Source organism: Podarcis filfolensis (assembly GCF_964270895.1).
Source record: "Podarcis filfolensis genome assembly, chromosome: 6".
NCBI lineage: Eukaryota > Metazoa > Chordata > Lepidosauria > Squamata > Lacertidae > Podarcis > Podarcis filfolensis.
Genome location: NC_139609.1, coordinates 85945582 through 86506811, shown reverse-complemented (window position 1 = coordinate 86506811; position 561230 = coordinate 85945582). Strand labels below are relative to the sequence as shown.

Here is a 561230-nt window from a genome sequence, read left to right as displayed (position 1 = left end):
TATCTCAGTACTCAAGCATACACAATTTTACCAGGCTTGTATATGACCATATTGTAAAAATTCTGTCACTTTTTTAGCTTTCATGTAGTTATCAGTTGTCACAGTAACACTAAGATTCTCCCTTTTGCACTCTAATGTCGAGAACTATGTTTCCATAGTTACAGAGAAACCTTAGTAATTCGGCTGAGATTTATAACAGCATTTATTTTAACTTATCACTACCAGCAATAGCTACGGTATGTTTTACAAAAGATGTCATCAACAGCTTGGGGGCCAGCTGATAGCACTAGCTAAAGAATGAGGAAAGGGCAATCTCGCCTCCTCTGTTAAAGCATTGCACAGCTGAAAATTTAAAATATTAGCCATTAGAAGAACCCTGCAGGATTTGATGCATGACTCAGCTAATTATCCCATAAAGAGAGCCCTGCAAGATCAGATCAAAGGTCTACCTAGCCCAGTGGGAATTATTTTTGAAAGTTATGTATAGGGTTACACTGTTCAACATCATTTAAAAGACGGTACTGTACACAAGGTACATAAACTCTTAAAGAATCTGGCAATCCATGATAACTTCACAAGTGGCAGGGAGCGGTCCCCCAACAGCAGCACTACAAGCTGCTGCAAAATGGAGGAACTACGACTCAGTGCACTTCTCAGTACAACAAGGTGCATTATGTCTCCTTGTTCACTCAGCTGTAGACTGAAACAAGAACTGATACCTGCATGGTATTTCTCTATGTGTCACCCAGCTGTACTTTGTGAAAGCATGTCCATACTAAAGAAGATTTACAGTTGTTCATGTATTTTATTCTGCTTGTTGCTTTCAGGTCTTAAAATGTACATGGCTCAGGTATTTTATATATTGAGCAGTATAGAAATTCATACAAATAAATAAACCAACCCCAATGCAACGCTCTCACACTTACCATGGCATATATACTTAGAGAAAGTGAGATCAAGAAACAAGTGTCTTATGTCTGAAGTATTGGCATAAGAAGATGAGGCCTTTTAGCAGGGACTTTGAAGAACTTAACAGAGATTTATAATGTGCCAAAAATGAGTTATCTTTGTCAGCCAAATGATCAGAAATAGTTTCAGGACAAAGAAAGTATTCATTTGTACAATACAGTGGTACCTCAGGTTACGAACTTAATTCGTTCCGGAAGTCCGTTCTTAACCCAAAACTGTTCTTAACCTGAGGTGCGCTTTTGCTAATGGGGCCTCCTGCTGCCGCCACACTGCCAGCGTGCAATTTCCGTTCTCATCCTGGGGCAAAGTTCTCAACCCGAGGTACTACTTCTGGGTTAGCGGAGTTTGTAACCCGAAGCGTTTGTAACCTGAGGTACCACTGTATATAATTAACTTACAAAATCCATTACTATGAATCATTTAGATACCTTAAAAAAGGATCAGACTGATTTGTACAGGACAAGTTTATGTTATTAATAGGTAGCTGTTCAAAAGCAGTACACATCCAATTATTAAGAAGTTTAAGAAGTTATTTGGCTGGGGTAGTCACACAAAACATGGGTTCACAGCACAAAACTATGGCATCAGTTTTGGGGGAATCCTGAATTTTGGGGTCACAAGTTAATGAAGCCCTAAGGAGGCTGCAGAAAGACTCTGTTGTGAATATGACAAGGGCAGAACTTACAAGTCTATTAGCAAATCAACAGGAGACACTTAAGGATTTAATTAAGACCCTGCTGTGCCCTATGGAGGAGCTATTTCAGGGATTTAACACCAAGCTTGAAGCTCTGACAGAATCTACAACAATGACAAAATTACAGGCACATGATGAAAAATTTACCCGTCTTCACAGCTGAAGATATGGAAATGAGAAATAGACTAATGGATTTGAAGAATAGTTCTAGAAGATATAATCTTTGTTTTTATTTTTTAAAGAGTAAGCTAAAAAGGGGGGCTCCACACAATTTATTGTTTCATAGCTAACAACAATACTCCCCGATTTGAAACTATGTATGGGTGATTTGGAGTGTTTCTATAGAGCGCATTGCTCCAAACCACGAGACAAAAACTGCAAACTAAATGAGAGCAATTCAAACAGCCAGACTACTCTGCCACCAATTGCAAGCTCCTCTATCCAACCCAACTGTAAAAAACACACAGCAACTAGCCCCTTTTAAGAAACACCTCCCAACCACAGGAGGTCAATACAGAGGGATAGTTTATGCAATCCATAAAATACTACTCCAAGACACTGTAGATTTCCCCAACACAATTAATTAAAGAACAATGGGAACCAGATTTAGGTCAAGAAATAGATTCAACCCAATGTTCCATCACACTGTCAAAATCACCCCTTAACTCAATTTTGCCAGCAAAAAGGAGCTCACACTACAACTCAACTATAGATGATATTTAACTATAGATGATATTTAAATCACTCAGTAAAACATAGGAGTAATGTACAGGTCCACCTTCTCCTGTATCATTCTGCACCCATCCTCAAACTGGTTCTTTAGCATGCATTTGTCACCTATACAACGTGTATACATTTGACAAGCAATGCTCACCTTTTGTGGTTTCCAGTCATTTATTTCTTCCCCGAATCCCATTTGCAGCCTCAATGTAGCATACAGGTGACTTGCTGGCCATAACATTTATATCATGGCATGCATGTGGGTTCACTATGCTGGGAGCATCCAGCATATGCAAAGAACTGCTTGGGGCTATGATGCTTCCTTAGCAGGCTTACACAGCAAAGGTAACCAATATGGTTGACTAAAACTTTCATTATCTCTGCTCACTGGCTATGCTGGCTGGGGCTAATGTGAGTTGGGAATGCAACAACATAAATAAACTTAAATGTAAGAAATTTGGGTAACATAGTACTAACAAGTCTAGTAAGACTCAGTGGCAGCTACATTGGTGTATTTGTTATATTGACAGCAGCAGAAATGTTGTTGTTGTTTAGTCGTGTCCGACTCATGAGAGCATGATTGGAATTAAATCTTAACTGCTCTCTGCAGTTCTGTGTATACTCACAGAATCCTAGTGGGATAGTTTTCGCGAGATCTTGATTGTATTACTGCTTCTTACTAAACAATTTGCAATGTCCACATGAGGCACAATGACCTAGTTATGAGAAGCAATCGTCAAAGGATGCCTATTGAGGTGGAATAATTTTAAAGTCACCTCAAGGGAATTCCTCCCACATTCACAGTAGACTGGCCTATGGATCACGCTCTGAGATTTTTACATGTTTTTGTTTTGTTAGTTTAAAAAGTCAAGTTGCATATTCATACTCCGTTTTTGTTTCTCCATGCAATAATTATTTGCATATTTTTAATTGTTTAGTCGCGTCCGACTCTTCGTGATCCCATGGACCAAAGCACGCCAGGCACTTCTGTCTTCCACTGCCTCCCGCAGTTTGGTCAAACTCATGCTGGTAACTTCGAGAACACTATCCAACCATCTCATCCTCTGTCGTCCCCTTCTCCTTGTGCCCTCCATCTTTCCCAACATCAGGGTCTTTTCCAGTGAGTCTACTCTTCTCACGTGGTGACCAAAGTATTGGAGCCTCAGCTTCAGGATCTGCCCTTCCAGAGAGCACTCAGGGCTGATTTCCTTAAGAATGGATAGGTTTGATCTTCTTGCAGTCCATGGGACTCTCAAGAGGCTCCTCCAGCTCCATAATTCAAAAGCATCAATTCTTCGGCGATCAGCCTTCTTTATGGTCCAGCTCTCACTTCCATACATCACTACTGGGAAAACCATGGCTTTAACTATACGGACCTTTGTTGGCAAGGTGATGTCTCTACTTTTTAAGGTGCTGTCTAGGTTGTCCTTCATGGATCACTGCCTTGCCGTGATGAAGGGGCTTGAATAACTCAGAGAAGCTATGAACTATGCCGAGCAGGGCACCCAAGATGAACAGGTCATAGTGGAGAGTTTTGGCCAAACGTGATCCACCTGGAGGAGGACCCGGCAAGCCACTCCAGTATCCCTGCCAAGAAAACTCCATGGAGAAAGACAACAGGCAGCAGAAATACACTTGTGTAAATTGGTAATTGACTCACTCCATTAGTAAAATCTTAAAATAATTTTAAATAGGAGAATTACATTATGTGTAATGCTCAAGGCAGGTATTATTCCATCAGCTTTGCAATAGTTGGGTATAGTTAAAGTATGAGAAATCTCAGAAAGATAAACATTTCTGGAAGTTCAGTCAGAGCGCACCATAAATATGTACAAAAATGCAATGGATTACTCATCAGCACATAGTCAGTTATACAAGAACACTAGTTAAGATTGACTTTCACAAAAGTTTATGTCTGTCACCACAGAAACCAATTCTGCATTGCTATTTAGCACCCTCTAGTGTGCGGTTGTTATGTGGCATTTTTCTTTTATCAGTAAGAAATCAATTAGGTAATCTGCATACCGTAACAATATTTTGAAAAAGGAACGGGCCATGAGAAGAAAAAAGAAGCCATATCAAGAGATTATTAATGCTTGATGGTTTCATACAAAATACATGTATCTGGAAGTCACAGTACACTGACTTGCATCACAGCATGTTAGCAGCTCCATGTATATTTTTAAAGATGAAAACCTAACACCAAGAATGTTCAGATAGAGCAAAAATTAGTAGTTAAATAACAAGACTCAAGATTTAATATAAAGTAAAAATCTAGTTATCCCCAGAAGTTCGAATTAAAGCTCATGATACCCTGTAGGATAATGCAAATATCATTTGAATTAGACAAATAAAACAAATCCACCTTTCGTTACTTCTTTACAAGTTATATATTGTTTCTTATAAAAAGCTATACAATAAACAAGAGAGACAAGCAGCATGGTAGCCACAGGGACTGTATGGTTCACATCACCGTCCCATACTTTCAGTTCTTCCATATTTTCAAAATTATGAATGATGGTCCTTTAGTGAAGAATGCTGACAAGTCTTGTATATCTATTGTTCTGAAGTCAGCATTATTGTACACATCACTTTTTTCTGACAAACACAACAGATAATTACATAAAGTACAAATATACCCAGACATTTGTGATCATAGTTAAATAAATGTATGTGAAGAACAGCATCAAAGTAACAGAAACTGTTAACAGCTATTTTGCAAAGTTAGTCCATTTTCAGCAAGCATCACTTATGCAAAGGTTTAGATTAGACAGATACTTGAACATTTACACCACTGAATTAAAAACTAATTGTTTTAGTTTTAAATCAAAATGATTGCGTGTGAAGAGTGTTTTAGCTATTTTGGTTCTTATAACCCCTAACATGTAAGCCATTATTTAGCAGAAATTATACTGCTATGAACATTATTTTTACAGATTGTTGACAAGTTGTTAGACATTATTTTGAAAGGTGGGATCTAATACTAAACTGTGGGACAGGATAGCTAGGGCTGCTTTACAAGACAACTGCGGAAATCAGTGTCTGTCTCTTTCTTACAAACTGGAAAAGGCTCCCAACCATCATGAGATTTCAGCCAAGGCTTGGAACAAGCTTGTCCAGCATAACACACTCATTTTAATCAGCAGGCAGTGCAACCCACCTATCAACCTTCAATAGCACAGGATTATCACGGGCAGCAACTGCTCATCCTTTAAGTCATTGGATTAATAACTGGAGGTTTGGAATAATGCTAATTGATAATGCCTGTCATCCTTCATGAATTTGTCCAATTCGCTTTTCAAGTCACCTAAATCAGTGGGTCTAATCAATGCTTGGATGAAGGATCGTCCTAGTGTATCATCCTACACTGCCAACACTCTTATACTTAAGAGTGATAGGATACAAGTGTTATAAATTAGTCTTGTGGAAGTGAATACATATAGTTTATATGCTAAATACAAAATGGAATATTTAAGAAAACAAATGAAGCCCATCCCACTTCTGAGGAAAAATGCAGATTACAAAAGCACTTCTGAAAAATCTACCGTTGATAAGTGGTATTTAAAGCCACGTGCATCTCAAACTTGATTAGGAACTGCTGCCAAATTTGGTGCTGAGGGCAGGACAGGTGAAAGCATGTTCAGCAATGAGATAGCCCCTGGGTCTTCTGCAGATATGCTGCACCAAATAAGATAAAACTCAAGTCTATTTTATTGTGGTTTTAACCTTTTGTATGTTTTAAAATTACAGTTGTAAAAATTTTAGTGGTCATGTTATTGTTTTGCTATCTTTTTCTGGAAACAGCTTTGAGATTTTTTTTCCTACAATCAAACTGGTATAGAAACTTTATTAAAACTTATGACAAAAGGTTCTAGAACGCTTTAGGAAGTGACGTGGTCCAAGTGGAAAAAAGCAGGACACTTAATAGCTGTGTTTAAAATAAAAAATTTAAAAAGCCGATTTCAGCAGGGGTACCTTGCACTGATGTGAGCAACCCATCCTTCCCTGCAGCTGTCAAACAGGGTCCAAATGACGACGCGCCCACCCTCGTCACAGCTCAAGCCCCGCCCACAGCATCCAGGCGAGGTCAGGACCATTTCCAATTTGGGGGCGGGGGTGAGGATCCGAGAAGCGCTGTCAGAGCGGGAAACCCAGGTCAACCCCTGCCACGGATCAAGTGTTTTGACTGCCTACCTGCCATGAAGGTTTCTCCAAGAAAACACGGGGCGAAGGAGGAGGGGGGCGGCCCTGACCACCTCACTGTGTTACCACTACCCCCACCCTAACATAAACAGGCGAAAAGACAGAGCAGTCGCTGACATGGTAGGGTCCACCCTCTGTGAGGTGAGCAGGCGGCGCGAGGAGCCAGTCAGGCTCCCCTCCGTCGAGGCAGAAAGGCGCCAAAAGATGGCGGCGGGCGGCTGAGCGCCGACGACCTCCTGCAGCGCCTGCGCAGTGGGCACCATCGGCGCGAGCGGCCGCCGTTGGTGGCGCCTCGGCCTCGAGGGGTTGCGGCCCGGACCCGCCATTCCAGCCAGCGCGGGCGGATGGGCAGCCGCTGCCGCTTCTCCACTACATCCATACGAGTCCCCTCGCCCGGCGTAGCGCTGGCTGAGCCACAATGGCTGTGCCGCTGCGGGGCCAGCGGGCCGCGGCGCTCCTACATTTCCTCTGCTTCCTCTGGGCGGTTTTCGCCGTCAGCCAGAACGCGGGGTTTCCCAGGTCGGTCCGCAAGGAGCCGGACGTCACCTACGGGGGCTCCTGGAAACACCTGACCTTCCTCAACCAGGTGGTGGTCAGGCGGCGGCTGCGAAAAGGGAACGAGGGAGAGCGGGAGGGCGCCGCGCGTGCGCAGACGGAGCCCTCCTTGGCCGCACGTGCAGGGCGGCGCGCGCGGGAAGGTGGGGGAGGGGGAGAAAGAGGGAGAGAGTTGAAATAGGTTAGGGCAGGTGAACCCGCTGAGGTAAATTTAGTTTCTTTTGTGTGTGTGTCCCACACCCCGTGAGTTTTATAGCAAAAAGTGATAATTAGTCACCCTAACTCGCATCAGTTACTCCGAAGTCCGCTATGACTCGCATGCCCCCGTTTATTATTGGTGTTGTGGTTATTTGTTGAGCCCCTATCGGGAAAAGGCGGGTACTGTATAAATAAATAGATGATGATTTCCCCCCAAAAAAGGCCTCAGAGCAACTTTAACACATAAAATCTTGTTTATGTTAAGATACAATGTTGCTGAGGGAAATATAAAGGCCTTTAGATAATAGATAAACTGAACCAAGCAGTAATACGCTTCAAATTATTTTCCTTGGCTGAGTACGCCTAATAAACATTTAAAGTGCAGCCAATGAATTCTGGGAACTGTAGTTTGCTAAGAGTGTCGGGAATCGTAGCTCTGTGAGGAGTAAGCTACAGTTCCCAGGATTCTTTTTTGAGGGGGTGGGTGGAAGCAATGTGCTTTAAAAGTATGGTGTGTGCATCCCTTGTTAAGAAACTAAACCAGAAAAGGAAAAAATATACATACTGAGCCCCATGTGTATTTCTAATAGCTTCTTTGTGATTTCATAGGTTCTACAGACAATCTTGTATCTGTTATGTGTTATATCTGATACTGTAGCTCTGTGCATGCCTTCATTAGAGAAAAGAGTATCATCACTGGTGGTGCCTCTCAGAGATTTCATCTTCTCTTCGTATGTGTTTCCTATTGGCTTAGTAAGTAACTACTGTTTCTATTATTGAAATACGTGCGTACTATAGAACAGCGCTCCTCATACCTGATGCAGCCTGATGTTTGGAACTACTTCCATCATCCCTGCTGGCTAGGTCTGATGTGCGATGTTCTCCAGATTTCTAAAAGACTGTCACAAAGAGCCTGGCATGTCTAAATGAAACCAACAGCATTGATCATTCTTAAAATACAAGAAGTAACTGCTGCTGTTGTTGTGTTGTTTTCATTTAATTATCTTGCTGCATTCCAAGGGTGCTGAGTAGATTGTCACCTGGTATATTTAAAAAGGGATGATTTCCCTCCAAATGGTTTGAATCTAAGATGAGTGTGGGGCTTTACAAATCCCATTCTTAAAACCTACCACATTATCATTTAAATCAGGAGAAACTTTGTTTTGAGAAGAAGAGCCCAGATAGTTCATTTTTAATAATGAAGGGAACAGACCTATAGAATAGTTAATGATAGTCTAGCACGAGCATTCATAGATGCCACTGGAGAAAGGCTAGTAGGTTCAAGACTCCCTCCAGGCATCTAGTTCCCAGTTTGGTACCCCCTCACCATTGAGGCTGGAAGCCTCAATAGCACCCCTCTGGAGGCTTTACCTGGGGCAGAAAAACCGGGTAAAAAGAAGCAGTAGGGAAACCTGGTTTCAATAAGAATAGCCTGTCCAAAACTACTATTTGCATTTCAATGAAAGTCTGCATTGGCATCTCTGGCAACTTCAGAGAACATTTTTGGCAGGACTGCGTGGGAGAGAGAGTGTGTATAAGGGCTTGTCCACATGAGTTTACTGTTCTGTTTGCAACTGTTTGTCCATTTAATTTGCAAAGCATACATATTACACTCAGACTACACCAATCTTGATACTTTCCCCCTGTAAATTTAGGTCTATCTGATAAGGAGATAATCCAGTAAATTGGGAAATTGGGCTTCAAGATGCTTTGCTTGGGGTCACAAAAAAAATTGTTTGTGTTTTAAGGTGGGTGCATCATTCATCACTTTCTGCTACTCCCCTTTTCACATCCACTGCTTCCTCAATGTTATTTATTTATTAAGAATTTGAACAACGGGCAGTAAAAGCAATCAATTCCATCACCATAATGCATTAATGAAAACTTTGACAGCCATTCATATTACTGAATATTATTAAATTGTTATTGTTCATATATTATTGAAACATATATTTTCACAATTCTCTGAGTCTTTGATGGGTTCATCCTCTCATCCTATTCATTAATAAAATAAATAAAATCAGACCAAGTTTCTTAAAAAAAATAATGTTGTTGTCCTTGTGCCTGAACTTGACTAGTTAGTTTTTCTGACTAGTCAATATAATTATCCATGCTTCTAATGATAGGTAACAATAGATAACGAGTTCTTCCAGCATGATTGCACAACTAGCATATGCACTGCTACAAACAAAAAAGCAAGCATTTGCTTATATGGAATTTCAATGTTTTGTCTTCTGAAGATTGTTGACTGTATTTTAATTTCTTTTCTAGCTGTGCTCACAACTATTTCCAGTATGCTACTGAATGTAGGGTTGTAGCCTTATCTGTGTGTGTGTATTTTCTTTTGCTCCCTCAAGATTTGCACAAAACCAGAAAACTGTACATTAAACATTCTGCACCAGATATTGTACAGCTATCTGATAAGTGTGCTTTGAGAATTTACAGTTATGACTGTGCTGCTTGCTCCCCTCCCCCCCCCACACACACTTCCTGGTTGGGAAAAACTTAAAAGTTCACACCAAGCTAACTGCCTACAGGCCATTTCAGTACTTAATTGGCATAATAAAATAAACAAATTAGAAGGTGACAAACACAGGAGGGAGCACCTGCTGGTATGAAGGGGAAAGTCTGAAGCTGTACCTCATATACAAATGCAAATACATTTCGATGTGGACTACTGCAGTCTAATTCAAATGGGGTGAGAGGGAAAGGGATTCATGGCAAAATGATGCTCAAATGTGGACAAACACTTAAACTCACTACTTAGGTTTCCTTGCAGCTATTTATTTGCAAAACAAGAAAGCTTGAACCTTAATACAGAGTGTTTGATGCTAAGGTTTTTTATTATTTTTATCTGGAGAAATAGAAGAAAACTATATTCACAATAGTCAGGTTTTATTCACTGTAATAAGCGAGCTGCGGTAAGAAAGAAGGGAAAAGGTTAACAAATACTTTGATTTGGAAAAACATTAACTGTCTATTGTTACTATTTGTCTGAGGATACACGTGTTAATTGTCAAATGTTTTAATGACAGTTTGTACCTGTTGCTTTCTGGAGCCTTTACTTATATGACAGAGAACTAGTGTATCCTTTACAGCTGGATGACGTTAATCCAATTTGGCTTAATCATACTATGGTAAGTGTACACCATTTGTTTTTCAGGTATCTCTTTTGCTGTGTTCAGTTCATTTATTGTTTATCTGATCATAATATTTTGCAGAACTTAGGTATAAGGGTCAGTTCAAATGTAATAGGTGAAATGATTATTTAACATTGTGTGCATAAGCTGCGGTGAACCTTTGGGTCATGTGTTCCCATTTCCTCTTCTGGAGCATGCCAAAGATGAGATCAGAAGCACATGCTTCTAGGATTAAATTAAATGGACCACCCTGTTATGTCCAAACTACTGTGGGGCACACAGCAAGAACGCAGCCACTGAATCCTGTGGAATCTCTGCACACACCACTCTGCATATACCACTATGCAAACATATCTCTCATATATTATTTGGACTCTACAGCAAAGGATAGGAAGGAGAGGGCACGTAGCACATCATTCAGGTAGCCCCATTTAAGATGTATAGCTCCTTATTCCCACCATAAACAGACGACATCATCCACTCACCCTTCCTCCGCTGCTAGCTGCTTCATATAACCACTGAGCCTCTTGGACTTGCCGATTGGAAGGTCGGTGGTTCGAATCCTCGCAACAGAGTGAGCTTCCATTGGTCTGTCCCAACTCCTGCCAACCTAGCAGTTCGAAAGCACGCCAGTGCAAGTAGATAAATAGGTACTGCTGTGGCAGAAAGGTAAACGGTGTTTCCATGTGCTCTGGTTTCCATCACTGCGTTGCAGCAGAAGCGGTTTATTCATGCTGGTCACATGACCCGGAAAACTGTCTACTGACAAACACCGGCTCCCTCGGCCTGAAAGCGAGATGAGCACCGCAACCTCATCGTCGCCTTTGACTGGACTTATCTGTCGAGGGGTCCTTTACCTTTTACCTTTCATACCATGACAGCCCTTGTCTCACTTGTGCAGGCTGAGACTACTCCCTGACATTCCCCAGACCCTGCATGAAAAGAGAGTGGTGGAGGGGTCACTACCCCCACCTACTCCACCAGTCAAAGCGAAATTGAACTACGGTGTGGGAAAGGGTTATTTTATATACTAACTCTAAACAACAAAGTCAAAGCCTCTTTTGGACATTCTCAGGGCTAGAATAGGCTCTGAAAGCAAAAACACACATGTATGTGGTTGACAACCAGTCACCCCAACAGAACTCCTGGGCCTTTGAAAGAGACAGCAGAATAATAGCTGTAGCAGGTCATGACAGTGGCGGATTTAGGGCAGTGCAGATGGTTCCCCTACTGAGCTGAGGGGACTAATAATAAGGTCTAACCCATATTTATACAGGTACCTATTCAAAGTTTTTTTGGGGGGGACCAAATTTTGTCCTCACTCAGGGTGTGATATTACGAGTGATTGCCAAAGAAGAAGACTTAGCTTGAGGAAACTGAGCTAAGGAACTGCTTGTGTCAGGGAGGAAACCACTGTGGCAAAGAATAAATTTCCCAAGATGGATCAGACAGCCATAGAAAATGATGCCAGTAATTGCCAGCTGATTGAAAATGCTCTCATCTGCTACTATTTTGTAACTGCTGCTACCCCTGCATATGACAGTGACCTCAGTCATTTTCAACCATCCTAAGTGGGCCCTACGGGTAGTAAATTTGAGAACCGCTAAGCTAGACTATAAAAATATGTACTTGGAATAAAACATGGAACAGAAGTTCAAAAAACTGTAATTTAATACAACTACTGAAAACAATACAACAAACAATAAAACTTTGTTTTGATTTGCCATATGTTTCCAGCACTTATATTTGTGTGTGTTTGTGTTTTATTTTTTAGCATACCACCATCCTCCCACTGCTTTTCATAGAATTGTTCATTTGTGATCATAAGTATCCCCGTAGATGTAGAGGAATTTTGGGACTTTGCGCCTTTGCAGTTGTATACCTCTCATGGTAGGTATCAAGTATCTTTTTCAAACACACTTCAAATATAAAGCATTTTTAATCATTTTAGTTGGATTGTTCCTTTTATATTAGCAAATCCTTTTTTAAAATAAATTTTAAAAAGCATATGAAGCATATTGTGCATGCTGCCTATTGGAATCCGTATGTTTAATGGCTTCTTTAAAATAACTATTTTAATATATTTATCATGTTGATCTCAAGATACTTTAAATCATCATTTTATCATAAATTGTCTGATAAACTCATCTAGTATAAAACTATATGAAAATGCTTATATTCAGTATTCTATTTGTTTCATATAATTAATAAGATTAGACCAAATTGTTATTGGTTTCGTCTCCTTTCTCTTAAACATACCATTTTAACAAGTTTAAAGGTCATGGCAGTGTTGGTATCTTATTAAGCAACTTTTGTTTCATTGATATTTTATGAATGTGCCATTTAGCAGCTATTAACATTTTTGCTGTTATCAAATTTCTCAATAAATTATGATGATCTGATCACACATCATTTTCAAAATAGCCTAAAAGAATTTGTAATTGATGCAATGTAATTATACATTGAAACCTCTCTTTTCGAGCGTCTTGGAAGTCAAACATTTTGGCTTTCGAACGCCAAAAACCCAGAAGTAACTGCTTTGGTTTTCAAACAATTTTCAGAAGTTGAACGTGCCATTTTGAGTTTCCCTATTGTTTTGAGGCTTCTGCTTTCAGTTTTAGAACATTTTGGAAGTCGAACGGTCTTCTGGAACAGATTACATTTGAAAACCGAGGTTCCACTGTATTACATTTCTAACAATTTTTGGCTTCTTTGAACTAATTTTCTGTAATTCGTTGGAATGTTTATGCAGCCATAAAATATTGCAAGTAAATATTACACTGCTAATGCCTATTGCTCCATTACCATTTCTTTAATTACCATAAGCATAGTCCTATTATCATTACTTTGATCCATTTATGCAAGACCTTAAAATACCATTTCTGTGGTAGCAGGCACAGATTAATTCTAGTGTAGCCATTTGCCGTATTTTTCGCTCTATAAGACACACCAGACCACAACACGCACCTAGTTTTTGGAGGAGGAAAACAAGAAAAAAAAATATTCTGAATCTCAGAAGCCAGAACAGCAAGAGGGATCGCTGCGCAGTGAAAGCAGCAATCCCTCTTGCTGTTCTGGCTTCTGGGATAGCTGCGCAGCCTGCATTCGCTCCATAAGACGCACACACATTTCCCCTTACTTTTTAGGAGGGGAAAAGTGAGTCATAGAGCAAAAAATACGGTAGTTAGTATTTTTGATAGGTAAATTAATTTATCATGAGCAGCGCACAGGCAAATATCTTTTTTAGTCTTAAATTTTGACAACAGATGCCACATGTAGCACATGTAGCTGGTGTAAATACACAGTTCAGAAACTACATATCATTCCTTTAGGTTCCTAATAATAGAAGCTTGAGGGCTCAATAAAGCTGCCCTTCAGTGCCCATTACATTAGCTTCCTTAGCATGCAGTTGCTGGAGCTCTGAAGAGGAAGCTATATACTGTATTTTTCGCTCTATAGGACGTACCGGACCACAATACACACCTAGTTTTTAGAGGGGGAAATCAAGAAAAAAAATATTGGATGGATCCCGCTTGCTGCCTTGGCTTCCTCTTTAGCCTTGCACAGCCTCTCCAGCTGGGAGAGGCTGCGCAAGGCTAAAGAAGCCAAGGCAGCGAACGCTATCCATTTTCTACGAGGAGGGAGAAGGGACTGACTGGCCGCATCAGTCCCTTCTCCCTCCTGGGGAAAAGCCCGCAAGAGCTGCGTGGAGCTCATGTGCGGTTCTTGGGGGCTTTTCCTGCCTGCCTCCCCCTGCATTTGCTCCATAAGACGCACACACATTTTCCCTTACTTTTTAGGAGAGAAAAGGTGTGTCTTATGGAGCGAAAAATACGGTACTTGTTGCTGTCTGGTGTTTTTATGGTTTTGTGGTTGGTATGCTGATAGAGATTATAGCCATAGCTACCTCCAACCTGCAAACCCATTTTTAACCACGTCAAGCATTAATTATAAACCAACTATACATGGTGGGAAGCATTACATTAGATTTCACATGCTTTATACCTCTTCTAGATGCTAAAAAGTCTTCACAAATACTTACCAAGCCCCATTTCACTCAGAAATTTCTGTTGAATAATCTTTATTTTTAAATGAAGAAAAATTAGTTGTTTTGGGAAATGAGATGATCTAGCAAAAGTAAAAGGAGATGATCTAGCAAAAGTAAAATACTCATAGGTCATATGGTCCTCCATTTAAATCAATATTGCTTTCAAGTATGAATTGTACTTCTATATTTTTAAGGAAATCCAAATTTATGCACTTAACTTACAGTTTTATATTTGAAATTATCAGCAAATATAGAATAGTTTTTCCATGCAACTTCAGAAATCAACTATCTACCTATAAAATTTATGGCTATTTGTGACTCTGTCTCCCCTTGTTTCTAGGATAATGTGGGTAAACCATGCAAGTGGGATTTGGGCGTATCCAGTTTTAGGAGTGCTCAGTCCATTAGGACGGGCAATATTTATCTCCATATCTTTTCTTATAATGGTAATCTTCTACTTCGTTGGGGAGCAACTAACAAAACGCTTGTGGGGTAAGTAGGATTTTTTTGTTTGTATTTTCAGTGCTGTAGCTGGCACAAAGAATGGACTTTCCCAATATTCAATGCATAAGTGAGGAGAAGAGTCATTTATGTTGGTTCCCCAAGAAAGGCTGAAGTCATAAAGTCACTTAACCTGGGAGTAGTTTCAATGTATTCAATGAACTTTTGAGATGACTTGTCTAAGACTGAGCTGTGAATGTGTTCAGTCAGAAGCAAGTTCTGTTTCACTTGTAAGAAGACTATAGTGATAAATACAATACCTCCTGGGTGCACTTCTGTGCACTGAAGGGATTTCCCACAGGCATTTTGCTGAGCCTTCCCTTTCACCCCAAAGATTCTTGGCCAACCACTCTGCCACTGTACTAAATGCTTTGCAACAGCTTGACCATTTCAGACCTCATGAGGTGCTCCCACAGTACACATAGTTATCTAGAAGCCCGGCACACAAGCCACTTCCACAGTCATCTGAAATACTCTGTGCACTGAGGACCTGGAGAGAAGTACAGTGGTGCCCCGCAAGATGAATGCCTCGCAAGACGGAAAACTCGCTAGACGAAAGAGTTTTCCGTTTTGGAGGTGCGTCGCAAAACGAATTTCCTATGGGCTTGCTTTGCAAGACGAAAATGTCTTGCGAGTTCCTGCGGGTTCCCCCCCCCCTTTTTCTAAGCCGCTTATCCGCTAAACCGATAAGCCGCTAAAAGCCGCTAATAGCGCTAATCCGCTAATCCGTCAATGGGCTTGCTTCGCAAGACGAAAAAACCGCTAGACGAAGAGACTCGCAGAACGGATTCTTTTCGTCTTGCGAGGCACCACTGTATGTCACAACATAGCTGCATGTGAGGTCCAGCTGGAACTCACATTAACATGAATAGCACAGCATCAGCAGTTACAAGTGGGGGAAGCAGAGAACCCAGAAGAGCATAGGTTGTCAGTTAGTGGGTCAGGACGCACTGCCTGGTCTTAGCGTGAGTTGGGTCACAACATCAACACTACCACCATACAAATATATGGTACAAAAATTAATAAATGGTTCCCTAAATTCATGTTAAAAGAAGTGGGTTCCAGGTCTGGAAACACGGAACACTGCTCCAGGGGAGCATTTGTGGGAGGGCTCTACATTCCCATATGTAGGAAAATATTCTAAAGTTTAGTGTTCTTTTCTTTCCCTTCCAGCAAAACGTAAAAGGAAATGCACATAGAGAAGAACCTGGGAAAAGTATAAGGTCATTAAAAGTGCAAGCTCACTTATGGAACAGAGTGAAACTTTCATCAAGATAAAAGCATTCGTAAAAACCTCTTCTTAAAGATTAAGTATACTGAAAATGGCCTTTTCTCAGACACGTAATGTATAGTGCCATCAAAATAGAAAGTGGGGAAATGTACCAAATCAGAGTAACAGTGCTTTAAACAAAATTACTAACTTTATATAAGAAAATTGGGTATATATAAGTGAATTACATACATATTTAATACGTGCATTATACCTGGTACCTTAAGGCAGTAGGTTTCCCTTTTCTGTTTGTCGCTATCTTGTAATTGATTGATTTTGATAGGCCAGTTAAGTACAGACAGAGCATATGCACAGATAGTTGCACGTGTTTTGTTTTATTTATTTATTTATTTATTTATTTAATTTAAATACCCACCCAAGAAGTGTACACAGTCAGGCAATTGTAAATGTTCTTGTGCAATTTGCTGGTTATTTGCAACTCTAGGAGATCAGAAGAAATATATAGAAGCTCTTGGTGCACCCTTAATAGCATACTGGAAGAGAAATGAAAGCAAGAGTATACCAGAAATAGTTACGAGAGTAAGGGTGGGGGGAGAGGAAGTAGTGGGCATAGAAAGGGAAGTAGTAGAAAGTGGCAACTGATCCAGTCACCTCAAAACACTGAAACAAATAATCTGCAACATCTAGTGCACCAGTGTGGAGTCTGATTTCCCACTATTGCATTATCCCCATGTTGGGTAAACCCACTTTTACAGGGGGAAAGCATTGAGATTTGTGTTGTTTGACTGTGAACTGTGCAAATTAAATTGGAACGCAAACAGTTGCAAACACACAGTAGATCACGGTTACCAGATGTCCCCAGATTCACCAGTCTGTCCCCGGACAAAGTCTGTCCCCAGAATGTCCCTGGATTTTAATGTTCCCTGATTTATGCCTGGGGACTTCCGGCGAGGCAATGATGGTGGGTGCCATGGCAGTGAGCAGCACCGGAGGTCCCAGCCATGTCAAAGTTCCAGCCAGCCAATCCGCTGGTTGGGGGGGAGGCTATTTAAACCAAGGCACAAGCCAGAGAGCTTCCTTCTAGCTCGCTTCCTTGATCAATGCTCGCCCTGAAATCGCGTGGAGCCACCCACAGAAGAGCCCGCGGTGCTCTGCTGCTGCGGGCTCTGCGCACCTGAGTTGGGGGTGGGGGGCAAGTGAGGCGGTGAAGAACAGGAGAAGCCTAGATAAGAGCTGTGCTGCATAGAGAGAGAGAGAGAGAGAGAGAGAGAGAGACGGAGCCTTGTGTGTGTGTTTTAATGCGTGTTTTCGAGTGCCTTTACTCAATCTCTCTCTCCCCCCCACCTCTTTTTTGAGGGCGTTTGTGTGTTTGTAGATGGGCTTCTCCACCTGCCTTGTGTCAAGGTGCACGCCTGACGACTTTGGGGTTCCCCCCCTAAAAAAGGTGAAGAACTCTGGGCAACCCTTTCCTAAAATAATAAAGCATGAAATTTTAAAGTATCCCCAGATTCCTTGAAAAAAATCTGGTAACCATACAGTAGAGTCCAATGTGGACAAGCCCTTAGTTAGAAGGTTAAAATAAATACGGCTCTATACTGTCCTTAGTAGGGCTAATGAAGGTGAGTGGGTCTTTATGTGTGTTGCATTTTAATACGTTTTGACATGTTCTGTTCCTTTCCCTGAGCCTGTGAGCAAGACCCAAATACAAATTCACATAAATAATCTTGGTGAATGTGAACTACAATCCTAAATGTTCCAAAAATACAATCCTAAACGTTCCCATAAATGTGTCAGTCTTAATCAATCATGAATCTGTATAGGACTAAGGATGCAATTTACCTCTCTTTAAATAATTATGGCTGTCAGGGTTGTGGCATGTAACAAAATCCAGTTGAATAAATCAAGTCTTTTCTTTTTGATGAAAGCTAGGCAACCTTTCCCTTAGAATTAATCCAGAATGAGACTTTTGAATATTTAATTTCAGCAAATATCCCTTTCATCTTGGGTCTTGTGAACTAAAACCTTGGATGTGAATATGCTGAATCGTGTAGGAGGATAGGTCTGTCAATGGCTGCTAGGCAATGTGGCTGTGCTCTTCACGGTTGGAAGTAGTGTTCTTAAGAGCCATTGCTGAAAACCACAGGAGGGAGAGTGCTCTTGTATTTGGGTCCTGCTTGTGGGTTTCCCACAGGCATCTGGCTTGCCACTGTGAGAACAGGATACTAGACTAGATGCACCATTGGCCTGATCCAGCAGGCTTTTCTTACTTTCTTTGCATGAGTTAAATCTTTTGGACATTGTTTTTAAATGTTTTCAAGCATGGTGTCCAGAATGTACAAAGCAGGTGGAACAAACTAATTAAAGACCTACTTGCAGTGGTGGATTTAACTTGTTAATTCAGGGCAGCGTACAGGCATAGCCAGCATTCTCCTCTATGTTTGACGGTGCACCATTTCCAGGCCTTTCAGATTATATTTCTCATTGTAAAATCTTGCTGTGTTTTTCCCCAGCGGTAATAAAAATCTTCTAGCCAAATGTAGCCTATAAATCACTAAGAGCATGCAGTAGGCTGAATACTCCTAGTACTTCTATTTTGTGGCAACATATCTGAAATGTTTCAGAACTCCTGCTGAACCTGCTGCCTCCTGTGATCTGGACTAAAGGGCCCAAAGAACTTTTCATTCCATCTAATTAAATAAGACATCACATCAAACAAAGCTTTGGTTAATATATGTTATCTGTCAGAAACTCTGACCTTATATTAAGAACTCATATTTTAAAAGTCAATTGTTAGTGTTCATTTTATAATCATTTTTTTTTAATTAAAGATTTTCTTGATTTACAAAAGTGTGTGCAATATCTCTCGTATATTTTTTTTTATATAACATTTTTACAAATCAGTTTCATTTGTAGAGACATTGAGAAGAAAAGGGGAAAGAGGTGGAGGGGAGGGAAAGATGGGTGGGGGTGGGGTCTGGTGGCGATGTTTCTATTTTACTTACTATATGTAGGGTTTGGTGTCAGCGTTGCATGTGTAGGTTCTTTGCTGTTCACTTGTGTTCCTTTGGTGATGAGAGAGGTTGGGGTTGTTCATTTGTGGTTGGCTGTGGTGGTCTTTGTTTTCGTGTGAGTGGATCAGGTTTTTATAATGATTTTATAATCATTAGAATATTGAAAATAAAGTATTGATGACAGCCTTGCATGCCATTGGCCTTTTTTCTCCTTGGGTGCATTTCCAGCTGGGTTCTGCCCACATGGAAGACCTACTTGGTCTGAACTGCCAACTCATATGGATGTATGTAATCATGCACTTGGGCGTAGCCAGGATTTTTGTTGGGGGGGCAGAACTGATTTGATTGGTCAGTTAGTTATTTCTATGGTGTCACTAGATCCAGGGGGGGAATTGCCCCCCTCGGCTATGCCCATGATCAGACACATACATTCTCTCTCTCCCCTCTTTCTGACTCTTTCTTCATCCTCACTGTACTCAAACTTCTCCCTTTTCCATTCCTCAGCTGCCTTAAGTGACAGAGATGTGTAGCCCTAAAATATTCTCTTGTATGAAGGTACTGTATCCAAACGTCTGCCATTGTTTAAAACTGCCATTTTCTTCTCCATCCCTTCTTTACCCAAACTTCCATTGTTTTAAGCCACCGTGTTTCCTCTCTGTGTCCCTCCTTTCTCATTCCCATGCCATAGTCAACACTGTTGTTCAACCTGCCTTCTCTTTTGCTTTCCTACCCCACCTTGACTTCATGCAAACCTAGGATAATGGCACTGCACATCTTCCAAAGGGTTGCACAATAATAGCCTTACATTTTATTTATAGGAAGAAGGGGAGGGTGTATGTGTGTGTGACAGCAACAGCAGCAACTTGAAGAAACCGTTGCCACTCTAAAAGCAACCTTGGCATAACCTTTGGTGGAAGAAGCGATTCACACAAATGCACTCCCTCAGCAAGGAGTCTGACTTCATAGCCCTGTATGAGATGACTGTGTGGGAATTACCTGCCTGGCCCCAAAGTAAAAACTTTTAAATTCCATTGATTTCAAAGGGGGGAAAGTGCTCACATCTCTCCTGCTTCAACCAGCTGGACTTAAAAGAGCTTAATTTGGGTCTGGATCACACCCACTATTTCATTAAATTAACTAGAAGAAAGAAAACCATACATTATTTTCAGGTAACATTTCACAGAAAATTTTACAGTGTAGGATTCTCAAATGAGCAAACAAATCTCATTTTAACACATTATTCAGATCAAAGCCACAGATTTAACACCCAGACCATTGGGACATTCTACATTCAACCCTGTTATAATGCATGGCAGTTTCAGCTCAGCATCAGGTTTTTGACATCTTGCTAATTGTTTCACGTTGTTGTCAATGATAGGCTTACCATGAAGCATTCATTGTGAAGTACTTGGTGCAGGCAGCTGGTTCTCATTTTCTTGCCTCCATTGTCCTCCATCTCTGAATCGTGGTGTTTTGCTTTAAATGAATTCCAGTCCTGAGCAGTCATTTTGCATCAGGTATAAAAAAGTTAAGTCCAGCAGTGATTCTTGGTACAGTATTCTTCATATTAAGTATACATTACTGTTGCATGAATATTTAAGATTAGTCTATCAGAAAAATGATTATAAGTACAAGGATATCCATTGTTAGAATCCAAAATGTTTTCATAAACTACATGAGTTTTGGAAGGGATATTATGACTCATTCCTGAGAGAATGAATCATTAAGAGAATGTTCCACAGCAAATATGTTGCCCTGTAACTATCAGTTAGAAATCTTTCTTCATTACAACATTCTACCATTTATCCATATATTCTCCAGCCAGGAAGGGGAAATCATTTTCCTTTAAGTGAAATCTTGTGTGATATAAACAGGGTATGAGAGAGCTAGCATGTTGAGGACATAACTACAGGTGTCAATTTTGAATTCCAGATGGGCAGGGTATAAATAATAAATTATTATTCTTAATTATTTATTTTAGCTACATTTCACTCTAATTTATTCTTTGAGAACAGTAAACCTAGCCATTTTTGTTTTGCTTGTGACTTCTGTCTCTGAGCTTCAGGATGTTTTAGCCATATGTATACTTCAAGAATTGTGCAGGAACATCAAACTAACATTTAAGACTAACAACTCTGGATTGCTATTCACATGGTGTTCTTAGCCTAAAGTTATCTATTGTACATTGTATACATGATCTGAGAAATATACCCCACTTTCAATCATTATTTTCAACCATGTTTGATTTACCTTTAAGCTGAAAATTCGGTCGTGGCTTACAGGATTCAGCCTGTCAAGACTATTCACTTCACTGTTCATAGATCAGATAAAGTATATTATAGGGTTGTCAGTTGAGCACCTTCACATCCTGTTCAGATAAATATTTAGTTAAGTCGGTTGTCTCAGTGCTCTGCGATGATTATTGGCTGGCTAACACTGCTTTTTAAATAGCTTTGAAATTGCTCTTTTTTTCCTTCTATGAAGGGATGCAAACTCATCTGGCTTTAGAATAAGACACAAACGAGGCATAAGGCCATATTTATTTGATCTGCTTTAGGGAAGAAATCTGGCTGCACAGTTTTGAAAACTTGTATGGCTGCATCCAAGTACATACTGATATCTTCCTCTGCCATGGATAGAACTAGATTGGTTTTTTGATATACAAACACCAACCTGATTTTTTGTTGTGGCAGAACACAGATGTATTCTTATTCATATCCAGTCATATTGTTGGAAATGTAGGCCTTTCCTCTATTAACAGAGAACCACTTCATAATACTATTATTTATTTATGTGGTTTCTTCTACATTCATATATTTAAATCAGTGGAAGTTCCTCAACTCAGGGCTTATCCACAGTCCCTTTTGTCCTGATGCTTTCCCCTGGGAAAAACTGCTCTTTAGCACTCATTCGGAGCAAAAAGCCATTTGGATTTTCTCCAGGTTGACGTTTGCTACAATATAGCGCCAAAGAGCAGATTTTCCCTGGGAAGGAGCGGGGCAAGTGGAAAATGGCTTGGACCCATGCCTAGAAATTGTGGGTCAAGCAATAAACCACTCGAACACGGGACAAGCATGTGGACGAGCCCTCAGTTGAAAGTATAATTTCATAGTAAAATTCGGAGATCAAGCAATCATCCTGATACAAAATTATCTAATTACGTGAGTCATCTGCAGTAGCTGATATATTATTTCTTGGGGCTCACACTATCACATTCTTGAGTGACAAAAATAGTCCACCCACAGATAAGAGCACATGTACTGACAAAATTACAGTATGAAATGCATACAGCCAAATAGCTTCACACACACACTCACAACATACACACACACACTCCAGGAATTTTCCATATTTATTAGTGGTCATTGTTTGTGCCACTGCAGTTTCATGAACTGGTGTTGGAATAGGAAGCTTTTTCAGGTCAAAGCTATCCGTGTGCTTATGTCCGCTGTGCAGTATTGGTAATTACCAAATAATATCCAGCAAGAACGTGTTTAATTCATGACCAAGAACTTTAGCGATTAAATTGTTATTGTGCAGTGCCTTCAAGGTGTATGATGCGTTACAGAATAGCGTAAGCAAAGATTCAGTTACCTGCCCCAAGGAGAAGGCAGTGTACACTGGAGGGGGTCACATAGAAAGAGATGTATTATTCTAATACTAGAATTTGGGTTCACCCAATGATAATGATTGGTGGCAAATTCAGAACAGGCAAAAGGAGGTGCTTCTTCACAAAGCACATAATTAAGTTATGGAAGTCACTGCACAAGGTGTGATAGCAGCCACTACACTGGACGGCTTTCAAGTGGGGTTAAATAAATGCATGGAGGATAAGTAGCCGTGTTACTATAGGGCCATAATGATAACTCTCACATCCTGGAAACAACAGGGGAAAGCTATTGCATTCATAGCTTGCTTTACAGCTGCCATGGGAAATACAGTGCTGAATTAGATTGATCTGATCAAGCAATGCTCTTCTTTAATTCTTCTTCAGCTTCATCCCCTCCAGTGGCCTTCCTGTGGGCTCTGTTGCCACCATTTTTTCCGTAGCTCATTAGCGATCAAGTGATGGGCCACCCTTAGGAGGATGGGTGCAAAGCAGAGGCCTTTCGATGCTCACCACTGCAGTGCAGCTTGCAGTAGAAGGGTGAATATTTGGAGTTTCGGCTTGCAAATGCACCTGATTAATCTCTGCAATCATTTGTAGCACAAATTGACCAGATACCACACTCCTAATTGTTTTTGTTAAAAGGGTTGTTTACTCCTCTCTCCGCTGCCCCAGGAATGAAAAGTGAAGGTTGGAATACATCCCTTAACAGTGAATTTCCGTTATTCTGGAAAATTTCTTTGAAAAGGCTGCAGCCGGTAGCATGAGTCATGCAATATGTGTGCTTCATTTCAAACATGGTGAATCACTTTTTAAATTGAAATGATGCATCTATCATGAGCAGATTTTTTTTTTAAAAAAAAACACCTCCACTTAAGAAAGTTGTGTGCCATCTGCATAGGACATTTTGGTGTTCTGAAAAATGTACGGAATATAAATGCATGTGAGCACAATCTGCTGTCTCTTCATTTAATGTCTTAAAGAAGTCAGAGGCCAAATGTGAAATAATTGGTTCACTTGAAAACATTACATCCTGGCTAGACTTAACAGATGTCGTTAATTGATGGAAACAGTTGAGTTAGTGCAATTCTGCATTCAGATGAGCTGCTGCCTCTGGAGGCAGAGCATAGCCATCCCTGCTAGCAGCCAATGATATCCCATCCTCTTTTAAAGCCATCTGATTTGTTGGCCATCAAAGTTGATAGTTCCATCCATTCTTTTGGTCACCCTGCCTTCCACCCTACCAATGAATCATCAACAGTCACTGGCAGTAACCAAGGGGTGGGGAGCCTATGTAACCCTCCAGATCATGGGTCAGCAAACTAAGGCCCGCTGGCTGGATCAGGCCAAATTGCCTTCTAGATCCGGCCCGCGGACGGTCCAGGAATCCAGGCAGCCGACATTGTGCACTCGCGATGGCAGGCTTGGGGATCAAAAGTGAGGCGGGTGGCTGCTCAAGACAAGCCCCTTCTTCCGTTGCGTGCACGCAGCAATCTTCTTCTGGGGTGGGGAGTGGGGAAGAGGGAAAGGAGCTACCGTTCGGATTTCCACCATGGAGCTGCTGGCGACTGACCTCAGGAAGGGCAGTGGCAGGGGCTCGGAGGTGCCTCAGGAGCAACACCCGCCAGTGTCTGTGGCGGTGGTCCCCATAGGGGAACGCAGGGAGTGCCTGGGTGGCTGCACTCCAAAGCAGTTCTGCGCTCTGCTGGGGAGGCCACTCATTGGCTACACGGTGCAAGCCATGGAAAGGTAAAACAGCCGCCGCTGCCGCCTCGTCTTCCCTCACGGGGGAAAAGAACATTTTTGCTTGAGTGGTGCTGGCCTGACGGCATGGCCAGCGGCTTTTCCCTTCACCCACACATGCACGCATGGTCTCCAGGGCTGACAGGAATGGTGCGCTTACTTCAGCCCCCCACCCCGCCTTACGAGAGAAATAATAGCTGTCAACGCGTAAAACGCAAAGGAAGCAGCGTGGGTGTATAAGGGAACACCCTCCATCACTTTTTTTCCTCAAAATTTTTTGTTGATTTTCAACATTTATCACAAAAAATAACATAACAAAACACACAACAAAGAAAAACACATTACACTACAATAAACTAAACACAAAGAAAAATTGTTTCTTCAAATACCTAATTCTCATTACATTGATAACTGACTTCCTCGAATCCCCTCTAACTGAATTTCATTATATCACCTATATATGTTGTTGTTGTTGTTGTTGTTGTTTAGTCGTTTAGTCGTGTCCGACTCTTCGTGACCCCATGGACCAGGGCACGCCAGGCACTTCTGTCCTCCACTGCCTCCCGCAGTTTGATCAAACTCATGCTGGTAGCTTCAAGAACACCATCCAACCATCTCATCCTCTGTCATCCCCTTCTGCTTGTGCCCTCCATCTTTCCCAACATCAGGGTCTTTTCCAGGGAGTCTTCTCTTCTCATGAGGTGGCCAAAGTATTGGAGCCTCAGCTTCACGATCTGTCCTTCCAGTGAGCACTCAGGGCTGATTTCCTTAAGAATGGATACGTTTGATCTTCTTGCAGTGCATGGGACTCTCAAGAGTCTCCTCCAGCACCATAATTCAAAAGCATCAATTCTTCGGCGATCTGCCTTCTTTATGGTCCAGCTCTCACTTCCATACATCACTACTGGGAAAACCATAGCTTTAACTATACGGACCTTTGTTGGCAAGGTGATGTCTCTACTTTTTAAGATGCTGTCTAGGTTTGGCATTGCTTTTCTCCCAAGAAGCAGGCGTCTTTTAATTTCATGACTGCTGTCACCATCTGCAGTGATCATGGAGCCCAAGAAAGTAAAATCTCTTACTGCCTCCATTTCTTCCCCTTCTATTTGCCAGGAGGTGATGGGACCAGTGGCCATGATCTTCGTTTTTTTGATGTTGAGCTTCAGACCATATTTTGCGCTCTCCTCTTTCACCCTCAATAAAAGGTTCTTTAATTCCTCCTCACTTTCTGCCATCAAGGTTGTGTCATCTGCATATCTGAGGTTGTTGATATTTCTTCCGGCAATCTTAATTCCGGCTTCGGATTCATCCAGCCCAGCCTTTCGCATGATGAATTCTGCATATAAGTTAAATAAGCAGGGAGACAATTATACAGCCTTGTCGTACTCCTTTCCCAATTTTGAACCAATCAGTTGTTCCATATCCAGTTCTAACTGTAGCTTCTTGTCCCACATAGAGATTTCTCAGGAGACAGATGAGGTGATCAGGCACTCCCATTTCTTTAAGAACTTGCCATAGTTTGCTGTGGTCGACACAGTCAAAGGCTTTTGCATAGTCAATGAAGCAGAAGTAGATGTCTTTCTGGAACTCACTAGCTTTCTCCATAATCCAGCACATGTTTGCAATTTGGTCTCTGGTTCCTCTGCCTCTTCTAAATCCAGCTTGCACTTCTGGGAGTTCTCGGTCCACATACTGCTTGAGCCTTCCTTGTAGAATTTTAAGCATAACCTTGCTAGCGTGTGAAATGAGTGCAATTGTGCGGTAGTTGGAGCATTCTTTGGCACTGCCCTTCTTTGGGATTGGGATGTAGACTGATCTTCTCCAATCCTCTGGCCACTGCTGAGTTTTCCAAACTTGCTGGCATATTGAGTGTAGCACCTTAACAACATCATCTTTTAAAATTTTAAATAGTTCAGCTGAAATACCATCACTTCCACTGGCCTTGTTATTTGCTGTGCTTTCTAAGGCCCCTTTGACTTCACTCTCCAGGATGTCTGGCTCAAGGTCAGCAATCACACTACCTGGGGTGTACGAGACATCCATATCTTTCTGGTATAATTCCTCTGTGTATTCTTGCCACCTCTTCTTGATGTCTTCTGCTTCTGTTAGGTCCTTACCACTTTTGTCCTTTATTATGGTAATCTTTGTACGAAATGTTCCTTTCATATTTCCGATTTTCTTGAACAGATCTCTGGTTCTTCCCATGCTGTTGTTTTCCTCTATTTCTTTGCATTGCTCGTTTAAGAAGGCCTTCTTGTCTCTCCTTGCTATTCTTTGGAAATCTGCATTCAATTTCCTGTATCTTTCACTATCTCCCTCGCATTTTGCTTGCCTTCTCTCCCCCGCTATTTGTAAGGCCTCGTTGGACAGCCACTTTGCTTTCTTGCATTTCTTTTTCATTGGGATGGTTTTAGTTGCTAACTCCTGTATAATGTTGCGAGCCTCCACCCATAGTTCTTCAGGCACTCTGTCCAGCAAATCTAAATCCTTAAACCTGTTCCTCACTTCCACTGCGTATTCATAAGGGATTTGGTTTAGATTGTATCTTACCGGCCCAGTGGTTTTTCCTACTTTCTTCAGTTTAAGCTTGAATTTTGCTATAAGAAGCTGATGATCTGAGCAACAGTCAGCTCCAGGTCTTGTTTTTGCTGACTGTATAGAGCTTCTCCATCTTTGGCTGCAGAGAATATAATCAATCTGATTTCGATGTTGCCCATCTGGTGATGTCCATGTGTAGAGTCGTCTCTTGTGTTGTTGGAAAAGCGTGTTTGTGATGACCAGCTCGTTCTCTTGACAGAACTCTATTAGCCTTTGCCCTGCTTCGTTTTGATCTCCAAGGCCAAACTTGCCAGTTGTTCCTTTTATCTCTTTATTCCCTACTTTAGCATTCCAATCCCCTATAATGAGAAGAACATCCTTCTTTGGTGTCACTTCTATAAGGTCTTGTAAGTCTTCATAGAATTGGTCAATTTCAGTTTCTTCAGCACCAGTAGTTGGTGCATAAACTTGGATTACTGTGATGTTAAAAGGTCTGCCTTGGATTCGTATCGAGATCATTCTATCATTTTTGAGATTGCATCCCAGTACAGCTTTCGCCACTCTTTTGTTGACTATGAGGGCCACTCCATTTCTTTTATGGGTTTCTTGCCCACAGTAGTAGATATGATAGTCATCCGAACTGAATTCGCCCATTCCCATCCATTTCAGTTCACTGATTCCCAGGATGTCAATATTTATTCTTGCCATCTCATTTTTGACCACATCCAACTTGCCCAGATTCATGGTTCTTACATTCCAGGTTCTTATGCAATATTTTTCTTTACAGCATTGGACTTTCCTTTCGCTTCCATGCATATCCGCAACTGAGCGTCCTTTCGGCTTTGGCCCAGCCGCTTCGTCAGCTCTGGATCTACTTGTACTTGTCCTCCTCTCTTCCCCAGTAGCATGTTGGACGCCTTCCGACCTGAGGGGCTCATCTTCCAGCGTCATAACTTTTATATGCCTGTTGTCTTTGTCCATGGAGTTTTCTTGGCAGTTGGTCAAAACTCTCCACTATGACCTGTTCATCTTGGGTGCCCTGCTCGGCATAGTTCATAGCTTCTCTGAGTTATTCAAGCCCCTTCGCCACGGCAAGGCAGTGATCCATGAAGGGGATCACCTATATAACAGTTCTCCAAATTCATATTTCTGATAATACCCCCAAATCACATTTGGGCAATGTTGGGGTTGGTCCCAATAAGGGTTTTTGCCAAAAATGCGGTTCATAATCATGGCAACATATAGTCCGGCCCCCCACAAGGTCTGAGGGACAGTGGACCGGCCCCCTGCTTAAAAAGTTTGCTGGCCCCTGCTCCAGATCTAGTCAATATTTTGTCTCTCATCAACCCCAACCAGCGTGGTCAATGGACAGAGATGATGGGAACTGCAGTCCAACCGCACATGGGGAGTCACAAGCTCCCCAACCTTTCAATAAACTGAAAGTATTGCTCTTTCGGCCTACACGAAGAAGAGCGAACTGGGCATTTTTAAACAGGCTTTTCTTCCATAAAGGGCTAGACTCTGCCTTCAAAAGGACACACATCACTCCATCTGGGGATCATCTGCGTGCAGAATTTGAACATTAAAAATGTTTCACCACAGATGTTTCTTCCACCATATGTTCCTTACATCTACTGAAGAAAATGCAACATCTTGAAAGGATTGCAACAGCCAAACAAGTGTAATTTATTACTTTTATTTGAATTGCCTGCAACAGAAGAAAAACACGCCTACAAGAATGCAGGCTACAAAACCAACAGCTCATGACTGGCATTTTTAAAAACAATTTTAAAAATGTTGAAGCAAACGGGAAGGAAACAGATTAGACACACAGCTATGTTTTTCCAAAGCAAACTTTTCCAAAGCAAACCCATCCCAGTATTTTTATAATGACTTCTGAATCATGTTCTTTTTCACATTGTTTGATGATTGGTAATCATCATCATCATCATCTGTCCCATCTTGCCTTCCATCAGCCTTCAGAACCAACTGATGATATCCTGGATAAAGACACAGATTTATATGCCGGTTTTGCATTTACACAAAATTTAAGATAAAATTGTGTGGAACTGCCAAGAAGAGGAAATATTCTGATAAACTATACAGAAGTTGTTGTTGTTTAGTCGTTTAGTCATGTCCGACTCTTCGTGACCCCATGGACCAGAGCACGCCAGGCACTCCTGTCTTCCACTGCCTCCCGCAGTTTGGTCAAACTCATGTTCGTAGCTTCGAGAACACTGTCCCACCATCTCCTCCTCTGTCGTCCCCTTCTCCTTGTGCCCTCAATCTTTCCCAACAGAAAGTTGTTAGTAAAACAGAAGTTAGTAAAACACAAACCTGCCTTTGAAAGAGCAGGTTTGCTGCTGCTGCTGCTGCTACTGCTGCTGCTATTAAACAAAACATTAATGTGTTTTAAAATGCCAGTGCTTCTTCTCAATCACAACTGCCCCAATGATTGTGAGCATACCTTACTCCTTCCCACCCTCCAGATCACATGTGATTTTGTGTGTGAGAGAGAGAGAGATGATGATGCCTTACTGAGTACTTTGCCCTCACAAGGTGATTTACAAAGCATGAAAACACAATTACCCAAAAAAAAAACCACAAAACAGCAATCCTGCAGCAGCTAAATATATATTTTTTTCCAAGTACAGCCCAATTCAGCCCAATGTGTAAATAAATGTGTCTTCGGAGTGGCATTAAAAAAATGACCAACAGGAGTTATACAGTGGTACCTCGGGTTAAGAACTTAATTCGTTCTTAACCTGAAACTGTTCTTAACCTGAGGTACCACTTTAGCTAATGGGGCCTCCCACTGCCGCGCGATTGCTGTTCTCATCCTGAAGCAAAGTTCTTAACCCGAGGTAGTATTTCTGGGTTAGCGGAGCCTGTAACCTGAAGTGTCTGTAACCTGAGGTACCACTGTATATTATTTATCTTCCCACCAGATTTATCTACTTGCACTTTGAAGTGCTTTCGAATTACTAGGTTGGCAGGAGCTGGGACCGAGCAACGGGAGATCACCCTGTCGCGGGGATTCGAACTGCCGGCCTTCTGATCAGCAAGCCCTAGGCTCTGCGGTTTAACGCACAGCGCCACCCGCATCCCTGTTCTTAGTCTGCCTTAGTCTATTCTTAGCTTTAGTCTGTCTCAAACTGCCGTCTTCCTTTTCACCCACAGACAGCCTGATGACATCAGCCTCAGTGGAGGGATGGCAAATCTTGATTCCCAAAAGGCTCTCTCCTTCCAAAAGAGTTTCCTAAAATGGTTAGTTCCCATAGCAACATATTGCCTGTACTGTAGTGTACTTGGATAACTACTTAAGTCCAAAACAGCTATCTATGCCTAATGAAAGATGTGCTGGACCAGGCCTGTCCATTTCGAGCCCATTACCCATCTCATAGCAACATAATTCACGTTCTCCTTTGCTGCTGCTCTAGTGGGGGTCTAGCTGCTTCCCTAGTCCTCACTATTATTTTCTTGTTGTGCACCAGAATAAAGTTCATCTCAGCTTGCAGGAACAGGATGGGAGAAGACACGGCACCTCTTGATCTACCTCTTGTCTTCCTTTTTCTATCATTGGCTGTGACAGTGCGAACTCAGCAGTTGCCAGCAGATCAAACGCTGCCCTTGGCGTAGCGAACACGTTCTGACAGCCACTTAGAACAGCAGGCTGGCACCTCTGTCCGTGAGTGGCTCTATTCCCCAGCCCAAGCCAGAGCCAGCTGTTTCTATTAGGTTCCACTCAAATAAAAGAGCAACTTCTGTACAGATCGTTGGCAGCATGGAATGTGCATGCAGCTCATAACAGCAGCACAGGAACTTTACTGGAGCAAAGAAAAGACTAAATGAAAAACTCTGCCTGCCCAATGACCTCCGTACGCCACTCAAGTATGATCCAAAAACTGCACCAAAAATGCTTGTGAGTTTTCTCACATCTTCCTTCACATTCCTTCCGTTGCAAGAGTATCTCACTTTTCAAACCGTTGTACTTGTCTGGCATGAGGTCGCATAGAGCAGGTTATCTTGAACCTCTTTAAGAACCAGGACCTACTTTTAACCTAAACCTGCATTTTGGGGGACCCATTTCTTAATATTTTGCCATATTTTTGCATGGTGGTCGTGCTCCTGTTGCAACCCAGCTTGTATCAGGCTGCAGGCCAGTAGTGGGTCTCGACCCACCAGATGAAGACCAGTGACATACAGCCACCCAAGAGCCCTTCCAGATATCCTTTTTATTGTGCATTCAATGTGATCTGTGCTCATGATGGTATCAAAGCAGTTATACACAGTCCTGTTTTCAATATAGCTGGCAGCTACAGAAGTTTCGGAGCAGACATACTATTTTGTTTATAATCAGTGTCCACCAGTTACTTCCTGTTGAAATCTTGCTATTTTTCACACCGCAAAAGTTCTAGCTTTTTTTAAAACCACTTTTGTTGCTTATAGAAGCATAAAATTACAGACTTGAAGAGGACCATGTTGGTCATCTCGTCCTGCAATGCAGGAATCTTGCCCACAACCATATTATTATTATTATTATTTGCCATATTTCAAACAGTGAAAATCCAGACAGAAAAGTTGTTGAGCTTTTCTTTGGGGGCCTTTTGATTTTGGGGGCCAAATACGTTTTTTTAGTACTTACTTACTTATTCAAACCTTTATTAGGCATTATACAAATAAAACGATAAAAGAAAAAGTAACATATAAAAGCGTTGAGATATATACAGAAAGGCAGCAGTTGGCTACATACATATATATTTATATACATATAAAATCAGTGGTTTTCCTTGTTAACCTGCTCCTTGGAGGACTGCTACCAAAAACTCGGCTACCCCCGCCGTTACCCTTTGGTCAACGTCGGATAGGCAGAATCCCACACATTCACCTTGTTGGGGCTCCAGACCACCCAAAAGAGGGGACAGCACGCGTTGACGGAGCGTACTGTACAATGGGCACTGGAAGAGAATGTGCTCTACCGTGTCCGGGACATTCATAAAACATCTGCAGAATCTCTTGTTTCTAGGGATGTTTTGATATCTTCCCCTGACAAATGCTGAGGGAAAAACATTCAAACGGGCCAGCATAAAAGCCCTACGTTGGGCTGGAATTATTAATTTGGTGACGTAATTGGCTCTGCTATCTAAGATATTTAAATCATAGAATATGGGCGAACAAATTTTGTTTACAGCTGCCATAATATTTTGCCTCTCGACATCCTTTAGTCTAGTTAGGATATTATGGAAAATGTATTGCTCATTAGAATTATACAGGGGCTCCAGCTCGATGCCTAAAGATTCAATCTTTTTTTCGAGGTACTGATACCATCTTGATTTGTAGGAGTCTTTGAGCAAATCAGCGAGCAGACTTGATGGAGGGCAGCGAAAATGGCAGCGTAACCAGTACTTTATTGAGGTGGACCAGGCCCAATATTCCATTGTGTGTATGCCTATTTCTGCACACATTGTTTCATATTTGATCACAGCTGGGAGTCCAAGAATACGTCTCAGAAAGCTGGAGTGAATCTTTTTTAAATCACTATTATATGCTTGGACCCATAGCGGTATTCCATAGAATATCTGGGATTGCACTTTTGTTTGGAATATCTGATTGGCCGCAGGAATAAATTGATTGCCTTTCTGATAATAAAAACGGGTAACTGCTGATGAGGTGCACTTTGCCTGTTTTATGGCATTTGTGCGATGATTTGCCCACCCTAAATTGCTCTGGAATAAGATTCCCAGATACCTATAGATTTTCACTTGTTGGATTTCCTGCCCTCTTATTTTCCATTTCTCTAATTTCCAACCATTCGAGAAGACCAAAATTTTTGTCTTCTCGTAATTTATAGAGAGCTTGTTACATTCGCAGTAAAGGATCAGAGAAGATATAAGACGTTTCAGACCCAAGCTCGTTAATGATAGTAGAACAGCATCGTCTGCGTATAATAACAGAGAAACTGGTTTCTGATTAAGTTTAGGGGCATGTGATTCTATTTTTTGAAGGTGATCTGGCAAGTCTGATAAAAATAAATTAAATAGGAAGGGGGCAAGAATACACCCTTGTTTTACCCCTTTCGAGTTTGGGATGTCTGATGAAAGGTGACCTTTGGTGTTAAGTTTGACTTGACAGATATTGGAAGAGTATAAATTTTTTATTAGGATCAATAAGCGCTGATCAATTTTTAATTCTGCGAGTTTCCTCCACAGCTTTGGGCGGTCAATTGAGTCAAATGCACCGCGAAAATCTACAAAAGCAGCAAATATCTTAGATTGCCTTTGAGATCTATATTTTTCAACCAAATGCATAAGTATAAGGCAGTGGTCTAATGTAGAGCAACCTTTGGAGAAACCTATTTGTTCTTTCCCTGGTAAATTTAGATTTTTCATCCAGGTAAGGAGTTTAGATAAAAGGTGCTTAGCGTAGATTTTCCCTATCACTGATAATAGGCTTATCGGTCTATAATTCCTTGGTTCTTTTGGGTCGCCATTTTTAAAGATTGGGATAATTATTGATCTTAACCATATCTCAGGTATGATCCCATATTTATCTATGAGAGTAAACAATTGAGCTAAGGGTTCTGCCCACCAATCTATATAGGTCTTAAATAATTCTATTGGTAGACCGTCTGGCCCAGGAGATTTCCCCGATTTGAAATTTTTAACTATCTCTCTAATTTCCTCTTCTTCTACCCTTGGCCACTCCTGGAGTTTATTGATTTTATTTTTAGTGGTTTCATTTCCTTTAAGTTCACTGTGTAGATTGTTAAATACAGATGTAAAATATTGGGACCATTTGGATTCTGCAATTGGTGGTAGAGTTAGTTGATTTTCGGCTTTCAATCCTCCGTACACTAGGTTCCAGAACGCTTTGTTATTTTTGCTCTGAATTGAGTCAAGTAATTGTAGCCATTTTTGGGTTGCATATTTCTGTTTCTTTTCGGCCAGAATGTAATGATATTTTCTTTTTTCATCAAGATAAGAGGGCTCTAGTTTAGTGCGATTATTTTTAAATGTTTGGCGCAGTTTTCTTTTTAGCTGGAAACATTCATCATCAAACCAAGGGCTAGCGCTATGTTTAAGTACCCAAACTTTAGGTGGAGTACTAAGTTCTACGAACATTTGGAAGATTTCATTATAAATTTTCGGAATATCGCTGTAGGAATTAGTGGTCTTTAAGTTGGATAATACTTGTTTTCTCAGGTTGGCTGTAAGTTTTTGCCCCACTACTGCACTCATTTCCTGGGACCATTTTAATTGGGTCATTTGTTTGTATTGAGAGGGTTCTATAATATTGTGCTTGGTTATTTTGGTTTCATCCTTTAAGTTAATAGACAACAATAATGGCTGATGGTCGCTTTCAGTACGCGTTCCGATTTTGAGGTCCATGATCGAATTTATAATATTATAAGGGACAAGAATATAGTCGATGACACTGCATCCTCGGGGGGAGAAGTATGTAAACTCCCCGCTTCTATCGCCTTTTGTTGAACCGTTCACAATCTGCAAATTAAAGTTGTTTTTAGTATTGCCCCCCCAATGCTGTTTTCCAGCTATTTTTATGGGGAAATGGCACTGCAAATGAGAAATATTAATTAAGAAGGCAAAGGGATAAGGGGGAAAGAGGAATAGTTTTAAAATGCCACGATCCCTTCCTTACCCAGATTCCATTTTAGGATTTATTCCTATCCCTACACACTTAGTAAGTTCCATTGAACTCAGTAGCATTTGCTTCTGAGCAGATATGCCTAGGATTGCATTGTAAATATCTGAATAATTCAGGGCTTATATTAAATGAAACAGTGGGAGAGTCCAGATAGGATCTCTTGGTTTGTTTAAATTTAAAAGCAGCCATTCTAGGAGTGTGGCCTGAGATTAGATCAGGGCTATGACACTAAATGGGGAGGCAGCTTTCCTTGCGCAGTTTCCCAAATCTAACCTTCACACACACACACCATAAAAGCTTGCTATTTGTCCTACAGGACCAAAGCATGAAAGTACTCTGAATTAGTCCTAAAAATGAAAGCTCTTTATTTAAGAACAAAAATAAAAAAGCAAATGAAATAGCAGAGGTGGAAATTAGGTGGTTCCCATAAGGATTTCCCATGAAAGAAAAATCCCACCCCAACCCCCCCGCATTCAACAATGTTTTTGTGTCGTTTTACTATTAAGGGTATGTAGGATTTATTGGGACGCCAAAGTCTGTTTTGATCTAGAGCACCATAAGATACTGGCATTAGCCAATATCTGTTTTATAACTGTTATAAAACCGTTCCCAGCCAACAACGTTACAAAACGAGTTGGCTAAGACTGAAGAGTCATTCTGGGCAGAATGTGGTATGATAGTTGATGAACAGCTATAAATAATGGCAAGCCACTAGTTATCAGTCCAACAGTGGCTTTCCACAATTAATTATGTCCGTCCTGCGCCATTCACAGCACTGTTCTGCCCCCTGGTGGAGAACACTCCATGAGGCCACGTTCAAATTAAGCCATAAATTAACACAGGATGGATACAGTTTTAGCTGAAGCCCTTTTGAAAGGTGATTGCATATACAATGCATACCCGTTCCACTTTTGCCCTTGAAAAACAGGAGTTGCACTTTTTTCTTGTAGAGTTTCAAAAACCTGCAAAAGCTGTTTGACCAGAACCAACAGAGGGCATAAAGAATTTGAGCTGTCTCAAACCAAAACGATTTTCTAACTGCAAGCCTGAGAAATTACATACTGGAATGCCGTTCCAGACCACATGTGCTGCCATGGCCCTGCAATTGATTATTACTCTTACAAGTGAGTCCCATAGAGTTCAATGTGACTTACTGTCTAGTAAGCTTGTTCACAACTGCTTCCTTGCCTCCAGGGCCTGCCCAATGCGTCTTGGTGCCTGAGGCGAACCACAAAACCCACACCCACCATGCAACCTGACTAGCACATTTTCCATGTTTGTACAGCACCAAGCACTCACCAGCTCCCAGCAGGGCCAGTGGTCAGGGATGACTTGACTCTGCAGAGTCAGTGTGTTGTGTAGTGTTTAGACTGGGGCCTGGGAGACCAGAGTTCAAATCCCCACTCAGCCATGATGGTCATTGGGTGAATGTGGGCCAGTTTCTTTCTTTCTTTCTTTTTCTTTCTTTCTCTCTCCCCCCCCCCCACAGACACTTTGCCTAAACCTACCTCACAGGATTGTTGTGGGAATTAAATTATGAGGGGCAGAACCCATGCACACCACCTAGAGCTCCAGGGATTAGAAAGTGGGGGCACATGAATGCAATAGATCCATTGTAGTCCTGTAATAGGGACGCGGGTGGCACTGTGGGTTAAACCACAGAGCCTAGGACTTGCCGATCAGAAGGTCGGCGGTTCGAATCCCCGTGACGGGGTGAGCTCCTGTTGCTCAGTCCCTGCTCCTGCCAACCTAGCAGTTCAAAAGCATGTCAAAGTGCAAGTAGATAAATAGGTACCATTCCGGCGGGAAGGTAAACGGCATTTCCATGCGCTGCTCTGGTTCGCCAGAAGTGGCTTAGTCATGCTGGCCACATGACCCAGAAGCTGTACGCCGGCTCCCTCGGCCAGTAAAGCGAGATGAGTGCCGCAACCCCAGAGTCGGCCAAGATTGGACCTAATGGTCAGGGGTTCCTTTACCTTTAGTCCTGTAATATTTGAAATATGAAGTCAAGTGGAGGAGGTGACCAAGGCAAAAATCAAGGAAACAGGTGGTGGTGGGAAGCAGAAGGAAGGCGAGAAAGTGAGAGGATGGGCAGGCAGAGAAGGAGGTGGCAAGGTGGAAGAAGAAGCTGTTGCCCCACTTGGACTTTATAAGGCAGGGTTGTCGTAGGCACTGTGTGAAGCTGTGGCAGAAGTGGGGCAGTAGCTGGCTGCTCTCCTATAGCCCTGCTGCTCTTTGGGAGCTTGGCGAATAGGCTTAGTTATGTATTGAAGTTCTCGCCCTGGCCACCAGGAGTATCAGGTATATAGTTTTCACTCAGGTCCACGTAGAATCGATCGGATCGAATCGGTCGAATGGATCGAATCGTCTGTGGGGTCTGGGACATCCCTCTGCAACGGCGTCTCCTCGCCAAGCCAGACCTCACGCTGCAGAAAGCCATTGAGGAGGCCGTGGCCTCAGAAGCTGCTGAACTCTCCGCCCAGGAAATCCGCAAGGCCAGTAGCCCATATTTAAAAGACTATGTTCACGTAAAGCTGTTTGCTGAATAGGGTCAATTAATATGCTTATGTGCCTTACTGAAACCAATAAGGGTATCGCTGTATGTAATGGAACCACTATGATTGTAACTAATGCCTTATCTCGGTGGGGAGGGGTGTTATGTATTGAAGTTCTTGCCCTAGCCACCAGGAGTATCAAGTATATAGTTTTCACTCAGGTCCACGTCAAGTTACTTTAGGCGGGAAACCCTGGGTTGTTGTTGCTACAGTGTTGACAGCCAGCTGTCTATAAAAGCAGGCCAGCTGAGCTGTTTGCTGTTCAGTTCTGTTCTGGCCTGTGAATAAACAAGAGCTGTTTGAAGAATCGCTGTGTTGTCTGATATGTTCACCCGCAACTTAACAGACTTGCTGCTCTCGTGGCACCTTGAGGACAAGGAAGGGAAGTAGCTATGGCAACCCCGCCATGCAAAGCAGCATTGGGGCAGCCGCTTCCTTTTCTTCCTGAGTGCCACTTCTCTTGGGTACCGTCTGAGGCAGCTGCCGGCTCTGCTTGTCTCTTCTCTCTTGAACTGGAGGTCACACTGACACCTCACCTGGTTGTAAACTGCTTAGCAATCTTTGTTGGGTTCCTCTTTTATGTCCCTTTAGATTGAACAAATAAAGAATTCACGAGTGAATGCTAGGGTTGCCAGCTTCACTGTCCCTGCTCTGCTGCCTTTAAGAACAACTTGACACACACAAATTTAACAGATGAAGCTTTGGAGAAAGCTCCAGCTACTTACTTTCTGTTTGTCAGGCTTTTGTTAAAGGTACAGTAGCAGGACCTGTTAAAACAATTGACAGCCCTAAGCATGGTGGAAACTCAAGCCGTTTAGCTTAGAAGCCTTGGCCCAGAAGCAGGGCCAGGGGGGAAAACAAGTGGCAAATGTATTAATATCAGATCAAAGATTAGAGCCACATCTGTACACCATCAACATTTTATGGAAGAACAGTACGCCTTTTAGCTCTGCTATGTTCATCATTCATGAATTTGCCTTTTCCAAACCCTCCAACATTTCTCCAATGAAAATAGGGATGTCCCATTCCATAATGATAATTTTACTATTTATACCCCACACATCTTACTGGGTTGCCCCAGCCACTCTAGGCAGCTTCCAACATATGTAAAAACGTAATAAAACATTAAACTTTTTTTTATAAAAAAAAACCTTCCTTATACAGGATTGCTTTCAGATGGCTCAGGGGTCGGATAACTCCATACCCTCCAACATTTCTCCAATTAATATAGGGACATCCTAAGGAAAAGTGGGACATTATGGGATCAAATCAGAAACTGAGATGGCTTCTCTAAACCAGTGACATCCCTGGAAAATAGGGACACTTGGAGGGTCTGCTTTTCACATCTGTTCCACCCCATGCTAACTGATCTAATGAACCCTCTCAATTGTCCTTTGCAGAGCTGTAGAACAAGCAGCAAATTTGCATGTTCACCACTCACCCAGATGGACCTTTTTAAAAAATTGCTTTCAAGAATGAGGTTTGTGATGAGTCAACAAAGATGATTAAATGCAAAGGAAAGTTTTTCCCTGTACCTTTAATAGTTGTAGAAGGTTGGGAGGGGGGCAGAATTACAGCTGCAGTTGCCCTCCACACCCTTTTATGGCACATAAAAATTCTGTCATTTACGTAACAAGTGAAATAGGGGTGGGAACCTGTGACCTCTTACTTAACAAAGTCATCACAGTCATGTTTGATTTACAGCTCTGTAAAGAACATTCCATGCTTTGAGGCATTGCCACTGGTAGCTATATTATGAGTTTTATTTAAGGCAGGGCTGGGCAGCCCCTCCAGATGTTGTTGGACTCCCAACTTCCCTCTGCCCCGGCCAGGTATGTCCAACAGTCCGTTCTTAACTTGAAACTGTTCTTAACCTGAAGCACCACTTTAGCTAATGGGGCCTCCCACTGCCACCACACCACCGGAGCAAGATTTCTGTTCTCATCCTGAAGCAAAGTTCTTAACCCAAGGTACTATTTCTGGGTTAGTGGAGTCTGTAACCTGAAGCATATGTAACCTGAGGTACCACTGTATTAAAGGTATTGGAGCCTTGAAACCCTTTGCACCTAGTTGTTCAACTCCCAGAAACTGTGTGACTTTAAGAATTGATCTTGGCTCCAGTCTTTGCACCTGAATCCATTTGCAATGCAGAGGAGGAGAAAGGCCTGAGCTGATAGGACAGTGACTGTAGAAAAAGCCTACACTAAGACTGCTACTGAAATCCTGCTTTTTTCTGGAGTTCCAAAGAACTCTGCAAATTGGTGTGGTCTATTAGGTAATGAACTATGAATACAGGAGTTGCAGGGCGGGTGGGATGCTATGCCAAGTAACCTAGTTCTGTAGATTTTAAGAGAACAAGTACTTTCTGAAGGACATTTATTTAAAGATAATTGAATGCTTTCTAAATGATGCATTTTGAAAAGGTTTTGGTGCTGATATTTTGGCATAATTGCTTGTTTTATGTGATGGGCTTTCAATTACCTGGGATTAGACATCGTTGCTCTAATTCATGGGTAGGCAAACTAAGGCCCGGGGGCCAGATGTGGCCCAATCACCTTCTAAATCCGGCCCGCGGACGGTCCGGGAATCAGCGTATTTTTACATAAGTAGAATGTGTGCTTTTATTTAAAATGCATCTCTGGGTTACTTGTGGGGCATAGGAATTCGTTCATGTTTTTTTTCTTTTTCAAAATATAGTCCGGTCCCCCACAAGGTCTGAGGGATAGTGGACTGGCCCCCCGCTAAAAAATTTGCTGACCCCCGCTCTATTTGAACCAGTTCCCGTTCAACAAAGAGGTTGAACAACAAATAAGCTGTTGGGGGTATTAACCAGATTCTCACTCCCCCTCCTGCCTCAGCTGATTTAAATGAGAAGGTAAATCAGTGGATTCCAACAATGCATTTCTACTCCATACAGGTACACCTGGTGCCTTCCTTTGTTGCAATTCCCAGAGTGATAGCAGTGTTGATGTAATGCAGCAAAAAAATAAAAGTGTTATGGAGATTGGCTGTAGCTCAGTGTTAGAATAACTGCTTTGAATGTAAAAGGTCTGAGAGTCTCTCCTAGGCAAAGGTGCCAGCTTCTCCAGAGGATTGAGAGGGCCCAGTGCAATATTGTATAGAGCTAGGGGCAGAGCTGAACATCCTATGAAAACTGAGAGGGGCTGGCCTACTCAAAAAATACTTGGGGGGGGGACTGCTTCAGTCCCTAGGAGTCATCAGCTTTTCTCCCAGGCAGCTCCAAGGTAGCACTGGGAAAGACTTCCACCTGAAACCACGCAGAGACACTGCTGGTCAGTGTAGACTGGGTCTGGGCAATCTCAGGTATTTGTATGTATGGCCATCTTCTCCCCCCACCCACCCACCCCATCTGACGCATATCTCTGATCTCAAGTGTAGGGCAGGTAAAGGTGTGGCTCAAATGAACAAGTGGCAGCCTTAGAGTGAACTTCTGATTGTGTCTCTGCAAGCAGGAATAGGAACTGGAATTGGCAGCACTTGCACTGAGCAGAACTAATCCCTGCCCAAAGTGGGGCTTCCATTTAGTAGGAATTGTGGTAGCGGGGCATAAATCAAAGCCAGGGCTACAAAGCAAGGTTTTGGAATGCATTTAGAGGCTGCTCCCAGTTTTTCCTTTGAAGCTGAATCACCTAATGTCAAGTGACATAACATCAGGAGATTCAAAAACTGTCCGCAAAAAATGTGTGTAAATAAATAAATTAGCAAGGCTCTATTGTAAGATGCCGCAAGACTTTTTTACTTTTTCCTTGTGTAGCTCCTTCTTCCTGCATTGGAAGCCCAGCATAGCCTGTTGTGACAGTCAAAGCTCAGCTCAGGAAGAGATTGTAAGTTTTTGCTCTTTGTGTCTCAGGTTCTGAGGTGTATCGGGCCTTGCCCAAGTACCAAACTTCCAACATATAGCAACCCAAATTCCAGACAAGTTGGTGCAGGGGCATCCCTACCATTTGGCAAACTTAGACAGTCCCCCACAGTGGCAAATGCTCGGAGCAGGCAGAGGAAGCCTCCTGGGTATTCCTGTCTGGAGAACAGAGCTGTCTGTATGCTACACAGCCTGCCTAGCCACACCCAAACCATCCAGTTGCCTCAAGTGCAGTGGATTATATTATCCTGTAATTAGTGCTAAAGTAAGAGTTAATGGCCCCTGGGGAAGGTGTCTAAGAGGGAGCCCTTCTGGATCAAGCCAATCCAGTCCAGCATCCTGTTTTCATAGGCAACCAGATAATCTCTTGGTTCATCCCTTTATGCTTTTATTCCTAAAACAAAGATGGCCAGATCAGCAGTACAGCAGACACCTGTAAGAAAACAACTCAACAAAGACAAAGGAAGATTGGAGCCAAAAGGTACGTTGCTTGCTGTTTCATACTGTATGTTGTTCTGCATCCCATTCAGTTTTGACACACAGCCATAGTCAGGTATCCTGGTAAGCTCTCTGGGCTGGCCTGAGGTATTTTGCTGTCAGAAGTGGAATACAAATGGAACCTTCCACCAATCAGTTGTACGCCAGAAGAGGGAGATGGCCTTATCGTGAGAGGCTTTCTTTTTTTTCCATCTTAGCAGAAGTTTATGCTTCTGTCTGAGGGAAACATATTCATTAATTAAGAGGGGTAAATTAGAGTTCCTATATTTACTGTAAACTCTCTTCAGCTGGCTTTTAGCTTGCTTGCACTCTTTCTTGAACCACCTGGAAGATCCCACTGATCTTCTTGAGCCACTGTTCTTGATCTCAGTTCTCAAGTGGTCTTGCAACCTGTCATTCAAGATCTTAAATAAATCCATAGCCTCAGCAGCAGAGGTAGCTGAGATAATAGCAGTATGAATAGCCTTTAAGTCATCTGTATGAAGAAGGAGGGTCAGTGCTAGATTGAGTACTGGGGTTCACTTAATACTATTGCCTACAGTCACACCTAAGTTTGCATTACAGATTGAGTTTTGGGGTAAGAATGATTAAATACTGGGCCTACTAGTACCATTGTTAAAGGTAAATGATCGCTTTCAATATTATGGCCCACCTCAAACTCCATGACAAACTAATACGCAAATTGTGAGGTCACAATATAATCTATCACACTGCTTCCATGCTTTGTAAAGTCGGTATATTCCCCAGGCCAATCTCCCTCTATCATACCATTTAATATTAGCAAGTCCCTCCGCCTTACAACTTGGACTAAACAAAGCCCTGAATAATTACATCTATGATCTTTAGACAGACGGGAGGTACCTCTGGCAAAGTAAATATCTGGTTCCAGAATCTGATTGTAATGGGTGTACAAATTTACATTGTTGACTCCCATGTGTGCATTAAAATACCCTGCAATGATAAACACTGCAGTAGGATATAGGGATTCGATGGATTCTATATAATTTTCTAGTTCTGTCCAGATAGTATTTACAGTAGTTTTTTTGTTGTTGACAAGGTGGTATGTAGATGTTAATCAGCATTAAACATACTTTCAGAACTATAACCAAGACAGCAGTTGCAAACGGGTTGCATGAAATCATGGCTGCTGTAGTTGCATTCAACTTTGTGGAGATGAAACATGTTAGACCCCCCACTAGCCCTACAACCTTTCGTTGAGGGAGTGGCTGTCTATGAGTGACATTTGTATCCATTAAGCAATATGGAGACATCTTGCCATGTTTCTTGTAGCAGAACCATCAATGTCATGTCTGAAAAAGTTATTTCAGCACTTTGCAGCAGAGAATCCCATAAATGTATCTCATTGGGGGCATAATAATAAATGAAATAATGAGCAATTTGCCTTTTCATGATACTCAAAATAAGCTTCCTGAGGCAACTGCTTCATTCTGCCTGAGCTTCCTGTACCTTATGATGCAACTTCCACCTCTCATCCCAATAAGCCCCAAACTTAGTAGGAAAAGATGGCTTCCCTTGTGCTTCAAGGGCAAGAGGCAAGATGAATTAGTTATTCCTTTCTTGAAGACCATGTAGGAAATTTGAGGTCCACTCTTGCGTTTCTTGGCTCTGTTCCGTGTCTTCTGCTTCTTCATGTCTTCTTTAGGATATCTTTCTTAGAATCATAGAGTTGGAAGAGACCACAAGGGCCATCGAGTCCAACCCCCTGTCCTGCTTTCTTCTGTCCTGCTTCCCAAGCACATGGTTAAACTATGGAATCTGCTCCCACAAGAGGCTGTGATGGCCAGCAACTTGGATAGCATTTACAAAGGAAATGACAAATTTAGGGAGGATAAGGCAATCAGTGGCTCCTAACTCTGATGACTACGTTCAATCTCCACAGATGGAGGCAGTAAGCTTCTGAATTCCAGTTGCTGGAAACTGCAGGAAGGGAGAGTGCTGTTGCCCTCGGGTCCTGCTTGCAGGCTACCAATAGAAAACAAGATGCTGAAACCAATGGCCTCATCCAGCACTCCTTGTGTTCTTAGTGCTGCACTTACTAGTTCTTTCCAGAGCCGGAGATCTTTTTTCTGTCTTGATTGCTTTTATAATTCTCTAATTCTCTCCTCCTTTAGTACAAAATTATGTGCCAGTACACTGATTTCCTTATTGCTCCCTTCTCTCTTAAGCTGTGTTTTACGATAGCAACCCTGTAAGCAGAGAAACAACAGTATACCTTCCAGCATATTAACAGTAATGTTTGGTTTGTAATTCTTTTGTAAAACTACTGCAGTGCAATTTAGTGTTTCCTCGGGAGGCTTAAATCACCTTGGAGCCTCTTGCACTGTTTGTGGAGGAGAAACATTTGTAATTTAGATTTTTGCATTCACTTGATAAAGCTAATTGAAACAAGAACTCCTTAGCTGCTTATGTAGAAAAACACCCTGAAAAAGGATGCTGAGTGTGAAGCAGCAAACATAGGCAACTTTAGTCTTGGATTGCTTTTATAAAGCTATGTCACTATGTGTGTATGTGTTTTTATTGTAGGCAGAGCAACTACAAGTGGTAGTCATGGAATGGGTGGAGATCACCACACCTTTCTCCTGATAATTTCAAACATGCTTGTTTTCTTCTTAGTGAATGATTTTGTGTCTTTCTGTTTGTAGTTATATAGAGCTTTAAGTATGATAGCGAGTTACATAAGCAAGTTTGCCCCCCGCCCAAATGGAGGAATAAAATTCTTAAATTATGCTAGTTAAGGACAAACAAAAGTGGTTCAATTATATAGTTTGAACAGCTTTTGAAAAAGTACTTGTTAAGTATACAGTGGACCCTCTAGTTACTCTGGATATGGAACTTTCAGGTTACGAACACGGCAAACCAGAAAGTGTATACTTCCAGGTTTTGCCGCACACACATGCGCATTCAATCACGCCATGTGTGTGCGCAGAAGCAGCACCTCTGCCTACGGACTTTTCAGGTTGTGGACGGACCCCTGGAATGAATTTAATTCGTATCCAGAGGGTCCACTGTACAGCAGTTCAGTTACATGAAAAGTACTTTAACTATATCCGTAACTACTGCCCATCACATCATGCCTCTAAGTTGGTGCAATTGTTGTTGCAGAAGAAAATGCATCTCAAGAAAAAGTATCTCAAGCAAATGCCAAACGTGACTCTGGTTCTCTGCTTCCCAGGTAACTATTTAAAAGTGTCTCGTGATGACTATTACACTGGAGGAATCTTCTGCCGTGTTGCAGTTAAGAATGGCTTTGATACCGAATTAGAAACTAAGTGTGTGTATCTTGTACACACATCATGCTTTTTTCTGTGGTTATGTACCTTTTGTCAACCTCTGCCTTTCTTCTAGTTTCTTTACAGGTGCAATATCTTGATGGATGTTTGTTTAATCTTCTCAGTGGCATATTTGAATCATAATGCCCCTGATCAGTCATAAGAAAACTGCCTTGCATTTACGTGTCAGTCTACTCCAGCATGTCCTGCTTGGACTACCTGTGACACCTCTGCCCAAGTCTTCAGAGTTCTTCCCCTTTACATGCTACACACCTGTGCAGATGATGTGAGCATGGTCACTGAGCACATTGGCCAACTTGCCCCTGAGCACATTCACGTGGGTCCATCATCTTGGACAGCAGCAGTGCTACATCAGAGATGGGGATTATCCAGATATTATCATGCTGGTAAAGGAAATGTATGGTTCTCTTGGTTTAGTAATTGATTTTAACTGCTCCCTTTGATTTACAGGAAAATGTGGGGCACCTCAGACTTTGAATTTGGCAAGCCACTTGGCAAGGGGAGATTTGGAGCGGTGTACTTGGCCCGGGAGAAAAAAACTCACTTCATCTTGGCCTTGAAAGTCATTTTCAAATCATTGCTGGAAAAATCTCAGCTAGAGCACCAGCTCAGAAGAGAAATAGAAATCTTAAGTCACCTCAGGTAAAGCAACTGAATGCAGAGGCAGCTGCCTCATACAGAGTCAGACCATTGGATAGCCATCTGTCATGGATGCTTTAGCTGAGATTCTTACATTGTAGGGGGTTGGAGTTGGTGACCCAATGATTGGTTCATCCAGTACTATGTCTGTGTTAACTGGCAGCAGCTCAGAAGTTTCAGACAGTAGTCTTTCCTAACCCCACCTGAAGATGCTAGGCACTGATTTTTTAATGTGTCTCCTCCCCCCCCTTTTGTTTTAATGTATCTGTGTGGTTTGGTGAGTTGGTTGGTTGTAAGTCACTTTGTGTTTCCTTGGGCAAGATAAAGAGGCTAACAAATTTAATTAATTAAATTATCAGCATCATAACAGCTACAAGGTAGGGCCTTTTGCATGCAGTGCAGATGCTTACCACTGAGCTAAGGAACCTTGCTATGGTCGAGCATGTTGAGGAATTATAGTCCATCAGGATCTAGAGGGCCACGCGGTCTGCATACCTGCTCTGTGCTAAATCTGTCAAAACATGGAAAGCCTCATTATCACCTCTGAAACATTGTGTAGATGTTATGTAGTCCAAAACATCTGGAGGACACCAGGTTGGTGCACCTTAGTTACAGCTGCAATCTCATGCCCGCCACCTGCCTAAGAGTAAGCCCCACTGAATATAATGGAGATTTGCTTCCAAGGGAGCATGCACTGATTGATCCAAACACAACTTGTATCTCAATAGTATCTTCTTCCTGGATGGGGCAATTGCTTAGTACATTCATTTGTAGACCGTGTGTACTTTGTCTACCTATCACAGCCGCTTACTTCTTATGTGACCTAAACCACAGGTCCTCTCCTTTTTTCCTTTAAACAAAAAATCTGCCTAGACACCCAAATATCTTAAGGATGTATAACTACTTCCATGACCAGACCCGGGTTTTTCTGATGTTGGAATATGCTCCAGGAGGAGAACTGTACAAGGAGCTACAGAAGAAAACACACTTTGATGACATCAGAACAGCCACTGTGAGTACAAATGCAAAGGCTACTGTTCTACACAAGGAGCTGGCTGGAGATGAAGTAATGCAAAACATAGAACATATGGCTGGTGAGCTTGGAGTAGTCAATATTTATTGGCGGGGCAGCCTTTCCCGTTTTGCCACCTGAGGATTCAGTCACCCGAGGCGGCTGCTTCAGTCCACCTCATGGGTGAGCCAACCCTGTTTGTTGGCCTAATGTGCCTCAGAGGGTGTAGATATTCCTTAAAGAAAACCTGGTAGGTAAATGTATTGTGAGGAGAGCAAAGCCAAGCCCGTTTCTGTGTGTCTGTCTGTGTCGTCTTCTGATTTGGTTCTACAGCTGCAAACCAACATACCGTCTATGTTGAAGCAGCTTTGACTGGCCCCAAACATTATGAAATAACCAAGCCATGGCTTTCAGAGATGGAGAAGGACATTTGGGCATAAAGGATGGCATAGCCCATTGCACCAGTGCTTAAGGTCCAGCCTGTTAGCATATGGCGTTTTTATGCAACAGCAGAAGTTGCCTTTAGTCAGAGTCTTTGATTGGAGCATGCCTTTCATTGGAAGGTAATCAGATTGAGACGGAGTATAAAATAAGAAAGCTTAGGCTTATTAACAGAAGGACATTCTGGAAAGGAAAGAATTCTATAGTCCTAGCTAACTAACTAGTTGGAGAAACAAAAAAGCCATACTTGCCCCTTTGCTCTCAGAAGATACATCAAGGATGGCCTCATACTCAATCCAAGTGTGAGAAATAAATTGCAAACAGGATGCAACCTAAAATGTATCAATCTAAACTGTAAAGGATATGGCGGTTAGCAAAGAGGTTAAAAGTACAGGGATAGTCTGGGAATCTGTAGGTCCTTTTATCTGTTCAAACTCCATACAAACCTCTTTCTGCAAGCTGAGTTGCACCCAAACTTCAGACACAGCAGACTTTAAGGTCATCCCCCTGTGACCACAGATTTAAGTTTCTTATGACTTTGTTTCTTTTGAAGAAGTGGACTAAAGAGATTCCTTTTGAGAAAAGGAGGTGCACTGAATTTAATATTTACTTCCAGACCCCATTAGTAGTTCTCCAAATGAAGTTCTAGCCTAAGGATGAGAATCGCCAAAAGCCACATTATCTTGGCTGGGGGGGGAAGAGGTTGGAGTCTGCCTACCAGTGGTAGGTGGAGCCAAATCACAAGTGGGTGGGGTCAGAACATCATGTGCAATGGTCAAGTACCTTACGCCATGGGATGAAATACAGCCCTCCAAGCCTCTCTGTTTTGCCCTTGTAACTCTCCTGTGCAACACCCTATTCCAGGGATTTTTTTCTGATACTGACACAATGGTTGGCCAATCAGCGCTATGTAAACCCAACTCTTTCTACAGTGGGAAAATCATAAGTTTTCTACCCAGACTCATAGAGGAAACCTTATTGTGCATTACAGTAGCAGTGAGTGCACTTTTAATCCAGTCTCACTGCTAAATTTATGTACAGTTGCATGCAGTCTTGGTTAACAGCCAGAATTAACTGACCTATTTTTTTTTATTTTCTGCGCATCATACATCTACAGTATATGGAAGAAATATCTGATGCTCTGATGTACTGCCATGCTCTAAAAGTGATCCATAGAGATATTAAGCCAGAAAACCTCCTGTTAGGATTAAGAGGGGAGCTGAAGTTGGCAGACTTCGGATGGTCAGTGCATGCTCCATCACTTAGGTATGTATACATATATATTTTTAAGAATTCAATACTGTTGGGAAGAGTCATGTGAGCAAAAAAATTCACCTGCTAAATTTCTATTTGGCAACTGTGAAATGCAGAATGTGTCCTGTTAAAAGTGAACCCATTTTAAACTGGATTTCAACTGGCAATTTTAACTGAACCCATTTATTTTTTTAAAAAATAGGAGGACAACATTCTGTGGCACTGCAGACTACCTTGCTCCAGAAATGATAGAGGGGAGTCCACACAGTGAGAATGTCGATGTGTGGTGCGTTGGTGTCCTTTGTTACGAGTGTCTTGCAGGATATGCACCATTTGAAGCACCAACACAGATGGAGACTTTCAGAAGAATAAAAGATGTATGTTCTTCTGAACAAAAAGCTTTGAGAGTAAATGGAATTTGCAATCCACAGCTTGAAACTTGGGCCCAAATCTTGATGGTTTATCCTTGAATGGGCACATTAGGTCATAGCATCAAGCTTAAGAGCCATGAGCCAGGATGGCTAACCCACAATCAAGATCTGCCCCCACCCGCCAGATCATGTGGCCTGCCAACCCTTGATGCTTTTTCCTCAAAATCTAGTCAAGAGATAACATCCTCTATTATTTAGAGCACACTTTTTAAAGGGCAGAGTGCTTAATCTTCCGATTAGGAAATAAAAGAGCCCCCAGCTGCCTTTTTACATAAGTTCTTTGATCTCAGATCTTAGCACTAAGTGCCACAGAAGATGAGCCCTCTGCCTGCTCTTGAAAGAGTAAAAGGCAGGGTTTCCTCCCACCCACAACACTGGAGTGGAAAGAAATGTGTGTGTATACCAGAGTTCTGAGAGACTTCGTGTCTGGTGAGTGTGTGTGTACTGCTTGTTTAATGAATGCCCATGCCTAGTGTGTGGCTGCTGGTACATATACATGACCCGGAAAGCTGTCTGTGGACAAAGGCAAGCTCCCTCAGCCTGAAAGCAAGATGGGTGCCACAACCTCATCATTGCCTTTGACTGGACTTAACTGTCATGGGGTCCTTTACCTTTTTTTACCTTTTATACCCTGACCATAGCCCCACAGACATGTCGCCCTTTGAGGGATGGCAGTTAAAATAACCCTGTTTCTAGAGGTGCTGTACAAGATACATAATTGACAAGGTCCTTGTCCAACAGTATGAGCATCTTAGGGCAAAGCTGATGTGCAGATAGGAAAGCTGCATGGGGGTGGAGAAGCAGATAAACTGGCACTAGGGTAATGCATTCAACTTTTTTTAAAAAAGCAGAAGACACAACTAGCTTCATAAGAAAATGTAACTTAAAACATTCTTTTCTTCCAAGGTTAACTTTTCATTCCCTTCTTGGGTGTCAGATGGAGCCAAGGACCTAATATCCAAAGTACTCAACCGTACACCTTCCCTGCGGCTTCCCTTGAAAGAAATAATAGCGCACCCATGGGTTAAGACCAACTCTAGGAGAATCTTGCCACCTGTCTACAATGAAACAGAAGAGTAAATGCCTGTGTATATCCAGAAGGCTGTTGATTACTCCACATGTGCATCTGTCTTTTTAGATAGTTGGCTGCAATGTCAGACAGCAGATGAACCAGAATATCAAGCTTCTGCTTTCTGCTAAACCAGGTGTGAGAAGCCAGTGCCCCAGCAGCTGATGTTGGAATCCATCTCCTATCTTCCCTGACCGTCGGCCATACTGACTAGAGATGGGAGTTGGAGTCTAACAACATCTGGAAGGCCACAAGTTCCCATCCCTCCTAAATCACTCTTTTACAAAGAATTATTGTCACTACTTAGCTTGTAAATTTACTGTTAACTGTGGAACTTTTATGAACTGATATAATGAGGAAGAAAAAAAGCTAAACTTTGTATAATTTTAAACTTTGTATAATTTTAAAGAAATAAACACTTGCTAATGAATCTCAATCTAGCTGCAAGTTGGAAAGATGGTCCAGAGCTAATGATTAAGTATGCAGAGCTTTCTCAGGATCACTATGTTGAAGAATTGATGTCGAAGCACATACAGTGGTACCTCGGGTTACATACGCTTCAGGTTACATACGCTTCAGGTTACAGACACCATTAACCCAGAAATAGTACTTCAGGTTAAGAACTTTGCTTCAGGATGAGAACAGAAATCGTGCTCCGGCAGCGTGGCAGCAGCAGGAGGCCCCATGAGCTAAAGTGGTGCTTCAGGTTAAGAACAGTTTCAGGTTAAGAACGGACCTCCGGAACGAATTAAGTACTTAACCCGAGGTACCACTGTACCTTACTGTACTGCGGCCAACTTAAGTGTTTTAGTATTGAGAAAGCTTTCAAGTGCTCCAGAACACTTATGTCAGAATTAGATGTTCAGTTTTCAAGGAAAGGTGGAGGGTTCAAGATATAATGAAAAGGCCAAACATTTGCTTTGCGACAGTCTTAAGATGGAAGACACAAGGTGTTATGTGTATCTAGTTAGGACAGGTTGTACTAGGTGCAAAATGATTTCAGGTTCTATCAAGGGCTACTGTGATGGGACAATTGGCCACTCTTCCTTTGAAAATACAAAGCCAGAAGTAAATTGAATATTTACAAAAGTGAGAAGCAAAGAATCAGAAGGAAGAACTATTGCCTCCCTAAACCTAGATGTGTGTTTCAGTCATTTTCATTTTGTATGATCACCTTCTCTGGTCGATTAAGACCTAATGCTGACAGCTTTCTGCTGGGATGGTTTCTGGTCAAAAAGATGGCTAGTGAAGACACCCATCTATGTTGCTCAGAGTCTTAAGATGCTGTATAGCAAGCAGAGGCATACCTAGGGGTTAGAAAAACTGGACCCCGCTGGTGGCGCAGGCCAGAGTGGATGCAAAAATTCCGTTAGGCATTTGAGTCCTTCCACAACACCTGGAGTGCGTGCACACACTTTGCTCAGCATTCCAGTGCAAGGGATCCTAGGTACACCTCTGATACAAATTCAGGCTCTTCAGCCTCACCACCCCTTTTACCAGTCCTGCTTTGCATCTTCCTTGAGTGGTTTTGCCTGCCTGGAATGTTTCATTGAACTCTGATAATGCTACTTGCTTGCCTGGGTGCAGGCTAGAGTGGAATGTGTGTAGAAACTAGTGTACTACTCAAAGGTAAAATTTGCATTCACTGATCTGTCCACTTTTGACTCCTGCCCTATGCACCTCTGGCACGTGGTCCTCAGATGATAAGTCTGGAAGGACTGCAGCACTTAGTGAAAATGGTTCTGTCAGTGCTCTCTACTAGATGCTAGAAGTGGCCAAGGTCTGCCATCTCTTGCTGAATATCATCTTTAAAACAAATGGTAGTTGTACTGGCCTAGTTTTTTAAAAAATTAATTGAAAAACCATATTAGGTCTAATTTATTTCTATTTGTTTTATTTCATAAAATTTATATACTGCTGGATAAAACAATAAGAATATTACTAAAATATTTACTACCGTAGTTTAAAACATACAGAAGGTTAAAACCACAATAGACTAAAAGGAATTAAAATGCCTACAAACTTTCTACAAAATAAAGGTATTACCCTAATATAGGTGTTGAAATGCATCTGAAAACTAGGAACAATTCAGACTTTGTGCCTTCAATTTCAGCCTGCTTTCCCATTCTCCTTTCTTCTACCTTTCCTTGATATCCAGCCTACTAAGGAGCTCTGTAGAACTCAAAAGGCTTCCTCACTATTTGATAACATTTTTAGCCTAATAAAGGCACTGCCCTACAGTGGTTTTTAGAAGTAGGCAAGCTCTGTTCTGACTGCACTCCACTCTCAGGTATGTGAAGCATCTGTGGAAGAAGGCTGATGACATGCCAAATAACTCACATGAACAATACCACCTGTGAATGCAGCCTTAGACACCAGACTTAAAAGCCAAGCAGAACGACACAATATCCCAGATCCAAAGTGCCTAGAAGAGATGATAAATAAGAAATGGAAGGCTTCTTGACCCACTACCCTTAAACCTTTCCCACAGGTAATTCCATAGGGGTTACAATAGTAAAAACATATTGTGGACGTTTTAAAATTCTTTTCTGAAAATGTCACATTTTCCTGTACAGTACTTGTAGCAGCAGGTTACATGTAAGCATTAAAAAGTAAGGTTAAAACCACCTGCCCACAAACCGCCTGGTAGTATGCTTCCAGGGGACTATTTACCTGTGGTTGTTTAGGGCGCTGCAAAGTTGTGTACTTCCAATAATCTCCTTTATAGCTAATTGATATATTGCAATGAGCCTACAGTATTCCAGGGCTGTCCTGTTCAAGGAAGAGTGTGGAGGATTAACTTAGCAATAAATAATTTTTTTTATTGTTGCCCAATATAACTCTGCAATCTGGTTTCTGTAAATATTCCAAATAAAAACTGGTTCTTCCTCCCCACAGCCACCTATTTTTATTGTCCAAGCCACCCAGAAGTATTTGCATTCCTCAAAGCAGACTCCTTTCAAGTAACATTCCAGATGCCATAGTAATGTCATACCTGTTATTGGTAGCTGTGTTAGTCTGTTGTAGTTCAAACAAGAGTGCTATAGTACCTTAAATGCTAATGTTTTTACAGTAGCATAACCTTCTGTGCACCAGTTCAGATGACAAGAGGGTTATTCCATGCCAAATCACCTGATTTTAATACTCGACCGTGATCTCACGACTCAAATTTTCTTTTAAAAAAAAATTATGTGGATAACCTCAAATTATTTTTAAAGATGTTTTTGGTCCAAAATTGGGCACAGGAGAATTTTTTTAAAATGTCGATTTTCACGAGATTTAGGCTAATGCAATTTCTGCATCAGTTTAGAAAAACCTCCTGTTTCACTTATTTTTCAACCAATTTGGCTCATTTTGGTATCAAAATAAAGCTAATTGTGGCCTCTTTCAAAATAAGGTACAAAAAATGGTATTAAGTGCCACAGAAAAGGGTCACCGACCATTCAAAGTGATTTTTTGCCATTTTATTCCTGGTAGGTCTGATAAGCCATAGCTCGCAAACCACAACTAACACATATATAATACTTTTTTTTTTTGTAGAATGGGCTAACTATGTACAGTCACACCTTGGGATGAATACGCTTCAGGTTGAGCATTTTTGGGTTGTGCTCCGTAGCGACCCAGAAGTAACTGAACTGGAATAATATTGACTAGTTCTTTGGTTTATCACCAACAGTGGCTTTAAAAGATTTGTCAGAAACTGAAATCCGCTTCACCAAAAGGGTTCTTTTGTCCAATGGTTTGAAGAAGTGGTTCTTTCTGGTGCCACCTACTGATAATGAATTATAATACCGTCCCTTCAGGAATTCATTTGCACCCACCTCAGCTGATGGTGTGAAAAACACCTGAATTCCCTTTATGTTTTTGGAAGCAAATTCAAATAAATCTTGTGCATTCAAAATTTGTCCCTTGCTCTCCTAGCTCTTGTTCCTCCTACTCCACTGCACATTTTTATCCAGCATACTTGGTTCTCCCCTGCGCCTGACCATTTTATCCTCTGAACAATCCTGCGAGGTAGGACAGGCTGAGAGCAATTTGCTGGCTCAAGGTCACTGACGTTTCAAACCAGGGTCATTTGCCAGACACTCGTACCCAACATCAAACTGACATTGCACCACCCTTGCTTCTGGGCCTATTTATTTTTCCCCGATTGGGAAACACCACTGCCTGCAATTTTATTAAAAACCTCACTCCAGTCACAGTAGCACAACCTAGCCTACCCCACAGGGTGGTTGTTGTGGCGGGGGGGGGATTGAAAAGCGGTGAAAGAACGCCACCTTGAGCTCCTTGAATGAAATAAATATTATTATAAATATAATAATAAATAAAATAAAAATAAAATACTACAGCTGGAGACATAATCGTGGTGGTGCCATGCCTCCCCCTGCCCCGATGCAGCACTGAGGCCCTCAGCAAAACGGGGCAGGGGGGCATCATCGAGGGTCTTGCCCACCGCGCAGGCGCGCGGGCGTAGAAACCGTTGGGATGGTGCGCACGCGCGCTAGTGCGGCTCGCGCCCCGCCGGCGCCCGAGGCCAGCTTCGCTCTCGAGGTAGCCGAAGGAAGGATGGCTTCAGTTCTGACGTCGCCCAGCCGGTGAATAGGACGCCGCCCTATCAGACGTTTCCCTAGGTGCTTCGCCCCTCCCACTTCCCCCCCCCATCACGGGCGGAGCAGGCGCACTTGAGGGCAGGAGGGGAACGGTCACCCGGCTCTTATCGTCCCCTCCCCCTCCGCCTCAGTCCTTTCTCAGATCCGTCAGTCAGGCTGGGCGGGCGGCTCGGAAGGGCGTCGCGAGGCGCGGGGGGCGTCTGAAGGAAACCGAGGCTGCCGAGAGGCACCCCCCCACGCCTCCATATTCCTCCTCCTCCTCCGGCCGCCGCAATGAAGATCTGGACCTCTGAGCACACCTTCGAGTGAGTAGCGGGCGGCAAGATGCCGCGTTAAAGCGGGGAGGGGTCGGCCGCTGGGCCCTGAGGTGGTGGGCGCATCGGGAACTCGGCCTCTGAGGGGACACCCGAGGAGCATCTCCTTTGGGGCAAGGCGCGGGCGGCTTTGACTTCACTTAGGGGGTGAAGAGGGCAGGGGCGCGCTGACCTTTAAGGGGCTCCCCCTCCATCCCCTAATTATCCCACACGCACCTCCGAAATAGCTGCCTTGGGCGAGGGGGCGTCTGATCATCTTTTTTGGGGGGGGTTAAGGTTCCTACTACCCCACAGAAGTGCATGCGCTTCTTCTCCCTCTCTTGCCCCCATTTCCCCAGCGTCGCGAATTGTCCCCAGCTCTGTTTTGGTCACCTATGGAAACCTTTCAAATGGGGCATAAAGAAGAAGGGGGGAAATCTATTGTAGTTATTCAGGCGCTGCTGACAACCTTTTCCATCGCCAAGGTTGGTTTGAGGGTATTGTAGCAGCAGCACCCATCTCGTCCCTCTTGTCCTTCTCTTCTCTCCACCCCCCCCCAAAAAAAATCTGTTAGGGAATTTTTTTATTTTAAAAAAGCTGCAAGGATATGGGTTTTAAGAGGAAGAATTGAAAGCAGAAGAAAAGTGGGCTCCTCCTTGTTTCTTTCGCAGGTACTCCACTGGATGCTTAATTCAGTGAAGAAGCATTACATCATATTTTGCAGTGCATAGTTGGTATCTTTCTTCCCATGTGGCTGCGGCTAAGCAACTGTCCTGAGGATTAGTGCAATTTTCTTGTCCACATTTTCTATGCTGATGGTAGCCCGCTGCCTTCTTGGCTCTGCCATGGCCAAGTTCTCTTCTGCAGTGTTCTTACGGTGTCTCCCGCTCCTCGGTGTAAGGAAATGCAGGCTGGAAAATGGGTGCTGAAGAACTGCATCAGGCGCCTCCCCCGCTCTGCAAGCGGAGAAAGGCCTTCCTTTCATTCTGTGCAGGCAGCACGTGTTTAGCCATGCTCTGTTCCAGCAGTTGCTGTTTGAAAAACATGTTTTTCACCGACTGCTGCAGTTGCTAGGTTTGGCCATGTGCTGGTTTTATTGAGTTTTCTTTTGCTCATTATAAAAGTCCAAGGATCCAAGCAGCATTTGGGGTTGAAATGGATTCAGGGCTCTGTCTTGATTCTCCCAGAATTTGAATGTATATGATTTTGGAGTTGTGTCTTAGGCTTTGTAGTGCTCTTCTTTCTTTTTGTGACCAACCTGATCTTTAAGCTGCTTTTGAGACTCTTCATTTTTGCTTATTTTTTATTATGCTTTTTGCACAGTTTACATTATATAGTACTTGAAAGAGAATTCCTTGAGAATTCAGTGACAATAGTATGTGGTGAATTGGTTGGCTCAGGTTCTTAGCTAAATCTGAGACTATCTGCAGAGCTTATTCCTATGTAACTAACTGAAAAGTGCTTATCTTCGTTTTTGTTTTAATTTGACAGCCACCCTTGGGAGACAGTTACTACAGCTGCTATGCAGAAATATCCAAATCCCATGAATCCCAGCGTGGTTGGAGTAGATGTTCTGGACCGGCATGTAGATCCCAATGGAAAGTTACATAGCCACAGGTTGCTCAGTACCGAATGGGGGATGCCATCAATTGTAAAATCAGTACGTGTTCATTCAGGATGCAGGACAAATATCTGACTTACTTTGAAATTACACCCATTTGAGCTTGGTTTTTATGAAATACAGTGTAATGACCTTCTCTGAAAGTGGTATTTGGGGATCAAGTTAGCTTTGCATTTCACTCTTTCACAATACATTATTTGGATTTTCCTGAACTGTTCAGGGTACAAATTAATAATTTCTGTTGGGTTTATTTACACCATAATTACATTGTATTTAGACCTGGAAGGAACTGGTGGCTTTGTTGAAAGGTGCTGTCCATTCATTTAGCATTTTATAATAGCAGCTGATCCATTTGATAAATCTTTGTGTATATTTAATGAATAAATAAAGTGAGAGTCCATCAATCCAATAGCACTCCAAACAGTACCTCCTACAGAAGTTAGAACCTCTTTGTGTTGTCCACTCCATCATGTCCTAGTCAGCATATTTCAGGAAGCACATATCCACTTCATTTGCATTGATTGATAGCCTGAGTGTTCCTACTCACTTAAAATAAATAAATTCAGCTGGTTAAATCACTTTAATTTCAGCTAGAAAAATATTAAATATAGAAATTGCTTAACAAGTCAAGCTTCATAATACAGTGGTTTGTTGTGCTGTACATTCTAGGTACATGCAAACCAAACCGTTGACTAAGTTCTCGGTTATCGAGAAACAGGCATGATGTGACTGACCCTAGCAGCTGGTTGGTAACAAGTAAAAATATTACCAAGACATAGCTGATGGCTAACCATCAGAACTTCACAGTAAGAGTGTTGCATAATTTTGCCATTTTCAGCATGGTTTTTCCAACTGTAGGGTGAATCCTGCATAGATAATGAGTAGAATGAATGCTAGCAATAATACCTGATTTTGGGGGGGGTTAAGTGAATGGCTCTGTTCAGATGTAACAGAAAGCCCATAGTTTCCTGTTATGAGAAAAGGACTGCATAAGCCTTAGGCTTTTTTCAGCTAGTCACAAATAAGGAAAGAGAAGAAGTGGAGAAGTGCTTTACAATTACAATAATGTTCAGGTAAAGGGGAAAAACAATACAAGGAGCAGAAATCAGATCGTAATTCAGGTACATGAAATGGAACAAGAAGCCATTGTCACTAAACTGGCAACTATTGAATATACATCTCAAGATCTGACTAGATATCTTTTTGTCCTGTCTTGTACTCAAGTTGATAATGAAAATAGGCCTGAAATATATAATGCCTGATGTTTCTCTCCTAGCTTATTGGTGCTTGTAGAACAAGGACATATGTACAAGAACACTCCATAGTTGACCCAGTAGAGAAAGTACTGGAGCTCAATTCTACTAATGTAAGTATTAATAAAACTGTTTAATCTTTATACTTTAGTTCATGCATGCAAAAATATATTGGAAGTTTTTTGTAGACTTATTTGGTAGCCTTTTAGTTGAGCATATAAAACGTGCTTAGATTTTTTTGTGGAGCTGTTCTGACATTTCTTGTTCAGAAGCTGAATGAACGGGGAGACACTTCTTAGTGGTATACACAACATGCAACTTTTCTCTCAGATGTTTTTGTGCCATGTTATACTGACTTGTACTTATTTTGTGAACTGTCAGTATGACAGTCTTTTGTGACTCTGGCAACATTTAGCATCAGGGATTTGTTTCCAGTTCCTGCTGCATTATATGTGATGTAATCTGAGTTGGGGGGGAATGTAGTAATGTCTACCTTAGAGAAGACTGTTGTAATATCATGAAAATACTGTGCCCCAGCTGTAGTGGCTTCAGATGCCATAAGTGCATAGCCCTTTACATATCTTACGGAATTTTATAACAGGAAGATTTGATATATAAATTAATTTTTTTTCTAGATTTCATTTACAAATCTGGTGTCAGTAGATGAGAGATTAATCTATAAACCACATCCTGAAAAGCCAGAAAAGTAAGTAATTGATTTCTTTAGAGTTTTACTTTAAACCATGGGTGGGGAATATATGGTCTACAAGCCTAATTAGGCCCAGCACAGGCCCCAGTTGGGCCCATGAGGCAATTTTCCCCAAGCCACACCTACTTGCTTCACAAGTGGCGATGTGCCTGCCAGTGCACAGTTCAGAATGTTAAAAGTGAGCTCCCATTTTATCCCACTGGCTGGATCTGGTTCCCCAGTCCTGCTCTAGACCAGTGGTTCTCAAACCTTTTTCCCTGGGCCACACTTTCAGAATAAAAATTTGCTTGCACCACACTGCTTTTTTAATTGATAAGAAATACATTGGAAAACAAAAAGAAACAACTAACAATGCATGATTTATAACATAGAACACAACGACTTTATAATACGGTCATGGGACATCCAGAAAGTATAAAACAATGCAACTGCATAGGAAAACGAATCTTTCCCAAAATATAGTAGTGATTGCCCTTTAATCTTCCTGCCGAACTTGCCATCCTCTCCTGCCACACCAGTGAGGTACACTACAGCCTTTGAGAACCACAACTCTAGATATTCATTTAAATTTATAGTCTGAGGATTGTGAGTAAGTCACCTTCAAAATGACCAAAACAAGCTTTTTTTCCTACCATGATTTCTTGTAATGAATCTAATCCCATTTGCTAGGATTGCTGGCGCTGGGTGTTTTCAGTAATGGCATATTAATGTCTCTTTAGGTAGGATAAGAACCTGTTACATTATCGTGCCACCCCTTGACTGTTCTCCTGTTTTTATTGTCTACAAATTTTAAAGGATATAGGTGCCTCTGCCTAAGTGAACCTCATTCTCATTTCCTTGTTTCCATTTTTCTCTTAATTGCTATAACTGACTTCAAACAATTACTCACCTTGAAAACTTGCAGAGCTGTGCATGGCAATCTGGTTCCATGGTTGTGTGTAACTGCTCAGTTCCATGGAAAGGAGGAAATGACAAACGGTGCTGTAAGAGTGGTGGTTAAATTTCTTCCACAAATTCCCATTCTTACCATTAATGTGTACAATTGTGGAATATTGGCATTTCAGTATTCTGGAGCAAACTATTGCTTAATCTCCTCATGACGACTTTGTTTTTGTTTGCTCCAGCTCTTGTAAAACTATTTGCTCCTTTTTAAAATAGTTGACTGGTTAATAGCAGAGCACCTAACTATACTTTGATGCACCTGTGCTATTTTGGAAGATTTTACTGCAGTAACAGAAATTTGAGAAGTGAGTTGGTAAACCATTATTCTTTTATCCTTAGAACCATTTTGACCCAAGAAGCAACGATTTGTGTGAAAGGAGTTAGTGTCAGCAGTTACCTGGAAGGACTAATGGAAAACACAATCTCTTCTAATGCTAAAAAAGTATGTAGTCAGCTTTTATGAGGTATAAAAAAGGGAGATGGAGATCTTTTAGAATTTGCATGCAATGTAGTGCTGTTGCAGCTGAGTGAGAACTTGCAGAATTCGTAGGTCAAATTGACAGTAAGTGTACTACATAGTTGTAGACAAAGAACCAATCACTTAGGCCCTGATAATGCAGTATGGAGATAATACTAATCTACCTTAGTTGGCTGTAACTACCATGTGGAGATAGAACCAGTAGACAGTGGGGAGCATGAAGGCTCCAGCTCCATCTAGATTGAGAAATGTGGGTTGATTGGCTAGTTTAAAGTGTTGGGTTGTCAGTGGGTCTAATACATCCATGAATGTTCTAAGCCATATCAGGGACTCTGGTAAAAAAATAATAATCAGGCTTTACAGGTCAAAACCAGTACTTTAAACTGGGCTCAGAAACTAATTGGCAGCAATTAGCAAGCGCAGGTGGTGCTGTGGGTTAAACCACAGAGCCTAGGGCTTGCTGATCAGAAAGTCGGTGGTTCGAATCCCCGCAACAGGGTGAACTCCCGTTGCTCGGTCCCTGCTCCTGCCAACCTAGCAGTTCGAAAGCACATCAAACTTCAAGCAGATAAATAGGTACCGCTCCGGTGAGAAGGTAAACGGCGTTTCCGTGCGCTGCTCTGGTTCGCCAGAAGCGGCTTTGTCATGCTGGCCACATGACCTGGAAGCTGTACGCTGGCTCCCTCGGCCAATAAAGCAAGATGAGCATCGCAACCCCAGAGTCGGTCACGACTGGACCTAATGGTCAGGGGTACCTTTACCTTTGGGCCAGGGTTGGTATTATGTGCTGAAACCATCTTGCCCAACCTGACTGTTGAATTCTGCCCCTGTTATAGTTTCCAAATCTTCAGAGGCAGCCCCATGTATAATGTGTTGTAGTTAACAGTTAATAGTTAACTGAAGTGTATATAGGTGAATTGCAGACTAACGAGCTCTTTAGCTGGAGGTGGAAAACTCAAATTCAAAGAGCTTTTTGAGCTCTAGTGTATTTAGTGCATTGCCTCACATAGGAGTTAATCCCCCATCTTTCAAAAACCATTTAGTATGTAGCCTAAGTGAGTTCTGCTCAGGGAATGAATCCAAAAGCCATTGGAAACTGCAAGAAGACAATATTAACTCTGCCTTGACCTGATCTGCCTGACTTCTGATAAATACAACCAAAAAATCCTCTACAAACAGGAAAGTCTTTTGAAATTGCATCTAAAACTTAAATTGCACCTGATTATTGCATCCAGGAAGAGTGTTCCAAAGTCTGGTAGCTTCCACAGAAAAGGCCCTATTCTCTAGGTGGAAAGGCACGGAATAGAGCTGCTGTCTAATATTAGAGCAGGCAATCCTTAAGCCATGTGTGGTGTGTTTAGTACAAGGCCTAGCTGGCACTAAATCATTAAGTATTAGGCCATGACAGTTAACTTTAGGTTAGAATAAAATTGCTCTGCTTGTATTTTATTACTTCATTTATGTTACATACATTTTTGCAATTCAAGCTAAATATATTGCATGTCTCCTCCATTTCTTAACTAGATAGGAAATTAGAACATTTTTAATCAAGATGTGTGTGTTCTCAGGGACGTGAAGCACTAGAATGGGTGATCAACAAACTGAATGCCGAAATAGAGGAATTCACTTCTTCAGCAAGAGGAAACATGAGGTCTTCTATGGCAGCCGCAGCCTTTATGGAGAAATAAAATATAGCTATATTTGTCTATATCAGGCCTGAACATATGAAGCAAGCTGTTGTAAACTTTCTTCAAGATGGAAATATTTATTCTTCTATCAGTTGAAAAGAAAGAGGACCTGTAGATTAGATTTTTAAATTAAAAACCTGGAGAGAAGTTGCATACGTTCATACATGAAGGTAATATGCAGGACTCAGTTCCATTCAACTGTATTACTTTCAGCTGAAATAATCTGAACTTTCAATTCCTGCAAACACAGGAAGTATCTTAAAGTTACAACCTATAATAGGCCTCCAATAGAACAAACTGGAAGGTTAATCTATTGTTAACCCCATCTTTGATAGAATTCAGGTTTTCCTAGACTCTGTTACTTTTGGGACCCAAATTAAGATGAATTATCCTGGGCACAGTAGCTTGGGTAGTTTGTGTTGGCAGAACATTGGTTATTACTTGAAATATGATTGTTTATATTAAAATGCTGCTTTGTATGCTGCTGTCATGAGTGTTACAATTTGCTAACATGAAAAGTGTGGTACATAGCATTTGTTCCCTTACCTTAAAGCTTTGCTCTGTTTAAGAAATGCTTCATAATTTTGAAGGATTAACCAGCTAAAGATTTGTACTAGGCAAATTACGAGTTTGGCAGAAGCTGCATGATATATAACTAAGGGGGTAAATTTGTTCAGAAATCCACTATTTTAGTTTTGTAGATCGACTTCATAAAGGTACTGTAACAGTTGCAAAATGTAATTTTGTTATATGCTCATTCTTCTGTTTTGCAGTTTCAAGAAACTGGAAGTAATATAAATATGTAAACACTGAGACAGAATTATTTGTTCCATTTCAAGTGTACTGTAACATTGTTAAATGAATTGCATAATGATTTATATGCTTGCTCAGCAGGACATCATGGACTATTAACATTTCTTAAATAGTAATTTGTGCTTCTGTCTCCAATAAGGAACAAAATGTGACAGGTTGCTTAATCTTGTCATTTAGTATTCTTTAATTCCATATCTAAAATAATGGTGAGATTGCAATATTCTTCCTGTTCTTCATAGGGGAATATTTCTAGAGGTGAAAGTTGAGAATGGAATACAAAACCCAAATGGAAGACTTTTTAACATGGATATTGTGTGAAATAAAAATAGCAGTGGAAACAGAGTAATGCTATTGTAGAAGAGGGCCCATTAAAATTTCTGTATAAGGTTAAGGTACCTTTCATATGAAGGACTGAAGAGGTAGAAGCCTATTATCTCCCTGAAGATACTACACCAAGTAGTAATTGGCAGAACTAATGGGTTGCAAGTTCATTTTGCAATCTCTAATTCTGTAGATCTTCTCATTTATATATTGAGAACAGTTACAGAAGTCTGCTTGTGCATGCAATTTTCTATGCCATATGAGCATATGTCAGTAATACAGAACTAGCACTAGTTTTGAGTGCTTATTTAGATAGAAATGTATCCTTGAATCTTCGAATGGGGGAAAGCGGAAGGAAGAAAACCTGTGAATATGCCTAAGGTTACAAATGTTTACTTGCATATTTAAATTTTAAATATTTTTGTACTTTTTCTTTATTGCATTTGTAAAAGCATATCAGTTTTTTTATATATTTGAGAATGTTCTTAACTTAATTAAAATGTTGTCAATGTTTGATATTCAAAACTGTGTTTTAATTTTGGTGCATAGTAACCGTTCTGATAAAAGTCACAGCATTTAAATATTGAGTAATTATTTCAAAGCCTGTATATTTTATCTTTAATTTGCTATGATCATTTTCATAATTTGAGAGGAATTGTAGGAATGGAGATTAGAATTCTTAGGTGTTAGGCCTGCAAAAGCCTGTGCAAACTTTACTGTCTAGAGCAGAGTTTCCTAAACTTTGGTATAGCACGCTCTTTCTACTGAAGTTTATGCTGAGCGTATGCAAGATTCTTATCCTTAAAAAGTCATTCCCCAAACTTGGAAAGTGCTTATGTGCAGATCACCCCCTCTTTCTTGCATTGTAGGTGCTACTTTTTTCATTTTAGGGAAGAAAAAAGCACAGCAGCAAAGAGGATGGTGTCAGAGTTGCAGCTGTGCTCAAATTAGTTTCTCTTACATGCCTTGTGATTTCCAAAATCAACAGAAGCTACCTTCTTAAAATTTACCAAAGTGTACATTTCATTAGAGCAATCAGCAATCAGTCATCACTGCAATTCCTGTCCTAGTCTTCTTGTCTCATGAGGAAAATGTTATGTTTTGGCAGTGGGGTAGCCACATAGATATGCCCTGTAAGGCAGGGGTTAATTTGGAAAGAAACAGAAGGGGGAAATGGGCAGGGGGCAAGACTGTATGGAGAACTGACAGCCACACAAGCATCTTCTGTGTTTCCTGTTATAACCTGGATACAGTAGAAAATTCATGAATGGTTGCTCAGAGATAACAGGTAATTCACTCTTTATGCTAATAGCTTTAGCATAAATTTCATTGCAGGTGGGGGGTGGGGAGAAGAGAACCTTCACCCGTGTCATGGTCCTGATCTGGATCAAAGCCCTTGTGGCTTCTATTTTAAAAAGAAAATTTGCACACCTGCAAAAATGAGGGCACCATTCTAAGCTCGGCCAATCTAATGGCAGATGGAAAGTGATAGGAGAGAGTTGTGATTCATTGCTGACGAAGTTTTTGCTCTAGCACACAGATGGGGGGGTGATGGCCCTTGAGATGTTCTTATGCTATGATTTCTGTCGTCTGTAACCATCTGTAACCATTGGCCATATTGGTGGAGGCTGATGAGATTTCGAGTCCAGCAACGTCCGGGGGGGGGCACAGGTTCTCCACCTCTGCTCCAGTAGGAGCACTGCTGCCCGCAGCCTCATGGATATTACCTCTGGTGTTGACTGACTGGTGACCTCAGGACTCTGCATCCAGGCCAACAATTTGCAGTCCTACTTGAGAGTAAGGGGTACCACCAAGTAATTCGATGTCCTCATTACAATGACTTCCAAATAAAAGCTGATGTCGAAAGACGATGAGAGCAACACCCAATGTATTAGGGACTCTACATGCCCTACAACATTCCTAGATACGCAGTTAATTTTAAAAGGTAAAGTGGGAGCAGGGAGAAAAGATTAAGATGTCACAGGTTGGGATGGAAAACGTAGGAGCAGGTGATGAAGAGAGGAATCCACTTAGCTATAGAGCGGGGAGCAATAATGCATTATTGGATGGGGAAAGAGGCAGTTATCCGAGACTTCTCTCAAGCAGGTGGTTCCTAGCAATACTTGGCAATTTATTTTCTGCTGTAAGCTCCAAACAAGTGCAATCAGCTTCCGATGCTTCAAGGCTCTAGTGATTTTCTGAAATGTATACAATACATCCTGTTCAGTCTTTGCCAGCAGAAATGACAGAGCCACCTGCCTTTACCGATTAAGTAAGCACTGCAAGGGGAACCCTGAACTGTTTCCAGCTCAAATTGGTTGCTGGGTTTGCATTTTCCCCTCTTCCCTCCACTTCTTTTGAGCCATGCCTTCTAGATTGTAAACCTGCAGGCAAGGACTGTCTTGTTTTAATTATGTAAGCCACTCTGCAAAGAGTGGTGTACAAATGTTCTTAATAGTAATACTAAATGATGATAATTAATAAATAATACAAGCTTCCATTGCTGTCGGTGTCCTAATTTGCAGTACTGCCTGCCCCAATTTAATGCTTCTGTGGAGAACTAACATCCTGATCTGGCAGAATGACAGCCTGGCATTGGGAAGCTGAGTTCATAAGGTTTGCAGAACGTTTATGAACTGCATTTTACATGTATTTAAGCCTCAAAAGTATTGCTCTGTGTAACAGAAGATGCCAGAGTGCTTATTCCAGCTGATTTCAATGAGTATTCTACCACTGCTCCATGCTGAGTGCTGTCCTGAAGCCTTTAGAGATTTGCTAGGCGATGACCTGTATTTAAATCAGCATGCAACAATTTCCACTCCAGGAGCTGCGGAAAGATTAGGGTCATTAAGTGGGAAGAAGTACAGAAGAGCTTTAGCAGCCCAGCTGAATATGGCTTGCCTTAGAGGGGAAAGCAAGCAAATCCACAGCTATCCAAGGTATGTACTATTCTTAAACCTCGATATATGCGTTGTGTTAATGGCTGCAGTTGCACCCCATGCTTCTTCACAGCATGCAATTTATCAGCAGATAGCTGTGCAGATGTGCTGCTTTGAGACAATTGGATGAAAAGAGCCAGTGGAATATTCACCTTGTTAGAGCTGAGATTTGGTGATGTGTCTGATTCCTGTAATTATTTACCAGCTAGTGTAGTATGTATATAATAAGTGATGCGTTTGGTGGGCGCTGCTCGCTCTTCTATCTTACTAAGCACGTGAGCAAGGTGGCTACTTTCCAACAGCCGTTCCTAGGTTATTTCTCACCAGGAAGGAAAAGCCCTTGCAAAGATGGTTTGCCATTTGTACTCTTTCAGGTTGCTGTCAGTATTAAAGCCATGATCCATTCATAAATCTCTTCCACTTACGTTAATGGGGTCTTAAATGCCTTTTGACTTTTACTGGATTGTGTGTTCTAGAAACGGATAAAAAAATTCACTGGCATGCATCACTTACGATAAATGCAACATCACAGTGCACAGTTTAAGTGCTTTTTTGTATTATGTTCCTTTCTTTTATCTGCTGTCCTACGTTTGACAAGAGGTCAGAGAAATAGTTCCACAGTCTTATCCCATGCTTTGCAATGCTGAATGTCTCAGGTTCAATGCTAAATATCTCTAAAGAATATTGGGTAGAAGGTGTGTAAATTACAGGCAATTGGATGGAACAATAGCAGGCACCTAATATACTAAATTGCTTCCAAAATATAAGTTATAATTATTATTATTTAATAAATTTATATACTGCCCTTCATCTGAGAATCATTGGGTAGTTTACAATATAAAAACAAATATATATATAACATAGTAAAGAAGAAGAAAAAATAACCTATACCCCCAACACACACAATTTAAAAGGATTGTTAATTAACCAAAGTACTGAGAGCAGAGAAATGTCTTTTCCTGGTGCCTATTATCATTATTATTTATTGAATTTATATAACACCCTATACCTGGAGGCCTAAAGGCATATGACATGGTACTAGGTGAGTTTCTCTGGGGAGAGCATTCCACAAGTGGGGAGTCACTGCAGAAAAGACTTGTTCTCCTGTTGCCACCCTCCAGACTTTTCACGGTGGAGGCACACGAAGAAGGGCCTCAGATGATGATTGCAAGGTCCAGGTCGGTTTGTATGGAGAGAGGTGAACCTTGAGGTATTGCAGTCTTGAGCCATTGAAGGCTTTACAGGTCAAAACCAGCACTTTAAATTGGACCTGGAAACTGATTGGCAACCAGGATTGGTGTTATATGCTCAAACAGAAATAATTGCAAAGCTATTGCCATCATATGATATGGCTTGACTTTTGCTGTCGTGACTGCAAAACTATTTTAACACACAAAAGCTAAATCCTTACAGTTGTCAAGGCATCAAGGGATGGAAGGCAACTCTTAACCAGCAACAGAAGGATAGCAGGCACCTGTCTGAGTATAAAGAGTGACCTCAGTGGGAGTTCAGTCCATGGTGATTATGTTAAATCGATTATAAATACATCTGGGCACGAGCTGTGCCAGGACAATGCAACGGTGACATCCTAGGACAAGAAATGTCACCTTAGAGTACGCAGTGTTGCCCTCTGAGACCTACCTTTCTGCTGAACCACACAGATAAAGAAATCCACCTTTAAAGTGGTTTTTAAAGTGGGATAGTTTATCCTGTGCCTTATTGCAGTAAAATATATTAACTCTCTTCTCTTCGTTCCTGGGAAGCTTATAGTTTCTCAACAGTTTTTATCAGGAGTTATTCGTTCAATGAGAAGCTTAGTAATAGCAGCTTTTTACTTATCATAACATTTATTTACCGCTTGATTGCAAGGGGGTGGGGGGAATCTTTAAAGACCTTTACAGAAAGATATGCTTCCCTGAAAGACACAGCCTGACCACCACTCCCAATCTTTCCCTGCGATGAATAACTGCAGGGGAATACTGTATGTGTTTAAAACAGATGACACCATCTCAGTTCACATGGGGTAATATGAGGCCCAGTAGGATTTACTTCACTTTGCATGTGCTGAGTCTGTGCAATAGAATATCTCCCAGAATCTTCTGCTGTACAATGGGTACCCAAGAGAGATGTTTGGGGAGAGCAAGGCTCCTCCTCAAAAAGCAAACATATGTGGAAAGTGCTTTTTGTAGGCAGTTTTAAAGGGTGGATGATGGTTGTTGTTATTAATTCGTTAAATTTATATACCACCCTTCATCCAAAGACCACAGGGCAGTGCACAACACACTTTATTTATTTATTTTTATTTCATAAAATGTTTCTACAACTTGATGGGGGGGCCTCAAAAGTGGTTTACCAAAAGAATAAAGAATGAAATAATCAAGAAAAACATTTATTTATCAGAGCACTCCCCTTCTAGACCAGGCATATGCAAACTCGGTCCTCCAGATGTTTTGAGACTACAATCCCCATCATCCCTGACCACTGGTCCTGTTAGCTAGGGATGATGGGCGTTGTAGTCCCAAAACATCAGGAGGGCCGAGTTTGCCCATGCCTGTTCTAGACTCTGGATATAATACTGAGTGAGAAATATTACTCAATTTCCCAATCTGCAACTGTTCGACCATTTTAATAAATTACAGTATTCCTTGAAATATATTTATTTATTTATTTATTTATTTGTTATTATGTTTCTATCATTCCCCAATGTAATAATTCAATTTTCCCCCTGTTTAAACAGTAGGAGAAATAGGATGTGTCCACTTCAATAATAGTAAGAATTTTTTTAAAAAAATAATTGTTCTTGTTTAATGTTTTCCTAGCTAAAGAAAAGTTATCAAACAAGGACAAGGCTGAAACTACGAATGTCTTTGGACTGCCAAATAATCTTGTGGATTTATCTTGTTCTGTAAATTGGACCTCCTGCCCCCCTGGATCAGTCTGCTTTTGTCTGTTCTGCCTCCCTGGACCAATCCGGCCTTGGGTCCTTGGCCTCCTTGGAATTTGCATCCAAAATTGTCTTTTCAGATTCCCTCGACCTCTCCAGCCCTAGCTCGAGAGAGTCTTGGGATTGCTCAAGTGATACTGCTTCATCCTCCCTGGGCCTCTCTGTTTGTGCCTCCTTGTCTTCTCCAGAGCTCTCGAGTCCCTGTTCTTCACCCCCTCTGGACTCCTCCAGTATCTCATCTATTTCTCTGGACCTCTCCAGCGTTGCATCCTCAGGTTCATGGGAGCGCTCTAGTCGAAGCTCTTCAATATCGTTGGACATTTCCAGCCTCACCTCTTCTGACTCACCACACTTTTCTAGTCTGAGCTCTACAGTCTCCGTAGACCTATCCAGTTTTTCTTCTTCTGCATCGCTGGACCTTCCCACATCACCAGCCTCCCTGGATCTCTCTAGCCACGCATTCTCAGACTCAGATCTCCATTATGTATTTTCTTCACCCTCTCTGGATATTTCTGATCTTTCCTCTTCATCCTCTTCTGGTTCATTAGACCTAACTAACATCAACACGTTAACATCTCAGTACTCCTCTGATTCATCATCTTCTAGTTCCTTAGATGCTTCTGATTTTGTCTTTCCAACATCTCTGGACACTTCTAATATTTTTGTTGAAGACACTCCTTACTGTACCTCCTCTGTATCATTGGAGATTTCAAACTTCACATCTTCAGCTGAGCAGCAGCGATCCAATCTCCCTTTGGATTTGTCCAGCCGCCCTTCGTCTACAACTTTCAGTTGCTGCAATAATCTCAGTTTACCATCAACTCCAGTTTACCCTCTCTAATCTTTATGATGCAGAGCTCCACAGATTGTTTGCTTGATGTTTGGGGATTTGTAGTATAATTATTTATTTCCACGTCCATATTTTCTGAACAAGGACAACGTTATTTCAAGCGTTTCATCTCCGGGAAAACTTCAGAACTACAAAATGTACACTGAAATGGGGAAGAATTAATAATAGGGCCACGAACCTTTTATGGCAAGGCTCCTGTGTCTTCCCTGACCTTAGGGGAGGATAAAATTCAACATCTGAATTTTAATACCTTGAGGCACAGGATCCCTTTAAAAAGGTTGACAACTCTAAACAACAGTTTGTACAAATGTATGAAGGTGCCTTGATATAGGCACCTTATGCGATTACAATACCTACCTACAGTTTGGTTTCCTTGTGGCTATTGTTAATGTTAAGGTTCTCAACCTCATGCTTCCTTTTCATCTTGTACAATTTGAGGCTGTAATCCTATACACAATTACCCGGGAGTAAGACCTATTGCATCCAGTGAGCCTTACTTCTGACTAGACATGTAAAGGATTGCAACTTGAAAAACACAATGGAACCCCTATTTATTTCCTGAAGTATCACAATCACTTGGAATTAACCAGTGGAATGAGTTAAACTATAATAGACCATGTTTTCAGGAATCATTGTCCTGTTTTTTTAAACAATGCCGGATGAAATTCCCTCTGATTCCAAGTCAAGCCTTTGAGTGCTCGTGCAAGTGTAGCCAAAACTACACCAACCATGTACAAGACAGGGTATCAACAGACTCCTGAGGTTGGCAGGCATACAAAAGATACTGGGATGTAAAAAATGAATTGGGGGAAAGAAGCGTCCCAATCAGCTGAATGAGGACTCAGTGTTGAAGAAATACTGAATGACTGGGCCAGCAGGGAGGGAAAAAACCATCTGGGTGGAAGTGGAAATGGAACAGAGTGTCTGGAAAGAAAGGTACTCTGTGAGGGTAATAGATGTCTCCTAACAACTCTCAACACCTTAACAAACTACAGTTCTCAGGATTTTTAAAGGGAAGCCTTGTCTGTTATAGCAGTATAACAGTGCTTTAAATTTTAAATGTATTGTACATATGTGGCCTATTTTTCAATGTTCCAAAGCTATTTTTTAATGTTCCAAGGATTTAAGTGGGAGTTGCCCATTGAGGAAATTCAAGGTTTTAATGTAGCTAGATTTAGGCACATGCAGTCCCCCTCCACCCCATAAATTGCCAAATGGGGAGCAGGGGAAATCCCCAAATGGAAGGGCAAACCTAAAACTACCCAATGATGATGATATAGGCTGTGTACACGCCATACATTCAAAGCACCTTTAAAGCACACTGCTTTCCCCAAAGAATCCTGGAAATTATCATTTACCCCTCACATAGACAATTCCCAGTAGCCTTAACAAACTACAATTCCCAGGATTCTTTGTGGAGAGTAATGTGATTTAAATGCTTGGTGTGTACACCATCTTAGCATGCTCTTTGGGCACAGAATACTGGCAGACTGTTAGAAAAAAGGAAACTGGGCAGAGAGGGAATGAAATGGAGAATGGCGAGAACCCTCAACAAAAGCACTCCACTCTGCAATATTATCTGCAGGACCCCACTTCCTTCGTCTTTTCTCTCACAAGTCCTGTTTTAAAAGATTATCTCTGATTTATGAAATATAACTGAATGTTGACTGAATGTGTCGTGATGATACAACTAACTGACTGCTTCTGAGGCTCTGAATCTGAAGTCTTGTGTGACCCTGAAAAACAATGTGTACAATACTTTTATGAGTTGGAAAAAATGTTTCAATATTCTGTACCACATATGCCTCATAAAAAAACACAGCTTGGCTTTTAAATTATGCTTGTTTGTACAGATTTTAATGACACATTTGAACATTTACCCACAGGTAGGGCTAAAAGAGAAGGTAAGGATTTGATAGCAAACAGGGCACTGATATAGACAAAGGCATGCCTTAGGAAAACTCCTTGCTCCCATCTACAGATCACTCAGATCCACCACAATTTATGTGACAGTCATGTTTGCTGCTGTTGTTATGCCAGTGTTTGCTGAAGTAAACACATACAATGTGTAGTATGGTGCTGATAATGATAATGTCACATGGGCCAGCTGCATATTCTTGCATTGCATGGGGTTGCACTAGATTCGCTTGGGGTCACTTCCAATTCTATGAAATGGATCAGAGATATGGCTCTTTAACAGAAGCATGATATAGTAAAAGAAAACCTTCAGCTGTTTCAGATTTCAACACACCACATGCATGCAAACCCCTAGAGATGTGAAGGCCTTTAATCAGGCATAGACAAACTCTGACCACTGGTCCTCTTAGCTAGGGATGTTGGGAACTGTAGTCCCAAACATCTGGAGGGCCGGAGTTTGCCTATGCCTGCGGGATGTGTGTGGCAGGAGGAGAAAGAGGGCTTTCCCCGGGTCCTTTACATCACTGCATCCATCACAAGGTTAATACTGTACAGGGTTCTAGATTCAGGTAGGTAGCCGTGTTGGTCTGATGCAGTCGAAATAAGTTTAAAAATTGTCCAGTAGCACCTTAGAGACTAACTAAGTTTGTTCACGAAAGCTTATACCCAGTACAAACTTAGTTGGTCTCTAAGGTGCTACTGGACAATTTTTTTATTTATTAATACAGGGTTGAAATGGATGCTGCCTCTAGAGGAAGTCATCAGTTGCACCTCTGACTCCAGATGCAAGACCATCTATTTTTAAAATAGAGGTGCCCTCAATCTCCAAATCAACGCACTCTCCACTGGCAACAACCACCGCCCTCCGAGGGAGCAGGCTTCCTGGCAACCATCTGAGAATCTCTGCTGCGTAGTAAATCTGCAACCCAGTGGACATTCAGCGTATATGGCAATCTCTGCCGGATCAGGCCAAAGGCCTTTTCTCAGAACTGGGCAGCCAGACGCCTATGCGATGCCTACAAGGGTATGCTTACCAGATTTTTTTCAATGAATCCAGGGCATTGCTGTCAACTTTTCCCTTTCCTTGCGAGGAATCCTATTCGGAATAAGGGAATTTCCCTTTTAAAAAGGGAAACAATGACAGCTGTGATCCGGGGACACTTTTCAACTCCCATGGATTTTGTATGGGGACTGATTTGTAAATCCAGGGACTGTCTCCGGGAAACGAGGACATCTGGTAACCTTATACAAGGGGAAAGAAAGATTTCCTCCTCATGCCATACATCCCAGCAAGCGGAGGGAGGGGGATCAACAGGTGCAGCTTCCACAGCGTTGGGTTATCTGCCTCCCGCGCCAGCAGCCCAAGAGCCCTGATCTTATTGTGTGCCAGGAAGCCTGTTGGATCTCGCGACGGACCCGCCGTGTACTATAATAATAGACCAACAAACAGCTGCAGCCGATCCACCTGCCCAGCTGCAAAAGTGCGGAACCCTCTTAAGTCAGCACGGCGCCGCCACGCAGCCAATGGGAGCGCCCGACGTCCCGGCGCCCCGTGCTCTGATTGGGCGCTTCCGCCTCACTGGAAATAGACGGGGATCTAACGGGAGGAGGTGGAGGGGGCGGGGCGTGATTCGAGCACTTGCCTTCGGTTGGGGGACGGGCTCGGGGCGGCGGCGTGCGATTGGTCGGACTGGCTTTTCCGCTTCCGGGTCTTCAGCTTCTTCCGGGTCACACCAAGGCCGGCCTGGCTGAGGGCTTGTTCGGTTGCCGACCTTGCGGCCTGAAGCGGAGCAAGCGAGCGAGTCACGGTCCATCCGCTGGGCAGACATGGTGTCCTACTGGAGGCAAGCGGGGCTCAGGTAGGGTTGGCTGAGGCGAGCCGGGCCTCCTCTTTCTTTCCTCCTCTGGTGGCACCGGGCGGCTGCGCGGTGTTTTCCATGTTTGCGTTGACTTTTGCGCGTCTCTTTCTCTCCCCTTCCAGCTACATCCGCTATTCCCAGATCTGCGCCCAGGCCGTGAGAGCAGCGCTGAAACCGCAGTTTAAAGCGGAGGCAGAGAAAACGGCGGGAGCGAACGTGAAAATAGTGAGAATAAAAAAGGAATGATGTGCAAGTAAGTAGAGATATTTGTGGGTTTGGGGTTTTTTTTGCAACGAAGCTGCGGTATCAGGTGGAGGCCTTTCTCAATCCTGGTACCCTTTTAATTAGAAGTGTCTGGAGATGCATGCAAAGCATATTAAAGGTAAAGGGACCCCTGACCATTAGGTCCAGTCATGACCAACTCTGGGGTTGCGGCGCTCATCTCGCTTTACTGGCCGAGGGAGCCGGCGTACAGCTTTGGGTCATGTGGCCAGCATGACTAAGCCGCTTCTAGCGAACCAGAGCAGCGCACGGAAATCTCCAGGCCATTTTTTTTGTAGTCCATGTACTACCAATGTGCTGATCAGAAGGTCGGCGGTTCGAATCCCCGTGATGGGGTGAGCTCCTCGTTGCTCTGTCCCAGCTCCTGCCAACATAGCAGTTTGAAAGCACACCAGTGCAAGTAGATAAATAGGTACCACTGCAGGGGGAAGGTAAACAGTGTTTTTGTACACTCTCACTTCCATTGTGCCAGAAGCGGTTTAGTCATACTGGCCACATGACTTGGAAAGCTGTCTGTGGACAAACACTGGCTGCCTTGGCCTGAAAAGTGAGATGAGCACCACACCCCATAGTCAAGTTTGACTGGACTTAACTGTTCAGGTGTCCTTTACCTTTTACACGTGGTTGAAACAATGCCAGATAAGTCCTTTGATAACTGTGAAACAGGACTGAGAACTGTTTTGCCACTTTTAGGCTATTTGGTTTTACATAGCAGTTCACATATCACTGTAAGTACAAACCAGAATACGTGTTAGACCTCAGAAGTTTGAGGAATAATATTAGTTTGGGGGCTTTCAGTTTTAATTGAAATTATATATTATAATATGACACTTAACTGCTTGTCTTAATTGTCTTACAGGACTTGATTTATAACAGGCAAAATGAAGACTCGTGAGTGTGCTTGTACACAACATAACTGCTTCCTGCTCTATGAAGGCTCGCGGTATATGTGTAAAATCACTATGCCAATAAACAGAATGTGTTGAACATGTTCTTTAATTATTTTGTTGAGCACGAACAACCAAACACTTTGCAAACTTGTACAGCATTTTCACCTACAGTTGGGTTTTACTAGGTTATAGTGAATACTCAATGAATTTGGTCTTTAACAACCTAAAGTAACAAAATAAAAATCAGTGTTAAAAGCAAAATAAACTAATAATAAAGTGGTTTTTTTCTGGAAAGCATGATTGCCTATACTTTGAAAATAAATCTGTGAGCCTCCAGGTATGCAGTGTCTTGTGACATTGCCCAGAATTTTATCTTGTGCTGACATAATTAAGGTTTCAGTTCTAACACAGCTGGAAATAAATTCCATTGAACTCATTGGGAGTTCTGAGTATGCATGTGTAGAATTTCACTGTAAATGCTCTTTTAAACTGGCTGATTGCTAAATGAACTGCTGATCAAATGTGAATAAAAATGCATTTGGAACAAGGCAGTGCACAAGCTACAGAAGTTATCTCTTTACTAGAGCATCAAGTAGCTTTTCTTTGCTGAAAAACAAGCAGAAGCCTTGAGCACCATCAGCTTCATCCTCAAGTTCCTTCACTGTTCATTGTCACTAAGGAACCCCAGATTCAAACCCTGCTCAACACTGAAGTTCACTGCATGGTCTGCTCATAATCTCTGACTAACCTACCTCATAGGCTAGTTGTGAGGACACAATAGTAGAAGGGAAATAGCATGTTTGCCACCCTGAACTCCTTGGAGGTAAAGTGGGATAAAATTTCTCTTCCAATTGACACAAACTTTCCTAGCTAGCCAAGTGAACAACTGTTTAAGGCCTGCTCAGTAAACTTGAACACAAGGAATTGATAATTGCATTTTAAGGTTATTAACAATAAGTGAAAGGAGTTATTTCCCCTTGCATAGAAAGTTGAAATTGGATAAAAATGCAAGTTTTAGCTCACTTTTTATTTGGTACTGCATAGTACTTGCAATGAACAAATAGATATATAGTGAAAATGTTATGGTGAGTAAATGATAGCTGAGTTAAATATTTGTTCTCTTTCACACTGGAGAAAATGTTCGCAGCTCTGCATCTCCCCACCCCCCATTAGTAAAACCAGTTAAATAAAGAAATTAGACATTTTGCATAAGCATTCAAGAGAAATTTGCACAAAAAGCTCAAAACAATCCTCTGTAAATACTCGACTTTATAGCCCCAAAGCAATGAGACTGTGAAATAAAGATCCTTCATAATGTGGAGTGACTGAAAGTCTAGCTGGTACCCTCTGAATGTCTCCTGGGAAAGAATAGTATGGGTGGTAGCAAAGCGTCATTCAGTGCTGCTGTTTATGCCATAGGAACTTTCTGAATAAATGTAGGTTCGTTACTAGGACTGATTTCAGAAGAGTTACCGGTAACTGTTTAGTCTTTGCAAAAAGCAAAGCAAGTTCAGTGGCATCTTTAAGGCTAACAGAAAAATTGCAGGAGAATCTTTTACTGCAGGGAACTATTGTCTTTCCATGTGTGTTAATACTGCAATTCATTCTAAGGTGCAGTTGGCTTGTTCACATGCTACAGTGAACTCTGGTATAGGCTGACTCTATACATGTATACATGTTTGTGGGAGAGTGCACTTTGTGGTTTGTAACAGCTCAGCCATTGTGAACACAGACTACACTCACTGAGTGTGAATATTTGTATGAGTATGCAGCGCCAACTATTTTTGTCTGTGGATTGTTGACTTGTTGAATGTGATACACGAACACTCCTGTTGACTTCCGTATATGCATGTGTGTTATGGGTGGAAATGGAATAGCCTATTGGTCCTTGCATTTTCTGGCTTTTCTTCCATACACAAGTTTATATACACTTGCTGCCTGCAGCCATGTCACTGTTACTCGGAGGTAAGTCCCCTAGTGTGTTCAGTAGAGCTTACTCCTAATGTAACAATGCCTAGGACTGCAGCCTTCATCAGATTCATAAAATGGTATCTGGAGTGTGCTATAAACGTGTTTCAAATCTTACAGGTTATGATAGGATTCTCTGCTGGCTTGATTAAAAGCAAGGGTACATTTAAGAATAAGCGAAGATACAGCTATTAAAAACCTATTACAATAATAGATGTTCTGTTAATATTTAAGTATAATTAAAATACATGCAGGCTAACTACTACTTAAACCACATGCACCTAGTTCAAATAGATATCTGTTTGCCATTTACAGGGTAAGCCAATCTTGATCCCATGGAAGTAATTCATTCTTTGATTTCAGTGGCGAAATGAAGCCATATTAATCCTACATTAATATTAGTGGTTGGAGTTAGGGTAGACAGACGTGTTTCTTTACACAGTACAGAGCACATTAAATTAACTGATCACAACATGGCAATAGCCAATAACTTGGGTGGAGAAATTAATAGGAGCTGAGTCTATTGATCAGGCATAGGCAAACTCTGCCCTCTAGATGTTTTGGGACTACAACTCCCATCATCCCTGACCACTGGTCCTGTTAGCTGGGGATGATGGGAGTTGTCCCAAAAAATCTAGAGGCCCGGGTTTGCCTATGCCTGCTATTGATGATTGTAAACAGCCTTTGATGCTCTTCTTTTTTAGAGTCAAAAGGCAGTAAAGAAATGGGTTATACATAAATATAAATAAGTTTAGTTGGTTAACAAACAGAATGCTGGACTACTTGATGTACCTTTCTGGTTTCATCAGAAATTTCATCCCTTTACATACTTCCTCATATTATAGATTGGAGGCCTGACTCTCAGTGAAATTTAAAAACAGCTGTCCAATTAACATAGCTGTAATACCACCTAAAGTGCAAGCTAAGGAGCTGCCATTTTTGTTCCTTGGAATCAAATACCATTCTGCATTGTGCTGCTGTTGGGCTCAGGACACATCCCTTTGGCTGCCCATTACAAGGTGTGTAAGAATGCTGTTGTACTGAAGTTCACTGGTGCAGAAATATGCCCAGTAAGAACATACACTGGTCAGAATAATGAAGTATGATAGAAACAGCCATGTAAATTTGAATACCTCCCTTGGTAATTAACAAACTCATCTGACAAATGTGCATAAGAGGATGCTCACACGAGAAAGGCAAAAAATACAGTCACCCTGATCCTGCAAGATGTATGTGCCGAACATCTTCATCAGGATACTCAACCAGGCTCCATTAAACTAGGTTGATGTGTCTATGATGCAGACAGGTGTGTGCAACTTCCTCCAGGACCATGGATGGTTGCATCTGACCAGAGGGGAATTGAAGCCTTTTGTCTGTCCTTAACTACTTTGCTGCTGTTGGTCACCGTGTCATCCTTTGTAATCTGTTCCATCAACTGAAGCCCTGGGATTTGTCCTTTGAAGCAGCATGCTGGTATAATTTTCCCCACTAGTCTAAAATGTCTTATTTGCATTAGATGCACTAATTCAGAAGAAATACTTAATCTAAACAGATTTCAGCAGGGCTTTTTTTTTCAGCTGGAACTCACCGGAACTCAGTTCCGGCACCTCTCAGGTGGGCGCCATAAGAGGACAAGGGAAGCATTCATGATGAGTTCCAGCACCATATTTTCTAGAAAAATAGCACTGGCTTTCAGTAGGGGGATTTTCTCAGAGAGAGAGAGATTGCAGCCAACATTGTGGCTGTGTTTGCTTTGGTTCAATGCACAAAAATTGCCGCTCCTGCATTCAGTAGACTAAAAAGTTATTTTAGAAACATAGGTAAGTCCAGTCACCTCACTGACGGTAATAATCAGCATTCCTTTCAATCATCACTTATTTTTAAGAAGCTTCCTTTTCTTCTTCTTCTTCTTCCTGGCTTGCCTCTGCCTCTGCTTCCACCTCCACATATTCTTCTACATCGGCTGTGGCATCTTGATACTGCTGATACTCCGACACCAAGTCATTAGTGTTGCTTTCAGCTTCAGAAAATTCCATCTCATCCATTCCTTCCCCGGTATACCAGTGCAGAAATGCTTTCCTCCTGAACATGGCTGAGAACTGCTCGGACAGCCTCTTGAAGATCTCTTGTATGGCTGTGTTGTTCCCTATGAAGGTGGCCGCCATCTTGAGACCACGGGGCGGAATATCGCACACGGCCACCTTGACATTGTTGGGGATCCACTCCACAAACTGGCTGCTGTGCTTCGTCTGCACGGCCAGCAGCTGCTCATCCACCTCCCTGGTAGACATCTGGCCTCGGAAGATGCAGGCCACCGTCAAGTAGCGGCCATGACGCGGGTCACAGGCTGCCATCATGTTCCTTGCATCAAACATCTGTTGGGTGAGCTCTGGGACGGAGAGGGCTCTGTACTGCTGGCTGCCCCGGGCCGTAAGTGGCGCAAAGCCTGGCATGAAGAAATGTAGTCGAGGGAAAGGCACCATGTTGACGGCCAACTTCCTCAAGTCTGCATTGAGCTGGCCAGGGAAGCGGAGTGAGGTGGTGACGCCACTCATGGTGAGGGACACCAGGTGGTTGAGGTCCCCATAGGCCGGCGAGGGAAGCTTCAGCGTCCTAAAGCATATGTCGTAGAGGGCTTCATTATCGATGCAGAAGGTTTCATCCGTGTTCTCTATCAGCTGGTGGATGGATAATATGGCGTTGTATGGCTCAACGACGGTGTCCGAAACTTTGGGGGATGGTACTACGCTGAAGGTGTTCATGATCCTGTCAGGGTATTCTTCTTTGATCTTGTTGATCAGAAGGGTGCCCATTCCAGACCCAGTCCCGCCACCAAGGGAATGGGTCAGCTGAAAGCCCTGCAGGCAGTCGCAGCCCTCACACTCGTTCCTCACGACGTCCATCACACTTTCAATCAATTCGGCCCCTTCAGTGTAATGGCCTTTTGCCCAGTTGTTCCCGGCGCCAGAATTTCCTAGAAGAAGAGAAGAAGAGTTTGGATTTGATATCCCGCTTTATCACTACCCTAAGCAGTCTCAAAGCGGCTAACATTCTCCTTTCCCTTCCTCCCCCACAACAAACACTCTGTGAGGTGAGTGGGGCTGAGAGACTTCAGAGAAGTGTGACTGGCCCAAGACTGACCCAGCAGCTGCATGTGGAGGAGCGGGAAAGCGAACCCAGTTCACCAGATTACAAGTCTACCACTCTTAACCACTACACCACACTGGCTCTCTAGAAACAATGGAAAGGGCTAACTGTAACAGAAAATGCTGCTGAAACACCAAGCACATGTTTAGTTTAAAAGTGGACATGACTAGATCTAAATATAAAGCGAAGGGATAGTAGTCTTCAATGGAGCTAAGAGTGGAGGCTGTGGTATTACGTTATTGTTCTGCATAACTTCGCAGATACTCCACTACAAACTTAATCGTGCCAGAATATTGCTTTGTTTTGTTTTGTTTGGAAAAGGAGGATCCTCGAACATGTTTGGCTTGTTATACTCTTGTTTCAAACCTTCCGTTTTTGCATTATTTTGTGGTCCTGTCTCTTTTTCTGTGGCAACCATTTTATAATATGCCGTTTTCACATGGCAGCCATTTTGTTGAGATTGGTGCCCACCCTGTTATTTTAAAATTCTGAATGTGGCCAACAGCCCCCAACTGGCTGGCGTCCCCCTGCCTTAAATGTGGTGAGAATAGCTTGTGTTTGCAACATGCAGAAAGGCTGACATGTACTGTACTGCGTAATCTCTCTCTTTTTATATATAGAGAAAACATGCATAGGATTGGGCTGCTAGATTATATATTTTAAAAATATATATATTCTAGTTTAGAAGTCTTCAGGAAATTCAGATCTAGGCTTGCCTTCATGTTATCAAGGGTTTCAAAACTTATGCTAAACATTGACAAAATGTGCAACCGCAAACCCCAAATTGTCTTTCTAGAACAAGCTTTAGAATGAGTGTACAGAGTGGTTATTGCTAACTATTTGGAAGCTGAAGCAATCCTTTATTCTTTGAGTGAACAAGATGTGGTCAATAAAGACATCCCACTTCTCCAGAACTCTTCTGCAATTTAAACATTTTTTTTTAATCATCCCAAATCTTTTAGGTTTCCCCCCGTAATCATGAGACCTATAAATATTTATTTATTTTTTATAAATACAAGTGGCTTCTTAAGTGTTCTGAAGCAATGAATAGTGAGGCTAGCTCCTCAGAGGCCCCATTTGATAGACAACAACTTTATTTCTTATGAGACCATCGTCTATTAAATTATATCCATAATATTAATGCGGCACACATACCATGAATAAAGTTATCGGGTCGAAAGAGTGGGCCTATTTTGCTGGACCTCACGCTGTCCATCGTTCCAGGCTCCAAGTCCACCAAGATAGCACGAGGAACATACTTGTGGGCTACAGCAAAAAAAGGGGAAAGTTGAGGGTCATGATTGAGGCAAGTAGTATCTTCTGCATGTATTTCCTTCACAAATCATTTCTTTGGTGTACATATTTCATTTAGAACACTATAGCACAGAAGTGAAAAACCTGTGTCCTTTAATATATTGCCAGAGTACAACCTTCATCATCCCTACCAGTCAGGCAGCTCAGGTGGCAGATGCTGAGGTGCAGACAAGGAACAGAACTGTGAGTGCCTCATGGCGTGCCCTGTACCCCCTACTCTGGGCTGCTGCCCTCAAGTGCACTAGAAGACACTGTCCTTTCACCAGTATTGGACTTCAGAAGGAAATCTTGCTGTGTTCAGTGGTGTTTACTCCTTAGTAAATGTGTCCAGGGTACAACTCCAGATGAATAGAAATGGCATGTAGAGTGCAATCCTATAAGTATCTACTCAGAAGTATCTACCTAGGAAAATGATGATAGGATTGCAGCACTAACCTCTTTTACATCTTATAACCAGCCTCATATAACCAACATGCTTAAGGCTATTTAATGCATGAAGGAGTTAATGCCATAGAGTAAACTGTCCTGCTAGGCTTAGCTAGGTCATTCCCCCTCACCTTGGGAGGAAGGTAAATAAGGCAGTTGTTGTATCTCACTCTACCAGAGAAGGTAAATTGTGAGGAGTCTGAGCTGGGTGCTGCACGTCAGACCACAGGGCTCTTCCAAGCCACTCTTGAGATCCTATTCCAATAATTTAGGAGCTTTCAACAGCATAACTAAGTCAAGTTTCACCGCCTGAACAACTTTTTCTGAATGCTGTATGGAAAAGCACATTTGGAGAGCTGGTAAGTAAACTATTTTTAACTTCCTAAACGTGTGGTCTTTTTCTATGCTGGGGGAAAGGGGAATTTTGGAAGGAACCTAGAAGGGCATATTTTAAAGGTCTAACAGCCTATATTTCCACATTTTACTTTGCTGCATCTTTTGCGGTTTTCAGTCTTTGCTGGCGTTCTCTCACCAAAGTGTACTTGCCCCAAGCTTGGATCTTGGCATACGGGAATGCTCCTTTTATACCTATTTTATTTTTCCTTGAACAAACCATTTCTCATATGCTTGTTTCTTACACAGTATCTGATAGTGAATACTGCAGCCCAGCCAACAGTCTTTATAAATGGTTAAGAGACAGTGGCAGTGAGAGATGACAAGGCTTTTTCTATTTTCATCCGCTGCTTTTGCTCTTGTAATCTAATTTCCCCACCCAGTTATCAACAACATATGTACTTACAATATGCTTCATTGAAATAAACATTAATTCTTTCCTGTTGCAGTGGTGAGTCTCCGCGGTAGTTTCCCGTGGTATCAATTCCATGCTCATCGCTTATGACTTCCCAGAACTGAAAGAGGAAGGTTAAAAACAGAGAATAGTAATCACATGCCAATAACAATACTGATGGGACTCTATCATAGCTGTCAACGTTTCCCCTTTTTTATGGAAAATTCCCTTATTCCGAATAGGATTCCTTGCAAGAAAAGGGAAAGGTTGACAGCTATGGACTCTATCGTATTTCCGCAATACTGGTGCCACTTTCGAAAAAGCCTGCCTCTGTGTTACCACAAACGGATAATAAGCTTCCATGCGCTCTGGTATCCCATTGTGCCACATGTGGTTTAATCATGCTGGCCACATGACCCGGAACAGGGGTGCCAACTTTAATAAAATATTGTGGGGGCCTAGGTAAGCCCCGCCCCGCATAATCGATCACATGATGTAATGCACACACACCATTTGAATGGGAATGAACATCAACTTTGTGGAGGCCCAGCCCACTCAAATATTTTATTGTGTGGGCTGATGCCCCCATGGCCTCTAGAAGTTGGCTCCTATGACCCGGAAAGCTGTTTGCAAACAAACGCTGGCTCCCTCGGCCTGAAAGCAGAGATGAGTGCCACACCCCATAGTAGAATTTGACTGGACTTAACTGTCCAGGGGTCCTTTACCTTACCTATTAAGTCCCTAAGTTCTGCATGTGATATATAACTATTCACTATGTATTCTTTTGGACACCTATAGCATGTCTCCTTTTACTTGCTTTTTGTGATGTCTAAAATCTCCCTGATGCTCTAGCCCCTTGATTGTCTTGGTAGCCCTTTCCTGAAAATTTTCCTGGCCCAGCACACACGCGACATTCTTTCTAGACAGGTGTAAACTCTGGTGTAGCCTGGTGTAGCCACAATTGGCAAAAAAATCCCACCTAATCAAATAAGATGGTCCCATCACCTCCTGGCAAATAGAAGGAGAAGAAATGGAGGCAGTGAGAGATTTTACTTTCTTGGGCTCCATGATCACTGAAGATGGTGACAGCAGCCACGAAATTAAAAGACGCCTGCTTCTTGGAAGAAAAGCAATGACAAACCTAGACAGCATCTTAAAAAGCAGAGATATCACCTTGCCGACAAAGGTCCGTATAGTTAAAGCTATGGTTTTCCCAGTAATGATCTATGGAAGTGAGAGCTAGACCATAAAGAAGGCTGATCGCCAAAGAATTGATGCTTTTGAATTATGGTGCTGGAGGAGACTCTTGAGAGTCCCATGGACTGCAAGAAGATCAAACCTATCCATTCTTAAGGAAATCAGCCCTGAGTGCTCACTGGAAGGACAGATCCTGAAGCTGAGACTCCAATACATTGGCCACCTCATGAGAAGAGAAGACTCCCTGGAAAAGACCCTGATGTTGGGAAAGATGGAGGGGACAAGGAGAAGGGGACGACAGAGGACGAGATGGTTGGACAGTGTTCTCGAAGCTACCAGCATGAGTTTGACCAAACTGCGGGAGGCAGTGGAAGACAGAAGTGCCTGGCGTGCTCTGGTCCATGGGGTCACAAAGAGTCGGACACGACTAAACGACTAAACAACAACAACAACATGGGAAAGGTCTCCCCAGGTGATGGCAGTGTCCCACATTTTCTTCCTACACCAGGAGATATCCTTGTAGACAGAGCATGGCACGTGAGCCAGTCCTGCAACCCAGAAACGGTATGTGGCAGCAACCAGGCAGACTTTTAACTGGAAGCAACACACAAAACCAGAATAACAGGAGACATCTATCTAGCCTCCCCACTCCCCACATCCAGCCTGGCTGTCTCTTTATCTGGAACAGCAGGCATCATGCATGTGGGCACACCCTCCTCCTGTAGCCACTGGCCTTTTAAATGCCTCTTGTATTTTGTTCACAATCCATTTGTGTTTAGAATGCTTCCATTTACATGCATGTAAATAGCCTCGCTGGGACAGAGCAAAACCTCCCAGCATGTCATGGAAGACTAGCTCCGTTGTTTGTCCCCTGCACAAACATGGTATACACTCCCTCTGACTATGTGGAGGTTGCATTTAGCTGTCATGGCTACTAACCACTGAATGAAAGACCCTTCATGTTAAATCCTCTGTTTGCTACTCCATTGAGAATTCCTAAGACCTCTGTGTGCAATCTTACGCTGCCATTTCCCACCAGCTGTAGTAACAACAAGGTTCCTCAGGGTATATAATATGTGAAACAAAAGTGCCTTGAGACCTTTGGCTGCTCATCTTACTGACATCTTACATATTTATTTATGTAATTTACATAACAAGGTTTTCTGGACCGCTTCCTGGAAACATTAACAACACAAAGTATTTCTCCAACTCACCTTCCCCACAATGCCCTTCTGCCAAGTAAAATTGTTTGTGGACAACAGAAATATAAACTTTAAAACATCAGGTTCTTTCACAAAGGCTGTTATCCTAAATATATGTACAAGGAAAGGAATGAACACCACGGAATCTTTGTGGATCTTTAGCGTATTAAATTGTGCTGTAAAACCTATGTTTCCTGTTTGAACTCATTGATATGCATCTAGATGAAATGGCTGGCTATCTGGTGGCAATTTGGAGTATGAGGAGATGACAGATATCTCTTACATACTTCAGGCTTGCTTTTATTTTAACCAAGTTTGCCCAAGGAGGGCATTTCAGTAGCATCCCGATTCAGCTTTGTCCAAATTCGCTTTAAATCCAGTTATTAAAGGCAGCATTGCCTTGTCTCTTAGAAACCTTATTAAAAACCAGTTTCCTACCTTCGATCCAATTTGGTTTCCACACTGGCCAATCTGAACATGCACAATTTCACGCATTTTGAACAGGATTTGGTGGGGAGAGTAGATTCCAGCTTTCCCAGATGTGCTCTGTGGAATAAGTGATCGCTCTCGTACTGTCAGCTGTAGCCGCTGTTATCATTGGCAAGATGCGGCTTGTATAGTGAATGCTACACAAAAAAACCCAACCACCCCACAGCTCCGCAAGGGAGTTCCTGGAACTCCCACCCTGCAGACTCACAAGAGTTCTGATAGGACATTGACAAGCAACTCCCTTAAAACCTTCTCTTTATGTGACGGGTCTGGAACATTTTTCACCCCAAGGGTTGCATTTCATAGAATCACAGAATCATAAGCTTGGAAGGGACCCTGAGGAACATCTAGTCCAACCCCCTGCAATGCAGGAATGTGCAGCTGTCCTAAACAGGGATAAAATCTGGCTCTGGAATATAGATAACGAACCACAGTTTACCTGTTATGTACTGAGTTGAATAGGATCCAAAAGGCAGCAGTCTGATTAGTCCTAGAACAATAGGATTCAGAATGCAGCCGTCTGATTGGTCCTAGAACAATAGGATCCAGAATGCAGCAGTCTGATTGGTCCTAGAACAATAGGATCCAGAATGCAGCAGTCTGATTGGTCCTAGAACAATAGGGTCCAGAATGCAGCAGTCTGATTGGTCCTAGAACAATAGGATCCAGAATGCAGCAGTCTGATTGGTCCTAGAACAATAGGGTCCAGAATGCAGCAGTCTGATTGGTCCTAGAACAATAGGATCCAGAATGCAGCAGTCTGATTGGTCCTAGAACAATAGGATCCAGAATGCAGCAGTCTGATTGGTCCACAGGAGCCACCCAATCCAGCTCCAGATGGAAGTGAATCCGCAACCTGATTGGCCTACAGGAGAATCCCAGAATTAGCCAATCGCGTGGGACCCATTGTATAAATAATGTCTATAAGGCAGACATTCTGGGGGAACTTCCATTCCTCTTCACTACTACGAGCTGAATAAAGAGCATGAAATCCACTCTCTACTCAAGAGTATATTTCATTATCAATACTTTTGAGTTTGTTTTGTTGGCTTTTGTTGCTATTGTTATGTTTTTAATGCTTGAGTTGCATTATGGTGCGACACATACACACCCACCCTCCAAAACACAAACCAGGGTAGGAGCAGCCCAGATGGATAGACTATATCAGAAGATGGGAAGCAAAGGACGGTTGGCTGAGACATGAATGAAGATTATCTGGTTCACCTTCCTGCAGTGAAACACAGGCTCCTTACAGAATAACCTACGTTTTGGCATTTCACAAACAGACATGCTGGGGTGAGGGTGGAGGGAAGCCACAGGTATCAGAATAAGTGATTGACGGTCTTGTTGAATCAAGTACTTGTTGAAAGGCAGGCTGGTTGCCCCCGTGCTGCAGTTACGTAAGTCAGCAGCAAGTGGTATTGGTGCCCATTTTGGACTGGTAGAATGGAAGGCCAACAGTAGGTGGTGCCAGAGTCAATGATAGGTGGAGGCAAATCTAGTTTTATCTCCATCTTTCTCCAGGCTCTGTGCTGCAGCGGACACCACAACAATGCTGTAGAATGGAGTGCAAGAGGCAGGGGGTGTTTAATTTTAGCGTTGCTCAGGGCACTGCTGAAATTTTAGGGCCCAAAGTCCGCCACTGGTGCCACCCCCTGCCCTTTGAGTGGTTATAAGTAAGAAGACAAGCAGATGGGGGTGGGGAGAGGAACACTCTCCAGCTGTGAACACTAAGGTTGTGCGCATGCTATACCTTTAATGCACATTTGAAGCATGTTCTGTACCTCAAAGAATTATGGGCACTGTAGTTAACCCGTCACAGAGTTATGATTCCCAGCAACCCTTAGCAAACTGCAGTCCCCAGAATTGTTTGAGGGATAGAATGTGCTTGGAAGGTAAGGTGTGTCCTCAGAGAGAGGGTCTTTGTTGGACCGTGGGAGGGAGCGGGAAATGTGCTTCTGAACCTAAGTCATATGAGCAGTTCTGCTATCAGGTGCTTCCTTTTTTAAAACCTTTCTACAAGTTTCACCTTACAGCCTTTGTCTTCCCACACCATTTAAATGTGGTCCTGAAAACAAAGTTTCATCAATACCTTGGATGTTGCATCACAGACACTGTGGAAGCCACAGCAAAATATGTCTCCTTCTGATAGAGGCAAGCTTCTCTGTATCTTTGAGCGCACCAAAGCTTCCAGCAGCCTTTCTCCGTCGGAAGGGTGGAAGGAGACGCCTCTGCACACCAGCTCCACAGCACTGTGTGACAACACAATGGCGAAATTTTTGTTCCTGCCGCAGCTTGGTTAGGTGAAGAAGTTTAGCACATTTTTGATGGATACCCCAAATTGGGGCCAAATTCTGATACAAATAGGGAAATGTGTCAATGGCTCAAGCTATATCTGGGCTGGGGCAGGACAGGGCAGATAGATAAAAGCAAGGCACTCAGATTAAGCATGGGCTATGCAAAATAAGTGCAGGATTAGCTCCAAGATGCTGAGTGTGGTAAAGGTAAAGGGACCCCTGACCATTAGGTCCAGTTGTGACTGACTCTGGGGTTGCGGCACTCATCTCACTTTATTGGCCGAGGGAGCCGGCGTACAGCTTCTGGGTCATGTGGCCAGCATGACTAAGCCGCTTCTGGCGAACCAGAGCAGCACACGGAAACACTGTTTACCTTCCCACCATTTATCTACTTGCACTTTGACGTGCTTTCGAACTGCTAGGCTGGCATGAGCAGGGACTGAGCAACAGGAGCTCACCCCATCACGGGGATTTGAACTGCTGACCTCCTGATCAGCAAGTCCTAGGCTCTGTGGCTTAACCCAAAGCGCCACTCATGTCCCATTGCTGAGTGTTGTACACCACCCCAATATCCAAGCAGTATGAGACCAGGGGTTCCAGGCTTTAATTAAAACCCACGGTTTGGTTTCATTGGAATGAAGGTCAGCGAAAGCTGTGATCCCTTTAGAATAGATGGCTTTATTGATACATATATACAACATGAGCATGAGGTCAAGAGGCTCGCAGCATTAACACACCTGAAGAACTTTCTTCCCCATTAGTTGCAGCTTTGGATCAAGCATGTCTCTGTGTTCCCAGTTTCCAGCCTGATTCCAGCTCAGCTTACACACAGAACATTGGCTATTGTTCTCCTCCTACCTAGCAGCTAGGTGAGCAGGGTGGAGGAAAGACTCACTCATTAGCCTGGAGGGCACCATCACTTAGCTGTAGAACAGGGGTCAGCAAGGTTTACCTCCCCTGGGCCGGTTCACTCCAGCGGAGATCCCTCCGTGGGCCGGACCGCGAGCGCACATGATCACGCAAGACCGCAATTTCCAGCATCTGCGTCTGTGCAGATACGATTTTTGGTGTCTCAGCATGCACAGATGCGATTTCCGGCACCGCGGAAGTGAGTCCCCGCGCTGCACTGCAGCGGTTTAGTGCAGCGGCTGCAGCGGTTTAGTGCAGCGGCTGTTTGGAGTTTTCTGTACTCTGCTTTGTGAGCGTTTCCAAAGCCTCATTTATTTTAAGTAATGCCTGTGTCACTGACTCCATAGATGAAGTTGTAATTACACCTGCTGCAGCTGGACTTGAAATTGAGCCCCTTTTTTCTGTGCAGCTTTACTTTTAGCTCTTGTTGTTATCTCTTCTGCTGAGCCACTCATGAGTGGCTCAGAAAGACATGGGCGACTCAGTTTGAGGGTGGCTCATGGGCTGGTTAAACGAGCCCGTGGGCCACTTGTGGCCCATCGGCCTTAGGTTGCCTACCCCTGCTGTAGCACTTCTTTTGGGATGCTGATGAGGGCACTTAAGGGGCCAGCTAAAACCCCTGTTGTCTTACAAAGAAACTTACTGGACTAGTATAGCAACCTCTTCTGAGTACAGGACCCCAGGAATGGGAAGGGCATCTTCCAGACTGACCCCCACCAAAACCCACAATGTAAGAAGAATTACACACCCTTGCAGTCACTTCTCTGATAACAGTAAGAACTGTCCATGAGCTATTGTTGGTGCAAGCACTGGCTGTGTTCCAGCATTTGAAAGTGCCCCTGCTCCATCTGGAATTCAGAATCATGGCTTGTGTTTATAATGACTGGTACATCTGGACTGGTTCAACTGGAACATACAGGCTTGTCAGCAGTACAACATAATTCAGTTTGGGTGCTGTGTGGGATCGCAGGAATTAAAGGTTTTTTATGTTTTTATTTAGTACTCACACACAAAACACATTCTTTACTCTCCCTTTTTTTTAATCCCTGTCATTTCTTAGTGGCAACCCCCTTTTGAGTAACACAAATTTTCCATATGTGGACTTTGCCCATGTGTTGCCAGCTGATAAGGAACAGGGACTTCACATCATCAAAAAACCACAGTGCGTTTAAGGATATGGCCGAAGAGGTGGTTTCGCTATATTCGCTTACACATATGTACGACTTGAGCATAAGATGGAGCGGCTCACAGCATTCACACCCCAACAGATATTGCCCCCGCTTTAGGTTTCCAGGGAAGCTCCAAGTCTCAGCTTAGGTTCGGCACAGAGCAATACATGCCTCTGTGTCTCCAGATTCCAGAATATGCCAAAACTCTCTCTCTCACTATATATTGCCCTCCCCGGCCTAATGTTCTCCATCCCAGGATGACAGAGTGGCTGGGGAAACCCAGCAAGATGAGTGGGGTATAAATAAGAAAACTGTTGTTGTTGTTGTTCTGCCAGCAAAGGTGGATTTAAGGCAGGATGCCTGGTTCTGCCACACTGGGTGCCAAGCCTAGAGGGAGTTGCAACTATGTCATGAATTGAGCAGATCAGAAGGCGAAGGGGGCGGGTTGCTGAATTTCGACCTTGCACAGGGGGCTGCTGAAATTTGCAAGACCAAAGTCCACCCCTGCAGCCAGGTGAGGTGGGAAAGGGCCCACCCATTTGTCTCTATGGCAACAGAATGACCTCTTTGCATAAGGTAACTAGCAAAGATATTAGCAGAGGGACCGGTTTGAATGGTTCCCCAGCCTCTTCTAGATACTAAGCAGGCCTGGCAGGGACCCAGACTATCATCCACCACAAAACTCCTAAAGATATGTATGGATGTGCCTGAAGGATCCACTCCTTCAAGGATCTACACACAGCTGAATTCTTTGTCCACAACAGGAGTGGGGAACCTTGGATCTCCAGGTGTCGCTGAACTACAACTCCCATCAGCCCTAGAAAGCATGGCCAAGGGCCAGGGATGAGGGGAGTTCTGGTTCAGCAACAGCTGGTGTGTCAAGGTTGCCCATACTTGGTTCACATAAATAAAGGTAAAGGGACCCCTGACCATTAGGTCCAGACGTGACTGACTCTGGGGTTGCGGCGCTCATCTCGCTTTATTGGCAGAGGGAGCCTGCGTCCAGCTTCCGGGTCATGTGGCCAGCATGACTAAGCCACTTCTGGCGAACCAGAGCAGCACACGGAAATGCCGTTTACCTTCCCGCCAGAGTGGTACCTATTTATCTACTTGTACTTTGACGTGCTTTCGAACTGCTAGGTTGGCAGGAGCAGGGACTGAGCAACGTGAGCTCACCCCGTCGCGGGGATTTGAACTGCCGACTTTCTGATCGGCAAGTCCTAGGCTCTGTGGTTTAACCCACAGCGCCACCCGCGTCCCGTTTGCATAAATATTCTGGTTCTAAATACAGAAGTGAATCAGATTGACAGTTGAGTCTTACATCAATACCATCAACAAGCCAGTGTCCTTTATCCGCCGGCAAGAGTCTAGGGGAGCCCAGTCCACAACTTCTTATCCCATAATAAATGTGTTAAGTCTTTTAAGGTGCCACAAGCAGCAGACTAAGGGTTCCCCCATCTGGAAATGGCAACATCCGTGCTGTTACAGCAGGAGCAACCACGAACTCTCAGTGGGACAGTTATTATTTTTCCTTTATAAATAACTTCTTATTCAGCAGCAACATCACAAAAAAGAGCACACCAAAAGAGAAGAGCAAAACAGGAAAAGGGAGAAAGAAGGAAGGAAGGAAGGGGGAAAGGAAGAAAACAATATGAAATAAAAAGAAGTAATAGCCCCTGTTCCCGACACGTTGATTACAAAATTCAAGGTAAAGGAGTAAACATCCGGATCAAGTGCTGTGGTTGTCGTGGGGTTGTTTTAGACCTTGAAGCCCTCCGGCCCTTTAAACAGTCACGTGCATTTCTTCACATGACTGCCGGCACAACTGCTTTGCATGCAGACTGTCCCAGTTCAGTCTACAGACAGGGGTGACTAGGACTTCCCGTCTGAAATCCACTGCCAGTCAGTGTTGACAAGCCTGACTAGATATATGGCAGCTGCGTAACTGCTGATCCCTACTCCGATTTCCAAAAAAAAAAAACCCAAACGTGTGTCATGGGCGTAGCAGCATCCCGGACATTTGACCGGTCTTCCACCCAGACACTGCTGCCGCCGCAATATTCCGTATACAGTATGTCTGGAGAATTCTGGACGTATGACAGCCTTGCCACTATCCTGTGTCTGGCTCTGTCTGGCAGACTCGGAATGAAATATCTCGACAACAGTTGTTTTAACTTACAGAATATGTCAAAACCTTCCTACAATTTCTGCAATTTTAGTTAAGTGTGTTTATTTGTTCACTTGATTTAGGAGGGGGGTCAGCTGGCTACGCCCATGGTGTGGGGCCCTTTTCCCTTGACCCACAGTCCTCTGGGCTTCCCCTCCAGCTAAAACCGGACCCAGAAAAGCTCCCAGCTCTGCCGTTTCCAGACGTTACGTGCACGGGGAGATCAAGGCGGGAGGGGGCGCAGACCCTCCCTCGACGTACGCGAAGTCAGGCGTCTAGCGCACAGAAAGGAACCAACCGCGGGCGCGCGCAGCCTGCGTACGTGAGAACGACGGGGCCCTTTGCGCGTCCACGTCGGGCGTGCGCAGGCTCCGTCCAGTGCTCCGTCCCTCCCAGGGCTTTCTCGTCGAAAGTCCCGTTTCTCTGCCTTTGGCTCTAAGCTGGAGGGTGTGGCTTCCCGCGGGCGGAGGGCAGGGCGACTCCTGCACCCACCATGCCCCCTGCGGGGACCCTCCGGGGAGAAGCGGGGCAGCTGCTTCTCCCGGGCGGCTAGTCCCGCTCCCCCCCTCCCCGCTCCCCTTCTCCCTCCCACCCCGTCGGGGGAGTCGCCTGAAGGCTGCCTTCCCGCAGGGGCCGGCCTGCTGCCTCCGCCTCCGCCTCTGATTTGCGCAGCCTCGCCTCAAAAACTTCCCCTTTCGAAATTGCCGGCGCAGATTGAGACCCGGCAACCGCAGGGACAGCAGCGAGCAGCAGCAGCTGTCACCTCTCGGCTCCTCTCTCCCCAGAAGGACCCAGGAGTCCGGCGACGATGACCCCGCCTGGGCGCCTCCTCCTCCTGGCGCTCGCCGCGGGCGCCCTCCTGTGCGCGGCGTCCGCAGCCGGCGTCTACTTCAAGGAAGGGCAGAGCTGCCACAAGCCGATGGCGAAGAGACCTCCGGGGATCAGGTAAGGCGCCAAGCGCCCAGTCGTCTTCCGAACCCGGATCTCCATCCTGCCGAGTTGGAGAGGCGCGGGCCAGATTTGGAGACGCTTGAGGGCGCAACAGGACGCCAAACGCTCCTTGGAGCGCCCTTATTTCGTCTGGCCTTACAGAAAGAATTGCGGGGTGGTGGTTTCCCAGCTGTCTCTGATCCTGCAGGCAGCATATCGCTGTCACGTGTAGAGCCAAGCAAATAGCCTCCATGAATTTGTCATATTTCCTTTCCACGGAGGTCCTGCGGTCCCCTGGTTCTGCAGCCTGTCTGTGGCTTTAACAGACAGGAGATGTGGTTTAGGGCAGTACTTCCCAATTTGTGGTCCGCAGACCCCAGGCAGTCCAAGTAACCCACTCAGGGGCCATAGCTGTCAACTTTTCCCTTTTCTTGTGAGGAATCCTATTCGGAATAAGGGAATTTCCCTTTAAAAAAGGAAAACGTTGACAGCTATGCTCAGGGGGTCTGCGGCATCATTCACATAAGAAAAACTACAATAGCGATATCCAAATTTTCAAAAGTAGGGGGTCCATGTCCTGGGGAGCCAGTGTGATGTAGTGGTTAAGAGCGGTGGACTCGTAATCTGGTGAGCCGGGTTCGCGTCTCCGCTCCTCCACATGCAGCTGCTGGGTGACCTTGGGCTAGTCACACTTCTCTGAAGTCTCTCAGCCCCACTCACCTCACAGAGTGTTTGTTGTGGGGGAGGAAGGGAAAGGAGAATGTTAGCCACTTTGAGACTCCTTAAAGGGAGTGAAAGGCGGGATATCAAATCCAATCTCTTCTTCTTCTTCTTGGCTTTTGAAAATCAAAGGATCTGCCAGCTAATTGGGAACCACTAGTGTAGGGGTTAAGTGTGTCCAACTAGTACTTGGGAGACCAGGGTTCAAGTCTCCACACAGCTATGAATCTTGCTGGGTGACCTTGGTCCAGGCACAGTCTCCAGCAGAGCTGCCTCACAGGGTTGTCGTGAGGATAAAAGGGAGAGAGGGAGAGCCATGGGGGCCACCTTGAGCTCTTTGGAAGAAAAGTGGGAAATAAATTTAAATTTAAATGCCTGGGCAGGTGACACAATAATGCACGTTTGGGGTGGGGGCTTGCTTTCAATTTGGTGGGTCTCTTCTTAGAGCCCTAACTTTGGGGAAGGACCATAGATTATCTGCTTTGCAGACAGAGGGTCCCGGGTTCCAGTCCCTGGCATCTCAAGGTAGGGCTGGGAAACTGAGTCCTGCCTGAACCTCTGGAGAGCTGCTGCCAGTCTGTGCAGACAGGGCTAGATGGCCTGACAGCTTCCCATGTTCCAACTGCAAAACCTGGGAGTTGTATCTTAAATTCCACCCTGCAGCTCACACGTCACTGCTCCAGGGTTTACTTCTTAATGCTGTTGCTCCCATAAGGAGATGGCAAGAGGCTGCATTAAGTGTTTGAGACTGGTTAGCATGTCTCTTTTGAGGAAGTTTGCTGCCAGCAGCAGCCGTGTGACTGCCCAGCAAAAAGTTGGAGGGAATCATGACAAAGCAGTGAAGGATTTTCTTGTCATCTCTTATCAGATAAAGGGGGGAAAACAGTCACTTGCTTTCTTCTGTCCTCTCCCCATTCTCCAACAGAACCTACCCTCGTCCCCATGAATACTTGGACCTCTCAAAACTACCCAAGAGCTGGGACTGGAGAAACATAAATGGAGTCAACTATGTGAGCACCACACGCAACCAGCACATTCCACAGTACTGTGGGTCGTGTTGGGCTCATGGCAGCACCAGCGCCTTTGCAGGTATGGAGATGTGTGGGATGGTTGGCAATGCATCTGGTGGGCATCCTTTATCCATTCCCACATCCAGTACAGAGAGGGTGCTTTTACGTGACCATCTATCATGGTGTTTGGAGCAATCAAGTATTGTGCAACATCCACGTGATGTTGCTGTCATTGGAAAGCCAGCCCATATTAAACCCCCATCCCATTTATTTAATCCAGGTTAATGGTTAATTGGTAACCTAGTTAATGGTTTACCATGCATTCCCCCTTCTGATATGTTTGTCTCCTCCTCGATAGTGTGCGGAAAAAACAAACCATGATCACTGGCGCAATGCTGTGTCTCAACCAGGAACTGTGGTTTGTTCCGCTTCTGCAAACCACAATGAGGCAGTCAAAAATGTGCCGCCCCCCCATAGATCAGCCTTCCCCAGCTTGGGACCTTCCAAATATTTTCCACTGTTTTTGACTATGCCTTCAATCAGCATATCAGACGATGATGAGGGATGATGGGTGTTGTAGTCCAAAACTCATGGAGGACACCCAAGTTGGGGAAGGGAAATTAAGCAGAAAAACCTGGGAAGGGGAATTGAATGGAATATTCTGGAGGGCAGCCATAGCTGACTGGCTGGAACTTTGAGGATAAACATTCCAGGCTGCAACGTTTTGTCGCAGGCCTCAGTTGTTCTATTGGAGCTGTCAAGTTAAAATGTTCTCTGAACTATAGAATGCTGCAGGTCCCTATAAATACAGGGTATATCTGGGTTCCCCAGTGTGCACCTTCAGAGTAGGTTCCCCCCCCCGCCAGTCCGCCCCCCCCCCCCGCCGAAAGAGTATTCTGTGTTGCCCACAGCAAGCTGCAAAAATTTCCTTATGTGCCCCCAAGCCCAAAAACCTTGTCTTACTCATGATGGCGTTATGTCTGGTAGTGGTTAAATACTGGAGATCTCTGGACACAAACCTCTTTGATCTTCAGTTTGTATATGTTTGGGGCTTAATATTAATGGAGAAATTGACTAGCGAGGTGCATTAAAGAAGAAGATGACACGAGACATTTAAGGGTTTTTCCAACACCAGGTTTAATTTTGTTACATGCGCTTTAAAAAAAAGGGGGGGGGAAAGGGGAACATTCTTCCAAAAACACTAGAAACTTATGGGGAAGTGTGGAATGATGTTTATTTTTTTAATATAAAAAAATGTAACCAAGTGACCTGTTTCTTTTGTAATTTGTATCAACGGGTTATGTTTGAGTTCTGCTACAGTGGGAGTGGGAGGAACCAAACATTGCTAATGTGTTTATTCTTTAAATTCGATAAAAGGTACGGTAGTTGATTTTTTTTAAAAAAAGCTGTCTTCCACCATTTGCTGGTTTGTCATCCCCCAGATCGCATCAACATAAAGAGGAAAGCTGCTTGGCCCTCTGCCTACCTGTCAGTCCAGCATGTTCTCGACTGCGCCGATGCTGGCAGCTGTCATGGGGGAGACCACAATGCAGTATGGAAGTATGCTAATGAGCATGGCATCCCAGATGAGACCTGCAACAACTACCAAGCTAAAGATCAAAGTGAGTTTATCTTACCTGCTTCTCTAGCTCAGTGGTTCTCAAACTTTTATCTCTGGGCCACACTTTCAGAATAAAAAATTGTTTGCGCCACGTCAATTTTTTTTAATTGATACAGTGGAACCTTGGTTCCCGAACTTAATCCGTTCCGGGAGTCTGTTTGACTAACGAAACGGTTTGGGAACCGAGGCATGGCTTCCGATTGGCTGCAGGAGCTTTCTGCAGCCAATCAGAAGCCGCATAAGCAGCACTGGACATTTGGCTTCCAAAGAACTTCCAGGAGGTGGAATGTTTGGCTCCCAAGGCGCTCGGGAGCCAAGTTTCCACTGTACACTGGAAAACAAAACAAAAAACTCCTAGCAGCGCTTGATTTATAATTTTAGAACACAGTTCTGGGATCATGGAACATCCAGAAAGTATAAAACAATACAGCTACATAAGAATATGAATCATTCCCAAAATATAATTAGAAACGAGCCTCTTACATGCGTACCTTAAGTATGTTTACAGACTCAATGAAAGGTGTGCATTTGTTTTGACAGGTCATCTCATTTATCTTAGGTCTGGCTTGAAACAAGCAAACTTTCATCTCCTTATCAGCACAAATAAGTCATTCTCTTTCCTGATCTTTCATATTTGTCAGAATTGAAAGTCCCTGTTCACAACAATATGTCGTGTGAAACTGTAGAAGAATAGTCAATTTTGAAAAGATATCTATCCATATTCTGCAAATTAAATATATGTTCTGATACTTTACTATACTATACTGCACTGAAATGTTCAAAAAAATTTTTTTAATGAAATATTTATTAAGATTTTTCACATTCAATACAAAAAAAATCAAAAAAGACGAAAGAAATAAAAAAGAAAAAAATTAAAAACACATCAAATTTACAATTCCATATTTTCATTACCATATTTCCCTGACTTCCCCACACCCCCCCTTCTTGTATTCCAATTCAAATTGTTTGTTCAACAAGTTCCTATCCCCAATTTTTAACCTTTTTATATTTAATTCATTTTTTTTAAGAAAACCAATTTTAACTTATAGACATCAATATTTGTACCTCAATACACGAACCTTTTTCTAAAGTCGACCCAAATTCCATTCCACGAATTTCCCAATTTTCATATTAATAACCAAACAAAAAAAATAAAATAAAAAATAAAACAGATCATAATTATACACCCTTTGGATTCTCAAACCCCACCACCCCCCTTCCCGGTTTCGATCCCCAACAAATGTCCATCAGCCTTAATCTTCTATCAGCCTGGAGATCTCACGTCTGAGGCTCTTAATTCTCTCTCAGTTCCTCTCTGCCGGTTTTTTTGATAGTCCTTAATATTAAACTCCAAATCTCGGAGGAGCTCTGTCCCAATAATGTCCATATTTCTTCCAGCCAGACCTCCATACTTAAAAGCAGGGTCCAAAAGTCCAATTGTCACAAAAACTCCAGCTTCCACTTTAATCAGATTTGTAATCCATAGATCTTCAGGTCTCCACATAAGGAGATCTCTCCATTCTTCAGTCTCCAATTCAAACCAGAATTTCATCATCCAATACTTATTTTCCTTTGTAGTCATTCTGTCAGGCCTCTGGTTTGATTTCTTGTTTTCCTTTGTGAGCATTGTATCAGGCCTCTGGCTCTCCTTTGTCATTTGCAAAATTACAGCTCCTCCTTCCTTCTCCTCAGAAAGAACATATGTCTCTTTCTCCACACTTTCAAGATTCTCAAAGTTCTCTTTTTGTCCAGCTGGCTTCCTGAGTCAAGTCCTTATCAAATTCCGTAATGTTATTTACTGTTAAGTTCAAAGTTGTTACATTTGTAGCCAAAACATCAATTTGGCCTTGTAACTTTCCCAGGAGAACAAATACTCTGTCCAGCCCAGCCTGAATTTTCCCTCTTCCAGCCATTCTTGTAGTGTCCCAAATCCCCCTCTAGGGGGATTTTGGTAACTTAGTATTCTTTCCAGTTAAAATCCAAAAGTCAGATTAATTTGTATCAGTTCTTACTTATTTTCAACAAAATATAACCAAGTTGCAGCAAATATATCCAGCAGAGACAGCAGAAACAAAGTTCTCTTTTTCCTTTTTGACAGCTAATTTTGACAGCTGTCAAACTCCTCTATATCTCCTCAACAGGCTCTCTCGCGAATCGCTCCCGGGTCCGGGGGGGGGTGGCACTTCAACTCTCAAAATTAACTCTTATCCTCCAGCACAATTACTTATACTTGTATCGCCAAATTGTGAAATTAATATCTTTTGTCCACTAGAGAAAAAGAAATTCTCTCGACCTTAGTTAACTAGTCCTTGCTTTAGATTTTTTACAAGGCGGGGAGGCGGACTTCCTGTTTGCGCCTTCCCCGATCATTCCAAATTCCAAAGAAAATTTCCTTAAAAAGTCCAATTTCCGTACTACTCACGGGTTGTTACTTTTAGAGTCCAATTGTTCACAAGAAGAAGTCAGCACCCTCCGACCATGGCTCGCGGCTTCACTCCACAGGAGAAGCAGTCGACTCTCAGCACCGCGCCGCTCACCCCGTCCCCCGTTCCGAAGCCTTTAAAAAGGCTCCTTCGCAGGTCGGGGGGGCGCAAATGGTGCCCGCCGAGTCACCAGGTTCACAGGCTTCCGCGCCTGTGATTTCTAAGGGTCCCCGCGTCGCCGCAGCGGCAAGACCCAACTCCTGTAGAGCCGATTCCCTCCGGAGCTCGGAGGGAATCCGCCATTAGCCGTTCGCGCTAACCCGGAAGTCCGTGAAATGTTCAAAAATTTGAGTGTCCTTGAATCTTCCTGCCACACCCTTTGAGAATCACTGGTCTGTCTAATTTATAATATTTATAACCTGCCTGTCAGCTGAGATTGCAAGATGAGGGTTATGATTAAAACCCACACTAAGGTACAAAATAACTGGGGATGTGTCCGTATGGAGGAAGGAAGCCTCTTCTGTCTCCTTGTGAATACTCAAGAAATTAATAGATCTTAGTGGGTCTCTTCTAAATAGAACTCACCTTTGGGTACAGCCCTCTGTTTACAAGAAGACACATGCAAGACCACAAGGATAAAAATAAATTCCAGCATTTGTGCTTCCATCACCAAAGCTAATCACATGAGAAAGAGGAGGAAGGATGGCAGGGAGAAGAAAATGCATTTAATAAAAGTAGTAAGAGGAGAGGCAGAAAGAGAGAGGGACAGTCTGTGGTGTAATCACACTTCATCAGAGGGAAACAAAGTCTGGAGATGGATTGGTTAGTACCATATTCTCATTTTTTAAAAGCAGATTTCTCCCAGCTGTTACAATGTGCTTGTATTCAAGCAGATAGCCTGTGCAGCAAGGCAGTTTATGGCCTTCCCTTCCTATCCTTGTTCTCTTATTGAGAAAATGCAATTGCCCCATTCCCCCCTCATCTCTCTAGTAGTATTCATTCATTTATTATATTTCTTGGTGACTTGCACATGAAAACCATTAGCACTTAAAAAGAACCAAGGGTCTGGGTGGAGATAAGGTTTAGCAAAGAAACTGGGAAGGTCTCACAGATAGGAAAGGTTCAGGTAGGTAGCCGTGTTGGTCTGGCGCAGTAGAAATATATATATAAAAGAAAGGAAGGAAGGAAGGAAGGAAGGAAGGAAGGTGCTCCTGGACAATTTCTTTATTTTTTTTAGATAGGAAAGGGATCAGGAGAACAAAGAGTCTGCCCGTTTTCTGCTATCAATTCCGTCCCCTCCCAAAGTGCAAGTTGTAATTATTTCAGTCTATTCCCTTCCCTGCTTCTCTGTCCTTTCCAACCTTGGACTCCTTCCTCTTTAGTCAGTAGACCCAAAGAAGCTCCACACTCAAGAAATATTGGGTAAGACTAATTCTAGCTATATGGTGGAATGTCCCTATCTTCAAAAGCGTTTCTCTCTTTCAACACCCCCCTCCCCCCAAAAAACCCCACCAGCTATCTCCTCCAATCTCTTCTAGTCTGCAACTTGATCAAAAAGCACAGCATCAAAAGATGTGCCTGTTTGGGTTTTGTTTTTGTTTTTTTACACATTTCCCCTTTTCTCGCAAGCAGTGTGTCAAGGGGATATGGTGAAACCTAGGGCTGTGTTCAGCTAATGCAAACTGTTGGTGCACAGATTTCTGCTTGTGAAATAAGACTTCCTTCCCTGTCCTCCATTGCACTTACCCTGTGCCCTCCCCAAATCTGCTCCAGGACATTGGGGGGACGACTCCTAGTACAGATTTTGGGGGGGTGTGGAGGCGGGGAGGAGAGGGGGAGCATGCTCCATTGTGCAAGGAAAACTCATTACGGTGATGGAACGTTCACTGAGCACTACATTCGAGTCCACCCTTCATTTCATTGTTTATAGCCACTGGATAAAAGGAAAGTTTCTTTCAATTAAATGTGCCTGTTCATTTTTCAGAATGCAAGAAGTTTAACCAGTGTGGCACATGCATCACTTTTGGTCAATGCCATGCACTAAAGAATTACACGTTGTGGAAAGTTGGAGATTATGGAAGTGTCAGTGGGCGAGAGAAAATCATGGCAGAAGTCTATGCGAATGGACCCGTCAGGTACAGAAGCTAAACCTTTGTAGCCAGTGTCTAGGTAGTAACACATGAAAGCATGTAAATAATTGCAGTTATTTCAAATAGCCTATTGCAGTGGTTCAAGAAAGACCGGTGGCTCTGTTTATCTGGTTTTGGAATTTGCCACGTTTATGTTATACTTTATTAAGCCAGTGCCATTTGAGAATAGAGAACTTTCGTTACGCTTCAGAAGAGACCGGCACATCCACCCCATACAGTTAAAGCACAGGACTTGCCCCCAAAGAATTCTGGGAACTGTAGTTCATTAAGGGTGCTGTGAAGTGTAGCCCTGCAAAGAGTAAATTACCACTCCCAAGATTCTTTGGAGGAAGCTATGTGCTTTAAATTTAGGGGGTGACCAGTTGATTTGTTGATTTGATACAGTGATTTGTCAAGTGATTGGACCAACTAGTTTGTCCATTGATTCAGTACATTGTCCAATTGATTTAGTGGCCTTAGGAATGCCTCAGTTTGTTGATTATGTGGCAGCAGGTGACTAGCTAACAGGACAATAAGTTTTGTCCTCCTAGAAGGGATGGTAAAGGTGGAGGCTGACTTTGGGGTGCACCAGGTAGCAGCTTTGATATTACTTACAAAGCTTGTTTGTTTCACTGGCAGAAGGATTATGGCGATTATGGCTCCAACCTACCAAGGGGCAAGTTAAAGTAACCTCTGCTCCTTGCCACAGCAGCTTTCTATTTAATAATATTATTAATAATAATTTTATTACTTATGCTCTGCCCATCTGGCTGGGTTTTGCTCACGAGATAAAGCTCAGGTTTTGACTTTTGCGGTGCTATCTAGAGTAGACGTTGAAAGTTTCAACTTATCAATAGCATCTTAAGGCTGCTTTGATGTCATTGTTCTGTATTCTTTAAAACAGCTGTGGGATCATGGCGACTTCGAAGCTGGAAGCATACACTGGAGGAATTTATAAAGAATACAATGCCCTTCCCATGATAAACCACATAATCTCCATTGCTGGCTGGGGCGTAGAAAATGGAACTGAATTCTGGATCGTCCGCAACTCTTGGGGAGAGCCATGGGTAGGAAGGACAGAGCAGCCATAAATGAGACACTGTGTGTGTGTGTGTGTGTGCGCGCGCGCAACATCCAGAGGGCCAAATATTCACCACTCCTGCTCTAATAGGAAGGAATTCAGCCCTTCATGTTTTATTACAGCTTTCTGGCAGGCCCCAAGAGCTGCACGACTCTGTGTAGGTGCAAACCCTACATGTACAAAGATCGGGGATGTGTTTTGCAACTACTGTATAAGCACTTGGAGTTTGGTCCAGAAATCTGCACCCGTTCCTACGTGTGAGAATCTTCTTCTGAACGCTACAGGATCAGTTGCTGGAGTGTTTGGGTGCAAGACCACCAGAGCTGATAAAAACCCCAATGGATTGTGTCCATTTAGGGATCAGGAAATGGTGTGATGCCTGGCAAGCTAGAGGCATTAGAAGGGTGTTGGTGTTTTAGCAATAGACCAGGCCATTTTGGGGGTGGATTTTGGGACTTTAGCCCACCTTCTCCTTCCCTCTGGCAGGTAAATAAATAGTTGTGTGTCTGTCGTGCCATACCTTGCATGCAAGATCCAAATATCCCACTGCACTAGGGTGCGGCTTTCCAAAGGTTGTTGGATCACAAATTCCCATCATCCTTGATCACTGGGGCTGATGGGCATCCCAGCAACACCCAGAGAGCCACAGGTTGCCTAATCCTGCATCACCCCTTCCTGCATGCTCTGGGGCAGATCCAGGACAATTGCCCTTATTCCTTCCAACTTGTACACAGTCAGTGTTTGTTGGGTGAGGGTTTCCAGGGTGGCGGCAGCAGCAGGAGAAGAGTCACTTGAGCCCATGACTAATGCAGTTTCCTCTCATCTTGCAGGGTGAGAAGGGTTGGCTCAGAATTGTTACGAGTGCCTATAAAGGAGGCAGCGGAGGGCACTATAACCTGGCTGTGGAAGAGGACTGTGCTTATGGAGACGCCATACTTTCTTGAATTCTGCAATGGATCACCGACCCCTTATTTGCACTCCTGATTTTGAAACGAAAGGTATCTCCCAGCAAGATTTCCCTCCTTCTCATGAAAGGGAAAGATCTATCTATATATTTGGCAACGCATGCTAATGGTGAAGTATTCGCAAAGATCAGGCTGCTTGTTTGCATATAACTTCTGCAGCAAAGGAAACTCTGTTGATTGCACACACGGAGAGAGAAACGGCATTTATTTCTTTTTGCTTGGAAGCTTTCCTCGGTTACGATGACGTAGGTGAAAAGGACTTTGCGGTGTATGTGACGTATGGATTCCCATTTGGCTAAAGTGGGCTGAGTCTGTGTGTTAAGCAAATTGCTGGACCTGCAAAATACCTGAATGGTGTTTCCATGCAGCCAGTGCCTAGTTTAAATCACATTGCCTCGATTTCTGGATGCAGAGTTGGGGAAGAGCTGAAGGGGGGAGAGCATAGCAGGGAAGGGGGCACAGCCTGTCATTACTCGTTGCCTTCAATGCAGGCTTACTGGTGCCCTTCCTTGCTGTGCATTGCAAGAGTTGCCTCTGTTGCTCCAGCCACTTTTGACTCTGGCCCCAACCATCATTTGCGTGTGGCCTCTGGAAGGCTGTGTATGACCATGTAGCCCTTGATTTCCAGCTCCTCCCACTGATACTTACGCTAATTCTATTCCCTGGAGAACCTCAGAATGAGGCCAATATCCCTGATCCTTGCATTCAGGTTCTGCAAGCATGGCACATCAGACTGTGTGTAGCATTGGCATACTGGAGATGCACAGCCCAGGGAAATCTATGCATTCAGTTTAAACACAGCCCACTATACGGGTTGGTTGCTACTGTGCATCCAGTATCACAGTTCATTTCAAAGCCCCATTGAAACCAATGGGACACAACTTAAGCCTCAATGCCCGTCGAGTCACAGCTAAGTATTGGTGAATGCAAGTCAGTGCTTTCCTTTTTTTTCCAGGGGTGGGGAAAAATTGTGCAGCAGTTGGGAGCAGACCAGTTGCAGAATTATATGCGAGATAATATAGGATTTTTGGCTACTGAACTGTTTACTGTGTGTGAGATACATGTTTTTAAATAGGAAATCTGCTTTTTCCACATTTGGGGATAATTCCTTCAGGAATGCTCACTACGGGGGGGGGGGAATTGCTGTGAGGGAGACGAGGCTGAGAAAAATGTGACCAGCCTCAAGTCGCCCAGTGAGCTTCATGCACGAGTGGGGATTTGAACCTGGCTTGTCCCAACACCCTCTAATTTGGAAGGTGGAAACATGATGCCTCTTGCAGCGCCCACAAAAGATATCGGAAAATATTCCTTTAAAACTCCCTCGATGAGAGCCTGTTCGCTCTTGCTGCTCATCTCCTGTTTGCAGTAGCTCAGTCTTTGCGACATTGAGCATGCCCCCGTTAAACATGCCCACATTTCATGGGGTCCTAGGATTGGACACCCGCTCTCCCTCCCTTCTGTCCTGAAAGGTGCAAAGGACACCCTGAGTGAGTGTGGCAATGGCTAATGTAAAGGTAAAGGTAAAGGTAACCCTGACCATTAGGTCCAGTCGTGGACGACTCTGGGGTTGCCTGCTCATCTCGCTCTATAGGCTGAGGGAGCCAGCGTTTGTCCGCAGACAGCTTCTGGGTCATGTGGCCAGCATGACTAAGCCGCTTCTGGCGAACCAGAGCAGTGCACGGAAACGCCATTTACCTACCTGACGGAGCGGTACCTATTTATCTACTTGCACTTAGACATGCTTTCCAACTGCTATGTTGGCAGGAGCAGGGACAGAGCAACGGGAGCTCACCCCATCGTGGGAATTCAAACTGCCGACCTTCTGATCAGCAAGCCCAAGAGGCTCTGTGGTTTAGACCACAGTGCCACCCACGTCCCATGATGGCTAATGTAGGTGCCTTTAAAAAAAATAAATTGATTGGGGATGGTGAAAGGCCTGCACCATGGCTCCCCTTCCTGCACTTTTCAAAGGGGTGGCCATTTTTGTGTCGTGCCATGCCCCATGGGCACCGACGGCACTTTATCAAGATTCCAAATGTGCCCCCAGGTCCAAAGAATTTGCTGCCCCCTGTCTTAACCTTTCCCTCTTCTGTGTACAAGGTGCTCTACAGCCTTTCCCTATTCTGTGAGTTGCTGCAGCCGTGCCATTGTAGCCATATGCACCTCCAAAAGTAGATGCCAGTGAATAAGAGGCCGGTGCTCTTGTTTTAAGTGACAAACTTAGGAACAGTGTTTTTCTGTTGAAACATCCCAGAGATGGGAATGGAGGGAAAATAGCTAGAGGCCTGTGCTACTGATATAAAAATATAGTCCATGGTCTTTTTTTCAGTGTGCTATTTTTAAATTTTTTTACAAACTGTAACTAGTAACAAAATTTGTACACTCATGATGATGTTGAAAATTAAAAAGGGCACGTTTTGCACCCTCACGTGTGTACCATACATGTCAGTATCTGACATCCTCAGGCACTAGGAGGAATCTTGCTGCAAGTCTGTAATTATATTATATTAACTTGTGTAACATACATAACCCATAAAAAACAAAAAAACAAAAAGGGCATCACAAGATATAGACCAAGACCAACATAGTCAGAAACAAAAATGCAAGACGCAGACACCACATAATTTTTTTCTGATACATGCAGCAACTGAAAAACCAACCTTTTACAAAGCTATATACTGGCAAACACAGCAGGGACTTTCCCTTTGTTCTCTGAAATATTTGCATAAGCAATAAAGTTCCGCCAGACTCTCACAAACACCTCTCTGTGTATTTCCTCTAGCTAGACCTAATCTGCATTTAAGTTCCTCTCCCACATCCTTCAATCAGCCTCTTCAAGATCCATCTCCAATGTGGCAATAAGTCATATGTGCAGCTACCAATAAATATCATATGAGGATGGGTTTATCTTCCAAGTCTGTATTATCATCTGAAAATAAATTTAGTAGAGTTAAGTTCTAGGGTCTTCCGAATACATAGCAGGTCTGTACAAACACACACGTAAACACATCCTTTGGAAGGGCTCTATATTTGCAGGTCTGTACTATGTGTTTGCAATAAAAACTCTGTTTAATAGACATGTTGCATGGCCAACGCTGGACAGAACCTGACTGGCTTAGTCATAAAGGTTCAACAGACATCTCAAGATTAAATAATGAAAATAGTAAATGCTGCTGGATACTGAGGCCAGAATAGCTCAGTTGGTTAGAGCGTGGTGCTGATAATGTGAAGGTTGCAGGTTCGATCCCTGTACAGGACAGCTGCAGATTCCTGCACTGCAGGGGGTTGGACTAGATGATCCTTGGGATCCCTTCCAACTCTACAATTCTATGACTCTACGCTGACTTTATTATAGGGAAAATTAGGTGCATGTTACCTACAATTGTATAGAGGCTGCAGAATACGGTTTTCTTTTTTTCTTTTTTTTATATATTTATTAAAGTTTAGGAATTTATATAAAACAGAATAAACAGAACAATAAAAACAAAAACAATAACAATGCATACAATCCAAAAAAGAAAAAAACACACATACAAAACAGGTATAGTTTCCATCCCTTATATTCATAAAACTTACTTTCCCGACCTCCTCATACCTCCCCTTTCTGTATTCCATTCTCTAATTAAGTCAATTCAGCAAATCCTTTCCCTAATTTCTATGTACTTTTTAACCTTTCTTTTCTTAATCACATAATCATTACAGCTTTTAACTCCTTAATTTCTAAATCAACATCGTTCTAGCCTTCAATAATTTTGCAGAATACGGTTTTCTTGTGGCAGAATTTGGATTAGCTTTTGGTTATTTCACGCAGTCCTTCCAAGGAGCTCAACACACACCTAACCCAAATGACTGCTTTTAAATGTCAGCTTTCCTACAGCAGCCCCACTCCAGGGCTGCTATCCAAGGAGTGCCTCTCCCCATATGGACCAACCTGGACCCTGCGACCATCATTTGTGTGCTGCCTCCACGTGAACTCTGGAAGGTGGCAACACGTGAACTGGCCTTTTCCGTGGTGGCTCCCCATTGCTTATCTTTAGGCATCAGGCAAAGATGTTCCCAGATCACCAGGCCTTGGGCCAATTAAACCATTTACACCTGGCTCTCCAAATGAAACGTAACATGAAAACGCATTCCTTTCGGCATAATATATACCCTTTAGTGTAGTAAACCAGAAATGAACACACAGCAAACAACGGTAGTTCGCAGCATGGGCAAAAATATTCCTGCATTGTAGGGGGTTGGACTAGATGACCCTTGGAACCCCTTCCAACTCTACAATTCTATGTACTAAGGGAACATGAGGGCATTTGTCAATTATCGCCCACACAAACTCTGGGTGCCTGACACAGATGGGTTCTGTGCTGCAAGGGCATTTGCAGAAGAATGCTTTGATTCACTGCTTGGCCCAGGGTGGATTGATAAATTTAGCACTGTTGTTAATGCTCCGGAAATACATAAATGATTACGAAACTAAATCACCAAACGCCTCCAGCTGCAATTTTTTTTTTTTTTTTGCTGCATAGGCGGCATATATTTAAAAGAAACACACACACACACACACACACACACACACATGATGGGAGCCACATCTTATCCGTCACTGGGAAGCAATTCGTGGCCCCTTTAACTACAGTTTTCAGGATTACTGTACCGGGGCGTGTGCGCGCGCTTTAAATGCATGGTGCGTAGGCAGCTGTGTCTGTTTTCTATTGCTCCGCCTCGCCTCCCAGTCACTTGCCAGGATCAAAGATGCCCATTGTCGGGTGTTTAGATCCAGAGGGACGTGCGGGTAAATTAACATGCAGCAAGCCGTGCTGCAAAAACCAAAGCCAACCCCGACCTCAAGGCCCGGCCTTCCTGGAGTCACAGTTTTTCAAAGGCAGCAGTGCGCACCGCACTATGCAATGTGCCCATGGCTCGAAACCATGGTCTGTGTGTTCTGCACTGGAGAGGCGCTTGGGCATTCCGGGTTTGTGTGTGTTTGTTTCTTAAACTTGCCAAGTTGTAGAGTTGGGAGGGACCCCGCGGGTCATCTAGCCCAACCCCCTGCAACCCGCGGGCATGACTGAGCTGATGCCAGCCGTGATTTGATGGTGCGTCTGGCGGTGATGAAAGTCCCGAGATGCGCAGGTGAAGCTCCCGAGGGCGGCGGCGTTTAACTCTTCCTCCCTCGACGGCCGCTCTTATCAGATGGCCAACCCCTCGTTTCGTAACCCTGGGCGAACCAGTCGCCCTTCCCGCGCCGGGGCGGCGCCGAAGCGGGTTATAAGGCGCGAACTTCGCCGCAGCTCCTCCACCCAACCGGCCCCGCGCGTTTCCGGCTCCCACTGCCATCCGCAGCAGCCGTCTGGCCGGCCGGGGCGCAGCTTTCGTTCGACGGAGCGGGACGAGGCGCAAAGATCCGCCGTCGAGCCGGGACCATGGCCGGGCGCTGCCTCCGCCTGGCGCTTCTCCTCCTGCTGCCGCTCCTCGACGCCAAGGCCGGGCAGAGTTGCTACAAGCCGAGGATTCCCAGGCCCTACGCCGTCCGGTAAGAGCGCCCTCGTCCCTGGGAGTGGCGGGGTGGGAGCATAGATGCGCATCAGTAGAGGAGGTGGCCTGAGCATGCGAAAAGTGCATGGCCTTCGCTAAGTGTAGAGAATTGGGGGAGCTACTGCTCTCCCCCGGCGATTCCCTACAGACAGAGAGCCGTCCGCTGCAGCCCGGGATCTCCGACGGCTCTCCTTTCTGCTGCGCCAAACGAACCCGGCCGGCGGCCGGATCGTTGTGAGGAGACCCCGAGAGCCCTGCGGGGATTTGTCGCGTTCTCCCCGGGGATTTTCCTCCTCCTCCTCCTTCTCCTCCTCCTGCTGCAGGCGTGGTTTCCCGGACGCCGCTTGAAAAACAACCGGCCGGCAGCAGGCGAGCTGCAACCGCGGCAGGAGCACATCCCGGCGCCGCCCAGCAGCGCGGAGGGTCGTCGGAAGACCGCCCAAGGTCCGTGCAAGTTGGTGGCACGGGCAGAAGCGGCGTGTTTGGACTCGGAGAGGGAAAAGCTGGGCCGAGATTTTCCTGCTTGCCCCACAAACACGGCCTTGGGGTGCGAGCTTACCTCGCAGGGCTGTTTGGAGCATGAAATTAAATTCTTGCAAGCCACCCTGAGCTGCTGAAGGAGGGTGCAAAGCTGAAATAGCGCCCTATTTCCAGGGGGGAAAGGCATGGCTTTGGTGGGTAACATGTTTGGTTTTTTTAGCCTGGTGTTGCTCAGTGGAGGAGCACATGCAGAAAGTCTGTGTTTTCTCTAGGGCTGAGAAAGATCCCTGGGTGAAACTTGAAACCCAGATGAAGCAATGATCTCACTGTATAGGGTAACTTTATAGAAAGCTGATGTGCTGAATCAGACCATTGGGCCATCAGGGTTGCCTGCACTGGCTGGCAGCAGCAGCTCTCCAGGGGTTCAGACTGAGGTCTCTCCCAACCCTGGCTGGAAATGCCAGAGTGAATATGACCTGGGACCTGCATGTTCTGCCTCTGAGCCAGGGCCCCTGTGTTTGGATATGGGAGACACAGGTTCATATGCCCTGTCAGCTGGCCGGAGACATTATGCTGCCTGAGGCCAAGAAGATACTCACCTAAGCACTGGCCACTCCATGGACAGAGGCCTACTGGAGTGGGGGCAGTGTGTCCTCCACGCCACTTGAGGGCAGCTGACCAGAGGCTCACGCCTCCTGCAGAGAGCCAGGGCAGGGGATTCAGGAGGAAATGCCAGGGGGCTGCCTTGCCCTCCCCGCTCCAGCATCTCCTTCCCAAGATGGCCACCTCACTTTGCCCAAGGCCTTTTTGTCGTGGCAACCCACACATCCGAATTTACTTGGTGTGGTGATCCCATTGATTGTTTTTGTCCCATGAGTGGGGGGCTCAGCTTTGGGCTTGGTGGATTTTAACTGCCAAGGTAACTAAGTACCTTGATTTGAGACACCCGAGCATATTACGGCTGAGCATATTACTGCGATCTTGGCTCGACTGCGCTGGCTGTCCATTACTGTAGTTTCTGGGCCCAATTTAAAGTGCTGGTTTTGACCTATAAAGCCTGAAAGGGCTCAGGACTGCAGTGCTTGGAGGACTGCCTCTCTCCATATAAACCCCATATGACTCTGCTTTCGTCCTCTGAGTCCCTTCTATGTGTGCCTCCTCCATATGAAGTCTGGAGGGTGGCAACACGAAAAAGGGCCTTCTTTGTAGTGGCTCCCTGTTTGTGGAATGCTCTCCCCAGGGAAATTTGCCTGGTGCCTTCATTATATATATTTTTTGGCGCCAGACAGAAACGTTCCTGTTCAACTAGGCCTTGGGCTGATCAATATTCTACAGCCTTTTAAATGCATTTTTGGGGGAGGAAGGTGGGTATTGTTTTGCTGTTTTGTCTTATTTACTTTTTTTATCCCGTATTTTATTCTGTAAACTGTCCTAAGATCTTATGATGAAGGGCAGTACAGTGGTACCTCAGGTTAAGTACTTAATTTGTTCCAGAGGTCTGTACTTAACCTGAAACTGTTCTTAACCTGAAGCACCACTTTAGCTAATGGGGCCTCCTGCTGCTGCCACGCCGCCGGAGCCCGATTTCTGTTCTCATCCTGAAGCAAAGTTCTTAACCTGAAGCACTATTTCTTGGTTAGCAGAGTCTGTAACCTGAAGCGTATGTAACCTGAAGTGTATGTAACCTGAGGTTCCACTGTATATAAATCTAATAAAGAAACCAACAAAAATAAATAAATTCACCTAGCATCTATGAGCACCTTGTGGCAATACCATTACCAGATCTCCATCAGAGGCCAGTTCCCAAAAGTTAAAATGTAAGGCTTCGGCCTTTGCAATGCTCAGTTGCAAGTCTCATTAGAATACGCCAACAAAACAAAAGTTGTAAGAGGTATTAATCATACCAGTGAAGGATCAAAAACAGTAATTATGTTGGGTTTACTTATCAAGCCTCTTGCATAGACTTCACAATCCACTTGTAGCTTGCAGCCTACAGCTGTGGTTCTCAGAGGGTGTGGCAGGAGAGGATTCACGGACGGTCAAAGACACATCTAAACATTTCAGTGTAGCACAGTAGATTATAGTATCTAAATTATTATTTGTGGATATGCAACCAGAAACAATATGCATGCGTCTCTTTGATAGTATTGGCTGCTCTCCTACAGATTGGATATTGTTGTGAACAGCGAAGATCAGGAAGGATGTGTTGATGAGGAGAGGTTTGTTTTTGGTCTCAAATTAGACCTAATATAAATGGGATTACCTTGCAAAAGCAAGCTCACGCCTCTCCATGAGTTTGTATGCATACTTAAGGAACATATGCAAGAGGCTCCTTTATAATTATATTTTGGGAGTGATTCATATTCCTATGGAGCTGTGTCATTTTATGTTTTCTGGATGTCCCATGATCATCTCATAAAGTAGTTGTGCTCTGTTATAAATCAAGCACTGCTAGGTGTTGTTTCGTTTTCGTTTTCCAGTCCTGTCAATTAAAAAATTTCGGTTTGGTGTGAGCAAATTTTTATTCCGAAAGTGTGACCCAGAGAAAAACGTTTTGAGAACCACTGACTTGCAGGTTGGAAAATGCTGGCCTATGGGAAGGGGCAGCCTCCCCTATGAAGCGCAGTATTGAGCAGCAGAAACATTTATGAGTGCAGAAATAGAGGCGTACTTTTCAGAGAGATGGCATTGGAGCCTCTGCTCCAGACTCCAGTGTGCTTGTGGGGCGATGGGGGACAGGATTATTTCCCCCCTTTCAACACACCCTTATGGCAAGGGTGGGGCTTTCTAAACCAGCTTGCGTGTTTTGTGAGTATATCTAAAGGGCTGTCACGTGAAAGGTGGAGCAAGCTTGTTTTCTCCTGCCGCAAATAATGGCATCCAAACCAAATTGCTTCAAGTTACAAGAAAGGAGATTCCGACTAAACATCAGGAAGAACTCTTGGACTCTCCTTCCTTGGAGGTTTTGAAGCAGAGGTTGGACGGCCATCTGTCATGGATGCCTTTAGCTGAGATTCCTGCATTGCAGGGGGTTGGACTAGATGACCCTTGGGTCCCTTCCAACTCTTTGATTCTGTGGGAAAAGGAGTCCCTCCAGATTTAGTCCTGTGAGTTATAAGGAGTGGCAGGGGGACCTGCAACAAAGTGGTGTAGTGTGAAAAAATGTCACCTTGAGGATGCCAGCCAGCCAGCAATGCCCTTTTTCAGAAAACACTCTGGTGTGGATGGGCTGCATAAAGATCCATATTCAGAGAATGAGCTTCCTGTGGGTTTATACTAATACTGAATTCTAGTGTCTGCAGATCCCTTCCTATTTATTCGCGTTTGCAAGTACAGTGGTACCTAGGGTTAAGTACTTAATTCATTCCAGAGGTCCGTTATTAACCTGAAACTGTTCTTAACCTGAAGCACCACTTTAGCTAATGGGGCCTACTGCTGCTGCCGCGCCGCCGGAGCACGATTTCTGTTCTCATCCTGAAGCAAAGTTCTTAACCTGAGGTACTATTTCTGGGTTAGCAGAGTCTGTAACCTGAAGCATCTGTAACCTGAGGTACCACTGTACAGTGGTGCTTCGGGTTATAAACACTTTGGGTTTCAAACTCTGCTAACCCGGAAGTAGTACCTCAGGTTGAGAACTTTACCTCAGGATGAGAACAGAAATCGCACGCCAGTGGCAGCAGGATGCCCCATTAGTGAAAGCACACCTCAGGTTAAGAACGGTTTCGGGTTAAGAACGGACCTCCAGAACGAATTAAGTTCGTAACCCGAGGTACCACTGTACTGTGGTGCCTTTTAAGTGGTTTTTTCTGTGGTAATTTTGCAACAAGGACCAGAAAGCATGTCAAGGCCTACTTTAAGCTGCACTTCAAGAGCTGCTGTGGTCACCTGAGCGCTCTGAAGAAATGTCAGCCTTGTGGCAATCACATGATCGACGGGGAGGAATTTTAAGGTCATTTGGCCTGGATGAGTCATGCGATTGCCAAGCGAGAGAGGAGGCTGAACAAAGCCTGGTTGATTTGCTGATTAGATTGTTGCTCCAGGTTCAGATCCCCCAACTCACAAACTAAGCTCACGCAAAGAATATTGGGAGCTGTAGTTTTTTTAAAGGGTGCTGTGAATTGTCGCTCTGTGAGAGGCAATCTACAGTTCTCAGGATTTAGGGGAAGCCGTGTGCACGCAGCCTCTCAGCCCATCTTACCTTGCGAGGTGGTTGTTGATGATTAAGAGCAAGGGGCAATATATGTTGCCTTGATTTTCTCTGTAGGATATTTTCAGAAGAGGGAGAGTTTTTCAGCTTTTCCTCTCCAGGCGTAGGTTAATTCACTTGCTTTCCCCCCTTCCAAACAGAACCTACCCTCGTCCTTATGAATATCTGGACATCTCAAAACTGCCCAAGAGCTGGGACTGGAGGAATATAAAAGGAGTCAACTATGTGAGTGCCACACGCAACCAGCACATCCCACAGTATTGCGGATCCTGCTGGGCTCATGGCAGCACCAGCGCTTTAGCAGGTACGGAGGTGTAAGCTATTATTGCTTCGTAGGACTTGCTTCTCTCTCACTCTTGGCTCATTTCCCCATGACTGGTCAACAGATAATTTGTTTTGCATTAGACCATTGCTTCTTGAGATCTGTCCTTTTGGTGGAAGTACATAAATAACAAAGGAATCATAGAATCAGAGAATCATAGAGTTGGAAGAGACCACAAGGGCCATCGAGTCCAACCCCCTGCCAAGCAGGAAACACCATCAGAGCACTCCTGACATATGGTTGTCAAGCCTCTGCTTAAAGACCTCCAAAGAAGGAGACTCCACCACACTCCTTGGCAGCAAATTCCACTGTCGAACAGCTCTTACTGTCAGGAAGTTCTTCCTAATGTTTAGGTGGAATCTTCTTTCTTGTAGTTTGGAACCATTGCTCCGTGTCCGCTTCTCTGGAGCAGCAGAAAACAACCTTTCTCCCTCCTCTATGTGACATCCTTTTATATATTTGAACATGGCTATCATATCACCCTTTAACCTCCTCTTCTCCAGGCTAAACATGCCCAGCTCCCTTAGCCGTTCCTCATAAGGCATCGTTTCCAGGCCTTTGACCATTCTGGTTGCCCTCCTCTGGACACGTTCCAGTTTGTCAGTGTCCTTCTTGAACTGTGGTGCCCAGAACTGGACACAGTACTCCAGGTGAGGTCTGACCAGAGCAGAATACAGTGGCACTATGACTTCCCTTGATCTAGATGCTATACTCCTATTGATGCAGCCCAGAATTGCATTGGCTTTTTTAGCTGCCGCGTCACACTGTTGGCTCATGTCAAGTTTGTGGTCAACCAAGACTCCTAGATCCTTTTCACATGTACTGCTCTCAAGCCAGGTGTCACCCATCTTGTATTTGTGCCTCTCATTTTTTTTGCCCAAGTGCAGTACTTTACATTTCTCCCTGTTAAAATTCATCTTGTTTGTTTTGGCCCAGTTCTCTAATCTGTCAAGGTCATTTTGAAGTGTGATCCTGTCCTCTGGGGTGTTAGCCACCCCTCCCAGTTTGGTGTCATCTGCAAATTTGATCAGGATGCCCTTGAGTCCATCATCCAAGTCGTTGATAAAGATGTTGAATAAGACCGGGCCCAAGACAGAACCCTGTGGCCCCCCACTAGTCACTCTTCTCCAGGATGAAGAGGAACCATTGATGAGCACCGTTTGGGTTCAGTCAGTCAGCCAGTTACAAATCCACTGAGTGGTAGCATAGTCAAGACCGCATTTTACCAGCTTCTTTACAAGAATATCATGGGGCACCTTGTCAAATGCCTTGCTGAAATCAAGGTAGGCTACATCCACTGCGTTCCCTTCATCTACCAGGCTTGTAATTCTGTCAAAAAACGAGATCAGGTTAGTCTGACATGACTTATTTTTCAGAAATCCATGCTGACTATTGGTGATCACAGCATTCCTTTCTAGGTGCTCACAGACTGTTTGCTTAATGATCTGCTCCAGAATCTTCCCTGGTACTGATGTCAGACTGATTGGGCGGTAATTATTTGGGTCCTCTCTTTTCCCCTTTTTGAAAATAGGGACAACATTTGCCCTCCTCCAGTCTGCCGGGACTTCGCCTGTTCTCCAGGAGATTCCCATATTGGCTCACACCATTTGCCCATCGAGTCCATTATTGCTGGCTCTGACAGAGCAGGAAGCCCTAGCTCTTTTTTGCAATGTTACTTACATTGGTTGAAAAGTCAACTTTGGGGTTAAAATGTAACTTAAACAGTCACATAGAATTGTAGAGTGGGAAGGGACCGTGAGGGTCATCTAGCCCAACCCCTTGCAATGCAGGAGATTCCGAATAAACATCAGGATGAACTTTGTGACAGTAAGATCTGTTCAACAGTGGAGCAGACTCCCACGAGAGGTGGTGGACTGGAGGGTTTTACGCAGAGGTTGGATGGCCGACCCTCATGGATGCTTTAGCTGAGATTCCTGCATTGCAGGGGGGTTAGACTAGAGGACCCCTTGGGTCCCTTCCAACTGTACATTCTGTGAATCTTTTGCCCAACCTGGGGCTCAAACCCACAACCCTGAGATTAAGAGTCTCATGCTTTGCCAACTGAGCTATCCAAGAGTTTGTTGCTTCCTTGTTTAATCCCAGCCTCCCCTTCCCTTTCCCTCCTGTGTTCAGGTTTAGATTGTAATCTCTCTGGGGCAGCGGCCTGCTTTCTTGTAATCTGTCTTGTGATGTGCACATTGATGGCACTATACCAAAAGATAAACTGTGTTAGGATTGGGTCTCCCAATTTTCTTTTTTAAAAATTACTTTAACAGCAAGCCTATGGAGGAATGGGTTCTGAACTGAGTCTGAGCAGCAATGGTGGAGGAGAGGTCTATTCTCCCCTAGCCCCACTGTTTTCCCAAGCTTTCGCCCACCTGAAGCTGCTTTTTAACCTGCTAGGCATTTAACCTCTTCCTTTCTGTGATTCAATCCTAAAGCTCACCCCTTGAATACTTCAAAGTTAAACTATTAAGAGAGCCAGTGAGGGATTCCTCCCACGTATTATGTGGTCTGTGACATGGAATGGCGAATTATGTGTTTCTCTTGGTTTTCCAGATCGCATCAATATCAAGAGGAAAGGCATTTGGCCTTCTGCCTATCTCTCAGTCCAGAATGTGATTGACTGTGCCGACGCTGGCGGCTGCAGCGGAGGGGATGACTTGCAGGTCTGGAGTTATGCTCATGAGCACGGCATCCCCGACGAGACCTGCAACAACTACCAAGCTAAAGACCAAGGTGTGTGAGATCCTTCCTGCATGAATCTGGCTGTAAAAGAGGGAAAACAACAGCATTCCTTTTACACCAGCCTCGCTAAATAAGTCCAGACTTTACTAGCCTGCCACCCACTGCAATCCAAAGTGGAAAACTAGAGCTTGCCCTTGAAAACAGGATTTTAAAAAATATTCCTTCCCTCCACTTTGCGGGTTGCAAGTGGCGCTGGGGTTAAACCACAAAGCCTAGGACTTGCCGATCAGAAGGTCGGCGGTTTGAATCCCTGCGACGGGGTGAGCTCCCGTTGCTCGGTTCCTGCTCCTGCCAACCTAGCAGCTTGAAAGCACGTCAAAGTGCAAGTAGATAAATAGGTACCGCTCCGGCGGGAAGGTAAACGGCGTTTCCGTGCGCTGCTCTGGTTCGCCAGAAGCAGCTTAGTCATGACCCGGAAGCTGTACGCCTGCTCCCTCGGCCAATAAAGCGAGATGAGCGCCGCAACCCCCGAGTCGGCCACGACTGGACCTAATGGTCAGGGGTCCCTTTACCTTTTACCACTTTGCTGGTTTTTAATGGTAATGTGTGCCTTAAATGTGATTTTTACATTTATTTATTTTGGTTGTTAAATATTCCAGAGTGACTTGTGTTACTTGGAAACTAGGATAGAAAAAGATGCAAATAACTAAACATCTAGGCTGCACCAGCTCTCCTGCAGCAAAATTTCATCTCGTACTTTTAGCTGCAAGATCTCTGATGTCAAATAAAGGTGCTTGTGTTTGCAGACTGTGATACGTTTAACCAGTGTGGAACGTGTGATACTTTCGGAAAATGTCATATGATAAAGAACTACACCCGCTGGAAAGTTGCTGATCATGGTACTGTTAGTGGACGGGAAAAAATGATGGCGGAAATCTATGCAAGTGGTCCTATCAGGTAAAGCACTACAAGGTTGCATAATAAGCATGGCCCGTGGTCAAGGATGATGGGAGTTGTAGTTCATCAACAAATGGAGGGCTACAGATTTCCCCGCCTCTGTTCCTTGGGTGTTACAGATGGTATTATTCTTTAAAAAAACAAAAACCAATGAAGCAGCCTTGCAATACTGTAAAGCAAATTGGTTACCAACTTCTTCTTTGTTTTAGCTCACACAAGGTGCCAGCCCACACAAGTCTGCTTGCAAAGCGTAAAAACACAACTCAAAGCAAAACAGGAAGTTATATGGCAACAGAACAAAGTAATTTAAAAACACAGACCAGTTTTACTTTTATTTCTTTAATGAAGTAAAACTGGCAGTATAGATTCTAGCAGGTGCTGCGGAAAACCCCCCTACGCTTTCTAAAATAGCTCTCCTAATTGAAGTTAGGCCTAAATTAGGGAAACAAAACTGCCTGAAATAAATCTGTTTTAAAAATCTACTTAAGAATTTGCTTAGGAGCCATCTAAGCCTCCCACCCGTGGTGGGAAGGAACTTCTGTAGTATGAAAATAATGTAATTCAGCCCCCCAACTTGGTGCCCTCTTGATGTTTTGGATTATAATTCCTTTCACCCCACTGGCTGGAGCTGATGAAAGTTGCCATCCAAAACACCTGATGGGTATTGAGGTTGGAGAAGGCTGATGTAATAAGCAAAAGTGATGTTTCTTTAGTGACCCGGTTTGGTCGAACCTCCTATTCCAGTAAACTATGGACGTATTCCTATGTTCAGAATAGCTTCCAAAATTACAATTTAATGCTTGGAAGAATCTTACCAAATGAATAAGACTTCAGTCCTGTTTGCATTTACCTGGGAGTAGGCCCCATTGAACTTTGCGGGACTTGCATCTGAACAGACATTACACACTGCGTTGTAAACTTCACTCTGTTTAACGTGGCCCATTAAATGTGTTTAATGTGTGCCTTTTGGCAGATTTCTGTTTACGAGCTAACTCGGCTTCTACAGTTGCAGTTAGACTAGCAACAACTTCCCCATGTCTTCTTTGTGACTGGTCTTTTAAAAACCAAATGTTTTCTCTTAAACTGCAATGACCTCTAGTCTGTCTGAAAGTCTCTAGCAGACCTTGACACCTTTTGAGAGTCCCTCCCCATGATGTTAGCAAGGCCCACTGAACTCAATAGGATTGACACTGGAGTATATATGTATAGGATTGTACTGTTTATCCTATGAAAGCGCCAATTTGTCTCACGCTCAGTCTTTGCTCAGACCGTGCACCATTTTGCTCAACATTTTCCTGGAAGCCACATTGTTTATTTTAAAAAACCAGACTGAAAACTATTGACCCTTGCCAGGTTTTTACCCAAAGTGGCTATTCAAAAGCTGTTGGTTTGCATTAGCATTTTTAATTGGATGTAATTTAATTTATACAGCTGTGGGATCATGGCCAGCCCGAAGCTGCACAATTACACTGGAGGACTTTATGCTGAATATCGTCTGCTGCCGTCTATAAACCATGTCGTTTCTGTTGCTGGCTGGGGTGTCGAGAACGGAACCGAGTATTGGGTTGTCCGGAACTCTTGGGGCGAGCCATGGGTAAGCAGGAGATGAAGACCGCAAGCAACATCTCTCCACAAAGAGAGGTTGGAGAGTCCTATGGACAGGGCCTTCTCAGTGGTGGCTACCCTGATGCAGCGCAGTTGTAAATGGTGAAGGATGGCTTTGATCCCCTAAGTCAAGGATGTGGCTAGGGGCCAAATGAAACCCTTCTGTCTGGCCCTCAGGCCTCCCAAGCCACACCCCCTCTTCCTCAGGCCACACCCTTCACCAGCCCTGCTTTGTGCTCTCCCTGGGTGCTCTTGCCTGGCTCAAATCCCTGGGATAGCTCAGGTAATAAAGCATGAGACTTTAAACCCCAGGGTTGTGTGTTCAAATTTGACGTTGAGCAAAAAGATTCCTACATTGCAGGGGGTTGGGACTAGATGACCCTTGTGGGTCCCTTCCTACTCCACATTTCTGTGAAATGTGCGCTCGAACTCTGACAATGCTTCTTGCTTGCTTGGAGGATAGAGGTAAGCAGGCGTGGAAACTAGCCTCCTGCTACACAAAAGCAAAATGTACATTCATTGCTCCGCCCACTTTTGTATCTAGCCACGCCCACCAGTGGCTCATGGCCCTTGAAAGGTTTGCTAGAGAGGAATGTGGCCCTTGGTCGGAAAAAAATAACATTCCCTGTCCTAAGTAATAAAGAGTAAGAATGTGGAGGGACGTTGGGACAGAGCAAGTCTCTCACCTTCCATTATATATTGTAGTTGTGGCGCCCCCGGGGCTCTGCCCAGTGCGACTGAACCGCTCGTGTTCCCCTAAATCGGAGCTTTTCAACCTTTATGGGTCTGCGGCTCCCTTGACCAACTACAGTCTTTCTGTGGCAGCCCTGTGGAGCTCAGGAGCCCAGTTCTGTCACGCCTTGCCTACAGAGCTGGCAGCCTCTCCACCCTTTTTCAAAACACCCTTGAGACTTCCCTCAGCCTCCTCTTCTCCCCTCTCCTTGGGAGCCCTCTGGGCAGCCACTGCTGCCGCCCCTGGTCTCTTAAGATGCTCCAAAGAAAGGTGTCTCCCCACAGGGGCCTGAGAAGCACCCCCTGGCCAGCCCCAGAGGCACCATTTGCCTGGGGAGCTTGTAGCTGGGGCAAACAGCTATGCAAGCCTTTGGGAGGCAGAGATGCAAGAGGGCATCAGAGGAGGGAGGGAAGGAAAGGAGGACACAGGCCAGGGTTGCCCACACACCCCTGACAATCATTCAAGGCACCCCAGGTGCCTTGGCACACCTGTTGAAAACCACTGCCCTAAATCCCATCTTTGTCTAGCACTTCATACAATGATTCCTTCTCTACTTGGAGATGGTGGGGATTGAATCTGGCACCTTTTGGATGCAAAGCAGATACTCTGCCAATGAGTAGTCAGTCAAAATAGATTCTTCTGATTTTTAAAAGTTGATGAGGACAATAGCTTGGATTCCTTCTGTTCTGCTCATGGATCAGAGATTTCCTGCCTTGCCACTTCCAAGCTGCAATTCTTTCTATGCCCTGTATCTACAGCTGAGCATGGGGAGATCCTCTGGACTGATATACAGGAAAACTGGGAACTCCCCCTGCCGTTTTGCATGAGAAGAACTGCTTTTGTTTTCACACAGGGCACTACTGGATTCAAGCTGATAATTGCAATAATCTCTCCAGCAAGGATACAGGCCAGTGTTCTCCTGAGCTCTGGAGCAGGAAATAGGGTGTGATTTGCAGGAGTGTATGCCCAAGTTAGCATTAACCAATACCCAACCAACCAGATCAATGTGTTTTGTGGCTGGAGATGGCAGGGGCCCGTGATCCAGAGACCTGTGATTTCTGCTGCTTATTAAGATCCCTTCTTGTCCTCTTGTACATGCACATGACAGATCTGGAAAGACAATCTGTTTCCGCCCATGCACTGTAGGTGTTTCTGACGTGTTGTGCAATGAGCATTTTCAGGGTAGCACCGTAAGGTGAAAAGTTGGCTGAACATGAAGTTGTCCTGATACACCTGTGTACTGATGCAAATTTATCTCTTTCCAGGGCGAGAAGGGCTGGCTTAGAATCGTAACAAGTGCATATAAAGGGGGAAAAGGAGCATCCTACAACCTTGGCGTTGAAGAACAATGTGCTTACGGAGACCCAGTTCTTCCTTAACTCTGCTGGAGGAGGATCTGGAAACACATGTTCAGAAGGCACGGACTGTCCCAGCCCACTGCTTCGCAAAGGGATGAGTTAATACTCTGCAGCGTCCATTAATCATGGAACGGTGAACCTTTATTCTTTCTTGAACTAAACCTTTCTCTTAAAAGAATTCCATGTTGTTTATGAAATGACCCAAAGAATGACATGCACTGATTGCACTGAGAGAAGCAAAGCAAACAGCTTTTATTACTTTTGCATATGGAAATTAGTTAATTTTTATCGTAATTATTTTATAGCTTTCTGCAGAGGGAGAGACTTTATTTGTTTTTGAAAAAATGTTAATACTGGGGAGCAGAGCTCTTAAATAACTTGAAATTAAATTCCGTATGAAATTATGCAGGTCGTAAATTTCTCACTGTACAGGCATAGTGGAGAGGATAAGATGATTTGAATCAGAAAAGCTTGGGAACCTGAGTGCTTCCTTGCTTTCTATAGGGCTAAGCTTTCTTGCTGAAAGTCTTCAGGAGCTGTTCAGTAACAATGATGGTATTACAGAACCAGCTGTTACGTGACAAGCTATTGATGGTCCTCCTTTCAGTCTCGCCCCAAAGTGGGCAACCCGTTATCTTCCAATAGGTTGTTGGGTCTGCACCCCCCCCGCAATAATCCCAGATCATTCAGGCTGATGAAAATTATGGTCCCCCATCCCTGGTCAAGCTCAGGATTTGAACTCATCCATCTACAAGCTGCTGAACTGGCTGGTAAGCATTAAGGAGCAGCTTCCTAGCAGTATCAGCTCATATTTTGAACACATGGCATTCTTGTTATTACCCCATACTGACCTATCTTCTCTCCCCTGGAGCTGGGTGCGGCTTTTAAGGCTGCTTAGTGTAGGGTCACAGCTGCTTATCTTGCCTTCTTGCCTCATAAGTTGCAGATCAGATCAGAATCCACTAGTTGACTATGGAGGGTTGTGCTAAAACTAGCAGCAGCAGCAGGCCAGCACTCCTTGTGAGATTACAGCTGAGCATTGCCTCCACCCCATTGTCCTGTTTCACTAGGCTTCTGGCACCCACTGTTTCAAGTAAGGGTAAAACAGCTGCTGCAAGCTATTTGTGCACAAGCTCCCCAGGGTGTCAGGGGAAGGCAGGCTGTGTGATTTTGTTAACCTATGACCAAGCTCAGCAACGGCACCAGCCAATCACAGCCTGTTTTTGCTCCATATTGGGATCGGCACAAACAAGGGTTGCCAAGTACCTTGTAAGCTAGAATTCACAACTAATGCAGGCTGAGTTTGGTGGCTCATAAGCTCAACAGCCTTGAGCTTTGGGTATTCAGATCCTTTCTGGATTGTAGCACACAACCTGTGAAGGAGATTTGTCTAGTTCAGTAGCTAAGTTTCCACCACCAAAGTGTCCATGATTACACTTTGCACAGTATTAATTTATATTTAAAATATTCCTTAGCCACTCTTCATCAAAAGATTCTAGGGCAGTGCACAGAAGTGTGAATGAAACTGATTTATATGCAACATATCAAAAACCAACAAGCAAAACCCACAAAACTTTAGAAAGATAATACATTTCGCCAAGGCATCTAGCATGTCTGTGACAGTAATACCTTTAAAGAAACTCACACGACATAATTTAATAAAATGAATTTAATAAAAAATATAACTTAACCTACTTTGTGTCGTTTCCCCTCTTACAGGTACAATAGTGCTGTTTTGATTTTGATGCACTCAGATAACTTTAACAAGACCTATTTTTACACAGTAATGAAACTTAGCGGTTAAGGTTGAGATTTCCCCTCCAATAAGGCCAGTGATTCTTCTCCAGGGTCTGGCGATAGTATGTAAACACTGTGACACACAAGTAAGTTCTGCCAAGATTGTGTATCATTTATATATGAAGAAAGGGCTTCATAAGTGGTTTCTGGAATGCAGTAGGAACCAACAATACTGCAGCTACCTGGCAACTAACAGCTAATGGTTCATTCATAAGTGACTGCCATTAAGTGGCCGAACACTACCATGGCTTTCAGTGCAAGACACACACAAAGATATTTATAACTTGGGGGAGAGACAAGTAATTTTGTCAATCATCCCATGCAGATGTTTGCAGCAGGGGTGGGGAACCTGTGGCCCTTCAGATCTGGACTCCAACTCCCATCAGCCCCAGCCAGCAAGGCCAATGGTAACAGATGATGGGATTTTTAGTCCAGCATCCTCTGGCAGTCAGCAGGTTCCCCATCCCTCGTTTATCTGATTGTCAAGGATCAAACTGTATGTGAGGTATTCACACACTACCCTTCTAGGCACAACTATCGCTTGTGCATAAGGGTGTGGGAAGGAATCATTCCCTGTTGGAAATTATTAACACAAGATTTAGCCCTATATGCTGCAAGATGTCAACCACACACTGGAAGAATGCATTCCCCCCAGGGAACTAAGGCTAGGAACACTAGTGCTAGCTTTCCCCTGACATACATTCAATTCTGCTACACAAACAGCACAGGTCCTATACTTGGAGTCGCAAGCAACTGTACTCTGTCCTTCCTGATGCTCCAAGGTTTGGGGGCTGGGAAACCAATTAATTTCAGCTAAACTCTGTCCTAGTTTCAACATTTTGGAAGCCCAGCAGTGTGAAACTCCTGGTCCACCTAAAACAGCAACCAACAAACTGCTCTTTCTCCCAGTTCTTTGATGCAATTTGCATTAGGTCGCTCTGCAGTTCATCCACAGCAACTGTAACTGGGTGTCTCTGCTGGTTCAGTTGACCATGATGAAGTTTGATTTACAGTGAGCTTTAAAGAAAAGAGATGAAACAAGACATGATGACCTGCATGGCTCATTTTTTTTTTTATCAATTCACACAGAAAACAGATACTGATTCATTCATTTATACGCCAATCTCTCCTTGCAAAACAGCCCTCCGGTCCCCATGCAAGAATACCCAGCATCTCTGCTATCCACTCAATAGACTGATAAAGCAGGAGGTTCTCGTGTGTTACCAAAACTTAAGCCACAAAACATTACCTGGGCTTTAGGATGCCATGAGGCACTTTGGCGCTCAAGTTCCTCAATGCTGATTGCTAGCCCATCTATGGGTTTGCATTATAGCAGGCTACAGAAGCTTAAATTTCTGCTGGCCAGTGACATTTGTTCTACACTGCTGAGCAGGCCAAGGCCCTGGAAAGGTAGATCACTGCAACACTCATTAGGAGCTTTGTTCAGAAATCCTCAGTTAAGTCAACTTGTTAGCTCTGGTGAGGGCTGAATAAACTGAATGGAAACTCAAAAGCATGGGAAACAATTTACCTATGAACTCCGTGACAGGGTCATGCTCGCCTTCAGTCTTAATCGTTCCTGCAATGCTGTCGTTCTCCAGGATCGGAAGAAAAAGCTGCACAAAGTCAGAGGTATACGGAGGAGCAATGACATCCAGCACCTGGGGAGATAATCGAGATTGCAGAAGGCTGTGGCTTACACTGTTTTAACATGTGGAAATAGACATAGTGGTTGATGCATTGTCTCCCGATCTCAGAGAGTAGTTTGTCATTTAACAGAAACTTATAAACATGCCTCTGCAGATGACATCCACCTACAGACACAGAGTTGCATGCAGCGTAGTGCTGACTATGTCTTCTTGTTGCAACAGGACTTCTCCCTCTCTCCGCCAATCTGTTCTGGGGTTCCCCCAACCTCCCGTGGAAGATTTTGGGTAGGGTGCAGGGCGTCTGCTGGGGCAGGGGGTGGGATGCACATAGTGCAATGATTTCTGCTTGCTAGTTGGATCCCATGTGTGCTAGTTGGATCCCATCCACACCATACAATATAGCAGTTGATGTTTCAGGAAAGGTAGGGCAAGCAAAACGAGGACAGCATTATTCCTTCAGTTTCTGGCAACCGTGCCTTCTACCCAACACAGCAAGAAGTAACTGTCCCATCAGCACAAGGATTTACCCTTGTGCAACAGGACCTCCAATCTCCCCCCACATCAAAAAACAAAAACAGCCCCCCCACCCTCCCCCATACGGTTGGTGGAAAACCCAGAACAGATTTAGTGGGCAGGTGGGGGAGGAGAATGTTCCATTGTACAAGTGTCAATTTTTGAACTGATAGGGCAGTTGCTTTGTGTTATACTGGACGTAATCCCATAAGTCTAGCAGCAATCAATAGATTCCAAATCATTTCTGTATGTTTAAGTTCTATTTGTTCCATCTACAATATCAGAACAAAACTGTCCTGAGAGCCATGTGATATTCAAAGCCTTGCTCCAAGTGCCTTGCCTTCAGAGGTTACTTGGGTGGTGACCACCAACAGCCTTTTCTGTGATGGCACTCTGGCTATATTCCCTTCTCATAAATGTAAGTTTGGCTACATTATCATTTAGGTGCTTTCCTGGCCTTTTAGTGGATGACTTGACTATAGGCTTGGATCTTTTGTTTTTACTGACTCGGTTGGAAGGCTTGTTAAGGACAAAGGTGGGATACCTGTGTTGCAAATAAAATAGCCAAAAGGCCACAACGTAGTCTTAAGGCTCCCAGTTTAATGAGGAAGTGCAAACTAATGTGCATAAACACAGCTTTGCAGGTTCCACGTAGTCACTGACCTCCGTCACAAAGTATCTGATCAGGGAAATGTCCGTGTCCAGCTTCTCGAGACACTTCCGTATGTAGCCAACCACCGGAAGGACGTATCCTCGACTGAGCAAGTGAACCATCCTGTCCAGAAGGGTTTTTTTAAGTTCCAGCTGAAAGGACAAACAAGGCAGGACGTTTATCTTTGAAACAGCCTAAGTAAAATCTTAAGACAACGTAACTGAGGGATGTGTTCATTCTCTAGCAAAGATTCCAAGCTGCATTAACCATAGGCATTAACCATTTAAAGAAGACAAGACCTGCCTTGCTGAATGAGAAGAAGGGCTGCTTCTGATTCACACAGAGTGGCCTCTGAATGAGGAGGTAAGGAAGCTTCCTTTGGCAGCCATGAGTTCCAACAGCAGGCCTGTGCCTGGAATGGACCCCCCACATCCAACCCTCTCGACCTTGCTCTGGAGAAGGAAAGGGTTGCTGACCGCCCTAAGCAATGCCCCATTTTGTTCTACCAGGTTGTCATTTCTGAGAGTTCTGCCTTCGCTGCTCCTCCTGCCATGAGCTGCTTTTTCAGATGTCTCTGGAGAGTTTGCAAGCGGCAACAAATCGCTTCCTATGTTCCAAACATCTGGTTCTCTGAGGCAGCGTCCCGCTGAACACTGAGGTTACATTCAGCTCTCGTAACTAATGGCAGTTTGCTCAATCTATCTTCCCTGTATCTGTTCCCCTTCTGAAACCCAGGATCACCACTAAACTGCAAGGATGAATTCCACGAATAAGCGTTTTGTGAATGCCAGTCAATGCCAGCTCAAGGCCTAAATCTATTATGCCAACAAAGTTATGTAAACTTTTATAGCCTTGGGTGAAGAAGTTACGCAACTCTTGATTTTTGGCACAACGGACAATTGGCAAGGATATCAGCCGAGATGGGAGGTAATACTGAAAAGCCCTTACTCATGATGCATCTGCCTAGTTCTTGCCAGCTGAGGCCACGTACAGGAGAATGTAGAAGAACAAACTCTCTCTTTTCTTGGCCCCACAAGAAGATTATATCCTCCATCAATGAGAATATGGAGATGTAACTTTCATTTCTTAGTACAAGGATGGGGAAAGCAGTCTCCAGCTATTGCTGAACACAAAACTTCCCTCAGCCCTAGGCAGTATTGTCTGATCAGAGATGACCGGAATAGGATTTGGCAACAGATCATTTGGAAGGGGAATGCTGCAGGGTTCTCCCATACTCTGATTTGTTCAGTGTCTCTTAAATAAAAGCAGAATTCTGCCCAGCAGCTACAAGGCACAGTTATTTCCCACAAAAATCCTTCACTCTCTTTCCTGCAGACGCCTGCTAAATTCTGCAGAAGAGAAGAATCCCCAAGATCAGGGGCCAACAGGACAGAGTTGCCTATGCTACAAAAGTGGCATAAAGATACACGCCCCCACCAGCAACTTCACAAAACAACAGCTCCCAGGATTGCTCGGGCAACCTGCTTCAGTTCTGTAGCACAGAAGTGAGGAGAAAAAAGGCCTGAGCAAAATCTAAACCCCTGAATTTTCATCACCTGTTCCATGACATCGAGCTGAGAGTGCTCTGTCTCAAAGAGTTTGACCAGAAGCTGCAGGACCAGAGGATGAAGGAGTTGATGGCATGTACTGATCTGCAAACCAGAAGGCAAACACGTAAGGTCCTCTAGACTCCTATTAAGACACACATTCTTAAAACACATTCTGGATAGCTCAGTTGGTTAGAGCGTGGTGCTGATAACGCCAAGGTTGCAGGTCTGACCCCCGTATAGGACAGCTGCATATTCCTGCATGGTTGTGGGGTTGGACTCGATGACCCTCAGGGTTCCTTCCATCTCTACAATTCTATTATTATAAGAAAACATATTAACATACATCACAGCCCCTCATTCCAGAGTTCCAAGCTTCACCAACCCAGATGGATCACCTGCAAAAAATTTCACCTTCTAGCAAATACCCAACTTGGAATTCTTAAACACAGAGTCTGGGTCTACATACGCACAGCAGAAAGAGGTGGCCTAATAGGCTCTGCCATTTCAGCCTGAACACAGGGCAGCTCACTTTCAAAGCTCCCCCCACACACAAAAGACTAAACTAGGATGAGAGAGGAAGAGTCTAGGCCAGATTTTTTTTAAACACACTGGTTTTTTTATTTTTGTTTAAAAGGCAATGTTAAAAAATGTGATCCTACCTGTCGTGGTCCGATATGTTATCCACCCTAACACCTCAAATTGCTGCAGGTGCAGACAAGACAGTAGTCAGTTCAGTACCGTTACCAGCTAGTGGCTGACTGAAGGGGTAAATGCAAGCCACATTTATAAGCTGTTCCTAAAATACATGCTTCCACGATGCTCATGGACAAGGGGTAGAAAAAATCTGGGCGCAGGGGATGGAAAAGGATGTGAACTGTTTGCTGAAAAGGATGCCTCTTCTCTGCTGACAGGGCTTTGCAACTGATCTTTCTACTACAGTACTACAGTTGTACCTTGGAAGTTGAACAGCTTAGTTCCCAAACATTTTGGCTCCTGAACATCGCAAACCCGGAAGTAACTGTTCCGGTTTCCGAACTATTTTTGGAAGCCAAATGTCTGACGGGGCTTCAGCAGCTTCCGATTGGCTGCAGGACCTTCCTGCAGCCAATCAGAAGCCCCGCTTTGGTTTTCGAACGTTTTGGAAGTCAAACGGACTTCTGGAACGGATTCTGTTCGACTTCCAAGGTACAACTGTATTATTATTAGCCAATCACTTTAATGATTATGTCTATTGTTTTCTATCTGTTATTATTTTATCACCAGCCTGGTATTTTATGATATGGTGGTCTAGAAATACCATGATAAATAAATTAAAATAAATGCATGGGCCTTAACTTCCACACAGAGCTTTCAACCTTGCCACTTCTGACAATCTTAGCCAGGGCTATGCAGTTATCCCACAATTCTGGGCAAGTGAAGAATTTGATACTGGATCAAATGCTCAGCATCCCCCAAATACCAGCTTCCAATTAAGAACAAACTAAAGCTTCTATCTTCATGGTTGGCAAAATGGGGCACCTTAACGCATACGCATGCAAAGCCAGGTGAACTTTCAACAACCAGAGGGGATGTGAGTGCAATTTCCAGTGGTTAAGAGGTAGCACTTCAACACCCTGCAAAACTCTTTGCCCCTTCCCCCCAGGACCAGCAGAAGTAAATCACCCAAAACACATTATTTGTCACGTCGAATTAAATGTAGCGTGCATGCGCACAGACACACATACAGCCCTGACCTTACCTCATCCAACAGCGCCAAGTGCACTGGAGTATGATCAGTCTGAAGCTGGAAATATCGGGGCTCTGACACTGTCCAGTCGACCCATTTCAGAACCCCCATTGCTACTACTGGAAACCTAAAAGATATAGGGAAGCCGTGCTAAATATCATTTAATGATTTATGTATTTACAGTATGCACTCCTATTTTTAAAAATTCATGATGGTATGCAACACAAGAGAGTAAACTCAGCAGAAGTAACCATAAAACAAGAAAACATCAATTAATACTGATTGGTTTCAAAAAGAAAATTCATCTTACAGAGGCCCATCTGTCCTGAACAAGCTACAGCTGAATGCTTTAACCTGTTGTCCATTGGAAGCTTCCAGATCTGAATGTCTGCCAGGACCTCACCATTTCTCTTTTGCTGTTGCAGTCTTTCCAGTCTGACATTGCCTCATGTGACCCTGAGCTGTCGGCCCAATCTGGACAATGCTAAGCTGCAGAGCAATACTGACCCCCACACAGGAAGGGGTGCTTGTTGTTTCTTCTGTGGATCAATGTTGGAAAACAGATCCTAACCTTTTAAGAAAACTGTTCTGCTTTAAGCAAGGGTACTGAAAGTCTCTCCCCATGACACAGAAGCCTAGCTCAGCATTGAGCGGTATATTATTAACTAATACAATAATAAAATGATAATGATATTATTAATACTAATAGGTGGTATTCAACTCCTGCATTTGAACAAGGCAATGATCTCCACTTGCACAACGGGACTTTGCCCCACACCTTCTCCACTTGCACAACGGGACTTTGCCCCACACCTTCTCTAGGAGCTGGGGGAACTCCTAGAACAAACTTTGGGGTTATGTTACGGGGGGGGGGGCAGAGCAGGGAAGAATGTTCTGTTGTACAAAGAGAAATCGCTCACAGAACAAGAGACTCACTGCTCTGTTGGATTCCACTTAATAATAGACAAAGAAACAAACAACAGGCAAGTGTCAAGGTCCAAACAGTTAGCAGCCCATGGAAATAACCTTCATCCTAAGGTTATCAACAGCTGCAGTGAACATATGTTTTTCATTTGTATTTCAATATTTATTATTGTAAGCTGTCAAAAAATGTTATTAGCTGATCTGTACCAAGGAAAAGCACAAAACAAGTGTTTCCACGTTAATGCCAGCTTTACTCTCAAGCAAATTAGTCAAAATCTTCTTCCAAGATTTACCTGATGCACTGGTAGAGGGTACTCAGTTCTGCTACGAGTTCAGAGGCGCCTTTATTTTCATTGCAACAAAGATTGTGAACAGTTTCAATCGCTTTTGTGGTGGACTTGAGTTCATCTTTATTTATGCTCACTCTTTTGTTCTAAAAGTGTGATAAAATGTGGTATGGGAGACAAGAAGAATCATGCGTGTAGAACTGGCCCATGGTGCAGATTGCAATTTCATCAACCTTCCTGAAGAGTCAATGTTTTTGTGCTCTCTGCATGCCTTTCCTTTCACTTTACACAAACAAGATAATATCATTAAGTAACGTGCAGAAGAATTTCCAATCTGATGCCATGAAGATATGCAAGGACAATTTATTGATCAAAGTGGAAGATGACCCATTTATATCCTAAGGGAAGGATCCATGAAGGCATGCAATAGTTGATGGGTCAACAGGTTCATTTGATAGCTTAAAACTGGCTCAAGCTATCAGCTGGCTACTGTCTTTCATCCTCAATCCCCCTACCCCAAACCTGTAATATAAGGATGCCAATAGAAACTCACCTTGCAGGCTTGTTGTATACTGAGATACTGTACAAAAAGCACTTTGAGCATTTTTTAAGATGCTCTGTAAAATAAACTCGAATTGTTGTTTTTAAGATGGTTATAAGTTATCACTTCTGGCAAGACAGGAGTCAAGCTTACAGCTTTATTCTAAATTACGATGAAACACAACACAAGCATATCCTTTATCCTGCTTTAATGCACCAGTTTACTCCTAAAGCAATAGAACAGCACTCAACTGAGCTTACCTTTTTCCATGTTTCCACAACGCTAGCTGCATATGCCAAAATATGAATATATTTGTGTTTATGGTCCTGATTGATCTTGGCACCTGGCTTAAACAGCGATAGCATGAAGAGATCCAGGAAAGCGGGAACTCTGATCTGAGAAACAGTAATACAGGACATCTGTATGAGCCAGAGTGGTGTAAAGGCTAGAGTGTCGGACTAGGGCCTGGGACACTAGGATTCAAATCCCTAACTCAGCCATGAATCTCACAGGGTGACCTTGGCCCAGCCACTGCCCCTCAGCCTAACCTACCTCACAGGTTTGTTGTGGAGATTAAATAAGGAAAGGGGATAAGCATGCAGGCTACCTGTGAGCTCCCTGGAGAAAAATAGCATATAAATGCAATATGGTTGTGATAAACAATAAAAAACATGACAAGAGGCAGCTCATGCAAAACCATGGTTTTAAGAGTAACCAAACGCAGAATCTGTATCATGATGTTTCTAGTAAAGTGGATTTCGTAGACAAGGTTTAGTAAGAGTCCTAAAGCCATAATCAAAATACCATTTCAATTAAAAATACCAAGAGAGTTGATTTTACCCAAATTACATAGTACCCCCAAACCATTGAAAAGCCTGGTCAACAGGATGGCTTAGAGTGGGGGCGGGCGGGGGGGGTGAACTTGTGGTCCCTCCAAGATGTTGTTGGACTCGCGCTCCCATCAGCTGCAGCCCAGGCGGCCAACGATCTGGGAACATGGGAGTTGTACTTCAGCACCACCTGGAAGGCCACAAATTTCCCTATCCTTGGCCTAGATAATAAATAGACCGCAAACACACTTGTTTTTATTTTTGTCCTCGTTACCCAAGGCATGCTGTGTTATAGTACCAAGGATGAGGAAGGTAAACATGCCAACATCTTTTTGGAGTCAGGGAAAGCTCATAGAGCAGTTTACAACTGCAAGTCATGAATCCCTGGCTGAAACCTTGTCTCAGTCACAACTTTGAAGGTAATCTTATGCAAGCCACTGCCTCTCAGCCTCTCGACTAGTATATAGCCTACCTTAATATGGCTGTAGAAGGGGATACAATGAGACAGTGTATGTGAAGCATTGTGGACTTTGAATAACTTTCTAAATATGCTAGCAATTATTATTAGGCATTGTGCTATTAGAGGTACTAAGGGATAGTTCTCTTTTCCTTACATTCATAGTGTCTGTGCAATTGTTAGCAACTCAGGTGAAAAACAGCAAAGGTTAGAGAGAAAGGAGGCAAGCCAAGATGCAAAGGTGCCTTATGAGATACTTAAAAGCATGTCAATTCACAAGAAGAGGCTATAACTGAGCAGTGAAGGAGTGGGAGCAATGAGGTGTTTTACACACTTTGCACAGTCCTTGATGCCATTGAAAGCATAGCAGGAAAAAAAAGCTTCTTCAAAAGAAGCTATGGATACTTACCAGCTCTACCGGAGGAGGATCCATGCTCGAAAACATTTTGTGCAAGACTGTGATGTCTGCTGGGTTCAACGCTCCTTTCGATAACATGGCACCAAGTGCTTGGCAGGCTCGAGGGTACGAGGCAGCCGTTCCCAGAGCTAAAGTGATCTGACTAGCATCGTGGCCTCTTGAGAAGGTCAAAACAAGAACAAGAGAGAATTTTAGGTGATCTGTAGACTAAGAGGTGCTAGATTGCCAACAGGAGCAGACAATATTAAACAACTTCCAAGGGTGCTGAGCAGGTTAAAAGTGACCCAAAAGAACCCCATGATCAAGATACGCAGAGCAGCATCCTTCAGATTGGGTTTGGGCCCAGAAGTGCTTATCATCAAATACATCAGAGTTACTTATCATCTAGCCCATTGCTGCATTGCATTATTAAGTTTACTTGTACAGTGGTACCTCGGTTTAAGAACAGTCCTGTTTACGAACTATTTGGTATAAGAACTCTGCAAAACCGGAGGTAGTGTTCCGGTTAGTGAACTTACCTTGGAAGCCGAATGGTGGAAGGGCACCGGCGGCGGGAAGCCTCATTAGGGAAAGCGTGCCTCGGTTTAAAAACGACTTTGGTTTAAGAACGGACTTCCAGAATGGACTAAGTTTGTAAACCGAGGTACCACTGTACTTTCACAATTGTTTCAATTATTAATACATAGTTCACACACTTGTATCCCTATCCTGCCTTTTCCTAAGCCCCAGATCTGCTTAACCCCAGCTACTAATTGAAAACACAAGCTAAACAATCTTACAAAATGTTTGAAAGAAGTTCGGGCAGCAATGACCCCTCTAGGAGTAGGCAGTTGCACAGCTGTGCATCAGTTATTAAGAATGCCTTCCTTTATGCCCTCATTATTCAAGCACAAAAGGAAAGGTCCTCCCTTGCCTATCTTAAGACACTGCTGCAGGACACTGTGGAGTCTTTCAGTTCGGAAATGCCTGCTGGTTTGTGCATGAAACACAGCTATAAGTCCTCCTATTCCCAGGAGTCAGAAGGCTTTGTGTACTCCCAATGAGGCACCTAAGGCAGAAGGACTGCTCTGGGAAAACCCACAAAAACCTGTGTGCCAGGTATTCTGCCAGCTCTATGTTCTCACGCCATACTTTAGTTTCAACTAACTTCCTAAAATGAACTTCACAAGTGGGTTGGACCAGGTTTCCTTTTGCACCAAGCTTACATCTAAACTGGGAGAGCACAGGGCAAGCAGAACCACAGATAAATTAAGAAAAAGAGCTTTAAACGCAGCAAGATCTTACTTCTCGTGAGCAAACCGCTGAACCTCTTGAGCAATCCTGCGTACAGCAGAGCCACCTTGCTCTTCTTGAGATAATATGGACATTATCGCTTGGGCAAAGAGATACGTGTGTTCACCATGGCACACCATTTTCTGCAAATACACAGAGACACAGATGAGCAGCAGCTCTAGAAACGACCGGCCCTTTCAAAAGGTAGTAATAACAGTATCTTCCAATTTATGGAAGCAGAGGCAACAAAAAAAGTGGTCTGGCATGCTTAGCTGAGATGGGAATAGGAGAGAATCTTCTCTGTATCATTCCAATTTTAGTGCAGCCAGAGCAAGCACAATAGCAGAGAATCTAGGAGGACATCAAAATATTCTGGAGTACAGAACTCATTTTCTGTAGTCAGCAGGGAAATGGGAGTCTGGCCGTGCAGCTTTGGCATACTGGGAAAGGGTCCAAAAGGTGTCACTTGTCTCAGTACAATTTATGGACGGCTCCTCACATCCTCCCCAAATCAGGGAGCTTCGGGACATCAGATGCATCATAAAAAACAAGAATTAGAGTAGGAAAGAGAGACTTACAGCAAACTCAGGTAAATTCTTCTCCAGGTTTTCTTCTCCACCATCTAGGATAGTAGCCAGAGAAGTACGCAGTACTCGAGAAAAAACTTCCAACTGCTGGCATGCTGTTGATACGCTGGTTATCTCCCCTTGGTACCCAGCGTCAGAGATAAGCTGTAACAAAAGCATCAACAGCTGAGTCAACTGCAGCACTGGCAGGCCAAAGGGAAGTTCACACTCTGAAGAACCTCTCATGCATGCATATCGGCAGATAACACTACATTTTCACTGGGCTGAAGCTGAAACAAAACTGTGATCTAGTTGAGATTCCTGTATTGCAGGGGGTTGGACTAGATGACACTCAGGATCGCTTCTAACTATACAGTTCTATGATTTGGGGGCCTGTGGACATATTTGCAAACTGGAGAGACTTTTCATGCCCACCACATAGTTATCTCCAGCACCCAAGCATGGACTGCAACCTAAGTCACACCCCATATAAATTTTAAGCACTATCCTACATATGTAACAGTCATAGAGAATCCTGGGAACTATAGTTGCTAACTGTGGTGATCTCACAGAGGTACAATTCCCAGCATCCTTAACAAACTACAGCTCCCAGGATTCTCGCATGATTTTCAAAGTGGTAAATAGTGCATTAAATGTATGGTGATGATGGGACCTTAGTTTGCTGACTGCAACAGAATGCTTCTTTCAAGTCTAATGGCTGGGGAAACCCAGCCAGATGGGTGGGGTATAAATAAATTATTATTATTATTATTATTATTATTATTATTATTATTAATGCTCGCAGCACGGCTTCAGGAAAGCTCGCCGTGACAACCTTGGGTCCATCTTTGTTGACCACAAAATGTGCCAATAAAAATGAAAAAGAGTGCTAATGTGCTTGCACCTCTGATTTACAAAGGAAACAAGCCCTAATTGGTATCTTAATATCCAGCACACAACACATGCCACTTTCATCTAAAGGAGAGGAGCCTGGTCCGTTAGGACAAGCCAACCTCATTTGCCCTCACCTGCCTGCCTCCTTCCTTACAACCAGCCCTAGTGGATGGCATGCCTGTCAGCCTTTTCCTCCTCCTTAGCAATGCCCTTGTAGAACTCAAAAGAGAGAAAGATGGAGGCAAAAGCAGAATTAGTTGGCTCCACCTACTGTTGGCCTCCCTACTTCCCACCCTACTGTTCCTCATGAGCACCACCCTGCACTGATATGAAGGAGCATTCTTGCTGACAGTTTAGCCAGCAAATGGTTCTGCTTCACTCTCTTCCTGCCCCTCTTGCTCATAACATGGTTTTCCAATTGACTGAAACAGATTATTAATTACCTTGACAGTAAAGTTCAGCATGAGACAGTCTGGATGAGCTTCGGCCAGTTTGTAGAACAGATCCCGCCATGTAGTGTGCGCTATCATTTGCTCAAGCCATGCTGGCGTCTGCCAGAAAAAAACAACAACAGAGCATCAGAATGACACAGTCCTAGAGGCTGAGAAAAATCAACCTGAGGCTGCAAAACAGCTTTAGAATTTCCTAAAGAAAAAGCAGTGCTGTCCAGGGGGAAAGGTTGCATTTGCACCTTGGAGCTCAAATGCCTAGTCAACCACAACTTTGCTATCAGTTACCTACAAAGCAGCCAGAAAATGTGTGTGGTGTGTGAAAGGCAACTTGCATGTGTTTTTTTTACTGAGATTAACTGGCATTGCACAGAACAGCTCCCAAGGTCTGTGAACCCATGGCAGAAAACAAGACTTGTGTGTGTAGTCAAATGTAAGCTAGTACAAAAATCCCAGGTTGGAAAAAGTAATGGATGAAGCAGCTCTAGGTAGAGTTAAGTATGTAATTATCCTGTTCTGCAGCACAGTGAGACAAGGCAAGGCTCAGTGGAAGGCAAGAAAACAAAAAGGAGAATAGGCTCTGGTGCTCATTTTTGAACTTGCCTGCAGAGGTTCAACATAAATGTGGGTGTGGGGGTGTGTGTTATTGTTTTGCTTTGTTATTACATGGGGTATCTCGGGTTACAAACTTAATTTGTTCCGGAGGTCCGCTCTTAACCCGAAACCATTCTTAACCTGAGGCGTGCTTTCACTAATGGGGCCTCCCGCTGCCACCACCGGTGCACGATTTCCGTTCTCATCCTGGGGCAAAGTTTGCAACCTGGAGCAACTACTTCCGGGTTAGCGGAGTTTGTAACCCGAAGCGTTTGTAACCCGAAGTGTTTGTAACCCAAGGTACCACTGTATTATGTATTTTGTGTTTTTATCTTGTATTTTTTATGCTGTGAACCACCCTGAGATCTATGGATGAAGAGAGGTATACAACTTTAATAAGTAATAATAATATCGATAATAATAAATTTTGTTTTAGTATTTTTTCAAGGTGGTTCTTTAAGTTGTTCAGAATTTAAGAATGTGGTGTCTCTAAATTTAAAGGACTTGCATGCTTCTCAAGCTCCCAAAAGAATGTTTTACTCCGAAACATGCATATGCCGCTGGGAAGCATGAGCACCAAAACACTATCCCACTCGTGATCTATATTTACTGATTTACAGAGGATATACTGTACTTTTCTGTGTATAAGATGCCCCCATGTATAAGACACCCCCTATTTTTTGGGACTAAAATATAAGAAAACAGGGGGAGATAGAACAAAGTTGTTGAGCTTCTTTGGGGGAGAATTCCCCAGAGTTGTCGAGCCTTTTTTAGGGGGGAATGCCAAAAATTGCTCACCCACACGTGTCGCAAAATCCACCTCTCATCTGTCCCATCCTCAGCAGAAGCTGCCAATCACCCGCCCAATTGCTGCAGCATCGGCCAATCAACACCACCCATTGGCGCAGCAACGAATAACATGCACAATAGCCACTGACAGCCACAGCAACAACCAATCAAATGTCCACCCAATGCACTACCCATGTATAAGACGACCCCCGCTTCTTAGCATTATTTTTACAAAAAAAATCCTAGTCTTATACACAGAAAAGTACAGTACTCATCTGAGCTGACTATAGCCAGAAATGCCTTTGAGAAGGATATCATACTTGGCAGCATTAAGTTATGTGAATTACCTCTCCTTCCTCTGTGAAAATTGAATCTGCTTTCCGAGGATCAAAGTGCTTAATCAGCAAGCTTTTCAGGTGGTTTTCCACTGTCTCCTGGACTTGAATGGGCTCAACACCTGCAATGAGAGAGATCCCTGTGTATGAATCTATGTCTGTCAAACAGAAATTCCTTCATGCTTCCTGTGACTAAACCTCGTGACAAGGGAGCGCATACAGTACACCCTCTCTCTGCCAAACTTAACCAGGAGGCAATTACAATCAGAAGATGTTAATTTTACAGTACTTTGATTCTGCAGGCAAGCTTTCATATGACATATCTATTTGCATCCCAAGTGTTAGCTACTCAGTTAACTCATCCATTAAAGTGCAGCCGATTCTGAATCATAGGTCTATTCCCTCCTCAAGGATAACTCAAAGCAGTAGTCAAAATATTTTAAAGTGACTAATAGGTAGGAACGATTGGAACCTGAAGGCCCTTTATTCATGCTTCAAAAAATGAGACAAATTTGCTATAGCAGGCATGTCTTTTTTGCTTGCACCATCAGCAATTTTATAAAGGTGCTGTGCAAAAAAATTAGCAGTCACATACACACACACAAACCCCAACAATTTTTGGAAACATACCTGTTTGAATGAGCCACTCAGCCAAAAGGTTTACTGTCTGAGCTACAGCAGTATAGTTATCTGATAAGAGCTGGATCACATTCTCTGGAGAGCCACCTGCTTGGAAATACCTGTTAAAAGATGCAGGCACCACTTTGAGCCAAACTCTAAAAAATCAAGGAGTATCAAATTTTGGAGTAAATTGCCCCTTAACAGAGCCAGGTACCATTCCTACCATTCCCTCTTCCACCCTCACCACCCCAATCACCCTGCCGTTACCTTTTCAAAGTATTAAATATGGAGGGCTCCATGATGTAATCTCGGGTGGAAAATTTCTGCAAACATTCCTGCTGGACACCAGCATCATCTTCTTCACCATATTCATCATCTTGCTGTTTGAAAGTGCAGAACAACAGTTATTTTCCCCACCACACTGGATTTCTGTTATAATACACTTGTTGGCAAAGTTAGCCCACCCACGCCCCGAACTTTAAGGAATGTGTTTAGAAAAAAACCAAAAAAACCCAGCAACACATATTAAACTGCTTTATCCTGTGGCTACAACGTCAACAGCCATATAGGCACAGGAACACAGCTGTCTTTAATTGGGGAAGACTATTGGTCCATCTGGGTCAGTTTTACCAATGCCTAGCCAGCGTAGGGTGCACCCCAGACAACAAAGCTAATGGTCTGGGATGATGGGAGTTGGAGGCAAATAAACATCCAGATATTATCATGTGTAGGCTACTCCTAGTTTATGGCAGCTGGCAGTTCTCCAGAGCCTCTAGCAGGAATCTTTCGCAGTCCTATCTGGAAATGCTGGCGATGCATGCCCCTCTAGAAATGTAAAGCAATGGTGTCACGTGTTAGAAACTCAGATATGAAAGCTAGGAGCTAAATGGCACCTTAAATCTAGTCAAAACAAAAAATTTTTTTCCTTCCAGTAGCACCTTAAAGACCAACTAAGTTAGTTCTTGGTGTGAGCTTTCGTGTGCATGCACACTTCTTCAGATACACTCACACCAAGAACTAACTTAGTTGGTCTTTAAGGTGCTACTGGAAGGAAAAAATTTTTTTGTTTTGACTATGGCAGACCAACACGGCTACCTATCTGTAACCTTAAATCTAGGTTATGGGAGCAACAATAGAACGTCCAGGCGCCCCTTTTTAATGACAAGAATACAAAGCTGAAAATGAATGAACTGCAGCTAAAATATTATGTTCATTTCCCACATGGTCTAGTAGTCCTTCTCCTAATATTCTTAAGAGTCTTCGGAAGTGGGGAGGCAGAAAAAGGTCCTCTTTTCCTTCCAACTCTGCAGCTTAAATCTGAAATCTAAGGCGCACTACTGTGCCCAGAGCTCAGAAACTTCTCACCCTAATGAAATCCCCTATCACAAAATGCGCCTAGAACGATGGGAGTTCCGAATGGTGTTCATGCAATAACAACAATAATAATAAAATGAGGAGAAACACCTCCCCCGTTGCCCTCTTGGTGCTGCTTTTGAACACTTTCACTGTGTAAATAATGTCTTGTCTTTTCTTCTCCTCTTTTGATTTTTTTATTTCGTATCTTTGTTATTTCTTTCTTTATCCCTTTTTCTCTTTTTTACTCCTTTATAAATTTTCTACATAATTTTCTTTTTCTTCGTATGTAAAGATGTTTGTATAGATATGCAAATTTTTAATCAATAAAAATTAATATTTTTTTAAAAAAAGAATTTACTGCCTACAGCTTCCCTGAAAATAAATCAATCCCCCGGGGAGGAGGGGGAAATAAGGTTTCCCGCTTGTGCACAGCCTCAGAAAAACAAGAGGGGGCGGAAAGACGCTCCCCGAAAGACCTCCCTCCGCGGCCCCGCTCTCACCGCCCCTCCGTCGCCGCCGTCGTCCCCCCACTCGGCGGCCGCGCTGCCTCCCAGGTAGTCGGGCTCCTCCATGGGCTCCGCTCGACCGCAGGCCGCGACGTCCGCCTCCCCGCCTCCTCCTCCCTCGAAGGGCCCTCAGGCGCCGAGGCCGCAGAGGCACGAAAAGCGAAGAGAGGCCACGCGCACGGACGACTTCCGGGCTTCCTCTCACGGTTTTATTGATTCGCCTCGCCCCTCCCCCGGGCGGCTTACAGGTTTACTGTATAGGCTTCCTTTCCATTGTCGGTTTCTATTCTTAGACTCATTTATTTTTGTTGTTGTTGTTTAGTCGTTTAGTCGTGTCCGACTCTTCGTGACCCCATGGACCAGAGCACGCCAGGCACTCCTGTCTTCCACTGCCTCCCGCAGTTTGGTCAAACTCATGCTGGTAGCTTCGAGAACACTGTCCAAACATCTCGTCCTCTGTCTTCACCTTCTCCTTGTGCCCTCAATCTTTCTCAACATCAGGGTCTTTTCTCTTCTCATGAGGTGGCCAAAGTATTGGAGCCTCAGCTTCAGGATCTGTCCTTCCAGGGAGCACTCATGGCTGATTTCCTTCAGAATGGATAGGTTTGATCTTCTTGCAGTCCATGGGACTCTCAAGAGTCTCCTCCAGCACCATAATTCAAAAGCATCAATTCTTCAGCAATCAGCCTTCTTTATGGTCCAGCTCTCACTTCCATACATCACTACTGGGAAAACCCTAGCTTTAACTATTGTTGGCAAGGTGATGTCTCTGCTTTTTAAGATGCTGCTTAGGTTTGTCATTGCTTTTCTCCCAAGAAGCAGGTGTCTTAATTTCGTGGCTGCTGTCACCATCTGCAGTGATCATGGAGCCCAAGAAAGTAAAATCCCAGGACTAAAAAAAAAGTGGCTTACGGTTTGGTTTGCTCGCTTGCTGCCTATTCACTCCTTCGTTTCAGAAGATTTTGCACACTGTTTGATGGTGTGTGTGCCCCCCCCCCAAATCAGCCTCTAAGTGGGTTTAACCAAGAAGAAAATGCAGAGGGGGGACTACAGCCCTACTTAAAAACATATAAAAGTCATAGCTGTCAACGTTTTCCTTTTTTTAAAGGGAAATTCCCTTATTCCGACTAGGATTCCACGCAAGAAAAGGGAAAAGTTGACAGCTATGATAAAAGTTAAAATGCTAACACCGGATTAAAATAAGTGGGGGGTCATTTAAAAACAAGGACATAAAAAAATTAAAACTATATCTGTCCATATCTACAAAAATGAAACAAATCCCCTAGGAGTATGCTCAGCCACGTTGTTTGCATCTCACCCCCGCCTTCTGTAAACTGGGAGGCACTTGAAAATGGCTTCTTGATCTGAACCAGGAATAGGCCCATCCCAGACTAAGGTGGCTCCCTCTTCAATTTGTGCCTCTGTGCCACGGCAAGGTGGTTTGTGGGTAATGGTGGGCGGAGAGGGGAAGCCTGTAAGGACCACGTGGGGCTCCAGCCCTATCTACGGTCTTCCAGCGAGACTTCCGGGAGTAGAGCGATGCTCTTCCCTCCCCGGAGTCGCCTATGATGCCATAGAGATAAGAAGCGGGTGTTGCAATGGGGGACGTCAGGGACGGATGCAGCCTGGCTTTGCCTCCTGTGCAGGCGGCGTGATATGCAATGCAGCGCTCCCAATTTAAAACTGGGATTTGCAATTCAACGCTCCCAATTGAAAAACGTCTTCTCCCACCCTGTCTGTAAGGCTCTGGGCTTGGATGCTTGAGGGCAGCAGGGAAGGAAATAGCGGGCGCTTCCAAGCCTACAAAGCAGGACACGAGCTCAGCAGCACACAACGGAGGAAGGGCAGTATTGTCTGCACTGATTTGCAGCAGCTCTCCAGGATTTTAGGTTAGAATCTTCCTTACCTGCAGATGGATGCCAGGGGCTGGACGAAGGAACCTCTCACTGCAACAGATGCACTCATCCATGGACCCACAGCTCCCGCTTGGTGGGGGGAGAGGACCATAGCTCAGTAGTAATAATAATAATAATAATAATAATAATAATAATAATAATAATAATAATAATAATTTATTTATACCCCGCCCATCTGGCTGGGTTTCCCCAGCCACTCTGGGCGGCTTCCAACAAAATATTAAAGTACAATAGTCTGTCAAACATTAAAAGCTTCCCTAAACAGGGCTGCCTTCAGATGTCTTCTAAAAGTTTGGTAGTTATTTTTCTCTTTGACATCTGGTGGGAGGGCGTTCCACAGGGCAGGCGCCACTACCAAGAAGGCCCTCTGCCTGGTTCCCTGTAACTTGGCTTCTCACAGCGAGGGAACCGCCAGAAGGCCCTCGGCGCTGGACCTCAGCGTCCGGGCTGAACGATGGGGGTGGAGACGCTCCTTCAGGTATACTGGGCCGGGGTCGTTTAGGGCTTTTAAGTTCAGCACCAACACTTTGAATTGTGCTCGGAAACGTACTGGGAGCCAGTGTAAGTCTTTCAAGACTGGTGTTATGTGGTCTCGGCGGCCGCTCCCAGTCACCAGTCTAGCTGCCGCATTCTGGATTAGTTGTAGTTTCCGGGTCACCTTCAAAGGTAGCCCCACATAGAGCGCATTGCAGTAGTCCAAGCGGGAGAGAACCAGAGCATGCACCACTCTCAGTGGCAGAGCATCAGCTTTGGATGCAGGAGGTCTCTAATTCAATCCCTAGCATCTCCAGGTGGGGCTGGGAAAGAATGAGGCCTGAGACCCTGCAGACCCACTGCCAATCAGTGCAGACAATGCTGAACTAGATGGACCAATGGTTTGACTTGGTGTTTGGCAGCTTCCTACATTCCCCTCTTGTGCTGCCCAGAAACGTATTTAGAGGCACACCAGCTCTGATACAGAGGGAGTACACAGCCTTCAGGCCAAACCCTACGCCAAAGGATAAATGGACATAAGTCTAATATCAGGAATCACAAGACAGAGAAACCAGTAGGAGAACACTTCAGTCTCCCAGGACATTCTATACAAGATCTCAAAGTTGCTGTCTTATTACAAAAGAATTTCAGAAATAGACTGGAAAGAGAAGTTGCTGAATTGCAACTTATTACCAAACTTAAAAGCATGAAGAGACCTGATCTGAATAGGGACATTGGATTCTTACCTCATTATACATGATATAGCTATTTTTAGTCATCTCATCCCTTCCTTTCCCCCCTAAGACCAACAGGTTTACCACACCTATCAGCCAATCACCCATTCCCACCACCCTTCTGAGTAATACCCCTCTCCACCCTCTCACTATATATAAGGGTCTGGTGACTTCTGTTTCAGTGTAACTGAAGAAGTGTGCGTGCACACGAAAGCTCATACCAGTAACTAACTTAGTTGGTCTCTAAGGTGCTACTGGAAGGAATTTTTTTGTTTGTTTGTTTTGTTAAGAGTCAGAGTTTGTTTTGCTAAGAGTCAGAGAAAGCTTCCCTCATTCTAGGACTTGGTCTACCCCTCTGAAATTTAAGTTACAACAAATATAAACATTTCAGATCAAAACTGAAATAGCAGAGTACATAATAACGCAGTGAAAGCACATCCATAACATTTACCTTATACAGTACACTTCTATGATTCTGTAGTTATGCTTAGGTTAAATTAACAAAATATATTAAATGGTTACCTTCTGAGAATGTACATCACCTACTGATCATCTAGTCCAACCCTCTGCAATGCAGGAATCTCAGCTAAAGCATCTGAAATATACTCGGAGTTGAGAGTCGATTTCATGCTCTTTATTCAGCTCATAATGGTGAGGAGGAATGGAATTTCCCCCAGAATGTCTGCTTTATATACATTATTTACACAATGGGCCCCACGTGATTGGCTAATTCCGGGATTCTCCTGTGGGTCAATCAGGTTGTGGATTCACTTCCAACTGGATTGGGTAGCTCCAGTGGACCAATCAGACTGCTGCATTCTGGATCCTATTTTTCTAGGACCAATCAGACTGCTGCATTCTGGATCCTATTTTTCTAGGTTCAATCAGACTGATGCATTCTGAATCCTATTGTTCTAGGACCAATCAGACTGCTTCATTTTGGATCCTATTCAACTCAGTACATAACAACATCCATGACAGATGGCCAATTTTCCAAACTAATTATGGCTCCTCTCCTTAAAAACCACCAGCTCCACGACAACCTGACTCCAAGGTCTCCTCCTGCCCCCGCCCCCGAGCACAAACTTATTTTGGGACATATGAGTGCACAATTCAAACAACAAACTTTTGGTACTTCAGTTGTACAAGTAAAGCATGAATTGGTGCAACATATTTCTTGTATGATTAATAAAGAGATAACACCGGTGCAGGACCGAAGACTTTCCACACAATTTTTATTCCCCCTTTAAAATGTTAAGTTAAAATTTAAGTTAAACGTTATGGCTTCACAATGTCTCTGAGACAGGGTCTGACAGCCTAAATAATGCTAACAGGTTAGTTTGTAACATCCAGATTGTTAATATTTCATTACCAAACAACAAGAATGAATGGACCATGCCATAATCAAGGTGCCCAAACAGCAAGGAATATTGAAATAGCTTGTTACTTGCTCTTTGATGAAAGCTCCAAGCTTGCCTTGCACTAAACGGCAAGCCATTTCACTTCTCTGAAATTAGAGTGCAGCATATCCTGCATTCTGTTAATGCTGAAGTTTTCAAGTTTGGCCCTCCCTGAAACACTTTCCATATTAGCCTGTCTGCAAAATAAGCATATTGGCAAAGCCTTAGTATGTAAACTCAGTTCTGTTACTGGTTTAAGTGCTGTGTTATTTTCAAAATCCATATATAAAGAGATTACAGTGGTACTTCGGGTTACATATGCTTCAGGTTACAGACTCCGCTAACCCAGAAATAGTGCTTCAGGTTAAGAACTTTGCTTCAGGATGAGAACAGAAATTGTGCTCCGGCGGCGCAGCGGCAGCAGGAGGCCCCATTAGCTAAAGTGGTGCAAGTTCAGGTTCAGGTTCAGAACAGTTTCAGGATAAGTACGGACCTCCGGAACAAATTAAATACTTAACCCGAGGTATGTGGAAGTCCTCAGTTGATGATTTCCATTTCCTACAATTCTCTCCTATCAGGACAATTGTTACTTAAGGTTCTGCGAACGCAGTTTGCGGTTACGCTGAAGACCGATGGCGTATTAGTTGTGATCACTGGGGTCAACATTTACATTTCCTGCTCCTGAAAAGTACCATTTGGATTTTGTTTGGTTTTTCCTCCCAGCTGTGCCTTCTGTCTTGGATGGATTGGATCAGCTTAATAAAAACATCATTGGAACAATAAGGAGGTTGCATAATGTTGTGAAATTGAACCTGTTGTTGATTTACATATCACAGCTGGGATTTTGTCACCGTGACACTTTTATGAACTCAAATGAGACCCATACCTTTAACCCCTAATCGTTGCAGGCGAGGTAAAGACTGCATCTACTACATGGGCTCATTTCCAAACTTTTCCAAGGCATCCTGGGCTTTCTTCAAAAGTTATTACAGATTGAAGAACCCTTTGTACATCCAATAATTCACACCCACATGGGTGACATACGGATCTGTAGGGATATTTTTTCATCTAGAAAAGGGCATAATTTATTTATTTTTAATGCAGATACGTAGTAGCCATAGGATAAATTTAAAAGCAGATTTTGAACACTTCAAAAATATTATAGTCTAAGGAAGGTGTGCAAAAATAACTGCATTTATAGAATATTGGCTTCTGCAGCCCAGTGGTAGAGGACATGCTTTATCTGCAAAAGGCTCCCCTATTCAATCCCTGATATCTCCAAGCAGTGCTGGGTAGATCCTGTCTGAAACCCTGGAGACCAACTTCTACTAAGAGTAGACAATACTAAGAAAGATGGACCAATGGTGTGATTCGGAATAGGGCAGATTCCTATGAGGACTAAACTACATTAGTCAAAAAATGTTTTGAATTCGTTATAAACATGCAACACTGGATGGCTCCAGAGAACAAAACACACACACACACACACAAAAACCCAACTCAAACAAAAAACAACTAAGCGTTTTTGACATGCCCCCCCCTTTTAACAATTTAATTTCTGACTTACTTATAGTGGGTTTTTTTGCTGTGTGTAGATCCACCATGAATGTCAAGATACAAACATTCAAGGCCCAAGCCCCAACCTGCTTAGGTTTCTGTGAGGAGCTTGCACTAGGTCAGTGGAGCTACTGACTAGCTTTGTTTCCCTTCCAGTAGCACCTTAAAGACCAACTAAGTTAGTTCTTGGTATGAGCTTTCGTGTGCATGCACACTTCTTCAGATACACTGAAACAGAAGTTGCCAGATCCTTCTATATAGTGAGAAGGTGGGGAGGGGTATTACTCAGAAGGGTGGTGGGAATGGGTGATTAGCAGATAGCTGTGATGAGCCTGTTGACGACTCTTAACGACTGCAATAGGTCTTACAGGAAAAAGCAAGGGGTGAGAAGGTGAAAATGAGTTGCAATTCAGCAGCTTCTCTTTCCAGTCTATTTCTGAAATTCCTTTGTAATAAACGGACATAAATCGGACATCAAGAATCACAAGACAGAGAAACCAGTAGGAGAACACTTCAATCTCCCAGGACATTCTATACAAGATCTCAAAGTAGCTGTATTACTACAAAGGAATTTCAGAAATAGACTGGAAAGAGAAGCTGCTGAATTGCAACTCATTACCAAACTTAAAACCATGGAGAGACCTGGTCTGAACAAAGACATTGGATTCTTATCTCATTATACATGACAAAGCCATTTTTCACCTTCTCACCCCTTGCTTTTTCCTGTAAGACCTATTGCAGTCGTTAAGAGTCGTCAACAGGCTCATCACAGCTATCTGCTAATCACCCATTCCCACCACCCTTCTGAGTAATACCCCTCCCCACCTTCTCACTATATAGAAGGATCTGGCAACTTCTGTTTCAGTGTATCTGAAGAAGTGTGCATGCACACGAAGGCTCATACCAAGAACTAACTTAGTTGGTCTTTAAGGTGCTACTGGAAGGAAAAAAATTTTTTTGTTTTGACTATGGCAGACCAACACGGCTACCTATCTGTAATTTGTTTCCCTTGAGCATCTGATCCCTATGCCCTATTGCAAAAAGCTTTTGCACACCACTTGCCACGCAGCAGGTGTGTGTACACAGTTTGTTTCACGCTCCCTTGGGCTCATGCAACTAGCTTCATAGTACTTTGGATCTTCACCAGAATCTGTTAAATTGTTATGTATGTTTCTGAAATTATGAAATGCAATAAAAAAGTAAAAACGTTAGAGATGTTCAGAGAAAGGCTAGCAAATACAGAAGCCATGGTAATTATGGCTACCCTGCTCACATATAAATAATATAGTAAGTACAGAGAATTACAATGATCAGAAGTATAGCATGCCAACTTTGGCATTCTCACCAACAAGTGTCTCCCCCCCCCCCTTCACATACATTCACATGAATTATTGCAGGTAAGCCATGAACTGGCAAAGATTAATAAGAAACTGGGTCAGCTATTTTGGTTAGCTAAACCTTCTCAAAAGCCTGTTTTGGGACAATGGATAGGGTGGACCATTGTTCTGCCCCCTCAGGGTTCAGTTAGTGATAGCAAACCTGTGTGTTAGTATTAGGTAAAAGGAATAACAGTGCTGCCTTTCCCCCTTTTTAGACCCCGAGGGAGGTTGAGAAATGTAGGCACTGCAATATTCTACTTTCTATTGGCTCTGCCAGAGAGCATGAAAACACCTCCTTTCCTCCTTTGTAGTCTTGTGGCAGTCTAGTGATGGCAAACCCAAAAAGAAGGAAGAACTCACTTTGTCCTTAAAGAGCTCCACAGAGAACTTCATAAAAAGCTTTGAACCATCTTCATTCAGAGCCATAGAACAGCCTATTGGGCTGTAATATTTCTACATGCCCCTTGATTATCTTCAATAAATCCATGTATAAGGGCTCTGTGGATGAAATATACTTGGAGTCCTGCAGTGATTTCATGCTCTTTATTGCAGCTTGTAAAACAGTGTTGAATTCCCACCAAACCTCAGGCCTTTATATACATTATTTACACAATGAGTCCTGTCTGATTGGCTGATTCTGCTTTCCCTCCTGGAGCCTGATTGGTTCTCCTACAGGCCAATCTCCTACAGGCCAATCAGTTGTTGCATTCAACAATCCTACCAGCCTAACTGGCTGATTAATTTCCTACTGGAGCCTGATTGGTCTTCTCCTGCAAGCCAATCAGTTGTTGCATTCTAGGATCCTACCTGCCTACTGTTCTAGTATCCAAGCTTATTACATAACAGTGGAGTTTTGTTAATACTATCCAGAAAGAGAGAGAAATCTTAGACGGAACCACCATATCTATAGTTTTTTCCCCAGGATTCTGGGAAATTTGAACAGACCATCAGTACTTCAAATTTTACAGGTAGGTGCCGTTTGGAAGCTCCTATCCCTTCATCCTCCAGTATACCTGAAGGAGCATCTCCACCTCCATCGTTCTGCCCGGACATTGAGGTCCAGTGCTGAGGGCCTTCTGACGGTTCCCTCAATGTGAGAAGCCAAGTTACAGGGAACCAGGCAGAGGGCCTTCTCGGTAGTGGCACCCGCCCTGTGGAACGCCTCCCACCAAATGTCAAAGAGAAAAATTACTACCAAACATTTAGAAGACATCTGAAGGCAGCCCTGTTTAGGGAAGCTTTTAATGTTTAATAGGTTATTGTATTTTATTGTTTTGTTGGAAGCCGCCCAGAGTGGCTGGGGAAACCCAGCCAGATGGGCAGGGTATAAATAATAATTGGGATTATTATTATTATTATTATTATTATTATTATTATTATTATTATTTTGCAGATAGACCCTTGATGTTACAATGTAGAGATGGGAACTTGAACAAAATCCAGTCATGGGGCTGAGTGCAATAGCATTCTCCCCACTCTGAATTGCTTTTGACCCACCAAACTATAGGCAATGTATCAGCCACATCTGGGACTTGGTTTTGCTTCCTGCCATTGGGACTACTTTTCCCATGTCAATCTATCACAAGGTGTGTGCATGTGCTTTTCTGGAACATCTCATGTTTTGCAAGCCTCTCCCATCTGCTCTCATGCATTCAGCAACCTAGGTAGAACTTAACTGAAGCATTTGTTTGCCCAGAATTCGTGTGTGCGTGTGCGCAATAATAATAATTTTTATTTATACCCCGCCCAAAACCGGGCTCACAGCAGCCAACATCAAATGTATAACACATTAACATAAAACCAGGCAATCAATTGAAATACATCCTAAAATCAGATCAGGATCAGAATAAAATCCAATCAGATGGCAACCCACAGATTAGGCTTGGGGACCTTAAATGCTCACCAGGCCCAACTGTTTGTGCTGAATTTATATGAGCCTGTGAGAAAAATTGGGGGGCCACTTTCATACAAGTTCTTATGAAAGGGGAGCGGGAGTCAGACTGAACTCTGACCAAAGGCCTGGCGGAACAGCTCCATCTTGCAGGCCCTGCGGAAAGATGTCAAATCCCACAGGGCCCTAGTTTCTTGTGGCAGAGCGTTCCACCAGGCTGGGGCCACAGCCTAAAAGGCCCTGGCTCTGGTTGAGGCCAGCCTAACCTCCCTGTGGCCCGGGACCTCCAAGGTGTTTTTGTTTGAAGACCGTAAGGTCCTCCATGGGACATGCCAGGAGAGGTGGTCCTGTAGGTAAGTTGGGCCGTTTAGGATGTCTGAAAATTAGGCCTCCTGGAACCCAAACTGGCTGATTTGGGTAGAACTGAGATTCAGTTGGAAAGGGCTGTACTGACAGCAAATGGGGCAGTCTGTGCATCCAGGCAGTCTGTGTGCTCTCCACCCTCCAAACCATATTTAATTTGGGCTTTAAATCCTGATTAAGCACTGTGCTAGGTCCCCGAAACAGTTTCTGGCCCAGACCCAAGTTGGTCCTAGATCATCCCAGGTCAGATTGGAGCTGCTCCAAAGTGCCGGATCAGGAGCTCTGTGCACAGCCTTACCTAGCTACCTAATCTGATGTTTTCAAGGAGAAATCTACTGCCAAGGACTCACCAACTGTTGGCCACTTTCAAGGTAACCGAGCTTGGATTAATTTAGAAGGACAAAATAATCTTAAACAAGCATCAAGTATGGGAAAATACCAGTACTTTATTTCTTAAATAATAAAAAAGGTCCTATTAAAACATTTCAGTACATTTGTTGATGTGTTTATGGTTCTGAATTATTTTATTGTGCTTCTGATTTGATGTGTTGAGTTGGCCTTCAGTTTTTTTTATATATAAAAAAATTCCTGGATGTTTCAATAAATGTTTGCATAAAACACACATGCCCTTTTAAAGAAAAATCAACATGGCAGTAAGCACCAGAAATACACCGGCTTAATTTCAAGATTTTTATACCCCGTTTCTGATGTAACACCCAAGTGAACCAAGGAAGGTGCACATTAAAAACATGTTTATACGTGTGCCTGTTACTGGGCAAACAGTTCTAAAATATCAAACCAATTGTTACCACCTCTTGCGAGGTCTGATCTTCCAGTGGCCTTTGTGACACCGAACTTAGAGGTCAGTAAAACACTCTACAGAGGTACCTCGGTTTAAGAACAGCCCTGTTTACAAACTATTCGGTTTATGAACTCTACAAAACCGGAAGTAGTGTCCCGGTTTGCGAACTTTACCTCGGTGTAAGAATGGAAGCCGAATGGTGGAAGGGCACAGGCGGCGGGAGGCCTCATTAGGGAAAGCGTGCCTTGGTTTAAGAATGGACTTCCGGAACGGATTAAGTTTGTAAACCGAGGAACCACTGTACGTGGCAGTGCCCTGAAGAGCGTTCAGAAGCATCAACTGATGCAAAGTGCAGCCGCTTGACTATTACACAGGGACTTGCTATGTGGGACATAGAATTCCACCATTCTTAACTCATTTCCAATTTGTTTCTGAGCTCCCTTGTACCAGGCTATCTCAAGAACCTCCTCCACCTACCCATTCATTCAGGTAAGTGACTGAGACCTTACTTGGTGTTCCCCTGCAATTGGAAAAGATGTACGGTATGTGGGCACATAGAACAGGACCTTCACTTGTACCCAGGCCCCCCAACGCTCTCCCGCCCGCCTCACTCTTTTGCCTTTCATCAACTCATGAAAACATTTTTTATTTCTAGAGGGCCTTTGGGGGTGGAGTAAATATGAAAGGGATATATCCCAAATTATTATTATTATTATTATTATTATTATATAAAGTAACTTCTGCCATATTTAATTCTGGGTGTTTCTACCATTCTTACTGTTTGGGGATTTTATACATTTTATTAGCTACCTTGGATGCTTGTTAAACAGAAAGGAGGAATGCAAATATTGAAATGTTACTAGTTCTCTTTCAGTGTGTGGCTCTGCTTGATAAATGCATTCAATAGCATTTTTTTGCTGGACTAATGCCTCATTCAAAAGGTTTACTCAAATGGGACTTCAATTCCCTAATAATTGTGCATAGGATGCTTACCATTCTGATTTCACATCCAAGTAGGGTCAGAATGAAGCCATGTTTGTTGGTGTGCAGAACAGTGACGTTATCTCTGCTAAGCAGACGGTGGAAATGGCAGCAGAAACTACTACTGTAGTTTCAATCACACATAACTTGTTACAGAGGTTCAGAGTATTAACTCTGAAGAGGGAAGCATCAGAATACAATCCACTCTAGCTCCTCAAGTTAGAAATTACCTTGCGTGGAGATCCACATGGAATCACTCCTGTCAATACCTGCAGCATTAATTTGGCAGGAGCACCATGCAGCCTGTTAAAAAGACTAGCTTCTCCATGGAACATCACCAACATGTTTGCAAACGTTACTGTACCTTGTGGTGACAAATACTAACCCCCCCCCCAAAAAAAACTTATTTCAGTTGTGACACCCCATCTGGGTTAGGGAAGCATCAATACTGATATAATTCCACGATCATTATTATTTCCCAAAGCATTTAACTGAGTGAACTGTATTCGTTGTATCTTTTATCTTCTCTATTATTTTCTTACTGCCTGCTGCCACTGTTGTTTTTATCTGTGGTTTCAATTTAAGGGCTTTTGTAAGCCATATATTTTTTTAATCTTTTATGGATGATTAAGATGAAAACTGTTATGATACTGGTCTGTATTATGTGGCAAGGTGAGTGCTTGAGAAGATTCTGCACTTATGTTGCAATCATAGCATTCAGTGCATGCTTTGGGGTGGCAAAGAAAATGCAACACAACCAGCTAGCATGGAAGTCTGTTTCTGTCATTATTCCCACTAGCACAGAACCAATCACCAACAGTCAAGGCCCCGATTAGAATTCCTCCTTCAACTGATGTGCTTATATGGGAGGTAGAACAGGATCCCACCTTATGGAACAATGTGGAACCAGTTGCTCTCAAAAATCTGACGCGCTTATCCCATCTCCGTTGACTCCTAAAAAACCTATTACTGAATGTGTTAACAGACTGCTTTTTAGATAGTATCACTCTAACTGCATTTCAGGCTTTTAAAAATGTACTTTAACCTTTAATGTAAATTTGATCAAATGGAGTATTTTACTTAATGTAAATGCTTGATAGCATTATTTTCCCTTAAAAAAATATCAATGGTGATTTTCCCGATTTGAAAGGCCTGATGAAATACAGTCATACCTCAGAAGTCGAACAGAATCCGTTCCGTAAATCTGTCCATCTTCCGAGACGTTTGGAAACCGAGGCACGGCTTCTGATTGGCTGCAGGAAGCTCCTGCAGCCAATCGGAAGCAGCAGAACCCATGTTGGACGTTTGGGTTCCAAAGAATGTTCACAAACTGGGACATTCACTTATGGGTTTGCAGCATTCGACTTCTGAGGTACGCCTTTATTTTACCTTTGCAACAAAAGCTGCTGCTTTTGTATGACATTTTTGGGGGCATCGTATGAAAATAGGAACTGTGTGGGATACAGATAATGATTAAGTGGGCACTTTCTTTTACCACCCTCAAGGAGAAGCCATGAATCATGATCAATAACTTACCTTTATGGTGCAGAAGCCATGACCCCACGGATCTGGTTCTGAGTTGCTCCAACAACAAATAAAAACCATTAACTATCGGTACACCTATGCCATTTTGTCTTTCGTTTTTATAGCTTTACTGGAGTCGTATAGGATCAGACTATGCAAAAGTGTCTCCACCCTGCCATGGACTGGGTCCAATGGCTTTGCCATGAGGAATAAACCAAGGAAAACACAAAATATCACACTATCAATGCTATGTTCCTGGGGGGGAAAAACATGATCCAGAGTGTGGTGCAAATATGGTAAAATATTTTGGGAATTAACTCAATCAGGTCTCAGTGCTCTTTCATTCTCAGCATATTCCCATTAGTATAATAAAGTGGCAAAACAGCACCATTGATTCCTGGAAACATTTAGCGCCCTAATACTTGTTTTGCTAAATAAAAATGTTTGGTTAGAATGTTATTTCTACAGCACAGAGTCTTGTTTTGAAAACCACACTCTCTCTACAATTTATTATTCTCATTTGTACAAAATACCTAAAGTATTCAGACTAAATGCAGGAGACCAGCATGCTGAGGGTTATGTTTTTAAATCCAAATGTTTTGGAATTAACACACTTGCAAAAGAAAACCCTCCTCAAACATTATCTTCAGTTAGTAATTTAAAAAACCCTGAGCTTACCCAACGAAAGAGTTGCACAACTTCAACAAACCAAAATATTTCTCCACAGTAGAGATCCTTTAAAAGGGCCAACCAAGCACGGTTAATAGCAAAAATCTAGTGTGGGGGAATTTATAGACTTTCATTTTGGCTTCACAGTGGAATTCGTGACACATCTTGGTCAATAGACAGGATGCACATGTGTCCCTAAGACACTGAGTTGGCTTTATTGACAGAAGTGGTAGTAATTTTCTGAGAGTTGCAATGAATACTTGGGGAAGAAAATACACATTGGTTGTAAAAAGCCAGAAATTCCTGAAGCAGGTGACAGATGCAAATCCAGAATCCTCAATCCTGATTATTATTTGAACAGGAGGCTAAAAAAAAAAAAAAAAAAGTCCAAGGGAAAGATGAGCATTAGATTGGAATGGTTCAAACGACTGCAAAATTAAGTCAGCTAAATTAGAGACAGAAGAAAACACAGAATTAAATAGCAAGCATCAAAGCTTTATGGGTTTTTTTGTATTAAAAATAAAAACAAAACAAAGAGAAAAAGCTGTTAAAATAAGACTTGCATTTACCAGACCACCAAACTGCAAGAACTTAAAAGAGACAAACAGAGGCAATACTGAGATGAGACACATACACACACACACACACACCGCTCTCCATTCATTTGCAGCCAAAACTGGTTCCAAAACACTCCCTTCACCCACCCAACTTAAAAAAAGGATCTCAAACATTTCCATTCATATAAAGCTTTATAGGTGGTGTATTTTAAACGGCGTGTGTGCCCGTGTATGGCATGCACACACACCCTTTGTTACATATGCTTGCTTAATCTCTTCACCAATGGAAAGGGGTCTTTGCTACTGTTTAATAAAAGGCGATGCTTTTGTTTTTCTCAGTTCGTTCTATCCTTACTGATTTGTTTCTTGTATTATCTCCCCCCCTCTACCCCCCCCCCAGGTTTAAGAGGTAATAAAAATAGGTTTGGCACTAAACTTAGGTTTTTTGTTTTTTTACTTTTATAGCAAAAATTAAGGCTCACATTTTAAAGTGTGTGTGTGTGTGTGTTCTGCTCTATGGAATCCCATCAGGCACTAGCTAAGTCTTATACTGGCAAAGGTGTGTTTCTGGAACAGGCTTTGCAACGGATCGCAAACGCTCACAAGGCAGCTCATCCTAGTACGTTAAAATGGACCGTCTGCTAAATTTGAATTGGCTACACCGCAGGCCCAGGCTGCTATCCAAAGGAGCTATTATGGGAGCCTGAGGGAATTGCGGACACAGCTAGGGCTTCCTCAATTGTTTCGCACAACTGCAGTCCCCACATCTGATGAGGCAAGCTAGTATTTTTTAAAAAAAATCAGACTGGGCTTGGCTCTCATCAGGACACTGCAGCAATGGGAAACAGAAAGACTCAATGGCATGTTCTTGTCTTCTCCCCCTCACTTTTCACAGCATTGAAGTGTGTGTGTGTGTTTTGCAGTGAACAATGCAATTGTTTTTGTTCTACCTGGGTGAATGGTTCATACCTATTCTGCGTATATTAAAGGAGACAGGGAATTCCCCCCCCCCAATAGAGAATTAATTACACCTGTCCTCAACTCCTGCGGTTCTTAACGTTAAGGTTTCTGGCACTTGTAGAAATTATTGGCCACAGCACAGCTTCTAAAGTGGGACTTCTTCCCAAGAGAGAAACTAATGTCATGTCTGGTGGGTGTAAGATAAGCTAACGTGTAAAAAAGGCAATTAAAAAAATAATCGATGTATTGGAATCTAGATTTCCCCCTCGCCCCATTTTTCAGGATGGGGCAAAGGGGTGGCTTGAGTTAATGTAGTTGATCTAGATGTACAGCGGTAATTTTAGACTTTGTACAAATTTGTACATGTAGGTTCAGACACATGAAAAAGTAATACGCTCACAAAGACATAAAACACCTAAGTATAAAATATAAAGCGGTGTAGTTACTAAAATTACATGCTCTCTTATTGCTACAGTGATTTTTGCTCTTTGTTAAAAAAAACTGTACCACATGTTGTTCTAAGCATATGATTTGCATAAATTATTCAAGTTTAAGAAAAAAAAATCCACACTCCTCAACTTTAAGCTACTTATATAGTTAATATAAAACAAAAATTTAAAGTCTCTCTTTATTAAAAGAGAAATAAAATGTCGTTTGAAACTGAAATCAAGTGGCCAAATCCAGGGGTAAGGTAATTATGTTGCAATTATGGGAGTCTTATGCCCACGCAGAAATAGTGGCGGTGGAAAAGCATGTGACTGGCACAGAGACGGCCACCAGGCCTGTGCAATGCCTATGTGTTTGCTTTTTTTTGTTCTGTTTTTTGTCCTTTTGCACAAAAAAAAAAGACTATGAATGACAAAGACTAACATTTATAATTTGTAGCAAAATTTGGTTTATGTAGAAACAAGCCATGTTTTGCATTTGGATAGAGATTTAAATGAGTTAAAGCTAAAAATTAAAAAGCATGATGCTGCAACATCTGGTCACTTGTTGTAGACCTCACTTTTAAAGTGGTTACGTTTGCACGATTTGTACTTTTTTTTTTTAATACTAAACAGTATTTTTTTTCCTCCTCCTTTTATAAACCAGAAAAAAACCCTAAACTACAGATAAATTTTCCCTACCTTGAGCAACTGCTGCAGATAGGGTTGACAAAGCTGTACAGCGCAATCAAACATACTTACATCTTAGCTCATTGCACGGGTACAGCCATAATCAAGGCACAAAGATCTTCTACAAGTTATTTTTTTTTCAATAAAGTTGTACAAAATAATACATTTTACAGTCTGTACAAGAATAATAATCCAGCAGTAAAATAAAAATTGGGAAGAGAGGTTACGGGAAGGCAATAGAAGGAGAAGGGGAGAGAGAAAGAAGGGGAGACTGTGAGGACGACAGTCCAGATAATGATTTATATATATATGTATATATATATATATATCTATATAGCAGACAGGATCATCAGTGGACAAACTGAAAAAACAGTGTGTGGTTAACTCTTTCTGCAATCACAGGCCATAATGCAGTTCATTTAGCAATGTCCCCAGTCACCAGAGGACCGCCATGGTTCAACAACACCTTTCTGAAGGTAGCAGTTGGTTTTCTACTGTCTAGATCTGCTGTAGAATTGTCAGTATTTCCGCTCAAAAGTCACATTCAGAGGCAGAGAACCAAACTCAAGCACCTGTCCTTTCAACTTGGTCTGTGACTTGGCACCTTCTTGAGTCTGATGCAGTGAATGGATAACAAAGTTGAAATCATGGGATATAGGATTATGCCCACAACAGTGCTAATTACCTAAAGTTCTCTCTCCCATTTTCTCTTTTGTTTGTTTGCTTTTTAAATATTTAACTTTAATCCCAAATCCTCTCAGGTGTTCCACTTTCAGGGTGTTATTTATTATTATTATTATTATTTTGTTAATGACAGTGTTAAGAGAAAAAAAAACGCCCCCCTCCCTCCCGCCCCCGCTCGCAGAAATGGCCTTTTACATTTCATGGGCCGTCTCAAACTGTTCCAAGGGGGTGAAACAAGCAAGCTTAGAAGTGCTGCTATTTGTCCAGCAAGGAGAAAAGGTTGAGGGATGCAAATCAGAGGGAGATTGCAACAGTTTTTCTTCCACCCTATGTGGGCAAGGTTTTTTTTTTTCTTTTTAATAAGGAATAAGGAGTCCAAAACAGAGGAAAAGTGCTCTCCATCACAATAGCTCATATTGACGAAGGTGCATCCGTTGGATAATGTCCCGACAGTCATTGAAAACCCTCCGGATGTTTTCTGTATCCACTGCACAGGTGAAGTGAGGGTAGCAGTAGTGTCTTCCGTCTCCACTTGCTGTGCTGATTCTCTGCAAGAGGGACAAACACAGTATGTATGTGTATATATATATATATATATATATATATCTCTATCTCAAAAGCACGAGATGTCATGGAACAGGGTTAATGAGAATTGTACCTCATAGTGCCTTATCTCTTTCCCCCAACACCCCCGGCTCCAAGAATTCGATTTCCAGGGCAAAATGTCGAACAGAACAGAACTATGTCGGAACAAGTGGCAGGAAAACTTACAAAGATGCTAATTACGGTATTTGCCATTACCAAAAAGTCAGACTGATAATTCACTACAGTGGTACCTCTAGCTACAAACTTAATTCGTTCCGGAGGTCCGTTCTTAACCTGAAGCTGTTCTTAACTAGAGGTGTGCTTTTGCTAATGTGCCGCCGAAACACGATTTATGTTCTCATCCTAGGGTAAAGTTCTCAACTCGAGGTAACTCTTCCAGGTTAGCAGAATTTGTAACCTGAAGCGTTTGTAACTCGAGGTACCACTGTACAAAATGTGCAATTTTCCTTCAAAACCTGCTAGTATCCAGGTAGAGAAAGGACACTTTTTCTAAACCAACATTCTTCTGTGATCACTACCAATGATCACTGACACAAAATCGTTATTCAGCAAAACCAATACGCCGATCCCATCGCCCTCAGGAGTGTGTCCTGGTGGTCAAAAGCAGCATTGGACCTCCCTCCTTCCAGGCTAAAAGAGAGAGCTCTGACCTCAGAGACGTAGAGGTGATGTTGGATCGCCCGGTCCCTGCCATAATGTACGCAGCCCCTGATGCTCCCGGAGGACCCCTGGTCCTTCCAGAGGCATGCTGGAGGCGGACCAAGGAAAGACACTAATCCAAAGGATTCATTACCTTCCCAGTCCCCTGCCAATGCACCAGACCCAAGGAGAAAATCACGTTAACCTGAGAATTGGACGTCTTTAATTCTATTTAGATCTCTCCCGCTCAGAAAAAGCAAGAGCACTACTTTTACCATCTCTTCTGCCCTGCCAGCAAGAACCCAGAGAGGAACAGGGTAAGGTGGAAGAAATTCCTGTAGTGTCACCCCTCCACCACCTCTCTTCAAACCTTAAGAATGCACTATAGATGTACAGTTCCAGAATGAGATTATGCTACAGATGAGCTGCACAGCTAAATCCATCCATTTCAGTCTTGCTGCAACTCGGTTGTCGGCCACTGCATCGCATTTTGTTCCCCTGCATGCATTTTGTGCACCTCGCTCCCCCTCCCAAGTAAAATGCACATTTCGATATGTTCACCAGTGAAATACATATTTGCATGCATCTTTCTGTATTAAACAAACAAGCAAGCAAGCACAAACTACATTTTACATACGGAAAATGCAGGGCAGAATCTGCAAGCGTGCCTGGGGTAGTTCTGCTGCGAAAAGCAAATGAAACAAATCCTGCCCCATACGTAAGATTACATGAGGGAAAGGTGACAGCAGGGCAAGCCCAAGACTTTTGCCACTGAAAGCACACAATGAGAGGGGGAATGCACCCATATCTCTTGCAACATCACAGAAGGTGCTGGGATACAGCCTCTAGAATTCTCCTCTGCTGCTGCTTGTAAAAAATAATAACAATGCCGCTAATCCAAGCAGCTGATCATGCCAATGAAAAAAAGACATGCAGCTCTAAATGCAGTTGCACGCGTTTGATTCGCGCAGTGAAAATGGCAAAAACAGCCTGAAAAGAGAATTAAAGCTGCAAAAATGGAGTGAAAAGTGAAGGGAAAATGGATAGCAATCCCAGGAGGTTTTGCTGGTTTTTAAAAGGGGTTTCCAGAGGTTTAGAGAGTTGTTTACAGGCTTTTCAGATGGTGTTCCCCACGATACACAATTTCATGTACATGTACGGAATGGATTGCATTTAAAAGCAATGGAGGGTGCAGTCGGGGGAAGATACTCTTAGGAATACTGAGGAAAGCATACTTACAAGAAATTCATCTCTAATAAAATACTTGGCCCTTGTAACTCTAGGATCCTCACCAGGTTCCGGTATTGCTGCTCAATTAAAAAAAAAAAACCAAGAAGATTATCTTAAAATAGGAATTCATATAAATATCTTGGCTTGGATCCAAAGAAGTGAAAGGAAGCAATAGCTTAGCGCTAGTGGAATGCTTCTCGAGAGTGCACAACCACAATCTCGCAGGGGTTGCGTTATAGCATGAGAAACACCGTGAATAAGGAAGTTATAGGATGTAGCATATAGACTCTAGTGGGCCGTAAAAGGGAATTGAAAAGTACATTGCGCAAATCTTGGTCAGGTGTTTGCAAAAATGGAAGGACTTTTGTAAATAGCCTTTTCGCAAGCAGAAGAGGCTTTCGGATAATGAAAGGACATCTTTGGATCCAAGCTCTTATAATTTATGCACTGTCATCTAAAACTGTCTCTCTCCCCCCCCCACCCCCGGCTTCCAAATGCTTTTGGACTACGACGCCCAACCATGTTTGCTGAGGCTGATGGGAGTTGAAGTCCAAGACATTTGCAGGGCACCAGGTTGAGAAAGGCTGATCTAAAATCTATCGGGCTGAATGCAACTAAGTTACTGCGCAGAACAGAATGGGGTAGGAGGTGGGGGGAGGGAGAGGAACTTCTGTTGCGCGAGTAGAAGTCATTTCACTTGCAAAATGACATGGCTAGATGCAACCCACTATCTGGAAACTCTTCAATATAAGGTATCATTGGCATTGTTTTAACCAGATAAAGCATTCACCTTGTTTGAACTGCAACCGGCCTGATTGGAGGCGAAAGGCAGTTGTATCAAAGAAACAAAACAACATTTAATAATCGTGTACAGTTGTGCATCAAACAGGAGACAAATCTTGCATAACCTGACACTTCACAAAAAATTAATAGATTGAAAATAGCAAGCACGTGTCGTCTATCACTTAAGACTTACAGAGCAGAATTCATCACTAATGCAGAACTTCCTTCCTTCTCCTGACCCTCATTCCCCGGTCTAAGATAACTGAATGCTAGAGAGTCTATTTTGCTACTTGGGCTGTGCAAAATGTCGAGTTTCTTACCATCATCTGGTGTAGTGTAGCGGTCGAATTCTGGAAAGTAGTCTTCAATCTTAGATTTCCCTGCCAAAACCTTCTCTGCTAGCAAATCCTGCTTGTTCAGGAAAAGAATTACTGAAATGGTCCGTAGCCACCTACAGAAAATGGAAGCCAATGTACTGTTAAAAGCTGTGGCCAAAATAAACGAAATAAAGCAGTATAAACCATGGCAACAGCATCCGTGCATTATCTGGAAACTATAGGCGGTGAACATTTTAGGTGCGTCCAACTGACACGTGATCACTGTCGCGGGGGTCCTTTTGTACCCGGAAGAAAGAGAAATGGGGGAATTAATGGGGGGCACTCTTATATGCATGCCACTGAAACATGCGGGGGCCAGGAACAGAACCCCTGTGCAAAATGCTCCCCACCTGTATTCCCAAAAGTTTTCCTGCTTGCCTCAAATAGTTCTCTCTCACTCTTTTTAGTCAATTTTTATTGAGTTAAAATGGATACATCCATACAGTACTTGCCATTACAAGCTTACAACATAAGAAAGAAAGAAAGAAAGAAAGAAAGAAAGAAAGAACGCAAGATAAGGACAAGTGTATAAAAATCAAGAAAAAAAGAAGAGAAAAAACATACATAATTATGGAATTCCTCAACATTAAGTATTTTGTTAATGCAATGATTATTCACACAATTAGAAATAAAAAGTGCTGCAAACATTTTAAAAGACTTGCAAGTATTCTCATTGTGTTTTGTCTGTGTTTATATATATATATATATATATATATATATATATATATATATATATATATATATAAATAAATTACACCACACAGTTACCTGTTTCTTGTGATTTTTCATTATACCTCAGTTACCTTTTATGAATTTCAAGGATCAGTCTAATTCTGCCAGGAGATTTCTGTTTACACCATAATTTTTCAAGTATTCTTATAAACTCTCTGTTTTGTCTGACCTTGTAACTCTTCCTGTCATCTTTGCTAGCTGCAAGTATTCTACCATTAGATTCTGCCAGTCCACTATACTGGGTATTGAATGACTCTTCCAGTTTCTTGCCACTAATATTCTGACAGCTGTTATCCCATACATGGTCAATGGTCTTTTTGATGTTCCAAGTTTCTTTGGCAGCATGCTTAGGAGGAAAATTTCCAGCCTTTTTTAAAAAGTAAGTTTAAGTTGTTTTTTTGAGTTCCTTGTATATATTATTCCAAAATTCACGGATTTCTATAAAATTGCACCACATACTCTGGTTTCTCTTCAGATTGTATAAATCTTTCGCCTTTTACTCAAATACTCACTAGTATGACCATTTAACTAAATAAATGCATAAACTCCTCTATTTTATATTTACACCATTTTAGCACTCTACACAGTATTTTTGCTGTCACAACTCAATTATAATATAGCGTTGCTAATTAAGGGTACGACTGATCAGATCTGAAGAGACGGACCTGTTGTTCCAGATACTCTTGAAAAGGTTTAATGCTTCTTGAAGCCGGTTGGTCTGATTGTCCTCTCGTATAACCATATTGTAGCTACTGCTGGCCACCACAAATATGATAGCAGTCACATCTAAAAGAAACAAAAACAAAATAATCCGTAACACCTCAAAACCTTTGCAAGCCTTCTCTGTGCTCTAATCTCTTTCTGGTGGAAAGGAATGGTAGAGCATGGGGGAGAATGGAGGAGAGGACAAAATTTAAGATCTTCTAGGCACATGTGGGAGGTCAGAATGTAAATGGAAAAGGGTTGCACGAGGGCAAAAAAGATCGGAAGGACAAAATGTAAACGGAGCTGGAGATAATATCATGTACATTGCCAAGACAAAATATTCACTATGTAGCTTGTATGATGCATTTTCAACCTTACCATTAAAACACTGGATCCATTTTCGGCGTTCATCTCTTTGCCCGCCAACATCGAACATGCTAGAAAGGAAAATAAAAAAAGTGAGTGACCCATCAGAGCTTCTCTTATTTAAACTGAGTGTCTGAGCCAGCGAAGCAGTGTATTTGACACAATTGGTGAAGTGACTTTAGATCCTTCCCTCTCAAGTAGGGTCCACCAAAATAATAAATTAAAATTATGTGGAGCTCTGCAGGCTCTGACAACTTATACAAAGGCCTTAGTAGCATGTTAATCAAAAGGTACTCTTCCAATTATCACTTTTACAAGTTGAAACTTGATTAAATATTTGGTGCATGTTGTTGTTGTAGTAGTAGAAGTAGTAAAAATACATGAATCTTTTTGCAATCCAATCTAGAGGATTCTATCCAAAATAGTTATCCCACTGTACTTACACAAGATTTTATCTAATTATCACATGATAAATATGTTTGAATAGCTTAGCTTAATCAAGTGCCATGTTTAGTTATACTTACTGGAAGTTTACTTTGTCCACCTGAAACTTGGTTTCAAATATTCCTGATGTCAGAACTCTGCATCTAAGAAGGTCCTTAAAGAAAATGTGGGGGGGGGGGGAAAGGCTGGTTACTAATAAGGAGTCCCCTGCCCTCTCCCCACAATGTGGTGGGCTTGAAAAGAAAACGAGCCTGAATGACAGACAGAACAGTCTTCTATGGGGGGAGATCAGAATAAGCAGCACTATCAACGGTCGGCATTTAGGCTGAGACACTACCTGTCTGCGGACTGTCTCGCCAGAGTGGTGCATGCTCTAGTTATCTCCTGCTTGGACTACTGCAATGCGCTCTACATGGGGCTACCTTTGAAGGTGACCTGGAAACTGCAATTAATCCAGAATGCGGCAGCTAGACTGGTGACTGGGAGTGGCCGTCGGGAACATATAACACTGGTCCTGAGAGATCTGCATTGGCTCCCAGTATGTTTCCGAGCACAGTTCAAAGTGTTGGTGCTGACCTTTAAAGCCCTAAACGGCCTTGGTCCTGTATACCTGAAGGAGCGTCTCCACCCCCATTGTTCACTGAGATCCACCGCCGAGGGCCTTCTTGGTAGTAGCGCCCCCCCCATCAGATGTCAAGGAAATAAGCAGCTATCCTATTTTTAAAAGACATCTGAAGGCTGCCCCGTTTAGGGAAGTTTTTAATATTTAATGCTTTATTGTTTTTAACACTAGATTGGGAGCCGCCGAGTATGGCTGGGGAAACTCAGCCAGATGGGCGGGGTATAAATAATAAATAAATAAATAAATAAATAAATAATAATTATTATTATTAATAGTGGCATGTAAGTGAGTAAAAGGGGATTGGACACAGAAAAATAGTGAGGAAACATAGGCCTATGTGGTCCCAGACCAGTGTATGTGAAAAGCTGCTTCTCCCAGAACATCCCATGCCAGACACTTAGACCTGTGGGTGGAGATCTGTTGATGGTGGCACATGCCCCTGCGGGATGGAATCCTGCCACTCAAGCAGGTGCTTTTAGTGCTGGGGCACCAGTGCTCTGGAATTCACTTACTTCACAGCCCCAACACTGTCATATTGTTGAACCCCCCCCCTTCCCAAATTAGCCTATTTTACTTCTGCAGTTTTCAATTCTTGCTAGTTTATATTGTCCTTATGATCTGCATTATGTTTTCTATTCTATTTCTATATGCCTTAAAAAAAAGTGGCTCTGTTATTTAGCTGTACTGGTATTTTGCACTTTTATAGTCTACTGTCAGGCAGAGCTGGGTTTTATTTGACGTTGTAAGGTGCTTTGTAGAGGACGTTCCCGAAACGCAGAGCATAAATGTTTAAACAAATGTGCCAACTTGTTTTCTCACAAGCCGTTTTACTCACCTGGTCAGACGGTGTGTATTCATTTTGCTTGACTATGTCAATCTTGTCTAGAAAACTAGAGAAGAAAAAATATCTGCATTGGTAAAATTGCATAATAGCCGTTGCTAACATTCTTTTATAATCTACTGTTGTTTCCAGGTGTTTCTTGAGGTTTCATTAAATATTTTTATTCTTGATTTTCTTTCATATTTTGGTTTTCTTTATATGTTGGGGAAAGGACACGTTATTTTAAAAGTAAGCTGTTAAAGTAACAGGAAAATGTATTTATCAGTGTCATCCAGCAGAGGGCCAGAAACACAGCTTCCACATCACAGAGTTGTATTAAAATAGCCATGAGATCGAAGTATAAGCTATAAATAAAGCCAAACTGCAGTATTATCTCACCCCATTGTGGGTCTCCCTCACTTAGCGTAGCACACATTTTAGGATATTTCCACATGACATAGAATGATTAATTTGGTGTCTACTAAAGTAACCGTACTGATTACTTTTTAAAAAAAGTAAAGTAAAGAAAAAAAAGATGGCTGAAAGGTACACATGCAGCCTGAGATACTCCGATTCTTTAAAAAGTCTGAACGGTTTCGGTACGTGTGTTTTACATGTAACAGTCAAAACTGAAGACATGCTATTTCCCTAATGATAGAGGACGGTGCTCCAGCACAGAATAAGCCGCGTATGGGGTGATTGAGTTTCTATTGCTACTTTGCATACTGGACTTGAATCATCCCTTATGGGGAGGTCTCCCACCGCGGCAGCAGCCAGGAATGTGCAAAACGCAAGCTTCAGTTACTAGTGCAAATAGATAAGATGTTTGGGTTTCAAAATGGTCAGGTAGTTCCCCTGCAGACAGAAGGCAGAAATCTTGAATACCTTGTAAGTATGATCCGAAATGAAAAGAAGTCAGCAACTTCTTCTTCGTATACACCAACAACCCTTCGATTGGGGCTTAAGCAGGAGGGTGGGATTTATGTGCAGTAACGTCAGGTGTGGGGAACCTCTGCCCCCCCTCCCAGATGTGGTTGGACTCCTATTCCCATGTTATGCATGCTAATAATGGTGCATAATGATAATCGTAATGTTATAACTCAAGCATAGAATATTCACATACATGTGACTTAAAAAACAGCAACAAAGTAAATGGAACTCGGAAGGCAAACGAAATGAAAAATAAAAATGTATGCGTGGGGAGAAAGATGAAACCATTAAGGTTAAATAGGGCTTTATAGCTTAGGAAAGAAACTGCCTTGGTGGTTGCAATATGGGACTTCTAAAATGAGTAATTCTAGGTGCATAACCAAAGCAACAAAGTCATACGAAACACACACACACACACACACACACACACACACACACACAAGAATTAATAGAATTCTTTGTCTTAAGAGGAAATAGTCCTTCACAAGATTTGAAATTAGCCCATGAAACTGATAACATCATATTATAGTGAGCAGTACCATTACTCACTTTTTAAAGGATTTCCAGAGAGAACTAAAGTCTATTGCGTGCTATTAGCTAGGATAGTTAAAATCTCACTCCTTGTAATCAGAGGCAGGATTTGTTCAGATGTAATTCTAAACCACGGTTTAGTATTATGTAAGCAAGTCTACTCAAATCTTGGGCTTGTGTCTCCCCCTCCACTTGCCAGGAGGAGGTGACTGAAAACACTCTGCGTCCTGTTTTAAACAAGTTTTTAAACGATGGTTTGATCCTGACTTTTTTTTAACCAAGCAGCTGAAACTAACAAGGGCTTGGGTGTAATGTTCTAATCATCAGAGGCTAAAATCAAAAGCAGCAACTTTCAATCTCCTCCTTTGGAACTGATCTGAGTGGGAGGATGGGAGGGGAGCCTGGGGCTTGAGAATAATTGTATCCCAAAAGACTCACATGTGTCAATATCAGTAGAAAGAATGCTGGACAGAATCAGCAGATAGGACCACTTGCCTAACCCAATTTAGTAATTCTTGGGCTCCTTATGTAGCCTGTCCCAGTGGCTCTAATGGGTCTCCGTAACAAAAGATTCCTACTTACATGTGGAGATGACATTAAAATAAAGACTTGAAATCAAATTACAATTTACAATGAATTGCCTTAAAATCATGTACCATTTCAAAAGAGGGGGAAAAGGTAGGAGTCAGAACTAGACATACTCAAATTCACAGAACAAAACTGCTTTCATCGGACTGTGTTTTGAGACAATACCACTACGTAAAAGATGGCGATGTCACAGAAAACCTGGGCCATTTATCCACATACTGCCTTTCTCAGATTCACCTTAAATCTGTTTCTGACCTCTTCTTCCACTACAGCAATGTTGAACAATGAGCTTTAAAAAATCTGACTACAAACACAATTGGGGAAATTCTTTTCTTTCTTCACATTCGCCTCATATTAGATGTCAAAAGCAACTTCTAAAACTTGCAATGTCTTCGTGTCTCACGTGATTAAGCAGAGTATTATATATTACCCTGTATTTGCATACTTGGTTGATAGCATTAGTTTTTTAGGGTGTTATACTGATATTCCTGACAACTGAATCCTTCTCTGTGCGATGTAGGAACGGAACATGCTGCGGAAATACAAATTATTTCTTCTCATTTAATTGGCCAATGTGACTAACTATATGTTCCAACTAGCGATGGGTAGGTTCTCTACGACTCACATCAGACTGCCTCAAAATAAAGCAAGCTAATTCTCCCCAAATTAAGCAGCAGCTTGGCTGATTTCTGAACCAATCTGAAACAGTTTCCAGCTAGAGTTAATAGAGGCTTGCACTCCTCAGAACGTAAACCTCATGTAAATTGGGAGTTGCCCGTGTAACACCTTATGTGTGGGATCTACACTGACTACCAACCTGCTACTGGGCCAAGTTCAAGGTTTTCATACTAACATAAAGGGGCCTATACAGCTTGAGACCAGGCTATTCGAGAGACCACCTTTATCCCTTACATAATCTGTAGTTCACTACATTCTGCAAGGAAGTCTTTCCTTGGAATTCCTAAAATATCAAAAGCTGACTCCGTAGCAACTTGGAGCAGAACTTTCAGTGTGTTCAAACCTCTTCTGTGGACCAGTGTCCCTGCTGAGGTACAACAGTCCCCCACTATTTGTAGTTACTGGAAACAACTGAAGACGTTCTGGTTTTCAGAAGCTTTTGCAGAAGATTAGGGGGCGGGGGAGAAAAGCTTCTGTGTTTATAAGGATTGTTTTTAAACCTATCTTTGGTCATTTTTAAATTTATGGTTATAAAGCAACTGGAAATGTATATGAAAGCAGACTTATAAATTAACAAAATGTTATACATATTACACATTTTATAGACAAACACACACACACACACACACACACACACACAGGACACTCTGAATTCAAGCAAGATCCCCAGTGAGTGAGATTCACCGCAAAAGTGCACTAGCAGCAAAAATTAAAACAAATTCTCAAGTGACAGGGGCTTTTGAGATGGCTGGGTTAGGTTATTATTTTTATAAAGTGTGGAGGTACACCAACAAATGACAACATGCTGTGCTAAATGCATGGTAATTATTATGGACTCCAAACTGTAGTGTTTAAATCATGATGTCAATGTATATTTCAGGAGGAGGCTATGGGCACCGGAAATCATGCAAACTTAGGAGTGCAATCCGTGTTGGCCTCAGGTTTTCCACATGATATTAAAAGTTTCATTTTTACAGTAAATGCCCAGAAACGTTGTTCTTATTTCCCTACTCAATGCCATTGGTTTTGGACATGCTGACACGGTTAGAAAACGAAAAAGAGATTTCCAAATATTGAAGCAGAAAAGCACACACACCACGCAACTGTCTTGCTGTTGTTTATGCAGACTATTTTTAGGCCTGTGATTTCCTTGAAAAACACCAGTGACACAGGAGAGGCAGCACTAGAACACTTCACAGGAGATGGACTCCAATGGCTACATGCACGGTGGGTAAAAGAAGTCTGAATGCTATAAAAAATTCATTCTGCCCAAAATATAACAACCACCATTCAAAAACAGAACTCATTCAGGCAGAGGAAAGCCCGACATTGTATGATAGTTGCTAGACAAGCTCACATCCTCTCCAAATGTATGCTTAAAAGGGGGCGGGGGGAGAGAGAAGAGGAGGAGCACGTATTAAGCTAAGCTCCAAGAGCCCCAACCTCTGTACAATGGCTGGGTAGGTGTCTTAAATGCCAAAGGAAGGGGCAACTATACTTTTTAGGGTTTTCAAAAAAGCAGCAATCTCCCTGAGAAACTTTCTGGATATGCCACATAGAATGCTCAAATGAAATTATCAGATGAAATAAATTTCTGTTATTAGTACTAGGGATCCCAGGGCACTTGGATTGACACAGAATAGTAAACCACAATAAAAAAACCCCACCAAAGTGTTGTTTGTCTCAATCCAGCCCAGCTGGATTGTTTTCTAGGAATCAACCACCATGGTTTGCTTTTAACTTATGAACCACAGGCTTGTTTAAGCTATGGTTTTACATTGTGTATGAATTTGACAGTCTTGCTTAACCATGGTTTATCTGGGCACCCTATCTGAGATGCTCGCCAAACTATAGAGGCGTGAGACATCAGCAGTAGGAAAACGAAGTGCCCCCTCCCTTCATTCTCTTCTAGGAGAAATCTGCATGTTGCTTTAAGACTCCCTGAAGGTGAGGAATAGTGACAAGATAGCCTATTATATTGTGTGATTTAGCCTCATTTAATTTAGGATTCTGTCTTTCCACAGAAAGTAGAGGGAAAGGACAACTTATCACTAGGCACATACTTCTCTGCAGCCAAGGCAGCTGATGTGAAACCAGGAGAGGTTTATATCTTGCAAAGCTTTCACACACAACGGCTGAGAACTAAATCTGCCTTTTACACATTTCTTTTGATACTGTAAGCATTTATTTGGTGCCTGCCTCGATTTAATTCAATGGCATAAGATGCATTGCAGGAACGTGACACCCCTTTGTATTTTTTCCCTATATATACAGTGGAAAAAATTGGAAGGGGTTGCTTCTAAGACAACTATAAATATATTTTTAAATGTCTCAAGAGTGCAAGAGCTAAAATTAAAAGCTAACCCTCTCCCCCAACATTCACCAACTTTTAGATTACAAGAGCTTCTTCTTCAGTAACTTTGGCACATGCAGGTGCTCCTGCATACCTGGCAATTACAGTTTGTGTTCATGTTTTGAGCATCTGAATCAGTGACTGAGCACTGCTGCACCAGAAAAAGACGACTATGGAAATATTAACATGCAGCTCCCAAAGCAAAAGATTCGTCCATTTACCCACCCGGAATAGAATCAAAAGGAGTCATTAAAAACATAAATAAATCCAGTACTCCTGCCATTTATTAGCTCTACTTGTTCTGAACGTGTTTGGGAGAAAAAAAAATCCAAGGCCCTCTCCTTTAAGTATTAATTCACTTTACATGGACTAAAAAAAAGGAGGGGCGGGGAGGGAGGGAGGAAGGACGGAAGGAAGGAAGGAAGGAAGGAAGGAAGAAGAGTACCAGTAATCTTGCCTTCTGAGAAATAGTCGTTTCAATATTTAGTTGGTGTGAACTAATGTGAGGTTGACATACACATATGAATTCTCAATCTCAAAAGTAAAATACTTTTTGTTTTGGGCTAATATGCCAAAATAAAAAGAATAAGAATAATCTTAAAACAAGACAATGTTTAAGATTAGGAAGAGAAAGCCAGTTGTACTTGTAACGACGCCATCTATGGGAATATGAATGATCTTTCCTTCTAGACTTCTGACATTTCTGTATCTTTTCTCTATACCATAATGTTATGCCGGAAGTACTTCTGTACAAATTCCAAGTTTATTTTCAAACTGCACATTAAAAAAAAAGTACTTTTGGGTTTCCCATTTTCTTTAAGCATAACAAGCATTTGAATTTCTTTTCCAAAGGGCCAATTATGTTCCTAAGTTCTTCCCTACCAAGGATCGGGGCAAATCTGCCATTTCAAGTTAAAAATGTGCTTGCGTGGTGAGTCCACAAGAGCAGAGAATGGAATTAAGAAGTCTCTTCTTAAACTTCTGGTTTTACCTCCTCACTTTAACAAGATATGCTCACATTTAATTGTCATAAAACATGCATAAGTAAAAATGTTCTTTTTCTTTATGCGAACATCAAAGAATTAACAAATTTAAAACTCACCCACTGAAAAGTAAAGTTAGACAAAACTTGCCAACAAAGGACTGTCTGCCTCAATGAAAGGGGGAGGTTATGCCAAAAACAAGATACTTAAAAATGTAAACTGAAACAACATGATGCCCTCCTCTCTGGAGTAAATAATCCCATTTAGATTCTAAGAACCAGACAAAATTAATGTGAAAAGCAAGGAACCAAAGGCAACTTTTTCTCTGACACTATTTTAAGCACTGCAATCTATTTTTTCAACCATCTATGTATACAACAGCCCTATGAGGGAGAGGCATGTATTATATATTCATATTGCAGTGTGTGCATGAAGAAAGAGACTACGCATGCTATGACGGAAAGAATGGTTTGCTTACAGGCTTATCAGTTTATGCCTGAAGTGAGATTTGAACAGAAAACTTCCCAGTTCACTGTCTTAGCCACCATACATCTATGCAAACTCTGTTTAAAATATTAGAAAGAATTATAAATTCTCAAAAAAACCCCAAAGCTGCATTTGTCTGCAGAAATAAAACCGCACCTTTCAGCTCAAATGATAAAAATGATGGATGTTTCACGTTTAAAAGTGCTAACAACTGAAGTGCATATGTTAACTTCGAAAGCAATTTCAAATACAAGCACTGTGCTGAAATGTCCATCTCTGAATAAAGTTACATACATGAAATACATTTTGGAGTTTGTGGGAGAAACAGCAAACATGGGTGCAACATAAAAACAGTTTTCACAACGGGATCAGCTTTGATTACAGAATAACTCCAGCCACTTGGGAGGTGGAAGAAGACCACTGGTCAAAATTTCAAACAAATAATGAAAAAGCAGTAAACTATGATTCAATATATTTGGTATCGTCTTGTGTTAATCTTTTTTTTGCAGTTCCTTATATGGTGTGTGAATTCAAAAGAGCATTTAATAATAATAATAATAATAATAATAATAATAATAATAATAATACAAAATTAAAACTACAGAATATGAAGACCACAGCTATCTCAGAAAATTATTGTGCAGCATTGCACTACTTTCAGAAAGAAAATAAGAACCCTTCCTTGACAAACAAAACAAAACAAAACAAAAACCCAGCATGGCTATGCTTTACTAGCCCTTTCTCAAATACATAATTAAAAACGCAAGCGTGCAAAATGTAGTGGAGGCTGCAAGAATTGTGTTTAGTTACTGTGGGAGAGTAAGCTCTACGCCGTTCGCAAATTGCTGGGGCCCTACAGGACAGACAGACAGACAGACTGGCAGGCAGGCAGGCAAGAAGAGAAAAGGAAAGTCTATTTAAAGAAACTGTAGATGTCTTTTTTCTTTTTCTGCCCGTCTAAAGTTAGTCTGGCTTAGAGGATGCACTAACCCTCCCAATCAGTTTTACATTACAGCACAAGTCCAGAAATAGCTCCCAGCCGCCTTGGCCTCTAGCACGGTTGTCATGACAATGGAACCACAGTTCTATAAATAGATCATCAGCACCAAATCTTGTGAGACACATCTGGAATGGGGCCAGCCTAGCCCCAGCTTGACAAATAAAAATAGGCACAGGCAGTTGGAGAGGCTGGAAAGGTACAATACATCTCTCAACTTGTACACAAAGACAATCAGAGCTGGGCAGGGAAATAACTCTGATTGCTTTTTAATGCAGGATTGGTTTTATGGTAGGGTTATAAAAACACGAAGGCTACATTATTCATACAAAAGCTGCAGTTATGTGTTTACGCTGATTTTTTTCCATTCCTTCCTGCAGTCTGTGGCAAACCATGTCATTTCAAAGCTCTTAACAGTATAATTTCTTGCCTGCCTATGAAGGAGAGAAAGCAAACTCTCTCTCTCTCACACACACACACAGAAAACCAGGTTGTTCTTCAAGTTTTCTTAATATTTTGGACTGGGTCCAGTACATTTCGCTGCTTGCAGGACACCAACCTCATTGTTTTAAAAGACGGCAGGGATGTGGGCGAATGGTAACAACCTTCCACGCAGCAAGGGCTCCCAGGGAACCATGTTACTGTTTTGTGTTAGCACTTTTAAAAATCCAAATCCGTTAAAAGCGATTTCTGTTCAGTTTAGAAAAGAAAAGGCTCCATGTCTTCTTGCCAAATGGCAAGCGATCCATATCTGCGCTTGCTCAGGAATTATAAAATGGGAAACTAGATTTAAATTGACTTTTTGTGCCTACTTGAGATGGTTTAAAACCCAATCCGTTTGGGTGGTGAAACACACAACCTCACAACGAAGCAGATTCTTAAGCCATTTTAAAGACTCTGAAGATACCTTTAAGGACAAAAGACCTCTCAAGGAGGCTTGCAGTGTAAAGGCACATTAAAAACATTAATAAAAAGAAGTTAAACTGAAACTAAGGGCTGTATTCAACTATGTATGTGCATAGAACACTTCTGTGAGCGCAACAAAACTTCCCCTCCCCTCTCCCCCCCCCAATATACTCCAGAGGTTTTGGGGAATGCCTAGAACAGCTCTGGAGTTTGCACACGTTGAGAGGAGCAGTTCCACTACACTCATGGAAGTCATTCCACATGCTCAGCAATTTAGCTGGCTACAAATCCTCAACATATGCATTAGAAACACAGTACTCAATGTGGATGACACAGATCTAGGCCTCTTTAAGCATTAAAATCCAGGTAATGAATGCACAACGGGACGCAGGTGGCGCGGTGGGTTAAACCACCGAGCCTAGGACTTGCCGATCAGAAGGTCGGCGGTTTGAATCCTGTGACGGGGTGAGCTCCCGTTGCTCGGTCCCAGCTCCTGCCAACCTAGCAGTTCAAAAGCACGTCAAAGTGCAAGTAGATAAATAGGAACTGCTCCGGCGGGAAGGTAAACGGCGTTTCCGTGCGCTGCTCTGGTTCGCCAGAAGCGGCTTAGTCATGCTGGCCACATGACCCGGAAGCTGTCTGCGGACAAACGCCGGCTCCCTTGGCCCATAGAGCGAGATGAGCGCCGCAACCCCAGAGTCGGTCACGACTGGACCTAATGGTCAGGGGTCCCTTTACCTTTTAATGAATGCACAATTCCACCCCTTTTGCCACAATTTGCACTGACTTGCGCAAGTTGGAAGACAATGAAAATGGTGATGGAGAGTGGCAGAGCTAGTGCTCTTCTCCCCATTGTCCTCTTACATGTTTACTTTCTCATATTTATGTCCGAAGAGGGGTACTACAGATGGCAAACATTTAGCACGGTGCAACATGCATAAGCTCACCCTGTTATGCCCTGTACTCTTCCAGGTTCAAAACGGCCTGTGTGTCAGCAGACTGGCAGAAAATGGTCACCACCTGTATGACTCCTTTAACAATGAAACATCATCCAGAAAGAAGCTGGGCCTCCTGTGTGTTTATATGCACAACAGCCCAGGTAACCATTAATGAAAATTAATATAATTGATATATAACCTTTAATATAAGTATTACCTTATTTTGCTTCTGCTTATCATACAAGCAGGTGGCGCTGTGGTCTAAACCACAGAGCCTAGGGCTTGCCGATCAGAAGGTCGGCGGTTCGAATCCCCACGATGGAGTGAGCTCCTGTTGTTTGGTCCCAGCTCCTGCCCACCTAGCAGTTCGAAAGCACGTCAAAGTGCAAGTAGATAAATGGGTACTGCTCCAGCGGGAAGATAAATTGCATTTCCGTGCGCTGCTCTGGTTCGCCAGAAGCGGCTTAGTCATGCTGGCCACATGCCCCGGAAGCTGTCTGCGGACAAATGCCGGCTCCCTCGGCCTATAGAGCGAGATGAGCGTGGAACCCCAGAGTCATCCGCGACTGGACCTAATGGTCAGTTTACCTTATCATACAAGCAGACTTAAAAGTTAAAAGCTTGATTCATATAATTAGCCAATGAATTGTCTGTTTTGAAGAAAGTGATCAGTCAATTTATATGACATCAGTTGAAAGGGTAGAAAATGCAGTGAGATTATGCTGGCATGTAAGCTTGCCTATGTTCATGGTTGTCCAAGCTGGTTTTAGTACGGATGTGAAAATTTTATGCCTATTGAAATTGCAATGATAAATCTTTCTGAGTTCTTCTATATAAGCTCCTTGCCATTTCTGTTATGACTTTGATTGAAAAATGGCATAACTTGCAAATGGCACTGATTCAGGTTGTGATCAACGGGAACAGTTACAATTAGGCTGCTCTTTTAGCTATTGCTGTGAAGTACTGAGCAACCCAGAATATAAAGCTTAAGAATACTTGCTGAAAACACAGTTGGGAATGTAGATGGAATGAAACTAATGCAACTGTAATAAGCATCTGAACAAGAATAAAAACTGCCCAAAAGGAACTAATACAGGCATTCAATGCAAACTGCACCATCAGCCCACAGGATTCCTTTAGGTCCCTACATGGATAGTTTCATTTTGAAAAATTGTAGAGTAAGCTTCCTACAGAGTCAAATCTATATGCAGGCCTCCATCCCTACCCCACCCCCCACCGTGCAAAACAACCACATACAATTTTGTCTGCTTGCAATCTGAACAATGTATATTTCAGAAAGTAGCTGCTTGCATATAAATACCCTGGAAAATTTTACACTGCAACATACTGGTTACATTCAGAATTTCCATTCGTTTGTGTTGAAGCGAGGCTTACATGCCCCTGTGCCAAGGGTTTAAGGACGAAAAACCAATGCCAAGCTCTATTTAGAAAAAGAACTATACAGTTATAGCAAGCATTTTAGAGAATTTCTTCAGAGAATTTCCTCCTGCAAACAAAAGCTGTTCACTGGCTTTGCATGTGGAAAAATGCAAAAGCAGGAGAAAATGCTGTACGTCCACAATTTTTATGTATGTTCTGGCAGCTGGTAGTAACCATTTAGAATAGACCAAAATGGTCCTCTGAAGGTCTTATACACTAGCTGTAAGAGGACTTCAGAAGCATTTATGCATCAACTAAAACTGGCTTTTCTGAACTTCCAGGCTACTCTCCCTCCCTCTCCTTCTCCCCCTTTGCATCAAATAGCAATGAGCAGGACTCTGTCATACATTTCAGAATTGCAACTTTGAAACATCACATTTCTTGCAGCTTGTGTGTGCGCTGATACAACCAGCAGCCTTCCTCCATCCAAAAGGTCTGCTCACTTAACCAGAAAGTTGTTTAACAGATGCAAGCTCACAGCATACAGGCATGAGGCAAACTATATGAATCTGATTACCAGGAATATTTGGATTCTGGGAAGACTCCTATCAGGGGCATCAGCTCCTGGGGGCCAAGTGCTTTTGCCCCCCTCCTATGTTTTTGGGGTATCCCACCCCCCAAGTCCAAAAAGTGCAGAGGCCAAATTTGACAGGTGGGCAGGGCTGTCCTCCTTGGGGATACATGCTGATGGGTATTGCATGCTGCTGAGAGATAAAGGTAAATCAACAGGTCTGCACTCTCCCCGCCAATCTCTCTCCAGATAAAGGTAATCAATCAGGGTGACCAAGGCTGATTCAGTCCAGGCCTGAAGCCAGACTAAGCAATCCTTCTCATGCAGGAATGTCTGCAGTTAGACTGCCACTACTGCCTCCCCCCCCCCAAAAAAAGAGGTGCTGCTTGTTCAATGTTTAAGCAAAGGTTGGATGGCCAATCCCTTCCAACTCTACAATTCTGTTACGAGCAGAGACTGCAGTGTTTTAAAGAGATATTTGGTAACACAGATAGGACAATCCATCTCGCCTTGCATTTTACACAAAAACCTTTCTTATCTTCTTTTTCAGACTTCTGTGCTTTTCAAAAAATTCCACGGAATTTTTTACTTGAGATGCAGAGAAATGCAAATGAACGTCTTTTCAACTCTTTTCAGGCTCCGGCCTGGTGGAACGCTCTGCCTCATGAGACCAGGGCCCTGCAGGATCTGATTTCTTTCCGCAGGGCCTGTAAGACAGAGTTGTTCCACCTGGCCTTTGGCTTGGAGCCAATTTGATTCCCTCCCTCCCTTTCTTTTTTACTTCCCTTCTCCTCCTGCGATGAGGCTACATTTTAATATTTTAATGTTTCAATATTTTAATGTTGTATTTTAATTTTGTTTTTAAGTTGTAATCATTCAACTTGTTTTTCTTATTGCTTGTAAGCCGCTCTGAGCCTGGCCTTGGCTGGGGAGGGCGGGGTATAAATAAAAATTATTATTATTATGCAACAGGGCTTTACTGCTTCCCACTTCCTGCTGCAACCCCACTGTGTTCACAAAAAGCTACCCCTGAAAGTGGGTACATTTGAGAAATAAGGACTTCTGTACCAATATGCAGCATGCTTCGTAAAACAGGGATAAGGAGATCGTATCTCTGCTATGCTTGGCAAATGTTCTCACCATCAAATGATGAAAACAAAGCATTAATCTTGAAACTGTAGAGTTCTGCAGTTTCAGATGATGTCTTAAGGAAAACCTAGCATGGTGTTCTCCACACACTTAACTGGGCATCAGAGTATTTAACTTCAGCATAATTAGCAATCTCTTAAATGAGGCCAAATAGCAGAGCGTGTGCAAACCACCAAAGTAATTGAAAAGGTGAAATGGACTCTAGTTGCTACAGTAACATACAAAGAACAGTTAGAGATGCTAGCCTATTTTTAGCCCTTTCTCTTTTGCCAAGAAAACGGAAGCCTGATGAAAAATAGTTTTAGTGACAGATGCAATATTTTGCACATTAAATTACTAAATATAGTATCTCTCAAGTCACATTCAAAAATGGGAAATATAGTTAATGCAATTCAGAGGACTGCATATGAGGGTATGCAGTAGACACTGTACTGGGAAAGCAACCAATGGCTATTATCATAAAGTTGGCTGCAAGCCATTTCTATCTTCTATCCGTAAGAAATTTATTTTGCTTGCACCATCCTATGGCCATTCTGACCAGCTCTGTTGTCAGTTCTCTGTTGTGAATGAGGCTCTTTAGTTAAATGATGAACGTGCTGACAAATAAATAAGAAATATCTAGGCAGTGTCGGAAAATTGTGTATTTTATTTTCCATGAAAAGAATACCACTGGCCCACAGGCAATCCACTCTAGAAACTAAAATAGTCATATTACTACTGTACAGAATCTTTACTGACACCAAGACTGACATAATTCTTAAAATTCTAATATTTAAGGCCAATTCACATTGTTTTTGTATTAACTGATAATATAAGGTTGTATGGACTGGTTAACTTAATTACAATCTGAAAATGTTGTACATGCACAGTGAGCACTGAAGCATATAGTTGTAATTAAGATGTGCAATGATATGACTTGCCCCACACTTTCCAATGTGTAAAGAACTACAGAAACAGACTGCACCAGTATTATGTGCGTGTGCATGCTGCTTATATGTTACATTCTGCGTATGGTACAGATCTGCTGCCCTGAAACACACGCAGAATTTCCAAATGGTACTTTTGTGTATTGGTCAGTTGTCAGCAAATCAATTATTTGCTGAAGTCATAGACAACTGTATGCTAATATATAAAATAAAAAGAAACATTATTTGAAGGCGTTTGGCAAACCCATGAAAGGAATGCAATTAGGTCCACACCACACTAAGCAAAGTAGGGCATATAAAAAGTTAACCGCGCTGCTAAAGTTAATACTCAGATCCCATGGCCATGTGCTTTTTTCTTTTTAGTAACATGCAAAGATGTACATTAATAAAATTATGAACTAGAGCATCCCATTAAATAACTAGGTACAATAAAGGCCCCATTCACTGCAGAACTGGCAAGAGGAACACAAACTATATTTCCACAGGGCTGGGCAGCACTCAGCTTCTGAGACTCCTTTGTGCAACCAGCAGACAGTTAGAATGCTGAGAATTTAATAAACTCCTTTTAAAAAAAAGTCTTGGAAATGCAGATATATATAGTAGACTTCCAATTTTCATGGCTGATGAATTGTTTGAACATGAAATGGCAAATATTTCTAATGCCACTCTCGGTGCACAATAGAAGCTAATTAGTATAGCTAACCGACATTCATAGATTTATTTTTATCATGACATTGCTACCCAGTAGCAAGCAAGAATCCTAGCAGATCTTACTGGCTGGTCACCTTAAGCCTGTTTTATTCAATTTTTCTGGATGTCATCTCCAAAAGAAGCTGACTTGCTTGGTGTCTGGTTCTAGCAAGCTAAACAGAAACTGCATTCCATACCGACTTCAACAGTTCTGCAAACATGTAATGTCAGCATTTGTAATACATGGAGCAGTATAGTCAATTAACTCCAGTTGTCAGGAATTCGAGCACATATGGTTTATATAGCAATTGTTTTCATTTCAGAAAACAACCCGTTTCATATAGGAGTTTTAATGCATGCCTGAGTAACATGCTACAATGCTCGCAGTCCAAGATGATGGAGGATGCCTTTGATATGCCCTCCTACATGACCCAGAGATGCATCTACTTCAGTTCCCCCTGCCCACCTCACCCCCACCAACTATAGCAGCCTTGCTTTAAAAAAAGCACTTTGCTGGCTTGTTGCTTTGCGCCTTCTTATTTACACAAGCACTTTCAAGGCAGGGGTCCTTTTGCAGAGGATAAAATAACTTCAATGAGCAAGAGAAACAGAATCTATTCAGCGACAAGCACCTTCTAGATGCACATTCCAGGAAATAAAGCACTCAATGCTCACAGCTGCTTCTTGTACCCTATTTCAGGGACTTGAGTATAACCCATAAATGTGCAACTTGCTCTTCCCCACCCTCACCCCGCCACATGCAGCTTATTCGTTGTAATGTATCAACATAGAATTTTACACACCTGTTTTATACTCCAGTGACTGTCCCCCTTAACAAAAACTTTCCACATCACATCACCTTTTGATAATTTAGTTATCCATTTTAAAAGATGGCTTAAAATGTCGTATTTCTAGCTGACTGGTAAGCACTTTGCACAAGTCTGAAACAACACTGCTTAGCAAACTGGCTTCATGGCAGCTGTTCTAAGGCAGTGCTGCTGGAGAAGCCTTTCCCAGCCTTGGGTTCCCAGATGTTGCTGGACTACCACTCCCATCATCCTGGACTGCTGACTATGGATGATGGGAGTTGTAGTCCAACAACACCTGGGAACCCAAGGTTGGGAAAGGCTGTGTTGGAGGAATGTACCCATGAGCCAAAACCAGCATGGCCAATTGTCAGGGATGATGTGAGTTGTAGTACAAAACTTCTGGAGGGCACTAGGTTGGAGAAGGCAGATGATGTACCTTGTACACAGAACTTAACTACCTGAACTAAGCAATACTTCTGGCCCTTCAATGGCAAACTCTCACTGCATAGCAGGGACATGAGGTAATTCACAACCCATGCACATCTAACTTGTGCACATTCAGCTTTATGTGCTTGGCATTTAAAAAATAAATAGAAAGCGTGTGGGCATCCGGGAAAAAGGACTTTGGCAACCCATTGAACCCAGTGTGTTTTTTATTATACACGATTTTGGCTTTAGGTGCTGTCCCCAGAATGTAACCCGGGGAAGTTGAGAGTCGCTTGTACAAAATATTATGTAACTGCTCAAAAACTAAACAAAGACATAATATGTTTAGTAGGTTCTAGAAGAGATACAGTGATATGAACAAGCAATGACATCTCATCGTTGTGGTTACCATGATGGTTTGGTTGCTGCTTACTTGTATAGTCATATCTACTGATACTCAACTTAGTGGCACAGCATCTATCAGATGGGGGAGTGTAAAATGGGTCATCCACAGACAAGGTAGGGGCTCCTGTATAAACGGGGGGTTCCCTAAATATCCAGACATATTATTTCATAAACTGAAAAAGGGGGGGATGCTCTTGCAAGGACTCATTCTTACTGGTTTTCAGGGCAATTCAGCAAAATTTGCAGGGGGAGGAGGAAAGTATAGGGAGAAGACTGGTTGTTCCAAGTCCCTAGCAACTTATAGTGTACTGGAGGTTGGGGATTACTGGTGGGGACGCATGCCACAAAGTTAAAAATGTAAGCTACAAGAGAAGGTAAGATGAAAGAAAAATGAGTGCATGCCCATTTCTTTTCCCTCCTGACAGGGCTTTGAGAAACAACACATTTTTTGCTAGTCACCATTTGTTCATTGCTACTGTTGTATTGAAAACCCAATTAAAAATGCAAATTCTTAAATGTCAGCTGTTATGATTTCAAGTAGCAAATTTATGTGCGTACAAATTGCTTAACACTGGCTATTCCTTTAAATTCACATAAGTCAGTCGAAATACATAGATTTGATTAACTTTGTATGTTACAGAACTTGCTAGAGTCTCACGAACAAGGATAATTTGTATTTGGTATTTCATGGAAGGTGACTGAGGTTTTAGTACTTTACCTCTGTACTGCTGACACACTTTTAGATTCCCCACAAGGGGGATCAAGTTCAGCAAAGTCACGTATTCCTGGAATTTTCCTCTTCTAAGTTTACCCATAATTATTTTCAATTTCTCGCTGACTGGAATTTCTTAAATCTATGCCAGTGACTGTATTCTAACCATATACTTGAAACAATTGCCACAGAAAATTGCTTCCTAGAGAGCAATGGACCCAAATCAGATATCTTGTGAATTCAGACCAAACATGTAAATCCCCCTCCTCCTTTTCAGGTTATAACTATGGTTTAGCATGATGTCTGGTCTGGTGTAATCTTAGTGACCACTGACCACCACTCTGAAGAGAGAGAGAGACTAAAAATCAAGCTCAGACTCCAGGTCTACTCTCTGGTAATTGGTTAAGCCGTTTTAGACTTCAAGGGAAACCACAGCAATTGCTGACTGGAAATGGGAGGGCTAAGGAGTTTCCAAATTATCAAACTATGGCTAGGCAATTTTTTAAAGTGATGACGAAAGAGCATCATTTAAAAAATAAATAAATAAAGACATAAATAAATAAATTTACCTTTCTACTAACTGTTTGCTTTTTAAACAGAAAACATCATTTTTAGAGTATGTTAAGGAGTATTAGGGTTTTCTTGGTTTTGGTCAGTATTACAATTTACTTGTCCTCCCCCTGCTTCCTACAGACTCTTCCAAAGGTCTGAACGTCCCACATTCCTATACAAATAATACTTGCACCAAAATCAGATCAAATCTTTATTGTTACAGTTCATGAACGGCACTGGAAGTGAACTGTATTAGCCCTACAATCTAAATGTACATTAAAAAAGAACTTTTGCCAGGTGGTTTCATTACAGAACAAAACTTTGCCCAAGATCTGGGGAAGTTTTATCTCACAAGCACCAGAAGCACATCTGTGTCTATTGCATGAGACTGCTAACCACTGGGCCAAGGGCTTTTGCGAGAAGAAAGCATTCTCCACTACATGCCACCTTTACAAATACGGAACCCTTCCATTTCTGTGTTTTAACCAGGTATTTTACGAATGTATTTTGGGAAGTTGCCTGTGTTATTCTAATATCTTTCCTTTTTCTGTGCAAGGCCTCTTTCCTGCACAACGCAATGACAAGAAGCTAACAACAGCCTGCAAAGCCTGCTAACATCATGCATCAGAAATAGCAAACCCCAGCACCAGGCTAGGCTTTATTACAAAGTATTCAGAATCCGTGCCGAGTAAGCGGCAGATTTCTAAAAATAGTGTTGTCATATTTACTATGTTATTTGCTGCCTTTGAAAACAAATTTTAAAAAAACACATTCTATTTTAGAAAACCATTTTTCTAATACTGATGGCACTATGTGAAGTCAAGGTGGGTGGGAGAGCAGGTTCAAATGTCCCCCAAAACTCCAAATATTTTTCTATTATGTTGTTTGCATGAACTGCTCCAGGCTCCCTTTGTTTCCACGTTGCAATTCCAGCCAATCACAATACATTTGTGCATACAGCGAAACAGGTTTGGCTACACAACAACATCACTGAGGGTGGAGAAAGCCCTCATATTGCCCTCCCTCTGAATGGACAAGGATGAGGAAATGCCTTTGTCTGTTCCCTAGGCAACTGGTCCCTCCTGCCTTTCACTGCTGTGCTTAGAAATTTAGCAGCCTCTAATGAGGGATGTTTTTCAAGTCCAAATATAACAGGTATTCAGGTTAAATATCAAACCATAATCCAGTGCTAAATGCTACTTCGACTAGTATACTCCCACTTGGAGGTGGCAATTCCTCACAGTTTGAGGCAAACCATAGTTTATATAAATATATAGTTTATAATATATATAGTTCATATAAATAAGTATAATCTGGTATCAAGAAGAAACTGAAACTTAAGTGTCACAGGCCTAGTCCTGTGGAATGCTCTTCCAACAGAGATTCAGCAAATGCATTGAGTATCAACTTTAAAGTGTTTGCTGAAAACTTTATCATGCCTCCAGGCTTATGTAGACAATCAAGAAAAAATATATTCTGCAACAGACAGTGATCTGTGTTTATAGTTTTTATTGTGTATATATTTGTTATAAACTAATTTAATATTTTTCTGAAATTGGAATATGTAAGTATTTTTGAATGAATGAAGTTTGCACTGTATTGTTTGTATTTGCTCTGTAATCTAAGGCTAAAAATCCGGTTTTGAACCCGATTTATGGGGTAAATGCAAAACAGTCTGCTGGTTTGTGTGAATTGACAATCTATAGTTTGCTTCAAACTAGGAAAGAAAACAGTAAATTGTTGTCCATGAGCAGACAGAGGATGTGAGCTCGAGGGTCATATCCTGGTTTGTTAACCAGCGTTAGAATAAACTATACCACCTATAATTTCCCAGCTTCCCCTTAACACACACACACCACTTAAAAAGAAATACATTAATTTGCTTTTCAGTCCTCTGGTAAGGAGGCCAATGTCAAATCACATATTTTTAATTGTAAGATTTTTAAGAAATGTGCCTTTTTTCTAGATGTGTCATTTAGACATTTTAACACTATTTGTTTCAATACACACGTGAAGAAAGGCTTTTCTTATTGAAAGCTAGGTTTCAGATGTGACTTAATTTCTAAATTATTTCTGGAAGGAGTGGGTCTGGACGAGTAATCCTTTGCTCAATGGAAGAGATAGTTTGAAAATCTTTTGCCCAAAAGTCTTACACAACTGGGCATTGCCACCACAGATATTCTCCCTATGCCTTACATCTTCTCTAACAAGTAGCTGGTAAATTCTCACTAAAGCAATGCAGATGTATAATTACACAGGTGTATAATACCATCTGTATATGATGGAACTTCTGAAGGAACTACCAACAGGACCCCATCTGCTCAGGTATGTAGGGAAGAAGGTGGTCTTTTAGATATCTGAGGCCTCAGTCACTTATGTGAGGTCCACAAGCCTCTTTATAAAACTACAGTTCTTAAGAGTTTCCCGGGGAGAGGGCATGACTTTGTTCATATATTTATGATAGCATGGGGGAAAGTGAAGGTGAAAAAAGCCCAACTGCATAGGACTTTTAAAACCTACAACTTGGGCTAATTTCATGTTTATCAATGATCTGAATAAAGGAATTCACAGAGGGAGGAGATGAATTAGTCCAATCACATTTTGTTTAACTTGAACGTCTGGAGTGTACTTGTGGCCATTTTATGCACAATATTCCAACTATTTACTTTACACATGCCAAGTGACTGCCATTTTAAGGAAACTCTAGTACCTTGGAGATAAAGGATTTAAATTCAGCCCAGTACACCAATGTGCATATATGATCAACAAATTTCAACATAAATGCTCATAGTTGAACATAGTAACTAGGAATGCAAGGTAAAAGGCAGAATCTAAATATTTACACCCTAACAAACATTTAAACAGCAAAGTAATCTTACCATCAGGTGCTGTTTCATGCACAAGTTTGAACATAAAATCAAAGACTTAGCATGTTAAATCTCTGCTGAAGTATAAAAAGGATGAATGTGGTTAAGCTTTACAAGAGGGAATCAAAATGTTTTGTTTGTAGAATTATAACTTAAGACGTCCCGTGGTTGTATAGCTCTTCACTCAAGATATGGTGACAGTTAAAAGTGGTTAATACCCATGTACAGTGGTATCTCCGGTTGTGGACGGGATCCGTTCCGGAGCTCCGGTCAGATCCCGAGGTTTCAGTAACCGGAGGGACCACTTCTGCACCCGTGCGTGCGGCGAAACACTTCCAGGTTTGCCGTTTTTGCAACCCGAAGTTTACGTTACCTGAGGGCAACGTAAGCTGAGGTGCTATTGTACTTGGTTATAGTGCCAAGGCCCTAAATTAAAGTTTAGGATAGTTTCCTAAAGTTTAGTTAAAACGATCTATTGTGCAAAGAACTTGACTGCAAGTTTTCTAAATGCACTGCTGAGTTTCACACAAAGGACTGTGCAAGCAGATGATTAGATGTTTGTGGTCCACAAACTCATACACACCTAGAGCCACACACATACTCACAGATGCATAAACACAAAATATTTGAACAGAAAACTGAAAGAATCCCAATTTGCTTTTGCCATCTAGCTCTTCATTGGCTGCTGCTGCTGCTACATATGCACTCCCCTCTGTCTCCAGCCCTCCTACCAATGCTTCTGTTACCGTGTAAAACAAAGTATTCTGCAAATTCTTGATTGATAGAGTTGTTCTGTGTCTGCTTAGCCACTTCTTGGGTTACCACTGTAACTGCTGGCAATAAAAGGCAAGCAGTACAGTTTGCTATACCAGCACCACCAGCCTACTGAGCCACCAGCTCCTCCCTTGAAATGGCAGAAAGCAAAAAAACCCAACAACACGTTGAGGCATTCTTGCAGGAAACAGCATGAGAATAAGCTCTCACACACTACTTCCAGCCCTTCCTGAAGTCGGAGGGGTGTGAAACAGCTTGCGAATGGCTTCCCTTGCCTTATTTCCTTTTCCACCCAGGTTGAAATGCAGGAAATGTTAACTGGGAGACATGCACAGAAAACCTTTGCACTAAAAACAACGAGGGGAACAAGTAGAATCACCAGGAAAATGCTGAGAAATCTTGCGTGGCGAAGCCCTGGGCCCTGCAGTTCCCACAGAAATAAACACACAGACATGAATATGTTGGGTTAATGGGATAAATTAGGCCACAACCTTATTAGTTACAGATGTGAGCCGTTTGGCTTAGGCAATTGGGTGAAGCAAGACTATATCCTGACTCCTGCCTGTCTCCAGGAAGTCTAGAAAGGGTCAACCACCGATTGGGGGAGCCCTATGATACACATCAATTAAGAGCTCCCCCAGGGTCACCGATGGGGTCGTGGCATGGCCCCACCCCACGCCCAGGCTTCGGACAGGAACCACACCCCCAGATCCCTTTAACGGGATACCCTTAGCATGAAAGGGCAGGTGGAGGCAACAACCTCCCCTTCCATAACAAGGCTTACCCAATGCCTAACTTTACAAAGTTGTGACGATTGCTGCTAGGTAGGTGAAAACCAAATGGCTGGTGCCAATTTGCCAAGTGGAAAAATTCCTACCCAGCCCCAACAACCAGGTGACCGACATTAGTCAAGTAATGCAAGAAAGAGGGTGAGTGGGCTGGGAGATCCGCTGAAGGAAATGAATGGAGGCTGCCCGCACTGTGGTTTAAAGGGCAAGTGGCCACGCCCCCTGTCTAACCCGATTGGTCAGCCAGGGGGCGTGACGTGACTTGGTGTCCTAATGACGTGGGCAGCATTCCTCCACCCACTACCTGGTCACTGTGAGGTCCCGGAACTCCTCCCGCAATGCAGCCCCCCGAAAAAGGAGAGCTGTCTTATTGGACAGGGAAGAAACTAGTTTTTGAATGTGTTAATGTAGGGACATTTGAGAGACACAGGGACATGAACTAAATCAGCCATGGAACACCATCGGAATAAAACACTAGCTTTCAGTGATTAAGTGTTTTGTTGTGTTCTTGAGGTTTGAGAATGGGGATCCTTTGCCAGGTCTCAGAATCTCGAAAGGCCAGGATATGCACATTTCAGCATTATGCTTGGACACCACAGGACTCTGTTATTGAACTGTCCTGTGTTTGGTCCTCTACATACCCCTAAACCCAAGCCTGCACCACTACAATCACAAAAGTTTGATGCTACTCAAATGACACATTTTAATAAGTATATTACATTAGAACATGTTGTCAGCAGAAGTAGTCTTTCCCTTTATCTCCCCTCCTTTTATATGAGGCCCTCAATCTCAGTCCCCTTTTATATGGACGGCTCCCCAGAGAATACAAAACCAGTTTTATGCCACTTTAGACCGGATATGGATAACGTTACAACTTCTATAAAGAAGTGCATTATTCTGATTCTGGGTAGTGTCGATAACATTAAAAGCTCCAAATGTGACTTCTTCTAAAAAGATTCTTCTTCTTTATGCTTCCCTAAAAGGATATTTAAAAGACAAGTAGTGCTGTGGCTTCCCGCCCTACTCCCAGAGCCCTCCTAGACAGCTGTGCCGAGGAATCTCCCTCCCCAGTCAAGATCACACATCTTCTAAAAGCCAAAGTGAAAGTAACCAGTTTGGTAAGCCAGTTAAGGGGAAGGAAAATCACCCATTTCCCCCTCCCTCCAAGCTGCACACTTCTGCATGAGTAAGCAGGAAACACAGGAAAGCTGAATGCAAGCCGTCAGCTCAGCTTCCAAAAATGAACAAGGGTTATTCTGCACAGTAGCAGATTTGAAAGTGTACATTATGGCAAAGTGAGGGCTTTAATTAAAATTAGACTGAGACTGTAAGTCTTGGAATTCCTACCTCTGCTTGAAAAAAGGGGATTTCAAAAAGTCAAAGGTTAAAAAAAAAGTTATTTTTGCCTCTCTTTGTGTGTGCATTGCTGAGAGAAGAGTGCCAGCAAATTGCCATGCGGAATACCTCCTAAAGTGTTAAACATGTTTAGGACAGAGCAGTCACGTGACTAAGGTATGGTCAAAGTTATGGTTCTTGGCTACATGTGAAATCAGGTACCCGTTCCCAATACTCTAGCTCACTACAATAGGTTATGGAGGAGTTACAACTCTTCACACTTACATACAGTGAGAGGTGCGGGAAAGAGAAGTCATAATGGAAATTCAGATACTTATGTTAGAAAGAACACATTTTTTTCAATTCTTTACTTTAGACTCAATGATTTATTGACTAATCAAATTGTTCTTCTTTTCACTTACATAGACTTGTTTGAGTGTGCTCATTAGCCAGCTTCTTAGATACAACACTTTGTTATTTTATCTCCGTGTAAAATGCTATCAAAATCATCTGAGGACATGATTATTACTGACTTTGCTGTGGGATCAATGCAGTGACTTACTCAGGAATTCAAGCAAAGCACTTTGGAATAATCACACCTACAACCCTGTGTTATGCGAGTGATCGCCAAAGAAGAAAGAGAGTAGGCATGTGTATTCCAACATACTTTGCTAGAATTTATGATTGAAGCATTACATTGATCTCATGACATCAACACTATAACTACAGATTTGGTTGTAATAATAATAATAATAAATAATAAAGTTTATTTATATCCCGCCCTCCCCAGCCGAAGCCGGGCTCAGGGCGGCTAACAACAATCAAATAATCAAACAATCAAATAAACTAACATTCTAAAAATATTTCATTATAAAAATTAATTAAAATCAAGTTGATGGCAACCATTAAGCAAAACTCTGTGCAGGTTGCCAGAGGAGGGAGTCAGGCTGCGCCCTGACCAAAGGCCTGGTGGAACAACTCTGTCTTGCAGGCCCTGCGGAAAGATGTCAGGTCCCGCAGGGCCCTAGTCTCTTGTGACAGAGTGTTCCACCAGATTGGAGCCGCAGCCGAAAAGGCCCTGGCTCTAGTTGAGGCCAGCCTAACCTCTCTGAGGCCTGGGACCTTCAGGATGTTTTTATTTGCAGACCGTAGATTTCTTTGTGGGGCATACCAGGAGAGGCGGTCCCGTAGGTATGAGGGTCCTAGGCCGTATAGGGCTTTAAAGGTTAAAACCAGCACCTTAAACCTGATCCTGTACTCCACCGGGAGCCAGTGCAGCTGGTATAGTACCGGATGAATGTGGTCTCGCAGCGAAGACCCCATAAGGAGTCTCGTCGCTGCATTCTGCACCCGCTGGAGTTTCTGGGTCAGTCTCAAGGGCAGCCCCACGTAGAGCGAGTTACAATAATCCAGTCTGGAGGTGACCTTTGCATGGATCACAGTGGCTAGGTCAGGGCGAGAGAGATAAGGGGCCAACTGCTTAGCTTGGCGGAGATGAAAAAATGCCGCCTTTGTTATAGCTGTAATCTGCGCCTCCATAGAGAGGGAGGTATCGAAGATTACACCCAAACTCTTAATGGACGGTGCTGGCACTAATTGCACCCCCGCAAGAGATGGGAGTTGCCCCCTCAATCCCATATCGTCCCGTCCCAGCCAGAGGACCTCTGTCTTCGAAGGATTTAAGTTAAACATGCAAAGGATTTCAAGTTCTCCTGTGGAACTCGGGTCTATTATTTTAGAATCCGAACACACAATTATCATCTGGCCACATTCCCAAGTTAATCTAGGTGCATGCTACCAGGCACATTGAAAGATGAGGTGGAAGTGAATGCCAGCTCCCCATCTTATTTATGCAGAGGCTCAAGGTCTAATGCACTTTTTAAAGTCTCTGAAAGAACAAGGGTTATGACAGGTCATGGTGGGTCAGGGACTAGGTCTGTCATCTTGGCAGGCCAAAGGAGTGCAAATGAGAGCAACAAAAACTCCACTGCCAAGAGCAGTGAATGCAAAGATCAGGTTATCCCTGCACAGCAACTGCTGCTTGGTATTCATTCATCAGTGTATGCTGGAGCTCTACTTTTATAATGGATTGGCTCGGAAAGGCAACCTACCGTTACTTCTCGACACCTCTGTCTGCTCCTGAATAAACCCCATCTTCTGCCAGGATGGGAAGAACAAGAGGATCTAATTGACCTCCCCAAACATGCAGCATGTCAGCCATATTTGTGACCTAGGTCCATAAGAAGCTGCTTGAGTCAGACTATTTGGCAATGTAGCCCAACATTATCGAATGACTGGTAGAGACGCTCCAAAGTCTTTTGAAAAAACAAAACACCTGGAGGCGGCAGGTGGCCCTCACAACACTCAAGAACCATCACCTGAACAAACTCTCTAGCTGGTAGCCATGCCCCTGCAAACATATACACACAAGCACACTTTCCAGTGCAGCAAGATCTAGAATACCCAAGACCAGAGGGTGCACCTCAAAACAAAAGCTCACTGAGTCAAGCAGCAGTAACTGCACTCTCTTCTGCCAAGTAGCATTCCATATTATCCCCCAGTGCCACAATTTGCAAAAGTACAGTGGTACCTCTGGTTACGAACGCTTCTGGTTACGAATTCAGCTAACCCGGAAGTAGCTGCTCCTGGTTGCAAACTTTGCCCCAGGGTGTGAACGGAAATCGTGCGCCAGAGGCACGCGAGCAGCAGGAGGCCTCATTAGTGAAAGCACACCTCAGGATAATAATGGTTTCAGCTTAAGAACGGACCTCCAGAACGAATTAAGTTCATAACCAGAGGTACCACTGTAGAGGGAAACTCTGAATTTTTTATGCACTGCTAACCATTTTTTTCTCTACCATTGTGACAACAAAATACTTTAAAAAACGGCAGTGGCTCACAAACACTGGCCTTTAGCAGCAGCCATCAACCCCTCCTGCTGCTTGGGCCCTATGAAACATGCAGAAGCCTTGTGAGAAAAGTGAAGTCCTCTCTCACTTTGTGCTGGAGTATAGAGTTAAGAAACAGCACATATATTTTCCACTGCTTGGAAGGACTTCTGCCGTTTCTAGCATTCTCAAAACCCTAGAGCAAATAAGAGCTCTGGGAAAGGGATATGTGTATCAAAGGATGTCCTGCAGGAATACAGATCTGTAATAGAAAACTACCAAAGTAGTGTATGTGGAACATGGGAAACAGTCTAATACCAGGTCAAGCTACTTATTTATCTAAGCCAATGCTCCCCTCGCAGGCTGGTGATGGCTCTCAAACAGAGGCCTTTCATATCACCCACTCTCACATCTTTTTATTTGGAAGGACTGAACTAGAGACCTTCTGCATGCAAGCAAGGGTTCTATCACTGAACTACGGTCTCTCCCAGTCTAGCGTAGCCAAATATACAATACTTTGCAAGTTAAAACTAACCCTTTTCAATTAAACTGAAACGAAATGAAATTACACTGGACTTAGATTACATTTCTTACCACTTTTAAGTCTCTGGGCAACTTACAAATAAAATAAAAATGTATAATGTATTTAAAACATAGATATGCCAAATTACAGCAACCCATAGAACTGCTAAGAACACCACCAAGGCAATTATAAATTAACTAATACCTATAAAATAAAACAACCAAACAAACCAAACCAATCAAAATGCCAATAACCATCTAGTGCCATTGGATTCTAAGAACTGTGTGAAGAAGAAAACTCATGGATGAGGACTTTCCAGTTCCCTCCCTCCCACAATCCTTCACATGACCCGAAAAGCTACTCCAGAGAGTCCAAAAAGGATCCTTGACAGCACAGAATGGGGCACACTCTACCAAAGGAGTGGGAACCTGCTCTGCTTGCACAAAGTGCCTCTGCCCAATTTTGAGCTACCTTCCGGATTTTTCAGGGGAGTTGCAGAGAAGAGGGAGGAGGGGTCAAGGAAACGCCTTTTCTGCAAGCTTCCTTAGGCTTCTGGTTCTCATGATGCCAGAGGGAAAAAGTAACTAAACACTGAAACTGTACAGGACAATGGTGAGCAGAAAGTATAGCTCCATGTAACATGAAAATAAAATAACATTTTTGCCCTAGCAGGGAATTTTTTTATATAAACTTTGAACGGAAGGCATGTTCAACTTTAAACACTTTCAATCCAGCAAGCAGTCCTATTCTGATCCACAACCAACTCACAAGAAGATCACCCTTAGTCCCATGCCTCTTGTTTCCAAGAAAAATAAAAGAAAAAGGTAAAAAACAAAACAAAAAACCTTCCTGCAAAGACTACAAGTTACTTTAGAAACTAGTTTCTGCACCACTTTCTTGCACTTGGTACTGTGGGCAAGTATTAGCCAATATTGAAGGAGCTCCATGCCAGCAAACCTCTGAATGGCCTAAGAAGTATCTCAAAAAAGTATTTTGCAGCAGCAGCTGTCTATAAACTGGCCGATAACGTAAAATGAACACTTTTTAAACTTCTTTCTTACAGACTAAGACAAAATAAATCCATTTGCAAATACAGCTTTTCCACATGCAATATTGCTGGTGTTCTCTCCAAGGTCACACTACACACCAGTATCCAAATAAGTAAACAGAATGTTACAGGACAGAAGGGGAAAGAAGGCTATTTATCAAGCCCACTATGTGACATTTGCCTGACGTTTACTGTTCCTGGCAACCCTGAGATCACTGAATAAAATAATGTTCTTAACAGTTAATTGTTTTAGATGTTTTTTCCCTGTCTTAGAATGCTTTTAAATAAAATAATAATAATAATAATAAGAAGAAGAAGAATGTGGATGTGTTTGCTCCTTGAGCTGCTTTATTCTTCATCATCACCACCACCATCATCATCATCACAGAGGTCCCGGCTCAGATTTTGATTTTTTTTTCAAATCATCTCCATCAATTCACAATGAAGTTATGATTATACTTTAAACAGATGATTAAAAACAAGAAACGTTTCCTTTTCTTCTACAAGAGATTGCAATAAAATTGTAAGAGAAGTTGTACTTACTACTGTGCACAATCGATCAACTGATATTCATTAGATCTCTCGTAGCAGGCTTTCACACCTTCATCTTGCCAAAGTGTTTTTGTATGTTCATAGAACTCCTGGAAGCAAACATAAAGGGAGCAACAAGTCAGCAGGGACAAGGCCCCCCAGAGGCAAACAAAAAAAGGCAACACGCTTTTACTTAATGAACAAGCAACCAAATAAAGCAGCAGAAGTCCTAAGAAGCTTTCTGACTACAAACATGCTGCAGCATTAACGGATATCCTCAATCTTCACTTAATTAGGTTCAGCACACAGAGCCTGCTACACATTACAAAAAGAATTAAAATACATTCAAATGTCTTGGAAAGCAAAGAATGAACATTCGTATTTCCGCCAATGTAGAAGTGTGCTTCACCCAGTACACTGAATGCTTATGTAAAGTATAGACTACTATGTGTAGTTGCTAACATTTTTATAAATGCAGAAATAATTTTTCTCTAAGAATGGTTATAACTTGCTTTAAGGAAAGCCTTTCTGTCCTTATTCAAGTAATTTGCTGTATTGAAACCCAATAGAAGAATTTCATTTAAAAAAATAATACAGAAGAATGGTGCACTTGACTTGTGTATAAACTGATATATGAAGTCATGCCTTGGTTTTCAAACAGCTTAGTTCATGAACAACTCAGAACAAAACGTTGCAAATCTGGAAGTAGGTGTTCCGGTTTGCGAACTTTGCCTCAGAAGCAGAACGTCCGGCGCAGTTTCCAATTGGCTGCAGGACCATGCCTTGGTTTCTGAACATTTTGGAAGTTGGACGGACTTCCAGAACGCATTCTGTTTGAAAACCAAGGTACGACTGTAGTTGGGATAGTGCAATGTTGCTGGAGGTCACAGGAATGAAGATGTCACAGAAGTGCCACTCGTTCAGAGTTGCGGACAGAGCTCAGCCCCAAATGATCACAGTATGCCTCATTCTCTTTAGTGTCACAGAATGTTGTAAGACCTAGAACTGTGCATTAATGGCCTTTTGACATTCTCCATCCTATTTGGGGGCAGGAAAATTGCGGAGATCATTCCACCAAATTTCTCCAGGGAGAGAGAAATTTTCCAATTGTCTCTTGGGAGTGTGCTCATCATTGGCATTAACAGTGCTTCTTTCTCCCCCTTCCTCCCCGCAAGGATTCGTGGTTTTTTGCTGTTGCTGCAAGTGGCAACAGGAGCCTGATCACCATTTTGCACCCTACCTCGCCCCCCAAGGTGGAGAACCATTTATTAAAAATCTTGCAAAGTGGCCGTGTGTGTGTGTGTGTGTGTGTGTGTGTGTGAGAAAGAGAGAAGTGAGAGAAATTTTAATCAGAAAAATGTCTTCTGAGCATTTTCAGATCATCTTCAGAATGTACAGAACATTCTCTGACGCTGAGATTTGGGTAGCTACATCAGACTCATGTGCAAGGCTGATGCCACAAATCCAATTTCTTAGAATGCATTGAATATACCTTTTCAACCTTTTAAAATGTCAATGTTAACATTCTAAATAATTTTCATTTAGGTTCAGGTTTTGCATTATGCTGTAACTCTGCATGATTGAGCAAGCTAAGCTTGACTAGCTCTTTCTTCTCCTTATTCAGATAAACTTTTGTTATGTGTTCAAATGAAGTAAAGAACCAACTTTTGTCTCCGGACCAAATATAATTTTGAGCTCACCAAAAGTTAATGAGTAGCTAATCTTTTCAGTATTTATGAGTTATACATTGTCTAAATATAGAACAGAACATTAAATAACTGGGCTTGACCAATCACTTGGGAGAACTACACAAAGGAGAGACCTTGGGAGATCTTACACAAAAAGTATTTTGGAAACTGTCAAACTACTTAAGAGATTTCTAAAGAGCTTAGTACGAATCACTTGTGTTGACTTGTTTTGGAATCCATTTGAGTTGGTGAATACAGATGTACTGGATTTTCAGGTTCCAAATACAAGAGAGATCTCTGGAAATGAACTGAAGAAAAACACAGCACAGTTGCATGATGTATCGAACATCTCACAGCCCATAACCAACTTAGCAAAGGATTTGAGGAACTGAATTTTTTATCTCTGCAACAACAGCAGTCCTCTATTTAGAATTTGTTATATTCTCCGGGTGGCCCAGGGAAAGCATACTTTTGCTGTTCTTTAACCTCGCTTTAGTGTTATATCTGTTTTAACACTACCAAGTGCCTACTTGAACGTGCAGTTGAACTGTCAAAAAGCTTTAGTCAAAGTATCTCACGAAAAGCTCCTAAGTAAGCTTAGCCGTCAAGGAGAAAGAGGAGAGGTCTTGTGGATCACAAATTGTTTAAGTTGCAGAAACAAATGAGAATAAATGGACATTTTCCCAAATGGTGGGAGTCCCCCAACGATCGGTATTGGGACCTATGCTTTTTAACTTGCTCATAACAACCAGGCAGCAGGCCTTCTCGGTAGTGGCCCCTGCCCTGTGGAATGCCATCCCGTCAGATGTCAAGGCAATAAGCAACTATCTTACTTTTAAAAGATATCTGAAGGCCGCCCTGTTTGGGGAAGTTTTTAATGTTTAATGCTGTTGTGTTTTCAATATTCAGTTGGCAGCCACCCAGAGTGGCTGGAGAAACCCAGTCAGATGGGCGGGGTATAAATTATAAATTATTATTATTACTACAAGTGAGCAGTGAGGTGGACATATTTGCTGATGATATTAAATAGTTCAGGGTTATTAAAACCAAAGGACTGAGAAGAGATCCAAGAGGACCTCTCCAAACTGAGTGAATGGGCAATAAAATGAAAAACGCAATTCAATGAAAGAAAACGATGCACATTGGGGCAAAAAATTCTCCATTTTACATATATATATATATATACACACACTTATGGGGCCTGGATTTATGGTGATGGACCAAGAATGAGACCTGGGGGGTCAAAGAAGATATTTTGATGAAGCTGCTGACCCAGCTGTGAAAAAGACAAATTCCATAATAGGGATCATTAGGAAAGGAATTGAAAATTATACTGCAGGTAACATAATGCCATTATATAAATCTACAGAGCAATCACATTTGGAATACTGTGTACAGTTCTGGTTGCCTCATTAGAGATGGAAAAGGCTCAGAAAAGGGCAACCAAAATGACTGAGTGGATGACACAAGACCCCTATGGAGAAAGTTTGCAGTGTTTGGGACTTTCTACTTTAGAGAAAAGGCAAGTAAGAGGTGACATGGTAGAAGTTCATAAAATTATGCATGGCATGGGGAAAGTGCTGCAATGTTCTACCTTGAGCCGTTTCTACCCACAAGTGACAAAGAAAAGAAAGGGAAGGAATAAGGAGGAGGACTAGGAAAGCCCAAACACTGTAGCAACAGTTTTACTTTGACCAGTACACTCTACTGGGGAATAATTCATTTAATTGACTGAGAAGGAGAGCTGTAAGTTTGAGGTTCACAGCAAAATGTTTGATCCATGAGAACTTGACTTTGCTTGATGTTACCTTATAACTAACCTGAACTACACCCTACTTACACTATCTTTTTAATAGGGTTATTAACTTTCCACGTGGGATGGAAAAAGAATCCAAGTCCACACTGCTTGAACTTCTTAACTGAGAAAGCAAAATCAGGATCCACAATCAATACTAACTTTTAGATTAGTGGGCTATCAGCAAATAACTGAGAAATGAGCAACGCTAATTGTAGTTTGAGTAGGGAATGTTTCACTGAGATCACACTCCACTTCCACACTAATTTAAACGCGCAGTTTGGATTGGCCCCTGCCCTCTATAAAGTTGTGGCTTTATATTATTATCATTCGTTAATTGCCTTCTATATAACCGTCTTAAAGCGATGTGTGATAAAAACAATTAAAGACACAAAACCGCCCGAAAAAATCTTTTAAAATAAAACTGAAACGATACAAAACGATGCTTTAGCTGATATTTCTGCATTGTGGGGGGTTGGACTAGATGACCCTTGGATCCCTTCTAACCCTACGATTGTATGATTCTGTGAAAATCATGGCAAAGAGTGGGAAAGGCTGTTGCAATAAAAATGCCTTCAATTGTTTTTGGAAAGTAAAAATCGTGGGTGCCTGCTATATCTCGACAGGAATGCTATTCTACAGAACATGGGCAGCCACACTAAAAGCACTGCTCTGAGTTACTGCAGAGTGAGCTTCTAAGATCTCTGGAACTTGCAGAAGATCCTGGAGCATTATATGTTATTACTAACACCTTGAACTTGACTTGCAGCACCTCTACTCTTCCTGCAGCCACAACACATACCAGCAGAAGAGCGGATTAAGCAGGAGCATGGCACTAACTGATCAACGTCAGCTTTTGCACTTTTTACATTTGATTTATTGCTAAAAAGAACCGGTGCAAAGTTGCAAAGGAAAAGAAAATGCAGCGTTTCAGATTTACGAGAGTCACTACTGGTAACAATAAAGGCTTCAAAAGGAAATCGGAGGAAAAGACTTGCATTTGAGACACTGACAATACTTCTCAAGTGAACTGCCAAGAAAAATGAAATAACTTTGACTAACACAATATAGAGATTTTACAAAACTAAGCAGCTAGCTCACTACCCAAAGCCAGCAATTTCTGGATTTTAGTTTGACCAAGGGTTAGTTAACACAGGGAGCTTATGAACAAGCCCCTGCATATACAAAGGCCTTTGAGAGGCTGCAGAAGCAGCAATTGATAGAACTAGCTCTAGAGTCCGTTCCAGCTGTTCACTGTCCTCATCAGTGCCTGGGTTCTTCAGCAGATAAGAAAGGAGGAGTACGTCACAGAAACTTCCATGTTTGCCCAGTCTGCTGAAGTCAGACAGGCCTGGGAGAGTGAGGTTCCAGCAATCTTGGAGGAGGTGTTCAAGAGGGCTGTAATGGGGGTCTCCAGCTGGCGGCAGAAATGGTGAAGAGTCAGTAGCTGCTACTGCTACCCAGAAGTGTATTCCTGCCCACAGATCTCTGTGTGAGCTGGCTGGCCCCAAGTATTACATTTATCTTTGTAGAGGTTTACTACACTTGGTATGGAAACACCAAGCACATTATTTCTATATACTGCACACTGCCTCATACTCTGCTGGTGTTCAATAAGCACTGAGATGTAGGAGGAGAGCATGCTTCTTAAACCCAGCTTCTGTAAGAGCTTCCCCAAGCTCAAGAAATGGCTCTGCTAGCAATACTGGCTCCTGTTCCATTCTACAAGCTTTGCAGATCAAAGAAAACAAAACAAATAAATATGACCAGCAGAGGGTGCAAAGAAAGCAAAGAAGCCCACATGAAGAGGCAGGCATATTGGCCCTAGCACAGTAAGTCAACATACTGTGGGACAGCGATATCAAGCCCAAAGCCACTTCAAATGGGACAACTCTGTCCCCCACACCCACTTCCTGCAAACCTTTAGTGGCATTTCAATGTTCCTCCCTTCTTGCTGTACTTAAACTCTTCCTCTTCCATTTCTCAGCTGTGTAACATGAAGGAGATAAAAGATGTAGAACCCTCAAATAATCCATAGCACTTTTATCATACAACAACTTTACTCAGACCTATGACTTCACTTTTGCTCCCCTACCCTGATCCAGGATTGTGTTGTAGCACTACAAATTCTCCACGGAAAGGGGGCCATAAAGGAACACAAACACACACACTTGATATTCCTGGCCTAAATCACTACATGCAACAGATGGGCAATGAAAAAATAAATAAGGCTCTGATCCACTTCAAGCAATTCTACATGGCTCTGTTCCTGTCCCATTTCATTAATTTTGCTCTATAAGTGGATGGGTTAAAAAGCCATCCATGCCATTCTTTGTACTAGACTTGTTACCTAGAAAGAAGCCAGACTAGCTCTTGTATGTTGGTTTCTTGTTGTCATAACATCAGTTCATCCACTGGCACATTCTAATAGAGCACATGATGTAACAGCAGCAATGCAGGTTATTCCTGCAACTATATATTAGAACCTTTTAATAGAAGGACTCTAAAAATATCCTTCTGCTACCCATGAAAAACTGTGCAGCTCTGTCCACAATGCAAGACCAGGATCTTATCAATGTGAAAAAATACTGATCCAAAAGGTCGCTGTGTCAGAGCACCGTGTTTACTACCACTTTTAAACGGAGGTACAATAATTTCTCTCCGTTATGCACTGTTCTCCACCAAAAACCAACCTTAATGTCCTTTTATTGAACAGATCGTCACATGAGTTGAAAGGGACCTTGTAAGGCAACTAGTCTAGCTATGAACTAACTATGAACATGATATATTGCATTTACTCGAGTCTAATGCGCCATCGAATCTAATGTGCACCCTAATTTTTGCAAAGTAATTTTATAAAAAAAGGTGCACATAACATTCGAATAAGTAGAGTACACTGAAAAGTAAAGCATGCTTCAAATTTTACCACTCCCATCAGAGAGAACCTCCCCTGGCACTGGCCTTGCAGCCGCTTTCATTCCATGCCCGTCAACTGCTCCAGCCTCCCTTCACAGCTCATGGTCTGTGAGGTGGATGCTGCCACTGCCGCCAAGACAGCGGGGCCCAGTTGGAAAGAGCAGAGGGACTCAAAAGGCCTTCACCAGTTTCTCCATGGTGGCCATGCCGCCCCCCGACACGCAGGTGGGGAGGGTGACTCCGCCTGTGGTTGCTTGCCAGTCAGCCTCCCTCGCTCACTCTCGGGGGACTCAGTCACACAACAGCTGCCCAAGCTGTTGCAGCCAGCTGCTCAGAGCAAAGGAGACCTCAAGGGGGCTAGGGGAAGACAGTGTGCTCAGTCTGCCACTGACGCGCCGGCGCCATCTTGAGAGCCGTTTTAACTCGCCAGACAGTGGACTTTCATTGACTCAGTGAATTCAAGTATTTACTCGAATGTAATGCACCTTCGAATGTTAATGTGCACCCTAGTTTTTGTGATGTAATTTGGCAAAAAAAAGGGGGGTGTGCATTACATCCGAGTAAATACAGCAGGACCTTGCAGGAATCTCTTCCTCACTGCTCATTATGCTGTAGCAATACAATACCCCGAGCCACTTAGACAACAATATTTATGCTTCCAACTTCCATCCTACCTCTGCACCTGAAAAGCACCTGAAAAGCCACACCCCGGAGACAGGAGATGGAAGCAAAAATTGGGCTAAAGGTAGATTTTCAGCTGGTGGTAAAAGGCAATAAAAAAGCTAGATGGATTCTCCCAGGTCAGGAAGTTCCACTTCATGAGTGCCACAACATAGAAGACTCTTCCCATGCCCCCACCATCTGGCACAATGGGCTAAAGGTCAGTTCTACTGACCACAGTGGGTGGGGGCCTTGAAACATGAGTCATGAAACTTTCTTTTACAGAGGAAGATCATGCATAACGACTCCAAACATACAGCCTATTGGGTTCTGTCTGGATAGATAGCTGGAGATGCGCTTTGATACGATAGCTGGAGGGCACACCAAAAGTTAGAAATGAACTTGTGCTATGCTCTTCTTCCCTTTTCACGAGCTTGGGAATTTTTGAGGGGATGGGGAGATGAAATCCCCAACTCCTGAGACTTAAATTAGGCCACTTTAGGATTAGACAACACTGAAACCCTCCTAGTCAAATAAATAAGGATGAGAAAGATACTTGCAAATTTCCCTACAAATGCATCCACTGCCATTGCCTGAAATATGGCTGCACATGTGTCACAGGCACACACTAGCCCAGTTGCCCCCACATACCACTGCTGTCCATTGCACACTTACTCTACTTTACAAACCCTTATCCATCTGGCCACCTGGATGCTATTTTTTTTTTTACCACAAGCAGCCAAGTGAGCAGCTATTTACAAGCTTGACCTTACTGAATAATGGCTATAACAGTACTAATGACAGATTGGAAACCCCCCATCACTCTGCTCTGTGTGTTTCAAAGAAGCCTCTTTGTGCCCCTCTGTGTGTGACTGCATTTTCGATGTAAGGTCCTGCATTATTTAAGGCATGAACCACCTCCAATGGCGGCACCACAAACAAGGCCTCCCCAGCTGATCTCAGTGGGTGAAGATCTGTCAAGTACGCAGGCCCCATGCTGTTTATAGCTTTGTATGTTAGTACTACTGAAAGCTTGAATTGGGTCCAGTGGCTTAGAGACAACCAGTTCAGTTCTTTAAGGACCTTCCCTCTCTCTTTCTAGGGAAGAGGGAACATTCATTTAACCATACCTTGTACTTCACCTGCAAAGTGTGGCAAATATACCTGCTTTCACCAGAACTACACAAATCAATAACTATCTTCCTGTATAGAACACCGTGTCATATTTGCATATTGTGATTTGCAGGGGTGGGCAGGTTTTCTAGGTGCCTGCCATTAGCATTCATAAGTAATCACAAATATTCTCCAATTCTTGCTTGCCCATTGGCTTACTGGGAAATTCTCATAAGTAGAAAGATAACAAATGTTTCCTAATAAACGAAACAAAGCTAGCCTGCCTTAGAATAGTTTTAAAAAATAATTGAGGGGGACCTGGATACCCATCTGTAAGGAAGTGGGCGGGGGGAATCCTGTTGTCTAAAATACTGGTTTTTTAAATTACTTAAATTACTTTTTATTGTTTTAAAAAACTGCAGACTTTAAAACAGGGGTTGCCAACCCAGTCAACTCTGAGTCACTATCCTTCTTAGAAAGAAAGTTATGAAGCAATGTATCTGCATTTCCGAAGTAATAAAATTGCAATTTCAGGGCTGGAAAAATGCAGTGGTCTTACAACAGAAGCTAGCTTCAGGGAAGGTATGCCTGCTGCAAATATGCCCATATTGTACCACCTAGAAAGTTCCTTATGAGTGGATGAATGGCACTCTAAAATAAAAGCACAAGCCAGAGTTGTCATTTGAGTTTGCTGCTTACCAATTACAACTTAAGGAAGCCAAGGCTGCTTAAAACACACAGACACACAAACACTACTGAAAGGTGTGTGCATGAGTTACACAATACTGCAGTTAAAATGAGATTCAATTTCGTTAGGACAAAGTTCAGTGCCCCATGAAACTACATGTTTCATAACAGATGTTTTAAATAGGTCATTGCCTAGTAAACCTTATGATTAAAGGTCAAAGAAAGTCAGGCTCTTCACTGAAAAAAAAAGTAATACATATATATGGATATGCATTACTCTCTCCACCCCCCGCTACTTTCTTGTTTAGTTTTTAGAAATAAAAATAACCCCTAAAACCTAGGCTGCGAAGTCCCTTACAACCATGCTTTATAAGCTGTGGCCTCACCGTGTTTACTTTCCTGTAAGCTCAGTAGCACTATTTCATTCCACTTATAGCTGGGGAGAACATACCTGCTGAGGCCACAGTGGCACCACAGCAAGATCTTAAGGAAGAAGATTTTGTTCATACCAAGGCAAACTGATGCTGCAAGATCATCTTGAAACAATGCTCTTGGCTCACCCTATTATTTTTCCTGCCAGCTCAATGATGCTTATGGTACTGTATTGCAACTCTTTAGAATGTCACTGTGGGAGCTATACTGGAACACTGCACACTTGCTAACAAGCTATGCTGAATATTACATACTCTCTGTCCCACTGCAGTGAAAAGGAGGAGGAAAGAGATTTTCTGCTATCGGAGGAGACAATGATTTGAAAGGCTGCAGTTTTCCTGGGATGATTTCTCACAGGAACGAACTAGCTAAATGTGTCAACCCAGGAAGATAAACTGCTGTTGCCCAATAAATTAAAAGTATCCATTTACTAGAGTAAGCTTACTCAAGAACCGACACAACTGGAGAATTCATAGGAAGTAACAACACAGTGCCTAGTAGTCACACATGATCAGACACTCCATTGTCAAATACCTTTAAGCTTTCAGTTGTCCCAGAGGTTCATTAACACAGCAGAAATAACTTCAAAAGCTGCCTGGATGCAAAATAACCTCGCTCTGTTATTTCTTTTTGAAAAAGCCAAACAGATGCTAATAGTTATGTGCACATACTTGCGCTATAACAAGTTTTGGCCTCATTGCTCATTTGTATAAGGACAAATCTGCAGTCCTCTGTGGTGTTGCATTTTAATTGAAGCTCACACTATACAAGCCTGACAGTATCATAAAGGAAATGAACATACCTAGAAACAGATAATGCTATCTGTAGTAACTGGCAAATAGCACTGCACGTGGGGGATTCTGGGACAGGCCAAAGGGTTTCCCACCATTATAACATTATAAAATGTTTTTATAATAGTTCGCAGGTGGCAAAATTAAGAGTAGCTTCAATAATGAAATTGAAAGTATTTCAGTATTTCACTTCCTGCAGCATTTGCCGACTCGTTGGTAGCACAATTGGCTGCAGGGCCTACTAGGAGAGAGACTTTTCCAGACGTTCCTATGTGGTTTCAACTGGAATTATGTGATGCTGCTTCAGACAACATAAAGAACAAGTAGTCTTAAGGATGCAGGCAAGATGCTTTCACTCCTCACATGTTAACACGGCAATCCATGTTTTCTAGCACTGTGTTCAATGAATTTCTGTCCCCTTCTTAAAATCTGCTATGTACTTTCAGAAGTCCTTGGGTTCCCAGCAAAGAAGGAATACATTTCAGGCTTACATGTGGTGCATCAGATAATCAGAACCCATTCATTCAATTGTTGTAACTCTCAGTTATGAACAGGGCCTCCAGCCACTTCACAGGTCACAAACGTCCTCTTTCTGTAACTTGAAAGACATCACAAAAGGCACAGAAGGAATGAAATTCTCTTCATTTATTAGCTTATGAATGTGATAATAAAAAGTAAGATTTAAAGGCAGATCTGTAATGAGAGCCAGTGTATCGTCTCCGCATCAGAAGCGCTAACATTCAGAAATAAGGAGCACAAGTCTGCCAGTGAAAATGACAGCCACGTGTCAGGGATATGTGTGCCTAACTGCTCCCTTTCCCCTTGTTCTTCCCAGGTGCTTTAAAGCTCCATGCCCAAGCATCCTCCCTTTTTTGCTCTGGAGCGTTCTCCACAAAAACCTACCCTGTGAGATAATTCTGGTTTCCTGTTGTTTTGCCATTTGCTCCGATTCAGCTTTAAATAGGGGGTTTTGGTGGGGGAAACTCAACAACAAAAAGGGTGGTGGGTCGTACCTGGTAAGTGCAGAGGAAAGGCAAGTGCAGCTAAGATCTGGCATCAATAGTCTAGGTATTAAATGTCATTATAACTAACTATAAACTCACTCCCCCCCTCAGTAATGTGTAATACAACTTTAAACTTGTTCCCTAGATTCATGATGCCATGGGTAGGCAAACTCAGGCCCGGGGGCCGGATTTGGCCGAATCGCCTTCTAAATCCGGCCTGCGGACGGTCCAGGAATCAGCGTGTTTTTACCTTAGTTCTCGAACAGAATGTGTTTCGGGTGTCCGTTCGACTCCCAGAACCGTTTGAAAACAAAGGCGCCGCTTCTGATTTGCTGCAGGAGCGTTCTGCAGGCAATCAGAAGCCGTGGTGGATGTTCAGCTTCCAAAAAATCATTCAAAAATCGGAACACTCACTTCCGGGTTTTGATCATTCAGGAGCCAATTTGTTCGGGAGCCAAGGCGTTTGAGATCCAAGGTACAACTGTACTCTCAATATTCTAATAAATTATATATTAAAACTATTTTAATATGCATCAATATTAGGTATCTATTTTCAGACCTACCATATCCATTACAGGGAGCATACAGGGAAAACAAATCAGTTTATGAAATGTACTGTGGATCAATTAATCAGATATAAATTCCATATATCACGTGAATCATTAATTTTGTATATATTAAAAGGGCTAAGTGTGCCAGAAATGTTCATTTCAGGAAAGCTTTTCTTTAAAATGTCCATACAAATTTCTGAACTGTTTGGATAAAAATCCTTAACATAGCTCAATACTTTTTCAAATGCTTTTTTAAAGGCATAACACTAAAGCATAATAAAACTTAACTTTCTCCTCAGAGGTAAAAAGGGATTGCATCTTAGGTGGCTACTAATGCTATCTGGCGTAAGTCTGGCCTGTCGCAGCAAGTGAAACAAGTAATCCAATATTCTACTGAGTAATGTGGTCATTCATATTATTACACACCCCAAACTACCAAATATATATTGAACATTATAATACTGAACACGTACTCGTATGAGACCAGATCAAAGCCATTATGACTGAATTTACTTGCAAATAGGAAAAAGGTACGTGGGAAATCTTGGATGGGGAGAGCGGTGAAAAGGAGGAGTTCTGCAGGGAAACCAACCCACAGATAGAACGTTGTAAGCAAAAGTAATATTTAGCTGAAAAATAGATGTAAAATACTATTAATAGGACAGCTGAAGCTGAGATGGATGAGAATCAAAGGGTTCAACTTGTGTTATGTTCATTTTTTAAAAAAATCCTCAAGATTTTATCCAAACTCGCCTACTCACATTTGTTTCTCAAGAGCTATTCTAAGCATGCATTGCTCAAAGAACGGTTTGTATAAAGAGGACAAAGTGCATGTGCAATTTGGAAGGTAGGAATTGAAGGGGGGGAGAGAAAACGATACACAGAAGCAAGGAGCTAGGAAAAGGCATGCTCTCTTGTGCTTCCTGCAACTTCATGAATGTTCTACCCTTGCTGGTTCAACGAGCACAGAGAAAACGAAGGAACAATTATAACCATGACTTTCTATTTCCTAATGATAACGAAGACCCAAAGAGAATTAATATATTTCTTTTGAAGTTTACGGCAGTTGCTTAGCTCCCAATATATTGCTTCCCTGCCCTTGTTTACAGAGTTCAGTACTACTGCAGACTGGTCACAGCGCATGGGAAGTCTGCAGCTGAGTTTTCTGAGGCATGAAACTACCCCAGGCTACATACATTGTATGCATTTCCCCACATCTATAGGTGGCTAGCATTGATTTCGCGGTCACATACATATGGCAAGCTAATCCTTGAAATTTAACTGCACAACTCCAAATGTTTGCCTTCACACAAGTGCTTTATTACCTTTTCCCCAAAGTATTTAAGCTACACCTAAGATGCTTTGAGGGATGCGGGTGGCGCTGTGGGTTAAACCACAGAGCCTAGCGCTTGCCGATCAGAAGGTTGGTGGTTCAAATCCCCGCGACTGGGTGAGCTCCCGTTGCTTGGTCCCTGCTCCTGCCAACCTAGCAGTTCGAAAGCACGTCAAAGTACAAGTACATAAATAGGTACCGCTCCGGCGGGAAGGTAAACGGCGTTTCCGTGCGCTGCTCTGGTTCACCAGAAGCAGCTTAGTCATGCTGGCCACATGACCCGGAAGCTGTACGCCGGCTCCCTTGTCCAATAAAGCGAGATGAGCGCTGCAACCCCAGAGTCGGCCACAACTGGACCTAATGGTCAGGGGTCCCTTTACCTTTAAGATGCTTTGTGTTCTCTACAGTCACATCCTAAGAAACTGGTTTCCCTGTGGTGGCGACTACAGAGGCTTCAGTTACTGCAGCTGAAATGGTGATGTTAAAAGTGTGGCAGCTGAGACAGACAGAGCCTTACAACTCTACCCTGCCTGCTAATGAAGTTACGTTACACTCCAGTCAGGGTGTCGTATCAGAAAAACAGAACTGCAACTTGCTAAGGGATGCTTCTACAATTTGATGCCCGCCCCCAGTAGTCTGACCCATTCCCACATCTATTTCACCTGGCCCTTAAGAGCTAAGTGTAGCCGGCCAATAGCCAGCTCTGTCCCAACTTCCCTTGACTCCCTAGTGACAGTCAAGGAAGCACCTTGAACATGAGGAAATCTGGGTTTTTATGCTGCTAAGTCCTATCCTCCTTTTTGTTTGCAAGTAGTTTTTCCTTAAAGTTCTCTGTGCTCCCAAACACAGGGTACAACCCTGCTACGAGTCTGAAACAGCTCTGCAGCATACAGACCCAAAGGTGAGACCACCACAGAGGTTTGCTAGTCAAAATGGCAGATACTGTGTTCTAAAATGATTTACATACTATGCCATCCAAGCAGATGACTCACTAATGAACAACGCACATACTCAGTTGGCTAGAGAATGATGCTGATAATGCCAAGGTTGCAGGTTCAATCCCTGTATGGGACAGCTGCATATTCCTGCATTGCAGGGGGTTGGAGTAGATGATTCCAAATCTAAAGTTCTATGATTCTAAGACAGACTATGGGGGAGAAAAGGGGAGAGGCAAGGAATGAAAAGGGTGCAAGTGCAGTTATGTGAACTTAGGCTTTCTTCTAGCTGTGAAACAGCACTAAAGCAGGGTTCGAAATTAGCAGGCAGCCAGGCGCATTTTTTGCACCCAAAGATTCTCCATTTGCGAGCACCTCCAATGGTCTGGGTGCCATTTTTTTGCGCCTGGCTGACGCTCAAGGTGTACTTAAATGGATGTGCTTTGAAGCCTCCAAGTATATGTTAAGAATAGACAATATGTTAAGGAGTTTAACAATAAAGAGTAGTTTTGAAAACTGAAGTGTGGTATCTATATTTTTATTGTAAACACCAAATTAAACATGTATTATCAATTTCTGCTCAAAATCTGATATTAAAAATGTGTTGCTTACATGAATTGTGTATGAATTCATGCTCATCAAAATAATAAATAAAAAGTGTTGCTGACCCCCCCCAACCCATAAAGACTAGACGTTCTGTTTTGGCGCCAATAACACAGGTCCCAGAAACCATTTGGCTCCTAGCTTTTCTATCCCAGTTTCTAACACTGCACTAAAGGGTCATAGAATCACAGAATTGTAGAGTTGGAAGGGACCCCCGAGGCCGAGGATCAACTAGTCCAGTGGTGGCCAAACTTGGCCCTCCAGCTGTTTTTGGACTACAACTCCCATCATCCCTAGCTAACAGGACCAGTGGCCAGGGATGATGGGAATTGTAGTCCCCAAATAGCTGGAGGGCCAAGTTTGACCACCACTGATCCAGTCCAACCCCCTGCAATACAGAAATCTTTTGTGCAATGTGGGACTCAAACCCACAACCCAGAGATTAAGAGTCTCATGCTGTACTGACTGAGCTATCACATCTAAACAAAGCAGAGAAAACCCAATGATGTGAAAATTCCCCTTTCCTCCTAACCACGGTAATTAAAAAATGGGCGTATATTTTACAAAACAGCTAAATGGTATATTCCGATAATGAAGATCCCGCCAAGCGCCTATTTCTTCTTCACTGCTTTTAAGGTCGTGAAGTAGATACTGGCCTGCCAACAGTCTGAAATTTTTATGTGCTCATTGCCAACAGCTTTGAAGCCAGCAGCCTTCGTTATGTCCTGTACCAGCATGGCTACTTATAGGAAGCAAATGAGGAACTGTGCTGTGCTGCTTGTGCCCCAGCCTTCATTTCAACTGGAAACTGCCATTACTAGCCAGACCGTTTGAATGATTCAACACAAAAGGTGAGGCTATACATCCAGTTCTGCAGGTGCTGTCATATTTATTTAGCAGCTAAATGAGAGGCTTTTTTTAGAAACAGGAAGTGTGTTCAGTGAGTGAGCCAGCCAACCTAGCACTGCATAAAAAAGCAACACTGTTATGCAGACTTTCTAGATCTCTAACAGGCCCTTCCTTATTTCATCCCTGCGCACAAAAACAAGACAGCCTTCCCTGCTTTAAGTCTCTCAGCTGTGTATGTGTGTCTTATAAACAATGTGGGGTGCATATATCTATATCTCTATCTATATATAGACACACACACACACACACACACACACACACACACACACAGTATATATCTTTATGTAACTAAGCCAATATGTTCTTTACTACCAGCTTCAGGTTATAAGTTAATTTAAAAGACTATCAATCAAAGCAAGCCAATAGTTTGACAAAATATTATGATAATGTAATCAGTCAAAGCTAAGCAATTTTAAAGCCTACTTTTTTCAGCAGGAGAATCAAATACCTCCTTAGTGCTCTCCCATTGAGTTCAGAGGGACGAAGTAAATTAGTTGAGACTTTGGAGAAGGCAGATCTAGGAGAGAATAATCCTCTCCCAGGCATAAAGTTGGTACACACTAGTCCAACCCTCTACATGAGCATTAAACAAAAATAAAATAAAATTGGAGCCTTATGAAATGGGCTCACCTCACAAAAACGATGAAATTGTTGGGTATAATGAAGTCTGACCTGGAACTTATCACAAGCAATGGCTCAAGTTCAGGATGTCACTAAAATTTCTGTCACCTTTCTGAAATACCATAAAATTATATTTTAAAAGGCTGATAAAACGTTAAGGAAGGTTGGTTAGAACTGGCACAGGAATTGGAGAATAGCGAAACCACAAAATTTGAATGTCACATTATGAAGACTAGGTCGGAAGATTTAAATAAAAAGTGTGTAAGAGAAAAATCTAGCCAATGATAGACTACAACACCGGATAAAATAACAGTACCAATTAAAAACGTAATTAATTTTAGGGAATTTATACCCGTCCTTCATCAAAAGGCAGCCCCCAAAGTGGATTACATACACATTTGAATTAAAATATAACCTTAAAGGCAAACAGAACAGAATACTTGTTAAAAAGACAAATTTAAAAGGCCTAGGCCCTAAGGGAATAAAAGTTTTTCCCAACTTCAAAAGAACAACAGAACAGCAGTCAGACAGGTCTTCCTGGAGGGGTTTCACAAGCAGGCCCCCAAAATCACTCTTTTTGGGCCTACCTCTGAAGGTGCAAGGACTGGGGGGGGGGTTAATGAAGAAGTCAGGGGAAATCATTCCCTCAAACAGCAAAATGGGTAGCTATCTGCCAATCAGTAAGACAACATAAAGTGAACATTCTGTATACTTAGAGCAGTACTAGTTTGGTCTTCCCCTCAACCCACAAAGGAGGTACATCCCTCCACATTCCCCTCAACCCACAAAGGAGGTATTAGAGATCGCATGTACTGCTATGAAGGTGCAAGACTTCACTCTGCTTGGTGGCATCTCTCTGCCACCCTAATGGCTATAGAACACACATCATCATGGGAGATCTAGCCTTGAGAACTCCTGAATTTGAACACAGCCCTGAATAAAAACCAGCAAAAACAAAAATCCACAACATACACACATCCCTGAATTTTTTTCAGGGTGCAATTCTCCTTCAAAATTAAAACTGCTAGAGACAAAGTTAATCAGACTAAAACCAAGAGCGAAACAAAGGATAGGAGGAGAGAAACAAACAGAAACATGTTATTCATGCATTGCAGGGGGTTGGGCTAGGTGACCCTCGGAGTCCCTTCCAACTCTACCATTCTATGGTTCTACTTTTTGAAGGAATGTGAAGGTTAGTTAGGCCTTGCCTACGTATGCAGTCAAGCTGATGAGACTGAACCACTTATGACTGTAGGTAAGTAGATTAAAAAGGTAAAGGTAAAGGGACCCCTGACCATTAGGTCCAGTTGTGGCCGACTCTGGGGTTGCGGTGCTCATCTCGCTTTACTAGCTGAGGGAGCCGGTGTGCATCTTCCGGGTCATGTGGCCAGCATGACTGAGCCACTTCTGGCGAACCAGAGCAGCACACGGAAACACCGTTTACCTTCCTGCCAGAGCGGTACCTATTTATCTACTTGCACTTTGACATGCTTTCAAACTACTAGGTTGGCAGGAGCAGGGACCGAGCAACGGGAGCTCACCTCGTCACGGGGATTCGAACCGCCGACCTTCTGATCGGCAAGTCCTAGGCTCTGTGGTTTACATTTCTACAAATGCTCCAAATTCTCCAAAACAGAAAACAAGCAGACTAGAAACTTCCTCTTTTATGTGCTTGTTTCCTACTTTTTTGGAGGGGGGGTATTATTGGGTTAATTTTTTTTATTTTATATACTGTACTGTGATCTTTTATGTGACCTGCCCAGAGACCTCTGGGTATAGAGTGGTATATAAATTCAATAAACAACAACAACAACAACAATTGCAAGCAGAAATTATTCACCAGATAAGCAAATCTTGTATTTCCCACAATGCTAGAAGTATATAATAAACAAAAAATAAAGTACATCTCTCTGTGAAGAACTCTATGTGCAAGTCTTGAACAGACAACATTGCACTTACCACTTAGGTCCCCGAGTCCATTTCCTTGTTCTGGAAAAGACTCACCTCATCATAGTCTGGTATGTCTAACGTTTACCTTGCACATGAAGTTATAGGTGCAAGGGGCTATCTGTGTGAGTGTGATTCAAAAGCTTCCGCATGCTGGGCCTATGAAGAAACGCCTTAAGGCAAGCTCCCTCATATGTGGCCTCATCCTTCCCATCACCTACTATTTGCTGTTTATTTCCCAACCCCCCTTTTGTGCCAGGGCCAGCTCTCTTCCTTTCGCCATCCTAACGTTTTGAGTTTTTGGTGTGTTTTTTTAAAGGGGGTTCCTGTCCGATCTGGGATGCACACTTCCAGCTCAGCTGTGCAAATATCCAGTTGGGTTGGATGAGCCAAGGGGCTGCAAGAAGTGTGGCTCCCAACACATCATCCCTTGCAAAAGAGATTTACTCTTAAAACCCTGATCGTAAGATTAAGACCAAAATCTAGCAGGTGTGCGCACACCCAAAATACAGAGCTCCTGTTTAGTTTTTATTGTTTCTAAAAGTTCAGTCACAACAAAGCATTAAGAATATAGCTATACATCTTAACTTAAATACTTTAGTAAAAGGATTAACATCCGTTTTGTTATCATGCTGGGTGTTTTTTTTAAAGAATACGTAGAATCCTTTTTTTTCAGCATTCTGATAATTATTTCTTCAGTTCCAATACCGAATAAACTATACAAGCAATGGAACTGCTTTTCTTTTCTTTTTGCAAATCGTTCTGACAATTTCTTACAATATGTTATTTTATACATTAGCACTCTATACCACATACTTCTTTTCTCAGTCTTCTACCAATGAAGTTGTTATTTCTTCCAGTTTTTGAGCACAGGGGAGCACCTTCTAATCTTAGCAGTAGGAATTCTGTGCATGCAATAGGATGGCACTGAAGTGAATGGGAGAGGTTTACACATACAGGAACTCCAGGCATAAAAGGGACTGTGCGTGTGTTCAAGGTTCTCTAGATTCCAAATTGAAAGAAGCTGCCATTTATACTGTGATTTTGTAAATCCAGCCAGTTGGGCTATTGAAATGAACAGGGCTCCACACTTCTCACTTGAGTCCACAAATTGTGGCTGAAGTAATACTGAACAGTTTGAATTATATAAGCCTCAACTAGTCTAACAGGTTCTGTTTACGCAGCAATAAAAGGCAAATGAATTCAAGACAGAGACCAGACCCCACTTGGGCAACTGATCATATTTGGGGGATTTTATTTCAGAGAATGATAAGCTTAAAAATATACATCTGATATGTATTTAGCATTTACACATACTATACCTAAGGACCTGTGAAATACAACAGGCTTGTAGAGAAATGATTGTACTACAAAGTTATTTTACCAAGGAGCTCATTAATGTTTCATATTTCTTGCTTCAGAATTAAATATTGAACACTGTCAACACCACAGCATTTCAAAGATACACATGTTTAAAAGAGCAAACTCCAAGACAGATACTTAGTCTTCAGGTTGGAACTACATTTTCACAACCATTTCTCTGCTGCTAATTGTGAGAGCATTTTTCTGAATTGAGTGGCAGGGACCAACATGGTGTTTTTTTAATGCTAAATAGAAGCATGCTGCTAGACAAACAGAACCCTCCCCAACAACTTTTATGCTGATGTGATATTGTCAAAAAAGCACAATAAAGCTACCAAAATGAAAGTTAACACCCCCTGTAATAGCCAGGGTTATTCAAGAACAGTATTTTGTTCCATCTGCTTTCTGTATTATTTTTACCTCTTTTAGACTGTTTTAAACCTTTTAATTGTAACCCAAGAATATGTTGAGCTGAGTCTCCACTGTTAGGAAAGCTAACTTTGCCAGCACCCACACAGGAAACTTTTCAGCAATAAAAGGAGGGGAATCTGGTGTAGCAAGGCTCCTCCCTCCCTCAGTTCTTGCAGTTAGAACAACTGCTACAGCTGCTGCAAAGAAGAACATAGCACTATGGGCTATTCAGTATTATTATTTAAAGGAGAAAGTGCTGCTTGCCTTTACAAGCCCTTCATGGCCTTCAATCTGACCACCTTGGTTCTACAGCATCCAATCCTCATTTGCAAAATACAAAGATTTCAAACTTTTTGCTGACAGCTCTCTCTCTTTCTCTCTCTCACACACACACACAAAGAGAGAGAGAGAGAGAGAGACTCACCAGTTCTCACTGGTTACAAGGGATATTCAATTATTACAAAAAAGATGTTGCTGTCATTTATTAAACATTTGCATTCCTTATTGTTATTTAGCAAGTCACAGCTAATACAAAACCCAAAGCACTTGACTTCAGGAAGTTTAGTAATCCATTACCATATGTACTCAATCTTTAACTACTTTGCATCACTAAACACCAGAATCATCTAAATAGAAGGTCATGCTGAACACCACAGTGTGTCAGGTACAAATTTATGTTCAGCTTACAATTTTGTGCATTGCTATGTGGTATAAACCACATCCTTACTTAAACCCCAGTATCACAGTGTGTGCATGCATTTCAAACTTGGGTTCTCCCTCTTCTGTCTCACTTTGAGATGGCCTCAGAACTAGTGTACAAAATCCAGGAGGACAGGTTGAGAAACTGAGACCACGTTATCCAATTTCCACTGTTATGTTTTCTAAAGAAAGTCAGGTTCAGCATTGTGCAAGCTGTCATCAACATGCTTTCAGAGAGGAGGGTATAAGCATGCATTTCACTCAGCTACGGACACAAACATTTCCATGGGTATCTGATAAAACAGTGGTTTGTAATGGCATGTGACTTGCACACTCAACAGAAACCGTATTTGTTGCACACTATATACTGATTACTTGATTGCTTGAATTTCAGTATACAGTGAAGACATAATCTGCTGTACTGTAAAACTTTACAATACACTACGATAAAGGTTATCTCCAACTACTCACTGTATTCGGGAAGAGAAATCTATATAAAGTTATAAAGTCATCAATTTTCTCTGAGGAGAGCTCATTTCAATTAATGTGTCCAGGGATTTAAAAGTACAGAGATATTCTTAGGTTCCTTACACATAATTAATACACAAGTTCGGTTTTTTCAGTACCAGAGGAATACAACTGATACTTAAATGAGCCCAGGTGAGACTACTGTTTGTATGCTCCAGAGACACACATCAGAGGGCAGCCTGATAGCATGTACAAGCTGTAGTGGGAATGGCATTATACCACAGCAGCACTGCTGCAAAAATAATGTCTCCTGCCTTGACTCTGCCACCATTTTGTCATCCCCCGACCGGGATTTGGGTAACTGGGGCAGCAGCAAAATATTCCCGTACTGTGAATGGTTTTCTTGAGTAGACACTGTGCCTACCAGCTATAAAAAAACAAGAGCTGTTCCAGTTCACAGCAAGCAGGGAAGGAAGGAGGCAGTAATCCATAATGTAGCAACCGGGTAAGAGATCATTCCTGTGATAGGTTCTTTTTAGTTTCTTGGTAAGGACATCCATGGGACGCGGGTGGCGCTGTGGGTTAAACCACAGAGCCTAGTGGTTGCCGATCAGAAGATCGGCGGTTCGAATCCCCGCAACGGGGTGAGCTCCTGTTCTTCGGTCCCTGCTCCTGCCAACCTAGCAGTTTGAAAGCACGTCAAAGTGCAAGTAGATAAATAGGCACCGCTCCGGTGGGAAGGTAAACGGCGTTTCCGTGCACTGCTCTGGTTTGTCAGAAGCGGCTTAGTCATGCTGGCCACATGACCTGAAGCTGTTCACCGGCTCCCTTGGCCAGAAAAGCGAGATGAGCACTGCAACCTCAGAGTCATTCGCGACTGGATGTAACGGTCAGGGGTCCCTCTACCTTTAAGGACATCCGCAAGAGGCAACAAACTGCCCAACAGCTGATATTACTCTGCCAAACCCTTACATGCATGCAGGAGGAAGCTACATTCATTCTAACCTGGAAATGGGTAGTGCCAACTGGACTTGCTAATTAATTTCTAACTACTGAAGATTATTAACCACGACTTCCTGTGAAGCTCTTGCCCAGTTGGAAGACTCTGCCTCTGGTCTCTATCAGTTATGCAGTGATGGCAAACTATCAGAAGTTTCTTGTCAGAAAGCCAGATGGTAGCAATTTGTGGGCTACGAATGCCAACCGCTGAACTTCCTTGCGAACAAAAAAAGTGTGAGAAAAATCGTTCCAAATATTTCACATGGCTGTTCCAGAAACAAAGTTCTGTAGCACAGCTATATAGCAAAGTTAACCAACAGCAGGAACTTCAAAACTGTTAATACGATTAGAATTAAGTGAACTATGCAACCTTATCACAGGAATCCACATTAACGTCATTATATTTCCTAACTAAAAGCACCTGAAAATGCATTTCATGGTAAAAAGATACAAGATTAGTAGGCAGGAAGCAAAATCCTGTATCTTCAGCTGCTTTTGGCATATATAGAAAATGGTGCAAATACTAAGGCAAAGTTCAATTTTAATTCTGAAATAGGGCTCAAACGAAATATTACTGGAGGTATACAACTAGGACTGAATATTAAATACTGACTCAGAACTAATACAATGACCAGTATCTTTTGCGTCTCTCTCTGTTGCTATTTTATTACAGTTGCTGGTTACCTTTTTTCTTGCCTTTCCTCTGAGGAGTGTGAGGCAATTTCCAGTCCTCCTCTTCCATTTTATTCTCACAACCCAAGTTAGTAGGGTTGCCATATTTTGAATTATGGATTGCTATGATGGCTCTACCCATGAAAAAGAGGATGAGTCTGGAAAAAGAGGACACATGGCAACCCTAGGAAGACAGTGACTGGACAAGGTGGAACTTCATGGCTGAGTGGGGATTTGAACCTTCCTATCCCAGGTCCTAGTATGGCACTCTAATTTTATTGGAACTACAGCAAGCCAAACATCCAGCCATATGAAAGCAAAATTCAAATTATGCAGTAACACTTAGGATAGAAAGCCTGATAAATAACAAACAGTGCCAGTAACTAAGACTGGGGTATCTTGGTAAGCAGCATCTGTCTAGAAAGCCCTCATCATCATTTCTGGAAGCCAAGTTACAGAGCTCAGATGGAATGCACACATGCTCACTCACTTTCACGAATACTGGCTGCATACACGCTATTCCTGTAAAGCACATTCAAACTACAATCTGGGTTGCTAGGAACGGCAACTGTGTCAAGGATAAACTACAGAGCCCAGGATTCTCTGAGGGAGAGAATGTGCTTCGAATGTGCTTTAATAGGTACAATATGTACAAGGTCACTTTCTTAGCCAGTGCATATGCCTGTAACCCTTTTATCAAACACTGGCCTCTCCAAAAGACAGCAGTATGCTGTTCACAGGCTTACCCTACAATACGGAAGTACTGAGTATCGAGTAGCCTTCATGCAAGTCCTTAAAAGGTCCTTTGTGCTGCTAGTGTTCTGGAAATCACAGGTTCTTTTAAAATATAAGACAAATTTCTTGTTTCTAACTCTGGAGATGGCAGAAAAGATGGTGCATTCAATGGTTCCAAAGTATTATTCAGAGCAAAATAAGCAGTATCTTTGGGGAAAGTTGCCATTAAAAGATCATTAAGGCTGCACTTATTTATTTATTTGCTGCTGATCTGAGCTAAAGTGAATGCAAGTAAATTCTGCTCGTGGTGATCTATGCTTGTTGTGGTGAACAAGCACTCTAAATCATTAAGTGATGCAAGATCAAAATGAGAGCTTTCACTTAGTGAGAATTATTCAGATGGTCTCTTCAGCGAAAGTAGTGGAGTAGGAGAGCTGAAAATGATGCCAAAATATTTCGCATCTGGTAACCAATGCAAGCCTCTGGTTTCAGATAGTACATGCTTAAAAGGTAAAGGGACCCCTGACCATTAGGTCCAGTCACTGACGACTCTGGGGTTGCGGCGCTCATCTCACTTTATTGGCCGAGGGAGCCGGCGTACAGCTTCACTGAATGATTTAGAGTGCTTGTTCACCACAACAAGCATAGATCACCACGAGCAGAATGTGGCCAGCATGACTAAAGCGCTTCTGGCGAACCAGAGCAGCGCACGGAAACACCATTTACCTTCCCGCCAGAGTGGTACCTATTTATCTATTTGCACTTTGAGGTGCTTTCAAACTGCTAGGTTGGCAGGAGCAGGGACTGAGCAACGGGAACTCACCCCGTTGCGGGGATTTGAACCGCTGACCTTCTGATCGGCAAGCCCAAGAGGCTCTGTGGTTTAACTCACAGCACCACCCGCATCCTACATGAGTCTAAAAAGCCCGGGTCACAGATTTTCACAGCCCTCTAGTCGCTATGGGGGCTCATTTCCCAGAAGTAATATATTTAGTGGGGACGTGGGTAGTGCTGTGGTCTAAACCACTGAGCCTCTTGGGCTTGCTGATCAGAAGGTCGGCGGTTCGAATCCCCGCAACGCGGTGAGCTCCCGTTGCTCGGTCCCAGTTCCTGCCAACCTAGCAATTCGAAAGCACACCAAAAAAAGTGTGAGTAGATAAAGAGGTACCGCTCCGTTAGGAAGGTAAATGGCATTTCCTTGTGCTGCTCTGGTTTCGGTGTTCCATTGCGCCAGAAGCGGCTTAGTCATGCTAGCCACATGACCTGGAAAAACTGTCTGCAGAAAAACGCCGGTTTCCTCAGCCTGTAAAGCGAGATGAGTGCCACAACTCCAGAGTCGTCTGCGACTGGACTTAACTGTCAGGAGTCCTTTACCTTTTTAAAATGTATTTAGTATTAACTCTAGAAGTGTATACAGTGGTACCTCGCAAGACGAATGCCTCGGAAGACGAAAAACTCGCAAGACGAAAGAGTTTTTCGTTTTTTGAGTTGCTTCGCAAGACGAATTTCCCTATGGGCTTGCTTCGCAAGACGAAAATGTCTTGCAAGTTTGTTTCCTTTTTCTTAAAACCGCTTGAAGAGGTGTAGTTGCGACTTGACCGTGCTTCACAAGACGAAAAATTCGCAAGATGAAAAAACTCGCAGAACGAATTAATTTCGTCTTGCGAGGCACCACTGTACTTGATTCTGACTGAACTGGGGAATGGCTGGGGAAACCCAGCCAGATGGGCAGGGTATAAATAATAAAATTTTTATTATTACTATTAAACTAAGCCTCCTAGACCACAGCCACTAGAGGGCCAGGAAAATTTGTGTCCCGGGCTTCTTAGACCTCTCTACCCATGTACTATTGAAACCTATTCCTTCACTATCTGAAACCAACATTGGCTGCCAGATGTGATTTTTCCCCAGCTCTCCTACTCCACTAAAGAGGCAAAAAATACAGCTGATCACAAACAGGAGGGAGAGGGAATTCATTCTTAGACAGAAGGCATATTAGTATTGAGCTGTGCCCAGCTGATTGTTCAGATCTTCTTATCTCTTATCCTTATTTATAAGGAATTTGAGAGTAAAATTTTAAGGAGTCTAACTCCTATACATATATGCACAGCCAGCAAACTACAGTTTGTTTTCTGGTAATAAATCACAATGTGAAGCGATGATTTGTTATTGAGTTACAAATTGACGCTTGTTTTAACTATGGTTTCACAATAACTCAGAAGGAAACAACTTTCCTTAACCATGGTTTGTTTGGCGACCTAATACTCACTAAGCTACACTGGCATAAGCAGCTGAAAAAAACCAAAACTGTTCACCAGACTGTCCCCCCCCCCCAAAGATGTCCTCACTCTTAAATCTGCCTGACAACAAGCTCTCTCTTCTCCATTCTCCCAATTCCTCCATGACAAGTTGCCCCTCACAAGTTAGACCCAGTTGCTCTACAAGGAGAGGGGGAAATTTTTAATGATCATTTATGTCAACTGACTAATTCATATACACTTGGCTATCCTGACTGCTAAACCTTCTTACAGCAAAAATAATTAACTCTTCACAGGAACAAAACACCGATCTTTCAATACAACACAAAAAGATACTAGCAGAAAACCTGTAAAAGTCAATCACTCCATTAGAGCAGTAGAATAGAGCTAAGGAATTTGATTATTGAGGGTACACTTGGTGTTTCTGTGATGCGGGTGGGGTGGGGGGAAATTAGCTTGACTCAGGGCATAACAGGAATGGCTGAAAACTTATGAGAAGATTTCCCTGGCCTGTTTGCACAACCAGGAGCTAGTAACAAGGTGAGGCAATGCCAGTACAGGATGTCAGGCCGGCAGCAAAGAGTAGGCAGGAGTAACTAAGCTTTGGAGAAGCAAACTATGGTTTGTTTGCTCTTCTAGGAGACAGCAAGCTACAGCTTAAGAGTTATGTACAAACACAGCCAATATTTTAAACTGCTTTACAATAATAACAACATATGATAGCTGAACTTAGGTCCAGTTTCAAATCTCAGCTTATCTATGGATTTCTTGAGCAGTTCTAAACATGTCCCTAACTCTGATCCCCTCCCCTAATGAGTCAGAAACTAAGGACTTAAGCTGTGGATTTAAGGCTGTGTGGAGATAAACTTTCGAACCAAAGCAATGTTTCAAGATGAAGCTGGAAAGCTAAGAGTTTTGGAATGACGCAGTTAAAAATGCCGTCGCCATTTTGGGAGGCATTGTTGGAGCTCTTGGGTCTGGGAGGAGAAAGAGAGAAATAGAGTTGTTTACATATCGTGGATCAACTTCTCGGTGGGACTTAAGAGCGACAAATGCCAAATTTATGATGGAAAGAGCGATGTTATCTACGAAGGAGATATATGGAAACCATCTGGACTTAGTGGAGGAACGGGAAATCCACACAGGATTATTATTTTGCTTATCGGCTTAAGGAGACTAACAGAAGAGATCGTAAAGGAAAAATAGAAATTATATGAACAAGATATGATGTGGAAACACCAAGATAAGACTGGATAGAATTATGAATTTTGTTTGGACTGATCGCAGTAATAAGAAGATGATCTGAATCCCCCTTTGGATCTTGAAGTATGGGTTCCCCCAACAAAATTTAAAAATTTGGCTTTGTAATTTGGAATTTATGTGATGTGATTTAATTTGATGTGATTGGCCAGTTAATAAAAATTATTAAAAAAATAAAATAAAATAAAATAAACATGTCCCTAACTCTGAGTCCGCAGCATAAGATTTCATCAATTTAGTTGCCTATTTCTCAATACTAAGTGTATACGTGAAATAAGTATTTCAAACTACTACTACTAAGAAAATCAGCACCTGTCACTTGGTGGCAGAAAACATATTTACAAAATCAAGGGCCACAGAGAAATCGACTAGGATTTTGCCTGATTGCATTTACTGCGTATTAACGGCATGGCCCATCCACTTTAAATGTACTCCTGAACTTCATTTACCATACTGCCTTTAACTCCACTGGAGACAAATATATATATATATTGCACTTCACTTTCCAATGTCCAACCAACACCGCCCTGACTATAGGCTGATGATGATTTCTATAAGTATACAGAAGGGATAGTAGCTCATATGATACCTCAACACTGTTATATCAGTAACTTGGCCAACCGACTCATGAATATTTGGGATCATAATAGAGAACTATATGCATTGGGAAACTCACTTCACTGCACTCTATCCTTGCAAGAAATCAGCACTGATAAGAAATGAAAACAAAAAACCAATGCAACGTAAGCCTGTTGCAAATAAGAATTTATACTTACTGGTGGGAAGTCAAAATCTATCTGGCTTGCTAAGTTTAATATATAGTCAATTCGAAACTGATTCTCTGGATTGGCTAGTTCAACTGGAGGTGCCAGGTTTCCCATTGCTGTCACTATTGTCTGTAGGAAAAGAGATAAAATGTTATCAGAAAGTGACGGGTTAAAATTTTAGTTCAAAGCAACCAGGAAAATCTTGTAGACTTACCTCTATAGCTTCTTTAATATTGTTTTTAATATCCTGAATTTTCATTTTTTTCTCCCTGTAACCAAGAAAATAACAAATTAAATTTCTAGATCATGGAGAGATAGCTTTGAAGAGGAAAACAAAAGTCAAAGAACTTCTATCAAGAAAAATAATCTTCAATAAATCATCTAGCCAGCCAGCTGCTAGACACCAAATCTAAGTTTGGCGGGGAGCGGGATATAAAAGAGTTGAGGAATGGATTCTGATTTCAAACGCATGTTTCTTGTAATATATCTGAAACAACCTAACAAAGTTGCATTGTCTTAAGATTAAGGAAATCACTTACACTGCTTTGGGTATCAGAAACTCCAGGGATAAGTTCCTAAACAGGGACTCCACAGTTGTTCAACTGACAAAAATACACACATTGGCCTAGTTCACATGTAAGCCAAACTATGACAGAGTGTGAATGAGTAAATGTGCTGGTGGTTATTTAGAAAATTGCAGCTGCTTCACTTTGCCCCTGATGCTGCTGCTGAGCTGCCAGGAGCTTAGGACAAAATTTGGTGTGTGCCAACCTGAGCTCATGGTCTGTCTCACCCCAAGTCAATGAAGGGCATTTGTTCTTGACATATTGCTCCTAGTTTGTTTGGGGGAGACAAAACATGAACCTGGGTTTGCACGTAATGCTAAGCCAAACCATGGTTTAGCTCAGGGTGGTCCAACACGCGGCCCATGAACTGCAAGTTCCAAAGGAAAGTCGCTCCTCGCAACGGCCATTCTCTTCCATTTTCATCTTCATGTTCTTTCTACAAATCCAATTGAAAGGGTCGACACTGGCTACGTGGGGTTGGTCCCACAGAGGAAATCCTGTCTCTCAATTGGTTTGTGCTGGGGTGACAACTAACGGGTGAGAAGAGTGGGTGGCCCCTTGATGGGCGGAGGCAAGCAGAGATTGGCTAAGGCCTGGGCAGTGGGGACTGGGGGGGGGGATTTTCCATAAGCATCCCAGTTATGCGGCACAAGCCATCCCAGCATTGGTTTTCCATACAACTCCCCTCCGAGTAAGAGAAAAAATTCTCTCAATCTTGTAGGAGAGTTTGGGACAGAGAAAATTATCACTGGCTCCCACACAGACAGAATAAAAGTTTCTTCATGTAGTCAGGCAGGCTCTTTGAGATCATTTCTGGTTGTACCAATGCAAAATTATTGTATACAGTAAGAAGCTACAAATAATTATTGCCAGCAATAAAATATCAGGAGCAAATAAAAATGCGCTCTGCTCTAAACATTTCTGCTATGGTAGCTTGCAGGAGTAGAAAAGGTGTGTAGAAATACTTCTCTTCAAATATTCACATTCCAAAAAGTGAAACCAAAAGGTTATTCTGCAACTAGATTTCCTGAGTCTATAGAAGTATCTGAGTAAGGGATGAAGGCATCTTAAACCTAGTGCACATTCATGGAAATGCACACAAATGGATACTAAAGATGTCTACAGCATGATATGGCACATCACATTTGCTTTGAATTATTAAGAATGAACATGTATTATAGAACTCTTGGGTGTTTCCTAGTACAACATTCTTTTAGATCCTGTGATCAATCCAGACTGTGGCTGGGTTATTCTTAAAAAAAGAAAAGCCAGTGTATTGCTTTGCCTATAGCCCTCACAATACTAAAAGAGAATGGAGAGCCCATCAGCCCCAACCAGAATAGCCTATGATAGGTGATGATGGGAGCTGTAATCTAGCCACACGTTCCCCATTCCTGGATTAAATGTTACTGACTTGTATTTATTTTATAATTAGAATCAGTTCCTTTCACAATTCAATTTTTTTTAAAAAATATATGGTCAAAATACTAACTCACTTAACTTCAGAAGCCAGGTTATTGCACTGTAAAGGAGTTTAATGGCAACGTACGATGGCAAGGAGGATACTTCCATGAAAGAATACGGGTGCCAAAAGTACTGAAAGGTGTTCCTATTTCTACCTTACTTTTAATCAAACTAGTGCACAGAGTGCAGGAAACAGTTTAACAAACACAAGTGCAAGACTGATAAAATTTACTTACATTCACACTAATGAGTGTGTGCAACCACTTTCTGGAGGAAAGAAAAACCCATCTGCAGCTTCAAAAGTGGAAAAAGCTAAGAACTAAAGAGCTTGCACTGACACACAAATGCTGTAAGATCTAGTGAAATCCTAAATACCTAAGCCTAGTACATTCTGTTCCCAGAGTGTCCATTCAGATGCCTCTGGGAAGTCCACCAGCAGGACATGAGTGCAACATGAGTTCCCCAGCTACTGAAAAGGCATATTCTTTTGCAAACTGAATCTGTATAGTATGTACCTAGGCCAAAAACTAGCTGCCTAACTCTTAAGCCTCCAGCTGCTGCGTTATCATGGAAGAGCTGCAACTATTGTTATTGAGGCGGAGGAAGAACCAGACCTACAGAGATGTCAATCATCACAACTAGGGTGAAGGAAGCAGAAGGCAACATGGCACAAAGATAGCCATTATATACAGTGAAAGAAGCTGAACTCACAAGTAGATTAGACGAAATATGCATATATCTGGTTACCCTTGTCACCTTGAAAACACTAAAATTCAGGACCAAAATTGCATTCTGGAGACACCATGTCATTATGAAAGAGGAAATACTTGCTGTCATCCCCCAAAGCTAATAAGTGTTCTACACAGTATACATTCTTTAGGTGGTTGGGAATTCCCGTAAAAAGTAGGGATTGTATGGAGTCTTTAGGCCTAGACTGCTTCCTTCCAAGGCACCCCTCTATCAGGAGCTCCTTATTGTTTTACTTTGGGTTCAGCATTTAGCTTAATGGTAATTCAACTCTTTAGTTTAGAAACATATTTTGCCCTGATTATTAAGCACCCTCTTTTCTGCTGATCTATTACAAAGAGTATTTCCCAGTACTTAAAGTGATGGCTCTTAATTCAGAACATAATGCTAACTCTCCTGACAAATCCAGGGGAGTAAGCAAACATGTTCAATATTATTATCTGAAAGCTAAAACGTTCTTAATATTAAAGTATCATTTATCTGAACTAACCTTGGTTTACAAGCTTGTAGTTCATCTGGAGAGAGCTTAACCTCAAGCCCAGATTTGAATGACATGCTGAGCATAGTACAGCGGCAAGTGGGAGCAAAGCTGCTGTGTATTCCTTCTAAGCCAAAGTTTTGCTTAATGGGATGTATTATTGTGTGATCTGTTCAGTATTATGGATTAAAACCACCGTTCTACAAAAGCCACCCTGCATCTCCCTATAGACCTCAGTGCATGATACCCACCAATCCAAAAACATCAAGAGAGCAACCCTATAACCTGAGAGTAATCCTCACTGAACTCAGTCAGACTTACTTCTAAGTAGACATATACAGGATTATGCTGTTAATTATGCTTTTCCTTCACCACTGTGGTCCCAATAATATTCCTATTAATTGACAATGGTCTGTTTTGAAGCCTGTACACCTTGATTATATAACAGATCTATTATTTTGTACTCACTTTTATGCTTAAACATAACCCTTTGAGAAGCATAAATTCTCCTTAGCGTGGCTAGAAAGAAAAGTCAATACAACATTCCACACCAGCCAAAAGACGTTATGTACAGTACCTGTCAAAATTAAAAAGGTTTTCCGGCTGCTCTTTCTTAGTTTGCTGAATTTATGAAACTATTCTCCACTTTCTTAACCCATTTGAAAGAAAGTAATTTTAATTGTGCTCTCCCAACTTTCATTTACTTCATTGGATTTAGCACATCAAATCATACCTAAAGACCTTGGCCCTCATATGAGGCTAAGACTTGGTCTGAGCCTACAACAGTCTAGTAATGGAATAAATTGCCTTGCAGTGCAAGTTTTAATGAAGGACTTTGTTGGACAACTAAAAAATCGATTGTAATGAAGACACCAGTAATTTTTCTAGTCGGTAATGTTATCATATGGATGTGAAGCTTGCCCAATACACAGTGCAAAGAGGCATGCTCAAAAACAGCTGTGTGCTTTTTGAACCCCAATTATTATTAATAATGAGTGCATAACACTAGGTGCAAATCTATCCAACAATTCACTACCTACACCCTTGCTATGATGAGTAGTATCAACTCTCAAAAGCAGGAATGCCTAACGTGTGGCACTCCAACTCCAGCCAGCATTGTCAATGGTTAAGGATAATAGGAGCTTTAAGGTGGCTCAATTCAAGGCATGTACGGCACAAAAAGCAGCAGTTACATGGAGACAGTGGTGATTCTTGAGCAGAGTGTCATACGCTCCCAGCTATTACCTGGCCCTGTTAGAAGACTTTGCATCCAAAGATATGTAACAAAGTTCAAATGTTTAGTGGACTTCCAAGTTACTGATAAGCCAATTAAGTGATGATGTATTTCAAAGTGGTGCAAAATTCCTGCAATTGACAAGCTGCTAGGTAGTCATCATTGTCTTTAACACAGGAGCACTCAAGTCCCTATTTCTGTCTGTGTTACCATGGCCCTATGGCATGTTCGGTAAACAAAGAGTCTTATTACAGCAATGAACGTATAACTTCATTTTGTAATATTTACTAAGTGTACATTTTTCCACGACAATGATGCCCCATGTTTCCTACATCAAGAGTTCAACCAATAACCTGTCCAAATCAGTAACAATGATAAACTGAACTACTTTATACAAGTGTAGAAAATCTTTAGTTGCTGACTTAAGCAATGTACAACAGAGGAAACACTGGTTGAAATTCAACGTAGCACTAAGTGGGGTGTGAGTGTGTGAAACGAACTCTGCTCACAAAACAGAACCTTCCCCATTCTTCTTTCCTTGTGCGTTCCCCCAAACCTGCTTTGGGCATCCCCTCAACCATTTATAGCAGATTTTGAGGGCATGGAGGTGCAGTGTAGGAGATGGAGTCCTTTTATGTAAGTGGACCTTATCCTGCTCAAGCAGTAACTTAGTTGAATCTTACTCACTATTCTTAAAATTATTACTGTTCAAAAACATTGCCAGATTGTGCTTCCATCCTTCTAAATTAGGAAGGGACCATTAATATAAAATGTTTTAAAATATAAAGTTTATTCTTTTTAAGTCACCAACATCTCTTTTTACACAAAGCATTTAAGGGTGGCTACAGACACACAAGGCTTGTGGTTTGCCCCAATTTGAGCAGAAATACAAAACTTGATATACAGTTCAGAAGTAATCTGTTCCACAGGTTTTAAGGGGGAAAGAGGGCATGCACAGCGCTGCTTAGCTGAGCTTTGTGATAATCCAAACCCAACCCTTCCTGCAAAACAAATTTTCAACTTTTAAAATTTATTTTGCTGGTCTTGTTTTTTAAAAAAGGCTGAACATTTGATCAGAGAAATATGCAAGGTACTTTAAAAGTAACAACAGGCAGCCCAACTTATTGATTGGGAGGGGGTCAGAAGTGGGGAGTTCATCTAAAAGCAGAAAACCTGGCACTGTCCATGGGCACAGCTGTATATATCCTAGAAGCTGCTTGATTTTAATACTAGGCAAAATGGCAAGAAATGAACTATAAGAGTCACATTTATCCAGTGGTTTATATTCTTATCTCAGACATTTCCATACACTTTTAAGTATCACTCAATCTTTCTTTAATTCAAGTTCTGAGGTGCAGCCACATAAACTTATTTTAAATGCTTTCCAAAGAATGCTTTGACCTAACTGAGCTCTAGAATAAACTTCAATCCCACTGGGACCATGCAAGTTGTTACAATTGTGATCAGACTCTTGTTTTGACTGTTTTAGAAGGACTAAAAAGAAGCCTTCGTCAGTTTGTCAGGAAGGTCACTGAAGTTTCTTTGAGACACCAGAGAAAAACAAGTTACAATTCCAAATAGCTTCAAAAAAGAAGTTGCATTTAAGCTGTGTCAAAGATCACAGCATTAAAACTTCCTTGATATCCAAGAGTCGAAATCAAGATAAATGCATGTTTGCTTTAAGAGCTTTTTATCGTGAAAATTCTTAAAAACCTGCTGCGTCTGATAAAACTATTCCCAAGAGGCAAGCTGAAATCAAATCCCATTAGCTGTCATACTGGAAGTGAAATGTCCTGCACCTCAACAATGATCCATTTAAAACAGGGAGGAGGAAAGTTTTCAGTCCAATGGCCACATTCCCTTCTGAGAGCCACATGCCCGCGGTAGGTGAGGCCAAAGACAAATGTGGGCAGAGCAACAAATCTAAGTTTTACTTTTGCATAAGCTTTTGGACTACAAGAAGATCAAACCTCTCCATTCTGAAGGAAATCAGCCCTGAGTGCTCACTGTAAGGACAGATCCTGAAGCTGAGGCTCCAATACTTTGGCCACCTCATGAGAAGGGAAGACTCCCTGGAAAAGACCCTGATGTTGGGAAAGATTGAGGGCACAAGGAGAAGGGGATGACAGAGGACGAGATGGTTGGACAGTGTTCTCAAGGCTACCAGCATGAGTTTGACCAAACTGCGGGAGGCAGTGGAAGACAGGAGTGCCTGGCGTGCCCTGTCCATGGGGTCACAAAGTCGGACACGACTAAACGACTAAACAACACGAAAGCTAATTTCTACACACACCATTCTATTCTTCATGCAGTCAAGCAAAAGGCATTATTTGAGCTCAAGGATGTGTGCCAGCCTAGTAAAAAGACTTTAGGGTGTGTCTAGGAGAATCTCAAGAGTCTCAAGCCTTGGAAGCATTGAAAGGCTATATTCAGCTCCCAAGTCTGAAGTTCCCTACCCCTGAGAAGTTATGGGGTTCTGCAACTCATACACATAGAAACATGCAGCATGCTCATTTCTTTTTTACCCTGTTGAGAGCCCCAAAATAGAGTTCATCTGTGGACATCGTTTTAGAACACGAAATGGAGTAATTTGTAGACAACAGTTTGAGTGTGTCAAGCACTTCAAAATTCTTATTTCACCCTTTTAACATCCTGGTCAGGACATAAAAGTATGCCTCTCCCAGCCCCTTACCTTAACTACAGTTCATGCTGAACAAGGTTCCCATTTTAACTAAGCTTTGAAACCAAGGTTTTAAAGACTTGCGCCTGGAGCAAACCAACAGGTTTAGCATAAGTCATGGCTTAAGGGATATGAAATCCATTAGTGTGTCCTCCACCACACTGGCCCTATTGCAGAGATCCTCTTGCATTAGAACAATGATCCTATCAATCAGGTGTGAATTTATGTTAATCTTTTCAATGAGGGGCAGAGAGTTGAATATATGTCACTGTCACTTAAAATAAATGCACACAAGGTTGAAAAATGTACAAGTTATGACTGATAAAAATCACTGAAGTTACAGAACCTACACCTCTTGCTCCCAGTCATCCTGCCCTTACAATATGGTCCCTTTCCAAATCCTACCTCAAACAAACCTGTCATAGATTCAGGTAGGTAGCCATGTTGGTCTGACTGAGTCGAAATAAAAATAAAAAAATTGAGACCAACTAAGTTTGTTCTGGGTATAAGCTTTCGTGTGCTTAGTTGGTCTCTAAGGTGCTGGACAATTTTTAAATTAATTAATTAATTTAAACCTGTCATATAATCTTAACTTTCATTTTTTCAAGTACAATTTATGGGACAAAAGAAGTGGGCATACAGGCCTACTTTGCTTTAAAACAACCCAACAAAATGGTTTGCAAAATGTATTACATTTTTAAATACAAAGAGCTAGGTGCCTCCTTGTCTTCACTCTGGTAAATAGCAGGTGAGCGAGAGACAGACCCAGTTCCCACGTAATACTAAGTATCATGTACAATAGCTTCAAGCTACATGAACAAGCCACAGTGAACCTCAGGTATATGTACTCAACCCTACCCCCAAGTTTTGTGCACCAGGAAATGAAAAGCATCTGCTTTCAGTTTTAACTTCCCAAAATTCCTAATGATGTCTGAACCTGCGGAACTGTGGTTAGTTTTTAAATATAGTCTGAGAACAAGCCAGGATCCGAAACTGAGTAACTACCCAACAAAATATTTCCAAAGAATCTAGCTTTTCAAACTTGATCTTAGCCAAGAAGTCTGTATATGTTCTAATTTTGAAATTGTTAAAAAAACAAATATGGAAAATTCACTACTATGTTAATTATTGTAACCTCAATTTTACTAAGAAAGGGCACATATCAAACCTGCATTTTTGTTTTCTTTTTTAAAAAGAATTTTATTTACCCTCTGCAGTAAATCATCACCTATTCTAATATAGCCTCTCAGGGAGTCAGATCAGAACAGCATCCATTGGTGGGGGGGTGTAAGGATTATGTCAATACAATTTTAAGGCAGAAATGCACCCTATTAATGTGTTTATTTCTTTAAATTTAATATTTCTACAAACATATAAATATCCTACTGAAGTGCGTAACACGAACAGAAACGGCAAATAAATCATAACGTTCTTAAGATTCTACAGACCACCCAACCAGCAATATTGACAAAGACAGTTTGAGGTTTGTTTGCTAAGTGTGAATACTCTTCTGTCTGTTCCGCACTGTGCCACCTTATCCACAAGAACTACTGTGGAAACAGACACCTAAATGGCCAGACATAACCTTTTACAAACAGACCACAACCCCCAAAACACAAGTGCCTTTTAAGCGTTACCCTACTAATTTCAATTAAGGAAAAACCCTCTGTTATAAATTCCAGATGCGTAAAGTAGGAATGAAGAAGGATTTCAGAACAGGTGTTGTGTGCATGTCTGTGTTCGAAAATTCCCTAGCCAATACAAATAAACCCATCAACCTCCCCATCTCATCTCAGCTGATAAATGTCATTTCATCTGCCCCTTTTCTCACTCCCTCCTATTCCCATACTTAATTTGTGAAAGGCTGGCTGGAATCAGGGGTGGGTACTAGGAGAAGACAGCAGCAAAGTCAAAGCCTGCAATTCCTGCAGACGTGAACTATGGAAGCTGTGGAATTAAATAAAAAATATCCTTACATTTATTGCTCAAGTTTATTCCTTTTTTACTCACTGACCAACAGGAATTAAACAAGAAAAAAAAACCACAGCAAAATCAAAATAACACCACAAAACTACATTTACCAAAGTTAAGCTGAGGGTGACTTCATTTAAGTCAGGAGTCAGCAAATGTTTTCAGCAGGGGGCCGGTCCACTGTCCCTCAGACCTTGTTGGGGGCCGGACTATATTTTTTTTGGTGGGAGAACAAATTCCTATGCCCCACAAATAACCCAGAGATGCATTTTAAATAAAAGGACATATTCCACTCATATAAAAACACGCTGATTCCCGGACCGTCCATGGGCCGGATTTAGAAGGCGATTGGGCCGGATCCGGACCCCGGGCCTTAGGTTGCCTACCCATGATCAAAGTCATTTCTCACGTTGCATGAAAAAATTCTGGCCACACCTGTGAGCCTACACTGCTGACACTGGGAAGAGTAGTTCTTTACGCCACCTGATTCATTCCTTGTGAACAATGGAGGGTTTAAGCATGCTCAGAAAGCTTGACTGGAGGGAGCTGAGAACTTGACTCTCAGAGGCAACTTCCCCCTCCCCAATGCAATTTATTAATGTTGGGGGAAATGGGTGTATGGTAGAGGCTAGAAATGTTACAGGAACTTTTCTGAACTGTGGTGTTTTTTTTAGTTTTGGGGAATTCTCAGGAAAAGCCCCCCCCCCACTACATTGCACAGCTTTTGCCCATCTTGACTTAAAAGCCCTCTATGATCAAAACTCTTTGGCCTCAGACCTTTTTGCTGGAAATTGCTTCCTATTATGAATTGCTTTCCTTTGTATATGGACTCCTCTTTTTAGTGAAACACAAAATTACTCCAATTCCATTTGTTCATATGAACCACTGACATAATATTTTTCTGTTTTGCAGGCAAAACTTGCAGACAAAATCCAGGATGGTGATTCACGAATGCCAGTGTGATAAAACTGGGACATTCTGATCTAAAATCCAAAAATAATCTCAACTTACTTTGTGGTCATTAGTGATAACATACATATTATGTACTTAAGCAACTGGTTCTATGGAGGCTACGATTTTGTACTACTTCATATTTTGTACTTTGTTTGGTCAACTGAAATAACCCTATGAAAAACTTTAGATAGCAGTGTAATGGCCTCTGATTATTCAAAATGCAGCCTCCCGTTCTCACCTGGCATTTATTTACATTTAATTCCATTTTTTTTAAAGAAAGTTACCAGACCAATTAATATTCACTACCAACTAATGTAGGATTTTTAACTGAGAAACAAAGCCAATTCGAGTCACTTTATAAATGACTGATCAGACATGAACAAATCCCATTTCATATGCAAGCTTGCATCCATCTGCTATATAAATATAGGATCCTGATTAGTTTCAGCAAAAGCAATGGTCATTTAATAAAATGTGCATCAATCCTAGCAAACCTGGGCCACACTAAGTTGTACAGAGATGTGACTCAGCATTCCATAACCCTTATTCTCTTTACACATTTGGAAACCATTTAGGTCCTGAATGGACATTTACTTGAAATGTCAGTGTATATGCAAGGAACTTCCAGACCACAGTAGTGACCACAATAGATGCCTAACTATATCCACCTCACTGCACATCACCTAGCTGTCACCATTTTCAACAGCCTTGGGGAATATTTGGCATAAAGGCTGCTAACATGAAGAGTTAATTTAAGAAAAATTTCAAGCAGAACGCTACACTGCAATCTCATAACTATTAAAAGTTACTAAAACACGTATAGCTTACATGGGTTCAAGATAATGTGCAGAAATGAGTCTTTAAGGCAGAAAATTAAATCTCATGCATTGCAAAACAGCCAGTATTGCATTGGTCCCACCAAACAAAACACACTCAATGTTCCATTAAGCATCCATTACTGTGGTCTGAAAAGCTAGTAAAATCCTCTTTCTGCCCTGTCTCTACCCATCACTCATTGGGTTCCGCTCTAGATCCTGTCCTGGCACCACTCCTAATCTAAATCCCACAGTGGCCCAGCTCAGATCTACCATCATCCCCACTCCCTAGCCAAGGGTGCTAATGTTTCAAGAATCAAAATTGGCAACTTAAAGATAACCTTGGTTTCATATATATTCAAATCTCATATCTAAATTTGTGACATTATCAGTATTTTGCATGGAGAAGTTCCTCATCAACTTTGCTAGTTGAACTGTCAACCGATGCAAAAGATTACCTAAAATCACACACACAAACACGGCACAATACAATGTAAGAAAATGAAATTATAGCCTGTGCATGCATTACATTTTGTTTCTGTACCAGTAAGTGTGTTGTCCATTTACTTCTGGGGAGCTGAAAACCCACATTTAAAACAGTGACTTGAATAAATTCACTGGAAGAAAACAGTTCAAACCGTGCTACTTAAATGTAAGTGGAGTTCTGAAACAGATGTGGCGAAGACAATACCTTCCAGACTCCAACTCCCATCAGCCCTAGCCAGCATGACCAACGGTGGCCAGGGATGATGGTAGCTAATCCTTTCACTTTTTTGATATGGCTTTATACCGATAAGGCAAGAGACGTGGGTGGTGCTATGGTCTAAACCACAGAGCCTCTGGGGCTTGCTTTACCTATACAGTGGTACCTCAGGTTACTTATGCTTCAGGTTACATACGCTTCAGGTTACAGACTCCGCTAACCCAGAAGTAGTTCCTCGGGTTAAGAACTTTGCTTCAGGATGAGAACAGAAATCGTGCTCCGGCGGCGCGGCAGCAGCAGGAGGCCCCATTAGCTAAAGTGGTGCTTCAGGTTAAGAACAGTTTCAGGTTAAGAATGGACCTCTGGAACGAATTAAGTACTTAACCCGAGGTACCACTGTACGCCAATAAAACACACTACTCATTTGTTACACATTCATGCCCTATCAACTTCAACCTTGTGACTGATGACGTTGACAATTTAAAAAAAGGTATGTCATATTTATAAATTCAGATGGACTAATTGATGGAGTAACCCAGTTGAAACTACTAATGTAAGCTGCTCTACTTTGACTGCTGCAAAAGGCTGAGGTCAGTATAAAACTGTTTCCACTTAATTTTCCAGTTAAGATATGATGGTTATGGTGTGACGTACGCACAACTTGCTGGAGGCATTCTGCTGGCAAGATCGCACCTCTTGGGAAATGTTCAAGGTAACTATTTGACTTAACTGCGTATTTATTACTGAATGCCCACTATTAAAACAGAGTGCAGAAAAGGCAGCAGGGTAATTTTTCACCTCAGGCCACCCAGCTTAATACGTAGCTGGTCATTAATATAAAATAAAATAATTACTGGAAAGCACTGTATTACCCTGTGCTTGAGTACCTTACTGCATTTTTTAAAGAGTCTAGATTTTTGTAACAGAAAACTCATCTTGGGATCAACAGAAATTATGAGAATAATAAATATTTACATATAGGCCAAGGAGTATAGACAAGCTGAAATTTATACCTTACTTTTAAAATGTCTGGTTACTTAAGACAATGGCCCACAATCCAGAGCAGCGTATACATAGCGATTTTGTGTTGTTCCTGTTCAGCACACAGGACCCCTGCCCCAAAACGGTGTTTAGCTCCATAAAGCAGCTTTGAGGCAGAGAACTGATATAATAACCATTTCTTGAGTTATGTGCATTTCAGAAGTTTGCAATCTTGCCACATATTTGATCCCATTAAAAAGTTATCTAAACCATTTTTGTACTGCATCTGTCTCCTTCGGGCAAAACAAAACAGATTTTTGTTCTAGAGACAACGTCTCTGGAGGATGCAGGTGGAGGAGAGAAATTCAGGTGGAGGGACAGAAATTCATTTGCACAACACTGGATTCCACCCTAAATTTCCTTTTAAATGGTACTAAGTAATTAAATATTACATAATCTATATATGGATTATATTAAGTAATCTGTAAATATCCATATTGGTCCTATAGGTAATATCTAAACTGAATTAATGTTTCTACCAGATACATTAGTTAATACATTAGCCTACAATCAAAAGCATTTTATTTTCATCTAATGCTCTAGTCTCCTCAGTAATTGAACAATAACTCAATACTCCACCTATCATGGCATTTTTGTCTGTTTTGTGTGGGTGAGGCAGGCCCAAAGCAGAGTGCAGTAGAAAGAGCAACACTGGAAAGAATAAAAGATAGAAATATGTCTAGTGTGCAGATGCAGATATTCCCACTTCACCTATGCTTCACCTCACAAGGTGTCTTTTTTTATTGCTCTGTAAGCTACTCTTGGAGCTTTTTTCAATTTAAGAAAGGGATAAAAATTTCTTTAGACAAATAAATCAATAGGCTGGACATGAGAAAGACCCTATGCAGGAATACTTTAAACATATTCCTTCTATAGGAGGAGGAAGAACGAATGCAGAAGATACGCAGCATGGCAAAGATAGGCAAGGCCCGATTGTAAAAACGGCAGTGTAAGTAATTATTTGGTTTTTAAAATTAACAAGGTTTTGTAATCAGATCCGCACCACTGTTTATGCATATATCAAGTATGATCCCCTTTCTGCAGATTCAGATAAATGATATAAATCACCTTGATTAAAAATCAATCCACCATGAATAAAACCATTTAACACTACCAGCAGGAATGACGAGAAGGCATCAAGTGAAGATTTATCAGGAAGGACTTCCAATTCTTAAAACAAAAAAAAATTTTTCTTTCCAGTAGCACCTTAAAGACCAACTAAGTTAGTTCTTGGTATGAGCTTTCGTGTGCATGCACACTTCTTCAGATACACAGATACTTCTTCAGATACACTGTGTATCTGAAGAAGTGTGCATGCACACGAAAGCTCATACCAAGAACTAACTTAGTTGGTCTTTAAGGTGCTACTGGAAAGAATTTTTTTTTTTTTTGTTTTGACTATGGCAGACCAACACGGCTACCTATCTGTAACATTCCAATTCTTAGGCGTTTAACACCAAGTAGGACATCTCTCCAGTTTGTGAAGTCAAGTAAAGGCATATAAGAACCTGTACCTTGCGGGTAGTTTTGGCTTTTCTTCCTTCTGTTTCACCCTGCAGCTGAGGCTGACACAACTAAAGCAGGGGTCTCAGTGAAGACCACAGCAAGCTGCTCTTCAGATACTCCCATCAACATCTGCCATAGATTGGGCTAACATTTTCATAGGGCTATCTACTATAACCCTAAGGTCTCATTTGTGGTCAGTCACTGACAGTTCAGACCCCATGAGTGCATATGTGACATTAAGATTCCCTCCCGCTCAATGTGCATCAATCTACACTTCTGTATACAGTGGATGCTCGGGATGCGAACATGATCCATTCAGGATGCACGTTCGCAACCTGCAGCATTCGAAACCCGCGTCTGCACATGTGCGGGTTGGAATTTGGCGCTTCTGCGCATGCGCGGCCGCCAAAGCCTAGAAGTAAACCCATTCCGGGTTTCGGCGGTCCGTAACTCGAAAAAACGCAACCTGAAGTGGCTGTAACCCGAGGTATGACTGTACTGAATTGCATTTGCAATTTTACTGCCCATTCACTCAGTCTGGAGAGATTCTTTTGGTGTGCTTCACAATCTCTTTTTGTTTCAATGACCCTGAACAATTCAGGGCACCTGACTGCTTACCACTAACTCTAAATTGTTTATGAAGAAGTTTAAAAGCACAGGTTCCCATACTGATCCTTTGGGTAGCACACTTTCTGCATCTTTCTTCCAAAGCTCCTTACTCTCTGCTTTCTGCTACTTAACTTTCTGCTACTGATCCACAAGAGGACCTCTTCTCTTATCCCTTGACTGCTAAGACTACACAGGAGCCTTTGCTGAGGTACCTTGTTGAAAGTCCAACTACACTATGTCAACCAGATCACTTCTATCAACATGCTTGGCTAACATTCTCAAAGAACTCTTAATAGATATATGAGATGGGACTTGCACTAGCAGAATCAACACTGGCTCTACTTAAGCAAGGCTTATTATTCTATGTACTTGGCTACTTTATCTTTAATAATACTTTCCACCAGTTTTCCTGGGACAGAGGTTAAGCTACCTAACTGGCCTGTAATTTACAGGATTCCCATCCCCCAGCTTTTTACCCCCAGGCTACACATTGGTTACTTTCCAATCCTCAGGTACAGAGGCTGATATTTGTTAGAAGATCAACAATGTCACATTTGAGTTCTTTGAGAATTCTTGGGTGGTGGCATATGCCCCTGGCAATTTGTCAGTTTTTATTTTGTCTATTAGGAACTTCATCTCTCATCATCAGCACTATTTATCTATGAATCTCATCCTTGGAGGGGAATGCAGCCCTATAGCAAAACAAAAGTGACTGGTACCTCTGGGATGAACTGAACCACCCACTGCCATCACAACCATCTTGCCTGTATTGGGTTTCTTTTTGTTATCCCTCATTCAGTCCCATTAATGGCTCCTAGCATCTTTTTAGAATATCCGGAGCTATTTTGAGACGAAAACGACAAATGAAGCTGAAGTCAGATGCCACACTATTCCCAAATCTCTGAGCTGTATGAAATCATTGGGATTGCCAATGTTGAACTCAATAGCTTTTAAGCTGATGTCAAAGCATCAAAGGCACATGAACACATAAAACAACGGAAGTTTTGCATGTAAGATGAATTAGAAATAAGAGGAGTCATTATTGGCCCAAATAAATGCACAAACCACATATCCATATTCCTATGCCTTCTGGCAAAGATGTGCCCTAAGTTAAGCATATAAACAACTTTATAACACCCTTCACTGAAAAGGAAAAATGGCTCTTTCTTTAATCATCATGCAATTTTTTTGTCTTTGATGACGAAAAAATATAACATAAGCACCAGACATCAATATCAGCCATTTTCATAAATCAGTTCAGAATGGTGGACTTAATGTTCCCATGCAGTAGTATTTCACGTGGAGTCTTAGGAAAGAGGCAAAAATCTAGTATAAGTGTATAAACAAAATACTGTATTAATGCCAATTAGATACCTGGGAAGGTGGGGAACTGCTTGGCAACCACCTTTAACAACAACAAAAAAAATTAACTTAGTGGGAAGAGAGTAAGGACTTGATCCTACAGTTCTACATATACAGAACAGCCCTTGGTCAGATATCTCTGGGGCTACTATTCCGTAAGTTCAATGACACAGTGGGAAAAGCCACTTCCCTTGTCCTCACCTATTTTCTGCTTGAGGGGAGAAAAGAAGAGCTTTAGAAGCTACAGGGAAGTTCTCAACCATGTTCATACAAGAACAGGCTATTCCCATAATAGAGTCCCTGGTGCCAAACCAGTTTACTTGTGGGATTGCCTTACCACATTTATGCCCGCTCAACCACTTCAATCTGCAGAACTGGCACTATTTACCGGTGCCACATGATACTTGTTTCACAAGAAATATATTTTAGTGTGGCAGCACCTACACTTTGGAAAACCCTATTGATAGATGCCTTCACTGTACTCGTTTCATTGCCTGCTTAAAATATTTTTGTTTAGTTTAGGCAATTCGATCCAGGCATGTAGAAGTTTTATATGTTTTATTTCTTTTCAGCTACTGATGATTTTAATCATCCTTTCAATGCTTTTAAATACTCGTTTCTAACTCTTATTATTGAGAATATTAATCTTTTATTTCATACTTTTGTAAACCGCTTAGAGGTATTTAAAAAACAAAAAACAAAAACAAAACAATCAAATTGCAAATACATTTAATTAAATAAATAAATTAATGGCATGTTTAGAGTTGTAATATCCAATGCCAGCACCTTAAATTGAGCTGGGAAACATTTGGTCAGCTAGTAAAGTATAGTAGATATAAAATTGGCAAAATGTAGTCTAGCACTGTGGAACCTCTGGCCCATGGGCCTAGCTAGGCCTGGAAGGAGTCCTAATTTGTCACACAAGGCTGTTTTCCTCAAACCATGCTCACATGCTCCACAAATGATGTCATACATGGTGTCAGGTGGGGGGGCAGGTAAATACAGGGTACCTCGGATTAAGAACTTAATTCGTTCTGGAGGTCCGTTCTTAACCTGAAACTGCTCTTAACCTGATTTACCACTTTAGCTAATGGGGCCTCCCGCCGTCACGTGATTTCTGTTCTCATCCTGAAGAAAAGTTCTTAACTTGAGGTACTATTTCTGGGTTAGCAGAGTCTGTAACCTGAAGCGCCTGTAACCTGAAGCATCTGTAACCCGAGGTACCACTGTATGTGGCTGCAAAGGAACAATTGAGAGCCTTAAAATGTACTTCTGATTGTTCCTTGGCAAGCAGGGCATGTATCTGGCACCTTTAAATTTGGCAGCAAATGGAAGCCTCAGTGGCACTGATTCCACTTGGGAGCTCTTAACGGAAGCGTTTGAATGGAACCAACAAAAGTGGGGCTTTAAGTCAATACTGATCAACGTGTACTTCAAGCCTAGCTTGGATCAGCTGGGATCTTCCCTTTGCAACACTGCTTGAACTCCATCTGTGCTGCGAAGGGTAAATGGTTCACCCAACATCACGGTGATATAAGTGATTGACAAGTGGGCAGCCCCACCCACCTGTCAAAATGACCCATTGGGAATAGGGACCCAAGGACCCACTTTGTTGTATTGTAAATGTTCCCCACCCCTGTAGTCCATTCTTAACCTCTGCCAGCAATCCCACATTTGCATTTCGTATCAACTGAAATTTCCAAACTATCCAGATTTCAACGGGAGCCCCACACAGAAATTATGACAGTAGTGCAAACTGGAAGTAACCAGGGCATGAAAGTCTGTGGCAAGGTACAGCTTCCCTAAAAAAAGCTTAGAAATATTCCTGGTCACCACTGTCCCCTCTGTATTTAATAACAATAATACATTTGCAACACCAAACTGGGAACTTGTTTCTTCAAGAGAAATTATACACTGTTGAAAACAGTTACAGATAGGTAGCTGTGTTGGTCTGCCATAGTCAAAACAAAAAAATTTTTTTTCCTTCCAGTAGCACCTTAAAGACCAACTAAGTTAGTTCTTGGTATGAGCTTTCGTGTGCATGCACACTTCTTCAGATACACTGAAACAGAAGTTGCCAGATCCTTCTATATAGTGAGAAGGTGGGGAGGGGTATTACTCAGAAGGGTGGTGGGAATGGGTGATGGGCAGATAGCTGTGATGAGCCTGTTGACGACTCTTAACGACTGCAATAGGTCTTACAGGAAAAAGCAAGGGGTGAGAAGGTGAAAAATGGCTATGTCATGTATAATGAGATAAGAATCCAATGTCTTTGTTCAGACCAGGTCTCTCCATGGTTTTAAGTTTGGTAATGAGTTGCAATTCAGCAGCTTCTCTTTCCAGTCTATTTCTGAAATTCCTTTGTAGTAATACAGCTACTTTGAGATCTTGTATAGAATGTCCTGGGAGATTGAAGTGTTCTCCTACTGGTTTCTCTGTCTTGTGACCCCTCCCCACCTTCTCACTATATAGAAGGATCTGGCAACTTCTGTTTCAGTGTATCTGAAGAAGTGTGCATGCACACGAAAGCTCATACCAAGAACTAACTTAGTTGGTCTTTAAGGTGCTACTGGAAGGAAAAAAAAATTTTTGTTGTTGAAAACAGGTTAGACACCTTGTTCCAAGTCGTAAGAACCCCGTCAAGAATATTTCTGACTTATCTAAGTATGTTTCAGTTTGTTCATCAGGAAATAGCATTTCAAGACTTTCACATACTTCCCCAGGATTTCCTGCTGGAAGAGAGAGATGTCTTCATACTGACGACATCCCAGTCCAAATTTACATATGACCTCATATGGCAGTTTCATGTAAATGTTATAAAGCATGAATGACAAGATGGAACCTGTCACAGAGTAATCACCCAACACAAGCTTCTACAACCTGCTCTCAATACACATCCTAGTCTGGTGGGCTTCATGATTAACATGCTCAATGGTGCTGAAAGCTGTTGAGAGGTCCTGAAGGATCAGCAAGGTCACATTCCCCTGTTCATCTGCTAGCACATGTCATCCATCAGGTGACCAGGGCAGCTTGGATCCACTTCAGGCAGGAAACATGCAATCAGTTATGGGGCAGTTATGTGATACTGTGAGAGAGAAAATTGGGAATAACAATATTGGGAGTAACACAAGGTCTTACAAGAAGTTATTCAAAGAATGGCAAGATTGTGGAAAAGGAGAATGAAGAGGTATGATAGGTAAGATGTGTAAAGGGAATGAAGACTCTTAAAGGTGAATTTATTTTTGAAATTTAAAATTAATCTAAGGGGGGGGGGCGAATCATTAACAGATCTGGTCAAAATGATGAGCAGAGAAAAAGGTGAAGAATATCAATTTCAAGGAGAATTACAGCAGAAAAAAGATTGTGGGCAGGCAAAGCACCGATCACTGGCTAAATACTTGTCGAATAGTAAGTATGAAAACTTAAACTGATACAAATTGAGGAGAGATAATTGAATTACACTAATTAAAGGGGGATACTCTGAGGGGGTAGGAAGAAAATTAATGGGACATGGGAGAAGAGCAAGAATCTGGGTACACTTATTTTTGTTTTCAATGGGGAAAATTTTTAACTATAAGAGCCCAAAGAACAAATGAGAATTAAATTATGAATCACAGAAGAGTGCAGTGGCGTAGCGTGGGTTGTCAGCACCCGGGGCAAGGCAAGTAATTTGCGCCCCCTAACCCGTGGATTTGCGCCCCCTAACCCGTGGATTTGCGCCCCCTAACCCATGGATTTGCCCTAACCCCAGATGTTGCGCCCGGTGCGGCCCGCCCCCCCTGCACCCCCCACGCTACGCCACTGGAAGAGTGACAATAAGAGAAAGATTCTTCAGAAGACGACAAGAAGCAGCAGGATCAAAACATACAAATGCTGTGTAAAGTATGAAGTAACAAGCTACCCATGGAAAATAAACTGCAACACAAGTTTTACTGATATTATTAGCAGTTAATTGTATTTGTTCCAGAAGTGACCTCTGACTGGAGCACTTCAGACCAAAACAGCAAAAAGCTATAGCATAACTGCTATTTGACATTCTAACACCCAATATAATTGAGAATTGGGTAATCTTTCCAATTTCTAACTTTTGACAAACCAGGAAGTCAGCTGCTCTCCATATGCTTGTATATTACCAGGATTATTCAAAACTGAATCTGATGTGCACTGCAGAGAAATTCTTTAAAAAGAGACATAAAGGAAAAGCTTACAGCTAAGAAAAAGGAAACTGGATAATTTCAGACAATATTACTCCCTTTCTTCCTCAATATTGTCCATTTTTCTTGCTTTAGGTTTCTAAGGAATCAACAGCTAAGTGGACACAAACCACTTATTTCCCTATGCTTTGACAGCAGCGGTCTGCCCTTTTATGGCTATCACTGAACACTCTTAAGCTTTTTTATTTTTGCTTTTTCTGGCAGCAGCAGAGATGAATCAATCATTCACCTTACCGAGGACATACATAAGAAGCCAATCATATATATCGGGGGTAGCCAATGTGATGTTTTCCAGATGTTTAGGACCCCAACTCCCTTCATTTCTGACCAATGGTCATGTGCTGGCTGGGGCTCATGGGAGCTGTAGTACAAAACATTTTGAGGGCACCATATATTGGCTACTGCTCGTGCATACACATACACACACATGCATGTTGATGTATATGAAAACCACAGAGCTGCCCAAGTGAAGCAAAGGTAAAACATCAGATTAGCTCTAACATACTACTGAAAAGTGTAATATTTTTATAAACTTACTTTAACAAATCTAATGTCTTTATCCTTGAATATTGGCCTAGTTGCCTGACATCCTGAATATTCAACGGTTTTCTTTAGTAAATGTTATTAAAAATAAATCAGGCATGAGTTGCTTTTATGACAAACAAGTCTGTATTCTCTCCACAAGGGACTCTGGAACCTGTGAGTTGGTGAAAATCTGCATCAATTTTGTATAGCACTTAAGTACACATTTCTCCACTCAAGCCCTTGTTCTTGGAACTTTATTTCTTGGCATTAAATTACACTGTAACAAATGGTTTTCCAAGTTAACTGGCCCAATACAGTAATTTCAGAAGATCAGGTGGGGGCACAGATTTATTTAAATAGCAGCAAGAGCAGCTCCATGTACACAATTAATCAATCATATGCTTACAGCCATCTTTCCACTGAAAGCAGCTTAAAATGTACAGTGGTCCCATTTTATACCAGAAAAATCTTTTTCAGGGGGTAGGGGGAGTGTATACAGGCAACCCTTGAGTGTATACACCCTGCCCCGTTACACTCTCGCCCGCCCACTCCTTTCCTGCCATTCCGGGTTCACGGAGAAGCACGTGCGCCTCGTCACACATGCTTAGAATGCATGCAAAATGGTTGTTGCCTGTAATCATTTATCATCAAGTTCTTTAGCAGGCTGAAATTTAATAGAATCAATATTATGTGACCATTGGAATTCATGAAAAGGACTAAGTTTTCCAAGTATTCCAAAGCAATAATGCAGCAAATAAAAACTTAGCCGTCACAGAAAAATACTCTGATTCGAAATTATTTTACCTGCCATACCAGCCTTATGAAGTACCTTTTCAGGGCTCTCCAAGACTGAAACATATGTAAACCGGTTTTTTGTTTTTTTTAAAATACTCCTGTGTGCTGGTGCACTTAATGTCATTTTTTAAAAAAAAGACCTTGTGCTAATTTTTGTTACATTGCTAGACTCAAAGATATGTCTAGGGACACTATTGACAGTCCCACAAGTCAAAATTCCTCACTTAGACTGTACCATTATTTATGTATCTTGGGAGTCTTGAAGGATGCAGCAGGCACAGATAATTATCTTATGGAGTCTTGACTACAGATAGGAGCAAGCAGAATTGGCCTATTTAATCGCCCCCTGGAGAATATAGCAAGTGAAAGGTAGTTAATTTATCATTATTCTGATTTTGATCTCACCACAAATTCCCAAAACTAGAATATCTGTTCAATCTAACTTGACTAGCAAGATAGCCTTATCACTAGTGAACGCTAGTGGTCTTACTTTGCATAACTGGGGCTCCACACAGAAATGACACAGAAAGCTACAAGGCTGCCTTATATCAAGTCGAGATTATGTCTACAGTGACTGGCAGCAGGGCTCTGTGGTTCCATACCACAGCATTTCTCAGCCCTAGCTGGAGATGCCAGTGCCTGAGCCTGGAACCTTTCCCATGTGAACCATGCCTTCTACCACTGTATTAAGCAACTATGGACCATCTCCACAGACCTCCTGCTAACCCTCGCATTTCATGGCTCTCTGGTTCCATTGCTTGCAAGTTCTCCCTCTCCCTGCGTGTGTCAACTGAGGATAGCATTTCCGTGCATCAACGAAGTGAACTTTAGTCCATGAGAGTTGATGCCTCACTGTTTGTTTGTCTTTAAAGTCTCTCTATTGGCTTTACTGGTCAGACTACACCACTTGGAAGAGTTCTCTAAAAAAGGCGCATTTTAAGTCATTACGAGCCATAAGCAGATGCAGCCAAAGTTACTATACATTAAATGGAAATAAACTCTGCCAAACCGTAAACCTATGACAACTTAAGCAACGAAGCCCACAAAACACAAAGTTAAACCATTTCTGTCCTCCATGACAAGTGCCATAAATTTGAGCTGCAACATGTGGTAGTAAACAGAGGTATTTATAGCCCATTTCATGCACTATTTCTTAAAATAGATGCTACAGATAATATTTATTTATGAAGGCATCTGTGTACATAGCATATTGCAGAGGTAATATAAACAAGGGACAAGCCCAGGGTTCGGCAAAATTTTTTTAGCTGCGGGCCAGTCCACCGTCCCTCAGACCTTGTGGCAGGCCGGAGAAGTGGCATGGGGGGGGGGGTTGGAAGAAGAGGCAAGGGGGGCCAGCCACTGCGTTTACCTTCCCAGGGTGAGATCCGTAGCGCATTTCATCTCAGTGGGTTTGAGCAGTTCTTCAGGCGCTGAACAAGCGGACTTGAAACGATTGCGGCTTACTTGCGAGTAAGCGCGTTTTTAGGGCTCTTAGTGCCCGTGCATCCAACGGCAGGGCAGGGTGTGGCTACGCACCGAGACGCGGCACCTCCTGGCAGTGCAGGTGGAAGCTGGCAGGGAAGGGAAAGCGGACTTCTGGAGCCGGCGAGAGGAATTACCTTGCCTCCTTGCAACGGGACGAAGAGGCCGAGCGTCAGCGGCACTGCCAATCAAATGCCGCGCCTGGTTTACCTCAGCGCAGTGACATCTCTGCCAATCAAACAGCGCTGAGATAAACCAGGCGTGGCAATTGAGTGACAGAGCTGCCGCCGCTCGACCTCTTCCTCCTGTCACCATCGCTGGGAGTCTCAGCTTCGCGGCGCAGGCCGGATTTACGACCCAGGTGGGCCTGTTCCAGACCGTGGACCTTAGTTTGCTGACCCGTAAACAAGCCCCTATCATGGGCAGGGGACAGGGGAGAACAATAAACCAGAGCAGAGGGGCAAAGAGGGACAAATGCAAAGAAACAGACTCAGCTTTTATTTGTATTTAAACTTCATTTCAGTTGGGCATGAAGAGTAAGGGATTCTTTTAAAGGCATAACACAAACAGAGTTTTGAACTGCAGTACAGTGGTACCTTGGGTTACAGACGCTTCAGGTTACGCGATTCTGGGTTGCGCACCGTGCCAAACCCGGAAGTACCAAACAGGTTACTTCCGGGTTTTGGCACTTGTGCAGATCCACTAATCGTGCTTTGCATATGCGCAGAAGCACCAAATTGCGACCCGCGCGTGCGCACAGTGCTGCGGATTGCGAACGTGCTTCCCACACGGATCACGTTTGCAACCCGAGGTTCCACTGTATGAATATAACGTGATATATAATTATTCATACTTTAAACCATGCTGGAATTAACTGTACTTGCACACACATAGTGGATGAGAGATCTGTAACCATAAGAATGAACAGTTGATCACACCTGAAAGTTTAACCTTTCAGTTATTCCTCAAAAAGCAAGAATTCTTAGCAGAATTGCTTAATACGCTCTTCCCCATGAAGTGGGACCAACATGATCTCTGGTTCTGAACACTTCCTCCATCATCACAGACAACAATGCCTTAACTAGGAAATTTTGCTTTTTAAAAAAATTCACGATTTCCTTTATACTGGATACCACTACACAACATGGTAATCATCCAGTTTAGATGCTACCTTCTATGTTAACAGTTACCTCATTCACTGTAGCTGAATACCGACAATGGTCTGGACCAGACCCTCTTATCCTTTGGTGATAGTCTCAAAATCAGAAACTTTCACTTCCATTTTCAATTAGCCATGGATGAATCATTATGTCCAAACCCTAAACTGTGGTTAGTATTAACTACAGTTTAGAAAAACAGTTAACTTCAAACTGATTTATGAAGTTGCCTTGTTTCCCTGAACCATAGTTCAGACTAACCACAGTTTGTCCAGGTTCAGACTTAACAAAGTGTATTAAGTCAAAAAATAGAAGCGAAAGCTTCCAGTCTGCTCCTTGTGACCATGTCAGAGGAGAGGTAATCAGATGAACCTGAGGTGCATGGTGGCAAAAACCACAGGCCTCACCAATACTTTCCCAAGCTGGCCCCCACAAGGCTCCCATACACCACCTATTCCAATAAGGACCAAGGGATATAAAGACGGGGGGCACGGAGGAAAGTGAGATGAAGGGAGAAGTAGAGGAGGTGAGGAGGACAGCAGAGAAACAGGGACAAGACACGGTACCAGTTTGTGAAGCTGTCTTGTTTTCACTAAATATAGTTAAGATTAACTACGGTTTAAGGTTTGGTCAACGTGGTAAACACGGTTAATCTAAAACAGAAGTGGAAGCTTTCAATCTCCTGTCACGGGGGAAAGAGTAATGTGCAAGCTGAAGAGGAGGAGAGCCATATTCTCCAAACGATGGTTTAGAATATAGCCATTATTTTTGCACTAGATCTCTTCCATACTGCACTTATTTCCCTATTTCTACCCTAGTCACTTTGAGTTCTTCCATTACGCATGAACAAATTCCCTACATATTTGCCATATGCAGCATGGCACAATTCATGTCTGTATCATACTGCTTGAAAGAAAAGTAATCAGTAACAACTTCCTATCTGAGTGGAAATTTGTCGTTAATCATTTTTTTAAGCAAGCAAATGTAAAAACTATTCAAAATTTATTTTAATAAAATTTAATTATTTGGGCTTTAAAATATTTAGACCATACAACTATTTTTAAAAAGTACATAAATGTTTCAGGTTGTATACCATCTCTCATTTAGACTATGTTTAGAAAAAGAAACGAAATGGAATTTTGTAAAAGTAGATACACACTTTTTTCCTGGCTTAACTATTCAGGGGCTACCATAATTGAACAATGTAAAACAGGAAGTGACAGCTTTGTATACTTGGAGATCACAACAGTGTAATGTGAAAATCAAAATCAGCATAAAAACACCAGCAGTCAGATTTTCTTTGATTTTTTTTAACATGAAGCCCCTGAAAAAGGACACTATAACAGACAGGTCTTACAGTTTGAAAGGTGAGCCGTGATAGGGCCAGCTGGACTTCCTTTGGCAGAGTATCTATTTCCTCAGGGCCACCACAGAAACAGCCCTGGCTTACTTGTCATATTTCAGACATAAGGAGCATTATCACAATGGATTGCCAATGGCCAAGACTAATCTTACAATTTATAAAGCAGGAAGCAGTAGAACTTTTTGTTTTATCATCCCTTCAGAAAATTTGACTACCATGGGCCAAATAAAATTGGGCCACATTTCACTTCAGTGAAAAATTAGCTATAAAACCATGCCAATTAAGCCCTACAACCAGCTCTCTTAACGGAAAAGCAAGTTATAGAATTTTTCAGAAGTGAAATGATTGACCATTGCAATAGGATAAAAGGTTACAGTCTGGACAAATGGAAGATGCTGTATTCATCCCAAGTCCTAAATTTGCCATTTTTACATACAAAAGTTTGGCAAAACCATTAATCTCTGCAGGTCGTGATACATATCTGAGCTCCAAGCTTTCAACTATCCTGACAGATGAGCATGTATCTAAAGCCAGCAAGAATAGCCTTTTTGGCATTCTATCTTCACTGACACTCTATCTGAACTCAGTATTCCAGATCAAAGCTAGGAGTTTTTTTGTGCCTTATAAGGAAAAGCGATATACCTGAGAATTACTGGAGTACATCAGAAGCTGTAGCACAACAACAAAAGCAAATACTAGCTTGGCCTCCGGATTTACTTTCATCATAATTTAATAAGCAACAATTCAATATTTGTTGGACGAAAATGGATAGTTACGTTTTACCAGCTTCATTCTCCTATTAATGAATGAAACATGCACTCTTAACAAACGCAACTAGAGTTGGGGAAATCTAGTGACTGAGAATGAATCACTAGGATAATCTACAAATAAAGGAACAGGTTAGAGACATACATGCTTTTTAAACCACTCTGATTTTTCTATTTCAGTGTGCACTTTAACCTCTTTAAGCCTGACAAAATAACACTGCCGAAAGTGAATAGACTGCCCAAGAACTAATCTGTTCTACAAAATGTCATTGAATCTTTTAATAACAATGGTGTTCTCAACAAACAACTGATAGCATTCTTGCTCATCCTTCCCTTATGGAATCTCAGTCCCTGAAGTTCTCAAATTCTCACATTATTCTACTGCTCTTCTCAAATAAATATTTTCCAATTCTTTAACATAAAACTATCTTACTTTAAACACCTTGCTTCTTGCCCTAAAGTCAATGGAATATCTTGTATTCTCTAGGAAAGGGGGTCACACATATCAAAGATACAACAGAATGAATGTGGCAAATGACAGGTGGTCACTCAACTCAGGCTTAAGATCAAGCAATTCAACAGAAGAGGGACTGAAAATGGTTTGCTGTTGGAACTCTAACAAAATGGGGGGAAATGTGTGATTTTAAAGGGTGGGGGTGGAATCCTTGTAAATATATGGAGTTGAATTCAACTAATTATTCTTGGAGGAGACTAGGTGAAATCAATGGGCATGGATAATTTAAGTCCACTGATTTCAATGGATCTATCCCAGATATAACATACCTGGATTCAACCCATAGTGCTGTTCTACTTCTTTCCAACATCAGGCAATAACCATGCCGAAAAGAGAGGACCTATAATCTATCTACCAATTTGAACTCCTCCTTCTTGAACTGTGGCACTCAAAACTACCACTGTGTTGGCATGGGCCTGAGCCACCCTGAACATATGTCTCCTGTTTAACTTTTGTGAATGGTTGGCAATAGCAGTATACATTCATTTACCTAGTCACTCTTCAAATGTTACCTCAAATGCATAGATTACAGACACATTTCCCTCTCCATAATATACTTGCATCCTAATTTTGCCAAATGAGAAAACCCCCCACTTAACTCACACATCTTCACTTTAGCAACTGACATGCACCTTTCCTCTTTTCCCATGGTTACAACTTCCTGTCCCTATTGTCTATGTAACTTAAATATCCACAAACTTTTCCTTCCCCACTGCCAAGGGCAGTTATATAACAAGTGATATATATGTTATATAATGTGATGTTTGATATCCAAGGATGGTAAATGAAGATATACTTGCATGGAGTTATTTACTTCTAAGTTATTTCTGCAAATTTTCCCTGGACAACGGCATCTTGTCTGTCCATTTCTTAAACCCAACTGAATTTCATGATCAGATGAAATTTCTTGTTGTCAAAGGGCAACTTCTCAAAACCACTCACCAACCATTCATTGCTTCTTCTGCTTTCCCAAGCATAGCTTGAAAAAGACGTCCTGGGAATTTCATTGGCTGTAAAAGTATCAAGAGGGGCAAGAAAAGAGAAGGAGGCAGGCTCTACAGGTATGCAGATTGCAGAGACTGGTAGGGCCATGTGAGAACTGGGAGGTGAACGCTTTTTGAGAGGTTAGGGTACAGTCTAATTTTACAGGTACTTACAAGTTTTGGAAAAATGTAACGGTCAGCCCACTGATCAGGCAAGATGCTAAACTTAGCAAGTGCCTCTGCATACATCATGCCAGCACAAGTTGTAATTGGGTGCGAAATGCCTAGGTCTCTTTTGAAAAACAGCTGCAAAAATATTCAAATCTAATCCTGAAATCTATGCATTTTGTTCAATTACTTTAAGAGCAACACTGACTGAAATGGGTAGGTTTTGAGTACTGCAAATGAATCACACTGAAGCAAGGAAAAATTGTCTGACTTTCTCCAGACTACCCATGTCAAACAGCAACCAACAAATGGCATTTAAGAATGCATCAGTTCTTCCTCCACAGCCCAATCAAAGCTATTGTCATGGTCAACTTGAAACATGACAGAATATAGACAGAGTCTCTAAAAGGCAAACCATGCCCTTCCTTGTATCAATAGCCCAAACTTTGGTTTACTAACCCTAACTAAGATCATAACATCTCTAGATATACCCCTTCTATGCAGATTACTTTGGGGGCTGAACTGCAAACAACATTTCTATAAAGAGCAAAATCCAAGACAAGGGTCAAATGAATTGTTATAGACTGACAAACAAACAACAAAAACCAGCAACACATTAGGATAGTAAATACAGATATAAAAAAGGCACTAATTCCCCAGCCTTTTATGTATTAATGCAGGGGATCCTACCCTTTGGAATTGTCATGAGATCAACTGAATGTGAACAGTCTATAAGGACTACTTATTAGGGCTGGGCGATATATCAATATATTGTCCAAAACCGGTTTGAAGTTCACACCATGATAACTGTTTCATAATATTTGACCTCGCAAAATATTGTTAATCACAATGTGTGTGAGGGCTTGGCAATATCTGGTTTTCAACATCATGATATATCACTAGCTAACCATTGCAATGTTATTACCAGCTAAACATAATGCTCATCGCCATACTTTGGATTGTCCTGAATACCACCATTCGGTAGCGAAGCCCCAAACCAAAACTCTTGTTTGGATGCATTTTGGCTTGCCTGCTGATGAAAGTGACCATGAGGTGATTGATATTATCATCATTTATCAGTTTTAGAGCCTTAAGTAGTAGCAGTTGCCGGGACACTGTCTGTTTGCCTTTGCATAGTTCCTTCCATATTTCAGATATTGTGATATATCTATACATCATGATATTTAGCTGGTGATATATCACAGTGGGTAAAACCTCAGCGCCTAGGACTTGCCGATCATCAGGTCGGCGGTTCGAATCCCCGCGACGGGGTGCGCTCCCGTTGCTCGGTCCCAGCGCCTGCCAACCTAGCAGTTCGAAAGCACCCCCGGGTGCAAGTAGATAAATAGGGACTACTTACTAGTAGGTAAATGGCGTTTCCGTGTGCTGCGCTGGCTCGCCAGATGCAGCTTGTCACGCTGGCCACGTGACCCAGAAGTGTCTTCGGACAGCGCTGGCCCCCGGCCTCTTAAGCGAGATGGGCGCGCAACCCCAGAGTCGGACACGACTAGCCCGTACGGGCAGGGGTACCTTTACCTTTACCTTTATATCACAGTACTGAAAACCAGATATTGCCCAGCCTTACCACTTATATGAACCTAGGATAAAGCACACTGGAATAATAATTTTTGAAGCTTGGATACTTAAGCAACAGCTACATTCTAGTAAAAAAGAAGACACTAATTTAGGCTTACAAACACCCTGGCATAGGAACAGACACCCTGGCAGTTTATTTCATTATTGTTGTTATATTTCTATTCAGATTTCTCACTAAGGCTTTTTTTGGGAACCAAGGATGCCATTCTGAACACAGGTTGCTTAAATCCCACTTCTGTGAAGCTGCCTAAATGTATAGGAGTGAACACTGAGTAAACTGATCAAGAGCCATAGATTCTCCAATGAAAAGGGGAAGGAATCTGGATCCTAAACTAAGAGACCACAGTAATTTCCATTGTCTTCATGATCAATCATCAAACATGGCATCCTCTTAACAATGTTGTTCCACGTACCGGATCTGAACAAGAACATTGTGAGGCATATTCTCAGATTTCGCTCCCCAGTTTTATTATCCCATTCCTCTCAAGTTGCACCAAAAGCCCAAACTGTTCACTAACATACGCTAACTCTGATTTCTACTATGAGGAAACCAATTCTGAAGAGTTTCTTGCCCAACATTTTAAGGGTCCAAAAGTCAAGTTATATGACATATGGCTTCCTACTACCATTCCACCAACCTCTCACTCTATCATGTACACATACATCCAGGCACCGCATCACATATGGCTAAGTACAGAAACGGTAGTACATTTTTGGTGGGCTAACATGCAATTAGCAGTAATTGGCTAAATTTTGGAGCAGCTTGTTAAGGTCCAAGAACCACCTGTAACTGAAACACTACAAATAATACATTGAACTAACATATGTACACTAAATCTATACTACATTAAAATCCTATTATTCAAGTGATAATAGGTAAGTATTGAGGACTGCGTAACTTTTCTGAACATGCGAGAGAGCCTCTTACTCATCCATACTGACATACTTCTAAATGAGTTTCAGTTAAGCAACATTTTATTATTAATTTATTATTTATTTTCTTTTATTTCGTTTTCCACCTATCCTTTTACAGCAAGCCTTCAAAAGATGGCATACAACAGAAATTCAATTCCCGCCATCTCCAGTTAGGGTTTGTTTAGAGCAGGCTTGTCCAACTTCCAAGAGACTGCGATCTACCTGTTGGCCATCCCTGGTTTAGAGCAACATGAATGAAGAGGAACAAGCCAAAGTATGCCTCAGGTTCTCCTTTTTACTTAACCAAAGTTTGTTGTGTGGTCTGAACTGGCAAACTGCGGGTAACATTAAACTGAAATCACAGTTACTGAAGATGGCTTGTAAAAACTAACCATGGTTAAGCTCAACCACAGTTCCAGGTCCAGATAACGTGGTCAGCACTGGCAAATGGTTTTACATTTTGTCTGTTATAATATAGCAGTAGAAAATAATCAAAAGCTGACGCAAAAGTATGTGAACTAGTTCTCCTGGATGAATGGGAGAAGAAGTGAGGAAAACCAAAGCTCACTCCTACTCATTCATGTTGTCCTAACCAATGTTTACCAAGACATACAGATGCTGTAGAGTGAAGGGCAGATGGGGTTCATCAACCTGGGATGGTAGCTCATCTAGAAGGAAAACTCTGATCCTAAACCTCCACTGCCTTATGGGACATCTTTGGGAGAAGAAAAGGCTAAGGAGTAAAGCCTAAACAAATCTGAAATGGAGTCCCTAAGGCAGTTGGATGGTGCCTTGTACACCTCCTTCCAGCAGCTCCCGTTACCAAAAATATTGCTCTGCTTTCCTTTGGACCACATCAGCAAGGCCAAGAGGAGGGTCTTGTCGCCTGGGCAGCCCAGGGCCCCCATACACACTGCCCAGACTTACGCCCCAGGGAGTTCACTTCGGTGACTTCAGCCCCAGAGGTGCACTCCACTGTCTCTTGAGACAGATGGATGCCAATACATATGCTAGGACTTCAGGCTGCCTTTGCTGAATTCTCAAACAAAATTATTTCTGAAATAGAAATAAATGTTCAAAACTTCCTTATTATAAAACAAATCAGATTATTGAAGGCAACTAAGTATGAACCAAAAGCAGAAGAGCTACATATCAAAATCTCGTGACTGAAGAAGTCTTTCCACATTGGTGTGTAGGTAGTACATTTTTCTTCTGAACTAACAGGTGGACCCAGGTCCAATATTTTTCACAAGGCTACCCCAATGAATCTGTTATAAATTACACAATAGTTACTACTGTTTTTCTACTAGCCACTAACTGGGGGGATGTGAAGCTACAGCACTGAATACTTGTAGCACTAGTGAAAAAGATGTATTCCAGGATGGGGTTGATTAGAAAAGAGAATGAAAATAAGACTGTGACAATGCTAAAGCCTTTATTAGCCTATAAATCTACAGTGATTTGGAATATTATGTTCCATACTGATCAATCATTCTTCTAGAAGGAAATAGCAGTCAGAAAAGATGCAATGCAAGGCAATCAAGAGCACCTTCCTGGCAACAAAAAAGTGAGAGCATTTGGGGCTTTCAACTTTAGAAAAGAAAAACACTGGGGGTAGGGAGAATATGATAAACAATTGTATTGACATTTATTTTCTCTCTCCCTCTTCCCTAACTAGGAGTGACCAAAACAAACTGGGCATTGATTCAGGGTAGATAGAAGTACTTCTTCACAAACACACAATATATTTATGGAATTGGTGCCACAATATAGATGAGAGGTTGCCAATTAGCTTACCTTGCTTTAAAAGGGAATTGGACAAATTCACAGGCAAATATCTCAATGATGATTAGCTAAAAAGAACCACCTTGTTCAGAAGCTGAGTACTGGGGAAGGGGGTAGAGAAAGCAAGGAACTACCATGGCAGTCCAAAACTGTTTTTCAATTGTCTGCACCACTTCAGTTTCAAGACTATTTTGCTATGCAGTACCTTTTGTCCCAGATGGGAGCAGATATTTGGGTCCTGCCCAGATACTACCCCAAAAAGCGACTTGGGGTATTATTGTGGAATAATGATAGTAGAATTCTGAAAAAAGATAGCAAGCCTTGAAATTCCAATTAAGAAATATGTACTTAAGACTGGGTCATACATCTTTCTCTACAAACAATGGAATGCCAAACCAGGATATTAACTAAATAATTCTTAAGTTGAATAGGTTTTGCTTGACAGGGAACAATATAGTCAATGCTTGGCCCATCCAAAGTGACAATGAAACAGAGAGAGAACCAAAAGCTTCTTATTTTATCTCAAATCTGGAAACCAAAACAGCAATCATAAAAGTCTGTCAGTGGCCTTAAACATAAAAGCAGTATGTAATCAATTTCCTGAAGCAACCCTTAATACTTCTTCATAAAGTGCATCCAGTTTACTTTGAAAGAAAACACTGAGCCTACTACAGAAGAAGTTAGATGTCAGCCATATTGTGAGAGAAACTGCAGCAAAACTTCGCCTTCATAAAGCCTGACAAATGAAACCTTGATGCAATCAGTTAAGAGCAGGCTCCCTCACATATTTGAAAAGTTCAATCACCATACTCTCAAACTAAACACTACCCTTTCCCCCTATAAAGACAATAAATCCTCAAGGAGCCACATTCAATTACTCCAGAACTCACAGATATACTTATAATCAATCATGCACATAACTTCAAATAATGTGGTAGGAATATAGATGCACTTACTCTGCATTAAATCCGTTCACATGCAAGATCCGCATTTGTTTGACAATTGTGCTTTTACCAGATTCACCAGCACCTAAAAACAAAAAAAAAGTAAATCAATTTCAGAAGGAAGTCGAATAAATTCTGGGGCACATGAGTCGCTTCAAGAGGCAAAATCCATGAACCTAGGTTACTCACCGCAAGACTGAAAACTGAAAGGAAAAAAAACAGTAATTGCCACTGGAAACTGTAGCTGCAGCTAAAAATAAATGTCCAGCTGAAGTCATGTGTCGGAGCTGAAGCATGAAATATTTCACTATCCATTTTTCCCCCAGTTGTCTACATCAAACAAGCAGAATGGGGAAACTAAGGCAGAGGCAAGTTTAGTATTCTGAAGGGAAACGGGAGTTGCCTCAAACGACTACTTCAAAGGGGAGGGGGAGAGAACAGAGCAAAGCCAATTGTGTCTGTAAAACCCCAATGTCTTTAATCACACCATCAGCCAGTTCAACACACTGAAACAGAGAACATGGTGCCATTTGAAAAAGGAGAACCCCTGCCACCATTCTGCTACAGTGATGCCTAAGAGCCCCCTCCTGCTCCCCACCTCTCATCTGCATCCTGCAAGCAGCTTCCCATCACCTCCACATGCTCTACACCCCACGCACATACCCACTAAGCGGCACATCAAGTCTACATTTTGAAAATACCATCTTGTTCACTCCCATGAGAAGACGTCCTTCATTCTGCACCCTACAACTAACCCTTCTCTTTTCTCCCACTCCACACACAAGAAAGCCCCTTTTCTCCCCATCCAGTCAGCATGTTGCACCCACTCAGTCTGCACAGTGAAGGGCTTGAACCATGAAATCTGACGGAGATATTCAGGCACTCCAGCCACTAGCTTTCAATATTTCTATATAAAAGCTGGCGTTTTCTCTTCCCCCTTTGCAGGAAATCAAGTCCTGCCATGGTGATGCAGACACACAGATGCTCTAGCATCTTTGGGTAGTTTATTTCCATATACAGCTCTCACAAGCCCCAGAAAAGAGAAAAATTTAGGAGACCTAAGCAAGGCAGGGATCATGAAGGCATCATTTGTGTTTCTTCAATGCCAGGCTTTCCCCGGTACTCAATGACAGCACAAGCCTCCATTTTGAGTCTCGTACACAAAACTAAATTTTAGCAGCTATATATCAAAGTATATTTTTCTGGGGAAGTCTATCCTGTCTCCTTTCTCTTTCATGTTTTCAAATTCCACAGCAACCTAACTCCTTCCTTCACTCCAACACACTATTAAAACTACTTAATCTCTGAACATTTTAATGCCAGACATGAAATCTTCACTCCCACCCCTTCTTTATAAATATTGGTGGAAAACAGGTTCAGAAAGATTTCACCAGGACAGATAAATAACTGCATATAGCACTCACCAGTCACAGAGCTGTAATAGGTCAAAAATAAACAAAAATCTATCATACCAAGCATAAAGAGAGCTCATCAAAAGTGAGGGTGTTTTCCCCGACCTTCCACCATGAAGATGCAGGGGACAGCTAATATCAACCCCGCAAATAAGCAAATACCAATTTAAATTCCTACCCTATTCCTGAAATTCCCAGCAGCTATCTATAACTATTTTATTTTCTCTCATACTGTGTTTTTCATTTAAAAAAAACACTAAACAGTTATCACTGATATGTCAGTCAAATGCATACATGATTTGAGAAACCACACTAAGGACTTCTAAAAGTCCTATGAAGAAGCTTTTAAGATGAAATGTGTTTTTTCCATTGCATTATTCTTAACATGTTCACCACACAACACATTATTACTAGTACTGTGAACTTGTGCTTTCATTTCTGGATTTTATAGTACTTACACTACTACACCACAGATTTCTTGTCATTCTCTGTATGACTTAAGGACTGCATGTAACTACAGTTTTTAAGCCACCACATCTGGGCAAATCAAATTTAAGACACATAAGGAACCCATGTTTTAATTATGAAGAGCCAAGCTATTTTCTAACTACTCGAAGCTTAAACAAATGCATATAAATGTCTTATAAGCTTCTGTTCTGGATATTTAAGCTGCAAAACTGATTTCCACAACAGTTTTAAATACAAGTTACATGGGATTGAGCACAACTGATTTAAACAGATTTACTTCCAACTATGAATTCTTAAGATCGCACACATGCATCGGGCAAACATTAAATCAGGTATTTTCCTCAAATTTATGTGCCAGAAGGGACCTGGATAATCACTTCAATGCAGAAAATGTTGCTATAATTATTCAACTTGTATTTTTGACCTCTTCCTTTCTTGAAATCAATGACTTAAAGGCTCTCTTCACTCAACAGCTCACTGAGTCCCATGTTCACTATTCCAATCACCAACACTACCTTAAAATATGGATCATAGCAAACTAGGTTCTCCTCTAAAAAATACAGGCCATTCAAAAGCAATACTCCAGTACCATTAGATACTACAATGTCACACAAACTGCGTGTCTGAAAACAGAATATTCATTTTATGTTAGCTTGAGGTCTTTGGGAAGTGTTTTAAACCAAGGGTGTATCTGCTGGAAAAAACACACCAAACAAATAGACCAGCATTTGGTATTAATCTATATGGAGCCAAAAATGCTCATTCCCCAGCCGTATCTCCCCAATGTTAATGATAACAATAAATGTGACAAAGGGAAGGACGCAAGTCCATCACAGTATTAAAAATAAACCTTTCCTTCCGCTTCCTTCAGAAGCCTCCTTTTCCGAGTCCACATTAAGCCCCCCTTTCCTTCCAAGTCCCCAGAGAAGCACCTTAGTCCACCGCCACCCCATTTATCCAGAATACACCCCACCTCCAACTCAACAGAATACTGCAAAACCCCACTCACCTCCACACACTTCCTGTAAGGATTTGTGCATGTATAGCGTTCCCAAATGGGGAAAAGGGTGAGGCTGGATTCTTTTCATACTCCCTGTCCCCCATTCGCTACTATTATCCACTTCAGCCCCCCCCCCCCCAAGGGCCCACACGCAGCGACTGCGACCACCTTAACTGAAGTGCTGAGCATCCTGTGGCCAGCAGCCCCCACCCCCCAAAAAACCCTCTACCTGTACAGGCCCCGACATTACATTCTATGACAGCCGCCTCAACCAGTAACAGTTTGAAAAGACCAGAGTGTCATTTCAACAGTGGTTTGTGCCCTCTTCTCCATGCAGCAGTTACCTGTGAAGTACAGGGTGGGGGGGAGCAGAAACAGGAGGTGGGGAGCCATGTTTGGGGGGCAAGCCAGTCTAAAAAGGCAGGTGTATGCTAACTATCTGTCACCTTAATAAATAATAATAATAATAATAATAATAATAATAATGTTATTCCTAGGAGTAGGGTGAGCTACCAGTTACAACTTTGGGGGGGTCCCAAGCAGTGTGGGGGGAGGGAGGTTTAGAGGAAAAGGGCCAACCAGCGTTGTCATCCACCCCAAGGGGTTTCCTTGCTCACCAAGGAACACACCCGTGTCCATGAAACGTATAAAAAGGACGTGTTGGGAGCAGAAGGGATCCGGACCCTTTCGAGTGCCTAGCTGGCTCCCCTCCCTCGAGCTGTCACCCCCCTGCCAAAAACAAAAACACCCCTCCCCGCTGAAAACACACACACACCCCACAAGCGTGGCTGCAGTACGAGCAGCCAGCGGCTGAGGGCCCGAGGCCTACTTTCTCCCAGGCCCCTTTTCCCTCGCCGCCAACCCCTGGAGACCCGCTTCCTTTGCCCTTCCTGCCAAGCCGGGGGAGCTTCCCCGAGAAGCCCGCGGGGAAGGCAGGCAGGCAGGCAAGCGAGCGAGCAGGCGGCCTGGCAGGCAGGGCCCCACCTCTCCCTCCTGCTGCCCAGTCACTGCTGGGCCCCGTTATTGCCACCCGTTACCCAGGGAGACCCGGGCCTCGAGAAAGACGTCCGCGCTTCCTTTCCGCTCTCTCCCGCGCCCCCGTGTATGCGGGGGGGGGGGGGGGGCGCGCTTGGCCTCCTCAACCCCCCCCAAAGAGAGACGCCCTCCTCCCCGCTGCCCCCGGCCGCCCTTACCCAGCAAGAGGAGCCGGTGCGTGGCCCTATAGACCTGCTTGTCCTTCTGCAGCTGCTTCTCGATTTTCTTGTTGGCCTCCCGCTGCGCCTTCTCCTCGTTGCGCTGGTCCTCAGTCTTGCTGTTCCCTAAGCAGCCCATCTTGGGGGGGCGGAATGGAAAGGGGGGGGAGGGAAGGGGTGGGGGTGGGGAGGAAAGGCCGGGGGTTGGGGGGCGCAAAGGAGGGGGCACCCGCAGCCGAGAGACAGAGAGAGAGGAAAAGGGAGTGGGGCAGGAAGCAACCGGGTCTGGCTGGAGAGAAGCGGCTGTGTGTATCTCGGGGGGGGGGGGAGCCTCTCTCCTTCCCCCCCTTTTTTATTCTTTTACTCGCAGCTGCCGCTGTCTAAAGACATGGAGGGAGCGGAGTGCGGAGCCTACTACGGGGTTGGTTGGGGGGGGGAGAGGAGGGGAGGGGAGGGGTTGGGGGGGGGAAGAGAGCGATGACTTTGCTACTGCTCAAGCCGGGCCTCCAACCTCTTTTCTCCCCCACACCTCGACCAGATCCTCTCGCAATGCAGATCCGGAGAAAAAGGAAAAGGGGGGTAGGAATAGAAGAAGACGGGGGTGTAGGGAACAGAGGGAGATTGGCAGTCACGAAAAAAGAAAAAAAAGGGGGGGGGAACTACACTGGCGCGCGGGGGGGGGGAGAGAAATTCTCCGCAGGATCACGGGTTAAAAAAGCTGCCTCCTTCTTCCTCCTTCTCCCCCCCCCCCTTTTCCAACCCCTGCAGCAGTAAAATAATAACAATAATTGGGTCTTTAAAAAAATATTTCCAGCTTCCACGCCACCTCCAATGGTGGGGGAGGGCGAAATGAGAATATTAAGAGACGTCTCTGTTTCTATATATATATTATATATATAATCCTCCAGGTCCAAGGCGGCGGCGGCGGCGGCAGAGCAGCTTCCAAGCAGAGAAACCTCCCCAAATCCTGGGCACGGAGAAAATCTAGAATTGTCTCTCTTCCTCGCTCCTCTTTTTTCTTCTTCTTCTTTCCCCTCCCGTCCCTTCCCTCCCTCTCCCTCTGCTTCTTTTTCTTCTTTTTTCTTCTTCTTCTTTCGCCTTCCTCGCTCGCTCTTCTTCCTGCCTTCTCCTTTTGCAGCGCGCGCGCGCACACACGCCGCCTCCCTCTCCAAAAAAGGGCGCAGCGCCCGAAGGGGGTCAAAGCCAACCCTTCGGCTGCTGGCTGGCCAAACGAGTCCCCGCTTTCCTTTCCTGGGTTGGGTTGCGGGGAGAGAGAGGGAAATAGTATCTCTCTCCCCTCCTTTCCCCCTCGATATTCCGCGGCGGCCGCTGTTGTCGCTTCTTTCTCCGCCTTAATGGTGGTTACCGAGATCCGAGGCCCTCTTCGTTTTTTCCCTCCCTCTCTCGCTTTCGCTGCTCTCTTTCTCTCTCCCTCCCCGCTCTCTTTCCTCCCCGCTTTTCACGTTCGGTTTCCAGACTTGCAAACGTGGGGAGCAAAGGGAAGGGAGGAGAAACGGGAGAGAGGGGGGAAAGCAAGTGGGATCTCCTCCCCAGTAAACGAAAATAACTCTCCCGATGAGGAGCTTTTATTTACTTCCTTCCCTCCTCCTCTTTTTATTGCCTCCCCCATTTTACCTCCCCTCCTCCCTCCCCTTGCATTTATTATTATTATTAGGATTGCGATTGTTGTTGTTATTTTACTGTTGCATTCGACAGAGGAAGGGAAAGGCGAGAGAGGCAGAGACGGGGTGGGGCAAGGCGAACTCACACGGAACCATGGGAACTCAACCATTCACATGATCCCCAAACGTCAGGAGTTAACTGACTTGGAGGCGCCCTCTTCAAACACCCACCGGGAGAGGGACGCGCAGATCCGCGGCAGCGGCTGCCCTCGTTGCAATGCCGACTCCTTCCTTTCTTGACACGCCCAGGGCTTGCGCGCTGTGTGAGTGCGCGCGTGTGTTTTAAATTTAGCTTTCCGCGGGGCGGGGGGAGTTCCTTCTGGCTCCTTTTTTTTTTTTTTGCGGAGGGAACCTCAGTTTCCTTTTTGTTCACCAACGCCCCCTCTCTCTGCGGAATTAGGATCCTGAGCACGACGCGGACTTTGTACAAAACAGGATTAAACAACGGCCCCCCCCCAAAGGCTTCGGGGGTAGGCGAAAGCACCCGGTGAAATGGCACATCTTTAACTTTTGAAAATGCGTAACCAAAAAATGCCTTCCAATAATTTAAAATGCGGCGCGGGGGGGGGCGTGTTGATCAAATGCTGCGAGCCCTTGAGCCACGGTGGGGTTCCTGTGCAATTAAAGCAAATTAATAGCTGTAATTAAAAGGGAGAGGAAGTCCTTGCTGGTCATGCATAGGGATCATGGGTCAGATTGGCCGAAGAGAAGCGGGGCGGTGAAGTAGCGGCAGTAGCACCTGTAGGCAGCATGAGGAAGGAGAAACGAGGGGCCAAGGGAGGGAGAAATGAGGCAAGACACGTGTCAGGCACTGGGCGCAGTTTTGGGGAATGAAAAATGCTTCTGCCACATGCACGAGATTTCTGCCCCTGGATTTTCCGTGCTGATTACGCTGGCATTGCATTTTGACGTGCCACATGGAAGATGCAGGGCAGTGTTTAACTCCTGCTATTCTCCTATTTTTAACCTCTGGTCGTTAGCTGCTTTGAGCTGATATTTATCATTTGCAACGCTTTATGTTACTGTTTTATTGCAACGTTTTGTATTGTTTTTGACTGCTGCTGGTGTGACATTTTCTTCCTATCAGCTGTAATTTGAACAAAAAATTAATAGGCTGTGGAGCTGCCTCAGAAAGGCTAGCAGGGACAAGCCGTCTACAAATGCTGAAATGAATATGTCTGCAGTACTGTCCAGGTTATCTACTGGCCTGTGAATTCCTTTGATGAGCAAGAAAACTCATTCCACTGCCACGTTGTGATCTAATGTTCAATAGAAGATTAGCAGGGCAGCCTAAACTGACTAGTTGCAAGGCAAGGTGTCGTGAAGGCTTGATTTAATGCCAGGGACTTGTACAGTATGTTTAATGCAATCAGGTCCTTTTTTAGTCAGAACTCTGTACTGAATGCAACTGTCTTAACAATATGAGCCTATTTTTCAAACTAAGGCTACAGTCCTTTACAGGTGAGTAACTTTTCTAACTGCATTTTAATTCCCAGCTTTCGCTTGAAACCTATTTTTGAGTTATTGCAAAAGTGTGTTTTGCATCTTTCCTATCCAGTTCCCATATAATAAGTAGCATATATGATCTTCAAACGTGATGGCTAAGAGTGTGAGCCATAAACAGAGAGTTCCCAACTTCCCAGTCCCTCCTCAGCTGTGAAACCATTAGGTGGTATTCAGTAGGCACCCGATTTGTCAAATAGAGCTTCTGAGCTGCAATGTGAAAATAGTAATATTGGCTTACCTTGGAGGGTTTTACTTATATTTATTTAAAAGTTTCTGTTCTATCCTTCAACCTCATACAGGCCCTCAAGCTGGCAAAACAACCCTAAAACATAAGGAAGGCACCTAAAACCGGACCCATAACCACAACAGAGAGCAGCAACTTTCTGTTACCTGGATCATCTTGTAAAAAATGCCTCGGGGAAAGAGACTTTTGAACAACAAATATTTTGTTTTTAAGGCAGGGGTTGCTGATGCAGTGCCAGTATGCCCACCAGTAACTTCTATGGTACCTGTGAAAGGCCTCTAAATATCCCCTCAAAACTCCACAATGTGTGAGAAATGGTGTGCTCTTCGTGATCGGTTCCAGATGACACTGGTTTGGCCTACGCAGCCCCACAACGGCCATTTTGTGGCTGTGCCCAGCCAGCTACACAATGCTAAATAATCATGTATCACTCATTCACACACATAAACACATACACTGCTCTTCATTATATATATGCTCTCCCTTCACACACGTATAGTTTGTAGTAAGCGGGGGGGGGAAGGGGGGGGAGTCTTCTTTTGGCTTGGAGAACCAGCGAAATTAAAACCCTCCTTTGTAGGGTAACGATATCATGACTTGCTTTTCCACTGGATAATGCAAACACCAGAAAACTTACGTGTGCGAAGGAAGAGGATTAGTTTTGCTCAAGTTTTATATTGCCCTTTGTCTCCTTTCGAAAACGAAAACAACCCAAGTCCTTGTGGATAAGATTCTGGTCAGTCTTGCAGATATGGAGGGAATGGAGAGTTGCCAGCTCATACCACTTTAGAAAGGAAGGAAAAGTTGCCCGCCACCTTGGGGCTATTTTTAATTCTTGGCCAGCAGACCTTTCCAGAGGTCTTTTTGTGTTTTTTTTTAAAAAAGGACATTAAAAAAGACATTTAACTACTTTTTAAAAAAGTTAAATTAGTATTTTCTGACCCTTAATACAGTTGCAGCACTAGCCTGTCCAAATCTGATTGGATTAAAAATAATTTGTATTTAGGGGAGAGGGATATTACTAGTTCTTTTTTTGTTAAAGGAAAGAAACAGAACAGAAACCAAGATCAACCTAGGTTGACCATGCCTGACATTTTTACTATATGCGGTAGGGCAACTAAATGTTGAAATATTTCAGTTAATTGAGGTCAGAAGGTAGAGCGTTTCATTGATTGGCCTAAGTCACCTGGTCTCAGCCATGTGCCTCAGGCATCAAGTTTTGTATCCGCAAACATAAACGGAATAACATTTATAGCAAATATGCTGCAGCAGTGTTTCTCCACTGGCCCTCACCATTGAGCCAGGGGTCACTTTCACTGCCACATCTTCCAAGTGTCTCCTCACTTGCCTAACCTGCTCCTAACTCTACAATTCCATGATTCTTTGCTCAGATGACTCTCAATGTGTACACTGGTGATCGGTAGGGGTGTTGATGTCCTACACATAATTTCCTTGCTTAAGCTCTGCAGCAGCTGACACAAAACCTCAAAATTGCTGACCTTCACCCCTATCCCCATGATCCTTAATGACTATCGCAGGACAAAGGGTAAATTAAGTGTACGTACAGTTTACACACTAATCTTGCCATTCATTATATATCGCAAAAGTCGAAGCCAGCCTGTTATGGCCCTCACTCAGTGAGGTACAAATAAGGCATAAATGCAAAGCAAAGAACTTGGAAAGTTTACAGGAATATAGTTTTGCCCTTTTAAACAAAAAATAATAATAACAAAATACAGAAATGGAAAGTAGGGGCGGGGAGCTGCAGTCTTTGAAGTTTTCTTAGTTACTAGCCATAAGAAGTCTGGCTTCACTTTTTAAAATGAGCTGTATTTTCTCACTGGCCAAACTGCTGATGTTCTAGGCGGTTCGTGAACATTCTCAGGAAATAAAAGAGTCTGCACAGGGTATGTAGGGACAAGCCCCCCCCCACCTCGCTTTATGGAATTTATCACACCTACTGAGGTTAAGGCGATGCTTAATCAGAATGGTCTTTCCATCATGCCCATGCATCTGTTCCACCACTGCCATAGCACCACCTCTGAGGAACAGAAGTCAGAAGGCAAAGTGGTAGTTTCCTGAGCTGTAACTTGCTTTTTTTTTTTAATTTCCTGCCAACATTGCCACAGCGACGGCAGCAACACCCTCACCAGAGGCATACATCTCTCACGTTTGTCAATTACAATATTTATACACTTCCTGTTACCTGGGCACCGAAGGCGGTGTACGATAATATATATATAAAATACAAAATGCAATTTAAAATGCAGTAAAATAAACAATCAGACGGAGAATAAAAAAATATCCTTGAAATTCTGGAACAGCTCACCCATCAGCAACCAGCAAAAGCCATAGTAAATAAATAAGTTTTCCACATGTGCTGGAATTGTACCACTGTTGGTCAGCGTGTGCCTTATTTCTCAGGAGAGACCATTCCAGAGAGTGGGTGCCACTGCAGAGAAGGCCCTCTTACTGTATCTGTGCTGTAAACTGCATGCTTATCAATACCATCAATGTAATCCCTGTTTACATATCACTCAGTTCATTTATTCAAAATATTTCTGTCTTGCCTTTGCCAAATCCCTGTTCTGCCCCAACTCAGCAATGTGTTTGTCATATTGCCCCCTAGTTTCCGCATTTAGAACTGTTTTTAAATTTCTTGTTGTAGATGCTGAGCATCATGCATAGACTTACTATTCCTATATACCGTAGTGCAGTATATTTAATCCTCTTTAGACTATTTTGCAGAAGGAAGAAAAGCCACCCATTTGGGCCATCTTCTCTGGAGTTGCCATCAGGATTGCCTGGCCTTGCATTGTATTTTTACCTCACCCATGCCCATCTCTTTTATCTTAGTCAAGATTCAACAATCCATAAATCCTTCTTCTGTCGCGAAGCATTTGATTGCCTGTATTTATAAGCTGCTTGCTGTTCGACTTTAGTAAACTTATTACAGATGAATTTTCATGAAAAGGTGGATTGTGTGAGAATTTAGTTGACTGGGTAGACAACTTAGAAGAAGGCGGGACATAGTTCATTGGGACAGCATCTACCTTCTATCCAGAAGGTCTCAGGTTCAACCCCTGGCATCTCCAGATAAGATTGGGACAGACCCCTGCCTGACACCCTAGAACGCTTCTGCCAGCCAGTGTAGAAAATACTTAGCTATATGGACCATTGGTTTGACTCGGTAGAGAGCAGCTTTCAATGTGTTGGTCTTCAGCTGGTGGCCAGATCTAAGGTGGGTCATAACAGCAGCACTACCACCAAACAAATATATAGTAAAAATAAATAAATTAAAATGATCCACCAACATGCAAATTGGGGCTAATGATGGGCCCAAGGTATGAACATTTTGAAGACTTGTGGCCTAATGTGTTGAGGCCTGAACAACTTATGGTAGCACAGCCAAGACACAATCAACACACTTAAAAAAATGTCTAGATCCAAAACACCCAGCTTCTTCCCATTTCTTCTCAACAGTACCAGAAAAATTGTGGATTCATATATGGGCAGAAACATAAAAAAGAATAATCTATTATGGTATCAGCAATTGCCACCTGATAAGTTGCCATATGTCCTTTTTTTTCTAGGACACGTCCTCTCATGGTTATGTAAAATGGGAGTCGTCATAGCGATCCATAGTTAAAAGTAGAAGTCTGCAAATGTGCCCTCTTTTTTGCTCTTCAAAATATGGCAGCCCTACACAGACTGTTAGGTGACATTATTGGAACACACCAATGGAGTAGTTTTGTCATCCAGCTTTACGATGGGGCAATCTCAAAAGCTCACTAAGATTTAAATTCAGACAAGTACCTTGAACACAATTTCCTCTAATGTAGACAAAGCTTAGACAGTATTATGTGCTTTGTAGAAAAGGAAACTTGGCAAAACAGATATCATAATATATACTGACAACTGAGTCATTGTTAGGAAAGTGATTGCCTTTGCATGTGATGGCATTGAATTCCGTGCCAGATTTGAATTAACCTTGTGTTGAAATTGTCGGGACAAGCTGTGCACCTGCCCCAGGTGCAGAATAAAAATTCTGAGTATTCCCGTAATCTTCTATGCTCGTTCCCCGAGGTTGCACAGCAGCCGGGCAGATGTATTAAAAACACTAACCTCTGTTACTACACTGCTCATTGGCTTTCCGCAGAACCAGCGTCTGTACTGTTACATGGAAGGAAAATACATTTTCACTAGAGTTTCTCAAAGCTACATGATCACACATATTTAAACTAGCAGACCCCCCCACCCCCAAATCCTCTTCAAAATGGCAGGGTCAGTGATAAATATTTGTTAACATGCAAAGCTTGCAATCCTAAATACACAAGGGAGAAAGCCCTATTGGTCATGGTGGGATTTACTTTAAAGTAAACATGTCTAGACCTGCACTGTAAATCATGTTAATTAATAGTCAAGACATGTTAACAGTTGCACAGGGAGCAAATATTTGGTAAGGGGAGCTAGATTTAGCAAGGTGCATATGGTTGCTTCTGGTTACTTTAATAGTTTTAACTGTGTGGGGAACACCTCTGTATCTGTGTATGCCATGATGATGATGATGATGATGATGATGATGATGATAAATTCAGAAGGTCCAGATAGTATAGAATGCACCGGCTAGACTCCTAGCCGACAGCATGCGAGACTTCTAAAACATCTGTGCTGGTGGCTCATATTCGACTGATCCATGTTTTGGGTTCTCTAATTGACATACAAAGCTCTGAACAACTTGGGTCCAGGATAGCCTAAGGACTGCCTTATATCCCAGCTTGGTCAATGAGATCCTTTGGAAAAGCACTCTTTATCTGCCTCCTATATTACAGACTGGCCTCAACTAGACATTGGCCGTTAGTGTGGCCAGTCCCATGCTACCATTAAAGTTTCATAAGGCACCCTCATTGTTAACATGTCTTGAACACTCGTGGGATTTTTTTTTATGCCTACTTGGTTTGATTCTTAAAAAATGACTATCCAGTTATTTGAACAATCATTTTGTCTTGTTTTCAGGCTGTTTTGCTTTATTGTATTCATATTTACTGCTGTACAGCGCCTCAATGTTTTATGATACAAGATGTCAGTATAGAAACACTGTTACAAATAAATGAATAAATAAAACTTAGTGCAGGGCCTGGAACGAGTTCCCACTAGAGCTGCATGATGCTACACTCTATTACTTTCCCTAATCAAAAACCACCTTTTCAGCAATACCTTTGTCATATTTCAGGGATGGGGCACCTGAGTGCCTCCAGATGTTGTTAGACTCCAACTCCCATCAGCCTCAGCCAGCAGAGCCAGTCGCCAGGAATGATGGGAGTCGTAGTTCTTTAGGAAAGCAACAGGTTCTTTTAGTGTGTACAGACCCATTTATTTCTGTTCCAGACTGGCTGCCAATCATTTCAATTGTGCAATCGCATATTCTATAGTGAAATATTTCGGGGTGGTTGTTGTTTGAGTTTTTAGTCACCAATCGGAGGAGTTGTTTTGGTTGTTTTCTAATACGAGCATCAACATCTCTTGGCCCCTCTCTGATCCCCGCCCCCTCCAAGAAAAGACATAAGGAAGTGGCTCCTCATTGTGTGGCCGACCCGTCTTTTAGAAGCCAGGCCCTCCTATAGCCCAATAGTTAAAAGAGGCTAAACCCTGGCTTAGATCGCTGTCTGGACTATCTCATGTTTTTTATAACTTCTCCTGGCCTCTAACAGAGACAAATAATAAACGACTGCACTGCGATCGTTCCTAATGAAACTTTGCCACCATCGTGCTTTTAGCCTCCTATATAATAGCAATTCCATACGCCTTTTTAACCTTATTGGTCTGCTAATAAAGCTCAAAATTTTAACTTGTTTATTTAAAAAAACAAAAACCAACACACTAACAGTAGAACTCGGATCTGCAAATTGATGAGCATTAGCTGGAGGAAAACAGTGCAGCTATTTTTACATCTGAAATGCCTTTTGTCAAAATAAAATAGGCAGGGGGAGTTACACTGATGTATCCCAGATGAGGATCTGGCACTAGGTCTAGTGCTGGAGTTAGCAAAATTGATGCTAAAATGTTATTTTAGGAACAGTACTCCTTCATCTCTTTTAGGACAGTGTATGCATTTGCCAGAATCTGACAGAATACATTCTAGATGGTAGTATATGGAGAATGCTGGCATTCACACGTGAATGCTAACAATCCAAGTTTAATTTCGCAAATGTTCAAAAACTCGTAGATACACACCAGTGAAGCTTGACAGTCACTTAAATGACATTCACATTCAGTTTCAATTTATTTGGTCAACAGACCGTAAACATCAAATATAGAACAGGGTTATCAAGACAGCCGCAGCAGAGGAAAAATGCCATACACATGCATGCAAATTGTACCTTTTAAAATAAGAGTATAACAAAATCCACAAATGTATATGAAATAGTGAAAAATGTCAAAGATTTTGACTTTGAACTCATCTTCTCTTTAAATAATTGTGGCCCAGTTTTCATGCCAACAGCAAAGAGCTTGGCTATATTTTCTGTAATCTTAGGGTTGGAGTCTGTCGTTAAAATTGAAACGTAGAATTCATCTGACTTCCCAAGTGTAGAGGAAGTGCAGGGGAGATAAATCATGATCTTATATCCTTATAAAAATTACAGCATGGGCGAGCATGGGCTAATGTTTCAACTGAGTCGCTTTCACAAGGACAAACTCTCAAGTAGTAAACGGACCTTCTATAACAGCTGATGGGAAAGCACTGAACCTTGCTATTTAAAATACTCCCCTGAATCTAGGAATATTTAATGTTGATAATACATGGAGGGTCAATAGTCACTACTAGGTTGCGGATCAAGTCACACTGGTGACAAAACCCCTTTTGTCAGAGTCAATACATGCTGCAAGTTAAGATCTAATAGTCTCTCTGAATGCAGCCAGTTGCTTTTCCTAAGCCAAATAGCAGACTATAGGGTAGTAAATAGTCAATGGAGTTGACTTGGTTATTAACAAAGAGCAATCCTAATTATCAAGCAAAGCCAGGGGTGTTGTTGTTGTTTAGTCGTTTAGTTGTGTCCGACTCTTCATGACCTCATGGACCAAAGCCAGGAATAGATAGCCCAAATCTATAAGGATATAGGCGAAGCCAATCACCATTTGCCTGGGACCACACTATTGGTTCCAAATAACGAATGTCCACTTCAGTTTGTAAGACTACACTGGTGACAAAACGTATTTCTCAAAAAAGTGGTTTGCTCTGTGAACCCAGACTCCTGGTTTGTCTCCTCCAAATAGATCATGTCCGCTAAGCCAGTAGCAAACCTCGGGTTAAAGCTTGTGGTTTGCTTAAAGGTAAAGGGACCCCTGACCATTAGGTCCAGTCGTGGCCAACTCTGGGGTTGTAGCGCTAATCTCTCTTTATTGGCCGAGGGAGCCGGCGTACAGCTTCCGGGTCATGTGGCCAGCATGACTAAGCCGTTTCTGGCGAAACCAGAGCAGTGCACGGAAACGCCGTTTACCTTCCCGCTGGAGCAGTACCTATTTATCTACTTGCACTTTGACGTGCTTTCGAACTGCTAGGTTGGCAGGAGCTGGGACCGAGCAACGGGAGCTCACCCCGTCGCGGGGATTCGAACTGCCGACCTTCTGATCGGCAAGCCCAAGAGGCTCTGTGGTTGCAAGACAAACTCCAAGTCTTGGCTCAGATGTAACACTAAGCTAAATCATGACTTAGCTCTGAGAAATGCAGGAGGAGGAGGACAGGGGAAAGAGCAGAGCAGCCACAGTTTTCCGAATGTGCACCAGCACACTTGGTTTTTCATACTAACCTGTAGTTTGCCTTAGGTTTGTGTGCAAACCAAGCCATTATCTGTCTTAGGTGAAATAGTTCTAGCCAAAAGCAGGCTGCACACACATATAACTGCTTGCAAGTATTTCTCCCCGTGAAACAAGTGGTTAGCTCTGGGCTGGGGGAGGGGGAAGTTAGCCGAGTAGATTTAGAAGGGGATATTAAGCTTTAAGAAGTTTACAAAACATATTAGTAATCTGCCACAGAAGTACTTTACCTAGTACAACCTTACACAGAAGAAGAAAAATAAAGGTGGTATATGGGACAGACCCAGTCTGTATCAATGACATTTACTGAAATGAGTAGGGAAATTTAATGAATAATGACCCAAACTCATGTACTTCACAATATGGTCAATAAATAAGTCACTGGGATAAGGAGCAAACCTTGCCTTGCATACAGACCAAATCAAAGTCCTGGGTTTTAATGGGCTGCTGATTTGGGGGGAAAGACCTTTCGCACAAACGTGGTTCTAGAGAAGTGGCCACAGCCTCAGGAAAGCCATCCATCATTACAGAATTCAAAATGGATTGGAAAAAGTACAGCTGCCCATTGTCTCTAAAAACACACACACACGTTTTTTGTCCCCCTTCCCCTCTGGCCTAACAGGTTTTGCAGGTTTCATCCGCTTTCATTGTAAAAAAAGAGACATGTTGTAAATAATTCTTTTGTATATATTCCCTCACTTCCAAATTCCCAACCATTCATTTCCCCTGTTCTGAAACAAGCTGACCAAGTTTGCTCTTGTACACTTCATGGGATTTATTTATTTTTGTTAAAAAAAGATGTTGTGCACACTGGTGAAGAGCTACCTGTGTACTTGCCCAGTTTGAAAAACACAGCAATGGAGAGTGCCTATGTAATAACCAAGGGTTTGGGACATGCACACACCAAAAGCCAATGCAATTCTGGGCTGCATCAATAGGAGTATAGCATCTAGATCAAGGGAAGTAATAGTGCCACTGTATTCTGCTCTGGTCAGACCTCACCTGGAGTACTGTGTCCAGTTCTGGGCACCACAGTTCAAGAAGGACACTGACAAACTGGAACGTGTCCAGAGGAGGGCAACCAAAATGGTCAAAGGCCTGGAAACGATGCCTTATGAGGAACGGCTAAGGGAGCTGGGCATGTTTAGCCTGGAGAAGAGGAGGTTAAGGGGTGATATGATAGCCATGTTCAAATATATAAAAGGATGTTACATAGAGGAGGGAGAAAGGTTGTTTTCTGCTGCTCCAGAGAAGCGGACACGGAGCAATGGTTCCAAACTACAAGAAAGAAGATTCCACCTAAACATTAGGAAGAACTTCCTGACAGTAAGAGCTGCTCGACAGTGGAATTTGCTGCCAAGGAGTGTGGTGGAGTCTCCTTCTTTGGAGGTCTCTAAGCAGAGGCTTGACAACCATATGTCAGGAGTGCTCTGATGGTGTTTCCTGCTTGGCAGGGGGTTGGACTCGATGGCCCTTGTGGTCTCTTCCAACTCTATGATTCTATGATTCTATGATTCTAACAGATACACCCTATCAAGGACCTCTCACAAATGTGGAGAGAAAATGGTTTAGGAATCAAAGGCAGAAGACTTAAGCTGCTCATCTGTAGATACCCTTGCACCAATGTGTGCACAGAAAGAACAGACCTGAGCTACCTCTTGTGCGAGAGATAATCCCACCACCACCATATGGGCACAGCCTAGGTCTCTTGATCCATCCTGTTCGTTACTCTATTTTACTATACACTGAGAACAAAATTCGCTTTTCCCAATAACGGACAAACACACACACACATCAAAAAAGCAAGGAACTAGAAATGGGTGGCAGAGGTGCTGTGATTTCTACCAACTTGAAAATCCCATGGTTTGTTATTTATTTACTTTAAGGAGCAGGCTGAAAATAGCCAGTGAAAATATATAAATTCCACAAAGACTTTATGAAAAAGCACAAAGCATGTTGTATGTGATTCACTTGGCAAGCAGCGTGCAAGCACACACACACACAATGTTCCAGTCCGCTAACTAGTTAGATCTAACATCCTTTTAAATTTGCCCTTCAATATCAATATTATTTTTGTTTAATCTGTTGCCTATTCCAGTCCAAAGCTTATTATGAACTTTCAACCAACCCAATCCTGATGCATTAACATAAAAGCACATTCGGCCACTGCTGAGCTGGCTGGACAGGTCTGGACTTTCTAATCCCTTCATAACTTACTTCTCCTGACAATGCTTACCTTGTGCTTTAGCTGGACCATCTGTTTCCATTACTTCAGTCCACACAGATGCTTGTCTCCCAACTATGCCCTTCAACTCTCTGCATGTCGGAACTGATTCGCAAATAGGATTTCTGTGCAACTGACAAAAATTCAGACCACAGAGATCCACAAATGTTAGCATGAGTACTAATGCCAGCCAACTAGCGCACACCCTCCAATTCTCCCTATTTTCCAGGGACAGTCCCAGATTTACAGAAGCCATCCGGGTTTCTGATTTGATCCCAAAATGTCCCTCTTTTCCTTAGGTTGAAGAGTATGGAGTTATGTGACCCCCAAGCCAAGAAGACAAGTAACTATACAACCTATGGAAGGCATCTGAATGGAAGTTTTTTAATGTTTAATTATGTTTTTATATATGCTGGAAGCCGACCAGAGTGACTGGGGCAACCCAATCAGATGAGCGAGGTATAAATGTTGTTTTTGTTGTTATGGAATAAGATGTCCCCATATTCATCAGATAAATGTTGGAGCTATCTGTCTGCTAATGTTACTCCTTTCTCTAGTCCAGTAACATGTATTGAGTGGTCACAACAAATGGGAATAATGCATTTGTTACTTTCTCCAATCGTCTGAGGTGGGTTGGAGAACTCTTGGGTCAGGGTTTAACATACAAAGACTTTACTGGTACAGCTTTTAAGCAATGCTCCTGAAAGGCCTATGTGAAACGATCCCAGGCTTGCAAAGATGAGGGGAAATTACGTGGGCTTTGGATACCCACACATTTTTCCAGGGATGATTATTAGACTGTTCAAATACTGAGGAGATCCCAAGGATTGGCCCAAACCAAATCATGCCATTAGTATCTGCTAATTAGGGATGTATTTCCTATAAAACTGAAAGCATAAGAAATGGAATGAGAATTGCATTTGTGTGATGATATTATACTTCCTGGTTACCTAGAGAGTCTGAAAAAAAAAATAAGAGAGACATAGGTAAGATGATACCACGAGTGTAAGACGTAAGGAGAGGAGCCTGTGAGGCAAAATGGAGATTTCACGAGAGAGCAAAATTTACAGCAAGGTCCAGAGGCCTGCAATTTGCTATATCCAAACTTAAATTGATAGCATTATATATACATATATATATAAAAGTACTGTGGTTACTTTTTTATACACCTTATAATAAACTACACAGTAATGTAATGGCCAAACAATGACCTTTTGTTTTTATGCAAAGGGTTTTGTTTGTTTGTTTTTGTTTGCACGGGCCCATTTTAAGTGTTTGACAGTTGTCGCTCCAGCACATGTCAGAGATGGGGTTCTCTTGAGAAAGAAATCACAGGCAGTGTACCATTTGCGGGTGGGGGCTGGCTCCCCCTGTGTGGAAGATAAACAACTCTTAAATCCTCACAAAGTAATTTGAAGGAAAAGTAACGCTGTCAAATATTTGCCTATGCCTTGCCTCTGTTTCTAACCCCGCATTGTTATCGCAAAGTTTTCCAGATATAACTCTCTCTTGAATAGCCCTTGCTGTATTCAAGATTCTCTTATCCAGCATTTTGCCACACCTCTTACAAGCCAGCCTTCTCTGTAATCAATAGGTACACGAGAAACAGGCACTTATATAATGCGCGAAGGGGTAGGAAAAACAACTTTGCAAAAAGTGTTCTCTCCGGAGACTTTTTTCTTGCGTTGCAGCAATCTTCAGCTTCTCCGAGAAATTTTAAGATTATTTGGATTTCTCTTCCTGTTGTCTTCTCTGATTATGATTTCTTTTGAGTTAATTAAGCACCAACAAAAAAAAGCACTTAAAAAAGAAAGAAAAAAGAATGTTCCTGCTTCTACAGAGAACACAAAACAAGCCAGCTCCAAGAGCTAAAAATAGACTGTTCCATTCGGAATGCAAACTATTCAGTCTTCAAAACTATTTATACAGTGCGAATTAATTGCAGATGGTCAATTCGTATAGCAAGGTCCCTGCAACCGATACAAAAATGCTACTACCTTCCGATTGGAAGCAGGTAAAAAATGCATTAGGTAGGGGGATGTAATAAGGGATAATATGTAGCTTGTTTTTAAGCCTTTGTGGGAGGAAAATGCAGTTTGCAAAATAACCATTTGCTTTGGCTCACTCTCAAAAGTTTTAAAAGTTCTTTTTTTTTTTACCCTGCGCTGAGTTGCCGCTGAGTTCATAGAGAACGCAGCGAGATATGCCGTATTTGGTGTAAATAATCCAGGCAGTTTAGATCATCTGGATAATTGTTTTTGAACTGAGCTTTCAAACAACTTTTAGAAATATTTGTTACCAGCTCCGCACGTTAATTTAAAAGTATTTTTAAAATGAGGTTTCCGTCTTTATATATAAATACTGATATTAAGCAAATCTGTTAAATGTCCCTTTGATCTAAATTGCACCCTTTCTGGTTAGTGTTCTGCTCAAACGAGCAATAAACTAGGAGATAACAAAATGCAGGGTAATCACAGAAACGAGGCAAGTTTTGTGAGGGTTGAGCCAGCCGGTAGACAACTTTCTGCAAGAGATCAGCTCCTCTGCAGGTTTCTAAGCTTCACGTTCAGCTTTGTAAGTGACTTTCAGTTGTCAAGTCATGGCAACACCTCACAAATGGGGCGGAAAAGAAGAAATATGGAAATCAGTAGGGGGTTCCTTCCTGTTACTGTTCTGAACATAGCGTTTAGAGTTAATGCAGATATTTAAGGAATCCAACAGAGAGAGCAATACAGGTTAAGGTGCATGTCAGCATTCTAGTGAAATCAACAGGATTTAAGCTTGCAGGAAATGCTTTAGATGCCACCAGCGCAATTTGCAGGCCAAGGGGGGGCTGCTAACTCTACCTTGACCATCCTGTATTGACACTGCTGCAAATAAGGACGTGTGGTAGCTTTTTGCCTCATCAGGCTCCCATCAGGAACCAATAAGGGCCCGTACCCCAGTCTGAGAAACTCGTAGGTTACTGCAGAGTGCCAGAGAGTCCAGCTTTTAGCTGTAGACCTGCAAGTCTGCCCCCAGCAGCCCACCCTCACAAAAGACTTGTTCACACATTACGCTGAACATAGGTGCAAACCATCTTTGCATTTGTACAAGGGCTGGTGTGAAAGAGTATACACTTATTGATTTGTACAGCTTACTGATTTGGCCATCTGTCGTGGATGCTTTAGCTGACATTCCTGCATCACAGGGGGTTGGACTAGATGACCCATTGGTCCCTTCCCACTGTGTGGTTTTGTGATTCTATAACTATTGTGTACGCAGGTACACTATCTGTACACTCACTGAACATTACATATGAATAACTGTACATGTTTACAGCTCAACTATTTGTAAATACAAATTGTGTACTCACTGAAGGTACGGGAATGTGTGAATAGCCCTAAAGTCACATTGACTTCAGTGGAAATACCTAACCGTTTCCAGATTGCATGCATTTACATATTAGCGGTGCTTTTTTCTGGGGGGACGCAGGGGTACGCATACCCCTAAACATTTTGTGAATCTAAGTTTGGCCTCATTTAGGGGCCGTATTTCAATATGAGTGGGAAAATGAGAGTATGCTTAAACTTTTTTTTTTTTTTTCAAAACAAGCACTGTGTATTAGTTTCATAATCCATGTGGCTTCAGCTTTAAAATAATAGCCAGATCATGGAAAGTAGCTTCTACATACACCTTATATAAAGTTATACCTTTTTGCATAAATAACAGTTGCTGTGTTGTGCTCAAGAAGAAACTAGCTATTACTCCCAGTCTCACAATAGTTTCAGCTCTGGTTCTTTTGTTTTTCTGATTTAATCAAGTGTTCCAGGCATTTTCTTGCTGTGTGACTTGGATAAAAAAGTATTGTCTGTCTGGGAATGTAAAAATCTAATAACCAATTGCAAGTTTAAGAACACTAAAAATGAAATGGAGAGTCTCGTCACCCTCCTTGCTTGCTACCAGTTATTCCTTCGCCCTTCCTCTTTGAATACATTCATTATTTCTATTGCTGTTTATTTCAAAACGATGTAAACAACGGGGTGGTGGTAGAACAGGCACATCACCGGGATAAACAAATTTCAAAACTGAATCAAGTCCAGATTAGTCCACGGCATATTTTAGCGGTATCAAAGCCTGTTCTCTGCTGGAAAACAATGCAGTTGTTTCCAGGGAGCCCAAAGAATGCCAAGGAAAAGAAACCGAACCTGCAAGTCCCCCGCCTCAAATCCTACTGTGTATCTCCTTTGTGGCTGCATAATTATTACATTCTCTAGTTGTTCTTTCGCAGCTTCCTTGAGGAATGCTGTGCTAAGTGTTCAGGCAGGAGGGAGGAAGGTGGCGGCAGAGAGAAGGGATTTTGCCAACGAGATTGCAAAGAGACATTGCGAGAAGGCACTTGGACAGCCTTTGATAAGCATGCTGATATCACAGTAATAAACATTAATGGGGGGTCTGCTTAGGGGTGTTAAGCACATCATGCATTTGGAATGCTTCCCAAAGCAGCTGCCCACATTAGAAAGTGTTTATTAGACCCTCGGTTTATGCATCCTCATAATAGTTCCCATTCTTTCAGCTGGTTAGGAGGCATTCCTGCCACAGCAACAATAATAAGTATACGTATGGCACCCCAGTTTCCTTCCAGTTCACCTTATTTCAGTTAAGAAATGCAGCTCCCAAGGTCACCAGACTTTCCCACCCCATAAGAAGAATATTTGTCAATTTTGTAGAAGATGAAGTTGGAACTGAATTGGAAGTTGGAACTGTGTGGAATTATTCCACACACAAAAATTATTCCCCAAAATATCCTCCTCAAGTGAAAATATGATCGAGATTTAATTCGCAAGCATTTTGATCCAGCAGCAAAGCCTTTGGTGGTAGTGCTTGTAATAATAAATAATAAATAATAAATAATAAATAATAAATAATAATAATAATAATAATAATAATAATGGTCCATTTTTCCTCCCAAAGGAGTCAAGTGCAGCAATATTGTACTACATCCTGACATATTAGCCCTTGGTTGGGGATTTATTATTATTATTATTATTATTATTATTATTATTATTATTATTATTTTCAAGCTATTTTTTCCCTTTTAAAGCACATGTGATAAGGTAACAGCGTAATACTTAGGGCAGTCAGCTGATTAAGATGGAAATCCTACACATTCTACTTCGAAGAAAACCCCACATTATTCAATGGGGCTTACTCTCTAGTAAATATGTTCAGGACTGCAACCATAGCTGATTAATCACCTTTCCCTTTTAAACAGTTGATTAACTGACCGAAGTTAAATAAAATGGCGTTATCGCCAAAACACCAGTAAGAGGTGTCTGCTTCAGAACATAATTGTGCCCTTATCTTTCAGCCTCACCAATTCAAATTTGACTTTCTCCATTAAAACTGCTGCCCACAATTAATCAACCTCAGCTTGTGGCCCAAGTAGCAACAACTATCACTCTTTCTAATTTGTATGGAACTTTGCAGCAAAAGCGGGGAGGGAAGGGGGAAAAGGCCTGTGGAGTTTTCAATCTCAGGATTGGCAAGGCTGGCAATCAAGGCTGCCATTGTAGAGCAGTTAGTGACCAGAAGGCAATACAGTGATAGATCTGAGTGATTTGCAGTAGATCAGCAAGGATTCTGACTCCTAATTATTTTAACAACAGCAGCATGGAAAAAAGGCTCTCCTTTCTCCCTTCCACATCAGGCCGCTGAGACAAATAAAGCTTAGCCGGGCCAGGACTGGATTGTGTGTGGCAAGACAGCGAGCTCGGTTCCTGCGCGCTTCATTTATTTATCTTACTTGCAGTTTTATCTACTGCTTCAAAATCAAAAGTGACCGAAGCGGCGTGCAATAAAATAAAACCATTATCCTGGAGCAGCCTTCAGCCTGCCTTCTGGCAGCCAAAAATCAGTAACAGTCCGGTTTTGCTCCAACTTTCCCTTTCAACACATGGTTATTATGGAGGGAGCACCTGTCAAGTGATATGGCTGCAGCCCATATTCAGTGTACACCTGGACTCACTTTTTGTCTCCCACCAATAAGTTGCTTGTTGTTCTTGCAGCTTTCTCACATTTTGTAAGGAAGGGGGACCAGAAGCTCAACTCTGGGCCTAGAACTCTGACCTGTTCTCCTCCTGGTTTTCTCCTGGGAATCATCGCCGTATCTGGTCGCAGTGGCGGCGCCAGCGTTGCCCCCCATCCGTTAGCACCTCGTACGACACAGGGCTAGTGACCCTTTTGACTGTGGCGGGTACCCATGCTGGGCCTGCCCCAAAATTCTTTGCGTACGCTGGGTCCTGAGGAGGAATGAAAGTCCCCTCAAAGTATCTGCTTTATATACATTATTTACACAATGGGTCCCACGTGATTGGCTAATTCCAGGATTCTCCTGTAGGCCAATCAGGTTGTGGATTCACTTCCATCTGGAGCTGGATTGGGTGGCTCCTGCAGACCAATCATACTGCTGTATTGTTCTAGGACCAATCAGACTGCTGCATTCTGAATCCTATTGTTCTAGGACCAATCAGACTGCTGCATTTTGGATCCTATTGTTCTAGGACCAATCAGACTGCTGCATTGTGAATCCTATTCAACTCAGTACATAACAAGCTCTGTGCATACGTTTTGAATAAGGCGTCCAGAATAAGGGAAGCTCTGGCCCTCCAGGTGTTGCTGAACTACATCTCCCCTCTTCCTTGACTACTGACCATGCTAGGTGTGCAATGTTGGCATCAGAACCTGCCGCCCTCAGGCAGCTTCTGGGACCCAGCACATCCCACCACAGATGGCAGTCCTGGGGCCCCAACACAGGCATGCAAGTCAATATTTTATGAATATCCTCCATCTCTTTCTTTCCTCCTCTGTATAAGAGCTTTATCAAAGAAAATAAAGAGTATTGGAACAAAGTAGATTGGCCAACCTTTTTTTTTTTTTTTGGCTCTGCACTTTCTGCAGGCACAAAGGGGAAAGTTTCACTTGCTGAGCTCGTTGCTGTTGAAGACGCAGGAGCAGGGTCAAAACAGAAGTTCGCAACTTTAGACCAGCTTCATATTTTTTTTAATTTACTTATCAGCCAGCAGCAGTATACTGATATCAGTGAAAAACCAAGTTAATCCAAGGGCAGCATTCAACAGAAAGAATGGAAAAGCATCTCAGCACTTACGAACCTTTGGAATACATGCTGGGCCAGTACTAAGAGATCAGACATTCGCTCTAGGCATGATTTGTGCTCTTTGCAATGAGAGGAGGGAGAAAAAAGAGTTTGCCCAGGTCCTCAGCTTGTATATAAAGTCTCACAGAGCATTTGAGGTGTGCACCTGTTAGAATCCACTAATCAAGTACAAAACTCCTCTAAGGGGAAGTTCACTATCCTGTTGCAATGATCAAAATCTTCCTTCCTTTACTAAGCACCCATTAGAGAAATGGCAACTCCAACCGCTTGTTTAAGCAGAGAGTGGAAAGGTAGCATTGCAGGGATTAAGGAGGGAGAAAATGGTCGTCTGAAATGGCTCTGTAAACTCTGGTTAGCGTCCACCACAGCTAGCCTTATAGAATCATACAAGAGTTGGAAGGGACCCCTGAGGGTCATCAAGTCCAACCCCCCAGCATTGCAATAATCTCCACTAAAGCATCCATGACAGATGGTCATCCAACCTCTGCTTAAAAACCTCCAAGGAAGGAGAGTCCACAACCTCCCGAGGGAGGCCTTTCCACTATCAAACAGCTCTTGCTGTCAGAAAGTCATTCCAGATGTTTAGCTGGACATCTTTAGTGCACATATGATGCTGATGATTAAAGGCAGCAAGAGAAGAGGTAGGGAACCACCCCAGAGGGCAAAGGCTCCTGATTCTGAAGCCATAGTTTGCAGACTTCAAAAGCAGTATACAAATGCATGGTATTGTTGCATGCCTGTTGTGGCGATCACACAGGGTCCCCGGACGTTTAACGGTCTATTGATCCCTGTGCCACCACGTCCCCGCTGCCACCAACCTGTTACTCTCTGCTAAAACACTGAGTCCAGACAGTTGTTAAAAGTGAACCAAAAAAAACACAACCAAGTTTATTTTACAAACATTAACAAGTTTATGGTTTCTCAGAAAATATTCCTGTCTGGATCTTAACTTTAGTTTCTTTACTGGCCTATACCTTCCTAATACCTTCCGACTTACTATCTCAACTGTTTGACTGACTCCTCTTAACAAATTCTCTCCCTCTCTAACACCAGACTAGCCTAGCCCACAGACTTATCTTCTTCTAACTCCAGACTGTCTTCTCAACCACCCTAACTCTAACTCTCCCCCCCCCAAAAAAACTCTGTGCTTAAAACCTTAAAGGTAAAGGGACCCCTGACCATTAGGTCCAGTCGTGGCCGACTCTGGGGTTGCGGCGCTCATCTCGCTTTATTGGCCAAAGAAGCCAGCGGACAGCTTCCGGGTCATGTGGCCAGCATGATTAAGATGCTTCTGGTGAACCAGAGCAGAGCACAGAAACGCCGTTTACCTTCCCGCCGGAGCGGTACCTATTTATCTTTGACGTGCTTTCAAACTGCTAGGATGGCAGGAGCAGGGACCGAGCAACGGGAGCTCACCCTGTTGCGGGGATTCGAACCGCCAACCTTCTGATCAGCAAGTCCTAGGCTCTGTGGTTTAACCCACAGCGCCACCCACGTCCCTGGCTTAAAACCTTATACACAGTTAACTCCGCCCCTTGGGTTCCCATTGGTTAGTCATTTTACAATTAGTTAACCCTTTCCTTACGAACCCAGCATGATGTCACACACCTAGGAGGGCAAAAGCCACACTCCCCAATCTCCAAGTGGCACAAGATTCCAGGGGATCCTGGCACTTACCCAGGGTTTGGTTTCCTTGGAGTGAGGGACAGCGCAGACTGTGGAATCTGTATGATATATGGCTTATTTACACATATATGCAACCTGAGCCTAGGATGGAGGGGCTCACAGCATTAACACCTCCAAAGAGTCTTGTTTCTCCCACAGCCACAGCCTTGTATTCCAACAGAAATTAGGCATGGCTCTGTCTCCCAGCTGCCCAGCCTGCAGCCTTGCTTCTACCTTCTAGCTGCTCCCTCTGGCCTTTCTCTTGTTAACTACCAGCGAGTTGAGGGAGGGGGACCTACCCATCTTTCATCTGGCACAGAGCCACTTCCTTTGTGACCTTAATGGCCCCTACTTAGAGGGCTATAACCTCACTGGGAAGTTAGCCTGGCTATTCCAGGGATTGAATCCATGCTGAATCCAGGAATTAGAAGGGGGCTCAAGCATACAGTTTACCCCTTCCACCACCAAAAATACCTCATAACACTATTAGGGTTTTTTATTGTATTATTATTGGATTATAATTGCAGCTGCCACAGACCTACCGGAAAATCAGAGTTTTGTGTTACCATATTTCATATTTACCAGCGTCTGCAGACAAAGGAATTTCACCATATACAAAACATAGCATTGGGCTCTGCCCTTGGAAAAGGACAAAACCAAAACAGCCGGGAAGAGACAGCCTGGGCAATGTTGAAAGAGCACTGCAAGGCCGGAGGGAGGGCAGGGAGAGGAGAGGAAGGGAACAGGGCAATACAAGAAAGCACTGAAGGTGCCAAAGGTGAAGACATCCCAGGAGACTCCGGTAACTAGGCTCCGAAAGGTCCTTGAGTTTACCTGAACTCTGCAACTTGGGAGTTCACCTGTCAGATCTCATAAACATTATGGCAGTGATAAGGCTGAGTTGGTAGCGTGCCAGCAGGACCCAGGTTCAAGTCTAGAAGCTGGCGAGAGGTTTCTAATGCTGACTCTGCAACACAATGCACAGGGCTTTAGTCTCAAAGAAGAACAGGTAACGTGTTTTTATGAGTCCACAATGAAAACTCCATCCCTGCTTTGTTTAAGCGCAGGGGTGCCCAAACTTTTTTAAAAGAGGGCCAGATTTACAATTTTACCCCAAACTTGTTGTTGCTGAGCTTTTTGAGGGATTCCCCCCCAAAATGGGTAAATAGGTTCTGCTCCAGCGGGAAGGTAAATGGCATTTCCATGTGCTGCTCTGGTTCGCCAGAAGCGGCTTATTCATGCTGGCCACATGACCCAGAAGCTGTGCGCCGGCTCCCTCGGCCAATAAAGCGAGATGAGCGCGCAACCCCAGAGTCGGTCACGACTGGACCTAATGGTCAGGGGTCCCTTTACCTTTACCCCAGGACATATACTGCCACAGGAGCCAGATTAAATCGATTAGGCCCCCAAAATGGACTTTGGACATGCCTGGCTTAAGGAGTGAGCCACTGGTCTGTGTTTCTGAAAGTCATAAAAGTATCACTTGATGAAAGCAACACCAGCTCCTTCTAACCTAACCCTAACTCATAGAATCATGGAATCATAGTTTGAAGGGACCACGATGGTCATCTAGTCCAACCCTCTGCCATGCAGGAATCTTTCGCCCGACGTGTGGCTGGAACCCACAACCCTGAGAGTAAGAGCCTCATGCTCTACTGACTGAGCTTTTGCTTATGTTTCACCACAGGATGTGACATATACTCGTAGTAGTAGTAGTGTAGCAAAAAGGGAACACTCATTCCTTCTTCTGGAGATGACGATTTACTGTTTGGAGGGGCATGTAAAGCAATAGTGTTCCAGCACAAACATGCAACCGTTACTCATTCATTGTTACCTTCATTCCTATTAGTATTATTTATTGCATTTATATGGCTGCCCATAAATAAAATGCTCTGCGCAGCTTAAAAAGCAAAGGCCTTTAGAAAAGCTTTAAGAATATAGACTTACCAGCTTTAAATAAAAGGGAGAGCCTTACAAAGTTCACACAGAAGCATAATATTGCTTACTTTAACTCGCCTGTGGAAACAACTCAGGGGCTATTAAGAAGAAAAAGGATAACAACAAGAAGATTGAAAGATGGGACTGGTGAACACTAAAAGCAGCAGAAATATGAGATGCTTGGACCCTACTGAACTCGAAGCATGGGAAGCCCCAGCAAAAATTTATAATTTGGCAAAATGTTTGGACTTTATGATATGTATTGGTATAGTTTGGAATGGTTAATATGATATGATTGGATTGTTAAATGGAAAACTTAATAAAAATTATTAAAAATAATAATAGAAAAGCTTTGAGAATGTAAGAGAGTAGCTTGTCATTAGCCTCATCCAGTAGGCTCTTCTTATGTTCTTTGGGCAGACCCACGCCATACCTTTAAAGCACATCCAATGTACATTTAAAGCACACAAATACTAGGAGCTGTAGTTTCCATCCTTACAGAGCTACAATTCCCAGCACTCTTAACAAATGACAGTCTCCAGGATGCTTTGAGGATCTCTGATCCTGTGCTTTAATTTACATCTGGGCTTTATCTGTATGGTGTGGATTTGCCCTAAGGCTACTGGATCCAACTTTTACTCAGATCTCTTGTAAAAAGTGAAATGTGCATTCAAAAGCTTTCTCTCTTTCTGTCTCTCTGCAAGTGAAGGGGAGAGAAATGACCAGAGAGGGTGGTGCCCATGGCCTTTGCTTATAAATCCAAATGTGTCCCCGGCATAAAAAGGTATCAGAAACTAGGAGAGCTCCCTAAGCATTGCTTACGCGCAGGCAAAAATGGGAGGGGAGATGTTACATTGCAGAGGCACACTAGAAAAGCTTTCATTCCAGTTGTTTGTTGGGAATTTTAATTTATATAAGCCACCCCATGAGGCCTACATTCTAAGAGGCAACCTAAAAAAACCCTCTTTATAAATAGATACTTTCCAGTATGGAGATAAACATGAGAACAAAATGAATCTAATTTATTTCTGTATTTATTATTATTACAGTATTATTATTATTATTATTATTATTATTATTATTATTACTAGTGATTGGTTTGTGTTTTTTGTTCTTGTTTTTAGATTGTGTATTGTATTTTGTGCCTTTGTATTGTATTTTTTGTGTGTGAACCGCCTTGAGATCTGCGGATGAAAGGCAGCATACAAATTTAATAGATAGATAAATATTGTTATTACTTATTAAATTTGTATACTGCCTTTCATCTGAAGATCCTAGGCCAGCTGACAACAGAACTTAATTCGTTCTGGAGGTCCGTTCTTAACCTGAAACTGTTCTTAACCTGATGCACCACTTTAACTAATGGGGCCTGCTGCTGCCGCTGAGCCACCGGAGCACGATTTCTGTTCTCATCCTGAAGCAAAGTTCTTAACCTGAGGTAATATTTCTGGGTTAGCGGAGTCTGTAACCTGAAGCGTATGTAACCTGAAGCGTATGTAACCCGAGGTGCCACTGTAATAAAGTTCCCAAATGAAGATCTGAGGGAATTTTGCAAAGAGGGTTGTCAACACAGCCATCTTAAGTCCAGCACACGAAACCTGGAACTGATGAGACACTTTCATTTTTAGTGCAGCTGTTATCAGCCCTGGACAAAGTGCAAGAAGGAATTTCAGCTCCCTAGAAAAATACACAAATGCTCAATTGCAAAAAAAGCAGCTTGTTGCTTTTCCCCATTCCAAACTTGCCACTAAAGGGACTGCCGCTCTGTTCAAATTACCAACGTGCAGAAAGCACAGAAGCCCGTGTGAGTAAATGTTTCAACAAGCTGGGAAAGTGCTGTTGCGCGCACTACTCACGTTGTGAAATTGATGCAAGTTTGTTACAAGTGTGGGCAAAATTATAGCAACTCCTGTAAGACATGTGTAGACAGACACACACGCCAACTCCACTTGCCGGTGCTCAAACCATCCTTTTAAAACACATGCCTGGAGAGGCAACTATCAAATGCAAGGGTACTCAACATGGCGCCCTCCAGATACGGCAAGACTACAGCTGCCATAATTTCTGAGCTTTGGCCATACTGGCTAATGGTGTTGGCAGCTGTGGTGCAAAATATCTGGAGGGCAGCACGTTGGGGAGGCAACAAATCCCTTCTTTGTGAGGCAGAAGGTCCCATGTGCTCTGCCATCCCACCCCAAAGCTGCAAGTCAGGCTCTGTTCCCAAAATGCAGGGGAGTTCCCCCCCCCCCCAGGTCCAGGAGACTCCAGGACACATGGCCAATTAACTGCCTCAAACTTTCCTCAAAGGAGATTGTGTCTTTTGAGCCTGACATTTTACGGGATTATTTTAAAAGCCAAAAAATAGTTTTGTTTGCTTTTTAGACCAAAAGCTGAAGAGAAGGAATTAAAAAAAGAATGAAGGAACAGAAAAGGCAGGTCTATTAATAGAGAGTTGGCTGCATCTGTAACTCTGAAACCATGACCTGCCATCGCTCCCTAAAAGAGTCAATATTTTGCAAAATATGAGTATTGTTAAATGCTCAGCGTTGACATTTCCTGGTCTCTGCTAATTCTCCTTCACTGTATACTTTAAACTTCCTTACTATAATTTCCCCCAGCACCTTGCTCTTCCTCCTAGAGTTTCTGACTATGACAGTAGCTGCTGCACTATCTCCAAATCAGATGCCCACCCTTTGATTCATTCCCCAACCCCAGACCTTTCATCTGCAATCTTCCACTCCTTCCCCAGCTTACAAGAAAGCTGTAAGTTCACAGGTGTGATCCATGCTCTCCCCAAAGCATCACACAATTATGTGTAGACAAGGACTTTCTATATGGGGTCCCTACAGATTATGTCTTTTTTATTGTGCATTCATGATGATTTGTGCACACGATGGTATCGGAACAGTTACACACAATGCTACTTTCAATAGTTTGCAGCTGCAGAAGTGGATGTAATATTTTGCTTCCAATCGGCAAATGTCCTGTAGCTGAAACCCTGCAACTTATTATATTGCAGATGTTGCAGGGGTTGCCCGTTTGTTGTCCCATTTAAACTGGGCTATGGTTGAGGTGGGGACTGTAGTGTAGGTGGGTTCCCAGAAGGCAAGACACAGTGATAACAGCAAGAACCTTTATTGAACTAACAGAACTGGACAGCAGAGGCAAAGCAACTGCTTATATACATTTCTGAAGCCCTGGGCCACTCCCACTCCCAACGTGATTGGCTGTCTAAACTTCCAAGCTGCAAATCATAACTCAGAGTTTAAGGGCCAGTGGCAGAGGCCCAAATCCTGAACTGTTCTGTGATTGGATATCATGTATCGAATCAGACACAGGGGCTCAGAATCCTTAGTCCAGACTCAAGCTCAAGCAAACACAGACCACTGAATACATAACAGGGACCATCTGGCTCACACGCTTACCAGTGCTTCCAGAGAAACTTACCAACAGCGTCAGTAATGGCAGAGAAGTTTCTCTGAAAGACAGCTTACACGTCGGGTGCCGATTTCCTTTCAAACAGGGACGGGGAGCCTGTAGTCCTTTGCAGGACTCCATCCCCCCAGCTAGCATGGTGAACCGAGGATGGAAGTTTTAGTCCAATAACATCTGGAGGGCCACATGTGCCTCATTGCTGCCTTACAATGTGCAGCTGCAGGAACATGTTGGGCTTGTGGGCCACTCTGGTCAGGGAAAGGCCCAACGCGCCTCAACAATGTGCACTGTAGAACATGTACCAGAATCCTTTGCAGCAAACCAGGCATCCGTGTTGGGTGTCTTTCAGTAGATGAGCTGATGTGGAAAGATTAGCTGATGTGGAAAGAAATAGGAGTATAGCATCTAGATCAAGGGAAGTAATAGTGCCACTGTATTCTGCTCTGGTCAGACCTCACCTGGAGTACTGTGTCCAGTTCTGGGCACCACAGTTTAAGAAGGACACTGACAAACTGGAACGTGTCCAGAGGAGGGCAACCAAAATGGTCAAAGGCCTGGAAACGATGCCTTATGAGGAATGGCTAAGGGAGCTGGGCATGTTTAGCCTGGAGAAGAGGAGGTTAAGGGGTGATATGATAGCCATGTTCAAATATATAAAAGGATGTCACATAGAGGAGGGAGAAAGGTTGTTTTCTGCTGCTCCAGAGAAGCGGACACGGAGCAATGGATCCAAACTACAAGAAAGAAGATTCCACCTAAACATTAGGAAGAACTTCCTGACAGTAAGAGCTGTTCGACAGTGGAATTTGCTGCCAAGGAGTGTGGTGGAGTCTCCTTCTTTGGAGGTCTTTAAGCAGAGGCTTGACAACCATATGTCAGGAGTGCTCTGATGGTGTTTCCTGCTTGGCAGGGGGTTGGACTCGATGGCCCTTGTGGTCTCTTCCAACTCTATGATTCTATGATTCTATGATTACCCTAAAAGGTAGAATGGCTGAAAAGACCTGACAGGGTGTGTTGGGTCTGTGCCAGGGGACTTGGGTTCTACAAACCCACCCTCACTCATGAAGCGCAGCAGGCCAGTCACTATTTCTCAGCCTGACCCAACTCACAGGGTTGTTAAAAGCACCAAAAGATGGGGGGGCATACATATTTTGGGGAGGAAAGATGGGATATGAACTGGAGAAATAAATAGGAGCCAGGGAACATGCGACACAGCATCAATACAAAAGAACCAAGGGACATAACAAAACAGGAGGCTGAGAGTTCAAGCTGGCCTAGAGGTAGAAAGCGAGCCATGCTTTTTTTGAAAACTTTGGTCTGACGCGAAGAACTCTCCCATTCTCTACTCCTGGGCCACTCAGCCAGCCTTCCATCAAAGAACTGTTTTTACTGCAACCCCAAATCAATGCATAAACACCAGGATAGCCACTAACAGCACCACAAGGTACTTCTGAACACTTCTGGCTCAGAAGCCGTGCAGGCGCCAGGCAGGCCAACGACAGCAAACCGAGCGTATTAAATTCTTTCAGGAGAGGCAGCCTCGGTACTGTTTCACTGAGCTCGCTCGATACATCCTGATTTTCTGACAGAGGGTTGTGCTATTAACAAGGCTGTCAGGCTCACCCCAGCTTGGCCTGACATAAACCACATGGAAGACAATGCCTGGCTCCGCTGGGGGTGACTCTGGGGTACTAATCCTGCCGAGAACATTACGACCAAGAACCAGGGGTGGCTAAGGTACCTGAGCCCTGGGTCTCTTGTACGGGGCCAAGGGATGGGTGAATCTGCCCATTTCAGTTTCTCTAAGTTTTTTTTAGTTCTCCCCGTTTTCACATCAGTTTGCAATTAAATAAAAGAAGTCGTCCTGATGAAAATTAATCAGCATTTTTGGTGTAAATTTCTCCTAACACACACATTTTGGTATGCAATTTCCCCAACACAGGCAGCTTGTTTTGCATAGCAATTTCCCCTACTCTAATTCAGTTTTCTATGCTGTTTTCACCAGCATGTATATTTTCTGCACATTTCCCCATACTCTATGTGTTTTTGTGCAAACTGCCGTGCTGGAGAACCCCACTGCAAAATTCAGAGAAGTGTGGATTTTGAAGGATGGCCCTGTTTTGGTCTTCGTACTGTTTCAAAATGTGCAAATTAGGCAGGTTTGCCTTTAAATGCAAAACGAATTGTATTTCTCCCCATTGTTAACCTTAAGGATTTTTTATTTTTTTAATAACACCTTTCGTACTGGTTGGTTGAGCACACTATAAATTTTATCTTGTATTTTTATGTTGTGACCTGTTCCGAGATCTACGGATGGAGGGCGGTATACAAATTTAATAAATAATAATGTAATAGTAATAAATTCCACTGAGGTTGGGTCCCTAGCTACCAGCCATCTTAATTTTCCCAGAAGTAAATATCTGTCCTAGGCCTGTGCCCTAAAGGTTCCTCCAGATTATCCATTTATTCAGCATTCACCAGAACAAAACTTGCACAGTGTTCTGGCTATGTCCAGTCTTTATTGAGAATTCGTTCAACCCACACTTGCCGGGAGATTTCCCCATCACTTTCCTAACAGCAAAAAGCTCATTCTTTTGAGTGGGTTTGTTGTGCTAGGGGGACAGAGTGCCTTTAACTGTCCAATCCTGAATTTCCAACGCACCCTTGAACCGCTCCCACAAAATATGGCCCCCAGAAAACCTAGCAGAACCCCTGCCCAGAATGACATGCAGAAAGAAGATATAGAAATATTAGAAAATACGACAGCAAAAACAGGATCAGGAAGTTTGAGTGGCGAACACTGTTATGGGCTTTCCTATCGGCAGAGGCAGATTTAGGGCAGCATGACTGAATCCGCTTCACTGGGCACTGAGCCTAGGGGGCGCTGCAGGGCACTGCAACTATAACGTACCGGATTGAGCAGAACAGAAGGAGAGAGGCAGGGGGCACCAAATTTTGACCTTGCACGGGGCACTGCTGAAATTTGAAAGACCAAAGTAGACTGCCCTTCCCCTCTTTTCCATGGTTCGCTTTAGTTTTCCTTATCTAACTGCATATTCAAAAAGCCCAACCCCCCTTTAAGTAGACCCTATATCACATTTCATTTTAATTCGTTTTCCTGCTTCTATTATTCAAATGTGGCTCATGTTTACAGTAATTCTTCATATATTCCACAAATTTTCCACATTCTCTCTTACATCTTTCTTTCTTTTGGTCTCAAATTCTATTTGTTAATTCGGCCATTTCCGCATATTCCATCAATTTTATCTGCCACTCCTCTTTCGTTGGTACTACTCCTTCCTTCCATTTCTGTGCATATAAAATCTGGGCCACTGTAGCTGCATATATAAATAAGTTCCTTTGAAAGACCAAAGTCTGCCCCTGCTATTGGATTTCTAGAGGCTGGGCTGTCTGAGTGAGAGGCCCTGACACAATACCTGGCCAGGGTCTTGAACTTGACAAAATAGTGTTAATAGATGTTAATATTCAGGAGAAGTGTCTCCACAGGAGCATTTTGGATATGATGAAAATGCAGAACTGACACGTGCCTCCTCTTTACTGACCTCCACTTCAACCAGCTCCCTGTTGCCGTTGTAGAAATAATTTACAGAATCTCCCACTGGAAGGAGGGATGCACAGTGCAGATTTCAAATAAGGCACAGCTAGGTGCAGATAAGCACAAGTGATATATCGCAGTACACTGTGTTTCCTCACCCTCCTTGGTGGGTTCATGAAAAGTATTAGGTAGGAAATACTTCTGTGCATACATTTTCCTTCAGTCATTCAAGCCAGGAAGAATGATCAGCTACAGTTTTAAAATACAGTGCACCAGAGCGATTCTAGACAACGCTAATACAATTTCATATTCTTTGGCCTAAAACACACATAAGTACAACAAGAGCAAAAGTTTATTCCCTGCAACTTACGGTTAATGGTTGCACATTTTGTTCCATAAAAGCAGATTGAGACTGTAAGGGAGTATAGCATATTCTAAAACTCAGCACACGCTCGAAAAACCAGTTAAATAAATAAATAAACCATGGGCATACATTTACACTAGTTGCAACCCAAAACTCTTTGGGATCCATTTCAAACTTCTTTTTCGAATTGTCTCCAGTACCTCTCAGGAAATTCTTTGGTGCTTTACATACAAACACACTAAAGATTTAAATTGAGTAGAACTATATTTAAAAGGGACTCGTGAAATTGAAAACATTCAGGTCCCGTTATCTGAAATTGGGGCAGATGTAAACCCAGATGTTCGCAGTTCAGTCTGACACTACGGCTTTAATAACCATCGCACTGTGCCAAAACGCTCGTTCTACTGATTTTGAGATCAATGTTACTCATGGAATAAAATAAACATCCATGCCAAATGACAAAAAATTAACTGCTCTGTTTTATTGTTATTTCCACTGATTCAGTAGGTTTAGGGAGAAAAATGTAAAGTGCTTTTCTTTTCAGTTTGCCAAAGCATGGAGAGTTTTTAACAGGCACAAGCCAATACCAAGAATATATGCACAACTTTCCTTATCCTTCTATACAAAGAAGAAGAATTATCTCCCTTCTCAGCCTTCAACGATTCTAATTTTCCGACGTCTCTCATTAAGCCAGTGTTTCCAAAACTTGTTTAATATGGAGAAGACACAGACCTGCTTTTATTGCTGCTGGCAGTAAGGAGCACTGGACAGGAGAGAGGCTGTTCAATTTATCTGCCCACCCCACTCCCAGTTGCCTTGCCAGGCAGGATGGATCGGAGCTGATTCTTGAGGAGGAGAGTGGAAACAGCTGCAGATAACTGACTTGAATCCCAGCCCACAGACTCCGATAAGAGCACCACTGCAAATGTAGTGGGTATCACCCGTGTCCTGATGACACCTTGCTCCAAAACTCCTAATGACCACTCCCAATGGCTTCATGCATAGCAATGTGGCACAAGAACAGAGAGGCACTCATCCAGTGCTGTCTTCTGGAACTGTCCCTGGAAATATCACTGGAACCACTGCAGACCAGTGCCCCCCAAACCCATCTCCCGTAGATGGTCCTGGAGGATGCAATGGTCAATGATACTGAAAGCTGATGAGATGTCTAGTAAGAACAACAGGTTACCCTCCCTCTCTTAACTCTCAGGACAGAGGTCATCTATCAGGGTGACCAAGGCAGATTCAGTCTTGAATCTGGGTCTGAATCCAGTTTAGGATGGGGCCTGGTAATCAGTTTCCCCCAGGAACACCTGGTGCTGCTTTGCCACAACTATCTCAAGTTCCTGACCCCCAAAAGGGGTGACAGGTGGTGGTGGGTTTTTTCCAGCAGCGGTTGAGCTTCAAGGGAGCCAATATCACCCACTCACGCAATGATGTGTTCATGTCCTGAATACACGCAGCCATGCCCCACGGCTAGCTTTAATCAGCCACAAAAGGCAAGGGTCCAAAGTGCACATTGTTGAGCGCATACCCACAAGCAACCTGTCAACGGCAGCAAATTGCAAAAATGAAAACTGTTCCAACAAAACATTATTATTATTATTATTATTATTATTATTATTATTATTATTATTATTATTATTATTTCAATTTATATACCCTCTTTCCTCAAAAGATCTCAGGGAGGTGTACAACATTAGAAACACATTACAAAACATCAATGATAAAAACATAATAATAAAAACATAGTATACTGACAGACAGCCTAATGGTAAAATAATCATAATAAAACAGTCCTCTCCCCAACATTTTCACAGGCCATAGATTATTTAATAGCCAAAGGCCTGGATAAAGAGGAATGTTTTTGCCTGGCATCTAAAGACATGTAATGATGGTCCCAGATGAGCCTATCTGGGGACAGCATTCTGCAATCGGGGAGCCCATTCCCTTGTTTCCACCCTCGGAGGCACATAGAGAAGCATTGGAAACCTCAGTTGGGTCTACCTCAATCATGGCATCTAGTTCGTTATGGAGGTAAACAATTTTGTTCTCCAAGTACCCAGCAAGCAACTCACAGAGGGTCTCTGAGGTGTCCTGGAGAGCTTGGTTGGCCTATTTCTCGAGGATGAAATGGAAGCAGCAAAGTCAGCCTTCTTTGCTGCTCTCCCCATCCCACAGTAGGCATAGTTATGTGCTCTAGCATGTGTTTGGTCGTCTTTGAGGTGGGACTTCTGCCAGCTGTGCTCTAGCCTTCGTCTGGTCTATTTCACGGAACACCTAGCCAGTCCAGTGAGAGCAGTCTAAGTGTTAATATTGAAACCCCCCAAGACAATAGTCCTAGGGTTCTCCAACATGCCAGAGACGGCCTCCACCAGCTTGGTCAGGGAGGTTACTGGGCAGCAGGGTGCTTGATAGACCAGCAGCATCTCTTTGGCGCAACATCAGGTGAACGTCCTTAAGGCTAGCCCCAAAATAAAAAGGTCTCCTGATGACCAAGATATCATGGACCGCAGTAACACATGGAACTTGGCCCTCCAGTCTGTGCTGATGCTGCAGAAAAGTACCTGATTGGAAAAAGCTGGGAAAGAGCCACACACCCTGGTCTTGGTGATAGATCAGCTCCCTCTTCCATTACCAAATTGTGGGTGAGCAAGGACTTATTATGCACTGACCTGACATTCAGTAATGTAACAGTCAGACTGGTATTTGAGCAACCAGGAACCAGTGGTTCCAGGGATGGAGAAAGGGGAACCATGTGGAAGAACACAATATCTTAGGATAGAATAATCTCTCCATAGGGCCACAACCTTCTCCACCCCAGCAAGCATTGAGATAGAAGAGGTCCTCCCATCCCTATATAACCCCGCATTTCCCAGACACATATTGAAGACACAAACACACTCTCACAAAGCCAGATATTCGGTACCAGTAGGTCTTCTACCAAATGATGCCATGAAACTGGAAGGCACCTAGTGCATGTCAATATTGGGGTTAACCTACCCCTAGTTCTCACCAGAGACAATAGGGATTATGGGAGTTGTAGTCCAACAACACCTGGAGGGTGAGATTGGGGAAGGCTGGCATGCCACATCAGAAGGAAAACTGTTATTTGGGGAACAAGTTGCAGTTATCCTACAATAAAAAATAAACAAACTGAGAGAGACCATGATATATGGACCTCAGGCAGAGGAGAGCTGAAAAGAAGAGAGCCTGGATTTCGTTTTACAATCAGGCTTGCTTTCAACCCCTTTTGCATTTTGTTCCACAATGTTTTCCAACTAATCTCCACAACCGTAAAAAAGGATAGAAATTTAATGGGTGTCTGAAATGAAAATTGGCATTTTCAGGATTCCGGATTTCAGATTTCTGTGCACTTCTGTTGTAGCAACCTTGGTATTTTCCTTCTTTAAATGTGGCTTTTGTTTTGTTTTGAACCTTGCAGACAACTTATTTCTTTAAAAAAGAAGAAGAAGAAGACTGGCCTGGTTCTCATAGCGATGCTTATTGTTCAATGAACTGAACAACATCAAGCGTTGACTTTTATGTATGAAGAGGCCAGCAGCCGAAGAAAGTGTGGTGTTATCTTTCCTCAATCTTGCTCGAAACCTCAACCCAAACCACAAAGAAAATGGTGTTCTGCCCAGGGCTTCATTTCATTCCAGCATACAGCCCAGTATTGACCTGTTGTCTATACTTCAATGCAGTCCTGAAATATTTGAAGAAAAATGCCTCTGAGCATTTGCAGAAGGAATTTCCCTCCCTACTCAGCAACTTCCTCACACCCTCAGGAATAAAAACAGCCCTTACATAATCGAAGCATGAAGTTAAAAAAATGGCAACAGCCCTGCTTGGTTGGCCTAAGCCATTAGGGAACTTCTAAGAAGCCATCCATGGCAAATAGCCACTGACAGATCTCTCCTCTGTTAACTGGTCCAGTGTCCACAAGACAAGAATAACTGAATTTTAAAAAGCACAAGGTGAAAGGAAAATGGCAGGGGCAACAGCTTATTCTAATACTAACTTCAGGAAAGCCTGTAGTTCAGTGGTAGAGCATGTGGTTTCCATTTGAAAGGTCCCAGGTCCAGTCTCCAGCATATCCTGGTAAGGCAAGGAAGGACTGTCTGAAATCCTTGCGAATTCCTGCCAGTCTGTGTTGGGAATACTGAGCCCAAACCAGCTTGCTGGAATGAAGCAGCTTCTTTCTCTTCCTTACCATACACTTACTGAAGTGATAATGCCGACACTCTGGGTAGCATCTCTCTTACTTACATTTATCAGTGGAATGAGCTACCGAAGAACCACAAGTAGGACTTCCATACCACCACCCAGACAAAGGACTGCACCCAGAGAGCAGCCTTATTCAGGTGTTCTGTGTTTAATATAAACACATTTATCGAAAGAGTGAGGCTGGGAGCATTAGCTGTGCCTGAACCATGTCTCGGTCTCACTCCACAAGTTGGAGAAGTGTTAGAAATTAGCCAGGCGCCAGGAGCATTTTGTGGGTCCAGTTTCAACCACATAGAGATCTCTGGGTGCCCAGTTGGCAACTAAAAAAAGGTAAAGGTACCCCTGCCCGTACGGGCCAGTCTTGACAGGCTCTAGGGTTGTGCGCTCATCTCACTCTATAGGCCGGGAGCCAGCGCTGTCCGCAGACACTTCCGGGTCACGTGGCCAGCGTGACAAGCTGCATCTGGCGAGCCAGCGCAGCACACGGAACGCCGTTTACCTTCCCGCTGGTAAGCGGTCCCTATTTATCTACTTGCACCCAGGGGTGCTTTCGAACTGCTAGGTTGGCAGGCGCTGGGACCGAAAGACGGGAGCGCACCCCGCTGCGGGGATTCGAACCGCTGACCATGCGATCGGCAAGTCCTAGGCGCTGAGGTTTTACCCACAGCGCCACCCGCGTCCCTTTTAGTTGGCAACTAGGGGGAAGCAAAATGCCACTTTAGAGAAGGATCTGAAATATTTCCCTTGAAGTTGGAATTAGTTTTATTCTGGATTGTTTTATGTGATGTTTTGATGTGTTGTGATCTGCTTTGAGATTTGTTCTGCTTTAATTCACAGCTGGATTAACAGACATACATGTGTCATCCAAGATGCTTAACAAAAGCAATGTCTGAAGTAACAAACTATCCGTGCTCCTTAATAAAGAAAAAATAACGAGCAAGCAGTTTTCATATAAAACTGGTGGACGTCTTAGCTGAGAGAGGGAGGGAGAAGGTCTTTTTCTGTTTGTTCTTTGCACAGTTTTCTCCTCAGCAGATTTTACAATTGTGGGGCACTATAAGTAGATTCAATATGCATGTCATAGAAAAGATGTTGCAAAATGAAATCCAGAACCTCACACAGAATTCCCCAAGGATAGGTGAGTATGGAAAGGGAAAAATGTCTAATTCTTTGGAAATCTGTAATTTGCCCTGACTCACAGGCTGCAACGTTCTTCACACTTACTTGGGAGTAAGGCTCACTGGACAAAACGAGACTTACTGCCGAGTAAACATCTACAGGATTGGGCTGAATAACAAATATATTTTTAAGACAATGACTCATTTTATTTTTGCATAAGTGCCATAAATATATTAATTTTTTGTACATGACTCTCTGTTTCCTTAACAATAACAGTAGCTACTTAAAAAAAAAAAAGTTTGAACAAGTTTGTTTAAAAAATGTCTGAATGATATTTTCTGGAGAAGCCCTGGTACCATTAAGTAGGTTCAGATGTGTATACAGATGTAGTCTGCAAATAAATACAGGTGTGCAAAATGTTGTTCAGGTGTCCATTAAATAGTCATTTATTCTTAATATGAGTTGATTATTAAATGAGCAGAAAGACTTCATCCAGCTCACAACCACCTATCCCTTTCTTTTGCTTCTTGTGCCAAGGGAGAAAGAATATTATATCTTTCCATAATAGCAATTATATTTTCTCTCTATCCCTTTCCTTCTTTTTAACAAAGGAATGTTCAGCTTGGATTCATCAACGTAAATCTCTGCATTTTATTAGCAAGAACTGAATGCAGGAGTTCCAAGGGGCTGCTTGCTGCAATTTAATAAAAATAACATACATAATTGTGTATGTTCTTCCTCCTGAATATAAAAATACAAACACCCCCCCCCCCATTTATTCTGTATGTAATGAAATGATTTACTGGTCTTTGTAGGTATAACTTTTTTAAAAAAAAATCTATGGAAACAAGCATAGGAATGTACAATTCTCTTCGAAAGCAAAAGTAAAAAGAAATAATCATGCAACTAATAATCAAATAATTAAGCTCTTTAAATGCTGACACTCGCTACTTCATCCTTCTGTCTTAAAGCTGCATTCTTAGGCATACTAACTTGGAAGCAAGTTCATCTGGGATTAGGTTTTAGCAATACAATACAGTTTTAAAATCCAGTGAATATTAAGCATTGCTAACAGGAATGCCTTTGAAGGGGGAGAGAACCCTCTCTTCATTTTCGTTTGTTTTTCAACCCAAACCACAGCACTATGAACATTTTTAGAATATTCCTAGAATATGTTGTCTGGAATTTCTCACACACTCTCCTGTTGATTATTATTACATCAGGCTGGGAAAAGTTCTTATTACTCGAGAAACCCTAGAAACGAAATAAGATGCCAGGACTCAAACATCTCAGGAAAGACCTGCGGGTCTCAGTAAATAGGAAAGAAAAGAGTTATGAGCACAGTAATTCAGAGGCGGTGTGGGGGGTCTGTGTTCTCTCTGTTCTCCAAAGCTGTCATTATATTGTTTTATTTTCTAGCTGAAGTGTTCGGGGTAGCTTAGGAAGCGGGATGACTCGAAAAGTCAACATGGAGACGAAACGAAACGCAAAACTTCCAAGTTGTTTAAATGCCTCCCAAACTGGGGGTCTGGAAGGCAGTTGCCATGCTCAAGATATTCCTTGTGCAAAACTTAGGAAGTAGAAGCCCCCCCAAACCCCAAAACCAATTTCTCACCCCCTTTACTGAGCTGCTACATAATTGGGAGCGTGTCTATTTGCCCGAGCCCTGCATGTTTTTGCCTCACTTATCTAGCCCAGTCAAAATAAGCACCCGGTTTGCCTCCTAAACTGGGGGGAAAGAGGGGAGGGAGACAGTCAGTTCTCTGCAAATCTCTGCCAAGATGTAGTGACAGCCCGTTCCCCAAGCCTCTTAACAACCCCCCTTCTCCCCCCACCAAGCTTGCCCTATCAAGTTTCCTCACTTCTAATTCCACCCATATCTCACTTAAAAAATAATAAGATTACTCTTCTGTGATTGACTGTTCCCTCTCCCTATAAGGGAGGGGGCCGGTCAACCCTGTTATTCTAAAAGGGGGTTTCAACAAGGTCTCTCTGCCATTTTCTAACTGCCCAGTCGACTGGCTTCAGAAACTCAGAGAAAGTGCTGAAACTTTCATTCCCTCTCTTCCACACGCAAGCAGATCTGCTTTCTTCTCTGCACCCCCTTAAATACACAGGGTTGTGGGGTTTTTTTCTTTCCCATCCCCTTTTCGAAATCAGAAGATGGAGAAGGCTAAAGGTTTCCCTCAGAAATCCGCTCTGCAAACCAAATCCTGCAAAAGATTTACTACCATTCCCCTTCTTATTCTCCCGGAGTTGAAATGTTGGGAGAAGGGAAATGATATTCCAAGCTGGTCCTAATGAAAGCCAAGAAACTATTTAAAAACAATTCTTCTTTTTTAAAATAAATAAAATAAAATAAGATAAAATAAAGTAACAACCCCCAAGCCTATCTGAAATGTATCATCAGTAAGTAACATCTTTCCCGGCAAGAAGATCTAAAGTAGAACAAAACCGACCAAACCTATCTGTATATCCCCTTCAGTAGCTCAAAAACAAATTAAACCAAAGTAGACGGGATGGGGGAGGAAGAAAAGATTTCTTTCTTTTTAAGCCTCCACTTTTCTCCCTGCCGTGTACAATGCCTCAATTGAGCCTGTTTAATTTGACAGAAAGGGGGTTCTTGCCTTTGGGAGGGAGGGGAGCCCCCCTCTTACAGCAGGACCATGGATGAGGACAGGACTGGATCAGAAGGAAAAGCGTTCCCTGGGGAGTTTCACAAAAGTACCACACATTTATTTTCAACAGCTGCTATTTTTAAACCAGCTCTTGCTATTTTTAGAAACACCAGCGGGGTGTGTGTGTGTGTGCTTTTTCTATTTAACAACTGCTGAACTCTGACCTCACCCAGGCAACTCGCTGTTCCTCTTCTCCCTCTCCCACATAAACTCTCCCAGTCACGCCTCCCTCCCTCCTGTCCCCCCCCCCAAAAAAAACACCTCTCCCTTTTCTTCTAATCCGTTTCTCACATGGCAGGCCTCCCCGGTATCCCACAGCACCTTGGCTTAACTCAGCCTTCGCCAAACTGAAGCCCTCAGGGCATTTTGGGACTACAACTCCCATCAGCCTCAGTCCAAAAGACGTGGAGGGCACCAGGCTGGCGAGGCCTGACTTAACCCTTAACCACAGAATTGTAGAGTTGGAAGGGACCGCCAGGGCCATCTAGTCCAACCCCCTGCGATGCAGGAATCTTTTGCCCAACCTGGGGCTCGAACCCACAACCCGGAGATCTAGAGTCTCTTCCTCTCTCGACTCTCCCTCACATAATGTCTGCATAGAACTGCGAGGACATTGCTTTCCCCCAAAGAATGCTGGGTAGTAGTATTAGTCACAGAGCTACAATTCCCAGCACCTTAAAGGATTATTTGGGGAAAATTCTGTCCTTCGAAGGCATGTTGTGTACACAGCCCCTCCCCGCCCCTCAACAATACATACTAGCTGCTCTCTCTTCCTCGGACATTCATGCATACTTTCCTTACAATGCCTCGGCCAAATAAACCACAATTCCAGTTCCACCCCCTCAGAAATACTTTCCCCACACCTAAACATCGCTTTCCTCTCACACGGCCTCTGAAATGGGGATCCGAGGAAGGCGCTTCTTCTCCCTGCCACGTCAGAATCCGTTCCGCCTCAGGAATGGAAACGAGCCCCCTTGAAAAAGGGGGTGTCCATCTTCCCACATATAGTGACAATAGGTGAAACCGGATTTCTTAAATCCAATTTAGGCAGGGATGGATTCCCCTCCCCCCTCAGAAACCTGGTCACCCAGCTGCCTAAATAGCAGCATTAGCAGCAGCAGCAACAACAACAACTGTGTTTTCTACTGTACTTGCGAGGCTTAAGGGCTGAAGGTTTAGCTGCTGAGCACCTCTCTTGGAATGTAGAAGGGCCCAGGCTCCCTCTCTGGCTGGGAAATATCCCCCTTCCTGAAAACATAGAATTGTAGAGTTGGAGGGGACCTCAAGGGTCATCTGGTCCAACCCCTCCAATGCAGGAATCCTGCCCACAGGTGGGCTCAAACCACCAACCTTCGGGTTAACAGCTAGACGCACTAGCCCATTGCACGACGTACAGAGCTACTGCTGCCTGTTGCTCTAGAACTGCTGAACTAGACAGGCCAATGCTCTGGGTCCAGCTGGGTCCATACATTTAGAATAAATGTGCTAGGAGGAATCCACACCATGATCAACTCCCACCTGGAAACCAATGTCCCAACTGTGGACGGACATGTGGATCCAGAATTGGCCTCCACAGTCACTTACGGACTCATTGTTAAAACCGTGTTTATGGAAGACAATCTTATGAGTGATTGAAGAAGAAGAGGAGCTACATTTAGAGCAGGCATGGCATATGTTTAGAGAAACCTGGGAACCCTAGTTTGTTAAGGGTGCTTGGAATTGTAGCTCTGTGAGGAGTAGACTATAGTTCCCAGGATTTTGTGGGGAAAGTCATGCATGGCACGAATGTCATCTATGTTTCTCGCGTTGTGTATGTTACTTGAAGCTCAGCGGTGCAGAGAAAGCAAATGGAGAGACATTTGTAATGTGAAGGAGAACTTCCACAGTAAAATTTCTAATACCAAGACTGAGCAAGAACTGGGTGCATGCAAATATAAATGCAAATCGGGACTCACTTTGTTTTTTTCTCCCACAGCTTGAGCCAAGGGCTTCCATTTTCGCTGTGCCGGATAGACATATCGGCCAGCAATTCAAATGCCAAAACTCAGTAGCATGACTTTCCCCTTCCACATGCTTCAGACAGGGCAGCTGCCTTATTTCAAGTGTTAAAGCATGCATCTATATTCAATTTGTTGCGCAAATGCAAAATTCAATTCCATATGCATTTATCCAGTGCTTTTTTTTCTGGCGGGATGCAGGGGTACACAAACCCCTAAACATTTTGTGAATCTTTGTACTTTTGTCCATTTACTGCATTTATTTTTCCCAATTTGAACTATAAAATGGTGATTTTCTTGAGTCAAAACAAGAGTACCCCTAAACATTTTTTTTATAAAAAAGCACTGCATTTATCTCTCTCTTTATAAAAGCAGAATCAAAAAAATTTTAGATGCAAAAAAACACACACAAATTTCTATACTGCTAAATCTAGAAGGACTTATTCTCAAAGCATTGAAAAAAACCCCTCAAAATGTTTAAAAATTGCTCCACGGAGAATGGGATGAGTGGGTTAGTGACGTTACTGACCTAGAGCCAATCAGGGCTGTTTGGAGCCAACTTCAGCTAGAAACAAACAGAACCAATTTTCTCCCAAACCCAATTTCAGAGCAAGGGCTAAGCATCTAAATGGGGAAAAAGGATCCATTTGCTTTCACACTGAGTTTACTGGTCAAATTTGGCCCAAGAAATACCAGCTGCCTTGGGGCAGCTGCCTGTGGGCGCCCAGTTGCTGGCCCCTAATCTAGATTAATAGGCACAAAACAGGAGGCACCGAACCCTTCTCTCCTGCTTTAGAACTATTGATCCCCCCTTTCCCTCCTACCCGCCAGTTTCTCGCTCTCCCTTTCTCCATCTCCCCCCACCCCAAGCTGGCCCCTTCTACTCCCCTCTCACAAGCAGAACTCCCCCCTTCCCTTGGAGATTTGTTGTTGTTGTTGTTTTAAAAAACCCAGGAACTAAATAAATTCCACCTTGCATCAGAGTTGGCAAAGCTACTTTCTCCAAACAATACAGGAAAAACAAACCGTCCCCTTTTCCCCACCCTACACCGCCCCAGGCCGCTTGCGGGCTTAGGATGGGGAAGTTGTGCAGGGTGCAAAGTCCTCTTTTGATCACCCAACAAATCTCCTTTCACTCCAGCTTTCATCCTTCCCTCCAAGCGCATTCCTGCCAAGAAGGGGGACGGGAGGGAAATGAAGCAAACAAACACCACTGTTGCTACGTTTTGCACTTTATACCCTTTTATATTTACAATCCTCTCTTGGGCTAAAAATAGCAACTCATGATCCATTTATAACTGGCCGGACATGCCCTGGAGCGGGCTGGGCAATGGGGAAGGGGAGGGCTCCCTTGCGTTCCATCTACCTGAGCTCATGCTGCATTTAAAGGGGCCACCCAGCCACCCTTGGCCCCGATTCCCTTCTGCAGAAGCACTGCTTCCTGCTGGATTTTATAGGACTGAAGGTGGGTCTTCTCATGGAGAGACTCGCCTATGAGGAAAGACGACAGCGTTTGGGACTTTTTTGAGAAAAGATGAGAACGAGGTGACAGGGCAGAAGTTCATAAAATTACGGTACACAGGGCACAGAAAAAGCGAGCCGAGAAAGTTTTTCTCCATCTTTCATAACACCAGAATTTGGGGACATCCACTGAGTGTTGGAAAATTCAGGGCAGATTAAAGAAAGTACAGTCGTACCTTGGATCCCAAACACCTTGCAAGTCGAACGTTTTGGCTCCCAAACACCGCAAACCCGGAAGTGAGTGTTCCGGTTTGCGAACGTTCTTTGGAACCTGAACATCCGATGCAGCTTCCGATTGGCTGCAGGAGCTTTTTGCAGCCAATCGGAAGCCGCGCCTTGGTTTCCGAACGTTTTGGATGTCGAACGGACTTCCGGAACGGATTCTGTTCGACTTCCAAGGCACCACCGTACTCCTTTGGGCAGTGACTGGTTAAATGATGGAACTCACTGCCACTGGAGGCAGTAATGGGCACCAGCCTAAATGTCTTTTAGAAAGGATTAGACAAATTTGTGGAGGAGAGAGCCATTGAGGGCTCCTAGCCCTGATGGCTATGCTCTGCTTCCACAGGCACCAGTCAGTCTTGAGAGGCAATGGAGTGCCCCTCCGGGGGTAGGGTCAAATCGCTATGTAAGTAGCACCAAAGTGACCTCCCCGAGGTGCAAGCCTGGGCAGTGTGTAATGGGGGTCCTGGGCTGCTGGATGACAAGACCCCGCTCTCAGCTACGCTGATGTGGTCCAAGGAAAGCAGAGCAATACGTGTGGCACCACCTTGGCTACAGGAGTTGCTGGAAGGAGGCAACTCCGATATTCCTGTAGGCCAAGGAAGGGGAACCCCTGACCCTCCAGATATTTTTGGACTACAACTCTCATCAGGTGCAGCCAGCATAGCCAATGGCCAGGGATGATGGGAGATGTAGTCTTTGGAGGGCCAGAGGTTCCCTACCCTTGCTACAGGCTGTTTTCAGAAGAAGCGGAAGAGACAGACAGTACCAAGGAGCTACTAACTCGGGAACGCTATCGTCAAGAGGGTGAGCAAATGCAGACACAGGGAAACGTCACGCAGAACACAACGAAAATGTGTGAGTGGCTCACACTTCCTTTACACCACCCATGTGCATCCCATCCAACGCCCCGAGATGCACAGATCTCCCTTGATCTCCAAAGAAGCGCCAATGTGCATTCTGGGAGCGCCTTAATCGTTGATCGTGTTGCAATGGCAATGCAACTTGTGAACAGACACGGCTGTCTTCGCCAGCACTGTGCCCTCCAGATACCTTGGGCTACAATTCCTACCAGCCCCCAGTCAGCCCAGCCATGGTCTAGGGCATGGTATTTTGAGATCCAACTACAGTCGTACCTCGGAAGTTGAACGGAATCCGTTCCGGATGTCCGTACAGAAACGGCTTCCAAAACGTTCAGAAACCAAAGCGCTGCTTCTGATTGGCTGCAGCAAGCTCCTACAGCCAATCAAAAGCCGTGGAAGCCCCATCGGATGTTCGGGTTCCAAAGAATGTTCGCCAACCAGAACACTCACTTCCGGGTTTGCGGCGTTCAGGAGCCAAAACGTCTGAGTACCAAAGCGTTCAGGATCCAACTGTTGTCCAAAAGGGTTGGTTTTACCAAGGAAGATTTCCTAAAGCACATACAACGCACTCTGTGATTTAAAAAAAAGGCGCTTACCTGCTGGTGCATTCTTGTAGCAGGATGTTCCACACCTAAAATCAATGTGTGTGTCGCACACAAACACACACGTGTCCACACAGTTTCCCCACACAGAAGTGACCCCGGATGCTTGCGTCGTCATGTGGCAAAGCCGCATCTCAAGCAGATTAATTAAAACGGGAACACCTTCCTTCTCTGAAAGCTAACGGCAACTAGTTGAGTCAGGGGCTGCATTATAACCCGCGCTTAATTGGCACAAACAGCAAACACCAATTAGTTGCAGATCACCTGGAGTGCTCAGGCCTATTTTTAGCCCTGAAATGCGGGAGCTTGTCTAAACCGTTTTGGAATATTTTACCGTGGAATTAAGGGTGATGGGGTGACTGGATGTGAACATGAGCTTTCAATCTTGGCTGGGCACGTTAAGTCAAGTGACAAACAACTACCAATGCACACACCCACACATATCAAATTGGTCTTAATCCTCATGCTGCAGTTTAAGATTGTTGTACGCCTGCTGTTCTCATAATTTTTTTTTTTTAATGTGGGTTTTATTATGGGGTTCAATAGCAACTTAACATTTTATAGAGCAAAATACTGTGCATTTTACCTCTTTGTGGCCCACCCTTGGCCAGCTCTCCAGGGGCTGCATGCCATACCAGTGGCTAATAGTGAGTGTGCACACACCTTTCCCTCCCTCTGCAGCTGATCTGTGAAGGTCTGCAAAGGGATGGGGTTGGCCACACTTCCTGTTCATCAGATGCTTGGTCTGATAAGTGGGGCGGAGGCAGTTCACATCTCCATCAAGGTGCTGGGCTGGGCAGGCAGGTTTAAACATCTCCATCCATCCCAACACCATGCCTGTTTTAATATTCTGCGATTGCCATCAGAATCAGTCGTTAAGAGTCGTCAACAGGCTCATCACAGCTATCTGCCAATCACCCATTCCCACCACCCTTCTGAGTAATACCCCTCCCCACCTTCTCACTATATAGAAGGATCTGGCAACTTCTGTTTCAGTGTATCTGAAGAAGTGTGCATGAACACGAAAGCTCATACCAAGAACTAACTTAGTTGGTCTTTAAGGTGCTACTGGAAGGAAAAAAATTTTTTTGTTTTGATTATGGCAGACCAACACGGCTACCTATCTGTAACTGGAATAACAACCCTGTAAGGGAGGACAGAACTGCACACAGAATTGCCTGAAGATGATAGCCGCCTAGGCAAGATTTGAACCCAAAAATTCCCAGCTTGGCCACTACAAGCGAGCTCTTTTTGGCTTGATGCCGATACAACTCTGCCAAACTCTAAACCATGGTTACAAGATCAGAAGAAGGCTAGAGGCTGCGGGGGCTCCCTCTCCTCTCCAGCTCAAATCCCCACTCCCTGCTCTGTTCATCCTTCTCCGTGGTTAAAGGCTTCACTTGTGCCAAGGCTAAACCATGGTTAACGCTAAACAAAATCCTCCTCAAGTAAGAAATCCTGGAAAAGGTTAACCATGGTTAGTATAATGTTGAACCATGGTTATATTTGCCAAGAAAAAAATGGACAAAAAACCTATGTCCCGGGGGTGGGGGAGACAACAGAAAGGAGCTTGTAGCCCACTCCTGTTTCCTTAACCATGGTTAAGAATCAACAGGGTTAGGCCTGCACTGGGCCGTTGATGTAAGCAGGTTCTTAATCATTTCTGCAGTGCTGACGGAGCTTTGCTTCTAGCATAAACCAAGCTGGTTTCACTCTAGGCTTGGCCATAAAGAAGCAGACAGAAGAACGCTGCAGGCCAGAAATCGCAAGGCAGAAGGAAGGGTCTGCTATACATGGGAGAGATGGGATGCTTGCTCTGGGTAACAGGAGGAATGCTTGCAATGCATTGGGGTGGCCAACCCCACTCAAAATGCCCGGAAGGCAGCAGGTATGGTTCAAAGCAGTACGCAACAAAGGAAGACAGGTAATCACTGGTGGTGCTAAGCTGATCATAAGAGGAACTTTTACCTGGTTGGGGCGCTCTGCTTTTTTTCTTGAAGAGAAAAAGGAACACAAAATAAACATATTTTTCTTCCCGTTTATCCCTGCCCCCCCCCACCTCCAATTTCTTCTGTTGTCTCTTCTGTGCCGGCTGGGGTTCCTGGCAGTCAAAGCCCAAAATATCTGGAGGGCATTGGGTTGCCAAAGGCAACACAGAAACACACAAACTATCCCATCAGATAAACACCTAGAAGGCTGATCGCCGAAGAATTGATGCTTTTGAATTATGGTGCTGGAGGAGACTCTTGAGAGTCCCATGGACTGCAAGAAGATCAAACCTCTCCATTCTGAAGGAAATCAGCCCTGAGTGCTCACTGGAAGGACAGATCCTGAAGCTGAGGCTCCAATACTTTGGCCACCTCATGAGAAGAGAAGACTCCCTGGAAAAGACCCTGATGTTGGGAAAGATTGAGGGCACAAGGAGAAGGGGACGACAGAGGACAAGATGGTCGGACAGTGTTCTCAAGGCTACCAGCATGATTTTGACCAAACTGCGGGAGGCAGTGGAAGACAGAAGTGCCTGGCATGCTCTGGTCCATGGGGTCACGAAGAGTCGGACACGACTAAACGACTAAACAACAACTATGTAATTTTAACTACAGCAAGTCTGCAACTTACACAGGGTTTACGTTCCGCGGATCCAAAATCGCCAATAGACCGAATGCGTTAGGTTCAATGGCCAGGGGGATTGCCAGAGTCATTTCCCCCCTTTATTTATTTATTTATTTATATTTATATTTTTCGCCATACATGCAAAGCTGAATGGCCACAAGTTAAATGAATGTAAGCGACTGTACTTTGAAATGAATAACGGGGCATCTTGATCCCATAAGCACATATTTGGGGGGTGGGGGGAGGAAGAAACAATTCTCTCCCTCTCTCATAATTTCACATGCGAATCATCAGCCCAGCGTGAAATTCTTCTACGTGAGCTCTCCCTAAGGTTTTTATTTTCTTGTAGCAGCTCGTGAGAGACATTCAACTGTCCCGACACTTGGTGGCACTGCTGCAATACTTATAATTACTCCTTCTGAGGAACGGTTGGTCTGGTCAGCTTCTGCTGAGGAATGCTATTTTGTCCTGAGCTATCTATAGTCCACTCTTGCGAGCCGTCAGCAGTCCTGTTTTCCTGCACAGCGGCCCTGCTCCTGCTCCAAACAAGGAAGAGATGTTTGGCTGCCCAGCGCAAAAACATTCAAGGCTATGACACGTTATCATCCCATAATATTTGCATGAAGAAATGATAAATTGAAGGGAGAGCAAAAAACACTCTGCTCATATCTGGGTTTACAGAAGAAAGTTCTGCCTGTACTTTTTGCAACCCTCCTCTATGTTTGGAACGTACCGTTAATTGCAGGAAATAATGAACCGTAATGGCAGGAATTAAAGAACCCCCTATAATACAGAGATTTCGGTGTCATCTTCTGACGATTGGCTGATTGCATTTGGATCCCTCCCTTCTTGTCCAATGAGCTCAGGTCAGTGTACATGGTTCACCCCTCCTCCCTTAAATCCCAAAACAACCTTGTGAAGTAGGTCAGGCTGAGAGGCAGTGACTGGCCCATGGTCACCCGGTGAGCTTCATGGCGGTGCGGGGGTTTAAACCCTGGTCTGTCGGGTCCTAGTGCAGCACTCTAACCACTATGCCACACTTCCTCTCCTGCTCCTCTTTCACTAGAGTGTACCCCATTTGCTAGCAGTAATTCACTTATATGAGAGACTTCAGCAGAGCACTCTTGGCAGGGAGGCAGCAAACCTGCCCCTAGGGGCCCAGTATCCAGAGTAAGTATCACTGGGCCCACAACCCAAGAGTGAGATACTTAATTCGTTCTGGAGGTCCGTTCTCAACCTGAAACTGTTCTTAACCTGAGGTACCACTTTCGCTAATGGGGCCTCCTGCTGCCACCACACGATTTCTGTTCTCATCCTGAATCAAAGTTCTTAACACAAGGTACTATTTCTGGGTTAGCGGGGTCTGTCACCTGAAGAGTCTGTAACCTGAAGCGTCTGTAACCCGAGGTACCACTGTAGAGAGGAGGAGGGTGGGGACAAAACCTGTCTGCCTGTTCTCTGTGAGCCTGTGAGCGCTCTGGGCTGCTACATAGATTGCAACCGCAACAGGTGGGTCAGAATGCCACCACAAACGTCTCTAGCGATGCCTTAACAACAGACGTGCAGGGGAAATCTGCGGCCCTGCACTGGACTACAAATCCCATCATCCCTGACCAGTGAATCCCATCAGGGACTGACGGGAGCTGTTGTCCAACAACATCTGGAAGTGGACAGCTCCCCATTTGTACCCTACAATCCAGAGGGGTGTTAGAGGCAGAGTAAACATGCCGCATTGGGGGGGAACCCCACTTCCATAGGTACACTATAGGTAAAACTAGTCTAAGCACCCATTCCCTCTCCCCAGTGAGTATGGAAAATGTAGTTCTGTGAAGCACAGTTACAGTGGTACCTCAGGTTACAGACGCTTCAGGTTACAGACTCCGCTAATCCAGAAATAGTACCTTGGGTTAAGAACTTTTCTTCAGGATGAGAACAGAAATCGTGCTCCGGCGGCGCGGCAGCAGCGGGAGGCCCCATTAGCTAAAGTGGTGCTTCAGGTTAAGAACGGACCTCCGGAACGAGTTAAGTACTTAACCCAAGGTACCACTGTATTTTAGCAGAGCACCTCATCAAGCTATAATTCCCAGGATTCCTTGTGGGAGACTGCATGGCGTTGAAGTGCAAGGCCAATATAATTTTGGTATGTAAATGAAGTGGATGCCTGCCCTGCTTTCCCTGTTCCAGGGATCCTTGGCTGCAGCTGTTAGTTCAGATGCTATTTGATCAATATGCCTAAAGACATACCTGCAGCAGCACTGCGTAGTGGTTAGTGTGTTGGACTAGGGCATGGAAGAGAAGGGTTCAAATCCCAGCTCAGCAACAAATCTCACTGGGTGACCTTGAGCCAGCCACAGTTTCTTGGCCTAGCACTACCTCATAGGGTTGTTCCAAGGATAAAACGGAGAGGGAGAGAACTACCGTATTTTTTGCTCTATAAGACTCACTTTTCCCCTCCTAAAAAGTAAGGGGAAATGTGTGTGCGTCTTATGGAGCGAATGAAGCCTGCGCAGCTATCCCAGAAGCCAGAACAGCAAGAGGGATTGCTGCTTTCACTGCGCAGCGATCCCTCTTGCTGTTCTGGCTTCTGAGATTCCAAATATTTTTTTCTTGTTTTCCTACTCCAAAAACTAGGTGCATCTTGTGGTCTGGTGTGTCTTATAGAGCGAAAAATACGGTATATACACTGGCTTGAACACCTTGGAGGAAAGGAGAAGTCAGACCGCATGCCGTTATCTGCACTGCGTGGCATTCACCCAGAGATCAGCTGACCATAAATCCAAACACCATTTTCACAAGGAAAAGGTTCAATATTTATCGCAGGTTTTAAAAAGAAATATATTAGCATTGTTATTATTACAATCAGAGCAGGACCGCACGCCAACCTTAAAAAGTTTATTTGGCTTTTACAATCGATAATAAAAGTTTTAAAACGGCAGCCGAGGAGGCACTCTGCAAGGAGGCCCAGTGGAAAATTTGATGCTATCTGAGAATAATCCACCAAACAAAACTTACTTGTGTTTTATAGCCACTCAAACAGAAATGAAAAAAGGGGATTCTCACAAAAGGAGAGGATTCATTCCCCTAGAAGATGCAAATCCCCCCCCCCAAATAAAAATACAGTGGGCAAATGATTTGCCACACCCCAGACTGCTCTGTTACTTGTCAGCAAGGCAAGGACTCAGCAGAGCATTACCGAAACTGGGATATTCAGGACTGGGAAGAGGAGGTGAAGAGGGAACAGGGTTTAGTGAGTGAGAAGAGGCTGTGACAGAGGGCAGTTCAGACTCAGAGGCTGGAGAGGAGGGGAGCCAGGAGGCAGAGATGAGACAGAGAAATGAAAACAGAAGAGGAGAGAATGGTTGCAACACAGATGAAGTCCCCGACTGCTTGGGGGGAAACCCTGGAGAGGAGGATTTAGGCTGCTGAGGACTTTCGTTCTTCGCAACTGCCTCATTGGGAAGAGTTGCTGTTTTTGGTTTCTGTGAATACAGAGTTAACTTCATTGACACAGTGGGGTTTTTCCCCCCACCACTGACCTACACCTGACTCCGGCTCCTGACACAACATCAAGGTGGCCTTGGTGGGAGGTGAGCTAGACTTGGTCCCTGTGCCAACTGTAGGCTGGCCCAGGTCTGAATTGGGAAAGATGCTTTGAGTGGAGGCCCCTCTCTGAATGGACTTGCTGTACACCCACCTTGTCCAGTCGCTGCTGGCCATTAACAACCCAGGAAACTGCCTTAGGCTGGTCTATCTTCTACAGCTTTGCACTGTTTCAGGCAGAAATCCTTCTCAGCCTTACCTGGAGGTGCCAGGGACTGAGCCTGGGACCTTCTGCGTGCCAAGCACATGCTCTTCCACTGAGCTACAGCTCTTTCCACTTATTTTGGAGCAGAAGGAGAGACGATGACAGCTACTATATCTCCCAGAGAGAGGACACCCTAAAGGTGATGGGTCTTCCTTTTTACTGCTCTCCCTTGGTGAAGGAGTGGCAAGCGGCAATGCCAGAAGGCTCCAGGGACAGGCACTGAGCCCCACACTGGGTTGTGAACATTGCCAGGTGCCCAATGATGCCAACTTCTAATGCTGCCCCGGACACAAGCTGCACATCCACCTGTACATTTAAGGCACATTTAAAGTACATGTCTTTCCCCCCCAGCCACCCCAAAAATCCTGTCGTTTACCCTTCACAGAGCTACAATTCCTGGCTACAGAAATTAACAGGCTACAATTCCCAGGATTCTTGGTGCTTTACATGTAAGGTGTGTGCACAGCTACTCTCTCTCTCACACACACAGAGATGCACACACTCTTTGCTTTGGCTTGCCTTGCAAGGAAACCCGTTGCCACCAATTCAGCTCCCTTCATGAACCTCTTTCGCCTCAGGGCTGGCAGTTTGGAAAGCCGTCGCCCCCCCCCCCAAAGGCTGGATTTCTCACAGGGTCCTCATTTTGCTAATCACCACCTCCCAGCCAAGTTGATGGCAGGCCTTTCTGGCAACCCCCGTCTGTCTCAGGTCTGTGTTCTTCCGGGAAATGGCACCGTATCCAGAAGACCAAGAAGAACAGACTTGTCTGCAATGCTGCAGATGTTTCTGGACTACCACCAGCCCTAGTCAACATGCATGGGATGCTAGGAGTTGTTGTTCATTGGGAGTTGTAGTTCAGCCCATGAACTGTGATGATCTCAAGAGCCTTTGGCAAGGGCAAGAGGAGGGAGACATTTTTACGGCTGTGCAGAAGACTCGGGTGTGCATCCTTTGACTGAGGCGGAACTGCGACTTCTGTTTGTCCCAAAGTAAACAGAGACTCCTTTTAGGAACTCATCAATGCATTGCTCTTATTCACCCCTTTGCTCTGGTTCACTGCCTTATTCAAAAGGTTGCCCGTAGGGGGAATCCGAGATCTTATGAAGTGTCATGATTTGAGAAATGTGTGGCGAATTGATTTGAGACAAGATTTGCATTGCCTTGGGCTACAGTTGTCAAAAATGAACCACCGCAAGGCGGGTTTGTATGGGCTCCAGGAGCAGGGGCAAGGACAGAGTAACAAGAATGTTTGGTTCCTGGGGAATAATGTCAACCACAAGGGTATCAGTAATACAAACTGAGCACAGTTTGACTTATATATTCTTTTTCCTATAATTTCTTGGCTAGTCAATCATTTATGGATTTTTTTTCCTTCTTCAACACAAGCAGGACATAGCTCAGTCGGTAGAGCATGAGACTCAAATCTCAGGATCGTGGGTTCCAGCCCCAGGTTGGGCAAAAGATTCCTGCATTGCAGGGGTTGGACTAGATGACCCTTGTGATCCCTTCCAACTCTACAATTCTTTGGTGCCATTTTTACACCCCAAAACCAGGACATGTCAGGACTTTTCTTGACGTATGGCAAGCCTAACTCTAGGTCTCACTGCATTTCCCTTTTTTTCTGCCCTTGGCCAGCTCCCCAAATCTGACCCCCCCATTTCATTTAAATCAGACTGTCCAACTGCTAAATAGCTTGCTCCTTTAAGCCTGTGCAACAGAACCCCTCTCCTCCACCCTGGGCACCCACTAAATCTCTTCTGGGGGTTCCTCCAACTTTCCAGAGAAGATCTGAGGAGGCCATTGTGCTCATGCAGGAAACAAGGGGAAGTTTTCTTGTGCAAGCCTTTGTCCTTGCATAACAGGCTTGTGGGTGAACTTTATCTTGCCCTCTCGTGGTTATGTGGAGTTCAGTACAGAGTTACCTCGGGTTAAGTACTTAATTCGTTCCGGAGGTCCGTTCGTAACCTGAAACTGTTCTGAACCTGAAGCACCACTTTAGCTAATGGGGCCTCCCGCTGCCGGAGCACGATTTCTGTTCTCATCCGGAAGCAAAGTTCTTAACCCGAGGTAATATTTCTGGGTTAGCGGAGTCTGTAACCTGAAGCGTATGTAACCCAAGGTACCACTGTACTATTGATTTGCCAGCGCGTCTCTGCATGCACTAACTATGCAATATTTTGGGGGAGCAGTGGAATATTTGCAGTGCACAATAAGGCATATTCTGAATGATTAGGCTGCTGTTCACGGAACAATGCAGTCACTTTATAGCTGCTGTGGAGAAAACGAAAGGAAAAATAATCTGACTCGCCGTATTATTGCCACCACATTGTTATAGACAGAAGCTACCAAATATCACAAGGGAAAATGCCGGATCCCATAGCAGGTTTTACCCAGCTCATTCAGATCTGCCGTGATTTGCAATCGGGAAGGAATGCAATTCTGGGTTCCAAATAACATGACCTCCTGCTAGAGAGGGAAAAGTTCGCCTGCGAGAAAAGGTTTACTCGGGATTCCTTCCAATGTTTCACAGAGTGAGCTGATTTGGAAGTCTTTGCACATCACCATAATCCACTCCCCAGGAACTTGATGCAGCCAAAGGAGGGGCAGGATTAGGGCGAAGGAGATAAGGAGATGGAAAGTGAACCTAGTAATAGCAATCTATGCCAATCTCCAACAGGAGTCTCTCAATAATGTTGTTGTTGTTGATATACTTCTTTTTTTCTGCCTTTTTTCCAGACTCAACAAGGCTAAAAATAAAATTAAGCCTCCCATGAATAAAACACAGGAAGCTGGGGGGGAAATAGTTTCAAAATAATTCTGCTACAATTGAATGAAAATGCTATTAAAGCAAAGCTATTAAAACCTTGATAGTAAAAGCAGCACAGCACTATTAGAAGCCCTTTCCTTTAAAAATAGTGAGTTCCCAAAAGCAGAATAAAAGTCTTCACCTGCCAGAGGAAGGACAACCAAAAGGGAACCAGTCTAGCCTCTCTAGGAAGGGAGTTCCGACGTCTGGGAGCAGCCACCAAAAAGGCCCTCTCCTATGTCCCCATCAAATATGCCTGTGAGGGTATCGGGACTGAGAGAAGAGGCTCACGCAAAGATCTCAAAGCCTGGGCAGGTTCATATGGGAGAACTGTAGTTTTTGCTTGGTTTGTAGATGGCTGCCCTTGTGTGTCTGCCATGCCTCTCAATGAACACAGAAAAGAGGTTGTGTGCATATGCACAGACGTGTTTAGGCTGCTAGTTAGATGAGCTAGATATGTCAAAGAATTGTGGAGTTTCAGAGTTTGATGGAATCTTGTTGCTCAGTGCAGCATCTGCAATGCTGGATTCAACTACAGGATCCTTGGCAGATGGCCCACCAACATGTGTGTAAATAGCTCCAGCGAAGCAGAACTGACCACCTCCTGAGGCAGGTTGTTCCACTGTTGATCAACCCTTATCATTGGGAAGTTTGATAAAATTGCATCTTACATATTTGTTGCTCCACTGGAATTAATGGAAATGTCTTGGCACTGGAGCAGTTCATAGCTAGTCCATCATTAGCTTTTTAGCAACAGGAAAGGAGATCAACCACATAAGTATAAGCGATTTTTCTTCCTGTGTAAGCACACATTTACTCTGCATGAGAAAGGGAGGATTCAGTTACAAAAAATCACTGAGCATCCCCCAACTATATGCTCCAGTCCCTTTTCTTTTCTCAAACTTAACTCTGCTCAGCAAGGTTTGGGTTCTTGTTGAGCGTCTTCTTAGAGAACTTCCTTGGAAAGACATGGAACTTGGTCCCAGGCATGGAGTCAAAGTAAACATTTAAGACACATGCCCTGTATAATTTTCAGGATGGAGCAGTGTTGAAGTGTACTTAGAGGGCGAAGGCAGGAGAAGTGACTTTTGTGCTGTTGTAACGTGGTGCAAAGAGCTAGTCTACAGACAAGGAAGTTTATATTTCAAATAATATTTTTAACTGCATGTGGCAGAGTACAGAACTTATCAGGTTGCTTTTCTTTCCTAAGCCGACACAGTAGTCACATGAATTGAGATGTACATGAAACCACTCGCAGAATTTCCCTTTTCCACAAAGCTCTTCTATATTTATCTACTGGTATTCATAATATATTTCTTTGTTTCTTGGTTTATTTAACATTTTGCAGCTGCCCTTCCCCCAAAGATTCAAGGGAGGTGTCAGGGAACTGTCATCTGAGACGAAGGAGGTGAAAGGGCTCATGGAGGGTGAGAGAGACCACTCAGCGGAGGAGGGGACCAGCAGGGGGAGAAGTGGAGTTCCAAGGGAAAGTGAGTCGGAGGGAGAGCTCAGAGATACTTCTAGCGAGAACAGTGGGGGGGTTTCAGGACCTCCCCTAGGAACACCCACTCCTCGGCGGAAACTGTCACGCCGAGAGTCCAGAAGACGTGTTTCCGTTAAGGAGCTTTTATGCTGGAAGAAGTTCCGTAAACGCCCACTGTCCGATTCAACGAGCGATTGATGGAGCCACGCTTAAGGAGCTCCATCACAGACAGAGGTTTGGGAACTTAGCCAAACTCTGAGGGATCAGGATTTTACGCACAAGCAGCTCATCATCCCATCACAGCAATCGGACAGTCCCTGAAAGCAGCTTGTGCAGAGAGGCATCATGAGTGACCCAGCCGGAGCCGGAGGAGCAGGAGGAGCTGGAGGAGGTCCAACTCTGGAAGAAAGGTACAGAATGTTGGAACTCCAGCTAGCAATGCAAACGGCGAGGCTAGAAGAAAGGAGGGCGCAGGATGCAGAAAAGGCAAAAGGCGCTACACTAGCAAGAAAGATGCCAGGAATGGTGCAGAAGTTTGGGGGGGACCCCAGGAACTACCAAGCCTTTAGGACAGAGATGCAGTATGCTCTTGAACCGCAGTTTAATGACTTTCCCGATGAGGCGTCGCGAGTGGCGTTTGTGATTGGCCATCTCGAAGGAGGGGCGAGAGACTGGGTCAGGCCCCTGATGGCAGGGAATAGTGACATGCTGAAGGACGCGAGGAAGTTTTTTCGCGCCATGGATTTGATGTTTTCCAGCGAGATTGAACAGGGACTGGTACGCAGACAATTGATGGCTTGCAAACAGGGGAGCCGATCGGTTCGTGAGTACTGGACTGAGTTTACAATGTTGATACATAGATTGGGGTGGGACCTATCGGCGGAACCCATTCAAATGCTATTTGAAGAGGGGCTTTCTTCGGCGGTGAAAGACGAACTTTCCTGGGCGCCCAGGGCGGAGTCTATGGACCAGCTGACCAAATCAGCGCTGACCATTGGAGCGCGCCAGGAGGCAAGAGCCTTGGAGAAGCGGGAGGGGAAAGGAGAGCGTTGGAGGGATTTCCGCATTCCAGAGATTCCAGAGCCAAGTTTCCCGCCCGGAGAGCCGATGGAAGTTGGAACAGCGCGCGCGCGCGCAGTTTCAAATCCCAGTGAAGGGAGGAAGAAGGAGGGAAAGAGCGCCAAGAAATGTTACCTCTGCCAGCAGCCAGGTCACTTTGCCAGAGTCTGCCCGCAAAGAAAGGAATGGCAAGGGATGGCAGGGGCTGTTGGGGGGAAGGAGGGGGAAGTCCAGGAGCCAGTAAAAGCCAACGCCTGTCTGCCTCTGTCAGGGCACTGCAGACAGGCCAAGGAGCAGTAAAAGTGCCCACTCCGGAACCTCCAAGACCAGCCCTAGTAATAGAGGTGTTGCTAGAGCTGGCAAACGGATACCCACTAAAGACCAAGGCGCTGTTAGACTCAGGCAGCTCCTGTAATTTTATGAGCAAGGAGTTTGCAGCGGAACACCAGATACAGACACTCCCTTTAAGCAACCCCCTGCAGGTCACCACGATCGATGGGAGGGAGCTGTTGGGGGGAGAAGTTAGCCTACAGACCGTCCCAATGGTTATGAGGGTGGCAAGGCACACCGAAAGGATAGCGTTCAATGTAGCCACCCTGGGAGGGGCGCCAGTCATTTTGGGAATGAGCTGGCTAGCGTTGCATGACCCGCTAGTGGGCTGGCATCAGAGAGTGGTGTCCTTTGGGTCAGGACATTGCCTGGAACACTGCAAAGAGGGAAAGGTGCCAGAAGGGGCAAAAGCCTCCATAGCAGGGACGGAAGTGGCGAACAAAGGGAAGGTGCCCAAACAATACGCTGACCTGAGCAAGGTCTTCAGCGAAAGGGAAGCAGATAAACTACCACCGCATAGAGACTTTGACTGCCAGATTAACCTGGTCCCTGGGGCCCAGCTACCCGTGGGCAAGCTGTACGCCATGTCAGACAGGGAAATGCAGGAGTTGAGGGAGTTTATTGACAAAAACCTGAAGAGAGGTTTCATCAGAGAGTCCAGAGCGGTGGGGGGCAGTCCAGTGTTTTTTGTGGACAAAAAAAACACGGATAAACCGAGATTGGTCGTGGACTACCGGGCCCTGAATGCCGTGTCAGAACCAGTGACTTTCCCCATGCCCAGGATTGATGACATTTTGACCAGGGTGAGGAAGGGAAAGATATTCACGAAACTGGACTTGAGAGGAGCGTACAACCTGATACGAATAAAGAAGGGGGATGAATGGAAGACAACGATGTTCACCCCCCTAGGGGCTTTCGAATATCGCGTTATGCCATTCGGATTGCAATCAGGCTCCGCCTGTTTTCAATCGCTCATGAACCATGTACTGGGACCTTTGCTCTACAAGAATTGCGTGGCATTCCTCGATGACGTGCTGATATATTCGGAGAATGAGGAGCAGCATGTGAAGGATGTCAGGGAAGTGCTGAGCCAGCTGCAAGCAAACCAGTTGTGGGTGAAATTGGAGAAGTGTCAGTTCCACACCAAGGAGGTGGAATTCCTGGGGTACCGCTTATCAGACAAGGGATTAGCCATGGATCCAGGCAAGGTCCAGGCGGTGCTGGAATGGAAGACACCGAAAACCAAAAAAGATGTGCAAAGGTTCTTAGGGTTTGGGAACTTTTACCGTAAATTCATCAAGAACTTTGCCCACTTAACGGCTCCCATCACGGACTGTCTAAGCAGCAAGAAGAAATTCGTTTGGACGGCAGAGGCGGAGCACGCTTTTGAGGAATTGAAAAAGGCATTCGCTTCGGAAGAACAGCTCCTGCATGTGGATTTACAAAAACCCATGAGAGTGGAAACTGATGCCTCAGACCGGGCGGTGGGGGCAGTGCTGCTTCAGCCAGGGAGCAATAAGTCGGAATGGAGACCGTGTGCCTTCTTTTCGCGTAAGCTGAACAAATCCGAGAGGAACTACACGGTATATGACCGAGAACTACTCGCCATTCACGAAGCGTTCCGGAGATGGAGACACTTACTAATTGGCGCACAGCATAAGGTGCAAGTGTGTACGGACCACAAGAATTTGGAGTATTGGAGAACAGCACGAGTGCTCAACCAACGACAAGTGAGATGGGCCCAGGAGTTCTCCAAATTCCATTTTGAAATCTGCTATGTGCCAGGTCCAGAAAACATCAGAGCGGACGCTCTCTCTCGCAAACCTGAATATTTGGAGGGGGAGGGAGCGCCAGAAGAGAGACATATTATCCCAGAGGACCACTGGGTGTGTGGTGCGGCCTGGGTGGGGCAAAGAGAACTGGTAGAGGGAACGGTAAATGATGAGTACGCCCAGGATAAGCTCAGAGGTTTAAGGAGAGAGGGAGAAGACCCCGGAGGTTTTGAAGAAAGAAACGGGGCATTGTATTACAAAGGGGCACTATATATACCCGAAGGGGAATTGAGGGGGAGAGTACTCAAACAGTTGCACGACAATCCCACAGCGGGGCATTTTGGGCAACACAAGACCATGTGGTTGGTGACCAGGGAGTTTTGGTGGCCCAAGGTGAGGGAGGATGTACGGGAGTATGTGAGAAGGTGTGACCAATGCCAGAGAGCCAAAGGAGAAAGGCGGGCACCAGCGGGTTTATTAGAACCGTTACCCACACCAGAAAGACCGTGGGAGGCGGTGTCGATAGATTTTATGACTGATCTGCCCAAATCCCAGGGGAAAACCGCCATACTAGTCGTAGTAGACCAGTTAACTAAGATGGGTCACTTTGTAGCTTGCTCACATGCAGTCACGGCGGAAGAGACAGCGAAATTGTTTGTAGAACATATTTTTAGGCTGCATGGCGCCCCCTTGAGGCTGGTGTCCGACAGAGGGAAACAGTTCACGTCCAGATTCTGGAGGAAGCTTATGAGCTTGTTGCACGTAGAGGTCAACTTTTCGACTGCCAGGCACCCTGAGACCAATGGGCAGGCGGAGAGGGCAAACGGTATCCTTCAACAATACCTGAGGTGCTATGTCAATGACAGAGAAAACGATTGGGTCGAAAAGTTGGCACTAGCGGAATTTGCTTACAATAATGCAGAGAATGTGTCCACCGGGATGAGCCCATTTTTGGCTAATTATGGGTGCCACCCCAGGGCGTTTCCAGGGGAAGGAGGAGAGAGATGGAGTGTTCCGGCCGCTGAACTTTTTGTAGAAGAAATGGAAGCGATCCATCGTCAACTCCAACACCACTTAGAAAGGGCCAAAGAAGAATATAAGAGGCAGGCAGACAAGAGCAGAAGGGAAGGTGAAACAATTAGGGTGGGGAGTCGGGTCTGGCTATCAACCCAAGGGTTGCCGTACAAGGGGGGTTGCAAGAAATTGAGACCCAAAAGATTGGGACCATTTGAGGTCATCCAACAGATCAACCCAGTGGCTTTCAGACTCCGGTTACCGAACCACATGAAACTGCACCCAGTATTCCACAGGTCATTACTGTCACCATACCGGGGGGAAGGTGAAGGGGTATCCACACGGGGGCCAGCCATAGAAGAAAGGGAAAGCCGCAACTATGTGGCGGAAATCATCGACTCCAGGTGGAAGGGGAATCAGGTGGAGTATTTGGTCGCGTGGGAAGGGGAACCAGAGTCAGAAAACACCTGGGTGAAGGCAGAGGAGGTCCATGACGAGGTCTTGATCGAAACGTTCCACCAAAGGTTCCCCAGGAAACCTCAGCCAGTAGCGAGGTTCCGAAGGGAGTACTTTGGCACCACCGACGATGAGGAGGAACTGGAGGGATTCAGGGAATCGGAGTTGGAAGGAGGTACCGACTCCGAGGAGGAGGAGTACTTGGAAACCGGGAACAGCAAAAGGTGGAGGGAAGTGTTCGAAACTTCGGAAGATGAGGGAGGTTCCTTCAGGGGTTTTGCTCCCTCGCCTCCCGCAGAGGAGGGGAGGGAAGGGGGTGAAGGGGGCCCTGGAGGGGAGGTGGATGTCAGGGAACTGTCATCTGAGACGAAGGAGGTGAAAGGGCTCATGGAGGGTGAGAGAGACCACTCAGCGGAGGAGGGGACCAGCAGGGGGAGAAGTGGAGTTCCAAGGGAAAGTGAGTCGGAGGGAGAGCTCAGAGATACTTCTAGCGAGAACAGTGGGGGGGTTTCAGGACCTCCCCTAGGAACACCCACTCCTCGGCGGAAACTGTCACGCCGAGAGTCCAGAAGACGTGTTTCCGTTAAGGAGCTTTTATGCTGGAAGAAGTTCCGTAAACGCCCACTGTCCGATTCAACGAGCGATTGATGGAGCCACGCTTAAGGAGCTCCATCACAGACAGAGGTTTGGGAACTTAGCCAAACTCTGAGGGATCAGGATTTTACGCACAAGCAGCTCATCATCCCATCACAGGAGGTGTAGAGAAAATTATGAAAACAATTAACACGGTGTATAATTACAATGTATTTAAGCAAACAAACAGAGCAAACAGCAAAAAAATTAAAAAAAAATTGTGTGTTTCTTAGTGCCTTTTAAAAATTAGGTTTTCTTTATATACACAAACAAAAACAAATTATTGAAATGCTAAAGTAAAAAGGAAATCTGTGTTTCAAAAACTTCCTGTTGCGTTTCCCTTTAAACTTTTCTCTCTATATAATAAAAATGTAAGGATATCACCGTGCAGCCCCCAGAGGATTTGCAACGCCTCATCACAATCCTGGGTTTGCATGAAGTCATGGTGGGCTGGGGGAACAAAAGTGAACCCAGGTTACGCAGCAATAGAGGCCATAGCATGGGCGGGACATTGAGAGGGGAAAAGTGGGGGGTTAAAACAATGGTGGAAGTTTGAAGAAAGTACCTTCATTGTATGAATGTACTATGGAATGTTTGAGGGCTCCCCATTCTTGATCTCTCTCATATGAGGCAGCTTAGGAATAGAAAAGGGAAAAACTTGAATTCAGTGAGAATGGACAGTCACTGACAGGAAAAAGTACCTGTTTTAAACAAGAGCAGAAGTTTAAGTAAAGTGGGCTTAGACGGACACTGAGGAAAAAAATTGTGGTTTTAATTCACAGCAGAACCCATTAAAATAGGCTTCAAACATTTTTTTTAATTCCAGTTTTGTTGTCGCATATTTCCCAGTCCTGCTATGTGACTATAACCTGGGTTGACAGATTGTCTACCTCTAGTTTGGCTATTGGGCAAGCAGATGCTAAACCGACAAACTCAGCAGCCATATATTAAACCATTATGGTTGCACAGCAACAAGTAACAACCCAATCTGCTCATTACAATTGTGCGTGGCTCAGGGAGAATATATTTCAGCTGAACAAAGAACAAGGAAGAAATGGCTGGCGGATTGTGCCACACAAATGTTGAGGTAACGCGCAAACCAATAGCTGTGACCCTTGATCCTTGGACTGATCTAGCAGCGCTCTATAAACAAAAAACGCTCTTAAAAAAACCCTTATTCTAAAAGCAGGTTCTGGAATTCACTGCTATTATTCTGCCATCCATTGTCCAAACTCAAGGAAGAGTTACCAGCAATATCACATTTATTTTATAATGCAGAATGCTACAGTCTGGCTGAAATATACTCGGAGTAGAGAGTGGATTTCATGCTCTTTATTCAGCTCATAATGGTGAGGAGGACTGGAAGTTCCTCCAGAATGTCTGCTTTATATACATTATTTACACAATGGGCCCCACGTGATTGGCTAATTCCAGGATTCTCCTGTAGGCCAATCAGGTCACGGATTCACTTCCACCTGGAGCTGGATTGGGTGGCTCCTGTGGACCAATCAGACTGCTGCATTCTGGAGCCTATTGTTCTAGGACCAATCAGACTGCTACATTTTGGATCCTATTCAACTCAGTACATAACACTGGCTTTTGGGCGAAGCATCTCTGTATCAACATACTGGCTGCCAGTATGTTGCTGAACTAAATTCAAGGTACTACTGTTCGTGTAGAGAACTAGCCCTAAACAGCCCAGGACCACGTTACCTGAAGGATTGCCTTGCCAGATCTGATTATACAGGAACCAGATCCCTGTGATCATCTCCTGACTGTCTGACAGTTATCACATATTGATTCAGTTTCTACACAAACAAAGGCGTTTAGTACAAATTAAGGTTTCTGGTGTAATGGAACAAGTACTCTAGAAGACTGTTCTCAGTCTCGCTGAAATCACAGGCACCCACAACTCTGCCGAAAACTTGTCTGTTTCGCCAAGCATTTTTAGAGAATTAATTTGTTTCAGTGTTGGGTCATTTGTTCGGTATTTTACAGTTGCATAACTTTACGATGTCTTATGAGTTTGGGTTTTTGTTTTTTTTAATGACTTGGCAATTTAGAAATGCTCTTATGAGTAAATAAATGAATAAATAAGGAAGCTACTTTTCTGGGCACTGCCCATCGTTTTAAAAAAGCTCACAGTACAAAAAGAAATAAGCAATAAACTACAGCATAAACCATGCAAAAATAACAAAACTCATCCAATACCTGCTTCTTTGCATAGGAACTGACCTGGACCCTGCGATCATCATCTGATGCCCTTCTTCGTGTGCCTCCCCCATGAGAGGTCCAGAAGGCAGCAACGCGAGAACAGGCCTTTTCTGTGGCAGCTCTCTATTTGTGGAATGCTTCCTTGCTGTGGGTTAAACCACAGAGCCTAGGGCTTGCCGATCAGAAGGCCGGCGGTTCGAATCCCCGCGACGGGGTGAGCTCCCGTTGCTCGGTCCCTGCTCCTGCCAACCTAGCAGTTGGAAAGCACGTCAAAGTGCAAGTAGATAAATAGGTACCGCTCCGGCAGGAAGGTAAACGGCGTTTCCGTGCGCTGCTCTGGTTCGCCAGAAGTGGCTTAGTCATGCTGGCCACATGACCCAGAAGCTGTACACCAGCTCCCTCGGCCAATAAAGCGAGATGAGCGCCGCAACCCCAGAGTTGGTCATGACTGGACCTATTGGTCAGGGGTCCCTTTACCTTTACCCTCTAGGGAGGCCTGCCTGGCCACCTTCATTATATATCTTAAGATGCCGGGCAAAAACTTTATAACCAGGCCTTTGGCTTTTAACTATCTGTGGCCTTTTAGAAGTGGGTGGGTTGTTTTTGAGGGGTCCCCTCCCCTAGTTTTAATACAGCTACGTGGGTTTCTTGCTTGTTTGGCTGATTGGTTGTAAATTGTTTTGGGTTGTCTTGGGAAGTGTCGGATTAAATTAAACTCCTCAAATGTTTAAGTTTGACCTTTTGTTGTGCCCTGGTTTTGCTCCCCGTCAACCCTTCCTTAAGGGGTAATGAAGGCTGACCTCTGCGACCTTTGTCTCATGCCTGCCAATATCCTGATGTGGTTAAAGCCAGTTTGTCGATTTCACAGGAAAGATCTAAAATAATGTTTAGCCTAGATCCAAACTATGAGGGCCCTTCAGTCAGTCAGGGAGGGTAGAAAGCGATGTTTCTGATCCCAGGCTTACCTAGTCTTGAAGCTTGTACATAAGAGATGCTATCTCTCTACATGCTAGTACAGTGGTACCTCGGGTTACATACGCTTCAAGTTACATATGCTTCAGGTTACAGACTCCGCTAACCCATTAATAGAAGAAGAAGAAGAAGAGTTTGGATTTGATATCCCACCTTTCACTCCCCTTCAGGAGTCTCAAAGCGGCTAACATTCTCCTTTCCCTTCCTCCCCTACAACAAACACTCTGTGAGGTGAGTGGGGCTGAGAGACTTCAAAGAAGTGTGACTGGCCCAAGGTCACCCAGCAGCTGCATGTGGAGGAGCAGAGACTCGAACCCGGTTCCCCAGATTACAAGACTACTGCTCTTAACCACTACACCACACTGGCTCTCGTGCTTCAGGTTAAGAATTTTGCTTCAGGATGAGAACAGAAATCGTGCTCTGGCAGCGTGGCAGAAGCGGGAGGCCCCATTAGCTAAAGTGGTGCTTCAGGTTAAGAACAGTTTCAGGTTAAGTACGGACCTCTGGAATGAATTAAGTACTTAACCTGAGGTACCACTGTAGTCGGAGCCAGTTCAGAAGCTAGAACCACCTTTGATTTAAACTGATGGCAATGCCCATAGCTGTCAACTTTCAGATTTGAAAATAAGGGATCAGCAGCCTCAAAAATAAGGGATCAGCAGCCTCACCTGTCCCGGGGACAGTCTACGGGATATCTAACAATCCGGGATAGCAGCGGGAAACGGTGCTGGAATAAGGGAATTTCCTGCCAAAAAAGGGAAGGTTGACAGCTATGGCAATACCATGTTCTGTATATCTTGTCAATAAATCAAATCAAAGGTTTAAACAGGGGTCAGCAAACTTTTTCAGCAGGGGGCCGGTCCACTGTGCCTCAGACCTTGTGGGGGGCCGGACTATATTTTGGAAAAAAAATATATGAACGAATTCCTATGCCCCACAAATAACCCTGAGATACATTTTAAATACCATATTTTTTGCCCTATAGGACGCACTTTTTCCCCTCCAAAAATGAAGGAGAAATCTGTGTGCGTCCTATGGGGCGAATACAGGCTTTCGCTGAAGCTTGGAGAGCGAGAGGGGTCGGTGCGCACCAACCCCTCTCGCTCTCCAGGCTTCAGGAAGCTATCAGCAAGCCTGGGGAGCCCGCGGGAGTTCCCGCAGGGCTCTCTAGGCTGCGGATAGCAGCCTGCTGCACGGAGAGCACCCCACGCTTCGGGCAGACATCGGCCAGCCCCACAAGCTCGGGCGACAGCGGGGAGGCGGAGCGCCGCCATCCCGCTGTTCCTCGACCTGGTTTGGTTTCCCCGACCTGGTTTTGGGGGGGGGAAATAAAGGAAATTTTTTTTCCTTTATTTCCCCCCCAAAAAAACTAGGTGCGTCCTATGGGACGGAGCGTCCTATGGGACAAAAAAATACGGTAAAAGCACACATTCTACTCATGTAAAAACACCAGGCATTCCCCGCCAAATAACCCAGAGATGCATTTTAAATAAAAGGACACATTCTACTCATGTAAAAGCACACTGATTCCTGGACCGTCCTTGGGCTGGATTTAAAAGGCGATTGGGCCAGATCCAGCCCCCGGGCCTCAGTTTGCCTACCCATGGTTTAAAGCAGAGCTGGTGCAGTTTGATTCAAGAGGAATCTGAACCTGCCTCTAGTCTTTTAACTGAGTTATGGTGAGTAGTGGCAGCTTACAATCTATGCTTCTGTGGGTTTTCTACTGTGGCTATTCTACTGTGGGTTTAATCCTAGTGCTAAAGGTAAGACACTGAGAGGCCCAGCCAAATTGATCTTCCTAATGACCCCCATGGGGGTGGCCAAGGTACAGAGCGGGGCAAGAGCTCTCTTAAGGAACTCCAGGTCCGTGTCCGAAATCTAAATGGCAAATTAATCAACCCCACCCATGTTGCTTTTATTCCAAAAAATAAATTTAAAGGTTGCATCCCCCCCCCCCCAAGTACAGGAACAGAGAAAGGCAGCTTATATCGACTCAACTGGCCCATCTAGCTCAGCACTGTCTTCACTGACTAGCAGTTGCACTCCAGGGTTTCAATAAATTATTATTATTATTATTATTATTATTATTATTATTATTATTATTATTATTATTTCAGATGAGTGGGGCATTCCCAGCCCTATCTGGAGATGGCAGGGATTGAACCTGTGACCTTGTGCACATGAGAAGCAGATGCTCTGCCACTGAGCTATTGGCCATTCAAATGGTAGAACTATGCAAATACCCTTTGTGGCACATCTTACGTTAGATAGAGTCCTAGAGTCCTATTCTGAGCTTTCCCAGCTTTGAGAAAAAGGCTCTAAGACCCTGTCAGCCAGATGGGTGGGGTATAAATAATAAATTATTATTATATTATTATTGCTGTCAGACGGGCTCCTCTTTACCTGCCTTTGGGAGGGCAGGGAGAGGACTGGGTGAATATCAAATTTTGGCCTTGCACAGGGCATCATAGTACCCAAGTCTGTCACTGGTGATGGGATCTGGAGTCCAGGCCACAGGCTCCCCGCCCCTGTTTAGGAAGCTTAAGCATTTTTGTGCAAACTAATCTATTCTAATTGCCCTATTTTTGTCCCATCTCTACTAAATGCTCCTCGTTTGGCAGAGCAAACACACAATTGCCTGCAATGCTCCAAATTTAGAACACGCCGACTCACCGTAGACGTATATAATGACCTCGCTTTTCATTTCTGATCCATTTCCTCATAGTTCTCAGCTCTTCTTTGGACAGACGAGGCAGGATTGTGGATCCCAAACTCATTACCAATAAAAAGGACTGCTAGGAACCTACATTACAAATCTTTTTTTTTTTAAGTGGTTTCATAAGTGCAAGAAAGAAGTCTTGTGAAAGTTGCTCCTTCCCTGGACCACCAGGAGACCCCAATCATAGTGAAGTAGGAAGGAGGGCAAGCTGCAACACTGAAAAACTGTGTGGGCAAGGGTGGCAGCAATGTGGCAAAGCAGCTGCCTTGCAAGCCGGAAGTGTCAGGCTCAAGCCAGGTGAGACTGGGAGGCAGCCATGCGGGAAATACCAGAGAGCCATTGCTACTCAGTGTAGACAGTGCTGAGCTACACAGAAAACAATGGTCTGAGTCAGAATAAGAGTTCCTATATTCCAATGTAACCTTGATGGCAGAAATTGAGGCGGAATTAAAGAACCTTTTAATGAGGGTAAAAGAGGAGAGCGCAAAATATGGTCTGAAGCTCAACATCAAAAAAACGAAGATCATGGCCACTGGTCCCATCACCTCCTGGCAAATAGAAGGGGAAGAAATGGAGGCAGTGAGAGATTTTACTTTCTTGGGCTCCATGATCACTGAAGATGGTGACAGCAGCCACGAAATTAAAAGACGCCTGCTTCTTGGAAGAAAAGCAATGACAAACCTAGACAGCATCTTAAAAAGCAGAGATATCACCTTGCCGACAAGGGTCCGTATAGTTAAAGCTATGGTTTTCCCAGTAATGATGTATGGAAGTGAGAGCTAGACCATAAAGAAGGCTGATCGCCAAATAATTGATGCTTTTGAATTATGGTGCTGGAGGAGACTCTTGAGAGTCCCATGGACTGCAAGAAGATCAAACCTATCCATTCTTAAGGAAATCAACCCTGAGTGCTCACTGGAAGGACAGATCGTGAAGCTGAGGCTCCAATACTTTGGCCACCTCATGAGAAGAGAAGACTCCCTGGAAAAGACCCTGATGTTGGGAAAGATTGAGGGCACAAGGAGAAGGGGACGACAGAGGATGAGATGGTTGGACAGTGTTCTCCAAGCTACCAGCATGAGTTTGACCAAACTGTGGGAGGCAGTAGAAGACAGGAGGGCCTGGCGTGCTCTGGTCCATGGGGTCACGAAGAGTCGGACACAACTAAATGACTAAACAACAACAATGTTCCTATGTTTCCACACAGAGGCTGATCTTGATTTGCCTTGTGTGGATTCTTATTCCAATTGTTCTCCATTGACTGGGGTTTCTTACATTAACTACTTGAGTCATTACTTATGCACCTGGATCCACCCTTGGAACACTGATGAAAGGTGGGCTCCTTATTTAAGTGACTGATGTGTGTTGTGTGTGGTTGTGTGTGTGTACAGTCATACCTTGGATCCCAAACGCCTTGGCACTCGGACGTTTTGGCTCCCGAATGCTGCAAACCTGGAATTGAGTGTTTCAGTTTGCAAACGTTCTTTGGAACCCGAACGTCCAGCAGGGCTTCCTTGGCTTCCGATTGGCTGCAGGAGCTTCCTGCAGCCAATCAGAAGCCGCACTTTGGTTTCCGAATGTTTTGGAAGTCGAACCGACTTCCGGAACGGATTCCATTCGACTTCCAAGGTATGACTGTACTATGATTTCAGTGGAAAGGAAAGGAAAATAAAGACATATTTTCCGCTCAGTAAAACACAGGGAGCTATTGCTCTGGGTGAGCACACTCTGATTGCAATGACTTAGGGTTCATCCACACTTTCCTTTGATCCATATTCATTGAAATCTGTATCAATCTCTTATCCCAGGTCTGAAAAATCTTATTTTTCTTTTGATCTGCTGCTTGCTCCAGTGAAAACCCAATATTAACTGCCGAATCTGGTTTTAAAAGATCCAGGGGAAACCCAAAGGGAGTCCCTAAACCTCTCCCAAAATAGCTCCTGAATGGCATTCCTTGTATTTTCCCCCAGACCTGTGTTGTCTGCTCTCACCTCCTCGCCTTCTTTCCTTCTTTGCCTACCTCTCAAGGATCATTTTGCAGTTTTCTGTTCAACTTCTGAGCAGTGCTCGTCCGGTTCTCAGAAGGAAGGATTCTTAAATCAATACACTGAACTGGCATTCTAATCTGAGAAAGCACAGAACTGGCATTGACCCTAAACCCGGGGGAAGAAAGCTATGAGCTCAGTTAGTACAGTACAGCATGAGATTCTTAATCTCAGATTTGTGGCTTTGAGCCCAGCATTGGGCAAAAGATTCCTGCACTGCAGGGGGTTGGACTAGATGACCCTTGTGGTTCCTTCCAATTCTACGATTCCCTCTGGATGTCTTTGGACCCCAGCTCTCATCACCCCTGACCTGTGGCCACTGATTTGCAGCATGCTTTCCAAAGTCACTTGCCAAATGACCCGAGACAGCTGATTACCTTGAAGCCATCTGATGATGCTGATAAGACACAAGAGCCACTTATTTCTTTTTAATTAGCTATGTGGATCCCACAGAGCAGGGAATTGCCAGATGGAGCAAAGAAGAAGAAGAAGAAGAAACCAAGGAAGAATTTCAAACCACAGAGGGGTTTAAGTAAATAGAAACGAATTGTTTCAAAAAAAGCTCCAAATGTAAACCACATTCCCATCCTGCAAGTCAGACCCCTCAGAGTTCCTTACAAGTTAGCTTCTTAAGTCGATTACAGAATTCAGTCCACAGATGTGGCTTTTTAAGCAGGGAGAGAATAACATGGAAGGAGCAGGAAGGAGCATGCATGAACTGGGCTGATAACACATGACTAATCCATTCCTAAAACGCATCTACATGAAAGTTATGGGCCATTCTTCACGCTGGTAGCACTGAACCAGAATATTTCTGAAGAAGCAGCCCTGGCTGAACACACTGAAACTATTGGACAAGATGTGTCTGAATCATAAGAACATGAAAACAGAGCCCTGCTGGGTCAGACAGATGACCCGTCTAGACCAGCATTCTCACACATACTGGTAAATCGGGGAAAGCTACAAGCTGCATTGTATGGATCGCTCAAATGAGTTGATCTATGCTACATAAACACAAGCCCACACATTCTTCTGCTTTTTATTACAGCAGAAAACACAGTGAGGAGTAATTTCAACATGCTTGGTCTCCTCCTCGTTTGGCTTCCCCTTTTCTGTACTTCCCTTTCGGATCTTTCCCTCGAAGCTAGATTAATCCAAATACTGCTTAGTATTTAGAATGACATTTTCCCGAGTTCTCAGAACACTTCACCAAACATTATCTCAGCAACCTTTTACGGCAGCTTTACAACGTGGGACGCTGCTGTGGCCCCCACATTGCAGGAGTGGGTGGGGTGCTCTGAGGCTGAGGGAAGTTGCTTGCCATTTATAGAGAGCTCCTGCCTGAGGTACAAACTACAGCTTTCCTGGCTTAGTGTCTGCAACTCAACCTCAATACCAGTTCCTCTTCCAGGCATATTAATGGCTTTATCAAAGAGTCACTCCACAAGGGGTACATTCAGATGTGGGAAATACTGAATTAGATTTCCTGGTTACAATGCTAGTGTTTCCATCCTGTTTGCTAACATTTCTTTCATATTGCAGTACCTGTTGCATTATGGAGCTGTGGATTTTTGACCAATATTACCAGCGTGTCACACTAAATTCCATTCACACCAGTGGCCAACGATGAACATCACTGGGCAGCATCGCTACTTTCCCACTCTTTCTCTGCACATGCACACTTCTGATCCCTCATGAAAACAGCAAGGAAAAAATTGCATACCACCCCAAATTTCATCAATTTACTCCTGTGATTTTCTGGTCCATGGAGTTGCTAATGGATTATTTCTGGAACCAGTTAACACAGAAACGAGTGCTAAAGATTTTTGTCATTTTTTAAAAAAATGTACTGGTATGTTCTGTATTTTGTGTATTTGTATTTTCATTTGCATTTTTCAATGCTCTGTATTTTGATGTTTTGAATGTCTGCGCAGTTCATTGTGGGAAAGTGGCCTATAAATCAACTGAATCAATTTCACTGTATTCCACTAGATTTCTGCAAGTAGCTTTTACATCGCCACTCCCTGGGCTCTGAGACTTCTCCTCTGGGGGTTCCGCAGCTGGTTCTCCTACCGTTATTCTGTGTCCAACCATCCATGACATGATGCTGGCTGGTCTTCAACTCTGAATCTAACTTGCATTAGAAATGCTGAATGCTCAATGGCATATGCATATCTGAAATAAAAATATTATCCTTGATAACTGTCCATGCTTGTTGCTGGAACTGAGGGGAACTGGGAGTCCCACAGCTCCTGCAGAACCACAGGTTTCCCACTGCAGCGCTGGACTACGACTGGGGAGATTATGGTTCAAAACTCCACCCAACCATGAAGCTCACTGGGTGATTGTGGAACACTCCTTCTTGCTCAGCCTAACCTACCTTACAAGGCTGTTGTGAGCATAAAATGAAGAGATTCAGCACCTTGGCCTTTGTAGTACAGAAATATAAAGACAGTACAGAAATGGAAAGACCTCCTCTTCCCATATGAACCTACCTGGAACCTGAGATCATCTTCTGAGGCCCTTCTTCATGTGCCTCCTCCTCAAGTGGTCCGGAGGGTGGCAATGCAAGAGCAGGGCCTTCTCTGCAGTGGCTCCCCGTCTGTGGAATGCTCTCCCCAGAGACGTTTGCCTGGTGCCTTCATTATACACCTTTAGGCACCAGGCAAAAACATTCCTTTTTAACCAGGCCTTTGGCTGGACCTGATGGACATCCTATACCCTTTTAAAATGTGGCTCTTGTTTGGGGGGGTGTTATCAGGTTATTATTCTTATTTTGATTTGAATTATGGTGCTGGAGATGACTCTTGAGAGTCCCATGGACTGCAAGAAGATCAAACCTATCCATTCTTAAGGAAATCAGCCCTGAGCGCTCCCTGGAAGGACAGATCCTGAAGCTGAGGCTCCAATACTTTGGCCACCTCATGAGAAGAGAAGACTCCCTGGAAAAGACCCTGATGTTGGGAAAGATTGAGGGCACAAGGAGAAGGGGACGACAGAGGACAAGATGGTTGGACCTTGTTCTCGAAGCTACCAGCATGAGTCTGACCAAACTGTGGGAGGCAGTGGAAGACAGGAGTGCCTGGCGTGCTTTGGTCCATGGGGTCATGAAGAGTCGGACACGACTAAACGACTAAACAACAACAACAACAACAAATATTGTGATATTTTCTGTGAACCGCCCTGAGACCTCTGGGTATAGGACAGTATATAAATTCAATAAATAAAGAAGAAGAAGAAATGATAAAATAGCAAGACTGTTAGCCGCTACAAGTTAAGCAGGCTACCCAAACCGTGTTGCCTGGACTACAGGCTTAAACAGTTCCTATTGCAGAGACAGAGGAGAAGTTGCCTTGTATGGAGCAGAGGTTGATGGCTAGAGGAAAACTAGAGCAGGAGAAACCTGAAATGTGTATGGCCAACAGGGTTTGGTTGGCAAAATAAGAGAAGCGAGAAAGGTAAAGATAGGACAGAGGAGTGAGACAGTCATAATGCTCTGTCCCGAGAAAGGGAGGACAAGGAGAAGTGGTCTCCTGAGTTTCACTGTGGACTGCAGGTGGAAAGCAGCAGCCAAGTCTGGGGTTTCTGGTAACTCTTGCAAAGCGTTTGGAATCATAGTGCTTTAAATATATGGGGTGAATGTGGCCCTTAGCACCCTTGTTTTACAGAGTTTGCTGGAAGGGCCAGTGGCAGCCCACGGCAAAACAGTCAGTTGCAACCGAGAAGAAAAGAATGTTCCACGCATGGAACATGGGGTCTGCGTCGGCGCTGTGATGCAGAGCAGAGGTTCTAGCAAAACTTTAAGTAGCTGTGAGGTTCCTCAGAAGGGACAACCGTGCAGGGTAATTCAAAGGTGGGAGGGCAATCTTCTGGTGTCAGTGGTGAGCAGAGCCAGAGGCTAAGCTAAGTGGAGAAACATATGCAATCTTTCATTTGCACAGAAGACTACTCTGCTCCTTTCCTCCCTCTAGGCATGCAAAGACAAATTCCAGCCAGGCAAAAGCACTAGCTCAGCTGGTAGGGTAAAAGGTAAAGGGACCCCAGACCATTAGGTCCAGTTGTGGCCGACTCTGGGGTTGTGGCGCTCATCTCCCTTTATTGGCTGAGGCGTACAGCTTCTGGGTCACGTGGCCAGCATGACTAAGCTGCTTCTGGCGAACCAGAGCAGCATACGGAAACGCCGTTTACCTTCCTGCCAGAGCAGTACCTATTTATCTACTTGCACTTTGACGTGCTTTCGAACTGCTAGGTTGGCAGGAGCAGAGACCGAGCAACGGGAGCTCACCCTGTCCCGGGGATTTGAACCGCCGACCTTCTGATCAGCAAGTCCTAGGCTCTGTGGTTTAACCCACAGCGCCACCCGTGTCCCTAGCTGGTAGGGTATGAGTCTCTTAATCTCAGGGTTGTGGGTTCGAACCCCACAACCTCTTCACACTTCCTAATTGACACACTTCCTAATCGAGAGGAGGACGCCATTTTCCTTTGCCACGTTCCCAGTAACCCTTTTGATTCAGAAGCCGGCATGCCAAATAACCATAACTTTGCCAAACAAAACCTGAATGGAAGAAATACACTTTGTTCCATGACGCTAGGGACAGGCGCCTGGAATTTACTGGATGACCATTCCAATCACCCTAGCTACCAAGGCCAATGATTAGCACAGCGCACAGAACACAATTCACAATCCCATCTATTTTCCTTTTTAGCATCTCAAAATACATTATCTCGATTTTTAATCTTATTTTTTTGCCAAGACAGCCTTAAGCTCGCAATATTTTTAGCCGCTATCCTGAATCAGCTGATACCTTGTGGCAGTCATCCCCGCCGCATTCCAGACAGGGCATCATAAAACGAACCTGTGCCCCCAGGCCTCAGCCACCATCACAACTCCATGAGCCTCCATGAGCTTCCCCCCGATATATAAGCAGCCTATCGGCGAACAGAGGATCCCTGGCAAAACAGGACTTTCCTCCCTTTTCCTCCCTCCGCATGTGCACTTCCCAAAATCTGCTCCAGAGGGTTGAGGGGAGCCCCAAGAACAGATTTAGGGGCACCCGGGGTAGACACACGGGGACATTCTGCTGCACAAGTGGAAATCCATGCAATGATAGGATCAGCGTTAGAAATTAGCCAGGCGCCAGACGCGTTTTGTGACTGGCGTGGGTCCAATTGTGACCACATGGAGATCTCTGGAAGCCAGGTTGGTGACTGACATCTCCACCTGGCTGGCCCCTTTCTCAAGCAGGTAAGCAGAAGAGCTTATTTATCGCATTTCTATTCCACTTATTTCTCCAAGGAGCACATGGTTCATCCCCCCATCCTCGGTTAATCCCTATAACAACCCTGTGAGGTAGGTTAAGAGGCTGTGACTAGTCAGACACTCTAGCCACTACACCGCACTGGCTTCCTAGAGTACTTCAGCTATGGGGCAGCTATGTATCTCTGTCTTTTCAGTGCCAGGTAAAGACCTTCCTCTTCTCCTAGTCCTTGGATGGTTAATTTTTATGTTCTGCTGAGAATTTTACTGGTTTGCTTTTATATAGTTGGAGAGAGACCCAGCATGGTGTAGTGGTAAGAGACACGGGCGCAGGAGAGCAGAGTTCAAACCCCACTCAGCTGTGAAGCTCACTGGGTGACCTTGGGCCAGTCACCTTCTCTCCTACCTTGCAGGGTTGCTGTGAGAACAGGAAAGGGAAGAATCATGTATGCAACACATATTTGGGGAAAGACTGAATTAGACCCACTTACTAATATACTAATAGGGACACGGGTGGCTCTGTGGGTTAAACCACAGAGCCTAGGACTTGCCGATCAGAAGGTTGGTGGCTCGAATCCCCGCGACAGGGTGAGCTCCCGTTGCTCTGTCCCTGCTCCTGCCAACCTAGCAGTTCGAAAGCACGTCAAGTGCAAGTAGATAAATAGGTACTGCTACGGCGGGAAGGTAAACGGCGTTTCCGTGCGCTGCTCTGGTTCGCCAGAAGCGGCTTAGTCATGCTGGCCACATGACCCAGAAGCTGTACACCGGCTCCCTTGGCCAATAAAGCGAGATGAGTGCCGCAACCCCAGAGTCGGTCATGACTGGACCTAATGGTCAGGGGTCCCTTTACCCTTTACCTTATTAATATAGTTTATAGTAGGGATGAAAATGAATGCAATGCACAGACTTCAGCAATGTGGATTTGGGGCAGCGATCCTTAATGTGGTTGCAATATGTACACAGAAATGCCCCGATTTTCATCACAGGGCCCGCGATTCTGGTTGTGAATATTACAATGTCACTCCTGTTCTAAACGGCACTCTCTTATTCTGGAAGCCCCCAGAACTAAACCTGTATCTTAAAAAAATAATAATTGCAGCTTCCTCCCACTTATCAAACCACACCAACCGTGAATCAGCCTTTCTGTCTGGGAAATAATGAAAGCGATTAAGCTTAATTCCCCTTCTTGTAGGCAACTGTTGTGGTTCAGAACACATTAAATACTAAATGTAAAATTAGTACAAAGTGCTTTATAATATTCCACCCCTCTTATCCTTTGTCTCAACAACGATATCATATCCTGAGTTGTAGACGCCACAGCTTCACCCCCAGCCACATGAACCTACTAATACAAGTTTGTGGCATCTGTGGATTTAATAACAACAACAACCATATAGACACCCCCTCTCAGTGCTCTGATTTGCCGGCACACCTAACTAGAGCATGTTTCTCATGCAAACACTCACAAATCTTCTTTCTTTCTTTTTTGCAAAAGGAGAGTCAATAGGAAAGTGTTTCTTGGCTCTCAGTTTAAGCCCATTACAGAAAGAGAGAGAGAAAACTCAGGTTTTTAAAAGCAGCAACAACTACAGTTATCCTCGCATATCTGTCATCATCCGGCTGCGTTGCTAAATCCAGCTTTTAAAATATATATATGCAGATATTACTAATCATTTGAAGACACGGGGGCGGGGGGGGGAGGAATAACCATGTTGCAACAGCGGACCATCTGGCTCCAAACTTTCAGCCACAAGGAGAAGACAGCTCCTTCGGGATCTATGCATTGATCTTGAGGTTGAGGGGGTTTCTTTGAGGGCGGGGGTTTAAAGACTAGCAGCAGCACTAACTCCACGTCGACCACAACAAAAGACAACAGCAACAAGAGCAACCCAAAGGACTTTTTGCACAAAACCTCCAAGCCAGAACTTTTCTGCCAAACGGCGCCGAAGGGGTGGCTGGGGGAGGCGGGGAGGAACCCAAACACAACAGATTAGGAGTGTGAAACCCAAATACAGACCGTAGAGGGAGCTTGCTGCCGCCGCTTATGAACACAGCCTTTCAAAGCTCGGACACGCCAAGCGAGGGAACAAGACGCCGATTCTCTTGCAAAAAAACATAAAGCAGGCAAGCGGCTTGCTGCTGGCAGACACCACATTTGCAGCCTTGCAGGGGAAAATAAAAAATCTCGCCCACCGCGCCCCGCAGACAGACAGACAGACACACACACAGGCACGTTGACACCGCCAAGAACCCCCCGAACTTACCCAACAAAAGCAGCCGGTGCGTCTGCTTATATTGCCTCTTCTCGGCTTTGAGCGACTTGTCGATGCTTTTGCTCCTCTTGATGTCCGCTTTCTCTTTGGCCTTGATGTCCTGCTTCAGCTTGACCGCTATCGCCGCCGGACACTCGCCGCCGCGGTCCACCACCTCCACTTCCACGTTGCCGTAGGAGGGGATGGGCAGGTGGTCCCCGCCGGGCCGGAGGCTGTAGCACATCCCCATGCTGCTGGAGGACGGGGTGGGACCCGGGAGACCCCCGGACCGGACACGATGCGCGGTGCGCGCGCCCCGAGCCGAGGGATGGGACTGGAAGGGGGGGGGCGTGGGAGGCTGGATGAGTTCTCTCCCCTCCTCCTCCTCCTCCTCCTCCTCACTTTCTCGCTCCTACGGTTTTTTTCTTTAAAATGACCCAGGCAAACTCTGGGTGGGCTTCCCTCCGGGGGAATCCTGCGCTCCCCTTTCCCGGGGTGGCTTTTAAGGTGGAACCGTCTCGTCGGAACTCAAGGGCGCATTTTCTCCTGCTACTCCGGGTTCATCTTTTGCCCCCTTCCAGTAATTACACGTGACTGAGACGCGTTTACCGTAATCTCCAGAAAACCCGAAGGCGCGGAAGTCACTTCCTTCTGCCCCGACACTTGTCTTTTGGTTGGCTCGCTTTGGGACGTCTCCAGCTCCTCCTCCTCCTCGGGGCCGCTAGCGCAATTTGTTCATCTTTTCCTTCCCCGGGTGAATTGCACAAACGACACTGTTGTTGTTGCTGCTGCTGCTTTGAAATAGGGGAGGAAAAGGGTTTTTAAAATTTTTTTAAAGCAACCCCAAGGAAGGATGGAATAATTTGGCCACGCCGGTAGGTTCCTTTGGTTCCAGCGACGGAGTCCATTTCGGGGCGGGGAATCGCTTTGGCAGGATTAAACGAGATTACGGGACACACTTAACACAACATCCCGTTTCCCACAAAATCTCCCCCCCCCCTTCCCCAGTTAGTGACACACCCGTGGCCAGGGAAGGATTAGGACCTGCAGAGGCCCCGAGCGCTGGAAAGATGATGGTGCCCACCCATATGAAATTCAGAATTTAAAGCAATCCTAAACCGTAACACAATTTTAAAAAAAATTAAATAAGACATGCATTTCTTGCGGTATATGACATAATCTGGGTTGTTGTTTTTTGCATTGCTTCCATCTGCGTTAGTAGGACGCCCCCTGGGTGGGTGGGGAGAAGTAATAAAAACAGAACAGAAAAATGGAGAAGACTGTGGAGTGTAAGGAAGTCTAAGAAAGTTCTGATTTTTCCCATGACAATTACTTCAGTGCTATATATATGTGTGTGCTATATATATGTGTGTGTGTTTCAAAATGAAATTCGCGTTTGCAGAGGGTGTGTGTGTGTGTGTCCCTGTTTTGCTTGGTCTGCCTATTGGGCTGGGTACTATTTATTTATCCAAAATCCACAGTGGGGAGATTCCTTCTAATGAGGAACTAGTGAGCCTGTGGTCCTTCAGCTGTGCTTGGATTCCCAGCTCCCATCAGCCCTGGCCAGCATGCCTAATGGTCAGGGGTGCTGGGAACTGTAGTCCAGCAGTATTGGAAGAGCCACAGGGTCCCCTCCCCCCCTGCGTTATTAGGGGTACTGCCTCTAAGGGAGTATTTTGAGGGAGGGATTCGATAAAATTGGATTAAAGTGCTCTGTCGCCCCCTAGTGCAAAAAAACCCACACCATTTTTCAAAAGAAACAAGATTTTGCAGTTTGGAAAGTGATGGGGGAAATCATTGAAAATGTGGAATGAACAGATGAGTAGTGGGACAATGCACAAACGCAATCAGATTCTGATGGATAATCATGGTCACACAACCTCCCTGCAAACAAATCAGTACAAAATGTTCGGTAATGACTGGCTGTAGTCTAACCTCTGCATAAGATTTGTGTAAACAAATCAGGATTAATCCTCAATGATAGGTTGTCTGGAGGAGCTGGAGGACCAAGCAAAACGTCACAAAATAGTGAGCTGAAGTCCTCCTGAACTTGTCACTTTTTTGTTGGGATGTGAATAGATGCTAGGAGAGGATATATTTATTAGATATTATCCTTCCTTCCTCATGTTTGTGAGTTCAGCAGAGTGCCATCCCTTTGCAGTTTAAAAGGGAAGCTTAGATAGGCTAGTTTTAAGGGAGACTGGGTTTTCCTGTTATGTCCCCCTTTTCTCTCCCTTAAAACAACGATCACAGAAATGGTCTTGTTAAAGGTAAAAATAGCATTTACTCACTCAGAATACTTGTAGCAGAGTAACAGATGAAGCAGCTTTGTTCAGACAGACTTAAAATGGCCACTCAGTTACAAAGACATACCTAAGTCTAGCTTAAAATCTGATCTCCATGCTCAGACTAAGCAGATGTCCTCACATTGCTGGCAGAGCAGAAAGAGGTGGAAAGACTACGAAGGTGTCCCCAGGCAGGCAGGTAGAATGTATAGTTTCTCAGGGCACATTGGCAGTGTCTAGCAAGCTTACAGGAAAACTCTGTGACCTTCAGCTCCTATCATGTGCCTATCTAGCAAAACATGGATTGCTGGCTTCACTGCACTTTTAATATCTAGTTATCTCCCGCTTGGACTACTGCAATGTGCTCTACCTTTGAAGGTGACCCAGAAACTACAACTAATCCAGAATGCGGCAGCTAGACTGGTGACTGGGAATGGCCACCGAGACCACATAACACCTGTCTTGAAAGACCTACATTGGCTCCCAGTATGTTTCCGAGCACAATTCAAAGTGCTGGTGCTGACCTTAAAAGCCCTAAATGGCCTCGGCCCAATATACCTGAAGGAGTGTCTCCACCCCCATCGTTCTGCCCGGACGCTGAGGTCCAGCGCCGAGGGCCTTCTGGCGGTTCCCTCATTGCGAGAAGCAAAGCTACAGTGGCGCCCGCCCTGTGGAACGCCCTCCCATCAGATGTCAAAGCGATAAACAACTACCTGACATTCAGAAGACATCTTAAGGCAGCCCTGTTCAGGGAAGTTTTTAATGTGTGATATTTTAGTGTATTTTTGGTTTCTGTGGAAGCCACCCATTGTGGCTGGGGAAACCCAGCCAGATGGGCGGGGTACAAATAAAATATTATTATTATTATTATTATTATTATTATTATTATATCCTACCTTTTTGAATTGCCCTGGCTCCTGCTCGATAAAGAACTCAAACTCAGGTTACGGTTTCCACCAAAACCTTTAATGCTCAGATCAGTGCAATGCAAAAGCAAAACGTTGGTCAAAGGCACAGTGGGAGCTATAAGCAAAGATGAAGTTGACCCAACAATGACACACCCCTTGCACACCCCTGGGCAGAACTCAGCCCAGCAAGCGGTCCCGATCCTTACTTAGACTGAGCAAGCAACCTACCACTTTTCCATGGCGTCTGAACCAGCCATGTCTGTTGATGCCTGCATTGGTGTCTCCCAGGCCTGGGTGACAGAGAAGTCATTACTGCCTTCTCAGGGGCCAATGGGGCAGGCAGAGTAACAGCACACACCTGGAGAGGCAGAACGGGACATGGTTTTTACCAATTCCTATCAGGAGATGCTGGGGATTGAACTGGAGATCGTCTGCCTGAGAAACAGATGTCCTGCCATTGAGCTTATGACCCTTTCACTGACACTTTGGATGGTAGTGGTTACCTGGGGCCAATCCAGCTGCTCCCCCATGTCGGAGTCCTGGCAGCTGCTGGAGGTCAGAGTCATGTTATGTGTCACCCTTAATAAGAACCAGAAAGACGGGAATCTAAACATGAAGAGAAACTATGAGGATCAGACATTATTAATAGCTCTTTCTCCTTTCCGTTTCTCTTTCTTTGGGCTTTGGAGAGCACTAGAAGATGAGTGAGGTTATATTTAGTGTCCCGTTCATTTGCCAAGGCACATTATGCAATAGAAGGGAGTGCTTTACTCCCTGCAGAGAGAAAAAAAAAGCTTTTGATTAGATATTGGCAAATTGGGGAACAGGAACCTGTGTAAAGGAACTGGTTTTGGAATTGGTTTTCCTAGTCAGTGAATGATGGGTGTTTGAGACTTGCAGACTCCCGGACAACAATTGCCGGTAGACGCTTGACAAGCCTTTGCTGCTCTCTAGTCCCACAGCAGATCTGATGTTTGCAGATCAATATCCTGCCAACGCATTAGCAGGTGTTGTTAATGTGGAAGCAGTTAACAAGGCTGAACTTTCTAAACTACGTGTATTTAAAGAAAAGCAGCAGTGTATTCACAGGTCTTTGCAGACGTAATTAAAATTTATACACCCTGCAGTTTACTTACCTTAACACTCATGACGATAGTTGTATGACCTGACATTTATTCCACTTCCTCATGTGGAAGCGCTCCCATTTTGTACCTTCAGCATAATAATGCCTGTTTTACAAACAGCAGAAACTTTCTTCCTATTAGAAACCAGTGAGAAGAATCAGACCGATGTTAGGTAAAGGTAAAGGGACCCCTGACCATTAGGTCCAGTCGTGACCAACTCTGGGGCTGCAGCGCTCATATCGCTTTATTGGCCGAGGGAGCCAGCGTACAGCTTCCGGGTCATGTGGCCAGCATGACTAAGCCGCTTCTGGTGAACCAGAGCAGCACCCGGAACCCTGTTTACCTTCCCGCCGGAGCGGTACCTATTGATTTACTTGCACTTTGATGTGCTTTTGAACTGCTAGGTTGGCAGGAGCAGGGACTGAGCAACGGGAGCTCACCCCGTCACGGAGATTCGAACCGCCGACCTTCTGATCAGCAAGTCCTAGGCTCTGTGGCTTAACCCACAGCGCCACCCACGTCCCTTTAGACAGATGTTACTTGCGCTAAATTAAAGGCCTGGGTATCAAATCTACAAGGACCATTTCTCAGTGTGTCATCTAAACCCAGACTTGCAGTTTGTCTCTTGCTCCCAACAAGCCGCAAGCTGTAACCAAGGTTTGGTTCTCGGTTTACTGCTCTTGGTTTGACAGGGAGAGACAAAGGAGTTCAGACATGATGCTAAACCAAACCATCTAATCCAATCCAAATCTTCATTACAGTCATAGATCAGCAGAAGATACCACTAAATTACAGTGGAACCTCATGTTACGCACTGTCCTCCTTGCGAACGCTTCGGGTTACAAGCTCCGCTAACCTGGAAGTAGATGCTCCTGGTTGCGAACTTCACCCCGGGATGCGAGCGAAAGTCGCACGGCAGCAGTGGGAGGCACCATTAGTGAAAGCGTGCCTCCGGTTATGAATGGTGTCGGCTTAAGAATGGACCTCCGGAACGAATTAAGTTCATAACGGGAGGTACCACTGTATGGCAAACAACAAACCAGAAACACAAACCAGTCCTATTTTCTGTTTCCTATTTTGGTCAAACAGAGCATAACGGTGATCTGATCACCCCATTGATATTCAGAGGTGTCTTACCAATGAAGCTCCGTTTAGCCATCCTGGCTTTTGATCCAGAAATTCAATAGCTGGTTTGTAAATATATATATTTTTAACATGCATACACAGTGATGGGAGAAAGTTTCACCTGCTGAGATTGTTCTGCCTTATGCAGGTTTTTAAAGGCACAGGAAGGCAGTTTCAGTTGTAGCCATTATGTTAAGGTGAGACCATCTTAAGTTAAAAATTCTAGCCTCATCCTGTCCCCTTCTCCCCCACCGCCCCCAACTCCTTTAAAGTGCTCAGGTATTTCCTGTCTCTCCAGCAGCTCCAGCTTTCCTTCCCTACAGACAAAGTGGCATGTGTTGTCAGGAACCATACTGTGGTCCCTTTAATAATCTCGGGTTGCCATGGGACTCCTGATATAAACAGGACAGGTTTTCAAAGATAATACTCTGCATAAATGAGGAGCTATGTTCTGTGTGTGAGCATAAGCACCCTCAGATGCATTTCTTTTTAAAAATAACTCCCTGCTGGATATTTTTAGTAGGTGAGATCCTCTGAACCTTTCCTGAACACCGAGATCAATTCTGTTCAATGTGAATTCCCCCCCTCCATTTCTGCATTCACTTCTTCCTGTTTGCCTAAGGGGGAAACATCCCCCAGAGGGTTGTACCCAGAAAGCCAGATACTCTCTTTGCCTTTGTTATCAATATTTTCTTCCCTGAGTTATCCAGTAAAAGTGGAGGAGGAGGAGGAAGAAGAGGAAATAAGAACCGCAGACAATTTTCCTGACTGATGAGCAACTGCCCAAAAATGGAAACAGATCATAAAAAGTCTTGTCTAAGGCTGGAAAGCATTCCAGTGATCCGTCGTTAGTATTACTGTAATATGTACGGTAATTGTTCTGAAATAAATGAGGAAGGGTACTGGAAGAAGCAAAGATCATGAGTGTTGAAGCAATGATTCTTCAACATCAACTTCGTTGGACTGGTCATGTTGTGGGGATGCCTGATTATTGTCTTCCAAAGCAACTACTCTATTCTGAACTTAAAAATGGAAAGCGTAATCCTGGTGGTCAACAAAAGAGGTTTAAAGATTGTCTCAAGGCAAATTTTTAAAAATGTAGTATAAACACCAACAATTGGGAAACACTTGCCTGCAAGTGTTCCAATTGGAGAACAGCCTTGACCAAAGGTGTCATGGGCTTTGAAGACACTTGAACTCAGGACACAAGGGAGAAATGTGCTAAGAGGAGGGCACGCTTGGCAAATCCACACCGTGATCAACTCCTGCCCAGAAACCAATGTCCCCACTGTGGAAGGATGTGTGGATCCAGAATTGGCCTCCACAGTCACTTACGGACATACTGTTAAAACTTTGTGTTTATGGAAGACAATCTTACTCGGCTACGAGTGATCGCCAAAGAAGAAGAAGACTATGTAATTGTTCTGAAATAAATGAGGAAGGGGAGAATCATGTATGCCACCTTGAGCACCTTGGATAAAAGGCGGAATATAAATTAAACAAACAGAAGTTAAATACAATTAAATAAATAAATGGTATCGATGTTCCTTAAGGGCCAGTCTCACAACCCTGTCTATTTAGTGTGAAGGCTCCAAAGAGTACACAATGTCTGTTCCGAAAGATCACTGACATGGAAATATCTACCTTGGCAGCAACAGTTTCGGTGGAAAGCATCTTTCGATAAAGGAAATGCATATTTAAAAATACCCATCAGCAAAACAGTGCAAGTCATCACATTCACCCTTTGTCAGCCTGGGAAGTATAGCACTTAGGATGTAATTGATATGGAAGGAAAAAGCACATTTCGAAATGGAAAATGAGGGTGCTGGTAATAGCAGCAGATAGAAAGACAGCAAGACAAAGGAGAGGGTGATTTAACTGTCTCTGTGTGGGGAGAGCAAGGGCTTCAGCACTTAGGGGTGGGGTGGGGGGAAATCCAGCCCAATTCACATTTTAATATGAAGATACCTAATTTGCAGTTTCTGAAACAATGCGTTGGACCAAAACACAGCTATACTTCAAGAGACAGTTCTCACAAAATTTGCTGTGCAGTTCTCTGGTCATATAATGTGTGTGTGAGTACATATATTAGTGAAAATAATATACAGAAAGATCTTGGGCAAAATTACGTGCAGAAATTAGGGAAAATGCACCCCAAAATGCTGACTGGTTCTTGTGAGGATGCAGAAATGTGATGAACTGAACTTAAGAATCGAAAAGTGAGAAAGCAAGAGAAGCAAAAATTGACCAATTTAGCCATCCTTTACTACACTCCTTCGCTGAGAAATAGAAGCAGGCAACTGAGAGCCTGAAATGCATTTTTGATCATCACTGGTGCCTCACCAGGCTTAGAAGATGACAATGTGGGGGTTCAGCATCAGCAAAGGTGAAGTAATGTGCCTTTTCTACCTTTGCGTTGATCATCTACCGCAAGTCTGGGGAGGAGAATGTGTAGCTTCCATACGTTGTTGGGTTCCAACTCCCATCAGCCCCAGCTATGGCCAATGGTCAGGGATGATGAGAACTGTAGTCTAGCAATGTCTTGAGGGTTGCAACTTCCCCTTTCTTGCTCTAAGTGCACATGACAGTAGCCAGAAGGAGGGCAGACACATTGCTTTCACCATCCTGTCATTCTCCTCTGTTTTCTGACCTTAGGAGTGACATGTGGCAGCGTGGGATACCTCCACCCCTCACTGGGCTTAGGATACAGAGGGCTCATCCACACTTCTTCTTGCCCCACACCTAGAAAGCACAGGGTTGTGTGGTTTTCCGCAGGTCTTGGCGGTTTTGCCTTTGCCTCATCACTTTCCCCTGGAAAACTTGCTCTCTAGTGCTAAATTGGAACAGACAGCAATCCGTGGGAAACCCAACTGCTGTTTGTTCCGATTAAGCACAAAACCAGGGCTTCCCCAGGGAGGGCAAACAGGCATGTGGATGAACCCTGTGTGTTGAATTACCATTGCAAGAGATGAGATGTTAGAGGTTGTATTCAACCTAGCTTTTACTCAATAGCTTCGCCAGAAGCGGCTTAGTCATGCTGGCCACATGACCCGGAAGCTGCACGCCGGCTCCCTCAGCCAATAAAGCAAGATGAGCGCCGCAACCCCAGAGTCAGTCATGACTGGACCTAATGGTCAGGGGTACCTTTACCTCAATATCAGAAAACATCAGAAACACTTGCCTGCGAGTATGGAATCCAGAATTGGCCTCCACAGTCACTTACGGAGTCATTGTTAAAACCATGTTTATGGAAGACAATCTTACTTGGCTACGAGTGATCACCAAAGAAGAAGATCAGAAAACATACAGTGGTGCCTCGCAAGACGAAAGGGTTTTTTGTTTTTGCGTTGCTTCGCAAGACGATTTTCCCTATGGGCTTGCTTTGCAAGATGAAAACGTCTTGCGAGTTTGTTCGCTTTTTTCTTAAAGCCGCTTGAAGAGGTGCAGTTGCGATGGACCGTGCTTCGCAAGACGAAAAACATCGCAAGACGAAAAGACTCGCGGAACAAATTAATTTCGTCTTGCGAGGCACCACTGTACTTTAAAAGATTGCTGGAAAAGGTCTTCACTAGGTACTGGAAAGTCAACAGGGAGGGGCCTGTTCTCATCTGGGAGGGAGTTTCAGAGAATTGGGTCCACAATACTGAACACACAGCTCCAGGTGCATATAAACTGAGCATCTGTACCCTGGGAGATTCTCCCAGAGAAATCAGAGATAGGGCAGGGGAGATACAAGGAATTGATCAATTCTTAGGGTATCCTGGATTAAGGGCTTGTAAATTAATGCAAGAACCTTGAACTTGTCCTGGCAACATATGGGCAGCCCGTGCAAGCTTTTAAGCACTGGACGAATGTCCTGTCAACTGTGCCATTTATTTGTTTATTAAATTTAGATACCGCTCTTCATCCGAGGAGCGTAGGATGGTTTACAGCAGGCTTCCTCAACCTCAGCCCTCCAGATGTTTTGAGACTACAGTTCCCATCATCCCTGACCACTGGTCCTGCTAGCTAGGGATCATGGGAGTTGTAGGCCAAAAACATCTGGAGGGCCGAGGTTGAGGAAGCCTGGTTTACAGTATAAAAAGACAAAAACACACATCGTAACATGACATAACACAACATAACAACAGAAGAACAGATAAATCAATACAATACCCCCGTCCCGTATAAAAGAGCATAGATTGCTTAATTCAGGCATAGGCAGACTCTGGCCCTCCAGCACTGGTCCTGTTAGCTAGGGATGGTGGGAATTGTAGTCCCAAACATCTGGAGGACCGGAGTTTGCCTATGCCTGGCTTAATTAGCCAAAGGCCTGGGAGAAGAGGATTGCTTTGCCTGGCAGCTAAAGATATGTAATGAAGACTATGCTGAAATGGTAAAACTAACAGGAAGAATTAGAAATCAGGAAGAATCAATTTTTAATAAAGAATGGGGAAAATATATAGTGTAATTTATTTGAAAAACTATTGTAAACAATTAAATTAATTAGCAGGATTGATTTAAAACTTGTGGTTAAAAATTTGAACTAAGGAATATTCAAGAATTTTTTAATAACTAGAATTATAAAGGAGATGGAGGAGAAAAAATATAAGGATCCATAAAGGAGGGGAGGGAAGTCAAAGGGGGTGTGTGTGTGTGTAGTTTTCTATTTTTATTTGATGTTTGTAAAATGAAAATTCAAAATATTTTTTAAAAAAAAATTAAAAATGTAATGAAAGTGCCATATAAGCCTCCCTGGGGAGAGCATTTGAGAAACAGGGAGCCACTGCAGAAAAGACCCTGTTCTTGTGTTGTCACCCTCCAGACCTCTCATAAAGCAGACACACAAAAAAGGGCTTCAGGTGATGATTGCAAGGTCTGGGGCAGCTCATATGGGTAGAGGTGGTCCTTGAGTTATTGTGGTTCTGAGCTATTTAAGGCTTTACGTACACTTACCAGGGATTATTGTTAACATATTTTGCATCAGATTAACATTTATGAAGTGGATGGAGACTTTCAACAAACAACCTCATCACGTGCCACCAAGACCCTTCGTGGTTTGCAACTAAAACACAGCTTGGAATTAAAGTTTTGTGATCATTCCTGAGAGTTATACATTCAGTGGGTAAAGGAGTGTCACACCGAAGGAAAAAGCAACAACAGATCAAATTGTTGGGAGATTGGAGAAATTCCTAACTGCTGATTGAAGGCTGATTCTGTTCTGACTGGTTACTTTGATCTGGAAAACAGACAAGTAAGGGAAACTTGAGGAAGAAAAGGAGATTGATGCCTGAAAGCCAAGCACCAGCCTACTTGTTCAGCTGCAAAGGAAAATTAGGATTCAAGTGTGTGGGAGGGGGGAGGAGGAGAAAGTCCAGGTAGATCAATACTTCCCATTTTACAGAACATGAAGATTACTGGAGATTTACCAGTTTTTGTATTACTTTTTGTAAAAAATTAATACAGAGCCATTGATTGGTAGGCTGACCATATTTGGAATGAGAGTTTAAAAGCTCGGCGCAGTTTCCTTTAGCCATTGGGTCAGAAGGCTGGGGCAATAGCTGCAACCTACTTCGCTGATATCTCCGTCCTGATGCTGGACAGAGGAGACCATGGCAAATAGTTTAGCCTGTGGGTTAATTTTCAGATTAGGTCTGTCACTCCCCTTGGCAGCAGGTAAGACATTTCCACTTATGCCTTAAAGACTTTATGTTGCATCATGTTTATAAGGGAAATAAGAGAGTGCAAGGAAATGAAATTTCACTAATTCAGCGGACTTGCATCAGGAATGAAACTGAGTGACTTAGGTCAGTTGAATGGAATTCAACCAACTGCACACAATCCAGCCAAAGGTGAGCAGTTTTTAAACTGATGCAAATGCACGTACTTAAGTCTCTCCCGCAGAAATCAGTGAGAGTTAAAAGTGCTCAGCTTTGTCTGGACTGCATCCATTGCATTAATTAAATTGATATTGTAGTTTTGAGTTGCTTGCTTTGTAATTATTTGCAGAGGGGAGATTTATTTATTTTTAATCACTGTAGTTCACACATTTATGGGATGTGGCTTCTGGTGCTATAAAAGTTTCTGATAGCCGATGTGTAAGAATGCCCAGAGGATTAAATGTTTTGGAGAAAAACATTCTATGGTGTTCCATTGGATCCAGAAACCGTAGTTGTCAACTAGCCAGGGCTGTAGGGCTGCTGCTATCCAGGCAGAAGGTCCCATTGAATGGCTTTTGTGCTCTGGTGCCGCCGCAAAATAGAACCCTGCTATACGTAGCTGCTATGGCATTAAAAGAAATAAATAAACAAATCGTATCAATTGGACTCATGCATTCCTTTGGAAAGAAATCAGACAGGCTATTTTATGGGAAAATTGCACAGCCATTTTAGCAGGAGGAAGTAGGTGTGCTGCTTTATATGTTACGTGAGCAAGCAATTCATAATGTAATGCTGGGCGAAGACAAACAGGACATTAGACAATTGCTGCTGTTGCTGCATTCCTATATAGACTTACCTGGAAGTAAGGGCTCTCTGGACTTCCTTTTGCACTGGGCTTCCCAAGCACAGCTCCACACTTTATAGCTCTGCATCTGAGCAGTTTATTTTTGCCCTGACACTTCCCCGGGGAAAACCCATGTTTTACTGCTGAACCGGCTCAAACAGCAATCTGCAGAATGAGCCAGACTCACTGTGTTCAGTGGGATTTACTCCCATGTAAAGCATTAAGTTGCAGCCTTGCAGAAAGTTGTAGCCTATGTTTAAAGCCATATTGTTTGGGATGGACTCTTAAACTCATGTTGGTGTTTCAAGGCTCATGTTGGGCAAAAGCTCTCAGAGAGGCGCCATCGTTCAGTGGTAGACAGACCCGTGGAGAGGGGTGGGCAGCCAAATACACTTGCCCCTTGCCTCAGAGGGCTAAGCTGGCTGGGAGCCCTCACCAGGGACTAGCTGCTTTTTGATTTGAGTTTATAACTTTATTCCAACAATACTCCTGACCCAGGCCTCAGGGAAGATCTGCATAGCTCTGTTGGTAGAGCACATGACTCTACCAACATTTCTTCAATGAAAATAGGGACGTCCTGTTACATCATCATCATAATTATTTTATTATTTATACCCTGCCCATCTGACTGGGTTGCCCCAGCCACCCTGGGCAGCTTCCAACATATATAAAAAACATAATAAAACATTATAAAACATGGGTAGGCAACCTAAGGCCTGGGGGCTGGATCTGGCCCAATTGCCTTCTAAATCCGGCCCGCGGAAAATAGGGACACTTGGAGGGTCTGCATGGCTGGCATTCAGAAGGCCTTGAGTTCAGGTTCTGGCACTTCCAGTTAAAAGGATTAGATAGCAAGAGATGGGCAGATTTCTGCCTGATATCCCAGAGAGCCACTCCTACTAATATATTGAGCTAGATGCACAAATAGCCTGACCTGGAACAAGGAAGCTTCCTATTTATTAAATGGTAAGCTGTAGGCTTTCTCGCATCTCATGCTGAGGGTTTTCTTATGTAATGCTTGGTTGTTTCCCTAGCTATAGGTTTCAGATACAATGGGCTTTCTGTGGTCTATCTCTTCTTCTTGCTGCTCCTGCCGCTGTTCCCCAAACCAAATGCTGTCACCATGAAAGGTAGGCAAATTGCTGAAAGTTTCAGATCATGGGTGGGGAGCTCTTCTAAGTGCTAATTGTTGGTGTTAAGTACTGAAGTTCTCACCCTGGGCCAGCAGGGGGATACTGTAGATAGTTTTTACTCAGGTCCCCATATGCAAATAGAGGGACGCGGGTGGCGCTGTGGGTAAAACCTCAGCGCCTAGGACTTGCCGATCGCATGGTCGGCGGTTCGAATCCCCGCGGCGGGGTGCGCTCCCATCGTTCGGTCCCAGCGCCTGCCAACCTAGCAGTTCGAAAGCACCCTCGGGTGCAAGTAGATAAATAGGGACCGCTTACCAGCGGGAAGGTAAACGGCGTTCCGTGTGCTGCGCTGGCTCGCCAGATGCAGCTTGTCACGCTGGCCACGTGACCCGGAAGTGTCTGCGGACAGCGCTGGCTCCTGGCCTATAGAGTGAGATGAGCGCACAACCCTAGAGTCTGGCAAGACTGGCCCGTACGGGCAGGGGTACCTTTACCTTTACCTTTACCATATGCAAATAAGGGGTCGAAAGTGACGTTCAGTGATTGAATAGTTACAGAAAGTTGTTACAGTTACGTTGTACTGGAGCTCTATATAAGTAGGCTGGCTGAACCCTTCAGTTCAGTTCTGTTCTGGCCTGTGAATAATAAAGAGCTGTTTGAAGAATCACTGTGTTGTCTGATATGTTCGCCCACAACTTAACAGTTAACAGGCAGTTTGAAGGCCCTCATTGTACTCCCTTCCTGGGGTTCTTGATCTTTAAACCCAGTACTATTTTTCTAGAAAAAGAGGTGCCGGAACTCGCCATGAAGGCCTCCCTTCTTCTCTTATAATGGCAATGGCGCCCACCTGAGAGGTGCCAGAACTGAGTTCTAGCGAGTTCCGGTTGAAAAATAGCCCTGTTTAAACCATTATTATTATTATTATTATTATTATTATTATTATTATTAATTAGATTTGTATATACCCACATGTCTCAGGGCGGTTCACAATATAAAAACACAAAATACATAATCAAAAAACAAACAAACCAAGAATACTTGTTCCAGACAGACAGCTCTTCAAAGAGAGGACATCTTCAATCAGAGGACTGTACTCCATGAAGTAGGGACACAGCCAGGCTAGTGGGGCCAACACAAAACTTTTTGATGCCCTCCCTCCATTTCCACATACAGAGAGGCCTACTAGAGTTGCATTTGAATTTTGCTTGAGCACTGGTGATAGGACAAAATTCTCTACCTCCCCTGAGAAGAAAGTTCTAGCTTAGAGGGTGCACACACAGCTCTGCCCACCCTCAACATTTTGCTGCCACTCTTGGTACCCCAGTGTCTGCCACCTGAGGTCCTGCCTAATGGTAGGACCGGCCTGTACCCTAAGAACTTGCAAAAGTTCCTGGAGTGGAGTTCCATACCCTCCAACATTTCTCCGTTTCCCCTCAAAAAATGCCACCAGAAAAGGCAGAGGTGTGGGGTCTCAAAGGTATAGCCAGTTTAAATTTTCCTATGCTCTCTCTTTTGGTGGTGGGGTCCATGAAAATAAAGTCTACATTTTTATTTTTCAGGGTCCACCGGGCAGATGCTTAGCGCGATCACCTACACTAGCTTCATTTTCCTTGCGGTTCAAGCAGCTTTTCAGATTGTTTTCCATTACCTACCACCTAATGGTAATGTCTGCTCAACATCATATAGGAATGATTTAAGAAAGATGCTATTGCAATATTCTGCCCATCTATAATTCCCAGCAACTGGGAAGTTAGGTTTTTGCATTTTACATTTGCCTGTGTTGAATTGTGTTCCCCATTTTAATACCCATTCACCCAGTTTAGAGGGATGCTTTTGTTTCTACCACCCTGAACAATGTGCTATCATCAGCAATCTTGACCACCCCACTGAGTCTATAACTATGGTTCTTTTCCTTTTTAAAAAAGATTTCTTATGGGAGAAAGTGCTGTGCCACTTTGGTTTTCCGAGGTAAGACTTAATTTTTATCTTACGTTTTCATTTTTATGCATTGCATATTGATTAACTATTGTACACCATGTTGGAGGAACATTGTGGGTGGGGGCATGTTTCCCCAAAGTGATATCTAAGCAAGATACGGAGCACTGAATGTGTGGCAGATTCAGGGAACTTTGCCCTTCTTGAATGCAAAGCCTTTAACCCTATGCACCTTCTTTTCTTTAGGTTTAGCAATCTCAATGCTTGGAACATCATTTGTCTTTTGGCTCCTGATATTGGAATGTTTCTCACCAGTCTCACAATCACACAACTTTGCAAGAAGATGGTCAAGCTTCTCAACCGAAAAGCCCAGCTTCATCCAAGGAACCAAGACCTGTTTCCTTGCAATGATGAAGAAGAGATGGAAGAGGAAATGGTAATTATGTAGACCTGCGTTCAAATTTCTTGGCCTTGTAGCATATAGAATCATAGAATCATAGAGTTGGAAGAGACCACAAGGGCCATGGAGTCCAACCCCCTGCCAAGCAGGAAACACCATCAGAGCACTCCTGACATATGGTTGTCAAGCCTCTGCTTAAAGACCTCCAAAGAAGGAGACTCCACCACACTCCTTGGCAGCAAATTCCACTGTCGAACAGCTCTTACTGTCAGGAAGCTCTTCCTAATGTTTAGGTGGAATCTTCTTTCTTGTAGTTTGGATCCATTGCTCCGTGTCCGCTTCTCTGGAGCAGCAGAAAACAACCTTTCTCCCTCGTCTATGTGACATCCTTTTATATATTTGAACATGGCTATCATATCACCCCTTAACCTCCTCTTCTCAAGGCTAAACATGCCCAGCTCCCTTAGCCGTTCCTCATAAGGCATCGTTTCCAGGCCTTTGACCATTTTGGTTGCCCTCCTCTGGACACATTCCATTTTGTCAGTGTCCTTCTTGAACTGTGGTGCCCAGAACTGGACACAGTATATGAATAAGAACAAGTGCTTTCCCTTTTTATTATTATTTTGAGTTATTATGTAATATGAGAAACAAAACCCAGCAGAAACATACATAATATATAAATGCATTTACACAACACATTAAATGCATAAATGAATTATGGGCTAGATTAAGCATGCCGCTCTTCAAATATTTCATTACTGAGCTAACAATAGACCAAGGTTTAAACAATTTAAATAGTTCACTCTATCTGGTTAGTGGGGGAAACCCTAACTATACATATGTTCTTAAGCTAAATTTCAGAAAAGGGCAACCAAAATGATCCAGGGTTAGGAGCAATTCACCTACGGAGAAAAATTATAATATTTGGACTTTTTGGTTTAGAAAAAAAAAAAAAGACAAGTAAGGGGGGATGTGATAGAGGTGCATAAGAAAGTGGATAGGGGTGCATATTTTCCTCCCTCTTTCGTAATTCTGGAACAATGCTGAATGTTAGAAGATTCAGGGCAGACGAAAGACAGAACTTCTTCACGCAGCACATGGTAAATTTGCTCTCACCTGATATAGGGATGGCCACAAGTTTGGCGGGCTTTAGAAAGAGGATTAGGCAAAATATATGGAGGATAATGTTTTTGATGGAGCTGCCTACACTGTCAGAAGCTGAACATTTCTGCATAACAGTTGCTGGGAATCAGAGCTGTCACAAATCCTCTTGCATGCGTCAGGTTCTCCACTGTGAGAACAGGATGCTAGACTAGGTGGGCCTTTGGTCTGCTCCAGCAGGACTATGTTATTAGATTATAGTACATTTCCTCTCCTCACACTACCTGTTTCTGGATCACATCGGCTGCTGGATGTATTGAAACAAAGGGATTGTTACTAGGACAGGACATAGGAGGGTGTCTCCCACATATGGTGGGAGAACAGGATGCTAGATAGATCCGCAGGGATCTTCTTAAGCTCCCGAGTTGTGATGTGTGCTTTCCTTTACCCCTCTCAGCAGGGACAACCAGCTGGAATGCATTAATCTTGCACGATGAGCCGCAGACTAAGAAATATTTAATGATGGATTATTTGCACCGACTTCCAGGCTTTGTATTCTGAGCTTTCATATCTTTGTCTTCAGCGAGGTTGCTCATTCATTAGGCTGAAGCGTGACATAAACCGGGTTGCAAAAGACTCAGGATGAGCTTATCTCTCTTCTAGCAATCGCCTTCATCTATTTAGGGACATCGAACACTTTGGCAGTTTGAAGAACAACCATGATAACTAGGTGAAACGGCATTGTGGGCACACCATGCTTTTGTTCCAAGTGAAACGTCGAAGTGATTGCTAGAGTATCAGAACAGTCTCCATGCTGCAGGACAAAATACTTGCATTATGATGTCTCAGAACCAGAGACATTATTAAGGGGCAGTCAAGTGGGCCCAACTCCCAAAATTTTTGCTCTGGGCCCCACATCTCTACTGACTGAGCTATCCCAGCTATGAATTGATTCTTATTTCATTGTTTCTGGATCTGCAGGAATCTGAAGCAGAAACTGACAATACTGATGATGAGGAAATGGAAGGTTCACCTGGGCAGGATAATCTGGAGAACGGCCAACAAAGGTTCCTTCTGAAACTCACTTTGTTCCTAGCGGCCTTGAGGATCATTTGTGAAGGTCTATTCAGCAGTGCTGGGAAACTGGCCGTCGTGCTTCTGTTAGGCTTAGCAGGTAGAAATGTTCCGCACTATTTTACTGTGTGTTTCATGACTGACAGCTGAATGACTGAACTGGACTCTACTGAGGGGGGAGGGGAAGTAATGCAAGGTGATGTGTGTCAGTCTCCACCTGTGACATTTCCCTCTCTGATGGGCCATTCACATGTGCAAGTTGTCTCTCAAGAGTTCTCCAGTGCATGCATGCTCCTCTAGTAATATTCTCCGGTTTTTATCAACAAATGTTTAATATGTGAGAGGGACTGCAGCTTCCTGTTCTAAATTGTCGTAAGTCTGCCAGAGACAAAGGATGCATACATTTAAAGCATATGACTTCCCCTAAAGAATCCCAAGAACTATAGTTTACCCCTCATAGAACTGAAATTCCCTCCCACCCCTTAACAGATGACATTGCCCATGATTCTGTGGGAGAATTACATGCACTTTAAATGCATGCTGCATACGCAGCCAAACCCAGTTTTCCATGCATACCTGAAATTTTGCATTTCGTTTCTTTATCCATAGGCATCATCCTACCTTCGGCAACTTCTGCAGTTTATTTCCTCATCTTCCTAGGCCTGTGCTCCTGGTGGTCTTGCCATCGGCCAATCAGCCCAGTTGCCTTCAACAGTTTGTGTGTTTTGGTTGCAATATTCAGTGCAGGGCACCTAGGTGCTTTTTACCTGTACCAGCTACCGTACTTCCAGGACCTGGTTCCTCCTGAAGACATTTATGCCAGGTAAAAAGATCAAACTCACACGCTGAAGAAGATGGTATGTAAGAGAAAGCACAGCAGACCTTGGTTCCGGTTAAGAACTGAGGATTATATGTACTAGTGTTCCCTCCAGTTATAACCAATCAAAAAAATAAGAACCCTCCTGGATTAAACCGTCAAGTCCGGCATCATGTTGTCACAGGTGCTTATGGGAAACTCAGAAGCAGAACCTGAGCGCAACATCATTCTTCCTACTTGTACCTTTCAGAAACTAGTACACAGGGCCATGCTGCCTCTGACGAGGTAGATAGATCATAGGCTTATCCGCCATGATTCTCCTTCCCCCTGCAGTTCCCCACTCCCCACATTGTTCCGAAGGGTCCCCCAGCCCCCTGGAACAGATTAGGGGGCAGCTGCAAGGAAGAGGTGGAATCAGCATAGAATAGAATAGAATAGAATTTATTATTTATACCCCGCCCATCTGGCTGCGTTTCCCCGGCCACTCTTGGCGGCTTCCAACAAAGTATTAAAATACAGTGGTCTGTTAAACATTAAAAGCTTCCCTAAAGAGGGCTGCCTTCAGATGTCTTCTAAAAGTCTGATAGTTGTTCTTCTCTTTGACATCTGGTGGGAGGGCGTTCCACAGGGCGGGTGCCACTATCGAGAAGGCCCTCTGCCTGGTTTCCTGTAATTTGGCTTCTCACAGTGAGGGAACCACCAGAAGGCCCTCGGCGCTGGACCTCAGTGTCCGGGCAGAATGATGGGGGAGGAGACGCTCCTTCAGGTATACTGGACCAAGGCCGTTTAGGGCGTTAAAGGTCAGCATCAACACTTTGAATTGTGCTCAGAAACATAGTGGAAACCAGTGTAGGTCTTTCAAGACTGGTGTTATGTGGTCTCAGTGGCCGCTCCCAGTCACCAGTCTAGCTGCCGCATTCTGGATTAGTTGTAGTTTCTGGGTCACCTTCAAAGGTAGCCCCACATAGAGCGCATTGCAGTAGTCCAAGCGGGAGATAACTAGAGCATGCACCACTCTGGCAAGACAGTTTGCGGGCAGATAGGGTCTCAGCCTGCATACCAGATGGAGCTGGTAAACAGCTGTCCTGGATACAGCATAAATAATTTCCCTCCCTATTTTGCTGGTGGAAGCCTCCCTCTGCTTGATCAAAGTGCCTTTCAATTTGATCAGATCCTGCCATTCAAGCAGCAATGGCAGCAGTTCCTGCACCCTCCCTGTGGAACGCCCGCCCATCAGATGTTAAGGAAGTGAACAACTATCTGATTTTTAGAAAACATCTGAAGGCAGCCCTGCATCGGGAGGTGTTTAATGTTTGAGGTTTTACTATGTTTTTATATGTACTGTAAGCTGCACAGAGTGGCTGGGGAAATCCAGCCAGATGGGTGGGGTACAAATATATTATTATTATTATTATTATTATTATTATTATTATTTCCAATGAAATTAAAGTTCTGCTTGGGGCCTTGATCTATATGATGCCCCATTCACACAAGCGATGCTGCACTTTTTCGGTGATGATCAGGGGTGCCAACTTAAATAAAATATGGGGGGGGGCAGGTCCAGGCAAGCCATGCCCCGTATAATCAATCTCATGACACGGAGCACACACAACATTTTAATGGCAATGCCCATCAACTTTGGGGGGGGGCTGCCACCCTCAAATATTTTATTGGGGGGGCCGAAGGGACCTCGGCCCCTAGGAGTTGGCGACTACAGGTAAATTAGTCTTTCTTTGGCATTATTGTTTTTCTTCTCCTGTTTCCACAAAGATCAAGTAGCAGCAACCTCTTCACCATTTTCTCCATTTCTCTAGGGTCCTGGGCTTAGTGCCACTTATTAAGACAAACATCACTGTGCCCTGGAAGCTCCAGGTTCATCCCCAGCTCAGCTGGCCAGTGGCTCTGAATCCTCTTGCGCTCCTTGTCCTCTATTACACTCTGGTCATGATGCTCCAGCGATGGGCTCTGCCTCCTAAGGTATGGGATAGAGTCAAATACGACATGCATTGCCAGCTGTATCTCTCGAGGTCTGGAATGCCTGTCTGTTTTCTGATTGGATTTTGGCTGTATATTGTTGCTTTTGTTGGATGGACCAGTTTTTCTCCAGCCCATGTCAATTTCACATGTATTTAATCGTGACTCAATTCCATCCCATTTTGGGAGGTGGATTTAGGGAAGCACGACCAGTTTGGTTGCACTGGGTGCAGAACCTCGGGGACGCCTCAGGGAGTTGCTACTATTTAGAATGGAGCGTGAGAGGGTGCTGAACTTTAGCATCACACTGGGTGCCGCTGAAATGTGAGACCCCAAAGTCCACCACTGCCATTTCCACATTAATATGTGTGTCTGCACTTGTGTGTGTGGCTATGGGGGCCATCGTGTAGAGATCCAGCACTACTGTCCCACTGGTCCCTGATATGACAAAATGTGATGCATTTCCTGTTCAAAGTAAGTGGTACCTCTGGAAATTCTCCCCACTTGGGATTATGGTATTCATGCAACTTTGAGACCGGACTTTGTGAAACCTCTGTTGTACAAAATCAAAATTTTCAACCTTTTTTTTTCTTTCCCCCTGCTCAGGAGGTTTATGTGACAAATGGAAGCTTTCAGAGTACTCTCCTTTTGCAGTGTCAAAGTCATCGTAGCTGTGATGTGAATGCCTACATCAATGAAGGACACAACCTTTCCTTCTCAGGTATATTTTCCTGTGCGATGGCTCCTTTGTAAGGCTTTATTCAATGTATGGTCATTTTTGCACCCTTGGGGCATTGCAGTTTGCCAAGATTTCAGTTGATGAAAGATATGGAATTCTTCTGTGATTTTAAATGTGTAAAATGCTTTAATCCTTGTTGTAAACCACCTTGGTAGGCATATTGACTGAAGTACATTACAGAAGCCTAATTGCTCTTACTCTTCTTAAATTTTCATCTTTGCTTTTCTCTTATTCTTCTTTCTAAGAACAACAAACAACAACAACTCTTTGTTATTATCAAGGAATGCAGTTATAACCTAGAATCTCAGGCTTCCCCTTGATGTTATTTTAGCCATTGCATTTTTCAAAATCGCATTTTCCAAGGGAAAAGGATCATGGTGCTGTATGGGTCATTTATAGGGGGAAATGGGCAGGTAAGAGAGAGGTGTGCTTAAATATAACACGGCAAAGTCTCCAAAACTTTATTAACTGAAGCCAGACACTGGTGTGTGTGTTGTTGTTGTTTTGGTTACTTTACCCTTTGCTAAAATTTTTGCATTTCTTGCAGATGAGACATGCTCTGAAAATGCATCAGAAACTGATGGTGAACAGGGCACTGAAGAAAATAGGCCTAGTACCTTTTTAGCATTGGCACAATTCCTTATGAATCAGAGCTACATCACTGCATTGATTGTCATGATGGTAAGATACAGACTGAAATAAAACCTCCTTCTGTGTGCATGGAAAGATGGAGGTTAGTCCCACATTATCACTTTTTAAAAAAAGGATTTGTGGTGCTACGGTGAGAGAGCACTTTAATCTAACTCTGCAAACCTAAATTTCCAATATGCGCTTGAATCTGTCCTGGAAAGTACTGTAGTCTGAAGGCACCCTTAGTCAAAGACATGTATGTAGCAATTTCAGAGTTATAGCTGCACATAACTTCAGATATCAATATTAACATGCAAGTAAGGTAAAGGTAAAGTAAGGTAAAGGCAAGTAAGGTAAAGATAAAGGGACCCCTGACCATTAGGTCCAGTCGTGACCGAGTCTGGGGTTGCGGCGCTCATCTCGCTTTATTGGCTGAGGGAGCCGGCGTACAGGTCATGTGGCCAGCATGACTAAGACGCTTCTGGTGAACCAGAGGAGTGCACGGAAACGCCGTTTACCTTCCCGCCGGAGCGGTACCTATTTATCTACTTGCACTTTGACGTGCTTTCGAACTGCTAGGTTGGCAGGAGCAGGGACCGAGCAACGGGAGATCACCCCGTGGCGGGGATTCGAGCTGCCAACCTTCTGATCGGCAAGTCCTAGGCTCTGTGGTTTAACCCACAGCGCCACCCGCATCCCTTAACATGCAAGTATGTACAGCTAATTTTTATTTATTAGGGTACAGGGTCCCTGGCCCTGATCTAGATAGTTTAGAAGAAGTGTGCCTTAATTTAGACTTCTTCTACAGTTTTAGGAGTCCATATTTGTTCAGTTGTGGATTACATGATGTTTGGGACTGCAGTGTTACCCAAAATATATGTCTCTCTGTGTGCATCCATCTGTCTGTCTATTTTATGTATGCATTTCCAGGTTTGGAGCATCACTTATGTCAGCTGGCTGACTTTTGTTCTGCTGATTTGGTCTTGTGTCATTTGGATGTTGCGCAACCGTCGCCTCTACGCCTTGAGGAGCTCGCCTTTCCTTGTTGCCTATGGAAATGTCTTGGTGGTCCTCAATTTCTTTGCAGGCCTGCATGTTTCCCAGGAGGAACTGTTTCCTGGAGTTTCAGCCTCGTTGCTCGTGGACTTGGATTTGAAGCCTTATTCACTGCCCTGTGTCCATCTAGGAGTCAAGGTGAGCTTCCTTCAGTTCTGGGTTCTACTTTCAGGCTGCGATCCTAAGCACATGTACCAGGCAATAAGTCAGGACCGGGATAAGATGGAGATAGTAGCCAGGTTTCTGCAACACACCATGAGGATCCGTGAATGTTATGCAACATTAACTTAACTGTTAGATGCAGATTTTGCTGAGCGATTTTATTGTACTGAACCTTATTGGAATCTTGCCTATATGCCAAAAAAAGATTTGAGAATTGAATTGCATGAGGATGTAGCTGCTTTTGTGGGACTTTGGAAAGTTGTGCAGATCGTTGCTGATCTATTCATTAATTAATGTACACTGGTTGCGATCCTATTGCCTATTGGCAAAACCTATTTGGTGTTTCGCAACTTTCCGACTAGTTGCAGGACCTTAGCCAGACCTAGCAGAGTACACGCAGAATCCACGGAAGCAATTGGCGACTTGGCTGCAGACAGGATAGATGAAGCAGAAACCAGGAACTTGTAGTTAGGTGTTTATTATATATAGTGGACTATTTACAGGAACAGAACATGGATCTTTTGCTGGCTCTCTCTGACACGACTCACAACTCCTACACTGACACACAGAACTCTGAACACGAACACTGAACTAACACATTCCAGTTAGTAGCCCATTAATTATCACTCCCTTGAGAGAGCTTGACCAATCAGGGAGCGGTCTCCATGTCTCTGTTATCACCAGGCAGACTTACTCCTTCAGATTGCCTTCTGGCTGTCTGCCAAACCTTAACTGACTCTGTGCGAGTAGCTGCACGTACACAGTTTCCCAACACCTCGGTTTAAGAACAGTCCTGTTTACGAACTATTCAGTTTACAAACTCCGCAAAACCGGAAGTAGTGTCCTGGTTTGCGAACTTTACCTTGGTCTAAGAACCGAATCCGAACGGTGGAAGGGCACCAGCAGTGGAAGGCCTCATTAGGCAAAGCACACCTCGGTTTAAGAACGGTTTCGGTTTAAGAACAGACATCTGGAACGGATTAAATTTGTAAACTGAGGTACCACTGTATACAGTATGCCTGTTATACTGAGCGGTTTACAAGCCCGCTCACCCTTTTGCGTGTGGCGGCATTGCAGGACGGAGGACGATGACACAAGTGTTAAAATGTAAACATCCATAATTGAAGTAGGCAATAAAGCAATCCCATTGACAGCATTAAAATAGGAACATCCACGATAAAACTATGCAATAAAATAATTCCATTAAGCTGCCTAGAGTTGGCTCAGTTGTGTGGGGTGGTGTTGGTGGTGGTGGTTGTTGTTATTAAAATGTCTATGTGATTTCTATTGCAGATTTTATATCTGTTTACCTTCTGGCTGTTGCTAAAGCAGTGGATGATGCAGAAGCAAAGGCAGAGAAAACAGGAGGAAGAATCACTCAAGGGAGTGAGAGTAGATGGGGCGGCCGGTAAGAAGATTTAATACTTAGTAAAGTTAGCCCTGAACTACTACTGTTATTAATATGTATTTTTAAAGGTGGGTTTTACCATCTGTATTCAGTCCAGGAGCAACCCCAGGAAAATTAGTTCAGAAGAGCAAATGGGCGGCAAAGACGATTAATAAGGAAGCAAGGGTTTTGTCTGCTTCTAAGCACTGAGCAATTCCTGACACCATGTTTGTTGAGCATTTCTCTTGAGTTGCAACCTTGAAGGTGACAGGCAAGCATAATAAGTGAGAAAGAAAAACGGTTTTTTGAGGGAGAGGAGTAGTTTTATTTTAGAGCATACTTGTGAACGATTCGGCGATATTGATGACGCTTCCGAATGATTCTCCTCCTCTCTTGCAGAAACGGACAATCCGCAAAACATTCTTTTGGGCATCCTTGGTTCTGCGCTGCAGGGGATGCTTGTAAAATACTGGATTTACATCTGCTCTGTCATGTTCTTTATCGTCAGCTTCAATGGCAAAGTAGCCCTGTACAAAATTCTTTACATTGTGCTTTTTCTGCTTTGTGTGGCTTTGTACCAGGTAAGCAAACCTGGAAATCGGAGGCATTTGCACTCCTGCTTTTTCCTATTAGAAAACTGCAGCAGCGGTTTATGAGCTCTTTGTCACCTGTCAGCTGTCAGTTTAGTTAGTTTAGGCTATTTGCGGAATACAGTGCTTCACAGAACTTGAAGCAGGAGTAGGGAGCCTTTTCCAGCATGGAGTCTGCATGCACTTGTGGGCAACCTTCTGGGGCTGGACTAGATGACCCCCAGGGTCCCTTCCAACTATAAATCTATGAACTCTCTCTCTGAACAGTGTAAACATAGTTCCAATAAGGATGCAGACTGCGATAAAGATACCCACTTTCTTTCTTTCTTTCTTTCTTTCTTTCTTTCTTTCTTTCTTTCTTTCTTTCTTTATGATTTTCAATTTTGTACATTTCAATAATAGTACAATCATTTTAACATTTCAAAATTTGACTTCCTTCCCCTCTTTCTGCGGTTCCTGAAATTCATTTTTTATATTTTCTGCATATTCCAAATTAACTTAACTTACTCATTTATTCATCTACTTTATATATTTAAAGTAGATGAATAAATGAGTAAGTTAAGTTAATTTGGAATATGCAGAAAATATAAAACTGCAGGTTATTAAAATAATCCTGCAGGGTACAATAATCCTGCCAATATTCTTATCTGTTTACAGTTTATTTGTAAATATTAAATAAACCATTTCCATTATTTTATAAAAAGTTTGTTATCTTGTTTTCTTACTTTTCCAGTAAGTTCCGCCATTTCTGCATATTCCTTTCTTCTTTCCATTTTTGGGCAAGTAACATTCTTGCCACTGTACATGAATAAATTTCTATATAGTTTGGGTAGTTCTGTCCCTATAATTCACACACACACACACATACAGTGGTACCTCGGGTTACAGATGTTTCAGGTTACAGACTCCGCTAACCCAGAAACAGTACCTCGGGTTAAAAACTTTGCTTCAGGATGAGAACAGAAATCGTGCGGTGGCAGCAGGAGGCCCTATTAGCTAAAGTAGTGTCTTAGGTTAAGAACAGTTTCAGGTTAAGAACGGACCTCTGGAATGAATTAAGTTCTTAACCCGAGGTACCACTATATATATATATATATATATATATATATATATATATATATGCATTATTCTAAACATCTTTTTCAATTCATTATATATCATTTCCCAGTAAGCTTTAACCTTACTACAAGACCACTAGAAGATACCCACTTTCATCCATTTGGCCCAGATTATTATGATGTTTTCATTACTTTCTGTGGTTTGTTTTCAGAATGGGGCGGAGGAACACCGAGTGCTTTGCAGTTCAGGTTGACTTGCCCAGCCCACACCTGTTATACAAATGCATTTCTAAAATGCCCACCATACTGTGTTCAGAACCAGTACTAAGGTATATGGAAATGTGGTTTCAGGTTCATTATGAGATGTGGAGAAGAATCCTGAAGAGTTTCTGGCTCACCACTGTTTTTTATTCCATGGTGGTGCTCATTGCTATCTATGCCTATCAATTTGAGATGGTGTCAGCGTTTTTCCTAAACACCTTGGCGATATCAGAGGAGAGGTAAGGGCTTTGTTTCATTTATTTACTGTGGTCTCCATGGCTGACTGGGGATTTGAAGCTGGGTTTCCAAGTCTTTTGTTTCTGACACGGTAACAGCATCACCACACTGGCTCTCATTTAAAATATTCAAATCCAAATTTTACCTTGAAATTCGTTATAGCATCTCTGGTCTATTGCGCAATAGTAAAAAATAATAATTAAAAATGTAGATTTTTGCTGCTGTTGAATTAAGTTAGCCCTGCCCGCTTGCTGTGACTCTGATGTTCTTCCCTGGCTTATCTGCCTAAAGAGCTCTCTTTCTGGCTCTTTATAAGAGGGTTAATTCTGCCCCCTGTTGGCTGAACCTGTCTCTTTCTCAGGAGGAAGGATTTGGGCAACCAAATTGGGTCATTTTGGTGCTACCTCTGCAACAGGAACTAATCAGCACAGATGGTTGTCTGTGTGTGAGAGAGAGGGGCTTAAAATACCAGGAAACACACACAAAAATTTCCTGCAGAGACCTGGGATTGTAAGCTGTGCAATTTGAACACAATTTTCAGAATTTGCCATATCAAACATTATTTATCTGTGGAGTACCAGAGCACTAGAACTATTCCTAATGAAAAGGGGTGGGGGAACCCCTCACATCTAAACCAGTGATTATTGTATGCTGGGGAAATGAAAGAACAGGGACTGAATTATTATTATTAATGATTATATCAGTTATTTAATTTATTAGTGGCTTGCTATGCAACTGTGTCTCTAAGCAACTTACAAAACTTTGAAACGTAAAGCACGACGTAGAACTGAAAAGGAAAGAAAAAAGAACAATGCTTTGCAATATCCATAAAACAGACCCAATAAAACAGCTGCAAAACCATATCGTCCAGTGTATCATCATAAACTGTCAAATGCCTTGCAGAAGAAATACGTTTTTACCTGGAACCAAAAGGATGACAATGGTGGCACTAGGTGGACCTCACTGGAATGATTGGGTAGCTTGAGTAGGGAAAATGCTGAAAGAAATGGAAACAGGAGCAGAAATTGCTGATGTTCACTTATTCATTCCATGTCCAGAATGGAAATCAATCCAGGGAATGCAATTATTATTCACTGTTGTTGCTAATTTTATTCTGCAAGCGCTACATAAGTGATGTCAATTCCCCCTCCCTGCACTGCATTTCACTCGCATTGAAACAAACAGCCCCAGCATTGATGGTCTGGGGTAAGGTAATGACAAAGGGACGCGGGTGGCACTGTGGGTTAAACCACAGAGCCTAGGGCTTGCCGATCAGAAGATTGGCGGTTCGAATCCACGCGACGGGGTGAGCTCCCATTGCTCGGTCCCTGCTCCTGCCAACCTAGCAGTTCGAAAGCATGTCAAAGTGCAAGTAGATAAATTGGTACTGCTCCGGCGGGAAGGTAAACGGCGTTTCTGTGCGCTGCTCTGGTTCGCCAGAAGTGGCTTATTCATGCTGGCCACATGACCCGGAAGCTGTATGCCAGCTCCCTCGGCCAATAAAGTGAGATGAGCGACGCAACCCCAGAGTCGGTCATAACTGGACCTAATGGTGAGGGGTCCCTTTACCTTTACCTTTAAGGTAATGATACTGCAATTAATTGCAAAATTTGATTACGTAAAATTCCACCTCAGCAAGCGGTGAGACAAATAACATAGTTTTTGTCAGAAGCCAAATTGCAGCAGAACAGAAACAGCATCGCATGGAACAAACACAGGGCAGAATCGAAGTCATTGCCTTCTTAACACTGAGAACCTATTATGTGAATTACCTCCCAGTGGGTTGTGATGGGTGGATCTCTCTCCTTTCCCCTTGACAGATTAAAAGACCTGGGTCTTGAGCGGTTCAGCACTATAGAGCTGTTTGCAAGGATTCTGCTCCCTGGTGCTTTCCTTCTGGCTTGCATCTTGCAGCTTCATTACTTCCACGAAGACTTCCTGAAGGCCACTGATCTGGCTAATATTTGCATCAGGCCACTTTTCGGAAGGTGCTATGCATGATCCATGAGTTCATGTTCTACAATGACAGATAATTGTGCATTTGTGTGTGTGATAGTGTGATTGTGCAGCTTACATTTGGAAATGTGTGTGTGTGTGTGTGTGTGTGTGTGTGTGTGTGTGTGAAATATACTCGGAGTCGAGTGTGGATTTCATGCTCTTTATTCAGCTCATAGTAGTGAGGAATGGAAGTTTCCCCAAAATATCTGCTTTATATACATTATTTACACAATGGGCCACACGTGATTGGCTGATTCTGGGATTCTCCTGTAGGCCAATCAGGTTGTGGATTCCCTTCCATCTGGAGCTGGATTGGGTGGACCAATCAGACTATTTTATTGTATTTTTGGTTTTTATGGAAGCCGCCCAGAGTGGCTGGGGAGGCCCAGCCAGATGGGCGGGGTATAAATAATAAATTATTATTATTATTATTATTCTGAATCCTATTGTTCTAGGACCAATCAGACTGCTGCATTCTGAATCCTATTGTTCTAGGACCAATCAGACTGCTGCATTCTGAATCCTATTGTTCTAGGACCAATCAGACTGCTGCATTCTGAATCATATTGTTCTAGGACCAATCAGACTGCTGCCTTTTGGATCCTATTCAACTCAGTACATAACAGTGTGTGTGTCCCATCCACCACCAAGGAACATGTAGGTGACATCCGCACCAGATATTTAAAGCACATGGCTTTTCCCCAGAGACTCTTGGGAACTGTAGTTTAACCCTACAGAGCTACAGCCCTCAGTACCCTTAACGAACTACAGTTCCCATGATTCTTTGGGAGAAGTCACGTGCTTTTAGTGTGCATTGAATGTGATTTAAATGACCACGAGAAGCAATAATTCCACTCTATTTTGTGCTGGCCAGAGCACATCTGGAGTACTATGTCCAGCATCTTATTTTGTTTTTAATTCATTGTCACGGCACTTAGGTAAAGTAGAGGTCTAATATTCCTATGATACTGATGGTGAGACCGAGAATGTTTTTTGTTTAAAAAGCAAAATACTCTTCAGTTGTGTAGTGCTAGCCTGCAGCAGCTGGAGTGAAGTATTGAGGTTATGTTCTGTTTCTCCCCAGTGACAGCAACACTGAGACACATGTGCATTTCCTGGCTAATATGTGAGTTGGCTTTCTCTCGTTAATCGTTTTAATGCTTTCCCTTGTAATCTGCTTCATATGTCTAATATAAAGGGGGGCAGGGTGAAGCTGAATACAACAAGGAGATTTAAGAACATCAAACAGTGGACGGCTGAAATTTTGTATGTAAGGGGGCAATTATGAGGAAGGAAAGAGCAGAAAACAGAGGAAAAATCTGAATGAAATAACTAAGATTTCTAATTTCCCATCTCCTTAAATTTTGGCAAACATCAGCTGTGGGGGAGCCCCAGTACAGATCAGGACTGGGGCACCAAGAAGGCTCACTGGCCCTCAGTGAAAATCCCCTCCCCTAACGCTATTTGCTCCATTAGGGAAAACCTAAGTGTGATCTGGTGTGATTTCTCAATTGATCCAGGTTAGGATTCCGTTTCCCCAAACCACTACAGTGGTACCTCAGGTTACAAACGCTTCAGATTACATACACTTCAGGTTACAGACTCCGCTAACCCAGAAATAGTGTTTCAGGTTAAGAACTTTGCTTCAGGATGAGAACAGAAATCGTGCTCCAGCGGCGCAGCTGCAGCAGGAGGCCCCATTAGCTAAAGTGGTGCTTCAGGTTAAGAACAGTTTCAGGTTAAGTACGGACCTCCAGAACGAGTTAGGTACTTAAGCCGGGATACCACTGTACTATTTTGAAGAATTTCTTCCATGAGTCTTCTGCCCCAACACTTATTCTGTGATAACTGCCTGTTATCCCATTATAGGCTGGGTGGGTGAAATCACATAGCACTCAGCTACGCAGCTGCAAATAAAACGTTTTAGGTGTGTTGTAAAGTGCATTTGTACAAATGTGACATAAGATGCCGATGGTGAGCTATGGCAAATTCAATATATTTTTCAAAAGCGTTTTCACAACGTTTTTAATACGTGTCTAGATTCCACCATAGTCTCACTGTCAGCCACCCAGGTAGATATGCTGGCAAATGCCAGTCCCAGGAGAATTCTAGTCTACTTGAACAGCCTGCAGTTTGCTCATCGTTTTCACAAAGCCAAGACATTGCAAAGCCTATAGACCGGAAATTATTTACCACTTGGAAAATTAGAAAGGAAAACATTGCACAAAGTTCCTGAGAATCTTTTTGGCTGTATTGATTGGAAAATGTTTCCTGGAGCAATCCAGCCAGGATGATGCTCTTAGGTTGTCTTGGGACTGCCAGCGATGCTCCTACTTTTATTTGTTGACCAAACTGGCTGGGCCTGATGGGAACATTTTCATTCATAAGTAGGAAGCAGCTGGGCTGGCCCTATATAAGATGACAGCAGATACCCTTCTCCCTACCCAAGGCAGGTGAAGTTGTTGTTTCTTTAAAAAAGAAATACAGTGGTACCTCAGTTTAGTACTTAATTCGTTCCGGATGTCTGTGCTTAACCTGAAACTGTTCTTAACCTGAAGCACCACTTTAGCTAATGGGGCCTCCCGCTGCCGCTGCGCTGCTGCTGCACCATTCCTGTTCTCATCCTGAGGCAAAGTTCTTAACCCGAGGTAATATTTCTGGGTTAGCGGAGTCTGTAACTTGAAGCGTGTGTAACCTGAAGCGTATGTAACCCGAGGTACCACTGTATAATAGTTTAGTATTATCATTGTACAAAACAGGAATGCTCACAAATAATTTTATAAGATTACAATAAATTAAAAACACCACATAGTTGTGCACTGGCTTAATATTTATCGTTCCAAAACTGAAGAGGAGGAATTCAAGACTGCACTCTTCCAGTTGTTCCTTCTGCATGAGCATTTCAGCCCTGCCAGATGGAGTCTGTGCACTGTTCTGTGGGTTCTTCTGACTCCCCGCCCATCCAGTTTCAAGTCTTTGGGGTTTATAATGCAATTCTTGATACTGTGTTTTTGTCCCCCATATTTTCAGGCTTAAGGAACACATCCTGAAGCTGCAAAGTAGGTAAGCTTGAAAAGAGGGAGGTGGTAAATAGAAACATATTTGAGTTTGTTTGACCTTCTAAGTCTTTTTTGTTGTTGTTAATAATAATAATATTTTTTATTAGGAATTTCAACATAACAAATTTATCAAAGACATATCATCCTCATTTTATCCCTCCCCCCTCCCCAAAAAGGAAAAACCCACCCAACTTCCCTCAGCTCCTCTCTCTGGTTTTTCAGCACATGTTATTCTCTGCCTGTTATAAAGTTGTAAATATCCTTAATTTATCTATCTATATATTACCAGTAAAAAAATTGTGTATGTTTATTCAAGACCTGCCAAGGAGTCCAGTTCATTTTGTTGTTTCTTTAAATACTTTGTAAAGAGTTCCCATTCTTCTTTAAAATCACAGTTGTCCTTATCACGTAGTTTGTGTGTCAATTTCACCAATTGCGCATAGTCCATCAATTTCTCTTGCCACAGTTCTTTAGTCGGGATTTCTTCATTCTTCCATCCTTGTGCTATTAAGACTCTTGCCGCCATTGTCGCATACATGAAGATGTTTTTCAATTTCCTTGGCAGGTCTTTTCCTACAATCCCTAGCAAAAAAGCTTCAGGTTTTTTTTTACAAATGTTAATTGGAACATTTTCTTCAACTCATTATATATCATGACCTTCTAAGTCTTTTGATGCAGAGAAGATCATGACAAGTTGCCTGAATCCCATAAAGGAGTTGGAATGTGAATTGAGAGCATATACTGGATCAACATTTGCACAGATAAACACAGGCCTCCTTGCACTAGGCTTTCAGGGGTTTAGACTGAGCAGAGGCACGCCTCCACTCAACTCTCCTGACTAAGTGGGTCTCCTACCGGCTGTGGTAACTTATCCCTTCCTCCATCCCCCTACTGAATGTGAGCAGGACTGAGCTAGACTAGGATCTGCTGGATTCCAATCCAGCCTCGCAGCAGCAGGCCCAGTCTGGACCCAATTTCTATGGCATTCTGGAGCTGGCACCAGAATTGAACCCAATTGTCCTGCCCCCCTTGGCTGCCACCACGACTGGACTGTGAATGCAACAGTGTCACCACCACTCCACAAAGCCCCATGGATGGGTGGTGTTAGGATTGCAACCTTACTAAGAGGATTTTAGTCTATCTGCACTGAAGGGGTACACATTGTAAGGCATATTCATGTGCACACCCCCATTTTTTGCACAATCAGCAGTGCATTAACGCATTCTTCATGCATAACTGGAGCTGGACTGGAGCAACTGTAGTTAGGCTGGCATCCTCAGGTATAGCCATACATCAAGCTTGCGTAAATTATGACCAGGTCATACAAAGTTTGCCAGACATATTTTGGCTCATCATGTTGGGTGAACCAGACCAGTGTGCTGCTAAAATCTAGGCCTACTCAATAACAGAAGCAAAGCCACGCTGGTCATGCAATAACGGTGGCTTTTTGCTGGCTTTTTGTGTGTTTTCCACAGACTGGCTGCTGAACAGCTACAAGATGACACTGAAGATGGACTGGAGAAGCCTGAGAACTCAGCAGTAGGTGAAAACATGGGGAAGTGCCACCAGGCGAAACTGGGTAATGATGAACAGCTAGCTCCTGTGCTAAAAGTATAACTAAGCATGGAAACAAGCCCACCATTTTGGTTTATGCTAGTAAATAGAGCCTGCTTCTTGCAAGCATAGATGCGCTCCAGGTTGCTCCTCTGCCAGTCCTTGTATTGTTAAAGCGGAACTGAGAGCATCACCTTCACCAGATTAAACTCATTATGGGAAGCCATAGCAGCAGATCTGCCTTATTGCCGATTGTCATGCTCTTCCTTCATCCCTCCTCTTTGCAAATCACACTTTGCTTCTCCGTCTATTGTTTTGCATTATTTGAAAAGTTATCCCTCCCACTCCTGTTTCCTTAGTGGAAAAGATGAGCAAATGGACAGAAGTGATTGACAGTGTGGTGCCTCATCTCCTGAAGCTCCTGGCAACGATTCGAGCAATGCAGGCGTTCGCTTGGCGATTTCTGGAGCTCCACATCCTGAAGATTCTGTCCACTTGGATTATCTGGATCACTGTACACGAGGTCAGCTAATAACTATCATGCTTGACTCAAAGCCTGCAGGGAGACCCAGAAAGCAGAGTGAAAATCCAGGCAAGGAGGTCTGGACCATGGACAGCTCTGAATGGAGTTGGAACAAGCTCCTGAGCTTGGACCCAAGAGCAGCAGGCAAGGATGTTGCTCCAGCAAAGGTCTGGAGCCAACTGAAATTTAATTAATCTGCAAACAGATCAGGTTTTTAGCTCCTCTGCTGGAGAAACCTTTATCACGCAAGAGGGTGATGCTTGATTCTTCAGGTGCTGACTTTGCAGAGCTAGTGGTCCTGAAGCCATGGAGCCGGTAGCAGTACTGGTGTCAAGGGTCTTTGTTTCCTGCCAGTGGGTCCACGCAGTCCTGGCCTTGCCACCAAACTGCCCTGTCCCAATGCCATCCAGGTGATTTGCAGTGATGCCTGTTTTGGGAGGGCAGCTTCAAGGCTGTGCCATATGACACAGGACTTCCTAATTTGAAGGTATATATCTGTACCAAGGAATGGACAGGCCCATCAAAGTTTGGTCCATCCCAGTACTTCATGGGAATGGGACTAAGTCTGCCCCAACCCCTTTCCATGCAGATTCTTTGAAATCTGTGTGAAAACACACAGATCTTTTTAAAAGTACTTGCGAGTTGGTGCAAGCGTTCAGAGGCAGCTCTGAAACGCATGTGCATGACTGTGGATTGTGAAGTAGACCCACAATCTGATCTGGGTCATGATCCACCCAGATCAAATCATCTGAGCCTACTTTGGAATCTGAATTTGGTGTCCCTGTCCATACGTGACCTTACTGGTCCTTGTTCAGGCAAAATGTTAGCACCCACTTCTTCCATAACTGCAATGTATTAAAATGTTTAATGCAAAGTGACTCCAGTCGTTGTTGTTTCTGTTGGTGTTTGATGTTGGTTCACAGGTGTCTTTGATGAACTACCCTTTCTTCATCCTCTGGGCATTTGCCCTTCCATATTCCAAGCTGTGCCCACACGCCTCCAGGATCTGTACGTTTTGGTCCTGCGTGATGGTCTTCTGTAAAATGGTATACCAGCTGAAATTTGTCAAGCCTCTGACATATTCTTCAAACTGCACACAGGTCTGCTTGCTAATGTACCAAGGACCCAAACTTCTGAAGAATTTTCTGTGCTTGCTTGTGATTTCCTTAGAGCAGGGCTGGGGAATCTCCAACTCATGGCCAAACTTAGCCTGCCTGAGGGTCCAGTTTGGCTCGCAAGGCCATTCCCCACTCAGCTGCCCATCAGCTGATGTCACTTAGATAGGGCTGCCATACGGCCAGATTTTCCCAGACATTACTGGGATTTCAAAGGTAGAATTGATATCTGGGGGGAATTTCTGAAAGGCGGTGCTTTGTCCTGGATCTTAGGCAAGTCAATAAAATAAATCGCATTTTTGGGGGGCGTTTTGGTGAAAAAACCCCATAAACTTTCGGGGTTCCTGACATGTCCTGGTTTTTGTGTGTAAAAATGGTGGCAAATTGGCAAAATGGGGGTTTGTGCTGGTGGGTTCTAAAAGAAAGCTCAACAATCTTGGGGTCTTCCTAAAAAGTTCAGCATCTTTCGGGGTGTCCTGGTTTTTACTCTTTGAAATATGGCAGCCCTACGCTTAGAAATGCTTGTCTCCTCAGGGGCTTCATTCAAATATGACTTATTATCACTACACCAACATGGATGAATTACTGGAAAAGTCATTGTTGTACAAGGCCCCTGTTGACCCAGCGCATTGGTTTGGCGGGCTATTGAAGTGCAGTGACAATGTTCTCCCATGTCTCAAGGTATGAATCTTGTTTAAACACTTGTGTTAGGGTAAGTAAACACTTAGATATTACAGTCATTTCAAAAACACTTGATTATGTGCGAGTCATACATACAAAGGCCGGCCCTGCTACTGGGTAGAGTGGATATTTGTCCAGACCCTTGGTTTGTGTCAGCCACCAACCAACTCACATTCAGTGTGGTATAAGGAATAATCTAGCTGTGGGTGGGGCAGGCATTGTTCCTGTTGTTTCCTGGGCATTCTTGTGAAGCGTTCTTCTTTCTTTCATTTTGTAGAATCACCTCACCATCCTGGTTCTTATGGCTCTAGAGGCCACAGTGCATCGCCACCAGCTTTTTTACCGAATTCAGAACCAGCTGGTGCCGCCTCCCACGGGAAGTGTTTTTTATGACGTGGCCTGGGAGAATCTGGATGATGGGCTCCTGAGTTGCATCAAATATTTTGCCAATTACAGTTTCTACAAGTTTGGACTAGAGGTAAAAAATGATTCGCGAGAGAGGAGCTGGGTAGGGAGGCTGGAGGTCAAAGAGGCTTGGTTTAGAGAGGGACACATTTCAGTGCGACATCTGAGAGCCAAGCAGGGCAAAACTTTTCCTGGAGCTAGTCCACATTGCCTGATATGTACCCAGTTTCATGAACGGGGAGAGAAAGCAGTTTGTGTCGCCCACATGCAAATGAAGGAAGTCTCGTGAGAACTGGACAGTGCAAATGGTGAACTGGCAGCCACGGCTATCACCACAGAGGCACTTTTACTTAATACACACCTGCACAGATATATTTAGCAGTGTGAACTGGCCCACAGACCAGGTGTTTCTGTATAAGCCTCCCCCACGCCCCCGGTAGTACAGATGCCATTGGCTCACTCCTTTTTATATTTCTTTCACACACACAAATGTCATTTACTGCCTTAAAGAGTATTTTTCATAATTGCAGTCAAGGAAAGAAAGCACTCGTCTATTCTTGAGAAGTGAGGTGATGTTCCTCTGAAGCTGTTGCTTTCATCCTGCTCCCACCTTCCTTTTGGAAAAATGTGATTTGTTATTTTAAAATAAATTTGAAGTCACCCTTCCACTACAGGTTCAGCAGAATCAAACCAGGGTCAAACTATATAGCACTGTCAACTCATGTGATCCAAAAGTGTGGTTCTTGATGTGGTTGGTAATGATATGGAATCCTCCCTCCTTGCCTGCCCAATTTTCAGCCGTTATTGGTTTGGAAAATATGCCTTTCCTTCCTTCCTTCCTTCCTTCCTTCCTTCCTTCCTTCCTTCCTTCCTCCCTTCCTCCCTTCCTCCCTTCCTCCCCCCCACCCTTACACAATCTCTTCCCACCTTGGATCAAATCTATGCTTCCAGGTGTCATAAGAAAGCTGCAGAGATAGCGTAGGATAGTGCGCACCCCGGAAATGATCTCTTTCTGCTTCTGCCTTCTGGAAGAAGGTACAGGGTTATAAAGACTAGGACTAGCTGCCTGAGAAACAGTTTTTATCCAAATGCGATTTTGGTTTTAAACGCAGTGTAAGGTAGTCTCTGTGGGAGTATATTGTATTTCATTATGGGGTATCAGAGTTTTTAGTGGGGTAACCAGGCTAGGATAGCTGGGATAGCAGGCTTGTTGGTTTTTGAGTGTCTGATGTAGATTTTTTCAGTTTCGTTGTTCTGTATGGGACAATGACAGTAAAGATTATTGTATCGTATTGTAAAAATAAATCTACTTGAGAACTTCCTCAACTTTTAAACTTTTCTTTTTTTTTTTTAAGAAGAAATAGCAACACATTAAAAGCAGCTGTGAAAGGTTGGTTGCTTCCCTTCCTTAAGCAGCTCCAAGAGCAGCACTTCCTGGCTTTGCAGAAGGGAAGGGCACCACAACTAAACATCTGCCAGGTAGTGCTTTAAGAGAAAGATCAATGACCCCTGAAAATTCACCAGAGGTGTGGCCTGGCTGGGATGAGCTGATTACTACTGTGCAAGCTCCTAGGCCTCATTAGCGCCCCCCCCTTAAGTCAGTTTATTGTACATAAGCAGCAGAAGTCAATACACACACCACTGCATGCCGTTTAGATTCCTGCGCCATTTTGTTGTGCCGATCCCCTTCTTTGCCACCCTCACTTTCCATTAAGAATGAAACAAGAGCCTTCCTGAATGAGGCCCAAGGCTCATCTGTCCCAGTATCCCGTTCTCACGGTGGCCAACCAGTTGGCTATGGCAAGCTTGCAGTCAGAACCTGAGTGCAACATCGCTCTCGCCACACTTGTGATTCCCAACAACGGACATTTGGATACATACAGCATCTTACATCAGACATCTTTCATAGCCATCCTGGTTGGTTAGAGATTAAAACACTAACCCAGACCTTAGGATGCAATTACTCCCTCCCCCGGGTGCATTTTTTTCTGCAGAAATTATACCAGACTACACTATTGTTGGGACGCGGGTGGTGCTGTGGTCTAAACCACAGAGCCTAGGGCTTGCTGATCAGAAGGCTGGCGGTTCGAATCCCTGCGACGGGGTGAGCTCCTGTTGCTTGGTCCCTGCTCCTGCCAACCTAGCAGTTTGAAAGCACGTCAAAGTGCAAGTAGATAAATAGGTATCGCTCCAGCGGGAAGGTAAACGGCATTTCCATGGGCTGCTCTGGTTCGCCAGAAGCGGCTTAGTCATGCTGGCCACATGACCCAGAAGCTGTACACTGGCTCCCTTGGCAAGTAAAGCAAGAGGAGCGTCGCAACCTCAGAGTCGTCCGCGACCGGACCTAATGGTCAGGGGTCCCTTTACCTTTAACTTTACACTATTGTTACCAGCAGAGTTATAAATGACGCCCCTGAATTTCAGACCCTCCAAGTGTCCCTGTTTTCCAGGGACAGTCCTGGGTTTACAGAAGCCATCCTGGTTTCTGATTTGATGCCAGAATGTCCCATTTTCCTTTAGGACGTACCTATTTTCATTGGAGAAATGTTGGAAAATATGGTAGGATGTCCCTGTTTTCATTGGAGAAATGTGAAAGTTGTAGAACTTCCAAGCCAAGGAGATAAGTAACTGTTTATATATATTCGAATCTGCTCAGAGGGCTAGGGAAACCCAGTCGTATGGTCGGGGTAATAATAATAATAATAATAATAATAATAATAATAATAATGGCATAGATAAATATGTTGATATGCATAGATTAAATATGTAAAGATGAACCAATTAAAAGTAAGACTAACAATGGATAGATAACAAACAGGATAATGTCACAATGTAAAATATATGTTAATTCATAAGAAGTCGAGTTGTGGTAGTGGGAAGTCACATGGGTGTATTTTATTGTCTTTATTATTTCAATGTACACAGGGTTTGCCTCTGTTGATTTGTAATTGCAAAATAGGTATTCTTTTGTGATCAACAAACAGACTAAAATAAATAAATAAATAAATAAATAAATAAATAAAGGAATAGGATGTCCTTATTTTCATTGAAGAAATGTTGGAGAGTATGGAATTTCAGCTTGCCAATTACAGTTTCCTTTCTGAGCACAGGAAGCACATGAAAAACACCTGGGGTGCTCCTGAATACGCCCCCCCTTCTGCTCTTTCAGATCTGCTTTGTGGTTGCCATCAATGTGATTAGGCAGCGTATGGACTTCTATGCCCTCATCCATGCCAGCTGGCTGATTTACCTGTTGAGCCGCCGGCGGAGGAAAGCCATGGCTGAAGCCTGGCCCAAGTACTGCTGCTTCCTCGCCAGCATCGCAGCCTTCCAGTATCTCCTCTGCATTGGTCTCCCACCCGCTTTATGCCAAGGTACACGCAGAACGGTGTGTTCTATCAGGTAGCAGGGCAAGTACGTTTGGAGCGGGGGTGTGTCGTCTAATTTAGGATGAGCAAAAGGGCGACTATGCCGTCTGCTGGATAGCCAAAGTTTTGCCTCTTGGCAGTTCCCTGTGAATCAAATGTGCCCAGACAGTAAGCTCGGAAATTAGTTTAAGATGCTTTGTGTAATGCAGATAATCTCTTTACTGGCAGATTATCCGTGGAGAACCTCTCACTGGCTGCTCCATTCAAATCTGATTAAGTGGCTGTATCTGCCCGATTTTGCCAAGAGGCCGGATGCTAGTTTTCTCCTTTGTAAGTATAATCTGTAAAGTCATGGGACACCTGCTTAACAGGCGTTAATAGCTGTTTCTTCCAGAGGAGGAAACATCTAAATTGTGACATGATATAGTTTGTCAGGTAACATGGGAAAACTTGAAAAGCCGGGTGGGTTAACAGCAAACTGGGACACGGGTGGCGTTGTGGGTTAAACCACAGAGCCTAGGACTTGCTGATCAGAAGGTTGGTGGTTCGAATCCCCGCGACGGGGTAAGCTCCCATTGTTTGGTCCCAGCTCCTGCCAACCTAGCAGTTCGAAAGCACATCAAAGTGCAAATAGATAAATAGGTACCACTCCAGTGGGAAGGTAAACAGCATTTCCATGCGCTGCTCTGGTTCACCAGAAGCGGCTTAGTCATGCTGGCCACATGACCCAGAAGCTGTATGCCGGCTCCCTCAGCCAATAAAGTGAGATGAGCGCCGCAACCCTAGAGTTGGCCACGACTGGACCTAATGGTCAGGGGTCCCTTTACCCTTTACCTTATATACTGAGCTGGCCCATTGGTTCATGTTGTCAAATGTGGCCCTCCAAAGTTCTGTGTGTGGCCCTTGGGACTCTCTCCACACCACACTCTCACCTCAGCCACACTTCCTCTTTCCAGACCTTTTGGGTGTTTTTGCCTGCTTGTCCTTGAACTCTGATAATGTCCTTTTGCTTGCCCAGATGTAGGACAGAGATGGGTGTTTGTGTGGAGAAACCAGCTTACTCCACAAAGCCTATGAAGTGGTCCATAAATTTGTTTAATACTGCCGCTGCTACTGCTACCGTTTGCTCTGTCGTCCAAACCTGCGCGATGGTTTGTTTCAAACAAACCATGAGCAGTAAGCCAAAAATAAGCCAAGAACAAACCTTGGTTGCTCTACCTTCTTTTAAACATTTTTTTAAAATGCTTACAATTAAAAAGCAGGGAGAAAATATTCCAAATAAATCAAATCTCTTTCCTCGCCTCCTTTCTCCCCCCTTGCAGATGACTTCCTGCTTCTGCTCGCCGCCTCTCTCCAGTGGCAGGTGTTTGAAGATGAGAATAAGCTGGTTGTGAGGATGCAGGCAGGAGACAATGTAGAGATCAGCCACAGCCTCGACCCAGCTGGGCTAAGCGAGTACAGTCTGGTACCAAACTTTATCCACTGCAGGCAAGAAACTGTATTTGGGGCCTAGGAGTTTGTGTGCTCTCTCTCTCTCTCTCTCTCTCTCTCTCTCTCTCTCTCTCTCTCTCTGTGTGTGTGTGTGTGTGTGAGAGAGAGAGAGAGAGAGAGAGATTGCTCCATAAAGAAAATAATAATAATAATTTATTATTTATACCCCGCCCATCTGGTTGAGTTTCCCCAGCCACTCTGTGTTAAAAACAGTACAGCATTAAATATTAAAAACTTCCCTGAACAGGGCTGCCTTCAGATGACATTTAAAGTTAAGATAGCTGCTTATTTCCTTCACATCTGAAGGGAGGGTGTTCCACAGGGTGGGTGCCACTACCAACTTGTCCATTAGGAGAAGTCAAAGTGACACTTGTGTGAAGATATGAGAGCCACGTAACAGAAATGCTTGCTCATGATAACATAGCCCCCTCCAGACTGGTAGCTTTCCCCCAGGTATATTATGCAACATATCACTGATGCAATAATAGTGTGTTAGTGTGGATTTATACTGGACCATCGATCCGCTCTGAAATAATGACCATCTGGATGTGCAGGCTGGTCCATTAGGACAAGTGGATCTCTGCTCTCCAAGCTCCTAATTACTTACAACCAGTCCAGAAGGTGGCACTGGCTGTCAGCTTCCTGAGTGTCGCCCTTGCAAAATTCAGTAGGGAGCAGGATGGGGGCAAAACAAGAAGAGTTAGTTGGCTCCACCTACCATTGGTTCTGGCTTCACCTACCATTAGCTCTGGCTCCCCCTAGTGGTAGCCTCCCTACCTTCTACCCTATCAGCTCCATTGAGCGCCAACCAATTGGGCACCTGGAAATGCCCCCGTGTCACAGCTATGCCATTTGTGATTTGTTCATCTCTTGTTTCCTTCAGGTCTTACCTGGATTTGGTGAAAGTGATTTTGTTCAGATACCACTTTTGGTTTGTCCTTTGCCTGATTTTTATGACCGGGACAACAAGGATCAACATCTTCTGTGTGGGCTACCTCCTGGCCTGTTTCTACTTCATGCGTTTTGGGCAAAGCCTCCAGCTGAAGCCAGTCAAAGACATACTCAGACTGTGGGACTATCTGATTGCATACACAGCTTTGGTTATAGCCGCGAAGAACCTCCTTGCCGTATGTATTTGTCAAGCTAGCAGAGGTTGAGCAAAATTATCACCTTACTCGTAATCATTGTCCCATAATGGACTGTGATCTCGGTTGCTCCAGTAAGCCACCTCAGGGATAGGTACAAGTGCAATTGCATGTTTATTTAGATGTGGAAATAATGCACAAGGATGACCCTAGAATAGAATCATAGAGTTGGAAGAGACCACAAGGGCCATCGAGTCCAACCCCCTGCCAAGCGGGAAACACCATCAGAGCACTCCTGACATATGGTTGTCAAGCCTCTGCTTAAAGATCTCCAAAGAAGGAGACTCCACCACACTCCTTGGCAGCAAATTCCACTGTCGAACAGCTCTTACTGTCAGGAAGTTCTTCCTAATGTTTAGGTGGAATCTTCTTTCTTGTAGTTTGGATCCATTGCTCTGTGTCCGCTTCTCTGGAGCAGCAGAAAACAACCTTTCTCCCTCCTCTATGTGACATCCTTTTATATATTTGAACATGGCTACCCTTGTTTAACCTGAGATGTTGCTCATACTATCTTTTATTGTTTGATGCTTTGGTGTGTTCTTTTATACTTCATTGAAGTTGTCCAGAGTGGCTGGGGCAACCCAGCCAGATTGGAGGGTTACAAGAAATAAATCATCAACATCATCTCATTGTATTGGTTTGAAAGGGCCAGTCTGGAGCTTAGAGGAATGTATTAGAGTCCCCCTGAACTGTCATCTTTTCCCCCTCCTCTTTGCCCACAGATTGGAGCATGTGCGTACCTTAGTAAATTACAAACAAGCCATTGTTGGTTAATTCAGACCTTTGGTATGTTCTGCACAATACCAGGATATGACGTAGGTAAGTAGGATGTGGAAAGAGAGATCCTCTGGCATTTCAACTTACATCAAACACTTTTGATGGGAAACACAGTTTTCTTCTACCTTTTTTGTAAAAAAAACCAACCTTATTTCTCTCTCTCTCTCTCTCTCTCTCTCACACACACACACACACACACTTTATAGATTTTAACATAGACCATAAATTACTTTATCCATTGACTTCCCGTCCTCCCCTTTCACAGTTTCCATATTTATCCTTGAATGCTGCATATTTCACATATATTATTCAATACATCCATTTTAACCTATTTATCTTAATCACTAATGCTGTTGCTCAATATTTCAAGTCCTCATGTTTTCATCTTGCTGTAGTAGCTCTTCAAATACTCAATAAAGCACCTCTGGCCCTCAGTGAATTTTTTGTCATTTTGGTCTCTAATCTTTGCTATTAATCTTGCCAGTTCGGCATACTCCATCATTTTTAAAAGCCATTCTTCCTTTGTTGGAACCACTTCTTTCCATCTTTAGGCATAAAGTATCAGTGCTGCTGTCATTATATACAGTGGTACCTTGGTTTAAGAACAGTCCTGTTTATGAACTATTCGGTTTACGAACTCCGCAAAACCGGAAGTAGTGTCCCAGTTTGCGAACTTTACCTCGGTCTAAGAACGGAATCCCAACGGTGGAAGGGCACAGGCGGTGGGAGGCGTCATTAGGGAAAGCATGGCTCGGTTTACGAATGGTTTCGGTTTAAGAACGGACTTCTGGAACGGATTAAGTTCATAAACCGAGGTACCTCTGTACATAAATAAATTAACCAACTCTTTTGGTACATCATTAAATATAATTCCTAAAAATAAAAGCTTTGGGTTTCTTGGGAATCATCAACTTGAACATCTTTTAAATCTCATCATATATCATTTCCCAATAGTCCTTAGCTTTTTTGCAAGTCCACCACATATGGAAAAACGTTCCTTCTGTCATTTTGCACTTCCAACACAGACTTAGTTTTGTACATTTTGGCTAACTTATTTGGTGTTAAATACCATCTACTGTATAAATCATCTTCATATAGTTTTCTCTTAAAGTGTAACAAGCTGTCCATTTTAGATTACTCCTCCACAACTTGTCCCATGAAGACAGTTATGTATTATGTCCCTCATTTCTTGTCTGATTTCTCCTACTTTTTCTGTCATGTTGAACACCCTGCTTTAATGAAAGTGTGAGCTAATATTTAGATTTTTGCATGCATTTTTACCTAATATACATATTTTTGCAAGCAATTATCTCTAATATAATGGACTATTTTTATTAATATATTCATTTTTATGTACACTTTCCCTGATATATGTACTTTTATACACATCATTTGCCTAGAGAACTGCACTGCAAAAGTCAGAGAAGTGCAGATTTCAATGCATAGCTGCATTTCATTTTGTGTGTGTGTGTGTGTCTGTGTGTCTGTGTTCAAATGCAGATTAGATACTTGCATAAATAGACAACCTGACCTGTGCTCCACATTGCTTGTATGCCAAATTCCCCATTGATGATCATCAGTGAACTTCAACTACGGACAATGACACAAAGATCTGAAATTGAAGCTTCAATTTGCTTCTTTCCCAGCAGTTATTGGCCATGTTTTGTCACCCCTACAAAATCGAAGGGTCATCCCTGGCCTCCACATTGAATAGCATAATTAGAACACTAAGGAAACTGCATGAACCACTCACATCCTGGCCACCTGGAGAATATGTTGTGTGTTTTCCTCTTATCTAGACCCACCTGAGGATGAAATATGCGAACTGCCTGAGAAGGAAGCAGGAATAACCTGGGATGCGATATGTTTCACTTTCCTGCTAATCCAGCGTAGAATTTTTACTAGCTACTACTACCTCTATGTTGTTGCAGATCTTAAGGCTGCCAAGACCTTGGCCTTCAGGTATGTGGCAAAGATGTATGAAGTTCGAACAAGATTGCAGATTGTTATTGAGATAGGAGATGGAATCAATGCTACAGACTGAAGACCAATTCGCACAACCAAGTTGGTAGGATGAATAAGTGACCTGGGTGGAACTGGGCTGTTGAAGAGTCAGTTGACCTAGATTGCTCCTTTGCTGTGAGATGTAGGCCTTTCTTATAAGATACTGGAATAGTGTGATTTGTGGCCTCCTTGTGCCTAGATCGTATGCTGCTTAAACAACATGACTTTGGTAGGAAGCAATTGGACATGTTAGGCAACTGGTGGGGTTGCATCTCTCTCAACCATATTGGTTGTCAAAACCACATGATTCCTTTCTTACATGGGTTTCTGGAGCAGTATGGGTTCCTACCACTGAAGAATAGCTCCCATGCTAGGAAAGTAAGATTAGATTTCATCCTTCAGAAATAAGAAACATGAAGTTGGCTTTTCTTACCAGTTTGCATCCAAATGTGACTTATAAGGGAGATAAGATGGTTTCAAAATTGTCTCATACATGCAGAGGAGCCGAGCTGTTTGAAGTAAAGCTTAAAAAGGTGGTGGAACTCAGGACGGAAGAAGAGAGAAAATCAATGCAAACCATGAAGAAGCAGTAAGTCTTTCAACCTCAACATTTATTTACAGAATTGTATAACAATCGACTCAGAAGTGGTTGAGAAGGCAACTGCAACGTATTTCTGTTTCTTTTCTGAACCTCTAAAATACAGTCTGTGTATTAAAATGAGCTAGTGAAACAGAGAGATGGTTGAATAGTACTTAAAAAGGACAGCATCTTGGACAGATACTGAAATTGACTAATACTGACTTGCAGTGTGGTCTGTGTATAGTATGAACTTAGCTGCTCAGGGCATCTCTGGGAAGGTACACATTTGTCAGTGATATGAATTCCTTGCAGTTCTGGATATATGGGCCCTGCTTCTGGTCTCTGTGGGTCACAATGCTGGTCACAAGTTGTTTTTTTTAAAAAAATCGCCCTCCACCTGTTTTGCTCCATTATCTCTGTGAAAGAGATGAAGAGCACTTAAAGGTGCTGGATGGGAGCTGGTGATCTCTTCTCTAATAAATGCCACGCCCCCAAGTAATAGGCAAGTCTTGATCTTATTACATAATAAGCCCATTCAGGGTGTAACGTGAGAATGTCTGCTTGCTGCTGTGTTTGAAAGCAAGCTCTGTGAATGAATTGCGGAGGACCAAAAGCAAAGGCAGTGTTTGTTTTTCTGTGGGGAATCTATAGGCTGGAGCTGATCAAACCAAAGAGAAATCTCACCACCTTGGAGAAATGGGTGCCAGAAGCTGTGCAAGAGTCTGAAAAAGCAGAGGATTCAGGTGGAAAACATTTGTTTTGTTTTTAAATGGCATGTATCTTGCAATGTAACTTATTAGAAAATGATAAATGGCTGCTTAATGGTTTCCAGTGCTTCATCACTTTCCTCATTGCAGAAAGTCCATTTTTTTGGGGGGAGGGGCAGGGTTCAGGTCATGGTGCAAGAGCTCCAATTCCACTTTAATTGCACGACCTAAATTTGCTGGTATGTAGGATTGAGCTACACCCCAAAACAGTGGCAGTCCGGAAGCAATAAAAGTTTGCATAATGTGTTGTTTGTTGGCTAGCCTTAGGAAGAGGCAATGAGCTATGGAAGGAGGTCAATGAAGGAAATTTTATGGAGCCCCTTCTGCCTTCTGCAGTTGCCCACACACTTTGAAGTCTGTCTTTGTAATCAAGTGGCTTAGAAACTATACAGAAAGGAGGATTTCCATTCTTGAGTTTGATCTCTTTTCAGAAACGCTGGGGGCAGACCTCTTATGTTGCCTTCTCTTCATGAATCATGTGTGGGGTTGCAGGGCATGCTTTAACTGCCTGTCCATGGGAACATTTTATTGAGCAGTTTTTTCCCCCTGGACTCTTTTGCAGAGGATGATGCTAACAAGAAGGAGAATGAAGGCAAGAAGACATGGTGGCAACCATGGGTCACTCACACTTCAAGTAAATCTCCTGTGGCTGCCTTAGTGTGACACCTTGTCCCCTTGCAGCTAAAGTTTTCTATTCAAAAACCACTGTTTGACCAATATTTTAGCCCAGGGTTGGAGAACCTGTGGGCCTTCGAATGTCATTGGACTACAACTCCATTCATCCCTGATCATTGGTCATGCTGGCTGGGAATGATGGGAGGTGGAGTCCAACAACACTCCATAACTTCCCCATCCAGGCTATACGTTGCTTCGTTGACTTCGTTGTTTGGATTGCAAAATCCAAACAATTAATTGGTTAGATCAATTAATCAAACAACGTTGGCTTGATCAAGAAGATAATGCTGATTAGCTGAGCAGCAGATTTATTTATTTATGTAAGTAGCATGCAAAACCCACAGGGTTCCCCCAGTAGCTAACATTCAAAGATATACTGCCTTTGAACCTGAAGATTCCATTTAGCTCTCTTGGTTAAAAATGGCCAATAGACCTTTCTTCTATTAATGGGTCTACTCCCCTTTTAGAACCAGTGACCAGCATTACATCTTGTTGCAGTCACTTCCATAGGTAGGCCATTGCATCCCAGAGACTGACATGCAGCTACATATTAAATTAAATTAAAATCAACATGTCGACATGTATTGACATTTCCCCATTATTCTTCAGCCCCAAAGGGGCTGGTCTTAGGGAAGGTCTTAGAACTATTCTGAAAGGTCCTCTGACCTGCACAGTGGTGGTTCTGCAGTGCAATAGTTACCCATTAACATCTTTGAACTCACTCTCAGATGGCTGAGGTGTGGACTTCTGTCATCTTCTTGGCGCAGTAGGCTGGGTGGAAGAGGAAGTTCTAATATGTTTTAGTGGCTGCAAAGAAAAGAAAAAACCACTTTGAAACTTTTAAAAGCACTCAAGCAGTGTACAAATTTTATGGAATAAGTATGAAACCAGGGGTGGGTAGGTTTGAAACCAGCGGGGGTGAATAGATGCACGGTGGCAAGTATGAAAGGAATGTGTGGTGGCTTAGAGTTCCACAAGACTTTTCAAGTTCTTGGTTTTGTCTGCTTCCTACCTTAAATTTCAGTGGTTCGAAGTGGGAGCTATTACCTCTTTGAGACAGATAGCGAGGAAGAAGAGGAACAGGGTCCCACTGAAAAGAGTGAGAAGGAATCTCTGAAGAAGAAAACAGCATTCCAGGTGTGTGGTAATTCTTCCAGAAGAGCAAAAAGAGCTGCGTTGAGGCCAGGGAGACAGAACTTCGGGAATAAGGGCAAAGGGAATCATCCTGCCAATGGGAAGTGTGGACTGTGAGGATAAAATTCATTCATAAAAAGCAAAGGTAGTCCCACTTATCCAGAACAACCCCCCACCCCAAATCCAAAGCTGGGTGCAACACAATATATTGGCAAGCTTTTGAGTGGCCCAGAACTCTTCATTAGTCAGGATGTTACACAAAACAGGGGGGGGGGGTAGAAGGGGTGTGTGGGAGAAACAAATGCAAAAAGTGTTGAATATTGTAGCTGTCCTGCATCTGCAATCCCTTCACTATGGCAAAGACGCATAATTAAGATTAGGACTTCATTGCACCTAGTATTTTATTATATGAACTCAGTCCCAGACAGAAACTCTTTGCACCTCTGCTCTGCTCAGCAAAGCATGGTCAACATAGGAGAGACTGGGACAGGGCAAACAGGATCCGAGCAGGAAGAGCAAAGAGTCTGTGCTGCATTTTGGATCTTTGAAGAGGATGCAGGGAAGGTGCCATAGACCATTGTGGCGACTGCAGGTGCTCCTGTCCTAGATTTCTAAAAAGGTAAAGGGACCCCTGACCATTAAGTCCAGTCGTGGCCGACTCTGGGGTTGCGGCATTCATCTCGCTTTATTGGCCGAGGGAGCCGGCGTACAGCTTCCGGGTCATGTGGCCAGCATGACTAAGCCGCTTCTGGAAAACCAGAGCAGCGCACGGAAACGCCATTTACCTTCCCGCCGGAGCAGTACCTATTTATCTACTTGCACATTGACGTGCTTTCGAACTGCTAGGTTGGCAGGAGCAGGGACCGAGCAACGGGAGCTCACCCCGTCATGGGGATTTGAACCGCCAACCTTCTGATCAGCAAGTCCTAGGCTCTGTGGTTTAACCCACAACGCCACCCGCGCCCCTGTCCTAGATTTCTACCTCAAAGTTAAATCCAGGCAGAAATGATGTAGTTTGATGGACTCTCCCCTTGCCTCACTCCCACCCTAAAGAACTGTTGAATAACAAGCTTCACTTTTTTGCAGCTTGCCTATGAAGCCTGGATCACCAGTTCAAAGTCAGCTCTAAAGATGAGGGAGCTGGATGAAATCAGGGACCAAGGGAAGGAGGAGCAACAGCAGTGCCAATTGGCAGGTAGTGGAAATGATACTTGTAAACCACTTTAGAAGCCACCTTGGCAATTCAGCAGTATACAAATAAATATGTGTTATATTAATGACAGGCAGATACCCTAAACATGAGGTACAGTCTCGCCTGGGCTTTACTACTTCAGACTGGAGGTGTGTGTGTGTCAATTTTTTTTTATGTTTCCACCCTTTAAAAAAATTCCTGCGTGTGGAAAGCTAGATTCCTCTTCCCCTTGCATCTTTCTCAGTAAATTTCCAGTGGCAAAAACTGGAATTTCTGTGTCACACACCACGGAAGGCGTAGGGTTGGGTTCACAATTCTGGGATGCTCTTCCAATGTGTTGTTCTGCTGTGCTTCAGCCAACGTGAAAATGGAATCCTGGGAAGGAAATCTGGAGAAGTCAGCCCCAGAAGAGGACTTGGATGAGCCAGGTGATTAATTCCTCTGCATATCTACCTATGAAATATTTGGCGTGCTATTGCTTTGGAAGGAAAGGAAGAGTCAGAGCCTCAATATGGTACTGGCAATTACTCTTAATCAAATGGGGACGGTTCTTGTAAAATGCCCAGTGTTTTTCCGCTGATGACAACTTTCGTCGGGGACTGTAGCTCGGCGGTACAGAGCATCTGTTCATGCCCATGTGTATAAGTGTTGATAATTATCAGGATTCCTGCAAACGTGGAGGGGAAATGTAACTCTTTCCTCACCTGTGGCCCTGAGGAAAATCCCTTTTCTTTATAATACAATAAAATAGCAATGCGTGCAGACCTCCAAAAACTAAGGTTCACTGGAAATGCAGCTGATTCCCTTGGAAAACAAGGCATATCTCTGTTTGTGGTGTTTTTATTTATATAGACTTGTTATAATTTCCATTATTTCTGAAGTCTGGAATGTATCTCTAATGTCTCTGCCCGCCCCCTTGCCTTTATATTTCTTACCTGTTTTCTGTGATGATTTTGTTCTAAGCTTGATTTTGCATTTTAATTTAAATAAAAACAAAACATCATAAAATACTGGTTGGTTAAAAAGGAAGAAAACATAATATTGCAAAGTCCTGTCTAAGCAATACTGTTTTCAGAAGATATCTGAAAGAAGGCAGAGATGGGATGAGACTCAGATAGTAATCATTGGTGTGAGGGAATAGAATTGTTAGAAAGTTGTCCCCATTTTCATCTGTGAAATGAGGAAGAGTAGAGATTTCTCCAAGTAAAAAAATAAAACAAAGCATTTGCACTGCCAAACAAGCCATCTCCAATCTTGGGAGAACTTCAGATGCTGCAGTTGATGCAGAATATGGGGGTGAAGTTTCAGGCGTACAAAAGATATTTTGGGTTGCGTCAAGGCTCTTGGAGATTCTTACATGTGCTTTCTCTTCTCAGCAGAAAACATCGTTCAAAGAGCAACCAACATTGTTAAGTTCACTTGGGTTTTTATCCAAGCGTTGCTGGATGACACCACAGAGGCACTGAATTCCCTTTGTAAAGATAACCTGGATGTAGCAAATGTGCTGAGGATAGAAAAGTGCATGATTTGGCGGGAGATTCAGAAGGTAAGCTCTCCAGACCTTGACACTGTTTCCTGGTTTAGAAAAGCAAGCAGGAGCAGATCAAGTCGGAAGAGTACAGCATACAGATTCTGGATCACATCCTTAAGTCCCACCCACTGAATTAGTTTCTCAGCTTCCAGGGTCTGGTTGGAATGTCCTCTGAAGAGCTGAAATCTCCAAAGCAAACAATTCAGAATATAGTAACAGCTTTTATAGAGTGTTGTATCCAATCAGGGGTGCAAATCAGTGGTACCTGCAGGGGCCCAGGTAAGCCATTCCCCACATCATCGATCACATAACACTACACTACACACACCCACACACACCATTTGAATGGTAATGCTCATCAACTTTGCAGGCCCCTGGCCCTCTCAAATGTTATGGGGGGGGGACTGAAGTTGACTCCTATGTCTCCAGTGCTTCACATGCTGAATCCTGCTCATGCAACAGGACTTACTCCTCCTCTGGAGCAGATTGTATGTATGTGTGCACGGGGAGAGGGAAATTCCATTGTGTAAGCAGAAGTGTACTGTGTTAGCGGAACAGCAGCGTTAGCTACAATCCTAAGTCTTTCTAAAACCCAAGGTCTTTATGCAAAACCTCACTTGCTGTTCACTCTGAATGAGCTCTAAAGAGCAGTTTTCCCCAGGTGACAGCAGTAGGGCAAGAGGAAGAATTAGTAAGCCCTAACTAACTAACTAGTTTTTCTTTTAAGGGAAAAGTGGCCTCAGCGGACATTGTCCTTCAGTATTATAACCTGGAGAAAACCCAACCAGATTATGAAAAAAGTGAAGCTGAAACAGAGATGAATGAGAGCAAGAACAGGTCACCCCAATGCCCACTTGGAGAGTATGTGGACCCATCCCTCGTGCAGCTCCGCAGGTGAATAGTAACTTGTTGCCGACAGTTGGAAATGCCCAACAAATTCCCTTGCTGTGACTTTTCCTTTATTCATTTCTCTTTATTCAGCAAGAGCCTAGAGAGAAGTCTTTAGTTGTGAACTCTGAGGGCTGGAACTCTGTGAGGGGGATGTTGTTGTTTAGTCGTTTAGTGGTGTCCGACTCTTCATGACCCCATGGACCAGAGCACGCCAGGCACTCCTGTCTTCCACTGCCTCCCGCAGTTTGGTCAAACTCATGCTGGTAGCTTCGAGAACACTGTCCAACCATCTCATCCTCTGTCCTCCCCTTCTCCTTGTGCCCTCCATCTTTCCCAACATCAGGGTCTTTTCCAGGGAGTCTTCTCTTCTCATGAGGTGGCCAAAGTACTGGAGCCTCAGCTTCAGGATCTGTCCTTCCAGTGAGCACTCAGGGCTTATTTCCTTAAGAATGGATAGGTTTGATCTTCTTGCAGTCCATGGGACTCTCAAGAGTCTCCTCCAGCACCATAATTCAAAAGCATCAATTCTTCGGCGATCAGCCTTCTTTATGGTCCAGCTCTCACGTCCATGCATCACTACTGGGAAAACCATAGCTTTAGGGTCTCCTAACAACACCCAGCACCCTCGACAAACTAGAGTTTCCAGGAGGGAAGCCATTGCTGTTTAAAGTGGTGTAAGAGTGCTTTAAATGTCTAGTGCAGGTGGGACCTTACTGACTTGGATGTTGATGTTTTCTGCCTTTGGGGAGCAGGAGATCCAGCGATGCTTCTAGGGGTGTGACTGGAAATGAGAAGGTGGAAGAAGGGAGCCACAATGGGCCCCACCCGCAAGGGCTCACTTCAGCATCTTCCTGTACAGAATTTCCCAGCTGGGGCTCCTCTTCATCAGTAATGGAAGGATCTACACATTCCCTATTTGTGAGAAGTGAAGAATCAGGTGCATTGCCATCGAGCAATGTTCCTGCTGCAATGACAGCCAGTGAATGGCTCCTGAACAGGCAAGAAGCTTATTGCAATTAAGCATCAACTAACTGAGTATACCGGAGCGATGGGGAGCCTGTGGCTATCCAGATTTTGCTAGATTTGCAACTAGGGACAGGGGGAGAAATTTCAGCTCAGTTTGTGTTTAAAAAGGGAAACCTGCCTAATTTGCACTTCCTGAAGCATTTCACGAACCGAAATGCAGCTGCAACTCACGTCGGTTGTGCAAAGCAGTTCTTTAGCCAAGTAACGTGTAAAAAACCAAATGCGCGTGCTAGGGGGAAGCATGAATAAAAATGCATGTGTGAGTGAAAATAGCATGCAAAAGTACTTCATATTAGGGGACATTGCTTCCAAAAATGTGGATTGGGCAAAACCCGTTCCCAAGATCGTAAGTGATTTGCTTTATCTAATGCATGCTCTTTATTAATGTGGGATTTGAGCTTTTAAATATTTTGTGCCATGTAATAACTACAATATGATAAATGAACAAGTATATATTTACCTTCATGAATAATTTATATCCGTCTTCTCCAAACTGGCGCCTTTGATATCATAGAATCGTAGAATTGTAGAGCTGGAAGGGACCCCGAGGGTCATCTAGTCCAACCCCCTGCTATGCAGGAATCTTGGCTAAAGCATCCATGGCAGATGGCCACCCAACCTCTGCTTAAAAACCACCACTGAAAGAGAGTCTACCACCTTCCAAAGGAGTCCTTTCCACTGTTGAGCAGCTCTTACTGTCAGAAAGTTCTTCCTGATGTGCATTCAGAAGCTCCTTTCTTGTTACTGGCCTCAGTCCAGTATATCTGAAGGAGCGTCTCCACCCCAATCATTCTGCCTGAGGTCCAGTGCTGAGGGCCTTCTGGTGGTTCCCTCACTGTGAGAAGCCAAATTACAGGGAACCAGGCAGAGGGCCTTCTCGGTAGTGGCACCCGCCCTGCGGAACACTCTCCCACCAGATGTCAGAGAACAACTACTAACCTTTTAGAAGACATCTGAAAGCAGCCCTGTTTAGGGAAGCTTTTAATGTTTGATGTATTACTGTATTTTAATATTTGGTTGGAAGCTGCCCAGAGTGGCTGGGGAGGCCCAGCCAGATGGGCGGGGTATAAATATATTATTATTATTATTATTATTATTATTATTATTATTATTATTATTATTATTATTTGAATCCATCGGTTTGGGTCCTACCATCTGCAGCAGGAGCAAACAAGCTTGCTCCATCCTCCATATGATTCCCCTTTAGATATTTGAAGATGGCTATCAAATATTTTGGAGTACTCCTATGAGCCCCAGCCACGACAGCTGATAGCAGCTGCAGGCCAAGACACCAGGTTGGGGAAATCTGTTTTATATTCTGCCCCAGTCTAATCTAACTGCGCAACTAGTTCTAAAATGTACAAGCCAGTGGACATGCCTTTTTCAACAAATGGAAATAATCTACATTTCATTTTTTGTCTGTTTATGTCATACAGGGTATTTCATGACAATGAGCTGGAGCAGTCAGATAAGTTCTACCAGAGCCTTCCCAGGCCCCTGAAGCTGGGAGTTGCTTTGTACAATGCTATGGTGTCTAAGTCAGAAATGCTGTGTTATTTTGTGATCATTCTAAACCACATGGTCTCCGCATCCATCCTCACTTTGGTTCTACCTATCCTGATATTTCTGTGGGCCATGCTGTCTATTCCAAGGCCTACAAAATTCTTCTGGATGACAGCCATCATTTACACTGAGGTGAGTGTTCAGTAGATCCTGCATAATGGCTAAGTGATATTCTCATCTGTGTGTTGTTCTGCTAGTCTTCCTAGAAGTTTTAGCCTCTGACTTGGGAGCCCTACTGCAGATATTAATATTGTGCAGCTTGAAGTCATAGGGTGAATAAAAACCGGGTCATCTTAGAATAAAAATTGTCCAGACTAAAATGTTTCCAAAGCTTTACTAACACAACTTTATTCAAACAGAGCATAAAATAATAATGATACATCCAAATAGTTGCATAAAATCATGTGCTTGTCCATGCACAGGTCCAGCTTCTTAAAAATATCAAATTACTCCAAACAGACCTGAAATCAAGTGTCTTTCTCTCCAGACATAGACTCCATTAGCCTGCATTCCAGCCTGAGGCTGTTTTCTCCAGGAGAGACCCATTTGCACACCTTTCTTCTCTGGTGACTGAGAACAAAGGACCACCCCTTCAAAATGGAGATTTGCAACTGAATAACCGTACCATGTGATCTAAGGTTAAACACTACATAAGAGAGTAGCAGATAAACATCCTAAGTTAATTATCAACCCATTAGGCACTCAGAGAGCTCTTCTTAGCTTCAATTGAATTTCAATGGAACAGAGTCATTTTCCATTTCAATGTACAATTAAACAATTATACTTAACAATCTCTTCCTCCATTGAAGAGCTACTTGTTGCAACTAGGAACAAAGGATATTATAGGACAGCACAAGGAACCTTTTTGAGCCTCAGGCTCATCTTCCTTTGGTGTCCACTTTCCAAGAGATTCATGTCAGCAGTGGTTGGGACCAAAAATGGGGGCTAGGCCATGCTTCTGGGGGGGTCAGTTGTGGTTCTCTAAGCATCTCTATCTGGCCTTCTGTACTAAGATAATATTTACATTTGTTGCTCTACCCACTAGCCCCTACCATCACTGGTATGTTGTCCAGAAGCGAATGCAGCCTTTGTGCTGTCAGAGGTTCCCCATTCCTGATATATAGGAGAGGATGGCAACCTGGCAACCCACTCTGCCACATAAGGGAGGATGGGAAACCTTATTCCAACCCTCTTCCTCAATCTAGGCACCTTGATTGATGGGACCCAGGTGCTTGGGCTTTTGTATCCCTGCTAAAGGCATTGGGAAATAAATTTGTTTAAGGGCATCCAGCATGCCCTGTGTCAAACAGATAGAGCAGAAACTTATATATCACAGTTGAATCCAGCAAGAAGAGGAAGAAGAAGAAGAGGAGGAGGAGGAGGAGGAGGAGGAGTTTGGATTTGATATCCCACTTTATCACTAACCTAGGGAGTCTCAAAGCAGCTAACAATCTCCTTTTCCCTTCCTTCCCCACAACAAACACTCTGTGAGGTGAGTGAGGCTGAGAGATTTCAGAGAGTGTGACTAGCAGCTGCATGTGGAGGAGCGGGGACACGAACCCGGTTCACCAGATTACGAGTCCACTACTCTTAACCACTACACCACACTAGCAAGGGCACGTGTTGAACGTGTTATCTGGGCCTCATACAATTTCTGCGGAACTTTTCTGAAAATGAAATTGTCAAATAAATGGGATAAATGCAGGGGGTCGATTTCTCATAATAAAATTGGGTTGCGTTCCCATATTCCCAGCCCTTTGCCTTTGGAATCCAGCATCTTTGAGGACTGTGCACTTTCCTTCCCTTGCCAGGTAACAGTTGTGGTCAAATACTTTTCTCAGTTTGGATTCTTTCCTTGGACCACCAAGGCCTATTGTGGGGTCTATGGGGAAGAGCCGCTTGCTTTGCCTAATATTGCTGGGATCGAGAAGAAGGATGGCTACGTGCACTTTGATCTGGTTCAACTGCTGGCCTTGTTCTTCCACAGGTATAACCTGAAGGTAATGCCACCCGTTCTTTTATGGAGCTATTTTAGAGCACAGACTCATTAACACTTATTCAAGGGAGGATTCATCATAAGTAGGGATGGGCAAAATTCATCAGTTTTTATTTCTCTCGGCTTCTCATTTTCCAGTCTTAAATTCAGTGGTTCACATTTCTATATTATTACAGTCTTACCTTGGTTGTCAAACGCATTGGTACTTGGATGTTTTAGCTCCCAAACATCGCAAACCCAGAAGTGAGTGTTCCAGTTTGCAAACGTTCTTTGGAACCCAAACGTCTGATGGGGCTTCCATAGCTTCCGATTGGCTGCAGGAGCTTTCTGCAGCCAATTCGAAAGCCGCAGCTTGGTTTCTGAATGTTTTGGAAGTTGAACGGACTTCCAGAACGGATTCTGTTCGACTTCCAAGGTACCACTGTATTATTATCTTGCCACTTATGTTTATTTCCATTGAAAGGTCAGATTCTGATGGCAGCATGGGTAGGCAAGGGGGCTATCCAAACCCAAGGTCCACTTGGATGAGTGGATCTCCTGGCTCAATCAGAGATACACCAATGTAACTCCCTCATCCTGGCTCAGCTGACTGAATCAATACTGGCAGATCTTACTGTTAGGATTCATTCCCTGTGTTGCAGTCATGGGATTGTTTTTATCACATGACGGTGTATGTTTCCATTCCACATTGTGGGAAGTGACGGAGACAGGATATTTTATTACTGTGTTTCCGTGATGTAGGATTTTTGTCCTTTGTCCTTTCTCTTTGCTGTCTGATGCTGAAGAGGAAGGAGCTGAGTTACGATGCTCCAAGTGTGTATATGTAAATAATCATAGTTTAGCCAAATTGCTGCGCTACTGAGTCTGAATGCTGACTGCCTATACTCTGCTGATCCTGAAATGTGCTGATACCTCTTGGTATCAGTCGCTATGATATTCGGGCAGGAGAAAGATTTTGAATCTCCCAAAAGAACTACCAGGAGGGAGAGAACATGCCAGTCAGGCATGTGTAGGACCTCATGTGTAGGACCTCCTGACACTTACGCCAGCATGAGCCCTGAAATATTGGTGTTCTTGGGGATCCTCCCTGCTAACCTAAGAGGGTTGTTGTTGTTGTTGTTGTTGTTGTGGGGATGAACCTTGAGGAGGAAAGGTAGGATACAAAAGTAATAATAGATAAACACAGAGACATCTCCGGAGAGGACACTGTCAATGAGTTGAGGGGCCTCAGACCTCAGTCTCAAGCAACTCTCTGCTAATCTGTCATCGTCTCTTGCTTCCTCAAGCAGTTTGTGGTCCCTGTGTTTCACTGATGTGTTTCACTGTACTGCATTCTACAGTGCTATGGACTTTGGGATTCCAAAGGGGTCAGTATACCAGATGCTGAAGAAAAGAACCTGGCAGGGAGGCAAAAGAAGAAAAGGCACAGGGGCCATCTGAAGGAACGTCCATCTGGATCAGGAGGAAACTATTCTTCTAGATACCCAAGTCCCTCCAGGGCCACCACCACGAGTGTTAATGAAGGTAGTTGGGTTCTATGTTATATAAATCAAGCACTGCTTGAGTTGTTTCTTTTGGTTTCCCCATGTATTTCTTATCAGTTAAAAAAAACGGTGAGCAAAATTTTATTCCAAAAGTGTGGCCAAGAGGAAAAAGTTTGGGAAACAATACTGAGCTAATGGACTCTAGATGAAGCAACTTCCTATGTTCTTGGGATCTTTCAATGAATTGTTTGTGTCTGTTGTGTTCCTGCTCCACCTCCTCCTGCTTTTACGGCTGATTGGCCATCCACCCTTTTCTTCCCTGTTTCTCTGAACTTCTTTTACACATACGAAACAGAAAACTTGACCTCCCTGTGTTCATTAAACTGTTGCGGTGCCAGCATTTGTGGGGGGAGACCCCTGGGGCAGAAATTGGCAGAAGAGCTTCCATTTTAATATTATGCAGAGGTCACTGGAAGCGATGCTTGGAGGACTGGCGGCACGGATAACGTGACTGAGTTGGTGGCGGATCAAGTGTTTTGTGTTTTGTGGATGGACCCCACATGAGTTGGTGAGAGCCTAAAATGAGGTATTGCTCTCGTGAAACGAATGCTTCCCAGATAGAGAGCTGTGATTAACTTTCCTTTTTGGCAGACAAAACTCTGGAGGAAGCCAAGAAGAAATGGAGCCTTTTCAGGAAAAAACCCACTGGCGGGAAGAGACTTACTAAAGCAGCAATGAAACAGCAGATGATGAAGGCAAAGAAGCTGCTGGTTAAAATGTAAATTGGGATTTTATTTTTATTTTTTAAAAATCTATTTAGAAAGTGAGATGTTGCAACATGAATGAACAGAGCTGGGGGCAAGATGGTGGGTGGGTGGGAATACGGGTGTCATCAATGGACCTTCCACTCCCTGTAATAGACTGTGCTGCTGACATCTGTGTGTTAATGGTGGCTGGTGCCCTTTGGGATGCGTAGAGCCAGGAGGTCAACAGTAGGTGGCGCCACAGCCAATGTGAGGCAAAGCTATGCAGTGGCTGGAACTGTCAATTGTGGTTCTCTCAGTTTCTCATTTTCCTAGTCATGAATTCAGTTGTCCACATTTCTGCAGCAATCTGCAACATTTAGCTTTTTTAAAAAAGAAATCCTTGTGAAAATTCATCAGCGTTTTAGTGCAAATTTCCCATTTAATATTTTTGTATTCAGTGTTGACATAGGAAGCCATTTTCCCAGGCAGTGTTCCCTAATATAACGCATTTTGCGTGTGTGGTATTCATGAGTATATGCATTTTTATTTATACACTTCCCCTTGTATATGTACACTTTGATTGGAGAACTACATTGCAAAATTTGGAGTAGTGTGACTTTCAAAGGACAGCTGCACTTCGGTTCACATATTGGTTGAGGAAGTGTAATGGGGCTTTCCACCCCCCACCCAGTGCCTGCAAAATTGGCTCAGGGGGTGGGAGAGCCCCCAGAACAGGGAACAAAGGGAAGAGTAGGGGGGGGGTTGTTCCATCTGCAAAGCTGCAATGTCCGCACAGATGAATGATTGGAACAGCACAATGTTAAATTCCACGTAGTTGGTTATATTTAAAAGGCTATCTTTCGGTACTCTGTGAATGTTGTTGTTGTTTAGTCGTTTAGTCGTGTCCGACTTTGTGACCCCATGGACCAGAGCACGCCAGGCACTCCTGTCTTCCACTGCCTCCCGCAGTTTGGTCAAACTCATGCTGGTAGCCTTGAGAACACTGTCCAACCATCTCGTCCTCTGTTGTCCCCTTCTCCTTGTGCCCTCCATCTTTCCCAACATCAGGGTCTTTTCCAGGGAGTCTTCTCTTCTCATGAGGTGGCCAAAGTATTGGAGCCTCAGCTTCAGGATCTGTCCTTCCAGTGAGCACTCAGGGCTGATTTCCTTCAGAATGGAGAGGTTTGATCTTCTTGCAGTCCATGGGATTCTCAGGAGTCTCTGTGAATACGAGTATTTAAAGACGAAGCAGTCCAAAAAGTTTGTGAAAGTGCTTGATATGCTTTCTCTTGGGAATATTTGTGACTAAAGGATTCTCCTTTCAGCCCTAGAGCTTTATGGGTGTGTGACACTGCGGTCAAAGCAACAACGCTGTACTTCTAAAGCCCGCTCGTAGCACTATAAGAGTCACGACTTCACCTCAATGCAATTTGTTAAGGGTGCTGTTAGGACTTCCTTAACAAGATGCATTTCTGAAGATTTTTGCGTAGTGCGGGGAGCCCTTAAAGTGGTAGAAGAGAGATTTTTAAAGTATGGTATGGATGTGACCAGGTTCTTACGAGCTACAGTGGATGATTCACGAATACAGCCGAACTCTTTGTTGCTAGACATGCAGCATACATTCCACTGAGCTTTCAGAAAGTAAGTGACCCTTTTGAAAAACACGACTCTCCTTTTCAACTGGACTGACCTAGATAAATTTTCACTTGCAGCGCTCTTCAGATATACCGGCCCATAAGGCAATTCTTCTACGACATTATTCATCCAGAGTGCAGCCTAATCTGTGACGTTTATGCACTCATGTTCCTGGTTGATGTGATTAATTTTATTATTGTCATCTTCGGCTACTGGGCTTTCGGTGTAAGTATCAGCTCGCCTTGCTAATTACTAAAGCAACAGGTGCCTTGAATGTTTGCCAATTGGCTTGAAGCCACTCCTCCACAATGCCTGATGTGTAGGAGTTATTTGTTGTATTTATTTATTTCCTAAAATTTACACGCCACTTGATTGTAATTTTTTTTAAAAAAAACCAAACAAACCTCAAAGCAGTTTACCAAAAGATAAAGCCATAAAATTAAGAAAGATTTGCAGCAATAGTTTAAAACATACAGAAAGTCAAAATTCACATCATTTTTTTTTCTAGGTAGGCTTGTCTAAACAAGAATGTTTTTAGGTAAAGGTAAAGGGACCCCTGACCGTTAGGTCCAGTCGTGGCCGAATCTTGGGTTGTGGCGCTCATCTCGCTATATTGGCCGAGGGAGCCGGCGTACAGCTTCCAGGTCATGTGGCCAGCATGACTAAGCCGCTTCTGGCGAACCAGAGCAGCGCACAGAAACGCCATTTACCTTCCCGCCGAAGCGGTACCTATTTATCTACTTGCACTTTGACGTGCTTTTGAACTGCTAAGTTGGCAGGAACAGGGACCGAGCAACGGGAGCTCACCCCGTCGCAGGGATTCGAACCGCCGACCTTCTGATCGGAAAGTCCTAGGCTTGGTGGTTTAACCCACAGTGCCACCCGCATCCCTAGAATGTTTTTAGCGGGTGCTAAATACAGTGAAGGTGCCTTCTCGATATCAATAGGCAGGAAGTTCCAAAATTTCTTTAGCTGCCACACTAAAGTTCTATGATGGTTCGTACTCAAAAGCACTTTGTTATTGCTTTCCATGTTCCAGAACCAAGGAGGTATTTGACACCAGACTCTTAAGGAGGCTTGAATCTGTTCTGCTAATCTGTTTGAAAGTGTGGAAGCTATAGTGGGGTAGGAGAGCGGAAAATGATGCCAATATATTTCACATCTGCCAAGCAATGTGCCCCTTTGGTTTCAGATAGTACATGGGTAGACGAGTCTAAAAAGCCTGGGACACAAATTTTCACGGCCCTCTAGTGGCTATGGGGACTCATTTACCAGAAGTGATGTACCGTGGTACCTCGGGTTACATACGCTTCAGGTTACATATGCTTCAGGTTACAGACTCCGCTAACACAGAAATAGTGCTTCAGGTTAAGAACTTTGCTTCAGGATGAGAACAGAAATCATGTTCCAGCGGCGCAGCGGCAGCAGGAGGCCCCATTAGCTAAAGTGGTGCTTCAGGTTAAGAACAGTTTCAGGTTAAGTACGGACCCCCGGAACGAATTAAGTACTTAACCCGAGGTACCACTGTATTTAGTGATAACTCTGGAAATGTATATACAGTCATACCTTGGAAGTTGAAAAGCTTCGTTCCCAAACGTTTTGGCTCCCGAACCTCGCAAACCCAGAAGTGTCTGTTCCGGTTTGCAAACTATTTTTGAAAGCCAAACATCCAATGGGGCTGCGTGCTTTGGTATTCTAACATTTTGGAAGTTGAACGTACTTTCAGAACGGATTCCGTTCGACTTCCAAGGTACAGCTGTACTTGATTCTGACCAAACTAAGCCTCCTGATGTATATTCTTCCCTTGACTTTGTGGTTATGACTTGCGTCTGTTTTAGTTATGTCCTGTAAGTATTGGATTGGACAAGAAAATAGAGGATTTTTAAAAAATTTAAAAATTTAAAAAAAAATTAAAATTTTTTTTTAAAATTTAAAAATTTAAAATTTATAAATTTTAAAATAAACAACAATAGCTTTGTAGTGTTGATCTGCCCATAGACTCTGACTGGAAGCCTAGGCTTGCTCCTTTTCTTCACTCCCGCATGTTATCAACGAATGCTTCTAATTTGTTTCAGAAACACTCGGCTGCCGCCGACATCACAGAGTCCCTTTCAGAAGACCAGGTGCCTGAAGCTTTCCTGGTGATGCTGTTGGTGCAATTTGGGACGATGATAGTTGACCGTGCCATCTACCTGAGAAAGAGCATGTTTGGGAAATGTGTTTTTCAGGTGTTACTTGTCTTTGGCATCCATTTTTGGATGTTCTTCATCTTGCCTGGAGTAACGGAAAGGTATGACAATGAAAGATGCCAGAGAATTCCAACAAAAACAGAAACTAGAGCAGAAATTGCTGATAATAGAATCATAGAGTTGTAGAGTTCAAACGGGCCCAGAGGGTCCTGCAAGAATCTCAACTAAAGCATCCATGTTTGCTTATTTGTCCCATGTCCAGATCAGAAATCAACCCAGCAAATGAGATCAGTATTCACTGCTATTGCTGCTTTCATTTCACAAATGATATGTAGATAATTTCATCTCCACCCCCATTTGCATTGCATTTCCTTTGAATTGCAATGAATGTGTTGCTGCTTAGTCCTTCCCCTTCACACATAGACACACACACAGCCGACGTTTACTACTTTTTCTAGATGTCTCTGCATGCTCAGCCTAGACTGCAATTGGGAATGCTGGAGAGTTCTGCTGGAAAGAGAAATGGGAGTAGAATTTGGTACAATTTGCATATTTTGCCAAGATCAGGGATGGAAATCGTGTGATCAAATATAAGTGGTATTGACCACTGTTCTGTTTTTATAGCCTGTGAATGTTACCAAAGTTACCACATTATTTTCTGCATTGTTTTTGAGGTTTCCTTTACATTGAAATGCATTGAAATTAAGTATGCAATCAATTACATTTTGGCCAAGATGCATAAGGTAGGTTTCAGCGGAAGCCAAACTGTAGCAGAACGGAAGCAGCGCTGACTGCGGCAAGCACAGCACGGGGTGGAAATCTCTTCCTCCTTACATCCCTAGCTGCTGCGTTTGCCTGCGGAGTTCAAAGAGGGCCATACACTGAGAAATCTTTCTTTTAACTAGTCATAGTTGTTAAAGATGGAGATTGGAACATCTCTCTTGTTTACTTGCAGGAGGTTTAACAGGAATCCGGTGGCTCAGCTGTGGTATTTGGTCAAGTGTGTCTATTTTGGTTTGTCGGCTTATCAGATCAAATGCGGTTACCCCGAACGGGTCTTGGGCAATGTTCTGACTAAGAGCTACAATTGCATAAACCTCTTCTTATTCCAAGGGTAAGCAGCACTTTTATAAAGGAGGGCAGAGAAACCTAATAATATCCCCATGAAACGCAAGCCATTATGTTAACAAGCCAATCACAAGAGCAAGAAAGAACGGCTGACGGGGGGGAAAGGGGGTGGTGGGTGGAAATCTCCAGGTGCTTGAAGGAAGATTTATTGCAGGCCTGTGCTGGAACAAATAATTCCTCAGGGGTTCTATAAATATAGAAATAACATACATAGGAAACGGAATAGTAAGGTAAAAGAGGTCCTTACAGTCTCACACTGAGTTACTGTGAAACAAAATTATCAATTTACTATTTTGTGTAAGAAATTTTATTTTTATTATTATATTAGTTGCTTTTTTGCCACAGCCCTCAAATAAACACAAACATACAATAAACATTTATAAAAATCGAAAAAGCAATTCTTTTTTTAGAAAAAAAAACTAGATTGAAACATCTCACCCACGTAAAAAGGCCATCACGTGACGAAGTAGGAATGTTTTTGCCTGGTGCCTAAAGTTATGTAATGGTAAGAATTAAGAAAAAACCTTTTCATTGTAATAATTGTTACAAGTTTTTTTTAGAGTAATGTAACCTGCTCAGAGGGCAGGAAGGCAGGAGGCAGATGCTGGCTTGAGATACCTCCTGAAGTTGTGTGTTCCGGCAGCTGCTTGGCTGTAAACATTATTGGGTGGCCTTAGGCAAGTTGGGATTCCTCCATGTAGCCTGTAGCATAGAAGAGGCTGGAATGAGAAGTGTGACGCAGTTTGCACACTAGAAAGGAGGGGAGCAGGTTGTGTATCAGACACACACACACACACACACACACACACACACACAATATCTGCCAAGTATTTCCATGTGCAGCGTCTGCCTGGTGCCTCTAATCTTGGAGGTGGCATATAGCCATGCTTACTAGTCTCTACCGATATCCTTGCCCTCCACAAATTGGCCTGAACCGCTTTTAGAGCCCCTCTCTCAATTTGGCCATCACTAGGCTACAGCAGATGCACAATGGTCTTAATCGCCCCATTGACGACGACACAGTTGGGCTTTTATGCAATGCCAAAGGGTTTCCCTGACTTCTGAAGTGGGTATAATATCTAGGGGGAAGCGTCGTGCTCCTTCCTGGATAGTTTGTCAACTTTTGGTTTCCACCCTGCACTCGGATCTCACCTGTGGCTCCCAGAAGCTGTCGGTGTGCCGTAGCGGCCACACCCTGGGAAATGGCTTCGACTGGCTGGCTAAACCAGGTGAGGGTAGCGGATGAGTCACAAATCCTCAGTGAGTTAGGGTAGGGACAAAGACAAAGCTCTAGTGGATTAAGTGGACGAGACGAAGAGTGGGTCCAACGGCCAAGGAGGTGGTTTCTGCATGTGCTGTGGAGGGAAGAGAGGGGCAGATGGGGCTCATCAACCTGGGAAGGTAGTCCTCCTGGAGAAGGAAAACTCTGGTCCTTAACCTCTGCTACCTTCTGAGATACCTCCAGGAAAAGAAAAGGCTATGAAGTAAACCCTGCAGAAATCCAGAGTGGAGTCCCTAAGACAGTTGGATGATTCCTTGTACACCACCTTCTGGCAACTCCTGCAGCCAAGCTGGTTTCAGTCCCAGAGAGGTGACCTCAGTGCTGCTAAGACAGCAAAAGCAATGCAGGAGGCAGCAGTTATGAGTTACTGGTCTCTGCAGCCACAGCAGGTGCTGTGATTCTCCATCGGTTTGACTTCACATTCCATTGTCTCTCGAGAAAGACGGATGCCAACAAAAGGGCACCAGAGTTTGAGAATTTGTATCACTCTTACAATACCGGGAAAGCCTTTTTTTGTAGACAGGCTTTGACTGTTTTGGGTCCTTATTGCCCCATTAACTAGCCACCTTTCTCCTCCTCTGTGCAGCTTTCGCCTGATACCGTTTTTGACAGAACTGAGGGCTGCCATGGACTGGGTTTGGACCGACACCACACTCAGCCTCTCCAGCTGGATCTGTGTGGAGGATATCTATGCTAACATTTTCATCCTGAAATGTTGGAGAGAATCTGAGAAAGTGAGTCCTGATGCTTAAGGGTTACCATTAGCCCCGCCAATCAAGATGACTCCGGGTGGTCTATCAGGAGCAATGACTGGGGCGAATCTCTTGTCTGGCTGCACAAGTCAACAAGTTTAAGTGTGCCTAACTCTGTGGTGGAATGTGGCCTACACTTCTCTGCTCATATTTTGTAAATGCATGTGGCCCACAATAACTCCCTCTCACAAAAACACATGTAAAAGGACATTGAATGTGAAACAGCCCAAGCCAAAGAGAAAAATGCTTTTGCCTGGCACCTAAAGATATGAGGCAAGGTGAGCTGACCGCCTCAGGCGGCAGGATTCAAAAGGTCAGCACATCCCAGTGTAGATGATTATTTCCTCTTTGTTCCTGGTGTAGATTATCACTCCCTCCCTCCCTCTTCCCTGGTGGGGAGGGAGGTGTTAGGAGCCAGTGTGGTGTAGTGGTTAAGAGCGGTAGACTCGTAATCTGGTGAACCGGGTTCGCGTCTCTGCTCCTCCACATGCAGCTGCTGGGTGAGCTTGGGCCAGTCACACTTCTCTGAAGTCTCTCAGCCCCACTCACCTCACAGAGTGTTTGTTGTGGGGGAGGAAAGGAAAGGAGAATGTTAGCCGCTTTGAGACTCCTTCGGGTAGTGATAAAGCGGGATATCAAATCTAAACTCTTCTTCTTATTATTTTGTGGTTTTCCATCAAGCGCCAAAAGGCTGGCCCTGAGTGGAATATATGTAGGATAGTCAAATATATGCAAATTAAGCAAATGCGTGGAATTCTGTTTTTCAGAATGCTGAGTTTGTCCTACCTTGATGCACAAGTTGGGGGGTTTAAAATTTTTTTATCAGCGGAGTATACACACAGCTTTGTTCCCGTTCTCCGTTTTGCAGAAATACCCCCAGCCTCCTGGGCAGAAGAAGAAATTGCTTGTGAAATACGGGATGGGAGGCTTCATTGTCTTTGTGCTCATCTGCATTGTCTGGTTCCCACTGCTTCTTATGTCACTGGTCAAATCAGTGGCGGGAGTAACTAACCAGCCTTTGGGCGTCTCTGTCAAAATTACCATCAGCGGTTATGAGGTAGGTCCGCAGGAGGTGGAGGGTCAATTTATAATTAAGACTGGGGAGAAGTATTTTCGATGAGTACTGGAACATTTCCACCATGCAAAGCTGCTGCTTTAACACGACAAAAAAATAGAGAGGAGTTATAGCTCAATGATCCTTAACGTCTCCAGTTAAAGGGTTGTGTTTAACAGTGCCATTCTGCTTGTAGGGACGCAGGTGGCTCTGTGGTCTAAACCACTGAGCCTCTTGGGCTTGCTGATCGGAAGGTTGGTGGTTCGAATCCCCGCAATGGGGTGAGCTCCCATTCCTCTGTCCCAGCTCCTGCCAGCCTAGCAGTTTGAAAGCACGCCAGTGCAAGTAGATAAATAGGTACTGCTGCAGTGGGAAGGTAAATGGCATTTCCGTGCACTAAGAGTTCTGTCACGGTGTCCCGTTGCACCAGAAGCGGTTTAGTCATGCTGGCCACATGGGCTGGAAAGCTGTCTGTGGACAAAGAGCAGCTCCCTCGACCTAAAAGCGAGATGAGCACCACAACCCCATAATCACTTTTGACTGGACTTAACCATCCAGGGGTCCTTTGCCTTTTAGTTCATAGCAAGTGTCAACGCCAACCAACCTGGTTCTTCCCTAATCCGGAGCCACCAAGCACCCTCTTCTCCTTCAGATTCCTGTAGGAAATGCCCACTTTATTTCCCATTGGAACTCCCATTCTTTCAGAGTCGCATGCTATTATCCTCTGGGCTCACCTATGGATCTGTGTTGCTGTGTGATGCTTCAAAGTGATTGTTCTGCTGTTACTGCTGTGAACCTTGTTGCTACAGAGTTTGAATTATGGGTGCTGAAATGCAACTAATCCAGAGCTGTAGAGCTTGTGGGTTGGTTAGCGTCAGCCTGTGACTAGTGTGTAAAACTGACCTTTGGGTCTGAACCAGCTAAGGTGTGATGAGGTACGTCTGTATAGTGGAGCTGAGGTTTGTAACAAGGGATTTCATCCTCTTTCTCCTAGTCTTTGTTTACCATGAGTGCTCAGCAGCAGAATCTGGTCCCTTTCACTCATGCGGCGTATAATGAACTCACCACTCAATATGCCCTCCATCCTGTAAGTATATTTTATTGTGCACAAGGAAACCTCCTGCAGAAAAAATTGCCATCCTTTTCTCTTTCTCTCCAACAATAGCTGGTGAGACCCAATTTGAATTAAAACTGGATTTGAATGGTATCTTTACTGGATTGCCAAAAGCAGGTTAGATAGGAATTTAGCTCAAGAGGTTTCTCTGTCTTGCTTGGAACAACAGCAAACAAACCAAAAACATTTGTGTTTTCTTCAGTCTGCCATGCAATTTATAGTCAACTATAGCCCAGAGGACGTCATCGTTGCTAAAATAAAAGGCAATGCCAGTTTGCTGTGGAGCATCAGCCCTGCAAGTCGGAAAGCTATGATTGCAGAACTCTCCAATTCCTCCGCAATCTACATCAACTTCCACTGGACTCTTCTCAGGTTTTTATCTTTTTAATATTAAGTGTATTCTGTGTATGTGTGTACAACCACCCCTCTTGCAGGTTTTCCACTGGTATTTGGTTGGGTACAGTGAGAACAGAATGCTGGGTTAGATCCAGCAGGCTTTTCTCGTGTCCTTACTCACTGGTGTGGAGTAGCGGCGGCACCTCTCTCTTTTGCTGCCCATGGCTGCCACGTTGTTGTTGTTACTAAGGAACTAACTGAAACCTGCTCTGTTTAGTGACCTCACATCCAACCCTCCAAGTCCCACCCTTTGCACTGCATCCTTTCTGCGACACTTTGTCAAGTAGATCTTCCAGAGGAAGCCATCTCTTGGCAAACCCGTTTTGTTGTCCGTTTCATAATAGGCACATAGCGCAAGAGGAGAATCTCTCTCTTCCATAACGCCTGCCCTGAAGAACGTCTAAATCTTCCCTTAACCTTTTCTTCCTATCCTTATTGAATCAGGAATGCCTCTCTCGTGAAGAATATTGAAGCATCCGGCATACACACGATGCGCTATGAAGACAAGAGGATTCGGGAGCAAATCGTCGAAATGCTACGTGGGACCAGAACGGAAGGCGTGTTAGTGTTATGTTTTTCCCCTGATTCTTTCGGTGGTCGTTAGCGCTTCCTTCTACAGTATGTGTCCCTCAGCATGTGGTATTTGGTAGCATATGGCTCCTGTATGTGGGGTCTCCACTTGGCTACCATAGCTATGGATTAGACCTTCCTCCTCCATGGATTTGTTATCTTGGAAGTTGTGTGGGGTATATGTGAAAAATGAACACGTGTTCATCTGGAAAGGAGACCTTTAGCATTCACCAAGGTTTTGCTTTGCTTTCGTTCTGCTCCCCCACCCCCATTTTAGTCTGCTTCCTGGTGTCCTTCCAAGGTATCTGAGAGCAGCTGGCGGAGCAGAAGCTAAAATGGCCCATCGGCTGCAAGTGGGTAAGTGGACAAAAGTGGAGGAAAAACCTGCCTGCTTGAAGATGAGAGGAGGTCAGAGTTGCAGAGTTTTGCTCTAGGAAGGCAAACCCAAAAGATGCATGTGGTATCGTATGAGCAAAAAGCTACTGTCTAATTGTTCCAGACACCTGGAAATGTGCTGTCTTTGGGTCAAACTAGCAAAAGGAGCACATGGGTGCCGTTTCCTCCCCCACACCCTCACCCCAAATTCTTTTCACCCAGCTGCCACTATCATGGCAAAAGCTCCAAACAGTCACCCATACCATCTTCGTTTCTCACGAATGGCTCTGAACCCATGCAGGGACCAGAAGCGCTTTGGGAAATTAAAAATGGCAGGTGGGGCTGCTCTAATTGAAGCAAAGGGTTTTTTTAAAAAAGAAACAAACAAACCCCAAAGGTGTCAGAGACTACTGGCTAATGAGGCGCGGCTGTTTTGGGGCCCAGGGGTTGTGGGGTTCCCTGGTTGGATATAAACTTCAGATGTGCAGTGGGTTCTGTGCTCCTGATTTGAGTGCCTCTTTTGTTTTCAAAACTAGACGCCCATATAGCTGTTCTCTGTATAGACCAAGGGTACCCAATGCCCCTCCTTGACCATTGGCCATTCTGGCTGGGGCTGATGGGAGCTGCTGAGCATCGTGTTGACTGCTCCTGGTTTAGACCCATGGAGCTTCTGCTTTCATTGCTGATTCTTCACGATGTCTTGCTGAAGACTCAGGGAACATACCATATTTTTCGCTCTATGACGCCCTTTTCCACCTCCAAAAATTAAGGGGAAATGTGTGTGCGTCTTATGGAGTGAATGCAGGCTCCTTAGCTTCAGCAATAGCAACGCGAAGCCTCCGAAGTGCAGAGGGAGCGCTCCCTCCGTGCTCCGGAGGCTTCGCGTTGCTTTTGCTGAAGCCTGGAGAGCGAGACTCTCCTGGCTTCAGCAAAAGCAACCCAAAGCCTCCGGAGTGCAGCAGGAACTCCCGCTGCGCTCCAAAGGCTTCAGGTTGCCTTCATTGAAGCCTGAAGTCTCTGGAGCGCAGCAGGAGCCCCCGCTGTACTCCGGAGGCTTCGGGTTCCTTTTGCTGAAGCCAGGAGAGCGAGAGGGGTTGGTGCGCACCAACCCCTCTCGCTCTCCAGGCTTCAGGGATAGCCGCCTGAATCCAGAGGCTTCGGGTTGCTTCGCTGAAGCCCCTTCGCAGCGCCCCTTCAGCGAAGCGGGAGGAGAAATTGAAGGGGCCCTGTTTCTCCTGCTGCTTCGCTGAAGGGGCGCTGAGCAGAGAGGGGGAGAATTTTTTTCTTCTTGTTCTCCCCCTCTAAAACAAGGTGTGTCCTATGGTCGGGTGCGTCCTATAGAGCGAAAAAGACGGCACTCCTCTAAAGCCAATGAACTACTCCTTAGCACTCTTTTGCCACTTCCACCTCAGTTTTAAAAAGCATTTCCTTCTTTATAGCAGAATCATAGCACTGTAGAGTTGGAAGGGACCCTGAGGATCATCTAGTCCAACCCCCTGCAATGCAGGAATATGCAGCTGGTCCATACAGGGATCAAACCTGCAACCTTGGCGTTATCAGCACCACACTCTAACCAACTGAGCTATCCAGGCTCATCTTTGTGTGTGGCTAAAGTGGGGTTCCAGTTCTCCCTGGGGATTTTGAGTATGGCATCAGAAAGTGGAAGTGTTGGCAAGGACACTTGTTAAATGTTAGGGTAGGAGGAAGTGACTGCACTCCTCGCTCCCGTTAGCCTGGAAGAGCCACAGCTCGGTGGTAGAGCATCTGTTCTGAATGCAGAAGGGACCCTCAGTTCAGGCTCAGGCACCTCCAGGTAGGTTTGTGTATTTCCCATCAGAAACCCTGGAGAGCCACTGCCAATCATGGGCAATACTGAACCGGGTGGACAAATGGTTTGACTTGGTGTGGGGGCATCTTCCTGTGTTGCAGCTGTGCAAAGCGCCCACAGCTATGTGTGTTGTCCTGTGGGTTGGGAGAAAGGCAGGGGTCCTACGGTCAGCTCACCCCCACCCCATAATTCTCATTTCCGCAGCTCATTCCAATGCGCCAAAGGACGTAGACAAGATGGCCTTCTTCAGAAATATCACCATCGAACTGCAGCAGCTGCCTGCCAAGGGGTCCTTAAGCCATGTTCCCGAATGGTGGGTTGTTAAAGAGCAGAGCCCTGGCTGTTTGGGTAATGGATGCAGTAAGAATATGGAACTCTTCATCTTCAACGACAAGGTCAGCCCTCCTAGCCTGGGATTTCTGGCAGCTCATGGGTAAGGATGTCAAACTGGAACCTGTTATTTCTGGGGCAGCAATTGAGATTTGGATTAAGGTGGCGGCTTGGGGAGACCTGAGAGAAATCTTTCCCTGCTGTGCTGCCTTGAAAAATACAGAACAGGCAGCCAATCACTGGCAGGAATTCAGTATTGCACTGTTGAATGTTCTGTCAGTGCAAACATTTCAGCTTGCCACATAGAAGAGACTTCCCCCTTCCTTCCACCCTTGCCAGTGTGCTGTTCTGGGGTTTTTTTCTGAACCCCCCAGAATAAATTTCTGGGGTACACAAGGCAAGAAGAGGGGAAGAAAAGCTCATTACGCAAGTGGAAGTCCTTGCGCAGGGCTTCGGCTGATGGGACTACTTGGGTCAATTTTGCCCATGGCGCATGAGACTCTTTAAATGTCAGGGCCATGGGTTTGAGCCCTACATTGGGCTAAGCACTGCAAGGGGTTGGACTAGATGACCCCTGGGGTCCCTTCCAATTCTATGAGTCTACGAAAACTCAAAGAACACCCTGAACATCATCACCATCTCTCTTTCCCCCCTGCAGCATTGTAGGCCTCTACATGTCTTTTGTTCTGGTCATCGGAAAGTTCATCCGAGAGCTTTTCAATGGCATCTCGCGTTCCATCATGTTCGAAGAGCTGCCCAACGTGGACCGCATCCTGAAACTCTGCACGGATATCTTCCTGGCTCGGGAAGCCGGGGAGCTGGAGTTGGAGGAGCAGCTGTTTGCCAAGCTCATCTTCCTCTACAGATCTCCTGAAACAATGATTAAATGGACCAGGGCACCCAGGGAAGACTAAAGCCCCCCTGGTGTGTGTGTGTGGAGTCACAACAATGCATTGTTTTGGAAGGGAAATGTCGAGTGGAGCGCAACTGCAAAGGGACATGGCAGAAGATACTGAATTAAGAGGTGTAGAGGAGACTGATTTTTTAGCTCAATCTGATGCAAGGCAGAAGTGTAAGCTTTTTATGTACGCTGTTTACTACCCGATGTACAAGAGCAGAGATTATGTTGCACATAGCACGGGACTCTAAAGCCACAGGTTGTTTTTTTGGGGGTGGGGAGATTAGACATCATAACAATACCCTCAGCAATTTGCTTCCTTTCTCCACTCTACAAATGTACCCTCATAAAATAAAAGTGCTGCATGCTGGGCATTCCTCTTCCTGTGAGATGACCAGATGGTTATGTGCATGTGTGACAAGTTGGCTGTGGCAAGGCGCAGCGAATGGGATATGCTGCTCAGGCCCTGAAAATAAAGAATACATGAAATGCCCATGCTGCATCGAGTCACAGTTCTTGCCTAGTCCTGTGCCCAGCAAGATGCCCCACGGTAGCTCGAGAGAGCGAGCGGTCTCCCATGGCCTGCCCTCAACACCTGGCCATGAGAGCGCCATTGCCCAATTCCACGTAGCTGCCATGACTCATAGCCAGTTTTGGATTTGATATCCCACTTTATCACTGGGACGCGGGTGGCGCTGTGGGTTAAACCACAGAGCCTAGGACTTGCCGATCAGAAGGTCGGCGGTTCGAATCCTTGCGACGGGGTGAGCTCCCGTTGTTCAGTCCCTGCTCCTGCCAACCTAGCAGTTCGAAAGGACGTCAAAGTGCAAGTAGATAAATATGTACCACTCCAGCGGGAAGGTAAATGGCGTTTCCGTGTGCTGCTCTGGTTCGCCAGAAGCGGCTTAGTCATGCTGGCCACATGGCTGTATGCTGGCTCCCTCGGCCAATAAAGCAAGATGAGTGCCGCAACCCCAGAGTCGGTCACGACTGGACCTAATGGACCCTTTACCTTTACCACTACCCGAAGGAGTCTCAAAGCGGCTAACATTCTCCTTTCCCTTCCTCCCCCACAACAAACACTCTGTGGGGTGAGTGGGGCTGAGAGACTTCAAAGAAGTGTGACTAGCCCAAGGTCACCCAGCAGCTGCAGGTGGAGGAGCGGAGACGCGAACCCGGCTCACCAGATTACGAGTCTACCGCTCCTAACCACTACACCACACTGGCATATCCTTTGTCCTGCATATCCTTCTTGCACTCTTTGTGTCACCTACACACATTTGCAGAAAGAAACGGCACAGATACCTCGATTCAATAAGCTTACACTCGCGTTGAGAGTAGGAAGGGTTTTATTCTAGGTTGCCTCCCATTAACACTTTTATTCTAAACGTCAATGAAGTTTGTCAGCAGAAGGGTGTTAAGAACCGTCGTGGAGAAATGCACCGGCCCACTTATAGGGTCGTATCCGTAATGATCAGCGAAAGATGTAACATGCATGAATGGTAGCTTAGGAATATTATTATTATTATTGAAAAGCTGCCTTAGAAAACAAGGCCTCCCTTATGCCGAAATGCTGCTAAGTGAATAATGCAGAGCCTCAAAGTGGCTTAATCCCAGCGGTTGCAATCCTGCAAACTGAAGTGGAGCCTGTTACGCTGTTGGGCATGGCAGCTGCAGTTCCTTCCGGCGCAGCAGTCCTGACCTGGGGGCAAGCAGGATTTCAGGTATGCCTCCCGGCAGGTGAAAAACAAACCAGAGAAAGAGGCCAGGAGGCACAGCAGCTGCTTCATCCCCTGCAGCGTCAGGAGATTTAAAGGGACGCACCTGGTGTTTGACTCCCAAGGTGGTAACCCCTATATTCCTCCAAACCCCACGACACTATTGAATTCTGTAAAGCAGAGGGGTTGAGAAATGAAACCTGCAGAACTAACTCGGAAGGCTCTATCGGCATCAAGAGGTGAAGCTGTTGCAGTAATAGGCTCAGGTACTTTTTGAAAGGGACGTGGGGGAACAGACATCCCTGGCCCCTTCTCCATAAAGACTGGAAGCAGCAAAGTCACCAGGTTTGGTAGAAAAACCCCAAGCGCATTAAAAAAACAAAACAAAAAACACCCAACCCAACAGAATACAGCCTTTTGCCAGAGTGAGATGGGAGAATCAAATGTGAGCAACTTGTTTTCGTTTTCTCGGTCATTTCCGACACATGGGTGCTTTCGTGGTTTGGGAAACCCTTCAGTGCAAAGTGAGGTAATTCCTGTGTGCCCTCTCTCCAAAGGGGGAGGAGAGCGGGCATTAAACCAAGCGGCGCCTCTTGGAATCTCTCTCCATATCTTCCAACGGGGAGTCCCCATTGCAGCCCAGCGGAGAAACTATGTTCAGGAGAGGGTCTTCAGAGGCACGGCCAAACAGGGAGAGCAACAAAGCGACGCCGTAGCCTGTGGCTCGTTCACCCTAGGAGCAAAAGCAGAGAGAGGCGAGTCTCAGCACTGAATGCGGGAGAAACACTGAAGGCAAATGCTTGGAATGCTGCCTGTGAGGGCTTGTGTGCTGTTTAGGTGAAATAAAAATAATAATAAGCTGAATGGAAAGAGGTACACAAATTAAGTCATGCTGCAGCATCCTAAGGCTATAATCCTATACAGTGGTACCTCTGGATACAAACGGGATCCGTTCCGGAGCCCCGTTCGCATCTAGAAGCAAACGTAACTAGCGATGGCACATCTGCGCACGCATGTGTCGCTTTTCGCCGCTTCTGCGCATGACGTCATTTTGAGCATCTGCACATGCGCAAGCGGCAAAACCCGGAAGTAACGCGCTCCATTACTTCTGGGTTGCCGCGGAGTGCAACTCGAAGGCGCTCAACCCAAAATGCATTCAACCCGCGGTATGACTGTACCTAATAACTAGGAATAAGACCCACTGAACTCAATAGGACATACTGTGTATTTATAATTTGCTAGAAGTTGCCCAGAGTGGCTGGGGCAACCCAGTCAGATGGGAACAACAACAACGTATATACAGGGATCCTCTATCAAACAAGTTGCGTTTTAATGCATCTATCGCCAATGCTTTTACTAGTATATTCTGCTATTTACATAAAGCTAAGAAATGAAGAGGGAAAAAATCCAACACACCATGGGCAGTAATCCAACAAAGTGCTGCAAGCACAAGGACTTTTGGGTGCACAATGGAATTCCCCCTCCTCCTCCCCCCACGTGCCCCCCAAACTGTTCTAGGTCCCCCCCCAACCCCCAGAGCAGATGTGGAGAAGGGGGTGTGCAGCGAAAGGAGAAGGGACATTCTGTTTTGCAACAACACTTTACGGTGGTGGAAGTACTTCACTGGATACTGCTTTGTAGTTACATTGCCTGAATTCCACAACCTGTTTAAATCACACAAAACCTGCATGTATCTGCTGCTTTTGTTTCACTGATTTTGATGCTCCCAGGAAAGAGCAAGGATCTCCCGGGTGTCCAGTGGCCTCTCTTGATCTCTAGAATTTGTACTAATGCTGCGATTTGGTGTATTACACTTAGGGAAGTTAAGTCCCATTGAACTCAGTGGGACTTCTGACCAAATATTTGCAAGACTTGACTTTCAAACCTTTCCTTTGACTTCTGAGGTTTCACCAGGCAGTATCTACCCATTTTCAACCTCCTCTATAAAGGCTAGCCATTTGCTTTGAAAAAGATCTAAGATTTTCAAAACGTTGTTTTTTATTTTATTTTCTATTTTTTAGCTTGTGCATAACTGGCTTATTATTGCACTGCAGAAGACAAGATCCCACTCCACAAAGACTCAAAACTTTCATTTTACTTATTTAAAACATTTCTGAATCACTGGCAATGTTGGCTCCATTTAATTTTGCATGGCTGCGGTGAGGATATACCGGCCTTTGACTTAAGAGAATGGAATCAATCATACGCAACTCACTGCATGGACCGGGGCAGCAATGTCTATGTGGACCCAGACACCAGGCCAGTCAAACCCAATGTGTGAAGCAATGAAGAGTCCAGCGCAAGAGCTTGGGGAGTTATCTCGGTCCTGGAGAATACAGCAGAAAAGAGGCTGGATTTAGTAAGAAGCATTTTCAGAAACCTCAGTCTACAGACAATGATGCTCAATTGCATTTCTAGAGAAGGTAGGCAGAGGCAAAGCAGTTCTACATAGCAGCACTTTTGATCTGATGGTGTTGATGATAAAATAATAATAATAAAAAAATAATAATACCCTGCCCATCTGGCTGGGTTTCCCCAGCAACTCTGGGCGGCTACCAACAGAACACTAAAAACAGAATAAAACTTCAAACATTAAAAACTTCCCTAAACAGTGCAGAAAGTGCCTCACAGGCATCGTACTCAGCGTAGGCATAAAATAGTAACCGATAATAGTAAATCTGATAAACCTACTGCCACAGAGTTCTTCATGTCAGCCACAGCAGAGGTAAATTCACTAAAATGGAGCTCAGGGCAATAGACAAGAGGGTGAACCAGATCTCCACAGTTTCTGCCCGCCTTGACACAGGCTCTTTCCCACTCTTCGTTGTTGGTGAGGACAGCAGCGTGGTATTTCCCTGTGGCAATTCCCTGAAAGGTGACAAGAAGGAGAACGTGAAACCCAAGAAGAGGCAGGCCATCTCTGCCTATATTCTGAGGTGCTACACAGTAGATGGGACTCATGGATTGCTTCTGCGATGCAATCTCCTGATGCCATGGGCTGGCTGGAGGAATGCCTAGAAGCATCTGTGAGGGAAGTGGTGGTTGTGAGAAGACGACGAGTGGTCAGAGGGAGAAGAATGGGAAGAGGAAGCATGGGAAGCTGAAGAGGGAGCAGGGTTTACTGAGCAGGGAAAGTCTGTGGCAGAGAGGTGGAAAGCAGGCCAAGAGGAGGCCAAGAGGCAGAGACGAGTCAGGCTGGTGAAAAAACCAAGCTGTCTCCTCATCCTGCAGCGACAAGCTCCCCTCTGATCTGGTCTCCCAGTACCAGAAGAGGTATGAAGAGGGAGGTGCAAAGGCCGGACGGCGGAGTCTCAGGTTGCTTGGGAAGGACCCAAGGGAGGAGGAGACTTAGGCAGCTGTGGGAAGATGGGGACCTTTGATCCCCACAACTGCCTCAAAAGGGCAAGACCTACTGAGAAAAGAGCTGTTGTGCTTCTTAGGCCTGGCACTCCTGAGCAGACCTTGTTTCTTCTAATAAAGAGTTGGCTTCACTTATTCCATGGGATTTATTGCTGACACCTGCTCCTGTTGCCCAAATGACAAAGACTGGTGTACTACAAGCCATTTCCTCCTCTGCTTGGTAGCAGATGCTTTGGGCAGCAGGGAAGGGAAAAATAAATGAGGGAGGGGGGGGAAGGACCACACCAGTAGCAGCTGGTGCCCACTGGGACTTGTAGGGAAGAAGGCAGAGAAGCTGACAGTAGGTGGAGCCAGAGCCAAACAAATCTAATTTTGCCCCATTGTCCTCCCTGCTGAGTTCTAGGAGGGCAACACTGCGACTGAGGAGGAAGCTGAGAGGCAAGTTATACCTCCTGGACTGGTTGCAAGCCAGAAGGCAGGCAGGTGGAGGTTGCCTAAGGGCCGGGAGAGGTTGGTGGGGCAGTGCCACTTTTGCACTGATGGACCAGCCTTCCCCAGACAGCACTCTTAACTTTCTCGTAGCATTCCCTATTTACTCAACTGCCTTCCCTTCCTCCCCTGCTGCTGCTCCTCAGCCAACAAGGACGGCTGAGTTATCCCAAGCCAAGAAGCAGCGGAAGGAGATAAGCCAAGCCAAGGGGAAGTGGAAGGAGACAACAGAAAGGCATGAATGCTGCGGAGACTTTCCTCCACATGCACCTGCAGCAGTTTTCCTGAAGGTTTTGCACCTGAGAGGGCTGTGAAGACATGTCGCCGTCTCCTTCTGTAAGTGCTGTCTAAAGCAGTGGTTTTCAAACTCCTTCTCCAGGGAACTCTGGGGTCACTCTGAAACTTACCAGACTCTGGTAAGAAGGCACCCAGCATGCCGCCCTGGGGAGAATTGTTCCAAAGCAGGGAGCTATCACAGAGAAAGCCTGTTTTGTTTTCACTCAAAGTACCTGAGCGCCAGTGAGAGTAGCCATATCCAAAATAATGTCGGCACAAAGGTCTTTGCAAGCGTAGGCAACTCCATCAGCGAGCACCAGCCTGCCCTCGGCATCAGTGTTGTTGATTTCCACAGTTCTGGAGAAAGAGTGGAGTAATAATAATAATAATAATAATAATAATAATAATAATAATAATGTGACAATGTTTAAGTGTTATCTATTCATTTAATCTAGTTAGGTAATCGCTATGTGCCTTAACGTAGAAAAGCTAAAACAGCAAGCTAAAACAACAGTAACAAATGTTACAAAAAATACACAAGAAAAACATTAATTCAAGTTTATGAATTAAAATACAGTCATACCTTGGGAGTCAAACGGAATCCGTTCGACTTTCAAAACATTAAAAAAACCAAAGTGTGGCTTCCGATTGGCTGCAGGAAGCTCCTGCAGCCAATCAGAAACTGCAGAAGCCCTGCTTCCAAAAGAACATTCAAAAACTGGAACACTCACTTCCGGGTTTTGATCATTCGGGAGCCAAGGCGTTTGAGATCCAAGGTATGACTGTCTACTGATGGAAATGTCTTCTGCCATACTTCCTCACTCTCATCTATGGCCCCAATGAACTCGCAGATCAGTCCCAATCATAGGGACTAGAAACCTTCCCACAAATGAAAGCGGAGATTCTGAGAAGCTGATTCACGAGTCCCAATATTGCAACCTGTGCTTTTTCTGTACCATCTGCAATTGTGGCCTATACACCTATCCCTGTTCATGCTTAGCAATCTCCCTGAGCCAATGAAATCCTCCAAGGACCAGGTGTGCTGCCCCAGCTGTGCATTTTTTAAAGTTAGAGCAGGAGGAGAATTCCCAAAGTAAGCACTAGGCAGCAGCCAGGTAGGGTAAGAGCGGAGGGAATAAATAAATCTTACTTTCCGGAGTAAAGAACATGGATATCATCCGGCCTTGTTGCATTTGGTCCGACAGAATTCTCAGCCAAGCAAAAAACAGCATGAAGGTTGTCTTTAAAGCCCTATTGCAGTAAGGAGAAAAGAAGAGCTGTAAAATGAAGGGAGAGCCTAACCTGCAAAACAAATGAAAGCTAACAGGAGAGAAACCATGCCACACATTTTTATTTATTGCGAACAAAGTCTCTGATACAGCTCCACGCAAGAAAAATGCCTTTTAAAGCAGCAGCAGCCTTGGGAAATGTTAATTTAGCATTTGAGTGCCTCCCACCAGATTTCTTGGCTGCCCGGCTGCCCCATTAAATGACTGCAGTGAGATGCTTTCAGAACCCTGGATACTCTCCCCGGGTAGAGAAGTCTGCCAGCAAGATTCATAGCACTATAGCGAGAGTGGAATTTCTTTGGTCTTTCTCGTTTTTAAAGAACACCCATCGGTTTGTCACAGTATCCCAAGGTGTGGCGTTTTTATTGTCTCCCCTCCCACCTTCCATGCATATAACTGTGCAATGCCCACAACAGACTGCATTTTGTACAGGGGCCTAGCCTGGCTTTAGGCACGCCTGGTATTTGTTTCTGAGTCCAGGTGAGGAATCTAGGAATGCCAAACCTGGAGAGGGGAGCAGCACCCCACCATCAATTTGTAGTGCCATAACAGAAGGGCAAGCCACCATTCATGGGGAATAAAGGGGAACTTCTGAAAGTCAGATAGTTGTTTATTTCCTTGACATCTGGTGGGAGGGTGTTCCACAGGGCTGGCACGATTACGGAGCAGAGTCTCTGCCTGGTTCCTCGTAACCTGACTTCTCGCAGTGCCAGAAGACCGTTGGAGCTGGATCTCAGGGTATGGGCTGAGCAATGGGGGTGGAGATGCTCCTTCAGGGCTTAGGCAGTTTAGAGTTTTAAAGGTGAATTTAAAAACCAAGCTCCCCATCCCTGGTGCAGACAACACTGAACTAAATGGATATACAGGGCCAAAGGTCAGCCGAGGAATCAGGCTGAGCAGTGACCTTGAGGTGACAATTCAGCAAGTTTCACAGCAATGAAAACTCCAGGCCTGAGGGGGGTTTGTTTGCTGGATGAACTTCAAGGAATACTCTCTCATTCTAGCAGGCATCGCATTCTTGAATCCTCTGAAATAAGGAACGGCCGTGATGTTACGTCACTGGTAGGCCACTGAACCACCAAGGCTCCACTGCATGGCTAAAACAGGCATTACAGCCTTTGATAAAAACTGCTCAGTTTCACTCACTTGTTTTATGGTGGCTTTGAAGGCACCCAAAATAGCAGCAGCTCCACCACAATCTCGCTTCATCCCAGGCATTGTTGTCTAGACAAATGTAAACACAAAGAGATTCATTTATGCAGAAAGCTTTGGTGCTGAAGAAGCCATGCAAGGTGATCACAGCGCAACACTGCAGTGTATCCCTCACGGAGTAAACTCCATTGAGTTCAACAGAACTCCTCTCCGTTAAGTGTGTACTGACTGGATTGCAGGCTTTATCTGTTAAGACACCCTCCCAAGTGAATTTATGCCATAAAGCATATTCATCCTTTGTTTACTCATCCCTCTCCTTCCCCATCTAAATTTAGAATGATTGTAAGCTCTGTGGGGCACAGACCTGCTTCTTCTTGGCTTATTCTACTCTGTGTAGGAGTAACTATGTACCCTGATGGCATTATATAGATAACAAACACTGCCTCGCCTTCAAGGTCCACTCAGCCATTCAGGGAGTGCCCAACTAGTGAAGGGGCTTCTCAGAATGCACTAGGCCAGCCCAACCTTTATTAGTTATTTTGCAAATTCATAAATGGCTGCACAGCCTGAGGCTATCAAAGTGATGCACAAGATAAAAAATGCAATTGCCAAAGGCCCCTCCGGTCCATCACTCTGTTCTCACTGTGGCCAAGAAGGTGCCCCAAAGGGGAAGCACACAAGCAGAACCCAAGTGCAACAGCAACTCTGCCTGTTTGTGATTCTCAGCAACCAGTATTTAGAGGCGCATGGGTAGGCAAACTAAGGCCCGGGGGCTGGATGCGGCCCAATCGCCTTCTTAATCCGGCCCACAGACGGTCCGGGAATCAGCGTTTTTTACATGAGTAGAATGTGTCCTTTTATTTTATTTTATTAAAGAAATATTTATTAAGATTTTACAAAGACAAATATACAAAAACACATAATAAAAAAATAAGTAAACATACAGAAAAAAAAGAAAAATTAAAAACAATTATTTTTCATAACATAAAACTCATTTGCTTGTTTCTTTGACTTCCTCACACCTCCCCTTCTTGTATTCCCATTTAAATAATCAAATCAGCAAATCCTTACCCTCTTTCATTTATCTTATCTCTATAACTTAACATTTTATAACTCAGTATTTTCATCCATTATCAATTCATTTTTGCATATTCTTATTAACTTTGTTGCTAATACCACTTATTTCCAATCCAACGCCATTTTAGTTATTTTTTTACCTATTTATACCCTTCTTCCATATTCTTAAAGCATTACAGCTGGAAACCACTTAATTTCTATCCAACATCATTCTAACATTCATTAATTTTACAATATTTCTGTAGATAGTCTTTAAATTTCTTCCAATCTTCTTCCACCGTCTCATCTCCCTGGTCTCGGGAATGTGTCCTTTTATTTAAAATGCATCTCTGGGTAATTTGTGGGGCCTGCCTGGTGTTTTTACATGAGTAGAATGTGTGCTTTTATTTAAAATGCATCTCTGGGTTATTTGTGGGGCATAGGAATTCGTTCATTTCCCCCCCCCCAAAAAAAATCATAGTCCAGCCCCCCACAAAGTCTGAGGGACAGTGGAACGGCCCCCTGCTGAAAAGCTGACCCCTTGATAGGGTCTTGGACACTGGAGGGAGAACATAGCCATTGTGGCCTGCAGCATCCGTCTGAAGGAGCCCTACCTGAACATGGATGAATGCACAGGTAGAGGGACTCTGCAAGTGTGCAGGCCCCCTTCGGATTGATGGAGACCACACATGCGTCTACAGTCTGGGCTTGTGGCTAGGGAGGCACCTTCACACATACCGAACACACGAGCGGGGCATCGGTACACACTGAATTTTGATGTGTGCGAGTGAGCATGTGCAGCTGCTGTCCTGTCTCCCCATCATCGGACTCACCTTTCCTTTGATGCTGAGTCCTCCAGTGTCGTAAACAATGCCCTTCCCAACCCAGGCGATGGTTTGTGTGGCACCTTCCGGGGTGTGGCTCAGCATGGCTAAAGCCGGTGGGTGCACGGCTGCTTTGCCAACGCCATAAATACCTGGGGACAGAGGTAGAGACAGGAGAGCTGGGAAAATGATCTGAATTACCCATGGGTAATATCTTAATCACATACAAGATTTTACCATATGGGGGAGGGGGAAATCGCTTCAGTTTGACTGACCTCCAAATCCTTTCTCCTTCAATTCTGCATTTCGAATAATGGTTGGAACAATCCCCAGGTCCTTTCCGACTTTTCTGATTTCCTTCAAGTAAGGAAGACACCAGAGTCACATCGCAACACCTTTAAACACTGTGCTTCTTAAACTCAAAAGTCAGAATCCAAGGCCCAAATCCAAGGGACCAGGATGCAACAACCACTCGCCTGGACCCCTTTTTTCCTGCAATGACCTGCCAGGGCACCCAAACCATTGTCAGTGGCTCTCCTCCTGGGGACCAGTGACTGGGGAAAGGGCCTTATTGGTGGTGGGTCCCCATTTATAAAAACCTTGCCCATGCTGTTACTTCACCTAGCACAAACTTTCAAGTCTTTTTGCTGCCAAATGAAGACCTTTTTTTAAAAAAAGAATCTTTCTAGCCTTCGAAATCTTCCAAGTTGCTGTTGATTTGCTTGTAAATTTGCTGGTAAGAATTGTCCCCCTCACCAGCTCCAAGGTTGTGGGGGGTGGGGAGCGAAGCACCAGGGATTTTATGGCAGATGTTCGAGTGAGGCAAAAATTCACATGCCCTGTGAAAATTAATCCAATCTTTACAGGGCGTCTTTCCATCCCCACCAAAACTTGCAAACATTGATGGGTTATATCAGCACAGCACTAAAAAGCGTTCCTGGACATTTTGAATGTCGCTGTCCTCATGTAGTCAGGAATGAGGTAAGGCTCTTCGTTGTTTCTACGTGAAATCTGTCTGAAGATGCCCTTCAAAAGAGGGCCTGTGTGGGACCAATTTCGGGGTGTGTGTGTTGTAACCCTTGCACATTCTTTCCTGGATGTCACCCACCCAAGCCTACAAGCAAAACCTAGATCATTTAGTCCTACTGATTTATGGGCCTCATTAAAGCCACCTGGTTCAAAATGGCAAACCATTCGTCATCAAACGCCAAGCGACAAGTCAGCCACCTCCCTGAGCACCGTGGACAAAATGCAGCTTCGCTACAGTGAAATCCTGGACATAAGCTTCCCAAATTCAGCGGACTGTTCAAGCTGACCCCGTTAAAAGGTTATCACCAACCTCCAGGAAGCTGTCGGTGTTCATTTCATTGCATGGGGTGTCTACGATCCGAGCTGCCAGCCTTATACCTTCCGCAGCACTTTCCAGACACTAGAATTCATACAAGAAAGAAAAGGGGAGCATGTCAAGAGTGTCTATGCATCACAACATTTGGCTTTTCTTTTCTTCTGCATCTGAACTGCTCACAGACTTTCCGGGTGTCAGGAAAATTCAAGTGTCATGGAAGTCTGTAGTGTAGACCAGAGACTGCTTGTGAGGGATTGAGCTTAGCAAATCTAATCACTCACTTCTACACAGGAGAAAGTAGCACCACAAATTCCTATTCATTTTTATCACTGTATTACTGTAAGCAAACCTAGGAGCTTGTAGCTTTCTTTCTTTTAAAGTACATAAAATTTCACCTACATTTCAATTTTAACACACTTTCGTGCCTGCAAATTGCCTGTTGTGTTCTATGAAATCCAGCTAAAGTAAAACCAGCCATGCAACTGGGGGGAAATAAGCCTTTAACATTAACCCAAAGTATGCGGCACTTACATCGCTGTATTATTTTTGTGTCAAAAAGTATAATTTAACTTAAAAACCATTGTAAACTGTAAAAACTGTTAGTAGGATTGGAATAACACTTGTAGTTTAATGGTGAATTTTGGATGTAACAGAGATGTAAAAATGGATCAATATAAAAGATGCAGGAGGAAATGATTAACAATAGGACCCACAAAGGGGAGGAGGGAAGTCCAGAAGATTCTATGGAATCTTGTCTTTATGTTGTATGTTGGATATGTGATTGTAAAATTGTACAGTGGTACCTCAGGTTAAGTACTTAATTCATTCCGGAGGTCCATACTTAACCTGAAACTGTTCTTAACCTGAAGCACCACTTTAACTAATGGGGCCTGCTACTGCTGCCGCGCTGCCGGAGTACGATTTCTGTTCTCATCCTGAAGCAAAGTTCATAAGTACTATTTCTGGGTTAGTGGAGTCTGTAACCTGAAGCATATGTAATCTGAAGCGTATGTAACCTGAGGTACCACTGTAATCTGAAAAACCAAATATATATTTTTATTATTATTATTTTTAAAATAAAAGTATCAAACTTCTTCTGATGCAACAAACCAGCAGCTTACTTTAAGCGTCTCCACCTCCACAGGGCCATTGTTCTGCCCAACCAGGAAAAATTCCACTACCACACTTTTCTTCTCTGTGCGTCTAGAGGCACTGGATCGCTGTGTGAAGAGCGGGAAAGCTCTTGCTATAGCACAGGCTGAGGCAAAGACCTCCGAGCGCTCGCAGACCATCTGAAAGGGAAACAGAAAATCAAATGCGTGCCAGAAACCTGAGAAGGGGCTGAGGGCTGAAAGAATATATCAGGCATAGGCAAACTCAGCCCTCCAGATGTTCTGGGACTACAATTCCCATCAACCCTGACCACTGGTCCCGTTAGCTAGGGATGATGGGAGTTGTAGTCCCTAAACATCTGGAGGGCCGAGTTTGCCTTTGCCTGGAATATATGGAGCTCAGCACAGATATAGGGAGCTCAGATATCTGTCCACACTTCTGAGGGGGAGGCAGCTTCTCCGATAACCTGATGTCAAGCCTCCTAACAGCAGAGGTCTCCAAACGTCTCCTCAGAAGGAAGCCATATTGACTTATGCTGGGCTTGCTTCCAATTAAATGGGTGTGACATAGCACGGGAACCTGTGAAACTCCAGATGTTGTGAAGCTACAATCCCCTGACCATTGCCTTTGCCTTTGCTGAGGCTGATGGGAGTCCAATGACACCTAAAAGGCTAAAGGTTTTTCCTCCCTAGAATATAGGACTACAGCCTAAGAGTACTAAAAATTACCTGTACAGAGATGCCGGCTTGGAGCTCAGGACATCTTGCCTCCTTTTTTAGAAATTAAACATTGGTGGGAGACTTTAAACTCAGAAGTAATTTTATTGATTGGTTTGTTTTATTTTCATTTCATAGAACTTATACACCACTTGATTCCAAAAAAAGATCCCTCAAAGAGATTTAGAAGAAAAAAGTACAACAATAAATTTATAAATATAAACAGCAACCATTTTAGGCACGTCCAATATGTGTGCAACCGAACATGCATGCATTGCACCGAACCCAGAAATGACCCCAAAATGTCACAAAAACCTTACGAGAAGGGGCAGAATGGGGTGTTTGCAGGGTTTTCCAATAGCGTTTCAAATATATGCAATTTCACTTAAACACACGGTGCCTTGGAATGTAACCCCTGCATAAATTAGGAGTTGCCTGTATGAAAAACTAAAAACAATCATTTAAGACCAATGTATACTCAAAGGCATCAACTGCCTCCACAAGAAATGAATCACAAATCTGCAAGTGCAGATCAAGGTGTTTCGAGGTTCTTCCAGGAGCGAACATGACATTTAAATCAGCCCCTTTGCATTTTAAGCGCTTGCAGATATTTTTAAGCCGTTTCCCTTCAGCTGCTCACTTTCACTTACAAGGATGCATCTGTTGGTCCCTCCTGGGAGACAGTTCCGAACGAGGCGTGTGAGGAACTGTGCGGCCGACGGGCTGTTGTGTCTGCTGACCCGGGAAGGTAAAGCAGCTATAGTAGCATAGTTCAGGTAGAGAGGGCAGCTGTCGGTCGGGTTTGGGTTCAGGGTGCTTAGCGCAGCTTGCCATAACTGAGAAAAAGGAAACAATGGGAAAGATTGGAAACCCTTCTTCAGAAGATGCAACACCCGTTAATATTTTTCAGTTGTACCCCTTTAGCCTGGCAAACGACTTACCACGATGGTGAGGGATATGCAGCAACAAGATGCAAAAAAACCCAGACCGCATGGTGACCCAGTGATCACAGTGACCCGGTTCACATCTAACGCTAAGTCCAAACCATGGCTTAGCGCAAACCTGTATTCTCCTGGAGACACTGACCACTTTACTCCTCGGTCCTCCTGCTGCTGCACTGCTGTGAGCTAAGCCATGGTTTGGTTTTGTCCAAACTGTTGCTTAGCACACAACAGCAACAGGTGGTGCAAAGAGTCTGCACGCTCACACATGGGCACTAAACCATGGTCTGGCTTAGTGTTACCTGCGAGCTGACATTTGCTTAAGAGCGTCTCCACCAATACATTAAGAAGGAAAGAGAGCTCGTGGTATTTCAGATTTTTACCATGCTTCTTTCAAAATGGCAAAACAAATAATATTCATTAATAAGGACCTTGTATGGCTGAACAGACAAACAAGGCTGGGCAGACCTGCATTAGGAACCCTGGGCGAGGGTGGTGGTTTGTAGGTAATGGTGGTATACATCTACTAGCCTAGATGGGCCAAAATTTTTCACTCAGGGTGCTTCCAGACTGGTGTTTATTGTGGAATGAGTGCCCCCCCGCATGCATATTTTTCACAGTGCCCACACTATGTCACTGGCATCAAAACATCAGTCTACATATTCCCTGTTTAATCTGGGTTTACCCTCTCCAGGAAAAAATCCAAACACAACAACCACCCCAAACCAACAACGTGTTGACAATGACCCATTTACAATATCAAGCTCCCATGTGAAAGCACCTTCAATATTGTAATATTTATTGTAACTGCCTAGCAACTTTTGCTGGTCTCCTCAAAACAGATCTTCAGTTATGAGCGGATTGCAATTGCTTTGGGGTAGTTGCTACAGTGTGGAGACAAGTAAAATGTGCCTTTCTCCAAATGGACAGGCTGGCTCAATCTTCATAGGTTTATTGTTTCTTCTGTCACAATTTGGACTGTAATCTCCATTTTGGGACAAAGTCCAAGGCAGACCTTACAGCAACAACATCCCACCTAATTTCTGTTCTTGAAAAAGAACACACACCCCTTTGCCACCCCATCTGCTGCTTTGTTTAACATCTTGGCCAATGAAGAGTTCTGGATAACTTGAAAACTGACTCAGTATTTTGTGGCAATTTGGCTGATCCTGAGAAAGATATTGCCCAACTGTGGATTTCAGCCCATAATCTCTCATTACGGGGAGAGGACAGGAGATTCATTAATCAGCAGCAACAATCTTTCAGCTTGGTCACCCACTCTTTCAAAGGAGCAAACTGCACAAGGTACCAAATTCAATCACTAAATGGCCCTGGTTTGTGCCAAAACCATTTTCATTCCAATATCTTAAACTGGGCTGAAAAGGCAATAGATTTTTTTATTATTATTATAAAAGTGTTGCAGAAGCCCCAGACTGTTGTTTGGCCTTCTTGGTCTAAAGTACAAGGCTGAGTCCAGATAAAAGATCCAAGCTATGGCTATCAGCAGACATTCCCTCCTCTCCACTGTCTACATTTTGGAAGCAAACCAGACGAGGACCTCTTCCGTGGATTTAAACGGCCGAGGGCACTAGAAATGGGAATGGCTTTGGTTTGCACCAAAATGGAAAGTTCAGCAGCTCAATTTTTCAGTATTAGCCAACGTTAGACTTTAATTCCATCGTTTACATAAGGGAGATAGAAGTAAGGCAGGCGTACCTAATAAAATGCAGACATCTGGGAAAGAGTTGCTACCATGGAGGTGTCGTGTTCAGATGAATTCCCCCCTCCAAAATGCATTCAAAGAATATGTGAGGCGAGTCGCTGGGTCACAATGAATAGTCTGCACATTTTCACCTCTACATCAGGTGAGCTGGTCCTACCTTCTGCACATTTGGCACACTGGGATAGCTCAGTCAGTAGAACATGAGACTTAATTGCAAGGTTGTGGGTTCGAGTCCCATGTTGGGCAAGAGATTCCTGCATTGCAGAGCGTGGGCTGAGATGACCCTCGTGGTCCCAACTCGACAACGCTATGATTCTATGATAGGCACGTGCCAATCAAGGTGTGTAGAACTCAACAACACAAGGGGGATTTGAGCTCTATGCCCATTCGTTGGTACATGCGGAAGGGCCTTAGCTCTGTGTTAGAGCAACTGCTTTGAGTGCAGAAGGCTCCAGACCCAATTTCAGACATCTCCAAGTAGTTATGGGGAAGATGCCCTGCCTGAAATCAGTGTTCGAGATTAGCCAGGCGCATTTTCCACCATTGCTATTTGCAGCCAAGTGAGGATGCCTGGGCACCAGGATGGCGCCTGACATCTCCACCATCTGGAAGGGCAAGCCTAAGGATCAATGGATCTTGACTGTTTTCACACACTAATTCCACATCCTGTAGAATTCTATCAGTTATACTTTAACTGCACAATCAGAATGAATTTCACGAACCAAAATACTTATTTCTATGCGGCCTGAGCAGGAGCAGTGAACAAAGTTGTAGTTAATTGTTGTAGCTTCTCTTCACTAACTCCACCCCAGTGCCCTGCTCACAGTTGTGAAGAATACTCTTTGTTATGAATGGTCCTTGTCACCATTAAGGAAAAGAGGTCGGAATAGGCCAATATTTATGTGGACTGTCCCTGGATCAAGTGACTTTTCTTCTTTAAGTTCTCAAAGTTCTTAACCTAGCTCAAGGTAGTCACCTGAACTAGCTCGTTGTTTAACTGAGAATCAATCAGTCCGTCCATCACTTGAAAAATATAACCTTTGAGCCATCTTGTCCCCAAAATGGCAACTAGACAGTTTTGGCGACTGTAACTTTGGTTTAAGGAGCCATTTGGTGCCTAGCTTATATATCTGAGTTTCTAACACTGCCTGGAGAGCTGCTGCAGAAGTCAGTGTAAATAATACTGAGCTAGGCCGAAGCCTCTTCCCAGGTATGCCAGATACACCAATGTGTGGTGTATTGGGGGGGGGGAGGAATGTGGCCAAAAGGTGTACCAGCCACAGGGTACAAAAAAGGGCAAGCAAGGCAAATTAAGATGCCTTATCTGCCCATATAGCTTTAAATTTCCTGATGCAGCAGGAAGGAGATCCGAATCCGCAAAAGTTTGTGTCATAATAAAGGAATGGGGAGACTGCTGCCGCTCCAGCTGTTGTTGCTGTATGTCTCCCATTATCCCTCACTGGTAGCCATGCTGGCTGGGATTACTGGGAGAAAGCCCAACAACAGCTGGGGGACGACGACGCTTTAAGCACCTACTGTTTCCCATCTTTGCTAAACATGTCAAAGAAAACAGGTAACAAGCCTCGCACATATGCATCAAAGAAAAAGGAGCAAAAAGCAAAGTGAAATAAGAGTTACGAAAATCTCACATAATGGGGACGTGGAGTCTCTAAATAACAAAGTCAAACCAATGCCCGATAAATCTGTCTGGTTTTTGTTGACCTCGAAGCGCACAGAAGCCTCCAGCCAGCTTCTCAACCCCCGCAACTAATTGCTCAAATTCTGTCAAGTGACCTTAAGGCCTGTGTTTTGATTTCCCGGACAGTTAATAAATCAACAAATCTGGGACCCACGCAGACAATAGTTACCGGTAAGCCTTGCAAAGTATATTTAAATTGCTGCTGTGCTGAGTTGATATAATGCACAGATTTTTTTTTTTAAAAGTCTCCATCCTCTCTCCAACTTCTGTTGCCCATGCTTGTTGCAAAAAGCCAGAATGGAAGTTAAAGGGGATTAAAGAAGACCCTTGAGTATTTCCCAAACTTTTAGGGGTTTTAATGGGCCACAAGTCTTTCTGAGTTTTGGGGGAGAGGCGGGTTCTATTTTGCCCAGTATTGTCTGCACTGACTGGGTGCATTCCCAGCTGTACCTGGAGAGGGCAGGGATTGAAGCTGGGGCGTTCTGCATGCAAAGCAGATCTCCACAACTGAGCTGTGGCTCAAAAGTTAGCACAGCTGTCTGCATTTGTCCTTAGGCAATCACTGAAGCCCTCTTTTAAGGGAATATCTTCTGTTTTTGCTCTCCTATGCTGTGTAGAACAGCTTCCATTGATCTAAACTCCGCTCATCTGAATTCCATGCTGTGTTACACTTACTCCCCCCTTAAGTGAACCTAGAACAGGCAAGTACTGGGCGGCACTTTCCTAAATATATAAATATGCACCAAATCCAAGCATTTGTAACACAGCTGGTTTTTAAAAGCAAAACTCAAAATCAACTAGTTTGGGTAGGTTAACCATCTAGGCGAAAAAGGAAAAACTAAAAACTTAAAAGGGTTTGAAGCTGTGATCCTAGGCATACTTACCTGGGAGTAAGTGAACTTAAAAAGGGATTTGCCTCTAAGCAAGAGAGGGCTAAGGGACGCGGGTGGCGCTGTGGGTTAAACCACAGAGCCTAGGGCTTGCCAGATCGGCGGTTAGAATCCCCGCAACAGGGTGAGCTCCCGTTGCTCGGTCCCTGCTCCTGGCAACCTAGCATTTCGAAAGCACGTCAAAGTGCAAGTAGATAAATAGGTACCGCTCTAGCGGGAAGTTAAACGGCGTTTCCGTGCGCTGCTCTGGTTTGCCAGAAGGGGCTTAGTCATGCTGGCCACATGACCCAGAAGCTCCCTCGGCCAATAAAGCGAGATGAGCGCTGCAACCCCAGAGTCAGCCACGACTGGACCTAATGGTCAGGGGGTCCCTTTACCTTTAAGAGAGGGCTACAATTCTACCATCTGAAAGAAGGTCCCCTTGGACTCAGTAAGGCTTACTTTGAAGAAACACGGGCAGGGCTGTACAGCTGTCTACTGAGAATAAACTTAACTTGCAAACTGCAAATAAATCAAGGAGGGAGACCAGTTCGAGATGAGAGCACGTGCATTTTTGCTTCCTGGGGGGGGGGGGGGGGAGCAATTTTTTCCCCTCCCCTTCGTGGGAATCTCATGGGAGCAACTCATTTGGGGAGGACAGAGCACTCAGCAGCTTAACAGATAGGGAAAAAATTACCTGGGGCGGAGCTTCAGCACGTGGGAATGAAAGGATGAGAGGTGGCTCTTTTGTAAAATAATAATAATAATAATAATAATAATAATAATTGCAAGTTCTGTCCTCCCTCACCCCCCCTATCTATCTAACCGACAGGAGAAATATGGTAAATCCAGCCCACCCCCACCGCTGCTGGCGGCGCTCTCTCCAGCCCAGCCCAGGCCTGGGGGAAGAGAGAGGAAGCGTTTCCCGAGGCACCCGGGCAAGAGGAAGAGGAAAAGGAGATTTCTATTAATTATCAGGAGAGCTTTAGTTTGGGGTGGGGACCCCGACGAAACAGGGTTGGGGGAGCTCCCTGCAGCAGCCTCTCCCCCCTGCCCCGCGCCGCGGGAGAGCCCGGCGCGCCTTTACCTCCTCGGTGACCCTGGGCTGCAGCTTCCCCCGCAGCTGGGCCCAGGGCAGGCGGTGCAGGTTCTGCAGCTGGCCCAGCACGAGCAAAGGGCGGCTCTGCGGGTCCGCCTCGCCGGCGCTGGCCTGGAACTCCAGCTGCACGTTCGCCATCTTCCTGCCCGCAGCGGAGGAGGAGGAGGAGGAGGCGGAGGCAGCGTCTCGGCTCTCGCTCCGGCTCCTCCCCGGCGAAGGCAGCGCGCCCGCCTCCTCCGGCCGGGCAGGGAACGGCAGCGTCGGCGCGTCGAGCCTCCATGGACCAGGGCACGCTACCCGCGAATAGCGCTTGTTGTTAGAGGGGGAAAGCGCCCTCCGGTCAAGTATCAAGGAGGTGAAAGGAACACGCAACTTTTGGAAGACATCTGAAGGCGGCCCTGTATCGGGAAGGGTATTTGTTTTAAAAAAATGTTTAATAATAATAAATTTTTATTTATACCCCGCCCTTCCCGGTTCAGAAAACCGGGCTCAGGGCGGCTAACAACAAATTTAAAACACTTAACTGATGCAACAAAAAACCCCAGCATAAAATACAGTATAAAACGTGAATAACAATAAATTCAGAATTCAAAAATCAAGTTAGGGGGGAAATCCATCCAATAAACATAAGATCATCACCAGGGCTTGACGTTTTATTATGTTTTTATATGTGCTGGATGAGTGGCTGGGGAAACCCAGCCCGATGGGTGGGGTATAAATAATAAAATTATTATTATTATTAAATCGCCTTGGTGTCTGCTGCCCTCAAGCTTCCTGGGTTTGCTCTGGTTTGCCCACAACTGGCGTGGGACCTTTGGATCATGGAATCGTAGAACGGTATTGCTGGGAGGGACCCTGTGGGTCATCCAGTCCAACCCCCCCCCCCCCAATGTAGGAATTGCAACACGCAGCCTCCATCCAGTTTGAAACCGGGCCAGACCCTGCGTAGCTTTGGAAGTGTGCTAGCAGGTCTCTTGCTTGCATGGTGGACACCCAAGAAAGAGCATAGGCAAAGCCTGCTTAGTCCAGCATCCTGTTCTCACAGTGGCCAGTCAGATGCCTGTGGGAAACCAGGGAGCAGAACATGAGTGCAAGAGCAGCTCTCCCCTCTGGTGGTTTCAAGCAAATGGTTAGAAGTGTTGTTGGAGGCCAAGCATAGACATGCCTGGTCAGTCTCCACCAAAAGCCTTATCCGTGAATTTGTCCAATCCTCTTTTAAAGCCACCTAAGTTGGTGGCCATCACCCCCTCCTGAAGGAGCACTGTTAGACTATGCACTGCATAAAGAAGCACTTTCTTTTACAGTGGTACCTCTGGTTATGTACTTAATTTGTTCCGGAGGTCCGTTCTTAAGCTGAAACTGTTCTTAACCTGGAGCACCACTTTAGCTAATGGGGCCTCCTGCTGCTGCTGTGCCACCGGAGCACGATTTCTGTTCTCATCCTGAAACAAAGTTCTTAACCCGAGGTACTATTTCTGGGTTAGCGGAGTCTGTAACCTGAAGCGTCTGTAACCTGAGGTACCACTGTATCTGACCATTTATCTGACCTGAACCTTCCACCATTCAGCTTCCTCAGATGTTCATGAGTTCTAGTGTTACGAAAGAGGGAGGAAAGCATTCTTCTGTCCGCTTTCTCCAATGTGAGGAGCTGTTGAGGGCCTTGCATCATTGCCAGGGGCAGAGGTTTCTCGCAAGAACTGCTTTGCTGTAGTGGACTCAGAGGCCCAATTAGTTCATTCGGAGGCCTCTGCAAAGCTAATGATCGGGGCATGAAGGTGGCAGACACACCCACCCACTCCTCATGCGTTCAGGGTTTTGTTAACCCTACCCTCAATTAGCTGTGCTTTTCCTTTTGCAAAAATGTTAATAAGGAAACATGCAGGCAGCAGTCCACTCAATTACTAGATTTACATTTTTGTCCCAGTCTTCCTCCAAGCTAAGGGCACACACCCTTTTTAATCCACGTGACAAGCATTGAAGGTAGGCTGTTGTTGTTTAGTTGTTTAGTCGTGTCCGACTCTTCGTGACCCCATGGACCAGAGCACGCCAGGCACTCCTGTCTTCCACTGCCTCCCACAGTTTGGTCAAACTCATGCTGGTAGCTTCGAGAACACTGTCCAACCATCTCATCCTCCGTCGTCTCCTTCTCCTTGTGCCCTCCATCTTTCCCAACATCAGGGTCTTTTCCAGGGAGTCTTCTCTTCTCATGAGGTGGCCAAAATATTGGAGCCTCAGCTTCACGATCTGTCCTTCCAGTGAGCACTCAGGGCTGATTTCCTTAAGAATGGAGAGGTCTGATCTTCTTGCAGTCCATGGGACTCTCAAGAGTCTCCTCCAGCACCATAATTCAAAAGCATCAATTCTTCGGCGTAAGGTAGGCTAACCTGAGCTTTATGGCTGAGTGAAGCTGGATGTCCCTGGTCTAATGCCCACCCTATCTTGTTCCAGAGACCAGTGCTTTGGTCAAGAGAGAGTAAAGGCACTAGGATAACTGACCATTCACTTAGGTCAGGCTTCCTCAACCTCGGCCCTCCAGATGCTTTGACTACAATTCCCATCATCCCTGACCACTGGTCCTGCTAGCTAAGGATCATGGGAGTTGTAGGCCAAAAACATCTGGAGGGCCGAGGTTGAGGAAGTCTGACTTAGGTTCTAGTAATTGAATGAATTATTTTGCTGCATTGACTTCTTAAGATTTCTCCTCTAACCACTGCACCGCTCTGCACCACTAAATACAAGATGCAGTCAACTTCTTTCTGTGTGCTATATAGGGTATATTCCTTCCTTCACTTTTTTTTTCCTACGTGGAAAGGAGAAAGAGCAGTCGTCTGTCTCACGAGACAGCATGGATAGGAGGCTACAAAGATGTCATGAGGACTACAAGTTAAATCGCCTGAACTTTTTGTAGCTGAGAGATGCATTGTCTCTAGCTGCAGAAGTCGTGTCTGTTTATAGTCAGTCCAGAGTGAAAAGGCATATATGCAAGACATACTAGGGCAGGATGGTGTAAGAACCAGTTCCCCAGGAATCAAGAAAACATCTGAAACTACTGCACTCCTGTTAGACCACAGAGGCTTTGGGCTCACACCTGTTGACAGGAGCAGCTCCATAGTGTTTTCTGCACTGTTAGGAGCAGCAGTTTGGGAGAAAATCCAAACTAGCAAGATGCTAAGTGGCATGATGTTTAAGACAGGCAGAAACCAAGCAGACTGGGGAAAATTTAACGTATGGATCCTTTTAATAAGAAGCTATGCTAGCTTTCTTCATATACAGAAGGTTGATTCAATCTCAGGCACTTCCAACTAAAAAAGAACCCAGTAGTAGGAACGGAGAAAGATCTCTGGCCCCAATATTGGAGAATTGTGAGCCAAAATAGACAACAGCAGGGATAAATGGGCAAAGAATCTGACCTGCTATAAGAGACCTTCCTCTGTTCGAGACGTTTGCGAGCCACTCATCTAAGAGGATTTTCAAGACAATACATCTTGCACACCACACTGGAGATTTGATGGTTTATTCATACATTACAAATTGTTTCACAGAAGTGGAAGAAAATATACTGTACATAGTTGGGCAAGACGTGAGGTCCCTTCTGTTATATATGGCATAGATTCAGGCGGCAGTTACAGTATACGGCCATGACAACAATCAATATTAGCTTCTGCTGGAGTTCGTACACAGCGGGGCATTGAAGAACAGAGTCTTCCCAGTAATGTTGCCGCCTCATTGTTTCTTGTAGGGTGAGCCACAGAACTGAACGTTCACTTTGCATGCAAAGATTGAAATGCAAAAAAGCCTGAGAGTATTCTTAAGTTATATACAGGATTTTGTACAGGCAAGCTTTCTCTCTTTACTGTAAAAGGATCTGGGCAAGCTTTGTACAAAGCACTGGAACCTGTGCTGAGGAATATTTCCTGTACAAGGTTTGTACATAAGCTTCCCTAACACTGGAAAAAAGTTTCGGCCGTGCAGAGCTCTAAGTGTGGTTCTGGGATCAGGATGAAAATGAGAGTGAGGTCACAAGAGAGCTGTGAAAGAAAGTATGCCTGAAACAGATAAAAATGGCCCATATCTGCTCTAAGCTAGGATGCTTTCCCTTAATGTTATGAAAACAAAATTAAACAAGCCTTAAAATGTAAGGGATGCTTCATATACACTGGTCTTCTATAGTATTCTGTGACTATTATTCCTTCGTTAAATAAAGTACCGTATTTTTTGCTCTATAAGACTCACTTTTTCCCTCCTAAAAAGTAAGGGGAAATGTGTGTGCGTCTTATGGAGCGAATGCAGGCTGCGCAGCTATCCCAGAAGCCAGAACAGCAAGAGGGATTGCTGCTTTCGCTGCGCAGCGATCCCTCTTGCTGTTCTGGCTTCTGAGATTCAGAATATTTTTTTTCTTGTTTTCCTCCTCCTAAAACTAGGTGCGTCTTGTGGTCTGGTGCGTCTTATAGAGCAAAAAATACGGTATATGGCAATTCCGTCCTTCACGGAGGCACAAATCTAAGCAAGTTTAAGATGTATAGTTTTTAATATATATATTAAATGCCTGGAAGAACATCCAGCAGAGGTTCTCAAACCTTGCCCTAATAAGCACCAGTAAATGGGGCTTTTCCCATTTTATCCTCTCTCAATGTTAAAAAGAGGCAGACCCAGCAGATGACATTTATTTAGGTTGAAAACTGATGTAACATTGTAAACATGGCAGATGTAATTTGAAATCACTTGCTCTGCCCTAAGAGCACATTTTCCTCCCTGCAACCTCTTAAAAATTATACCATGAAAAGACCAGTTGTGATGGGCATCTATTGGCCAGCATTTATTACATCAACAACATATCATCTCTCTGAAACTTCAGAGCAATTTTGAAATCATTTAATGATTAGGGAATATGTGATCCTGACCTCACCATTTTTAGATATAAAAACTGTATAGTTTCTTCTTCTTCAAAGAACAATATTGTTCAAGCATAGCCAAGAAGGAGATACATGAAACGTTGCAGAAGTTTAGAGAAAACATCCTATAAAAGTTTATGATGTCCCCTTAACTGTACAAAGGTCCACAAAAAAGAGGCACAGCCACAATCAGGCATGACAATCACTGTCAAATCTCTGCCAATTCATTTGTTAATCTTAGACTTCACTGTTGTCTCCCTGGTCTTTTCCACCCATCCACTGTGAACTATAAGCCTACTGTACTTGTCTGACCCATGTCACACTTGTGTTACAGTACCTAGAACACGGCTGGCATGGAAGAAAGCATGTTAAAAGCAGTAGAAAATGACGACAATGTTACTGAATTTCAATAAATAAATAATATTAAATAGAACTTTATTCCTCTCGGACTACTGTCATCTGACACAGAAACTATGATGGATGAACAGAAGGAACCTCAGGTCTGAAACCCCTTTGGAATGTACATATCTTACATTTGAGTCCTCAGAAATTGTCCCAATCAAGTTAATGGTTCTCAGAGCAACTGAGGATTTGTGTTAACCTTCAGAAAACACAGTGCACTAGACATTTACAAATGGGTCAAGTACAATATACAAATAGAACCTTAGAAGCATTTCCCAATAGCCTTGGGAAGCTCTGCTGGCTGAAGATAAGATTTTGTTCTAGTTTCTTGAGAGATATGCCTACGCAGAGCTGTGTCTTCACGAAAACAAGTAAGTCCCACACACATTTAAATCCTGCATCCACAAAGATGCCCTCCTTCTCCCCACACCTGATCTGCCTTGCTTTATCCACAACCATCTTGGGGGAAACTATTTTAAATATTAGTAACTTTGCTCAAGCTTTCTCCCATATGATTTACTTTTTTACCCCCTTCCTAGCTTCTACAGCCTGTTATTTTATTTTTAAAGGAAAAAAGAATCTCTTGAGTGCTTGGTTTGCTTTTCAGGCACTATATATGAAACTGAATTTAAGCAAAATTTGCATCCATTTACTTTGTATGATTTATTCTGCGCCAGATATGGCATCTTTTTTTTTAATTAATCCCACATTTTTAGGCAGGATTGGTATGTTAACAATAATAAAGCCTTTATCAGATGCTCCCCACCTGGGATTTGTTCTGTGACTAAGTGGACAAGAAGGAGTTGCTGCAAAACAGATTCTCGCAAAAGGGAAGTGCCCAGATGTGAGACTTCATATTATAACCATGAAATGATAAGACTCAAAAAGCACATGTACAGCTCTAGGTATACTAAAAGCACTGAGTTGCATTCAACCGATTATTAATTTTAAGTTAGCAGTGCCTGTTAATTTAAACAAATTTGCTCTGAGGAGGCCTGTCATTAGCTTGCATCATTCTTCACAGGGTTCTTTTGAGGATGGCAGTGAAATAGATTTAAAACTGCTACCCCCAAAATAAGCTTGCTGCCCACTTTTTCCTGTCTGTATTTATAAGCAGAAGGCTTTTGAATTTTAAGCCAGGCAGATGAATTAAAAGCAGTCTGCAATAATACATGCCATTTGCCAGCTATTGTCGCGACAGCGTTTCATGTATTATTCTGCAACCCCGTGGCTGGAGAAGTTATTTGTCGTTCTTCCTTCTGCCCCATCAGTGTTTGGATTTGAGGAACATTTCAGCAATTCCTGGCTGCCTTTCAGGGTTTGGAAACAGTGAGTCTAAAGTACATGCAGTTGCATTGGTTCATATTCATCCGCTGTTAGCTTAGTCCTCATTCTTTCTGCATTGTCAAAGCTTAGAGACTGTACATTTCTTGAAGCAGAAAGCTATTCGTTCATTCCATAAGCCAGCAGCCACATCAAGCATGGGAAAACAACAGTCTGAAGGGCCAAATGCACCTCTGTCTGGCCCTTGGAACTACCCCTGGGAAATACCTCTCACTGCCTTGCTTCACATCCAAGTGCTTTTGCAACTGAACATGGATAATGCCTTTGGCTTGCCTGGGTGGAGAATAAACTAGCCAACTGTACAAAGGTTAAAATTTTTACACTTGTGCCCTTGCCTCTTACTGCACCCGCTGTTGACATATGGCCCTGGCAATGTTGCCCAGTAGGAAGCAGAGCTCTCAGGCAGAAAAAAAAGAAGATTCTTTGCCCCTAATATACATGAATGGTGCTATATAAAATGATAATCTTATCAATGCTGGCACAGTGGGTCACATTATAGAGAACTTTTGTACAGGCAGACACTAGATGTGTTCTAGGGTTCGCAAATTGTTTATGGACCATGTCAACACCATCATGTCAAATTTTGGCAAAGGAAAAAAATGAAGGAACTAGGAAGGAAGAGAAAGCGCTATGTTGGATTGTTCATGATTTTAATTTAATTCATAGGTTATAAACCTGTGTCCTGGCTACACCAATTCACCTAAGACTGATATGGCTAGGGCTGCCATATTTCAAAAAGTAAAAATCCGGACACAAAAGTTTTTGAGCTATTTTTAAGGAAATTCGCCAGAAACTACACTTCCAACATGGGCTGCCATATGTCTGGATTTCCCCAGACATTTCAGCAATTTCCGCCTGGACACTGTTTCCGGTGACCAAATCCTGCTTATGTCTGGGAAATTCTGGGTGTATGGCAATCCTAGGTAAGGCTTAAGCTAAACAAAAATCCCCACCTAGAGAAAACTAAGCACCAAAGAGAAAGGTGCAAATCTTGCCTTCTCCCTCGTATCTAGCTTTCTATTTGTAGGGATTTTTTTGTTTTATAGAAAGAAGCATTCAATCGTGTGAGCCACCCCCTATCTCCTATGGTTAGAATTGGTATAGTCCAGACAGAGAATCAAAGATGGAAGAGTTCAAAGCACTATTCAGTTAAACGTCCTGTTCAATCAACCTAATAGTTCCTCATAATCCAGGGTTGTCACAGGGTTCTATCCTGGGCCCATTGTTGTTCAACATCTTTATAAATGACTTGGATGAAGGAATTGTGAGGATGCTCATCATATTTGCAGATAACCCCAAACTCGGAGGGGTAGCTAATGCCGCAGAAGATAGAATTGGGATCATTAGGTCATTAAGATGACCTTAGCAGATTAGAGAACTGGGCCAAAATGAATTAAATAGGGACAAAGGTAAGGCTGTACACTTAGGCAGGAATATAAGATGGGGGACAAGGATCTAAAGGTCTTAGTGGACCACAAGCTTCATGAGTCAACAGTGTGATGCAGCAGCAAAAAAAAAAAAGCTATTCCAGGCTGCATCAACAGAAGTATAGTGTCCAGAGCAAGGGTACCCCTCTATTCTGCCTTGGTTAGACCACACCTGGAATATTGTGTCCAATTCTGCACATCACAATTTAGGAAGGATGTGGATAAGCTGGAATGTGTGCATAGGAGGGTGACCAAGATGATCAAGGGTCTGGAAAACAAGCCTTATGAGGAATGGTTGAAGGAGCTGGGTATATTTAGCCTGGAGAAGAGGAGACTAAGAGGAGATATGATAGCCATCTTCAAATATCTCAAGGGCTGTCACACGGAAGATGGAGCAAGCTTGTTTTCTCCTGCTCCAGAGGGTAGGACCTGAACCAACGGATTCAAGTTACAAGAAAGGAAATTCCTGCTCAACATGATGAAGAATTTTCTAACAGTAAGAACTGTTCAACAGTGGAACCATCTCCCTCGGGAGGTGGTGGGTTCTCCTTCCTTGGAGGTTTTTAAGCAGTAGGTCTGCAACAACACCCAACTATGAAAGCAGAAATGCGTTCCTGCAAGGTGGGCAAACTAACTATTCACTGATGCAATTCTAGTTCCCAGCGTTTTGTGGTGTCATGTCATAGATTGAATAGTCCGAAAAGCACAGGCCTTGACAACAGCCACTATTCACCACCAGTGCCATACTCTTTAGTTATACTGCCCCATCGTGAAGATGTAGCGCATTAAGACTGGGCTCATTTTATAGTCCTATCTGATGATCTGTATGAGTAGGAGAGATCTGAAAGTGCTGACTTGAACACAATCCACAGGGACAAGCCCCACTGACACAGGGAGCAGCACGAGATCACGACACTGGAATACCGCACCTCTTCATTTCAGATAATTTTTTCCAGGAGCCATTCCTAGGGGGACATTATCCTCTGTTCTAACCAGCAGACTTAATCCTGGTGTGGATCAAGGCAAGCGTCTCTTTATTGTTTCCATCGTTCTACAAAGAAATCTGAGTGGTGCTGGGGGAAAGGTGAGGTGCACAGGGCACAGACAAGATCACAGTGACTGCAAAACACTGGCAGAGATGCAACCCCACAAGCTTTAAATAAATCATTCACAAAAGGAATGGTATCTTTTAAAAAACAACAACAACAAAGGAATGAAGCGGAGGCACCTAAAATTGCCCAGCACTTTTAGGATCCAGTTAAAACTGCTAAAAACTGCTCCCTCAGCAGAGCTGCCATCTGCATTAGAAGAACCAGCATAGTAGTACAGCATTTTAAATCACAGCTGTTGACCCCAGTTTCTCTTGAGGCTATTCCACAGCCCGACAGAGGACAAAAGTTCTTCTATTCAGATTCACGATTCCGATATTTGCATTGGTTAGCTTATTTCATCTGATTTAAGCTACACGTTTGAAAAACCACCATCCCTTTTCCAATTCAGTATCTGGAAGGAGGGGATGAAGGCTGTCACCACTGATGCTCACATGATAGTGGATAAAGATTTGGGGTCAGGGGAGAGGAGGAGGAGAAAAGCAAAAGATTTCCTTCCAGCTGTGGCCTTAATATTCAAAATTCCAAAATATGTGTAGTAGAACAACAACAACAGTGCATAAATCAGTTTAGGGGAAGGACATGTGTCTGGGCAAGGCAGGGAGAGAAGAAGCACATTCTTGAAGCCAAGAAAATAATTTAAAATTTCTGTAGCACTCATTATGGTTGGGGTGTTATATTTACACTGCTAAATACCACTCAAGTCACATGATATGAATTATCTGCTGTTTTAAAACGTGTTTCACTTCCACTAAGTCTACACAGGTCTTAAATCTGGATGAAAACTAGTTAAAATCAAACACTTCTTACGTTTAAGGCAGTTTTACCACCAACCCATAGTTTTTGGTATTGTGTCCAAAAAGAAACCTAGGCAGCTCACAAAAACCTAAGATTAACTGTAACATAAATGTTGGCAAACAACACTATTGGGTTCTCGATACAACTAAATTATGATGCTTTTCTGAAACATTTCAGTCCGCAACTTAATTTTAAAGATGCATTTTAAGTGTTCTACATCCTGGATAAATAACCAGATGCCTAGTTTGGGAGCATTTCTCAAAATTCCCAATAATTTTTGCCCGCATTTTTGCAAACCACTACCTGCGCAGTCATTTATCATGTAAAACAGAAAGGGTTTTTGTTTTTCCCCCAGAAACATTGCACAGACCTTGCACCACTAGGGCTTCTACATTCATTCAAAAGGCAGCTTTCCAGAGTGAGAGGCTCAACCACTTGTATCAGTAAGAAACAAGTAAAACAAAAAAAAGGGGGGGGAGGAAAAGCACAACACCCCCCTCTCCCAAAACATACAAACACAGAGAAAGGAAAACATCACAGGAGTGCTACCTAGCGAAATTTGACAGCAATGAGAACAATGATAAGGACAACTACTATTACAAACAAAATGACAATGACAAGCATCTTCCGATTCTTCTTTTGGTATTGCTCAGCCTGTGGATAAAAGAAAAGAGAATTCAGTGCACTGACCCTGGGGAAAAACAAAAACAACAGAGCAAATTTAATGTAGATTCCTCCATGTAGATACTGCAATTATTTTGAACTTGCTTTCAGCATCAGGGGTAACGTAAGCCATCACTCAAATGTATCATCTGTAACTCATGCTAGCGAGATGTGCATACTGAGGAACAACAAAACAAACAAACCCGGCAGTTTTACCTAACAGTCATTATCTTGCTGACTTTACAACATGATCCTACTCAGATTTTACGTTGACTTGACATGTTATAACAAGAACTGTGTTGTAAGGAAAGAGGGCTTTTTTTGGTTTTTGCTTCAATTGGACTTACTTCTGGGTAAGCATGCATGGGATTGCAGCCTAAATATATTCCGATTATATAGTGAAGTTTGCATCCCAGGTCTGATGGACCACATTTTTCACTCCACTATTTGATCCCAGCACAACCTACACGATGGTTACTCCATGTTTATCCTTGCAACACGCTTAGCTCAGGCTGAGACAATTCAAGCTGACAAAAGTAAATAAATGGAGAGAGAATCCATTTTGCAAAAAAGGCTTCCTCCAGCATTGCAGGTGGTGCAAGCGCTATCGAAAAGTCGTAACGTAACTTGCAGGACTGACTGATATGTCACATTAAGCCACAGCTTAAAACCAACCATGGTTTAATGTTGCTGCGTTGCTCCCTTAATGCCAGGAAACAGCCCACAGCCCTGGCTTGTTGTGATGTCTGGACACAGGCTCAAAGTTCTCCACTTATTGCTCCTTGTTTGCTTGAAAATAATAATAATAATAATAATAATAATAATAATAATAATAATAATAATAATAATAATTATTTATACCCCGCCCTCCCCAGCCAGAGCTGGGCTCAGGGCGGCTAACACCAGTAAAATTACAGTAAAAACATAATGGGGAAAAAAAAAACAATTTAAAATACAGGTTAAAATGCAATTTAAAATGCAGCCTCGTTTTAAAAGCTACAAGCCCAGATTCAGACCCTGGCTCGTTTCCCTGTAGGCACCGTGGCAGCAGGAACACAGAAGGAGAGAAATGAGAACTTTTCAGTAGTAAGCACCAGTATTCACATTAAGCCATAGTTTGTTACCAAGTATGGTTTGATGTGACATCCGAACCAGCTTGCTACATTGCCAGAGTCTGAAAGCTAGGTGTTCAGTTGCGGCCAGGAGCCAGCTGTGAAATCATTGTCCAATATCGCTCACTTTAAGCTGATTGCATCCTGTTCGTCTAAACTACCTGTTGAAACCCCATGAAAAACAGACTGCCATAGAAAGAGACACGTTGCCTTAAGTTTCTACCTGGTCTTTCATGGCCGTTCCTAGACAGAATCAGTACTGACGGAGATTGGAAGACACTTTGTGCTTACCTTATGTAGCTGTTTCAACCCTTCTTCTGTTTTAACACATGATTGTTCAACATTGTAGTCAATCCTATCCAGAACTGTACCCTGAAAAGAGGAACACATGCTCATTATTAAAGGGATATTGTAGAAGAAATCAAAAGGTGGTGGCCGGCAAAATTTTGGTTGGGCCACGATATTTAAGCTTTCTGTTTTCATCACAATAAAGCTTGTGCTGCAGGTATTTAGGAAAGTATGTCATTACACAGAGTGGCACTGTCTCCTCCTCTACAGAAAAATACACCTGTTGCTCTGTGCACATCTATGGGCAGGGAAGGAGCTTCCATGCAAGGGAGTTTCATATGATGCAAGTAACATAGCAGAACCTTAGAGAAACTTACCTGTTCCACTATCATGGATCCCAAGTCCCTAAAAATTTCATTGAGATCAGAAATGGACTGTACAATTTGTCGGATTTCTCGCTCCCGCTCTTCCACCAACACTGTGTTTTGTTCCACTAATACTAGCTGGTCATCTGTAAAGCCCTTATTTAAAGAAAAGAAAAGATATTGAGTGTAAACAGTTGCTAATATCTCACAATTTTACAAATACAAAAAGCAAGAGGGAGGATGTGATATCTAACCTAACTCAATCGTCTTTGACTAATTCTTATTCTCTTTTGACCCCAACCTACAACATATCACCAAACTTTTTTTAAAAAAAATCATACATGTCCATTCTCTTTTTCTTAAAATAAATAAATAAAATTGCAGTGGTGATATTGGGGCAACCCCACTTAGGCCCAGGTGTGACTCACTCGTGGGTCCCGACTAAGAAACCAGTAGAAACACAATGGTTTAAAAATCCAGAGCAAGCACATTTTCCCCTCTCAGAACCTTTGGCAGAAAGGCTGGCAAAAGATCTCAGTTCCCTGGGGCTGATGGGAGGTGTAGTACAACAACACCTGGGCGTGCCAAGGTTCTCCACACCTGCTATACTAGGATGGCCTGGTTGTTACAAATGGCAACTCATTAACTTAAATCTCTTTCCCCACCACCAAATTCAGGGACACACAGAAAGATCAACTTCCAAACAGATATCAGATTGCCATTCATTTGTTTTTAGAAACAGCAATGCTCCATTTGTTCTACCGGATGAAAATTAAAATACGGCCTTTTCAAAAACAATCATTATTCATCTTTAACAGTTCCTGCACTTACCCGATCGTATAGTGTTGTGTCCTCACCATCATCCATAAGGGGAACTGAAGTGTCAAAGAAATGTTTGGATCTTTCTTCTCGATTCTTCATACCTGCAGGAGCAAGAAAAAAAACCTGTGACTATAAATGATGCATTTATTAAAGTGTACTCGGCATTGCTTAACAAATGCAGACTTTGGTAGGTTGAGAAATTACCCATCCCTGTTCCCCAAAACTGAAACAGAAATGGCGACTGTGTTTTACAAATAAATAAATATTTCTCATCTGCTTCCTCCCAGAGCCCCAAGAAAATAGCCATAATCTAATCAACCCAATCAGGCTTATTAGTGCTAGTTACCTAATGAACATAGAGCCTAGTAGGAACAGAGCAAAATTAATGGGTTTTCTGTGCAGTCAGTCTGAAACGGGCCCCAAAATCCTCATTTTTCCTCCTCCAAGGGAGCATTTCTAAAATGCATTAACTTGAGCTCTTGAGTCAATGTATAAACAGAAAGCCAGCTGTATAAACAAGTGCTCAGAGCCCTCTCCTTTATCAGTCCGTGACGGCAATGGATGGCCTTGCCAGTTCCAGTGGAGCAGGGATGGCACGTCTGGGTCTTATCTTACATCCTGACCACAAAGACGCACAGACCTTGTCAGGTCTGACAAGAGACCTGGGAATGGTGCCAGGAGCGCTCTTAGAGTTGGTGACCTCCTGCCCCAAGATAAGAATATAGGAACAGGAACAACCTTTTATGGTCAAGAGTACCGGAACAGGAATATCTGTTTATGGTCATGGATGTCAACTTACGTGTATAAGCTAACATGGTTGGATTTCTGGGGAAGCGGGGAGAGGGTGCCTGGAGGATATATATACTGCATGAAATTTCCCATTTCTTTGGACTTGCTGTGAACTGACCACGCAAGTGCCTTCTGCTATCCGGAGAGCAGAATAAACTCTTTCTCTGAATCAACCTTGGTGTCATTTGACTTCCTTTCTCCCTCCCGGGAGCAACACAGACCCCACCAATCGGTATAGTCTAATAAGGCTACAACCCAGTGTTAAACTGTTAACACCATCTATCGAGGGTGCTCTGCAAGCAAATGACACAAGCTCCTTACGTTTGAGATAGTCAGACTGCCCGTGCCTAAAGCTGGTAGACAGGTCCTGAAGGGACTGCGCTAAAGAAGACACAACGTTCTTCAGAAGCTGCCGCTCTTGGTCTGTGCAGCTTCGAGACTTGCTGTGTAACGTCTGGACTGCTCGCTGACACCTGTGGAACAACTTGTGGGGGGAGACAGAAGAGAAGAAATTTCTAGTAGCAGAAAAGCCCTTCTATTTGCGCAATTCTAAAAAAAAAACCAATTAAGAAATTAGCATTCTAACTGAAATATTATTATTCAGCTTTCACTTACAGAGTTGTATGAATGTGCAAATATTTTAATGGCTGGACCTAATCTATCCTTACAGTAAATTGTGTGTGCTAAGTCCCTGGTTATTCCCGTTGTACAATGGTGGAAATGAAGTGGTTGGGAATGTCTGCCTAAATCAAAGAGAACCAATCTATTTGGTTCTCTTGAAGTTGCTTGCCTGCATTTATCAGGTGCCTTCTCCACAAAAAGCTACTCAAGACACATCACTTTAAAACAAAACAAGACCACCATATCAAACTCCTGTATAAAAACGTTACTCGCTCAGACCTTCCAAAGCCATTAAACCTATGCAAACGGTGAGCAGCAATAACAGATCACAAAAACTAGAAACAACAAAGTCAATCATTAGAACCAGCTCAATATTAGGAAAGGATTTCCAGAGCGGAAATCTCTTTGCAAACTGAAAAGAACCAACCAGAGAACGGGTTGGAAAGAAAGCTTCCTTAAACGTAAATTCCATAAAGGGATGGCCGGATTGAATGAGACCTTGTTCTCTTTCACCTAAGCAATTAATGGTTCAGAGGAGCATAAAGCCTTCTCTGCAGATCTCAGGCAGGAGGAACAACAACAGGTGAACTCAGATCACTATTTGCCACACGATAAACTTATCATAGTGCAGTAACCACTTAGGCATTTTGTGCAAATAAATATTTTAAGTGCAGTTGTTGTACAGCTTTTGCTAATTTCCCTAAGCAAGCAAGATTTGATTGATTAAATTTGTCAGTTGCTTTATCTTGCCCAGGGCAAACCAAAGCCACTCGTAACCCACTTCAAGAGCTCAATGAAACTATTTCAAGGAAGGTAAATATAACAAATAAATTTAACAAATAAAGCAACCTAACCTCTGAGCTGCAGTAGCAATTTCAGTCACTGCCTGATCGAAAAATGAAAACACTAGCACAAGAACAGAAAAAGACACCGAGACTCATTTATGAAAAGAGAAACCCCCTCATGGGCACCTGTGTAATTTCTTGGGTAGTTATTTCTATTGCGTGCTCTTCTTCACTGCTATCATCCAGAGTTGGCCTGTTTAAATGCTTGTCATGCAGACTGGCTAATTCTTTCATCTTCTGTTTTATCCTGGAGACCTCATACCGGATCTAAAAGAGCAATAAAAATTAGGGCAAATTTAGTACGGTTCTGAACAACAGCAGATAAAAACAGATAAATGATGGGACCATGATTAAGCAAAATCATATTTGCTATCCATAGAGAAATCACTCCATTTTTGCCTTGTGCACACAAGCATTCTCTTAGCAACCTTGCAGGCATGATGCTTCAATTCAATGACCAGAGGAAAGCAAGTCTGGCTTGAGTTTAGACCAGGGGTTGGCAACATAAGGCCCATGGGCCGGATGTGGCCCAATCGTCTTCTAAATCCGGCCTGCGGGTGGTCCGGGAATCAGCGTGTTTTTACATGAGTAGAATGAGTGCTTTTATTTAAAATGCATCTTTGGGTTATTTGTGGGGCATAGGAATTCATTCATTTCCCCCCCAAAATATAGTCTGGCCCGCCACATGGTCTGAGGGACAGTGGATCAGCCCACAGCTGAAAAAGGTTGCTGACCCCTGGTTTAGACCATTCCTCCTCCATATAATTGGTGGGTGGGTGTGTTTGTGTGTGAGAGATGTCAAGGGCTATATTTGGCGACAACTAGTCCTACTTACTTCATGGTCAAGTGACTGCATCATTCCAACCTGAACTCAAGGGGTGTGTGTGTGTGTGTGTGTGTGTGTGTGTGTAAGATAGCCACAGCCAAGCCAGCCCCCAGCCCCTCTAGGATTAGGAGGTCAAGGCTTTCAGATCCAAGAGAATCATTTCCAGCAAGCTCAACTCTGAGATCTAGAAACAGAAATCAGAGCAGGACTATGCAGATGAACTAGTAAAACAGTTTTCAACAACTACCATTAAGTTCCAGGCAAACAGAATGCCGTAAGATATCTTGAGGGGATGACAACATCTGCTGCCCCTAAGAAATGGAAGCCACAGTATAGAGGACAGTCTTCTGCAAAGCAGCTAGGTGCATTTTTTTAGCACACAAAACCTCCCACTCTCCTTTAAATTTTAAGCTTGTTTGTATGCCTGTTAACTTGTGGAAGTTACCCGTTGTTACTTATAAGACCAGGCACCTGATGGTACTTTATCAGAGGCAAAGATTTCCCCAAAACTTTTAGTAGTACAATTGCCTATAGTTTTAAGTTGTTCTCTGACCCTGAAAGCATCTTGGGAAAGCAAAGCAAATGGCTCCACTTGTTCAAAACTTTTCTGTACTTTTTTTGAAAGGAAAAAAATCATTTTGCTGGCTTCCTCACTGGCAACACAAATACACCTCCCTTGCTAAGCATTCATGATGTGAAATAAGCATCACTACTGCTGATTTGGTGGTTTTACAATCTGGTTGCAATACGTTCCTACTTCAAGGGTGGTATTCAACTAGTAGACCTACTGAAATTAATGGACCAACTTAGTCACGGACATTAATTTTCAATGGGTCTACTCCAAGTAAAATTTAACTGAACACCACCCCATGTCTTTTCAATAACTGTGGATTTCTAACTTTTGTGTTTTGCCCTGAACAATGGAAGAGCTATATATAAATTAAGTGAAGAAGCAGATATTAATAAACTTTACTGCTGCTTTCCCAGAAAGACAGCTGCACGTTAAGTTGCACCCATGGCATGTAAACTCACTTCTTCCACTCCATCAATCCATTTTGGAGGTAGCCTCTTAGTTACACAGATAGCTGCTTCAGGGTCTAAACTGATCCCCGACACCAGTGCCATGCGGTCATCTGCGAGCTGTAGAAAGTATACAAAGAATGGTTAGTTTATCAGATTACAACCCAGAGTAAAAGGCCAAGATCGCTTAACTTTAGGCAAAGGTGTTTCTGGGAACTCGCAGGCTTCTTGAACTCTTAGCAGTGGTTATTCAAGAAGAAAGCCAGTTATGGCAGACAAAGTTTCCCTGGCCACCTTGCCCATCATTACTGATCATTCCCCTGCAGTTCAGATTTACAGAGAAAAGCTGGGTGTGTTATTGGACACGTTCTCCGTTCATGCAAGACCTAAAAGCCCTGGCCAGCATTTTTATGAACCAAGTGTGCACCTCAGATATATTCCTTTCCCCCAGAATGGTTCCTCTGCAATTAACAGAGGCAAGCAAAAGGTTTCTCAGTAGACAAATTGGTGTGGAAAGGGTTCTCCGACGTTACAGTGAAAACCCACCACTTTACAGTAAAGGTTCTGGCTCTGTACGGCTACTTAAAACATTTAAACCTCTTATGAGCCAGCCATCGCATTCATAGCTTTTGCAAATTATCAACTCCCAAACAGTCAATACATTACCCTTCCTGAGTAAAGGACCCTGCATAAAAAGAAGCCAACTTCCTTATATAAAATAAAGATCTACCCAAAACAAAAGTTGTGTGTGGTTAGGAGACTGGGACAAACAGGAAGCAGCATTCAAAGGGTGGAAAGGCTTGTCCCATCAGCTAACCAACATCCACTCTTGGCCACCTATTGTCAGTTTAATGCCACAAAGGGCTACTGAAGCAAAACCAATGAAAATAAAAAGGATTTGGGTTTTCTTTTTAAGTACCACCTTCCTGGTTATACATAGGTACTCTGTAATAAAGGAATGCAAGCTTAACACATTCAAGAAGGTTCTGAAGGCTGCCATGGGGAAGGGCTGGTATCTCAGTGGTTAGAGCATCTGCCTTGTGTTCCTTGAAGGCCCCAGGTCTGATTTCCATGTAGATCTGGGAAAGCACCTGGTCTGCTATCCTAGACAGCTGCTATCCTAGACAGAGATTATACTGAGCTGGGTGGACCAGCGGTCTGACGCAGCTTCCTGGGCTCCCAAGACTGGGAGCTACTAAAAGGAAAGCTTTGTCTTGGTGTTTTCTTTTCAAAGATGTTATGTCCTCATTCTAAAGATATGCATCTCTCTAACAATTGGCAGAGGGTTTGCTTGGATATGCCCAGTGGGCAACATAGTCCTGGCAGCTCTGTTTATGGACACCCTTCCCCACCCCAAATCAAAGATCTTTTGTAAGTGTTGCCTACATTGTTCTACCTAGCCTGGCTAAAGCCAAGAATTTTAAGTATGCATTCGATCTAATTTGCGCATTTTGTAACCCACCTCAAGCCTTCGAGATGGTGCAGGCCTGAAGTCCAATTCTCAGTAAATAGTCATAGTGGAGGAAATTGAAGCAGAGGGGGAGAGGAAATCCCTACCTTAAGCTCATAAAGAAGCAACAGGCCTAAGAACAGAACTTCACTATCCGTGTCTGCGATATAATTCTGAGGCACTGCCTTTCCAGCTAAATCCTGTCTACTTCCTCTCGCTAGGCATGGCTGGCTGTAGGTCGCTCCTGGCAAAGCAACAAATGGAAAGGCATTGTTCCTTCAGGAAGCTATACAAAAGATGGGGAATTTTGCTTTTAAAATTAAAGGAAGTGCCGAATTAAGATATCCTCAAGCAAATATGGTGCTCGACATATCACTTTAAAACTGTAAATTAGAAACATCTCATTTTGGTGGGAGGGGAGTCTAGGGAACATTTTCACAGAACTCGGCTGCTGAAAGTGATTTCACAAAAAGCAAATACTGTGTGCAGTTCACAGCTCACAACAGCACCATTAGCTTTAATGCCAAGTGAGACTTGTGTCTTCCAATTTATAGACTTAAAACTCAAGAGACGTTGCACAAAAACTAGACTCCGAGTTTCTTTCATTCCCAAATGAAAACACCAATTGGACATTATTTTTAAACTCTGTTCGCATGCTGTACTTTTAGAAACCATCGAGGGAATGCTGGGGGGACAGGGGTGATTTCTACTCTACATTTCCCTTTCACAAGGGAAGAGATGGCTTCAATCCTAGAAAAATGCTTAAGCCGAGCAGCTGTGACTCTGCATGGAAGAATGGACTCAGAGCTCCACTGGGAAGGGGGGTCAAAGGAAGAATGAACGCTCTAAGCCTAAGATGATAATGTACCAGTCTAGTCTCAGGCACACTTGGTACTACCTGCGTTATTTTGTTTTCCCCTTCACATATTTAAATGTGAACACCTGAATAAGCAGGTCTGCAGCTCCCAACCCCTGGTGAATCTTTACCTGGATTTCTTTCTTTCATCTCAATAATATTTCCACTTACCTTTGGGGAGGTGGGGAGGGAGAGAAAGCATTGCAAAGAGGCCAGTAACAATGAGTTACTGGGCTCCCAGGGCTCCCATCTCAAAGTGGAAGAACCGCAGCTAGTTGTATAATCTCTGGGAGGTGAAGGGAGCAGTTGACAGTTTTCTGACTGGGTTGTGCTGAATCTCAGGCCATGGGGCAGATCCGCAAAATGAAGCAGCATGCTTACGGAAAACATCCTGGGACAGTGCAGGCATCACCCTTCTGCACAAGCTATTTCTTCCCCTGCAGCAAAACCAACACCTAGAAAACCCGTTTCCCACATCCTTGGGCCTTAAAGGATCTTTGATATAATGTATTTGGGTGCTATAGTACATTGTCCTTTCTTGAAAATAATAGCAAGAGAGAAGGCAAAGAAAACAACAAACCTTGGAACTCAGCCCATTATCTCACTCTTGGTATTCTGGCTGAGGCGGCCTCTCCCTCCCAAAACCCTGCTAGATCCAGCTTTCAAAATGCTTATTTTCCTTGTAAATGGTTTTTGCTGCTTCATTTACAGTGTTTTAAATTGTGCTTATTGTTCCTCCACAGTATAATGTAAACTGCTTTGTGAGGCTTGCCTGAAAAGCAGTATAGGTGACAGCTGCATATTCCTGCATTGCAAGGGGTTGGACTAGATGAGTCTCAGGGTTCCTTCCAACTCTACAATTCTATGATTCTATATAGATTTTTAACTAAACAAATGACGAAGCACCCGTGTGGGGTCTTTACAAATACAGTGTTGTACAGTGGCCAGAGCAGGACTGGGGTGCATGCAGTCTTCCAGGTGTTATTTTGGACCACAACTCCCATCAGCCATGGCCATTTACCATGGTGGATGGAGCTGCTGGCTGCTAGCAGCCCAACAACATCTGGAGGGTCACAGGCTCCCTATCCTTTGGCTAAAGTGTTGAGACAGAGATGGAAATTTAATTCCAAACCCATCCACGAAGCAAACCGGGTGACCTTGAGTGAGTGAGTCACTTTCTTTCAGCCTAAGGTACATCACTGAGCTGTTGAAAGGAGAAAATGCAAGCAAACCCTGACCACTGACAGGACAGAGATGTGAAACAAACAGAATAGATTTGACTATCTGTGCCATCCTAAGCAAGTCCTACTAAGACCAATGGGGCAACCCAGTCAAATGGGAGGCATATAAATAATAAGTGATATTATTATAACAACTTAATAGAAAATGTGCTTAGGGTTGCAGCCTAAGATATACTGAGTGAACCTCAGTCAGCTTTTTTCCCCCCACTGGCCTTAGAAGTTTCTTGATATGATGGTCAAGATATTTTCTATTTGCGGTGGCAATCTATGTTTGAAACCTATCACAACTTCAGATCTGACTCAAAAGCAGCCCAGTTCATCGTATTACTCAAGTGTTATGATAAATTTGTGTCTGGTTTTTTGCCTGGTTTTTTGGGGGTGGGTGGGGGTGTCGTGACTCAATGGTTTTCTCCTCTCCTCTCCATATTCAATCTAAATATGAATGTGGGCTTCACCACCTCAGCATTCATGGGGGGGGGGGAATCATTTCAGTTACATGGAAGTAAAGCATGCAAGCTAGCTGCAAAACCTCAAAGATACACCCCACTACCAAAGCAGCCTTTCATGCTGCCCTACAGTAACCCAGCTCTGATAGCCCCCCTGCTAGACTGGGATAAGGCAATTTCCTTTGACATTTTCCATGAAAGAAGAGCAGCATTAGACAAAGTGGACTATACCTCATCCAGCTCCTGTGGTGGATTGTAGGTCCCATCAGCCCCATCCATATAGGGACAGCAAAAGTGTAAGAGAGGGAAACAAAAGAACAGGACAGAGCACAGGGTACAGTCAGTTGAAGAAACAAAGGAATTTTATTGATCAACATTGCCAGTTTATCAGTGCAACAAAACAGTCTTCTAAAAGCAGTTTCAACTTTTAAGTGGATTAGCATTTAGCTTTGTGGATAGGTCCATATTTCCCCTTTTCAAATCATTTCAAATCAATTTTCTTGATCTGCAAAAAAATACACATTTTTAAAACCTTACATAACTAGCTTTTTTAAAAAAAAAGTAAATAAAAATTAAACGCAGGTCAGAACCCAGGTCCAATGCAAACTGCGACTGGTAACGACAGTCATGTAGTCTACTCTAAACTAATTCACAAAATCTGAGAGTTTGGGAGGTATCTACACATTCCAATTTAATTAATTGCAAACTGTGGTTACCGGGCATGGCAGTGGTAACATTTAGCAGCCATGAGATGGTAGCTGAAGGGGACCCACTGAGCATTATGCACAGAGAAACATTTCAATGAACAGGCTTGTGCCTATGCAGCCTCCTTGCATGTAAAAATCCCCTGAGATCAGACTGGATTTCTGAACAGAGGAGGCTCAAGAAATTATGTGTGGGTAATCCATTCAAGAAAGACAGGCATTATTCACAGAACATTGCTTGGCTATAAACTGTTTGTTCAAAACTGGCTGCAACCTGGAAAATTCCATTTACATTTGACACAGGCCATCCTGCATCTCCAGCTTAGTGCTATGCTCCGTCTTCCTCACCTGCTAAGCCCAGTGAGGCCTCAACCTTGCCTCACAGCAGCTAACAAAGGGGGTGCGTGATAGGACAAAGCTGAAGGTGTGGTGATAACACCCCACCCCACGGCATAAGGAGAATGAAAGAGGAAAAGAATTATCTGGGTTGGAACCTGGAAAGCCCATTAGAAACATATGTTTGGCACATGTTTAAAAGCAAGTGCCCTGGCCAGGAGCAAGTGAAATAGCAGGCGTTGGGCAAAGGAACCTCTTTAGCCATGGACTTTGGGTACATCCCAGCTTTCTAACAGTATTTTACTTTTAAAAAATACGTTATTAATGGCTATCTGTTAACAAATGCATCCTGCATTGGGCTAGTGAATTAGAAGTTGGCTAGTGCATTTCGGTCGTGAATTTTATCCCAATGAACTACAGCAGCCTTCCCCAACCTTGTATCCTGCACTACAACTACCACCAGCCCCAGTCAGCACTTGGGGGGCACCAGGGTTGCGAAAGGCTGAACTACAGTCAGGGATTTTTATCTTTGCATTTATTTATTTATTTTGTCAGCATGTCTAGCTTTAGAAATAAAGTGTTACAGTCAGGTTAAAAGGCTGGTCATATCACCTAGTTTGGCTATTCAGAATGATTTAAATATACAGTCGTACCTCGGCTTCTGAGTGCCTTGGGAGTCGAACGTTCCAGCTCCCGAACGATCGAAAACTGGAAGTGAGTGTTCCAGTTTTCAAACGTTCTTTTGGAAGCCAAATGTCCGATGGGGCTTCTGTGGCTTCCAATTGGTTGCAGAAGCCGCGCTTTGGAAGTTGAACGGACTTCCAGAACGGATTCTGTTTGACTTCCGAGGTACGACTGTAAACTCACAACAGGAACAGACAACAGCATTTACAAAAGGAAAAGAATGCAGGGTGAGCATTTCTGTTAGGAATATAACCAACAAGAGACAGGCAGGCTTCTTCTGTATTGCAAGCCCCTTGCTCAGAGCCCTGCTCAGTGCTTTGCAGTGACCAGCTGATCAAGCAAGTCCTGTGTGACGCTCTGAAATCCTGAAAAAAGGGGGACATCAAGCACCTATCAACTGATGTCACTGTGACATCAGGTGATTGACGGATGGGTAGCACTGCCCACCTGCCAAATTTGGCATGTGATGGATTGGGGAGATAAGGATCCGATCCGCTGGCCAACTCTCATTTCCTGCCCCTTCTGTGCATCCACAGGTGGTAAGTTCCTCTTACTTAGTTCAAACTGAGCAAAGGAACAACAGCTGGCTTTGACATTATTTGAACCAGGGCCTAAAACAACATTTATTTTCTACCCACATTAGCACACAGTTTGCAAATATGATGCTCTTTTATACTTAACTAACCATTTTTTATTCTATTACCCTTTTGGACAGAACCTGCATTTGACCAGGCACTTATTATTATTATTACTACTTACTATTATTAGCTTGAGACTTTACAAAGCAGAATTAAAACTGCAGATGCCCATGAAATTGTAATTATAATCTGGACAAACAATTGGGAAGAAATGGCAGGGCAGTGCCAAAGTAAAGCACATTGGAACTACCCTGCCAGATGTGACCTTTGCCATTGGAAAAAAAAAATTAATTTAAAATGGTATAAATTTGATTTCACAAGTTGCTGGTTACAAAGCAAACTATTTACACAGTTGAGTCAATGGAATGGGAAGAGTTGAAATTTAAGTCTGAAGAACTGCCTATTCATACAGAAAGTGCATTAATGCAAAAGATGTATTTACTGCAGGCCTTTTTAAAGATAGATGGATTTTCTGGATCAAATAGGAAATGAATATAGAACACAACTGATCTGGTTTGTGTTGGTTACCAGCCAGAAAAATCTGCTTATTTTACAGTAAGGAATATGGAAATGTCAATTGAACCCTTGGTTTAACACAGAGTTAAAGAATTGTTCATACAGGGATATTTTATTCATATTAATAGTGACTGTCTTTTTAAAAGAAGAAAACCTTTCATACTGTGTTTTTAATAGTGATTATTCCACATGCAATTTCAAACAGCAATGGCAAATGTTCCAGGATCTGGACTCAAGTTTTTAAGTATATATAACTTGATCTTTTAATGTGCATGCAGTGTTGCACTCCCCGAGAACAAAACGGCCTTTGAAACTTCTATTACAGAATCCCACAATGGCACATGCTGAAAAGTGCAGCAGAGAAGAGACCACATGTATTTCCCCAATAACCAGCAATTTGCCTCTTTCTTTAGAGCAGCCTTCTCAACCTTGTGCCCCCAGATGTTGTTGGACTACAAATCCCATCATCCCTAGCCAGCAGAGCCAGCAGTCAGAGATGACAGGGATTGTAGAACAACACCTGGGGCCCCAGGTTGGGAAGTGATACTTTACAAGCTACCTGGAAAACATGTGTGTCGAGAAGCAGAAACCCATCTGTAGATCATCAAGTGTGACAACAGGCACACATGTAAGGAAGCTGTGATTGGCCAACTCCTTCCACTGTGTGTGCAAAATGCACACAAGTGTGATTGTCAGACACGATGATCTATGGATGCCATGCTACACAGATGTGCTTTCACACAGGAAATGTATAACATGGGAAGTAGATCTTGCTCCACTCCAATCTCTTCTCCAGTGTGAATGAAACAGACCACATGCCATACAATATGGCTCTTAGCTTGTGGCTCGTTCATTCATTCTTCCTCCTTTTTACAAGGGCCCTGGAATCCACAGACATTTTACAGTTTACAGATAATGTGATTTCAGTAATGCCTGCGAGAGACACAGCTGCCCATGGTAGACAGTCAAACGAGAGGTGTATAGCAATCTACCTACTGCAGCCACCCAGCTTAAACGTGGAAAAGTGGGAACAAAGAGGATGAAGGTCTCCTAAAATGGAGCACGAAAATGGAGTCTCAATAAGAAACAGGATGCTTAACCTTCCTGCACCTCTGCTCAATCCAAATTCCCCACAGAAAGGTTTGGTATTGCTCATCCCAGTCCCAGATTATCTGAACGCTTACTTCCTTATGATACTGTATGCTTGTTAAGACCTTCCAAGAAGTCTCTGTGCCTCACCATTATCTGAGGTTAATTTGGTGAGTACATGGACACGGGCTTCTTCGCAGTAGCCAACAGGTTACGTCTCTCTTTTTAACAAATGATTATTCTCATGCCTTTTCGTCAGAGTTCCATTCTTCCAACTGTTATATATTTACCAGCTCCTTAACTACCAAGCGTTAATTTTGATTGACTTTTATTTTGTTGTATTATGTGTTTTTCTTATCTAATCAGCTACCAGCCTTTGGTTTAAAAAGCAGCATGCAAATCAACACTAACATGATCTGATAGGAGCAAGAGTCCAGTTCTGACCACTTGGGCGAAGTGCATTGCAAAAATGTTTGTGTGTGTGTGTCCTTCAGGTAGAAAGGAAGAGACGTTATAAGAGGGCTTAAAACTCTTAAGAGGGGCTAGCAAAAGAATTTAGTAATAACCAAGTTAATCAATTTTTTTTACATTGGCTGTAATAAATTACATATGAATCAGGCAGTTTCCCCCCATTCTAACATACAGCCTTCAAAATAAAACATTCCCATGTGGTGTAACATAGCAGTTATGTACACAAAAGTACTTGAGCACCAGGGAAATGGCAATTAGGATCTTTTATTATCTATCCAAACCCACAATAGACACTTTCTTTTAAATTACAAGAGTCTCTAAATGTCTGAAGAAGCCTATATAATTTTGTGCAAATCAGCTGCTAAGATGTCAATTTGCCTGTACTTCAAAGTATTGTTTAAAGGTATAAATTACTGTACTGGTGTTTTCTTTTAAACACATTTCTAGCATGAGGATACATTTTATCTCTGGCCTAACAAAAACAGAGCTGGAGGACAACAAAAAACTATGACTGCAATACTATACAGTGGTACCTCAGGTTACATACGCTGCAGGTTACAGACTCCGCTAACCCAGAAATAGTGCTTCAGGTTAAGAACTTTGCTTCAGGGTGAGAACAGAAATCGTGCTCCGGCGGCACGGCGGCAGCAGGAGGCCCCATTAGCTAAGGTGGTGCTTCAGGTTAAGAACAGTTTCAGGTTAAGAACAGACCTCCAGAACGAATTAAGTACTTAACCCGAGGTACCACTGTACCCACTTTCCTGGGAGCAAGCCCCACTGAACTCACTGGGACTTACTTTTGAGTGGGCATGCATAGGAAGGACTGCACTGTAACTAGGTAATAGTCTAACAACATAGAACCTGCATGCAGTTTTCAGCTAATTTTCAACATGTAGAGAACCACTTGTACACCAGTTGAACACTCAGCTGTTGCATAGCACAAAACAGAACAGTACAAGATATTGTTCCTTGCACTGGTGCCTCAGAAATCAGTGTAAATTAAGCTTATTTTTCACTCACTAAAGGAGAATACAATTGGGGGAAAGAGGAAAGGGCAACAATTTAATGTTTTATGAACGGAATGGTAGTGCTGTAATAATGAAGCATAATACTGTAGCAGTAAGCTGAAAAGCAAAATCAATCGACAGAGAGGTGACTGATATGAAAACACACACACAGAGAGGGAAAGAAAAGACAGACAGACAGACAGACAGACAGACAGACATTATAGTGGCATGTGTACTTATGAGGAGCAAAATCCCTAACCTATCCTAATTTCAGCACCAAGTTGGTGCCTAAAGATTTGATTCAGAATAAAATAAATGATTTTATTCTGGCATCTAGGAATATCTTCCTATCACATTTTACCAAATTAATTGTAACATAATTATGGAGAAGGGAAAGTTGACAAAAAAAGAAAGAAATGGATATTGGGATATATGATAGCAATTGGTTTTTTTTAATAGGTTGTCTGCTCAACTTCAGAGTGCTTTAGAAAAACAGCAAGGATCCTCTTTCCCCTTTAACAGAACAGGACATTGAACCAGAGTAACTTGCTCAGAACACTCAGCAGATCAAAAGGAAGCGTAGGCATGCATTGGGAGATTCAAGGCTACACCCACTTGTAATTGCCACATTTATCTATCTAAATCAGTTCAAGTGACAAGAAACAATTCAGGCAGTACTTTGCAGAAGGAGGGACTGCAGAAAGCTTAATTGTTAATTCTCTTAGATTTTCATGGAACAAAAATAGCTGAGACACAGAACAGGAATCCCAGCAGAGTATCCAAGTGCACAACTTTATTTCCCCCCATAAGTGAATGATTGCCATACTCCTTATTATGAGAAAAATAATGTACAGTACTCAAGGGGAACACTGCAGAATTGGATGCCCAGAACTTGGATGGCTGGGTCAAATGTTGGGGAATTCTATGTGTGCCCAGGACAAAATAAAAATCATTCAACTGGACATCTTCCAAGATCATTAGCAAGACAAAAGACATCGGAGGCTGCCATGTAAAATAATCCCATATGAAGCTTTCAAAACTCTTAAAGAAGACTTAAGTAAAATCAGACATGTCCCAAGTCTGCAATTTGACAGGAAAAGAGGGAAAGAAAAACATTCACTTCTGCATCTAAAAGCACAATAAAAATTGACTAGCGGTGACTGGCTGCAGTTCCTTGCTGAACATACACTGGGAGCAAACCTAGTTTTTCTGCTTGCAAGGTGTTAACCAACCTACCATTAGAAAACACCATTTGCTACAACAGTTGTTTTTAATGCAAGCACATCAGTTTCGGAACAGGGTAGTTCCTTAAAAGCCAGGGTGCCCCTCAAAGCATGCAAATCCTAACAGTGGACATTGAACTGGGAGCGGGGGAGCAAACACCTATTGGAGCAAACACATTTCTTTATATACATAGAGAGGATACAGTCGAGTAAGAGAGGTTGAGGAAAGGGGGGAAAGAAGACACAAGGATGGCATGCTTGCCGCCTGACAGCCCTATAACGCAGCTGGCACTTAAGAAACAGCGAAATGTGGGATACAGTAGGACGAAGGGAGACTCACCGCAGCAGCCATGCTACGTGAAGTCAGAGGGCTGGAGGAGCCGTAACTACTCACTTGCTCGGCCAGCAGCTGCCGGCTTTGGATCGCGTTGTTCCGCAACAACAAGAAGGCGTCTGTTAAACGCCGGGTGGCCATGGCTTTCTAAACCCCGCTAGGGGGAAAACACCACGCGCACACCCGGGGGGGGGGACACCTATCCACTGGGCCCTATAGGCTCCTCAGGGGCCCCGATCCCAACTCCGACCCTCCTAGCTTCCCCTCAGGACGGAGCCCATTCAAAATCCTGGAGAGCTTGAAACGCTCCCGGGACTCACCCCAAAGCCCCTCACTCGGTTTCCTCGGGGCACCTGCAAATTTCCGAGGAGGAGCCCCCCTTGCTTCCCCTCATGGGGACCCTGACCCCCCACCCTAGTCTTGCTGAGGGTCACCTTTCCTGAGGCTTCCCCCCCCCCGCCCAAAGGGCGCCTCACGCCCAGCCTCGCCCCAACACCTCCCGGGGCGGACACAGGACCAGCCCCCGGAAGGCTCTTCCTCTCCCCACCCCCCGCCAGGAACGGGGAAGGATCCTAGCCCCGGCCCCCTCCAGCCCCCCACATCGTTTCCCTAGCCGGACCCGGATGGAACCCCGCTGTAACCCCGCCGCCAGCCGCGGCTCACTTCCGCATTGTGCAACGGGGACACGCTTCCCCCGCGCCTCCAGGAAGCGGCGCTCGAAAGTTCCGGCCGCGCGCCAGGCTCCTGAGGTAGGCGGGGAAGGAGGGAGAGCGGGGGAGCGGCGCCGGCCAAAGAGCTCGCGGTCGTAATGGTTCGCAAGCGAAACTTCCGGTTCCCGGTTTTTCGTCAGGTAGCCGGTTAAGGCGACGCGTGGGGCGAGAAGTCGGCGTGGGGGTTGTGGATGGCGCAGCCGGCAGAGTGTTGAGACTCTTTAATGCTAGGGTCGTGAGTTCGAGACCCGTGAACTCCGGGTATAGGGCGGTGAATAAAATAAAATAAAATAATAATAATAATATTCCTGTATTGCAGTGGGTTGGACTATAGATGAGTGGAGTAATAAGTAGACAAGTTCCTTTGCTGAGAGGGATTGCTATGGTCGGAAGCTGGCTGAAGTCCAGCGGTGGACCTCATGGAAGCTGGGCAGGTGTTGGTTGGTGGGTGGAAGCTGTGCAATGCCTGCAGCAAGGTGGTGCCTGTGGACATACAAGCTGGTTCCAGTTCATCTTCAGAAAAGCCGGTCAATAGCAACTGGTGGATATTTGTTGACTGAATCTGGGGACATGAATGTGAATGAATGGGGGAGCAAATGTGGCCCCACTGGTGTTCTTCATTGATGTTTTTGTCCCCCCCCCCGTTTCAAATCCTTTATTATTTTATTCACATAATATACATTCTTTACAACAAACAACTCCAAAATAAACAGACAACTCCAAAATAAAATCATATGTAACAAAACCATAAATCTCATGTTTTCATTTACAGTGATCTCCTCTCCAATACCTTTACTTGATATTTCTTGCTGCTTTCTGCTTTCCTTATAGAATCTTTATGAAAATTTAAATCTCTTAAATCCTATACCAATCTTTAACAATTTCAATTAATCCCTTCACCTCCCTCCCCCACAGCCCAGTACTTCCCTCCACCCAGTGTTCTTCATGGATGTTGACTGCCGTGTGTTTGTGAACGAGAGGTTTCGAATGTGGCCAAGGAGAAATGGTGATTGCATATGCTTGCACGTGACGTGTAAAAGGTGAAAAGGGGTTGTGCACAGGCGTGATGAAACCCACGGAAGTTGGCAAGCTGAGTTTAGGAAGACGGGCGGGATATAAATAAGAAAATTGTTAAATTATTATAAGTCACCAGGCTGAAGTCTGTGGTGATGCTGCTGGAGAGCCTTTCGCATTCATTGTCTGTCTCTTGGTCTGAAGCCAGGGGAGATTTTGTCAAGACCATCCCACGGAAAGCGATGGTGAGAACTGCAGGGCTGAAGCAGGGCTGCTTGTGTTTCTAAATACATCTACCAGTAGTGACCATTCTGTCTTCAAAAGGCAGGTACAGTGGACGCTCGGGTTGCGAACGTGATCCATGTGGGATGCACGCTCGCAACCCGCAGCGTTCACAACCCGCGTCTGCGCACGTGCGGGTTGCGATTCGGCGCTTCTGCGCATGCGCGACCGCCAAAACCCAGAAGTAACCCATTCCAGTACTTCGGGGTTTCAGCGGTCCGTAACCCGAAAAAACGCAACCTGAAGTGTCTGTAACCCAAGGTATGACTGTAATGGGATACGACACACCTGAGTTGGTATCAAGACACATGAAGGCTGGGCTGAGTGACAAATAAATAAGAAATAAAAAAATAAATCATTGCTGAGGTGCCCCCATTTCTTTCTCACATGAACACACAGCGATGCTGTTGCAGCTTAATAACAAGAGGGAACAATATCCAGTACCACAGAAAATATACAAAGCGACCACACTAGACACGTACATGCATGCATCCCCTCATACACTCTCTCTCTCACACACTTCGAATATACATCTCTTTGTCTTTCTCAGTCCAGGTGCATCTCACAAACCACACATACAGATAACAAATTCAAAACTTTCTCAGAAGTCCACATCTCCCTCTTTCACATATATGGGCATCTGCAGGAATTTTTCGGGCACAGGGGTGGGGTGAGGGGGAGGGGCATGGAGAGAGTGGAGCTGGCTAATTTCTCAAAAAAAAATTTTTTTTGAGAGGAATGGTATACGGACCTTTATTGGCAAGGTGATGTCTCTGCTTTTTAAGATGCTGCCAGGCAACTATAGGCCAGAATAAATGCATATATGCTGCTGGTTTGATAAAAAAAGAGAGAAGCTGGAACACATAAGCTGATAAAAATGTTGCGGGAGCCAGCACAAAATGGCTGCCCGACCAGCAGCAAAAGAAGAGTACTGTCACAAAAAGTCCTGTGTGTGTGTTTGTATGTATGTATGCCCCGTTACTTCACAAGTCTGTCTTCCTTTGGCTTGTTTGCAGCACAGACATGACTGTAGATGGTGCTATGCAATAATGAGCAGAGAACACAGGCCTCAGTATTAACAACACATATTCTGGGAGGCTATATAAAAACCAGAGAGAAGATTGTGGCTTGCGTGTTGCTTAGCATGGGTTGACTTAACCTCACCAGGCACATCAGATTGATGTGATCTGCAGCTCTGTGTGGGGCAGCTACCCTTGGGCCTGTTGGGGAAGCTCTGAGTGTGTGTGCAAAATGCTGCTGTTGGGTTGGGGGACAAGCACAGATTGTCTCCGACAAGAGCCATACAAACAGTAGTGTCTGCCCAATTCTGTGGCGCTCCCTGTAGAGCTGAGGCTTCCTCTCTGTTGACAAAGACCTTTCTTTTTCAGCAGTCCTTTGAAGCAAGTTGTGCTTTAACTCTCTTACCTGTGGTTTTCATTTGTTTTTAAACACTGTACTATGATTTTACAGTGGTACCTCGGGTTACAGACGCTTCAGGTTACAGACTCCGCTAACCCAGAAATAGTACCTTGGGTTAAGAACTTTGCTTCAGGATGAGAACCGAAATTGTGCTCCAGCGGCGCGGCAGCAGTAGGAGGCCCCATTAGCTAAAGTGGTGCTTCAGGTTAAGAACAGTTTCAGGTTAAGAACGGACCTCCAGAACGAATTTGTTAAGTTGTGGGTGAACATATCAGACGACACAGCGATTCTTCAAACAGCTCTTGTTTATTCAAAGGCCAGAACAGAAGTGAACTGAAGGGTTCAGCCAGCCTGCTTATATAGAGCTCCAGTATAACGTAACTGTAACAATTTTCTAAAACTATCCAATCACTGAACGTCACTTTCGATCCCTTATTTGCATAACTATCTACAGTATCCCCCTGCTGGCCCAGGGTGAGAACTTCAGTACATAACAGAATTAAGTTCTGAACCCGAGGTACCACTGTATTGGTAAATGCATCTCTCTGCATAAGGGTTGCAGCAGTTTCTAACACACACAGGGCCAAAGCATTTTAGGGCTTTTTAGGCTAAAGCTAGCACCATGAATTGTACCTTGAAGGAGCAAGTCACCCATGCTAGGAGACAGGCTGCCAAGTCTCTGCCTTTGGAACAGTCACAGAGGGCAATCCCATGTGGGGCAGATGCAGTAGTCTAGCTTTGAGGGTGCAAAGGCATGAATGCTAGCTTCCCGGCTTCAATGACACGTGGCTGGATGTAAGTGATGAATTTTAAGCAGGAAAGGTAGGACAGTTGCCTGTGAAGTTATAATGCTTGCGTCAGTGAGAAGAATAGGCTTAAACTCCTGTGCTTCCTGTGTTTGCTTCCTTTGATCCTGCTGTCTTAATTAATAACTCTGACATCCGCGTTCTCTCAGAAGGTTTATCTCTCTGCATCTGAATATTTCTCCCTGCCAGCTAAATGAAACAAGTTGATTCATAAAGCAGTTAATGCACTCGAATGTGGTCTGATGTTCTTTCCAGCAATAACAGCTCTAATCGAGGAAGGATCTCTTTTCAGCCACTTGAGCAACAACTGCTTTAAAGATGTCTTTCCAAAGAAATTAATAGCCATTGCGCATTTAAAAGTAAAAATAACCAGTGAAATAACAAAGATATTTTTAAAGTTCAGAAACACTGCATAATGTATATTTTCTTCTTGGAACTTTAGTGGACAGAAATAGCCTGACTCTGCTTTATATTAAATATCATTTCATCATTAATCATCTTCAGGGGAGAGTGATGGAAAAAATGGGCCACCGATTGGTGGCACTTCCCCCTGTGAGCAGCAGGGGGCAGGCAAAAGTAGCTCTCCAACTTGTTCAGTCTGCCAGCTTTTTATAGTAAACCTAACAGATTCTTTTGTCTGGTGCATCACTAATATTCCCATTCCTGCCTAACGTGATGAATTGATTTTCAACAGGGTTTAACTTGCGTAGTAGGAACTAAAATCCGAAACATATTTATACAGACTTGAGTTAGCTATACAAGAGGGGAAAGTAAGAAACAGTGTGACCTCCTTAGGCATTCCTGCTCAAAAGAAAGCGCCATTGAATTAGATGGAGCTTTCCCTCCAGATAAGTGCATAGAGCAGCCGTGGGGAACCTGTGGCTTTCCAGATGTCCTTGGATCATAACTCCCACCTTTCCTGACCGCAGGCCATGCTGGCTGGGGCTGAGGGGAGCTGGAAGGCCGCACGACCCCCGCTGCTGGTGTATATAGGATCCCAGCCAAAATGAGGTAAACTTGAGTAAAATATGGCGGACAGCAGAGTGAATGGCTGCAATAAAAATATTATTAATGGCAGGGTTTAGTCAAGATTCTGTCACAGCTTCAGAAATTCGGGGTGAGGTAGCCAGGGTGAGAAAATCAAGGCCACGTTCGCACATTCCTTTAAAGCACTATGATACTGCTTTAAACAGTCATGGCTTCCCCAATGAAGAATCCTGGGACCTGTAGTTCGTTCGGGGCACTGAGAGTTCCTTCTCCTTTCTCCTCCCATTGCTACAATTCTCAGACTGGATTAACCATCAATCCTTCTTCATGGGAAACTCATGGAAGTGTAGCTCTGTGAGGGCTCGGGGTTCCCAATCCCTACCTAGCCCATTCACTCAGATTCTCCCCATGTAAACCAACCCAGACTCGGCATCCATCATCAGAGGCCCTTCTTTGTGTACCTCCTCCGTGTGAGATCTGGACAGTGGCAACATGAGTGTTATGTACAGAAGTTCTCACCCTGGGCCAGCAGGGGGATACTGTAGATAGTTATGCAAATAAGGGATCGAAAGTGACGTTCAGTGATTGGATAGTTTTAGAAAATTGTTACAGTTACGTTGTACTGGAGCTCTATATAAGCAGGCTGACTGAACCCTTCAGTTCAGTTCTGTTCTGGCCTGTGAATAAACAAGAGCTGTTTGAAGAATCGCTGTGTCGTCTGATATGTTCACCCACAACTTAACAATGAGAGCGGGCCTTTTCTGCAGTGGCTCCCCATTTGTGGAGTGCTCTCCCCAGGGAGCCTTGCCTGGCACCTTCATTGTATATTTTTAGGCGCCAGGTGAAAACGTTCCTCTTCAACCAGGCCTTTGACTGATTCTACAGCCTTTTAAATGTGTTTTTTTTGGGGGGGGGAGGGGGTATTGTTTGTTACTTTAACTATCTATTTGTGCTTTTACCTTGTATTTTTATATTACGAACCACCCTGAGATTTTGTGATGAAGGTGCACTATATAAATACAATAAAATAAATAAACATACGAACAGGACTCCTGTGTTTGCAGAATGCTGGGCCGGTTCGGTCTGTGCGTTAGACAGCCTCGTGTGTCTCTTAACATTCCCCTCTCCAGCTGCGTTTCTCCTGCCAAGATGCAGCTTTGCGTAATTGCATATCTGACTTGTCTGAGAGGAGCCTAGTAGCTAGAAAGATCAGGGATTAATTAGTTACATGATGTCACTGCGCATTAAAGGGAACCAGAGCACGTTGGGAGGGGATGCTTTAAAAAAGTGCTTGTTATGACTGATTGAAGTCAGGTGCCAAGAGGCTGCTCTGGCTGAAGAAAGCAGAATGCCAAAACTCCCTCTGTCTGCAGGAGATTCCTGCTTTGAATGCAGCCACTCTGAACTTAAAAAGCAAACCACATTTCCAGAAATGAAACAGGAGGGTGCAGGATGCGAGAGTGAGGTTTAAAGATACTGTGGCCGCCTCATTAGGTTTTTCTGCTCTCTTCTGCACCACCTGTTTACTGAGCACTCTTCCTGAGTCGTTTGCAGGGAGATTAGACGGTGTTGGCTATTTAACAAACATCCATACAGGTTGTTTGCAGGGAGGTTAGACTATGTTGCTCCAAAGCAAGAGTTATCTCACATTTTCCTGTCGCTTTCCTTCTTGAGAAAAGCCTGATCTTTGAGGGTTTGTTGTGCAAGACTTCTCAAATCAACTATTATTGCTTAACCTGAATTTGGTGGTATGCAATTTGGATCCCACCCCGAAATAGCGACAGTCGGAAAGCCTGGTTTCCCTTGGATCGGCACTTGCATATCACCAAAAGAAAGAAGAAATGCATTACCGAAAAGAGGGGGCAGGATTTGCATATCATTTCCCTTTTCTGATTTAGAAATAATTGTCGTAATTTAAGTAGAATCACAGTGCATTTCGCCATAGTAGGGAAGAGTGTTTCCAGGTGACTTTTGGGTACCTAACTGCTCGGTCTGTTGTCCAGCTGCAGGTATAACCATTGATGGGCAACTTTGAGGCCCCTCCTGCTCTCCTTTCATAGGGTTCTTTATTTTAAAATTGGACTTAAGACTGGGCAGCCCTTCCAAAAGAGGCCTGCCCTCTGTAATGTAGGGCACATGGTCACCCTCTAGAATGTATGACTTGTGGGAGCCATGACACATCAGGAGAAATGCGTGGGACAAGCTTTCAAGTGGTCCGTCCCCCGTACCCCCCATTTCCTCCCATCTCCTTGATTCTCAACCGAAGCAGCTGTAAGTTGTGGTTCGAGGACCCGAACCCCGCGCAGTGGAATGAAACACAAGGACACGTGATATAAGGTTAATGGGCAAGAAAAGGCCACAACTTTATTGATTACAGCAAGTGAAAAGGTATTGGCTTAGGCATTGGATTACGTCAGCTGACTCCACCCACTCGGAGAGGGGTGAGTCTAGAAAAACAAAGGGGGTTTATTCACCAGTAGGTGGAGCCTGTTGATGCTAATCCAACTATAAGCTCTCCCCTGATGTCACCGAGGGTCGTGCCATGGCCTCCCGCCAAGCAGGCATCGGACAGAATACACGACCGCCGGATTCCTTTAACGGAATACCCAAAAATTGAAGGCGCAGGCGATGGCCACACCTAGCCCTTCGACACCACAACACATTATTCCAATGCCTAACCTACCCACCAATACCACAAAAGTTGTGACGATTGCTACGAGGTAGGCGAGAAAACCAAAAAGCCTAAGGCCAAATGGAAAAATTCCTACCAGGCCCCCCGGACAACCAGGGCGACCAACCTAAGGCCCATAGCAAGGCCAAAAGAAAACTGGAAACCCTGCTCTAAGGGAGTGGAGGGTGGGTGACTTGCGACGGGACGACGAAAAGTGAGGGCTGGAGGCTGGCACCACAGCAATTTAGGCTGCTGTACACGCCCCCTTGAAGGCACCTGGTTGGGTGCCTGGCCGAGGGTGTGGGTGCCAGCCAGGTGAGTGGGAGGCAGGGGGCAAACGCCCCCTGCTTGAGGCGGAGTCCGGCTCCCGGCCACAACCACTCCCCTCTCTTGCAGGGAGGAGGCTCTTTTTGCTTTGTTTCTGTGACTGGATATGTGCTGATTTGGGCTGGCAGAATTTCAGGCAGAAGTAAACAAGCCACCCCAACCTCTCCCTGTGGGCCAAGGGTTTCATATCCATATTCTAATATTATCTTGCCATTAATGATTTGGCTGCGAGTTGGATGTAGGGCAGGGGGTGGTTGACTTTGGCCAACCTAAATGGTCACTGCCGATTGCACTATATTGTGTCATCTGACTTACGAGGTGAGAGGTGACAGAGTGACATTAAGTGAAGGATTTGTCTGCCAATATGGCGACACTCGTTTCTAGGGTGGAAAATATGATCTTTTCCTGTCCACAGGTTAAGTGGCAATGATTTGTGTGTCTCTGAGTAATGGGGGGAAAGAACGGCATGATAAATACTTCTGTGGTTCAAGAATTCAGGCTTCTCCCTCTTGACCATCAACTGAAAGCATCATTGCTCGTTTGAGAAAAAAAACCTTAAGAAGCTACAGGATCGATATGGATTGTGGTTAACATTGTGTGTATGTGGAGTCAAACTTTTAAAGCAATTTCATACCACTTTAAACAGCCAGGGCATCTCCCAAAGAATCTTGGGAATTGTAGTTTGCCAAAGTTGTCAAGAGTTGTTAGGAGCACCTTGGCAGGGCTGTAATTCTCAAGAGTTCTCTTTGAAGAGGGACTGATGGATAAACCACTCTAGAAATTGTAGTGCTGTGAGAGGAATATTGGTCTAACAACTCCCAGCACCCTTTGCAAAGATCAGTTCCCAGGATTCTCCAGGGGAAGCCATGAAGAGATTAAACAAACTGAGGATTGGTCTCTAGTTCTATGAACAGCAGGGCTGGCTGAAGACATTTTGCTAACTGAAGTGAAGGTCAAGATGGTGCTCTTCCCCTTACCATTACAGTGGTACCTCGGGTTACATATGCTTCAGGTTACATACGCTTCAGGTTACAGACTCCGCTAACCCAGAAATAGTGCTTCAGATTAAGAACTTTGCTTCAGGATGAGAACAGAAATTGTGCTCCGGCGGCGCGGTGGCAGCAGGAGGCCCCATTAGCTAAAGTGGTGCTTCAGGTTAAGAACAGATTCAGGTTAAGTACGGACCTCTGGAATGAATTAAGTACTTAACCCAAAGTACTGTAATTATTAAGAATGAATTTCTGTTTATTATTTTCCAACGCAAAATTTTACTGTGTACTATTATATTCTGTTGGAAGCTCCTGCAGCCAATCAAAAGCCACAGAAGTAGACGTTCGGGTTCCAAAAGAACGTTCGCAAACCGGAACAATCACTTCTGGGTTTGCGGTGTTCGGGAGCCAAAACATCCGAGGTCCAGGGAGTTTGACAACCAAGGTATGACTGTATTTTGCTGCTGTAAACCGCCTTGTGTATAGTAATCTAGAAAGGCAGCATACAAGTAAAAAGTGAAATGAAATTCCCTGGACAGACGGGAGTCGAGACTGGCACAAAAAACTTACTTCAACCCCAGTGACAAGGGGCAGAGTTAGTATCATGTCTGAAAGTCTTGAGTCTCCCATGGATGTTGTCCTGGGATAAAGCCACGTGTCATTCCACACAACCGCACTTTATTGTGGCTGCCAATCAGAAAAGCATCTCAAGTCACAGCCCCAGAACAAAGTAATCACAAGCATGTCTTTTCTTCGCAGGCGCTAAATAAATAAGCGAAAATCAGAATGTTAGATGGGAGGAGCGGCATTCCTGCCTGCAGCATCGAAAAGAGATTCTGGCTGTTTACACAGAGCAGAGGTGTCACATAGCAGCTGTTTGCTGTGAAGACCTGAGAACTTAATCTCCCATGTGCAATTAAAACCTTCAGAAGAGAGAGGCAGGTGTAAATGCCTCCGACATTGCTCATTCCAGGCTTGTTTGACATACACTTTCAGGAGTATGCTTGTTGAGGCAGTGTTGCGCTAAGAAAAGGGGTGTGCAGCCCGTGCAAAGAGAGGAGCAGGGGTGTGCCGAAAGGCAAGCTCTCGAGCAGCTGCTGGAAGATTAATTATTATTATTATTGTTGTTGTTTTGTTGTTGTTATTATTTATACCCCGCCCATCTGGCCAGGCCTCCTCAGTGTCTCTTGGTGGCTCCCAACAGAATATTAAAAAGACGATAAAACATCAAACATTAAAAACTTCCCTAAATAGGGCTGCCTTCAGACATTTTCTAAAAGTCATGTAGTTGTTTATTTCCTTGACATCTGATGGGAGGGCGTTCCACAGGGTGGGCGCCACCACCGAGAAGGCCCTCTGCCTGGTTCCCTGTAACCTCACTTCTCACAGTGAGGGAACCGCCAGAAGGCCCTCGGAGCTGGACCTCAGTGTCCGGGCAGAACGATGGGGCTGGAGACGCTCCTTCATGTATACAGGACCGAGGCTGTTTATATCCAAAACGTTATATCCACAGGAATGCCGGAAGCTGACATATACTTACTCAGGCCATTCCCCAGTACCTGCTACAGTGGTACCTCGGTTTACGAACTTAATCCATTCCGGAAGTCCGTTCTTAAACTGAAACCGTTCTCAAACCGAGACGTGCTTTCCCTAATGAGGCCTCCCACCGCCGGTGCCCTTCCACTGTTCAGCTTCCGTTCTTAGACCGAGGTAAAGTTCACAAACCAGGACACTGCTACCGATTTTGCGGAGTTTGTAAACCGAATAGTTCGTAAACAGGGCTGTTCTTAAACCGAGGTACCACTGTACTTTTGAGACCCTGGGATCTTCTGCGTGCAAACCACTGAGCTATGGTTTGCTTGAGTTTGCCTACTTTAACTCTCTTCCCGCCTCTCCTTCCTTGTTGGCATTTCAGAGGCATTCCCTTCATCCCCCCCGCCCCGGCTCCCATTGTTGCTGTGGCATTACGCTTCATGCGCCTGAGCGGGCAAACTGGTTTAAGAGCCTCTGGTCTACATAATCGTACTGAATCGTGTGCCTTATCGCTCTGAATCACTCCCGTGAACTTGTAGGTCCTACTTTGCTCCACGGGAAAGGCAGCTTACCTTTGTAACACGATTTATAACACCATGCTTCACAGGACTGTTCTCACCCGCCTACCCCCTACCTTCCGGCAAGACTATTTGACACAGGCCAATGCGTTTCTCTCCTTATGCACACTGGGAAAAACAGATTTGTTGGTCTGCTGGTGGGCCATCCATAGACAATGAGCTGTTTCAGATTTTGTGGGCTGATGCTGTCCTGGACAAACTGCAGGCATGCAGAATCTGATTTCGCTTTTTTGCTAGATCCCTGAGATTAAGATATACCTGGAGCTTGGTGCGAAATACATACACTTAGAATGGAAGAATTGTGCACCCAGCAGTTTGTTTTAAGTTCCAGAACTGAATGGATCTCAGAGTCTTCCGCACACAGATGCCCTATCCACACCTTTTCTTCATTTCGGCAGTATAACTTAGGGAGGTAGAGTCATTTATTTTATTTTTTTGTGGCCGACTTTATGAAACAGCTGGGGGTCAGAAAGCCTGACTGAGCAGCGGAACAGAAACTCACAGCAGGATGACTTTGTGAGATGGGCAAGTCTGACAAATCCCTATGGCTACCTTTCTTTTTTTATGTTTGCAAGGTATATCTCTTTCTCTCTCTCCTGATGGCTTGCAATCTCAGGTTCTCTCAAAGCTGGATAAATCATGTCCTGGGCCCCCTGATAAAATCATTACCAGGGAACTGAATTGCTCCTGTGGTTGCATGCTTCCTTTTCCTGAAATGCCATTAAGAGGATCAAGTGCATTTGTGTTTATTCAAGAGGGTTTCCTAGCAGGTTTCTGATGTAAGAGGGAAAATGGGAGAGGAGTAGGAAGGAGGGGGAGAGAAGCGAGAGGCTGATTCAGGTTGATAAGTTGCAAATAAAAACTGGAACCCTAACCCTTCTCCCCACAGCCCACACGTACACTTACAAGCCTTTAGTGGCACAAGCATACTCTTGAGGTAAGGTAAAGGGACCCCTGACCATTAGGTCCAGTCATGGCCGACTCTGGGGTTGCGGCGCTCATCTCGCTTTATTGGCCGAGGGAGCCGGCGTACAGCTTCCGGGTCATGTGGCCAGCATGAGTAAGCCGCTTCTGGCAAACCAGAGCAGCGCACGGAAACGCTGTTTACCTTCCCGCTGGAGCGGTACCTATTTATCTACTTGCACTTTGATGTGCTTTTGAACTGCTAGGTTGGCAGGAGCTGGGACCGAGCAACGGGAGCTCACCCCATCATGGAGATTCAATCCGCCGACCTTCTGATCGGCAAGCCCTAGGCTCTGTGGTTTAACCCACAGCAGTATGCTTAGGATAAATGGAAGGGACTTCTTGCTAGGTTGTATAACAGCACCAGCTCCTTCTCCTTTCTAAACTTGGATGCTCTGGGCTGAACTTTTATTCTGGAACCTTCCACAGAACTCAGCAGATCTGGAGCAGGCCCATGCAGGGGCAGCTGGGTATACTTGCCCTAGACGTTGGAGGACTAAGTTGGTCAGGGGGCCCCACCAGGGACCGGCTACTTTATTCTAACAAGGCCCTGGGCCTCGGACAAGATCTACACTGCAGGGTTCGAAATTAGCAGGGCGCCAGGCGCATTTTAAGCCTAAAGATTATCCATTGCAAACTCCTCAAAAAGTCTGGGTGCCATTTTTTTGCACTTGGCTGACACTCAAGGATTACTGAAATGCATGTGATTTGAAGCCTCGAAGTAGATGTTAAGGATAGACAATATATTAAGGCATTTAACAATAAAGAGTAGACTGTTTTGAAGGCTGAAGTATGGTGCCAATATTGTTATTGTGAACAGGGGGTGGGAGAGCCTTTTTCCAGACCGAGGCCCCCATTACCCTAGGAGCAACCTCCTAGGGGCCACATGTCAGTGGTGGAGGACAGAAGTGAAAGTGGGTGGAGCTACACAGATCATGTGATCTTTGTACAGCAGGCTCCACCCCAACCGGACAAATGTGAAAGCGTTCTTCGCACACATCTCCTCAACCTCGAAGCTGGAACAGAAGCTGCAAGAGCAATATGATAGACGAGATCACTGTGGAGGAAGGAAAGCTCCAAAGGGCAAGAGGATGGGTTGGGGTTGCCATCGTCCCCTCTCCCCTGCCTCAGAGGGAAATGCAACCGGCACAAGACAAATCTAATCCTTTGGCTGTTCAGCTATTGGCATGGAAAAAGGCAAAGCAGCAGAAATAGAACACGCATCTCCCACTTGAACCGCTGTGCACAACAACATTCTGACAGTCTCTGGAGCACATGCAAGAGAAACTCACAAGGGCATTTTTCAGGCTCTCAGGAGCTTTAACCCAGTTTCACCTCTCAGTTCCTCATTTTTCCACTCTTGTTCTCCACATTTCCACATCAGTTTACAATTTAACAAACAAACAGCTGGATAGATCAGTTGGGTTAAAGTGTGGTGCTGATGACACCCAGGTTGCAGGTTTGATTCCCTTATGGGACAGCTGAGGGTATTGGACTATGTGATCCTCAGGCTCTCTTGCAACTCTACAAATCTCTGATACAAACCCGTCCTTTATATTGCGTGTTCATGTTGATTTGTGTTCTTAAAGCTGTTGGGGGGCAGTCACACTACACTGGTACCTCCGGTTGCGGACAGGATCCATTCCGGAGGTCCGGTCAGATCCCGAGGTTTCCGCAACCTGAGGACCGCTTCTGCGCATGTGCACATGGCAAAACCAAGTAAAATACTTCTGGGTTTGCTGCTTACGCATCCCCAAGTTTATGTAACCAGAGGGTTACGTAACCGGAGGTACTTCTGTATCTCAATACAATTTGCAGCTGCAAAAGTTTTTGGGTGGTCGCATGGGTTCATTTCCTGTTGGTGCATGTACTGCAGCTCCCTGCTGAAACTGTTATGTACTGAAGTTCTCACCCTGGGCCAGCAGGGGGATACTGTAGGTAGTTTTCACTCAGGTCCACATATGCAAATAAGGGATTGAAAGTGACATTCAGTGATTGGATAGTTACCGAAAATGGTTACTGTTGCGTTCTAGTGGAGCTCTATATAAGCAGGCTGGCTGAACTCTTCAGTTCAGTTCTATTCTGGCCTGTGAATAAACAAGAGCTGTTTGAAGAATCGCTGTGTCGTCTGATATGTCCACCCACAACTTAACAGAAACCCTACAACTTTTTATGCCACAAATGCTCTGGTTTCCTTTTTGTTGCTTTTTGTTGGCTATAGGACCCCCAGCCAGCAATAACAGGGAATCGTCGAGGAAGCATCGCAGAACAAACTAAAGGAGAACGAATCCACCACAAACACACTATTATTGTGCTGCAGAAGACAACTCACAATAAAACATCAGTCTGGAGGGCCCTGAACTGCTGGCCTCAAGGACCAAGCAGGCTCGCTTAATTTCAACTTGAGTTCTCAAAGAACAGCATCAGTTCTCTGCAGTTACAGGAGCTTTAGTTTCCTCGGCTACTTTTTTTTGGCTGCTAGATTTCTCTTTATCGCTTCCCCAACTACTCTTAGGACCCCGTAGCAGCCTCCTCCAGAAAGATTAGGGGAGTATTTAAGGAAGAAAATGGCCTCCGATTCCATTAGCAGCAGCAGCTTTCCTTTTAACTTAATTCTACGTTCTGGACTTTGTTTATGGAAGTTGCCATTAATTATGTTTTTCATCAGTCACTGCGCAGAGATGGCTAATGGCCCGGTACACCTAATTAGTCCTTTATGTATGATAAGGTTTCACCATGTCTGTAGTTAGCTGGGGAAGGCCCATATCTCTTGCGGGGCTGTATTGCAACTGGGGCTGCCCAGGGTCTCCTGGTATGTGTCAGATTGTGTTACCGATCTGTTCCGCGGCTGTTTCCAACATGTGGGCAGCTGTAGGCTGCAATTACCGGGACGTGATGATAATGGCAAGGGCCAAAAGCGGGCGTCTCGTGTCGTTCGGAACATTCTGCGGAAAGGGTGAAACATTCAAGATGCCTCGCAGGACCCCTTTGAAGGCGGCGAGGGCAGAGGCTGGATGAGGAATGCCATTTTATTTATTCCTTTGAGGGATGTGAAGAGAGGGGAATTTGCTCGGGCTTAGCAGTCTTTCCGTGGCATCAGGGCTGGTGGCGGAGAGCTGCACACAGGCAGGCAGACTCTGAGCAACGCTCTTGGTCTGCAATGTCATCTGAGTCCTGGAATGAGGTCAAGAGAGTGGGGCTGCCCTTGATGACCGCAGAGCCCAGATGCCTGCTTTTGGCATAGCCATATGATATGGATCATATACAGTGGTACCTCGGGTTACATACGCTTCAGGTTACAGACTCTGCTAACCCAGAAATAGTGCTTCAGGTTAAGAACTTTGCTTCAGGATGAGAACAGAAATCGGGCTCCGGCGGCGCGGTGGCAGCAGGAGGCCCCATTAGCTAAAGTGGTGCTTCAGGTTAAGAACAGTTTCAGGTTAAGAACAGACCTCCAGAACGAATTAAGTACTTAACCCGAGGTACTACTGTATACGTTAGGGGAGGGAATTTTTTTCCCTTCAGGGCAACCAAGGACCACATGCCTGTGGTGGGAGGAGCAAGAGGCAAAACTGGGCAAAGCATTAATATAACATTTAGCTTTGTACATTGGGCTAGTTTCTGCACACACACACGCAGACACACACACTGTCCAGGCAAGGAAGAGGGAGTATGTCACGGACTGGTTGGATGAAGATCAGTGGTGGGAGGAACTAGCTGGGGAACCCCCAAGGGAAGAAGGCTCAGAGCCTGGGGATTGGTGGTGGGACAATGATGAGTGGTCAGAGGACTGGGAAGAGGAGGTGTCAGAAGCTGAAAAGGTAAAAGCGCTGAGTGGGCTGGGAGACTCTGGCAGAGAGAGGTCCTGAAGCTGAAGCAGGAGAGTGAGATGAAGGAGACCCAAAGGCAAGATGAGTCAGGCTGGTGAAGAGTCATGGGCATCCACCCCCTTCTGCTGTGACAAGCTCCCCTCTCCCATTGTCTCCCAGAACTAGAAGAGGCATGCAAAGGGTGGAGGAGAGGTTGACTTCATGCAGGCGCAGTCTCCGATTGCTCAGGAAAAGCCCTGGAGAGGAGGCAGGGACTTTAATCTTGGCCACTGATAATCATGGAGGAAGAACACCAGGAATGAACTGCTCCGCTCATTAGGCATGACACACAGCCAGGTCTGTGCAGGCCGTGTTGTTGCTGATGGAAGAGTTAACTCCATCTTTGAACTGTGTGATCAGGAAGAGCTTTCTGATGTGAGAGTTGTTCGACAGTGGGATGGACTCCCTCAGAATGTGGTGGACTCTTCTTCCTTGGAGGTTTATAAGCAGAGGTTGGATGGTCATCTGTCATGTTGAGTTGAGATTCCTGCATTGCAGGGGGTTGGACAAGATGAGCCTCATGCTCCCTTCCAACTCTACAATTCTATGATAAAGCTGGCACTGTAGAACCTCAAAGATAGGCAGTGCAGGCACTTGACAGCATAAGGTCAACTGAGGAACAGTGAGACAAATGTGCTTTCTGAAGGAGCTCCTTATAAGGTAGATTGGCAGCAGGCATTTGCCTTTTCAGAGCATGGAATATGGCAATATAGTAAAATCCATATGAAATGCACATTGAGCCCCATTGTTCACCTGGGCCTCAATCCAGCTCATTGGCTAGCATCTGGCAATACCCTAACATACCAGGCCAGCAAGATAGACAGTGGACAAAAGGCGGGGAAATGAAAGAGGTTGTAGACTTGCCAGTCTTTGAAGAATGAAGTTCTGTGCTGTGTTACCCGCTGGTATCTAGCTATGAAAACACTCATTTCATCACAGCCAACACAATAAATTCAGACTCGCAAGCCAATGTCTAGATGGGCTTAAATCATCTCCCTATCTCCTAATGGCATTTATACCTTCCACTTGATGATGAGGGTTATCTTGCTGTTTGGAAATCGCAGCCTACAACTGTTGGGCGACATTATCTTCAGACTCAGGAGGAGATTAATTGCTCGGATTTCCCAACCAATCTCGAGAAACGTACTGGCACCCGTTCAAGCTTTCAGATTCCAGCTGCCTTTGCCGACTTCTTTTACCCAAACGCCGCCTCCTGTACAGTAGGGGAGGAATAGCAGATGGCGGGTGATTGATAACAATGCCACAATCCTGCAGAGGGTTTCTGTTGACATCACAAAGGCAAATGGAAGCAGCTTGAGCTCCTCCAGAGGATTTTCCTTTCCTTTTCTTGGATTTGGCACGAATTAGCTAGCCACTCCTTTGTCCTCTCTCAGTTTCTGTGCTGGGCTCCCCCACTCGGAATTTGAGAGAAACAAACATCTATAAAGCCACACTGTTCATTGTTGTACTCAAGAGCTGCTGTTTACATTTTGATGCATGAGAGGCCAAGAACGTCGGAGGCTATCTCCAAGCGGTCAAAACAAGCCTGGAATGATTACCCAACGAAAACAATGTCAGCCCATGTTCCCCTTTCTGCTCTGATTAATCCGTCCCAATATGACATCAGTAAAAAAAATGAGATCTTGGCCAAATCTCTGGAGTGTGCTAAAGAAGTAACCAGGGCCTTCCTGAGGGAGGGGAGAAGCATGGCCGATTTGCAATAGGCAATCGTGACAACAATGCAGCGGTCCCTCCATACCCTAGCAAAAAAAATATAATGGGGATTTAACTGCAAACCTAAACACGGTTTTGATTCGATTGCAAGCAGAAGAAAACAAAAATGTGGGCCTTGCCCCTTCCAGATGTCCTTTCCATTGTGTATTCATGTTGATTTTTTGTTATCAGAACAGATATACACAATCCTGTAGATACATGTTATCCTGCCTTCGTGTTTGTGCCTGCAAAGGATTTGGGGTGGGCATACCGCTTCGTTTCTGATCAGCGCATGTCCTGCAACTTCCTGCTGAAATGCTGTGAACTTTTTAAGCCACAAATATTCCGAGCTTGTTGTTTTCCTGTCCTGCTTTTCTTGTGATGTGGCACGAAAGTGCCCCTCCAGACAGCAATGTGGTGCAATAACAGTGGGGTAGCACTGAAGAACAGCTAGTAAACCAGAATAATGTGCGGATGAGTCAGTATAAATCCACACTAATGTGCATCCTGACTGGAGCAGAGGAGAATTGTAATCCAAAACATCTGGAAAGCACCACATTGATGAAGTCTGTTCTAGAATCTAGATTTTCTCCTTTTACATCCGTAAAACAAATCTTTCCCCAAAGCATTTGGGATTCCCTGCAACAATCTCAACCACAGAGATTGACCATTTTGCACTTTTCCATTTGCACCTTTGCATCGTTTAAATAATTTATACTACCATTCTGCCAACAGCCATAATACATACATGGCAAAAAGGTACTCTTTTTAAATACGTAGTCCTGTCAAAACTTACTAAATCCAAAAGTGGTTCCCTTGGTGCTACCCTCCAGAGCTGGACCATAAAGAAGGCTGATTGCCGAAGAATTGATGCTTTTGAATTATGGAGGAGACTCTTGAGAGTCCCATGGACTGCAAGAAGATCAAACGTATCCATTCTTAAGGAAATCAGCCCTGAGTGCTCACTGGAAGGACAGATCGTGAAGCTGAGGCTCCAATACTTTGGCCACCTCATGAGAAGAGAAGACTCCCTGGAAAAGACCCTGATGTTGGGAAAGATGGAGGGCACAAGAAGGAGGGGACGACAGAGGATGAGATGGTTGGACAGTGTTTTCGAAGCTACCAGCATGAGTTTGACCAAACTGCAGGAGGCAGTGGAAGACAGGAGTGCCTGGTGTGCTCTGGTCCATGGGGTCACAAAGAGTCGGACATGACTAAACGACTAAACAACAACAAGATGTTTCTGGAACAAGCCAAGATAATAACTCAAATTCAAACCATGGTTTAATATCCTGGCTTGTTCCAAAGCTTCTAACCATAGTTTCCTGGTTTGAATGATATAGGAAATTATAGCTCAGGGAAGACTCCTTGCTTTCTTCACTTACTGTCAGAGAGGGGAGGGGCAAACAGGCTGCTTCCATGGCTAACAGGCTCATTCATATCTTGCCTTAATAAGCTGACATATGTTTGAATACAATCTCTGTCTTGCAAGAAGACTTGTCATTTTGTAAATAAATTATTAAGCATTTTAGTATTTTACCATCAGCTTAATTTAAGACAGTGTATCTTCTGCTGGCTTTGCATAGTTATGATTATTCTGCCTAACTTGGATTATTTTCTGCCTTTTTCTTGGCTGAGCACACATCTCATTTGTTAGATAATTTAGCCTGTCCAAAAAAAATGTATATATTGTTGAAAGATCAATATTTCCTTATTCCCTGTGTATTTATTTACATTGCCTTTTCTGGAGAGTTTTCTAGATGCACACTTTAAAGCTTGATTTTTTAAAAAACAACAACAACACACAGAAATTTCTCAGGACCTCAGAATCTAAGAGCACCAGCAGCAAAAACACAATCAGTACAATATTCATTTCTCTGTCTGCTGTGATGAAATGACATAACTGATGCAATGCACATAATTAATCATATAAATTACACAAATTTCGTTGTTGCTACATTATTCAACACTGTTTATTTCAGTGCAAAGGGAACACACTGCAAAGGCGTGGGTGGGAATGAAATAAATCACTGTTTGCAGACTGAAATTGCCAAATTACTTTTATAATTTAGAAACTCCATCACATTGCACAGCTTTTATGCTAGCTTGTCTAAATGCATTCCCCTCATCTGTACTGTTTGGAAGGTTTCAAAAAAAATCCCCTTCCAGAACAGATTCTGTTCCTGCAGTAAGAAAACACCAGATAATACACCACATAATTTTGGATTGCCCTCTTCTTGACGCCCATCACAGAGATCTCCTAGTGACTCCCTTACAGCTCAAAATATTGATTTGCAAAGAGGCTGTAATCCAATATTTGTTGAGGGATGATTCTCCCGAAATGTCCAAGATTGTTTCAGGGTATTTAGCTGAGATCTTTAAAGCTAAATCTAAAGTCGCCTGATTTATTCAGTGGTGGTTATCTAGTCTTTTATATACTGTATGTGTTTGGATTATCAATGTACTTGGATGACTTTATATGATTTTATTATTTTACGGTTTTAACTTATGCCAATAAAGGCTAGTTACAAGTTTCAAATCCAGTAGTGATATATGGAAGTGAGAGCTGGACCATAAAGAAGGCTGATCGCCGAAGAATTGATGCTTTTGAATTATGGTGCTGGAGGAGTCTCTTGAGAGTCCCATGGACTGCAAGAAGATCAAACCTCTCCATTCTTAAGGAAATCAGCCCTGAGTGCTCACTGGAAGGACAGATCCTGAAGCTGAGACTCCAACACTTTGGCTACCTCATGAGAAGAGAAGACTCAATGGAAAAGACCCTGATGCTGGGAAAGATGGAGGGCAGAAGAAGGGGACGACAGAGGATGTGATGGTTGGACAGTGTTCTCGAAGCTACCAGCATGCGTTTGACCAAACTGCGGGAAGCAGTGGAAGACAGGAGTGACTGGTGTGCTCTGGTTCATGGGGTCATGAAGGACACGACTAAACAACAGTTCTGGTTCATGGGGACACGACTAAACAACAACAACAACACAAGTTTCAAATAACTCCAGTATTGGGCACTGCAAATTGCACACATCATAGGAAAATGTGTATCTGCAACAGTAAAAAGGAAAACTGAGAGGCGTAAGGCAGTCTCCTCACCCTCCTGTCTGAGATCGGTATCTACATCCCCTCTCCATACATCTGCCTTCCATACTGTGCTGCATAAGTAAAGAAAAGTCTTCAACAAGAGGAGGCGGGAATGCAAGTGTTTATCCTATGGGGCAGTGAGCATGAGGTCCCTGGCAATTCCTGAATATCATCAAGGCTGCTCCTTTTTCATGCTAGATTCCTCCATGCTAGATTCCTTGGAACAGCTCTGAGGTGGCGCCCCAGTCGTCAGATGGTCACCACCTGAGTCACAGTCATGAAAAGCAGCACTGTTTTGTAGTTCAGAAAAGCATTGTGGCAGCAGGGCTAGACTTGGCAAAGCCTGATACTTCTGCATGGCATTGCAAAGAGCGCTGTCAGCGCTGGGGGGGCCTGGAGGTGAGCCAGGAAGCAGCCAAGCAGGAACGCCAGGCACTCGGAGAGCTGCACCTGAGTAACAAGTTATTCAGACTAAGTAGATGGACCTCCATCAGCAGCTTTATAGGACTTGCTGGAAACCCATCTAGTGGACACCTCCCTCGTGCCAGCACCGGCTCTACCATTAAGTCGAGTGAGGCAACTGCCTCAGGTGGCAGATCCTGACAGCCCTCATGGCAAAAAATGGAACACTGACCCTCCAACCACTGTCTACACACAGCTAGCCCCACACCCTGCCTGCTTTCAATCCTACGTAGAACTAGTCATCTGGGCATCCCTGGGCATCCATACACACTGCCCCGGAGAAGTCACTTGGGTGCTGCAAATGCAGCAAAAACCATGTGGGAGGCAGTGGTTAGGAGTTATAAGCTCAACTTGATTGGCATAAGGCAGTGGTTTTGAGCCAGGGTGCCCTGGCACCCTGGGGTGCGTTGAATGTTGGTCAGAGGTGCCATGGGCAACACTGGCCTCTGTCCGTCTTTCCTTCCCTCCCTCCTCTGATGCCCTCTTGCGTCTCTGCCTCCCAAAGGCTTGCGTGGCTGTTTGTTGCAGCAGCCCAGGCTACAAGCTCCCCAGGCGAATGGTGCCTCTGGGGCTGGCCAGGGGGTGCTGGTTGCCAGGAGCTGAGGTGACTCAGAATAAGCAAGCAAGTGGGTGAGGGAGGTCAGCCAGCCAGTCTGCCAGCCCTTGCTATTGGGAATGGATAGACAAGTGGGAGGCTGGGCAGGCAGACAGGCACAGTACTGGCCTTTCTTTTGCTTGCTGTGTGCAAGGCATGACTGGGAGCTGAGTATTGAAGGGCAGCCTGTCCACCATGCAGGCCCAGCAGCACCTCACTGCTGCCTCCCAAGGTGAGGTGCTGGCTTCACATTCACCTTTGGCCAGTCTCTGTTGGGCCACTAAGGCTGGGGGCATCCTCTTCCCAGGCCACTGTGGGGCAGTGTGAAGAGGCACCTCTCTTTGGGGCAGCAGGGAAATCTCAGAGACCTGGGGCAGCAGCAGTGGTTGCTTGGAGGACTCCCAAGGAGAGGGAAGAGGAGGCTAAGGGAACACTTCACAAGGTAGGGCGTTTGAAAAAGGGGGAGAGGCTGCCAGCTCTGCAGACAAAGGGGTGACGTAACTGGGCTCCTGAGCCCCACAAGGGTGCCGCAGAAAGAATGTAGTTAGTCAAGGGAGCCGTGGACTCAAAAGCGTTGGAAACCTCTCGCGTAAAGTATGAGCGCTACAGGTAACAACAACAATTTTACTATTTGTACCCCACCAATCTGACTGTGTTGCCCCAGCCACTCTGGGTGGCTTCCAGCTTACACAGAAATGTAATAAAACGTCAAACATTAAAAAAACCCCTCCCCTCTGCAGGGCTGCCTTCAGATATCTTCTAAAGATTGTATAGTTACTTATCTCCTTGACATCCCTTCTTGTTATTCCTGGGGAGGTTATTCCCCAGGGAGGGCACCACTGCCGAGAAGGCGCTCCGTCTGGTTCCCTGTAACTTCAGTTCTTGCAGTGAGAGAACCAGCAGAAGACCCTTGGAGCTGGACCTCAGTGTCGGGGGGGGGGGCTGTTTGTGGAGATGCTCCTTCAGGTATACTGGGCCGAGGCTGTTTAGGGCTTTAAAAGTTAGTACCAACACTTTGAATTGTGCTTGGAAATGTACTGGGTTGCCTCTGTCAGTGGGAAAGATAATTTTGTCTCACTGGTTAGCTACTGCCTTAAGCCAGGCAGCCCTGGTCAATAAAGTGCTGAGACGCCACGGTCCACCTGCTTCAATGTGTGCTTGGAGCTCAGAGTATCACTTGGCAAGCAGACTCAACTTCTGCACCAGGCAAAAACATAAAATAAAACCCTCTTGCAGGGCCATCTTAAGCAGAGCTCCCTCTGATGCCCCCCCCTTTCCTAGAGTTTTTTAGGGAGGATGGCGCTGCTGGCGAAGCTGGAGGAGGTGGGCAGTGGCTGGAGGATGGCTCCTCCAGCAGGGAAGAGGCGAAGGCTGGACATGGCGCCTCCCGGCTCAGCTGGCCGCTTTGTGCCGCGGTGGCCATGACAGACGGAGGCTCTGGGCGCGGTGCTGCTTCAGCGCGGCATGGCGGAGGCCAGTGAGCTGATGCTGGGGGGCGCTGCGTCCAGCCTCTGCCTCTTCTCTGGCGCCCTCCAGAACTTGGCACCCTGGCGTCCCGCGCCACTAGCCTCCATGGGTAAGACGTCCCTGCCCCCTTGTGCGAAGCAAGCTGGAATGTCAGAACCATGTGTTCTGGGCTGCCCACCAATCTGTTACAGGTCAATGACAGCCAGGCCAGGGAGTGGCACTGTTACTTTTTATTATATTTCATGACAGTTATATACCACTTGAATGTAATGAAACCTCAAAGTAGTTTACAAAAAGAGTAAAACTTCGCATCACAAAGTTTCAAAGGACAGCTGTGTTTCGGTTCTCAGATTGCTTCAGAAAATATGAATTTTGTGGTTTGAACTGAATTAAATCTCATTCCCATCCTTATCTGGAAGTGTTCTGAGTCCACACAAGCTTATGTCATAATAACTTTGTTAGTCTTTGAGGTGCTACAAGTGTCTTTTCCCTTCCCTTCTTTTTTTGTGCTGCAAGAGACTCGGGCACGTCTACTGCGCTGAAACTGTCCTGCAGATGACCTTATGAGTCCATCTGTCCTGAAGGAGATTGGCAGAACTCTGAGAGAGTATTTATCTATGTGCTCTTGGCTCAACACCTGCACTGGGTGCTAATCCAAACAATAAAATCTTTTGCAAAAGATTCCGAATCCATGCTTGCAAACTCTTAGCAGGTGGCTGTATATTTGAACAAATTCATCTCATTCCTGGAATGGACTTCTCTCAAGTGGCCCATCTGGCTAAATCCAACTTGTTAAACCTGGAGGGCACTGATCCATAAACCTATTGCGGTGGCCCAATTAATACTGGGAAAGGCTTGTGACTGCCAAGTCAGGGCACCTGAGACTGAGGGAGGCGAAAGGAGAACAAAACGAAAAGGAATGGGTAGCCTGGTGGAAGCATCCCATTGTTGAAGTGATTTTGAAGGCTCCTGTCAAAGCAATTGCTGTGTTTATTGTGATTGTTATATCACATGGGCACAGAGTGGTTCTCTGCGTTTTCACCAGGACCACCCAGGAGCCGCGTGGGTTCGGTTACTGGATTAGCAAAATGGAGCAAGTAGCACATAGCCATTTTGCATGCAGTTCAAAAATAATATGGCAACGGCGAGCAAGCCACAGGGAGACCGCCGGGAGCTGAAGTGCATTTTCCACTCTCGCCAGTTCTGCCCTAGTTTGCAGCAAAAATTAAGTCTCCATATGCCAGGAATGGTTCCCAAAAGAATGCCATCCTTGCAGGGTTTCCGCCGCACATATTCTACAATCCAGGTTGGGCCTGGGATGAGGAAGTAGCTGCGATCAGGCGAGGTTGGAGGGAGTGCCCATAATTGAAAACACAGAAGAGGAAAGAGGAAATGAGCTTCCATTTCCAGGCCAGAGATCTTTTCTTCGTTCATAATCCAAGACCCACTGTTCCGCTACTGAGAACATTCTGAGGACCATCCATTTCCATTACCTTGGGTGTCTTTTTAACAAAAAACAACAGCAGCTACAGCTATCATCATCATCAACAACAACACTACAAGAATGGGAGTTGTTTGGGTCATGGCGGTTTTGAGGCATTGCCCGGGGATTGGAACGTGGCAATGAGATTGAAAGTTGGAGAATGGTAGAGATGGGGGGGTATAAAATCATTTTGAAAACTCATAAGATGATGTCGAAATGTGGATAACTCAATTCAAGGTTGGAAAAATGAGGAAATGAAATTGGCAGAGGAGCCCATCTCTACTACCCGACTATTTCATCAGCTTCCTGAACAATGGGCAGACATCCTGAATCGACTCGTTGCCAGTCAACAGCCAGGGCTCAGGAATGGGAGATCATTCTTTCTGGACAACAGTGGAATTGCCTAGAAAGGGGGCAATTAAAGGTGCTTAAAGCTCCCCTCTTCAATGGGGCACAGAGTGGTATGTGCATCTAACATAGTGGCTCAAGCTGCAGTCCTAACTTATGAGTGTTTAGGTAAAGGTAAAGGGACCCCTGACCATTAGGTCCAGTCGTGACCGACTCTGGGGTTGCGGCACTCATCTTGCTTTATTGGCCGAGGGAGCCGGCGTACAGCTTCCGGGTCATGTGGCCAGCATGACTAAGCCACTTCTGGCGAACCAGAGCAGCACACGGAAACACCGTTTACCTTCCTGCCACAGCGGTACCTATTTATCTACTTGCGCTTGCACTTTCGAACTGCTAGGTTGGCAGGAGCAGGGACTGAGCAACAGGAGCTTACCCCATCGCGGGGATTTGAACCGCCAACCTTCTGATCAGCAAGTCCTAGGCTCTGTGGTTTAACCCACAGCGCCACCCGCATCCCTTGTGAATGTTTACTCAGAAGTAAAATAATAATAATAATAATAATAATAATAATAATAATAATAATAATAAAATTAGTAGCACCTTAGAGACCAACTAAGTTTGTTCTGGGTATAAGCTTTCGTGTGCATGCACACTTCTTCAAATACCATTTTTTTATTTATTTCGACTGCATCAGACCAGCATGGCTACCTACCTGAATCTACTCAGAAGGAAGTCATTCTGCGCTCAGTTAGGCTTACTCCCTTGTAAGCGTGCACAGGATTGCAGCCTGTTTCAAGGAACATTTCGACCATTCTTGTGATGCTCCAGTTTGGAAACCAATAGATTAAACTAACCAATGTATTTTAAGGTTATTAATGTGAAGGGGAAGTTCTTCCCTGTGACCTTTCACCTCCCTAACTTGTTTGTTATTATTTTTGCATCTCCCAGGCATGTTTTTTGCTTGGGAGTGAGCCCCTCTTAACTCATTTGTATGCATTTATTACTCAGACATGTTTAGGTACATCGTCAATCAGAGGAGCGCTGCCTGGTGCAGAAGCTCCCTTCTCCGGCTGACAACCGCAGTTAGTTAGGGCTTGTGGTATGTGTGGCAGCCCCCTTGCCAAGTCTCCACAGCTGGACAATTTAAACAAAGCTCATTTATGAATCGGCTGAAGGAGTGGGAGGAAATTCCCCAGCACAGTCTGTACACAGCCCACTGGACGGCTTGCAAATCCACAGATGGGAGTTCTAGTTCTCTTTGAGAGCAAATCGACGGGAAAGGGGAGAGGCAGCATAACAATAGAGGGCACAGATATGTGCAGAATAGGGAGCCCAGTGATGTATTGCGAAAAAGCAGGATTTGCAGCACCACAGAAGAGGTTGGGGAAAAAGAATGGTCAATTTCTGCTCTTCTGGTGGCTTTCAATCTGGCTTGAACATCCCTCGAACAGAAGACACTTTTGAACAGAAGACTGTCTTCTGGCAGCCCTTGAAGATAGAGGACTGACCTCTATAGAAGGGCTGCCTTGAAAATTGGCTCACCCTAAATTGAAGGACTGTGATCAGGTCAAGTGTGTGCCTGCTCATATTGTGTAGTCTTGAACATGCCATACATTTAAAGCCCATGACTTTCCCTAAAGAATCATGGCAGCCAAAGTTTGTTAAGTGTGCTTAAGGGAATTGTAGCTCTGTGGGGAGTAAAGTAAAGTACAGCTCCCACCAGGATTCTTTGAGGGAAGTAATTTGGCCAGCGGCGTGCGGTCAGTGGACTAGAGTAGTCTCCTAAATGTTCCCCTGATGCCTCCTTCCCAAAGCCCAGGAAGCTTCTGCCTGGCTTTGGGAGGAAGGCATGATGCTCTGACAGGTCCAAGAGCCCTCCCACCACCTTCCCAAAGCCAGACAGGCTTTGAGAAGGAGCCAAGAGGGTTCCCGTGTTCAGCCACAGCCCTGGCATCTCCTTCCCAAAGCCTGGAAACCTTCTGCTCAGCTTAGGGAGGGAGGCGCAGTGCTCATGCATGCGATGTCACACACACCCACACACCCCTGCCGCCCTGCCTGTTAAGTTGTGGGTGAACATCTCAGAAGACACAGCGATTCTTCAAACAGCTCTTGTTTATTCACAGGCCAGAACAGAACTGAACTGAAGGGTTCAGCCAGCCTGCTTATATAGAGCTCCACTAGAACGCAACAGTAACCATTTTCTGTAACTATCCAATCACTGAACGTCACTTTTGATCCCTTATTTGCATATGTGGACCTGAACTACCTACAGTATCCCCCTGCTGACCCAGGGTGAGAACTTGCCCAATCACCCTCGCAAGCTGTCACCTCTGGCCCTAACTGTTCCCCTACGAAAAATTTATCCACACACCACTGAATGTGGCTTAAAGGTGTTTTCAATGTACAGTGTGTTTCTAAGCTTGGTTCCCTAGCACCTACCAATGTTAACCGGTGAAATGGAACAAGGGCAGGAATACATATAATGTTTTTGTAAACTGCTTGATCTTACAATATAAACTTTGACTTTTTTTTTAAAAAAAGTTTGTTTGAAGCTTTAAAAAAAACGATATCATGTCAAAGGGTCAGGGATGTTACATATCAAGCGTGAAGTGGAGTGAGTGGGGCCCAAACTGGGCATTCTGCCCACTCTGCCCAGTTCCCCAGAACTGGAATTGAAAAGCAGGCAAGGTAAAGGACCCCTGGACAGTTAAGTCCAGTCAAACTTGGCTTTAGGATTCGACGCTCATCTCGCTTCAGGCTGAAGGAGCCAGCATTTGTCCACAGACAGCTTTCTGGGTCATGTGGCTGGCATGACTAAACCGCTTCTGGTGCAACGGGACACCGTGAGGGTAGAGCCCACAGAAGCTCTGTTTACCTTCCTGCCACAGCGGTACCTGTTTATCTACTTGCGCTGGTGTGCTTTAGAACTGCTAGGTTGGCAGGAGCTGGGACAGAGCAATGGGAGCTCACTCCGTCGCGCGCACTTGAACTGCTGACCTTCCAATCGGCAAGCCCAAGAGGCTCAGTGGTTTAGACCACAGCGCCACCCACTCCGGAATTGAAAAGCATGGTACATCTGGCAGTGCTGGTAGTGCTTGGCCACGATAGCTAGAAGCCGTACCTTGAAAGCACATGGATTGCTCTGCTCAAGATTTTTGGGAAGTTCATGATGTGAATTTCTAAAGCAGTTGTTTCTGAACTGATGACATGCACATGCACTTTTATTAAGAGCGCTGTCTTACAATGAAGAAAAGGAAAATGTGAGGCTGTGCTTTCCCCCCTGCACTCCTTGGGAGTATGAAACCCTTTTAAAAGAAAGAAAGGGAAAAAGGGATTGAAATTGCCACGGGTGTAGAGGACGATCAATCGTAAGCAAGTAGCAGAGTCAATGGCTTCCAGTTCTGAAAGGCTGCTATTCTGACATGGCGGAAATTATGTCAGATGAAAATCACATTTCTAAGATTAATGACTAAATGGCAGAATACTGTGTGCTGGGGGAGCAATTTATTTCTCATATAAAGAATAATACAGATGTGTAACCGAGAACCAGGCAGAATCACATGGGAGGCATGTGTTGCTGGAGGAGCTATATAACACTTCATAATTTTATTTTTGACGAAGGGCTCGTTCTCCCATTTGTTTGTTGCCGTTTGTTGGTTATTGTGAGTCACATGACTTGCAAATGAAAATTGGACACGCCAAGGCATGCGTGACCACTAGCAGAATTTCAGCCGGCCTTTACTGAGATTTGGCTTTTAAAAAAAAATAGTAACTGCAGAAGCAAACATCTAGCTTTGCAATTTGAACTTGAACATGCAAGAAAGGCACATAAATGGCATGTCGTTGCATTTTTTCAATGTACAGTACTACCACACAGACTGGTATGGCATTTTAAAAATAATTACAGTCATATTTAAATATAAGTCATGCAACTTTTAATGGGCAATGCTACAGACAGAGCCATGCAATTATTACACTTTTTATTAGATGAACTGTGCACCATTTCATTGGTTAATTGACCAGTTAAAAATAATGTGAACCCTGAATACAGTTTAATTAAAATAGCAGTTTCTCTTTACGAAACAGATCACTTAAATTGTCTTTGCAAGTTTGCTTAAAACGTACAAAATGTCAAGAAAAAGCATGCAGATTACTTGCAGGATGACTTATGCACCAAATCTCTTTTCAGATGGGTTTGCCCAGTAGAAAGCCACATTTCCAAACTAAATTTTAACGGATTAATGAATTGATTATAACGAATGCCACACACTCATCCTGCCAAGAGGCAGTTTGCTGGAGGGAAGAAAGGAGTGGTGCCTGGGCACTTTCCTTCCTTGTTCTCTGGGGCGCAATGAGTCTTCCTTGTTTTCCCTTCTCTCATCTGCTAGAGAAGATCAGCAGAAAGTGAACAAAGACAGGAAGATCCCAGCCTACAATCACTTCTACGCTTTGCCAAGGAACGGCACCTGGTGAGAATATTATGTTGTTGTTGTTGTTGTTGTTGTAACGTGCCTCTGATGGTGTTGAGGACTATCCTCAACCGGAGGATGGAGAAACCGGAGAGGCAGGTAACCACTTCAAGCGCTCCTAGGCTTTAAAAAGAAGGGGAAGAGCGATTGCTCAGCAATAGAACATCTGCTTTGCAGGCAGAAAATTGCAAGTTCAATCCCTGGTGCCCCTGGTAGGTCTTGGGAATGAGACCCCTTCCTGAACCCCAGAGACCTGCTGCCAGTCAGTGCAGTCAGTTCTGAATTAGATGGACCACTGTTCTGACTCGTTATAGGAAGACGGCTTAGATATGACCATCCATTATGAGTGTAATGTAGGTTTAGTCAACGTGACACCCTGTAGATGTTCTCCAGGTCTCACCATCAGTGGCCGTTGGCTAGGCTGGCTGGGGCAGAAGCGAACTGGAGTTCAACAACATCTAGAGGCCAGCACACTGACTATCCCTGATTTAACCAGTTCTGAATGTCAGTTTAGGCTGAGCAAGTAGCAGTCGCTGCAGGCATTCTTTTCAAGTGCTCCACTAAAAATGAGAAAAAGAAGGCGCAGAATTGCATTGTGTTTCCATATGGTAATGATCCATGGGTAAAAGTTTAGAAACAATTATAGGCAGAGAACCAGGCAGAAGGCCTTTTCAGTAGTGGCATCCGCTCTGTGGAACACCCTCCTATCAGATGTCAAGGAAATAAACAACTATCTGACCTAAACGGCCTTGGTCCAGTATATCTGAAGGAGCATCTCCAACCCCATCGTTCTGCCCAGATGCTGGGGTCCAGTGCCGAGGGCCTTCTGGTGGTTCCCTCATTGCGAGAAGCCAAGTTACAGGGAACCAGGCAGAGGGCCTTCTCGGTAGTGGCGCCCGCCCTGTGGAACGCCCTCCCATCAGATGTCAAAGCGATAAACAACTACCCGACATTCAGAAGACATCTTAAGGGAGCCCTGTTCAGGGAAGTTTTTAACGTGTGATATTTCAGTGTATTTTTGGTTTCTATGGAAGCTGCCCAGAGTGGCTGGGGAAACCCAGCCAGATGGGCGGGGTACAAATAATAAATTATTATTATTATTATTATTATTATTATTATTATTATTATTATTATCTGAAGGCAACCCTGTATCAGGAAGTTTTTAACATCTAATGTTTTACCATTTTTAATGTGTTGTAAGCTGCCCAGAGTGGCTGGGGAAACCCAGCCAGATGGGCGGGGTATAAATAATGAAATTATTACTATTATTATTAAAATAGAAATAAACTCCAACTCACCATAGTGACAGAGGGCCATCCTTATTGACACTGCTGTGGTATTTTGCTATTTAAACTTTTGTTCTTTAAAAAAACAAACTATAAATGGACACTTAAAAAGTTAATCGGATTGTGATTGACCTCTGAATGCTTCCTACCAGACTCAACCTTCTGTCTTTTTTTACCAGAAGCAAACCCTAGGATTTACAGGCAAACCTAAAATGAGAAAATAGTGTTGGTGTTACAGAAGTAACATTGAATCCTAGGACTCTTCCTTTGATGGAGTGAGCTCCCATTGCTCTGTCCCAGCTTCTGCCAACCTAGCAGTTTGAAAGCACAGCAGTACAAGTAGATAAATAGGTACCACTGTGGGAAGGTAAATGGCATTTCCATGCACTGAGGGTTCCATCACGATGTCCCATTGTGCCAGAAGTGGTTTAGTCATGCTGGCCACATGGCCCAGAAGGCTGTCTGTGGACAAACACCGGCTCCCTCAGCCTGAAAAGCGAGATGAGTGTCACACCCCATAGTCGCCTTTGACTGGACTTAACTGTCCAGGAATCCTTTACCTTTAGCTTACCTAGTGGCCCACGTGGTCCAGAATCCTGTTCTCATAGTGGCCAACCAGATGCCTATGGGAAACCTGCAAGAAGGATCTGGGCACAAGAGCACCCTCCTTTCCTGAAGTTGCCAGCAACTAGCATTATTGCCTTCAATGACTTGGGTGAAAGAGCACTTTGTTGTTGTTGTTTAGTCGTTTAGTCGTGTCCGACTCTTCGTGACCCCATGGACCAGAGCACGCCAGGCACTCCTGTCTTCCACTGCCTCCTGCAGTTTGGTCAAACTCATGCTGGTAGCTTCAAGAACACTGTCCAACCATCTCATCCTCTGTCGTCCCCTTCTCCTTGTGCCCTCCATCTTTCCCAACATCAGGGTCTTTTCCAGGGAGTCTTCTCTTCTCATGAGGTGGCCAAAGTATTGGAGCCTCAGCTTCACGATCTGTCCTTCCAGTGAGCACTCAGGGCTGATTTCCTTAAGAATGGAGAGGTTTGATCTTCTTGCAGTCCATGGGACTCTCAAGAGTCTCCTCCAGCACCATAATTCAAAATCATCAATTCTTCAGCGATCAGCCTTCTTTATGGTCCAGCTCTCACTTCCATACATCACTACTGGGAAAACCATAGCTTTTACTATATGGACCTTTGTTGGCAAGGTGATGTCTTTACATTTTAAGATGCTGTCTACGTTTGTCATTACTTTTCTCCCAAGAAGCAGGTGTATTTTAATTTCGTGGCTGCTGTCACCATCTGCAGTGATCATGGAGCCCAAGAAAGTAAAATCTCTCACTGCCTCCATTTCTTCCCCTTCTATTTGCCAGGAGGTGATGGGACCAGTGGCCATGATCTTCGTTTTTTTGATGTTGAGCTTTAGACCATATTTTGCGCTCTCCTCTTTCACCCTCAATAAAAGGTTCTTTAATTCTTCCTCACTTTCTGCCATCAAGGTTGTGTCATCTGCATATCTGAGGTTGTTGATATTTCTTCCAGCAATCTTAATTCCGGCTTGGGATTCATCCAGCCCCGCCTTTCGCATGATGAATTCTGCATATAAGTTAAATAAGCAGGGAGACGATATACAGCCTTGTCGTACTCCTTTCCCACTTTAATTCACTTTAAATGTAGAAACCTTGTTCTGGTGTGCAGTTGATTCACTGCTGCAAAATATTGATGATCTGGAGGCACCCCTCCAATATGCAGCACCTGAGGAAAAATAAACCCTTTTGATTGTAACTGTTGGGGTTTGCTTTTGCTTTATTCTTTCCAATTTGGGCCATTCCTGGACTGAGCATTGCTCCCATATGAATAATAAACCAGTTCCTGGAGCATTTCTGGGCAACAAAGGGCTGTTACTTTTGCGGCTGCTTCTCCTTCTCACATTTCCATTGTTCCAGATTTTCAAAGGAGTCAGCCAGGTGGAAGTGGAAAAATAAAAGAATATAGGATTTGCAAATATTATATGCATATCTGTGTGGTTGAACGAACACTGTTATGGTCTGTTTAAGCTAAAGCATGAATTCAGAATTCATGACCACTGTAAGAACAGGATGCTGTGTTAAGTATAATTAAGTATATTAAGTATTATATTAAGTAATTAAGTATAATTAAGTATAATTAATTCACACTGAAATGCCTAAATGTGCATTACTGAAGGCTTTAACATGGGGAAATTTCACTGAAGTATTCTAAGTGGTCTCTGAACTCCTTGATGGGTTGATAATTAACTATTGTTGTTTTCTGCTACCTAACAAGGGAGTGTTTAACCTTAGATCAGGGTACAAAGGTATTTGGGTGCAAATCTCCATTTTGAAGGGAGTTGCCTTTGTTCTCAGGCTCTGTGTGAGTAAAGATGTGTAAATGGCTCTCCAGGAAAACAGCTCCAGGCAAAATGGAGGCTGTAAGAGAGAGTGACCTTTGATTATAGGTCTATTTAGAATTATCTTTTATATCTCAGAAGATGAACCTGTGGACTTGCATCAAATATTGTATGGAGTTATCTGGATGTATCTTTGATGTTTTTGTTCTGTTTTGAAGAAAGTTCTGTAAGTAAAGTTTTTTGATAATATCTAATGGGTCTGGATAACCCTCTATTTCATAAGGAGTCAGTTTCTATGCACCCAGTAGCTTCAAACTGTGCAATGTTAATAGCAATATGCTGGACTGTTGTTGTTGTTGTTTAGTCGTTTAGTCGTGTCCGACTCTTTGTGACCCCATGGACCAGAGCATGCCAGGCACTCCTGTCTTCCACTGCCTCCTGCAGTTTGGTCAAACTCATGCTGGTAGCTTGGAGAACACTGTCCAACCATCTCGTCCTCTGTCGTCCCCTTCTCCTTGTGCCCTCACTCTTTCCCAACATCAGGATCTTTTCCAGGGAGTCTTCTCTTCTCATGAGGTGGCCAGAGTATTGGAGCCTCAGCTTCACGATCTGTCCTTCCAGTGAGCACTCAGGGCTGTTTTCCTTAAGAATGGATCAGTTTGATCTTCTTGCAGTCCATGGGACTCTCAACAGTCTCCTCCAGCACCATAATTCAAAATCATCAATTCTTCAGCGATCAGCCTTCTTTATGGTCCAGCTCTCACTTCCATACATCACTACTGGGAAAACCATGGCTTTAACTATACGGACCTTTGTTGGCAAGGTAATGTCCCTGTTTTTTAAGATGCTGTCTAGGTTTGTCATTGAATGCTGGACTAGATGTGCCATTGGCCTGATCCACCAGGTTCTTATGTTCTTAGGTGTTTATGATGCCTGCTTAGCTGTAATGCTACCCGTCATCACATCACCTTAAGGTGGGTTACAAGAAAACGCCGAAGTTAACATAAGATAACTAAAATGTACTATACAAATGAACTGCAAAATCAGCTATAAAAAATATATGTAATAAAGAGTATTGTAAGCAGCAGCAGAACTAGGACTAACATCATAAAAGTCCTCGCAAACAGGTAGCTCTTTACCTGGAGCCGAAATGTGAACAATGTTAGCATCCATAGTACCGGTAATTCCTCTGCATTGCAAATTGATATTTTTGCTTATAGATCTGCATGTATTACAATATATTTTCCATGGCTATAAGGAAGTAAGAAAATAACTACTGTTTATGGAATTTACAGTCGTATGTTCCCCAGAATGCCCTCGCTGAATCCTCCTCTTCCTAGCCATACCAAAAAGACTTCTTTGTTCGTTAGGTGAAGATGTCATTGCAATACAAAATACCCAATGTTTCACCAAGATGTCATATTCAGAATATTGTTTTAAATGTGTTCTGCCCAGCCCTTCGTATCTCCTTTCATAATTTGCGGTCTGAACTTTCGTTTGGAACATGCAATGACCAGAATTTCACATTATCTCTTTTGTTTTTTGCCTGCACCTTTTGCAATGGGATTACATCACTCTGTTTTACTGGGAAATGCCTAATTGAATAGACCGATTATTAGATTAAAAATGCGTTGGGGTAGAAGACCATCTTTCAGTTACTTATTTGCACAGAGCTAGTGTTTTGTGACTCTAAGACCAATAGAAAGTTTAATGAATTAGATTAATCGTGTTTAGATTCAATTAAGATAGGACTACAAGATACACATATTTCATTTGTGCGTACATTAGTGCAAACATGGGGAATTGCCTATCTCTTCCCAACCCCAGTCTGAGCCCTGTCAATCAAGTTGCATGTGGAAATTGTTCAAAATGGTGTTCTTGGTGTCTGTTTCTATTGGGTGGGGACCCTCAGGAGTGGGGGTCCTTCTACAGTGCACCTCTGAACTTGTCCTGAGGATCCCCACTCCATAGCTGCCAAGCGTCCCTTATTTGGCGGGACAGTCTCTTATCCCAGCACCATGTCCTGCTGCTGTCCCTTACTGATGATGTCCCTTAAATTTCCCGGGTTCCAACGGAAGCAGCTCCTCTCCCTCCCTCCCTGCCGGCCAGGGAGGAGGGAGGCTCCAATTGTGTTGCTTGGCTGCGTTGCTCACCCAATAAGGAGTCTAAGAATGACTGGGGGGTGGAGCTTGCATGCCTTGTGCCAATCAAATCAGCCACTTTGCCTGGGGACTCGCCTTTGCTCAGCGCTTCCCAGCGGAGAGGTGACGGTGGTTTCCCTTGCTGCATCCCCTTTGCTGGGTTGCTGCACTATGGGAACTACCACTTGAGGCTTCGTTTGGCTGCTGGTTGACTAAAATCCCTTATTTTGGCTGCTGATCCCTTATTTTCGAGACTGCTGGTTCCTTATTTTCAAATCTGTAAGTTGACAGCTATGCCCCACTCCTGTTTGTGCTCCATCATTGCTGTAGTCATATATTGAAGTCTGTGGTTGTTTTTAAAACAGCAGTTCTTATCATAATATGTAATTCTTTTGCCTGTTTTCACATGTTTTAATATGCTTTTTAAATACGTTCTCATTTCATTTTTAACTGTATTGTTTTATCACTGATGTGTTTTCCACCTTGGGCTCATTCGAGAGGAAGGGCTGGATGTAAATTTAATAAATAAATGGTTATATGCAGTATTTATATTTGAGGTTGTTTTTAAAGCAGTTTTAAAGCAGTTTGAGCTGTACTGTAGATGTAAGGACACAGCTACTTGATGTTTCAAAGATGGTTGAGCATTTCTTCATATCATTTCTCCTGGCTGGTATTTCACGTTAGAAAACTGAAATTATAGCATTAAAAACAAAACCCATCATTAAATAAACAAATATAAATAACTCACCAAAGTGTGGGGGTAGTGGAAAGGGGGAAGGTGGCATTTTTTCTAACCCTACCAAGCTGGAAAGACGCATGTTGCCCTCTGAATTTCCACAGGAGGGAGAAGTCATTAGCGAACCCATGAAAGACAGCAAGCAGATGATTGTGAAAAAAAAAAAGATATTTGTGCCATTACTTCAGTGCCGCTGTATTTAAAGTTTCGAGTTGCCAGTGTTTACACAGCGTGTTTGGCTGGCGCTGTGGAACGGTTGTTGGCGAAAAGCAGACAGAGCCAGAAGCTGGTCCAGACGCTTCGAAAACCAAGCAAGAGTGTGGGTGGCTGAGGTGGAAACAGAGGTGAAATTAAGGATGCAGTTACTTAGTTTTAATTCATTTTAGGGAAATTCTCTGAAGGTAATCATTCTCCCATATGAACATGCCTGTCAGTTGAGGTCATCGGCAGGATCTGTTCTCTGTCCTCCAGATGTTAGGCAGCAGTCTACAAGAAGCGGGGACTTTTTTGTGCTGGCACCCAAGCAATGCTAAACCCTACCCAGACAGTGTCCCTGAGGGAGTTGGGAGAGAAATTCAATTCAGTTTGGGTTTTAATGCGAACCCACCTAACAAGCATCTTCCAAAACAATACACAAACCAAAATGCAATTGTATCTTGAAATTCACACTTTCCCTGAATTTTGTGATGCAGCTTCCCAAGCAATAATTGTGTTTGGGGCATATCTGGGGGACATGCATTCGGAAATGCATACGTGAGTGGGATGAACATATGAAAAAGGGGAACCATTTGCAAAAATGTGTACATCTGGCAAACCCGCATACAAAAATGAACAGATTCATGCCAAAACCCTGGTATATCTTGTGGGAACATTTAAAAATAAATAAATCACCAACCGAAGCAGAAATGTGGAGAACTGAATTTAAGATTGGAAAAATGAGAAACTGGGAGAAAGCAAAATTAGCAGGTTTGTTCACCTCTAGTGCTCAGCATCTTCTCTGCTATCTCACAGGCACCAGGCAAAGTATGCTCTGTGCTTTTCTGTCTTCAGGGGTTTTTAATATTGAAAATCCTTTTGATTATGAGCACAAAAAGCACAAAAAGAGCAATAGCTTAAACCCACAGCTGCTCACTGGACTGGTTGCATGTAAGAAGGCAGGCAGGTGTGGGCAGCCTGGGACTGAAAGGGCTGTGGTCCAACTTCCGGGTTAGCGCGATCGACTAATGGCGGATTCCCTCTGAGCTCCGGAGGGAATCTGCTCAGTAGGGGACGGGTCCTGCCACGGCGGCGACGCGGGGACCCTCAGAAACCACAGGCGCTGAAGCCTGTGGACCTGGTGACTCGGCGGGCACCATTTGCGCCCCCCCGACCCGTGAAGGAGCCTTTTTAAAGGCTTCGGAACGGGGGACAGGGAGCGGCGCGGTGCTGTGAGTCGACTGCTTCCCCTACGGAGTGAAGCCGCATGCCATGGTCGGAGAGCGCTGACTTCTTCCTTTGAACATTTGGACTAAAAGTAACAACCCGTGAGTAATACGGAAATTGGACTTTAAATTTCTTTTTTGGATTTGGCATGAGCGGGGAAGGCGCAAAGAGGAAGTCCGTCTCCCCGCCTTGTAAACATTTTAAAGCAAGGACTAGATAACTAAGGTTGAGAGAACACCTTCTTCTTGAGAGGATAAAAGTAATTAATTTCACATTTTGGCAGTATAAGTGAATTTGCTGGAGGATAAGAGTTAATTTTGAGAGTGGAACCGTCACCCCCCCCCCCCAGGACCCGGGAGCGATCCATGAGAGAGCTGTTGAAGAGACATAGAAGATTTTGACAGCTGTCAAATTAGCTGTCAAAGCTGGGGGGAAAAGAGAACTTTGTTTCTGTTGCCTTTGCTGGTTATATTTGTTACATTCAGGGAATAAATTGTTGAAAACAAAGAGGAAAAGTTAATTTGACTTTTGGATTGGAACTGGAAGGAATACTAAGTAACCAGAACTCCTCTAGAGGGGGCTCTGGGACATTACAAGAATGGCTGCAAGTGGAAAAATACTGACTGAACTGGAAAGGTCTTTCCTTCTCCTGGGAAAGTTACAAGAACAAAGCAATGTTTTGGCTACAAATGTCACAACATTGAATGAAACAGTAAATAAACTTGCTGAATCTGGAAGGGACTTGATTCAAGTCTTTGTATCTGAACAAAAAGTTTTTGTAGCTGAACTAAAAATCTTTGCAGCTGAAGAAGAAAAGAAATCTGAGAAATTTGAGAAAGTGGGGAAAGAGATATATGAAGATTTGGAGGGAAAGGAAGGAGGAGCTATAATGCTGCAGATGATTAAGGAGAGCCAGAGGCCTGCTAAGATGGATATAAAGGAAAATAAGAATGAGATTATGAAAATCTGGTTTGAATGGAAGAATGAGGAATGGAGAGATCTCCTCATGTGGAGATCTGAAGACTTATGGATTACAAACTTGACTAAAGTGGAAACTGGAGTTTCTGGGACATTTGGACTTAAAAGAAGTAAGAAACAAGATTTGGACTACACTTTTAAATATGGAGGTCTGGCTGGAAGAAATATGGACCTTATTGGGACAGAGCTTCTCCGAGATTTGGTGTTTAATATAAAGGACTATCAAAAAAACCGGCAGAGAGGAATTGAGAGAGAATTAAGAGCCTCGGACGTGAGGTCACCAGGCTGACTGCAGATAGACTGATGGACATTTGTTGGAGTTCGAAACCGGGAAAGGCGGGGAGTGGTGTTTTGGGAATCCAAAGGGTGTACAATTATATTTTGTTTTTATGTATTTTGTTTTGCTACTCATATTAAAATGGGGAACTCGTGAAAGGGAATTGGGGTCGACCTTAGAAAAAGATATTAAGAATAAGTACTGATGTATAAAGACTGAGGTTTATGTTAAAATTGGTTAACTAAAATGAATTAAATATAATATGGTAAAATTTGGGGATAAGAACTTGCTGAACTAAAAATTGAATTGGAATACAAGAAGGGGAGGCGTGGGGAAGTCAAGGAAATATGTTACTGAAAGAAAGGAATGCAATTATATGTGTGTGTTTTTATTTTTATTTTTGTTTTTTTGTTTTTTCTTTACTTTTTTGAAAATTTCAATAAATATCTTAAAAAAAAGAAAGAAAGAAAGGGCTGTGGTCCATTTCCCCGATCATGGAATCATAAAACTGTAGAGTTGGAAGGGACGCCAAGGGTCATCTAGTCCAGCCCCCAGTAATGCAGGAATTCTGCCTGCAGCTGTCCCTGGGTAGGCTCGAACCACTAACCTTCTGGTTAACAGCCAGATGCACTGACCTATTGTGCCATTGGGAATGGGCCAGCCTTCACCGCTCTAATCATGATGATATACGATATACGATATCTTTATTGTCATTGTCCCATACAGAACAATGAAATTGGAAATTTACATAAAACATTCAAAAACCCCTAAAAACTCTGAAACCCCATTTTAAAATACAATATACTATAGAGTATGGTCTGAAGCTCAACATCAAAAAAACGAAGATCATGGCCACTGGGCCTATCACCTCCTGGCAAATAGAAGGGGAAGAAATGGAGGCAGTGAGAGATTTTACTTTCTTGGGCTCCATGATCACTGCAGATGGTGACAGCAGTCACGAAATTAAAAGATGCCTGCTCCTTGGGAGAAAGGCGATGGCAAACCTAGACAGCATCTTAAAAAGCAGAGACATCACCTTACCAACAAAGGTCTGTATAGTTAAAGCCATGGTTTTCCCAGTAGTGATGTATGGAAGTGAGAGCTGGACCATAAAGAAGGCTGATTGCCGAAGAACTGATGCTTCTGAATTATGGTGCTGGAGGAGACTCTTGAGAGTCCCATGGACTGCAAGAAGATCAAACGTATCCATTCTTAAGGAAATCAGCCCTGAGTGCTCACTGGAACGACAGATCGTGAAGCTGAGGCTCCAATACTTTGGCCACCTCATGAGAAGAGAAGACTCCCTGGAAAAGACCCTGATGTTGGGAAAGATTGAGGGCACAAGAAGAAGGGGACGACAGAGGATGAGATGGTTGGACAGCGTTCTCGAAGCTACAAACATGAGTCTGACCAAACTGCGGGAGGTAGTGGAAGACAGGAGTCTCTGGCGTGCTCTGGTCCATGGGGTCACGAAGAGTCGGACATGACTAAATGACTAAACAATATACTATAGAGACTCCTTATGCTGCATTTAGAACCAGAATTGCATTTGCGTCAAAACTGTTTCTCAGGCGGCTAGTCCTGGTCTTTATAACCCTATACAGTGATACCTCGGGTTACATACACTTCAGGTTACATACGCTTCAGGTTACACAATCCGCTAACTCAGAAATAGGGCTTCAGGTTAAGAACTTTGCTTCAGGATAAGAACAGAAATCAGGCTCCGGTGGCGCGGCGGCAGCAGGAGGCTCCATTAGCTAAAGTGGTGCTTCAGGTTAAGAACAATTTCAGGTTAAGAATGGACCTCCGGAACGAATTAAGTACTTAATCCGAGGTACCACTGTACCTTCTTCCAGAGGGCAGAAGCTGAAAGAGATCATTTCTGGGGAGCATACTATCCTGCGCTATCTCTGCAGCTTTCTTATGGCACCTGACAGCATAGACAGCATAGACAAAGTTCAAGGATTCCGTACAAGAATCCCATCGGTGTTGCGATTACCAACAAAGTTGACAAGCCATCTTTCCATTCAGTTATTAACAAATGAACTGATTCATCATGCAAATCAGTGCATACTATTAACCCTGGTGGAGCAAGCTTTGGTCTTTCGCAGCGTCGGAATATAGCATTCAATGGGCAGAGGGGAGTTCAGAAACATTCCTGAGCATGGGCATGTCCATTTCTGGAACTGGCAAGAGAAACAGATCCGCGTTCCAGCCTGTTTAGACAGAGCATCCCTGTGAGATGCGCTCAACGCTATGGAAAGACCAGACACATTTTCTCTCTATTTTTTCTGTTCTGTGTTTGTGCCATACAAGGTCATTTGTGTCTCTGTTTGGTGGACTGGAGTATATTTATGCATCTTTGTCTATTCTTTTTTTTTTTGGAAAGAAATAATTTTAAAAATATACAAACCAATGCATTGGGTCTAAAACAGCTGTCAACAACCTAGTGCCCTCTAAATGTTGTGAACTATAACCCCCATGAGCCCCTGCTGGCTGAGGTTGGTGGGAGTCCAAAACATGGGGAGGGCACCAAGTTGATGAGGACTGCTCAAAAGCATAATTTGGGGGGCCATTTTAACTACTTTTCCTTACAGAAAAGTTCCATTATTATTGTCACACCATCAGTTTATTACCATATTTTTCGCTCTATTAGACGCACCGGATGATTGGACGCACCTAGTTTTTAGGGGAGGAAAACAAGAAATAAGAAAGAAACGCAAAGCATCCTGAGCTAAGAGGGAGCGCTCCTCCATCTTTGCTCAGGAGGCTTTGCGGGGCTACCCCTGAAGCGCACCGATCCCTCTTGCCCTCCTGGCTTCAGCGAAAGCAAGCCTGCTGGCTTTCCTCCCGCAAGAGCTGCACGCTCTTTAAAGGGAGGCTCTTGGGGGCTTTTCTGGAAGTTGGGGGAAGGGACAGAGCCACACGCTCTGTCCCTTCCCCCACCTCCCGCAAAAGCCAGGGATAGCCGCACAAAGCCTCCGCAGGGGAGCGGGATGAAGGCTCCCCGCTCCCCTGCAGAGGCTTCGCCTGGCTAAGCCAGAAGCCAGAACAGCCAGCGGGATCGCAGCGCAGCGATCCCGCTCGCTGTCCTGGCTTCTTTTTTAGCCGCGCGCAGCCTCTCCTGGGCAAGGGGAGCCTTCATCCCCTGCCCGGGAGAGATTGCGCACGGCTAAGGCTCCCCCAAGAGCCGTGCTCCCTTTAAAGAGTGTGCAGAGTCTGTGTGCGGCTCTTGGGGGCTTTTCCCCGAGGAAGGAAAAGGGCAGCCCTTCTCCCTCCTCGGGAAAAGCCCCCAAGAGCCGCACACACGCTCCACACGGCTCTTTAAAGGGAGCACTGACAGAGCCTCCCGCCTGCATTCGCTCCATAAGACGCACACACATTTCCCCTTACTTTTTAGGAGGGGAAAAGTGTGCCTTATAGAGCAAAAAATACGGTACTTACTGTTTTTATTGCACCACTAGTGCACATGGTGCTTAGCACAAGAGGATCCATGTTCCTCTTACACTCTGTAATTCCAAAAACAAAGAAGGGGTGGGAGTGGAGGAAAGGGATACGAGGGAGGGAAAATGCCACAGTTTTTATGAAAAGCCCATCAGCCAGTTTGTAGCCCAGTCCCAACAACTATTTCCTTAAATTCATCAAAATGACTTCTTCCTCAAACTTCCCCTCACCTGCAGAAATTTGCCGTGTCTTTAGGGTGTATGGCGCACACCCCTTCCCCTTTTTCTACAGTTAATGCTTAGCAGATTTCAACAAGTCTGCCTGGCTCTGTGTGTGAAAAAAAAAGTACAGTTTTAAGTAGTGACAAATAGAAAGCACATGCTTATTATACAACTACATTACACAACTGCTGAGCAGCTTTTATGTCATCTGCACTTAAAACAACAGACTTGTGGAGGCTTGTTCTGTTGTGTGTGTCAGTATTAGAAAGCTGAGTAGGACTGAGTAGGAATCCTAGTTGTTTGCTGCACCTATTTACCTATTGCATTTTTATCCCACCCTTCCTCTTCAAGGAGCTCAGTGCTGCATGTGTGTGTGTGTGTGTGTGTGTGTGTGTGTGAGAGAGAGAGAGAGAGAGAGAGAGAGAGAGAGAGAGAGAGAGAGAGAGAGAGAGAACCCACAATTTACACAGGAATTATGTTCCAGAGATCAGGCCTAAAGCCAAAATTGCCTATAGCCAAAACACAATTGGTTCAATAGCGGGTGGGATTGTCCAAATCATTTCCCCCCTTTCCATCTCTTTTCAATTCTGTTTAAATTTTTTGCCATGCACGTAGAGCTGAACACACACAAGTTAAATGCTCATAAATAGCGGGATTACTGTTCAATTTCAAAACAAAAACAAAGAAAAGCAGCTTTTAAAACTTCCAAAAACAAAACAAAACAATTGCCATGGAAAACTTCTAAAAGAAGTTACAGACACAGTGGTACCTCAGGTTAAGAACTTAATTCATTCTGGAGGTCCGCTCTTAACCTGAAACTGTTCTTAACCTGAGGTACCACTTCAGCTAATGGGGCCTCCCGCTGCCGCCATGCCGCAGCCGCACGATTTCTGTTCTCATCCTGAAGCAAAGTTCTTAACCCGAGGTACTACTTCCGGGTTAGCGGAGTCTGTAACCTGAAGCGTCTGTAACCTGAAGCATATGTAACCCGAGGTACCACTGTAAAAACATTCCAAGGGCAATTGCCATTACAAAAATGTTTCTATCCAATGATCTTGAGGTTGCCAGGACAACATTCCTACCCAGCCTTTCAATCTGGGATCCTTCAAGGTGCCACATGTCAAAAGAATTTGGGCAATACTCGACCACCGAGTCCCATCAGTGCCATGAGGCAAGCTGAGGCAATCGCCTCAGGTGACAGAATCCACAGGGGCAGCAGATTTGGCCTCTAAGAAATGCATTGCCTGTTACGGCTGCTGCCAAATCTGCCATCTCCGCTGTAGGGCTTCCCCAATGCTGCCTCTAAAGTAGTCTCTTAGCAAATAGGAGGCACTGTTGGTCTCCCCGCAGCCTTGTTTCTGATGTAGATCTTTATTCATCTGTTCTTCCCCGGTGAGGAGGGGGACCCTACCATTTTGTGGTTCGATGCCCATGACATTTTGGCACCTGAAGCAATTTTGTTCCAGAAGTGCCTCCTTACACAAGCTTCCACAAATAGTTAGCTCCAGGCCTTTCCTGTGTGAATAACAAGGCAGGATTTACCGTATTTTTCGCTCTATAACACACACCCGACCATAACACGCACGTAGTTTTTAGAAGAGGAAAATCCGTAGGCATGCCACCCGTAGGCATTCCCTCCATAACATGCACAGACATTTCCCCTTACTTTCTAGGAGGAAAAAAGTGAGTGTTATGGTTCAAAAAATACGGTATCTATTAACACACCCATAACATCAGTCATGTTACCCAGCGGCCATCTTCAGTGAGGGTGTCTGTCACATCTTCCGAATAATAATAATAATAATAATAATTTTTTATTTGTATCCTGCCCATTTGGCTGGGTTTCCCCAGCCACTCTGGGCGGCTTCCACAAAGACCAAAAATACACTAAGATGTCACACATTAAAAACTTCCCTGAACCTTAAGATGTCTTCTGTCTTCTGAATGTCAGGTAGTTGTTTATCTCTTTGACATCTGATGGGAGGGCGTTCCACAGGGCGGGCGCCACTACCGAGAAGGCTCTCTGCCTGGTTCCCTGTAGCTTTGCTTCTCGCAATGAGGGAACCGCCAGAAGGCCCTCGGCGCTGGATCTCAGCGTCTGGGCAGAATGATGGGGGTGGAGACGCTCCTATCTTGGACTACAATTCCCATCTGCCCCAGCCAGCATGCTCAATGGTCAGAGGCCATGTGAGTTGTAGTCCACAGCAGCTGGAAGGCACCAGTTCAGGGAAAGCTGCAACAGCTTTTTGTGATATCCAAACGCAGCCAATAGTTTCAAAGAGACATTGTGTGCGCACATGAATTTCTCTTGTCCTGCTCTTGCCACTGGTCAAACAAGTTTTTTGAAAACGTGTAAAATCATGCCAAAGCAGTTCACCACCACAAAAATGGGATGAATATGCAGAACAACACATGTCATGGTTCTTCTTTCAAACTGCGTTCAACACCCTGGAAAAAAAGTGCCTTCTTCCAGCCAAAGCCTGTGTCCTATTCAATTCTGGTTTTAATGTAAGAACATATTAACTGCTTTTTGGGATCAGAGAAAAGATTTATCTAGCCCAGCATTCGTCTTCCAACAGCAGCCAACCAGCCAGTTTCCTCTCCACAGTTTGGATTCTTCCTCACAGTATTGGCAGTAACATTTAACCATAGAGGCACAGGACAATATTTTCTTATTCCTCACCCTGCACTTCAAACCCTCCCCACCCTGCCAGGAACAATGATAACAGCTGATGCTTAGCTTCATAATATCTGTCACTGGCAAAATGCAGTGCAGAGCCAGTTAATATCATATCACTGCTTTGATGCACAAAAGAAAGAGGCTTTTAAGTGCTTTTACATGTACAAAGCATTATGCTGGGTGTGGGCGGGTGAGTAAAATAACACGGAGCATTATCACAACTTTCTTTCCCCCAGATTTGCTTACCGAAGTAATCTGTACATTTTAAGTTTCCCACAGTGATATCCTTTTTCAGTTTTTAAAACAACACAAACATTTTCCTTGGCTAGCTGCCTGGTGCAAAGAATAAAAATTATCAGTGCAGCTAAATGACTTTAAAATACAAGGTATTCTCTCTGAGGAGAAGCAGAGAATGTAAAAGTGATCTGTGCAGGCGTGATCCTATTCACAGGAGGCCAGGAAAAACAAACCGGGGCAGCTGACTATCTCTTTGACAGCTAAGTGATTTCTTTCTTCAGCTGTCCACCATCTCAATAAGATGCTCACGTGGTTCACCAATATTTGTTTATGTCCTCTTGGGCATGGGCTGCCCATTTAAGGTGTGTCCAGAGATGTTTCTAGGGAAGGGTTGTGCCTGGACGTGCAACTCATGATTGGGCAGATGTATTTTGCCATGCGCGTTGGCAGTCCAGTCCTATGCATGCTTACTCAGGAGTAATTACCAACAAGTGCAGTGGGGTTTACTCCCAAGCAAATGCATGTAGCATCGTTGTCACACACTGCAATTTCATGCATGTTTGCTCAGAAGTAAGTCTGGGAGGATTCTGTTGTACTTAGGTTCTCGAGGCAGGCTTCCCATAGGCATCTGATGCATAGAATTGTAGAATTGGAAGGGACTACGAGGGTCATCTACTCCAACCCCTGCAATGCAGGAAACTTTTGCCCAATGTGGGGCTTGAACCCATGGTCCTGAGATTAAGAGTCTCATGCTCTACCAATTGGCCACTATGAGAACAGGATGCTGGACTAATGGACCTTTGGCATTACTCAGGAAGGCTCTTCTTGTGTCCTTCTGCTATTGTTGATGGTGATGATTCGCACTGCAGGATGTCTCTGTTAGGATATAGTTCTATTCCACCTTAACAGGGTCAGGCATGACTGTTGTGTATCACATGCCTGTTTTCTCACTGGGAACTTCCGTTGTATGTTGCTTTTGTATTAAGGCTGTTTTGCTGGACATGAAGGCAAGCAGTCATGTTTTTCTTTGTTCCTGAACACGCTGAATAAATGCTGTAAAAATGTTTGCACAACTCTGTCTGCATCTTCCGTTGTGGATGATTTATACACTCTGCTGACAGAGTATGCACGGGTCTCGGAACGTACCTGAGGCTCGTGTCGCTAATTGACTGATGCTGTTCCACGGGAGAGCGGTGATCGTCCGGAGCCAGCTGGGCACCTGCCTGCTGCCCCTCTCTCCCTGGCAGTATCCCAACAGTCTCAGTTTCAGTCCCCATTATCTCCAGGTACAACAGGGAGAGATCCCTACTTGAAGGCCTGGACAGTCACAGCCAGTCAGTGTAGACAAAACTGTTACAGAACCTGGGTGCCTCTCCCTCTCTCTCTGTCAAGCGGTGGCAAGAGCCCATGGGGTTCCAGGCACTCACCCAGGGGCTGTTGTCCTTTGGAGAACTGAGATGCGGCGGAGACTGTCGTCGCTTTTAGAAACATGGTTTATTTCTTAAGAAATATGGTTTATAGGTGTACTTACACCTTCGGTCTGCATGGAGGGAGTCCAGATCTTACAGCATGGTCATTTCAAGAGGGGCTTGTCCCCCACAGCAGGGCAGCCCTGGGGTACAAGGCATCTCTCCCAGGCAGCTTGCGGCCAACCTGCCCAAGATGGACCCCAGTCTTTATTTTGCCTTCTTCTTCCCAGAGCCCCTTGCTCAAAAACTCTCTTTTCATGTCAGTTCAAATACAGACCCTATCACCTTGGCAACGCCTGTCTCGCCAGGCCAAAGGATTCCTCTCAGATGGTCCAGCAACACCTTTTGTCATGTTAATGCCTCTATCTATCCCAGGTGAGGAAAAGGAAACTTAGCCTGTTCTTTTCCACTGGCCTGCAATCTTCCCTTCAATACTCCAAATAACCAAAATCCTATCATTTATTAATTTATAGGGTTTAGGGCTAGATATACTCATGGCCTGACAGTATAAGGTAAGCGTCCTGGGTCCCTATGCCACCTGCTCCTCTATTCTTTCTTACTGTATTTGGGTAAGAATTGCATGCAGATGAAGGGGATGGAAAGTTTGAAGGACTCTGGGTGAGAGACAGGGAAGGGGAGACCTCCCAATGTGAGAGGCTGGGATGCCACATCTTTTTCTGTATGGGACAAAAGTTAAGATACACTTGTGAGAGAGGATCTTGCATTCTTTCTCTTTTTCTCTTCTCTTCGTTTCTCTCTTTTTGTTATTCTCTGTGTAGGTCTGCTTGTATTTTTTTCCTTCAGGGATCTCATAAGGGAAGTGTGAAGATCTTCAGAAGTTGGCTTCCTGTTCAAAGCGGGGTTCCAAGCGCATGGAATAAGGCTGCAGCTGGCTCTGTTCCTTTAATGGCCAGGAGCCTATCAGTTTGAGAAGGGATGTTTAAGCACATTTGCCCTCTCCTCTTCATTATTAGCACAGGCTGTGGAAAGGCGGGGGGGGGGGGGGGACGGCGGCAGGGAGAAGCCATAAAGTTCCAAGCTCTGTCGTGCTGAATTCCTTGGCAGCTTCCAAAAGGCGCCTGGGAACTGAGGCGAAAGCTTCCAATATCAGATAATGACTGATATACAGCATGTGTGTCACTCACAGTGTTTGAAAGTGAATGGCTATAAAAATGGGTTTACTAGACAGTAAATATCTTCTCAAATAGGCGACGCAGGCATTTTCTGTTCCTTCCTTCTCTCTCCCCCCTCCCCTTTAAAAAGAAAACATTATTCTTTTTGCACACCAATGGAAAACAGAACACATCAGGGACCGGAGCTTGTATTGGGTGAACACAGCGTTCCTACGACTGCCAGCTTCAGCTTTGAAAGGGGTTTCTGTGCCTTTAAAGAAAGTTAGAACTGCGACCCTGAGCACACACCATGGCAAATAAACCCGCGTACCTAGGCACGACTTGGGTTTAAAGAACATTTCTGAGAAGGCTGAGAGCTATGCAAGTATGTGAGAGTCGCCTCTGAAGTTTATCACTTTAAATTGTTAAAAGAACTTCCTAAACACAATTTTATTGTCTCTTTATTATAATGTTAGCTACTTCAAGAGATCGGCTTAGGGCTAGCAAGGTTGGTAAGAGGGATAGTAATGCAATAATAAAGAAACTATAGAAGCACAATCCGTTCTAGTTTTCTTTACTGCACACCCTGGGGAATATTCATATTGCAATAGACTGCAACAAAATGCACTTAAAGTGAGAGAGAGCCTGCCGTCTCCTTTTTCCCACCCTCGGAGTCTTTGTGTGTGTGTATTTGATATCGCACATCATTATTTGTTTTCTGGTTTTCAAGATATTTAATTTCTTCCATTTAACTTCCAGCATTTACAGGCCCCTCACTAACAAAAAAGCTGTCAGGTCTGCTTTCAAACACAAAATAAAACAAGTCAAAAATTCAACAGCAATAAAAACCAGCAAAATTTGACATAACTAGAATTCAGAAAGCAGACAAGGGGGGAAAAAGGAGTAAAACAGGTTAAATGGCATAGAAAACAGATTTGTAAAGGTGCCGTAAAATAAAATTAAAAAGTGTCCCTGCTAAATGAAGTTGTTATAGGAATTATATGGTCTCAAATGTAGAATGAATGTTGATAATTGCACAAGGTAAACACACATACCTATGTATATAAACCACATGTCTAAAATAGTATGGGAGAGCAACCCAAAAGCCATCTTGGCTCTACTAGAGACTCTCAATATTTCCTCTGCCTCCTTAATCCCCCTTGCCTGAGAACACTAGGCAGACAGCAATCCGGGAAAGTTCCTGAAGGGATTCCCGTCCTATATCTATCAATCTCCTTTGTATTAATTGCCATTGTTTGCCCAGATGCTCTACATTGAGGGATGCCTTACGGCCATCCTGATTGTCTTACCCAATGCTAATATTTTGTGTAAACTGTGTCAGGAACTATTTAAAACTTGCTAAATTCTCAGGAATATCACACCTTGGCCTGCCTGAGCCACAGTAACCCCACCTTATGTGTGACGTAATTTCTGGCTGTTTGTAGAGGGGATGCACTGGCGGAGGAAGAGGAGTGCGGGGGGAACACACCGGCCCCGGCAGCGCAATCCTGGCAGGGTGCCATCACGGCTGCTCCCCCCCACGCCCCCAGGACGCGTGCCAGCCCTGCCCCCGCCCCCGCTTGCTCTCTGCCCCCCCCCCCTGGTGCCAGACCATGAAGCTCCACCACTGAGGGGATATCCTTCTTCTCAACACCAAAATGTAAACCCTTAAAAAGAGATGTTTCTTCTTGGTTCTGGGTCTCTCTTGCCTCCTTGCTAGGAGGGGAGGGAACTCTGTTGCAACAGAAAAATAAAGTTCTGCCTTGCTTTTGCTGCATCCTTTCTCCATCCATTCATCTCTGACCAATCATGGACTTAGCGGACTCGGTCCTTTGGGAGGGGGGGGGTTGGGCATCAAAAGCCAACCACCCCTATTTTTCTATATTGAAGTGAAGCAGGTAACTGTGCTACAGAGTTCTCCAAACTTAAGAACTGCCCACTTTCTTGAATTTTTTTAAAAAAGAGATGGGAAGACTTGAACTTTGAGTTCTGGGCTGAATGAATGCCAAAAATGCATGGATGGGGAACCTTTAGCCCTCCAGATGTTGCTGAACTGCAACTCCCATCCGCCTCAGCACACATGGCCAATGGCCTGGTGTTGAAAGAATCTCAGCAACATTTGGAAGGCCAAAGCTTCCCTCCACCTGCTGTAAAACGAAAGGTGAGTTTCTACCATGTCCAATGGCCCCGCCAGCCCCTTCTGGCTCTGGCTACATACCTAATGTTTACCTTGTATATAAAAACCATCACAACCTGATAGCCTGGCAGGATATAAATCTGAATTTCAGAAAGATTAATTCAATTTGCTGCTCATCTAAAATTTCCTTCCTTCCAGGGAACAGTTCTTTTTATTAAATTTTTTAATGGTCTCATGCGTGTGTTTTCAAATGCAGTAAATAGTCTTGTTCTGAGCTCTTTGCCTTTTTTAGACTCTGACATAAGGAGGCTATAAATTATTTCCTTCTATAAAAGGCAGGGAGGTAAATCCTTAGCAGAATGTGCAGAGAATTAGCCACTTAACTCCCATTAGCATTAATAAGAACGGAATATTTATTTACTCCACAGCACATAAATCACAACCTTGTAACTTCTACGATTTCTTAACTATAATGTTTCCATTGTTCCCTTGGCTCCTGGTTATCCACCTCAAATATTTACCGGAGGTGTTGGCTTCAAAGAAGTAGGGTGACCTCGCTGAGACTTTGCTCTTTTCTGTCATCATAGCAGCTGTAAAACTCCAGGCTGATTGTACCGGGGTGGTGAAGTCATTGAAGATTCTGGGACTGTGAACACATTGTCAGCTTAAAAACGCAGCCGGGTCGTTCTTTTTCTCAATTGAGATCGAAGGTGGAAATGCATCAAAATGCAGTATTTCATAAGGAACGACAGGATAGATATGGATTGTTGCTCACACCTCCACACCAGACATAGTTAAACTATGAAAGTCGCTCCCATGGGAGGCAGCAATGGCCACCAACTTGGATGGTGTTGAAAGACGATTGAACAAATCCATGGAGGACAACACTATAAAAGCCTACTAGCTACCATGAACATGTCCTACCTCCAGGGATGCCCTGCTGCCACACCCCTGATGGGGGCAGTGGTCTAAACCACTGAGTCTCTTGGGCTTGCCGATCAGAAGGTCAGCGGTTCGAATCCCTGTGACGGGATGAGCTCCCGTCGCTCTGCCCCAGCTCCTGCCAACCTAGCAGTTAGAAAGCAGGCCAGTGCAAGTAGATAAATAGGTACCGCCGTGGCGGAAAGGTAAACAATGTTTCCATGCACTCTGGCTTCTGTCACAGTGTCCCATTGTGCCAGAAGCAGTTTTATCATGCTGGCCACACGACCTGGAAAGCTGTCTGTGGACAAACACTGGCTCCCTCAGCCTGAAGCAAGATGAGCGCCACAACCCCATAGTTGCCTTTGACTAGACTTAACTGTCCAGGAATCCTTTACCTTTAGCTTACCTAGTGGCCCACGTGGTCCAGAATCCTGTTCTCATAGTGGCCAACCGGGGGTCCTTTCCCTTTTTAGGGGCGCAAAATGTGTAGGGGTGGCAAGGGGAGATCTTGAGTTGCCAAGCAAACTGGAGTGGGTATGATCGCTAACACAGGCACAGCTCTGCTTGAGGATGCTTCCTTAGAGATGGGCCTCATCCGCTCTATCAGAAAACATTTAAAAAAACTCGCCTTGAACTGAATCATTTCCAGTATCTTTCTAGGCTCATGTATTATCTACATGCCCTGGCAGTGGCTTCCTGGCAGAGGTCATCTAAAATGCTGTTCAGTGGGAAGGACAGGAACTAAAGTGGCCGTGGGTCAGGGTAGGAAACTGGATTCTGCTGATGGGCCCTGCTGGGGCCCTGCATCTGTCAATCACCTGACATCACAGCGATGCCAGTTGACCTGTTTTCTTTTGCCCATGCTGGTGCTTGCAAAGCTCTGAAGGTGGTGTTGGCTGATTGGTACCATCTGCAAACTCTGCTTTCAGGCCAGCTGCGTCTTTACTTGCTCCATACCTGAAATGCCGGCATGGCTTGGTCAAAATGGCCTCACAGGGTGTAGGGAGGCCTGGTGTGAATGATTAAGCTAAGGGATGGGGAGGTTCCTCACTACTGCCATTTGCTTGAATGGCTCTCCATTCCAAGTCTGGTTTAGCGACAATGAACCATCAGAAGGGACAGCAGGAGGAGCCTTTTGAAATTGCCCCATGAACAGTTAGTACCTGGACACCAGACTGAGCCAACTGGTCACAGTCTTCCCCACTATGGTGAGATGGATCACAATGCTGTATAAATTATCAAAAATTGTTGTGTCTATGCATATAAATTAGCATATATAATATCTCCTTGCCCTCCCCCAATAATAATAATAATAATAATAATAATAATAATAATAATAATGTTCTTTCTGTGATGTACAAGTGGCCACAGGAGACTAGATCCAGGAGTTTCTGCTTGCCAAACTTAAGCTAGGGCCTCTATGGACATATATGAAGCTTCTCTGTTCTGAGGTAGATCAATGACCCTCTCTTCTGTTTTGAGCAAAGGCCTCAGGAGTACTGAGGTCAGAGAAGGCTGAAATAGTACCTTGGACAGCTCCAGGCAAGACTCAGGCTGGAGCCTTGGTAAGTGCAGAGCTCAGATGTTGCTCCAGCAGCACTTGTCCTCAGGCTGGGCCTTAAATAGGAGCTGCGACTCTATTGCAGTTGCTAGTTCTTGAAAATGCAGGAACGGGATTGTGATGCTGTGTTTGCTCTTCCCTTGGGCATGTGGTTGACTTCTGCGAGAACAGGATACTAGTCTTCTTGTGTTCTTTAAATATCAAAACCAGCACTTTGAATTGAACCCAGAAATAGGGCTGCCACACGCCCGGATTTTCCTGGACATTACCGGGATTTCAAAGGCGGAATTGACAGCTCAACAACTTCCAGGATGTCCTGGTTTTTACTTTTTGAAATATGGCACCCCTACCAGAAACAATTTGGCAACCAGTGAAGTTGGGCAACAATAGGTTTTATATGTTCATGCCATCTTGTTCCAGTTAACAATCTAGTCGCTCCTTGTGGCACTAGACAGTAGTTTCCAAACTCTCTTCAAAGGCAGCCCCACGCACAGCACACTGAAGCAATCTATCCATTAAGTAATGTCTACTTGTTTTTAAATTCTGTTGATATTCTCTGTAATTTAGGTACACATGGACAAACATAAACACAATATTATGCAGCTTGTAAAATTCCTTACATAAATAAAACATGCTGAATCTGTGAAGGCCTACTGTGGAACTGGTAAATACAGAAGCTTGGGCTGTTGCACTTTTAACCCAATTCTTTTGTGCTCCTACCCTCAAGTGGCTTAAAGTTTCCCTGTTTATCTTTGCCAATAAATCAACTGTTCCTTTGCTACAAGTCAGTGTGTTTGCAGGAACCCACCAGGGGTTAGTACAGAGGCAGCTACTCAGGCCAGCAGTGCCTGCCTCCCATCACGAATATACTTGCACACTACAGCTTTTCAAATTCATTTCAACATTTTTATAAAAGAGAAGCAATTAGCAATAAGAATAACACAGCCAGCGAACTTAGTCCCCCCCCCTCCACCATGTGTTTCAATGATTGATAGTTCATTTTATAATTAATGAAAAATCCTATAATGTCTATTTGGATTGTCATATTATGCTTCAAAATGAATTAGCATTGTAATGATGCGTATTTTTGCTCTTGTGTACTGCTTTGGGTACATATATGTGGGGAAGTGGTGTACAAATTGAAATAATAAAGTAAAGCATTTATTTCATATTTGTTTATATTTATCTTTCTAGACAATCTCTCTCTGTGTGTCTAGCACATCTCATCCCCAAAGACTTGCAAATTCAACAGACGATTGTCTAACTGAACTGCTAAAGAATCATTCCGGTTTATCAGTCTTTACTATACATAATATGATCCAATATTTATCTACATCTTAGCTAGTTTAGGTGGTATCCTAAACTATTAATCAGAGCAGCATGAATTGAAACTTCAGCAGCAAAAATATCAACTGGCATAAGAATAGTGGCTAACTCAGGAGTCTGCCTAAACCTGGCAGGAAATAATTCCCAAGTATGAAATACATGCACAAAACACCTTTCATGAATGACACATGCGATGAATGACACTGCTAAGTAAATGCTAGTGGCAACGAAGGTAGGATTGGGCCTCAGTGAACATTTACCATATTTTTCGCTCTATAAGATGCACCCGACCATAAGACGCACCTAGTTTTTAGAGGAGGAAAATAAGGAAAAAATATTCTAAATCAAATGTTGTTGAAGAGGAAGGAGGAGGGAGGTTCAGGCTAAGGAGCCATCAGTCCGTCCGCCCCTTTGGGGCAGCTGGATCTGATGGCCACCTAGCAGCGCTGTCCCTGCGGGGGGGATCGGAGGAGGCAGGCGAAACGAAGTGACACTCTTCAGTGTAGCGGGAGGGGGAAAGGAAGGGGGCTGTGCTGAAGAGGCGCTGCGCTGCAGAGCAAGAGGGAGAGCTGCGCAGCGCCTCTTGGTCTGCTGGGTTCCCAGCGAAGCAGGATAAGGGACAGAAGGGGTCCGTAAGGGCTCCCTTCCATCTCTCATCGTGCATCGCTGTGAAGGCATCACAACAAGAGGCGCTGCACAGCTCTCCCTCTTGCTCTGCTGGCTTCAGCGATAGCTGCACAGCCTGCATTCGCTCCATAAGACGCACACACATTCCCCTTACTTTTTAGGAGGAAAAAAGTACATCTTATACAGCGTAAAATACGGTATATTGTGGGGAGGTATTTGTACACAAGTGCAATATCCCTAGGTGGTGCTATTACAGGTGTATTTTGTGAATCGAGGAGGGATCAGTAAACTCAACCAAACTCAAAGCATTAAAGGTAAGGTTGAAGGTGCATATAGCTTCCCTGAATGATGGTGTCTGGGAACAGGGGACATTTGCAGGGGGCAGGGGACATCTGACGGGAATAGGGCATGTCCTATTCACTGCCTATCATCTGCCTTAAAATTCATATGTGGGACAGAAATCATATGTAATACAGTATTGTAGAATTATTATTTTTGCTCAACTATTTGTGCGTGTGCGGAAAGCCTGCATGCTTTTGGAACATGGTCCTTGACTTTCAAAGATGTCAGGGAACTTTTGTTGAAGGTCCATCTACGAATGCAATAAAGCCACCACCAGCATAATCAACATCCTGAAATCAGCAGAAGGAAACTCAATCTGGATTTGTGCTCAGGTCCTGTTTGCAGGCTTCCGATAGGCATCTGCTTGGTCACTGTTGTTAAGTATAGTAATTTAATTCACTGAAATGGTAAAATACTTGCATGCGTTACTATGTGTTTAAATTTGATTGGCTGGTAACTGAATTCTAGAGCGTTCTCTAGTAGTTCTAATGTGATTGGCTAACGTTGGTCACATGGAAGGTGACGGAGAGACTCCATTTTATGCGAAGCAAGATGATGGCTGTGTTTCAGGATCCACTGTGAACACTGCTAAGTTGAATCAAGTGTTGGAGTGCTTCTTCTCTGCTTGGAAGGAAGAGAGCAAAGCTGCAGGAGAAGGTAAATGTGGACATCTCTCAAAGAAGCTGTAAGGCATGACCTAACTGAGATGCAGAAGGCTAAGTGCCTAGTTCTGGGAGGAGAAGAAATACAGTTGTTTGTAAGTTAGAAGAAGAGACTATAAGCCCATGCTTGGAGAAGAATGTGACTGTAAATATTATGTTTTAATGCATCTATAGCCATAAGTTTCTGCAAGTACAGTGGTACCTCGGGTTAAGTACTTCATTCGTTCTGGAGGTCCGTTCTTAACCTGAAACTGTTCTTAACCTGAAGCACCACTTTAGCTAATCGGGGCTCCCGCTGCACCGCCGGAGCACGATTTCTGTTCTCATCCTGAAGCAAAGTTCTTAACCCAAGGTACTATTTCTGGGTTAGCGGAGTCTGTAACCTGAAGTGTATGTAACCTGAAGCATATGTAACCCGAGGTACCACTGGAAAGTTTTTGAACGTTAAAGGATGGACATTGGTTTAATTTCCAAAGAAGAGTGTCAGTCATATATATGGTTTGAGCTTCCTAGCTGCGTTTTCGCTATTTTTACTTCAATAACTGTGACAAAAGGATGCTAAACTAGATAGGCCATTTGGACGGATCCAAAAGGCTCTTCTTGTGGTCACTTCCCAGCAAACCTTCACTCAGCAAGGCCTGTCCTTTTATGGAGTTGTTTCACAGTTTCCTCAAAATGCAGAGCTGAACGTCCCCGCAGGCCATTCCGTTTGGCCAATATTTTGAGCTGCCTTTTTATTTCAAGTGTATTGAAAGCGTAGCTTTTATCGCAGTTGACCTTATTGCTAATGGCACCTGTCAGGTTCCTACAGAGACTGGAATGAGTCCCGTCTCCGAGTTTGTTTTCATAGCTCTAAAAACAGAGACAGGGATTCACCAGGAGGTCGTTACATAATATTCTGCCATTTGTTGCGGATCCTTTCCCCCTTTGTGAACAAAGAGGCTATTTTCAGTCATTTCACACAAGGGTGCTGAAGTCATGTCTAGATTGGCACAATATGGGGCTAATTCATGCTATATCAATATATATATTGGGTAACTCACAGACAAAGCACACGGCATAACGGTAGTCACATTATGTTATTTTTATTGTGTCTGTAGGCCACCTTTCTCTTCCAAGGAGCTCAAAGTGGCGTACATGGTTCTCCTCTTCCTCATTTTCTCAATCAATGGAGGAGGACTCCGTTTTCTCTCGAGACAGACAGACACCCACAACATGCTCCTCCACAAGATCTCATGCTGACTATCCTGTGACTGTAAGGCTATTTCATGAACATCTGTTCTTCAGATCAGCATCTGAGTACCCAATAATAGCAGTTCAGATGCAACAGTATCTGACAGTTGTTCCCAATATTTGGCTATAGACATGAAGTAACAGTATATGACAGTACAGTGGCCGCTGGTGCCCATTGAGACTGGTAGGGCGGAGGGAAGGGAGCTTAACATTAGGTGGCGCTAGAGCCAATGACAGGCGGAGACTACTTGTTCTGGTTTTGTCCCCATCCTCCTCCCTGCAGAGTTCTACAAGGGCAACAATAAGACTAAAAGGAGAAAGCTGACAAGTGGTGCTGCCGGTCCCTGGATTAGTTGTAAGTAAGCAGACAGGCAGGTAGAGCCTGTTAAAGAGCAGACCAAGTTTGGTGAGGCAGTGTCCCATTTTCCCTAATAGATGGGCCTCCATGGTGGCAGTATCCGCTGCAAGACTTCTAATAAATTTCATCTGTGCGTCAATAACTCATTTAAGCTTCAATCATAGTCACACTTATCTGGGACCTTCTGAGATCAGGTATCTATCTACAAGGTGTGACTGGAAAGTTCGGTGAACGGTCACAGAAATCGGACAGCGAGAAATATTTGAACATACATACCTTACAGGCCTCCAAAGTAGGCCCCCTTTGATACAATGCACAGTTGACAATGTTTGTAGAACTGTTGGAAACTTCTGGAGAAGTCCTCTTCTCGTACTGCTTTCAGTTCCCTCATTACAGCTTCTTGGACGTGTGTAATGTTGGAAAATCTGTGCCCTTTCAGTGCAGATTTCAGTTTTGGAAAAAGAAACAAATCTGGTGGGGCCAGATTGGGAGAATATGGAGGGTGGGACAACTCAGTAACCTCAGTAACAATTTCACGCAGGATATGCAATTCTTCCGCCATCATTCGGATGGACAAACGCTCATCCCGCATCCATAATTCACGAATTCTGTTGACATTTGCCGCTGTTCTGCTCGTCGACGGTCTGCCAGATTGAGGGTCATCTTCAATGGTTTGCTGCCCTTCACGGAAATGCTTAAACTACTCATACACTGTCTTTTGAGTTACAGCTTCATCGCCATACACAATTGTGAGCATTTCGTGGGTTTCTGATGCCGATTGTATATTCGAATATTTCTTGCTGTCTGATTTCTGTTTCCATTCACCGAACTTTCTGGTCACACCTTGTATACAGGGTTGTATATAGACCAATAAAAGCCATCAGTTTTAAACACTGAGGCCAAATCTCCTAATTCTAATATCTAAAGTTGATGCCAAAATCCAGATTTCAAAACTCACGAAATCGTGAACCTTTGCAAAATGTAACGCTGCCTTGAATGAGCAATTGCATACAGAACAGTTATGCAAGCATCTTGCTGCTGCATGTTCAGGGCTCTGAACCTCAGCGAAGAAGAGTGTCTCATCCCTACGGAGAATTTAGCAGCGCATGCAATCTATTATGCATTTCACGGGTTCCCTATTAAGAGATTAGGGGAAATATATCTCAAAACTGTGAAATGAGAGCCTAATGATTTGTCAACGTCTGATGGCACCTTTCCATGGAGCTGGCAGGGCATTTTGCTGGAACCTCCTGTCACACTTACATGTTCAAAAGTAACTATTGGCAACCAGCTCCAGACTTGGGAGGCTGCTTCCAAACTCTGTAGGAAAAATCTCCCTAAGGCCACTTCATTTAAAATGAGCCTAAGCCTTTCTAAAGCATATAATTATGTTTCATCCTTGCGGTCTTATCTTGCATTAGCTTTAATTGCCCTTGAAACTTGGCAACATCTTCCTATCCATTTAAAGAAATTAAACACTTCAGGGTTTTGTTTTTATAGAACTTTTGATATTAAAGTGCCTTGGTTCACCCTCCTCCTCCTTGTGATCCACTTACGTTTTTTCTCCCTGCCCTTCCCAGAAAACACACATACAAAGACAGAATTAAACAGAGACAGAATTAACTTGGAGTAACCAGCAAGCCAGAATTCATTTAGGTGAATTTAGGAGGGTCTGGTTAATTTATAAAACGGAAAGTGCTAAAAGTTGGGTTATAGCCAACTAAGGCCCCACCTGAACTATAAATTTAAAGCATTATTATACTACATTAAATAGCCATGGCTTCCCCAAAGGATCTTGGGAACTATAGTTTGTTAAGGGTGCTGAGAGTTGGTAGGAAATCCCTATTCCCCTCACAGAGCAACAATTTCCACCTTTTTACTTGTGTAGGTGTAGTCATAGTTGTTATTCTTTATTAATCTTGCTAGTCACATGTTATCTGAAGTTCTTGTTGATGGATTAACACTTTTATTACTCCAATGTTTTATTCTGTGCTATGAATTTTAAACGTTTAAGTTGTTGCTTTAATATTTTCTAAGTCAGGTTGAGAAGTTTTGTAAACTGTGATGAACTATTGATAACAGTAGTGCTTTTTTCTAAAAAAAAAAAGTTTAGGGGTACTCTCATTTTCCTACTCATATTGAAATAATGCCCCTCAATGAGGCCAAACTTAGATTCACAAAATATTTAGCGGTATGCGTCCCCCTGCGTCCCCCCCCGAAAAAAAGCACTGGATAATAGTAATAATAATACATCTCACCCTGCAAAAAAAAAGAGAGGTCCCATCAATATTGGCATTCTGCCGGCTCTTGAACACACACTTGTTTAGACCAGCTTTTCCTTGATCTCCAGACTTGAACCTCTTGTTTTAATTGTTGTTTTTGCTTGTCATGTTGTTTTTCTCCAAATGCCTGTTTTGCTGCACATTTTAACTGTGTGCATTTTAATGTTTTAGTGGATTTGTTTTATTTTCATCAAGGACAAACCTAGTCATGCATCTTAAAAAGCAGAGACATCACCTTGCCAACAAAGGTCCGTATAGTTAAAGCTATGGTTTTCCCAGTAGTGATGTATGGAAGTGAGAGCTGGACCATAAAGAAGGCTGGTCGCCGAAGAATTGATGCTTTTGAATCATGGTGCTGGAGGAGACTCTGGAGAGTCCCATGGACTGCAAGAAGATCAAACCTATCTATTCTTAAGGAAATCAGCCCTGAGAGCTCACTGGAAGGACAGATCCTGAAGCTGAGGCTCCAATACTTTGGCCACCTCATGAGAAGAGAAGACTCCCTGGAAAAGACCCTGCTGTTGGGACAGAGGACGAGATGGTTGGATAGTGTTCTCGAAGCTACCAGCATGAGTTTGACTAAACTGCGGGAGGCAGTGGAAGACAGGGGTGCCTGGCATGCTCTGGTCCATGGGGTCACGAAGAGTCGGACACAACTAAACGACTAAACAACAACAACATATTTTTCATAGTCTGTTTTGTACCTACTTAGAAGCCATTTTGGCAGTTATGGTGTATGTAACTTATTATTAATAATAGTAGTAATTTATGCTCTTTATTGTTAAGCATTTTTCACCTCTAAGGTCCAGCAGGTATTTGGGGATAGCACAGGGCTTCCACTGCTGTTACTGACCATGCTCCATTGCAATGGAACATCCTTAGAGGTATTATGGGTACAAATAGGTGTGTGTTGGTTGAGGTGACCCTCAGGGCGTTGGGCTAGATGACACTCAAGAGTCTCTTTCATCTTTGCAGTTCTATTATATTGATGCGCATATGCTGCACTAATGATGCTTTTCTGCTGTCGTGATGCTCTGTGTCCCCTTTTACTTTTTTATTTTGTTGCATTTATTTATTTATGTAAGCAGGTCTGGTTTCTTCAAAGAAACAATGGACGTACTTTTCAATAAACCTATGAACAAGCAAACAAAAGAAATTAAATTAAACAAGCAGGTCAAAATGTCAAAATAATCCCTCTTGACTTCCTTCAGCCCCCTGGTCTTGACCCCTGTATTATAATACCCGTGTTTTCACTGTCTTTCATGTTCATTTTTTTTAAAAAAAAAGTTTTAGAGTTATCATTCCATTATTGTAGTTAAAAGCTTAGATTTAAAAGCAACAATCAGCTTTAATGTATAAAGAGCAAGTTTCTAGTCCTTACATTTTATGAAATGCTCATGAAAACTTGTAGGCAGCCCCTGATGAAATGTCAGAAGCCAGAAAGAAAGAGGTTTCAATATCCTGTGTAGCTCCTTGTTCCTCCCCCCAGGATAAACTATGCAAAAAAAACACACAAAAAACTATACTATTTGCATAATTTGGCTGGGTGCAGAGTTGTGTGGGTGGTGGATGGGTGGGTTTCAAAGAAGAAGAAGCTTGGAATAAGCTCAACCACTATTTTGTAACCTCATTGTGAAATTCTTGGTTTGATGCCAACTCTGCGATGGATACTGTACAGAAGGGACATGGAGGCTGGCTAGGAGGCTTAAAATCTGAGCACAAGTTCATTTCATAAATCACAATAACTTCCAGAAACCAAGCGCTAGGTGGAAGTGTCTCTAACCCATATTTGCCTTTTAGCTTTTGAGTTCCTGCTCTTCTCTGCTGTTCTCATGATATGTGGCTTTTGTTTGCTTCATCCCACAGGCAAACTGATTTAATCCACAGTCCTATCCCTGCTCACCCAGGAGTAAGCCTCATTGGACTTCCTTCAGAGTAGACATGCATAAGGTTTCCCTGAAAAAGCGGGACAGACCAGTCCCCAGCTGTGTCAGACTGCGATTCTGCCTCCCCACACCCCGCCCCTGGGCCTATGAAGACGGCATGCCACTTTGGCAGATAAATGATGTGTGCTTATCACGACGTTCAATAAAACAGGAGATCATGAGCTGTGACAGCAGGATTAGACTGAGGGTGGAAACTTGGAGTTCATGGAGCGAATACTGTTAACGTATTGTGTGTGCATGCACTTAAAAATAATAATAATCTAAAAGCTTGTTTTTCAGCCGTGGGGTACACTTAATCCAACTTGAAGCCTTGTATATTATGTGCATTGTGAAGTTAGGTTTTGTTGTTTCCATGCAAAAGCTTGCTCTGTCGGGTGGGTGGGGAGAATTCTTTATTGCACAAACAAATGCCTTTTTGATATGCAACAGATTGGATGGTTTTGTTGCAAAGTCCAAAAGTACTTTCCTTGGATGGGGGAGAGCCCCACCCCGTATCCAATAACTCCAAATGGTTAGGGTCAAAAAGTAAAAATCCTGACACCCGCAAAGTTTTTGAGCTTCTGGAGCTGTTTCTGCTGCTTTTTCCATCATGATGCCTTACATCCGGGTTTCCCTGATGTTTTGCCAATTCAGCAAAATCCCCCCCTCAATGCTATTTTTACACCTGAAAACCAGGACATGTCAGGATGTATGGCAAGCCTACAAATGGTTCTTCTCTATACCCCCCTCCATTTTTTTTTTGTTGTTTAGTCATTTAGTCGTATCCGACTCTTTGTGACCCCATGGACCAGAGAACGCCAGGCACTTCTGTCTTCCACTGCCTCCCGCAGTTTTGTCAAACTCATGCTGGTAGCTTCGCGAACACTATCCAACCATCTCATCCTCTGTCGTCCCCTTCTCCTTGTGCCCTCCATCTTTCCCAACATCAGGGTCTTTTCCAGGGAGTCTTCTCTTCTCATGAGGTGGCCAAAGTATTGGAGCCTCAGCTTCACGATCTGTCCTTCCACCCCCCCCCTCCATTACACTCACTTAATAAGTATAATGCCTATTGGGCGACTTTATATAACAGCTGTTTCAGAGTTTGAGATTTGTTCCTAGGGTGGTGTAGTATTTAGACTATAAATACTAAAAATACTATAAATGAGAGCCAGTGTGGTGTAGTGGTTAAGAGCGGTGGACTCGTAATCTGGTGAACCGGGTTCGCGTCTCCGCTCCTCCACATGCAGCTGCTGGGTGACCTTGGGCCAGTCACACTTCTTTGAAGTCTCTCAGCCCCACTCACCTCACAGAGTGTTTGTTGTGGGGGAGGAAGGGAAAGGAGAATGTTAGCCGCTTTGAGACTCCTTAAAGGGAGTGAAAGGCAGGATATCAAATCCAAATCCAAACTCTTATAAATATGAGGATTTATAGATCTGGGTTTTTGTCCCCTTGACGCTCACCCATGGGAGGTCAGTGGGTGACTTTGGGCAACTCATATCCTCTCAGGCTAACCTGCCTCACAGGGTTGTTGTGAGAATAAGATTGAGTTGGGACACACATACAAGACAATAACTCTGGGTGGGAAGAGATGACTCAGCAAGCTGTCTCTCTGTTAGCCAGAGAAAATATTGTTTGATCTCACCTATGTAATTCCCTCCTGCGAAGTAGCAGCATTATGCTCCCAAAGGGGTGCTGGGTCAAAGCCCCCCCGTGCAGCTGGTAGTAGGACCAGGAGTTGCTTTCTAAAAACAATACTCACTGGTAAATGCCAATGTTTGATCATCTGCATTAAGTTGGAGGGATTGGACCTTGAAGGACCTGATAAGGACCTTGTGTTTGATGGTTGACAGCCCAGCAGCACACGCATGCTGCAGCATATCAAAGGAAACAGAATTTGCAGGTGTAGAGCACTTGGGCAGTCATTTTGTCAGTTGTAGGCAATGGCCTGTTAAGCTGGCAAAACGCTTTGATATGCAGAGGAATGTTGAACAGGCTTGAGTGTCCAATTGTCTTATGTCTGAACTCATTCTGGGTTTCCCCTAAACTCTCCAGGGCAGATTTAGGGAGAGTGTGGTGGTGTGTGAGGGGAGGGGAAAGTCTTGGTGTGCGAGCAGACCTCATTCTGCGCACACAACAACTTAGCTGAATCCTGCTGTAGACTCCAGAAAGTCACGACTCAGAGCAGCTTGGATTGCTTCTGTGTCCATGATTCACAATACCTTGATGGAGGGGAGAATTGAATAACTTTGGTTCAAACTCTTCAATCCTTGACCGAGATCCTGTTATCTTATTGTTTGGGCCAAGATCTTAGCACATCAGCTGGAGACACTGATTTTGCCTCATCCTTGCCCCAGATGTAGCTAAATCCTGCTACCCCTGCCTGGCATGCCAACTTTAGGGGGCTGACGTGTCTTCAGCCCCCTCAATCTTTGTTGCAAAGAGTTCAGGCCCCCCTCAACCTTGGGGACAACCTGGTGTCTCCCCCACCCCACCCCCTTCCTAGAGGAATCGCTCAGACCTCACACCTTTCCAGCAGAACAAATATAATCTAAACATGAGATCATAAAAAAATATTGGAAAACATTATACTGGAGCTGCTGGCACGACTTACACTGGGATACCATGGAAGAGAGCTTGCGTTTCACATCTCCCTTGGGTCACATAAAGGATTTCACTCCTAGTAACAGTTACAAACGTAGGCCTCACATTTTGCAGACTGCAGGTTATATGAGAAAACAGGGGGCTTTCCAGATACGTTGCAGAAGATTATTCAAGCACCTTTAACAATACACACACGGGGAGATTTCCTGCAACACTATTCAGCTACGTTTGGATGTAACGCTAAATCGCGATTTAGCATTATGAGAACAAACTTCAGCGACCCTCAGGCTCACACGCTCTTTTCTCCCCTAAGAAGTGGGTGGGATTTGGAAGCTTATGCTTTAGAATATTAACTGCAGTTTCTTGTGTTGCCCAAACCCTGAACCTGTAGATAAACTGGGGCTTGTTGAAACAAGCCATCTTTATAAACAATGGTTTGAAGTTGGCTTGCCTGAAGAAACCGTAGTTAGGAATAACCACAGTTTGTCCTGTTTGAGACAGCAGGGCAAGCTGAGTAGTTTAATCTGAAATGGAAAGGGATACCTTCCAAATTCATGGAGGACAATACTATCAATGGCTACTAGTTCTTCAGCTGAACAAAGTCCCTTATCAAAGGCAGTATCTCTCTGAATTCCAGTTACTGGAAAGAGCTATTGTGCTCAGGTCCAGCTTGTGAGCATCTAGATAGGCTTTTTTTTTGTCTTGACCCAGCAGGGCTCTTCCTAAACTCCTACTTGTGGCTGTGCCAGAGGAGTAGGGTTGGGCAAAATGTGGGACAAGTCGGGAAGGGGGAACCGGGGGGGGGGCTAAAAATTACTTTACCCGGCGCAGAAATGACTTCAAAGCAATCCATTACAAGGAGTTGTTTCCAGTGCTGGTCATACTCATAGAGGAGACCCAATGAAATGTACAGATCTAAGTTAGCAATGCACATTCGTTTCCATGACTCACATCCTCCCCACCTGCTGGGCTTCTGCTTGTCAGAAGAATGGTAAACATAGAAAACCCAGTCAAAAAAGAAAGAGGGGTGAAGATAGCAACAAAATCTGTTTCTTTTCCTCACAGAGCTTTGCCTCCAACATCCCTTTCTGTGCAGCTGCTAATGCCACACACACACACACACATGCATCATCGGGGTGCCAACTTGGGCCCCAGATTACGGGTGCCCAGCAGTGTGCATGATGTAGCAATGCCTGGGAGCCCTGAAAGTCGTGTCAGGGGACCTACAAGGCCTCAGAGGCCACTTTGGAGGCCTCAGGACATGGCTTCCGGTGCTTCGCGAAGACCTAGAAGTTGTGCCCCCAAACCCCAGAGGTGGTGTCTGAGGCCTCGAGAGGTGGAGGTGGAGGTGGGGAGAAGAAGGTAAAGGACCCCTGACCATTAGGTCCAGTCGTGGCCGACTCTGGGGTTGCGGTTCTCATCTTGCTTTATTGGCCGAGAAAGCCGGCGTACAGCTTCTGGGTCATGTGGCCAGCATGACTGCTTCTGGCGAACCAGAGCAGTGCACGGAAATGCCATTTACCTTCCCGCCGGAGCGGTACCTATTTATCTACTTGCACTTTGACGTGCTTTCGAACTGCTAGGTTGGCAGGAGCAGGGAACAAGCAACGGGAGCTCACCCCGTCGCGGGGATTCGAACTGCTGACCTTCTGATCTGCAAGTCCTAGGCTCTGTGGTTTAACCCACAGCGACACCCGCATCCCTGGGGAGAAGAAAGCGAGGCAGAAATAAGGGACAAACTGTATCCCTTAAGGCTGTTTTGGGCAGTGTGGAGCCTGCAGGCACCCGAGCCACCGCAGCATTCCCAGAGGAGACGCGTGGCTCGGGTGCACTGCAGGTCCCGTGGTAAGTGCCGCCCAGTGCACCTCACCCCCGTAGCTACACCTCTGCCTTAAGGGATATTCCCTTGAAATAAGGGACAGGCCCTTATTAAAAGGGTCGGGTAGCAACCCTACAGAGGAGGAGCAAGAGGCCTGCGGCTCCTTGAAGTCTACATCTTTGTCTAGGGCTATGTCTCTTTTGTTTCTCCTTTTAAAAATCTGAAGGTGGCTGCTTAGGGTCACAGAAAACCACATACAACAAAATCTGCCAGATTCATTTCTTCCCCCCAAATGCTGCCCCCAAATGATTAACTGCTTTTTTGTGTGTGTGTAATCCAGGGTTCAGCAACCTTTTCCAGCCATGGGCCGGTCCACCGTCCCTCAGACCATGTGGTGGGCCGGATTATAGTTTTTCCGGGGGGGTGGGGATGAACGAATTCCTATGCCCCACAAATAACCTAGAGATGCATTTTTTTAAAAAAGCACACATTCTACTCATGTAAAAACATGCGATTCCCGGACCATCTGCGGGCCTGATCCAGCCCACGGGTCTTAGGTTGCCTACCCCTGGTGTAATCTATTGTTTTGATGAGCTTTCTGAAAGCAACATAAAATCAATGAAGCCTTCCATATGCTTTCCTTCATTAATGTATTGGTATTTACTCATTATTTATATTAGTGAAAGACCTAATATAAGGGAGGAGTCTACTCTGCAAAACAAATCATTCCAAAAAGGAAGCCAAAATGTTTCCAAGGTTTACCATGTTTATTAGACATTACTTGTTCTCAATTCACTAATGCAGTGCACGGTGCATGTTTACTCGGATATGATTCCTACCGTCTTCAGACAGGTTTACTCACCCTCAGCAGAATTAGGATTGCTTATGCAATGGTTTACTGGAAGTTAATTCCAAGGGAGCATATATAGGCCTGGTCTGCAAGTCAGCTATCTAGTCCTAAATGTTGAGGGATGCTCTATTTTCCACTGCGTGTCTAGACAGGTGTGGGTTGGCCGCAGAAAACCATTGTAAAGTCTTCACTTCATACTTTGGGTTTTCCTCAGATTGCTGTTTGTCCAATTCAGTGGTAGAGAACAGGTTTTCACAGAATCCTAGAACTGCAGAGTTGGAAGGTACCTCAAGGGTCATCTAGTCCAACCCCCTGGAATGCAGGAATTTTTGTGGGGAAAGTGACAGGGGAGAAAAAGTGCTTGGACATGGAGCTTTAAAGCGCAGATCTGTGCCTTGGAACACAGCACAAAAGGAAGTCTGGATGAGCCCTAAGTGACTAAGCTGGAAAAGAATTTCCCCCAATTCCTTGACTCTGAAGTATACAGTGGTACCTCGGGTTACAGATGCTTCAAGTTACGGGTTTTCGGGTTGTGCACCGCACCGAACCCGAAAGTACTGGAACGGGTTACTTCTGGGTTTCGGCACTCCCGCATGTGCAGAAGCACTAAATCAAGCTTTGCGCATAAGCGCCGAATTGCAACCCGTGCATGCACAGATGCGGCGCTGCGGGTTGCGAACACTGCGGGTTGTGAACGTGCCTCCTGCACATATCACGTTCACAACCCGAGGTTCCACTGTATAGTAGTACCTTGGGTTAAGAACTTAGTTCATTCTGGAGGTCTGTTCTTAACCTGAAACCGTTCTTAATCTGAGGTACCACTTTAGCTAATGGGGCTTCCCACTGCTGCTGCTGCGCCGCCGCCACGCAATTTCTGTTCTCATCCTGAAGCAAAGTTCTTAACCCGAGGTACTACTTCCAGGTTAGCGGAGTCTGTAACCTGAAGCGTCTGTAACCTGAAGCATCTGTAACCCGAGGTACCGCTGTACTTTCTCTGCATCATCATGTTTACAACAGTTTCAGAGTGTGGTAAAGTTAAGGCTGTCAGGTCTCATGATAACAACCGGGAAACAAATTTATTTCCTTAACTTTTTGCTCTCCCCCTCCCCCTCCCTGCAGCAGAGATGTCCTTAACATGTTCCTCACGTATGAGGGGAAAGAATTATTCCTTCACAAGTCTGCACTTTCTCTTTGCACGCAGTTGCTGGCTGGAGGAGTAAACTTTTGCATAGATGGCAAAACAGGAGAGGAAGACTGCACTCAAGTTGGATAAAATGCAAGCGTTGTCCTACGGTTTACAAATCCCCATATTGCCCTAGCTCTGAGCTAGTGTGTTCAGTGGTGTAGTGGAGCTGGGGAAGTCCAGGATAATGTGGTGCCACTTATTTCACCGCAGGGACAAGGGTGCCATCTCCTGGGGCGCAATTTTGCCATCTTCTGCTGGCCAAATAAATTGTGTGGGTTTCCCCCCCCTCAAAGAGAAACCTGCCAAGTAAGTTAACCAGAGGAAGAGGTAGGTTGCACTGGGAGATAAATTGCCACTTCTAACTGGATAGCTTGGTTGGTAGAACACGAGGCACTAAATCTCAGGGCTGTGCGTTCGAGTCCCACGTTGGGCAAAAGATTCCTGCATTGCAGGGGGGTTGGACTAGATGACCCTTGTGGTCCCTTCCAACTCTGCAATTCCATGATTATATTTTACACTGAATAAAGTCACCTTGATGGCACAAAATAGTGGCTAAACCTTGGCTGTTCTCAACTGTCCACCTGGCTGGAAGAGTTGGAGGAGAGACCTGAGAGTAAAAATTGGTTTGTATTGAAATCATAATGTCTGCGTTGATCAAAAATCCTTTTTTGTTGTTGAAGGGGCATGTCATGAAGAGTGCCTGCATGATTTGCCACTGTACCAGCGAGAGCCATCTGAAGTATGGATATTGTTACAGATTTGGGGGGAAGCCTCCCTAAACCCTAGGAATTAATAAATGGGGGGGGAGGGTTGGAAGGTTGCCATGGTAACTGGGTGTGAGGTGAAAGGGAAAGAAAGTTTGGGAAAGGGTTTCTGGGTAGAAGAAAGGAAGCGAAAAGACTGGGGTCCATCTTGGGTAGGCTGGCTGAAGGCTGACTGGGAGAGATGCCTTGAATTCCAGGGCTGCACTGCTGTGCAGGACAAGCCCATCTTGAGACGACCGTAGTGTAAGATCTGGACTTCCTCCTGTAATTGAATTCTACTCAGTATTGATCCAGAGCAGAACTCCAATGTATAGTTAGCAGAGTAAACATGTTGCAGGATTCCCCCTAAAATAGACCAGAGGCAATTGTATTTCATCCAGCAGAGCTTTACTGCTACTGAAGGCAAATGAGCAAAATGGTCACATATCAGGATTGGTACTGTCCATAAGAAATCCAATTGCAGCAGACTTAACTTAAACTTACAATAACTTATAATAAGTCTAAACCTTAACATTAAGCATACTATGTACAGAACACAACACCAGAAGGAAAAGAAAACCCAGGTTCCTTCTGGCCTTACTTTTATAGTCAGCATGACCTTGACAGAAGAGATAAAAGAACCAGTTTAAGCCAGCTGTACTCAGCTTCTCTGAAGGAATAACCCAAACATCATGAACCTTTTGCTTGTTTCTTTCACACAGAGAAGTTTCCAGAACCCTCTTGGACTAATTAGAATAGGGAAGATCTCTACACATCAGATCAATACTTTCTGCACCAAGAAATGCAAACTGACACCTCCATGCAGGCCGAAGGTGTGTAAATAGGTGAATAAACACTACAGTGGTACCTTGGGTTAAGTACTTAATTCGTTCCGGAGGTCCGTTCTTAACCTGAAACTGTTCTTAACCTGAAGAACCACTTTAGCTAATGGAGACTCCTGCTGCTGCCGCACAATTTCTGTTCTCATCCTGAAGCAAAGTTCTTAACCCAAGGTAATATTTCTGAGTTAGCGGAGTCTGTAACCTGAAGCGTATGTAACCTGAAGCATATGTAACCCAAGGTACCACTGTATTTCTTAAAGCTATGGCAGTCTCCAACATGTCTCAATTCTCCAAAGGAACACAGACCCTTGGGTGAGTGCCAGGAACCCCATGGACTTTTGCTACCCCCTCGGCAGAGAGAGCAGGGGGCACCCAACTTTCGTAACAATATAAAGAACTCTTTGGTAAGAATGAGTCAGGCCAATGATTCACATGAGGCTGTGTACACATCATGCATTTAAAGCAAACCCCCCCCCCCCCACACAAAGATCCTTGGAAAATGTAGTTTTTTAAGGGTGCTGAGAATTGTACCTATGTGAGGGGTAAACTATAGATCCCAGTGTTCTTTGTGTGGGTAGAATGTACCTTTAAATGCATGGTGTGTAGACAGCCTAACTCAGTAGCATCAAACTTGACGGAAAGCAGATCTGGGAGATTCAGGTCTGTATAGGTCAGTGTTTCTCAGACAGTGGGAAGCATCAGAGCGCCTGGTCCTCTTTCTGATAGGTCTCCATACCGAAGGCTGCCTAATGCCTCCTCACTTGTCTGGCCTACCCTCTAGTCATGTCATAATGGCAGGTGCTATTAAAAATGAGATTTGAAATATAAAAACAGGTTCCAAAGCCTTCCTCTCTATCATAATGAGAAGAAACAGGAAGCGTTGAAGAACAAGAAGACCACAGGGCAGCAACCACAGGGAATCCATTATTTTGTTTTCTAAAAAATATTTCCACATAATTTTCTTTTGGGAAAGGGCCAAATTATAGAAGAATGACCTGTGGGGTGGGGCTAGAGTGAAAACAAAACAAAAGATTAAACAGAAGCAGCTTGCAGATAATGAGGTTTGCCTCAAACATGACACCCACAATTTGGGCTGTTCACACCATCTTTTAAAAAGAAGATATTACAAATCTATGTACAACTTCCATGCGCACACCATAAAGTTTGGTCTGCTGTGTAGTTTTGATTTCAGACTACATAATTTGTCTTTGTCCTCCTCACTTTAGCAAAGGGTAGTGTGATCAATTTTTCATATTAAAAAAACAAGCCGATGAACGATGGCTTTTGGCATTTCCTATCGGTGACCCCATTTGTTGCTTTTGTGGGAACAAAAGAAGTGCAGAGTTTCTTTTCACAGAGACTAATGGTGGTGTAAACGCCAGAGATGAGACAAATGACGGGAGAGATCCTCCAAAGGCAGCACAGGGAATAGTTAATCCATGTAAAATTATACTTTCTCACCCACGGAATTCCGGACTGCAGGATCCTGTCCTAAATGGATTCTATAGTCTCTGCTCCTAGCCCAAACACATTCCTTACAATTCATCACAAAACCCCTTCTCATGAAACTGAACTTTGCAAAGGATTGAGGACAAGAGTCTGGGACTGACACAGGTCTTATTTGTTTACTTTTTGGATTGGATTTGTAATCCACTTGCTCCTCTAAAAAGTGGCTCACAATTTAGGGATGTAAGGAGGCAGCAGTTGCGTGTTGAGTCCCACAATGCCACCGCCCACCAAAAAAGTCACACATCACACATCAATTTTTGTTTAAGGTTTTTGGCATAATTTTTGGCCACAACTTTATTCAAAATACAAAAAATGTGAGTGGTTGCTTAGGCATTGGTTATGACTATCTGTCCTTGCCCCAGGGACAGAGCTGACTTCCGGATTCCAGCGGAAGCCAGCGTGGGAAACAAGAATTGGGTGAGAAAATGAAGCTGGGCATCAGTCCCTCACTTCTCACCCTCATGTTCCTGTGGGGCTTGCACGGCCCAAGTCCGATGCCAGGGACAAGGACGAAAAGAATGGCAAGCCCCTGGATTCCTTTAACGGAATTCCCTTTCCGCACCACTATTGGAGGGGTAGGCACTTACCCCTCCACCAACCAATTTTAACCAATGCCTAACCGCCATGGAGCCCTAAGCTCACCGCCAAACCACTCACAGACCCATCCAAGCCTTCAGCTTAGCCACCACCGCACCCAGCCACGCCTCATTCCCTAAGGCAGAAAGGTGCACGCCATCATCTCTGAAAAAGGATTCAGCCTGAAAAAGAATCTCCGGATGGGAAATCACATCGCCACCCAGCTCAAAAACCTTTTTAGACACAGCAGAATTGATACGTTTTCTGGCCCATTCAGTGGCAGCTGGGCAACGACTGCCCCTCCAAACACGTCGTTGCAAAAGCTTTGACCAATTTTTTTTTGCTGTCGGCACCATTGCTCGCGGCACCTCCAGGTCGCCCAAAATTGCAGCACGTAAAGAAAAACAGTCCATGGAAACCAGGTCGTTCTCACCCAGCTGCACCACAATAGCCGTGGCCAGCCCTTCCAAAAACAACTGCCTCCGAATCAGCGGCAGGAACTCTGGCCAGCACATTCCCCTTCTGGACAGCCACGACACGTGCACGTGTGGAGGAAGGCCGAGACCTGGGCCCAATCCGGACTGCCGGGCTCCGATGCCGGCCCAATGCACGATGCTGTGCCCCACCATCCAGATGCGGACAGCTGCTAAACCTGAGATAAACAAGTAAAAAGATGTAAGAATACCAAATTGTTAACGAACATAGCCTCTGAACGCGTTTGATTTCCAGCGACCCAAATCCTTTATTCTGTTGGCTGACAGGCCCCAGTGCGCTGCCGTCGTGGCAGCCCCGATCCTAAAGGAATGGGGGGCAAAACCATAAGCCAAATCGCCACAAGCCATGATTGCCTTCCGCATCACCATTGCAAACTGGTGTCTTGACAGGGGCAACCCATTCTCATGCCTCAACAGAGGACCATCCCCTGGGGAACGAACGGCCAGGTACCTTCTAACATCTTTGACAGGGCAAGGGCCCGCCTCCCCCGTAGCAGGGAGACGAATAAGGGCTCCCCTACCCCTCTGATCCGTTTTTGAGTTCCTAATTGTGAGTCTCAGCTCCGCCGGGGATAACTGTACATCCTGGAGCAATAGGCCCCTAGAACGACCGTCCCTGTGAGACTCCAACACGAGCTCACCCACCCTTAAAGCTCCAAAGAAGGCAATAGAAAAGGCTGCCGAAAAAAGGCGAGCCTCATACCCGGACCAGCACACATTCCGCAACTTTTTGCGCATCCTGCACAGCAAATCAAATGAGATCGGGCGCCAGGTTGCTGGCCGGGAAGGACAAAGCCTACCCCACCCTTCCAGGGCCTTATGCACGACAAACTTCGCGCAAGGATCTTTGTCAAAATATGATTTACAGAAAAAAGCTATGGCAGCTGCCTGAATCCTCATTGTCTTAGCTGCACGTACCAACTGAAACAGGTGCACCAAATATCTTAGCACCTGAGAAGTGGAGGGTGAGGCCTTCCTTTCCTCCCTGGCTGACTGATGAGTAAAGGCCAAAATATCAGTCTAAGCTTTAGTGTACGACCTGAGGGTAGAAGGGGAAATAGATGCTACTACTCCCTGAAAAACCAATTGCTGCCAAGGTTCCAGAGATGATCCGGGAAATATTCCGGACGCTTCCGAGCCTCTGGAACCAGAAGTCTGAACCGCTTCATCTGAAAATGGGACAGAGCATCAGCAATTTCGTTAGACACCCCAGGAATGAAACGTGCAGAAAACACTATATTATAACGTAAACAACGTAAAACAAAGGCCCGCAAAAGGGCCGACACCCTAGGAGAGCATGACGACAGCTTGGCCAGCACGTTCACCACCGCCTGGTTATTGGTCCAGAAGCAAACACGACGGTCCCTGAACTCATCGACCCACAAGTGCACTGCCACTGCAATGGGAAAAAACTCAAGAAAAGTTAGGTCCCGCGTAATAGCTTCTCCCTGCCAAGCGGGCGGCCAACACATGGCACACCATCTGCCTTTCCAATATAGACCAAAGCCCAGGGAACCTGCAGCATCTGATTGCACTTGAAAGTCGTTATGTAAGTTCAACGTGTCTTGCCATAATGACACTCCATTGAATTCCTCCAGGAATTCAAGCCAAATGCCAAGATCAGCCTTCACCTCACTGGAGAGGCGAACCCAATGATGTGGGGCCTTCAACCCCACAGTGAGTCGAGCCAGGCGTGAACAGAAAGGGCACCCAGGGGCCACACCCTGCACACGAAATTCAGGTGTCCTAATAGCGACTGGAGTTGCCGTAGGGACACCTTCTTCAAAGGGAGCAATTCCTCTATGACTTTCTTCAAGGCAACCAGCTTATCCCTTGGCAAGCTGGAAGTTTGGGACACCGTATCCAAAAGGATACCCAAGTAAGTAAGCTGGGTCGAAGGACCCTCAGTCTTTTCCGCTGTGGGCGGAACCCCCAATTCCTGCGTAAGGTCAGCGAAGGCATGCAGCAACACCGAGCAATTGCCGGTATCGCGAGCCAAGACCAATAAAAAATCATCCAAATAATGCGTGACTCCGCCCAGTCCGGTTTTCAGTTTGAGGGCCCACTCCAAAAAGCTGCTGAAAGATTCAAAAGCAGCACACGCTATTGAACAGCCCATAGGCATGGCTTTGTCAAAGTAATATTTGCCCTCAAAATGGAAACCTAGCAGCCAAAAATCCTCCGGATGAATCGGCAGTAAACGAAATGCTGATTCAATATCGCATTTTGCCAATAAAGCAGCCTGGCCGAACTTCCAAATCATCTTGATAGCGTGATCAAGCGAGGCGTACTTTACAGAGCAAAGCTCTGAAGGAATAACATCGTTGACTGAAGTACCCCTAGGATGCGATAAATTATGAATCAAACGAAATTCGCCTGGGGCTTTCTTTGGCACGATACCCAATGGGGATACATGCAAATTATGAAATGGAGGAGCACTGAAAGGACCCGCCATACGATGCATAGCCACCTCCTTTGCAATCTTTTTTCGGGCAATTTCAGGTAGCTCACGAACTGATTTCTGATTAGAAGGATTCCGTGCCATGGGAGGCATGGCTACCGGAATCCGAAAACCAACAGAAAAACCATCACTTAGATAACGTGCAGCAACCCTATTGGGGTAAGACTGCAACCAAACTTGGAGGGCCGGCAAGCGTACAGGAGTATGAGCCAAGGAGGTCAATACACTATTTTCCTGTTCCTGAGGTTGAAGGGAGGGGGCTGACTTGGGGGGTTGCTGAGAACCCCCTCTTCCCCCACGAAAAGGCCGCCGACCGCCAAAACAAGAGGAAGCAGAATGCAATCCATTGCATTTTTCACACATGTGAGCAAATCTGCACGTTGGACGCTGGCAGGAGCCCTTATTAAAATCCCAGCATAGCAGACGACGGCCAGATCTAAAAGCAGAAATCCTCGACTTCTGCTGCTCCGGCACCTTTTTATCAATGAGTGGGGCTACGTGGGTGGTCCACACATCGAGATCCTTGCGATCCCAGCGGGCTGAAGGGATCCTGGCAGCGCGGCGCCTGAAATTCTCATATTTGATCGCAGCTTTTTCCCCAGCTTTGGTGAATGCAGAGCGAACAATGGATAGATAAACTATCAAATGAAGAGATCTCCGTGGGTAAGCTGCCATAACCACACCAGCGAAGACCTGGAAACAATCGAGCCAATGTTCGAATGTCCTGTCCGCAGCGGAGGCCCCAGGGCGTTTTTTGGAGGAAGAACTTCCCTTCTCCTGTTCTTCCGAAGGTGGGATCAATTTGAACATGTCTACGTAGCAGCCGTTTAAAATTCTGGACCGCAGCTTTGCCGACAAATGCGAGCCTGGTATGATATCCCTGGCAGAATTGGTTGAGACTTTAACGTCGGGAACCAACACGCCATCCCTACACTCCTGGACGGCCCCATATTTTGCCCGGTGTGTGTTGGCCCTTCGTTCCCAAGCCCACTGCGGGAGCCCCAAAGCCGATTCGCCAAAACCCCAGTAAAGTTCCATATGATTACCCTCATCATCAGAACTAGAAGAAGACGTACCAGAATAAGAGGAAGATGTGTCGTCCTTTCTCCATTTGGCACGCTTCCGGGATGTCCTCCTGTGGCGACGCTTCCCTCCCGAGGACTTCCTGGCAGGGACTGGGAGACTGTCTTCAATAGAAGACTCGGATTCAGGATTCAGCTGGGATGGAACTGAAACAGACTGCAGAGAGACAACACGTGAGAGGTCAGAACCCAAGGCCGCCTCAGCCGGAGGTTGAGCGGGCGTACGCCGGCGAGTGGAAACTGCCAAAGGGCCACTTTTTCATGAGGCCCTCCTGCAAATACACAGAATTACCCCTAGATGCACCGGGAAGGAGGAACCGCAGCAACGGCCCCTAACTGAAGCCGAGGCCTAGCGAATGTGCCCACCGCCACGGGTAGTCCCAGGTAAGCACACTCGCCACATTTGGTGTGGGGGAAGAGAGCCCGGCAGCGCTTCACGGCTGCAGAGCCGCCAATCTATTCTAAAAGGTATGGGGAGCTCCTGCGGCCTGGATAGGGGGGGCTGCAACCTCTCCCGCCTCAAGCCGCCGCCGGGGCCTCCAGTCCAAACAGAACCAGGCCCACAGGCAGGCCGGGGAGGCAAAGCCTCCCCAGGGCTGGGGGGGGGATCCCCACCCTCAGCCTAGCTCTTTCTTTCAAGGAAATAAAATTAAACGGGTGGAGAAACAGATGGGAAAGTCGAGAGAAAAGGAGGGGATAGCAAGTGAACAAGAAGGAATACGAGAGGGGAAGGAACGGAGGGCAAGGAAAAGAGGGCTTAAGCAGCAAGAAATTAGGCTTTAAATTTAGCAAGGCTTAATATATAATCCATCTCCAGACGCAGACTGCTCCTTTATCCAGTGCAAAAAGCCAAGAGGACGCCCAGCATTGGGTGTCCTGTATTTATAGCCTCTGATCCCTCCTCCAAATTGGCAACATTCAAAACTCCCCAGTAACCCAAATTAACCACTTAAGGGCTTGGTTTTATCCAAATCTGCCCAGTAACAACAGGGTGGCTTGTATCCCCCAACCGCAACACATGCTCTCATTTAGGGAGAACACGTTTTTCCATGCTGTCCTGTGTCTGGAGCAATCAGAGCTGTTTCTCTTTTACTACAGTTCATCTTCTGCTTAAGCCTTGCCATCCACTATGGTCAAAACTACAATAATTCATCATGTAGTTAACTATGAAAATAAAGCCGGTGCATTTCAATGGAAGGCAAATGTCAAAAGCAATGCAGAAAATGCAATTTGTTTAAAAAACTGAAACTAAAAATAGAGGAAACTGCTTGGATTCACTTGCCTGATTTCTGATCTTGACCTCTGACAAACATGCAAAATGTGACAACTTCTGCTCCTGTTTCCATTTCGGATGGAGTTCTACAAGATCCTGTCTCACAAAATATATAAAATGCAATCCAATTCCAAATACAAGACCATATAAAACCATTTAATATCATAAATTATAGAACATGGAACACAAACCCACAACCCTGAGATTAAGAAAAGTAAAGTAAAATGTACAGTGGTACATCTGGTTACGAACTTAATTCGTTCTGGGGGTCCATTCTTAAGCTGAAACTGTTCTTATCCTGAGGCGTGTTTCTGCTAATGGGGTCTCCCACTGCACACGCACCTCTGGTGCGCAATTTCCGTTTGCATCCAGGGACAAAGTTTGCAACCAGGAGCAGCTACTTCGGGGTTAGCGGAGTTCGTAACCTGAAGCGTTCGTAACAAGAAGCGTTCGTAACTAGAGGTACCACTGTAGTAACAGTGCAAATCAGCCAGACCCTGGCACAACAGCCCTAATTTGCAGTGCTTCCTTTTATGAAGTTGCAGAGGCCTTAGGGGAGAGGTAGGTCTTCAAGGACTCATGGGACGGGACCTGCCCAACCTCCAGAGGAACCAAATGGCATAATTGTGGGGTCACCACTGAGAAGGCCCTGCGACAATATGCATAAACCGACACAGGCAAATCTGTGCCCCCTGTTTGATGGACCATTTTTTTGTTGGTGTGTAAGTGAGCCACTCTAATCATCTAACTCTATAGAAGTCAGCTTAATAGTTGGTCCTCGTGCAGCTCCTCAGTCTTTGCATTCTGTTTCCTAGGACCCAGCACAACCTTGTAAATACAAGCCCATGGAACGGGCTGTGTCCTAGCCTTCACCATATGTAGGATGCTTATATTTGCATTACCAAAAAGAAACAAGAAGAGATCCCCTTTTCTCCTTTCCCCCCCTCTGTCATTATATTTGCATTTTTATTTAAAAAAACGGCAATGAAGAAAGCTTTTTTCATCAGTTTCAGGATGAATCATTGGCCTGTTTTATAGTGTGATGTGGGTTAGGTGCCTTCTCAGTTGCCTCTAGTCCCCTTCGCTATGGTGAACACTTCTGAAAAACACCACATTTCTGGTCCCCAAACAAGGCTTCTGTTCCAAATGTTTTTCCATAGTGTAACTTCTCAAACGCCACAACCAGAGAGCTAAGAACAATAGTCCTTATGTCGTCTGGCTAGGGAAAAAGTTATCTCCCTTGAGCTGAAACTAGCTCCCTTACTCCTGTGTTTCCCATTTCGCCATATATGTTTTTTTTAATCTCTGCAGCCGGCGTTAACGGCCAGCCTATTATTTGGGAAGATTTCCATCCAAAGAATATTTTGCTATTTTTATTGTTTCTCCGCAGATGTGTGACTTTTCATTTATTGGTCCCGGATCCATATGCCAACCTCATCAGCTTCTGAAAAGCGAGTGATGCAAAGATCTCCTTCGACGAGTCAGTTTCCATCCTTCTAGTAGGTCTGCATTCAGAGAAACAAAAGCAAATAGCACTGGGCACTTTTTCTGATTTAATTAAAAAGGTACAAAATATTTCCAATCATAAAACACCAGACACCTAGAAAGAAACCTATGGGAATCCAAGGTTATGTTCACATTAGGGCTTAATGCTGCCTCTTTGAGAGCCAATGTGGTTTAGTGGTTAGTGTGTACGATGAGGACATGGTTTGAATCCCCATGAAGTTCACTGGGTGACACTGGGCCAGTCACTGTCTTCTCTCAGCCTACCTCACAGGGTGGTTGCAGAGATTAAATGAGGAGGAGAACAATGCACACAGGGCCGGATTTAGCTTTGATGAAGCCCTAAGGTACTGAAGGTAATGGGACCCTTTATATGTCCAGCTGTCCTTTGTCAGCAACAAATTGCTGCTGTTTTGGGGGGTAATAGGGAACTGTACTCGTAAATAATAATATAGGCCTACTAAATAATAAAGATGATTATTTTTCTAAAGTAATTTTATAACGGGATCAAAATAAATAAATTATGTATTACATGAAATCAATCAGTAGGCATAAGACTCATACCCTTAGTCTATGCTGCCTGATCATCAGTCTGCAAGCACTCTTGTATTATTAGATAACAGGTGCAACAGCTTGACCTACGTTCAACTGTGCTGCACTGCAGTCTGCAGCTGCATGCTACATATTGCCATGCAACCAGTCCATGCAAAATGTAGCCACCCTATATATGGAAATGAGCAAACCAGTGATATTTTAGGGAGCATGCTATCAGGTGGGACCCATTACAGTGGTAAAGGTAAAGGTAAAGGTAAAGGGACCCCTGACCATTAGGTCCAGTCGTGACCGACTCTGGGTTGCGGCGCTCATCTCGCTTTACTGGCCGAGGGAGCCGGCGTACAGCTTCCGGGTCATGTGGCCAGCATGACTAAGCCACTTCTGGCGAACCAGAGCAGCACATGGAAACAACGTTTACCTTCCTGCCGGAGCAGTACCTATTTATCTACTTGCACTTTGACGTGCTTTTGAACTGCTAGGTTGGCAGGAGCAGGGACCAAGCAACCCCGTCGCGGGGATTCGAACCACTGACCTTCTGATTGGCAAGTCCTAGGCTCTGTGGTTTAACCCACAGCACCACCTGCGTCCCTCCATTACTGTACTTACATCATAGGAGCCTACACAACACAAAACACTGTTGCTGTATGTAGGTTTTATTTTATTTGTTTTTTATCTTATATTTTGGAAATGTACATCCAGTGTTTCTTTTCCTTTAAAAAATTTTGGGGCCCCCAAGAGAGTGGGGCCCTAAGCTATAGCTTGTTTAGCTTATACGTAAATCTGACACTGAATGCACACTACCCTGAGCTCCTTGGAGAAGAAAAGGTGGGGAAATAAATGCAGTAAACAAAACAAGCAAATAAAACAAATTAAGATGCTATGAGGTGGTTTCTCTTGCTGGAGAGCCAGGACATCTACATACCTGATCAATAATTCTCACACCAGCTCTGCGTAATAGACCAGTATTATAACCCCCATATTTCAAATGGAGAGGAATGGCAGAGAGCAGTTTGCTTTCGGGCACCTACAGTGTCCCCTGTCTTTGGGGAGCTCAGAACCAACTGGCGTGGGGCCTCCTGGCTCATAGCTCAACCACTGCAGCAGCTCAAATGCATTACTCCTGTACTGTGCGCACGTTCATTACGTACAGGAATATATTCAGTGATGGAAGCGGATCAGAGGTCCTGAAGGAGGAAAAGCAACCTTCTCAGGGAAAGGTCCCCAGCTTGCCTAGGTCTCAGGGAAATTTGAAACATGGCTTCAGATCATGCATACAGTGGGTTGGCAGAATCCTGAGTCAGTGGTGTGCCGATGTACCGCTTCAGACTGCAAGCACACACAAACAAACGCCAAACCTAAGTTTGTAAGCTGGGGTTTTTGAATAAAATGGAAACAAAAGCTATTATATCAGAGAGAAAGCTCCAGATGGGCACAGTGTTGGCACCTGTAGCAGTTGCGGAGACCCCAGCATTGAGGCAACACTCGCTGGTCTCAACACTGAGGTGCTAGAAAACGCCGTATTTCATTTCCCACAATGCTCGTGAGTGACCAGTGTAACACTGTCCCATGGCACTGTGGGAAATGAAAACTGGTGACTTCTCCGCTGCCCATGGCCAATGGAGGATGGGAACCACAAGACAGCACTTGCCCAAGGGCCTCCTCAATCTTGGAGCCAGCCCTGAGTTTTAGATAGGCCTACTGCCTGCCGTGCCAGTTTTCAACTTGCAGGGAGGGTATTTTGTTTTTAATTCAGGAATGCATTCCTCTGAAGAAGCATCCTCCATTGCACCACTTCAGAACTCTATGATCTCATTCTGATCTGTTGTCCATCTAGACCGGGTTGGAAGCTGACCTGCAGCATCCAGGCTACAGAGTGGGCTAAGTTTGGCCAGACTGGAACTGTCTCCATAGACACAGAACTACAGTAAATATTTCAGAAAGTCTCCAGCCCTGGCCCCCCTCTCCAGAAAATCTTATTTAACTGCTTCAACCAGTTTGTTCAAGCTATCTTGGGGAATTGAAGGGATAAAGTCCAAAGTCTATTGGTGGCACTCTTCCCAATTCAAAACATATGGGGGTAAAAAGCTAAGACACACCACATCAGCAACATAAATAAAGCAAAGGCAGGGGTCAGTAGAGTGTCCCATTTATTAAACAGTAAATTTAATATGTATTATTTAGAGAACAAGCCCTCCTCCGCGGTTTCTGAAAACGCATGAAGCATAGCTGGATGGTGACACTTTCCATATTAGCTTAGGTTCTCTTGGGAATGGGATGGCAGGTTTCTCATGGCATTTTCATGGGATTGTAGAGTTGAAAGTGGGGTCAAAAGGGCTTTGCAGACAACTGAAGGGGCAGCACACAAACATTTCATATGCCCACAGGCCTAATGCCAGTCCATTTCCATTGAAAGAGGTGCGATTTATTGGTGAAAGCCAAATGGAACTAGTCTTTCCATTGATTTTCTTTTTAAAAATTTGGAGCAAGAGATGTGCTCTCTTGCACTGGGAAGGAAGAGTGCAGAATTTCCAAAAACTGGATGAGGATGGAGGAAGGGGACAGGAAAAAATAATTTCAAAGTTTTTCTTGAAATTGCACAGCTTTGCTTCTGGGGAAGCAGCCGTGTTTAGTTCCCCCAATTCCTGAGTACAACCAATTTAACACTGTTCCAGGGCATTGTGAGGAATGACAATTGGTGGCTTCCCAACTGCCCATCGGCACTGGAGCTGGCTCTGAGTTTTAGTCAGGCTTACCCTCTGCTTTGCTAGCTTATTACAGTGTTGTTGCTTTTTAATGTAGGGCTGAACTGCATACTGACATAATTCCTTCCAGGGGGAATGATGTAGCTTCTTGATAAGCAGTATGTTTAGAAAAAGAAAATTATTGAACATTCAAGCTGAGGAGAAAACGAACAAGCAGATGTGCACAGGCTGGCATGATCAGGGGGCAGAAGGGAGTTGCCATCAGTGGTCCCACCAGCTGGCATGGTGGGTCAGATGGTGACGGGGCCTTCTTAGTGGTGGCCCTCAACTTCTGGAACTCCATCCCAAGGAGTCTCAATTGACCCTCACTTTAGAAATCTTAATCCATGGGCTAAAGACAATTTTATCTGCCCTTCAATCTCAGAAGGAGCTCATTCCCAGAGTTGTAGGTGGTTAAAACAAAAAAAAATTTTTCCCTTCCAGTAGCACCTTAAAGACCAACTAAGTTAGTTCTTGGTATGAGCTTTCGTGTGCATGCACACTTCTTCAGATACCCTTGTGGTCCCTTCCAACTCTGCAATTCCATGATTATATTTTACACTGAATAAAGTCACCTTGATGGCACAAAATAGTGGCTAAACCTTGGCTGTTCTCAACTGTCCACCTGGCTGGAAGAGTAGGAGGAGAGACCTGAGAGTAAAAATTGGTTTGTATTGAAATCATAATGTCTGTGTTGATCAAAAATCCTTTTTTGTTGTTGAAGGGGCATGTTGAAGGGGTTGTCATGAAGAGTGCCTGCATGATTTGCCACTGTACCAGCGAGAGCCATCTGAAGTATGGATATTGTTACAGATTTGGGGGGAAGCCTCCCTAAACCCTAGGAATTAATAAATGGGGGGGGGAGGGTTGGAAGGTTGCCATGGTAACTGGGTGTGAGGTGAAAGGGAAAGAGAGTTTGGGAAAGGGTTTCTGGGTAGAAGAAAGGAAGCGAAAAGACTGGGGTCCATCTTGGGTAGGCTGGCTGAAGGCTGACTGGGAGAGATGCCTTGAATTCCAGGGCTGCACTGCTGTGCAGGACAAGCCCATCTTGAGACGACCGTAGTGTAAGATCTAGACTTCCTCCTGTAATTGAATTCTACTCAGTATTGATCCAGAGCAGAACTCCAATGTACAGTTAGCAGAGTAAACATGTTGCAGGATTCCCCCCAAAATAGACCAGAGGCAATTGTATTTCATCCAGCAGAGCTTTACTGCTACTGAAGGCAAATGAGCAAAATGGTCACATATCAGGATTAGTACTGTCCATAAGAAATCCAATTGCAGCAGACTTAACTTAAACTTACAATAACTTATAATAAGTCCAAACCTTAACATTAAGCATACTATGTACAGAACACAACACCAGAAGGAAAAGAAAACCCAGGTTCCTTCTGGCCTTACTTTTATAGTCAGCATGACCTTGACAGAAGAGATAAAAGAACCAGTTTAAGCCAGCTGTACTCAGCTTCTCTGAAGGAATAACCCAAACATCATGAACCTTTTGCTTGTTTCTTTCACACAGAGAAGCTTCCAGAACCCTCTTGGACTAATTAGAATAGGGAAGATCTCTACACATCAGATCAATACTTTCTGCACCAAGAAATGCAAACTGACACCTCCATGCAGGCCGAAGGTGTGTAAATAGGTGAATAAACACTACAGTGGTACCTTGGGTTAAGTACTTAATTCGTTCCGGAGGTCCGTTCTTAACCTGAAGAACCACTTTAGCTAATGGGGACTCCTGCTGCTGCCGCACAATTTCTGTTCTCATCCTGAAGCAAAGTTCTTAACCCAAGGTAATATTTCTGAGTTAGCGGAGTCTGTAACCTGAAGCGTATGTAACCTGAAGCATATGTAACCCAAGGTACCACTGTATTTCTTAAAGCTATGGCAGTCTCCAACATGTCTCAATTCTCCAAAGGAACACAGACCCTTGGGTGAGTGCCAGGAACCCCATGGACTTTTGCTACCCCCTCGGCAGAGAGAGCAGGGGGCACCCAACTTTCGTAACAATATAAAGAACTCTTTGGTAAGAATGATTCAGGCCAATGATTCACATGAGGCTGTGTACACATCATGCATTTAAAGCAACCCCCCCCCACACAAAGAACCTTGGAAAATGTAGTTTTTTAAGGGTGCTGAGAATTGTACCTATGTGAGGGGTAAACTATAGATCCCAGTGTTCTTTGTGTGGGTAGAATGTACCTTTAAATGCATGTTACAGATAGACTGGAAAGAGAAGCTGCTGAATTGCAACTCATTACCAAACTTAAAACCATGGAGAGACCTGGTCTGAACAAAGACATTGGATTCTTATCTCATTATACATGACAAAGCCATTTTTCACCTTCTCACCCCTTGCTTTTTCCTGTAAGACCTATTGCAGTCGTTAAGAGTCGTCAACAGGCTCATCACAGCTACCTGCCAATCACCCATTCCCACCACCCTTCTGAGTAATACCCCTCCCCACCTTCTCACTATATAGAAGGATCTGGCAACTTCTGTTTCAGTGTATCTGAAGAAGTGTGCATGCACACGAAAGCTCATACCAAGAACTAACTTAGTTGGTCTTTAAGGTGCTACTGGAAGGGAAAAAAATTTTTTTGTTTTGACTATGGCAGACCAACACGGCTACCTATCTGTAATTGTAGGTGGTTGTTACTGCTAATATGTGTAAGATTGAGTGTCACTTATTAGTTTTAAGTATGTTACAAATGTTTGTTTTACATAGTTTTATATTAGCTACCTTGAGTTCCTGTCTGGAGGATGGGTGGGAAAGAAAAATGAGGGATGACTGCATGAACAAATCAATAAATGGCATCTATTAATGTGGAACCACATTCCACACAGAACTGAGAACTGCGATTGATGGACCGCATGATGGGTCAGATTAGCACTTCAAAGTATCGTTCAAACTGGCTCAAGTCAATTCTCCAGCATGATCTCAGGGTTCCTGAGCTACCAGGGTGGCCTGGAAAGAAGCTCAACTGTTCTCACCACTGCTAAGGAACAAGGGCTTAAGGAATGGTAATTTATGGTTTGTTCTAATCTAGCAGTAAAAGCTGAGCAGTGAACCTGGTTTCTCTGTGGCTGGGAGAATGCCCCCAGATTCCTTCGTAAAGACATGATTGTGAGCTTTAAAAACAGCCATAGGTTTCCACTCTTTAGTCTCTAGGAGTGGGGGAGAATTTCGATTCAGTTCATATTTAAAAGCAGACCTGCACAGCTCACGCTTTCGGAAACAATGCACGAACCAAAACACAGGTATTGTTTGAAACCTGCACTTTTCCAAATTTTGCAATGCAATTCTCCAGCCAAGTATAGTGTCCAAAGTTGCATATTCTGGGGTAAAGTTTGCACAGAAACAAGTGAAAGTAATGCATTATATGAGGGAAATTGCTTTGCAAAAATGTGTACGTTTTTGAACACATTTTTGCTTATATACATAAGCAGAGCCCGGTTGGAATATTCCAATGATCCATCTAGTTCAGCATCCTCTTCTTAGAGACCCATAAGAAACTTCGTTGGACTGGTCATGTTATACGGATGCCTGATTATCGTCTTCCAAAGCAGCTACTCTATTCCGAACGTAAAAATGGAAAGCGTAATGCTGGTGGTCAGCAAAAGAGGTTTACAGACTCTCTCAAGGAAAATCTTAAAAAAGTGGTATAAACACCAAAAACTGGGAAACACTGGCCTGTGGGTGCCCCAATTGTAGAACAGCCTTTACCAAAGGTGTCATGGGCTTTGAAGACGCTAAATCTCAGAATGAAAGGGAGAAACGTGCTAAGAGGAAGGCACACTTGGCAAACCCTCACCGTGATCAACTCCTGCCCGGAAACCTTTGTCCCCACTGTGGAAGGATGTGTGGATCCAGAACTGGCCTCCACAGTCACTTATAGACCCACTGTTAAAACCGTGTTTATGGAAGACAACCTTACTTGGCTACGAGTGATCGCCAAAGAGACAGAGAGAGGAAACCCGACCACAAGAGCAAACCCACCCCATTGTGGTTTTCAGCAACTAATATATACCAGCATGTATATAATAGGAAACCATTGCTCTAATTTTCATTGGGGTTTCTTTTTCTTTTTAATTGAAAATTGATGTGAAAATGTAGAGAATTGAATTTAAGATTGGAAAAATGAAAAACTGAGAGTATCTGAAATGGACATATCTGCCCATCCCTAATGAGTCTTTGCTACTGACTTCCAGTTCTCTCCCAACCCTGTCTAGCTCCTGGGAAGAGATTTCAACCTGATGCTCATTTTTAAAAAATGTACACAAGAAAGAATATTCATGCAAAGGATTAGGGCTAATTCTCCTGTTCTTGATGACGTGCTCAATCTCCACGTTGTCTTCAATACCCAGTGCAAGGATATATATGTGCAAGGGCAGAACAGGCCACAGTGGGAGTGTGCAGGTGAAACCGAGACCTCAGCTTGGCTCAGTGTTAATACCGTGAGGACTTGATGACTTTTCCCCTCGCTGAATTTTTCCATGGACAGAACAAGAAAGGCGAAGCTCAAAGAAACGCTTGCCTTTGAAGAGCCGAAGGAGACTGTTACTGCTTCCTTCTGTTCTTTGTGCCACAATATTTTCCTTTGGGGAGATGCACAGACGAGCAGTACTGAATTACATCCCTTGGATGCCTTTTGGGTTCTCCTGTTTTTACAAAGAGAGTGGATTCCCTGCCACCTCATCACACGCTAACAGGAGAGGGGGGAATAAACTGGGAATTTTCAAACCGATGACACATTTATGCCAGAATTGCAACGTTATAATATTATTGTATCATTTAACTTACATGTATACTTTGGAATGTTTATAACTACTGTAAATCATGGGCAAGGCCTGCCAAAAGTGTGCCATGTAACATTCCAATGCGTGACTTGTAAAATAAATACAACAGTTGCAGAGGAACAACATTCCCCAAAGCAAAACAGAAAATCTAAGTGCTTTGGATGCAGGAAAACGTCTTTACTAAAAAATTCCTGCACATATTTAAATGGATTTCCACCATAGCTGTTGCCACCGTGATTACTGTTTCCCTTCGTCATTGCCATCCTTTTTTTATATATATAAGATATTTATTAAAGTTTTTAGAAGTACAAAAAGAAAAATCACAAAAAACATCCTTTTAAACAAAAAAAGATAAAATACAAAAGAGAAAAAGAAAAATCAAAAGGAAAAAACAAAGAATTAAAATCCATTAAGTAAAAAGAAGAATAAAAAAAAAGAATACAGCACATCTTCCCATTACTTTCCTTTCATTAGCTTATTTCCCTGACCTCCTCACACCTCCCTTTTTTGTATTCTAAGTCAATTATCCATTTCAGCAAATCCTTTCCCTCTTTTCAAATTTTTGTCCTGAAAATTTATCTTGATATTAATATAAGTTTACTTTCCCTCCTTTCACCAATTAACAGTCTATTTTTCTAAATCTTTGTTACATTTCTGCTAAAATCACATAAATTCATTCCAACATCATTCTAACATTCATTAATTTTACAATGCTTCTGTAAATAGTCTTTAAATTTCTTCCAATCTTCCTCCACCGACTCTTCTCCCTGGTCTCGGATTCTGCCAGTCATTTCCGCCAGTTCCATATAGTCCATCACCTTCATCTGCCATTCTTCCAGGGTGGGTAGATCTTGTGTCTTCCAATGCTTTGCAATAAGTATTCTTGCTGCTCTTGTAGCATACATAAAGAAAGTTCTGTCCTTCTTTGGCACCAATTGGCCGACCATGCCCAGGAGAAAGGCCTCTGGTTTCTTCAGAAAGGTATATTTAAATACCTTTTTCATTTCGTTATAGATCATCTCCCAGAAAGCCTTAATCCTTGGGCATGTCCACCAAAGGTGAAAGAATGTACCTTCAGTCTCTTTACATTTCCAACATTTATTATCGGGCAAGTGATAAATTTTCGCAAGTTTGACTGGTGTCATGTGCCACCTGTATATCATTTTCATTATATTCTCTCTTAAGGCATTACATGCCGTGAACTTCATACCTGTGGTCCATAACTGTTCCCAGTCAGCCATCATAATGTTGTGTCCCACATCTTGTGCCCATTTAATCATAACAGATTTCACCGTTTCATCCGTCATTGCCATCCTTGCTCCGCCTTCTCCTTTGAAGAATTTTGTAGCGACTTATAGTCTTCCCTACAGAAATCAGGAATGTGCCATAATCCCAAAAGCCTGAGTCTTGATCGAATTCCACATCTCCAAGCTTTTTTGCACTCTCTTTCTCTCTTTGTTACTGAAGGTGAGCTGCTCAGGGACACTCTCTTTTCTGCTCCTCATAAAATGCAGCAACAATGAAACCTAAACCTTGCAGGTCAAATGCAGTAAGTCTACATTAAGTCAAAACCATGCAGTTTGCAAATCTTCGCTGGGGGAAAATGGTTTCATCTCGTTATGGTTTTTGGACCTTCTCAGGGAGGGTGGCACTGTGGGTTAAACCACAGAGCCTAGGACTTGCCAATCAGAAGGTCGGCGGTTCAAATCCCTGTGACGGAGTGAGCTCTCGTTGTTTGGTGCCAGCTCCTTCCAACCTAAAAGTTCGAAAGCACGCCAGTGCAAGTAGATAAATAGGTACCGCCCTGGCGTGAAGGTAAACGACATTTCCGTGTGCTGCTCTGGCTCGCCAGAAGCAGCTTTGTCATGCTGGCCACATGACCCGGAAGCTGTACGCTGGCTCCCTCGGCCAATAAAGCGAGATGAGCGCTGCAACCCCAGAGTCGGCCACGACTGGACCTAATGGTCAGGGGTCCCTTTACCTTTACCAGGGAGGGTCAGGGTGAGGCGAAAGGTTCTTTGCATTTTGAAAACACAGTTGATGTCTGAAAACACAGGTACTGCGTTGTTTTAATTCAGCTGGCAAATTCGGTGACATTGCCTAGGGCTCCTCCAGCCAGCCTGTTTATTCGGCAGTTGTTCTGATTTCATTGCAAGAAGTTCATGTGGTGCCTTGTCTTCACTGAGCATTCGTCCAGATTATATGGCAACAAGCATTCATCTAGATTTGCTTGTGGGGTGTTTCTCATTAACCATCCATTCATCTGTTGCAGACACCTTCAGCTCAGATAGCCTATCCTATCTTTCTGGATAGGGGAAACCATTGTGGATGCCATGTGCTCTTGGGTGCCCCAAATCCTGGATCCAGCACCGGGATCCCTTGTTGTTTGCACCCAAATGTCTGATAATCAGAGGGGTTGGCAGGCCAGTTCTGGTACTGTGTTTATAAGAAGAGGAATGGCATTGTTCTGAGTGACCCACCATTCTGAAAGCAGCCCATTTGCTCTGAACCTGGAGCTTGCCTCCCAGGAAGGAAACGGTAAAGCTGCTCCTTCTGGTGTCTCTTCATTTTCCAGTTCTCAACTTTTCCATTTGAGTTTGTATTTTTTTATTTTTGCTTTTAAAGGTCCTCATGAAAATCCATCAATGTTTCAGTGTGAATTTCTACTAGTAGACACATTTTTATGCAGTTTTGCAAAGTGACTTCCCCTAAATCAATGCATTTTTGTATGTTGCTTTCACAAATGTATGCATTTTTGTACACAATTTTAGAAAAGTACAAATATCGAAGGGTGGCTATTTCTCAGCATATTGTTTTGGAAACTATGAATTAGGTATCAAGCTTGGGACCGCAATACCTTCAAGGACCGCCTCTCCCCATATGAACCGACCAGGACCCTGTGACCATCACTGGAGGTCCTTAGAATCATAGAATCATAGAATCATAGAATCATAGAATCATAGAGTTGGAAGAGACCACAAGGGCCATCGAGTCCAACCCCCTGCCAAGCAGGAAACACCATCAGAGCACTCCTGACATATGGTTGTCAAGCCTCTGCTTAAAGACCTCCAAAGAAGGAGACTCCACCACACTCCTTGGCAGCAAATTCCACTGTCGAACAGCTCTTACTGTCAGGAAGTTCTTCCTAATGTTTAGGTGGAATCTTCTTTCTTGTAGTTTGGATCCATTGCTCCGTGTCCGCTTCTCTGGAGCACAGAATGTTCATCCTGTTCATCGCTTCTTCATGTTCATCCTGTGTGAGAGGTCCAGAGGGCAGCAACACAGGAATCGGCCTTTTCTGCAGTGACTCCCTGTTTGTGGAATTCTCTCCCCAGGGAGGCTCGTCTGACTCCTTTGTTACAGAACTTTAAGCGCCAGGAGAAAATGTCCCTCTTCAACCAGGCCTTTGACTGATAGACATCCAATGTCCTTTTAAATGTGTTATGGGAAGGAAGGTCTATTGGTTTGTTGGTGTTCCTATTTTTAATATGTATTTTGTGGTTTTTATATTGAGATTTTATGTTGTGAATTGCCCTGGGATCTGCAGATGAAGGACAGCGTATTATTATTATTATTATTATTATTATTATTTCTATATTGCTTTATATTTTTAAGAAAAATCTCAAAGCGGTTTACAGCATATTAAAACATCAATAAGACAATCCAGAACCAAACATTTCTGAAGAAAGTCAAATATAGAGTATACAGTCAAAGCAACATAATTAACAGAAAACTAAAATATTATCTTAAGGATTTCAAAATGAAACATTAGGAAGGAGGTCAACTACAGAATACATATTTAACACAAACGAAGTCAACAACAAAAAAATCTTAGACATTTCAAAAAACAAACAAACCCATTGCTAAGTGAAGTCAAATATAAAATGCACATTTAAAACAGCATAATTAACAAGAAAATAAAATATTATCATAAGCATGATGTGGCTGTTTGGCAGGCACAAAAAGATGGGGCAAAAGAATCCAGTACAGTGGTACCTCGAGTTACAAACGCCTCAGGTTACAAACGCTTCAGGTTACAAACTCCGCTAACCTGGAAGAGTTACCTTGAGTTGAGAACTTTGCCCCAGGATGAGAATGGAAATCGTGTGCCAGCGGCGCAGCGGCAGCAAGAGGCCCCATTAGTGAAAGCATGCCTCTAGTTAAGAACCGTTTCAGGTTAAGAACGGGCCTCCAGAATGAATTAAGTTCGTAACGAGAGGTACCACCGTAGTTAGGGCTTGTTGTCACGCATAGCAATGTATACAATGTATACATAGTATACAAATTTTTAAAAATGAAATGAAATAGGTTTTAATTTCTCTCCCATTCCTACTTCCAAGTGATTGACAGCCTCCTCATTCCTGGAATCCCAGGCAGGTTGCAAAAATAAGTTTATTGAGCCGCAAGTGGTCCGCCATACATGACTCGTGGGGTGTTTTTGGTTTGCCGGGTCATTCACGAGTTGCGTTGGCCTCCCTTAGAAGAAGCAGGTACCCATTTTCTGGGAACTTCTGGGAGGGTCCTCCCCCTCCTCTTTCCCACATTAAGTGTTGAAAAGAAACCAAGATGAAGTTAAGTCCTAACGCCATGACCCTTAAGCAGCCAGCCTGCCTAGGAACCTAAAGGCAAATAATATTTTTTTACTAATTCCTGAACCATAAAAATTCTTGGGCTTATTTCTGACCCATTAACCTTAATTTCTCTTTGGAGGCTTGTGTTCCTGTTTTATTATTATTATTTTTCTTAACTATTTGACCGGTGGATTGTAAAACGTAAGTTTTATATGCAAGCTTGCCAGATAGCAATCTCATCGTTAAAACATCTAGGTCTCTTTGTTTGAAGTGGGAGGTTGTAAAAAATTTTTTAAGATCCCCAAAAACAACACCCTCCTGGATTCACATATGCACTTCCCAGCTTTCTTCTCCATAAAAGCCTTGACGTAATATGACACCCAAAATGACTTAATACCTTAATCAACAACCTGTTACAAATGGCAATGTCCCCGAGGGCACAGGGAAAACAGACCAGAGGCAGAATCAAAACTTGAAAACAGGCTGCATTATACAGTACAAGGTAATTTGGGAGTCAAAGTTGAACAGGTGGCATTTTCCTAATCTAATTCTACTGAGAAAAACTTTAAAATCAGTACCAGGTCAAAGCCCAGACCCTCCAAGTGTCCCTATTTTCACAGTCCCGGATTTACAGAAGCCGTACCTGTTTCTGATTTGGTCCCAGAATGTCCTGCTTTCCCTTAGGACGTCCCTATTTTCATCGGAGAAATGTTGGAGGGTATGGAGTTATGTGACCCCCATGCCAGGGAGATAAGTAGCTATACAACCTTACTAATATTATTAAGGAATCCCTATTTTCATTGGAGAAATGTTGGAGAGTATGAAAGCAGTGGGCCCAGCTGAGAATGCACCAACTTGAGAATCACCAAATCCAGATGGAGCAAAGCTGCTGAATCACAACACATCACATCCATGCCACACATTTAAGGCACATGGCTCTCCCCAATGAATCCTGGGAAGTGTAGTTTGTTATGAGTGCTGGGAATTGTAGCACCTTGAGCAGTAAGCTACAGTTCCCAGGATTCTTTGGGACTGTTAAAGTGCAATAAATGTGCTTTAAATATGTAGTGTAAACAGAGTGATGGGATATTCTGTTCCCCTCTTCCAGAAACATTAAGGTTGAGGATGAGTGAAACCTATTAGCTCAGCCATTCAAATAGCCCCATAGATCTGGGACTGCAGGTCCAGATTCATGAGGTCTCATTGCTCTGTTTTGACCACTTGATGCTCCCGCAGCACAGGCTGTTCAACGGGCCACAATGGCAAGCACATTAGTCCTAACTCTACCCCATATTAATTATTCCTAACTTTGTCTTAGCGGGGTTGGGAGTGATGACAGTACATGCAAATGGCATTCACTCCCTGTTTGTCCTTCTCCATTACTTTTCAAGAAGAAAAGCCATATCTTGAGGAGATTTGAAGAGATAAGCATAGAGTGGTACCTCTGGTTACGAACTTAATTCGTTCCAGTGGTCTGTTCTTAACCTGAAACCGTTCTTATCCTGAAGCACCACTTTAGCTAATGGGGCCTCCCACTGCTGCCACGCTGCCGCCACACGATTTCTGTTCTCATCCTGAGATAAAGTTCTTAACCCAAGGTACTATTTCCGGATTAGCGGAGTCCGTAACCCAAAGTGTTCGTAACCCGAGGTGTTTGTAACCCGAGGTACCACTGTATTCCACGTGTGAGGAGGACAGATTGTTTGAAACTACAAGGGGTTGATGGGATCATCCTGCTTATAATACAATAGGGAAGTTCAGAATCAGGAAGCACCACACACACACACACACCATTCTGTTCTTTTCTCCATAACTGCCATGCCCCATCTCCCTTGCCCCTCAAAAAAACCAACAAAGTGGTTCTTCCTTGTATGGAAAATGTTAAGTTGTGGGTGAACATATCAGACGACACAGCGATTCTTCAAACAGCATTTGTTTATTCACAGGCCAGAACAGAACTGAGCTGAAGGGTTCAGCCAACCTACTTATATAGAGCTCAACTACAAGGCAACAGTAACAACTTTCTGTAACTATCCAATCACTGAAAGTCAATTTCAATTCCTTATTTGCATATGTGGACCTGAGTGAAAACTATCTACAGTATCCCCCTGCTGGCCCAGGGTGAGAACTTCAGTACATAACAGAAAAGATCAAATAGCAATACCAGCTCAGCAGCAGGCACTAAGTTGAGAAGTCATGAGTCCTGCCCTTGCAGCAAAGCCCTCTCTTTGGGCTACCCTCTTCATCACCATTTCTTCTGTCCTTCATCAGTGGCTGAATTCTGCTTTCAGGTCCCACACCAACATCACAACTGGATACTGATCTAAGAAGTGGGGAGGCCAGTCTAGTATTCAGTACATGATTTCTATGGTCTTCAGTAGTGCAATCCCATTCAGAAACAACATCTGGAATTCTCTTGAGCCACCTGAAAAATAACCGCAATGAGTCTTTTTACAGGACAGCCCTGTGGTCTCCTGACATCATTACTGCCTACAGTTTCCTGGACCACTGAAAGGCATATATTGTAAAACAATATCAATGCAGTCAACATTCTCTCCCTTTTTCAAAATGGGGAGCTGCAGCTGACTTGGTGGAGTGTTTTGGGATGAATGCAGAAAACAGGTTTATTTGACAGCTGCTACGTATTATTAATATTAGAATTGCATATTACATCATATCTCATTACAGTCTTGTAGCAAAGTTGCCCTAAAATGCAATATTGGATTCTGAGATAGTTTACAGGGTAACTCGCAATGGGCCAGAATCATAAAAATTTCAGCGTAATGCCAAAACTTCTGCAAAGTTCGGATGCTGCTCAAGTTCTAAAAACAAATACCAGCTACAAATGTCTGCTGTAGACTGGGGAAAATGTTGTCAGTTATTCCCAGAGCTCTTTGTAAAGGAATACACCAACAGAAATTTATTCTTTTTTAATGAAGCTACTCTACTCATAGAATCAGAATTGTAGAGTGCAGGAATATTTTCCATGCCCACCACTGACACTGCTAACACCAAGTTTGAGAATAGGGCTGCCTTATCACTGGATAAACCTGGAAGCTGCCCTGAGTGGCTGGGAAAACTCAGCCAGATGGGCGGGGTATAATTAATAAAGTTATTATCATTATCATTGTTATTTTGGAGTGTAGCACTTTTGCTGCAGCAGCAGGTAAAAAGAGCTGCTGCATTCCCTTTCCTCTACTGCTTGTGACCAACAGGCACTTGAAGGCCTCAGGCAAATATATGGCCTTAACTTGTAACCTGCAGTGTGGCTCGCTTGTTTGAGTAAGCAGGAGTTATTTTCCAGCTGCATTTTAATTTGTACAGAAAATGTTCTCATATTTTTCACATCACACCACAGGGATGAGCATCTGAATACCTCAATAAAGCCAGGAGGAAGTGACAACAAAACCCATGCTGCAGTGCATCTTTGAATGAAATATGCATGCACACAGATATCCGAGGATTCTGCATGAAGCGAGCATGTGATAATGCGACTAGTGAAGGAAACGCAATGCACATAACAGTCAGTCAAAATTCAAATGGGTAGCTGGATTTTCCAAAGAAGAATCAGTGCTGGAAAAATTGGATTGCCAACTGTAATTCCTCCACGAGGTTTTTCACCCAAGCGTAGCAAAAGCACCTTGCACATTTGGACTATTGAGGTTGGAAGAACTGACAAACACTCCTAGCATAGTGCCATCTGGATGTGTTTTTTTGCAAGTGAGCCTTGCGATCTATTTGGATAGGCAAAAATGTCAGGAATAAGCCTTAGAGCAGCAAGTTGCAAAGCTAAAGCAGTTCTATCCAAGTAAAGCTAATTTCCCGTTTGATGTAAAACTGCCTGTGGAATTCCCTTGCATTTTAAAGGGCAAATCCTGTAAACAGATACTCCAAGGCATCAACAATGCCAGTCAAGGAAGCTGCTTTCTATCCAAATATTGCAATTTTAAAACATTTGCTTTTTAGCTCTAGTATCAAGCAACTTGGCCGGTGACTTTAAAATGGCCCTGTTTTCTCAACAAAATGTCAAGTAAGCTTTCAAAGGAGGAATAGTTCAGAAATGAAGTATGCTTTCCTAAGGGTAATAAACCACAAATAAATGTACCTAACCTCCCCCTGTGGCATGGAGCCAGTTTTTCTTGGGACACAAATAAAATTATAGGTGCTTTCCTCTAAAAGGGCAACGCTACCACCTGGGTGGCAGCAAATTAAAAGTTGGGTGAGCTATATAAATTTTGGAGGCAAGGCATTTTTGGCATCGCTCTGAGTTTAAGCCTGAGTTTGCTCTACATAATTTTTAAAGGAATTGCACAAAACCCCAAGGAAGCTTTGGCCCATACCATACACTGTGTCTACTGTGTCACTCATATTTTTTAAACGTGTGGAAGGCTGCCATATACAATGGAAAGAAATGTTTTGGATAGTTTTAAGTAACAAGAATGTTTTTTAAAAGCTAGACTTTTTCTACACCTGATGGTTGCTTGGGATCCCAGAAAACCCTGTCATAATTGCTAATATCCTCAGACTGCTCCCATTCACCTATATTTTGTTACATGGAACTGATAAATTGCTGTCCTTTCCCCTACCCCTGTTTTTCTCTTTCTGGGATGCCCTGTTAGCATTTTCTTGGTCTAGGTCTGGTCCTTTATGGACCAGAGAGCACATTTGGAATTTTGAGAAAACGCCCCAGATGTCAGTCACAAAATGGCTGCCATGGGCATGTGACATAGCACAAAATGGCTCCCAAGAGGGGGCATATTCAATAAGTCAGTACAAACAGGAGGCAGGCAGGAAAAGCAAACAGTCACTCATGCATTGTGGGGTTTGAGGGGATATTTGCTGAGACCTTTCACGGGCACCTGGGGGCACTGTGTCAGCAACTTCAGCAGCTAGACTGGTGACTGGAAGCGGCCGCCGAGACCACATAACACCAGTCTTGAAAGACCTACATTGGCTCCCAGTACGTTTCCAAGCACAATTCAAAGTGTTGGCGCTGACCTTGAAAGCCCTAAATGGCCTCGGTCCAGTTTATCTGAAGGAGCGTCTCCACCCCCATCTTTCTGCCCGGACACTGAGGTCCAGCGCCGAGGGCCTTCTGGTGGTTCCTCGCTGTGAGAAGTCAAGTTACAGTGAACCAGGCAGAGGGCCTTCTCAGTAGTGGCACCCGCCCTGTGGAACGCCCTCTCACCAAATGTCAAAGAGAACAACAACTACCAGGCAGCCCTGTTTAGGGAAGCTTTTAATGTTTGATGCATTACGGTATTTTAATATTTTGTTGGAAGCCGGGGCATGGCATAAATAAATAAATAAATAAATAAATAAATAAATAAATAAATAAATATAATTGTTGTTGTTGTTCTGGTTTAGTCTAGCCTTCTGTCCCCACCAGGTGCCCATGGGAAGCCCACAAGCAAGGTGTGAGTACAATATAGCCCTCTCCCACTGTAATTCCTCAGCAACGGGTATTCCGAGACATAGTGCTCTGATTGTGGAGGTCAGACATAAGTTGTAATGTACATAAATGTATCTTCATATACTTTTCTAATGCACTTTGTTTTGTGGTAGTGAATCCCCTGGATTAACTATGTGCTGTGTGAAGACTTAATTCCCCCTTTGTCCTCCTGATTCAACTGTTCAACCACATTGCATGGCCCTCAGTTCTGGTATTCTAAACACCAGGGTACCAGCCTATTTCACCTGTTGCAACTGGCAACGCTGATGGTATACCATAGGATAGGGGTGGCTAACCTATGGTCCAACTCCCATCAGTGCCAAACAGCAAGACTAATCGTCAAGAATGATGTGAGTTCTACTCCAGCAGCAGATATAGAGGTTAGCTACCGTGGGACAATTATGTTTTTCTGCTATATTTGTAACCCAAGTGTTAAGCTGTGGGTGAACATATCAGACGACACAGCGATCCTTCAAACAGCTCTTGTTTATTCACAGGCCAGAACAGAACTGAACTGAAGGGTTCAGCCAGCCTGCTTATATAGAGCTCCACTAGAACGCAACAGTAACCATTTTCTGTAACTATCCAATCGCTGAACGTCACTTTCAATCCCTTATTTGCATATGTGGACCTGAGTGAAAACTATCTACAGTATCCCCCTGCTGGCCCAGGGTGAGAACTTCAGTACATAACACAAAGGAACCAATATGTCCCAAATTTTCAACAGATGTTCAAATATGGCTTGCAATTTGTTCCCCCTCCCATTTCACAGGTTCCCTCTCAGCAGTTTCCATATCTGATTTCCTAATGAATCTGGAAAAAAATGTGTTATATGGGGCAGGATTCTGTATTCTGAGTATCTCTGCTTTATTTCTACCTACAGAGCAAAAGCATAGTCTAGAATGGTGTTCTTTAACCTTGCTGAAGTGTTGATGCGGCAGATCTAGTTATCTGAACTTCCAGTGTCTACACACAGGCTTACTCCTTCAAACAAAGAGCTTCCCTATAACTAACAAGAACACTCATTTTCCTGAGATAAATGGAAAAATACATATGCAAGCATAGTTGCACATAAGGGAAAAATAGCAAACAGCATATCCAGGGAGACTGACTCAGATCCTGCATTTGATGTAATGTTCCTTATGGAGGAGATTTCGGCAAAATGGACAAGTAGTGACTGGGGAGTAACCCATTTCATGCTTTACAAGCTGTAGATCCCTGTGTTAACAAATTATTTCAACAAGCTGTGTAAATTAATGAGGTACCAGCTGATGTCAGGGCTCAGTGATGTGTGTGTGTGTTTAAAACTTTAGATTTATTAGAAGATATTGGCAGATGCATGAAATCGACTTTCCCAAAACCAGAACACAATTTTCAGCGCTAGCTAACTGAGCTTATTCATTGTTAAGCTATGGCTGGTGTGAATTACTGAGTGCTTCTTAAGGTTCCAACGAATATGACGAGCTCACTGCTGTGCAAAAATGTGGAGTATGCAATTGGACAATGTCTTGATTTATAGACATCCACGGGAGGAACCCCTGGAGCACCTGAATGCAATCTTTCATCGGCTCAAGGAAATGGCTGAATTTGATTTTTTTGCTCCTCAAAGTGCTTCACAGAGACAGCAGGAAACCAGATATGGATTTGGGATACGCTATAGGCCCGACAATGTAGGGTAAACGAATTAGGAAACCAGAGATACATGAAGGTGGAAGCTATGGAAATTTGCTAATAACTAGCCATTAAGTGGCAGGCGAGATGTTTTTAGGGCACTGGGAGAAAACGCGCGCCATATTTTACATACTCCACTTGCTCCATTAGCACATCTCACTAGGGAGCTTCTATAAAACAAGCTTTTACCCACTAAACTAGAGCTGTGCTCCACTGTGCCTCAAAACAATCTGTTGGTGGTCAAAGGACCAGATCAAGGCGTGGTGTAACACAAAATGGCTGCTACAGGGACATGCCTGCCACATCTAAAAGAGCAGAAATTGTGTGGACATAGGCCTTCATCAGCTACCCCATCGAGGGCACCTACATTAGCCACTGTTATACTCAGCTTCTAATGGAATATGGGGGTGTTTAATGGGTCTTGTTTGGTGTATAGACAGTCTCCTGTGCATTTTTTTTTAATTTTTTATTTTGAGGGAATATTTGCTGGGCAGCACAGAAAGTACTGGTGGGAACACTGGCACAACACCGCTTTGTGTGGGGACATTTTAATATCCTCAGAAATCTAGATTTGGCTAGAAAAATGTCCCTGCTATGTTTTTCAGAGGAATGGGTTAGGGCTAATGTCCTTGCAGCAGTGCAGACTATGGAGCCACTCCCCACCAAGACATTAGGTATTATTATTATTATTATTAGTTCTAAGGCAGTAACCTGGAATTACTTCGGCCTCCTTTCCATGCTGAACAGATTTTAAGATCCTTCTACAAGCTAAGGCACAGCATGATGTGACCCTACTTCCAGCACGGAAGATGTGGTAACGCAAACTTGACAAGTGAAATTAATTATTGCATTCCATTAATTTTGAGTCATACACCCAGCCCATTAAAGCTGGGAGAACTTTGTGGAAAACAAACTAGCCACACCACAGTGAAATGTTTATTTTGGCCTCTGCGTGCCCCATCCTGCTGAGGTCCTCTTGGACAGATCAACTCCATCGTGGTTTGCGCTTGCTGCTAGCACCAGGAGAACATCTGCTGTCTTCCGAAAAAGAGGGGGAGAGGGAAAGACTGCAACTCTACATCTGGGGCTGCTCTATAGGGCCTCCTTAGCGACTTGAGATGATGGCAATATCAGCGTCTCAGTTAGACATATGTATGTGACAGGTGTTGTTTTCAGCCATCCTGGTTCATAAAACATGAGGTGATTAAAGGGTTCTGTGCAACCGGGGCAATTCTTAATAAATCTAAATGGTAGAGGATGAGAACATTATATTGAGCACCCTTTCAGAAGTGATGATGTGCAGGATTCATTTTATCCATAATTATCAGAGATCATCTGGATCCCTTTCAATCTGGCTTCAGATCATATCCACACTACGCATTTAAAGCATTCTTATATCACTTTAACAGTCACAACTTCCTGTGGGGGAAAAAATCCCAGGAATGGTAGTTTGTTAAAGGCGCTGAGAATTATTGGATCCCAGAGAAGGAAATTCAAATTGAAACAAGCAACTATAACTATAGCTATAACTCCATTACTTTCATCATGGAACTATAGTTGGCATATGTGGAATCTCCTCACCTGGGCACTGACCAGACTGTGATAGGAATTTTGAGGTCTTTAGATATATGGTAATGTTCATAACCACACGTACATAGATCAGCACAGGAAGACCAACCTGGAACCATTTTGATTCCTAAACTGACTAAATGTTTTCTCTGCAAGGTCAAAGTGGGAAACCTCCCATTGTCTCTTTCCTGACTTAAATCCTGTCTCAAGGACACATTTAAGATATGAATAGGGTGTGAGCCTGTGACCTGGCCCAGGAACTAAGTATTTATCACTACAAAAGAATGGCCGGGCTCCCCAGGCAATCCAATCAAGTAACCTGCCAGACAGGAGATAAACAACAACAGGAGAAAAACAATATTCAATTTTCTGTTTTAGACCGCCTTTTCTGTGATGTAGGTGTGATGTATCTGAGGGGTGGTCTTGGGTTACACCCCTTCTGTGATGTATGTATGAGGTTTCTGGGGGTGGTCTTGATCTACAGGATGGGAATTTCAAAATTCTTTATAAGGCCTTGCATGCCATTTTTCTGGGTCCCTCCTCTCTCCTGCGGGTGAGGGGAGCACAGTATTGCAACAGATCAATAAAGAGCAAGCTTACTAGCTGCTTTGCTTCTCAATATTCTCTGGTTGGCCTCTGTTATTCTCTCCTACCAATAGGGAACCTATGTAAGGACTCTATATGGGCTCTTGGATACCCCATAAGGGAAAAGGGCAATTTTTGTTTACAACAAGACCCAGGCTGCTTCACCTTCCTCAAGATTTCTGGACACTTGGCAGTTCATATCAGACATGAAACGCAGGTGGGGGGAGGAGAGACTGCCTCCCTCCGCCCTCTTGGAATGGCACCTCTGACTTTAAACAGAGCATACACATGTGAAGAAGTGTTATCAATACAGAAGGTGTTTCTTCATGGTCTCCAGCCCTCTTTGCAGTCTCCCGCTCCACTTATCTGAAGTGCCATGCTTCCCTTTCAAGAAAGAGAAAGAGAATTTGGCTGGTGCTATCATTTAAAGAGGCCACCCAAGAGAATTTGCTTTTGACCCTCTTCGCTGACAAAGTCAACAATATTTCTTTTCCCCACCACCTCCTATGCAATCCATTCCCGTCTCTTCCTAGTCTCCCCATTACCTGATAACAAATCAAACCGCAGCAAAGTGTCGGCCTTGATATTTGCGTAGGTTATCAAAAGTCTCCTTGGCACAGGAACCCATTTGACATAGCCAGCTCCCCCCGCACCCTGGTCATACACAGAACTCTCTCCTTGTTTATCTCACGGGTAGGAGGATGCTGGGGAAATGGGATGGAAGAGCAGTGTCAAGAGATAAGCTGAGCACACACACATGCACACACAGGGGATTTGTGAGCCAGCCATTAAGGTTAAATTAGGGGGAGGATTTGTCTGAAAGTGAATTTAGTCTCTGGGAAAGACAGCTGAGTGATAAATGGTCATGTTTATCGCAGGCAGCTCCCCGGACCCCAGGCCTCAACTATGACCTCTGGTGGGAATTAATTTAGCCTAGGCTTGCAGGACGCTGAGATGTCAGGCAAGAAATCAATATTACCCAAGGTCATTTGCTTTTGTCGTTAGTGGTGGAAGAGGTGATGCCATTCCGAAAAGGGCCAAGCAAGAAGGCTCCCCCCAAGCAGAGACTGAAGAGGACACACTGGGGGAAGCTTGAGTAGAAAGGTTCAGAATAAAAACCAGGACATGGAATGGTTCTTTTTTTTTTAAGTACTGTATTTTTCGCTTTATAGGACACACTTTTCCCCCTCCAAAAATTAAGGGGAAATGTGTGTGCATCCTATGGAGCGAATGCAGGCTCCTTGGCTTCAGCGATAGCAACGCGAAGCCTCCGAAGCGCAGAGGGAGCGCTCCCTCCGCGCTCCGGAGGCTACGTGTTGCTTTTGCTGAAGCCTGGAGGGCGAGAGGGGTCGGTGCGCCTCTTGCTCTCCAGGCTTCAGGGATAGCCGCCTGAAGACCAAAGCCGCCTGAAGACCAAAGTGCAGCGGGAACTTGCGCTGCGCTCCAAAGGCTTCGGGTTCCTTTTGCTGAAGCCGGGAGAGCAAGACTCTCCTGGCTTCAGCAGAGAGGGAGAACTGCACAGCGCCCCTTCAGGGAAGCGGGAGGAGAAATGGAAGGGGCTCCGTTTCTCCTGCCGCTTCGCTGAAGGGGCGCTGAGCAGAGAGGGGGAGAATTTTTTTTTCTTGTTCTCCCTCTCTAAAACAAGGTGCGTCCTATGGTCGGGTGCGTCCTATAGAGCGAAACATACGGTAAATAGACACAGAATATGAAAGGGATAGGAGAAGAACAAGTAAGGCAGAAGAAGAGAAAATGCTACCTGAAAATATGGGTGCTATTTAAAGCTTGCTGCTCAAGATCACACATTTCAATCAATAAAACATTTAAAAACCATTGTCTGTGTTTCTTTAGACATAGTCCAGTTACTGCAGAATGACACTAGCCCTGGCCCAAATAGGAGATGAGGGGACCAGTTTGGTGAAGAGCTAGTTTCCTGCTTGGCAGGGGGTTGGACTCGATGGCCCTTGTGGTCTCTTCCAACTATATGATTCTATGATTCTAGTTAGTTTCACTGGGGCACCTTCTGAAAAGTAAGCTTGGGTTCAGGTTTAAGGTAGAGCCGGTCCTACCATTAAGTGACCATACAGTTGCTGGCTCAGACAGCTGATTTTGGGTGTCATGAACAGGCAGCAAACCGATATTTTTTATTATACCAAAGAGTAAATCGTTTTTTAAGTGAGCAAACAAACAAATGTTGCAATCTTTTATACTGCAGTTCTTGGAGTAACAACCTTTTAGGCTGAACTCAAATGACCGCATGCTTGCAAAAGAATCACAGTAGGCATATTATTTATTGTGGCTTCATATTTATGAAGCATATCATTTCATTGTGTTTAAGCAGGAAAGTTCTTATCACAAGCGATAATGCAAGGGTATAGCTTTGACAACTCTGTCAACACGACCCCTCATGTGAAAGTTATCAAGTTCAGGGGGAGAGGAGGGGCAGAATATATTAATTCACCAATGGAGAATTATGTATATGGAAGAGTGGTGTTTGCTGGACTTTGTGCATCTAGCTTGGAAACACAGCTAACAAAGGCCAGATGGGGTGAAGTGACTTTTCATTATTTTCAGCACAATGGAAACATTCAAGAGGACTCGTTGTCAGAGACTGATGTCTTGTACTCACAACACTGTGATGGAAACCATATTTTGGGAACTTTCCCCCTTTCTGAATACTAAATGGAACCAAAAGTTTTCCAAGACCATTAAGGCCAGACTAGACATGACATTTGCTATGTGGTTAGCTTTATGCTATATGCTTGCATGTATCACATGTAAGCTAGGCATCTGATGTGATTTCACATTGCATGACCTCGCTGCACATCAACTGCCCTCTCATACCCTCCAAGACATCAAACGCAAAACCTGGGATGCCATCTTTTTTCCTCATGAGAGGATGGCGGCCATTTTGTGCGCTGTGACGCTGCATGATTTTGCGCCACAAGCCCCACCCCCAAAAGCACTTTTTAAAGCACGGCACCAAAACTGCACATTTTGGGGCACTGCGTGGGACCACGGTCCCAGAAAAGCACAATTTTCAATGGGAAATCACAGTGCAGAATCGCACAAGATCATGGCACCCAAAATGGCTGCCATCCTCTCATGAGAGAAAATGGGATGCCCCAATTTTTCTGGGACAATTGCAGAATATGCCCTCTGTCTCCTGAGGTAAAACCTGATGCTACAAAGAGACAGATATTTGGTGTTTGGGGACACTTCTGGACCTTGATAGTGAGAAAATCCTCTGCGCCCAATCTTATACATATCTGCTTCCAATGATGCCTTCCTAGTTGCCCTTCAGGGCCAGCCTAAGACATTTTGTTGCCTTAAGGGGAAGGACAAGATGGCGTCCCCTTCAATTAGTGAAACTGGCAGTTCAATCATACTTAATCGCTGGCAACGGAATAGCATTCTTCACTGTGCCTGAGGCCACCAGTCTAACTTAGGGAATGCATGGCAAGCTCAGTACCCTGCCAGCATTTACTAAGAATGAGTGTGGCCTTAATGTTTCTCGAAAACATCCATAATGCTATACTATTATGTTAAGGAATGCCTTGTGTATGTGCCTCTGTGTGTGTCTGTATTAGTTTCTGGTTCAGACAGCAAGTCCAAGTATCTACATCTGGCAAGCTCCATACTCTGTGCACCAGCCCACTATTTAACAGAAATGTGCCCCCCACTTGCCTGGTACTCAATCCATACCTGTTCAGTCCTGCCCGCTTTAACCACTAAGTACACCCATGTTTGCTGTTTGGCATTTGGTCGCATTTGCCTTCGTTTTGAAACCAGCTTGGTGCCGAGGTGCGGGAAGACATAATTTATTTAATACTTTGTTTCGTTAGCATTTCCAGCTTCTAATTTAAGGTTCATATTATATGGTGTTGGCTGCCTTGCAGTGTTGGGAGCTGGTCACATTTTGTTGGTTTAAGCAGCTGATTTATTTTCCTCTAGGCATCTTTGCCTCAATCATATTTTCCTGGACTGCACATTGCTTTGGTGAAATTGACACAAATTGTCCTTCCCGGCTGTTATTTCCTACAATAATATATAGGCCATGAAAAACGAACGGTTGTATCCAACTAATTTATGTTCAGAACAGACTCAATGAAATTAGTGAACCTAAGTTGGCCGTGTCCAATACTTCCAATGGGTCTGCTCTGTGAGGACTAGAACTGGATATAACCATGTGTGCATTTGTGTGAATGTTCCTAGCTGAAGCCAATTCTGAAGTAAGTCTCACTGAATTCAGTGGGGATTCCTCCCAAGTAAGTGTGAAAAGGATTGGAGCCTCAAGTAGCAACTAGCTTGAGAAATGGACTTTAGTGCCTGCAAATCTGGAAGGTTGTTTATTATTATTATTATTATTGTCTACTGTCTTTTCAAAATGACAGGAAGCCCTACAACAGCCATAGCTGTCAACCTTCCCTTTTTTGCGGGAAATTCCCTTATTCCAGCGCCTTTTCCTGCTGCTTCCCGCTGCTATCCCAGATTGTTAGATATCCCATAGACTTCCCCAGGACAGGTGAGGCTGCTGATCCCTTATTTTCAAATCTGAAAGTTGACAGCTATGTACAACAGCAGGTAAAAAATGCACACCTGAAACAGGTAGGAACATAGGAAGCTGACTTGGTCTGGAGGGGGAAATACATCAGAATGCAGTATTCCTAAGAAATGTCAGGATTAATACAAGATAGAGATGGATTGTGGCCCATGGGGTGTTTGTACCACTTTCCAAACCAGAGGTGTGAGTCTGCTGGATACAGAGTATACAGGAGTGTGTACACAGCCTGAGCTCACCCAGTTTTATCATACTGCAGCAGAAGGGTCCCTTGAAAGCACAGCATTCCCTCATCACATCCTATTTTGTTTGCACCAGATTGTGTTTATTTCATTTTCAAATGACATTTATAAGCTTGTTTCTCTGCTTTGTGGGATTGCCAGCTGTCCCGATGACAGACTCTCCTGCCTGGAGGAGAAAAAGTTCCCTTCCAAAATGGAGAAAGCTTCTGAGTGTTTATGATTTATTTGGAAAAGAAAACATTCGGTGGTTTATGTCAGTGAAGCCAACTAGCAGCCCACAGACTGGATCCAGACCCTGAAGCAATTTCAGCTGGGCTAGGGGGTGGCTCCACCAAACGTTAATCAAGGTGTGGTTAAGACGTCTGCTTGCCATTTCACTCGTTAGGAAACAAAAATAATAATTCCTTTGCAGCGCAGACTGATTTGGCGTTTTAATTTTACACCTTTCTTCGGATTTTATATCCGATGCCCAGCTATGCCTGAACACACATGATGCGTAACTGTGAAACTTTAAATGAAGGATGGCTCCAAGTTTATTATGAAACTGCAGCAGCCAGTGTGCCTGGAAAAAGAAAACCTTCGTACCCTTGATCATTCTTCAGAGAGGGGCAGGGAACCTTTTCCAGTCTAAGGGGCCACATTCCCTTCTGGGCAGCCTCCCCGGGGCCACATGCATTGGTGGCCAGGACCAGAGGCAAAAGTGCACGGAGCAATGCGTGCAACACATTTACACTAGACTAGTTTCTGCACACATTCACACACCCCTTCTCTGTCCTCCAGCCACACTGCACAGTGGCATTCTTAGAACTCAAAGAAGAAGAAGAAGAAGAAGAGTTTGGATTTGATAGCCCGCTTTATCACTACCCGAAGGAGTCTCAAAGTGGCTAACATTCTCCTTTCCCTTCCTCCCCCACAACAAACACTCGGTGAGGTGAGTGGGCCTGAGAGACTTCAGAGAAGTGTGACTGGCCCAAGGTCACCCAGCAGCTGCATGTGGAGGAGCGGAGACACGAACCCGGTTCCCCAGATTACGAGTCTACCGCTCTTAACCACTACACCACACTGGCTCTCAAAGACAAATTCCAGCAAGGCAAAAACACTTTAGTTGAGATTCCTGCATCGCAGGAGGTTGGACTACATTATTATTATCCAGGCTTTTTTCCCCAGCCAGAGCTCACTGGAGCTCAGATCCGGCACCTCTCAGTGGCGCGCCTTTGCCACTCTAAGAGAACAAGAGAGAAGTTCATGGTGAGCTCTGGCACCTTAATAATAATACAGTGGTACCTCGGGTTGCAAACGCTTCAGGTTACAGACTCTGCTAACCCAGAAATAGTACCTTGGGTTAAGAACTTTGCTTCAGGATGAGAACAGAAATTGCGCGGTGGTGGCAACAGGTGGCCCCATTAGCTAAAGTGGTACCTCAGGTTAAGAACAGTTTCAGGTTAAGAACAGGCCTCCAGAACCAATTAAGTTCTTAACCTGAGGTACAACAACAAACAAACAAACAAACAAACAAACAATAATACACCCATCTGACTGAGTTGCCCCATCTACTCTGGTTGGCTTCAAACAAAATATAAAAACACATTGAGACATCAAACATCAACAACTTCCATACACAGGGCTGCTTTCAGACGTCTTTTAAAAGTCGTACTGTTGTTTATCTCCTTGACATCTCAGGGTCCCTTCCAACACTACAATTCTACAATTCCATAATTTGATGACTTGGGGTCTGAAGCAGTGCCAGGGAGGGGGGTGTGTCCTGGGAACCAGGCCGGCCCAAGATGTTTTGGCACCTGAAACAAATCACAAATTGGCGCCTCCTGGCCCATCGAGAAGGGGCGAGTGAAGATCTACGTCAGAGACAAGGCAGGGGGCAAGGAAACAAGGGGCCTGCTCTGAATCATGCAGCACAGATGCAGAGCCCAGAAGACCCCAGAGGTCCCCCACCATTTCTTCCCTAGGGGTAGGAGGAGAGCAGAAGTGCCTTTGATTCACCAAGAGGCTGCTGTAGAGCCAGCATTGGGTGTGGGACTGCTGAGGAGATGGCAGGCCTGGGCTCCAAGGAGCATACCACAACTGTTGCTACTACTTTGGCAGCAGCGGTAGCAGTGGGCAATGCATTCCTTGGAAGCTGGATCTGCTGCTCTTGCAGATCCTGACGCCTGAGGCACTTGCCTCACTTTGCCTCATGTGTGGGTCGGCCCTGCCTGGGGAGAGCTGAGTGTGGGCCATCTGATTCTCTATGGCAAACCTCTCCGGTTCCTGAGCTATTTCAGACTACTGCAAGACTGCTCCCCTACGTTAGCAGAAACACGGCAGGTACTCAATGAGGATATCAAAAAGAAAGCTGGAGCCATAAACCTGGCAGGGTAGATTTCTGTGTGCCATTAATTTCTGACAGGGATCACAAGGGCTCCTGGCTGCCTTCTGAAGGACAGTACCAGAAAGGCCATACTTTACCTATTTGCCCAAGAGTGTGTAGATCAGACCATAGGCAAATGACAGAACTTCCTGACAGTAAGAGCTGTTTGACAGTGGAATTTGCTGCCAAGGAGTGTGGTGGAGTCTCCTTCTTTGGAGGTCTTTAAGCAGAGGCTTGACAACCATATGTCAGGAGTGCTCTGATGGTGTTTCCTGCTTGGCAGGGGGTTGGACTCGATGGCCCTTGTGGTCTCTTCCAACTCTATGATTCTATGATTCTATGACAACCAGATTACAGTAGACCAGGGGTCAGCAAACTTTTTCAGCAGGGGGTCAGTCCACTGTCCCTCTGACCTTGTGGGAGGCCAGACTATATTTTGGGGAAATAAATGAACAAATTCCTATGCCCCACAAATTACCCAGAGATGCATTTTAAATAAAAGCACACACTCTACTCATGTAAAAACGCACTGATTCCCAGACCATCCGCGGGCCAGATTTAGAAGGTGATTGGGCCAGATCCGGCACCCGGATCTTAGTTTGCCTATCCATGCAGTAGACTGACCCATTGAAATGCTGGCACCTCGTTCCAAAGGTCTTATTTATTTACAAAAATATTTCTTTACCACCATCGCATGAAATTTCAGGGCAGTGCGCAGCAATATAAGACATTTCTTTTTTAAAAAAATTAGAAGCAGTACAGAACAGTCATTAAAATGACTGGGTACTTGAGAAAATGTTGAACAACTGCACAGGCCTCTCAGCATAAGAAATTCTTCACGAGACACCTGAAAATAGAAAAAGAGTGTCTGCCGAATCTCTGCTGGAAGAGTGCCGCACAGCACGGAACCATCAACCCTTAAGGGCTGCTTCCGATTACTATTTGTTTAAATTCAGAATTGGTAGAGATACAAGCCTGGGTGATTTGGGAATTGGCAGAACATCTGTTTCCTCTCCCTTTCTACTTTGCATTGAGTTATCTAATGCTTCTAGCTCACTTCTCAAAATGTAAGGCTAAACTGCAGGGAGGCAAAAATATTGGAGATTATATAAATAGGGCTGCCATGCGTATGAGTTTTCCAGGACACATACGGGTATCGTGCTGCAAAAAATGTCCGTGAAAACCAAGACATATGGGAAATGGGGCGTTTTTTGGGGGGACAACTTTGCCCAAGGGTGGGGGGGGCGGGGTGGGGTGGAGCTCAACAACTTTGTCCAGATTTTCACTTTTGGGAATATAGCAAGCCTAAATAAAGCAGAATCCAATTACAGTAGTAATGCAACTTAAATTGATCCACTTATTTAAGAGGACACAAAATAAAAGAAAAAACCAGGCAACAACAAATAGTAGATACATTTGTATCTGATTACCACAATGATCTAAGATAAAATTTAAGAACACTATGATAATCTTCTTTCCAAATAGCCATTTTAAAGAAGCTTCCTTATTCCAGGTCCCAAATTGGCCTGTTTTAACACCCCATGAATCAACAACACAATGAGTAATCCAAGCTTTTGCTAGGTTAGAGAAAATTGGCAGCCACCACCACGTTGCTTCGAGATCCACTGCTTGACGTAAAATGATACCCGGCAACATGAGGAAGCTGACTTCAGAAATCCTGTGGGA

At 43.8% G+C, this 561230-nt stretch overlaps 11 protein-coding genes and 3 long non-coding RNA genes across 28 annotated transcripts; 9 read left to right on the top strand and 5 right to left on the bottom strand.

Moving 5' to 3' along the window:
- Positions 1 to 6617: 6617 nt before the first annotated feature.
- On the top strand, positions 6618 to 16272 carry LOC310764736 (androgen-induced gene 1 protein-like). 2 transcript variants are annotated; one of them, XM_083619187.1, is made up of 6 exons: positions 6618 to 7175; positions 7949 to 8092; positions 10375 to 10476; positions 12254 to 12369; positions 14868 to 15019; positions 16202 to 16272. In XM_083619187.1, the coding sequence occupies exons 1-6, from the start codon at positions 7005 to 7007 to the stop codon at positions 16225 to 16227; spliced, it is 711 nt and encodes a 236-aa protein (XP_083475313.1). In that variant the 5' UTR covers positions 6618 to 7004; the 3' UTR covers positions 16228 to 16272. The 2 variants fall into 2 exon arrangements, with proteins under 2 accessions (XP_083475313.1, XP_083475314.1); XM_083619188.1 differs by having other exon boundaries at positions 6623 to 7172.
- Positions 16273 to 40227: 23955 nt separating this feature from the next.
- LOC310764672 (aurora kinase C-like) lies at positions 40228 to 51114 on the top strand. 3 transcript variants are annotated; one of them, XM_083619063.1, is made up of 9 exons: positions 40228 to 40935; positions 41154 to 41223; positions 41664 to 41739; positions 44880 to 44949; positions 45518 to 45709; positions 46580 to 46718; positions 48277 to 48425; positions 48616 to 48790; positions 49751 to 51111. In XM_083619063.1, the coding sequence occupies exons 3-9, from the start codon at positions 41664 to 41666 to the stop codon at positions 49922 to 49924; spliced, it is 975 nt and encodes a 324-aa protein (XP_083475189.1). In that variant the 5' UTR covers positions 40228 to 40935; positions 41154 to 41223; the 3' UTR covers positions 49925 to 51111. The 3 variants fall into 3 exon arrangements, with proteins under 3 accessions (XP_083475189.1, XP_083475188.1, XP_083475187.1); XM_083619062.1 differs by lacking the exon at positions 40228 to 40935 and having other exon boundaries at positions 40956 to 41223; positions 44883 to 44949; positions 49751 to 51114; XM_083619061.1 differs by lacking the exon at positions 40228 to 40935 and having other exon boundaries at positions 40956 to 41223; positions 49751 to 51112.
- A 3312-nt stretch (positions 51115 to 54426) lies between these two features.
- PRELID3B (PRELI domain containing 3B) lies at positions 54427 to 63166 on the top strand. The gene is made up of 6 exons (XM_083619239.1): positions 54427 to 54828; positions 56308 to 56476; positions 57714 to 57803; positions 58326 to 58396; positions 59681 to 59783; positions 61388 to 63166. Exons 1-6 carry the CDS (start codon positions 54797 to 54799, stop codon positions 61505 to 61507), a joined length of 585 nt encoding a protein of 194 aa, XP_083475365.1. The 5' UTR covers positions 54427 to 54796; the 3' UTR covers positions 61508 to 63166.
- An 8309-nt stretch (positions 63167 to 71475) lies between these two features.
- LOC310764810 lies at positions 71476 to 73380 on the top strand. Its single transcript, XR_014549211.1, has 2 exons — positions 71476 to 73150; positions 73273 to 73380. It is a non-coding gene; the product is annotated as an uncharacterized lncRNA (long non-coding RNA).
- A 1100-nt stretch (positions 73381 to 74480) lies between these two features.
- On the bottom strand, positions 74481 to 91814 carry TUBB1 (tubulin beta 1 class VI). Of its 2 annotated transcripts, none has more exons than XM_083618896.1 (4): positions 91717 to 91814; positions 81977 to 82085; positions 80593 to 80703; positions 74481 to 79264 (listed from the first exon to the last, which is right to left on the bottom strand). In XM_083618896.1, the coding sequence occupies exons 3-4, from the start codon at positions 80651 to 80653 to the stop codon at positions 78171 to 78173; spliced, it is 1155 nt and encodes a 384-aa protein (XP_083475022.1). In that variant the 5' UTR covers positions 80654 to 80703; positions 81977 to 82085; positions 91717 to 91814; the 3' UTR covers positions 74481 to 78170. The 2 variants fall into 2 exon arrangements, with proteins under 2 accessions (XP_083475022.1, XP_083475021.1); XM_083618895.1 differs by lacking the exon at positions 91717 to 91814 and adding an exon at positions 84802 to 85064.
- Positions 91815 to 92070: 256 nt separating this feature from the next.
- CTSZ (cathepsin Z) lies at positions 92071 to 105031 on the top strand. The gene is made up of 6 exons (XM_083619106.1): positions 92071 to 92339; positions 93970 to 94133; positions 95497 to 95676; positions 100083 to 100233; positions 101132 to 101294; positions 102139 to 105031. The coding sequence occupies exons 1-6, from the start codon at positions 92203 to 92205 to the stop codon at positions 102250 to 102252; spliced, it is 909 nt and encodes a 302-aa protein (XP_083475232.1). The 5' UTR covers positions 92071 to 92202; the 3' UTR covers positions 102253 to 105031.
- A 2143-nt stretch (positions 105032 to 107174) lies between these two features.
- Positions 107175 to 121845, top strand: LOC310764706 (cathepsin Z-like). The gene is made up of 6 exons (XM_083619129.1): positions 107175 to 107803; positions 112633 to 112796; positions 115374 to 115553; positions 116309 to 116459; positions 117891 to 118053; positions 120063 to 121845. Exons 1-6 carry the CDS (start codon positions 107694 to 107696, stop codon positions 120174 to 120176), a joined length of 882 nt encoding a protein of 293 aa, XP_083475255.1. The 5' UTR covers positions 107175 to 107693; the 3' UTR covers positions 120177 to 121845.
- NELFCD (negative elongation factor complex member C/D) lies at positions 121810 to 139050 on the bottom strand. Of its 2 annotated transcripts, none has more exons than XM_083618728.1 (15): positions 138876 to 139050; positions 137287 to 137399; positions 137029 to 137138; positions 136411 to 136520; positions 134675 to 134782; positions 133350 to 133502; positions 132784 to 132914; positions 131491 to 131656; positions 130055 to 130189; positions 129260 to 129399; positions 128055 to 128169; positions 126323 to 126418; positions 124778 to 124918; positions 123484 to 123613; positions 121810 to 122969 (listed from the first exon to the last, which is right to left on the bottom strand). In XM_083618728.1, exons 1-15 carry the CDS (start codon positions 138945 to 138947, stop codon positions 122935 to 122937), a joined length of 1755 nt encoding a protein of 584 aa, XP_083474854.1. In that variant the 5' UTR covers positions 138948 to 139050; the 3' UTR covers positions 121810 to 122934. The 2 variants fall into 2 exon arrangements, with proteins under 2 accessions (XP_083474854.1, XP_083474855.1); XM_083618729.1 differs by having other exon boundaries at positions 137287 to 137912; positions 138126 to 138962.
- A 13703-nt stretch (positions 139051 to 152753) lies between these two features.
- GNAS (GNAS complex locus) lies at positions 152754 to 333129 on the bottom strand. 7 transcript variants are annotated; one of them, XM_083618942.1, is made up of 12 exons: positions 332262 to 333129; positions 251942 to 252014; positions 218806 to 218860; positions 218601 to 218720; positions 190988 to 191085; positions 163227 to 163281; positions 161850 to 161923; positions 161338 to 161396; positions 160920 to 161040; positions 159466 to 159596; positions 158372 to 158439; positions 152754 to 156435 (listed from the first exon to the last, which is right to left on the bottom strand). In XM_083618942.1, exons 1-12 carry the CDS (start codon positions 332497 to 332499, stop codon positions 156289 to 156291), a joined length of 1239 nt encoding a protein of 412 aa, XP_083475068.1. In that variant the 5' UTR covers positions 332500 to 333129; the 3' UTR covers positions 152754 to 156288. The 7 variants fall into 7 exon arrangements, with proteins under 7 accessions (XP_083475068.1, XP_083475067.1, XP_083475069.1 ...); XM_083618941.1 differs by having other exon boundaries at positions 158372 to 158442; positions 332262 to 332925; XM_083618943.1 differs by lacking the exon at positions 332262 to 333129 and adding an exon at positions 256003 to 257917 and having other exon boundaries at positions 158372 to 158442.
- On the top strand, positions 271368 to 293392 carry LOC310764864. Its single transcript, XR_014549292.1, has 3 exons — positions 271368 to 271487; positions 291033 to 292129; positions 292517 to 293392. It is a non-coding gene; the product is annotated as an uncharacterized lncRNA (long non-coding RNA).
- Positions 333130 to 338158: 5029 nt separating the features above from the next.
- LOC310764420 (piezo-type mechanosensitive ion channel component 2-like) lies at positions 338159 to 404974 on the top strand. The gene is made up of 52 exons (XM_083618259.1): positions 338159 to 338214; positions 345209 to 345304; positions 346867 to 346968; positions 347233 to 347275; positions 347489 to 347678; positions 349725 to 349917; positions 350427 to 350640; positions 352449 to 352611; positions 353215 to 353329; positions 353895 to 354028; positions 354908 to 355171; positions 356489 to 356603; positions 356982 to 357163; positions 358582 to 358730; positions 360549 to 360716; positions 361811 to 361852; positions 363757 to 363789; positions 365261 to 365364; positions 365699 to 365862; positions 366786 to 366962; positions 367512 to 367658; positions 367936 to 368136; positions 371233 to 371437; positions 371660 to 371761; positions 372754 to 372919; positions 373806 to 374049; positions 374790 to 374886; positions 376644 to 376806; positions 377348 to 377437; positions 378080 to 378171; positions 378758 to 378829; positions 379895 to 380007; positions 381091 to 381199; positions 381553 to 381624; positions 382573 to 382742; positions 383455 to 383621; positions 384371 to 384616; positions 386081 to 386339; positions 388019 to 388207; positions 389544 to 389727; positions 390339 to 390465; positions 392146 to 392293; positions 394144 to 394358; positions 395213 to 395371; positions 397254 to 397401; positions 398288 to 398476; positions 399468 to 399560; positions 399790 to 399959; positions 400428 to 400544; positions 400831 to 400910; positions 402961 to 403189; positions 403745 to 404974. Exons 1-52 carry the CDS (start codon positions 338169 to 338171, stop codon positions 403998 to 404000), a joined length of 7713 nt encoding a protein of 2570 aa, XP_083474385.1. The 5' UTR covers positions 338159 to 338168; the 3' UTR covers positions 404001 to 404974.
- A 341-nt stretch (positions 404975 to 405315) lies between these two features.
- NPEPL1 (aminopeptidase like 1) lies at positions 405316 to 423949 on the bottom strand. Its single transcript, XM_083618802.1, has 12 exons — positions 423642 to 423949; positions 417973 to 418158; positions 416615 to 416785; positions 415488 to 415577; positions 414424 to 414505; positions 414158 to 414300; positions 412263 to 412340; positions 410978 to 411078; positions 410061 to 410184; positions 408394 to 408570; positions 407918 to 408028; positions 405316 to 406435 (listed from the first exon to the last, which is right to left on the bottom strand). Exons 1-12 carry the CDS (start codon positions 423789 to 423791, stop codon positions 406277 to 406279), a joined length of 1572 nt encoding a protein of 523 aa, XP_083474928.1. The 5' UTR covers positions 423792 to 423949; the 3' UTR covers positions 405316 to 406276.
- A 4996-nt stretch (positions 423950 to 428945) lies between these two features.
- On the bottom strand, positions 428946 to 452661 carry STX16 (syntaxin 16). 4 transcript variants are annotated; one of them, XM_083619084.1, is made up of 9 exons: positions 451978 to 452605; positions 445201 to 445212; positions 440989 to 441096; positions 439257 to 439397; positions 437986 to 438148; positions 436885 to 436976; positions 436066 to 436209; positions 435692 to 435772; positions 428946 to 434279 (listed from the first exon to the last, which is right to left on the bottom strand). In XM_083619084.1, the coding sequence occupies exons 1-9, from the start codon at positions 452110 to 452112 to the stop codon at positions 434175 to 434177; spliced, it is 981 nt and encodes a 326-aa protein (XP_083475210.1). In that variant the 5' UTR covers positions 452113 to 452605; the 3' UTR covers positions 428946 to 434174. The 4 variants fall into 4 exon arrangements, with proteins under 4 accessions (XP_083475210.1, XP_083475212.1, XP_083475213.1 ...); XM_083619086.1 differs by having other exon boundaries at positions 452032 to 452389; XM_083619087.1 differs by lacking the exon at positions 445201 to 445212 and having other exon boundaries at positions 452032 to 452661.
- A 54869-nt stretch (positions 452662 to 507530) lies between these two features.
- Positions 507531 to 513675, top strand: LOC310764928. The gene is made up of 2 exons (XR_014549366.1): positions 507531 to 507690; positions 513435 to 513675. It is a non-coding gene; the product is annotated as an uncharacterized lncRNA (long non-coding RNA).
- The last annotated feature ends 47555 nt before the right edge of the window (positions 513676 to 561230 follow it).

Coding starts and splice junctions, on each gene's coding strand:
- GNAS (XM_083618941.1), bottom strand. CDS start 332,499: ATGGGGATGTGCTACAGCCTCCGGCCCGGCGGGGACCACCTGCCCATC. Junction 191,086..218,600: donor TAGATTTTGACTTCCCACCA/GTAAGTATAAAT, acceptor GTTTGCTTCCAG/GAGTTCTATGAACATACAAA. Junction 161,924..163,226: donor AATACACACCGTCTGACCAG/GTGAGTAAAACG, acceptor ATTTTCTTTAAG/GACCTTCTTAGATGCAGAGT.
- LOC310764672 (XM_083619061.1), top strand. CDS start 41,119: ATGCCGCAAGACTTTTTTACTTTTTCCTTGTGTAGCTCCTTCTTCCTG. Junction 46,719..48,276: donor ATGACATCAGAACAGCCACT/GTGAGTACAAAT, acceptor ATACATCTACAG/TATATGGAAGAAATATCTGA. Junction 48,426..48,615: donor GTGCATGCTCCATCACTTAG/GTATGTATACAT, acceptor TTTAAAAAATAG/GAGGACAACATTCTGTGGCA.
- PRELID3B (XM_083619239.1), top strand. CDS start 54,797: ATGAAGATCTGGACCTCTGAGCACACCTTCGA. Junction 56,477..57,713: donor TGCCATCAATTGTAAAATCA/GTACGTGTTCAT, acceptor TTTCTCTCCTAG/CTTATTGGTGCTTGTAGAAC. Junction 57,804..58,325: donor TGGAGCTCAATTCTACTAAT/GTAAGTATTAAT, acceptor TTTTTTTTCTAG/ATTTCATTTACAAATCTGGT.
- LOC310764420 (XM_083618259.1), top strand. CDS start 338,169: ATGCATTTCTTTTTAAAAATAACTCCCTGCTGGATATTTTTAGTAG. Junction 377,438..378,079: donor ATGCAAACCATGAAGAAGCA/GTAAGTCTTTCA, acceptor GGGAATCTATAG/GCTGGAGCTGATCAAACCAA. Junction 384,617..386,080: donor AGTGAATGGCTCCTGAACAG/GCAAGAAGCTTA, acceptor TATGTCATACAG/GGTATTTCATGACAATGAGC.
- STX16 (XM_083619084.1), bottom strand. CDS start 452,112: ATGGCCACCCGGCGTTTAACAGACGCCTTCTTGTTGTTGCGGAACAAC. Junction 438,149..439,256: donor CTACCCAAGAAATTACACAG/GTGCCCATGAGG, acceptor TCCCCCCACAAG/TTGTTCCACAGGTGTCAGCG. Junction 436,210..436,884: donor ACACAACACTATACGATCGG/GTAAGTGCAGGA, acceptor TCTTTAAATAAG/GGCTTTACAGATGACCAGCT.
- LOC310764706 (XM_083619129.1), top strand. CDS start 107,694: ATGGCCGGGCGCTGCCTCCGCCTGGCGCTTCTCCTCCTGCTGCCGCTC. Junction 112,797..115,373: donor CAGCACCAGCGCTTTAGCAG/GTACGGAGGTGT, acceptor TTGGTTTTCCAG/ATCGCATCAATATCAAGAGG. Junction 118,054..120,062: donor ACTCTTGGGGCGAGCCATGG/GTAAGCAGGAGA, acceptor ATCTCTTTCCAG/GGCGAGAAGGGCTGGCTTAG.
- NELFCD (XM_083618728.1), bottom strand. CDS start 138,947: ATGGAGGAGCCCGACTACCTGGGAGGCAGCGCGGCCGCCGAGTGGGGG. Junction 131,657..132,783: donor CAGCGGTTTGCTCACGAGAA/GTAAGATCTTGC, acceptor GACCTTCTCAAG/AGGCCACGATGCTAGTCAGA. Junction 123,614..124,777: donor TCAGATACTTTGTGACGGAG/GTCAGTGACTAC, acceptor TTATCTCCCCAG/GTGCTGGATGTCATTGCTCC.
- CTSZ (XM_083619106.1), top strand. CDS start 92,203: ATGACCCCGCCTGGGCGCCTCCTCCTCCTGGCGCTCGCCGCGGGCGCC. Junction 94,134..95,496: donor CAGCACCAGCGCCTTTGCAG/GTATGGAGATGT, acceptor GTCATCCCCCAG/ATCGCATCAACATAAAGAGG. Junction 100,234..101,131: donor TATGCGAATGGACCCGTCAG/GTACAGAAGCTA, acceptor TCTTTAAAACAG/CTGTGGGATCATGGCGACTT.
- TUBB1 (XM_083618895.1), bottom strand. CDS start 84,858: ATGCGTGAAATTGTGCATGTTCAGATTGGCCAGTGTGGAAACCAAATT. Junction 82,086..84,801: donor GAAACCAAATTGGATCGAAG/GTAGGAAACTGG, acceptor TTCCTCTTTCAG/TTCTGGGAAGTCATAAGCGA. Junction 80,704..81,976: donor TTATTTCAATGAAGCATATT/GTAAGTACATAT, acceptor TTTTTGCTGTAG/CCCACAAGTATGTTCCTCGT.
- LOC310764736 (XM_083619187.1), top strand. CDS start 7,005: ATGGCTGTGCCGCTGCGGGGCCAGCGGGCCGCGGCGCTCCTACATTTC. Junction 8,093..10,374: donor ATGTGTTTCCTATTGGCTTA/GTAAGTAACTAC, acceptor TTTTAATGACAG/TTTGTACCTGTTGCTTTCTG. Junction 10,477..12,253: donor TTTGGCTTAATCATACTATG/GTAAGTGTACAC, acceptor TTTATTTTTTAG/CATACCACCATCCTCCCACT.
- NPEPL1 (XM_083618802.1), bottom strand. CDS start 423,791: ATGGCGAACGTGCAGCTGGAGTTCCAGGCCAGCGCCGGCGAGGCGGAC. Junction 415,578..416,614: donor TGGAGGTGGAGACGCTTAAA/GTAAGCTGCTGG, acceptor TATGAATTCTAG/TGTCTGGAAAGTGCTGCGGA. Junction 408,571..410,060: donor CTACTCTCACTGGCGCTCAG/GTACTTTGAGTG, acceptor GTCACCTTTCAG/GGAATTGCCACAGGGAAATA.